At 47.6% G+C, this 576,716-nt stretch overlaps 6 protein-coding genes and 3 long non-coding RNA genes across 30 annotated transcripts in view; 4 read left to right on the forward strand and 5 right to left on the reverse strand.

Annotated features, from left to right (window-relative positions):
* Positions 1-4,724: 4,724 nt before the first annotated feature.
* LOC116951953 (adhesion G protein-coupled receptor L2-like) lies at positions 4,725-355,219 on the reverse strand. Of its 14 annotated transcripts, XM_032970868.2 has the most exons (27): positions 354,211-355,099; positions 266,201-266,953; positions 165,808-166,021; positions 150,448-150,557; positions 149,120-149,134; positions 128,786-129,586; positions 100,821-100,933; positions 92,394-92,595; positions 87,688-87,791; positions 85,738-85,923; positions 78,912-78,950; positions 73,302-73,485; positions 72,841-72,963; positions 69,866-70,074; positions 66,449-66,622; positions 59,632-59,841; positions 58,613-58,833; positions 55,290-55,356; positions 51,668-51,759; positions 42,492-42,533; positions 40,776-40,802; positions 30,789-30,957; positions 23,769-23,897; positions 22,734-22,830; positions 14,168-14,299; positions 9,552-9,603; positions 8,202-8,406 (listed from the first exon to the last, which is right to left on the reverse strand). In XM_032970868.2, the coding sequence occupies exons 2-27, from the start codon at positions 266,373-266,375 to the stop codon at positions 8,346-8,348; spliced, it is 3,948 nt and encodes a 1,315-aa protein (XP_032826759.1). In that variant the 5' UTR covers positions 266,376-266,953; positions 354,211-355,099; the 3' UTR covers positions 8,202-8,345. The 14 variants fall into 14 exon arrangements, with proteins under 14 accessions (XP_032826751.1, XP_032826752.1, XP_032826753.1 ...); XM_032970860.2 differs by lacking the exon at positions 9,552-9,603 and having other exon boundaries at positions 4,725-8,406; positions 354,211-355,219; XM_032970861.2 differs by lacking the exons at positions 9,552-9,603; positions 354,211-355,099 and adding an exon at positions 279,376-279,398 and having other exon boundaries at positions 4,725-8,406.
* A 25,963-nt stretch (positions 355,220-381,182) lies between these two features.
* On the forward strand, positions 381,183-383,857 carry LOC142930869 (uncharacterized). The gene is made up of 2 exons (XR_012946839.1): positions 381,183-381,767; positions 383,343-383,857. It is a non-coding gene; the product is annotated as an uncharacterized LOC142930869 (long non-coding RNA).
* Positions 383,858-398,483: 14,626 nt separating this feature from the next.
* DTWD1 (DTW motif tRNA-uridine aminocarboxypropyltransferase 1) lies at positions 398,484-410,061 on the reverse strand. 3 transcript variants are annotated; one of them, XM_032970657.2, is made up of 5 exons: positions 409,926-410,061; positions 406,619-406,952; positions 405,146-405,286; positions 400,819-401,002; positions 398,484-399,559 (listed from the first exon to the last, which is right to left on the reverse strand). In XM_032970657.2, exons 2-5 carry the CDS (start codon positions 406,898-406,900, stop codon positions 399,321-399,323), a joined length of 846 nt encoding a protein of 281 aa, XP_032826548.1. In that variant the 5' UTR covers positions 406,901-406,952; positions 409,926-410,061; the 3' UTR covers positions 398,484-399,320. The 3 variants fall into 3 exon arrangements, with proteins under 3 accessions (XP_032826548.1, XP_032826546.1, XP_032826547.1); XM_032970655.2 differs by having other exon boundaries at positions 400,819-401,152; positions 409,926-410,058; XM_032970656.2 differs by lacking the exon at positions 409,926-410,061 and adding an exon at positions 409,322-409,543 and having other exon boundaries at positions 400,819-401,152.
* Positions 410,062-412,763: 2,702 nt separating this feature from the next.
* LOC116951822 (sushi, von Willebrand factor type A, EGF and pentraxin domain-containing protein 1-like) lies at positions 412,764-462,818 on the reverse strand. The gene is made up of 16 exons (XM_032970582.2): positions 461,222-462,818; positions 459,417-459,675; positions 449,135-449,228; positions 445,677-445,868; positions 443,504-443,671; positions 442,402-443,074; positions 438,967-442,082; positions 436,969-437,197; positions 431,112-431,267; positions 428,714-428,951; positions 427,028-427,243; positions 424,853-425,023; positions 424,109-424,204; positions 419,431-419,526; positions 417,080-417,173; positions 412,764-415,839 (listed from the first exon to the last, which is right to left on the reverse strand). Exons 1-16 carry the CDS (start codon positions 461,732-461,734, stop codon positions 415,809-415,811), a joined length of 6,342 nt encoding a protein of 2,113 aa, XP_032826473.2. The 5' UTR covers positions 461,735-462,818; the 3' UTR covers positions 412,764-415,808.
* On the forward strand, positions 437,100-447,313 carry LOC142930870 (uncharacterized). The gene is made up of 2 exons (XR_012946840.1): positions 437,100-437,226; positions 447,125-447,313. It is a non-coding gene; the product is annotated as an uncharacterized LOC142930870 (long non-coding RNA).
* A 5,092-nt stretch (positions 462,819-467,910) lies between the features above and the next one.
* On the reverse strand, positions 467,911-478,241 carry LOC116951889 (lysophosphatidic acid receptor 1-A-like). Of its 7 annotated transcripts, none has more exons than XM_076073904.1 (4): positions 478,174-478,241; positions 477,498-477,636; positions 471,218-471,992; positions 467,911-470,217 (listed from the first exon to the last, which is right to left on the reverse strand). In XM_076073904.1, the coding sequence occupies exons 3-4, from the start codon at positions 471,951-471,953 to the stop codon at positions 469,886-469,888; spliced, it is 1,068 nt and encodes a 355-aa protein (XP_075930019.1). In that variant the 5' UTR covers positions 471,954-471,992; positions 477,498-477,636; positions 478,174-478,241; the 3' UTR covers positions 467,911-469,885. The 7 variants fall into 7 exon arrangements, with proteins under 7 accessions (XP_075930019.1, XP_075930018.1, XP_032826604.1 ...); XM_076073903.1 differs by having other exon boundaries at positions 478,160-478,218; XM_032970713.2 differs by lacking the exon at positions 478,174-478,241 and adding an exon at positions 477,996-478,122.
* Positions 478,242-491,412: 13,171 nt separating this feature from the next.
* On the reverse strand, positions 491,413-552,280 carry LOC116951912 (atrial natriuretic peptide receptor 1-like). Its single transcript, XM_032970756.2, has 23 exons — positions 551,978-552,280; positions 545,299-545,404; positions 540,963-541,095; positions 536,285-536,408; positions 535,447-535,551; positions 534,745-534,847; positions 530,560-530,705; positions 525,788-525,860; positions 520,283-520,430; positions 516,993-517,079; positions 515,448-515,591; positions 514,315-514,436; positions 512,870-513,008; positions 510,675-510,723; positions 509,642-509,749; positions 507,771-507,890; positions 505,884-505,977; positions 504,897-504,984; positions 501,618-501,757; positions 500,621-500,773; positions 498,098-498,196; positions 494,691-494,782; positions 491,413-493,045 (listed from the first exon to the last, which is right to left on the reverse strand). Exons 2-23 carry the CDS (start codon positions 545,396-545,398, stop codon positions 492,986-492,988), a joined length of 2,427 nt encoding a protein of 808 aa, XP_032826647.2. The 5' UTR covers positions 545,399-545,404; positions 551,978-552,280; the 3' UTR covers positions 491,413-492,985.
* Positions 552,281-560,383: 8,103 nt separating this feature from the next.
* The window catches only part of MMAB (metabolism of cobalamin associated B), a 24,440-nt gene continuing 8,107 nt past the window's right edge, over positions 560,384-576,716 (forward strand). Inside the window, exons 1-8 of the mRNA XM_076073910.1 lie at positions 560,384-560,625; positions 564,597-564,673; positions 565,503-565,573; positions 567,033-567,126; positions 571,293-571,350; positions 572,233-572,305; positions 573,331-573,428; positions 575,508-575,572. Coding sequence (XP_075930025.1) covers positions 560,599-560,625; positions 564,597-564,673; positions 565,503-565,573; positions 567,033-567,126; positions 571,293-571,350; positions 572,233-572,305; positions 573,331-573,428; positions 575,508-575,572 — 563 coding nt within the window. The 5' untranslated portion in view covers positions 560,384-560,598. The remainder of the gene's footprint in view (positions 560,626-564,596; positions 564,674-565,502; positions 565,574-567,032; positions 567,127-571,292; positions 571,351-572,232; positions 572,306-573,330; positions 573,429-575,507; positions 575,573-576,716) is intronic.
* LOC142930873 (uncharacterized) overlaps positions 575,580-576,716 on the forward strand; it is a 1,830-nt gene continuing 693 nt past the window's right edge. Inside the window, exons 1-2 of the long non-coding RNA XR_012946843.1 lie at positions 575,580-576,297; positions 576,402-576,716. The exon at positions 576,402-576,716 is cut by the window's right edge and continues 693 nt beyond it. This is a non-coding gene — a long non-coding RNA (uncharacterized LOC142930873). The remainder of the gene's footprint in view (positions 576,298-576,401) is intronic.

Below are 576,716 nucleotides of genomic sequence, written 5' to 3' on the forward strand. Positions count from 1 at the left end.
ACGCCTTTGAGCAACTTCGTCGCGTCTGCAACTAAGTGCCCATGCTACACAATGGCTTTTATAACAGTTTGGGAGAAGAACAGCACTGGATGCCCTCTCATCTCATCTTCGCTGAAAGTCTCTGCAGGAGAGGACGAGGAAAACAAACAGATCGCTTATAAACTAAACTTTTTTTCTGCATTTTACCAGGTGAGGCCCATTGAGCTATATAGCTCTCTTTCAGCAGCGACTTGGCCACAAATGATAGCTCAACGGAGTGGCTTGTCACGCCGAAATTTAAAGCAGCCAAATACTCGAAACGCACGTTTCTAAATGTGGAGGGGAAAAACCGGAGGACCCGGAGAAAAATCCACACGACCACGGTGAGAACATGCAGACTCCAAATATACAGCAGGCATCAGTCAGGATCGAACCCACGACCACCTGTATACCAGGTGAGGGAGTTCACATCATGCCACCGTGGTGCCCCACTTATCCGTGCCGATGGAGGGGAACGTGCTCTTCCTGGTTTGTCATGGAAGGGGCTGCTATGCTCTCGAGATGGGGACGATTAGTCGATTATGTCGAATAATCAAATAAAAAGTTGGAATCGGCAACTTTTGGTGGTCGATTACCCAGGCACCCTAAAAAATGGCAGCCACCCCTTGATATTCTGCCTCTTGAAGGCAGGAAACCCCCTACAAGCCACGCCTAATGCCGATTAGGTCCCTAAAGCCCCGCCCGTAACCTTCCATCCAGAGGCACAAACGGAAACAGCAAACAGAGGCGAGATATTTTTTTTCCCACAACTATTTTCATGATGTCCGACTATGAGTAATCGACCCAATATAATCGGTTCAGCATTCGATTATTTAAATTTTCCGATAACACATCGGCTTTACTTTGCTCCATTATCATTGCCTCACAATGTGAAACGAATTGCAATGAAATAACATCTACGTGCTTTATTTCCTCAAGGTCGCCTCACAGAGTCTCCAAGACTCCCTTGCAGGTGGAGGGCCCTGAGTTGGGATGTTTGGCCACCGAGTAAACATGGAACGCTGGGCCAATGTTTAGTCAACGTTGGTCCAACTATTCCAAACTACACGCCCAACAAAGTTGGCCCAACGTTTGCGCGCATTTACTGAGCAGTTCCTTTCAAATGAAGTGGTTTTGCATCTGCGAGGAAGCATAAGCATTCGCTTACACGTGGACACACGAATCCCTTTGGTTTTCATGCTGCCAGCACGCGAAGCAAAACGTCGGACATCGTGCCGAACATCGCACAGGCACATCCCGGCAACACTTGAGAGAGCCGTATAGCGGCACAACCGCGAAAACCGTACGGGAGCCGTTTCCCCTTCCGATTATAATCCAAAGCAACTTCTCTCATCCAGCAAATGACTTTACCCGTGACCCTATACAGCCAATCCACCATGGGCAAGGAAAGTGATCACTGTAATTAAATTTCACGTTTTCCCAGAGAAAACAAAGCACATACATCATATTGGCCTTCTCAGTTTTCTGGATCTATATGTGTGTACACAGTACTCCAGTATTTCATCGTGATAATAATGATGTGAAATGCTTTGCGGTGAAAACCTCACCGGGTCGTTTTTGGAGGAGGATCGACCATTAAAATGTTTCGCCAATTCCCTTTGAAGGCGCGTTTTGCGTCGTGCCTGGAGAAAACCCCACGCCACACAAGCGGTACAACAACTCTCGAGTTTCACGCCAGACAGATTCACAAACTCACACGCATCTGGCACTACCATCGCCTAATCACCAGGCAGTCCGGTCGGTTTGGGAGTTTCACACTGGTCGTGGTGCACAAGCACAAATAACAACAACTCGACACATTCGCTGATAACATTGCCCTAAAAAGTAATAAAATTGTATAATCGGCAACATTTTGGGCAATGTCCCCTTTTAATAGCGCAGGGAGATCCTTTCTGCCAAAGCAGAGAGGTCTGCTATGAAGAACGGGCCATTGCCCCACGTCACCTATTATATATATTCCTCTTGCGGGCAGTACTCATGATGAATGTGTTGAGTGTTTCGCACATCGATATGCGATCCACCGAACCGTCACCTTCCAAGGCGCTGGACCTTGCGCAGGCCCGCCCACCCCACACGCCTGGCTCGTTCCCGTGCGCTCGGGGGCCCTTACGGGGGAGCCCAGGCGCTTTCAGTCAAAGGCAGTGGCGCATGGCCGCTGTCGTCTTCACCCAACACCGCAAAGGGAACTCCATTTACAAGGCGGGGGAGGCAGGGTTATCAAGTGAATGGCGGGGGCCTAATTAATGGGCTGTTGAGGTGAGCTAAATTGAGAAAACGTAGACATTATTTTCTCCGTAAGCTTCGTTTCAATTAACACCTAAACGGATGTTTGGGAGTCGGGGTGTACCAGTGGCAGCTCACTCTTGGGCACAGAACAGCTGCAATGGCTGACCCAGGAGACCGACATTAGCTAAGCGGAACTAAACAAACATATACAATGCTCTAAGCAAGGGCTCTTACTGAGCTGAGCAATCGGCGAAATGTCACGATCATTAAGTCACAATTCCTCCTTTGTTCAACTATATTTAGACGTCTAAATTAGGGGTCATGTGGCCGTTTGTTTACGTAACCCAAACGAGAGCCCTTGTTGATGGATCAGAGCGGCGTTTCTTTGGCAAGGGTTCTAAGTTTAGTTTGGTCCCCGCAATGGCTTTTTAGAGAGTCTCCTAACAGCATCAAAATCATCTCGTCCATGACGCACCGCATTGTGAACGCATCACGCTCTGCGGAAGAAGACGCGCTCCGTCTCTCATCGATTCAAAACGATGAGAGAGACGAAGCAGACGTCGAGGAGGAGTTTCGCACTTTGTGTGAAGTCGTGCTGAGAGATTCCAATTGCAGCCGCACGTCCGGAGCTTTTCAAATGCAGGCGGTCGGTCTCCTTAACGTGAAATCGATGTGTTCTTAAAACTGGCGTATAACTCCAGCCAGCCGTGATCCAGTTATCAGTAAACTAGATTATCCCCGTGGGTAAAATCTAATTTGCAATTCTTCCCGTTAACCTCGACCTGAAGCATTGCGCGTTCAGTCCGTCGCAGAATCACGTGAGCCGCGCGCGTGAGAGACGCGAGCAGGAGGCTCGGGGCATTGGAAGTGGCGCAGCTGAAGATTCTCTCCTCCTCGTGGCCAGCACCGCCGTCCCCCTCCACCTCCTCCTCCCCCGCTTCCTCGGTGGTCCCCACACACCAAAAGGCAACAGCGGCCATGCCCCCTTCATGGTCTTTGAGATCTGTCGAAGGTGCCCCTGGTATGCACACACATCGTCACACACCTCGTCCACATCACACATCGTCACACACCTCGTCCACATCACACATCGTCACACACCTCGTCCACATCACACATCGTCACACACTTCGTCCACATTACACATCGTCACACACCTCGTCCACATCACACATCGTCACACACCTCGTCCACATCACACATCGTCACACACCTCGTCCACATCACACATCGTCACACACCTCGTCCACATCACACATCGTCACACACCTCGTCCACATCACACATCGCCACACACCTCGCACACGTCTGCGGTGTTTGGTGTTCTTGGAGTGACCGGACACTGACTGTGGTGCCCCCCACCCCTGGTTGTGGAGCTCCCTACTGCCCCCCCCCCCCATCCGCCCGATTTCCCTGCCGCATTGCATCTCGACTCCGGTCCCCTCCGGCCCTCGGGCGCCGGCGCAGTTGCACCGCCTGCGCACCGACAGCTTTGCCCCTGCGGCTGTGATGTTTGTACAACTCGGCCGTGCTGCGTCCATCAACGGCGCCACGATGTTCCATGTTGCAGTGCAGCCCCTAATGCGGGCAGGGAAGCTGCCTTGGAGATGAGAATCGGAGAAGTTGAAACCGGTCCCACGTGACCGCGACAAAGCAGCAGCTTGAGCAGCAGTGCGTTCCAGCAGCAGCAGCAGCTGCTGGAACGCACTGCGAAAACTTCACAGCCGTTTCTTCTCCTAGGCTGAAAAAACAGCTCCTCGACATCACCGTTCTCCGTCTGTGCTTCCGCGACATATAACGGCTGACTCTTACCCAAGTCACACAGCCACTGTAACTCGCGTCTCACTCAACTGCATTCTCCCATCTCACCCTCGGTCTCTACCGATGAGCACTGCCCATTGCATTCCCCCCGTCTCTTCGCGACACGTGCCCAAACCATCTCGAGTCTACGCCGCTCCCTCGCTTCTTGGGCATTAGATTTGTTTTACATTCGTGCTGGAGGCATCCGATTAACTAAAAAGCTCCTTTTTATAGAGTTCCAGTAGAATATTAATATTAGTAACCTGCCAAGGCTCCAAACATCTTCATTCAGCGTCGTCTTCGTGGGATAATTTCCAACATCCATCTCGGCATTCTCATCTCTGCCCTTTCAAACCTCTCTCTTCCCTCTTCTCCGGTGCCCTCTTCTCCGGTGCCCACGTCTCCACGCGTAGAAGTTCAACTCCTCGATGGACTTTGATGTTATTCTGTCTATCGCAGCACCGACAATTAGTAAACAGTATTTTTTTTATCCAGAAGGAAAACTCCAAGACGCGTCACTGGCACATGTTACGAGTTGTTTGCAGTGTCGAGTGATTTTTACTTCTCGAAGTCTGGGTGGGTGGGGAACCGACTCCTTCAAATGCAGAGGGCTGCGCTGTTTACGCTTTCCGTCAATAACAAAAACAACGCGACTCGCATTTACAGTTTATAAAGCTGTAACATTTATTAGCCACAGACTACTGTTAAACATGTACAACAAATATTAGCCACAGATTAATCGTAGTACTCATAAAAGTACCTTTCAAATCAATGAGTAATAATTTAAAGAAATGCGACTCTTAAACGAGACTCGCGAGAACTACTCTATGCTTACGGAAGCAGCACGCGGCGCGGTGTAGGGCATGATCCACTCGCTCACTCGTCCCGTTCGACTCCGGTAACCATCCCTTTGTCTGCGGAACTCATCCTGCTCGACTCCGGTAACCATCCCTTTGTCTGCGGAACTCATCCTGCTCGACTCCGGTATCCATCCCTTTGTCTGCGGAACTCATCCTGCTCGACTCCGGTAACCATCCCTTTGTCTACGGAACTGATCCTGCTCGACTCCGGTAGCCATCCCATTGTCTACGGAACTCATCCTGGTTCATCTCCAGGGCCCATCCCATTGTCTCTGGAACTCGTCCCGGTTCGACTCCGGGACTCGTGGTATCGGACTCCCCCCCCCCTCCCCCCCCCCCCCCCCCCATTTAGCGCTCACACCTCGCAAGGCCGGCCGGCAAAACCCATCGGCGACATTTCAACCAAATAATCTACGGTAAGAAGTGTATATCTACGGAATTCGTTTTTTTGTATTTATAATTCTACACTACAGAATGATTCCTCGCACTTCCGTTTGCTTACGGGTAGATGTCTGCAGTAGTCACATAATAAAAAAAAATAGTGAAATAAGATCGAAGCCACATCAGCCAGGCTCAAAAACTTAAGGATTAATTTGCATGATTTGCAATGGATATGTCTATAGACCTTCACTGGCCGTCAATACAAGTGACAAGAACGGCGGCACACATATCGCGTGTTTTGGTGACGGCTTACTCGGGTCGAATGAATCCTGAGGTGGGGGGGGGGGGACGGACGGACGGATGGCGAAGGGGGGATGGGCTCTGTCATGGACACGAGACAGAGATACACCGACACACAGGGACACACGAGGAGACTGGCGAGGAGAGAGGGCTGGGAAGAGCATGCTTGCAAAGGAATGTGTGTACATGGGATGGCGTGCATTGATGCGTCACGAACACACCGGGGCTGCGTTGCCTTCCGTCGCGAGGCTGCGTAAAAATGTCACTCCGGGTAAGCCGAGTGCCATGGCGCTTCCACGTGAAGCCCACTGTACCTATCTACAAGAACAGAAGAAAGTGATCACAGCACTTGTTCACGTTATACTTCTTTCTCTATGATTACCCCCTTGAAATGAAAGCATAATTCAGCTAGTGGGCGAGTGTACCTTCCCTTTTTTTGTGTTTAGGCAGCGTTATATAGTACACACGTCTTTATTTTGTGTTTTTTTTTTACAGATCTACTGGATCAAACGTCGTGGGGTTTAGCTGCACGCGGGCTGTGCTAACCACAGAATATTGCAGATAATACTGTCAAGGAACTCCCTGCATCACACAGTGGCCTCTTCTACTGCAGGGCCCCGATACGTCCTCATACCGCTTCAAGTGGCCGTTGGAAGTCTCTCGCACGATACAAAATTCCAGTTCCGTGGTGTCGTTCTCTCACAGTTCAGGACGCGTCCTCGGTCCGCTTTGCGCACTTGTCGCCTGACAAACCACGTACGGATTCATCCAATGCCACGACCAATGAACGTTGTTCTCCCGTGGATGCTCTCCAGCACGCGTCTGTACGCGTTACCCCCCCCCCCCCCCGGGCGCCGTTTGTTCCGGATTTGTTGGGAGGAGGATTGTGGAAGTTCTTTTGTGGTGTGGTCCGAGATGGCTCTTGCTGAAATTTCAAGGTGCCACGAACAGGGGAAGTTGTTGTTGTTGTAATATGTTGTTGTTGTTGTTGTTGTATGTACGTTTGTTTTTGGTTTCTATCAGTAGAGGCTGTGTTGCTCCGCCCCCCACACACTTTTGCTTTAAATTGACCGGCGTCACAAACTTCGTGTGAATGAGAATCAGCAGAAATGTGCAGCCTGGGTCCCTGGGAGCAAACACGTGGCAGAAAAGCGTCAGAAAAAGTGCAGATGCAAGCGGCATGGTTGGTCACACGATATTGATTTCCACCACCGTGGTACAGAGGGGCTTCTCAAAAACTGTTTTGACATCATGCAAAGTGAGAATATTATGCCAATAGCACAATGTAGGGTAGGCCTCCAGATCCATCTGGTTTAAATTAAAGCAATAATTTTCAGGGCAGCTACTGCATGTACCCTGTATTTGTGAATACTTAGGCCATAGGATGATAGTTATATACATAGAATACAACTTGAATTGCTTCTGAGGTCTTTAAAACACGACGATATAATGTATGAACTAGTATGAGTCTTAATTTTAACCGATGAAAGCAGTTAACTTAAAAGCAAGGCTTATTTAACGTTCCGTCCACGACACCACATTTACAGCGAGATGGGGGGATTTGTACAGATGGCGTGAGCAGGTGGCTTCCCGGTCGGAGTCGTTCCGAGCGCACGGTGCAGCGGCGCCCAGCGGGGCTGCGGCCGTTATAGGCTGGTGACCAGCTGGGTGCTGCTGCCTTCTCGGATGTCTCCCTCGGTCGCCTCGCTCTTTTTGCTCTCGTCCGGCGGAGCAAAGCCCTCGCAGCAGTCCACCTCGTCCCGGCTCTCCCGATTCCCGCGCCCCGCGCGGCCGTCCCCGCCGTCCCGGCTCAGCTCGGGCGGCGGCGGCGGCGGGGGGCCGGCGTCGCCGCGGGGTAGGTCCCGCCCCTCGCTCCCGCCGCGACTCGGCTGGTAGTAGGCGTGCAGCTGGGGCTTGGAGGAGGCGCGCGGCACCGACTGGCAGAAGAGCTCCTGCTCCGCGCCGCCGGCCCCGCTCGAGTCCGGGCGACCGGGCTCCCGCAGGTCGGGCATGCTGGTGTACAGCGAGTCCCGGGTGGGCGACTGCAGCTCGGCCACTTGCTTCGGAGACAGCAGCGGGAAGAAGGTGACGGGCGCGTCGGGGCCGCCGGGCGGCCGCGCGGCCCGGCGGTGGGGCGGCTGCAGCGAGTGGGTGCGCGTGGGCAGCAGCGGAGCGCCCGAGCCTTCCTGGACGAGCCCCGGCACCGCCGCACCCTGGGCCGGCGCGAGCGTCGGCACGTCGGCGACGATGGCGTCGTCCTCGCTGCTGCTGCCGCTGCCGCCGCTGCCGCCGCCGCCGACCCGGCTGCGGTCGAGCTGCGGCATCGCGTCGTCGGTTAAGCCATCCTGCCGTCCCACGTACACCAGTTGGGCTTTGAGGTCGCCCTGCAGGCTGTCCCTCTTGCCCACGTAAACCAGCTGGTGCCGGGGATTGCGGTTCTCCCACTGGTTGTCCTGCCGCCCCACGTACACCAGCTGGTGTTTGGCGGTGGCGTCGCGCTCGCCGCCGGCTAGGTACGCGGGTCCGTTGCGCGAGTCGCTGTCGGGGTCGAGAGGCCTAAATCCCTGCGCCGATCGGCTCTCGAGTACGCCCTCGGAGTCTGAGAGGAAGACGGGCCCGTTTGTCGGGTGGAGTTCGGAGAGACGGGTTTTGTTGTCGTAAGGGGGCTCTGACAGCCCGGGGCCCCCCCGCTGGTCTCCCAGGAAGTCCCTGCTGCTCAGGTGGTAGCTCTTGCCGTGGTTACCATTTAGCGGTAGAGTATCCATTGTGCTTGTGTCTCTTGCATTGGTCATTGAGTGCTCTGCAAGCAACGGTGGTGGGCAGGGTGGGGACACAGGACGGGGCAATCAAAAGTTAACCCTCGCAGGTCGGGCTCTCAAAAATTGATAACTGCAAGTTGCTATTTCAAAGTATAATCTAAAAAGCGAAATAATAAAAATGACAATGATAAACGATAACCAACGATGTGGATATACAAACAGCAACTCATAAAATGTATGACACATAAATGCATTAATCCCCTAAAGTCAAATATTGGATTCAAAGAGGTCTGGGAGAATCAACAGCATGGGCTGTGATGACCTCTCGACCTTGTTAAAACTCTCATGAAGTCACACGTCTTATAAAATACTTCCAAATACCGCAATGAGGAGTTATTTTCTTCAGATAATCTAAATGAATAACACTCGTATAGAGTTTAGTACAATTTGAAAAAGGTGACTTTATCAGATGCCAAATTAACCTGTGGATGGGGCATCAGTGGCAGGGGCTCAATGCATTTGAGACGCAACGTGTTTCCAGCGCTTGTGGATTGGCGAGCGAAGCAAACACAGAGGGCAAACTCAAGCAACACACTGTACTCGGGAGGGGAACAGCACTGTACTGTGTACAGCCTTCCTTGTGTTCATAATCATGCCTATGTGTTTTACATCATGATCAATTTCAGGATTGCATTTGTGTTAAATTTATAACGGTAGTCCGCTACATTTACCATAAGTTGACTTTATGAGAACATTCGTCTATCAATGGCATAACTGAAGTCTCAAGTTTAGAAAATGGGCTTTTTCAAGTTCCCGTGTGTGGCTGACAAACACGGATGACGGTAGTGGAACATTATAACATTTAGTATGGAGGCATAGGCCTCGATTACAGAGCTCCCACGAATGGAAGGAAGCCCTTCCACCAGCAGCGGTGTGAGGAAGCCACTGCAGGGCTGCAACTTTACCCTTTGAGAACATCATTTTAATACCTTGCTTGGCCGGATCTGGACCGTGGAACTTGGAAAGACCCAGAGTGTGTGATTTTACTTGGACTAGTTATGCCACTGCGCATCATAGTAAAAAAAACCAAGTTTTTTTAAAAATCAAGAAACGTCAACTCCCCACCCGGTAATTTAAGACACGTCACATTCAGTTTCCCGAATGTTGAATCTAAAAAAGGATTTACTTTTGATGGGAAAAGTTATCGTCTAGAGCCATGCTTGACTGTCGGCTGGCCACTAGCGAGTGCGTGAGGGGGTTGGGGTGGGGGGAAGAGGGGGGGCAAAGGAAGAAAAAAGCCAAAAGTTACGGCAGCACAATCTGACAAGAATGGAATACAGCGAACAAGCCTACACGGGGTGCATCGAGTCCATCCTGCTGACCAGCTGCTCTGCCCGTATCACGAAATGTGCGACTTTTGCACAAACCCTGAGATTTTAAACTCGGCATTGAGAACCCCCCATCGCCGCTGCCCACCTTCAAGCGGAGAGACGTTAATCAGACTCCGCTCCACATCAACAGCTACGGCCGCCGCGGTGAACGCGGGCGAGTCCGAAAATGAACGGACTGCGCTGGCCGTGTCGGGACCGGCATTATCGTGAAACGGAATCGAGCACCGCACGCCCGCATTAGGAACGCCGCCTTACAACGGGAAAACCACCGGGCCTGGGTAGGATGATGTTTCGGGCAGTGGCCTGCTTCCTCAGAGCAGAAGCTGTGGCAGAGAGATCGGCCGAATTATTGACAGCGATGGTGCCTTGTGAAAACTATGGGGGGGGGGGGGGGTGGGTTTAGTTGACGTATCAACAGTTTTGAATGGACAGAATGGGATTTAGGAAAAATGCCTGCTCTGAAGAAGCAGACGTAAGCAGAACTCTGGTTCCGTATCTCCATATATGAATGAGAATATGTTTTTAGTCCACTGGCCTCTGTCTTTCCAGAAGCAATATTCAGAATCAGAATATTTATTTATATTATCCAGCAGCATTTGTTAAGCAAGCAAACTCTGGACTGGTTTTGATCTTCGGGTTCTCATCAGCAAAGTCAGCTTCGTTAATTAAATGCTGCTAGGTTATCAGATATTATTGGCAAGGGCACTCCATCCAAATCCCTATATATGCTCTGAAGAAGGATCATTACTCAAAACGTTAGCCTGTTAAATATATATATTCCATTGCAAGGCAGCATTAATAATGAGGGGTGGGCAAGATATTTTTATTTGAATGGGCGAAGCGGTCAATTATACTGCATGTAAGCACACAATCTGGATATTTACAGAGAGCAGCATAGGATTATTAGCATACTTGTAATGTATTTTGTAAATATTTAATGGTAATTATTCAAGAGTCTCACGCACAAGAAAATAGCAGCATTAATCCCTCGGCTACATATAAAGCACTCGGACAAAATATTACACAATTCATACATTCATTATCCATGCAGTGCTCGACAACCGTTGAATCGTTCCGCTGAAAATACAAACAGCATCTCCATTTTCCTGTGACTGCGACGTTTAATCCGTTTATCAGGAGCACTTACTTGGGCGTAACTTTAGCATGCTCTACAAAAAAAAAGCGGGCTTAATTTTATTCTAAAGGTCTTTCGTTTAAATAAAAGTATATAAAAAAAATAAAAGCACATTCCCTTTAAAATGTAGACCGTAAACCTTTCACAGAGCACTGCGGTCTAATTACAGCTGTTTTAGGCGCATGAAGCGGACACTTAAATGAATCACAAATACCCAACACATTCAACAGCGCGATTTAGAACTACCCTCTACTTTAGTAACGCAATAATATTGTCACGCGTCATGTACGGCACGTCCAGGAGGACATGTTCATGAAACACTTTCTCTCTCCGACTTATATATACATATTTTTTTTAAACAACTACATTTTTGATGTCGGTGAAGAGTCTAATGCGTTTTTGAATGCATCGCTGTTCCATGCTGCTGGTTTGCGCGGTGAAACGTTCTTGTTATATAATCTTGATGGTGAAATCCAGCTCTGCATGACCTCTCTCTAAAACCTACAGTGGCAGGGCTGCAAATTGCACTTTTAGAGCAGCGCCGGAGGAATTCGCTTTTGCAATTTTCGTTCTGGATACAAGGCGCGGGGTGTGACTCTCTAAGGCACTTCCCGATCTCCTCCAGGTGACCACGACTGGTGAGGCCAGAAGAACCGAATTCCTTCAACGGAACTTTGACATTCGTCAATGACACCGCCCTGGACAGGAACACATGCGTCACATGCGTCACGTGACGTTTCAGGAATTGCCGCTACTTCCTCGCCTTTTATGCATGTACTTTTTTCCTGTGCTAACTGACACGCGTGTTGGGATTTTGTTATTTGTGCTTGTGCAACGTTGCCAATGAATGCGCGATCACGAGAAAAAAGAAACGTGTTTAATTTTGACAACACTTTGATCGTCTGTTGGATTGCAACATCGCTGTTATTAGAACAAATTAAAATCATTATTTTGGCCACTCAACTTATGTCTTCCCTATAAAACCTTACACAACACGTGATATACAACAGGGTGTCCATGAAGGCATCATCCATTATTTAAGAACCACAATTAGGCAGCGGTGTGAGCTATGTGACTAAAGCGACAAAGACAAAGATCCCCCATATAGCTTTTAATAGACTGTCGGGGAAAGTGCCGTGAGCGGCCAACACTATGTCCAGTCGCCTTTGTATCCCGAGTGCTGATGTCTAGACACCACAGCCGGGTACTCGTGTTAGTCGACCTATGGGAGGGCCCAGGTCCGGTCAAAATCATTTGCCACGGTTATTGGTCGAGAGCAGGAATCAAACTCGCCGGATTTATAGTGCAGCCGGACCACCACTGCGCCACCACTCCCCTAAAAAAGTAAAACAACTACAAAGACAAATATCCCCCGTGTAGCCTTAATAGACTGTAGGAGCAAGCGCTGTAAGCGAGTAGCACCTATGAAGGCCGGCACGGCACACGAGGGGGTGGGTGGCCAGCACCACGCCCGACCGCTTTTATCTCCCTAGTAGCGATGTTTACACACCGCACCAGGTACTCATTTGAAGCTGAATCGACCTAGGGGAGGCCCAGTGCCGGTTCAGACAATCGTCACTGGTGTTGGCCGTGAGTGGGAATCGAACTTGGGTCTCCGGGTCCGTAGCGCAGTGCGCTAAGCGCTGCACCACCGTACCCCATAACAAAACTACACACACACACGCACGCGTGGTGGTTCGAAGACTTTATCTTGCGAGTCTCGTCTCTTTGAACTTCCGCACGACCCCCTTGGCATTGGCGTTGCACGTCGGATCGTGATTCGAACTCCCATTGTCCACCGCCCAACCCAGCTATGGATCGTTCGAATGCCTGCGCTGCGTGGCGCTGGAATATCGCCGGAGCTTTTATCTAAAAGAAAACCTCACAACAAAAATGCTGCCAACATTTCAACCACGCAGTTCAAACCGATGCCTAATTATACATTCTTTAATGATGAATGATACCTTTATTGACACCCAATTACCGAAAGAATCATTGTGAAAATGACACGGTAATTACAATTACAAATTACGCCGCGTTGCGAGTACGCATTGACGTAAAAAGTCATTGCCAAGGAGAAGCGGCAACACCTCCCCCTCTCCGCTGCAAGGGGGCCCTGTCAGGGATGCGTGGTCACCGCATTAGCACGTTCCTTCGCCTGGGAAATTGAGGCTAACCTAAGAATAACTGGGTTTCTCATCTATAGGGCAACCTACTTCATCTGTGATTCACCCATCTGATAAACGTAATTGAATCGTTTGAAAAGTGCCACGGCGCGTTACGTCCGCGGCTCGGTGTGATGCGACGCGTGGTTTGGGTTTGATCAGGCGACAGGCTAACCACGGGCGAGAGGAAGCGGGGGGTCCTTGCGTGGATCTTCCCCGTGGCTGCGGATGTTCAGACCCCTCACGAGCAGTGGCGGAACCGTGGCTCCAGCTTTAGGAGGCTACACAAGCTCCACTCCCGGGTTTGGCAGTCTCGGGTGGTAAAGCGTGCACCGTGGGGCTCCAGTGAGAATGTGGGCTGCTCTGGTGGTTGGCTTCATCATAGAATCGCATAAAGATCCATATACTCACACAGAGACCCATGGACTCACGAAGAGGCGCATAGACTCGCATAGAGACCCAGGAGACTCACAACTGAATGGAATGCACTGGCAGAAGCTTAGTAAGCGCTTTCTCCAGACAGGCACATGCAGCCTATGCAGCGTCTCAGGAGATCTGTTCTCTTGGAGACACTGGGTCATCACCATCAGCAGCAGCAGCATTATCACATGTAGCCTTCACATTCATATCAATTCATCCACCTGCACGCGTTATCACACGAGGCTATAAATCCCAGATTGACCTTGCAGGCTCCTCTCTTTGGCGCCGTGGAGCCACCAATCTGAACAAAGACCCTTTGTTCAGCTCTCCGGCGCGCTCTCGGCTTGTACGATGCGTCATCCGGCAAGACGTCCGCCATTTCGCCCCACGTGCTGGGAGCTTTGTCGGCAACCGAACCGACGCCGTGCCGAGCAGCACGCGGTGCAACGCGGAAGCACATCGGGCAGCCTCCGATTAGCGCGGTTCGCTACGTACGATGCGAAAGAAGTTAAACGTACATACGCAAGGCGCAACTGCGAAAAACTCGCGCGGCGGTTAGAGCCGCGTTCACCTCGTGTTATCACTCGTGTACCTTCACCCTGTCAAACCCACGATGCCCCCTCCCGTGGGAGAAGGGTATAAGGAACAGTGCGCGGTGGGTGGGTGGAGGGCAGTCCGCTGGGCCTCCCACCTGGTGACTTGCGGTAGAGGCCGGTGGCCGGCGCGTTACACACCACCGTGTCGGCCAGCAGCGTGTTATACAGGTTGTTAGAGCCATGCGGGCGCAGCAGGGAGTTGCTGAGAAGCTGGTTACCCACCAGGCCTGTACGGCAGGCCGGCGGCAGAAGAGAGCACCGTGGAGAAAGCCCCGGGGACAGCAGAACAGAGGACACAGAGGACACAGAGGAGAGAAGCGTGCACTCACAGCAAGGCAAGGACAGCAGTGCAGAGAGCGAGGTGGGCAGATGGCCTCCGAGGCCGATGGCTTTCACCTCGTGACATATTTGGTCATTATTTTTTCACAGCTTTATTCCAATTCGTGCTATCGGCGTCGCGCCTCGAGACCAAGTCTCGATTTGGATCCCTCGCAGAGCAGTGCCACCGGTGGTGTTAAGAGAGCGGCCCACCGGGAAGTAGATATCGCAGAGCTACCTCTGAGAACCGTTCCAGTGACCTCTAAGTCCACACAGAAGGTATAACTTTTCCACTCGCTCTGCATACGAGAGTTATGTTTTTCACATAAAAGTCAACGCGATGTTTTAATTCACAGGGCTGGAATTTAACCAAATTTAAGTGGAAAACCGAAGGTGATACGTTTATCTACGCAGTCAAGTGCCCGAGGCTGAGATCAACAACTCACTTGAGGGCCCAGTTTGATCACAGGCAACTTTTAGGATTCGAAACCAGAAATCTGAGCACTGTCTTTCACTTTTAAAAGTCTAATTTAAATGATTCCTGGTGGCACCTGTCCAACTTCAGACCACTGCGGTGGTCCAATTATACGAAGAGTGTAAGCGTGACCTCTAACCAGTTCACGCTACGCTGCTCATCTCTGATGCAGTTTACAATACAGATTTTTAAAAAGTAATTTTGTAGGCGGTTGGCAGGATCGGGGGGGAGGGGGGGGTGGCCTCATGTGCACGTCGGATATACTCGGCGGTGGTTCGAATCCCAGGTGTCCAGCCGCTATTACAGCAAAGCTCTCAAGGTTTGCTGGGTTGGTGGTTTCTGTCTGGTCGCTCGGCCGGCGATGATTTCCCCTCCCCGTGACACAATGAATTGTCGCGACTTGTGGCGGGTAACAAATTGCCTGGAGAGTCAGTGGCTGCAAGGGTTAGGTAAACCAATTACATTCAAATTACACAAATGTATAAATTCTCATTCAACACACATCTTTATCCGTGACATCTTAAATAAGTCCTCCAATTGCGTTGCTGCTATATTCTTGTTTCTTTCGGTAAAGTCACGTAGAAGGGAAACAATAAAATAATAAAAATATAAAACAATAAAATTATCACGACGTTTCGACTGCAACACAAGCAATGATCATCAGGTGTGAAAACCACAGCAAGAAAATTTGAAAAAGTAGCGTTTTTTTAACGTTAGTACCACGGAGAGCGATTTGGCAGTTATTCAAAGATGTGCGTTGCTGCTATTTACGTTGTCGTTTCACGATGACGTCGCCAACGGATAAGGGAACGTAATTCGGTTTAAAATGCGCTGATTCGCCATAACGTTTGGAAAAAGATGAAGACCGCCGTAGTATGGGCGACGTACAAAACGTGACAACGCACTGTGACAACATCGCCGTACTATACACTCTACGACCCTCTCGAAACGCAATCTCTGCCACCATATCTGCCGAGTACTCTGTATTAACTTACATCATATTATGTACATTTGGGTATTTTTTATCTTTTTCGGTAATTATAAAATATTTTTTCTACAAATTTTGACCAAAATATTTACCCCCAGGAATAGTATCCACATTTTTTTTTAATCATCAAGCCAAAGGTAAAATAGATTTTGATGGACGCGTTTTGATGGATGCGTTGGTTGTAACCCTACGGGCCACCAATGACCGCGTGAGAACACGATTGCACACGTTTGCTGGGTTAGCACTCGATTAGCACGAGCGTCGTTTGGAGGGACAAGTGTGCACGTGCCGTGACTCACCGATGACAGATCTGACCACAGGCTTGCGCCATCAGATACAGTACATCCAAACAATGCCAAAATGGAACATATTTCCCAGGATGGAGGCATACAAAACTTTACTACAGTTTAAGAGGATTCCCACTCATTTGGGAAGAACGTTGCCCTGTTTTGCAAGCCTTTATTCAGTCCTGATTTCTCCTCTTTTTGGAGTTAACATATTGTGTAGAGAGGGCCATAATTTAGCAGTGCTGTTATGCTGATTATTCCTAATAAGACTAACCTGGTATAGAATAACCATGTTTGTTTTCATCATCATCATGAAGGTGAACTCCCAAAGCCAATGACTTTCACGACTGAAACCTTATATTAAAGAATACATTCATCAGGTTGTCTTATTGTCGTCATACAATGCCATTTCTGTAAACCAGGAATCACATTATTCCGAAACACCAAGTTGTTTTCCTGTGACAATATACGCTAAGTCTGCAACCTTCCAGCCCCTTGAAGTTATACAGGATGACCTTTATGACCAGGCCCCTTTGAGACTAAACGTCTCTTTTTTTGTCTCCAACAGAAACCCGGCTGGGTTTAAACGAGGACAGAACAAAGGAGACAATAAATAGAAGAAAACAGGGGGGGGTGGGGGAAAGAGGGGCCGAAAATTATTGGCCATCGTGAATTAAGCCACACACCAAAGGCCGAGCGGAAAGGAAGCAAACAAAGGGAAAACGTTTCGTCGCAGACGTCCGATCATCATATCGACGAGCGATCGTGCGGCCCGCATCCCGGCGGCAAAAACCACACAGGCTACGCAAAGTGTGCCATTGGAGGATGCGCCAAATGTGTCGCGCTCATTAGAGAAAGCGATTGGTGTTAGTTGCGTCGACAAAGCAAATGTCCGTGCGAACACGCCGCACGTGAGATTCGTGGGCCGCACGTGAGATTCACACGCCGCACGTGAGATTCACACGCCGCACGTGAGATTCACACGCTGCTCGTGAGATTCGCGTGCACTCGTGAGATTTACACGCCGCACGTGAGATTCACACGCCGCACGTGAGATTCACACGCTGCTCGTGAGATTCGCGTGCACTCGTGAGATTTACACGCCGCACGTGAGATTCACACGCCGCTCGTGAGATTCACGCGCCGCTCGTGAGATTCGCGTGCACTCGTGAGATTCACGCGCCACTCGTGAGATTCACGCGTCGCTCGTGAGATTCACACACCACACGTGAGATTCACGCGCCGCACGTGAGACTCACATGCCGCACGTGAGATTGACGCGCCACTCGTGAGATTCGCACGCCACTCGTGAGATTCGCGTGCCGCTCGTGAGATTCACGCGCCGCACGTGAGATTCACGCGCCACTCGTGAGATTCACGTGCCGCTCGTGAGATTCACACGCCGCACGTGAGATTCACACGCCGCACGTGAGATTCACACGCCGCACGTGAGATTCGCACGCCACTCATGAGATTCGCGTGCACTTGTGAGATTCACACGCCGCACGTGAGATTCACACACCGCACGTGAGATTCACACGCCGCACGTGAGATTCACGCGCCGCACGTGAGATTCACACACTGCGATTCGCATGCTGCATGTGAGCTTCACGCACCGCACGTCCAGAGAACATGGGGGCGCGGTGAGTATTTATTTGACCGAGAAGCGGCAATGGCTGGCAATGTCAAGAGGAGCTGGGCAAGGCGATGATGATTCTATCACATCTCGGCTTGCATTTGTATGTCACAGTCCTATCAGAGAGGAGGTGGACACTTCTTCTGGTCACCTTATAGACCACACCTACAACACCTGACAAGCCCTGGCAGTCACCAATTCAAGTACGAATCTTCAGACTCAACCCTGCTAAGCTTCCGAGATTTGATGAGTGTATCCAAGGTGACTTGGTTGTAGTATTTAACTCTCGTTTTTATCGTATTGTAAGGCAGAGCTCGTGTAATGCTTGTATGAATTAGATATCGTTTGAAAGAGGACATAGCTGCGTAGCACAGGGAACTAGCACCATGTAAGAGCACCTCCGATTAGCACGGTTGGCTACGTATAGTGTGAAAGAAGTTCACCATACATACGTGAGATCTTGAGGTCGAGCCTGGGTTTGAACCATCCCGTGATTAAACTGAGCTGTCAAGCGTAGGGATCTCATTTCTCAATCTGAAATATAAGATCTTTTTGAAATGCAGGTTGTGCCTTCCTTTTATCTGAGAGATGTGAGACAGCACAAATCCGTTGATAAATCTCATCGAAGCATTGTGACCGGAGGTGGCTGGGTGGCTCAGGGGTCATAGGGCACTTGAGCCGGCACCGATGAGAGACTGGGGTTCGAATGCTGGGGCTTCGACCGCCCACCATCGACTCTGGCAAATTCTCAGCTCGGTCGCCAATGACTTGCAAAGAGAAGAAGTCGCATTTTGAGAATGAACACAATTTTCAGGATATAATGTGTACTAATCGTGACGTTTGGTTCTATACAGCATCGTTTATGCAAATTGCATCTTACAATCGCTGAGGAACCACAGACAAGCTGGAGGCAGCCAGGCAGTGAGCCGGTGCAAACGTGTGGTGTTTATATGGGAAATTATTTACGGGCTGTGCGCAGCGCCCCTGTGACCTGCTCATCAGGAGCGCGGGAAAACAGCAGAGGGGCTTCACGAGCGTGGCGGCAGCCGACATGAAAGACAGACGGACAAGGAGCGCGAATCAAGGGAGATGGCGACAGCGGTTATGTAAGGCCATCAAAAAACGTCCAATTACATTTCTGAGCACAGCTTCGCCACTCTCTCATGAAAGTTTACATCTTTCACGTGGCAGCAGAGCCGAACAGTAGTTTTGTGGCACTTCCCTTTGCTTTGTCGTCATAAAATCGGTGGCGATTGATTTTGCATTCGAGCGGCGTTTTACGTAAACGCGAAGAAGTTCTCCAGCAAGTGGGCCTCGTGCCAAACGCACGGTGACTTTGTAAAGCAATCCGTGGAAATATTCACCTACCCACTGCTCATGCGCGTTGTTTTTCACGGTATGTGGATTCACGGCATGGGCGGAGTGACACCGCAATTTCGTCGTGCCCAGTTGAATTTATCCACTGAGCGACCGATGTATTTCTGAGACAATTGACAAAGGATGCAGCTGGAAATACCTGTAAACGTATGGTTGTGGGAATCTTGCAGACTATCATGGCAGCAATTTGAGAACTTTCAATGATTTTTTAGGGTGACATTCATAAACTATCATCTCTGCATCAGATGCACTGTATAGGCATGTCATTGAAACTATATCAGTTGTGACCATGTGATACAAATCACCTGGAATGCACCTGCACTCATAAGCTCTCATCAGCTAAGCAGGCTTGATCCTGGATAGTGCCTGGATCGGTGACCACCATTGCACAAACAGGTTGCCACGGGCTCACAGGGCCTACGCGGTCGCCAGTAGAGGCCAGAGCAGCAAATTGAATTCCCTATCCGTGCTCCTCGCCTTCTTCAACCCGCACTGACCAGCGTGGTGAAGTACGGTCCAATCCCCCCCACAAACCTCACGTGGGGAGGGCGGGCCTTATCGACAAAAATGGGCGTTACATGTACTTAAATATAGATGAACACACGAAGGAATACACTCTTTTTTTGGTGTGCAGAACCTGCCCAGTAAAGATGTGCATGTGGTAGGAACCGTTAGACCAATGTTGGCCGAAGCTTGGTCAAAAGTTGGCCCAATATTGGCCGAACGTTCCATGTTTATTCAGTGCCTTGGTGATGCTGTGGTCCGAGCACTAGACCCACAGTGTTATAAAGCTGCAATCTTCGTGGCAATTCCAATTAGAGCTTGTTCTATGTAAAGGACTTGGCCCCCCATCATAGGAATGTAGAATTACCATCGCTGGCTCATGGCCCCCCAATGAAGATAAGCATCGCTCCGTCACTCACTCGGGTTGGGGACGGCTTTGACGTTCGAGTTACCCGCAACGGCGCTTGTACGGGAAAAAGTGAAACATTAACACGTAAAAAAGAAATCACTCTTGCCTCGTCCGTGTGAAAATATAGTTCATGAAGTGAATCCATTAAATTGACCACTTCCAGTGTTTGGTGCGGAGATGTGCATCGTCGGCTTGGGAAAAATGTCCGCGTGTGCAACCGCGCGGACATTACGCTCCCACGCTACTCCTCTACGCCCATCACCATCATTAATCATTTCCGATTCGCTGTTGGATGAATGCCTTTCCGCGTTGACACAACGGACCACGATCCCTTGCAGTTGCGATCCATCCTCCCTCCCTCCCCGCACGCCCTAATTACTCTCATCCTTCCCCCCATCCCATTTCCACGTTTGTGTTGCCCGTACAGTACATCCGAGCTTCGGCGCAGTACACCGCGCGCCCGTTTCCCTTTCCCTGCAGCTGACGGCCGTGTTATGTTTGTACGGGCGAATCCTCGTAGCCGAAGGCCAACATTAAGCCAAAAGCGGTTTAAGCCGAATAAATCTCGCGATCGCACGTCATCGTGCGTAGGGAGCCACCGCGGTGTGACGGTTAGCGCAGTGGGGACTTGCAGGCCAGAGGGTCGTCAGTTCAGCCACCTGGCGTGGCAGGTGACGACAAGGGGGACAACAAGAGTGCCACGATTTTTGTAATTCCCCCACCTATGTCCACCCAGAAGCATAAACGGGTTCACCACATTATTACAATAAAAAATCAGTTGCTCTTGAGTTCAAGCGTGTAGGTATAACGCGTTTTATAAAACCCAAACCCTCCACCACCCGACACAGCCAATCAAAGTAAATTGTCAAGTGAGAAAACATTCTAATTGATTTGGGTTTTCAGCAATGCGGAATGCTGAATCGCAAAAGCCAATGTTTCTCGACTTTTCTACATTAATTGGTTTCTGCTCAATTTTGTACAAAAATGTATTGCTTCCTTGACATTTCAATTTGTTGAAGAAATTGGCATATTTGCCCACGTGACGACTTACTTTGATTGGCTCTGTCTGACCCATAACAAAGCAATTGTGGGTTTCACCACAGTTAGTCGAGTGGCAGGCTGCGTGCGGCGGGGTGCAGTGTGGGTACGCCCACCTCTTCCAAGACGTCAGGCCAGCGTAGGCCAAAAGACTCTTTAGTGGGGCTCTCCAGAGCTCCGGAGAGTGGAGGCCCCTTCTAGCAGCAGTGGCATTGGCGAGAAGTTTCAGGGGGGCTGCTCCTTCACCACTTCGTGTATTCACGTGTCTGCTTGTGTTGCCTGTGTGCACCTGTGCTAAACTAAACTACACTCTTTTTATTTTACCAGATAAGGCCCACTGAGCTATTTAGCTCTTTTTCAGTAGCGACCTGGCTATCACAAATGATAGCCCAGTGAAGTGGCTCATCATGTGTACATTTATAGAGCCAAAAACTCTAAACGCATGTTTTTTTTCAATGTGGAGGGAAAAATCAGAGGGCCCGGAGAAAAATCCAGGCGACCACGGGGAGAGACATGAAAACTACAAATATACAGGCGTTTATTTGTGTAAGTGTGTGCATGTGTGCTTGCATGCTTCACTTCAGTAATCCCAGATGAGAGTGAAGCTACCGTTGATGAAATAAATGCATGCATGTGTGCCTTCTTGCCTGGCTGCATGATTTACTCACCTCAGTAGGATATAAGCGTGGATAAACTGCCCATACAAATGCATGTATGTCGAAGGGTCTAAATGTGTGTGTACGCGCATGCGTGTGTGTGTGGGAGTGGTAGTGCCACAGTTAGCGCGCTGTGCTATTAAGGCTATATGGGGGATCTTTGTATTTGTCTTTTGTGTGTGTATGGGGAGCGGTAGTGCAGTGTAAAGTGCAATGCTCTACAAACCTGGTGACCCGAATTTTATTTCTGCTCACAACCAACAATGGTGATATCTGACCGAGTTGTGGGCTTCCCCTAGGTGGACTCAGGCTTAATTGAGGAACTGGTGTGCTGTATAAGCATCAGCATTGGGAGATAAAGGCACCCGGGTGTGATGCTGGCCACCCAGCCCCTCGTGTGCTGTGCCGGTTTTAATAAATGTTCGCAAACAGCACTTGCCCAAACAGTCTGTTGAAGGCTATATGGGCCGTCTTTGTCACTTATCTTTGTATGCAAGGTCGTACAGTGGGTGACATGCTGCACTAGGTATAGCTGAGTGTGCGTATGGTCGAATGTGCTTGTGTGTGGATGTTGAACTTCTCTCGCACCGTACGTAGCCAACCGCGCTAATCGGAGGTACAGGGGAAGGACCACAAACTAAACACAAAAAGCAATTCTGAGAAAACGAGTTTTTAATCTACATTTCAAGGTGCATAGCTCTAGTGGCTTCCTAATATCGGAAGGAAGAGCATTCCAGACGGCCGCAGAAGAGCATCTGAAAGCCCACAATGCGGTGGCCGTCTTTGTTCAGTGGCTCGCGAAAAGCCGCTGCGAGGATGCCCGAGAGTTAGCGTGATGAAATTAGCAAGGTATAGTGGTTCAACTGTGTGCAATAACTTTGCGTGTGATGGGTGCGACCTTGTCACGTATTCGTCGAGCACTGGACAGACACGGTCGAGTGTGTGCGTACGTGTGCGTGCGTGCCGCCCTCACCCCGGTTCAGAGTGGAGCTGCTGTTGATGTCCCCGGAGATGAAGGAGGACTCGGTCTGCTTGCGTACCGTGTCATTCCACATCCTCCGAATGCGGCTCTACACCGCACGCAACCATCACCGCGCGTCAGCAGTCGCCCTCGGCCCGCGACTCCGCGCTCCGCTCAATGACACACGCGCTCTGTTTTGTCTCGCCAGAAGGACACTTCTATACATGTGAACCATTAAACCAATCCCATAATACTATTTACAAAATACACATTTGGACTCGGGCAGTCGCGTCTACGTGCGACTACGTCTCAAGGTGATGTGTCCAAAGCCGTGGACATTTTATTTGTATACAGTTGAGGTTAGATAAATATGTGTTGAGCCTGATGAGCAGATGGTAATGATTTGACATCGCTGATGTCGAATCTATGGAGCGTTAGACATCCTTTCATCATGACTCAAATCGCAACATGCAATTTTCAGGGTTGCGTAAGACACAGCGTGCCTCCGTGCCTTAGCAGTGTTTCTAGGTCCACATTTGCCGGTGTGGTCTTCGGTTAAGGCCACGTGTTGAGCAGTTGGCTGCCTAAGCTGCAAGACCTTGGATCTTGAGTATATCCAAAAATGTACGTGCTAAATTCCACATTTCTAGTGCCGGAACAAGTCTCTCCGGATAGAGCACCCAATGGCGCCCTCCGCACAAAGCGGAAGTGCAGGGACGCTTGGCCAATTCGACCCTCGACCAGAATTTAATCTCAAGTCACTTCCGATCGAGGGTCACGTGCTCATCCACAGCACCACCCGGATGGATTGGGCGCACCACGGGCACGGGGTATAACCACGCGTGTGACCTCGTGGGTGGCCTTGCGAGGAAGCGTTCGCACACGTGTGTACACACGCGTACAAAGACAAAGATCCCCCTTGCATAGCCTAAACAGATTCTTGGGGCAAGTGCTGTTAGCGAGTAGCGCCTATCAAGGCGCCAGCACCACCCCCGACCGCCTTTGTCCCCCTCGTGGCGTTGTTTACACACCGCACCGGGGACGGACCTGCGAGTTTGGCGAGTAGCGTGTGCTGTTCCTGGAGTTGGTGTTCTTGCTCGAGTTGTAGGAAGAGTCTCCACCCCATCCCCCGCAGCAGTCCGAGTGGCGGAGGCACTTGCTGTACTCCTTGCGCACCTGTGGGCACAGCACGGCCAGCTGTTGTTTAGAGCCCACGGCACGGACCGGTGGGGCTCCACACGTGAAGACATCGTCCCCCCACAGCTCTCCGATGCGTTTGCCGGTTGTGCCCGCGCGTGTTGTTCGTCGGTTGTGCAGGCGCGTTGTTCGCCACGGGAGCTCTCAGTTCTCCGGGAGACGCTCCCGGCGCATGCAGCGAAACATTGTCGAAAAAAAACGCGCATGCACGGCACAATCCGAAAAAAACAAAAGCGAAGAGCGCAGGTGCGGAAACGTACGCAGTAGGAGGTCCCATTAGTCAGCCCTGCCATTCGCAAGGCAGTAGGTGCGCAAGAGCCTAGGGCAGTGAGCAAGGTGCGGTTATGGATCGCAGGGACAGGTTTACGAGTTAACACGTCGGGCCAACACAATTGTTTTAATTTCACGCGATGTTTATGATCCGTAATTCTTTTAAGCGAAGCACGCGCTTTCGCGCGTTTCACACTCAACTGGTTACTTGGGTCGCTTTAAACCTAGGCCAAATCAGATCGCGATACAGACGAGTGCTAAACTCCGTATACGCGAGGTCATATCTACCCGAAAAGAACACCGAAGCAGATTAAACGGGAGCGCGTCCAAACATCAACCATCGGGAAGAGCGGCTTCGATAATTACGGTGGCATTTGAAAGGCTCTGGCTTTGGCCTTTTGGGCAGCGACGTGCTCAAAAGAACGAACTGCTCAGTTCGTGGGCACGGCCCCCGCAAGAGTTAAGGCTGGATGCCCCATGCGAACAGCGTGAGCTTGCGCCCGGTGCTGCGATATTAAACAAGCAGATCACAGCTGAGTGCCAGCCGCCCCCAGGGCTCGTGCTAGTGTCAGAATCTCGGTCACGGTCACGCATCCGGCTTCCCAAGAGGCCTCCCGATCCAGCTGTGCCCCGGGCCGTACTCTTAATTAATCTGGCTCTCTCTATACACAGCACAGCATTGGGGAAACAACGGCTGTGTACTCCTGGGGGATTGGTTTTCGTTTTTCTCTCTTCTCCTTGCGCAGGGTAAACACTCACTTCCGTGTGATGCATGGACATCCTTTTTAAACTTTGCTCATCAGTTAAAAAAAATAAGCTTTGACATTGGAGTACAAATGGTGCGACGCGAAAAACAAAAATCTCACCGTTTACATTCGATGGAAAACGACGGTACGGCCACCGGCTACAATGCAACGTGGGGGATATGAAAACCTTTTTAGAAAACGTCTCAATAATCGTACATTTGTCCAAAACCAGCGGCCAGTTTTCTGAGGTCACGCGGTATTTTTTTTTCTTCTCTCTGTTGGCGGCTATCACAGGCATAACAGCGCAGTCATTCAGAGAGGCACAACTGGGTGCAGTTACTATTCTGTGATGGCTCTAATTATCTTCAAGTCGTGACTTTTATGAGAACCGTTGCTCCAAAAATGGCCATTGCCGCAAGCCTGAAGGTTACTCCATCTCGGAGGAAATTACAATGGTTCCGTTAATAACATATTCCCAACACTTAAGACAGAGATGGAACATCACATCCACAGATGGGGAGTAAGTGATGGACTTCCTTTGTGTTGGGGAGCTGTGCATCCTCATTTGGCAGGGCAATGGCAGCCCTGGCACAGAATGACACGTTATATAATTACGGGAAACAGGGATCTTGTCCTTCAAACCTTCAGCACGGCAGCAGGCAAAACACATGTCTGCGTTTATGACGGCCGCCCTTGTGGTTACGATCAAGTGAGGCCTCTGTAAATTTTAATTGTTGGTGAGAGCCCATGCAGAAAAAAAATAAGAGAGACAAGCCAAATATACCCAAGTGAAATTTTTGTCACCTACGAGAATTTTAAAAGGCATCCTGATCAAATCTAAATTACAATCTCCTTTTCATTCTCATAATACGTAATTAATGGGAGAATTTTGTACTCCCATGATTCTGACAGCCTCCGTAGACTGTTGGCACATGAAGCCGTCAAGCAAGAGCCTATGAAACGTCGGCAGAGTGAAACTACCTCCAGGCTTGGCGGAACCAAAGTCCAATGGGCCAAGACCAATCCTTGTCTTCACCTTCTAGTGCTGTTGCCCTACGCCAGGTGCGCTGAAAGTCTCAGCGGAGTCAATCTATAAAGACGCCGGCCTAGATTCATGCTCCACTGGCGTGGATGCGATCTCCGCGTGTGCGTATTCACGTGCTTGTACAGAGTGGTTACCGTGCTTTGGCAAGACTCGAGAATCACCCTGCGCATATGTGACAGCCGTGCTGATAACTGACAAAACCAGTAAAATACATCATAATGTGAAAAGCGAAGGAAGATGTTCATCTCGAATTTACAGCTCTGAGTCTGTGGTGGATATTCCACATTCCTTTGGCAGGACGAGTACAGGAAGAGGACAACTCCCGTCGACTTTTCACAGAGCGGTGATCATTAAATCAGCTCCGGAGTGACGAGGGGACGTTGCCATGACACGTCCACCGTGGAGAGGGAGTGCTGAAATCAGCTCGTGTGCATGCAGGAGACGGGTTGATGCTGCTGCCTACGTCTTTGTAGTCGCGGTGCGCGTTGTTCAGCAGGGTGTCCGACGTTTCGGTCCGCACGCTCCCGGCGGTACAACCCGAGAAAAACATGGAGGAGCTACCCTGGCCGGACTGTTACATCGCAGCGGAGTGGAGAGGCGTTCATCCAGCAGTGTGATTTGATCACGGCTAATGATGATGACGTAACCCACAACCTTCGAACCGCGAGCCACGAAATATACCGCTGAGCCAGCCGGCCATGCAGGGTGTAGACTGCACCGCGAAAAATAATAATATGCCCACCCCCGCTATCCCTAGCCCTATGTTAGAAGGCCACATGGGCTTGGTGAAATGTACTTACAACTCATAGGGCCAACCCACAGCAAACCGAGCTTGTTGCAATGCCAGCCAGATTACCAGCTCTGGGGGGCCAGCAGTTGGTGACCCTCGGTGTGCACCATCCGTGAGAACAGGGCCCCACCGGTGTAATGAGCCAAGGCAGCACGGCTAGGGTTGCCACCTTTGAGATGCGTTAAAAAAAACCGGAACCCATGATGGAGAGAAGAATCTCTGTTCGCAATGCTGGAGCTGGGGAGAGTGACATGCGAGCGCACTGTCTTGAGTGCTGCGTCGTTATTATAATTACCATCGCGCAACTGACCAACGACAGAAGTTGCGATGTCTCAGGAAGCCTAGCGCATAATTCCAGGACGACTGCCTCCTCAACGGGAGCACGGTCCTGGGAAACCCAGGACAGGTGGCAACCCCAGGTATGGCAGACTCCGTTTCGAGTACCCCCCCTAGCCCACGGCTTGCCAACTCTGAGGCTGGTGCCATGGAATTATTGAACACGTTGCAATTTGTTAATGAGAGCTTTGCACCTCCTTACGTTCAGGTGCTACAGTCAGAGTGACCCTGTGATTAAATGAAGCGTGGGGGAGGGACGGGTGCTAGTCGTTGTTGGTGGCTCTGAGAGGGCGGTGGAAATTGCACATTCCTATGGCAGTTGCCCGTTGATCCACACGACAGACCACCATCATGCAGTGGCTCGAGAAAATAATCGTAGGGCTGCAACTCTGCCCTTGCCACCTCACTGTATGTACAGTAAAGCAGCGAGGGTGATGTTCATTGCTGAAGCATAAAAGGGCGCTTGTAAGAGGCAGACAGACAAAACCAAAGACAAAGATTCCCCGTATAGCCTGACCAGACTGTTGGGGCAAGTGCTGTTAGCGAGCAGCACCTATGAAAGCCGACACTGTGGCACACTATGGGGGTGGGTGGTCAGCACCACGCAAGGCCGCCTTTGTCTCGCTCGTGGTGATGTTTACACACAGGCAGAAAATACTCATTTGAGGCTGAGTCGACCTAAGGCAGGCCCAGGACCGTTTCAGAGAATCGTCACTGGTGTTGACCGTGAATGGGAATCAAACCCGGGTCGCCGGGTTCGTAAGGCAGTGCACTAACCACTACAGTACCGCTCCCCGTGGCTGTTTCACAAGAGGGCGCTTGTAAGAGGCAGACAGACACACAAACACAAACCCACACATTGAGCAAGTTCTTTGCATTCCGAATAATTTTCTCTTTTCTGCTGCCAATTTTGATCAAAGGATAATTAGGTTTACATCATAATATGCTTACTCCACTCCTGCCAAACACGTTGAACACAAATGAACGTACCGTATTGATGTAACCGAGAAAAAATATAACGCGTTTCATCATCTCATCGGCCATGATCTACCCACTGCTGCACAAAGGCCTCCTCATGTGCCGCCATCTGTCGTATTATATTGGGTGCCGTGGTGGCAGGATGTTATCTCCCTCGCCTGGTATGCAGGTCGTGGGTTCGATCCTGACCTTGACGCCTGCTGTATATTTGGAGTGTGCGCGTCTCTCTCCCCATCATCGCATGGATTTTTCTCTGGGTCTGCTTTTTTTACCTTCCTCTACATTTATAATCAACATCACGGCCTTTAGAGTATTCGGCTGCTATACATTTCCACATGATAAGGCACTTCCGTTGAGCTTTGGTTTGTGGCCAGGCCATTTCTGAAAAAGAGCTGTATAGCTCAGTGGGCCTTACCTGCTCAAATATTTATATGTATATTATATATGTCAGAATCTGAATTTTTATCTAAACTGGAGGAATCGGATGAGCCATAAAGCTCTTTTTGTGGTATATTGTAATCACACGTTCAAAATATATCTTTCCATTGCTTCGTGTCTGTCCTGTCTAATTTATGACACTGCATTTACTCCATTTGCTAAAATGTAACAACTGCATCCCATTTTCTAATAACATTGCAGTAATAATAGTAATCGGCTCTTTTGTCAAATCACTTCCGAAGTGGGAGACTCCAGGACCAGCTCCCCCTCTCGCTCGCCACTGACGTTAGCCGTGGCCGTCATTCGTTCCGAGCTTTCCAGGTTCACAGAAAGGTGCAATAAACCGCTGTGCCACCGCTCCCCGCACATTTACATATACGACAGCATAGAATTGGAACAAACAATTCTCACACGCACAATTCGATCGGTCGATCGTGAACGTAACAATGGATTTAAAATCAACAAATTATTGTGTGTGCAATAGAGCAAATACGCACGGTGTATATTCTTCATGCAGAATTGTAGCGGGTTACAATCTAATACTCGTGCTCTTTATATGGCCAGTATGTTTGTGGTCTGTGTGTAAATGAGAAATGAAAGCACAATCTTTTACAGATAATGTCAGCCTCCTTCCGTGACAAATGTGGCTTGTGAAATCTGTGTTTAATGAGGCACAGCCCTCCCCAGCTTTCACACAGTGGCACAGAGCGGAGAGTCTGGGAAAACCATAGGTCACGTCGTCAAATAAAGTCACTTCTGCCCACATTCTCTTGAGCGCCGAGCAATATTTCACTTTCATTGTGGGAACGGCGGTCTTAACCCAGTCATGCAAAGTTATCATTGTTCAGGGAAACAGCAGTGTTTCTGTACGCTCCGCACGAATCAAATAAACTGGCTGCATTCACCGCAGTTCTGCACTCCGGGGCTCTCTCTGCTCTGAAGGGGCACATTACCCAAAAATGTGAGCCTACGAGATACGTTCTCGTCTGATGAGTTTCTCACCATTTTCGTAAAGCGTTAGAATTATTTGATATATACTGTTCTGTCCTAAGCCAGTGTTCATGGCCGATGTGGCGTGCGGTTTCTTTTTTAATTATCCGTCTTTGCCGCAACGCTGCCAAAAAACAATCCATGCGAAGTTTGTTTGTGATCTGAAAGTACGCGAAGAAATACACGTACATAATGTACCAACGTAATTAGACCGCTATGAACAGCCACTTCACTCTCGTCATGTGTATGCGTGCGTGCACATGTGCACGGACACATCGTACCACGCCAGTGATCATTTAGAAATGTTAAGTTTTCCCTTTTATAGCATCTCAGTGCTTCTTGCACATGTGGGGACTAAAACTAAACTATGTTTTTATTTTAGAAGATAAGGCCCACTAAGCTATATAGCTCTTTTTCAGAAGCTAGGTGGCCACAAATGATAGGTTAACGAAGTAGCTTTTCACGTGGAAATGTATAAACGCGTGACGTTGATGGGGGAAAAACCGGAGGACCTGGAGAAACACCCACGTGACCACGGGGAGAACAGGGTCGGGTTTGAAACCACAACCCCCTGCATACCAGGCGAGGTTGTCGACACCTCGCCACCGCAGCACCCTACACTAAAGGCATTCAAGGCAGGGGACATCGAAGTGAAGGAGGGTAACTGACCCCCGGATTTTTAAATGCCAAATGGTGCACTCCTTCAGTAATCATCCTTTATGGGTCCCATGGTCAATTATCCTTTCATGTAAAACTCTCATCCCATGCACCTAATCTTACCTTTAAACTCAATACTGTCCTGCGACGTTTCAGGCAAAGCACCTGCTTCACGTGCGATTAAGAAGGGCCATTGCCCAAAACGTCGGCCGATTATATATTTGTTCCTGATGAGGCCACGGCATTGTTTATTTTCGACGAGCCAGTTGAATTGATCGTTGTTATTGTTGTGCTTTTGCACCGCTGCCAAAGCAGCAGAAGCACCAAATTATAAGTTTGATCTTACATTCATTTTCTCACCCATCAGTAAGAAAAAAAAATACTGCGGAGTTCCTCTTATATGCAGCCCCAAATCCATCTACAAAAATTGCTGTTATGCAGGTCTTTTTTTTTCACGGATAACAGGAATTACGCGAAAAAAGTCAAATCCCATTCTCCGCATTCACGCGTTGGGCGAGGCACAGCCATAATCAGCCGTCCGTGGGCACTCGACGAACGCCCTCTACGATAGTTTAGTTTTAGTTTATAACCATTGTTGTTGTTGTTGTTGTTATCGTTACCTTCTTCTGCAGGATGCAGTGGAAGATGAAGATGAACATGCCCTGGAAGGAGTTGAAGATGGTGAAGAGGTAGGCCATGACGAGCGTGGCCTTGTCGATGAAGAGCAAACCGAACACCCAGGTGAGACCCAGCAGGCAGAGGAGGGCGATGGCCCCAAGCACCCACGACCTGCCGGACAACAAACGACACCGCGAGCTCAGTGTGACAAGATGCTCGGCACGGCCGCAAGGGTTGCCACCTCTGAGTTAACAAATGCCAAGAATAATATCTCGCGATACTCAAAGTGGGGGGGACCACACGTAAATGCATCGTCTTGAGTGGCGTATTATTATTATTATTTGAGCAATTCACGTTCAAAAATGATTTTTGTTTGTTTGTTTCATGTCCCAGGACAGCTGTCTCAAAAAGAGGACGATACTGGGAAAACCATGACAGATGGCAACCCTAACTGCTATGGTCGGGTAACACACACTAATGTCCAACATCTCCGGCACCACACACACACACACAGATCGCGTTACATTTAACTTAAAAATAAAATGAGGAAGACATATCATGCATACGCATGGATTCCATGTGGCCTCCGCAGTATTTCGTCAGCGATAACAGCGATCACTCTCAAGTGGGATGGAGGATATCCGTAGGCTGCGATGGCTCGGAGAGCGGCACTGCTGGGGAGTGTGCACGGTCAACCCTTTGATCAGTGCGGCCGGTTTTCTCTACGGGAAGCCCCGAATAGCAACACAACTTTTTGTATAAAGTTTCGAATCACATTGCATCTTCCTTGCAAGAGTTATCGTGCCACCAAGTTTCGGACAGACAGGCAGGCGGACAAACAGGCGGGCGGATGGAGCTAACGCATTGAATGCTTTCGACCTCAGTTGGAAAGCGTTATAAAACAATAAAGAAGACACCATACGTCAAACGCAAACACTGCAACTACCTTACGCGAGTACACGGCTTTGCAACAATGCCCTTAGAAATGTCTTCCGAGGCACCGCACGCAAGCACTAACCGGCTACAGTTTTGCCATGAGCAAACAAGGAGTATGTGCAGATATAAACGTACGACGAGTGTATTTAACATTGTCGAACTACGAGCAAGCCACGGACACGAAAACAATTTCAGACGCACATCAAAGAGCAGCTGGCCAACGTTAAGATATTCCTCGCGAAGTCTTGGGAGGCCTGCATCACATCTACACACGGAGATCGATTCACGGTGTCCGTGAACGGTCCATCCCGTCTCATTTCTTTGTTGGTGAAATCGTGTCAATGTCTCCATCACCACCGACAGTGGAGATGTGACAGCTGCCTCGACTCTGCCCACGGTTGACTGTTTCCCCTCTGTGAAGTGTCGTAATTTGGACTTCTACTCTGCCTTTGACTGTCTCTTCTCTCTTTGTGAACGGTCTTCATTTGCACGTCCACAAAAAGTGTCATCTCAATAACCCTCTCCAGTCTTGTAGAATAGTTATCCATCATCATCGCCCTTTGCTGACTGAAAAAGAAAATCTTAAAATTGTCAAATGGTCCACGTGCACTCTATATGTGAGGTGTGGTTGCATTAACGGTGCGTCATGAATATAAATTGTATCGTGTATACTGTAAACGACAAAAGGTCAAGGTGCAGCCTTGCAAATACTGCTCTCACCTCTGCTGGCGGACTGGGCCTCCGCTAGATGGAGCTCCTCTCTAGAGAGCCCCTCCAGAGAGCCCCTCTAGAGAGCCCCTCCAGAGAGCCCCTCCAGAGAGCCCCTCTCTAGAGCCCCTCCAGAGAGCCCCTCTAGAGAGCCCCTCTAGAACCCCTCCAGAGAGCCCCTCTCTAGAGCCCCTCCAGAGAGCCCCTCTAGAGAGCCCCTCCAGAGAGCCCCTCTAGAGAACCCCTCCAGAGAGCCCCTCCAGAGAGCCCCTCTCTAGAGCCCCTCCAGAGAGCCCCTCTAGAGAGCCCCTCCAGAGAGCCCCTCTAGAGAACCCCTCCAGAGAGCCCCTCCAGAGAGCCCCTCTATAGAGCCCCTCTCTAGAGCCCCTCCAGAGAGCCCCTCTAGACTCCGCAAGGGGGCTCTAGAGACAGCCTCTCTCAGAGGGTCATGTCGCTCTACTCGTCCACGTGCACCTCTTAAGAGGTGAGTACCCACATTCTACCTCACCACACGTGACCTGCCGACGTATGAACTGTGGCATCACTGGTCCCTACTGCTGGGTGGACAGGCGGGTGTGGGGGGTCAGAACATTGCCCGTTGTCTCCACTGCCGCGCCGGGAGATTCAATCGGCGCCCCGCGGGCCGCAAGTGGCGTGCGCCGACCGTTAGAGCCGTGGCAGCACGCCGTGCTTACTCTACAGTGGAGCAAATTGTCAACACGTGCTTCTGGGTCTGTGGGGAACTTTCCACAAGCACGACAACATGCTCACATCAGTGCTGCTAATCGCGGACGACGCGAGCATCACTGCGTGTGTAGACAGGGCGCGCTGCATGCACTGACTGCGGATCTCGTTTAAATGCATCCATTGCTGCTGAACAGCGGCGGCTTCGCTGGTGAACACAACCACAGTGGGTTCTTTTGTTTCAGTTGGGCAACACGAACGTCGTCTAATTGCTGCCACGGCCTCTACGATTCTAATGTTCTATCCATGCTCTACGTTCATACAATACCAAAAGGCAAAACCATCTTCAAAACTCAATACAAACTCATTTATATGTGGAGACAGAAATAAGTTCCGCTTACACCGTAATCTCTAGATTATAAGACGCATTTCCCCCCTGTGTTTTACGTGTGTCGTGTAATAGCATCGGCTGGTGGACAGCAGCGGCAGCTGTGGTGGACAGACAGCACCCACGCCGGTGAGGGCGTGAGCACGGCGTGTGGGCAGAGCGGAGGAACTGGGGCAAGGGTCACGGAGGACCCCGTCTGGAGGCCCCTGGAACCTGCTGCTAGGGGGTTCGAGAAGGGAGGCGCGGTCAGGGCGGGGCCAGGCCGCGCCGGGAGCATAAAAGGAGCCGAGAGCGGGGGGCTCGCGGCTGCCGGTTCTGGGAGTGGACTCGTCTCGTCGTCGCTCAACGTCTCCGCTAGACGTTGCGCTACGAAGGAGAGCAGTTGGCTATCTCAGTCAGCGCCGTCAGTGTTAGACGGCCGGTGTCGTGTACAGGCTGGGCTGAGCTACTGGGGAGAGTGAGTGGACGAGACCGTGAAAGTTATTCATGAAGAAAGTGCCTCCTAGAAACTATGTCTCTGAATGCTAGATTTGAAGCTTTCGTGACTGCAAGGATCCATACTCTTTGGTTCTATTCGGTAAAGTCACGTAGGTAAAAATAAAATAACAAAAAATCAGGACGTTTCGGCCACATGTACTGGACCGTGCCGGTCCAGTACATATTTTTATGCTAATTCCTTTGTCAAGGCGTTTTTTTGTTTCCTCCCACACAGCTTAAAGGACGCGACCTGGGCTTGCTGTCTTCACTCCAACGCTGTCCTCTGGACAGTCCAGTCCCTTCACCTGATGAAGGCCGCTTGTGTTGTGGCCGAAACGTCGTGATTTTTTGTTATTTTATTTTTACCTACGTGACTTTACCGAATAGAACCAAAGAGTATGTCTCTGAATCGTTGACACTACACATCTAAAGTTGGGGCTGCGTCTTATAATCCAATTGGTATGTGTCTGTGTGACCAAATTTGTTTAGCTTTATTGACACCGGGGACAAGTTTGCAGTGCGTCTTACTTTGAAAAGTGTCTTATCCAAATAATACGGTATGCGCTTGAAATTATAGATGGGCACACGTCTGCCCTATTTGGACAACTGGGCACTGAACCCTGCAATCTGCAAAGCGAATGTGAAATGCTACATTATCCATCTGCGCCAACGCATATGCACGCATGCTGTCCCATCCTTACCATCCTTACTCTGCCATTTGACGTGAACAAAGCACGGCCGCGTATTGGCATTAGCATTAAGCAGTCTGCTGCTTGCTTTGAGGCCCTCTTTATGGTGATGGCATTAAGTGCACAACGTGTGGCTGCTTACTCGGCATGTAAATGTTTGTAAGGGGCCCGGTGAGACTCATGAATATCCAAACGAGTGCGCGGGACAATAGACTCAACAAGTCGCCTTCAGGCAACGAGACAAGATATATCGGAGCCAAACGAATATAATAAAAAATGCGATTGCAACCTTGGTTTTACAAAGCGCAGAGAGCTGTACACATGGACATGCCTGCATGGAGCGTTTGAAGAGGCGTATGATATTTTGTATTGGTTTAATTAAACTATGGGTAGAAGGGTGGAAATTGTAGGGCCTTGAGAGGAAACAAGCGATGGCGTTGTGGTGGAATGTGGATGAAGGCACTTGATAGAAGGCAGTGGATTATGTATTTTGTTGACGCGGAGAGTCAGATATATGAAGGTTAAATATTTAGTTGCTTATCTATTTTGTTCCTTATAAGCTCCACAACGCCACTAATGTTTACGATGTATGCTTTAGTGAGGCAGACATGGGCACATAACATGGAGGAGGCCTTGGGCTTTGACTTAACAGGAAGGAAAGCCTCCTTAGCCGTGGGAGCAGCGACTGAGAACGTTTTGACTGAAAAGGCTCACGAAGGACTTAATATAAATGTTTTTTTTTTACATTTTACTTTCACTCGTATTTAAAGAAATTTACAGTGCATTAAAAAAAACAATTGGATGACACCAGCAAAAATGTCACATCAACGCAGATTCAATGGAACAGATAAATGCATATCCTCATCGATAATGATGAATCATAGACAGCGATAAAAGTCCTATCTCACACTGTGCTATTTAATGAACACATTTTTATTTTTTTCATTTTGTTTCTCTTCCGGTAGTTTTTTTACGTGCAACTGAACCTGTGAAAATCCAGAGCAGAGAGCGATGCGCTATGAAGAAGAGGCATTGTGCTAAAAAGCGTCACCGATGAGATGGGACATGGTGTTACTTGACGGAGGTGTCGTGGCGTTGTCAGTAAAGCAAATTAGGCGGACGAGCACGGGAATGTGTGCCTCGATAATTGTGGAGTTTATAAACTCTGGAGTATTATTAATTAATTAACCCAAAGTGTTCACCAACGATTTAATTTTGGCCCAACGACTATTTTCATCGTTTATAAACTTATAGACAAAGGTGTACGATTATGTGAGTGAAATTATCCTGTTTCATAAGCAGCAACAACAAAGACCGCCTTCGACCTTAATGTACGTATGTACGTTGAACTTCTTTCGCACTGTACGTGGTCAACCGTGCTAAACGAAGTAGACAGTGAATCGATTCCATCTCAGCAGTAGGTATTTTGTAGGCAAGGCGATGTCCACAGGAAGATGAAATTGTCTTCACTTGGAAAAGTGATGTTTCGGTGTGGAGAAAGTAACGTTTACGGCTTTAAATGTTCACCATTATTGATTCCTGCGCAACCGGAAATATAGTTACGGCTTCACGGACACTCCCAAGCAGTTTTCTATTCTTGTTTCTTTCTGTAAAGTCACGTAGAAGGGAAACTAAATAATAAAATAATAAAAATATTAAACTAAATTCTCATGACGTTTTGACTGCAACACAAGCAATCATCATCAGGTGTGAAAACCACAACAAGAAAATTTCAAATTTGAAAATTTGAAATTTGAAAATTTCTTGTTGTGGTTTTCACACCTGATGATGATTGCTTGTGTTGCAGTCGAAACGTCATGATAATTGTATTGTTTTATATTTTTATTATTTTATTGTTTCCCTTCTACGTGACCTTACCGAAAGAAACAAGAATATGAATCCCTGCAGTCACGAAAGCTTTAAATAAAAATTTAACCCCCAAGCATTGTGAGGTGTTATATTTGCCTAAAACATGATTTTGTTGGACCAGCAATGCAGAGTTTGCCAGTTCGATTCAACCTACTGGAGCAGCAGTAAACATATCGGGCAAGTTTCTTAAATCACATTGGCACTGAATTGTGGGTACATCCCACCTCAGAGATGTCAGACCAGCGTGGAAAAGTAAGGAAAGTAACCTGTTGTTGTTGGGAGGACATTCTTGTTGTTGTTGGGAGGACATTCTTGTTGTTGTTTTTGGGAGGACATTCTGTTGTTGGGAGGACATTCTGTTGTTGTTGTTGGGAGGACATTCTTGTTGTTGGGAGGACACTCTTGTTGTTGTTGGGAGGACATTCTTGTTGTTGTTGGGAGGACATTCTTGTTGTTGTTGTTGGGAGGACATTCTTGTTGTTGTTGGGAGGACACTCTTGTTGTTGTTGGGAGGACACTCTTGTTGTTGTTGGGAGGACATTCTTGTTGTTGTTGGGAGGACATTCTTGTTGTTGTTTTTGGGAGGACATTATTGTTGTTGTTTTTGGGAGGACACTCTTGTTGTTGGGAGGACACTCTTGTTGTTGTTGGGAGGACACTCTTGTTGTTGTTGGGAGGACATTCTTGTTGTTGTTGTTGGGAGGACACTCTTGTTGTTGGGAGGACACTCTTGTTGTTGGGAGGACATTCTTGTTGTTGGGAGGACATTCTTGTTATTGTTGTTGGGAGGACATTCTTGTTGTTGTTTTTGGGAGGACATTCTTGTTGTTGTTGTTGTTTTTGGGAGGACATTCTTGTTGTTGTTGTTGGGAGGACATTCTTGTTGTTGTTTTTGGGAGGACACTCTTGTTGTTGTTGTTTTTGGGAGGACATTCTTGTTGTTGTTGTTGGGAGGACATTCTTGTTGTTGGGAGGACATTCTTGTTGTTGGGAGGACATTCTTCTTGTTGCTGGGGGGGACATTCTTGATCTCCCTCACCTGGAGGCCCTTTGGCCACCATTGGCGTGAGCAGGGGCTTTTACCTTCAAACAACTGGAACTCGTGGTTCACAAAGTCGACCTAGGGTGGCATGCAGCTTTGAACACAGACTGGCACTGTGAGCGACTCTGCTGCACAGCCGGGGGGGGTGGGGAATTTAATTTCACAAAGGGAAAAAAGACCTCAACAGAATACACATTTCACGGTGGGCGCTGTTGTTAATTATTGAAGCGCTGTGGTCACAGTCGCTGAGATTTGTGACAACTGCCCGCGAGCTGACGGGGACTGCAAGGCTCGAGTCTCTTCGCGGGGACGAGTAATGCGACTGCTGCGGTGGAATTCCCCGCAGTGCTCTGCCTGCACCGCGGGTCTCATTAGGAGGCAATTTGCATGCCGAACCAAAATTGATGGCAGTAAATTCCGCCGGCGCTAACTGTAACGTGAACTGCAAGCTGGCGCGCTCGCACGCCTCGCTCCGCGTGTACGAGAGGAGCGGGGCACGAGAAGCCTTTCTACTCCCCCCATTTCTCTTTTGCGCGGGGAAAAAAAAAGCCATTCAATAGAAATAAACTCTTAAAATCCTTTCCAATATGTCGGCGTGGAGGATACGTCCTCATGAAGCGAAACACATCGCCGCTCCACCGAAGCGAGATGCGTTCGACCGTCGGCCGCGCAAATCGCCAAAAATGGAGGAGCGAGAATCTTCGCGGCAGCGATGAACCTCCGCTTGTCCGCCAGTGTTGGCGAACCAGGCGTTGACTGTCCCCGTGTAGCGCTATACTTTCTTTGTTTAATAATCAATTGCATAAATGTTTCCTTCTCCAGTTTTATTTTTCCCCCGATGCGTTAATTCCATCAGCTGTGTTCACATCCAGCCGCCAGCTGTGCCTGGTAATGGCTGTTGTTGAATGCACACTGTGCACTTCACATCTCTCTCTCTCGCACGCACGCACATTATTAATCGATTCTCTTCGTGGAAAAAAAGTGCCCTTCTGGATGCTCGTTAGGGGAGGGTGGCTGCATTTAGTGGCTGCAAATTGGTGCCGAGTTGCGCGCATCACGTCACGAGGTTCAACAACAGAACTCGGAACGTCCGGCTTGTGGCACAGCGCACGCAGCGCGTTGGTGTGGAAGCGTCTTTCTAAGAAAAGCGTGGAAGCCAAAATGTACAGTTTTCTCCCTTTGCACTGAAAACAAAATAATCGCACCGCATGCCAAGATACACACACTGTAGGTCTATACAATAAAGCAAACCCGCACGATTCACATAATCTATACGGTCGGTCGACGGCGTTTGGAAAGGATACACAACGTAGCCATGTTAACCATGCAATCGGTCAATCAAATTGTGACGATCCAAAGCTGGAGGGGAACGTTCATTTTAACATCAATTACAATCGGTAAAGATAAAGGCACAGTCCTGCGATTGCTTGCACACGCCACTGCCGGCAGAAGGAGCTTCAGATAGCACCTCTAGAGGGTACTGTGTCTGGGCTACTCTTCCACACTGGTTTGACTTGGAATAGGGGGGAGTAGCCACACTTTACCCTACCGATCGCCAAGTGAGGTGGGACTCATTGGTACTGCTGGGTGGACCGGTGCGGCGAGGGGGAGTGGTATGCTGCCACGGCAGCAGCATCGCGAACTCGTTTATCAAAATGTAGCGTGACCAGTCACATTGACCAGGGTGAGATCACCCTCCTCCACCGTCTGCCATTTAGTAGCAACTCTGTGCACATGTCCAGACCTTTTGGCAATCCACTGCTGGATGAAGGCCTCCCCGCGCCCCTTGTAAGTCGTGGTGGTTATCTGAACATACTTCACGACGCCGGTCAGTTGTGGGATTAGTGATGGCAGAGAGTGCAGTCGAAGATGTACAGAAATGTAACACAACAATCGGTTCTGCTGCGATGCCCTCTGCTCCTGAGCTTTTTGCACAGAAGGCCTGCGACCCCTGCTTCATGCGATAACAGTTACCCATCCAAGCACTTTCCAGGCTCAAGCCTGCTTAGCTTCTCAGATTGGCCACATTCTTGGTGCTTTAGTCACAGGCAGCAACAGCGTGCAGTGAGTGTTAAAAAAAAGTAAGACTCTCACAAAGTCAAGAATGAAGATTCAAACATCTGTGTTTTGTGTGTACAGACAAATGTGGTGGTGAGGATGACTAAATAATTGAAAGCACGTTTTTGTTTGATGAGCCCATCAACATTAAAATGAAACAACAACAACAGCTTCAAATAATGATCCGACCGCGTTTGATACACAACGCGTGCATAAGTGAGATGCAATGTTGTACAACACACCTGTGTCAAAGCTACCCCCAAGGCACGACCGGGGCAAAGTTGACGAAGTTCCGTCAACATGACGCCTCCGAGGCCGCTCACCGACAAATTAATGTATTGGGCATTACTGGTGGCATATCACGACGCTGGCATACTTACCCGAGGCGAGACGACACGACGGCAATGAGAGGACACACGCACGGCGGACGCCGGTTGAACAACACACGGAGCGTGTGCGTGTGGCTCTCCCGCAACCGTTGCTCATGCGGCTTTTTTTCCCCAAGGCTACGATGTCAGTCGATCAGATGCAGTAATAATTTGGGCGTCGGATGCTACATTCATTTTTCACACCGGTTGATAAGTGAATGTCACTCGTGGCTCAGAACCCGAGCTCAGGGGTCCCTCCATCCTATCAGAGAGGGATCGCCAGCGGCTATGGACAAATGGGGACGTGAGCGCAAAAGCTGTGCGTAGGGATGGGGCTTCCGTTTTTGACATTTCCCCCTTCCCTCCCCATGTCCTGCGCCACCCGTAGAGGCGGGCAACCCGGGACAACGCAGACACGCACCGTTTTTAGCCAGAACACATTCGTCATGTCACCTCATGGCAAGAAGAAGAAAAGAGAGAAGGGGGCTTGAGGATTTCCATCCGTCAATTGAATAAAAAGATTGTCGCTTTTGGTCACAGCAGATTCGGTAATGGCCTCTGCAGACATTGAGGACGGCCCATTCGCACTTCAAAGTGAATGCGTAACGTATATCTGGCTAAAAACCGCTCTTGGGGAATAACGTCACACCGAGGAGAGCGGAGTGGCAGCAAGTCACAGTGGACACGAAGCATGGGGAGGGGACTGGGCACTGCATGCAACAAGCACACTGACCACCCACAACAACCACGACGACAATGGACTCCCTTACTTGACAAACTCTTTGCTTTCCTGATAGCTGCTCGAACAAGCGGAACAAAAACGGATGGGAAGAGAATACACATTATAGACATGCACACAGCCCAACATCAGTTTCAGTCGTTACACTAAATTCGTTTTCTTTATGTTACACACTCAAGAGCGGTGGTACGACCACGCAGTCTAGCTTCATACAGTCTTCACTCTGACATAATTTATTACGTGTTTTTTTCCCCGTCGGCTGAGCACTACAAAATACGCGAGCCGTTAAATGTAATGTTCCACGGGAATTTGCGCGATGAAGTAAAAAAAAGGTCTTTATCATAAACGTTAATTTCAAACAAAAAAAATAAAAGCCCGTCAATTTTAAGTCCTTCACGAACCGTGGGCGAGCATTTTAAATTGAAGGTTGTACGGAATTAAACAATTTGTCTATGTAGCGATTGATCTTGGATTGGCATCCAAGGACAAATCACCGAGCAAAGGCGAAGTATCACGCAAGTGAGAAACAAGCACAAGTCAGACCAAAGGGCCGTCGTGCTTGTAAACTTGTAAACACGTGCCCGTTGTAATTAATGTCCTTGCGTCTTCGCGCCTCAAGTTTCCTAAACGTGCACTCCTGCGAATGCGCAGGGAAAACAAATCAACAATCACGAGGTAGCAATCGGATGCACTCACTGCTAGAAACTGCTGAGACGAACATTTGTGTAATGCACGTCTGCCCATTGCCTAAAATCGCAGTGGTTTTTTACCTGGTTGACATTATCATTATATAGACATGCCATCCTCCAAAGGGCATCCTGACATGACAGCCGTGGGAAAGCGAACTGAGTTTCTCTCGAGTTGAATACGTCCGTTTATTGTGGATCGCAGGATTGGCAAGTTTCCTTTGACAAGCCACGGTGAAGAGTCTCCGTACGAGTACTTTGAAAGGCGTGCATTGCTACAAGAGCAAACATGCTGCAACCTGAAATCACGAATGAATAATTGGCACACACCTTGACATCAAGGCTTTGAAAAAATATTACGCAAATAGAGGACTCTACTGGTAGTGGGAACCTTATAACAAATGTAATACGTGTGGCAGCCTCATATGTCTGGTGACAGCAAAAGGATCATGGCACAAAATGTTTGCGTAGGATATTAATGATTTGAATAACGTTGTTCATGAGTTCTGTGGCGAAGGTTTTGTTGTTGTTGATTACAATAATGGATCGAATTTAATTAAATTACAAAGGAATTTATACATCTCTTGTCTTTTAAGATGGCAGGATGTTAAGGTAAATAAATACACAACTATTCAGTTTCAAGGTTTAATTTTCAAAAAGTATGTTTTTTTTAAGTTATCTATGTGCTAATACTCGTGGGAGACATTGAACGAGAGTGTCTATTAAATCCTTCAATCAAATATTCGGTGAAATAGGACCTACCGGGGCTGTATGTCAAATAAAACAGCAGCTGTGAAATTAAATAAAACAAATATTTTAAGCAAGGGCGAAGGTCGTGGAGTATAAATCAGTGATTAGCGCCTAAAGTGGGCCCCAGAGCACACCTAATAATCATATCCAATAAACAAAAAAATAAAAAAATGTCCCATTAACAACATTTCTGCGCGCAACCAAACTGTTCCGTGCATTCGAGCAGACGCCCCCCGCCTCTCAACGGGAATGAGAGGTAAGCTGGGGGCTGACAGGCAGGGCACCACGGTAACACGGGGGAAGAAGCTTACCCTGGCAAATCCGTGTTATAGAATCCATCACAGACAGGGTGACTGGAGGCACAGCGAGTAACACAGACACAGCTTCAGGTTAGCCGGGCCAGAAGGTCACATGCCAGACATCCGAATGACCGGGAGCGTTATGTATGCGTGACGGCGGCAAACACAGAAGACGCGGCGCCATGGAAATCGCACGTTCCGCAAAAACCGTTTTCCGCAATCCTATTCCATTTTCCCCTCCTTTTTGCGGGGCGCCCCGCGTGCCACGTGTCACACCGGTCCGAGGTACCGCGCACCGGTGAGACGCGTGCCATGCACCACACCGGTGCGTGGCACGCGTCACACTGTTGAGACGTGTGCCACGTGTCACACTAGTAAGACGCGTGCCACGTGTCACACCGGTCCGAGGTACCGCGTGCCAGTGAGACGTTTGCCATGCGTCTCACCGGTGCGTGGTACCGCAGCGTACGTAGCCAACCGTGCTAATCGGAGGTGCGGGGAAGGACAACAAACTAAACACAAAAAGCAGTTATAAAGAAATTAGTTTTCAATTAGATTTAAAAGTGTATAGCTCTAGTGGCTTCCTAATATCGGAGAGGAGAGCGTCCCAGATGGCCGGAGAAGCGCATCGATGGCCAGCCAAAATCCACTTCGAGGATGACCGGAGTTAGTGCGATGGTTTATGCTCCTTGACGAGATCAGCAAGGCATTGTAGTTCATTTGTGGCAAGCACTTTGCGTGTAATGAGTGCGATCTCATAATGTATTCGTTTGGCAACCGGAGGGCCAGTGCAGCTCGGCGAGCACTGGACGGCACGGTCGGATCTTCGGAAAGATGTTTAATGGATTACCCAAATTAGTCTGCGACAGCACGGCGTGAGTGTTTTTTTTTTACTCTCGCCGTTTTTTACACAAATAGACTCCACTTACGTGTGGGTCCTACTCAGCTCTGAAATTACTCTGGTGGGGAGCGTGAGACCCTCGGAGTTAACATCGATCCCGAGCTCTCGTTCCCTTCCCACAGATCTCAGAATCTTCATTCAGAATCTTTATTTATCCGGGTGAAATCCGAAAAGCTCTGAAGCAATTTTTCACAGATATGCAGCAGTAGCTTCACTCTGCAGGACCTCACACCTCCATCTGCGCAACACCTACCACAAACATCATCGTATCCTTACCCCAGCTGCCAACGAGACCATTGTTCATTATTCTGTGGCATCATTCTATTCTGTCAACGTTTTTTGTTGTTGTTACAATGTTAAGCACCTTGACTGAAGGCGCTCTAGAAATATGAAATTAGATGAGATCACAACTCGACTACCGAACCTCTATCCTCTATGGCCTTCCCACGATCCCTGATCTTCAGAGCCCAAATTATCCAAAATATCGATGCCGGACTGCTCACCCACAACCATAAATGTGGCCACGTCACCCCAATACTCCAGTACGTTCACCGATACATTTCAATGTTGAAATCACAACCATCAAGATCCTTCATGGACTCGCCCCTGCTAAGCTGTTGACTCTCATCTCACTCTACTCCTCTTCACATGCTCTCTGTTCCTGCAACCAAGATCTCTGTCAGAGCCCCCAGTCGATCTCTGCTTTCCAGAGGATGCTCATTCTTCTCCGCTACACTGTGGGTCTGGAACTCCCTTCCCCAAGCCATCCTTGCTGTCAACTTCCTGCTCCTGTTCAAGTCCAGACTTAAGACTTTCCCCCCCTCCTCTGCCTGTGACTGACTCTTCCGCTTTCTAAAACAAACACATATGGCTCCTTCATCGAGGTATGATCCTTTATATTATTAATATTCTTGAATAAAGGATGAAACCTGTTTAGATATTGGACATAAACACACAGAGGCGTTAGGCACCCATTGGTTGCCTCTGTTCGGGCCAACCAGGGTGGCACCCACATTGCTGATACTTCACTAACACTGCACGGTAGTAATTCACCACGTATCAGTCTCATGTTTGGAAAGGTAAGGCCCATCCACTGTGCTTTCAATTAAGTAAGCACAGTTTATTCAGGTAAAATAAAGATTGGAAAAACAAATCGACAGAGATAAATATATATAAAAATACATCCTTAAATATAATTTATTCCACTTAGGACCAGGGCAAATAATGACACCACCTTTTTACATAAATAAATAAAGGGAGTGGTTAACGAGAAAAGATAAAATTTTCTTTTTTTGCTTGCACAAATAGAATCATTTATCACACTCCGAGCTGGAAACAAGAGTACAGTACGCGGCTTAAAACGAATGATGTATTCCAATGGTTAGTGCCACATCGCCACCATTAGAATGCATACAGAAAACATAACGCGTTTAACGCTCCCCCTTTGCAGCAGTGATTCCCCAAAGGAATTCCCAAGCAAATGTGGGAATTGAACTGTGAGCCCTGCACAAATGGGCCACGCTGTGAACAGCTAACCACGAGGATAACCAAATTAGCCATTTACTGGGCTGCACACTCACGTCGCAAGAGCTCGCGAATCTCAGGGTAGCATTTCTCATTGTTGACACCACGTTACGGGACGCAACTTTGTTTGCGTTCCGCAAATTAGGGTTGTATAGAGATGACAATTGAGCGCGGGCATGGAGTTAGCTCCGTGCCTCGCCGATGGTGAAAACTGCGTTCAATGTACCTGGAGGGAAAAGGTTTTCAATCGGTGCAAGTAACCCGTCGCGATGTGGATAAGAAACATGGGAAGTGACGAAGTGACGAAGGAAATGCAACAACAGCTGAAAGGTGCGTGAAGAAGCACGAGGGGGGGGGAGGGGAGGTGCACTCTTGGAAGGACACCGAGAGCCAGGAGTAGGAGGAGCACAAGGCTCGGTGGAACAAACACAAATGAAAGACGTCACATTTACCGTACGTGGGTTTGGGCGGAACACGATGCGAAGCCGAGAGGGTGGCCAATGGACGAGGCTGGTGACGAAATGGCACCCAGAGCAAGGAGGCGACCGCCACGTGGGATGGGGTGAAGGCCTCATTCATCAGTGGATAGACCATGGACGACGATGGAAGTGGGTGTCGCGCGTAGCGTGCGCTGTAGCGCCCCCCTCCCGCCCTCCCGCCACCCCCCACCCTGCTATGCGCGTGGCCGTGGGCTCAATGTTCTCTCGTAAATTCGTGATCAATTTTACTGACGGTGGCCACGGCAAAGGTTTTTCACCGGATTGCTTCAAATGAGCCCGCAAGGTGGGCGGTTGAGATGGAACATCGGAGCTGGCAGTCCCATTTTCTGGCTCGCTGCGACGGAGCCCTTGCGCGTGATCACCTTCACACATGTTCGTGTTTTCCAGGCACACCACAGGTGCCCTCCACCGCAAGCCAAACGCTCGCCAATGGAATTGGCCAAACATGCCGTTGCAGAACCATCCTCAGATTAAAATTTGGTGAGATTTCCTTTGTTAATTCTCAGAGCTTGAATTTGCCAAATTAAGTGACAAAGATCATTTTAAGTGGTGGGGAGTCATTGGCCCAAGTGGGTAATGCAGAATGCGGCAGGAGGAGGGCACCGGCTGCTTACTCAGGTGGCTGTGCTGTCAAGGCAGGCGCAAGAACGGTTTCTAATGGTCACGGAATAAGAGACACGAGGCACCCCCATAAGATATGTACAGTAACTGATAATAATAATCATCATAAGATACACATCATCGGAATGGGAAGGCCTTCTTCCGTACTGAAGGTGGATCAGGATCACAACGAGTAAATAAAGGAGGTGAGAGCGACAGTGGGTAGAAGAGGTTTTGGAAAGCTGAACTTGACAATCCATAAAACAACATACCACGGTGTCTAAATGAGGCGGCTTTTAATCGGTGAATATCACCTGCCATGAAGTACGGACAGAGAGATAATCTAATGAAAAATACACGAAGAAGCGTTGAGGGATGCATGCCGGGAATTAACAGCGAGGGGCAGAAAGACAAAGATGTGGACTGAAGAACAAATTATACGCGTTGCAGGGCCTGTTAAGAAAAGGAAGTGGGGCTTGGGCAGAACGCATCGCCAGAAGGGACGCGGCGGGGGGGGGGGGTAACGGACGAGACTGGTGACAGATTGGCAGCCAAAGGAACGGAACATGCCCGAGGGGACCAGCGCCACCGAGACGGAGCGGATGAGATCATCTAATGCGCACGAAGCGAGACGGACCGCGCGGCGTCGCGCGGGCCCGCAAGGGATGGTGGAAAGACATTGAAGGCGTTCATCCAGCAGTAGATAGATTTTTTGCCGATGATAAGATGCTTGACACAGAACACTGTGAAATCAGATGAAATGCAACACACGCGCACGCTGCCAGGCAACACGACGCGAGCCCGACAGCCTCTGTAAATACACACGCGGTCGGTTTGCACCGTTTGATAACCAGCTTGAGAAATGTCGCCCCGACTACCTGATGGAGTATTATAGCCGTGTGTCGTGACCCTGCTCACAAATCACTTACACACACACACATATAGGACTTGGTTATGGGGAATCTTATAAACAGAGCGGTTGTACGCTCGACATTCATAAACAAACAACATTAATGTTTGTGTTGGGCACTCATTGACGTATTTTAAAGTGATTTGTGTGGCCTGGTGGATATGTCACGTACATAAGATGGTGCTTCGCCGACGAGGTTCTTTTGATCGACGTGACAAAGGGTAGGCTACATTAAGGGCCATTGGCAGTCCTTACAGCCAGGCTATTGGCATACATGTTAATATTAACACGAATATCTAGTTGAAACAGGAATGGTTCCCCATAAAATGCAGTGTTGTCTTCTGCATAAACTGGACACGGCATTGCAATAATCTCCCGATTCATCCGCTGGAGGATTTACAGTTTACAGCCGTATCGTTTGGCACGAGCCATCGTAGCCAATATTCTCTCTGGTGGAACTGATTTTACGGGCCTCTAGGCAGGTTTGCGAGTTGCGTTTGGCTCGGAGCACTCAACGACATAAGTCAGGCACATGGAGAAGACACGCAACACATACAAAACCTGTATAGATATATTTTCTAATCATCATCAGCCACGGTCGGTCTCCCGCTGAATGAAGGGCCCCTCAATCCGTCGCGCCCTCCTCCCGTCCTGCGATGTGTTCATCCACATAGCAGCTGCACGCAAACCGATTTCATTGCTCCATCTCCCCGGCGGACAATCCTCCACGATGCCTTCCATTCCTTGGCTACGTTTTTATAGTGTGTATTCTTGCAATTGATTCTGGAATAAGTTATAGTTTTCCAGAATGTCAAGAAGCAGAAAATGAGACTGGTCTTCTAACGCAGGAAATAAAACATGAGCAGGCGTGAGCGAGTTTGTCTTTTTTGAAAGCGTAGAAAATATATTTCATACCATTGCCATATTTGGCCTAATGCTAGCAAGCGTTTGGTAATGTAGTAGGGTGATACAAACCAAACTTTAACAAAAAGCCCTTTTTAACTTTGCAGCACGTGTGATTAAAACGCACTACATCTTCGACAGCAGAGGATAAATACATCTTGAATCAAAGCTTTCGTAACTGCAGGAATTCATATTCTTTGGGTCTTTCGGTAAAGTCACATAGATAGGTAAAAAATAAAATAAAAAAAAATTACGGCGTTTCGATCGCAACACAAGCGGTCGTCATCAAGTGGAGAAGAAAGAGGGGTTAGCCTCTAAAGGCAAACTGTTTATAAAGGTTTAAAATGGGCGTAGCCCAAGTGTCAGAATGGAGTGGGCGGGGCACAAGGGCCCTGGGGCAGCATGGGTGGAGGAGTTTATGTTAATGTCAGGGATTAAAAAGAACAAGAAGGTACAACCCTTTCGTCCTATCGTCTCCACCACTGACTCACCCACCTACAAACTGGCCCGATTTCTGTCTGAGACCTTACACCCATTCACTGGTGAGACCGCCTCTGCTGTACTTATCTCAGCTCACTTGGTATTGCTAATTAAGGACATCTCACTATCTCCAGGTGATTTGCTCGTTAGTTTCGATGTAGCCTCTTTGTTTACCAAAGTTCCTGTGCCTGACACCATTGCAATCGTTGAAGATTTGGTCCAACAAGGACTGAATGCTGATGTACCGACCCTGATAAGACACTGCCTCACCAACACTTACTTCACCTGGAATGCAACATTCAACAAACAAGTTGAAGGTACCCCAATGGGGTCTCCCTTATCTCCGGTTGTAGTCAATGTTTTCATGGAAAATTTTGAGACAGACGCCATCCAGGCATCCACTCTACATCCATCCTTGTGGAAGAGGTACGTAGATGACACGTTCGTCATCTGGCCACATGGCCGACCAGCTCTGAACCAATTCCTCAACCACATTAATTCCATACACCCAGCCATCAAATTCACCATGGAGGTGGAAAAGGATGGCAAGCTACCATTCTTGGATTTTTAATCGAAAAGAGACCAGATGGCTCAATGGGCCACTGTCTACAGGAAAACCACCCATATGGATGCATATCTAATACCTGACTCCCACCACCATCCATCCCAGAAGAATTCCCTCATCAAAACTCTACACCATAGAGCTCGATGTATTTCCGACGATCATCACCTAGCCAGTGAACTGGAACACGTACACCAAGCTCTCAAGATGAATGGATATTCATACTACACAATCCGTAAAGCTATCACCCCAACCATTGGGAAATAACCATCTGAGGATCCAAAAGACCTTGCCATACATAGCAGGAGTTACCAAAAAGATTTCCAAAATCGTGAGCAAACACAAGATCTAGGTTCGATTTAACACAATACATAAAATTCGTGATCTGATCCCATCTCTGAAGGATGTGATCCCTGACATGAAATACCCCGGCGTCTACAAACTAAGCTGTGTTCGCGGCAGTAGTTACATTGGGGAAACTAAGCGACATGTCTCGGACCGTGTTCGTGAACACAAGGCAGATCTGAAACACGGTAGGACCAATACCTCGGCTGTGGCTGATCATTGTTTTTATGCGGTTGGCTCACACCAAATTGATTTCTCTAAGACGAAGGTACTTTGCAAACCCACTGGCTATCAACAAAGATTCGTTCATGAAGCCATCCATATATACAGACATAGGCACAATTTCAACCAAGAAGATGGGTACAAACTGAGCAATCACTGGAAGGACGTTATCAACCAGTTTAAGTCATAACTGGCTGTAATGTTGCCATTTCAGCACTGTCCATTGCTCACCAGTTTTTTTACCTTAACATAACCTTCTCCGCCCTACATGTGGCAGCCCAGCGTTTTTAATCCCTGACATTAACATAAGCTCCTCCGCCTATGCTGCCCCAGGGCACTTGTGCCCCGTCCACTCTGTTCTAACACTTGGGCTACGTCCATTTTAAACCTTTATAAACAGTTTGCCTTTAGAGGCTAACCCACTTTTCCTGATGATGACCGCTTGTGTTGCGATCGAAATGTCGTAGTTTTTTGTTATTTAATTTGAACCTATCTACGTGACTTTACCGAAAGACCCAAAGAATAGGATAAAGTGCGGCTTCAGCGATGCGGATTTGCTCATCAATATTAAGAACCGCCATTAACAAATGCGCAAAAAAATTTTCACACGTGGAAACTCGTGTAACAAAAAATTAACCGTCGCTAATCACGGAACACGCATTGGCCCAACTTCAAATGCTCATAAACAAATTTCCCTGTGTTCCATCTTCTCATCAAAAACCTATTTTTAAACACGCTCGTCGTGTCTGATGCCGACGTGTTAGGTTTGTACGAATGTGTAGTAAACAGCCCTCAGGAATACGCACTCCCCATGTGTTTCGCTGCTGATGTTACACATAATGAGTGCCAAGATTCATACCGCTCCCCCCTTACCCCCCTTCGAGAGATTCAATAAACCATCACAATTTGGGCTCCTCGTTTTAGTCAGGAATTGAGCCTTTGTTTTTAATCTCGTTTCAAACATCTCGTTCAAATTGCTTCTCAGTTTATTTGTGTTTGTCATCTGTACAGGTTTTTTCATTCCGTTCGCTAAAACATAACTTTTCGTGTATCATTTGCATAAATTGTACCCACTTCCAAATCTTACATGCACAATGCTTACATGCATCCCGTAAACGTGCCCTTATTTATCATAACAGTATGATGTCTTTGTTTTTGTTGCATAACTTCGAATTCACCGTGCAAGAGAATTTCTATGCTTACCCGTCCCAGCTCAGCACTTCACGTCAGCAATTGCAGAGCGTCCCTCTTACTCGTTAGCCCGTCTCACCCTGGCGAAGGAAACTACGGCCTCAACGCATTCTCAACTCGTGAAATAAAGTCCACAATTACCGGTGCTATTATGTGAAAAAGGCACAATTTGATTGATATTCCACATATATACTCTGTATGATAAACTCAGCCAGGGGGTGGGCCACCATGGCTTGTGGGCAGGATATGGCCCCTGACTTAAATCCATATGATGCACGGCCACACGATGCCTACCACACGTTGAATCGTCCCGCAAGTGACATTTATCCATCACTCCAGGCATCTTAGCCACAACTCATCGAGTACCAGAGAGGGAAATATTGTCGATCTGGCAACAATGCTGTGCTTCTAACATTCGCACAGTCAGTCACTTATGTAGCGCTTGAAAGGGCCTCTTACTGTGACACAAGTGGCCGAGGTCTGTGTGTGTGGTGTGTGGCATGTTTACGTGTGACCTGACAAAACAAGAAAGTCCCATTCGGCCCTCGGGACGGAAACGGTCCCCCAAGGCCCTTGCACAAGCAGTGGCTTGGCGAGGGCACGTGGGGGGGGGGGGGGCGCTGCTGGTCGAGGGGGGTTGTCGCTGTCATGCCGCGTCTTTCCGCATCGAGGTTTTTTTTGTTCTGCACGATGTCCGAACGCTTTCCGCTCTGCGAGCTACAAGCGAGGCGCCGTGCCCAACAACGCGCGGCACAACACGGAGGCACGTCGGCGGGAGCAGAGCACGCGTTGTCGCGCCTTTGCAATAAGTTTCAAGTTGATTCTGTTTAACACAGGGTGAGAACTCGACAGACCCAGGATGAGTCTGATTTACAAGGGTGACCTGGGGTATGAGTCTGCCAGTGGGTGGCGGGGGGGGGGGAGGGTGACGATCGCTGCTACACATGATCCCATTTGAGTGATTTGTTGCGTACATTTTCGAATGCGTCAGCCACAGAGTTGGAGGAGCGGAGGGTGCTCGTGTCTGGGCTAGGGTGCACGGACACTCACTTGATGTTCTCCAGGCGGTTGGTGTCGGGTTTCAGTGGAGCCGAGTGGCGGAGCATCTTGTACAGCGTTATAAGGAGGAAGATAAGGTTTACCTAGAGTGAGCAGAGACAAAAGAAAAGACAAAGATCCCTCGGTTTAGCCTCACAGAATTCAGGGGCAAGTGCTGTTAGCAAGCTCCTAGCAAGGGGGGCATGCGGCACGAGGAGGTGGCATGGCCAGAACCATGCCCGCTTGCCCAGCGCTGATGTTTGCATACAGCACGACGCACTCATTTGAGGCTGAGGCTACTAAAGTGAAGCCCAGGAAAGCACCACATAGCACTTTCCACTGATGTTGTGTATTCCCAGCCATACAGTTATCAAGCAACAAAGATCCCCCGTGTAGCCTTAACAGACTTTTTGGAGCAAATGCTGTTAACGAGCACCTATGAAGGACGGCACGGTACATGAGGGGGTGGGTGGCCAACACCACGTCCGGCCGCCTCTGTCTCCCCCGTGGAATTGTTTACACAGCACCAGGTACTCATTTGAGGCTGAGTCGACCAAGGGGAGGCCCAGGAGCGGTTCAGATAATCATCACTGCTGTTGGTGGCCGTGAGCGGGAATCGAACTCAACTCACCGGGTTCGTCGTGCAGCGTATTTGGCGGCAATACATTTCCAAGTGATAAACCGTTTCGTTGAGCTACCATTTGTGATAGCCAGGTCACTTGTGAAAAAAGAGCTGTATAGCTCAGTGGGCCTTACCTGGTAAAGTAAATAAATAAATATCTGCAACTGCCACCAGGGTAGATTGATTGGCACGTCGCTCATGATGAGAGGCCTGGCTAGTGTGAAAGAGTAGGCCAAGATACCCTTTATAAAGAGGGGCTCCCCCCAGAGCTCTCTTAACTGAGCGGAGGCCCTTCTGCCGGTAGTGGCGTGAGCTACAAAATACAGGGCCAGCACCTTTGGCGTTCTTTTTTATCTATCTCCACAGCGGCCACCGTTTGTTGTTATCCGAAGCACATTCGCGACACCGTGGAGGGGAGGGGGGGGGGGCACCCGCCAAGGGGGCCGTTCCACGTAAAATACATTCTTAAACCCGCTTATTATTCCGCAAACGTCCCGTCCCGTGGGACCTGAGGGCATGCTACTATGGGAACAGGGCGGAGGGGCATCGGCCAGGGCGCCTCACCTCCACAAGCATCGCTCCCGCACACGAGCCATCGCCGTGACGCGGAGTAATGTCACCCAGTCCTCTAGCATCCATTTTACTGTCATTCATTCGCTTCGGATCCCTAGGACTTGGGCCGCCTCGTACGACAATCCCGGAGATGCCAAGCGACGCTATGGACGCAGATTCATGCGGAATGAAAAATGAACATGATATATATAGACAAAGATAAAGACAAAGATCCCCCCGTATAGCCTTAACAGTCAGTTTTTGGGACAAGTGCGTGATGCTGGATGGCCAGCACCACCAGAGTGCCGAACAGTGCTCATCCTGCAGACAGACGAGTCCCTGCTGCAGGAGTGTGGAATTTCACCGCCGGTTTCTGGATCGACAACAGAAATGGGCACCCCTCACGTCGAGCACAGAGACTTGCCACTGCTGTTAGCCGTGGGCGAGCGCAGCGCCGCTAACCACTCCGCAAACTGTCCCCCCCCCCCCCCCTTTAATTACTTCACTCACAATCCGCCAAGACAGCGCGTAATATTTTTTATGTTGCACGAAATTTGCACAAAGTATTTATTAATCCACGTTGCAATGCTGACCATGTTTAATTAGGCAACGTCTGGTATGCACCGGGGAGGCAGCGAAACACGCTTGCATCATCGCCGTGCGAACGCCGAGGTCACCACCTATCGGATGCAGATTCCAAGTTTCCCCGTTACCGAGGGACGGCGGGGGGGGGGGGGGGCGAGGGGGGGGGGGTTGAGACGTCTCGACGGGGCGTTCGCCTTCTTGGCGGTGTTAATAACGCAACTCGGGCGGTGACCTCGTGAACATCGGCCATCCCCAGGACGCTGTTCTTCCATTAGCCCCGGGACTCCTCGTCGACAGCGCCCGCAGAGCTTTGCGGGCGACGGCGGTTTTGGCGGTGCGGTTCGTGTTCACGCGGCGTTGCGGAACACCGTGTCGACGTTGTGGCTTGGCACGCACCCGAAGTGTTTACCACGAACGCGCCGCACCGTCGTTTGGCTTGGCAGATGGCACGCTCGGCACCTTACTAACCATTTAACGAGGGAGCAACAACGGAGGGCATTCGGGATTTGCGTCACTTGAACAGCGCAAGGCTACCGCGACACAAAGGCGTTTCGCAGTTGGGTATTTACTGCCGGTGGAGGGTGACATTTCTCTTTCGGGTTGTACCCAATTTGAGTAATTTTGTGGGTAATTCAAATCTGGCAAATGTGGGGCGTGACACGAGCGCACGTGGCCTACTGTTGTTATTATTACTTTTTTTAAAAATAACAACACGGGATCTCTAATGTCCGCTGTGAAATGGACGGCAAGCATTTAGAGTTAATACACTGGCAATATTAACCAGGTCGGCCACTGGGTTCAAACTGCGAATGCACTTTACAGTTCGACCATACCCACCTAAAAGTGGGTGTGAGCAGTTTTATTCCCTTTTACAACCACCACGTAATTTTTTTTAATCAAATTATTATCTGGTAGACGTGCACTAGTATATGTGCACTTGTTGGTTGGCAAAGGTGGGGAAAGTATAGTTGCGGAACCGCATAAATACAGTACAACAATGGATTTTGCTGCACTGTCCTGTGCTGTCCTGCCCTCTATGAGGAAACACGCAGCTGCGTCGCCGGTAATAACCTGCCATGCACGGTGATCACCGATGCAAAGGGCGCCAAGTGAACATTGAGATGTCAACTCCCTCGCTCGGTATGCAGGAGATCGTGGGTTCGATCCCGACCCTGACGACGCCTGTATAATTGGAGTTTGCGTTTTTTCCTCGTGATTGTGTGGATTATTCCAGTTTTTCCCTCCACATTTAGAAACATGTGTTTAGAGTATTTGTCTGCTATAAATGTCCACATGATAAGCCACTTCTTTGAGCTATCATTTGTATGTATGTTGAAATTATTTTTCACCGGCTGTAGCCAACCGTGCTAAGCGGAGGTACGGATTTGTGGTGAGCATTTGTGGTCAGGTCGGTTCTAAACAAGAGCTATTTAGCTGAGTGGGCCTTACCTGGTAAAATAAAAGTAGCTAGATAGAATAGTAAAACACTATCCAGGCTCAAAGATTCTGAGATCTGATGATCGGTCACATGGTAGGCGATTGAGTCAGGCATCCGGTGGACACGGGAGAGGATGCAAAAGACTCTGGGAGAGCATCGTTGGCAGGAATGAGTCATTAGGCACAGGCATCAGTCCCCCATGTAAATAGAGAGGCTGTAAACAAAACTGTAGCGATGCGTGTACCGTTTCTTGCGCTAAGTTTCCCTCAGAAGAAAAAACGATCTCGGAGGGGGCTGGCTGGGGGAGAGGGAGGAGGGGGGGGGGAAATTATCTGGCTAGATAAACGATAGCGATAATCTGTAATGAGAAGTAAAAGCAGGGGAACAATGATTATGTAAAAGCGACAAATTCTTCCCGCATAATCGCCGTTACTCACCAGGATGATCAGAGCGACAGGCCCGAGGAAGCTCCAGATGAAATGGTTGTCTGTCCTGAGCCAGCACCTGAAGAGCACAGCCACAGAGGAGTCAATGTAACCCTGCCCATCAGCAGTTTTTTGTCCCCTCAACATTTAAAGACATGCGTTTAGATGATTTCGATTACTTTGCTGCTATCAATTTCCACATGATAAGCCACTTTGTTGAGCTATAATTTGTGGCCAGGTCACTTGTGAAAAATAGCTAGTCAGGATAATCAAATGTTGCCGATTTTCCCGATGTTATTAGCAACAGCACTCCCTATGAACTATTGGACCACTGTTGTAAGCACTTAAAATTAGAGAATACCCAGAGCTCTCCAATACGTTTTCAGGTTTACCGCGTGCTGTTTGGCATTTCACTCCACGTTCTGCGTGCGTATTCAGGAACTGAACTGCAGTCACCAAACAAGCTTACCAGCATTGAAGTTCGGCCATTGAAAATGATCCCAGCACATTGGGCCGAAACGTCGGGCATCGTGCCGTACAATACACGAAGCACAACCGAAACATACTCCAGAGAGCTACACGGCAGCACAACCGACAAGTCCAAGGTGGTCGTACCAGTGTAAACACTATATGCCTGTAAAATAATCTACACAAATATAAGAAGACTGAACATAAATGTTCAAATTAAGCGACTGCATTGGCAGTATTGCATACGCTTGAATCAAAAGAACCAACCGTCTGCCATTATTCATGCTACCTTTATAAACAACAAATATAATACAGTTTAACACGTAGGCTCTCGCGACCAATATCATCCATAATACAGGTTTTTTTTGGGTTAGAGCATGTAAATATTTAAATGTGTCGTTAAACCCGCCACCACGTGACACAGCCAACTAGCAAGGGTTGTCACGTAAACAGAACATGCCAATTCGTCACGAGTACAGCACACCGGTGTGTCGGAGAGCCAAGCCACAACATTTACAATCTGAGTACAAAGTTTCGCCAGTAATTACAAAAAATATAACACAGTCTAATGTTTAAGGGCAATGACTATTTTTGAGAGTAGAAAACATTTAGGTAAAATTAAATTTTCCTTTGGAAATTAAAATTTTGACGTTAATGACAAAGGTGACGAGACTCTCTTTTTAAATGCGTGCAAAAAAATTATAATTTAAATTTTGCCGGCAGATGCCCTCCCATAAACCCCACGCTGATGTCTCTTCGCTTATTTGTTTTGCGTTTTTTGTCGACACGATTCTTTACGAGGGCGACTCTGAACTTGGCAAGCAGCTGCCGCGATGAGCGTTTTTTTTCTTGGGCTGTTGCCGCCACCACCGCCGCCACGTAAACCTCTTCCCAAAAAGGTCGCGCGCTCTCTCTCATAAAACCGTCAAATAAACGCGCTGTGATTTAGTTTCAGGCTGGCGAATTATGTGGCACGCCTGCTCAAATATTGACAAGGAGGAATAAAGGGTGAACATTTCAGAGTCCCGTTGAGATGAACCCCAATGAATGAGGAGTTAACTGCCGGGTAATGTTATGGGTGCTTAACAAGCGCGTCGTGTTATTTGAAACGATGTTGCCACATCAAAGACAACATTTTTAAATTTCATATGGGCGTGAACATTGACGCAAAGTTTTATTTATTTCTTGTACCACTGCGGAGTTTCCACTAAAACGAAGGGAGATAAGTAAGCTCATATTCAAGTAAACATTTTATTACGACAACTTAAAAGCGTTGCCCTGCTATAAGTTGCTCTTGGCACTGCCGCAGGAAGGGCCTCCAATGCAGGGAGCTACCAAAAGTTTCTCGAGAACAGGGTATTTGGCCTACTCTTCCGCAGTAGTTAGATGGGTGGACTGGAGTCCGTAGATTGGCAGGTCGTGTTTGGTGGTGTATGGTAGGGAGCGTGTGCATTGTAAAGCGACCTGGAAAGGGCACTTTATGAATCCGAAATAAAATAGAGCACCTGCTGAGTCCGTTCCGAGACGACCTGCCTGCGGGCCGTCGACACTTCACGTGGCCTCAAAGTGCACCTAGCCTGGCACAAGTGCCGTGGTGACCGCCACTTAGGAGGAAATGGCAGCTGTTGTTGTTGGTGTACAGTGTGGGTACTCCCACCTCTTTCAAGATATCTGGCCAGTGTGGATGAGTAGGCCAAACACCCTCTAGAGTGGTAATCTAGAGCTCCCTTTAGTGAATGGCTTTATGCCAGAGATGGCATTGGTAATTGCTGGACTGCACCTTTACTTCTGCATAATATAGGTATATAAAATATTAATTTAAAATTCTGTTCTTGTGCTATTCGGGAAACAAATTGGATTGATGATAATAAAAAAATGTTAATGCAGTCGCGTGTCAATGAATAATCCATGAGTGTGCTCTGTGCATTCACTTCAGCGTTCAAGTCGAGTGTGCGGCACGGGGTGGTGCCGTCGCAGGTGACACCGGCTACTGGACGGTGCCTGAGTCTTGGCTGCGTAACATCATATATATTAATGAGATCACCACATATCTAGTTTGCATTAATATTAATAATGTCGTGCACACAAGACTCAGAGCGCCAGGCTAGGACATCAATTATCCCTGGGATATCAGTGGGAGCATCCAAAACGACTCGACGGGCCAATACAAACCAACTGACTGAATTGTCAAGAGAACCATCCAGCGTCGGTGTACGCCAACTTTGTTTTTCAGACAGAAATCAAACAACAAACTGGATAGGCATATCAGTGGCTATTGCAAGAACACAGCAACACTGTGACAGGGTGGGTACTGGCTGCAGAATTGTTGAAATTTGTATGACTGTGCGCAGGCATTTGCGGTTGTATCTGTACAGTTCTCTGACGCGTAGTCTTTGAGTCGTGCCGCATATTCAGGAACTGAGTGCAAGGAGCTCCCAGCACGCGGAGAGAATCGTCGGGCACGACTCTACCAGGAAGCGAGATGTTAACTACCTCGCCTGCTATACAGGAGGTCGTGGGTTCGATCCCGTCCCTGAGGCCTGCTCCCTATTTGGAGTTTGCATGTTCTCCCTGTGGTCGCGTGGATTTTTCTCCGGGTCCTCCGGTTTTTCCCTCCACATTTATATTCAACGTCACCTGTTTAGAGTATTTGGCTGTGATAAATATCCACATGATGAGCCAATTTGTTGGGCTATCATTTGTGGCCAGGTCCCCGCTGAAAAATAACTATATAGCTCAGTGGGCCTAACCTGGTAAAATGAAAATAGTTTATAGTTAGTTTTATAGTGTGTCGCTTGGCACGATGTCCGACGTTTCGCTCCACATCGGAGAGCCACTTCAGAGTATGGGAGGGTCACGACACTCACACTTTGGCGGTGCCGTAGCTTGTGTAGTCGATGGCGGTGGATATGCCCACCACGGCGGCGGGCAGGCCGTAGCCGAAGAGGTAGAAGTATTTGCGGCGAGAGTACTCGCTCTCAAACACCTCGACGAGCATGAGGTAGAGCTGCACTCCCTCCAGGCACATCCACGCGAATGCCGCCAGGAAGAAGAAGTGCAGCAGCCCAGCGAACACCGAGCACACGATCTGCCGGAGGAACGACCCGCAAAGCCCCGCGGTGAACTACTACCGAGTCACGTGCCCGCCGGGACTATGTGCCGCGTACTGGGTAAAAGTTAATGCGACCACATTTTCTGGGAGGCTCAAGCAAGAACACGTGGCGAGCCGTGAGATTTCCTACGCAGCCACACGGAGCGACGTTGGCCCTGAGCACTGCTCAAAAACCCCACCTACTCCCTTGCCAACCCCAAAGACAAAGATCCCCCGCATAGCCTTAACGCACTGTAGGGACAAGTGCTGTTAGCGAGTAGCACTTATGAAGGCGGAAACGGCACACAACAGGGTGGGTGGCTAGCAACATGGCAGACCGCCTTTGTCTCCCCAGCGGCAATGTTTGCACATCGCACCAGGTAATAATTTGAGGCTGAGTCGACCTATATGAGGCCCAGAACCGATTCAGATAATCGTCACCGGTGTTGGCCGTGAGCGGGAATCGAACTCGCGTCGCCGGGTTCGTAGCGCAGCGTGTGCCGACCGCGAAGCCACCGCTCCCCGCTAACCCAGCCCGCTTCCCCAGGAGCCTTGCCCTCTGCTTCGAAAGCCCTGCGAACTGTTGAAAGAGCTCCGCCCACTTCCCCGGTAGCCGTACCCTTCGCCCCGCGTCATGAAACCAGAACGTTTTAAATTGGTGAGGGTGGGGGGGTGAGGGGGGACGCATTCCCAAAACTTCACAAATGCTTAGAGTGGACAGATTTTGTGAAACCACCAGGACTGTCCCTACAAAAATCGGGAGGTTCCGGTTGGATCGGCCGAGTGCGTTCGTACCGTGTACTGCGTTTTGTCAATGCCAAGCAGGAAGAGCATCTCGGCCAGGAAGAGGTTAATGCACAGGTTCTTGTGGATGGTGTTGCGGTCACTCTGCAGGCCGCGGAAGAAGCAGAACGTGAAGATGGCCATGGCGAGGCAGAGCAGCGACACGAGGATCCCCACCCACGTGATCACCAGGAGCAGCAGCTCGTGGGCCTTGTCTCCGTACTGCGCGGGGAAAGAGCAGCACGCGGGCAAACAGACGTCGTCATTTGGCGAAATGCAGCCCACGGGCCATCGGTCACGACGCTGGTGGTGGAGGCAGAAGCAGAAACACAACTCGATGCAGGTGAGAAGCCGGTTTAATCACCGGTGGTGATCTGGATTTGAAAACAGGAACTCGGTGGCCCTGGGTCCGCAATCTGGCCTCTGAGTCACCCGGCCAGCTCGTGAAGGGCACCATCAAATTTTGATTTAAAGCTTTCGTGACTGCAGTAATTCATATTCTTAGTTTTTTCGGTAAAGTCACGTTGAAGAGAAACAACAAAATAACAAAATATATATAAAACAATAAAAAATAAATTTATGCAAACCGACACACCTGATGATGACCGTTTGAGTTATGGTCGAAACGTCGTGAGAATTTTTTATTGTTTTATATATATTTTGTTATTTTGTTGTTTCTCTTCAACGTGACTTTACCGAAAAAACTAAGAATATGAATATAAGGGCACCATCGTTATAAATAAGTCTGTTCGGGCAGCACAAACCAACGACACGGTTTCATCGGTACCAGACCAGAGGGATGAGAAACATTCCGTAAGGAAAAACAATTCCCGAGCTGCTAGAAGTTGTGGAGGTACAGTTTCAGAAAAGGTGGTGGATATGAAGATTCTATACAAAAATAATTTTACTTTTAGCTATTATTCTATTAATTCTTAAACATGCATCGGTGAAAATCCGAGTACTGAATACTGCTGACAAAATAAAAATAATTGGGTATCTAAACTTTAGAAAATGTTATAATTTATTCAAGTGCTTTTGAATATATATAAAAACTTACTTTTATTTGATATTTCACTTTCAATTATAGTTGAGGACTTGAATGTACAAATGAAATAAAAAAATGAAAATGATTTTTTAAAATAATCTTTTGGTCTGATGAAGCAAAAAAAGTCAAATTAAAAAATATATATATATTTTAGGATCATTTGGAGCACTAGAGGCAGTGCCCTATGCAAACCGGCTACATCACAGCAGTTGTGTACCCACGACCACTTTGTAAAGCGTAACTGCACAACGAAGCTGAACTTAAGAACAAAAGTAACTAAGCGATGCGCCCGCTAATACCTGCCATCACACATGGTTCAAAAACCAACACGCTCATTAACGAAGAAAAGATAAAAAAAAAGTGTGCAACGAAGCACGGAGAGATGCATGCTGGGAATTATTAGGTCGAGAGGCCAGACAGAGGACCGCGTGGCTTGGAGAACATAAGCAGGTTGAAGACACAATGCAAACGATGGAGGTGGGTAGGCTGGCTTTAGCAGGACACATCTTGGCTGGAAGAGATGACAGCCAATGGTGAAGAAGAGTGATCGAGTGCCAGCCAAGGAATTGAATGTGTCCGAGAGGATTCATACTGAGGAGATGGAGTGATGTAATCAGTGCGAGTGCGGGTGCTCGGTGCACTGATCCATCACAGAATATTGAGAGATGGCGATGGCTTGGAGAGGTCTTTGTCCAGCAGTAGATAGATAATGGCTGATAATGATGAATTGTAGCTGACGCATAACAAAAAACATATCAAAGGGTATTTCTGATTAAATGAGCTTTGGGCTGTGCCAATATTCTCGGGCAGTAATAAGCTGATGGTGAAATTGTCCACATTTCTATGGCAAAGACCAATTTGGAAAAATTGAAATGCATAACCAATGCCAAGATGGCAGATTTTTCTGGCCAACAAAATGGTTCTTCTACATAGCCTACCAAACATTTTGATTCATGTTCCATCAAAATTGGTTAAGGATTACAGCCGTTAGAGTGATGACAGACAGACGGGAATCGTGATTTCAATGCCTTCATTAATTTTAATAAAAAGGCTAAAGTGCTGTGGATTTCAACTCAAAATTAAAATATTTTGCTGCTCAAGCGAGCAATTAAGCAGTGCTAATCTCTGTCGGTGGTGCTGTGGCGATGTTGGAAACTCCACATTTGTATGGTGGGGGCCAATCTATCTTTAAGGTCACCATTGTTGACTGATGGCCTGAATTTGAACCCGGAGGGGAATTTGAACCTGCAAAACTCTCGCGACGGCATAGTAACCACCCAGCGAAATGCCATCTTTGCTCTGTGTTTCAAAATGTCAAAAATCGCAAGCGTGCAGCTGAAGAAACACAGGGAGACTACGTGCGACAGCGTGTACGTGACGTTACGAAAGGCAGACGTTTCAACACGAGGGAAAGGTCAGGACACGCAGTGCGCGCGGATACTCGAGTGCGATTTTTATTTTTACAAAACATTTTTATTTCACCGGGTATGGCCCACTGAGAGCTACGTATCGCTTTTTCAGAAGCAACCTGTCTATCACAAATGATAACTCAGCGAAGTGGATTATCGTGTCGAAATGTATGGCAGTAGCCAAATAGCCTAAATACATGATGATTCTAAATATGGACGGAAAAACCGGAGCACCCGCACAAAAATCCACGCGACCATGGGGAGAACATGCAAACTCCAAACATACGGGTGTCAGGGTCGGGATCGAACCCACGACCTCCTGGATACCAGGTGAGGTAATTAACATCTCCCCACTGTGAGCACAACGCCAGGATACAGAGCCAAGACGAATGTACTAATTAGGGAAAACCGAAATGACACAAATAAATTAGGCGAGGCCAATCCGTAAGAGATGAAGTGGCGATGTCCAAGCACAATGATGGGGGAGTCGGGCGGAGAGGGAAAGCGGTATCGCCAGTAACAGGTGTCGGTTTTCAATGAGCGCAATAGAAATGCCATCACATCCCACCCCATCAGTCACCTTGAGGGCCCTGCCCAGAATTATTACATTAGGCTGTGCAGAATGTCAGCTTATTGATGTATTGATGCAACAGTTCCTGGCACAATCTCAGGGCTCATAAAGACAGATGTGTCTTAACCATCCATTTATCATGTTTACGCTGTGAATCACCTATCAGGCATCCTCCCTCCTGGGTGAGTATCGCGAGGGCTTGCAGTTGGATGCGCAAGAGAGCCGTGACGGCACGTGTGTACACTGTGCAAGATGGAAGGTGTAATAATCAAGCAACACATTTATATACTCGTTTGCGGTAGTTATCGCACTGTTCATTCATCAAGCGGAAAGAGAGAAGAGTAATATTCATGAAGCATTATGCTTAACTTTATATTAAATACACTGTCACGTAAATCTTCTTCCCTTGCTCACAAATGCTACGGTGAAATTGAATGAGACGGGAGAAACATACGTTTTACGGCATGGTATACATCCTTGTAAAAGTGCATAATATATCGGGAGAGACTATAATAGATTGATGGGCTGTAATGGAATGACGGGGGACAGAAGAGAAACTGGGCAGAGGTTTCGTGGAGACAATACTCGACTCCTCTGCTATTCCAGGTGGAACAATATCAGACTCCATTTCGACTCCACGTGGGTGCCTCTTTGCTTTATTATCCCCAAGACGACCTCCTCTGTGTCCCCCACCCACTTGTAGAGTCCATTGGTAGCTGTGTGTTCAATTAAATAGCCCATTTGCTCAGCCTTAGCTTACACGTGCTCTGATTTAAAAAAAAGATCCCTCTATCTAGTCTGCACTGGCTATGTAATGTGTGCTCTGCAATTGTGCAGTCCACAATTGAGAGTTCAGGCTTGAGTAGCAAGCCTTTGCGGGAGTGTGCACACAAAGACAAAGATTCCCCCGTTATAGCCTTGACAGACTTGGAGCGAGTGCTGTCAGCGAGCGCCTATGAAGGCTGGCACGGCACACGAAGGGGTGGGTGGCCAGCACCACGCCGGGCTGCCTTTGTCTCCCATTGTTGATGTTTAAACAACGCACCATGTACTCATTTGAGGCTGAGTCGACCTAGGGGAGGTCCGAGACCGGTTCAGATAATCGTCACTGGCGGTGTCCTTGAACGGGATTCGAACTCCGGTTACGGGGTCGTAGCACAGCATGCTAACCACTACACTACCGCTCCCCACATTGATGCAATGTGTGTGTATACACACACACACGCATAAATTTGGTGCTCACGGTCCCTGGTATTCGTAGGCTCTTTGTGTGAAGACAGACAGAGGGAGGGGAGGGAGGGAGATTATGTTTTCAGCTGTTTTTTTTTACTTTGTATATATGTAGAACTTCTTTCTCACCATACATAGCCAACCGTGCTCATCGGAGGTGCGGGGGAAGGACAACAAACTAAACAAAAAAAGCTGTTCTAAACAAATGAGTTTTAAAATCCAGATTGAAAAGTGCATAACTCCAGTGGCTTCCCAATATCGGAAGGAAGAGCGTTCCAGACGGCCGCACAAGCGCATCTGAAAGCGTGCGATGCACCGCCATTGGTTTGGCGTTACCTATGGTCGGGAGACCAGCTTCTCCGTCGCACGACCAGTGTTCGCTTTTCACAAAGTATTCGCCCTTCGTATCATCTCCGGAGTGAGCGACGGTGGGCTGAGGTGAACGCACAATTGTGCCTCTGGACGCGCGATCTTCAGAGGAAGTTTTGTGCTCTCCTCACTAAGCTGTAGCACGCTGAACCAGTCCTTTTTTTTCCTTCTTATTTATTATAAAATCACACTTAATAAATCCTCCGTAGGGGTTTTCAACTTTTTAAGCCAACTTAATGGGCTCATTTGGCACGCAGAGTCCAGAGAGCAACAGAGCAGTTAATGAAGTGTAGGGAGCACACAACCAGACATCCTCTGTCTCACCCACCCGGAATACTGATGACTCACTCGCCTCTCAGCCTCCGCTTGGGAGGAAAACATGCAATGGATAAGGGCCACGCCCCGAAACATCGCCAATTAAATATTTGTCAGTTTAACACGTAGGCTTTCGCGACCAGAATTATTCATAATAAAGGTTTTTGGGTTAGACCACATTCATAATAATCCAAAAACATTTATTATGGATAAATATTTGTCCTTTTATTAAGGCCACAGTGTTATTAATGAATGTGATGAGTTTGTTTTGTTACCTGTGCCTCTGCACTGCTGACATCGCAGCAGCAGCAGCAGCATCATCATCATCAAATGATTAGTTTAATTTTGGTGGCAAAGGAAGGTGGGCCACACAATATTTATGAATCTCACAAACCCACAGGTTGCGCTGTCAGACGGCCGGGTGAAGCGAGTACAGCAAGTGGGTCGCTTCTTGCTGTGCGGGGCTTTGACTGCTATCCCCCTGGCATGTACACCTCTGATTAGCACGGTTGGCTATGTACACTGCATGTTTGTGTGTATGTTGAACTTCTTTCACACCGTACGTAGCCAACCGTGCTAATCGGAGGTGCGAACTAAATTCAACATACAAATGTGCGTGGTTTAGTTTGTCAGGGCATTCGATTTGCCCCCTCCCACGCTGAGCAAATCACCCGTTGACACTCATTGACATCGAACAGGCTACACGTCCCAATGATGGACCCTCCCACAGAACAATATTCACACTCACTGGGTCTTACCTGGGTAACAAAACAAATATACTCACTGGAAATTAACTAATATCTACATAGACATGGAATAATCAATTCAAAGTGTAATAATACAACAATCATTTATTTATCCAGAAAAAGGTCTCACCGAGTCTCAATTATAATTTTTCATGAAGGTCCTGCATTGGGATGTTTGGCCATTTCGTTTTTTAAATAGAATATGTAACTTCACCCACCACGCTTACACGGGGATAGGTACCCGCAGCTCCGCAACAGACTTCTATCACCTGGCCACCTTATATCAGCCGAGCGGCTTCAGAAGTTTCACAAACTAGCGTACGTGATCAAGCTACCTATCTCTCCAAAATGCTGGGGTACTCCTGGTTTTGAGACTAACGCATAGACACAAAGAGTCTCGTGGGACGGCACACACATGGTGGTGGAGGAGCCAATGGCATCTTCCTGGCATGGGTTAATCTCTCCAAACGATGACAATTCCTGTCACGTATGGCATTTTATACCAACTCATACGTTCATGTGTACAGGTCTCATAGTCAGAGCGAACAGCTTTGCGGGGGGAAGCCTCCACTGAATTCCTGAGGTTCTCATCGTGCTCCGCCTGTTCGACTTCCACTCGAACAGGCAATGACCACCACGTCTGCCAAGGGTGCTCTGGTTATTTGGTTCAGTGTGCACCATTGTTTTCAGGGCAGGTCTAATCCAGGGTGGCTCAGTGGTTAGGATGGCGATAAAAACATTTATTGGGAACGTCGCCGTTTGCCCACAGCGCTCGCTTTGGACCAACGATGCTGGCGCTCAATTTCAATTAAACTAAAATCTTTTTTTCATTTTAACAGGTAAGGCCGACTGAGTAATATAGCTCTTTTTCAGAAGCGACCTGGATATCACAAATGATAGGTCAACGAAGTGGCTTATCATGTGGAAATTTATGGCAGCAGCCAAATAGTCTAAATACATGTTGATTCTAAACGTGGAGGGAAAAACCAGGGGACCCGGAGAAAAATCCACGCGATCACTGGGAGAACACGCAGACTCCAAATATACAGCAGGTGTCAGAGTCGAGATCGGACCCACGACGTCCTGTATAGTTAACATCTGGCCACCGTGGCTTTACCAGGTGGGGGATGATGGGTGGACGTACCTCGATGTCACGGCGCGCCATGAGCACCGCGAAGTTGGTCAAGTGGTTGCAAGCGCAGGTGGTGTGGGAGGCGTTGGTGGACAGCAGTTTGCAGCCGTGGCTCGACCAGTGGCCCAGCATTGTGTGCGACGAGTAGTTCCAGAAGGAACAGTTGGGGTTGAAGTTTCCATCGGACTGAAAATCACGACAGCATTCCCGCATTCGTTACCTTCACGCTTGATCAATCAACTGCTGGACGGAGGCCTCCTCCCTAGTTTCTCGTGGTCCTCCAATGCGAAAGAAATAAATGAAAAATACGTTTAAGGAAAATAAACTCTCAAATGTTAAACACTGCTGTTCAGCTAAATGATTACGGCTCGGTGATGAATTTCATAAACGAGTGTTCATTGTGTTACAAAAATGGCCAGTAGGCTTTCCACAGTGTTTCCTTAACTCGCAGAGTGTGTTTTACAAATGTGGATGCAACGCAATTGTCACTGTTTTTACAATCCATCTCTATGACTGCAAATCCTCAAGAGAATTTGTAATTCCGAGAGGTTCTAATTGAAACTAACCATGGGTGTTGCGTATCGTGTGGACGTTTTGCGAGAAAAATTTGAAGACTCTCAACAGTCCTGGGTAGAACTCCATAAACAAAAATGTGCTAAGAAAGCCCGTTCATTATAGACGCGGACTTCAACGCTCAAATTTAACGTGCAAAGGAAAATGTGTCGGCGTGTAATGTGTTGCCGTAAGCGGCGCACATTCCTAAATCACCCACAGGTCACAGGTACGATAGTCGCCGCAAGCGCAATTTATTACGAGCAAAACTTTCAGTCCCATAAAAAAAAAATGAGATATGCCGAAATTTAATCAGTTAGTCTACATGTCCGTATTCATAACGCTGTCAAATTACGCTATGCCAGCTTAAATTACACTGTTGCCGTAGAACGCTTCACTTGATTACCGCGACAATAGCCACCATCCGCGCATGCAAACACGGGGGGGGGGGGGTGGGGGGCTACGTTAACGAGTTAGCACATTTTACAGCCAGATACAACGCGACAAACACCGCTGGTGCAGTAATGCAGCACAATATAAATAAATATATGCAGTGTCTACATGCAAGCCGCATCTCAAGACGTTGTACAAATAAGGAAGGCAAATCGTGCACACGCATAGCTTCCGTAACGCGTTCCAACGTTGTGTTCTGCCCCAACGAGGAGGAAATAAAGGTCTCCGCGCAGTGGCTGCCATCGCTGCACTGCCGTCTGTTGGGGGTGGCCACGCTGTCTCAACCCTTGAGGCTCGATGATCCCCAGCGACGACCACGTGTCCACACATGCAGTTCTACTGAGCTGGTGGCTTTGGCTGAGACCGAGGGCATTCGTAGACGCACCGCACATATCCTTGCGTTGTTAACCCTGTGCGACCGTCCTCATCGGTGTTTAATTAGGGACAATAACCTCGCACGATGTGGGACGTGGTAAGATGACGTCACGTGAAATGACGTCATAATCTTGGCAGGCAAAGCAAACATACTTCTGCATTGGGTATTTGTTGTTATGGGTAAACCCTTGATCATTGTCACCCAATCTTACATACAGTCAGATGGATAGAACCGATGCATTCATGCTTTCAACCTAATTATTATTATACTTGTTTATTGGTTACAAATACACTTTTTTAGGAAGGTCCTGCCAAGTGTTTCACAGCAGGGGGCAGTTACTGCTGTGTAATCATAATTGTGTTATTTGAGGGTACATTTTCAGCATTGGGATGTTTTTGGCAATACCAGTGAGATTCTATGGGGGTTTATTGTTAGTTATGTATCAGAGGAATCCGCAGAGCCCAGAGTAGACCCATGCAGAACACGTGGCCAATATACAAATCCCATTTCTGAAGGCGGCCAAGTCGGGTATCGAACCCAGGTACTTCTTGCTGTGAGGCGCAAGTTCTACCGAGTTGGGAAGCATTGTAAATAGTTGATTCTTGAACTGAATCGTCGTGACCCTGAATTACAACAACAACTCTGCGAGGTTGTGCATATGGTTAGAGTTGTACACAAAGCGCAGATTGTCTATGTCTTGATGTTCATGATCATTTGCAAACTTATTTTTTAAACCAGACTTTTTCATATGCCCCTGTCTATCCATGAAACGTATCCTGTATTCCCACACCGTATCTGTATGTCACTGACAAACCAAAGGCACAGGTCCATTACATAAACGCTTCCTATTCACCAACCTGACCCAACAATCACATTGCTCGCTCCTTCTGAAAGGGTTACGTTATTCTTTCACCATTCTCTTCACCAACACACAGCTGAGGAAATCAGTGGACGCATTTTGGTTTTGGTTACATTACCGTACATGAAAATGGACGTTGATAATTGAACTCACTAATTATATATCCACTTGATGCCATGCATATAAAACACACTTCAAAGCAAATTAAAGGCGGTGTTATCTTTCAGCATGCTCCTGGTTGGGCCTGTTCTAATATAAAAGTAGAGCACCCTTTTTGCTATTTTTAGAGCGGCAATCGGCTCTGCCAGGATCCTGGGTTTTATCACGATGACGTTCCTGCTGGTTCAACGATAAATGCTGTGGAACTTGAAATGTGTGAAGATCTTCGTTGTGATTAAGAAAATCAGCAGTGAGAATCTTCTCATTAAAAATCCATCTGTCACCAATTGGTGGTGCCAACGCAAGCGAGCGGTGGGTGGGTGAGTGGGGGGGGAGCACATCTTTTAAAATTATTTCGCACGATTCCTCATCGCATTGAAAGTTTTGTGCAACGGCAGGCGGTACATAATAACCCATAATGTTTTATAATTTGAATTGCAATTAAATAAAACATTTTGACAGCTTTACATCTTTATAATCACGAGTAGGATAAATCGCATTCAGGGATGGGTTGTCATGTGATAAGAGCCCTCGTCTCACATTGAAAAGGTTGACTCTGCTCGCAATTTCTCGTTGTCCGATGGAGAGTCTGGGTCTCCATCATCGAATGTGGAATTTCCACTGTTGGCTGGCTCACGGCCACCAATAGTGATTCTCTCCTGCGCACGTGCGCACCGGAGTCGATGGGCAGACGTAAAAGTGAATGTGGATGCGCGTTCGCCACCTGTCGCAGGATTTCACCATTCCAGCCCCACAACTCATTGCGTGAAGCGCAAGTACACGCCCCCCGCTTCGCAGCGGACGTTAAAGACCTCGCTACGTGAGCTGTATTTAAAAACGCACAAATCGCTCGATTGGGAAAACACGTGGCAACATCACCCCCCACCCTCCAACCGCGAAAACAGCGCACGCCGCGTTTGCGAAACGTCGCGCCTTCGCGAAGAGCCTTCCGCGAAAAGAACGGCGCCAAACACCGACCACGCCGCCGCTCTGCGGGGGAGGCGCCCCCCCCGCCCCCACCCCTCCTCACCTGGTTGTGGCGCAGCGTGAAGACCACGGGCTCGCTGAGGAACACGCGGTTCAGCTCCTTGTTGATGGAGGCCGAGATGATGCGCGAGCTCACCGCCAGCGAGTGGTTCTGGCCCGTCGCGTTGTTCAGTGCGTTCCCCACGGTGGCGTTCTCCGTGCTCAGGAAGGGAGCCAGCTTGTCGTACAGAGTGAACACCAGCTTCGTCACGCCTGCAGAGACCCAGCACACGCAAACCTCGTGTCGCCCGGCATTTCCTTTTCCCGCAACATGACATTCGCGGGGCGGATCGTTAAAGATGCAGGAGCCGTCCAAAATTTGCGTCGGCACAAATGCACCTGTTGCCCCACCACCAATGTCACCGCCGCCACCATCGAGAATGCGTGGGCAGGACAAGGCCCGTCGTGCCAACCGGAGTGGTCCACGTTTCACTGCGTTTTAGTGCAGGCCTCATGAGCAAGGTCAGGTGGGTCACCCGGCAGCTCTGACGATGTATCGTGACACCGCCAGCAAAAATAACGATCCTCAAGCTACCAGTATAGGGGAAAACCCCTGTTGCTGCTCCTGCTTCTGACAGCGATGAGTTTCAGTCGAAACAAAATATTAATGACAGTGTCATCTGTAATTGGCAGTTTGGGAAAATATATTGTGATACGGGATGAGAAAGTAAGGCGCAATAAACAGAGCAGAGATGTCATGCAATCACAAGCGCACACAACACGGCTGCATTGTTCCTTTCGTCGACGTGTTTATCCCAGGAAGATGCGAACCAAAAATAAATATCTTTTACTTTGTACGAACACATCTAGGATTTATATCTGCCAGATGCGAGTTTGGTGCTTTGTTAATCAGAAAAAAAAGAAATTCAAGTCACGGCCGTGCGCATTTCATTTGTACTCCTACAATGCCCTCTTAGTTCCGTAGCCCTCAGACTTGAAGCCCACAGCTCCCTCTGATGTGCTATCGCGTTGTACCACGCGTTTCTCGTCATGATGCCCCGACGTTTTGCTCCAGCATGGCGTGACGTCTGCAGTTTTTCTCGATGCTCTGGGGCAAAACTTTGGTTATTGCGTCGACGAATTTTGCGGTGCCAAACACGAAAACCACAACGGGCGAGCGAATCGGCACAACCGCAAAATCCTACGCAGGAGAAGTCTCCTATCGCCTCGATTCACGAGGTGGGACCTCTGCGGCCCTGGCAAGGTTACGACGTGCGGTGCAACGTGCCAGCTGCTCCATGGTCGTCCACTTAGCTCAGCGCGAGGAGGGGAATGTGAAAACCGACTTCTGGTCGGTTTTGGGCATTTGTGACGTGAATTTGTGGTTGTTTAAAAAACAAACGAGGACAAGGTGCGGCCATGCAATTACCCGCTGATGACACTCCGGGCAGAAGGAGTCTCCCCACTAGTGGCGGCTCGAGAAAGCCCCTACGGAGGGTGTTTCCGCCTACACTGCCACACTGGCCAGGCATCTGCTAGGAGGTAGCAGTTAGCCCCATGTTACCCCACCATGCAAGACCTGCTAATCGACTCACTGTGGTGTAATGGCCAGAGCGGTGCGTCGCCAACTGAGCAGATTCAAATTCCTGCATTGTCACAAATCAATGTTCGTTTTGATGTAATACAACGGCACCTAATTGTTTTCTGGGTTGCGTGCCTCTTTTAATCTAAGACGCACAATGTGAACGAAACAACATATTTACGGAGCTGTCCACATAGCACACAAACGCCCTTTGTTCCAATGATTGACCGTCACGAGCTGCCTACATCGGTACATTTTTTCTCAACGTGTGCAGACCTGGGGGCACAGTGTTGGTCCCGCGACCTGCCGGCCATATGCTGTGTAAATCAGGGGGGGGGGGGGACATGACCATAATGGTTTAATAAAATATTAATTTCCTTTTATGCCACGAACAAATTGTGTTTGGAGTCCGTGATTGCCGAGTGGATAACAGCAGGAATGACTTGCAAAGGGCAGCCGAGAGAGCATTACCTATGCATCACCCACATTCCCCAAAAATATGTTGTGCAGGCAATGTTGACAGACGATATTCATGAAAATATAATGGTCCGACGTTTACGTGTCGGAATAAAAAACACGTTCTACATTGCAGCCGTTTCACTCTTTAACAAATGTTAAAACCAAGCTCCCGTCATTCAACATAAATCTTTGTTTTAACCGCGAATCAACGCCGAACAGGTGTTGCATGATGCTCAGATAAAAATAATACTATTTTTTTCAGAAGTCAAATTTAGTTTACATGCAATGAAAAACGCCGTGTAAAACAAGACGATGATGACGACGACGATTCTAGAAGTTTACATTGCAACGGCTCCGACAATGAGGTTGATCATATTAATCATGTTTACTTTAATATAGCGTCCTCATTCATGCAAATTGCATTTCTCACAACTGTTGAGGAACCCAAGCTCTGCAAGTACGCTATATACTAAGATGTGTTCAGCCAATTAATGGAGTGCTTATACATAATGTTTATATACTGCAAGTGTGTTTACAATGGAAACCCTATGATGTTGATGATTACAGAAGAATGTTTGTCATATTTTTAATGCAGTCGATGAGTGTGGTGATTTTGAGAGACCGCAATATTGCATGCAAGAGACAACCCACAGTTTTTCATTCTCGAAGCAATTAAGCAATTATGCGCTAGATTTCCGATTACGAACACCCTCATGGACATTTAACTCGAATACAAAGGGAAGCAAAGCGACCGCTAAGGAGGTAAACAAAAAAAATCCTACCGAGTCTAAATGTCTCCACACTCAAATGAGCAAATATAATTCTACGTCATTTAGCTTCGCCAAATGTCAGAGAGATTAGTGAGCGATGTTATGCAGGTGAGTTTGTAACCCCCCCCACCCCCCTTTTATTCATCCACCCCCCACCTGGGCGGCTGCCGTGGGGGGTGGGGGGGGGCGGGGGTGGGGGGAGGAGGCGGTGGGGGGGTCCGGACGCACCGTTGCGGCTGTTCTGCTTGATGGTGTTGGCGGAGAGAACGATGGAGTCACCATCCTGGCCTCCCGCCGGGAAGGAGTAGTCCCGCAGAGAGCCCTCCGTGTTGAGCACCAAGATGGAGAGCACTGCAGAGTCGTGCGGGGAAGGGGACCGGCACACCGTGACAGTGAGCAGCGGCGGTAGATGAATGTTGGGGTGAGGTGAGTGCGGTGAGTGAGGTGAGTGCGGTGAGTGAGATGCGTAAACAGCCACACAGGGTATGGTCAGCAGCAGTGGACACACGGTGAGCGGTCGCACAGCGATATGCACACTGGGAATTTACGGATATCAGGGTGGTCCGTCGACGCTGCCCCAACCATGAGCAACTCCCATCTCTCCTCCAACTTCAACAACAACATCAACGACAGCAACCTGAACTCCCCGGCACCTCGCGGCGCGAGCCGGCGCGCAAGCAACGTCTCACCGATGTTGTCGGTCGCAATGGAGACGTTGTCCTGCTCCATGAGGTTCTCGGCCAGCACGAAGGCGCCCTCCTCGATGGTGTCCACCATCATGGTGGCGGCGTGCGTCTGCTCCGTGTCATTCATGTCGCGCCAGGACTGCAGGGCGTCCGGCTTCAGCAGATTGTTCACGGCCTCCACGATGGCCTGGGCCGAGACGGGGGCGTTGTCGACAGAGCGCGGGGACACGCGGTTACTGACGCACGGCCATCGAGCGATTATTCGATCGTGGTCAATGGCAAAACCCCCATGGCTCTGGATCTCTCTTTTGCATTATTGTACTCGATCCGTTGCCTCCTAGTTATGTCTACATGCAAGGTTTAATTTCAGCCAGGTCTGTTGGGGTCAGTGACCATGAGAATGTTTCTGCGCCCGAAACAGCACATCCAGAACGACCTGTCGCTGTGGCCGTGGCTACAGCTTGGTCGGGTGGCGCCTGCTCAAGTCTACCGGCGACACGGAAAATATTCCGTGAGAAATGAATCGCCTGGATACACGATACATGTGCTTGATGGAGTTAGCGGCCATTGCTTGTGTGGCCATAATTCAGATCATGGCTTTGATTAAAATGCAGCCTCGGCAAGGAATAATATTGTTTAACGGTGCTGAAGCATCAAGGGATAATCAGCTTCAGGAAGTGTAGCTACCCGTTTGAATCGTGATGATTGGTAAATATAATTTAGCTGAAGTTTTCATGAAAGGCTGAGCTAAAATGTAAAGCTTTCACGTTTAAATGGTGCTCATTAATTAAAGATTAATAGTTTAATACAAAACAAGTCCCATTATTCAAGGAAATCTGCTGTGGTATAAATGTGAATTATTGTATACGAGTTTGGGCAGCCCACTGTAGACCAGCTGGAAGAAACATCTTAATTGGAACTCACTGCCCAGTACAAAGCAGAAGGAACAAGATTCAAATTTGCCAAAGGTAACAGAGCAGCATGACAAGTGAGGCATGAAGAAGCCTGGCTTCAATGAATGTGTTTACAGCTGCAATGTCTGGTTCAAACTTTTGTCCAGGTCCATGACAATAAACCAAACCAACGATTTCCCACGTACAATAGCAGATTCGCAAGCAATATTGTTTTGCAGAATCTCAGAAAATAGTGCTTTGTAATTTCTGGAGAAGTGAGCAAAGACTATCCACCGGCCAATACCAAATCACCTTGAGATGTCCTGCCTCCCCCACTGATGGTGCTGGGGGGCATGGGCATATTTTCACGACAGAAACAGTGGCCAGCATTCGAATCAGAGCCTATAACTTAGTAATTAACGACACCCTGGTTACTTATCTGACTTAATTTGAGGCAATTGATGTCAAATTTTAATTTAATGTCGCCAAGGTTGAAAACATTAATTTACAACAAATTCTTGTGAGGGTGTCCTCTATCAATATATAACTCGGGGAAACATGCAGATTACATTGTTGAAGGCGCCGTGGGAATGAGTCACAATTATACTGTTAATATCTGTTCTTGATCAATAAAATCTTGGAAAAACGTTTAACTACAAAATAATTTTGATTTCAAGCTTTCGTGACTGCAGAAATTCATATTCTTAGCTCTTTCAGTAAAGTCACGTTGAAGGGAAACAATAAAATAATAAAAAAATATATATATAACAATAAAAATTATCACGACGTTTCGACCATAACACAAACGGTTGTCATCAGGCGTGTCGGTTCGCATACATTTATTTATTTATAAACGACGTATTTATTTATTTATTTATAAAAAAAACGTCAGCGCCACACGCAGTGATTTGGCAGTTTATTTAGAAGGACTAGTCCATCTATGTTCTGAAAAGAGGAGGGGGGTGACGAAAAATTAATGTATGCTGTCTGAAAGCCACTGTAAGGAAAGATTTGATTAACCATTTCAGGTCTTAATTGATTGTTTACGCTTACAGTGGCTTTCAGACAGCATACATTAATTTTTCGTCTCCCCCCTCCTCTTTTCAGAACATAGATGGACTAGTCCTTCTAAATAAACTGCCAAATCGCTGCGCGTGGCGCTGACGTTTTTTATAAATAAATACACCGTTTAAAAATAAATAAATTAATGCAAACCGACACACCTGATGACGACCGTTTGTGTTATGGTCGAAACGTCGTGATAATTTTTATATATTTTTTATTATTTTATTGTTTCCCTTCAACGTGACTTTACCGAAAGAGCTAAGAATACGAAATAATTCCCCTCTGCGAAACTATAATTTGAAAACTTTAAAAATATATATTTACAAGTTTTCCTTTGTCACTTGCAACAGCCACAGCACCTGTGACCCAATTTGTGTCAGTGAAACATTTAACTGACAGCTGGATAAGACTTAAGGCTTCACATTATATGGCTGGAGGAGAAAAACGGGAATTGGTCAAACTACAAAATGACAAATACACCACGGGTCCAAGGGAAGGTTGGCCCAAGTCCACATGGTACAGTTGAACCAGACAAACTAAGTACTGAGGCAGATATTGTTATTTATTAAGAAGTAAAAAAAAGTCTAGATTTGTGCTCAATTGTTACACAAAGTGTGCTACGTACTACACTGGCAGCATATATATAAAATTACGCGTGATAATTCATAGCCATTAACAATGCATGGCTAGATGAAGACCTTACCACGTGGGGGATTGTGAAGTAACGAAGGGGCCTACGACCAGTTCTAATATCGCTCAAAACGATATCAGCGCATGGCCGGGAATCGAATTCAGATCGCCGGCTTCATCGTGCAGTCCGCTGATCACTAGGTAAATACTTTAACCCTGTTATTTATTTAAAGAGGAAATAGTGGCTGAAACGAACAGATGACCTTTGTGCAGTGGTGCTGAGTAGTGTATTGCAAATCGTCCCACACAATGAGACTCACTCGTTAGACACCTGCCAGTCACAGCAGAAATATGGGCCCAACTACTTTTTTAATTATGGTTACTAGCTAAAGTGACTTGTGTACAGACCCCAAGATGCAATCAACACGTTGACTGCTGTTGATAGCGATAAATTATTAGGGACGATCAAAGTAGACACAAATACAAATGTGTCTTTTATGCTATTATGATTCTTGGTGGGAAAGCCTCACCGAATCTCATGATTCTGTTTTAGAAAGGTCCTGCAACGTTTTCGCAGCAGGGGGGGGACGATGATTGCGATGTACAGTACATCCAATCTGAGTAATTGATCAAATTTGGACCATGACACCAACACGCAATGCCCTATTCTTGTTCAGGACACTCCAGGATCTCTCACGCCCACCGTGAACGAGGCAGTCTGGAGTATTTTAAGGTTAATATGCCCGCAGAAACAACCAGGATGGGCTGCTGGATTTGAACCCTGAACTCCTGCACTCAGCTTCACTGTTCATGGCCCACTTTACCGCCGCTTTAAGACTCAGCTGAATACCGTGCCGTTAAAGAGCACCGGTTGAGGCTGGCAGGACACATGAAGGAGCGGTGTGGCTGGCCCCATGCTCAGCAACCTTTGTCTCCCCAGGGATGCACATGTTTGCACTCGGCACTGTACACTCAATTAAGGCTGTGTTGACCTAAGGGAAACCCCAAGAAGACATTATATATGACCGGGAATTGAACCTACATGGATAAGGATGGTAGTGCAGTGTGTGAAACAATGCATTCATTGCTTCTCGTAACACAAGGATCCCCCGTATAGCCTTTAAAATACCGGTGGGGCAGCTGCTACGAAGGCTGGCACGGCGCACGAGGGGGTGAGTGGTCAACACCATGCTCAGCCGCCTTTGTCTCCCCAGTGGTGATGTTTTTACACACCGCACCACTTCCTCATTTAAAAATAATTTTGACGAAGTGAAGGCCCAGGACTGGTTTAGATATCTGCCACTGTTACGGGTCATGAGATGGAATAGAACTCGTGTCACTAGGTTCGTAGCGAGGTGCGCTAACTGCTACACTACCGCTCCCCCAGGACACACAATCACATGCATACACAAACACAGACACAGATGCACACAAAGACACACACAAAAGAGGCATATCCACTTGCACATATAATGACATGCACAAGCATGCAGGCTGCACAAACATGCATGTACATAACCTGTTTGTTTGGCAACGCATTTATGCCCACACGTACATGCATATGAACGTACATGCACACACACAAAGACATCTGGAAGAGTTGCCAAGGAGAAGAGGTTATGGCCTCAGTCTTGCAGGTAATTTGAAGTCTGTTGCACTAATTAAACGGTACATTTTAAAGTATAATTAATATAAAGTGTTTTTTTTATGTGTTGCAGGAAAAGCAGTTGACTTACAAAAGGTCAAGAGTTAAACGCCTGCTTGGCTTCAACTCTGCCTGCCATGCCCCTAGGGGGTTGGTAAAATAGGTACAGCTTTGTGGGAAGTCAACAGCGGGTGTCCTTGGACGTAACCAGCTCCCACCATCGGGAGCAATCTTAATTTGTATAACTATAGAAAACACTGCGACTCGATAGAGCATTAATATTTTAAACAAGTAAAGAATTGATTAATTATTCCGTCCATTCAAATGCCACTTGTGCGAATACTAAGACGTTAAACGATATCTTTTCAGTTGCAATGCATGCTAGCGATGTATACATAAATAATCATATTTGACAGGCCAATTGTCAATCCACTGCTGGATAAAGGCCTCTCCCATGCTGTGCCCATCACCACAGTTGTTTCACCATACTTCACCACGCCAGTCAGCGCCACGGATCGGTGGACGCTACATCCTGTTAAAACATGTATTTACATTTTTTCTCTATCAAGTTAGCGCCGATAAATATTTCAACAGACCTGCTGTGAACAGATATTTCATTTGCCAAATTGGGGGGGGGGGGGCGGTAGGAAGGGGGGGGGTAGGGCAAGATTGCCTATGGCGGAGTGAGGTGGCAGACACCAGCGTGGTGGAGCATTTTGGGTCAACGTTATAACTTCTCGGCCGTACAAATGCCCGCCTGCGCTTTGGGCCAAGCGGCTGACACGACATTGGGGAGGGGACAAAAACTACTGACGGCCGCCCCGCTACACGCGCACAGCTATGGGCACGCCGAAACTCCCCGGCTCGCTTTGTGCGCAAAAGCTCGTGCATAGAGACTCAATTTGGATGCGCACGGCACTCAAGGCGAAGGAGAGCGCCAAGTGGCAGCCGTCTCTTCGATTTGCGGAAAAGTCGTTCGCGCGCAACGACACGAACGAAGGCCGCGGGGAGACAGTCGGTAAGCGCGCAAGCTCCGCACTGCATGCATCGGAAATCCCGTACACCTTCCAAGACGCGAACGCGGAAGCTTCCAGCGACTCCTTTTTTTCTGAGCGAGGAGCATAAGAAGAATGCGGGAAGTGCTCGGGACAGTGGAGCATGCAGGCATATAGGTGCTATAGAACATCCAAGAGACACTGGCGGTTTATGATGTGCAAATCCATTATTTTCCCACACGATGCAAGCATTCAACACAGGGAGATTATGAAGCGGCCAAATGCCATTCGTAAAAAAGTCATTCGCTGCATCATGCTTATTGTCACGACGCCACGGAGAGATAAAAGACAAGACACAAACACGGCGAGAGTCGAGGGAAGGTACCTTGATGTACGCTCTGCACAGCGAACCTCGCTTCTGCAACTGGCAGCAACAAGGGAGCAAAATACAGGCACAGAATACTCTTAATTAATCACAGCAAGAGGCACTGGGAATCGCTTCCTACTCGAGTCTTTAACAAACCCAATACACAAATCACCGGGCTAATTACAGGCTAAGACAACAGGAATCAATCTTAATGCCTGCGTAATTTAATGCGCAAGCTTAACTCTTCTCTCTTAGTGCCCGGGACATAATGACGGACGACCGTGAGCAGAAACACAGCAAAAAACAGCGGCAACAGGCAGCAGCCAAGTGCCGGGGACAGCAGCTGGAGCTGGCCGATGCGTTGGAGCAAAAGTCGGGCATGGCTTGACTCTCCACGTGGGGACACTCGGCCACATCACCAGAGGAGTGTCCTCAGAGGGGACGTGAGAGTCAATGCATTGTGCACCTACCTAACCAGGTGAGATGTCAATGCATTGTGCACCTTCCAGCCAGGTGAGATGCCAATGCATTGCACACCTACTCAGCCAGGTGAGATGTCAATGCATTGTGCACCTACTTAGCCAGGTGAGATGTCAATGCATTGTGCACCTACTTAGCCAGGTGAGATGTCAATGCATTGTGCACCTTCCAGCCAGGTGAGATGTCAATACATTGTTCTGGGTAATCGACAAAGTGTAAACAGATTTAGCGGGTTTTGTATTGAATAACGTTAACTGATTCCACAAAGTAATGTAAATTACATTAAAAATGATAATGATCGGCAAAACAACGACGCGGGTGGAACATTAACAATCATAACGCGCGTACCATTATTAAGAAATGAGAAACTCATTAAACAATTCCAGGCTGCACGCCAAGTTATATGTATTCGAGACATTGTACTTTTGACACCTCGGTGGGTTTGTGGAACAAAGCTGCTGTTCGTGGTTTCGGCGCACCGCGCAGACAGACCTGGCCATCCCTTGGCACCGCATGATGGTGGAACGGCTCTCCTCTATTGTAATTGTGATGATGGTGATAAGTGACGCTTTGCTACGGTGACGACTACAGCCGGTGGTAAACAACGCGACAACATTGATGAGCGATAATTCTCGATAAGAGACGATTGGTAACGATTGTCATACTAGCGATAATATTGTTGGTCGTGATTCATGGCAATGGTATTGATAATGGTGATGACTTCACGATTATGATGAAACAAGACAACATTGTCCATGTTTAAAGAATACGTTTGCTTGCGGTGCACTGTAATCATTCATTGTGGGTCCCATGACTAGAGTCACAGTGACGAGAGGTACGACGACAAATCGCGTCATGGACCACGGCACCACGACGGCCCTGGTGAGACGTGCATGCTCATGGACTTCACCTCGTGACCGTTTTTACCCTTGGACACCACAATGAGCATCCAGGTGTGCAATGAAATATGAAGTCTGACCTCGTGCCTTATTGCAAGTGAACGGGTAAGGCATTTTGGTGTCAATTACTGTGTTCAAGTGCACTCCTGGGAATATTTTCAATGAGGTGTGTCTGTTACCCCTCCGTGCTGGCACGTCCATTGTTCACTTCAACAAACAGAGCTCTCCACAATCTAGGCGGCTCACTAAAAATCCACGTGAAGACCACAATCACCGTTTAAAGGTGCTCCTCCTTGCAGCTGAAAATCATTACCTCCGCGAGTCAAAGTATACCCGGTGGCTCCCGTGCAAGCATTTTCTTGTTATCCAAAAACACCGCCAAAACAAAAAAAATCCGCGTTGCATTTCCCCCTCCCCCCCCCTCCCTCCTTGTTTTTTGTCCACGGAGGAACAACGGCGGGGTGAGGGCGGGCGGAGAAGCGAGGCGAGGTGGATTACGCATCATTTGGATGCACTCCACGTGGCGCGGGCAAGCGACAGCGGGGAAGCCCACGACGCTGTGAAGCAAGAACGGCCCCTGGAGAAGTAAACCCTCGCACTTCGACAACAGCTCCTGCGACTGGCGCCGGGCGGGGGCGCCGCAAACAAACAAACAAACAACTCCCGCTGCCGTTCATTTCGCTTCAACCGCCGCCTCGCTTTTGAGCCGAACCGAGCCACTCGCCGTCGCACAAAACACAGGGCCGTGGATATCGAGGAGCGACGCCGAGTTGCCCGGCCACATTGTCGACACTAAAACGATGGATGGTGCCGGAGGGTTCACCCGGCCAGTGGTACGGTGCTTCTGGGAGCGTGTGGGCTAGCAGACAGAAGGGGGCGAGTTCAAACCACAGTCGGGGGGGGGGGCGTCACCTCAAGTCCGTCGTTCCTCTGGGATTAATAAAATAACTACCAATTGGTGGGGGGATTCATTATTTATATATTTTAGGTGACATCGCAGAAATAAAATGTGCCTTGTAAAACCTCCTCCGTACGACACAGCCAATGAATAAAGTTGTCACGTGGACAAACGTGACAATTTGCCACAGCTTCAGCAGCACTAACCGTGTGCTGGATAGCGATCCACGCTTATTTAATTAGGTACGGACCTTTCACTGATCGTTACAACCAGCATCTTCGGCAGTTGCGAGATTTGTAAAAATCTCGTCAAGTCTCGGGCCTTATGACACCCATTTTACTTACGCGATCTGACCAAAAATGTTTTTTTCCCTACAGTTAATTACGAGCCATAATATTGGTAGTGAAAACCTACGTGTTGAATTCATGGGGAGGTAAACTGTGGTTGTCTCACGAAAAAACTCACCTCTGCCACGGGAATGTGGAATTTCCGCCACTGGCTCAGGGCTGTGAAGAGGAGATGGGCACTACTCCACGCTCTACTGGGCTAGAAATCCAGATCGACTTCTGTTGACTTCTACTGCAGTGTTGGATAAAAAATAAAAATTCTTCACCCGTTTCCAAAACTCTTTTTACCGAACCTGAATATTTTAGAAACAGATGAAGAAGCCAAGTACTGAACGTCAGATCATCCTACAATGCGACGCTCCGCGGGATGGAGATGAAATATAATGAAAGACATTTGAGAGGAACGGTGGAGCAGCCTGGACATCGCGGCCAATTTTTTTCGTGAATTTTTATATCATTAAAGAAACCAGAATTTAGTAGAGAGATTTCAGAAGAAAGCCGGGCGTAATGCACCCTAAAAAAATGAGGGAATGAACGAGGGTGTCCGGGCTCACTGCCCTACCATGGTGGGGGTAACGATTGGTGGGGGAAACGATCGGTGGGGGGGTAACGATTGGTGGGGGGGGTAACGATTGGTGGGGGTAACGATCGGTGGGGGGGTAACGATTGGGAGCAGTGAATATAAGAGGTGGGGAAGAAGATGGCAGAAAGGGGAAGGGAGGGGCAGCTACGTCACCAAAAAAGAACGAGAGATACAACAACATGAATGCGATGTCCAAGTTTGTCAATATTGTTATCTCCCAGGGGCAACGGTCACCATTTGTTACGGAGGGTGGTGTAGTATTCAGAGTCCATCCCATCTCCCTTCACCCCCGGCCTCCATTATACCGGCTATTCATGCTGGGTAGCGGAATGTGTTTTGAATGGACGCACGATTTGCCAGTCGTGAAAGCTGCTTACCCCTGTGATTTTCTACAAAATGGAATTGTTTGTCGAAAGTGACTATTTTCCTGTATATTTTATTGTGATTGAAAGATAAAAAAAAAGTTCCAGTCATTCTTAATCCACCGATGGATGAAGGCCCTTGTCAGTGATAGAGGAGGAGTTTTTGTTCGTACCAAACTTTGCCACCCCGATCAGTGTGGTCGGGTGCGTAGAAGGGAAACACTTTCTCATGCTACTTGCCACCGATGTTTAGCCATGGCTTGGAATTGAACCGGGGTCGTTGGGTTCATAGCGCGGTGTGCTAACAACTGTACCCCCGCTCAAATTCCGTGCAAAAGATACTGTTCGATAAGCATTGTTTGTGACACATGCACCATGTAATTTCACCGTTGAAACTTAGCTGTCCGACATCATGGTTTACTGTGCAATTTATAATGTGTGTTGTGTGTATGAATTGAATGTATGAAATTTAACAATTTAATATTCTGGCAGGATTAAACATTGATGCTCAGCAAAAATTCAAATTAACCAAGTTAATATTCACGTAATTTTCAAATGTATTTTAATCCATCCATCCAGCCAAGCCTCAAATTATCCTACCTTGACCACGGTGCTAAAACGCAATATCAGCCTGGTCTGGTAAGACACTTTTGGGGATGTTTAATAATTATAATATTCTAGTGTAAATCTACTCTTACTTTATTTCAATGCTTTTTAAATTAAATATGAACTTTAATAACAAGTCGGTGGCCGGAGGGCAAGGGGATGGTTCTTAAAGGGAGGAAGAGGTGCAGCGATTGGAGCAGCGTGTGGCACGAATGAGATCCCGTGATGTGGGCATCTCAAAATTTTGCCCACGCAATCGACACCAGGCACAGCTCTATGGGAAATACAAAAATGAAAACGGATTTATTTTTTCATGAAAGATGAGCAGGACTAAAACTTTCATTGTTTTATCAAAATTAATTTTCAAGGAATTATTTAAAGATACATTTTAAATATTAAAGTTTTAAGACGAGACTGCAATGCCTGGATGCAGCCCCCTGTTTGAAATAGGGCACTGAGTTTTGGGGCGTCCAGGTGCGGTATTAGTTTCTGGCCTGACAAGGGATTTATATTTAGGGAGAAGGGATGCTCTTTGGAGACAGACGTGGGAATATAAAAAAAATGCCTTGAAATCTATGATCACATACATTTTCCCCTGATTTACGTGAATATGCTGATGGTGATGATACCGATGAGGACAGGGGTTGCACTGTGCAAAGTTTTTTTATGGTGGCTTCTGGGAGCCGATTGAACAAAATGACAAAGATGTGTGCTGCGTGTAAAAAAAAGTCTCATGCTCCCTATTTCTAGTTGGTGGTCTAAAATTAAAAAAATGGCCACATGAACAGTTTTTTGAGCTCGTGGTGTGCATAAGGCTGAGCACCTTTGTACACACAATGCACACCTCTGTGTGTGATGTTAAATCTGTTTGTTTTCCAGCCAGCACTCACGTTTCATTGTGATGGGTTTCATCGTAATTTTTTTTGGATTAGAATTTTGAAGTACGTAAATAAAGGAATTTGTTTTTATTGCGTGGATAAATGAAAGCATAGTTGAGATTTATTTATAGCCCTTTGTTAATCTAAGGCTGGATGAAAGCCTTCCCATTCCATGTCGTTCATGGGAGTTATTTGCTGGCCACCTACCCCCTGGTGTGCCGTGCTGGCATTCATAGGTACAAGTGAACAGCACTTTCCCCAACAGTCTGTTAAGATAATAGGGGGATCTTTGTCTTATATATACATCTATGGGATGGAAATGCAATGAAGATTGAAATTTTTTACACGTTCTTTATAATGCATTTAATATTGCTGAGGCAATGCCTATCAACATACATAATTTCTATACCTCTGTTGTGACAAATTATTTATTTATACCTTTCGCTTTTATACAATTTATTGATTTGTTTATTCATTTTAATTTTCTGAGAGTTTCATTTACTTAATAACGGCTATGAAAAGGGTGGAGACCTTGATGTGATTATGCATATCATTATTGTACAGCATTGATAGATGTAAGTAGCATGATTTTTGTTATATACAACTGAAATTATTTATGATTACTTTGAACAGAATCCTAACACTTTAGACACAATTGTTTGAATACCCATGGAATTAAAAAAAAACAGTTGTTGTTGTTGTTTGCGAGAGCCAGCTCTGCATCATTACTTACACTTCACTACTATCTGATCGTGGAGTGCATATTCCAGGCATTACGCCAAATGTTACCTTCAATGTGCACTTATGCACACTTTTAAGTGAACAATTCCTAAGTAATATTTCTCTCGAGGTTCATTGTAAAATCAACATTTATTTAGGACGAATATTGTCTTGACAAAACGCTTCTATTTTTATGTAACTAAACACTTTCAGTGTCCCCGAGATGCTGTTGCACCTGGATGTTTTTTTTTTTATGGAACTGCATTGTAAAGCTGACCCTTTTCACATCGCAGGATAATAAAAAATAATCACGTAATAAATAAAGGGGTTAATTCTTCCCCCCTACTCAATGAAAATCCTCCTCATACCCAAAGCGCCCATGAGCTTGCATCTTTGGTCTCGATTGTCGCTCGACTAAGACAAAATACCTGTGGACAAAATTATCATGTTACGACCACGTGACTGTGAGCAAGGCATCTCTCTCGATGGCACAGGAATAACATAGGATCAACACCACGGCTTTGATCAATGTGCACACTTCTGAAGGGAAGCTGCACATTCCATAATACGTCTAACTAGTGCCATGACAGCCCAGGAACACCCCTTTTCCACTGGCACATTAGAGCCACACCAGCGCAGGGCACTCGCAAGTATAGATGGTTTTCCACTGGCTATTTGCCGAACCAATCCAGAACCAAAAGGTGAAAATCTCTGGCCTCACGAGATATTGACATCTGATTCTGGGACAGATCAGGGCCAGGATTAATATGGTTTGTCCTGAGCACACTTAATAAAATGTACTTGTTCATTACAAGTGACATCAGCAACACAGCTCGGGTTCCGCAATGGAAAAAGCACCTGAGCTGTGCCGTGCCGCTCCGGCACGGCTTGGTTGTATGGTGGAAAAGAGGTACAAGGCTGTCACGGGAGACTGGGCCAAACCCACTAAGTTCGGTTCACACAGCCTGCTCACGTCTGCGTGGACGTGGAAACGCAACAGGAAAAAAACAATTATTTGGCGACCAAGTTGGTGCTCCACATTTCCATGATGCCGCAGCCGTTCGTCATTACCTTGACGAAGCTACGGGGCGAGGGCTCCTTCTCCGTGGGTGTCAACTCCTGGAGTTGTGCATCCAGGATGTCCACCAGCTGCTCCATGAGCTTCATAGATGAGGTGATGTCTCCGGCGTAGATGGTGCCGCGGGTCTCCTTGGCCAGCTCGCCTGCCACACTGGCGGCATTCTCGCCGCTCTTTATCTGAGGCAGAAACACACGTTGCGGTTCCCTTCTTGTGTCCGGGCTTAAAGCACACAGACAACCAATAACCGTGCTACGGTAGAGCTCCCATTAATAGCAAGAACACTATACGTAAATTTTTATTTAAATTTTGATTTAAAGCTTTCGTGACTGCAGTAATTCATATTCTTAGTTCTTTCGGTAAAGTCACGTTGAAGGGAAACAATAAAATAATAATATATATATAAAACAATAAAAATTCTCACGACGTTTCGACCATAACACAAACGGTCGTCATCACCTGATATATATTTTATTATTTTATTGTTTCCCTTCAACGTGACTTTACCGAAAGAGCTAAGAATATGAACACTATACATACATGTTTGTAACTGTAGATGTGTAATTATTTCTGTTAGCTGTGCTTTGAATCTGATATGGTCATCAGTCGAAAAACCATATCGCAAAGAACTAGTCTGCACTCCTTCAATAGAGGAATAGCAACACTATATAATCTCTCTCCTGAAGCCTTCTCGTGGCTAGCAGACTTTGACAATGGCTTTTAGCTTCTGAACATATTGCCGTACACAAGAATAGAGTAGACAGATGTTCTGAGGTGACCTGTAGGTGACAGTACAGAAAAAAGGCGACACAGTTGTATCATTTTGTTTTGCTATCTGCTGTGTGGGCATTGGGTATTCCAATATCCTCCCAACATCTCAATATAATACCCAACATTCCAATGTTGTGTAATCCTCCTGAGAAATAGAATCTTAAACCTCGCTGAGTCCTTTCTATATGAATACATATTATAATTATTGCTCAACAGAGCTGCTGCTGAGACTCACCCAGTACAAATCAGTCCAAAGACTGCTGAAGATGTTTTTTTTTAATCTGGAAGGTCAATAGACTGATGTAGTATTATATTTAATGTGGCAAGACAAGACTTGTGTGTTTTTTGGTGTTATCAATACACCTTCATGATTATTCTTGTAAATGGTTATTCTCGTAACGGCCCTTTTACATTTACCCTCAAATCTTTACATTGAAACATAAATATAATTTATATAAATGGGAAACAATTTCATATCTACAACTCCAGCTTTGCATAGCCACTAATGTATCGAACGTTTCGGTCACACGATTTAAATAACTCACATTAAGCACCGTGACCTTGGCTTGTAACTTTAATTGGTTCATGCCTCATAGGCTGTACGGTATCGAGTCTTAAGCCGACATTAAGTGCAACCATCATACATGCGACTTTATTGCATCCTTCAAAAATGTTGTGCAAAATTCCATGTTGAAAACCAATCAACGTAGTTGCTTCTGATTGGCAACACATTTGCACACGACTCAGCGATGGCCCGTGCCTATACATGATAGAGTCGAGGCCCGACGCCTGCCCTCCCCTCTCGCCTGGCCGGCCAGGCCCAGGAAGTGTGGTAAGAGATCTCGACACGTATAGGTGCCTGTGTGGTCTTATGATTAAAAAAAAACATCCTTGAATTTTAGATTAATCCAGTTGCAGTATTAAACATATCTACGCAGTTATTCAGCCATGTTGATATTCATCTCCCACGACATGTCCCCTGGTCTTTTGTAACTCCGATGTGGCAAGCATGTAATCCAGGCCTGGCGCTGCCTGTGCAACACCGCAATTCAACCCGGGGTTTGGTCGAGGTTGCTCTGTGTTGCAGAGCCAAGCACAACTTCGAATGGCGCCAACATGCATGCCATTATTCTTACCGTGTGAAAGATTGCGCCGCTCAACTGCAGATTTACCTTTTGCGCAATCTGGTAGACCCATGGAGATGTGCAGTTGCTGAAGTCGGGTCCTTTAGCCAGCCAGTGCCCCTTAATAGCTTGGCAGTGGTAGAGTGCTGTGCCTGTATAAATCGGCACACAGATCGAGACACCAGCGAAGGCTTTGCAAAAGTGCCCGAGAGCAACTTATCACAACAGCAGAAACACCGGTAACCCGGGATAACGAAGCCTTTGTTGTAGTGCATTGCTGATCTTGCACTTTTTCTTTCTGCGAATCCCTTCAAGTATCTCCTCTGGAATTTCCCTTTGACTAATTGTGCTACCTGTGCAATAAAGTTGTCTTCGTCACAGTGTGGCGACCAGAGTTTTGTTTTATTTAAACCCCCACATGCTTTGCGCTTGCCCCTTGTGCCGACTCGTCTCCATTCAGACAGATAATAACACACTTTTCGCTCAATCTTAAAACAACTCCCAATTGGGTTCAGCTAGCCCAGGAACAGCTCAGGAATGGGCCAGGAGCAGTAGCCCACAGGTCCCACGCCTGATATACAAACGAGGCTCTATGGGCTAAGCCTAATTCCACTTCATCTGGTTTCCTTACTCTCTGCATTTAGAAGGTTCTGGTTAAGAGACCATGTTATCCAAAAATACTTCACTTTAAATAAAGTTGCATGTGAGTGTGAGTTATATTCAGCAATTTCTCTTTTGTGCTTATTTTCACCCACTCCTGAATGTGTTATAACTGCGCTATCGGCACCGTGTCATGAGAGTGATAATCGATTTGGAGACCTGGCAGAGCAGTGCATCCCACGTGTTAGAGGAGATTATTTACTGGACTTCTGCAGATATTCCCTCCAGTGGCCCTTTTACCGTGACACAGTTAGGGGACGTACTTTCCCACATGCTGCTGTGAACGATTTGCCACGTGACAATGAACCAATATTAAAAATTCTAAGTAATGAAATAAGAACAAATAGCCAAATATAGTAAAAATAAAGTCGAATTAGATGCTGTTTGAGCGACGTCAGTGACGTGGGGGACACACACGTGTGTATATTTGGCAAGATGACCCCGAGACATCACGACCGTTCCTGGGCTCATCCCGGCTGTAATGGGGCATGATTCTGACTCTGGTCGTGCTTCCGAAGCAGGGCTCCGAGCAAATCGATCACTAACATTTCTGCCCAAACCGGTTTTCCTGGCGAGATTACAAACCCAGCGCAGTTTCGGTGAACTTCAGTAATCACGCAAAAAGAAACAGCAGGCCGGGACCTGTTGGAGGATTGAACGCTTCACACTCTTCCCAGTTTTACTTCGAGCTCAGCTTACAATTTTCATTGCAGGGCAAGACAATTATTAAGATAATTGGTTGGATGCTGATCAGTTTTAAAAAAATGGTAATCAGTACCTCATACAGACAATCATCAGGGCTGCAAATTGACATACAGCTGCATAAGAGAAGAAGCGGTTTCTTTCTGTGGTGTAATTTACTCACAGGTGTGAGGTAAATGTTACTTAATACAGAGACTAGATACCTATTTGCAGGGACTCAATTTGCATTATTTAAAGTAAAGTGCACGCAAAGACTGAAACGCTAATGCACTAGTGATTGAGATAACTGAAAAAAGATAACAAGCGAAAACTTCACGGAAGCTTAAGAAAGGGCTGTTGTACGGAAAAAGTGCAGCCCTGCAATGTCTTACGCAATGTCACTGCTGGGGGAAGGACCTCCACTGGAGCGAGCTCGAGAGAGTAATTTGCATACTTTCGCCACACTGGTCAGACATCTAAAAGCCAGATTGCCTCACTTAAAGTTGGAGATGGTAGTTTACACAAATCGGCGCTTTGTGTGCATGTGTTCGACACTTCACGTGGCCTCTAAGTGCACATGGCCTGGCACAAGCGTCGTGGTGACGTCACCGCAACTTAGTGGCGAACTGCGGTTGTTGTTGTTGTGTGTTGACCTTCTTTCACACTGTATGCAGCGTTTGTGGCCACGATGAAGGATATTGACAAATGGGTAATATTGAAATGTCACGTGAACAGTTTTGCTCGAGTGGACACTGACTACCAAACATATTACAGTTCGAGAGAATGGTACAATTTATACCAGAAAAGTATAATTTAAGCCAAGAGAACAAATACACGTGCAAAACTATACCGTAATAAAAACACACAAGAAGGGATTGTTTCAGCTACGTGGCGAATGAGCATCATATCAGTCCGTGTTTTCTTTATGGGGATATACTGTTAGAATGTGTTGGGTATTACACTGTGTTTTGGGTGCAACGGTGTGCTTGGGCAGGACAATCGCCAGTTGCGGTGATGGCACAAAGGTCGGGGATAATGACCGAGTGGCAGCCAAGGAATGGAACGCATCTGAGACACCGTTCACCGGGGAGACGGAGCGATGAAACGAGCACGTGTGAAGGGTGCTATATGGATTATTACAAACTCATTAGAGATGGAGGCAGCTTGGGAAGGCATTCATTTAGCAGTAGATTAATGGTGGCTGCTGCTGATTATGATAACGGTAGAATACAGAACATGTCCCAGATTGTAAATGGATGTCGTAATGCATGTGGCGTCTACTCAAATAGAAAACTTCTATGCCAAGCATCCATTAAAGACAGCTTTTACTAATGTCCCTTCAATAATGGAGGCAAATATATGCTTCATTATCTCCAAGTGCAATTTCATATACGTAAATGATCAGCTTATGTCAAAGAGTGCATCATCATTATTATTATGCAGTGTTACAAGCAAAGTAGCTTTCGGTAAGGATTTCCAAATCCACACGAACAACAATATAACAAGGTTAGAGAATACTTTTCAGTGCCAAGGGGTATTTTATCACCACTCTTGCCAGGGACCCAACTTGCCAACAAACAATCGAGCCAATTTTTATTCCATTTCCTTCAATGGCGATTCTTGTGTGGAGTAACCCTCTCCAACCATGGCAATGTGGAATTTTCCCGAACTGGCTCAGTTGAGATGAGCATCACAACTCTCTAGTGTGATCAGGAAACCACCCTGAGTCTAAATTCACAATGCAAAGTCTTTATATACATGTATGTATAGAGGCATGTTGAGTGTTGGAGCAATGTTTTGCATTATTATAACTCTTCTTTAATAGAGGTTTTTTGGGTTAGATCGCGTAAATATATAAATGTGTCGTTCAACCCGCCACCACCCGACACGGCCAACTAGTAAGGGTTGTCACGTAAACAGAACGTGCCAATTCATCACTAGTACAGCACTAGTGTATAGTGTAGTATACTAGTACAGCACACCGGTGTGTTGGAGAGCCAAGCCATAACATTTACAATCTGAGTACGACGTTTCGCCAGTAATTACAACTAGCTTCATCAGGCGACAGCCAGATTTGTGGAGAAGTTTTACTGTTTCGTTCCTTAAATAGAGGCGTAGATGTGGTGGATCTCATCAGATCTCAGATGTTAAACAGTGCTGTGCCTGGTTTGTACTTTGAAAAATGACTTATTGGGTGTTACAGGTTTGAGCTGCAAAGGTGGCCAGGAGATGACGGAACAACAATAATTTTTGTTAAACTATCTGTACGGACCTTGGTGTGTTACCTCATCGTAAGCATGGCTTTTTTCTTCTCCAGGTGCTCTGGTTTCCGCTCATATTGCTAACGTTCATTAATAGAATTGGCCCAAATTTGTGAAAGCAGAACCCTATTGGGAAAAATCCTTAAGAATTAATGAGGCTGTTCAGGGTAAATTAAGAGCATTATAATCATGCTGACACTGAATATTATAAATGTACATAACTGTACCAACAGAACAAGGGGGAAATGCATACTTGGAATGAATTACGCTGAGAGACACAAGAGGAACGCATGAATTGGAGAACAGATTGGAGGCATGATGTTTACTTTGAGGAAGAGTAAGTGGTTTGGGATAGGAGCAATCACTGTAGGGGATGATGACCAACGGTTGAGACTGATAAGGGAATGGCAGTCAAAGGAGGAAAACATGCTCAAGAAGAAGACACCGACGAAGATTGAGCGATGAGACCAGCTCATGCGCAGATGCTGGACGGAGTGGTAGATTGTGCGACTGCAGAAAATAGAAAGTGTACTTGGGGGCAGAATACGTCTCTAGAAAAGGAACAGCAGCCAGACAAATAACTTAAAATTCTGCACAGTTACTGGCACTGTCCCTGGAAGCATGGGGCTGGCGCTGGGACTTCAGGACGCCATGGTGGTTCGGAGATGTTAACTACCTCACCTGGTATACAAGAGGTCGTGGGTTCGATCCCGACTGTGACACCTGTATATTTGGAGTTTGCAGGTTTCTCTCACCATGGTTGTGTGGTTTCTCTCTCTACATTTAGACTGTGCATTCAGAGTATTTAGCTCCTATACATTTCCAGGTGATAAGCTACTTGGTTGAGCTATCATTTGTGGCCAGGTCGCATCTAGTTTAAAATCTGTCACGGTCTCGTGATTGGTAAACTATCCACATAGCACCTGCACACGAGCCGATTTCATTGCTCCATCTCTGCGGCGGATGGACTCCTTTCGGATCCTTCGCTCCTTCTCGGCAATGTTTATTGACACTTTCTTTTTTGTCTCTCTGATTTCGTGACTGCCGTTGCACTCACGCACCCACGGATCTAACCTTTCTGTAAAACAGCTGGGAAACTAGATAAAAAGGGATCGTAAAACAACATAAAACGAACTCCGATCGATGAAATACCGGTGGTGCCCGTGGGACAGGGCCGCTCGGCGGTCTTCCCCTCGGCGGTGCGGGGCCAGGTGATGCCTCGGCTCTGCTCGCCCTCGCAGAACACCGGCACCAGGTTGGGCCTCTGCGTCTGCTTGGGGAGGCTGGGAGGCCTTGCCGTGCTCTGGGGGTCGGCCGGGCCCTGCTTGCTGTCTCGCTCCCATGGGCGCGCTCCCTGCACGCCGCAAGCAAGCGTAAATAAATAAGGTGCACCATTCCCTTCGAATCGGACAGAACGTACAGACAAACACCGCGCACAAAAGTGCTGTGGCTCAACAGTTAAAGTTGTACACGCGGGCAAATGTGCGATTTGGACAATGGCGTCAAATCTACCAAAGTCGAATAGAGATGAATAGTGCTGAGGGGACCCATCTGAAATATGTGCAGCCGATATCAATTATGTATGCGTGCTATCCCTCTTGAACTCTCAGCAATATTTTACACATGTACAGCACACACACCCATGATGGCTGGCACGGCATACGAGAGGGCGGATGGCCAGAATCGCACCATGTACTCATTTGAGGCTGAGTCGACCTAGGGGAGACCCGGGAACGGTTCGGATAATCGTCACGAGCATTGGTCGCGAGCGGGAATCGAACTCGGGTCGACGGTTTCGTAGCGCAGCGTGCTAACCACTGCCCACACCCCTCACCCCGGTAGGCACACACGCACAGACACAAACTACATTCATTTATAACCGGACAAGAGCACAAAAGAGACAACCTCATCACGAGGAGAGAATCCGATCTCGTCAGATCTCGGAAGCATAGCAGGCTAGAGCCTGCATAGCGCTGGGATGGGCCACTACCATGCATAACAGGTGGTATAGGTGGCGGTGCTATATTTGTACTGTACTTTTAAGCCCCATGGCTATGCTCCCTAGCCATCATCCACCCGCGCTGACCAGCGTGGTGAGGTATGGTCAAATAGCTCTCATCCAGCAGTGGATTCACAGAGAGGGCTACACGCATACTACTACATACACACTGTACACGAGTGCACATTGAGTTGAGATTCTCTGTTGCAGGAGACCTGAGATGCAATTATAGAAATGAATACAATTCGGAGAACGTGTGCACTACATAAAATAAAAATCTGCACAATTAAAAAGAAAACGTTGGGATATTTTTAAAAATAAAGTACCAAGTTATAAATTAAATGTTCAAATCAATGACCGAAAAGAAAAAAGAAAACTTCCAGCCACAAAATATCGTACAAATATCACAATGAATAAAATGGGGCGAATTTACAAGTATTCAACGCCTTGCTATAAACAAACGTAACACGTAAAACACACGCCCCTCTGAGACACAAGTTGGGTAGTTATTCTAGTTAGAACCCAACCCCGCAACTATAGTGAGCAAATACATTGGTGCAACCACACCATAAATTCTCATTCAATGATTATCTCCTAAACGTATTTGTACGTGCTGTAATACAAAAATAACAGGGAACGGCCTGTTTCATTACTGGCGGTGAGATGTTATTCCCCTTGCCTGCTATGCAAGAGGTCGTGGGTTCGATCCCGACCCTGACGATGCGTGTATATTTGGAGTTTACGTATTCTCTCTCTCCCTGTGGTTGCGTGTATTTTTCACCAGGTCCTCCAGTTTTGCCCTTCACATTTAGAAACGTGCATTTAGATTATTTGGCTGTTACTATAAATTCCCACAAGTGATAATGTTAATAGCCACTTCGATGAGCTATCATGTGTGGTCAGGTCACCTCTGAAAAGAGGCGAATAGCTCAGTGGGCTTTACCTGGTAAAATAATAAAAATCATCATCTGTAGGTCCTTTGGTAATACAAGGGAAGGTTCAGAACTGAAAATCTCTTACTCTTGCCACTGCTGGTGAAAGGGTCTCTGCTCGAGGGAGCTCGAGAGAGGCCATTCTGGAGGGCAAAGATGCCTTTGAAGAGGTGCGAGTACCCAACACACGTGACCTGCCGATTGACTAACTGCGGCGTAACACAATTATAATGCTAGTGGATGGAGGCGGAGTGGTTTAAGAAGCTTGCACCGTTGCTTCAACTGCCGCGGCAGGAGATAGAATCGGTTACCTCTGGAGTGCAAGTCCGGTGTGCTAACCAGATGGGAACCCATTGTAAGTAACGCTATCTGTTGAGGGTGACCCGTATCAACAACTGACAGGGGTGGAGACAAATAGAGAAACAACAGGTTGAACACAGGAACTACGATGGATCAACGGCCACAAACTATTGGGGATCATGAATCAGTGTTTCCCAGCAGAATTTGTTTAAGCAAGGCAAGCTGAGGTGCGATTTTGACTTTCTCCGAATACCATCTGCAATGTGTGGCCGAGTTAAACAAATGTTTCTGGGTGGCCTGGTGCCATAGGAAAGAAACATCTGAAATTATGTATCATGGGGCCTGTTTAGCCCAGTATTTAAAATTTCATGACCCATAATACTCTGAGAACGCGCATAACGGTTTAGTAAAGTTTCACGGTCAGTCATTAAAAAAACACCGAGTTTTATTTTGTAAGAAAAGAATTAGTTTGTGCTGATTATGCTAATAATAAACTTACAAATTCAGGTCAGGAGTTCACAACTGTTGCTGGCTGTTTCTGTAACGCACAAAATGAGTGCAATGCAAAATCACCGCATAGTTAAGCTACTGCTTTATGCCACCGTAGAAATAATGTAAAAAATATAAACCCTAAGTTGCTGGCACTGATCATGTACTTTCACAACGATTTGCTGCAATGATAAAACTTACAGAAAAGTTTATTTTCAATATGAGGAGATTATTTGCCCTAGATGCAGTTGACAGGCAAGGCATTTCGAATCACATGGTGACATTTTTTTAGATAAATGTGATAAAGGAGTGCCTGTGTAAATGCATAAACACACACGCACATATATAGAGAGAGGGACGGAGATACCTTGTATAGCCTTAACAGACTGTTGGAACAATTGCTGTGAGCATGTACCTATGAAGGCCGGCACGGCACATGAGTGGGTGGGTGGCCAGCACCACCCTCGACCGCCTTTGTATCCATAGTCGCGATGTTTACACACCGCACCAGGTACTCATTTGAAGCTGAGTCTACCTAGGGGAGGCCTAGGATCACTTCAGATAATCGTGACTGGTGTTGGCTTTGAGTGGGAATTGAACTCATGTCGCTGGGTTCATAGCTCAGCATGCTGCACTACCACTGCCCCTGCACTACCGCTGCCCACATATACCGTACATAACAAAGACATATACAAATACAAACCTTCTTCATGTTGATATGTTTCCTGAATTGAATTAAATGTTTCCGCTCTATAATGCGAATATATTATCTCAATGCCAAATATCTTTTATTTTCAGTAGCGTGCATATTTTTTCAAATTCATATGTTTTTAAAGTTTCGATTTTTATTTGTAACCCCCCATACATCTGTGTTATCAATCGTATTTTTGTAAGCAGATGTCTTTTTCAAATGTGAAATCACATTTTTTTACAAGAACGAGACCAAGTTGTGTTAACATTACACTGAAATGCAAAAGTTCACGGCCGTTTTACCATTGGCCAATTTACATCGTGTACCGTCTATATAATCACAAGCGGTCTCCCTATTGGCCGAAAGGAATCCACATAGAGATAAGTGGTTCTGTGATTAGTTGGAAAGAGGTCACCTGGGTTAGACGGCTGTGATTGGAATGGGGTTATGTGGATTTTGATGGTGTTGTCAAGGGCAACATTACAGCTATGAAGAAAAAAATGGCCGCCGGTTTCTAATTGGAAAAAATGTGTGGCAGAATTTGAGCACATCCTAAAAAAGCATGCACTGTACTATAGTTGTTTTACATTTGAAATACATTCGTTTTTTTGTAAACAGCCACAAGAGAGTGAAGTTGCTGCTCCGTGTTTGGAATTCCCTCCCATCGACTCTGTTCCCACGTTATTACGATCTCGCCGAAAGAAGTGTTTATACTCTTATCTACCACAACGTGTTACTGGCCGCTTGGTGTTTTTGGCCATTGGGAATGTACTCAACAACCGTGATGGAAAAAATTTTAAAAAAAATACAAAAACTCGATGGAAATTTATGGATGCTCATCCTGGTTTGTGTATATGTACGTTGAACTTTTTTTCGCACCGTACGTAACCAACCGTGGATAATCGGAAGTGCGGTTTAAGTGACGTCTGTGGGTTAGGGCGACGAGGAGCGACAGAGAGGGCACAGATTACTCTCACGGTTAGAACTGAGGGATACTCCAACAATCGGTAGGCGGGGGGGGGGGGTGAAGTGGCGGGGGGGGCGGCTGGCGAAAATGTGTTGGGGGGCTTTAGGCTACAGGAAAGGTCGTACGAGGTGGTGAGGCTAATGGGAGGCAAGGGAAGGGCGGTATTGGGAGGGCATAGGGCAAGGTGGAGTCCTGGAGAAGAGATTTCAATGTGCAATGTCCTGGCAGGGTATTTACGGTGCGCAGGACGGGCAGTTGGTTGTGAGTGGAGACGTGGGGTTGCCATATGTGAGCTCATAACAATATTACAGGTAGGGTTTAACATCAATAAAACGAAATATTAAAACATTAACTTAATTTAAGAATCAGTTCATATGAAACACCATCCATCAACAAAAAAATTACAAAAAATACCAATAGCGACAAAAATAATACACATTAACCTTCACAAAAGTCTCCCAATGCTTTCAGAACATTCGACAACGTTCAAACAAGTCGGAGCGTTGACTTTCATCAACTCTGCCAATGTCGAGCATTCTCGTTAAATAAAGTGTCATTTGGATTTAATACAACTCCATTTACAAATGCGTCGGTGCTGCTGCGTTGGCATTTGTGCACAGCACAATTAACAGTCATAAAAACCCACCACATTCATCAATAACGCTGCGGCCTTTAAATAAAAATACACAGAATAGGAGATGCTTTGGGCACTGGCTGCTTTTTCGCATGCTATGAAGATGGGCCACTGCCCACAAAGTAAAAATACATAAGAGAAAAACATGTTTGTATAATAGCATGTGAAGAAGTGCCATTGGCCAAAACGTTGCCTATTTTATCTATAAACATTAATATTTGCTTTCAAGGCTCAGTGTGTAATTGACAAATGTGTTGAGTTTTTTTTTCTTTCCCCCCAACAATGTACAGGCCATCTTGAAGGCTACGACGCTACAGTCGAGGCACAGATCTCCCTTGCAAAAGGAACCTTCGATCTCACTGGGCTCTGACCTGGTTGTAAACAAAAAAGGCCATTCACCTAATGCGGCATTTCACATCCGGTGGGGTGGACGTGGGCACCCCCTCCAAGCCTTTCGGCAAGGATGGGAGAGGTAAGAGGACAGGCTGCGGTGTGGATACCAAGCAGGAGAAATTCTGAATGGGCATGGGGAACACACTGCTGCACATCAAGGCCGTAATTATTGGGGGAGGGGGGGACATCCCCCCCAATATTCAAAATGTCCCCCCCCAATATATTGCTATAAAATAGATTTCTGTTTATATGATTGTGGTTATGGTTGTACTTTATTAATCCCTAATCTCTGCCATTATATACAATGAAACAAGAAAAGGTAAAAAAGAAAAAAACAGAGCAATGTAATACAATACACTGTAAGACATTATTGTAAAAAATAAATAAAAAGTTCATCCTATGTGTTCGTGAATTTTTGTATATTTTAGGCAGGAAATTGCAGGAAATTAGTTTTCAAATTAAGATGTTTTTTTTCTGGGGGGCGACCCCCAGACCCCCTGGAAGATTTGGTCCCCCCCAATGTTGACTTCATGGCTACGGCCTTGCTGCACACTTATCCACAACATCTAACAAATGTTTTACGAACACGAATAGAGGACTGGACGTGCGATCTCTCTGCGTGCTGTGGCCTTAGTAACCTGTGGGCGGTGGGGGGAGGGGCACAAAGTCTGGGGGAGGGTGGGGCGGTCACGTAGACCAGTGGTCTTGATAGAGGGGGGCACCGGGCCGGCGATATGTTAACTACCTCGCCAGGTATACAGGAGGTCGTGGGTTCAATCCCAACCCTGACGCCTGCTGTATATTTTGAGTTTGCGTGTCTCTCTCCCCGTGGTCGCGTTAATTTTTCTCCGGGTTCTCTGGTTTTTCCCTCCACATTTAGAAACATGCGTTAGAGCATTCAGCTGCTACAAATGTCCACATGATAAGCTACTTTGTTGAGCTGTCATTTGTGGCCAGGTCGCTTCTGAAAAATAGCGAAATAGCTCTGTGGGCCTTACCTGGTAAAATAAAAATAGTTTATTTTAAATAATTTAAGAAGGTTGTGACTCGCTTATCGTATACCAGCAGTGGGTGGGCATAGACTTTAGCACCGTGTAACAGGGGCATGTGGCACCAAGGTTGCAATTAAACGATTTACGTAATCTTCACCCATGTGCTGAACTATCCACATTAATCAGAGGATATTATACATTTCAATTGCTCTGCAGAAATGGCCATGACAAATGATTAAACGGGGTTAAAGTTAGAATGTTGGCATGGGTAATAATTAGGCACCGGGCAGAGAAGAGGAGAGACCCCCACGGGGCTCTGGGGGGCTACGTGGCCACCACTAGACTTAGAATTTTGTTACAAAGGGCTCAACGAGCCAAGTATTCCCAGCACTGTAAATGATTAAAATACAGTACACACATTCCATAATTAGACCAGTCGTGACTAAACACCTACTCCTTATTTGCTCTATCAGCATGCGTTAATGAGAGAGAAAGTGGAAAAAAGGGAAAATTGAAATGGACCTCTATTGTGACACTAACACCAGGCGCTGCTGAGGTGAGAGTGATTTTCCTGCTAAAGTGGAAAGGGCATGACTAGAAATCCCGGTCAGGTGTCAGCATCCATCTATTATCACATCAAAGTTAATCAAATGAATACCGTTTTTTGTGAGGTCACCAGTGACTATATAGAGTCTCATATGATGCAAATGTGGAATTTCTGACATTGGCTCAGTGCCACCAAGAGAGGTGAGTGCTGCACACTGTGACTTTAATATTGTTGTGAGACCGGATGTCAAGGTAAGTGCGAAGTTACTGCTAGAAGGCGTGTTATTATTCCTGCGTGCAACTCACAATGCATATCTCTGAGCACAGACTGTCATCTACTCACCCGCCCACCCATCCACTCACCCCCCCATCCACTCACCCACCCTCTCACTCACTCATTCACTTACCAGCTCAGCGTTGCTTCGTCACATGGTTGCTCACTCTCTCATCCACTCACCCACCCATGCACCCACTAACTCACCCACCCACCCACTCACTCACTCTCTCACTCATTCCCTTACCCGCTCACCATTGCTTCGTCACATGGTCACTCACTCATTTATCCACGCACCCAATCACGGTTACCCATTCACTCGCTCACCCTTGCGTTCTCACACACTCGCTCGCTCACACATTAATTAAATTCACCTACTTGCCAATTCACCCATGCATTCACTAACCCTTACTCACACACTCATTAGTTTACCCACAAAATCCTTGCTCGCTCGTTATATTCCCCACTCGCCCACTTGTTTAATCGTCCACTAAATTTATCACCCACTCACTCACTCACTCACCCACTCACCCACTCACTCACTCACCCACTCACTCACTCACCCACTCACCCACTCACTCACTCACCCACTCACTCACCCACTCACTCACTCACCCACTCACCCACTCACTCACTCACTCACCCACTCACCCACTCACTCACTCACCCACTCACTCACTCACCCACTCACTCACTCACTCACCCACTCACTCACTCACTCACCCACTCACTCACCCACTTACCCACTCACTCACTCACCCACTCACCCACTCACTCACCCACTCACTCACCCACTCACACATTTAGCCACTCACCCTTGTTCCTTCATGTGCTCACTCATCAGCCACCCACCCACTCACTCACCAACACATTCATTGAACTCGCCTACCCAATCATCAATTCACCCACCCATTCGCAAGCCCTTGCTCACTTACTCACTCACTCTCTCTTCCATTAATCCACCCACACAATTGTTTACCCACTCACTCACTCAAGACTCTCGCGGTGCCGTAATGCCTGAAATTAGGGACGGTGTTAAGTTACAGTCAGAACGAGGGTTCAGAAAATTATTCCACGTGGCCGATGCACAATGCGGTTCAGCTCGCAACTTTTATACCATCGAAAAAAGATGGTCAAGTGCATCGCGCGCTTTCAGATGCCCCTCTGCGGCCGTCTGGGACGCTCTTTCTTCCAAGATTTGGAAGCCACTGGAACTATACACTTTTAAATTTAGATTGAAAAAGAATTTCTTCGGAACTACTTTTCGTGTTTCGTTTGCTGTCCTTCCCCCGCACCTCCGTTTAGCACAGTTGGCTACGTACGGCGCGAAAGAAGTTCAACATGCGCGTGTAGTATACATACCTCTGGGGGCAGATGGTCAGTCAGTGACGGGATGGTAGGCGTCCCCCGAGGCCACCCGGCAGTCACGACGGGGACCGTGGTGCTGCCGTGACCCAGCGTGGTGACGCCTTGCACTGCGGAGAGGAACGCAGCTGCCGTCAGCACGCCGTCCCGACACGTTGACACGTTACCACGCAGGGAACAGCGCGAACTGCTACGAGCAGCGAAACGTGCTCGGCCTGGGCGGCGCAGGCACTGGCGCCATTCACGCCGCTCCCTCTCGCCAGTTGCAAAGCGCACGTGCAAAACCGGGCACCGTGATGCCAGATATTCGTGAATTTGTTGTGTACACATTGCTCTAAAAGCATACAAAAATATATGATCTAAGTTGCTTGTTAAAATGACGAGGAAGACAAAAGTGATTCATCCCTTCACGTTTTACATTGCCATGATTTCGGATATCGATTCACCTTTGTTGTTGTTGCGTCACGTTAAGACACAAGCAACCACGTGGAACCAAAACGTGGAGTCAACTCAGACTGTACACGCGAGAAACGAACCACGTTAGTACCGTTGGACGGCGATAAGCGGCGAGCATTGTCACAGCATTATTTTGCAACACAGAGCACATAATGCACTTGTCAGAATGCACACAGTGACACCATCCTGAGGACTTAGGAGGGCAATTTTCTATGCAGCTATCCGGCATTTAAAGCACACCGTTCCAAGAATCGCGTGTGGAAGGAACGGATTAAATTCCGCGCGTTCCTTTGTCAGCCCTTGCTGCAGAATCACATTCATTGGCTATTACACAAACGTATCAAAGAAAGCATTTTTCAACAATGTGAAATAAATGCTTAGAGCCTCTTTATGATATTACTGGAACACATTTCCATTTGAACCACGGAACTTTCTCTTTAACAACCCATTCCAACACATTTGATCATTTTCCTAGCGACAAGAGCAGATTATTTGTTTTATGAGCTGCTTCATGAGCTCTAGTTATTTTATATCACAGAAATTACATTCGGATCAATGAATCTTCGCTTGGTACAAGGAGGAGGCAAATGTATTATTATATTTATGATTATTACCAATGTCACGAACCACTTGAAATGAACGACCGTGCTTTCGCGCCTCCATTCTGCCCAAACCAACCCAGTCGAGAGGCGCCGGTTGTGAGTCCCCATACCGGTGTGGTGAAGTATGGCAAAGGGTAGATTGGCGGCAGAGCGGTTGGCACACTGCATGATGAAACCAGACAGATTTTGATTCCAATCCATGGATAACATCTGCAGAATATTCCATTAGAACCTGCTAATATCGTTTGAATCTCCTGATATTTGGCTGCTATACATTCCCACATGATTGGCCACTTTGTTGAGCTATCATTTACCTGGTAAAATAAAAATAGTTGTTTTATTTGTATTTTGTTGTTGTTAATTGTTTACCTTTCCTATACTTTGCACAACTATTGTGTTTAAGCACTGTTTTGTGATTGAAACGTTCTGATCCACCCCTACTGGGCATCTGTGAAAAGAGCTTAATAGATCATCGGATTCCTCCAGTATAAACAAATATTCTGATTCAGTAATTCAACACCTGATAGCAGTTGAATCATATATACAACGTAGGCTTTCACGGTTGTGCTGCTTTACAGCTCCCAGATGTACCGTGTGTTGACCTGCACAGCGTCCATGTGCTGGGATGTTTGAGATGTGACGACTTCCTGAAGAAGCTCCCAGCACGTGACACAGCCCGAAGACATGCACAGTTCAACTGTAACTTCAACATTAAGGAGTAACAGGGATTGGTTGAAAACTGTGAACTTTAAGTATAGAAAGCCTCAACAAGTCCCAAGACACTCTTTCATGAAGGTCCTACCGCTTGAGACGTCTGGTCAATTCCATCAACGTGGCACTCATTAGAGTTATGATCAAAGCAACATCGCTCCGTGCCAAAGTGACAGGTTTTATTTTTTCTATAGAGGGCTTCCAATTGAACGCCGAGACCCCATGACTTGTATACAGCGGCGCCTCACCACATCCCACCAGCCAGCGGCGCATGTCGCGATGAAGACGCATTGAGTGTATGGCAGCGGACTGGGGTGATGTCGCCGGGACTTGTCACAGAGGCACCATTGACAGGAATATACAGCATTACGACTAAAATACCCATCTGCATGTGGGTGTGTTCAACTTCCTTCACGCTGTATGTAGCCAATCGTGCTAATCAGAGGTGCGGGGGAGGGACAGCTAAACACAGACAGTCGTTCTAAAGACACGAGTTTTTAATCTAGATTTAAAAATTGCATAGCTCCAGTAACTTCCAAATATCGAAAGGAAGAGCATTCCGGATGGCCGCAGGTTGCACAACTTAAAGCGCCGCGATGCGGTGACCGCCGTCTTTGTTCGATGACTAGCCAAAAGAAGCCGCTGCGAGGATGACCACCGGAGTTGGCGTGATGATGGTTCATGCTCCCTGATGGGATCAGCGAGGTACCGTGGTGGTTCATTTGTGGCTAAGCACCTTGCGGGTAATGAGCGCGACCTCGTAATGTCTTTGCTCGGCAACCGGAAGCCAACGCAGCTCGGCGAGCACATCTGTGAGTGCGACGCTCGCACGCAGGCGAGTGAGCGCACGCGCGTGGCGATTCGCGCACGTCTGTCGCGGAGGACACCGGACAAGCATTTCCAGATCGTCGCCTGTTTCCCATTCGATATTCTGGCGCGGCACTTGAAACGACGGGCCCCGTTACGTGAAATGCTCCCGTCCCTGTCCGCCCGGCGGTGAGAATGGGCAACGCCGCGCAGTCGGTGGATCGGCAGATCGCATTTGTCGAGTCTTCTGTGGCGTGTGGCCAACCGTGGAAGGGTGTGCCAGAATGGCCATCCTTTGGGGTTCAGAGAAAACTCTCCAGGGATTCCTCCAATTGAGGCTCTTCCACCAGCAGTGGCGTGAGCAGGCAAGGGCTGCGCCTTTGCCTTTGCAATTCACATCTGTGTGTGCAAGTGGGAGAGTGTGGTGAGCGGTGGCGCAACGGTTAGCACGCTCGCTCACGCTCAACACCAGTGACAGATTATCTGACCCGGTCCTGGACCTACCCTAGGTCGACTCAGCCTCAAATGAGTGCTTGGTGCAATGTGTAAAAATCGCCACTGGGGAGACAAAGGCGGCTGGGTATGGTGCTGGCCACCCACGCTTTCGTGTACCGTGTCGGCCTTCATAGGTGCTGCTCGTTAACAGCACTTGCTTCTACAGTCTGTTAAGAATCTACGGGGAACCGTTATCTTTTTGAGTGTGAGAGTGCGTGGTGTGTGTGCCTTTGTGCATGTGCGCATCCCTGTGCGTCTGCGAGTCTCGCAACCTTCCTGGAAAAACCTCCTCCTGAGTGAGAGATTGTCATTTGGTGTGGGGTTTAAAAGAATATGCAAAATCCTTGCTGTAGGAAACACAGCCCTCCCTCACCTCATTTGCAAGCTCCCCTCTACACCCCCCCAGGGCATTCCAGCATGGTGGTTTGAAACACAGCGGGAAGCAGAGCTTAACATATAAATCAAACACAGTGTTCTTGGTAATACACGTTAAAACCACAATTGCCGTGATTGTAACTTAATCCCACTTAGACTGTCTCGTACAATGATCAGCTTTCCATTTTTTTAAAGTTACATGTTTTTTACGAGCGAGATTGGTAGAAATCTATATAAGCCCAAGGATTCCCTTTGTAAATGTTAATGCGTTTCGGATTTTGGGTTAAAAAAGAAAACTGTTACTTTAAAGAGTGAAATTAGAGTTAGCATTTGTCACTTATTGATGGATTTCTGCAGGTGCAATAAAAAAACTGCGTTAAAATAAACTTGGAATTGGGCCACTGGCAAATTGACACCATATGCAAAAGGAATAAGAATATCCAAATACATGCAGCATACATACCATCATGATTTTAGCTAAAAAAGCTTTCAATGCCAATGTATTATTTGCAGAGTTCTACATTGCAATGGTGGTCATTGAGTCCTTTGGTACAATGGAGCGATTAACATTTACATTTTGTCCTACAGTCCGACTCCTCTCGTATGCCACAGTGGCTAGGGGATGTTAACTACTTCGCATGGTATGCAGGAGGTTGTGGGTTAGATCCCGACCCTGACGCCTGCTGCTGTATATGTGGAGTTTGTGTGTCTCTCTCCCCGTGGTCGTGTGGGTTTTTGTCCGGGTCCTCCGGTTATTCCCTCCACATTTAGAAACACGCGTTTAGAGTATTTGGCTGCTATATATTTCCACGTGATAAGCCACTTCATTGAACTATCATTTGTGGCCAGGTCACTTCAGAAAAGGAGCTATATAGCTCAGTAGGCCTTACCTGGTAAAATAAAAATAGTTCAGTTTTTTTAAGTGCTGTTGTCTGTGGATAAGAACAATTCACCGATGAGAGGAGTTGTCATGCAAATACATGCGGACATCACACCTTTTGCCCGGGAGATTAATTCCAGATAAGGCTCAACAATCGTTGGGTGCGTGCTCGTGAAACGAGTGAACTTGTATCTGGACTAAGCTCTCTGAGTCTCTTAAGTGAAACACACCATGCACACTCATTAATGCCTTAAGTAAAAATCAGGTTAAGCACAGTGGTGATATATGGACCTCGCAGCAACAATTTCCTAGGTTCGATGCCCGACTATGCGGAGTTTGTGTGTCTCTCCCGTGTGCTACACTTGTCCACTCTGGGTTCTCCGGTTTCCTCCCATCGCAATTCCCAAACCTTCACCTGACAATAACTCAATAGGGATCACACGTAACACCATCACCGCCCCTCCCATCTTCCCCGACTGCGAATACTTGGCAGGATCATCCTGCAAAAGAATCTACGTGCTCATTATTATTCTACGTTGTTATTATTATTATGACGCGTGTAAAAGTATCACGGTGCGCTTTGGATGCACCCTGGCTGAGCTCTCGCTTGGACTAAGTGAATTTACGTGAACCAATGAGCCTGACTCTCGGCACTGCAAAATAGTTGGCGGCCTTCCATTGTTTTTTTCTCTCTCGGTCCATCTCTGCACTTACCCAAAGACAATTACATCAACTTGGCACGACATTACTCGCGCTATCTATTTGGGGAATGTATGCCGAGCAGTCGTCAAAACACAGCCTGCCCAAACGACGGTTCCCCCCCGTCCGAGGCCATCCTTGTGGAACACCCCCCCCCTTCCCACCCCCCCTTCTCCCCCTTCCCACCCCCCTCCCACCCCTCCTTCCTACCCCCCCCTTCCCACCCCCCGTCCCCACCCCCCCTTCCCACCCCCACCCCCCCTTCCCCCTGCGCGTTGCGAACGACGAACGTGCAAACCGGAGAAGGCACCTGCCGTGGACAAGGCCGTGAACAAGGCGTGAACAAGGCCGTGGACAAGGCCTAGAACAAGGCGTGAACAAGGCCGTGAACAAGGCGTGAACAAGGCCGTGGACAAGGTCGTGAACAAGGCGTGAACAAGGCCGTGAACAAGGTCGTGAACAAGGCCGTGAACAAGGCCGTGAACAAAGCGTCACGCAGCGCGTCGAGTTCGGCGGGGCCCCTCGCTCTTCTCTCACCGGGAGGGCATCGCGGAAGCGCTAACGGCGGAAGGGGCCGCGGGACAGAGAGAGCCGCCACCACCGGGCACAGACTCTAGCCCAGGCAGCAGATGCACCCCCACCTCCTGGCACGCCGGGGTTCCGGGACAATGCTTCATCTGGTCACCCATGAGCAACCCCCCCCCCCCAGCACCAACTAAACACTGCGCTACACAAGTATTTACACTGTTCGCATTCACGGCCTATTTATGAACTGGTTGAAGGCACGTAAACTACGATTATGAGGTCTACTCGAAGGCAAACGTCCTGCTGAAACGGATGCACTGTGGTGTCAATGGTCAGCAGGCTGGACTCTAAATCCAGAGGTCACAGGTTAAATTCGCTCTCCCAGTGTGGCAGTGTCTTGAAGCCAACCTGCCTCTGCCCACCCAGGAGTATCAACTGGGTACACAAACAGCCAGGCAATCAGGAGATCGCATATGGTGGAATAAAGTGTGGGTAACCCCACCTTATCCAAGCAGTATGAAAGAGTAGGCCAATTACCCGCTGGAGAAACACTCTAGAATTACTTCTAGTGGAGGTCAGTAGGTGTTCGTCAAGGTGGGGATGAGCCGGGAGAATATAAAACACCAGTGGTGTTTCTGCACACCTCTTTTTATACATTGTTGGTCACCCATCCAAGCTGAAAATCCTACTTAGCTTCCAATCTCTGATGGGACCTAGTGCATTCTGCGTGATTTCGTATGCTGGGTATGAAGACACTTATAGCTTTTGTAATAAAGTCACGCAAAAACCCACACATTTTAAGAGAAACTACTCTATATGAAAACGTTTTTGTTCATTTTTTTTCTCGGAAGAGCATTAGAAAAACTTCACGAGGAATAAGGTATCTCTCTCTCGCCATGTTGCGCCTTTCTTCGCCTGTCTGCACTCTCGCTTCAAAATAAATGCCTACGAAGCAGAGCGAGGAGGGCTTCCATCGACGTCCGTCAGCCGCGCCAGCCAGGTCCACCCCCTCCAGGGAGCGACTGCGCTCGCCATTTATCCCGGCAGCCGATGCAACAGTGCCCTCTCGCAAAGCACACTTTCAGGAGGAATCGTTTGCGAGATCATTGTGGTTTTTTTTTGTCTCGGAGCCCGCAGCCGATGATGTTCGTCAGCTCTTGGCGAGTAAACACTGGGGTGGACCAACATCTTTTGAGCAGCAAGCCGGAAAAAATGGAGGCTGTTGAGGAAGCCTCCATTGTTGCCGCGTTTTGAGGGGATCTCGATTGAATGCACACGCGGACACACACACGCAAGCATTTTGTGATACTTTCTGAAAGTTTCCATTTGCTTGGTAATTGTTACGAAAAGAATTTGGCCCTCGTATATAATTTGTGTACAGCGTTGTGGGATCAAATTTGCGTGAATGACGCGATATAAAATGAAATTATTGCTCAGCGGCCGCATACCAGGCTCACAACGGGTGTGCGGGGGTGTAATCGCATGCCGATAGCGTTCGTTCACTCGAATGCGTGTTTTATAAATGTGTTTAGTGGGCCAATCGGTACCAAGATAAACTGTACACATTGGCCCAGTGGGATTTGGAAAACTGTGCGGTAGGTATCCCGGTGAATGGCGCAGGGCAATGTGAAAGTTTTAATGAAGAAAACTAAAATAGTGCAAGGTCTGCACAGATGGATTCACGGCTGCTGTCACCTTGCAAACTCGTAGCCATGTGAGCTTAGGATTGTGCCACTAATCACACAAACCCTCACTATTGTTTTAAATTTACCTCATTCTAAGGGCGGATGCTGCCGCGGTGTTAATGGTCTGCACACGACTGTCCCCGCAAGCCAGAGGTTACCGGTTCGATACCATCCCATGTTGCGGCAGTTGAAACCAGGGTATACGGTTCTTAAATCCTCCCCCAAACCCCTCTGCCACACGCAGCAGTTTAAACAAATGGCGACATAGCACAGTCGATCTGCGGATTGCGTGATCTGGGGTAAAGTGTGCGGACTTGCCACCTCTTCATAGCCGTATGGCCAGTGTGGAGGAGAAAAGCCGAATGACCCTCTGGAGGGACTCTCAGGAACTACGTTTGGGGAGAACATTTTCTGCGAAAAGTGCAAGCCTCATCGCAGTCTGGTGGCCACATAACCTACGCTATCATGCTGGTCACATGATTCGGGAGAGAAGGGGGAAACCAAATGTTACCTAACCACCTGTGCATTCACATCATCGACTCGCGGCAGTGCACCTGTGCGTGACTGCGACTTCGGACACCAAACCGTGGACCAGAGAACTTTGCACTGTCCCAAATATCATTTTTAAAGTGGTGGGTGTTCATTGGGTGAGCGAGTTGGTGCGTGAGTGACTCGGCGGGTGAGTGGGTACATGAGTTGCTGAGTGCGTGAGTGGGCGAGTGAATGAGTCAGTGCGTGATTGGGTCAGTGCGTGATTGGGTGGGTGAGTGAATCAGCTGCGGAATGCTCTGTTGAACCTACTTGGCATATTGCTCCATACAACGCTCTAAGTCTACTTGGCCACAGTTATGCCCTCCCTCCTCTCTGCCTGCTAAACGTGGAGCCCTCTAAAGTAACATCTGTGCCGGTTTGAAACCCTCAGACTGGCTTGCTTACAATCCATATTAGATTTAACCAAAATTGATTGTGTGAGGAGCTCACAGATGTGGACACAGTCCCATCAGTGAGCTCCTTTGGAGGGCGAGGCTGCGTTGGCTGAGTCATGCAGCCCACATGTCCAGCCATCACATGCCCAAACAGCTTCTGTTTGGCTGGATAGAGCGGGCTAAACTGGCATGGCACGGGCTAGAGAAGAGATGAAGTGATGTGGCACAGAAGGCAATGGAGCTGATGGATTTGCCAATTACTGGTACCAGCGGTGTCAAAATCAACATCTAAGAAGGAGGCTCGTGAAGGATGCTACTCGGCAGTTGGAAGCAGTCGCCCTTCAACAACTGCGAGATGCAGAGGAGCAATACTTACAACAATGAGCGGTGCGCCAGGTGAATCAAATATAGAAAGTTAGCAGAGGTGGTGCATCTGCCAATCATCTCAGTCAGTCAACCCATGGTAACTGACTCTGTCCTAAGATCTCCTGCTGGAGAGCCTTCGACACTTCACGTGGCCTCGAGCTGCACATACAGTGAGGGAAAAAACGTATTTGATCCCCTGCTGATTTTGTACGTTTGCCCACTGACAAAGAAATGATCAGTCTATAATTTTAATGGTAGGTTTATTTGAACAGTGAGAGACAGAATAACAACAAAAAAATCCAGAAAAACGCATGTCAAAAATGTTATAAATTGATTTGCATTTTAATGAGGGAAATACGTATTTGACCCCCTCTCAATCAGAAAGATTTCTGGCTCCCAGGTGTCTTTTATACAGGTAATGAGCTGGGATTAGGAGCACACTCTTAAAGGGAGTGCTCCTAATCTCAGCTTGTTACTTGTATAAAAGACACCTGTCCACAGAAGCAATCAATCAATCAGATTCCAAACTCTCCACCATGGCCAAGACCAAAGAGCTCTCCAAGGATGTCAGGGACAAGATTGTATACCTACACAAGGCTGGAATGGGCTACAAGACCATTGCCAAGCAGCTTGGTGAGAAGGTGAAAACAGTTGGTGCGATTATTCGCAAATGGAAGAAACACAAAAGAACTGCCAATCTCCCTCGGCCTGGGGCTCCATGCAAGATCTTACCTCGTGGAGTTGCAATGATCATGAAAACGGTGAGGAATCAACCCATAACTACACGGGAGGATCTTATCAATGATCTCAAGGCAGCTGGGACCATAGTCACCAAGAAAACAATTGGTAACACACTACGCCGTAAAGGACTGAAATCCTGCAGCGCCCGCAAGGTCCCCCTGCTCAAGAAAGCACATATAAATGCCCGTCTGAAGTTTGCCAATGAACATCTGAATGATTCAAAGGACAACTGGGTGAAAGTGTTGTGGTCAGATGAGACCAAAATTGAGCTCTTTGGCATCAACTCAACTCGCCGTGTTTGGAGGAGGAATGCTGCCTATGACCCCAAGAACACCATCCCCACCGTCAAACATGGAGGTGGAAACATTATGCTTTGGGGGTGTTTTTCTGCTAAGGGGACAGGACAACTTCACCGCATCAAAGGGACGATGGACGGGGCCATGTACCGTAAAATCTTGGGTGAGAACCTCCTTCCATCAGCCAGGGCATTGAAAATGGGTCGTGGATGGGTATTCCAGCATGACAATGACCCAAAACACACGGCCAAGGCAACAAAGGAGTGGCTCAAGAAGAAGCACATTAAGGTCCTGGAGTGGCCTAGCCAGTCTCCAGACCTTAATCCCATAGACAATCTGTGGAGGGAGCTGAAGGTTCGAGTTGCCAAACGTCAGCCTCGAAACCTTAATGACTTGGAGAAGATCTGCAAAGAGGAGTGGGACAAAATCCCTCCTGAGATGTGTGCAAACCTAGTGGCCAACTACAAGAAACGTCTGACCTCTGTGATTGCCAACAAGGGTTTTGCCACCAAGTACTAAGTCATGTTTTGCAGAGGGGTCAAATACTTATTTCCCTCATTAAAATGCAAATCAATTTATAATATTTTTGACGTGTTTTTCTGGACTTTATTATTGATATTCTGTCTCTCAATGTTCAAATAAATCTACCATTAAAATTATAGACTGATCATTTATTTGTCAGTGGGCAAGCGTACAAAATCAGCAGGGGATCAAATATTTTTTTTATCTCACTGTAGCTGGAACATGCCGCGTGGTGACGTCACCTCCACTTAGTGGTGAACGGCAGTTGTTCATATTCTTGGTTCCTTCAGTAAAGTCACGTTGAAGGGAAACAATAAAGTAATAAAATATATAAAACAATAAAATTCTCACGACGTTTCGACTGCAACACAAGCAGTCATCATCAGGTGTGAAAACCAACGGCAAGAACATTTGAAAGAAGTGGCGGTTTGTATTTATTTATTTATTATTAAACGTTAGCGCCACGGATTTGCAAGCCATCTGGCTACCATGAGAGATTCGTTCATGAGGCTATCCACATATACAAACACAGAGACAATTTCAACCGAGAAGATGGATTCTGGCTTAGCAATCATTGGAAAGATTTGATTAACCATTTCAGGTCTTAATTGATTGTTCACGCTTACAGTGGCTTTCAGACAGCATACATTAATTTTTCGTCTCCCCCCTCCTCTTTTCTGAACATAGATGGACTCGTCCATCTAAACAAACTGGCAGTTGTTGTTGAGTAAGTGGGCGAGTGGATATATCTGCAATTCGCCAACTCTCAGACAAAGCAATTGACTGGCTAATTCACTCAGAAACAAATGTCTATGTGTTGCTCTTAATTGGATGTAAGAAATCATCACCGAATGTATTGGTGGAGCAGAGATGAAGAGGCTTGTCAATGTTTCAACTGCCTATTAGATAAACTGAATGAGATTCCCTTGAATTGAGAGCCCTGCATGATTGCCAATCAGCAATGACGACCCCAATCAGTATTTGCAATATAATATATTTTCAAGTAAAGATACATCGTTCAAGTCAACATTTTACTATTTATTCATCTTATTAATGTGAACTGATGTTATTGTTTCAATTTTTATGCCGTTTTCAAGAATGAAGGAAATATCTCAACATATAACTTCATCACATAGATTATTAACCACACGCATCATATATAATCACTTCCAGACAGAACAAACATTTTCTTAACATTAAGAAAATGGTGATTTCATTACGTGACATCTTTCTATATATAAATATTTAAGTTCACAGAAATATATATAAAACGTGGTTCCAAAAAATAATAATTGGATATGTTAAAGTCTATATTTAAATGCACATTGGATTTAAAATTAACCAAAATGACTTTATAAGAAAATAATTTGAACACTAAATGGTCAAATAGATCTTTTGACATTTTTACGTGTTTTTTTTATTCGTGCTGCTCAGTGCTAATTTCCATATCGTTATATTAGCAATCACCTAAATCAGCCACAATGTTTATTTTCACCTCATTAAGATTCGCGAAAATGCATTCATTTTGTCACAACACGTCAAGATGGCGTCGTCAAATAAGATACATAGAACGCCCGGCCATTATTTACATTATCTCTTATGAGATGCTTACGACAGTTTACAATTATAAGATGTCATGAAATAAAAATAGATTTTATTTACAATACACAGCTGCCGAAATGTATTCCTCACGTGCCTCGTGATTGCGTTCTCGATAAAGACTGTGTAATTGCCGTCAATATATATTTTTAATCTGCAGAATTGAACGCGCTAAATACGGATTTAAACTGAGATTCACATTCACAAATACAGTGCAAAGACAAAGATCCCCCGTATAGCCTTCAACAGACCGTTGGGGCAGGGTGCTGTGAGCGAGCAGCACCTATGAAAGCTTGCACGCCGAGCAAACCTCTGCCTCCCCAGTGCTGATGTTGACCCACCCGCTGCACAGGATACTCATATTGACGCTGGTTCAGGTAAAATCCTCACTGTTATTGCCTGTGAGCGAGAAGCGAACTGGGGTTTGCCGTGTTCGTAGTGCAGTGCGCTGACGACTATGCCACCGCTCTCCACGTATACAAAGTGAAACAAAGACAAAGATCCCCCGTGGAGCCTTGGCAGATTGTAGGGGCAAGTGCTGTCAGTGAGCATCTATGGAGGCCGGCACGGCACACGAGGGGGTGAGTGGCCAGCACCACGCCCGGCCGCCTTTGTCTATGTTTACACACCGCACCGGGTACTCATTTGAGGCTGAGTCGACCTAGGGGAGGCCCAGGACCGGTTCAGATAATCGCCACCGGTGTTGGCCGTGAGCGGGAATGGAACCCGGGTCACCGGGCTCGTAGCGCAGCGTAGCGCTAACCGCTACACCACCGCTCCCCATTAAAACAACACGCACGCACGCCCGCCCGCCTGTTAAATTAGCATTTGCCGGTCATAATGAACATGAATATTGGATGAAAATATAAATAATGGGTTATGTGCTTTATCTGTAGGATCAGAGTTCCAGGTCATGCATTGTTGTTTTCCGAGATAACCTTTAATTGCCATTTAGTAGGCTTAATTAGTAAATGCAAATGTGCTACGCAAAGGTAAATTAAGTCTGTTTCAGAGGTGGTACCAGAGACGTGAGGTCCAATTAACGGGACCGTGATGTCACCATTTCTACCTTTCTCACACGTGAATAAGCTCACACGGTCAAGTATAAAATATGTACCTTTCACAAACGTCAAATCAATCATACGATGAAAATGTGTTCCTCGGGGCTTGAGCGAACTCCTCATTCAAGCTTTCCTAACCTCCAATCTTGACTACTCCTCTCCCCCGTTTCAGCCTTCAAAAGCTCCCACAGCCTCCGAGCTCCAAATGATCCAAAATGCCACTATTGGGCTTCTGAGTCGAAGCCGTGACAAGGAAGGCCCACGTCAACTCCTTCTACAGAACCTCCCCCACCCCCTCCGGCTTCCTGTTCCACCTGCAGATTTTACTGCAACATTACCCTCGAGTGGTTTTCATTAATTCAAATGCTTCAGCCATTTCTTTCCTCTCTGAACTCATTCTTTCAACTCGTCCTCTCGCATTCTTTGATCCAGCAGCCAGGTTTCTTCTCTAAGATCTCCGCCGTCGATTGGGCCGGTGGTCGCATTCCCCACCTGCTCCCCCTTCTACTGCTCCCACTGCTTTGAAATCCTCGTCCCCCGGACTGTCTACACCATTGCGTCTCTAAACTCGGGTCACCTTCCAAAGTCAAGACGCATCTCCTCTCCATGACCTTTATTCGTTGCCGTGTTTCACTCTACATTACCCGATCGTATTTAGGTGCCTGCTGCATAAAGTCGAAAAGTCAAGGTAGCCGGGTGGCTCAGAGGTGAGCGCATTGAGCAGCAGCAGCAAATGATTACACCGAGCTCTTAAGTGCGGTGAGTTAATGGTCTCAGCCCAATCACCTCTTGCAAAAAGATTCCCGCCTTAGAAAAAACACATTTGAAATTCGGTATTGCAATTTTAAATCAAATTCTGAGAATTAACAATATCATTTAAGCTGCCACGCACGCGATGAACATCACTCCGTAGGAGGGTGAGAGGGGAAAAGTGGTGCCTCAGTGTGGATAAGAGGTCCTTGAAGAAGCGATTTCATAGGTAGTGCACTCAAGTTCTAGGATATCTGCTTCTGCAGACTGTTCTCTGCCACGGGACGCTGCGCTGCTCTGCGGAAGCCCCTGAGCACAATCAGAAGCCCACGAGGTGGGGTCGTTTGACCGTACTTCACCACGTTGGTCAGTGTGAGTTGGCGAAAGGGTACCCCGGTTCAGTTCGGATATCACTCGCTGCTGATGTTGGCGAAGGCCAGCAATCAAACTCACGCCACTCTCCCGCCACTCCACCCCCACTAAGACGCGGCCATAAGCTCACATCGTGTCGTCCTTGTATTTCGGCACCATAGAATTCAAACTTATTCTTTGCCTTGTAAGTGCTTTATCTGAATACTGTGGTTTTAATTCGCAGATGTGGCAATTGAGCACACCGCACGCTCAGAAGTGAACATTGTGACATCGCATTAATTGCTCCCGTTTAATGAAATCCCATTCTTAATTATTTATCTATGTCGACCGCCAGGCCATGAGTGGCGGGGCTGCGATGCGTGGGTGGCTCTACTCCCCCACGTCCGGCCAGCGTGGAAGGGTCATGTCGAGGCCCTCTGCCTCTTGAAGACGAGGCCCTTCCGCCAACGGGTGGCACGAACAAGAAGTCGCAGGGCTGCACCTTTACCTCTGTTTAAAATTAATTCCCAAATGATTGCTTCATTTATTTCATTTACAACGTTAACACGACCACACGGCCGTTTTGTGCCGTCGTGCCGCGCGTGCCGTTACGCGCAAACCGTTGGCGGTGTTTTTTTTTTGCATCAAATCGAATAACGGATTTAATTGTCACAATTATAACACGGCACAGAGCGCTGCTCTCTCCAAGTGCTCAGTGGTCATTGTGCAATCAAATGCCACTCGTAAGTGCTCGCAGCCATCATGATTATCCACACACAAAGTCCTTTTGTTGAAAAGCGCCGTTATTAAATTATATATATGTGTGTGCCTTAAACAACAACAAAAATTCTCTCAATTTATGATGTCCTGCTAATAATGAATACTGACAAACGAAGATGCATAAAAATGTCCAGAACATCGTCCGAAAATGTTCGACTCCACGCGCGTCTGTGCGTGCATCTGTGTTTACGTTTGGCCCCCGTAATTCTGCTTTGCCGAAACGCTCGTGGCTTGCCATTTCTGGCCGTCCGGCGTGACTCGAACCACCCCACCTGAGCCCGGCTTGTCAACTCCGCGACAGAACGGTGGCGTGAGTCTCCGACGCGTACGACGGCCGCGCCCGCGAGCAATCGGCTTGAGCCGCACCGCGACTCGCATTTGGGATATGTGCGGGAGCGCCACGTCAGTCGCCAGGAGTCAGCTCGACCCATCGTCTCTCCAAAATGAGCGCCGTTCTGCCTACAGCAGACTTCTGCTGTCTCATGGAGAGACTTGATCACAGGAATGTGGAATTTCAATCACGGAGATGATCAGCATGAAGCAGTCATCGAGTTATTAGAATTATATGACTAGCTCAAGGGCATCTGTTTAATCGCATCCAAAATATTCTACTTATTCCACTCATCAGCCCTTTAAAGAGTTTGCTGGGGTCCATGAATATCTTGCAGAAGCATCAGCAGTCCACCACTGATTGCAATCATGATGATCATGATCATAGTTATTTCCCATTAGCTGCTAATGTTTCCCTGTCACCCCTCTCCCTTCTAGTGCCTCCTCCGATGCTCCATCACATCAATATTTTTCCCCAGTTTTCCTCTGCCTCTGTTGCCTTCCACTACCATTGCGATAGCTTTTTGCCAGATTGCTGTTTGGTGGAATTCTTCCGAATGGGTCACATGATAGTAACGCGTGTTTCTCAATTATTTCTATTTTCGTTAGTTCAATGTTCAAGTTCTTTAATTTATCATTCTGTTTAATCTCATTACCACCAGTTTTTTTTTTATCAAAAGCACGTAATATCCAAAACTAACATTTTCTTCTCAATTCCTCAGCATCTATCCATTCGGCAAACGCCGTGAATTTATACATTGCTAATAGACATGTCGACGTATATGTGTTTACGTCTTTTAAAGTAATATAAACGCAATAAGAAATGAAGTTCCCCCCCCCCCACCCCCCTGAACTTTCAGATGATGTTGGAGTGCGTTAATTGCATTCACTGGGAATGTTTTAATGACACGCTAACAGAACTTGAGCTTGGCTTGGAGGAACTGAGCCACGGGACAATATCAGGCTGACCGTGATTGCGCATCCGCCGAGTTCAACGGGCCACCCAAGAGTACACGGATTGAGCGAGTCGTACCGCAGGCCTTGTCACCCTAACAAACCGAGGAACCATCGGTTCTTGCAGATATGACAAACTGAAACTCGTTCCGTGTCAAACGCCGCTACGCTCATCCACTTAATATAATCTGTGCCCTCTCATATTGCAGAGGGATATGAGCATCATTGTATTCCCTCAATGCCATTTTCGAAGGTCATGGGGACTAATCAGCGGCGTTTCTGTGTGTATGTGTGGCTCTGTACACAATGCGCGTAAAATTAGCATGCAGGGAAGCCTCTGTGTGCCGGCCAATGATGAGCAGCTTGTCTGGCCGTGGCTGGCAAAATGGATGGCTTTTTGATGGGCTTTGTTTTTGGTGTGCCCTCTGCTCAGTAGTTCTGTACGCAATGCTAAAACTACACGGCAAGGTTAAATGAAAGATGGTTAGGCTTGCGCTAGGGACCGGAAGGATCCCCCCTCGAAGACTGGTGAACTTACCAAGACTGGCGAACTTACCTATTGTCTCGTGCAGCCGAAAGCAAGTTATTTACAGCGGACACAAATGACAAGCGCGCAAAAATAATAATATGAACTACGGAGCAGAGACCAGGAGAAGGGATAACAGCCAGAGGGAGAGAGCTGAAGAGCCGGCAGCAGCCATGACTCCTACCACGGAGAGGGAGGAATGAATGGGAGATACATGGGGGAAGTCTCTTCCCAGAAGTGGGAAGTCACAGCATTAGCGATGGCGAGAGTATGCACTGCACAATAATTATCGTAAACTGACAACCATTGAGTCCTGAGCTGTGGAATTGAACGTACAAAGAGCACACCTACTCCACGATCACGACTTTGAGAAGTTACTCTAATTCACATTCTTGACACACAGCGGTTTTCAATAACAAAAGTAATGAGACCTTTATATATTTTTTCAAAGGGCCGCCGGTACATAAAAAGGGGGGAAATGTATTTCATCATTGAAAATATGTTTATGCAATGATCTCTTTTGAATGGCATTTTGACTTTTAAGGTTTCTTTAAAAAAAAAATTCCCCCAAGTAAAATTTTTCAAGGTTACTACAAAAAAATGCACCACCTTTGTCGTTGACACTTCCTCATAATGAAAAAAATATATATACACGTCTGTTGAAAACGAAGGGTCTAATCCATACGTCGGTGAATGTGTCTTTTGTCCAGATATATAGTTTTACATAAAAAAACGATATTTCCACGGGTCAAACTGACGATGTGAATCTGGGCCTACATCTCAAGTGCATTATTTTGCACTGTTACAACGGAGCCTCTCCTCTTGTACACATAGCGGGTTGAGAGCTAGAGCAGAATCATGAATGCACCACAGACAAAATCCAATCACATCGTTACTCTTCCCGATTACCATTTTACATTTGTTTAACGTTGACGAAGTTGCTCACCAACACAAACCCCTCCCCTCCATATGCTTTTTGCATGCCCCCCTCCCCGTTTTCAACAATGTCACCCAACAGAGTTGCGGGGAACCACAAACTCTGTTGCACGACGCAACTGCTCTTTTTGTTCAGTTCTCCTTCCCCCCGCACCTCCGATTAGCACGGTTGGCTACGTACGGCGCAAAAGAAGTTCGACCATACATACGTACAAAAGAGGTAGCATATTAATATTAACATTATTATTGCGAGCTTCAGGACGCTTCACTGGTGAGCATCTTTTCAAAACGCCACCCACCACCACCCCCCCCGGCCACTACTCTTAGGCACCCCCCCGGCCACTACTCTTAGGAATGGCAGCTCTGAACTCGCGCAAAACCGCCGTCGCGGCAGCGCTACGCCTTTGGACGGCACTTGATGTTGACAAGGGTGGTGGCATTTATGGGACTTGTTGACACTCGCGCAGAGCTGCGGGCCGCACATTACGGTGGTGCTTCAGGGAGAAAAACAACAAACAAAGAAACTGCGCGAATCTAAACAAGCCCAATTTAATATTGCCCTCGCACGCCAGGGATTGCAGGCCAAACGCTTAATGCGGTCGCGGGGATATATATATAAAATAAACATTTCACAATAAAGAGTAGGGTTCTAGGGTTTCCACCTGCTGAGGTAAATAAAAAAACACCATCCCAGAACATCGTGGGAAGGAGAGGATGTCACGATGCTGAAAGAGGGGAGAAAGACGCATCAACGCATTGTTTCGAGCAGAGTAAAAAAAGAGGTGAAGGTGCAGCCGCACCATTGTTAACCCAAGCCTACCGCTGGCAGACGAACCTCTACTCACTACCACCACAGCAAGCTGTAGAGAGCTCCTTCATGGGGTATGCTGACCTACTCTTACACGCTGTCCAGACATCCTTTGAAGAGGAGCGAGCACCCATCGCCCGAGCGGTTGCATTTACAGTATCACACAAATCAAAACAACAAAGAACAAGCGGGACTTGCAATGTCTCTGGGAAGGTGTAGCACTTTCCCAGGACAGATGGTCCTGGGAAAGCCAGGACAGGTGGCAACCATAGGAGGCGTCGGGCAAACGCTTGGCGAGCCCAGGAGGTCTCGTCGCACGAGAAAACGTGACGGGGGCATGGCGGTGCACGCTGGCAGAGCGAGGTCATTTTCAACGCCCCCCCCGCCACACCGCACCCCGGGGCCAGAGAACAAACGAGAGTGGCGGCAGAAACAGGACGGGCGCGGAGTCTTAGCGGAGAGACTCTGCACTGGCTGCGGCTGTGGCGGCGGCATCTGCGGACGGGTACGTTTAGCGCGATGATTAGCACGGCCAACTGCGGAGGGCCGCGCGGGATCGCCTAGGAAATCAGGACAAAGTCTGGAGGGTGGCGCGGCTGGGTACACGGGAGAGGCATTGTCAAGATATTTTACCAACATATGCAGGCGGCGTTTGTTTTCGTGCAGGTACTCATAAATGAATCACGTTTATTGTAGTGCCACAGCAAAATACACCGCCCGCCCCACCCCCAGTCTCCTTCTTCCTGGTCGGTTGTTGCACTTTAAAAGTGGCTGCGTCCTTTAAAGGGCTGGGTTGACCAACGCTCACTGGCAGCGGTGCGTGTTTAGGGGCCATCGGTGAACATACAGGCACCAAGGGCAGACAAGTGCTCTAGACATGGGCCTCTTTGGCATGATTGTGCAGCCACACGTAAGAGTGTTCTGCTCATGGAAGGTTTTACAAAACCTATCCGTCAGGCTACCAAGGTAGCTGGGTGGCCCAGGAGTACACGACTAAGGCCCTGCTCGCACTGCTAGGATCCTGTTTCGAATTCAGGCAGCGTCTTTGATTAAACAACTAAATAAAAATTTATTTCTGTAACTCCACGAGAAAATAAAATGTTTCACCCTATCAGTCCAGTGGCCTTCACGACTTGAAAACCAGTGCCATTTGTTTAGCAAACAAACTTTGGACTGGTTTTGACCTTCAAGGTCTTATCAAGCAGTCAGACCTTGCTAAGCAAATACTGCTGGTTTACCAGACGTTATTGGTAAGAGCACTTCCTCTTACTGAGAAAGCCTGTCAGTGAACAAAAATTATATTGTCGAAAATGTCATCATGCTGTTGTGCAGCAATATGGGTGATACAATTAATAAAATGTTCTGCATCCTCCGTTCACTAAAAATGTTTTCATCCACCTGCTTATTGGCCAATGAAGATGTACGGAATAGAGGGAAATCAACTCATTAAATCCAATTTATTTATTGCCCAGACTTCTACGCAACGGCACATAATGAACGATTATGCAGGGTGACACATTTCTAGATAGTCCATTGATTTTGAATGATCTCAAATGTGCGCATCACTGATTGGTGTTAGCGAATCAGATCAGGTATGTAATAGATAAAGTGTAGCAGGGCAGTGTTCATCGTTTTAACAAGTGTGCGGGGGTGGTGGCAGACGTGTAGAAGCTTTGACTAAAGTGTTGTTTTCTCTAATGGAGAAACAGGAGCAGGGGAAGACAGAAACCCAGGTGGATACACGGTATGGGTAAAAGATCTAGAGAAGAATAGGTTAACATCGAACGGACAGTGGCTAGAAAAAGTGAACGACAGAAATTCACGCGGCCTCCGTCGTCGCTAACAAGCTAAAGGATGGAACAAGATGACGACGACGACAATGACGGTGATGAAAATTCAAATATAAACAGGCTGACCGATATAATGCATCCTTTACGCCGTGTTCGCTTTGGACGATGACCAAAATATGAAAATGGACGCGGTCGGCGCCGCCCGTCCCCTTGAAGCGATTACGTCGCTCCGTCGCTCGCCGACGGTGAAACGCCACGGGGGAGGGAGGAGGGGGTAACATAAACTACCTGTTTGAGAAAAATGCGTCAAGAAAGCAAATCTAATGCTGCGGCAATTAGAGCAATGAGGAAAACGGGGCTGCGCTAACATTCTCGCGCGCACGGAAGGGGAGTAAACCCATGTGGACACGCGTAATACATTATAATTACGACATGTGAATTGCAATTATCCCGAGCAAATTTTTATTTACAGTCTGGGCCGCAACTCCCACGACACTGTGGGAGTTGGGCCGTCGCGGGGGGCCCCGGTGCTACGCCACCAGCCCCCGAAAACGTGAAAATGCAAGGTCACAAACAAGAGCAGCAAAAGCAAGCGAGCGAAGAACACGTTTCGTTTGATGTACGCCACTTTCGCACGCAAGCTAACAAAAGCGCGGCTCTCATTGCAAAGGCTTTGGACGGCGCTCGCCGTGTGACTTGGCTGAAATATCGTGCCCTTGAAAGACGAAATGTAGAATGTGCATTCTGCCGTAATAGAGCAATACGTCCAATTACACACCGAAACAACCAGCAGGGCTAGGCTCCGGGCCATGCATATTACTTTCCGGTTACAGTTTCTGTGCCATTTAAATGTGCCGTCCTCTTTCCTGCAGCGAGAACGCTTCCAATAAACCAGCCAGGCAATTGGAAACTCCAGATGCTCGCCTCGCCACCAAAGCGGCGGCACACAGCTGCCGCGGCTGCCAGGAAGACAAAAAAAATGTGCCAATTTGCCGCTCGGCTTTTCGGTGATGTTAACCACTACAGCCTCTGCCTCCTGGGCAGTAACTGAGAGCGCTGCGTGCATCTGTTTCCTGCAAGGAGCTTACGCAGGACCCAGCCCTCATCACCGAACGCCGGAGTCTTGCGCGAGCCGCGTACCCTGTACTTACCGACGCAGAACCACTCCCTGGTGGCTGCAGTACATTTTGCATCCCCCTCCGCCGACTTTTTGAATCTAAACTCTAAAAGGATTTCTTTGTTATAGCTTCTCTTTCCCGAGGATTTTTTTTTTCATTAAGCTAATGTTTTGGCACAATCGTAAATTGCATGTTTTGTATGTGCTATATATACACACACACGCACACAGAATATTTTATCCTCCTACCTTGCCTAGCTACGATGCATAAAGAAAATTGCCAGGAACAAGGCCGCTTTCCAGACATCTGCCTTGTTCATCTTTTGCTGATTATAACATCGGCCCCTGCTTAACAAGGCAATTACCACTCCCGTTAATCTGTCCATCACGAGGGCCTTATCACGAGTTTTTTATCAAATTACAATGTGTGTCTGCTGACAAAAACAAAGATATGAAAACCTGCATCGCTACAATAAAAGAAAAACAATCATATCTGGACAGATATGTATCACACGTGCGATGCGTGAATGATGTACGTATGTATGTAGCATGCGACAGGAATGTTGTTGGCCTTAATGACTGCATGGTTCGTATTGTAAAGTTAAGACAAGTTACGAGCAAATAAATAGATACATACATAGGCGTATTTGTGCTTTGCCTATTTTAATACGAGCCACAGCGTGAAACCATTTGCTGGTATTTGCACTGTCTAATTAAAACATATACCGAAGCTTTGCACACATCATTTTGAATAAATGCTTGATGAGTAATCCTCAAACAAAAAAAAACGATCATAACACGTAAAGAATGTGCGTATTTTCAAAGAAACGATACAAATATGGCCTATATCGGAGAAAACTAGGGTGCCACATACTCTCATAAATCTTGAGCATTCTTGATTCGTATTCATTTTTTTGTTTAAATACGATGAAGATTAGTGTGCTCCCTAATTCCAGAAGCGCAGCTGCTCAGGGAAGCAAAGGTCAAAAATTCAATACACAGCCGGTGCAATTTAAACGTTATAGCCAAATATCATTGTCGTCATCATAATCAAACTAACAATGTTGAATAAGATTACAAAAAAACTAAATAAATAACTTTTGTATAAAATATATTTGTTAGCAATTTTCTGATGCCAAATTATCTCATCCGGCCTGCCGCTTGAGATCCGTTGATCTCAATGGGATCCAATTCCAATTTAATTGCATCCAGTCAGAAAAGTATGACCGGTCAAGATGACCCACACTCCACTCTCCGGTGGGATTTTCGGGTCGTACAGCACTTTGTTTGGAGCGATGTCCGACGTTTCGTGCCACGTGACAAGGAAGCTTCCAGCATGTCGAACAATACGCCGGACTTCATGTCATACACGCGGATACCATGACCCGACTAGCGCAGGCACGACCGCAAACACCTTCACAGGAGCGCATTCAGATGCGCTTCTGTGGCCGTCTGGAACACTCTTCCTTCCGATATTAGGAAGCCACTGGGGCTATGTGCTATAGAACAGCTTTTTGTGTTTAGTTTGTTGTCCTTCCCCCGATTAGCGCGGTTGGCTACGTGCTGCATGAAAGAAGTTTAACACACATACGTACAGGAGCACCTCACCCACTGACCTGAAATCAACGACAACCGAATTGAATCCTATTGCACTCCAAAGCAGCTGCATCCTTACATCTGGTTTCCTGACCGGAGGTTTGATGTTCAACATGAAATTTCATTTGTGGATGGGGTGGGGGGGGCAAAGGTGAAAGATATGCAGAAAAAATTTATTACCAACAAGTTGAGGCATCGTGCAGAAAAAGATTTACGATGAAAAATTGTAATAACCTTTGGGATAATACAAGAGAGGTTTTGTGTCAAGCCTCGGAATATCGAGGTTTTACCGTTCTCCGCGTAAAACTCCATCGACTGCGACGGTCAGAGATTGAGAATGCATTGTGAACAAAATTGTCCAATGCAATTTCCTACGCAATGATAAAGGCAGAAATCTAGAAAGGTCCTATAAATAACAGTGATGAACAGAGCAGCGTTGGTCCAACGTAAAATAATAAAGGCGAATAGAAAATTGAATAGAAACCATCGCAAGATTGAATGGTGAGATAGGAACCAATTAAAAAAAGAGTTCTCCAGAATCAAGAATCAGCATTAACACTGAGCAGACTTTTGCGTTTAATCAAGGCAGGAGAAAAAAGGCATGCTTTATTGCCGTGACAAAAAAATCTAATTTAAGTTTCAGCTTGTTTCGCGTGTTTGGCAGTTATGCATTAACGTTGAGATGTGTAGTCAACCAAATTACAAGACATTTATTAAACGTTATTTATTTAATTGCCCACAGAAGTTTCACCGAATCTTAAAAACAAATTTTCAGCAGCGGTTCAGCATTGTGATACGTTTGGCTCCACTCGGTTAGAACGAGTGTTGGAACGAGTGTTGGAACGGGTGTTGTAACGGGTGTTGGAATGAGTGTTGGAACGAGTGTTAGAACGGGTGTTGGAACGGGTGTTGGAACGGGTGTTGGAACGAGTGTTGGAACGGGTGTTGGAACGGGTGTTGGAACGAGTGTTGGAACGGGTGTTGGAACGGGTGTTGGAACGGGTGTTGGAATGAGTGTTGGAACGGGTGTTAGAACGGATGTTGGAACGGGTGTTGGAACGAGTGTTGGAACGGGTGTTAGAACGGGTGTTGGAACGGGTGTTGGAATGAGTGTTGGAACGGGTGTTAGAACGGGTGTTGGAACGGGTGTTGGAACGAGTGTTGGAACGGGTGTTAGAACGAGTGTTGGAACGGGTGTTGGAACGGGTGTTGGAACGAGTGTTGGAACGGGTGTTGGAACGGGTGTTAGAACGAGTGTTGGAACGGGTGTTGGAACGGGTGTTGGAACGAGTGTTGGAACGGGTGTTGGAACGGGTGTTGGAACGAGTGTTGGAACGGGTGTTGGAACGAGTGTTGGAACGAGTGTTGGAACGGGTGTTGGAACAAGTGTTGGAACGAGTGTTGGAACGGGTGTTGGAACGGGTGTTAGAACGAGTGTTGGAACGGGTGTTGGAACGGGTGTTGGAACGAGTGTTGGAACGGGTGTTGGAACGAGTGTTGGAACGGGTGTTGGAACGGGTGTTAGAACGAGTATTGGAACGGGTGTTGGAATGAGTGTTGGAACGAGTGTTAGAACGGGTGTTGGAACGAGTGTTGGAACGGGTGTTGTAACGGGTGTTGGAATGAGTGTTGGAACGAGTGTTAGAACGGGTGTTGGAACGGGTGTTGGAACGGATGTTGGAACAAGTGTTGGAACGGGTGTTGGAACGGGTGTTGGAACGGGTGTTGGAACGAGTGTTGGAACGGGTGTTGGAACAAGTGTTGGAACGGGTGTTGGAATGAGTGTTGGAATGGGTGTTAGAACGAGTGTTGGAACGGGTGTTGGAATGAGTGTTGGAACGAGTGTTAGAACGGGTGTTGGAACGAGTGTTGGAACGGGTGTTGGAACGGGTGTTGGAACGAGTGTTGGAACGAGTGTTGGAACGGGTGTTGTAACGGGTGTTGGAATGAGTGTTGGAACGAGTGTTAGAACGGGTGTTGGAACGGGTGTTGGAACGGGTGTTGGAACAAGTGTTGGAACGGGTGTTGGAACGGGTGTTGGAACGGGTGTTGGAACGAGTGTTGGAACGGGTGTTGGAACGGGTGCTTCACATTTCGAAGGGAACCGGTGCAAAGCACACGGCCATGAGTGAACAAGAATCAGTGGACTACAGAGATGGTTTCACGAACCTACTTGACATACCCCAATCCCACTTGATTCACGGTCCGTACTGCAAGATCCGACCGTGTCCGTCCAATGCTCGCTGAGCTGCGTTGGCTTCCGGTTGCCGAACGAAAACGTTATGAGGTCGCGCTCATTACACGCAAAGCGCTTGCCACAAATGAACCACAACACCTAGCTGATCTCGGAAAGGAGCATGAACCATCATCACGCGAACTCCGCCGGTCATCCTCGCAGCTGCTTTTGGCTAACTGTCGAAAACTGCATCACGCGCTTTCAGATGCACTTCTGCGGCCATCTGGAACAATCTTCCTACCCATATCAGGAAGCCACTGGAGCTATGCACTTTTACATTGACATTGAAAATGCATTTCTTTAGAACTGCTTTTTGTGTTCAGTTTGTTGTCCTTCCCCCGCACCTCCGATTAGCACGGGTGGCTACGTCCGGTGCAAAGAAGTTCAACATACTTATACACATACTGCCCTCTCCGAGCTAAATGACCAACAATAAATATCAACGGGGTCTTACCCTCGTTGTGTCAAAAACACCATGAATCCGTGCATTGGTGTCTTCGTGAGCCCACAATGGCAATGCTTTGAACTCATAATAATGATTATTTACACTCCTCACCTGGAGATCACAAGGCTCTGTACAAAACAAAACAAAGATTCGCCGTATAGCCTGAATAGACTTTTGAGGCAAGTACTGTTAGCGAGCACCTATGAAGGCCGGCACGGCACACGAGGGGGTGGGTGGCCAGCACCACGTCCGGCCGTCTTTGTCTCCCCAGTGGCGATGTTTACACACCGCAACCAGGTACTCATTTGAGGCTGAGTCGACCTAGGGGAGGCCCAGGACCGGTTCAAATAATCGTTACTGATGGTGGCTGTGAGCGGCATTCGAATCCAGGTTGCTAGGTTCGTGGTGGAGTGCGCTAACCACTACGCTACCGCTTCCCATACAAAACACACACACACAAGGCTCACGCCAATAAAATTATACCCCAAAACACCGTATTTGAATGAAAAATATCCAAAGCTTTCCACATTGGGATTTTCCTTCGAAAGACTCCACACAAAATGTATGATAATATGAATTAGCAGAGACACGAATTATCGACAGCAATGGGACTTACGCGAGTCTGAGCGACTCAACATATGTCGGCATTACACAGCACTGTCAATCGCCGCCCATACACGGACGTCAAGTGCACGTTAAGCAGGTGCATTTCTAATTAGTACTCAGCCACGAGATAGTGTTGAGTGCAAGTCTTATCGCCATACTCATGTCCGCTCATGGTTCGTGGAAGGTGCTCTCAGTGTGTAATGATGATAAACACAGGCAGCATAAGTATTACTCGACTGTACGTGGTAAAACTTTGTATGGTGCAGTACTGATATCCCCGCATTAGAATCAGAATCTCCATTGGTGCATCGTACCATTCGTTGCTTAGCTTCGAGGCGTGAGGGTTGCTCTTCAACTCACGGTTCATAGGGAGTGTATGTAGGCTGCATGGGGGATCTTTGGCTTCGCATGTATATATGTTTGTTGTATGTATATATGTATGTTGTATGTATATATGTATGTTGTATGTATATATGTATGTTGCATGTATATATGTATGTATGTTGTATGTATATATGTATGTTGTATGCATATATGTATGTTGTATGTATATATGTATGTTGTATGTATATATGTATGTTGCATGTATATGTATGTTGTATGTATATATGTATGTTGTATGTATATATGTATGTTGTATGTATATATGGATGTTGCATGTATATATGTATGTTGCATGTATATATGTATGTTGTATGTATATATGTATGTTGCATGTATATATGTATGTTGCATGTATATATGTATGTTGTATGTATATATGCATGTTGCATGTATATATGTATGTTGCATGTATATATGTATGTTGCATGTATATATGTATGTATGTTGTATGTATATAGTGGGGAGTGGTGGTGTAGCGGTTGGCACGCTGCGCTGTGAACCTGGCGACCCGGGTTCGATTCCCGCTCACGGCTAACACCAGTGACGGTTATCTGAACCGGTTCTGGACCTTCCCTAGATCGACTCAGCCTCAAATGGGTAGCTGGTGCGGTGTGTAAACATTCCCACTGGGAAGACAAAGGCGGTCGGGCGTGGTGCTGAACACCCACCCCCTCGTGTACCGATCTGCAGTTGCAAGAATCCGAGTTAAAATCCTGGTGAGGGGTTGACTCAGCCCTGCCTCACCATCATCCACCCCTTTTGGATCAACAAAACGGCACCGCTTTTAAGGCTGTCCACGGCGGCGGCTGTCCCGTGGATAAACTGGCCCTAACCATAGGAATGTGGAATTTCGACCACTAGCTCAGGTCTGCCACGGCTAAATGGGATATATTTTGTGTGCGTGTGTGAAAACTCACCTCTTGAAAACCTTGTCCGACACTCGGTATTGTATTAAGCATACAACGTCGCCACTGTACACGAGTTGGTCTACGTGTTTGTTCACCATACAGCCCGGTGTATATACAATGTTACTACTTGCGATTCAAAGTACGTGTGCGCTACCGCCCAGTTCAGTTGTGTCTCGTACACAGTGGTGGCGGTGTGCATGCGTGCGTGTGTGTGTTTATTTTTAGCAGTCAACAAAAATGTTGCTACAATATTTATGCATGCGGCGAGAGCCAGTTCAGAACGCACGACGGACAAACTCCGGTCGCACCGTTACCCATGCGGCTCCGCATTTGTCGCACGTTCGAAGTTTGTTTGACACCGACCGCATCGTGGCTCCCCCCCACCCCCTCATTCACGGTTGCAGAGGAGGTAGGAGGTAGGGGCGCGGGGGTCGTGGGGGTCGTAGGGGTCGCGGGGGTCGTGGGAGTCACGGGGGTCGTGGGGGCCGTGGGGGTCGTAGGGGTCGCGGGGGTCGTGGGAGTCGTGGGGGTCGCGGGGGCCGTGGGGGTCGTAGGGGTCGCGGGGGTCGTGGGAGTCGTGGGGGTCGCGGGGGCCGTGGGGGTCGCGGGGGTCGCGGGGGTCGCGGGGGTCGTGGGGGTCGTGGGGGTCGCGGGGGCCGCCGGCCGCTCGAACCGACAGGGAAAGGGGGCAGTCCTTACCCGCGGTGGGGTCTGGCGGGCCGAAGTCGAGGGCGTAGCGGAGCACGTGGTAGTTGTTCCACACGTAGAGGAGGTTGTCGCGGGGGTTGTACTGCGCGGAGGCGATGAACTGGTAGGGGTTGGGGAACGGCACGGCGAGGTGAGCGTCGCGGTGCAGGTTGGTGTTGTACATGTAGTCGATGCGGTTGCCGGCCGCCTCGTTCTCGTCGTCCTCGTAGACGGAGCGCAGCACGTAGAGGACGCCGCACGCCATGAACGCGTTGGAGGCCGAGCGCTTGTCGTAGGCCGTCTCCCAGGAGCCCTCGATGCGCAGCGTGTACGGGTTGAGCTGGCTCACCACCACGCGCCCGTTGTTCTGCTCCGTCGCGTAGATGACCCACAGGCCGTTCTCGTCCACCGCCAGGTCCATGTCGGACTTACCGCCCCAGCGGTAGGGTGATGTGTCGTGGTAGTTGGCGTTGGGGATGATGGCCTCGCCGCTCTTGATGCGCGTGCGCAGGTCGAACTTGACGACGTTGCGCGTGCGCTCCTTGTTGAAGAACACCGCACCGTCGTACACCACAAAGCCCGTGCCGTCCACACGGTGGGGCAGCTTGTAGGTGGTGGACGGGCGCCCGGCGATGAAGTCCTCGAGCGAGGCGAACTCGGTGAGGCCGTCGGTGCGGTAGGGCAACCAGGGCATGTAGTAGACCCGGTCGGTGGCCTGCAACGGGTCTTTGCACCAGGCCCCCGCTTGCTGCTCGGCCTCAAAGAGGTGCAGAGCCTGCGAGACGGCTCTCAGCGAGCCGGGGCACAGGAAGACTGCGGGGGAGAGGAGAGGGGGAAGGGGGGAGAATGGAGGGGAGGAGAAGGAAGGAGCAGGCAAAAATCCACAAGCAAAATGTGACGCATTGAACAGTGACGATAGATTCCCTGCTCGACATTGAAGACGAGCTTCATGGAAATTCATGAACAGAATTTAGCCAGGGCTTAATTTGGAATATTTTTCAGGGATACAAAAAACCCCTGGATTCCCTCCCCCTTCCTGTCCCCCCCATCCCCCCCATCTCCTATCTAACTTCCTCTCTCCCCTAACCCTGGCACCCTGTCCCTCCCCCCCTCCCTAACCCTCGAATCCACCCCTTGACATCAATCTTAACCATGCAGGTCAGGGTGAGAAACATATCTTCTGGAGCACAGCCCCTGGACAGCTCCAGGTGAAATGAAGCCCCGGCTCCGAACAAGAATTGGCGATTGTTAAAATGAACGAAGCGACGAGTGGGCGGCACCATGGACTCAGAGATGGTTTGGTAAGGTTCGCCGCGAGCCGAGTAGACGGATGCTTTGCTTGTTCTACTACAACGCATGTGACCGGGCGAGCACACACTTTATGGATGATCGTGCGGTTCGAGTGGGGGGCGGGGGGAAATTTAAAAGTAAATAACACAAGCCTTGTTTTAAATTCAAGTACATGAACACCTTACTATTGAGTGCACCTGATTGATTACCGTACACAAGCAACATACAAACACTGGACTGGACAATATTTGCGAACAATTTCCAACTTTATGATTGCGTTACTTCAATAACTAACTCAAGAAGAGAATAAAAATGTGGAGCGCCTTGTTGATCCACTGCTGGAAGAATGTCTTCCCACACCACATTGGTCATCGCGATTATGGAATCATACTTTACCACACTGGTCAGTACGGGTTGGTGAAATGGGTGCCCATAAACCGATTCATACATCGCTCAACACCGACGTGATCCATGGCTGGGAATGGAACTCAGATCACCAGGTTTATAGTGCATTGCACTAATCACTATGCTACTGTAAATAATCATTATTATATTATTATTATTATTTATCTTGGTTCCTCAGGAAAGCCTCACTGAATCACAGAGTGCCATGGTGGATAGGAGATGTTAACTACCTCGCCTGGCATACAGGAGGCTGTGGGTTCGATCCCGATCCTGACGCCTGCTGTATATTTGGAGCTTGCGTGTTTTCTCCGTGGTCGCGTGGATTTTTCTCCTGGTCCTCAGGTTTTTCCCTCCACATTTAGAAACGTGTTGAGAGTATTTGGCTGCTATACATTTCCACATGGTAAGGCACTTCGTTCAGCTATGATATGTGGCAAGGTCGCTTCTGAAAAAGAGCTACGTAACTCAGTGGGCCTTACCTGGTAAATGAAAAACTGAGTCTCAGCTGTTTTTCAGGAGGATCCTGCCGAGATTCTGCAATAGTGGGCGGTGTGGCCTTGTGTAATCCCAATTGAGTCCATTGTTAGGTACATTGTTGGGATGCTAAGTCAATACCAGGTACACAACTGTGTGTGTATTTTGCCATGGAAGCAAACCACAGAACCCAAAGGGAACCATGCAGAGGAGTGAGGGCACCTGCAGACTCCACACAGAAAGCTGGCGGAGATGGAAATCTAACTCAGGCCCTTCTTGTTGTGAGGCACAAGTGCTCTCACTTCGCTCATCCTGCCGACTAAAGCGTTTAAATGTCACGATATTGGCACGAGGTATATGTGCGGTGTTGTATTTGTACGGGAAATTTGTAATTAGTACGGGACTCGTTATTAGCTTGCGGTGATCTTTTAAGTGCCACTTTTTCAAGCATTACGACTGCCTCTCCTCTCTAATGCTCAACCTTATGTCCACAAAGTCACCGGTACAAACCGTGATGAGACGTAACTTAACACATGATCATCGATCACTACCCACTCACTGCCCTGGCCCATGCTGTAATTTATTCAAGCGTGCCTGGTTCCTCAATATTGAGCGGCAATGCTAATGCACTCTAGCACACTTTAGAAAAATACCAAAAATAAATAACGCACATGATAATGAGACAAGCTGATAAAAAAAATAAACCGTATCACGGAGCAGATTATATTTTTGGTTGGGTTAATAACGGATTCGATAGCTTGTTTTATATTTAAATAAGTACATCTCCGTCCGGTGTGAGCATTGCATGAATATTGCAACCTATGAAATAATGTAAAATAATAATATTTATTTACAGTCCTTTGTCAAGCCACCGATGATTAAATGTCTCCCCATGCCATTATGGTCACGGGGAGTTGTTTGCCCATACTTAACGATGGCAATTATAATATCGACTTGTAACGAGTCGCACCGTATTCGCTCGCTCTCCAAGAGAGAGGGGGCGACTCGAAAGCACGAGGAACCACAGAAGAGCGGCAAGGCAGCCACGCAGTGACTGAGCCGGTGCGAAGTTCCCCCCAAGCGCTGCGATCCTCCACAGATTAAGGCGTTGTCAGCCAATTAATGAGTGTTTAAAAATGGGACGAAACCCCAGCACCTGGCGAAAACACACGGCACGCGAGAGGGCAACACTCCATCCAATACGGGGGGGGGGGGGGGAACAGATGGAGTCCACACGTGCTCTACCGCCTTCTCCAGGCAAGCCAGGGTATGGCTCCACGTCGACGCCCACGGGAAGGGATTTTCACAACATTTGTGTGATCCACTAACCCTCGCCTCCACAGTGCCGGACTACAGGCCAACGGGCATAGCCACCAGCGCTCATTCCTCCACTCTGCTGGGCCACTGCGTGTTGGCGAAGGAGGAGGAGGGGGGTCACCCAGAACTGGTTTCAGATATCACTTTTAGATAAATATTAGCTGTGACCGTGAAGGGAACTCAGGTAGCTGAGTTCATAACACAGGAGGCTAACTACTGTGCCACGGCTCTATCGCCTAAGGATTAAAAAAATACTTCACCACTTGCGTTAACACCGTGAAGAAAAATGCGCAGGATAACGCGATTATAATGAGCGGTGAGAGGCAAAATATTGTGGCTTACAGTTAAATAAAGCAAACATCGCTCTTTAAATGGAATTTAAGAAACCGCAGTGGCAGTCCCATATAAGAAATGCTCACCACCGCCATCCTTAACACAGACGAAAAACATGCATGAGCATGAACATTCTGTAATGCTTTAAAACATGTGCTTGTCCTCGTTGGTATTTATTTGCGGCACAGAATCTGATGGGTAGCTTGTCAGGGCAAAAGGAGTTTGCGTATGTATGCTCATTGTACTTTCAGCACTGGTTTGTGTCTGCAACTTTATTGAGGAAACCATTTGATCGATTTGGCCAGTTGCAATTAGGATGCGACCCTAATAGAGAAATAAACTTTACGGCAAAGTTTAATTCATATTGCATCTCAACAATAATTACTGTGACCTCACTCACCCACCCTTACAGACGTATGGAAAAAGCTAATGGATAAATGCTTACAACCTAAATTTTGAACAGCGTTAAAAAGTGCCACTTTCATCGTTCACACTGGCTTTTGATCGAGCAGTGTGTGTGAATAGTGGAATCGGCTGATGTTCTGAACAATGACCCCGTCTTGACACGCTTTGCTTTGGACACGATGGCTTGCTCACACGCTGATACGACAACTTGTTCACTCGCTGCAGCGTGGCAAACCTTCCTGTCAGAAGGCCGTGTTAACAACAAAGGATGGAAGCGTTTTTTTATCCGATCGTCAAAGGCATCTTCAGCTTGCGTTAGCACGCCGCTGCCAACACCAGTTCGTAGCGTTCCGTGTGTGGAAACTACCTCGAGATGGTTTATTCTTTCCATTACTTTGCTTGCTCCGTGCACGCACGTAAGCACTTTGTCTCGTGTTTTCCGCACAATTTCTAAAATTGTACCAATGGCAAAAGCCAAGTGCTTAACTCTGGGCATGACACACGTATTATCGTTATTGTTACTCCGTCAATAACGCTGCTGTGCCGAATTTTGTTACGTATATGTCCACAGCCATTGCATGTTTTATATTGTGCTGATTGTTTGAACACGTCTCAAATTGACCAAATTGAAATGTTAAATTCTTCTTAACAAACGATGTGCTTCATCATCATCGTTATCATCGTCAGCCAAGAGCGTTTAACTTTGCCGGATAAAGGCATCCTCAAGCCTAAAAAGTAAAAGCATAGTTAGCAGCTCGCTCTGAGATGTTGAGAAAACAGTGAGGCTCATGGGTAGTTGGTGGGGGAAGTCAGGTGGCATCAATTCCGTGACCCTCAGGGGAACTTCTACTTTGTTAACATTGACTAAGTGACCAGTGTGACTTTCTACTTTGTTAACATTGACTAAACGACCAGTGGGAATTGCTAATTTGTTAACATTGAGCGGAGGAATGGACACAGAGAAACGTCATGATGCTGTGGACGGACGCTCAGAGGTCAGGGTGCTGAGCTGGCACCACTGAGATCCGTGGTTCAAATCCGAGGCAGCTGCCCGTCGTTTAACCGACTTCTCTAGCGCGGCGAGTTGATGGTCTCCGCCCAGTGACCAACGACCACAGGAAAATAATACAATTTAGTTCTGCGCTGCGTTTGACTTTCAAAAATTGACCTGGCAGCACGGCCGGCGTACTTGAGTTGGCGGTCGACCCTCGGAGTGGACCGCGATCCTCAAAGGAACGGCGGTGCCCCCGTGGCCGCCCCCTCCGTGATACGTGGATCAAACAAATCGCACTTCCGATTACCAGGGTAGGCCATGTACGGTGCGAAATAAGTTCAACGTACATACACAGATATAAATCGCTCGAGACACGGGCACGGCAGCGAGAACAGTTTGTGCGAATGCTGTCGCAAGAGGTCACACGTTTGGCGTATCGGTCCTGGCTGGCTATGCGTGATGAATTGAATTGGCAGCACGGCCAGGTACGTGTACTCCCGGAGCGCTCTTGAAGATTTATGAATGGCAAACTCTGCAGCCAATCAGCACGAGTGAACCCGGCCGCGTTATCACCCCGTGTGACCAACCCACGCGATCAGCTTGGCATACCTGCACCCTCAGCCCTGTAGGGGCGTATTTCAAAATGTTCAGCGGTAAACGCACTGCACTGTGAATCCGGTAACAATGGGCTCAATTCTGGGCCACAGCTAATATCGGTGGCGAGTGAAATCTGAAATGGTTCTCAGTAGCCATCACCATCAACCCAAAATATGGTGGCGTAATGAAGAAGGGCCATTGCTTGAAACGTCGGATATGTTTTTCTTTTTTAAACCAATGCGTTATTGATGATTGTGTTGAGTTTTTTTTTATAATGACAAAAAAGCCCTTGTTATTGACATGGCATGGTGAAGGACTTCATCCAGCAGTGGATTTACAAAGGGCTATAAAAAATTTGTTAACAGTGTACTGTGGATGCTGTAACAGTTGTGGTTTCCTCTCATTGCAATGAAGGCTTTGATTTAGGTTGGTAGCCAGGGGCGGAGCCAGGGGGGGTGACAGGGGTCACATTCTGCGTGTAAGTGTACGACACTCGGTCTGGCAGACTCCGTGCAACTGCATTGTCAGAGTGTGTCGCCAACCGATGGCGTCTAGTTCAACAGCCTGACTCTCTAATCATTCTTGAAATTAAAATTTGTTGAATGTCACCCCGGTCTGAAATCCTGGCTCCGCCCCTGTTGGTAGCCCACTAGCCATTAACATCCACTTATCCGGTGATCCAAGCCAAGTGAGAAAAGGGGTTGCGGTCATTTCCATTGAAACACACGGCCTAGACGTTCCATATTCCCTTGCCAGGAGACGGTCTCTCCCCATCTGATGACATCTTTTGAACTTCGCTCTCGCGGGAAAATGACAACGTTAAACACTGCCCCGTGCATTGTCACAATTGTTCCGCTGTGGTTCAGTTGCTTCCCCCAAAGTGAAATGATTTAAGTGAGCCCCGTCTGTGGGGCTTCCGTGCCCTTCGTACAGCTGTCCCCTGGCTCCGGTGGCTGCGCGTCGCCTCGTGAGTGGCATTGCAAAACCCTGGAAGTCGCGCACAAGAAGACGATTAGTAACTCGGGAAGTGCACTCTTGAAAGTCGTTTGTCACGCAGTTCATTTATCATGCAGCGCATTTGAGTTCTAGATTTCCCCGCTAATAAATAATGAAAACGCAGCGCGCACTACGACGCGACTGTAATGATAAATTAGAGCAATTTTGCATTTTGACTTATTTAAATTTCATGTTTGTAATATTTTCAAACCCGCCCGCGCTATCTATGACTGTTGCAGAGGATGGGACAGTGACAAGGTAATTGTAACTGATAATTGGTTAATATAATTGTCATAGCTATTAGGGTATTAGGATTACATTATTTTTCAAACCCCATCTTTATGTATTAATCATGGAACTGAATAATTGCATCGATGTCAGAGGTTAATGTATTGAAAAATATTTTATTAAGCATGCATTTAAATTTACCATTACCACTGCTTTGTAGAAACATTTTTGCAACCCTTATAGTGTATTGGTTGGTGATGGGTAGAGGGGGGAGAGAGGGTGGGGGGACCTGGCCATTTCAGAGATCACTCACCAATGCTGTTAACCATGGGCAGGAATCGAACCTAGGATGCCTGCTTCACAATGCAGTGCACTCGGAATCAAGGCAATGATAGCACCCCACAATGATCAGCGTGGTGAAGTATGGTTAAACAACCCCCATGGCTGACATGATGATATCGGTAGGGAAGCCAGTGGGTTAACTAAAGGGCTTAAAAGTGTTGTTAATTATGATTGGTAATGTGATGCATACATGCCGACATGTGTTTTGCGACTGCAAAGATATCCGTTAACATCATGGATTATAACGGGTCTCTCAAACACACCGCTATGCAGTGGAATTCACTTTTATAAAAGCAGCAGGACCCTTGCCTAAAACATCAGCCAATTATATACTTTCTGTCATGAGGCAGCGTTGATGATGAATGCTATCCTTTTTTTTATTGTACACATCCTGTAAATGGAAACTGTTCGCAAAACCACTCTTGATAAATTGGGTAAAAATCCCCTAAGTGCTGCTCAAGCATTTAATATGCTTAATTTTCTGCACCAAGGACGATGAATATGCAACATCGATGTAGAAAACCACTCCACGGTGATTTTTTTAGTTTTCTGATGGGAACAAAAATACCTCGCAATTATAAATGCCAAATATACAAACCCCAAGTATTCTCAGCATGCATGGAATTGCTTGCTCTGCATCTGAACCTCCAACACCACGCGGGGCGGTTTGTTTTTGTAGCTCTGTCCATCTGTCCGTCTGTTCATCCCACTCTCTGTCACATGGCGTCATGATAACGCTCAGAACAACGATCCAATATAAACTACAATGCTAGTACAGTATTGTGTTGCTGCTACTTGAGTGCCTTACCCTACAGAAAGCCGGGCAAATTGATTAAAGCATTGCCCAAAACTTGAAAACACAATGCATGTTTAAATATATATTTGCAAACATCCCAAAGTGTTTTACCCTGGCAGCTACATCGGTAGCTTCCACACTCTTAATTAAAATGCTTCCGAAGACAAACGCATCTTGGAGGGCTTGACGTAATTCCATGCGTATGCATGATGCTTCGAACCTGTTCTCGAATGGAAGCACATGATAGGCTGCACGTTACCATTGAACAGCTACCGGCAGCATTAGGCCAAGCCAAAAGCGCACATTTACTTTTTTTAAACATAATGTGTACACTAATAGCAATTACAATTTATGCCTGAAATGTAGTGCTCTATTTACGAGTCGCTGTTATAATTTTAGATACCCCACGAGCAGAAGTGATCCTATTGTGGAGATAACCAGCAAAACGATCTGATCAGATATGACATTTTATTATAAGCATGTCATCAAAAGTATTCCAATCTCATTAACAATTTACCAATTACAGATAAGACTCTAAAAATATATATTTTTTACAAATTCGCACAACCATTACTTTTAATATCACAAGTCGAAACATCGAGAATGTCATTATAAGTGGTAGAATAACTCGCATGGCGATTGTCAAGTGGAGCCTCGGTCAAGCGAAGCAATCGAAGGGCCCTATTCAGCAGAGAGCCAAGACATTTGAGAAAGGAGACGCGATGATGACGCTTGCGTTTATAATACGAGCCCACAAGGCCACAAACTTAAATCGGGCAGAGAATTTCCGTGCACACACAAAAAGAAAGTCGACATGGTTATGCTCAAGATTTGCATCAGTAATTTACGTAACAATTTGCGGCCCTCTGTCAATCCACTATAGGGCCTCACCGCGCCGTATCAGCCGTTGGCGTTGTCTGACCATATTTCACCATGCTGCTCAGTGAGGATTGGTGAAGGTGAGGGTGGGGGTAATGTGGGGTTGGGGGGTGTCCCTTACCCAATGACGCTGGCTGTGATCGGGAATCAAGCGCAGGTCGATAGCTTCAGGGCCAATTGTGCCAACCATTGTGCCACTAATCCTCAGAGTAAAACAATTATATTCGTAAATTGTATTCTTAATTGTTGTAGATAACCACGGTCGTCTTACGAACAATGGTCATCCAAACCCTTGCCAGGAGCATGTGGAATGTATTCCACCGGCTTAGAGCCAGTAATTTTAGATGACACTGACATAACTTTCGAATAAAAGTTTACAATCTCATAAATTACGATGTAAGCTGTGTGCACCCTTGAGGCTTCACAGTTATCCTTCATCAATGTCTACGAACCTTCCTGGCACTCAAAACACAAGGGAGGGGAATCTAGATATTACTTTTTCCATCTGAATACAGTATTGCATTCTCTGAATTAGATTACACTACTCCATTTAAATTGCATGAGACTAAATTTGTACAAAACCATTCTCGAAATGACAAATTTTACAATGTGTAGCCCTCCGATTTTTTTCGGGTTTGCACCGTGTGTTATTCGGCACGATGTCCGACGTTTCGCTCCGCGTGCTGGGGGCTTCAGGAAGAAGCTGCGCTACGGACGTGGCAACTAGAGTTCGAATCCTGGCTGCGAGAGACAGCAGTGCTGTCATCCGTGGCCAGAAATCGGCATCTTCGTAGCACAGGGCACTAATGACTGCACTGCCACTTTCATACGTACAAATATTTTTCACGTTACTATTATGTTTTGCTAACTCAGGAAAGCCCCATCGAGTCTCGTGACTCTTTTTTGGGGAAGATCCTTGGCAAGCTTTTGCAGTTGGCGGCTATGATTGCTACGTGCAATGCCAAATCGAGTCATTTGCAGGGTCATTTTTTTACATTCCAAAAATTTGGACCGTGACACGGGCAGATAGACGGCGCGCAGCATCGTCACGTTTGACGCCCCACCGCGGTATTAACCAGGGCGGCCGCCGGAGTCGGACCATAAACCTCTGCGACAAGCGGCAAAAACGCACTGCCGCTTGACCATGTCAATGCCCAACATATTCCATCGCACGAAATACCGCTTCCCACCTCTCTCCTGTATTGGTGTGCACAAGCACACGCACTTCCATTATGTGCATTCACTATGCCCGCACACATCACGCATGTCTGCGAAACGCGCAGAAATCATGCGAGTCCTGCGCGTGAAAATATCGTTAATTTACATTCCCGCTGATATGCACATCTCTCACACGCTCACACCTCTACACTTACCCACAAGACAAGTAACCCCCAGGTAGCCTGTAACAGACTGCTGCTGGGGCAAGAGCTGTTAGCGAGCAGCACCTATGAAGGCCGGCACGGCACACGAGGGGGTGGGTGGCCAACACCACGCCCGGCCGCCTTTGTCTCCCTAGTCGCAATCTTTACACACCACACCAGGTACACATTTGAGGCTCAGTCTACCTAGGGCAGACCCAGGACCGGTTCAGATAATCGGCACTGGTGTTGTCCGTGAGCGGGAATCGAACCCGGGTCGCCAGGTTCATAGTGCAGAGTTGCGCCGACCGCTATGCTACCGCTCCCACACACACTCACACACATTGACTCACACCCCTATATGTACCCCACCTTACACACACTGCTGCTGATGTAGTAATGTTAAACAAGGCAATGCATTAATGGCTCTTTTGTGAAGCTCCATTACATTGAGCTAGTAACCTTCTCCAGTGGCAATTGTCTCTTGTAATTCCACGAGAAGGCACCAACAAAACAGAGATGGCTGATCGCTTGTGCATAATGCAAGAAAGATTAGGGCAGTTGTGCTATTATGATTGTGACGTAGCGAACGGCTAGATCAGTGGCGCAGTAGTGGCTAGCGCACCGCATTACGAGCAGAGTTCAATTCGTGAATCACAGCTAACATCGGTTACGAGAGATACCTGAACCGGTCGTGGCCTTTCCCTCCGACCCCCAACCCCCCTCCGTTGAACAAATCCATGCCCGTATTTATATTTATGTACGTTTAACTTCTTTCACACCATACGCAGCCAGCCGCGCTAATCGGAGGTGCCTGACGTCTGGTCACCGAAGCTCGCCCTGCCGGAGCAGATCTCCCCCGATCTGGGACGGTCCACGGAGGTGCCCGAGAACCGTTGCCGTCTGGCCCAGTGAGGGGCTATGACCAGCAAGGATCGCCCTATACTCTTTGGTTCTATTCGGTAAAGTCACGTAGGTAAAAAAAATAAAACAACAAAAATCACGACGTTTCGGCCACAACACAAGCGGCCTTCATCAGGTGAAGGGACCAGACTGTCTCGAGGACAGCGCTGGAGTGAACACAGCTTACCTACGTGACTTTACCGAATAGAACCAAAGAGTATGGATCCTTGCAGTCACGAAAGCTTCAAATCTAGAAAAGGATCGCCCTGTCCGCCTCCTTGTTTTGACCACGGTCCCAGCAATGAGGGACCACGGAGGAAAGGAAAGGTGCAGAGACGTCCACCCGTCCAGCGTATCGTGAATGCGCTAGTCGCAACCGCCGCAGGGAACCGAAATTTGGTGCAGAAGTGGAGCAGCTGACGTTTGGTCTCCTGCGCAGAGAGGGCCTATGACTAATTGTTAAGATCAACGAAGTGACCAGTGGGCACGGAGAAGCTAATCCACGTTGACCGGCGTGGTGAAGTATTACGGTCAAACAACCGCCATGACCTCGCTATGTGGAGAAGCCCATATCCAGTGGCGTATTGACAAAGGGCTGGAAATGTAATTTTAATGATCATGTACCGGCTCATTTTAACAACAGCGGAGAAACACAATGCACAGAAGAGTAGTTTGAGTTTGACAAATCCCCATAAAATGGTTTATTGTACGAACGCAATTAGAGGCGGAGCCCTTCATCACACCGTGACAGTTTAAGGTTTCAATTGCTGCTTTTTGTCCCCATTTTCAATAATGTTTGGTCTGGATTAGCTCAACAGCTTAGGAGTGGTGTCTGGCCGACTGCGTCTCGCTCCGTTTGTTTATTATTGGAAGGCTGCACTGCGGTAAATAATGAAGGGGGCATCTCCCCCTTAAAGCTCTGGCCACATCTGTCTTAAGGTAAATAATGAAGGGGGCATCTCCCCCTTGAAGCTCTGGCCACATCTGTGCAGGCCAGCAGGGGAGGGAAGAGTTGCCGCACTGCCACCACCCGAAGTCGTCTGGTAACAATTTGAAGTTTAAAAAATAATAATAATATCCACTCTGGGCCACCGCAACATTTAAACAGAAGGCTTCATCCAGTTCAGTGAGCATACAGTTAACTTCTCAACATAAGATATTAATCAGGCGATAGAGCCCCACAAGCGGGAGTGTGTGCCAATGCAAACAACGCTGCAGTGACATCACCCGCACTCTGAGACGCTTGAGATACGGTCGCACGCAGGCTAACGGGGCATTCTGATACTCGACAAGCAGCACGGCGCAGCAATTCATTGGCGAATCTTAGAGTTGTATAGGTGGATGTCACGGGGCTTTAGATAGATAGTGCAAATGCGTTCAAGGTGAACAAAAAAAAAATTCCCGAACGATGTAATAGAAGTTTTAAACGTTAGAATCACATCTGCACCTGCCATGTTGTGTTGTCTCTGTACATTTAAAATGGGGTGATAATGTCAGACGAGACAAGCGGAATTTAAAAAGTGACAGCTAATCTCAACCGCTTGATAGCGGCGTTTTGCACGGATTTGATAAATGCATTTCGTGATGCAAATGACAAAAAAGATGTATTAGCTCGGCTGTTGATTTTTGGGCAATTCTGCTCGCGATATTGAACGGCGTAAGTTCTGATATGAATTTTTTTTTTTTTTTACAAATCGTTGCTATTAGAAATTGATTTCTCAGATAACAGATGCCATGTAAAATGTTAACTGCGTTCGTCACTCGAACATATTTTCGTGCAGCCAGCCCCATCATCAGCGACCCTCCGTCCCTCCCTGCGGCTGTGCACTCTCGCTCCTTTGTTGCCAGATTTGCACGTTTTGTTTAAGCATTCGCCCCGAGGAAAAGAATAACTGAGAGGCGCACGCTTCGGAGATTGACAGCCCTTCATGCGGCCGATCAACATCAACACACCGTCACGATGTGTCGGAGAGGAGGCCTCTGAAGCCAGGTTCACGTTCCGTATCACGGTGGGTTTTCCACATAGGGCATACGACTACTAATCACTACTACTGGTTTGTTTACGTACCTCGTGGCAAGGGGACTCGAAACCCATCAAGGGTCAACTCGGCCCATCATCATCATCCTCCCCTGGGTTGATAAAGTGAGTAACCACTTTGTACAAAGCCAGGAGTGGTTGCTATTGGGAAAGAGACTGGGCCCTGCCATCGAAATGTGTAACTTTCACAACGATCTCAGGGCTGCCTATGCAGATGGGCAAGTGGACACTTTCATTATTATTTTAATAATAATATTCTTGCGAATTACGTCAGGGGAACTTTAAGGACCGCTTGCGAAACATACGGTGCGCATTATTATTATTATAATTATTCCGACGGTGCGTGCACACCGCAGTGTGAATCGGGGTGGCGGCCGCCTTGGAGTGGGACTGTGAACCTGTGGCACAAGCGAGGGACGCTGCTCCTCCTGTTGGGCCGCATCACCACCCACCACCCACCGCCACGCAGTGTGGGCACCGAGGATTTGAATTGAAGCCGTGGGGTCCAGATAACGGCGGAGGGGGGGGGGCACGTGCGAGAGTCAAGAGATACGTTTTAGTAGCCCAATGGGTTGTTTTTTTCTGCATGGCCACATAGAACGTTTTAGAAGAGTAGAGAGGCCAGCTTGAGTTTTTTTTTTTAAACATGGGTGTTTGAGACGTGAGTAACATGTGTGTCGCCGTACCTGTCAGAGAGATGAACTAATAAAAAAAACGTCTGGCTTTTGAATACTGGTGTATGTACAGAATGCTAGGAATTGTATGGCAAGACATGATAAGCAACCTGGAAGTTTGGAACATAACGTGGCAGGAACGTGTCGTAAATATATATGCAGGAGGAAGGTGATGGTAACTATTGCGTTATGCACAATATAATTTCGTGCCGAATATGGACCCATATATTATATAGAGGTCCCTTGCCTATGACACCTGGCAGTTTACCCAGCATTGATTCAAGAAAGCCTGCCACTGCTCATGAGAACACTGAATGTTGAAACCAGGCTCAGAATTTGCTTGTGCTGAATCAATGCTGCTGAAATTGCGCACTTCCAGAAAGGCGATTGGTTGTGTGAGAAATAGTTTTATTTATTTTACGTACAAAGAAAGAGACTTTGTACATGAAGCAGACGCGTTGTCTGTTCATCTCCGCTGTTCGGTTCGGCAGGAAAAGAAGGCTAGGATGGGCAGGGCCACGTGTGCAGTGCACGAGAGGGCGGCTTGTTGATGCAGCCATCGGAGTGACACCCACCCAGAAGGTTGCAACCACGGGGAAGAGGAGACCTAAGGCCGGAGATGGTGCAATAATAAGACTGTAAAAGAACAACCCCTGGGAGGTTTGGTGTTGATTTTGCAAAAGCTTCAGGATATATATTTGACAAAAGCGATTGCAAGTTGTGGTGACACCAACGATGCCGCTGGCCATGAATCTGATCTCTTGTGATATAATCTTGGCATTACCGGTGACGCTTCACATTGCAGGCCTTGATATTGTACTCAGTAAATTACATGCGAAAAGTGAACTTCACAGAACCTTAGAGAAGACAATGAAACAAGTTCGTTTTTTAATTGGAATTATTTTAAAATATACGGGTTTTCAACGTACATCCTGTAACATATTCTCAGTTATTTTTAGCATCAGTTGTTTACCCATACTCTCACTTTTATGCGAGGGATTTAATGTTATACTTCACGTACAAATCTGCAGGAGTAATATATTTCAAATTCAAATCTTCAAATTTTTTACGGTGAGACTAAAGATCTCGAAATCAATTATTAAATGTTGTAATATGAAGCATTTGTAATCTTCATAAATCCTTCAAACATTGTATTTATTTCCACATGAAGTCTTAATTATGGCTCTCTTAGTGGCTGCTAACTCTATCCAGATAGCATGTCATTTAATAATACTCACAACTGAGGTTTAAAACAATGTCCACTTACATAAAGTTCAAACAGCTGAAGCGTCCACTAACTTTACCCCGCAAGTACAAATGTCTCTCTAATTGCAGACAAACGTCTCCTTGTTTCCTTCTGTCGTCAGTCTTCATGACAGAGATTAATTATACAGTTCACCCATCCACATTCGACTCTTCATTCGGCTGAAGATTAAATTAAGATACCAGTTTTAGATTTTAGACCTGTGTGTATGTTGAACTTCTTTCACACTGTACGTAGCCAACCGTGCAAATCGGAGGCGCGGGGGAAGGACAACAGCAGAAGAAATTAGTTTTCAATCTCGATGACTTAAAAGTGCACAGCTCCAGTGGCTTCCTAATATCAGAAGGAAAAGGAAGGGCACTCCAGACCTTATTCACTCAACAATCTCAAACCCTCACCGCTAAACCCTTACAAGGATTGCCGCTCGGCATGTGAATACCCTGCAAGCGGAGCTGTGAGTCACAACTTTATCCGGTTCTTCCCCGTTCAGAATTATTTTCAGGATCTAATGGGACGAAAGCGATGACAGCTTGTGGTAACACCGGTGATGGCATTGTCCGTCATTTAGAGCTCTCGAATGGAATTCCTGGCTTTATCATGATGCTCCACGGAGCTGTGAACCACAAATCTTCTTTGTCTTCTCTGAGGCCGTCTGTAATTTGACCTTCGTGCAGTTAAGCGACGACGTACAATATCAAGTCCTACAGGGTTTAAGTATCCTGGTAATGCCAATATTATATTAGAAGAACTCAAATCATGGCCAATGCCATCACCGGTGTTACCACAACTTGGCATCACTTTCATCTGATTAGAGCCGTTGCTTTGTACGTACGTTGAACTTCTTTTGCATCGTACGTAACCAACCGTGCCCCCCCCCCCACAAGCTCCCACACTGCCCCCCACCGCGCTAAAGTCACACAGTGGGCGCTCTACACGTGCCTGGCACGCGCCGTGCACGCTACACGCGCCGTGCACGCCCTGGCAATTACTGTGAACGGCGCGGTGCTCGCCGCACGCTCAGCGCGAGGGGGTGGGGGCATCATCGCGCATTCAAGGCACCGATTCTGCAAAGTGTCGCATTCTCACTAAATCACTACGAGCGCGCACTACCGCGACCCCCCCCGCCCCCCCCGCTCTCTGCACCCTGATTGCTGCACTTACGAGCAATTTTGCCTCGTTGAACGAGCGTCTGATCGGGAGCGCCGGTGACGGCGGCGCTGATTTGCCGCTATAGCCTTGCTCGGGCCAGAGCCTGATTTTGCCGGTATTGTCTACAGGACCTGGCCCTCCCGTCACGTCCTCTGGTATCACGCACCGCACGGGGGCCGACGCCTTCGAGGGAAGTTGCACGAGATGGGATCGGTGAGCTTAACGAGTCGAGCGAGTGGTGGCAGTGCCGCCAAGTTTCTCCTGGACAAAATGAAAAATACCCGATTTTTTCCACCGCTTATTCGAAGCGACGTTTGTCAGCTTCCCGAGGGAGGATTGATGAGAAATTCGCTACTGCTGCTGAAAGTTTGCAAGCTATTGGTTTGTCGGGAACGAGTTGAATGTGATTGAAAACAGAATCGAGCTACCGAGACTTGCGTTGCCACCTAAACAGCAATTGTAACATTTTGCTGTTTGCAGTAAATCATTCGTAAACAGAAGGAATTCAGAGGGAGTAAAACCTGATCCCGCAGGGGCCAGTAGCTGATAGCCATGTGGTCAGAAGTGACCCCATCGACATGAGCTATTGAATGTCCTCAAAGGGAGCTTCCAACTCAAGCCCGAATAGACGAGTTGAGGCCACAGTGGGGAGGTTTGAGAAGATGAATCACGCAGTGCAGTGTTAAGTCACGGGGCCCTAGAATGACACAAAAAGATTTGTCGGTTAGATGTCACACGGGGGGTATGTAAGCCACCTGTACCGGGTGTGGCCTTCGCCAAGGAGGATATCGCTCGAGAGGGAAGGCTTCTCAAGTTGAGACTGCAGATTCAGTCACGCTGAACATGAGGCATGCATGTGTTTGTTTGTAATGTGCGGGTCTGTCCTGTATGCGTTTTGCACGGAGTGTGCGTGCGTGTGTGAGGAGCGGTAGTGGTGAGCGCGCTGCGCTACGAACCTGACGATCCGGGTTCAGTTCCCGCTTATGGCCAATACCAATGACGGTCATTTGAAACGGTTGTGGGCCTCCCCTAGGTCGATTCGGCCTAAAATGTGCACCTCGTGCAGTGTGTAAACATCGCCACGAGGGAGATGAAGGCAGCCGGACGTGGCGCTGATCACCCATCCCCTTGTAGGTCGTGCCATACTTCATAGGTGGTATTCACTAACAGCACTTGCCCCAACAGTCTGTTCAGGCTATACGGGGGATCTTTGTCTTTGTACCATACTGTCACGATTCGGGGCTCACAGAGTCAAATCGGGAATTGATTCTTGTTCGTCTTGTTCACCGTATTGTTTGTATTGTTTCTACATCTAAACAAAAATAAATTCCCATATGAAGAGTTATGATTGTTCCACGAACCTCAACGCAACGTTGGAATGCCATCCGCGTGTCGCCTTCGGCGGTCACTTGTAATCTATGCACAAATTGCTAGGATTGACTTTAATCCATTAATCGATGCATCATCGTTACATTTCTACCAGACATATTGGGGTGGTGAAGGTGCAGAGGCGTTTGGCAGTCCGCAGGGTTGGACTTGCCGCTCTCAGAACAACACTCCTTTCCAAGGGATGTATTGTGAATTTGACGCAGCAGAAACAGATTTCAGTCAGGAATTTCCGTTATTTCATTGCGGTGGCGGCGCAGGAGGAGGAGCCGCCTCTGGTGGTTGATTTGTCCTCTTCTGAAGCTTGGAATGGGTGCAAGCTCAATATGAAATTATTAAAATGGGAATGTGTGAACCACAGTAGCTGTTGGATCTTGCATATCGGAGAAATCTTCTGTGTGATATTACCAACAACCATAACCCTCATCTTGAAAATAATGTACTCATTAACATGTTATTCATGCTCTACTCTTTGGTTCTTTCGGTAAAGTCACGTAGGTATAAAATAAAATATTCACGACAAGTAGAAGCCATATGGTGGAGTTGTGGTGCAATAGTTAGCGCACTGTGTGCGATGAAGCCGGTGACCCGAGTTGCAATCCCTGCCACGGCTAACATCAGTGGCGAGTGGTATCTGCATTGATCTTGCACCCCCACCCATCCTCCAATGGCTCTCCGTCCCCTTCACAAGCTCCCAATGACCAGCATGGTGAAGTTTGGTAGAAGCAACCCTCCATCGCTGCACAGAGCAAGGAGGCTTTCACCAGGCAGTGGATTAACCAAGGTGTGCAAATTATTCAACATTATTATTGTACAACAATTATGTGAGATGAATGATAACCCTAACCCTTATCTAAAAGTGAATTTATTAAACATTAACAAGGATATGTTTAACATATACCTCGAAGAAATAAAACTTTATCTTATCTATAAATGACTTTTCATTAACATTAATAAGGCTGTTTTAATACATCTGAAAATATTTGTTTAATCTTGTGTACATATTAAAGGAGATGCAGAACTCAATGCTTCAATGTTCTACAGCGGTGGTTGTGTGCATGGTTTCAAAGCCCCACAAGTTTTACTCATGGGAAAGCGCAGGGGGGTGATCCCCCTAAATGTCCTGTGTCCCCCCCCAACAATCCCACATGTGTCATCGCAGCACAAGCCCGAGTATATCCCGTAGCATTGTGCCCATCTACGTCCCTTCATCATTTTTAGTTCCGCTCCGTCTGATTGGCTCCCTCACGCTGGCTTCCATTTTTGACTCTCTAGAGGAGCACATCCGCTGATTTTAATATTTGACGACGTTTCCCTTTGCGGCATTGTCGACATACTTGTACTTTGGTTTCATGTTGTTATTATTTCATTGGGGGAACTTTGACAGACATTTTATCGGACAAACAACATTTCACACTCAAAAAAGAAAACATTCGCCGTCTTTATAACAAGAATGCATGGGGCAAAGTGTGACATGAGCGCTTCTGATACAAATTCAAGGTTGAGGTGTCTGCAGCAGAAACCGCTGCAGACACCGACTAAAGAGCCACGTTTGTTTCCTTTTGTATCCTATCAATCTCTGCATCAACACTCCTCAAATGATCTTAGATTATTTGGACCCATTATATAATCACGAGGGGAGAGCTGTCGACGCAGCGGTTAGCAGCGCCACGCATAATGCACATTGTGACCCGAGTTTAATTCCCGGCCACGATTAATACGGGCGGTGAGCAATGCTTGATCCGGTCCTTGGATCCCCCTCCTCCCCGCACTCTCGTCCCCTTCACTGATCCACACAGAGCAGCGTGCGTGAATTAGGGTCAAGCACAACCCGTACGGGCCACACAGCGTGTGGGGCGGCCCTCCATCCAACAGCGGATTGACAAATGTCCGTATTGCATTTTTAAGAACACGCGCTGTGCCATCGTTGTGTCGGGCACAGCGCGACGCGGCTTTCGCCCGGCGGCGTTGTCCCCGGCCGCGGTTCCTCCTGGTCCCCGCGCACAACAACGCTACCCCCCCCCCCCCATCAACTGCATGGAGAGCGGCATGTCTGTGCGCTTACATTGACAGCGAGCGAGGCGCAGGATGGGCCCCCGTGCTCGTACGGGGGAAGCTCATGCAGGGATCAAAAGACGACATCTGGGGTGGGTTCGTGGCACGAGCGCATGCACAGGCACAGACGCACCGAAGCAGGCACGCGCACGCGCACAGGCGGGCGGGCGCTACGACCATGCAATGGCGCTGTCAAAGTACGGCACGGTGTACCAGGACGGAGCCCACAAAATGAGTTGCGACTGCACTACGCACATCGGGCCTGTCTGCATGGCGCAGGGGGGGCGGTGGGGCACACCATCATCGACCCACAGAGAGGAAATGGGCTGGTGGAGTGGGGTGTCGGGAATGGGATGAGAATGGGACAGGTATAGGGATGGGTATAGGGACGGGTATGGGATGGGTATGTGACGGGGAGGATGCTTTGTTTTTATTTATATGGCATTTTGTAAACGTCCTTTACCTTTCTGTTCCAGCCCTACATTTTAGCGGCAGGTTTCAGGGGGAGAAGATGTTAAGGAGGAAGGAGAAAAGAGGAGAGATTAGCCGTGCGAATCACAGGAGCGAATTTGGTAATTGCTGGACACATTGATGGTGATGACACATCATGGCATCTTACCATTCTCTTTGCTCTGCACACGTGGACACAAAATAATATCTACGTGGCACCGAGAGAGAGAGACAGAGCCAGCACCTGGATTGTCCATGGCGTTTGTGTCATGAAAGGAATATATCGTGAAGTTAATCCAGTGTGATCTAGAATATTTGTTTTACTATTAACAAAGATATTACCATTTTATATTATCCACTATTCATAATTTCCCTATCTATAAATTTGAGAAATGAAGCGACCCAAACATTGTAATTGCAATCACCGGCATTCTTTGCATGAAATTAGCTAATTGTTTTCTCTCCCGTTTAATTGCACACAATCACGCCTCCAAGCAAGTTTAATTTCCGTCCTAACCAACTGTTGACTCTCAGAATGTTTTCCCCGCCCCGTCGCAAGCAGCTGGGGGGAACGCGCCGCCGCCACAGCGTGCACAGCACGTTAAGGATGGCAGCGGCGCCCGGCGCGGGGGAGATCACCTGCGGTGGACTCGAATCGCTCCTGCGAGAGAGCGGCCCACACGGCTCACGTGAGAGGCCACAAATCACGAGGCATTCCTAGCGGCCTGGGGCCTCGCAGACCCCTTGTGGGGCGTAACTGTCGAGCGTTGCGGAACTAACGGTGAACCCCACCGGCAGCCCCATCCAGCACAGCCCGGCGGCGGCGCGGGAGCCATAACTTTTGATAGTGTGACAAAATGCAGACGTTTAAATAGAAATGCAGCCAGCAGCACCGCCACTCAGATAATGCAGCTCTCGAGGCACGGCGAGCCCACGCGTGCACACGCACGTACGCACGCATGCGCGCGCACACACACACGCTCACACACACACACACGCTCACACACGCTCACACACACACGCACGCACACAGGTGCGTGCACCCACACACACACGCGCACACACGCACGCGCGCACACACGCACGCGCGCGTGCACACGCTTGCTTGCCTGCTCGTACGTGCGCGCACACACACGGGAGGCAGTCACATGCTAAACTCTCCATGCTAGGTAACATATACCGTTAATAAAAAAAAATCATCACACGTGGCATTTTCGTTGTAACAACAACAATAATAATAATATAACCGCATGGATGGTTAGTGCAGAGTAGCATTTCCATGGGAGCTGTCTGGAGTGGATTATGAATGAAGGGAGCGGGAGTGGACGTGGCACCACTTACTGTAGGGGACGCATTCGTAATGGACCTCGAGGAACTTGTAGATGCCAGGGCAGGGATCCTGGAACACGTCGCTGCCCGCCACCACGATGCACTGCGTCCGATTGTTGCACCTGCACGCGGACACACACACACAAAGACAAAGATCCCCCATGTAGCTTTTACAAACGGTTGGGGGCATGCGTTGTTGGCGAGCACCTATGAAAGCCGGCACGGCACACGAGGGGGTGGGTGGCCAGCACCACGCCCGGCCGCCTTTGTCTCCTCAGCGGCGATGTTTACACACCGCACCAGATACTCGTTTGAGACTGAGTCGACCTAGGGGAGGCCCAGGACCGGTTCAGATAATCGTCACCGGTGTTGGCCGTGAGCGGGAATCGAACTCTGGTCGCCGGGTTCATAGCGCGGCGTAGCGCTAACCACTACACTACCGCTCCACACACGCACGCACGCACGAACGCCCAGACAGACAAACACCCCATCTCACATTGCCTGGTGTGCACAATGGCCTCACAATTGTCTACCTGACTGTCGGAGGCAATCGGGTAAATAGATGCAGCAACTCGGCAGGTGCATGTCACTGTGTAACACCTGCTGGGGGAAATGAGGCAGAGAGAATCATGTGGTTTCGATGTCTATATATATTGAGCCTTATTGAATTTCCCTCTCTTTTTTGACTAAAAACACAAAATAAATAAATAAGACTATAAAATTGTAGGTTCAAAAACCAAAAGCTTTTTTCTTGCTCCTACAAGCAAGCAATTGAGCACGTGTGTCCGACTGTAGCTCTCAGTCAATGGTGGAAATTCCACATTCCTTTGACAAGGGTGAGATAGTGCTCAGGACGAACACCGCTGACTGCCCACACCAAGGAACATTTTGTTTGTTTGGGAGCCGCGGCAGGAGATGGCACCTTTGCCGCTTCTTGCAGAGGTTCGCAGTTCGCGAGCAGCTGCCGCCCTGCCAAATACCGCGGGCGTCTTCACCGAACTATCGCAGGCCGCCTGCTTCGTTCATTCATTTTGTTTACTTTTTTTGAGCAAAAACTCGACCCCCACTAAAGAGGGCATCGCGATACTTTACACCGCAGACATGACATCTCCCGTGACGTTTTTAACAAGAAACAGGCCACGTGTGCCGGCGTCACGTCCAGATTAGTCCAATTTGAAAAGTATTGTACTCGCGAATCACCTAATTTGGTAAAACCACATTTCAACATCGACCCTTACCGGCAGACTATACGTACCTGTGAAGCGCGACACCTTCGGTATCGCTTAGCGTTAGGAGAATGCCGCAAATGTGAAAGGTACGAATTGTTCTGAAGGAAGGAGGGAAGGACCAACCAAGATGTGAACTCACCACTGAATTATCACGATCTTGTACACTAGGCACTGCATCCACACGGCTGGTTATCGTTAAGCCACTTCCTGCCGATTCATTTTGCTGCCACCTTTCGTCAAAAGGCCTAAATGAACGTTAATATTGACAACACACAGCAGCAGCATAATAATAATGATTTCTTTTTGATACGGTGCCCTTTTACACCGGGGTGTCCTGGAGCGCTGCGAGGCACGGGCGCGTGGAGGAACGATCCTGAAGCGAGGAGGGAAAACTATCCGTGTGGTGGGGGGGGGCATGCGTCGGCATGCTTCGAGTAGCCAAGGGGGCCCTAAGGGGGCTCACAGCATTAGGCTGCCCACCCCCATTACCACCAAATATTACGGTGACAACCGCCTTCTTTTGCCACGACTGCGCTCCCTGTTGTTTCCACACTCGATGGCGCACGACACTCGTCGAAACATCCACGGAAGGGTCATCTGGGGTACACGCTTAAAGGAAAGGAGGCAGATTTTCAAAGGACACGCGAATCCATTCTTTAGACAACGATTTTAAACACCACCCCCCCCCCCCCACTAACGTCCACGACTTCCAGGCCCTGCGCCCCCCTGGGCCCCCCCCTTGTCCGAGCGTGAGGTCGCTCTCGACCGAAGACACGCACGCAGCTCTTCACGTGCCCACCTTCCCCTCCGTTGCAGTGGATTAACAGAAATGGCTGCGACGCCTAAAGCCCCCTTTGCCCTCCTAAACATCGCCGGCCACGCGCCGGAATCCTTTAAAAAATGGATGTATAAACCCGAGCGCAAAAAACGAGGGGACCGTTCCAGGAGCACGGAACGCAGGGACACGCGCCACAACCAAGATCAGAATCTTTATTTATACTGCAGGAGGAATCCGATGAGCTTTAAAGCTCTTTTTCACAGATGTCCAGTAGGGGCACGGGGTCAGAACGTTACACAGAACAAGTAGTACAAAAACACGTTAGGCGTGCAAAGTATAGGAAAGGTAAGCAAATCGATTTTTTCAAAATATATAAAAAATGTATTTTACCAGGTAAAGCCCACTGACGTTAGCAGTGGTCATGAAATCCGACTAGCTATCTGTGAGAGAAAGCTTCATATCCCATCGAATTCCTCCAGTCTCAATGAAAATTCTGATTCTGATAAATAATTCGGGCCACCCGGCTCATAGCACGGCGCAAATAGACGTGCACACGTACACATACGAGAATACCGGCAATGATACAGAAACACAACGCAGGAGCGCAAAGTGGCCAAGCGCGAATTGGCGACTCGCGCAGCGCCGCTCAGCGCCCCCACATCGATCATGCTTGTGCGGCAATGCAGCACGACGCGACACCACGCCGCAGGGCAGAAAGTGTGGTGATGGCGTGAATACGCTGGTGCGTGCATTGTAATTGCAAGCCACGTAATTCGGCATTCTCAGAAGCGTGCGTGCGTGCGGGAGCACGCCTTTGTATTTTTTTCTTTACATCTTCGCAATTAAACGCATGCCTCATGTAAAGCTGCTGCAATTGTTAGGCGCGCCATCCGCAGACCAACTAATGAAATGGCCGTGCATGGCTATTCGTAGGACGTAAGCCGGGCAGAGCACACCGCCAGCGCATCACGTGACGTCACGCGCGAGGTGGCGTTGCTCTCCGCTGGGTGTTCGAGTCGTCCCACGTGACGTTCGGCACGCCGTCCGACGTTTCGCTCCACGTTCTGACAGCTTTTTCAGGAAACTGAAATGCCATGTTCGGCACGATGTCCGACGTTTCTCTGCACGCACCGGGAGCTTCCTCCATTCAGCTCCCGAGGTTCAGTTCCCAGCAGAAAGCTCCGAGCAGCAGGCGGAGAGGAACGTCCGGACATCGCGATGGACGACAGATGCGGAAAAAACCCAGAAAACGCATCGGGGGGGGGGGGGGTACAGCACAACTGCTGGACAACCGCGGAAAGCTACGCGGTTGCATAACCGTGCCGTGACGCGCGTGGCAATGACGACAAAAGCGTCACGGGATTCCACGCGGTGTGCCGAGGCAGACCGCCAGAGCGGGCTGTCGGAGTCATTAGAGTTCGTCTCTTCGGTGGAGATGCACTGGAGAGACGAGGCAAACGAGCCTCAGGGCTCGGATCACTTTGCCCAGCCGTGGGTGAGAAGGCCACGTGCTATATTTGCGGCAGAGAAGGATGCAAATTAACCGCTGCCCTCCTACGATCCGAATGTTTTGACACTCCCTCTCTGGGATGATGTTTTGGGTCAGAAAATACAGACCATGTATAGCCCTTGGTCAGTCAACTATGAGACGACGACCTCTATCTCTGTGTCGTGTCGGTTATGGGAGTTGTGTGACCATACTTCACCATGCTGGTCAGTGCAAGTTAGTGGAGGCGGGGACGGGGGTGGTTTGGGAGGAAAATAAAAAGTCCAGATGATCAATGATAGCTGTGGCCAGGAATCGAACTCACCGGGTTCATTGCATTAACCACTGCACGTATAAAATAGAGACACCTGGTCCACCAATATTCTAAAGGGCAGAACTTTTTCATTTGCCTTTTGCCCAATTGCATTATATCTGTATTACGTCTGTCATGTCATGAGCCAAAGTGGCCATTTCCTGGCACATGGGGTGATGCGCTGCTTTCTGCACACCACCCCGTGGGTCACGAAATGACCACGGTGGAAGCAGATATCACAGAACTATTTCTCAGATCCATTGCAGGTGGCCTCGTTTATCTACATAATAGGGGACCATCTTTCCCATGTGCCCCGTTGACAGAGGAATGTTCGTCATGATCCAATAAGTTGTCCTTCCCCCTGCACCTCCGATTAGCACGGTCGGCTATGTAAGGCGTGAAATAAGTTCAACGTACATGTGTATATACCAATAAGTATCTCGCCATATTCAGTGAATCCGATTGTTCTTTTGTGCAGTCGTTTGTCACCGCGCTGAAACTCCCTTCACTTGAAAGCTCGCGTTAAATCGCAGGTGGCTAAAACTCCAATTTAAATCCAGGATCTCAGTGATGACAGGCTCAGATTTCTAACCCCTGAGCCATCAGACCAATGTTAGGCCTTAGGGATACATTCTTGGCAAGGGAAAAGTTGAAAAGTGTATGTATGCTACACGTAATTTGTGAACTATCATCATCATCGTCATCGTGGTGTATAATTTACATCGTGCCTCCCATGTGGTATGCTTTAAGTCACCAGAACAAAGGGACATTTGAGATCATTACTCAGCAGGGAAGTCATTGCACGCGGAATACCATGTTCGCTCGGGAACGAGGCGGTGTATAAGTACTGTGCACAAACAAATAAACCAAACTGAAAGGCTAAACTCCGTGCTTGCAACGACTCTACTTTTCGTTCACTTCACTTGAGCTCTTTGTACTCTGTCTCAAAATAATGTCTTTCATTTACGTCGTTAAAAAGGAGGAGTTGTGGGCGCATTAATCATCCGTCCTGGGAAGCTTATCCACACAACTTTGGTGACAAAGTGAAGGAACTTGCGACCATCACGGCCCTGCCTGGGTGGCCGCACTGTTGCTCATTATTCACGCCGGCAACATTGTGGCCCCTTAAACGATTAAATCAACGAGTACATTGGCAAGTCAGCTGATTGATTTGCTGGTCAAATAATTAGTGAGTTCGACTTGGTAAGTAGTTGGATTCATTGCCCATTACTAGTGGCGGGCATTTTAAGTGTGTAGAATCACGGAAGCCAGCGCAGCAGCAAAACACTCGAGGGGCATTACAGAGATGTGGGTGGGCTGCAGTGTGAATTTTTGCACGGTGGCGTAGCCGCTGTTTGCGTGTTGTACGTATAATCTTTGCGCGCGTATATCACCGCAAGAACACTCCTCAGCCTTTAGTGTGAAGTCAGGGATTTGTATTTAATGGCGTGCTCGGCACGTGATTATTTCCGCCATAAACAAACAACCACCCTGCCACTCCAACCCCCCCGAGGCTTTGAACGTGAATTGAAAAACATTTATAGGTTGTAATTGTAAAGGTGCAGTCCTGCAAAGTTTTGCTCACGCCCCGGTGCTGATGGAGAGGCCTCACCTAGTGAGTGCCACGGCGGCGAGATGTTAACTCCCTCGCCTTGGTAGACAGGAGGTGGTGGGTTTGATCATCCTGACCCTGACGCCTGCTGCTGTATATTTGGAGTTTGCGGTGTCTCTCTCCCCATCCGGTTTCTCCCTCCACATTTAGGAGAATCAACGTCACGCGTTTTAGAGTATCTGGCTGCCGTAAATTTCCACATGATAAGCCACTTCTTCGAGTGATCATTTGTGGCCAAGCCGTTTCTGAAAGAAAAAAAACATCTGTGTAGCTTACCTGGTAAAATAAAAGAAATAGTTTAGAGGTGGGAGTACTCACACGTGGCAACCTGCCGGTGGACCAACCGTGGTGAAGACGTCAGAGCGCTGCTCGGTTGCTAGGTGCACAGTGCGTGGGGAGCCAGCGGTGACGGGGGGGTGGGGGAATGTCAGAAACTTGCGCCACCGTTCCCTCCACCGCTGCAGCGGAGTTCAAATCGATGGGGCGACCTCCGCATGGCGAGTCCCGCGAGCTGACCCCACGGCACCACCCCCCACCCCCCCCCCACTCGAGCAATTTCTCACTCACGTGGTCGAGGCAATTAGTTGCCTTGGCGACGGGTTCAGCCAACGTAGCCGACCGTTTAAGCGTATCGATTTGTTCCCTCTCAATCGCCGTGGCCAGCTGCGTTGCTCGAGTCAGATAGCAGGGGCGCTTTCGCTGCAACAAACACAGAGGAGCGCGCTTTGCGTGGCCGTCCCGAGACAACGCGGCCGTGCCATGGCTCCATCATTCTAGGCATTGTGTGCCTGCCACGAGAGCGTATCGTTCATCGCCAGCATCATCAACATCATCGGTCATGTTCTACCCACTGCTGGATAAAGACCCTCAGGCTGTCGTCCATATCTCGTTGTCCGCCAATGCCGTGAGCCCATCTCTCTTTCCCGCACGCGAGAGACGGATATCGTCACTCCGTCTCTGCGGTGGTCGCCCTCTCGGACTCGTGGTCTCCATTCGCCTGTCATTCCGTCAGCGGTGTTACCCACGGGCCCTGAATCCCTTCTGAGGATGCGTCCTGCCCACGGCTCACCTACCGAGTCCACCCGACGCGCCTCATGCGCGTCTGCTCTCCGCTCCCCACGTTCCACTCTCCGTCTCTCGGCGTCACTCCGGGCGTGCCCCCTCCCGACGCTTCTCTGCGCACTTCCCAGCGTTCATTCCCCTTCTTAGTTATCAGTGACCGTGTTTCTGAGCCGCATGCATTTCGACGGGAAATATGCACCGATGGAGAATGCTTTTCTTCAAGAACATCGGTGCGTCGCTTTGCTTTTTACGATAAAATTCAGTTTGTTTTCTAAAAGCACTTGAGTTCACCTCTTTTTTCATCATTCCGAGTTCGATCCGACGCCCTCCAACAATGGCTCCCGGCGTACGCATCCTGCAGTGTTTTCTCCAGCGAGAGGCAACACGAGGGGCCCTCTGCTCATCTGCTTCCTCACACACATCCCGCTCTTCAACAGTATTTAGATTCTGTTATTTGGTCAGCCCACAGAGGTCGCCGGTTCAGCCTCTCAAATAGCCGCCCCACCAACGCCTCTGTCCATCCAGCAGTATAAACGGGTGAACCACGGTTGACCTCCAGGTCGCGGCGTGTGGTGGGACAAAGTGTGGGTACTCCCGCCGATTCCGAGACGTCTGACCAGCGTGGAAGAGTAGGCCAAAAGTAGCCTGCAGAGGGGGGCTCTCTTGAGCTCCGTCTAGTGTCGAGCGAGCAATTGCAGGGGCCGCACCTTTACCTCCTGACACGGCGTCGATTGTACTTCCCAAGCGAGAGCCCGCGCTCTCGACCGTCCGCGGCTGGGCGTTCGTCGCGCACCCTGGCCGGAGCGGGGCCAGGGTGCGCGACGCGGGGGAGCAGTCGAACGTGGGAGTGACGACGATGGCGACGAGAACCTCAACTGCAGCTCCACAGTGGCGCCGGCGCCGTGTCCCCGCCGGCGCGGGGGCATCGACGTCGCGCCGTTCGAACCGCGGACGGCTCGTGTCATAAAGCACGCCGAGATGTGAAGCAGCCCGGATCGTTATATCGGTTTCGTATGCAACTTCTTAGGCACGGGGACTGTCCGCCGCTTGTTTATCGTTCTTATTTGCTTACGTAAAGGATTACTTTGCACAAAGGGTCTAATTAGGGTTTTCCTGGAAAAGAGGTCCCTTCAGCTGGCTGGCAAAAAAACAATATACGCCACTGCCTGCAACACTGCAAAAAGCATCAGGCATTATGGGATAAAATCCAGCCGGGGTTGACTGTGCAATGCCATAATACGTCGACAGTTAAATCGCCAAAGCACTTTGATTATAGAATAAATATGAATGAGAGAAGTTGTTTTTGTTGGTGGTGCAGTGGATAGAACACGTTACTCGTAATTATAAGGATTCAAGAGCTTCACCCTCTGCCACAGTTTGAAAATAAGTACCGTGCCATCATAAGGTAAGTCGGAAGTGATGGACCTGTGGGTGGACTTACTCCTGTCACAGGAATGTGGAAGTTTGTACACAGGAGGAAGAGCAGTACTTCACTTGAGTGAGAAAATAGATATTGTTTTTTTAATTCTCCAGAAAATAACACACCTGGAAAAACTTCAGCTCAAAAAAAATTATAATTACTCTTACATAATTATTATTATTTACAGCTCTTTCTCAATCCACTGCTGGGCTCATTCCTCCCGATGCCAATGTCAGTCACAGAGATCGGGGGCTCGCCATTGGTTAGTGCAGATTGGCAAAGGGACCACCCGGGACCGGGTCAGATAGCGCACTTGGCCGTGGACAGGTGTAGAACCCATCTCGCCGGATTCGCAGCACGGTGCTGCTTGCTCGCCAGTGGCACTAACACTCCCCGAGCAAGCTCACAATTCACGACTGCGCGTGCAACGGCACTCGACGCGCAGAGCAGGGCCAAACGCCGTTCGGCTGCAGCAAATAACACGATTCTCTTGTCCACCAGCAGCAGCACCCCGGTGCGGTGTGCATCCACGCAAGTGACACGCGGTCGGCACGGTGTCCCCCGAGCTCTGTGGCCGGCAGCGTTGGCGCGCGAGTGAATCTGCGCCGACAACGGGGCACGAGCGAGCGAGCGCAACGCGGAGGGCGGTGCGGCGTGACCCGCAAAAGCGTAAATAAGAGGCCGACGGCACACGACCAAAGGTAGCTCATCTATAGATCGCACGTTAGGCGCGCTTACATTGATCAGGCGCAATTTTGAAAGCCGACCGCAGATGGAGAACAGATGCTCCACCGTATCTCATTTTATGGAGTGTATGCCCACGTGTCCGAGCCGCGCATGTTTGCGTGCCGCAATAAGATTGTACAGATGCCCTCAACACGGTTACGTGCAAACAAAAAAAACGCACGCTTCACGAGCGCGTGGACGTGCCGCGAATGTTAAGCGCGGGACCCCCGATACACTGCACGAGGGCCAATTCATTTACAGAATTAGATATCGTTTTTGTGTGTGTATAGCGCACAAGAGCACGCACGCATGTCAAGGTGCAGTTTTTCTAATTTGTTTCCCTCTAGCCTCCTCTTCCCTCTCCACCCCCGACCCATCACTACTTCTCCTCCGCCCACCACGCTCGAGGTCTAGATCTCTCTTTCATCCCGTACGTCCGTATTTCGGACCTCATCCCCCTGGTTAGAGTCCTTGCTCAATTGCTCGAGAGCACCGACTTCTCGCTCTGCGCTTATTGGCCCGACCGCCGTGGCGTGCGAACGTTCCCCCATTGTACGTCGTCGTTCTCCCATTGTATGTCGTCACATTCTCCCATTGTACGTCGTCACATTCCCCCATTGTACGTCGTCGTTCTCCCATTGTACGTCGTCGTTCTCCCATTGTACGTCGTCACATTCCCCCATTGTACGTCGTCACATTCTCCCATTGTACGTCGTCACATTCCCCCATTGTACGTCGTCGTTCTCCCATTGTACGTCGTCGTTCTCCCATTGTACGTCGTCGTTCTCCCATTGTACGTCGTCGTTCTCCCATTGTACGTCGTCGTTCTCCCATTGTACGTCGTCGTTCTCCCATTGTACGTCGTCATTCCCCCATTGTACGTCGTCGTTCTCCCATTGTACGTCGTCGTTCTCCCATTGTACGTCGTCACATTCCCCCATTGTACGTCGTCACATTCCCCCATTGTACGTCGTCGTTCTCCCATTGTACGTCGTCACATTCCCCCATTGTACGTCGTCATTCCCCCATTGTACGTCGTCGTTCTCCCATTGTACGTCGTCACATTCCCCCATTGTACGTCGTCACATTCCCCCATTGTACGTCGTCGTTCTCCCATTGTACGTCGTCACATTCTCCCATTGTACGTCGTCACATTCCCCCATTGTACGTCGTCATTCTCCCATTGTACGTCGTCACATTCCCCCATTGTACGTCGTCACATTCCCCCATTGTACGTCGTCGCATTCCCCCATTGTACGTCGTCATTCTCCCATTGTACGTCGTCGTTCTCCCATTGTACGTCGTCGTTCCCCCATTGTACGTCGTCACATTCCCCCATTGTACGTCGTCACATTCCCCCATTGTACGTCGTCACATTCCCCCATTGTACGTCGTCGCATTCCCCCATTGTACGTCGTCATTCTCCCATTGTACGTCGTCATTCTCCCATTGTACGTCGTCACATTCCCCCATTGTACGTCGTCACATTCCCCCATTGTACGTCGTCATTCCCCCATTGTACGTCGTCACATTCTCCCATTGTACGTCGTCGCATTCTCGCTACCCTCGGCACCTCTTCATCCACTACACAAGAAGCGTCCCCCTCTCCGTTAGCCGCCCTTTCACTCGCCGCTCCTCTCTCGAAACGTGCCCCCACCCCCACATCCCCCCCCCCGGATTTTGTGCGCGGCATCTAGAGATGTCGCTGCATTTTTAGTCACTGCACGCAATTATAATTAAATCGTGTCATTACATTTTGAGGTTTTTTTTCATGCCGCTTTTTTATTCTTAGCTGCACACGTTAATGCGATTTGTAAAAACGTAGGCTTTAAGGCATACCTTACGCGCTCAGCGTATTTGGCCGTTATACATTTACACGTGATAAGCCACTTGCGTTTCTGAAAAAAAATATTTTTCTCAGTGGACCTTGCCTGGTCAATAAAAAAAAATAGTTTAATAGTTTTAGTATACAACGTATATTCTTGGTTCTTTCGGTAAAGTCACGTAGAAGGGAAACAATACAATAAAATAAATATAAAACAATATTGTAAAATAAATATAAAACAATGTTGTTTTGATAAAATAATAAAAATATAAAACAATAAAATTATTGTAAAACAATACAATTATTATTCTTGGTTCTTTCGGTAAATATAAAACAATAAAACGATAATAATATATTTTATTATTTTATTGTTTCCCTTCTACGTGACTTTTCCGAAAGAACCAAAAATATGAATCCCTGCAGTCACGAAAGCTTTAAATCAAAATGTATACAAAGTAATTATAATAATTTAGTTTTTCCACTGGCGGGATACAGGCTTCCTCCACGAACGTTTGACCACGCTTTACCATGCTGGCAGGATGGGTCGGAGGGCGCTGGATCAGATATCACTCACCATGGATGGTAGCCATGGCTGGGAATAGAACTCAGGTCACTGGGTCCAGAGCACAATGCACAACTCTTCTACAGCTGCATTGTGTTATTCTACAGCCGCATTGTGTTACTTTGGTGCCGTTCTTCTCAGCTTGGTGCGCTCCCATTATCATATTTCCAAAAAGATATGTTTTCTAGGCACTCAATACAATTGTATATGTACTTGCTTTTGCATTTTCAGTGATTGCACGCCAATTGTGCGACCGGCATCTCGGCGCCGAGCGCACCACTTTCCCACTGCTGAACATCACTCACGTCGCACGAGTGACATGATAGTGCTTTGCCTGCACCGTTACGGCGCTCTATCTCACGCACGAGGTGCTCGGAGCTCTCCCGATTCAGTTGCGTTCGCCAGTGGCTTATTCGGTGCTTATCTGCCAAATAAGCCCTCATAGCTATGCTTGATCGAATTAGGTACAAAATCAACTTCTTACAAAGATGGGGTATTTTTTTGTAACACTGATCGTTGACCAGGTTGGGATGTCGGTCACGCTGCGCACATAAAAGCCTGCCTCTGTCTCGGATGGGAACACTCGGTTAAATCTGGGAGAGCATGGATTCTGCTGCACAGGTTCCCGCGGTTGTGATGCACAGCCCTCCGATGTGTCTGCGTGTTGTGCCGCACGTTGTTCAGGATGATGTTTCGACGTTTTCGCTCTGCGGTTGTGTTGGGAACAATTCGAGAATAATGACATCCCCGAAGTAGTTCCCGGAACCCAGCCGTCAATTGGCTTCCCTTTGTATCTCTACCAGATGGTGTTCCACTTATGCAGTCTTCAAAGGCTTCTTGAATAAAGTGGTCAAACAAAGATGTGAAATATGAGAGGAGCCCAAAGGCCTTCGCTCTTACACCTCAAAATGAAGACAAAGAATGGGTCTCACTCTTGGCCACGTAGCTTTAGCTGGGACAGCCCACCATCATAATGGTCCTTAATGAACATGATCAGGGATCCCAAAAGCATGAAGGACAACTCCAAGCCTGGCCTCTTGATGGTATCGTTGGCCTTAATGAGGTAAAAAAATGAAAGGAGCTGGCATCATGGAAATTCCAGGCGAACTTGGGCGAGAAGGACACAGATCTGGGCCTTATCCAGATCAATGGGCTCATCCAGCAGGCGAGGATGCCTTAATGCACATGCATAATGTACGTTGACTCATTAATACCCCCCCCCCCCCCCACTTTGCGCAAGAGCACAGAAGAATGGTCACCACATCTACGCCTCTATATAAGGAACGAAACAGGGGAACTTCTCCACAAATCTGGCTGTCGCCTGATGAAGCTGGTTGTAATTATTGGCGAAACGTCGTACTCAGATTGTAAATGCTGTGGCTTGGCTCTCCAACACACCGTGTGCTGTACTAGTGAAGAATTGGCCACGTTCTGTTTACGTGACAACCCTTACTAGTTGGCTGTGTCAGGTGGTGGCGGGTTTTAACGACACATTTATATATTTACGCGATCTAACCCAAAGCACCTCTATTATGGAGGATGCCTTGTCTGGGTCATGTAGCTCACATACCCAGTCAACACGTGCCAAAGCAGCAGCTTCTGTTTGACTGGACAAATGAAGTGCAAGAGACATTGGTTCGAAGTGGATTTGCTAAAGTTGCTACCGGGCAGTTGGCGTTAGCCACCCATCATCCCGCAACAATAGGAGGCAACAGGAATGATGCTCACAACAACCGGCAGAGTAGCAGGTGGCTAAAACGCAGCAACGTGGCACAGCGGTGAGGCACAGGTGGTGCATCTGCCAGTCGTCTCAGTCAATTCGCCAATAACACTTTGTGCTTGTCCTGTGATTTCCTGCCTGACAGCCTTTGACACTACAAGTAGCCTCGAAGTGCTCTCGTGCCATCGTGACAGCACTGCTAGTTAGTGGCACATAGCGGTTGTTGTTGATCTTGTTTCTGTACGTGTGTATGTCCGTTAGCGCTACGCTATGAACCAGGTGATTTAGACTGGGGGAATCCAATGAGCTATGAAGCTCTTTGTTACAGATATCCGGTGTGATTCCTGATCGCCGCCAACATCCGTGGCGCTTATCCGGAACGGTTCTAGGCCTCCGCACCAGGCCGACCCAGCCACCGGTACCTGGTGCGGTACACAAGCATCGGTGCTGAGGAGCCAAAGGTGGTCGAGCGTGGTTCTGGCCAACACCAAGCCCTTGTGCGCTGTGCCGGCCGACGTAGGTATTCGCTCACAGCCGTCTGTAAAAGGCCACACTGGGGATCTTTGTATTTGTACAATCAGCAGTGTCCATCTTTGGGAATGCTTGACTCTCATTACGGGAACATGAACTATCTGCCACTGATTACGTACAGCCAACGGAGTTGAGCACTGCCTGAACACTCACTAAACACTTGGGACTCTTTATGCACAGCGCTGGACGGTAGATGCATGGGTGCACAGGCTGATGTGAGCATGTTTACCACTTGTGTGGTGGCTGACAAAAATGTCCAGAATTCCACCGAGCATACGACAATGCCACAGACCTACACACACCGTGCTTACAGTTGATCGACTGCTTATGTGCTGTTTATTCGAGTAAAAAAATAGATTTTGAAAATGTATTGACGGACAGAAGAAGTATGCAGTATGACCATGAAAGGCATGGATCAGGGCAATGGCGAGCACTCTGCGTTATGAACCCGGTGACCACCAGTTCTGATTTCTGGCTGTGACAAATGCCAATGGTGAATAACAGCTAATGCAGTTCTGTCCCCCCCCGCCACTCCCCTAATGTCCCCCCCCCTCCAATACCTTCCCACCTCCTACCCCCCACCTCAATATCCCCCACCCCACCTAACCCCCCCACCTCAATGTCCCCCACCCCACCTAACACCCCCCCCCCTCCAATATCCCCCACCTAACCCCTCCCCCCACCTCAATATCCCCCCCACGCACTTCAGCAACCTCCTCTCACCAGTGTGGTGATGTTTGGTCAACAAACTCGAGGAGGCCTTCATCCAGGAGTGAATTGACACATGAGTCCATACACATATGGCTGATAAGCATTATTATTATTTATCTTGAATTAAGAATGCAGTCAATTAGGAGAAATTATGTTTTATCTGTGAGGTAATTTCTGTCTCTTGCTTCCGATCGGAAAACCAATTAATTATAGAGGCCTATCTTTGAAGCCAGCAGTGGATTGATTGTGAACAGTGGAACATATGTACCAATGGGGTGGACGTCACCATGACGCTTGCGCCAGGCTAGGTGCATTTTGAAGCCACGGTTGTGACATGTTAACTACCTCGCCTGGTATACAGGAAGTCGTGAGTTCGACTGCGACCTTGACACCTACACCGCTGTATATTTGGTGTTTGCGTGTCTCTCTCCCCGTGGTTGCATGGCATTTTTTCCAAGCCCTCCGCTTTTTACCTCCAAATTTATAAATATGCTTTTAGAATATTTGGCCCTATACATTTCCACTTGGTAAGCCACTTGGTAGAACTATGATTTGTGATAGCCAGGTCACTTCAGGAAAAGAGCTATATAGCTCAGTGGCCTGTAAAATAAATATAGTTTAGAAATAGAAAGTATCCAAGAACTGACTGGCAGGACGGACCCAGGTGTTGTTTTAATTGACAAAGGCAACTCATGGAGAGATGCACCACCTGCACTCCTCACTGTGGCACACATAAAGATCCCCTGTACATCTTGTAACAATCTGTATAGAGAAAGTGCTGTTAGCAAGTCCCTATTAAGGCCAGCATAGCACACACGGGTGTGACGTAGCCAGCACCACACACCCCGACGATGACGATGACGACAATGACGTTTTCCATGTTCCCTTTGTGCTAAGCGTTCGGTTTTGTACCTCGGCATAAACTTGTTAACGAGTCGATGGCACCATCCACGGGACTCTTCTGTACGTCCTTGGTTGTAGCAAGGGATTGCGGGTAGAGCAGAGACTAAGGTAGGTGGCAGGAGGCAGACCCTCAGGGCCCACCTCAAAGGCCTCCTCTGCACACTTTCGTGACCCGTGCGGGGATTGCTAAAACGTGTCTTGCGAATGGCGGCACTGATAAAGAGACGATGCGCAACAGGAGCGTTTAGCTTGGGATTTGACCCAGACAGTCTGGGAAATGGCATCTGCGTCCGTGTGGCGGGAATTGATTTGTGTCGAGATCTGGTACTGGTATTGTCTTGACCTTAATTTCGGTACATTGCACGGTTCTGATCGACCTAGGCCAATTTGGGAAAATACGTCTCTGGCTCTCCTCCCTGGCGGAAACAAGGTGGCGGGAGTCCCCTGGTTTTAGCTCGCGCTCGGTTACAGGCGGGCCGCGCGCGTTCACTCACCGCTGCGTCATGATCTTGAACGTGTCCGGCAGGTAGCAGTGCACGTTCTCCATCTTGGCGGGATCGGCGTCGCAGATGTGGTCGTCGGTGCGGCCGTAGTTGGCGCTCTCAATCATGATGACGTCGCTGCCCGGGCAGCGTAGGTCGATGGGGTAGCCCTCGCACGACAGCTCCCGTCGTACCAGGCCCGGCGGCATGGCCACGCGGCCAAATGCTGCAACGGCAACGCGCGGGCGATGTGAGTGAGCGTGCGGGCGACGTGAGCTGCGTCGATGACAACGATAACAACAGCCGCCATTATAACTTGAAAACGCATTTCTTCAGAACAGCGTTTTGTGTTCCATTTGTAGTTCTTCGCACCTCTGATGAGCACGGTCGGCTACGTACGGTGGTGCAAAAGAAGTTCAACGTACTTACATTCACCACGGAGGGGTAGCGGCGTCACATGACGTTTGTGCCAGGCAAGATGCACTTTACACGCATATGCACATACTTACAGATAATAAGGATTCTTTATACGATGATAAATATTGGCTCTGTAGCCTGTTTGATCCACACACACACACATTGCTGGGCAGTGGTGGCTCTGCTGCACGTGGCCTGTAATCCAGCACAGCAGAGGCAGCAAGGGTTGGTGGATCGCACACAAATGTTGTGAAACTCCCTTCGCGTAGGCATTGCGGTGCCACACCCTGGCTCGCCATGAGAAGGCGGTACAGCACGTGGCTATTCTCCAGGTGCTCGAGTCCCCTCCATCACGTACACGCTTATTAATTAGATGAAAACATCTTATTATAAAGCGGACTGCAGAGCTTGCACAATCATTGGTGCCAGCTCACCGCCTGGCTAACACTTCCTGCTCGCCTGTGCTACTTCACGCCGCTCAGTTGCTCCTTCTCGCTTCAAGAGCGAGGAAATACCGCGCTGTACACTACCGGTTAAAATTGTTCATGATGGCTGTATTGCCTTTCTGAGACTACTGGAGGCCACTGCTGTTTGCGAACACCTAGCGAGGCTTCCAGTGTGCGCACAGGCGAGGCTAGCATGGCCACAAATCCAAACACGTACATTGCTGTGACATTACCATCGGTTATAAGGAAAGACGCTGAGAATTAATGGTCCATATTTACAGCCAGACAGCACACCAATTTCGTCACTGCGGAAGTCCATATAACAACGAGTCAATGATTCTCGATTAAATTGTCCTGGTAACAGAGGTTACGTGGGTGGCGGTGGCAGGCAGGAGCAAAGGAGTGCAGAGTAATTTATCTGCCCGCTCAGAACCAAGGGACGTATTAAGCACTAGTCTTTATTAGCGGATTGAGATATTCGACGCTTTACTCAATGTCCACGCCAGGTGTGGCCAATATAGTTAATTGAACGATGATGCGAGTCTCAACATTAACTCTATCTCTCCTCCGCACCTGATGGGAGATTCGACCGAAAAGGCAGGCAAACTCATTTTGCTAATCAAAATGTGAGTTGAATTTATTCCCCTTCATAACGTTCATTATAAAGATCGTTAAAGTATAATTCCATAAATGGTCCAGTTGAAAGGACCGCTTCAGATCACAAGAGCTCTGTCTCTCTACGGCAATTACGCTTCATTGCGTGTGCATGTAAGGTAAGTGATGGAGACAGACTTTGCTCAAATCCATTGTGACGACAAATGTGCACTCATAGCTACAACTGGTTCGAGTGAGAGCAGGAACAGGAGGTGGCTCAGGCTCACGAGAAGGGTGCGTTACCTAGCGGAGAATATCATAGTTTTCCCAAGTAGTTCTATGATGTAATCTTCTGGAGACTGTTCTCCGATGCAAGGCTCGTCGCTGCGCGAGTTCCAAACTGAGATTTCTCCGACTGGGGTGATTAATCGATTAAATTAATAGAAATGTGCAATCAACTGCTTTTCTGATATCAATTACTTGGGCCTTTTTCAAATTGGTGGCCAACCCAAAATCCTGCCTAGCAAAGGTGGGAAACCCCCTACAAGCCACGCCCACTGCGACAGGCCTGATGATGCCTCTGACGTCAAAATGCTTCACCTGTCACCTCCAGTACCAAACCCCGCCCATCACCTCCCACGTGGAAGCAAACAGATCAGATACTTATTTTGGTCCAACTGTTCGAATGTTTAAAATATATCATTAGTCGTTTATTTCATTGCAGGATGGCGCAAAGTGGATCATTGTTTCGATTGAATGAATAAAAAATATCCTTCCTACATAGTAAAGGGAAGTATCTCATGAGATGCAAGGGCAGTGAAGGAGACCACAAGCCTGCAGATGAGCGTGGAATGGCGGAGCATGAACTTGAGGTGCGATGGGAGGCTGTTCTACCGTGACAGTGCTGTAACAGGGTGAGCCAGTTGTAGACACCCCAGTGAGATATTAACAACTGCAGCTGCCACGCATCATTGAATGTTGCGCGGGCAGAACCACACTGGCTGTGCTGGACAAAGCGTATCAAGCAGAGTGACGAACAATTGCTCGAGTGCATTGAGCTTCGGTGGGAGACACACGTAAAAGGCTTTTGGAATGCGACTTTCTCGTCTCTGTAAATTCTCGCTCATATGTTCGTGTGGCCTCTCTAAATGGATCGCCCCGGTAATTGTTGTTGTTCTAAATGCACATCGCCGTGCGGTGGCAGGGGTGCGGCGACTGCGCGGGGATTGCGGAGGACGGGCGACGACGCCGTGGCCCTGATGAAACTTTGCCAATGAAGAGGGAGCGACTTTGATGCACACCTTTGGTGCGTCCCACATGAGGATGATGACATACGAGGGACACAGCAGGCTTGGTTGTCGCGCTGCGCCCCCGCTCTCCCGCCGAGACGTAGCGACGGCGCACATCTCAGCCACCGGCCCCATTTCCTCATTTTTTTGGAGCCATTTTTTTCGTCTAAAAGAAAAGGCAAAGGTGCAGCACTGCATTCCCTTGTTGAGGCCACCGCTGGCAGGAGGGCCTCGATTATATGGAGCCTTAGAGAGCCCCTCTATGAGGGTATGTCAGGCCCCTTCTTCCATGCTGGCAAGACATCTCGGAAGAGGTGGTGGCTATGGCACGTGGCTGCTGTAATCCAGTGCTATGGAGAAAAAATGGTTGGTGGATCACCACGCAAATTACAAAATGTTGCGAGGCCTTCGAGGGTCCGTAACCCGTCTTGACAATAAAAGGGAGTACAGCAGAGTGTGAACTGAGATCACCTGTCCCTCCTACATCGGACAGAGGGTTGCCCCCATCACATGCATGGACTTTCTCTGGGTACTCTGGTTTCCTCCCACGTGTTTAAACACTCATCCGTCAGCTGAAAACATCTTAATACACAGAGAATCGCAGAACAATTGTTGGTAGCTCCGGTTCACCGCCTGGCAGCTGCCAGCTTGGTCTATGGTGCCTCAGCAATTGCGAGATGCAATTTGCATGAACGAAGCTATACAGTATAAAACTGATCATTAGATGTGTATTATTATTAGGTGGGAGTACACCACACTTTACCCCATCACCCGCAGATCGACTAACCGTGGTGTAGCCATTCACTGTTTACCACTGGGTGCTGCGAGGTGGGGAGGGGGGGCGTTAAGAAATTTGCTCCATTGTTTAACTTCCACGCCAAGAGATCAAACCGACGACCTCTGAAACACATGTCCAGAATGCGCACCGTTACACCACGGCACCATGCCGGAGGTTACCATCGTGCGCACAGACTTTTAAAGAAAACGAGATGGAGTGGTGGTGCGGTGGTTAGCGCACCGCACCAATGAACCCCGTGAGCCGAGTTTGATTCCCGGCCATGGCCAACGAAGAAGGGGGCGGATATCAGAACTGCATCGAGCCAATGCGGTGCAGCGTGGCCAAAGAACCGCTCTGAATCGCACAGCGTGGGGAGGCCTTCATCCAGCAGCGGATTGACAAATGGTTGTAAGTTACAGGACCATTATTGTTATTATGTATACATCAATTCAGCGATGAAATATAATGTGACTGCAATGGCAGTGGTGCGGGAACATAAATAATGAACACTCACCACCTTCATCAATAACACGGCCTAAATACGGACAAATATACAGCAGATTCCATCTCAGGCGAGGACCAGGCTACTGTATATTCTTTTTGTGTAATGAGGCAATGGTAGAGATGAAGGTGGCGAGTTATTTGCGTTTGTAATTTAGCATGTAGTCAGGTGTACTCTGACATCTGTAAATAAACTTCAACATCCGTTCCGAGGCTGAAACTGAGCCAGTGGAATGACATTAAAATTACTGCTTCGTCTCTGCCCAGAATCCAGCACACACGGCAAGCGTGCTTTGGTGGAGCGCAGCGTAAGGCAGGAAGGTTGTTGTTGCCCCAACGGATGAGACCAGGAGAGGGTAACCGTGCCCGAGAGGACGAGCGAGATGGATCGCGGGACCATGGGGAGTGACGTCCACGAGGAGAGCGCTTCAGCCAGCAGAGGATAAAACATGACAACTGATGATGGTGTCAGCTGCTTCAAAGTGCGTTCAGCAATACGCAGATGAACGTAGCAGTAATCTCTGGCCGGCACTATCAGTTGGATCGTAGATATGACAGCCTACACCTCCAAACATGTAAAAGCTCAGTTAAATCACATACCCCAATAAAATGCATCCATTTAAAGTTATGCCATACGTTTAATAGACTCAGTACCACAAGGCTAACAAAAGTAACTATTTATAATTCATGCAAAGGTCAATGAGTGAACGCTAAACGAGCGACTGCATGCGATAAAGCCAGGCATGGCGACAGGCACAGGATGTCTCGTGCTTTAGAGGCACAGGTTGCAGGAGTACTCTCGGTAGTGGAGTGGTCGCGAGATGCCAGAACAGCAAATGGAATTGTGAATCTGTCCGCGTGGCTCTTCCGCTGCTATCCTCTCATGCGCAGATTTTCTCCGGATACTCCACTTTCCTCCCGAAGACTAAACACTCCGTAAAACTGATATGGCCAAACCTACCAAAGTGGGACCCTCCTGTGCAAGTCTTGAGGTTCAGTGACGGCTCTCCAGGGTAAACACAGTACTGTCGTAATATACAGCCCCTCGTCAATCCACTGCTGGGTGAATGCGTCCCCCATTGCACGCAATGTGTGACCACGGCGGTTCACGCGCATCAGGTAAATGATTGGGAGTAATAGTATTGTCATGAAATGTCGCCTCTTGTTAGAATATGGAATAGCGTTGTTTTAGGCTTTCCTCGCGCAACAATGGCACGGACAGCAAACGGCGAGCGGGGGGGGGATTGTCTATGGCGTTCGTTCCGTTCCTTTGATTCGACACCGAATTTGAATGTCAACCGAAGGAACTTTGCAGAGAGCGCGGCCGCGACACGCAACGGCACGCGCCTGTCCCTTTGTGGGAGGTGAATACAAAAACATAAATTCAATCGCATTATGCAGCGCACACGCATTAAAGTGTTAAGTGCAGTATTTATGAAGTGGATGCGCTGATGAGTCACGGCGCTATGAATTGTGCGCTGTGATGTGACATGCATCCCTAACCTTCCGCAATGTGCCCCAAGCCATGCACACACCACTGGCCCCATCATACATTATTTAGCAGCACCACTGTGGCCACCGTCACAATTCCCCACTCCATCTCCAGCCCGTGACACCCTTTCTAGATGACCTTTACTGGCGCAAAAAAAAATAAACTCCACACTGTATTTCATTACATGCGTCTCACATTCATTTTTACTGGCGGGGGGTGGGGGGGGGTTCATTCATACGAAGCTGTTTTGATGCAGGAAAAGCAATTCAAATGGAAATGTATTTAAACAAAATCAGTTTCATTTAAGGCGGCGCACATAATAGCACGGGAAGTGCAGCGTTTGCGCAGTGGTTAGTAGTGCACTGCGCTATCAGCCGGGGTCGCCTGAGTTTCATTCCAAGCTCACAGCTCGCTTCAGCGGCGAGTGACATCCGAGCCAGTTCCGGGCTACCCCCGTCGCTGGCACGCACACCAACCAGAGTGGTGAAGTATGGTCAAACAAATCCCGGTGACCGACCGAAACGCTAAGGCGGAAGGCGTTCACTCAACCGTGGATTGGCAAGGGGCTTGGGATCATTATTGTTATTATCATCACCATGCACAACGATGCGTACATTAAAAACCCAGCAGATTACAGAGCAGCAACAATCCATGGCAAGTGTGGCAACACCACCAGGAGCATCGTATGCCAGGAATAACTTAATTACCCAGCATGCCCCTGATTGGATTTTGGAAGTACTGCACTGCATTAGAAAGTCAGGCCAAGGGTGGGAATTGTGAAACGGGCTGACCACTTGCTTTAGGGGTGCGTGTCACATCGTTGCAAATTGGTGGAATTACAGGCTGATGTATGGAAAGCAGGCGATGTCACACACATAATTAACAGTGTAGAATTAATAGACACAGCAAGAGGATTAAACTTAGTGGCTTCTGCCACCAATAAACCTTTCCCATTTCTCACTGCTAATTATCCCAGCTGACCGTGGAATGCTGGCAGTGAGGTTAATACGGTGCCCGGGTTGGTGGCGCAGCATAACGCGGGCTTTAGTGCTGTCCGTACGACCATGCATATTTCATGAGACAAATTAAATGACCCCACATGGCTCTTGCATTTATTGCTCTTGCATTTTTCTGACGATGGGCTTTCTCACTGTGCTGTCAGGGGTCTTCGGCAGGAGAGGCCCACGGGTGCGCACACGGTCATGAGATGCGCACGATGGGCGAGCGCCTATCGCTGGTCTCGGCTCTGCAGTGTAACGGACAGCGCGCTGGACGAGCAATCCAGAGGTCATCCGTTCCATTCGACCTCTGGCGAAAGTTCCTCGAATCCCCTCCCGCCGACCTCTGTCCAGCCCAGTAGTATAAATGGGTTCACCGCAGCCGGTCGATCGGCAGGTCGCGCGTGGTGGCATTACAGAGCCGGCACTCCCGCCGCTTCCCATATACGTCTGACATCGTGTGGAAGAGTAGGCCCAATATCCTCTCAAGGGGCTCGCCAGAGCTCGCTCGCCAGCAGGGGCGCGAGCAAGGCATTGCAGGGCCGCACCTTTACCCGTTTTACCTTTTGTTGACCACGACCGCTCAGAAATGCTTGCGTGCGAAGGCCACCGCGCCAATTCGGCGTTCTGCGGCGAGGACATCCGGTCCCAGGGTACTCGGTGGCGTGCACGCGGGCACAGGTGAAGCCCGTCGGGCAACTCGGCAACGGATAGAGGGCCGAGAGGCAAAGGCAGCGCGTGCTGGGGAAGCGCCCAGAGTCCGTCATGGCTTGAACGGTGATGCACGCGCGGGCGGTGCAGGCAACGTTGGATGCGATGCAGCGTTCTTGCGGGCGCATCGTCGCCGTCATCGCACGCTTGGGGCCGAGCAGCAATTGAGCAGCGATTTAAAATGTTGCGTTCCCTCCTCCCCGGTATGAATATTCACGCAGGCCATGCCATTCACCCTTGGCTGCATGGCGATAATGGCAGGCCACCGTGTGAATGGATAATGACTAAAAAACAAGCGCCCAGACGACAGGACCACAATTTCGCACGTAACAAACACTGTTAGTGTAATTGGCCTAAGTATATTGCCCTTGAAATTAAATGTCTATATTTAAATAAGTCTATGCATAACAGTATATATACACACCTTTGATTTTACTGATTAACTGAACTACTATTTCTGAGATGATATAAAAGGCGACATTTCGAGCAATTGTCCTTTTTCATGAGCACATAAATTAATGTCCACTGCTTAAACGTCACCTATCATATATTTTTTTTCCCCTTTTAAGGCCGCAGTGATAATGACGAATGCGCTGGGAGCATATTTTAGATTGTGCACTTCCGCCAACGCAGCACCACCAACAAAGGTGTACTCAGTACTCAGGCTGTTCTTCAGTCGCTGAAGAAGCTCCCGGCAGGCGGTGCGAAACGTCGGATCCCGCTTCGGGCAGCACGCGGCACAATCCGAGAACCACGCTGGAGAGTTACACAGCAGCACAACTGTGAAGGCCTACACGCTTGCAATTACTCCGGCATTTTTTGTTTGTGCCTTCAACTTCTAACAACCTTCTTGTTTCGTACGACTGCTGACGTAGATGCCGAGCGACAACTACACATTCAGGTGGTCAAGGCAGACAACGGCGTCAGAGGTCAGCGTTGTGACGTCTCCTTCGTATTTGTTGATCGGGCATTGCTTCATTATGTTGTTGAATGGTCTGTGCTGGACCACCACGAAATAATAATTCATATTTCATAATTCATAATTGTTAATATTAATTATATTACTTACTAATTTTATTTTACCAGGTAAGGCCCACTGAGCTGTATAGCTCTTTTTCAGAAGTGAACTGGCCACAAATGATAGCTCAATGAAGTGGCTTATCACGTGGAAATGTATAGCAGCCAAATTCTTTAAACGCACGTTTCTAAATGTGGAGGGAAAAGCCGGAGGACGCGGAGAAAAATCCACGCGACCACGGGGAGAGAGACGCACAGCAAACTCCAAATATACAGCAAGCGTCAGGGTCGGGATCGAACCCACGACCTCCTGCATACCAGGCGAGGGAATTAACATCTTGCCACCACGGCACCCCAATTACCAATTGGCAATGCCGACAGCAGCGGACAGTCTGGTCACAAGCCCCGGACGCAAACCCCGTTGTCCTCATTTCCAACGCGGCTCTTTAACGTCCGGCAACGACGGCTCTTGACTAGCGGTCAGCTTCCGGCGGACGACGAGACAGCGGCGGCGGCGGCTGAGGAGGAGGCCACGGAGGCCGGGCCGACGCATTACGGCGATTACACGGCACTCCGAATCCCGTCGCTTGCGTCGACGTCACATTCGTTTATGGGGGGGGGGGGGGTCCATTTCGTCTTTGTCACCGGAGAGGGTCTCACGGTAAACAGACGCCATTACCGCCGCGCACACACGGGTCACGCGGCTTAATAGCGACTCAATGAACAATGAGCGCTCGGCCAGGCTCTCCAGATTATGATTTAACGGCGCGGTGACGGAATGCCGATTGTGTTAAATGCAATTTAATCCCTGCTTTCGTCACATTACTCCTCCGCAAATAAGTGTCGTTACGTCTTTGTTTATTTTTACCCCATCGCGTGTAATAGTAGAAATAATAATAATCTCGTGGAAATATTATTACATCGGAGAAATTAGTTCAAAAGTGTTAAATCCCAAAACGCTTATAAGGGAACCAATTTACAGGTGGGCAAATTTGCCACACCATTATGACAAATGAATAAAGGTCCTTTCATTGCATCCAGCTTATGCATTGAGATGGCCCTCAATCAACAATCTCAACTACCCACCCGGCTCTCCCCCAGGTAGGAAGCGTCATGCAAGAGAGAGGTTGCCAATTTATTTAAACCCTGGCTCAAACTCTGAAATACCATTCCCTCTCGTCACAAGAGCGTAATTAATAATGCATTTTGTTCAGCCCATGCAAAATGGCCCCTCCACTGGAGGTCTCACGACTTGGACCACGATTAAGCCAGCAACCACGCAATTCCTTGAATTGCCAAGCTTTTTAATTGAGTTTTAACCTCCAGGCTACAATAAATAAATTACATACATTCCCAGAGCCCGACCTGATAGAGTACACTGCGTAATGCACTCTACGCAGTAATTGATTGTCTATCATGCATTCAGTCCATAATCTGGAGTGCTGCCACCAAAAATAATCATATTCTCTCGGTTTACTGATAACCTGCAGTGGGGCAAGGGAACTTGAGCAGGCGGTCTGGCACAGCGGGGTCATCCGAGCTTTGTGCTCGGCAAAGCCGGACACTCAAATCACCGTATCTCACCGATATTTATAGCACATTATAAAATTGAATTCATTCAAAACGGAAAATCCCCAAGAAAGAGACCCAACTACGAGAATGTCCCACTCACATTTCACTTGCGCAGGGGAGAGGGCTTCGAATGTTCATACGGCCCATGGAAGGGCCCACCCCCCGCAGTTTGATCCCTCGTCTCGGCACAAAGAGCAAATGCCCCAGATTAACTCCGTCGCAGGAAGGGCTTCAATCCCGTCGCTCCACTGCTCGTTCCCCCACTTGCGTGGAAAATCATTGGCACCAACTGCCACCATATTTATAGCTACTTTGCCTCATAGCGAGGGAAGTCCGGGGGAGGCCCCAAGCGACCTGTCCAGCTGCTCACAGTGAGAGGGGTTTTCACTTTGAAAAGAAGCAGCCCAAAACAAAAATAAAAACAATCGAGTGCTGTTTTATTTTGTTGCCAAAACAATATCGATTCCTTAGCAATGCAGCAATTTCAATCCGAGCCCTGCGAGTTAAGAAAAAAAAACCACCCAACACCGACGACAACGGCAATTCACTTCGGGAATCGGGGCTTGCCTGAAGCGCCTCAAACGTGCCGCGCCATCACAGGGCCCGGCACCGCACGGCGGCAGCAGCAGCAGCAGTGGCGGTGGTGGCGGCGGCGGCGGCGCGTCGAATTCCTTCGGCTCAACACATCTCAGCGTGCGCTGCCTGTCCTCGCGTACACGGGAGGGGCTGCCTCCCAGCATTGCCGCTCATCAGAACTGCTTTTTGTGATTAGTTTGTTGCCCTTACCCCCGCGCCTCCAATTAGCACGGTCGGCTACGTACGGTGCAAAGGAAGTTCAACATGCTTAGGTGCATCATGATGCAAGGTATGTGTGTATGTTGAATTTCGTGCGTGCAGGGCAGTGGCGTAGCTGTTGAGAATTCCGGTGGCACAGGCCGGAGGGGATCCGGTGGCCGGACATGAAGAGGGGGCCCCGTGCAAGGCACGCTACGCCGCTCGTGAAGAGGTGCCTTGGTGGGACTGCAGCGGCCTCATGAACAGGGTTCTTTCGCCACACCCGTGTGGGCCATGCGACCATTACGTTCAGTCATTTTTTTTCCTGGTATTAACGAAGCTTAAAAATCGCGTCAGATGTCCCAGAACACACAACGCCTGAGGCGGGCATTCACAGATTCACGGTCTATTTGGTTTCCTGGCTGGCATCTTTTTCTTTTTGCACCTGCACACACAAGACCACGTTGACACCGTGGTTGTAACGGGATGTTTCCATCTCCGAGCACAATGACTGAAGGTCGGATTGGATTGGATAACAGATAGTTACCAGAGTAACGTTTCATTCAGTAAATGAGACGTGGAGGGGGGGGGGGGTGGTGGAATTTCGAGCGCGACGCTCGACAGACGCGGCCCCAGGAGCCCTCGAACAGCGCGATGCGTCGGCCTCCAACGACGGCACCCCGAGGTGCCTGGGTAACGTGGGGGACGCCGTTCCGTCCGAGTCCCGGTCAGACGGGTTGAGGAGCTTCCACCGTGTGTCGCTCATTTATGCGTCAACGCAGCTGAGAGGCGGCGGTGACAGCAGGGCCGTCGTGTAAGTGGCTCGCCCCACGGGAGCAGAGGCAGCGTCGCCAGCGGAGGGTGTAAACAGATAAACAGTGGAGGGTGTAAACAGATAAACAGTGGAGGGTGTAAACAGATAAACAGTGGAGGGTGTAAACAGATAAACAGTGGAGGGTGTAAACAGATAAACAGTGGAGGGTGTAAACAGATAAACAGTGGAGGGTGTAAACAGATAAACAGTGGAGGGTGTAAGCAGATAAACAGTGGAGGGTGTAAACAGATAAACAGTGGAGGGTGTAAGCAGATAAACAGTGGAGGGTGTAAGCAGATAAACAGTGGAGGGTGTAAGCAGATAAACAGTGGAGGGTGTAAACAGATAAACAGTGGAGGGTGTAAGCAGATAAGCAGTGGAGGGTGTAAACAGATAAACAGTGGAGGGTGTAAGCAGATAAGCAGTGGAAGATGTAAACAGATAAACAGTGGAGGGTGTAAACAGATAAACAGTGGAGGGTGTAAACAGATAAACAGTGGAGGGTGTAAACAGATAAACAGTGGAGGGTGTAAGCAGATAAGCAGTGGAAGATGTAAACAGATAAACAGTGGAGGGTGTAAGCAGATAAGCAGTGGAAGATGTAAACAGATAAACAGTGGAAGATGTAAACAGATAAACAGTGGAGGGTGTAAACAGATAAACAGTGGAGGGTGTAAGCAGATAAACAGTGGAAGATGTAAACAGATAAACAGTGGAGGGTGTAAGCAGATAAACAGTGGAGGGTGTAAACAGATAAACAGTGGAAGATGTAAACAGATAAACAGTGGAAGATGTAAACAGATAAACAGTGGAGGGTGTAAACAGATAAACAGTGGAGGGTGTAAACAGATAAGCAGTGGAGGGTGTAAACAGATAAGCAGTGGAAGATGTAAACAGATAAACAGTGGAAGATGTAAACAGATAAACAGTGGAGGGTGTAAACAGATAAGCAGTGGAGGGTGTAAACAGATAAGCAGTGGAAGATGTAAACAGATAAACAGTGGAGGGTGTAAACAGATAAGCAGTGGAAGATGTAAACAGATAAACAGTGGAGGGTGTAAGCAGATAAGCAGTGGAAGATGTAAACAGATAAACAGTGGAAGATGTAAACAGATAAACAGTGGAGGGTGTAAACAGATAAGCAGTGGAGGGTGTAAACAGATAAGCAGTGGAAGATGTAAACAGATAAACAGTGGAAGATGTAAACAGATAAACAGTGGAGGGTGTAAACAGATAAGCAGTGGAGGGTGTAAACAGATAAGCAGTGGAAGATGTAAACAGATAAACAGTGGAGGGTGTAAACAGATAAACAGTGGAAGATGTAAACAGATAAACAGTGGAAGATGTAAACAGATAAACAGTGGAGGGTGTAAACAGATAAGCAGTGGAAGATGTAAACAGATAAACAGTGGAGGGTGTAAACAGATAAACAGTGGAGGGTGTAAACAGATAAGCAGTGGAAGATGTAAACAGATAAACAGTGGAAGATGTAAACAGATAAACAGTGGAAGATGTAAACAGATAAACAGTGGAAGATGTAAACAGATAAACAGTGGAGGGTGTAAACAGATAAGCAGTGGAAGATGTAAACAGATAAACAGTGGAGGGTGTAAACAGATAAACAGTGGAGGGTGTAAACAGATAAGCAGTGGAAGATGTAAACAGATAAACAGTGGAGGGTGTAAACAGATAAACAGTGGAGGGTGTAAACAGATAAGCAGTGGAAGATGTAAACAGATAAACAGTGGAGGGTGTAAACAGATAAACAGTGGAGGGTGTAAACAGATAAACAGTGGAGGGTGTAAACAGATAAACAGTGGAGGGTGTAAACAGATAAACAGTGGAGGGTGTAAGCAGATAAACAGTGGAGGGTGTAAACAGATAAACAGTGGAGGGTGTAAACAGATAAACAGTGGAGTGTGTAAACAGATAAACAGTGGAGTGTGTAAACAGATAAACAGTGGAGGGTGTAAACAGATAAACAGTGGAAGATGTAAACAGATAAACAGTGGAGGGTGTAAACAGATAAACAGTGGAGGGTGTAAACAGATAAACAGTGGAGGGTGTAAACAGATAAACAGTGGAGGGTGTAAACAGATAAACAGTGGAGGGTGTAAACAGATAAACAGTGGAGGGTGTAAACAGATAAACAGTGGAAGATGTAAACAGATAAACAGTGGAGGGTGTAAACAGATAAACAGTGGAGGGTGTAAACAGATAAACAGTGGAGGGTGTAAGCAGATAAACAGTGGAGGGTGTAAACAGATAAACAGTGGAGGGTGTAAACAGATAAACAGTGGAGTGTGTAAACAGATAAACAGTGGAGGGTGTAAACAGATAAACAGTGGAAGATGTAAACAGATAAACAGTGGAGGGTGTAAACAGATAAACAGTGGAGGGTGTAAACAGATAAACAGTGGAGGGTGTAAACAGATAAACAGTGGAGGGTGTAAACAGATAAACAGTGGAGGGTGTAAACAGATAAACAGTGGAGGGTGTAAACAGATAAACAGTGGAGGGTGTAAACAGATAAACAGTGGAGGGTGTAAACAGATAAACAGTGGAGGGTGTAAACAGATAAACAGTGGAGGGTGTAAACAGATAAACAGTGGAGGGTGTAAACAGATAAACAGTGGAGGGTGTACACAGATAAACAGTGGAGGGTGTAAACAGATAAACAGTGGAGGGGGTAAACAGATAAACAGTGGAGGGTGTAAACAGATACACAGTGGAGGGTGTAAACAGATAAACAGTGGAGGTTGTAAACAGATAAACAGTGGAGGGTGTAAACAGATAAACAGTGGAAGATGTAAACAGATAAACAGTGGAGGGTGTAAACAGATAAACAGTGGAGGGTGTAAACAGATAAACAGTGGAGGGTGTAAACAGATAAACAGTGGAGGGTGTAAACAGATAAACAGTGGAGTGTGTAAACAGATAAACAGTGGAGTGTGTAAACAGATAAACAGTGGAGTGTGTAAACAGATAAACAGTGGAGGGTGTAAACAGATAAACAGTGGAAGATGTAAACAGATAAACAGTGGAGGGTGTAAACAGATAAACAGTGGAGGGTGTAAACAGATAAACAGTGGAGGGTGTAAACAGATAAACAGTGGAGGGTGTAAACAGATAAACAGTGGAGGGTGTAAACAGATAAACAGTGGAAGATGTAAACAGATAAACAGTGGAGGGTGTAAACAGATAAACAGTGGAGGGTGTAAACAGATAAACAGTGGAGGGTGTAAACAGATAAACAGTGGAGGGTGTAAACAGATAAACAGTGGAGGGTGTAAACAGATAAACAGTGGAGTGTGTAAACAGATAAACAGTGGAGGGTGTAAACAGATAAACAGTGGAAGATGTAAACAGATAAACAGTGGAGGGTGTAAACAGATAAACAGTGGAGGGTGTAAACAGATAAACAGTGGAGGGTGTAAACAGATAAACAGTGGAGGGTGTAAACAGATAAACAGTGGAGGGTGTAAACAGATAAACAGTGGAGGGTGTAAACAGATAAACAGTGGAAGATGTAAACAGATAAACAGTGGAGGGTGTAAACAGATAAACAGTGGAGGGTGTAAACAGATAAACAGTGGAGGGTGTAAGCAGATAAACAGTGGAGGGTGTAAACAGATAAACAGTGGAGGGTGTAAACAGATAAACAGTGGAGTGTGTAAACAGATAAACAGTGGAGGGTGTAAACAGATAAACAGTGGAAGATGTAAACAGATAAACAGTGGAGGGTGTAAACAGATAAACAGTGGAGGGTGTAAACAGATAAACAGTGGAGGGTGTAAACAGATAAACAGTGGAGGGTGTAAACAGATAAACAGTGGAGGGTGTAAACAGATAAACAGTGGAAGATGTAAACAGATAAACAGTGGAGGGTGTAAACAGATAAACAGTGGAGGGTGTAAACAGATAAACAGTGGAGGGTGTAAACAGATAAACAGTGGAGAGTGTAAACAGATAAACAGTGGAGGGTGTAAACAGATAAACAGTGGAGGGTGTAAACAGATAAACAGTGGAGGGTGTAAACAGATAAACAGTGGAGGGTGTACACAGATAAACAGTGGAGGGTGTAAACAGATAAACAGTGGAGGGGGTAAACAGATAAACAGTGGAGGGTGTAAACAGATACACAGTGGAGGGTGTAAACAGATAAACAGTGGAGGTTGTAAACAGATAAACAGTGGAGGGTGTAAACAGATAAACAGTGGAAGATGTAAACAGATAAACAGTGGAGGGTGTAAACAGATAAACAGTGGAGGGTGTAAACAGATAAACAGTGGAGGGTGTAAACAGATAAACAGTGGAGGGTGTAAACAGATAAACAGTGGAGTGTGTAAACAGATAAACAGTGGAGTGTGTAAACAGATAAACAGTGGAGTGTGTAAACAGATAAACAGTGGAGGGTGTAAACAGATAAACAGTGGAAGATGTAAACAGATAAACAGTGGAGGGTGTAAACAGATAAACAGTGGAGGGTGTAAACAGATAAACAGTGGAGGGTGTAAACAGATAAACAGTGGAGGGTGTAAACAGATAAACAGTGGAGGGTGTAAACAGATAAACAGTGGAGGGTGTAAACAGATAAACAGTGGAAGATGTAAACAGATAAACAGTGGAGGGTGTAAACAGATAAACAGTGGAGGGTGTAAACAGATAAACAGTGGAGGGTGTAAACAGATAAACAGTGGAGGGTGTAAACAGATAAACAGTGGAGGGTGTAAACAGATAAACAGTGGAGGGTGTAAACAGATAAACAGTGGAGGGGGTAAACAGATAAACAGTGGAAGATGTAAACAGATAAACAGTGGAGGGGGTAAACAGATAAACAGTGGAGGGTGTAAACAGATAAACAGTGGAGGGTGTAAACAGATAAACAGTGGATTTGCAGGGGGGGGAGTCGCTGGCATCACACACGCGCATGAAGCTCTCGGGTTGCTGGGCAGGGGTGGCGGGTTCGTGTGTCTCCACGCAGGGACAGTCCCCAGCAGGTAATGAGGCTGTTCACTTAAACCCCGAGCAGGTAATGAGGGAGTACGCTTACACGCCGCACAATGGTGCACCTAAGATACACAACTCCCCCCCCCCCCATTAAACTTTAAAGCAACAAACGTTACTGATCTCTAACAGATTGGATCTTTTTTTTGTATCTCAGTCAAGGTAACGACACCCCCCCCCCCAACCCCCCCATGTTGTATCGCTGCATTATCTGTCGGCATGGATAACTGCGCTGAAACGGATTTCCAAGAGAGGGTTTAAAGCACAACCACCAAACTGCCCGGTAATCAAACCGCCTATCGTAGGTATGTAAGCCAATGGTTTATTACCGACAATGTAAAGAGGTGTAAACTGTCTCTCACCATTTGCAGGTAAGCATTTGAGCAAAATGTCCCAAAACATAGCACAGCAAAGTCTCAATGCATAACCACGTACTTATACAGGACTCCTAAAGTACAATATATATCTAGCCTTACATTCAAATGAACCCCCAATGACATTGTCACTTTGAAGTAATAGTGATGTAACGTTATTTGCTCCGTGCAGGCATCCCCCACGCAGTATGAGTCACGGGAATTGTTGTTTCACTATACTTCACGTGACATCTAAAACTAATGATTGGGCAATGCTGCTACTGCGTTGTTAGTTGTGCACAAGCACAACTGACAATAACCAAACTCAACACATTCATCATGACACTGTGGCCTTAAAAGGACAATATATGAGAGGCAACATTGTTGGTAATGTTTATTTCTCACGATGGGTCGATGGAGGAGGCAAGCCACGGACCGGTTCAGATCTCACTCCTTGCCACCGATGTTATTCGTGGCCAGGAATTGAACTCGGGTGGCATGTTTGGCACAGTGCATGGATCACAGCGCCAGCCGCTCCATTCCGTTATTACAGTAAAAATTGTCATCGTAATAATGAAGTCAAAACTTTAATGGGACACAAAAAAATAACTTTTTTTAAAGCAATTAATCACTTGAATACTTAACAAGTGTGCAACCAGTACAAGTACATTAACTAAACGATTAAACTATTTTATTTATTTTACCAGGTAAGGCCCACTGAGCTCTCTAGCTCTTTTTCAGAAGCGACCTGGCTATCACAAATGATAGCTCAACGAAGTGGCTTGCCAAGTGGACATTTCGAGCAGCCAAATACTCTAAACGCGTCTTTCTAAATGTTGAGGGGAAAACCAGAGGACCCAGAGAAAAATTAATGCGACCACAGAAAGAACACGCAAACTCAAAATATACAGCATGCGTCAGGGTCGGGATTGAACCCACGATCTCCTGTATACCAGGCAAGGTAGTTAACATTTCACCACCGTGGCAGATTAAAAAGGTAAAGGCGGTAATTCATCAGGCATGTCAGCTGTCATCACACATCAATTGCGGCAATGTCATGAATTTCTCAACGAGACTGATCCGTGTCCAAAAGAGAGGCCTCTGTAACGTTTAACCGCAGACACAACCTGCGCATCAAAGAAAGTGCAATGACGTCAGCGTTACGTTTCTATCCGCAACTTCATACTCACACACTCAGAATGTGACTTTCAACTGTGCTGGCGTAGGGGCGAGTGCCTCCTTGGGGGGTGGGAGCTTAGGTGGGGGAAAGGGGGGGCAGGGAAGGGGGAATGACACGGGGGGGGGGGGCTTTCGGACAGCCAAATTGCTAGAAACGAAGCAAGCTCCCCGGTTACTGGTGCAGTCTTCAGCTGTTGACAATACGATTCTCAGCGGTAGTAAAATGACACTCAGTTGACATTCTTGTAAATTCAATCATTTAGGTGGTGGGCAAGGGTGGGGGGGGGGGGGGCTAAGGACGGCACCTTTCCCTGCGCACCGCATTGTTTGAGTTTTAGAAGTACTACAGAGGTCTGGTCAACGTGGAAGAGCAGGCCAAGTACCCTATAAATGGACTCCCTATTGGAGGTCCCTTCTGCCAGCAGTGGCAGAAGCAAGCAATTGCAGAGCAGCGCATTTACGACATCGTCATTGAACGTAGTGGGGGTGGGGGGGGGGCATTTTCACCCGTTGAAATTTGAATTTAATTCTTCAAAGCAAAGTAAATCGAGCCATTCATCTCTTGCGCAGCCACTTGGCGGACGATGAGCTCGCTTCGGAGGAATTCTTCAAAAGGAATTCTGCCGCGTACAGCAAAAGTACTCGCCACTGTTCACCCAAACGCCGCAAATGTCATTGAAAAATAGAAAGCTTCACACAAACAAGTGAGATGGATATGGCGAGCCACTGGTAGGTGAAGGGCATCTCCTGTGTGTTACAGTTACCTCCATCTCACCATTGCGAATGGTAAATTCGTTCGCAAGAAATTGTGCCGTGCCGATTTAAGATTGTGTGGGAGGAATATATATCTAATTACTCTTGCATGGGTTTCTTGTGGATTCTGCTGTTGACCGCATTGCACACAGCTTTGCTGCATTAGATTAAGGAGCTTTTTGTTAAAAGTACACTAAGCAGAGTGGACTGTTCAAAAGGACACATTGCATAGAGACAACTCACTTAAATTTTTTTTAATCTAAACTGATGATTTTGCCAGTTCAATCTCCCAGCGTGGCATTTTTTTGTTGTTTAACCCCGAGCCCCGGCTCTGCCCAGCCAGGAGTGTAAGTGAGTACACCACGGCTAGTTGACTGGCAGGGCTGCGCGTGTGGTGGTGTAAAGGGTGGGCCACTTCCACTTCTTCCAAAATGTTTTTTTCTTGCCAGCTTCAAAGAGAAGGCCCAAGTACCCTCCAGTGGGGCCAGGCTCCGTCAGGTGGAGGCCCTTTAACCGACAGTGCCACGAGCAAACAATCGCAGGGCTGCTCCTTTGTCCGTTGCTTGCATTTGGATGTTTGGCGAATTGCATCGACGAATGCTCGGCATGTGGAAGGGAGACCAAAGTGCCCGGAGAAAACCAACCGCCACCTTTAGAGGAGTTAACGAAGCTCTTCACAGATGGATTTAAGAATACATTTGCCATACTGGCCATCCCCCCCCCCCAAACCCTTTTCTAAAAAAGCACGTGTGTTAACAACACAATGTGCCTGTTTGCGATTAGGCAAGGGGTATGTTTAACAGGCTGGAAAGGCAATCTATGAAGGCAGCCTCCGTTTCGTTAGGGGATTTCAGACAGCAATTGCCGCTTCCTTTTTAACCAAATTATAGCTGCTTGCAGGAGGAGGAGGAAGACAACTAATGTAAAAGTTGTCCCCAAACTCGTCAAAAAACAAATGTATTTACAAATGAAATTAAATGTTTCAAAACAGAGTTCCTCATTAGGGAATCTTATTGGCTCACAATATCACTACGTGGCAAAAATCAACCCAAGAATGTACTGAAATTTATAACAATTATTATTAATAGATGAAAGTGTTCCAGTTAACGTACAATGCTGGGCCAATGTTGGCATGCGTTTAGTCGTGTGGCCACAATGTTGGCCTTACGTGGTCTAAACATTCTATGTTTACTGGCTTCTCACATTCATTGCGCGAGTCGTGGCACTTGCCTTCATCATACTTCACCATGCTGGTCAGCGCAGGGTTTGCACGGGCACCCAGGACTGGTTGGTATCTTACTCTGCGCTGATGCGAGTCATGACGAGGAATACAACTCGGCGTGCCTGGCACAAAGAGCAGTGTAGAGGCGCGCAGTGCCCTCGTCTCCCCTTAAGGTGGTGATACTGATACTTGTTTGTGTATACAATGCTGTGTGAGAGTGTGTTTGTATACATCCAGAGATAGATGTACGCTCACACAAAGTGGCGATTGTACGCACAAAGAACACACACACACATACACTGCAACCCTGATTATTCACGCAGAGTTACGGGCAGCAGCACAATAAACAAACATCGGAGGGCAATTTAATAAATCACGAAGAATCCATCACTCTGCGAAGAGAAAACAAACAACGGCACTTGAATCCCGAGGCTGGATTCCTCAGCGCTATTTTCAGCCCTTCAGGGGGCTGTGGTAACCCTGCAGAGTGACACTGCGATGGTCACTCAGCCTCAACTGTGAGAGAGACGAGTTATGTCTGCCTGTCTGTTGTCTGGGGGCGTCACGGTGGCTATGAGATGTTGACGACCTCGCCTGGTATACAGGAGGTCGTGGGCTCGATCTCGACCCTGACTCCTGTTGTATATTTGGAGTTTGCGTGTCTCTCTCCCCGTGGTCGTGTGGATTTTTTGCCGGGTTCTCTGGGTTTCCCTCCATATTTAGAAACATGCGCTTAGAGTATTTGGCTTTGATACATTTCCATGTCATAATCCACTTAGTTCAGCTATCATGTGTGGCCAGGTTGCTTTTGAAAAAGAGCTACTTGGCTCAGACAGCCTTACCCGGTAAAATAAAAAATGGTTTATAGTTTTTGTTTGGTAGTTTGGGCTGAATTACAGTCCTGTTCTATGCAATAATAAAGACGCAACACACTCGTCAATGCCATGGTGGCCTTCAAAGCAAAGTAATAAATATGAAAGGCGACGTTTCAGGCGAAGTGAACTCTGATGAAGGGCCATTGCCCAAAACGTCACCTGCAAAATAAAAACATCAAGGCAGTTTTATCGAGGAGTGTGCGAAAGTTTTTTTATTGTTGATAATTGTCCTCCTGCACATCTGCCAACGCAGCAGCAGCGTCACCAAACAATGTGTTTTGCCACAAACAGGACTTCTAACCGAGGTGCTGAAAAAAGAATGGTTGCAAGCAGTGCCTACCACCTCTGCTGTGACATACGGTTCAGAAACCAACATGGTCGTCAACAACAACGACAACAACATGGAATTTGAATAAAACCCTGGAAGGTGGTGCAAAGAAGCAGGGTTGATGCGCATGCTTGGACGAAGGGATACAAAGAGGAACACCACCTGGGTGAGAGAACACACTGCCAGGTTAAAGACGAAATCAAAACTGTTGAGAGAAAAGCGACCGCATGGGCTTGGGTAAGATGACGTCGGTCACAAGGACGCTGGCCGATGGTCAACAAACAGCGGTGGAGTGGCGAGCAAAGTTAACGTAGCGTGTCCCAGAGTACGCCAGCAAGGAGATGGGACGACAATAGCGGCTCATGCGCAGGTGCGATGTGCATTACTGAACATCTGTGAACATTACTGGACATCTGTGAACATTACTGGACATCTGTGAACCTTACTGAACATCTGTGAACATTACTGAACATCTGTGAACATTACTGAACATCTGTGAATATTACTGAACATCTGTGAACATTACTGGACATATGTTAACATTACTGAACATCTGTGAACATTACTGGATATCTGTGAACATTACTGGACATCTGGGAACATTACTGGTCATCTATGAAAATTACTGGACATCTGTGAAAATTACTGGACATCTGTGAACATTACTGAACATCTGTGAACATTACTGGACATCTGTGAACATTACTGGGCATCTGTGAACATTACTGGACATCTGTGAACATTACTGAACACCTGCGAACATTACAGGACATCTGTGAACATTACTGAACATCTCAAAAATAGCTCCATAGCTCATTGGATTCCTCCAGTATAAATAAATATTCAGATTCTGATTTTCCAGGATCGCAATGAAATGGTGGTAGTATTTGAGAGGCCTTCATCCAGCAGTGGATTCACCATGGCCGATAATGACTAAGAAAGCTTCAAATACAGTGTGATCCATATATATATCCCCTTAATATATTTTATTTGCAGCTCTTACTTTACTCCCAACTTGAGTGAATACTGTGAAAGCGATGGTCTCCCGTTTCTCACATAGGAGGGTGTTAAATTATTTAACAAGTCCATGGAGTTGAGTGGGGGGTTGGGACATGCAGAGTAAATTTTTTCAGCATTTTTTCTCTCGAATGCATCCCCGTTCATTTAGGTGGGGTATCTATAAATGGAGCACACCGCGCACAGCAGCTACTATGCGTCACGGCCAACACGTAACTGTCGGAGTGAGCGCCACACGTTCACGATTGGTTTGAGTCACAATATTTGGTGGAAGGGGGGTGCTGGCAGCTGTCACCCAAACTTTTGGACAGGAGCAGTGGTGGGGGGGGGGGCTCAGGTCACGTGCAGAACCCTCTCCCTCGGCAACTCACCTCAGGCCCCAGCCCTGGTTACTCCACTTCCTCCCAGACAACTTCAAAAGCGTTCCCCGCGTGCCCGTTATTAATGGGCGGTCTAACGTGGAAGCCCGGCTGGGGCCGGTGACTCCTTGATGCACCATATTCAAACTATTTTCAATTTTACGAGGCAAGGCCCACTGAGCTATGTAGCTCTTTTTCAGAAGTTACCTGGCCACAAGTGATAGCTCAACGAAGTGGCTTATCGTGTGGACATTTACAGCAGCCGAATACTCTAAACGCGTGACGTCGATTCTAAATGCGGAGGGAAAAACCGGAGGGCTCGGAGAAAAAAAAATCCATGTGACCAAGGGGAGAACATGCAAACTCTAAATATACAGCAGGCGTCGGGGTCGGGATCGAACCCACGACCACATATATACCAGACGAGGTTGTTAACATCGCAGGCTTTGTGGCACCCACACGTCCAGAGCCGACGTGCCCGCAAGCCGGTGCTGCTCTTCGCGTGGCTGGGGTAGAGGCGGCAGAGCGAGCGTGGTGCGGTCAAGTAAAGCAAAAAACACAGCAGAGGTGGATCAACCGGGCTGCAGTGGGACAAGGGACAGGGTGATTGACCGCTGCTGGGCAGCTGTCAGTAGCCGGCCTACAGCCACAACAAGAGGCGATGAAGCAGCGACGGTCGCGTGGAGCGTTGAGATGGAGGACGCAGGGGGGTGACGTGTGGGGTGGGCTGTAAGTACAATTATCATTCCTCCAAGCCTGTTAACCCAAAACGTCTGGGCCAGTCCCCTGACACCCTGTCAGCAAAATCTTCCCCACTTCCAAACAGCCTCAGGGGTCTACCACCGAAGGAATTGAGGGGGGTGGGTGGGGGGGAGTGTGATAAGTGCATAACTCAGCAGCAGCTTCGGATAAATTAAAATATTTTTCCACATTTACGCCAGTTAAATATCGGATGTTAAGTGGGACCTACGCCCACCAGTTTTTAAAAGAGTTTTAAAAATACATTTCGTAACGCCGCGTGTCCTTGAGGGACACACACACCTCACCTCGAAGGGTCTGTCGTTCAAATACTTAATACAATGTCTTGAGCTAGCTCATACAGGATAGTGGCCTTTCTGTTCGTTTACGACCATTAAACACCTCAATTGTTCGTGATGCAATATTCTTTAAAGGACACTGAAGTCATTCTCTGCGATACAAACCAAATTTAAAACTGAACAATAAACGTAAACTCACGAACTAAACGGGAGCATGTGAACCACCGCGTCCCCCCCCCCCCCCCCGTGTTAATAAAATAAAAGAATAGCTAAACCGTGTGAAATTCCAAAGAAGGACTCTCTAATTAACTCTGGACTCGTTCGGGCAGGAATGTGTATTGTGGGAATGTACCGTGCGTCGGGAAATATGAATAAAGAAAATAATACTTTATCGAAAAGACGACGAAAAGAGATACAACACAATTCTGCTTTGCTCAACTAATATTTTTCGTTACCCAGTCACAGGCCAGGGGTTTTGACGATGAACCGGTTTCCCCGCATGAGCCAATTGACTCGAAAGAGAATTGTCTAAACATTCCGGAGGGGTTGTGTTAGCAAAGCCAAGAGAGGTAGCGAACACTTGTCACTGCTGTGAAATCCATCTCACAGATGCACTCACTACTCGTGAGGCAATTGTAAAGCAGCCTTGGGTTCAAATCACCGTCGCTGCAAATTGCCGGATTTTCAGCTGTTTGCCTCGCCGCCCGAGCAAATACACAGCTCCCGAGTAGGGAAAGTACGTGGCTTGCGTGCGGAGAGATCGTTACGAGGGAGTCCGGCGCACTCTCGGCGCTCGGTAGCGTACAGCCGTCTCAACCACCGCCGCCAGCACGTGGCACGAGGCACGTCTGCTGCACGAGTTGCGCGTAGCGACATCATCTCGGCGTTCATTTCCAATGAAACAGAAGCAACGCTGATGAATGAACAAACAATACCTCGCTGATCTTGTCAAGGAGCACAAAACATCATCACGTAAACTCCGGTCATCCTCACAGCGGCTTTTCGCTGACCATCGAACTAAGACGGTCACCGCATCGCGCTTTCAGATGCGCGTCTGCGGCCATCTGGAACGTTCCTCCGATATCAGGAAGCCACTGGAGCTATCCACTTTTAAATCTAGATTGAAAACTCATTTATTTTTGTGTTTAATTTGTTGTCCTTCCCCTGCACCTTCGATTAGCACGGTTGGCTACGTACGGTGCGATAAAAGTTCCACATACATAAGTAGTGGTCCTAGTTTGTGGGTTCGTCATCTCCAACGGACGACTCCAAAGTGTGCCTTTGCCATGTGGCTAGAGCAGCGGTCATTTGCAGCCAGTGGTGCATGGTTGGCTATGTACGGTGCGAAAGAAGTTCAACATACGTACATACGCACGCACGTACGTACATATGCACGTGTACCCTTCGGGATACGAGTGGCGGCACCTCTATGGGGAGGTACACGCCAGACAATGTGCGTAATGGAGGTGGTCACGTGGGGTTTGTTTGTTTTTTATCACAGTTGTTGCAGTAATGTCAGAGTTTACACGCTTTTTTTGGTTTCAATTGAGCACGGTTATTATTGTAAGGGCTTGGTGAAAAGAGTCAATGGGAGGGCATTTTAAAGTGGAGCAGTATGAGGGGGAGAAGCCGAAAGAGAAGAGTTGTGAGCTGCAGTGTGGTGAGTGGGTCAGTGAGAGGAGTGAGAAAGCAAGCGATTGAATGAATGAGTGGGTGAGTGAGTAGGTGGGTGAGTGAATGAGTGGGTGAGTGAGTGAGTAGGTGGGTGAGTGAGTGGGTGAGTGAGTGAGTGAATGAGTGAGTGAACGAGTGGGTTATTGGGTGATTGGGTGAGTGTGTTGTCGTGACCTGCAGTGTAGTGGTTGAACACAGTGTGGAGAAGACAAAACCACCGCGGGCTGGGTCGACCGAGGTCTCACGACGTGGCTGGAAAAGTCCCCGAGTGAAATTCAAGAGAACGGCCGCCGACGTCAGCAGCGATCAAAGGTTGACGAGGGCTGACTGACCGCCGATGAGCGAGCGGCTGGAGTCAGATTGGTGAGTGCTGGATCATCAATCAACGTGACTGTTTTACGTTGAACCCGATCCAGTGCAGCCGAGGTAAGGAGGAACTGGTTACCCAAGCGTCGCTGCTCTGTGCGCATTCACGAGCAGTTATAAAGCTCACATACTTCTCTGTTGTGTGGAATTATAGAGCTCGCGTTCTTCTCTGTTGTTTGGAATTTGGCAAGCCCACGCGCTTGGCTCGCTCAGATGATTCACACCGCTCTGTGTCTTCTTTGTCACGTTCGTTTTTACTTTTATCTAATAATTCAAGCTCATTGAAAAATACTTTCAGCCTTCCGCATAAACGGTGATGGTGCTTGACTCGGATTAAACCCTGGAGTCGCGCTTTTGTTTAAAAATGTAAGTTGTATTAAAATGTAAACGTAAACTCAAAAATATTTAGTTGCTATTCAGCGAGTACTGGCAAGTGTGAACTAAACGTTGTACGTGTAAGTGTAATAAACGTGTCAATTATTATTCCACTATGTTCAGGTAAGAGCGTACGGACAGGTAATGGGTCCGATAGGAGGGCCCTCAACAAGAGACAAGGGGTCGGGAGCGCCGCGGCTGGATTGCCAACACGCGTCACGTGTCGTCGCTCTGCCACGTGCTGAGAACGCAAGAGACCAGGGGAGCAGTCTCATTTGCAACGGCGAACCCCGGGTCACCAAAATGACGTGAAGCAATGCAAATCAAATAACGCACAGCGATGAATCCGGAGCAGAGTGATATCGTGTCCGACTGGCACACCGCAACAGCAATGATCTGCAGTGCCGTCTCGTGTTCTGTGTATTGAGGCAGCTGTGTAAGTCGTGCCTGCTGTGTCCGCCGGCCGCTATGTGCAGCTATAGACTTGGCGTGTGTCGTCTATCTCTTATCGCGTTTGCAGACTCGCTCTCACGCTCGCTCACTCGCTCCAATACGTGGTGCGAATTCACGCTGGCGGGCCACGTTCGCTCACTGACAAATACGACTGCGCATGGATGAGTCTCGACAAGCATCGTGATATCCCAAGGTAAACTAAAAACCAAAAACTCAACTATTGTTATGTTGCCAGGTAAGGCCTGCTGAGCTGCATAGATATTTTTCAGAAGCAACCTGGCTTACAATCACGTGGACATTTTTAGCAGCCAAATGAAATTCTAAACGCGTAACGTTGATTCCAAATGTCGAGGGAAAACCGGAAGACCCGGAGACACGCAAACTCCAAATATACAGCAGGCATTAGGGTCGGGAAAAAACCCATGACCTGTATTCTAGGTGATAAAGGATTTGATTACAGGAATGGATTAAATTTTTATTCGGTCTTTGCTGTGGATCTCATATGTTTAAATTAATATAATTCTACCCATGATAGATAATTTAAACATGTCAGTGTTGACGTTACGCAAATTTGGTACGCACGGATGTTATTGACACTACAGAACCGGCCATGGTGGAGGTTATCTCCGCTGTTCTTGGCACAGCATTATGAATTGGAATGAAAGTCTACCCAGGATCGCATAGACAAATAAAATATACATAGATTCCCCATGTAGCCCTAACAGCCTGTTGGGGAAAGTGCTGTAAGCGAATAGCACCTATGAAGGCCGGCACGGCAGACGAGGAGGTGGTTGGCCAGCACCATACCCAAACACCTTTGTCTCTCCATCAGCGATGATTTTACACATCAGAACAAGTACTCATCTGAGGCCAAATCGACCTAGGGGAGGTCCCAGGACCGATTCAAATAATCGTCACGAGTGTTGGCCGTGAGTGGCAATCGAACCCGGGTCACCGGGGTTCGTAGCGCAGCGTAGCGCTAACCGCTACTATACCACCGCTTCCCACTTTGTCTTTAGAACACATAGAGTTGTTTACACAGGAAGACCTCACGGAGTCTCAAGACTTCGTTACTGAGGAGGATATCGCTTTAAGACATTTGGACAATTCGTTTGGGAGCATCAAATATTAAATTGCATGAGATGTTTGGGTATCCAGAACTTCCTGAAGAGCCTTTACTTTGGTGATGTAGTTCAAGTACCCGTTGTGATTCCCGTTCGATAAAAGTGCCGAGAGGGGGAGCGGTGGTACAGCGGTTAGCGCACTACGCTCTGACCCCAGAGTTGGTAAGTGACATCTGACCTGACCTTGGCGATCTCTTCACACTAACCTGCATTGGCTAGCATGGTAAAATATGGACACACAACCCTCTTGACTGACAACGGTGAAGGGAGGCCTTCATCCAACAGTGGATTGACAAAGGCCTGTATGACATTATTGATTAAAACTATTGTAATGCGCAGTATTATTCACTCGCTTTCGTAGAGAGATAACGACTCAGAGGCGCGAGGAATCACAGGCAAGCAGGAAGGCAGCCTTCCCGATGAACCATTGCCAACAATTGCCAAAGCTCTGCCGTCCTCTATACATGGAGGTATTATCGGCAAATCAATGAATGTGTACACATGGTAAGAAGCTGGAGCACCAGGAGAAAACCCATTGTTGCGATGAGGATACGCTCCATCCCACACAGACGAAGCAGGTGGAGTCTATATTGTTTGCTGTACTGCCTTCTCCTGGCAAGCCAGGGTTATGGCACCTCGCCACCCGTGAAAAGGGAGTTAAGCGAAACGTGTGTGCGATTCACCAACCCTCTCCTCAAACAGTGCTAGATTGCAGGCATGCGCCACCACCATAACATGTGTTACGTATCCAATACCCAAGCGTTGTTTTAAGGCGTTTCGCGATCCTGCAAGCGACATTTTGAGCAAGACCGTATTTGGAAACTACAAAAAAATTCACGGATTGAAAGAGCGACGTCAGAATATTGATGGCGACAGTGAGCACGCGTTCAAAACGGGTTGCCAACTATATGAACACATAGCTAGAGTAATTAGGATAATAAGGCTGATTAACGAGACTGATGAAATCAATAAAACAATCAATAAATATTGCGATCAATTAATTACTTAAGTTACCTTTTTCTCCCACGCCGCATAGACACAACAATAAACAACATCTGTGCTGGGTATCCGAGGCACCATAAACATACCCATAACTCGTTCGCCTCACGTTTTATTCAATTGATACGTTGGCCACAGACATACGACGCTACTAACGCACCAATTATTACAAAGATTAATTAACTCTGCACCATTTCACAATAATAATGATAATAATGATAGTAATAATCATAACGGACAACCCTCTTGTCAAGGCACTGGTGGGTGAAGGCCTGTCTCCACCATGCCGTTCATGGGGGCTGTTTGACCGTGGAATGGTAAATGGGGATTGGAGGGGTAGCCTAGGACCGGTTCTGATATCACTAACCACTGATGTCCACCATGGCCAGGAATCAAACTCGGGTCACCGAATTCACAGCGCAGTGGTTCTTACAACCGTGACCACCGTTCTGCCCTTTAAGAATATTCAAACTTGCCTCCTCTTAAATAGTGTTTTGGATGCAACAATGCTTCTGAAATGTCATGGAGTGGGGCCATTACGTTCTTTAATTTAGATCCTGGAAACATTTTGTGTTTAATATATAAAATGTAGACTATAAAATAATTGTACTGTTGACTTAATAGCCCTCATGGCAATTTATGCACACATACATCTGCCTCTACACGGACATTCCTGGAAAGGTTTATCACCATGAAATTTTAGGCGAGACCACATCACCCAACAACAACATGAACAAAAAAAATCCCAACCAACAGCGGCGTCCGTGCAAGGCTGCTGTCGGTGTCGCGAGCGACGCGGCAAAGACGGACGCCGCCTGTTCGCTTTGATCCGCGTGGTAAAAGGTGACGGCGACGTTTGGGCGGGAGGTTCAACGTCGCTCGCGTCATTGTCCTTTTCCACCGAATAAATGTTTTAATGATTAGATCCCGCGCGCCTGCAGATAAACAGCAAACGAAACGGTAAATTATCACCTCGCGACGTGACATTTTGCGTCCGTTTGTCAGAATCGAGTAAGCAGCACTTTACGATAGCAGTGCGATAGCTACATTCCCGATAGACGCGCTGCATTCACGCAGCTGCTTCCCGTAAGTGGTCGACACAATCGTAGAGAATAGAACAAAAGTCTTATTCTTGCCAACAAATGGCCGGGCCATAATGGGGACACGGAAGGGTTTCTCCGCTCCGACTGGCGTTGCCCAAGCTGATAATTGTGACCGCGAGATGGAAGGGCCAGATTGATTCATACAGACAATGAGCAGCCGGTTTGAGATGGCAATGATTCTTGCCATTACACGCCATAAACCCCCAGAGTGCAGTACAGCCACCACTGCCGCCCCCTTGCTCTCGAAGCCTCCTCCCATCCCCTTCAACGCAGAGCAGCAATCGTTGACGAGAAAGGAGACGGAAGAGAGCGCCGTCAGGATGCATCAGCTTCTCTGCCGTCGCGCGCAGGCGATGCTCGACTTGGCTTTGCCGCGATGTGGAAAGGGCTCCAGAATGAGATGACACGCAGCCAGATTCACGGACAGCAGAGTGTGAAAAGGGCGGGGGGCGGTGGCCCCTGTGGTTAGCGCGATCGCTCGTTGAGGCGGGAGAGGTGAGTTTGATTCTGAGCTGCGGCGATACGCGAGCGCCGAGCATCATCTGAACTGGCCCTATGCCCCGGCCACCCAAGTCACTCTTGCAAATGAAACTCATCCCGTCCCCTGGAGTTCTCACCTAGTTAAACAAAAGATCAACGTGCACTTGAAACTGACACGCACTGACCAGCGTGGTGAAGTATGGTCAAACAACTGCCATGATAGACACGGTCTGCAGAGCCCTTCATCCAGCAGTGGATTTAACATGGTCTGTAAATTATTATTATACAGTATTCACAAACATTGACGCATATTGATGGTTGATATTAGGCATTGTTGATTCATAATTGATTTGATTTATAACAAAAAAAATCGCCGTATTGGTTGCGCAAAACCCATCATGTTGAGTTAACGCGTTGTTGATTGTCGTGAGCCAATGAGATTCCCTAATGACGAGCGCTATTACAAACATTTAAATCCATTTAAAAATAAACGTTATTGATGAATTCGGGCAAAACGTTACATTCGTCGTCCCTGATCGTCTTCAAGAGGCCAACGGTCTCATCCCTTCCCACGGGCGCGTCCCCCTGAAGGCACCAATGCCAACGGTGCGCCTGCACGTGTCAAACGAAGCCATCGGTCGTCGGCTCACCACGACGCGGCGCGAGTGCATTTGTTTGGACACCCCACCCCTCGTTGCCTTGAACCCATTTGTGACAAGACAGGGGATTGGTGCCCATCTGCTAGGTGCCCTCCTGTTCGTGCCGCTAATTACGCGATAAATCTTTTTATTCCACGCAAACTGCGGTGTGTGCATTTCCTGCGGCCAGGGCTCCAGTGTAATTATGAGTCCCGGCCCAGTGGGGAAACTGCCCACATGTTAATGGCTACCGATAAATTTCCAACTCCCCAAAAAGGCTTCCCCCCCCCCCACGCTCCCCTCTCCGTCACCCAGCCACCTTCAAGCGGCCACCTGATCTCGGCCACTCGGTGGGATCCCCCCGCCCGCCCCCCCTCGACTTGACATTTCTCAGCCGAACGGGGGTCGCCCAGCCGTGTCACGCACCCGTGCTCGGGGAAACAGAACCCAGCTTTCATGTTCTGTTGCTGCCCGGCAGTCACAATGCATCAGCCCACGCAGGCATGAAGTAGGCCTGGCAGCACTTAAGGAATATAATACCCGGTATCATCAGAACTGTCACGGAATTCTAAGCAGAATTAGAATCAAATTCTCTTTTTTTTCCTATTCTGTTTGTATATGTGGCATATATATACACACTCACAAAGTACAACTTTATATATACGCAGCACTTGTAAGAAATTGGAGTGTCCTTTTACAAAAATAAAGCAAGGATAGGTGCCCAGGGGAGAGAGGCCGCTAACCAAATTGAGCCAGACAACAAACACGAGTAATGTGCCCATGAAAAAAAAATAAAAAAACAGTCCCCTTTATATTTTCCTGTTTCCCCACACCTCTGATTCTGCTCACGTTTTTTTATATGCTCACTGCGATACAGAACTGCAGCTCATTGTGAGCACCTAATCGATACGTGTGTTTTGAAATTAACGAACAACTATTACCCACGGCAGGAGCAGGCAATCTTCACGTCAGTGCAGATTTGTTTTTTTGACGTTCGAACCAGAATAGTGCTCTTTATTTATCCTGGAGAAATCCGTGATCTCATTGCCCTTCTGTGCCGGGGTGCTACAGAGGCAAGATGGTCACTTCCTCCCCTGGTATGCAGGAGGTTGACGCCTGCTGCTGCTGTATATTTGGAGTGTGCGTGTATCTCTCTCCCCGTGGTCGTGTGGATTTTTCTCCGGGTCCTCAGATTTTTTTTCCCCCTCTCCATTGAGAATAAACATGACGCGTTTAGAGTATTTGGCTGCTATAAATTTCCACTCGATGAGCCACTTCGTTGAGCAATCCGTTTGTGGCCAGGTCGCTTCTGAAAAAGATCAATATAGCTCAGTGGGCGTTACCTGGTGAAATAAAAAATAGTTTAGTTTTAGTTTAGTAGATGATATGCATACGCAGAGGTACCACAGATGTGCCCGGGAAATGTCATGGTCCAGCCACTCTCTCTCCTCAGCCCTGCGGCATCACCTTCCCACCCTCCCCTTATCGACACAAAGAACTCCTCTCATTCTTCACCACAGGTAAACTCTGCCGAGGAAATTTCATGGTTCACTACCCACCTAAAGTTACAGCTGCCCCTCCTGGAGCAACAAACAGCTTACCCCAATCCCATTAGCCTCGCTCCCTTCCGACAACACAATGCTATCTAATTAACATCACGATCATCATCACTATATTATCTCTATCTTGGACTAGCTCCAAAATGCAGGAAGTTACACGTTACTTGGTGATCCTCCATTGGCAGTGGTGCACAAATAACAAAAATGACGTTTCGGGCAATGGCCCTTCTGCGTAGCCCAAGACATCGCCTGATATATTTTACTTTTTTAGGCAGCGTTATTGACGATTGTATCGAGCTTCTAGGACAATAAACAGCTACATTACTGAAAAAATAGATTAAACGATTGCATCACTCTGACAGCGTATGTCTTCGCGGCTGTACTCTCGAGGTTTCTGGTTGTGTTGTTCGGGTCGTAGCGCGTCTTGTTGGCACGATGTCTGGCGCATTACGCGCCTCGTGCTGGGAGCCTCAGTTCCTGAAAAAGCGATTTTTTTTTTTACAAAAAAAGCTCCCAGCACGTTGAGCGAACCATCTGACATCTTAGCGAACAACGCGCGGCCCAACGCGAAAAAAACGCGTCGGAGAGCCTTACGGAGTAACTGTGAGACGCTATACGGTACATTGTTATCTCATTAGCGACCTCATCATTATCATCATCCATGTCTTGGAATAATTCCAAGATGGAATAAAATAAACAGCTTGATTAGCGAACAAAGGCAAAACTATTACATCACTGTCATCTAGTGCATTGCTTTTTATTTACTTTTCAATGCATGGGTTTGCACGGGGCTCACTAGGAGGGAGGATAATGAGCAAATTCTCGTGATGGAATAGCAGCCAAGAGCAGGAACGTGCGTGAAGGACCAACGAGATCGAGCGATGAAATCGGAGCACATGTGGAAATGAGACAGACTGCTCAGACAAGTAACCGCATCATCAATTGCAGCAGAAATAAAATGTATAATGTGCTGTATAAACAGATAAAGAGTGATGAGGAACGTCGCTTTTCTCCAATTTTTTGGAAAAAGCCTGCCAATGTCTCGATAATAACAATAGTAAATTTCGTACATTTTGGTATTGGCGCCATTCTTGCAGTGCAAGGCTTTCACAGAGGCGCTATGTTTCATAGACGAGTATAGTCTGCCACAAGAGGTCGATTTTACCATGTGGCTTTACCCATTTTAATAATTTGCAACCAATTTTAAACAGTTGCCAAATATGGAGCACGACATTGACACACGTGGCCACCAGTGCAATGTTGGGGAGCGATGACAAGATGTTAACTCCCTCACCTGGTATACAGGAGGTCGTGGGTTCAATCCCAACCCTGACGTCTGTACATTTGGAGTTTGCATATTCTCCCCGTTGTTGCGTGGATTTTTCTCTGGGTCCTCCAGTTTTCCCCTCCAGATTTAGAAACATGTATTTAGAGTATTTGCCTGCTCGAAATATCCACATAAGCCACTTCATTTGGCTATAATTTGTGGCTTGGTCACTTCTGAAAAGAGCTGTACAGCTAAGTGGGCCTTACTCGGTCATATTAAAAACTGTTCATAGTTTAGTTTAGTATTTTACAAATTGGTACGATGTTTTGCTGGTAATTAGAACCAGCACCATCAGGCAGTTGACAGACATGTTGCTGTGGATTTCTCTCCGACGGACTGGTGGTGCTGCAGAAGCAGTCATAAATCGGCACGTTTGTCCCATCATCACATGACAACTTTATTAATTGGCTGTGTCGGGTGGAGGAGGGTACACGACACACATTTGTTTACTCACGCGGCAATCTGAAACCAAAACTCAAATAAGCATCATAATATCAGAATATTAATTTGTACTGGAGGATTCCGATGAGCTATGGAGCTCTTTTTCACAAATGTCCAGTAGGGGCGGGTCAGAACTTTCAAACAACAAACAAAACAAAAACACGATGGGAGTGTAAAGTATAGGAAAGGTACGCAAATCACGAAATATACATATATAAATAAACGTTAAATATTGGTCACGAAAGCCTACGTGTTGAACTGGCCCTCTTCGTTTGCTTAAGAACCTGCACATATACCGACTCTAAGATAAGGCAACGTGATTAATAAAAAACGGAGGTGTGCATTACTACTGGTTTGCCCGTGTTGGATATTGCTGAGATATCCAATTGTTTTACGCATGTTTCATGAAAAACTGCAAGCGGGAAAAGAGACGTGAAAGCACTTGAGTCAGACGTCATTCTAATAGTCGGCGGTAAAAACTGTGAGAGAACATACATGTAAAGTCAGTGTCACGTGGCATTGCGGTGGCATGGCGTTTAGGTTGGGGTAGAGTATCGGGACCATGCAGCTCATACAAAAACAATGTAAACATCAAAACAGGCGTCGGTTTATTGTAAGGCACACACGTGGCATCGTTAAGGTTTCCCTTTTAATGTTAAAACATTGCCAAGGGTGCAGAAATGTGTCTCCCCAATGCTCTCTACTTTAAAAATTCCTTGGTTTTCAGTTCTGGCCTGTAACGTTGATGGACTTTTTTTTGCAGCAAGTTACATTTTAACATAAAAAAAAATGTTGTGCAAATACCAGTGATCGTGGGCACATACTCTAGACGCGTGTTTGTATATGTGGAGGGAAAAACTGGAGGAGACAGAGAACAATCCTCGCGATCATGGGGAGAGACATGCAAACTCCAAATACACAGGCATCAAGGTTGGGATTGAACCCACGCCCTCCAGGCGAGGTAGTTAACATCTCGACTAGTACAAGGCACACCTATCCAAAACAATATAACATTACTGTACAGTACTGTCTTGTGCCCTATATTCTTATAATAAGAAGCATCATAGGGACAAAATAAGGAACGAGAACGATGGATGTGGCTGGGTGCCAAAGTAATTTCCTGGCACAGCATTCCAGACTGCTCTGGTTGATATTAAGCAGTGGGTAACAACCACAGCGAGTACAATTGGGAAGTCGCGTGTAGTGGGGGTGAAGTGTGGGTTAACTCCCACCACTTCCAAGGCGTCAGGCGAGCTTGGAAGAGTAGGCCAAAATACAGGGCGTCCTCTCTAGAGCACCATCTCGTGGAGGCCTTCCGCCAGCAACGCACCGGAGCACAGATGCACGCGGCGGTAAAGTGAACAAATGGCCGGCATTCAAATTTAAGTGAAGAACAGTGAGTGTATATTCATTCTGGCGAAGTGCACACAGGCTGGCAGTATTTATTGTCACTGTGGAAACTGGCGAGGGCCCGTGGGCTGATTCAAATCCGTCTTCTCCTCCTCCGCGCGCGCTCCCATGACGGTAACGGAGGACATCTGCACGACCCGCGGCACGTGGCCTCGTTTAAGGTCGTACTCGTTACACACAACAAAGCGCTCGCCACAAATGAACCACGATACCTCGCCGATCTCGTCAAGGAGCATAAACCATCATCAACTCTTCTGGTGGTCATCCTCGCAGCAGCACCGGCTTTAGGTTCGCCATCAGAATGCGCTTCTGCGGCCGTCTGGAACGCTCTTCCTTCCTATATTAGGAAGCCGCTGGAGCTACGCAATTTTAAATCGAGATTGAAAACTCATTTCTTAATAACTGCTTTTTATGCTTCGTTCCTCGTCCTTCCCCCGCACCTCCGATTAGCACGGTTGGCGACGTACGGTGAGAAAGAAGTTCAACGTGTACACACACACAAACACATACAGCAAGCGTACACACAGACACACGTGATGCCTCCGGCACGTCTTCCCTGTCGTCCTGGCTCTACGTGTGTACAACTCCTTAAGAGGAGTATAAGAGGAGTTGTACACCCCTAGCTGCCACTGCTATTCATTGGCATAAAATAAAATAAAATGTTTCGCTCCGGATGACGCTGCAAAGTATTATCTTGTGTTTTGATTTAGCGTGCTGATCTTAAAGGTGCATTGAAAAATGTGATACTCCAACTGATGCTTCGGTTGTTGTGGAGTAACTCATGCAGCCAGCTATGGCTCTAGGATTTGGTGTTACATGTTATTTATGTAGTTTATTGTAAAAATTCGGTCACAGTCCTTGTGATCACTGTTACGTTGCAATTATGGCTTTATTTTTGGTGATTTGGAAAACGTTTTTTGGTTTGGACATGTTTTTTTGTTGTATTACAGAGTTAGACTGATGGCCTTAATCTAAGTTTTTGTGGTTGTTGTTGTTGTTTGACTTGCATCCCACTGGGATTTTTTGCACACAGCGTTGGTGTACGGTGCTTTTTTCAGGAATATTTTTCCTGTTTTTTTTCCATGGATTTTCTGTTTGCACACTCACATAGTCACTTTAAGATATTTTTCTTGTTCATGTTTTTGTTTTTTTGTTTGTTGTGGTTGCACCCGATTCAAGAGCCGGATGGCTCACAGGGCTATACCAAAACAACCTGAACTGAACGTGACGACGTCTCAGCACGTGCGCGGTTGGCCGTGTTGCCCTGATGGAGGTGTCAGTAGAAGGCGCACCGTGAGCTATTGTGTCTCTGTGTGCCTTGTACGTCACTTATCTCTGCGGCAGTGTTAGCAAAGCTGCAGCTCTGCCAGTAATAAAATGTGTTTCACCTCCCCATCCCCTCGCCAAATATTTCAAAGGACGCTAGCTGACCGAGTACACTGTTAACTTGCTATCCAGAGCGATACATTCAAAACATCGCATGCGCGTGTCTGTGTGTGTCTTGTGGGGAGCAGTAGTGCAGCGGTTAGCGCATTGCGCCCAGAGCCTGGTAACCCGGGCTCGGCCAACACCGGTGACGATTATCTGAACAGGTCCTGGGCCTCCCCTAGATCCACTCAGCCTCAAATGAGTACCAGGTGCGATGTGTAAACATCGCCACTGAGGAAACAAAGGCAGCCGGGTGTGGTGCTGGCCACCCACGCCCTCGTGTGCCGTGCTCGATAACAGCACCTGCCCCAATAGTCTGTTACAGGCCACACGGGGGATCTTTGTATTTGCCTTGTGTACATGTGCACGTGTGCATGCTGGAGAGTGGCGGTGCAGCGGTTAGCGCGCTGCGTGACGAACTCGGCGACCAATGTTTGATTTCTGCTCAAGACCAATTCCAGCAGAGAATATTTGAACCCGTCGTCTGCCTGAAATAAGTACCTGGTGTAGTGTGGAAACATCGGTACTGAAGACAAAGACGGCTGGATTTAGTGTTGGCCACCCACCCCCTCCATGTGCTGTGTAGGCATTCATAGGTGTTCGCTAACAGCACGTGCTGCAGCAGTCTTAAGGCTATAAATGGAATCTTTGTCTTTGTTTTGTATTTCCATGTACGTGTAGCTCTACCCAGCCTTAAGTGAGTATACGTCGTTGGTGCGCAAACATCAGCTCTAGGGAAACAAAGGCGGCCGGGCTCGGTACTGCTAAACCATTCGCTCTCGTGTGCTGTACCGGCATAAAATCTGCGCTTGCGAAACACGACTTTGCCCAACGGTATGTTAATGGCTGTATGGGGGATCTTTGTCTTTATGCGTGCGTGTGTGTGCGCATGTATTCGCATGTGCGTGCCACGCTTAGAAAGAGGGCCCTATCGGGCAGTCGCTGGAAGCTGATCCGTGGCGTCGTCCCTCTGGGACCGTGCCCTGGTGAAATGTCACTGTGATCTCCATAGGGAATGACCTTCCTTAGCATGATCAATCCTAGAAGTTGGAGGGTGTATGCAAGCTACAAAAGCCACCATTGAATGCTGATAAGTTAAACACGGTCACTCTCCCATATGCTGAAATAGCTTTGGCTGGATTCTCACATTTGTTGTTCTCTGTGGTGGGAGTTCAACATTACTATAGGCAGGGTCAAGTATGTACACAAGACAAACCACGGGTCAACTTTTCCATTCGATTGTCAAGTAATGATGAAGGTCTGAATATTTCTGAGGCTTATGAAATCCTTAAAAATATAAAGGAAAACCAATAATAAAGATGAATACATCTACAAACGGATATGTCCGTGTAGATTAATGCATAAGCGTTGATTAATGCATCTAAAAAACTAAATCTGCGCACACGAACGTCATTATGTTATTAAGTCATTTGTTGAGGACAATAATTGGGCTCTTTGGCGGAAGAAATATTTTAGCTTCTACTTCCAGCACCGAGGCATAGAGTCGACACAAATGAACGACTGTGCAGGAGATTGGATTTGCTGCATGCTGAACGTACTGTAATGCAATTATCTTCGAATGAGATGTGTAAAAAACAACTTTTTTGTTCAATGCTTTGACTCAAAGGGAATGTGAGATCTGCGTGCCAAGGCATCCACACAAATGCGACACAGTATCGAATGCCACTGAAAGGACAACTGATTTTTTTGTCATGTCCATCGCAAGGCTGTATGTAGCTCATGTCAAAATTATACCGCGGCTAACATGGATTCCTTTGTGCACTTTTGCCCTCGTTCGGTGAATTGCATAACTTTTTGTACGCGCAATTTTCAACAGATAGCCCGTATCGTCATTCATGACAACACGCGGCTAACGATCACACTCGGAGGCAACATGGGCTCAAGAGAACACGCGTTCAAAAATATATATATACAGCATGTTGTGTTATGTAGGTCTCAGAAACCCATAGACTTCCCATAGAGACCCATAGACTTCCCATAGAGATCCATAGACTTCCCATAGAGACCTATAGACTTCCCATAGAGACCCGTAGACTTCTCATAGAGACCCATAGACTTCTCATAGAGACCCATAGACTTTACATATAGGCCCATAGACTGCCCATAGACTTCCCAGAGACCCGTAGACTTCCCATAAAGACCCGCAGACTTACAGAGAAACCCACTGACGTATAAAGAGACCCGCAGATGCACACGGAGATGCACGGACTTCAAAATGGACCCACAGATCTAAAGAGTGAGGCTACCAAATTCCTGGCAGTTCCGTTCCACCATTATTGTATAAAGAATTAAGATGGCCAAATATAATGTGGTAACTTGGACATAACAGCTTCTGGCTCTTTGGCATCTTCTTTTTCTTCTAATTCTTCACCAGCATTATTCGCGTTGTGCAATCAGTGTCAGGTGTCAATTTGGATCCCATCTTGTTAAGAGAATGACCCACAAAAGCGGATACCACAGGGCAACCTCTGAGGTCCCTTGAAGTGACATTTCGCAGACACAGGATAAACTTTCCCTCCTGCTCTGAATGAGAGTTAACATTCGCATGCCAGTTAATGTTACAACTAATATTATGATAATTGTTATTTCTCTCAGACCTGAAATTTGGCCAAATTAAGTGCAGGACCATATTTAATGCAACGGGGGAGTTTTTTGAGAGCATCAACTCGCTCGACCTGAGTACCCACTTTTGTCTCAGGTGGCTGCCTGGATGCGAACCCAGGTCCTCAGCGATGCCAGCTCAGCGCCTTGCCCTCTGAGCCACCCAGGTGGCTACCTGGATGTGAACCCAGGCTCCTCAGCGACGCCAGCTCAGCGCCCTGCCCTCTGAGCCACTCAGCCACCTCCTGCACTCTATTACGACCTTAAATGCTCTGAATGGCAACAATCAGCCACGGAACAATTGCATTGATGAAAATCGATTTCAAAATCACAATACGTGCATCTCATCTTGCGTTTAAGAATCAATTATGACTCATGCAAATTATGCATACATGCTATGCTAATGGACTGTGCCATTACACTTATAGAACAAATGGGACAGAATGAGACAAATTGAGACACACCATACTGACGGGAAAATATCATCGAGGCCAATGAAAATAAATGATTATTGAATCGATCCATGATCTGGAATGCAGGACAATTCACCGAATCGCTGGAATGGTAATTTGTTAGCTGCCTGTAAGCAAGCGATGTTTTGTGTGCTTGAGAGTAATGTTAACTGTACGGTTGCGGTGCACGTGTGTTTATATGTACCCCCCCCCCCCCTGTTCGGTAATGGCAACCCCAAAGAACACGGAAATCCAATTTGCAATTGGAAAAAATACAGTATAGCAAATAGGTGCAATTTTACTGATGGGCTTTTATCCGGCGCTGAATGAGACGGAGAGAAAAGGCTACGCGGGCACAGACCAGGGCCAGAGATCGATACAGGAAGTGGGGGGGGGGTGTGAGGCCGAGTGAGTAAGGATGTGGTCAGTCTGAACAGGAGCCTTGTAACTTGGTGTTATTTTAATATCGGTGTATGCTATAAAACAATAACAGTCATAGTCTCTTACCCATTCGTATTTTAATGATCGTCTACATTAAATGATGATAGTGCAAATGATCTACCCTCACCTTCACTGACCGAGCGTGGTGAAGGATGGGGAAAAATAAAAAAAATCGAATCAAATATCCAGCAGCGGATTGACAAATGGCAGTACGTTTAATTAAGTTATTATCATTATTATTTTACCCAGGAAAGTCTCACCGAGTGTCAAGACCCCTTTGCGAGGAGCGTCCTGCATTTGGGCGTTTGGCCATTTCCATCAATTGTAAAACTGTGTCCGATATTGGGCATAATAATAACAACACGGGAGAGTTATATAAAACAACTATAGGCGTTATAACAATTCTCATGTACATCACATATCATACAGTAGTAGTGTATTATTTAAAACACACGAACACAGCAATAACCATACGATTGTGAAAAATAAGGATGTTTATTTTATAGAGTGGCGTTTAATATTGAAGCTGATGAACCCCAGGGCATTCCAATACATAATTGATAATTAATTCAATATTTTGCACAGGAATTAAACTGTGTGGATTTAAAATATAATAATTAGGGGTAAAAATACCCTCCCCCCCTCCCCACCTCAATTGAAAGCAACGATTCTTGTTTCGCTTTTACACCTCATTTGTCTTGTTTATTCACTCCCATTAGCCCCTGTGTAACAGCATAACAATAATGAACAACGTACCATGTTCAAACTGAAAAGCATAGATCCGCACAGAGATACAACTGCATCTCAGGATAGCGTACAGAGGAGTGCGCCTTATGGGAAACATCAAGAAAGACGTGTTTGTTATTTTTTTTATAAAAGCTATTCAAAGACGGAGGAGAAAAGGAAAGTCTGAGGCCAGGACTGGAACCGAGGCATGGAGTGACAGCACAGATGGCCAGTGGGACGCAGTTCCAGATGATGGGGCGAGACAGAGGAGAAGCAGGAACCTCCCACAACTGAGGGCTTCAACAGCAGGCAGCTGCTAGAGCAGAGCTCACATGAAAGACAGTAGAGTGAGATGAGAGGGAAAATGTAGGAAGCAGCAAGTCCATGGAGGATCTTGCAGATAGTGAGTGCGATCTTGGAGTTGATCAGGGTCAGGGATTGCGAGCGGGTGGTGGAGGGATCAGAGGGTTAGGATGACATAGCCAGGTTTACAGGCGTGGGTGAGTGTGGAGTGTTTTTGGATCAGGTGGGGTTTTGGAGATGTATGAGAGATGTCTGAAGTTGTTGAACCAATCAAAGGGAGCAGTGAGGCAGGCAAGGACCCGGGGTGTCAGCGGCAGCTCGGGACAGGAAGTGACGAATGCCGAAGCTTTTGGGGAGTAGTAGGTCCTACGCGGTTCATGGATGTGTTTCTGTGCTTGGTTCCATTGTAAACATAAGAACCAACATTAACAGGAGGGGTCCAAAGTTGTCAAATAACACTTTTGTAAGCGCGTAAAACGATAGCATTTGGGTTTCTGACCAACCAGCAAGTGGCTTAAAATGCGTGGACATTCTCCGTTCATTGCGGTGTCCTTCCACGAGGAAAAAAACACAACTCGAAACAGGAATTGTGCCACATCAGAGAGCTCGTGAGAGTAACTTGAGATTGAATGCATGTTTCCTGCGTGAAGAATTACAGCGTAGTATATTGACATCATCAAAATAAAAATATATTACACGTGTAAACACAATTCATAGGGCATAAAATAAAAGTATACTGGCATCATAGAATATTGATGTGTTTTAAAGAACAATTTACTGAAAAATAATTATTTAAAAAGCATTTCAAGCACATTGGTAAGGCCATAAAAGTACAGTGGTGTATTTATATGTGTGCTGCAGATTGATATACCGTATACAGCACTGCAACATTTCAATCAAATCTACTCACAGTTAAGCATTACAGTTCCTGTCATTCCTACATAAATGATTTTCACCGTGCATCCTTCTTTTTAATAAAGTTGTGTTCAACGGAGCGGCGGTCCGAGTGGTACAAAATGAAAAGTACATATTATTATTATTGAGGCGGGCGGCGTTCTCCGTGGGTACTACGTGATGTCAGATTGCTCGGTGGCAGCGTGAGACCAGGAGAGAGGACGGGGCGAGGATGTGGCTCGCACGGAATCCCGCTGCGGACGACGGCTGTAGCTACGTACTATGTTCACTCCGTGCCGGAGAGCCTCCGTGCGACCGGATCGTTGCGCACGAAACATTGTCTGGGGGGGGGGGGCACTAAAAGCGGGGGGCAGCTAATTCTAGATGGGATTTGGGCGGCGGTCGAGGTGTAAGGAGGGTGGACGGTGCCTTGGCTCAGAAACATTCAGGGTGCACACAGAATGCGTGTGTGGGGCCCCAAGCACACAAGCGGTGCCGTCGTCGCTGCGTGGCGCAACGTTATCCGATTTCTACTCAAACGCGCGGTGATGCTGCGGTGCCAGTGATGCATCAAGGCAAATAAAAAAACGCAATACGTTCGTCAATGTAGAGCATGGTCGCTTGAATGGGAAAACGTGCATGATAAGCGACGTTCTGAGGACTGGCCTTTCTTCCCGGAAGCATATTTAATTGTAATAATAGAATACATAACGGGCAACGTTTCGAGGGACAGTCCTTATTCATATCAGAAGGGCCATTGTCTGAAACGTCACCTATGAATATATCTTCGTCATTAGGCCACCGGTACTGGACACCACGGGACACGTCCCTCGTGTACCACCACAGGACACCACGTCTCTCGTGTACCACCACAGGACACCACGGGACACGTCCCTCATGTACCACCACAGGACATCACGTCCCTCGTGTACCACCACAGGACACCACGTCCCTCGTGTACCACCACAGGACACCACGACACACGTCCCTCGTGTACCACCACAGGACACCACGACACACGTCCCTCGTGTACCACCACAGGATACCACGGGACACGTCCCTCATGTACCACCACAGGACACCACGGGACACGTCTCTCGTGTACCACCACAGGACACCATGGGACACGTCTCTCGTGTACCACCACAGGACACCACGGGACACGTCCCTCGTGTACCACCACAGGACACCACGTCCCTCGTGTACCACCACAGGACACCACGACACACGTCCCTCGTGTACCACCACAGGACACCACGACACACGTCCCCCGTGTACCACCACAGGACACCACGACACACGTCCCTCGTGTACCACCACAGGACACCACGGGACACGTCCCTCGTGTACCACCACAGGACACCACGTCCCTCGTGTACCACCACAGGACACCACGACACACGTCCCTCGTGTACCACCACAGGACACCACGGGACACGTCTCTCGTGTACCACCACAGGACACCACGACACACGTCTCTCGTGTACCACCACAGGACACCACGACACACGTCCCTCGTGTACCACCACAGGACACACGTCCCTCGTGTACCACCACAGGACACCACGACACACGTCCCTCGTGTACCACCACAGGATACCACGGGACACGTCACTCGTGTACCACCACAGGACACCACGTCTCTCATGTACCGCCACAGGACACCACGTCCCTCGTGTACCACCACAGGACACCACGGGACACGTCCCTCGTGTACCACCACAGGACACCACGTCCCTCGTGTACCACCACAGGACACCACGGGACACGTCCCTCGTGTACCACCACAGGACACCACGTCCCTCGTGTACCACCACAGGACACCACGACACACGTCCCTCGTGTACCACCACAGGACACCACGACACACGTCCCTCGTGTACCACCACAGGACACCACGGGACACGTCTCTCGTGTACCACCACAGGACACCACGACACACGTCCCTCGTGTACCACCACAGGACACACGTCCCTCGTGTACCACCACAGGACACCACGGGACACGTCTCTCGTGTACCACCACAGGACACCACGGGACACGTCCCTCGTGTACCACCACTGGACACCACGGGACACGTCCCTCGTGTACCACCACAGGACACCACAACACACGTCCCTCGTGTACCGCCACTGGACACCACGTCTCTCGTGTACCACCACAGGACACCACGTCTCTCGTGTACCACCACAGGACATCACGTCCCTCGTGTACCACCACAGGACACCACGACACACGTCCCTCGTGTACCACCACAGGACACCACGTCTCTCGTGTACCACCACAGGACATCACGTCCCTCGTGTACCACCACAGGACACCACGACACACGTCCCTCGTGTACCACCACAGGACACCACGACACACGTCTCTCGTGTACCACCACAGGACACCACGGGACACGTCTCTCGTGTACCACCACAGGACACCACAGGACACGTCCCTCGTGTACCGCCACTGGACACCACGGGACACGTCTCTCGTGTACCACCACAGGACACCACGGGACACGTCCCTCGTGTACCACCACAGGACACCACGGGACACGTCCCTCGTGTACCACCACAGGACACCACGTCTCTCATGTACCACCACAGGACACCACGGGACATCTCCCTCGTGTACCACCACAGGACACCACGACACACGTCCCTCGTGTACCACCACTGGACACCACGTCCCTCGTGTACCACCACGGGACACGTCTCTCGTGTACCACCACTGGACACCACAGGACACCACGACACACGTCCCTCGTGTACCACCACAGGACACCACGTCCCTCGTGTACCACCACAGGACACCACGACACACGTCCCTCGTGTACCGCCACTGGACACCACGGCCGGGCCGGCGTGATGGACGACACGGACCCCCGCCGTAGATCCACTCCACAGTCCCACACCATCCATTCATAACCGGGAGGCAGCTATAGGACTCCTCGAGGGACCCACTCGCTTCTCTTCAGGGTTATAGGTTGGGGTAGTGTGAATGTGCTGGCCAGGTGTGTTGTGTCTGTGGCCATGAGCTGTGGCCGTGAGTCCAAATAAGCAATAGGTCTTGGTAGTGTGATGGGCAGTGCCGTGTGAGTGAATGTGTGCGTGAACTGAGGAGGTGGCGGTGGTGGCGCAGTGGTTGACGAAGCACTGCGCTATTAATCTGGCGCCCCGCGTTTAATTTGCGACCGTAGCTAACATCATCATCATCGGTGATTACAACGAAGCAGCAGCCCTGGGCATTCCCCAAGGTCCACTCAGCCTTAAATTAGTTCACGGTACAGTGTGGAAACATCAGCAGTGGGGAGACAAAGGTGGCGTGGCAATGGCCATACCCCCCCCCCCTCCCCCGTGTGCCGTGCCGGCTTTCACAGGTGCTCGCAAACTGCACCTGCCCCGACAGCCTGTGGAGGCTACACGGGAGAGCTTTGTCTTTGCAGGCTGTGTGCTGACCTGGTTTGAGTGAACATGTCACACGGCACAAGCAGAATCACCAAAGTATGCCTCTGCGATAGCTATACCAGCAAAATATCACAAGTATTATGCACAGTCGTAAGGATATTCAGTTTACCGCATAGAGCACTAAAAATGCATTATTAAGTACGTTATTATTGTTGTTAAACATTAATAACAACAAATTGATTTTTAAATAATAATGAGGAAAGTTATGAAAATCCAATTAAAATGAATGCCCCTGTTGAGTAGAACTGATGTGAAGAATAAAGCCATGATTTTGCTCATTCTTGTCCACCCATATATACACACCAATGTGTAAGTACATTTGGTATTCGTGTCATCATTATGGCACTAAGGATTTCGCGAAATTGCAACGTTTATGCCTCGTAAGCTTTCTCGAACATCTCCCAACTTGCACGTTGACTCCGGAGAGTGGAAGATGACATTTGAATCATTTTTCGCACAAGGATCCCAAACAACATGCCAATCAAATGTCAGGGGTAAAGAGAGAACAGAAAACAACCCCCACTGTACTGCGCCGCTGTGCATCAACGCAGCCACCATCCCACCGCAGTGGTGAGGTGGGATGGTAGGACAGGTGAGTGGGATGGTTGGTTGGGATGGGACGGTGAATGGGTGATTAGGATGGTGATTAGGTGGGTGAGCGGGATGGGTGGATTGGATGGGTGGATGGGATGGGTGGGATGGTGGATTGGTGGATGGGCTGGTAGGATGGTGGATGGGTGGATTGGATGGGTGGGATGGTGGATGGGTGCCAGGGTGGCTGGTGCATCGAAGGTTATTTCGCCCCCCACCGCCGCCCCCTTTATATGTCTCAAGGTCCCCACAGCAAAATGGGTATCCGTGTGTGATAAAGCCTCCGAACATGACGTCAGCTCCAGCAAAAAAAAATAATCCCTTCGCTGGACCGCATCACAGAAAGAAAAAAACGATGTCGGCAGCAGGCACGGCGATTTCGGTGCACGCTCTGCCATGAGGCGGCATCGGCTCCGGCACTGGCCGATGCCGGAGCCCTCAGCGACGAGCGGCTGCCGCAGTCGCTTATTGCTGAGGGCTCCGGCATTGGCCGATGCCGGAGCCCTCAGCCGATGCCGGAGCCCTCAGCCGATGCCGGAGCCCTCAGCGACGAGCGGCTGCCGCAGTCGCTGGAGGAGCGGGAGGCTGGGGGGGAGGCTGGGAGGGGGGGGGGCGCCTCCATTTTGTGACGACGCCGCCGCCGCGCGAGACGAGCGGCACGCCGCGCGAATGCTGAGGAGGAGGCTGAGGAGGAGGGGGAGGAGGAGGGGGAGGGAGAGGAGGAGGAGGCTGAGGAGGAGGGGGAGGAGGAGGGGGAGGCTGAGGGGGAGGGAGAGGAGGAGGAGGCTGAGGAGGAGGGGGAGGAGGAGGCTGAGGAGGAGGGGGAGGAGGAGGGGGAGGCTGAGGGGGAGGGAGAGGAGGAGGAGGCTGAGGAGGAGGCTGAGGAGGAGGGGGAGGAGGAGTGGGAGGCTGAGGGGGAGGGAGAGGAGGAAGAGGCTGAGGAGGAGGCTGAGGAGGAGGGGGAGAAGGAGGGGGAGGCTGAGGGGGAGGGAGAGGAGGAGGAGGCTGAGGAGGAGGGGGAGGATGAGGGGGAGGCTGAGGGGGAGGAGGAGGAGGCTGAGGAGGAGGGGGAGGGGGAGGCTGAGGGGGAGGGAGAGGAGGAGGAGGCTGAGGAGGAGGGGGAGGAGGAGGGGGAGGCTGAGGGGGAGGAGGCTGAGGAGGAGGCTGAGGAGGAGGGGGAGGAGGAGGGGGAGGAGGAGACTGAGGGGGAGGCTGAGAGGGAGGCTGAGGAGGAGGCGGAGGAGGAGGCTGAGGAGGAGGCTGAGGGGGAGGTGGAGGCTGAGGGGGAGGTGGAGGAGGAGGCTGAGGGGGAGGTGGAGGCTGAGGAGGAGGCTGAGGGGGAGGCTGAGGGGGAGGCTGAGGGGGAGGCGGAGGAGGAGGCTGAGGAGGAGGCTGAAGAGGAGGCTGAGGAGGAGGCTGAGGGGGAGGCTGAGGAGGAGGCTGAGGAGGAGGCTGAGGAGGAGGCTGAGGGGGAGGCGGAGGAGGAGGCGGAGGAGGAGGCTGAAGAGGAGGCTGAGGAGGAGGCTGAGGGGGAGGGGGAGGAGGAGGCTGAGGAGGAGGCTGAGGGGGAGGCTGAGGAGGAGGCTGAGAAGGAGGTTGAGGGGGAGGCGGAGGAGGAGGCGGAGGAGGAGGCTGAGGAGGAGGCTGAAGAGGAGGCTGAGGAGGAGGCTGAGGAGGAGGCTGAGGGGGAGGCTGAGGAGGAGGCTGAGGGGGAGGCTGAGGAGGAGGAGGCTGAGGAGGAGGCTGAGGAGGAGGCTGAGGGGGAGGCTGAGGAGGAGGCTGAGGAGGAGGCTGAGGAGGAGGCTGAGGGGGAGGCGGAGGAGGAGGCTGAGGAGGAGGCTGAGGAGGAGGCTGAGGGGGAGGCTGAGGGGGAGGCTGAGGGGGCCGCTTCCCGCGTGTGGGCGCAGATCAATGAGCCGCTGCTGCTTCTCCGCCACTCTCAAGCCGACCGCTTCGCCCTGCCTGCCTGCCCGCCAACGAGCCGCCTCTCGCACGGCACACAACAACAACAACAACCACCACCACCATCATCAACCACAACAAACAGACCGAAGCAGTCATTCGACGTTGCCACGGATGTGCTTGTGCCAGGCTAGGTGCACGTTTGAGGCCGCGTGGAAGCGTGCCAAGTGCTCACTTGTCACGGGGTTACGTGAGTCGATAAGGAGCCAGGCGTGTATAGAGTATTACAATGTGCATAGCAACAACAGCCGTTATTCTAAGTAGCTATGGTGACACCACAGAGATTGTGCCAGGCTAAGTGCACCATGAACATACCTGTCAACCCTTCATCAGTGCCGTGCCTTATGACAGACCAATTCAAACCGTATTGGTCACCCCGTGCCCTTATACATCTCAACGTTCATCCTACAAAGTTCCATGACAAGGGAGAAACACAAATAGACCAAAAAATGTTTTACTCAATTTCCCTGCACGAGAATACGGGTAAACCGTATGGGTTGACAGGTATGCAGGAGGCTATGACATGTAGTGTGGAAGGATCGCTCCGGGCAGGAGGTCACGGGACAGAAGCCAGATGTTGTGGCTTGAATGAATGACACAGCCCTTGCTCCCAGCTGCGCTAACACTCATTCTCTGTGGTCACGATATCAGATTGCCTGGGATATCGTTTTCACGATACGATATTCATTTTCCTGATATCACAGTTATCCAAATATCAGTTTCCCATAAATCTGTACCGTAATGGTATTTCGAAAATGTGGTTCTTGTCGTTTGCTTTACTTTTACCAGCACCATTTCAGCGATTGGCCCGATGTGAAATAAATCTAATAATTGCATTGTTTTATTATAATAGTATTGTACTTACAATGCAATGCTGTCAGTCACATGAATTATGACAATTACACAAACTACGAAAATGGTGATAGCATACGGCCACCATACCCGTAAACGTGGCACACATTGATCCAACGATTCAACCACATGCCAACATTGATGGAACGTTTACTGAGATGCCGTCAATGTTTTGCAATGCACAACTCTAGTGATTGTGTTTGTTTCTACATATACAGATGCATTGTTGATCAGGAAGTTGAAACGTAAAATAACAAAAAAACTATAACCACAATATAACATCGTTTAGCAAAACGATGTCAGCAGACAACCGTATATCGTCATACTGCCGTATCACGGCAACTAGTTCACACTCCACTCGTGAGTACTGTAGAACGTCGCATCTGAGGTTTAGGTCGACATATGAAAAGGTCAAAAACGTGCACATCTACGGAGAAAGGCAGTTTACACGAACAATGCCCTGCGTGTGGGAGCTCATGGGTCAGAGTGGATATATGTGACGGTTGGATTTACACCATTTTACTTTTGTGTAAATTCAAAAATTACGAGGCGAAGATGAAAGGCAGGTTGGAGTGCTTGTGGTAATCTGACGGCGATAATGAAAATTTACTTCGTAGTGTGACTAAAATAAAATTAAAGCAGTGTGCAGTACCGGCTGAGACACACTCTTCAGAAACACGTGTGGTCGTTCGTGATAACTCGAGAACACAAACCGCAAAGTGCGCGCAGAAGCACGGAGAGAGACAGACGCACGATTGTCACCACACCGAAATACAGCGAGGGAAACGCGTGGATCACAGGACACAGGCAAATCAAAGACATCTGCTTTTGGTGCTCAGTTCTCTTCCGCACTTCCGATTAGCCCGGTTGGCGACGTACAGTGCGAAAGAATTTCAACTTACATCATTAAAACTTAATGGGAAGGTAAAAGTGGGGCTTGGGCAGGACGTAGCATGGCTAGGAAAGACGATGCGACAATAGTCGGGAAAACTAACGCAGTGGCGGGCACGGGAATAAAAAGCACTTGCGAGGAACGCCAATTGAGGAGATGGAGCAATGATATCAGTCTGTGTGCAGGTGCGAGGTGGATTATGACATCGCATGCCGTGTGATGAACAGAAGCATTCCTCTGCAGTGCAGCATTCTCACAGAGCAGGGTTACTGCTGCAGGATGAACGTGGTGTGTTCCTCGTTCTTGCCTTGACCTCCCCCTGAGTGCAATTACTTCAGCCTCCTCTGAGTTACACTCCGCTGCAGACAGTTCTAATTTCAACAGACATCATTTCCACAAAAAAACAAAAACTCAATGCCTTCGCCGGAGCTAAGCCTTTGCACACCGCCTCCACCCGTGGATATTTTAGTGGGGGTTCACATGTACATGTATATACAAAGACAAAGATCCCCCATATAGCCTTAACAGACTGTAGGGGCAAGTGCTGTTAGCGAGCACCTATGAAGGCCGAAACGGTACACGAGGGGGTGGGTGGCCAGCACCACGCCCGACCGCCTTTGTCTCCCTAGTGGCGATGTTTACACACCGCACCAGGTACTCATTTGAGGCTGAGTCGACCTAGGGGAGGCCCGGGACCGGTTTTAGATAATAGTCACTGGTGTTGGCCGTGAGCGGGAACTGAACCCGGGTCGCCAGGTTCATAGTGCAGCGCGCTAACCGCTACACTATCGCTCCCCACAACACATGTATGTACACACATGCATGTACACGCATGTACACGTATGTACGCACATGCATGTGGTTAGCGCATTGCGCTACGAACCCAGCGACCAGAGTTCGATTCCCGCTCGCGTCCACCAACAGCAGTGACGATTATCTGAACCGTTCATGGGCCTTCCCTAGGTTGACTCAGCCTCAAATGAGTACCTGGTGTGGTGTGTAAGCATCACCACTTGGGAGACAAAGACGGCCAGGTGTGGTGTTGGCCACCCACCCCCTCGTGTGCCGTGCCGACCTTCATAGTTGCTCGCGAATAGCACTTGTCCCAACAGTCTGATAAGGCTATATGAGGGATATTTGTCTTTGTATGCATTGTAGTGAAAACAAAAGCTCCGTGTTTGTTAAATTATATTATCTGGAAGAAGTCTGGAGTGGGTAAATTGAATTCAGATTTTGAATTCAATTACACTCCAGTAACTTTATAAGTTCCAAAGTCTTGGTCACACTAATTAGTTGCAGTGTAACTTATTTTTTTTTAAATCTAACAATTGAATTTAAAGGAATCATGAATAATTTTAACAATGCAGTACACTATATGTATGTGTATTTCTTTGTGGGGAGCGGGAGTGTAGCGGTTAGCGCGATGCGCGACCAACCCGGCGACCCGAGTTAAATTCCCACTCACGGCCAACACCAGTGACAATTATCTGAACCGGTCATGGGCCTCCCCTAGGTCGACTCAGCCTCCAGTGAGTAACGGGTGCGGTGCTGGCCACCCACTCCGTCGTGTGCCATGCCGGTCTTCATAGGTGCTCGCTAACAGCACTTGACCCAACAGTCGTTTAGGCTATACGGGGGATCTTTGTAATTTATACTACAGTATATATACAGACTGTTTATAACTATTGACAATTTATCCGACATTTTCTACATTTTAAACATGGGACTGCTGCGATGGTGTCGTGGCGAGCTCACTGGACTTGCAAGCCAGAGGTCACCGGCTCACTCTCCGTGTGCACCAGTTGAATCAGTGGTGTGGGAAATCCCACCTCTTTCAAGGCGTCTTGCAAGCATGGAAGAGTAGGCCAAAAACCCTCTTAGTGGGTGTCTCTCTTGCTCTCACTCTCGCGAAGGTTCTTCCTACAGCAGTGGCGTAAGCAGGCAATTGCAGGGCTGCATCTTTATTTACCTTTTTGAAATGCACATATATTCATAAAATATACAAATTGTCAAATGTTTTTCTCCCTTTTCAGCAATACCTATTTGCTGAAAAACCAAACCAACTGGCATATTTCCCCACGTGACAACATGACTTGATTGGCTCTGTTGGGTGGTTGAATGCTTTAGTTAAATAATTGCATTGATACACTATGCGATGATCTAAACTAAAAATGAACTTCTTACGGGTTATTATGAAAGCCTCCGTAGAATATTAATAACACGGTCTTAGTGAAGTCAAATATTATAAAGCCTGCCTTGTACATTTCTACATTACTACAATAGTCAATACATAGCCAAGGACACAGCAGTACAATGTTCAAGGTGGTTGTGGGACTGATGCAAAGATTCATTTCAGAGCCAATTTCTAGCACCCGTGCTGACAAAATCCAAAGTGTATATTAGTATATACTAAAAAAAAGCCGCATATCTAAATGAGTCTGTTACATCTATACTCAGTGCGTTTTGTCCATGCAAGCACTTTAGCTAAAGAGGAAAATGAATAAAAATCAATGCGCAGTGGCACTAGGCTTTTCCTGTCATTTTCCGACATGAGACATTACATGATATCGTGTGTGTGTGTACATACACCACCACGCGTCGTGGTGACGTCACCGCCACGCGTCGTGGTGACGTCACCACCACGCGTCGTGGTGACGTCACCGCCACTTAGTGGCGAATGGCGGTTGTTGTTGTTGTACATATACGATTCGCCTGCTTGCCCGTCCTAGGACGGAAGCTGTAATATTTACAAAAAAAGATTTAAGAGAGGAAAATCATATCTGGTGTAAGTTTAATGGCAGCGAATCTTGCACGAAGTATGTCATGAAACACTTCACTGCAGTTCACTGTAGCACTGCATTAATGTCAGTGATTCTTTCACAAAACTACATCGTAAAACACCTCACTGCATGTCACTGTAGCACTGTATATCGCTGACCTTCAATTTGTTCAAATGCACTGCTCTGATACTTTATATTCTCTTCTGCTTTCGGTCGCTGGGGTTGAAGTAAATTTGAATTCGATACAATATCTGGAAAATCACCGAGAAATGTCTATTTTACCATAATGTAGAAGCATAAATTAGACTTACCCTTTGTCTCAAATGCTGAAAAAATATATAAAGACACTAAATCCACTTTGTTGCTGCGTATAATTATTTATTAGATTCACTTTAAATAAAGAAACGTCAAACTTAAAGCAAATTTGCGAGAAAAAAATGTATTTACACTCGACCTTTTGCGTGAGTGTAAAAATCCACCCGCTTATGAATATTAATGACGGGGGATGCGGCATGTGGAGTGACGTCACGCGCGTTACACACAAACAAGTTATTGGCTCATTACCGTAGTAATATGGACAAGAGGCTCTGGTTTCAGTCTATAACCTGAAATTGCTTCATCACGGCACTGCTGGCAGAAAGGCGCCTTCCGCTAGAGGAAATTTGCGAGAGCCACTCAGGAGGGTACGGTGTTTTTGCCTACTCTTCCACGCAGGCGTGCCCCCACTTCACCACCGCACGCGACCTCCCGATCGACTAACCGGTGGACCCATTGATACTGCTGCTGGGTGGACAGAGGCCAATTGGATAGCTGTGAAAACTACTGGACATCTGTGAAAAAAGAGCTTCATAGCTCATCGGATTCCTCCAGTATAAAATAAATATTCTGATTCTTTTGTGGTAGGCGGTGGTGGGGGGGGGATTTAAGAAACTCTTTCCCCTTGTTTCAACTGCTACACTGGGAGAACGAACCGGCGACCTCTGGATTGCAAGTCCAGTGTGTGAACCACTGCACTTGGACAGACATTAATCCGATGGTGCAGAAGGCCCACAGGATGATGGGGGACGGGACGCATGTGGTCGCACTCATTTTAATAAGGTTGCACTCGTTACACACAAAGCGCTTGCCACAAATGAGCCACAATACCTCGCTGATCTCGTCAAGAAGCATAAACCATCACCACGCCAACTCCTCCGGTGATCACCCTCGCTGCAGCGGATTTGGGTTAACCATCGAACAAAGATGGTCACCGCATGCACGCCCTTTCAGATGCGCTTCTGCGGCCGTCTGAAACGTTCCTTACGATATTAGAAATCCACTGGAACTATGCATATTTTAAATCTAGATTGAAAACTAATTTCTTGACAAATGCTTTTTGTGTTTAGTTTGTTGTCCTTCCCCCTCGTCTCCAATTAGCACGGTTGGCTATGTAGGGTGCGAAATAAGTTTTACATACATGTGTTTTTTTTGTCGAATTTAGATTAAATGGCGCGATGGATCCTCACCCAATCCATTTCTTTATGTATTTTATCACGCACCCAAATTAAATGTGTGCTGCGAAAACGTTTAAAGGCAACACAATCAGAATAGTTGAATAAATGAGTGTAAAAGTCAGACTATTACATAGGTCTGTACTGTCAACATGGTTAGCACTCATATTTGAATGCAAGTGCCTCCTCCCCTTCAATGTTTATATTTATGATTCACAACGTAGTTAAAACACATTCGCATGTTGTACCTTTGTAGCCAGGGTTTTGGTTCCGAGTTGTCAAACCCCTCTTGAAAACCGATTGAAGTGTGTCCATTTAAACCTTCGGTCATAGCAAGCTTACTTTCCAAGTGGTGTATACAGTAGAACTCCTATTATCCGTGACTCCTATTAGACGTGGAACCTATGGGAGGGCCTGCAATTATCCGGACATTTTGCTGCCCCACAAAGTGGAGGCTCCCGATCATATCCCGAAAGAAGTGAGAGTTTATTTTGTCGAATCTTGTCCTGTTATTCAAAATCATCCACGATGTATGCAAATAAATGGAATGAATCCTGAGATAACTTCACAGCCAATGGCATCGGCAATGTTCGTCTCTCACGTCACTGCAGGACAAGAGAAATTCAACCGTCGTGAATTCTGCCATGCAACTTAAAAAGATGCGAACATAAGGCAAGCACAAGGTTATAATTGCCTTTAAATGCGTGTTAGTATGGTATGACAGCATCGCAAATAATAACTAACAAACATACTAATAAGCATTATTAGCACTAATTGCGTTAACAGCACGAACCTGCATGACTATTAAATTTTGAAGCTGCAACGCTGCTAAACAGTACGTGGCATTAACAAAAAAATCACGCGCTAGTGGCCAAGCAATCAATACCAAAACAACGAAAATAAAACCCCATTTGCATTTTTACGAAGGGAAGCGCGAAAATCTGCTCGTTATTTATCTACAAAGTGCTCCCGGCACACGCACGCACACACGTGTGCGCGCGTGCGTGCACACACACACACACGTGTGCGCGTGCGTGCGCGCGTGCTCAGCCACACTCTTGCCGCGCGCGTCAAAGCGCTCCACGCACCGGTCCGTCTACAAGGGCGCACAACAGAATGACTCCGGCCACGTCCGCGTTCCGCGTCGGACTGGAACGCGAACGCAGACAACGGTCTCCTTGTCAGGGCAAGCGTTCCTCCTGCTGCGTGGACGTGAACATTCCACGATGGGCGACCCACAATATCCGACTCGTCACATGATCTCCGTCTTGGGCTATACCACAGTAAAGTCGATTGGCCGGGTTGTGCGTGGTACGCGTAACGCTTCAATGATTCCATCTTTTTCAGGACATCTGTCCAGCGTGGAAGAGTAGGCCAAATACACTCTAGAATGATGACTCTCCAGAGCTCCCTCGAGTGGAGGTCCTTCTGCTAGCAGTGGCGTGGGCAAACAATTGCTTTATAGTCATAATAACGAACGACACAAATTACAGCCTTCATCAATCCACTGCTGGATGAAGTACGCCTGCCGGTGCCGAGTTAGTCATAGAGGGGTTGTTTGAGCATACTTCACCACACTGGTCGGTGCAGGTTGGAGAAATGGCATCCCGTTGTGTCGTAACGCAATGGTCAGAAGTGGTATAAGGAGTCCATTAAAGCGATTCACCGTTCAATTTACTCCCTTGTTCACAAGCCCCGGCAATCTGACGGGGCGATCCGGTTTTGCCACCAATGGCCTTTGACTACCTGTCATCCACATCACCAATAAGAGAAGCTGATTAGGCAAGGGAGGCGACTTACCGCGTTGCACGTGACAATCATTCGCCCGTGACGTGGTGAGCATGCACAGCTCACGTCGAATGTGCATCACGCATGCAAGCTGCGTGCTGTTGCAGCGTCCGAACGGCCACCATCTATTTAAACTATTGATAAGTACTGACAACTGAACGTTTCCACTTTATTACGTAAATTACCCGATGGTATTTTCTTTAAACTCAACTGTCAAAAAGATGTGCCACATAAATTCAAGTAATTCCTATGAATAACAGTCGTAACAATTCCAGGCGTTTGGTCAATCCAATGCAAAAAAAAAAGATTTTGTATTCTACCAGGCAAGACCTACTGAGCTGTATAGCTCTTTTTCAGAAGCGACCTGGCCACAAATTGTATCTTAACGAAGTGGCTCATGATGTGGAAATGTACAGCAGCCAAATACAATAAACCCACGTTTCTAATAGAGAGGGAAAACCGGAGGACCCGGAGAAAACTCCATGTGGCCACGGGGAGAAAGAGATAAGCAAACTCCTCCTACACAAGTGTAGAGACATCTTGACTTAAAGCTTTCCGTGACTGCAGGAATTCATATTCTTTGGGTCTTTCCGTAAAGTGACGTTGATAGAAACAATAACAATAAAGTAATAAAAAATAAAGCGAATGCAATTTAGATCTTTCATTCACTTTATTTTCATTTTTATGATTTTTTTCTCTATCAACGTAACTTTACCGAAAGACCCAAATACCCAAAGAATAGGTGTAGAGACACACAACGTGGTATCGACGCTGTTGCACCAGCCACAGGGCTGGACGGGCGCTGAGCACCGGGTGCCTCCGCTGGAGGATCAGAGGACACGTGACCGGGAGCGGGGAGCTCGGGTCGGGACACAGAGAGAGGAGCGGAGCGCCCAGGGGACTCGGGGCTCGTGTCGGGGATGCCCTGAAGAGGACTCCGCTCTTCGCTGCCGCTCGTTGTCGTCGTGTAGGTTTAGTCGGGGAAACGTGGCTCCGTGGCAAGTGTGCTACCGACCCGGTGACAGTCTAGGACAGTCTAGCCACACTTAACAATAGAACCCAGTGATAAGTGAGTTGTTTTATTAACCGCGTTGCCTCCACAAATATAGCGTGTGCGCCTCAGTGCTTACACACGCTACACAAGCGGCACAGGGTCGGGATCGAACCCACGACCTCCTGCATACTAGGCGAGGGAGTTACAATGATCGGTTTCAAACATCAGTCGCCACTGACAAATAGCTGTGGCTAGGAATCAAATGGCGAGTCCGTAGGGTTGATTTCCGCAGTGCGCTAACCGCTGTACCACCGCTCCCCTCTGTATGTCGATTACTATAACGTCAGCTTAACACGTAGGCTTTCGCGACCAACATTATTCATAATAAAGCTTTTTGGCTTAGGTGAGGTTTACCCCTTTTATGTAGAACGTCGTCACTTCTTTGCAATGTGCACGTTTGAGCCAAAAGACACAAGACTCCCTCCCCCTATAGTCTCAACAGACTGCCGGGGCAAGTGCTGTTAGTGAGCACCTGTAAAGGACGGCACGGCACACGAGGGGGTGGGTAGCCAGCACCGTACTCTGCTGCCTTTGTCTCCCCAGTGGCGATGTTTACACACCTATATATTCGCCACTTGCTGCTGGTCGTGAACTCGCCTTGCCTGCTCCGCAGCTCAGCGCGCTCACCGCTGCGCCACGGCTCCCCACGGCTATACAGAGGACGTTGCAGCTTGCAACGTCAGCATTTGCACGTGCACACTTTTACAAAATGTTCTCAAGAAATATGGTTAGTTACGATTAGTGTTGGGGCGTTGTGACAATGCAATGTGTTGAACTGCGTGAGACGTCTGTAAGGGTGTGTACACCACTAGCGGCATCTGTCCCGTGCACGCATGGCTGCATTTTGATGCATAGGGTACGTGTACAGTTTTTCAGCTCATAATATATATAAATAACATACATGGATGACAGAATGATCTTCTTTGCCACGCGTTTTTCTTTTCTCCACTGAATGACAGGAGTCAGACACTAGATCATCACCATTACCCCGACTCTGCTGGGGATGAGAGCAGTTGTTGAAAATGCGGAGAGGGAAATTTGTCAGCTTAAGTATTCTGAAGAATGCGGCCTACCTGTGACATCACTGTACAGATAATAAGGAGGATGAATGTCTCTCACTGTGAGTTTCCTTGTCTGTAATTGCCGTGAAGCATAGTATCATGTGTCCAAGGAATTTTACAACAGTATAGTTTCTATATACATAGTGGGAACGGTGCCACAGTGCTCAACGCACGGCACGATGAACCCAGTGACTTGAGTTGTATTCCCAGCCACGGCTAACATCAGTGGCGAGTGATAGCTCAACTGGTCCTGCCATCCACCTCCCCTTCACCAACCCACGCTGACAAACATGTTGGGCAGGCCTTAATCCAGGAGTGGATTGATAAAGGCTGTGTATTACTGCACTTATGCCACTGCTGGTGCAAGGGCCTCCACTAGAAGAAGCTCTGGAGAGCCCCCTCTAGAGGGTATTTGGCCTACTCTTCCACGCTAACCAGACATCTTTTTAAAAAAAGCATTTACACTACTGCTGGGTGGATAGAGGGGCGGGCAGGAGGGATATTACAAACCTCGCACCGTTGTTTCAACTACAGCGCCGGGAGAACGAACAGTGGGACCCCCCCCCCACCCCCTCTGGATCGTAAGATTTATGACTATTTCATAATTATTTCTATTATCATGGACTCGCACACACGTGTAGTGTATATTTATGTTACAATGACAAATACGTGCAGCGCAAAGCAACAATCGAGGAAGTTTAGGGCCCATCGGAGCGAGAAAGGAAATTTAACCAATTAATGAGATGGATAGTCAAAGCAGGTAAAGAACAGGCAAAGTAGAGAAAGAGAGGAAGGGACATATAGTTGTGTGGCTCTCCTTCTTCCCCCGTTGAATTGTAAACCAACGTTGTTTTAGGTGGCTATAGCCCCGCGCTGCACCCGTCCGCCGTGCAGAGATGAAAGTGCGGGATCATGAGTAGAGGGCAGGGTAAGTCAGGTAGCAGGGTGGGTCCCTTGGGGACCGTCTCGCAGCCTTCTCTGTGCACGTTCGTGGTCCCCGTGCCGGGAATCGCCAATGTCAAGAGTTGTGAAGAAGAGTCCCGTGGATGGCGGCGTTGACGTAAGAACCAACGAGGGACGACCGAACGCAAACCACACAAACGTTGGGTCTTTTTCTCTCTGTTACGCTCGCGTGAAACGCACACATGGCCAGAGAAAGGGGGGACATCTTTATCGGTATTTGTATTCCGGGCAGGCCTCTCCACACGGTGCGTGCACACTCTCCATCACAGGGCCTGTGTTATTCAGACACTGCCCCCCCCCACTCTCCAGATTCCGAGCCCCTGACCCCAGCACCATCTTTCACATTCCGCCATTCTTCATCACTGAATAATCGTCCTTCTCTGTACCTTCTCAACAACATTTTTTTGTATTTCACGACTCATTAACACAAACTTCTGTGCGTCTACCCGTGTTGCAGCTAATTGGAAATGTGTATTTAAATTAAACAATATGCGTGCGGGATTTTTTTTTTTTACCCTCACCACAACACAATTATATTTTTTTGTGGCGCCTTGTTTATCATCGTAATTAAGTGACGTTGTTCTTATTTACGGTAAGCGTAATGCATAAGTTATGCAACGTATTGGTTATGCACAGAACACCGCGTTCTAATAAGTAATAACCCACGGCTCTTTTGTCAAGCCGCTGCTGGATGAAGGCCTCCCCACACCAACGTCGGCAATTATCGGAGATTTCAACGATACTTCACCACACTCGTCAGTGCAGCGGTGTGAGGCAACGACCCGGTGCAGATATCATTCACCACTGCCGTTAGCCGTGGCCGGTCATCAAACCCCGCTTGCCGGATTCATCGTTCAATGTGCAAACCACGACGCCACCACTCCACCCCAATCAACAGTTCTCAAATGTGCCATTCAAAACGTTATGGGGGTTTTTTTTTGTATTTCCGGTATGTCTCTGTGTTTGGAAAACCAAAACCAAATCTTGAAATTAAGACTCAACTTGTATCGGCCGAAGCAGCACAGGTGAGTCGCGTCTCTATCTACCTTGAACAATTGAGAAAGCGCGACCGCATCGCCGTGGGAAGTGAGGCCCTATTGAGGAAACACCGGACATTGTTTTCTTGTGTCCTTCTTGGGGTTACTTCTGCAAGGCAACAGGAAGCTGTGCTATCTGTGAGCGCTTGCGTGATGCATTTCTGCATCGCTATAATCCTTTGTCAAAGCAATCCCTAAGCATATATATTTGTTAATGAACATCGGCACGTGTCCTAGGTTTGTAATGTCAGCAAAAAAGGATTTACACTAATTTTTTTTTTAATCTCTGGAATGTATTTTCCCATTAGACAGTAGAATTATTAAAAGGTCACCACTTTCAAAAAGCTTAGGTTTCCATAAACTAAGTAAAGCACAGGGTCACAGTTTGCGGGGAATATATTTAAAGATATACTTTGGCATGTAAATGGTTTCGTTGTTAAAAAAAAGTAATGTATAAAACTAGCTGTTAATTATGGTCAGTGCTGACATTTGGTGTTATGTTCAAAGGGTGACGCTGAATATTAATTGGTATATTAGGAGCTATACCAAAAAAAACATCTCCGACCAATGTAAAAAAAAATCTCATTTCGGCCACCACGGTATTTATTACTGCTGAGGTAATAATTTTGCTCCCAAAATATCCTGCATGAGAGTGCTGAGAATGACGTGAAATAACTGTTTATATTGTATTGCACATTTTCTCAAACGAAATATATATGGACAAAAACGTAGATTTTTGTTTTACATTACTGATTTTTCTTCTTTACAAGAGTTGTGAAATCTGGCTGCATTTAACTGCTATTTTTCATCATTTTATCCATCATGTATTGGATGAAGGCCACCCCATACGTTTCAGTCCTGGGTTTTTTAAATTGTATTTCACCTCGCTGGTCAGTGCCGGTTTACTTCACTTGTTTTTGTTAAACGTATTTATTCACTGTGCATCGTAGGACTTTTTTTCATGAGGGTCCTACATCTTTTCATTTTAAGATGTTTTTCGACAATGAATGAGTGTTTTACACGTGTGGGAGGAAACCAGCGCACCCGCAGAAAACCCTCGCATGCGAGGGGCAATGCTCGATCCCCGCACAGCTTTAAACAAATGCCGATAAGTCGACTTGCCGTATTGCCTTATCCTGGTGAGCCAAGGGTGTGGCTCCTCGACTCCCACGGGAACCGAGTTTCACAACATCTGTGTGTGATTCACCAACTCTCGCTGCTGCCTCCACAGTGATGGATTACAGGCCACGTGCATGGCCAACACTACCCAGCTTGGCGAAGTAAATTTGGAATGGGGGTGCTGAGCACCGAGTCACAGATCACTTGCCACTGACGTTAGCCACGGCCGAGAATGAAACTCATGTCTCCAGGTTCACAGTACAGTGTGAGAACCACTGTGCCAACACTCCCTGCCTCCAACGCAATATATATCCAAAACTGTGTTCTAAAATAAAATGACCAAGTTAGTGTTTTGCAAGACAGTGATACCCCAGCAGATTTAATATACGGCAGTCATGGCGAGTGTGTAATAAAGCCCTTGATAAGATGCAAGTGCTTTCATCTATGAGGGTACTTAGGCTGATAAGTGTAATAAACAAGCAGAGCAACATCAGCAAAATACAAAAAACAAGATTTACAACAAAATAATTTAATTTTACAGTCATTTTTCTAACCTCCATAACAAATAAACGACATCACAAAGCAGCACAATAGTTTCCCATTAACATATTTCTTTAAACAATCTCGTTAATATTCATTTTCATTTATCGCCGCCATAAAAAAACGAGGCCAGCATTTTTAGAATTTAGAAATGGGAATTTAAGATACGATGAATGTTAGCGTGCGGCTCGGTCTATATTTATTTATCTATCCCGCATGTGCGTGCCAACAGGCCTGTAGAGACGTGTGCAGTCTGGCTGAAGAAACACTCTGAGAGTCGGCAGCTCATGGATTAAAGATGGAGGAGAGGAAGAAGGGGAGTGAGGCGAGATGAATAGAAGGAGGCAGTCAAGCGGAGAACATCCCCGGGCTCTAACGTAGAGCCATCCTGACAACTCAGTCAAAACACATTTGTTGAGAGGAAATGAATCAACCAAAACAAACAATCTTTATAAAATCAACCATATCCGTAATTTTCGACACACCCCCACCCACGTTGAACAATAAAAATAAGTTGACGGTGGCGATGATGACGAAGCATGAAGATCTAGCGGCTAGTCGCTTATTTGTATGGAAGCAGGGCGGTGAAACCGCACGTCTGTGTTGTGGAGGACAATTACGCACAGCGGCGTGGTTCACTCCTGCCCGAGATGCGCCCATTACCCCATTAGTCTTTTCGTAACGTGGGACAGTGGGTGGGAGGGGGGGGGGCTCCAATGGCATCGAGAAGAAGTTGCCACGCGGGGTGAGCGAGGCAGACAACGCCAACCACCACCGACGTCACGAAGACCCCCAGCGGCGGTGCAGAGCGGTGGCGGTGCATTCGGACAAGTTCGGCTGCACGGGCACGAAAGGGGAATGTCGACCAATCGCATGACAGATCCCGCCATAGGTGCACAACAACATTACATTTTTGTCATCACGTAAATGTTTCGTGCTCATTTGTGCAAGCTCGCTAAATAATGTCCACACGTACGTGGTGGGTACGTGCGGTGAACTTCTTTCGTACCGTACGTAGCTAACCGCGCTAGTCACATGAAAGGTATGTTACATGAACAGGTACAAAGAAAATAAGACACGGACCTAATAAATGTCAGCAAAATTGCTCAGTCACAGATTCAAAATAAATGTCACTGCCATCCAGCTTGAGAGTGTTGGGTGTTTCAGGCCTTATTGGTACTTACATTGACATGTTTCTAAATCACCGACATATGAATGTCACTTCTTAAAGTGTAATTAATGTATAATGCATTATTTAAGGATTTATTATGCATTGTAAAAAACGGCATTGCTTGTTTCGAATATTAAGAGCAAGCGAAGAATTGCAAAGTCACCGGTGCATTTAATTTCCAGTAAAACATTCCAATAGATGCGCTTTCATTTTCCTCTCTCAATCTTTGAGCCGTTGTGTTTTTAAGCAAAACAAGTAAAGGAAGAAATAGCAGCAAATGCATCGGGTTTAATCAACAACAACAACAACAAAAACCTTCATGCGTAAAGATAGTGCAAGGGTAAATCAAGGTTAACCCGCATTCTTTACACTCAACAGCGGAATACGGGGATTCTTTTTTTATTTTCTTGAAAGATGTTTCACACATTGCAGGAATGATCTGACAACAACGGTGTGCATTCATTGGATTTCCAAGCGGAGCGTCCTGCTCGTGTTCAATTTCGCGTCGCAACTGCGTCCGCTTCCTTTGGACAACTACGTGCCAATTAATGTTTCATTGAGGCGTGGGCGATGAGGGGAGGGTGGGGAAAAATACACGGTGCCAGCAAAAATTTATAAAACGTTCCATGCACAGGTTGTTTTAAACTGCTAGGTGCGCACATTTTTGATGCGAGGGGAATAACGACATCAAAGAAAGCCTCCAGTCGGCTAAATCTTACGTGCGTGGCCGGCCACCAAACCAACTCTGTGCATTTTCCAGTACGTGCATAATGTAGGTCCCCACGAAGAAGCGAGCCCAAAAATGCCATTTGGGTACCATCCATGGTGGTGTGTGCTAACAATAATATTCTTGGAGAATTTTATCTCAGGTTCACAGATATGTATGATAGCAAGGTCACCGTGGTAGCCTTTGTTGTTTAAGAGAAAGAAGTCATTTACAGAGCTACAGCAGTACGTTTGACAGAGAATGTCGTGGCGGACGAAAAAACACGATTCAGAAGCGACGTGACAAATAAATATTAAGCGTCTCTATGAGAGAGACCGTGTTAAAAATATACTCGGCTTTCTCCTGCTGATACCGCATACTGCCCAGGGTGGACACTGCCCAGGGTGGACACTGCCCAGGGTGGACAATGCCCATGGTGGACACTGCTCGTGGTGGACACTGCTCATGGTGGACATTGCCCAGGGTGGACACTGCCCGTGGTGGACACTGCCCGTGGTAGACACTGCCCGTGGTGGACACTGCCCATGGTGGACATTGCCCAGGGTGGACATTGCCCAGGGTGGACAATGCCCAGGGTGGACACTGCCCGTGGTGGACATTGCCCAGGGTGGGCACTGCCCGTGGTGGACATTGCCCGTGGTGGACACTGCCCAGGGTAGACATTGCCCAGGGTGGACACTGCCCGTGGTGGACACTGCCCGTGGTGGACACTGCCCGTGGTAGACACTGCTCGTGGTGGACACTGCTCGTGGTGGACACCGTCCGTGGTGGACACTGCTCATGGTGGACACTGCCCATGGTGGGCACTGCCCAGGGTGGATACTGCCCGTGGTGGACACTGCCCGTGGTGAACACTGCCCGTGGTGGACACTGCTCGTGGTAGACACTGCTCGTGGTGGACACTGCCCAGGGTGGACACTGCCCGTGGTGGACACTGTAAGCAGTCCACCGCCCCTTGTTGCCTGGCCAACCCCCTCGGCCCATGGGCTATTAAACATGCAGAGCCGCCCTTTTGAACAAACATATCAATGCGTGCAATATTGCAACTGGGGAGGGGAGAGGGGGTGTCAAAGAAATAATTTACACACCCATCTCCACTTCAACTAAGTCGCATCGGATGGGTGCCTGAGCACTCGCATTCGATCAGAAAGCAGCACAAGTGGCAATTGCTTCTGACCTTTTGAAACGGTGCGATGGCAAGTTCCGGGGGGGGGGGGGGGGGGAGAATGATTCCAGACAAGCGTCGTCGCCGGCAACGAGGAGCGCCCTTCACCGTCCCCGCCTTGTGTGAAGCCCGCGCGGACGCAACGCGACTGTAATTGTGGTTATCGACTGTCGAATGGTTGGGCTCCATCAAGCACCAGCTTTGATGGCACGAAGTTAAAGCGGCATGGTGCCGACGATGCCGCTGACACGGCTATTGTGACGGCTGGCGCGCTGAACTTGCCGTTTGTGCGGTCGCCGGTTCGATTCCATCTCCCGGCGCTGGAAGTTGAAGCGAAGGTTCCAAGTATCTTATATCCCCCGCCGCCACCCCCATCGACTCTGTCCACCCAGCAATCTAAATGGGTTTCATTGCAGCGAGTCGATCGGCAAGTAGGCAGTGTGTGGCGAGTGCAAAGTGAGACATTAATTATGTATTGCGCTTGTCGACTGAGAAAAGCCTCACCAAGTCTCAAGATCACTTTTCACGAGGGTCCCGCAAAGTGACGATTGCTGTGCGTCTCTCAATTAGGTAACATCTGGGCGGGGTAGAAGAATGCCCTCCAGAGGATATTTGTAAGACTCGTGTAGCTCCGACAGCTCCCTATAGTGGAGGCCCCTCGCCACAAGTGGGGGCAAGAGCAAGCAACTGCAAGGGCTGCACCTCTACCAGAAGTTCAAGCACGTAGACGCCACCGAGTCAGATGCGACGCGATGGCTGTGCGCCTCTCCTGAAACACATTTGCGTGGCTGCCATATGGACAATGCCACACAGATGAGAGATGCATCTCTTTACGGGGCAGCTAAACACAGCTGCTCCGCTATCTCTCACACGATGGGGTGGGATTTATCGCGCGTCTAAGTGCAACGGCATCTCAAGACGCCGCGCACAAAGCAAGACGTGCCCCTCACGGGGGACTAGGGGGTGGTATTTATATTTTTTAATTAAAGTGCGATTGGCATCGCACCGCGTGTACGGCTGCATCGGGCCACGAAGTAGAAGAGGTTTTTTTTTAAATCGCGTCTTTTAAAATAGAAGGCAAAAAGTTAGCAAGCTCCGACATGGTTTTGGCGTTGTTTACATTTAAATGATTACCTCGTGAGCTAAATACAAAACTGCAGGACTGCCTTGTGTCAGCTTCACGAATGGTTTATACATTGTGCAAAACTCCCCCGACATTCTCCAAGGAAGCAGTGGACACTGTCAGTCAACCCAAACGCAATCAGGACTGTGAGTACAACACAACGATGCAGATTATTATTTGTGTTTTTTTTAAATGGAGCCCTCTATGCCGAGAGAGTCTCAGAGCCCTTGACAAGCAATAATCCAACTACCATCGCATCTCATCTCAACACATGTGCAAGGGCACCCCCAGTGGCATGTGTCCATGTGAGCACAAGGTGACTCAGCACCTGGCCTGCAATTTGGGCACCAGTCTTCCAGTAATCACACATGTTGTACAATTCCAATTGAGTGATTTTGCAGCACACGCGGACACACTAGCTTCGAATGACGTCGTTTGCTGTAGAGGTTCACGGCTCGATTCCAGCGACCGTCCTGGTTAACAACGCGGTGTGTCAGAACGTTGAAAATACTGCATGCAATCTGCTTCGGCCACTTTCAACCGGCGCAGTCGACTAGGCACGGTGCGGAAGTAGTTCAACGTACATCTGTTCGCAGTGGACGTTCACGACCCCCTAGACGTCATTGGCAAGAGCAGGCCACGATGCGCCGGCGTCAGGGTCCAAATGTACTCACCGAGGTTGTGCGTAGCAACCACGGCCCCCCTACTGGCAGACAGTGCCCCAGGTGCATTTCTTGCAAACGAGACTCGTCATCCTGGTCTCCTGAGCTCTCACTGGGTTAAAAAACAAACATTGACTTGGAAGATGGACACCCAAAATCCAAACAAGCATTTGGACTCCAGCCTTCCCTGAAGTAGCGACCAAACTCTGCATGACCTGACAGTGCAGACGATGTGTCCCGCGGATGACATTATCAGTGTGACACGTCCCCCGGCACTATCAGAGAGGGGCCCAATCACCCATATTACGCACGAGTAGAAGGGTCAACACAAAATCACTACATCTGACACCTGATAACTCAAACACGGCCACGGAATAAATATACAAGCAATGTTCACCATTTCTCCACCATATGAGGTTTAGAAACATGCCAAACGTCAAATAAATCCTTCCACTTGATTTTACAACTCGTTCCCACTGAAATCACAATGTCCTCTAGCTCGTTCCTGTTGCTCGGGTGGAATGATGAATATTTGAATCCTCTACTTCGGTCTGAACTAAAACGCCGCATGCTTTCATGTAAACATTATTAGAACATTTCCCTGTCTAAATGTGTCATCCTGAGGAATGGCACGAAAGTCAATGTTGTTGATAAACGGTGTGCGTGAAACGTCGCGCTATTTGATACGTTGAAGGTCCACGTGTCTCTTTGTGACAAGCAAGGGCAGAATATTATTTGCGTTTACCATTATTGGTCATGCAATGCTGCAGTAAGTAATGTTGATGGATGCAATGATGTAGATTTATCACACAGTCATCAAAATTGCAAATAATGGGCCCCTGTGACTCCTGTCATCACTAGAGGCCACTACCATCACAATATGACCAAACAAAAGAATGGATTCTCAAATAAAATTTCTCCCCCGAATTGTGACAATAAAATGACAACTGGGATTAATCGCTATAGATCGAGTCACCAACCACTCTAGGTCGAATATCATGGTGGTTAGATGTTAATTACCTTGCCCGGTATACAGGAGGTCGTGGGTTCAATCTCAACTGCGACGCCTGTATATTTGGAGTCTGCATGTCCTCTCTCTCTCCCCGTGGTCGAGTGGATTTTTATCTGGATCCTCCGGTTTTCCCCTCCACATTTAGAAGCATGCGTTGAGAGTATTTGGCTGCTATACATTTCCAAGTGATGATAAGCCACTTCGTTGAGCTATAATTTGTGGCCAGGTCACTTCTGACAAAGAGCTACATAGCTCAGTGGGCCTTAACTGGTAAAAAATCAAATGTTAATCGTTATTAACACAACAATCCATTGAAAAAAATATTTCATCAATTGCTACGTATAAGTATATTGTATTCAAGTGTTACATTAAGTTTCTCGCTATAATGCAGGGCATATACACTGTGGTCTTACAATAGAGCAGACTGTCGTCCACCATGGTAATGTCGAATTTCCACCAATGGGCTCAAGGAACGCCGGTGGAACCAGGATTCGCGCAATCGCTCAATTTGAGCGAGGCAGGCGATCGGACTTTGTGACGAACGCGCGGAACGGCAGATCCGCGGATACGCGCACGCGCAGACAAATCCCGCACCGCGCACAATGCGCTCGTATCAGTTTTATCCGTGTTGCTCATTCTTCAGGAAATCTGAACATGACCCAGCAAGCGCACTGACGCATTGTCCCACTCGTCACGTAACCTGCACATTTGTCTTGCCAGCTGCTCCCTGCGGAGCGGAGAGCAATCTGCGAGCAAGGGGGAAGCTGGGAACTGTACCTGGGCTGATCCGGGGAGGGCGCCTTCTTCTTTATCTGCGCACCAATCACTGCCCAAATTACTGTTTGCATTGTGTTGCCTTTTTACCACCGCAGAATGCTAATTCCCACTCCTCCTCAATGGGGCAACTGTGCACTCTTAATAGACTTTTTTTTGCCGGGATGCAGCCTCCCTAATAAAGAGCGGCTTTTTTTTTAGTGCGTGCTCGTCTGTATGTATGTCCTTAACGGCCGCTCTGCAAGTAGAGTTCTCAGTACTCTGGTCAGTGCATAGCCTGCCCTAATAGGGACATCAAACATCATTTGGATGGCAATTAAGGGCTACTGGAGCTTGCCATCACAGACTCCTGCAGCTGCCCGGCCTGTCCCAGCCATCCGTTCTGCTCCAACTGGCCTCCCCACACCACGGCTCTGCATTCACATTCCTGATCTGTCCGGCCGTATGCACAAACCCTTCATTGCCGCAATGTGGGGGAACCCTCGACTGAATCTATAAAGGCGATGAAGTATATCTGAGTGGGGTAATCTGGCGCGTTTACAGGCGTCGTCCCCCGCCACCCCCTCCCCCCGAATCTCCATTTCAGTTGTTTTTCTTTGGATTAAAATGTAAATGAGGGACAGGGGAAAGCGGCGGGGTTATTGTTCCCAGAAGCGCCGTTGCAGAGCTGGAAAGGTGAAGGGCCACCAACCCCGACCCTCCGACCTGCCGCCCGGCCCATGAAATGCCCAGGCGGAGATTAAACGCACCAATGAGGCTTTGACGGGAAAGCAGGAAGGCATTAGCATAACAGGGCCACAAACCCGCCCGACGCTTTGTCCCTCCGCGAATTACCATTTTTATGTCTGAATAGATTTCTCGCGTGTCATATGCTGCTCTAATAAAATAGCTCGCCGCGCTGGGATGTTTTCAGCCTGACATAGCACACATGCTGCACGCATTATCATGCAGAGGTGCACGCAGCAAAAAAACACAATGCCACTGTAGAATACCTGATCCCAAACATGTCCCATTATGCCTCCGTTTGCAAAATGTACCGTGCGTCTCGTCGCTGTGCCAACGCGACTTCAGAAGAACAAAAAAAAAAGGGAGCACTTGAGAAAGGTCTTTACACTTAAAATAAATAAAAACCTGTGCACAGATCCCGAAACAAAAATAAAAGTCTGGTGTCGAGCGAGGCAAATCAATCCTTTCATTGCTTAAAACGCCACGCTGCAGTTTCAGTTTCCGGACCTGTTCGCGGCAACTTTCTTTAGGTTGGCTGAAAAGAAAATCTGGAAATTCTTAAAGAAAATCTTAAAGATTGTGCGATCGACTGTGTAACAATGTCCTTTACTTAAACCAGCTGACATACGAGATTAAAACAGAAAACATTTATCAATAGAATTATGAGATGAAAAGATACCGTGTGCAACATTTGTACAAAGCATATAGAATATGTACATAGCATATAACAAGAATAGTATACAGACATTTGTCAATTCGCCACTGTCTAAGGCATGGGTTGTTTGTCCATACTTCACCACTGCTGGCAATCACACTGGTGGGTTCGGGTTGAAGAAGTGTGACCCAGGACCGCTTTAGGTATCGCCACTGATGTCAACCATTGGCAGGGAATCCAACTGTGGTCACCTGGATTTGTAGTGAAGAGGACGAACCACTGCGCCACTCCTCCACCAAATGTGTATATAGAGCGGACGATTTAACATCTGGAATTCATTCTGAATTTCTTAATATTTCTGGTCACAGACTTCTGAACGCAAGCAACTTTTCAAATGAAAGCACCATCGTCTTTTCACTAAAATAAATAATACGGTTGAGACACTGTACAGGTCTTAGCAGCTTCAGCCATGTGTAATTTAAGAATGTGGGGCATGATGATCAAATTCAGCATTAGAAGTGAAACTGCTCTCAGCATTAACCATTCACTCTGTTATCCATGTTCCTGAATAGATCTATCAAACAAATGCTATCATCCATGCATCAATCTTTTAGATTATCAATACTTATCTGTGGAGGAGTTACCCAGAAGTGGTCTTTTACAAGTGCAAAATTCATGTGGTTATGCACTGTGTAAAAAAAACTCGTTCCTGGGTAGTAAGTGTTATTTCCTAATTGCTTATGCCTCAAAAGTACAGACAATGGCTATTATTCCCCACAAACTTTGCTTTTGTGACCAGGACAGTGATATTTTGAAATTTACCTATTTTCAATGATACAACGTGTGCATTTGTGTGTTTCGTTCACATAAAGTCCTGGTCACAAAAGCAAAGTTTGTATGGAACAATATCCATTTTCTATACTTTTTAGGCATAAGCAATAACAAATAACACTTACTACCCAGGAACAAAAGTCGTGTTACATAATGAATTATCCTCGCGGCTTTCCACGGGTAACAGTGTATTTGAAGTAGGGACACAATTCATCCTGTTATCCACATTTGTGTACGAATATCCGCACTTATAACAGGAATAGATTACATGTATAGATGCGGATAACAGATTGGCCGAGAGTATCCCGAAAGTGACTATGGATTAGAGACTGTACGTTATATGGTAATTATATGATGAATTATACGCACTTTTATTTCCCTTTTTATCCACTGCTGGATGAAGGCCTCCCCATGCCGTGTCGGTCATGGGCTCGGGTCAGAAATCTAAATAACAACAAGAGACATTTTTTTCGAATTCGGGGGGGGGGGAGGGGGGACCCTCAATATTTTAAGAGCCGCAACGCACTGCGTGGTGAATACGAGACGGTGGCGGTCGTGAATAGATAAGAAGCGGTCCTTAAAGAAGCCGCGCGTGGCTCCACAGCAGCCGCCGCAGGTTGCCGACCCCTGATCGTGGCGCTTGTTCGACCATGCTTCACCAGGCTGGTCAGTGCAGAGTGGTGGGGGGAGTAGCACGGGGAGCAAGAACCAGTTCAGACATCACTCGCCACTTTTTAACGCAGAAATGCCTCGTACATAATAGTACTAAAACTAAAAAAAGTTTTATTTTACCAGGTAAGGCACATTGAGCTATTTTGCTTTTCTTCAGCGGCGACCTGGCTATCAGCAGTGATAGCTAAACGAAGTGACTTCTCGCGTGTAAATTTATAATAGCCAAATACTCAAACGCGTGATGTTGATTCTAAATGCGGAGGGAAAAACCGGAGGACCCGGAGACAAATCCACGCGACCACAGGGAGAGAGACAAGCAAACTCCAAATATCCAGCAGACGTCGGGGTCGGGATCGAACCCACGCACCCCTACAGGCCAGGCTCGCTACTGCGACGCCCAAATCAACATGCAAATTAAACTTTAAATTCGTTTTCTCTTCACTCTGATGGTTATGTGAAGTTCACATTCCATTATTTGACATGTGAGAAAACTATGCCAGATAGGAAATTGATAAACATGCTAAGAAGGACCTTGCTGAGCAGGTGAGACATATCCTGGTAAATAGAGGACAATCATAACAGGCTTACTATGTTAATTGACTGCCATCGAATACTGCTAAGGCTCCTGGCACAGTCCCATTGCTCTTATTTGATTATCATTGACTAAGTCATGACGGCATCGTCGCTATTGGCAGTGGGAAATGACCACTGCAACGTCGGCCACTTACTCGAAGAATGCAAGTTGTCAAAGTGAGTTAGCAAAAAATAAGTCGGAGCCAAAGAAGTGGTTAAGACTTTGATTACAGACCACCACGGACAGACGCATCCTATCCGCACGTACGTGTCTCACTTCGGTAGACATTAAGAACTCCTTCGCCAAAGTGATAGACTCTGATGGTTATACAACTGCTTTTTCTCTCGATATTTGCGAACCCCGACTGCGTTTGCCGTCGTAGAGCTGGGAGAGACGGCCACTACGCCGTGCAATCTGCAGCCAAGAGACTCGCCGCGCGCCGCTGCGCTGCTCCGTCGCGTTTTGTTTTGAGCCCCGTCGGGTGTCTGAAAATGTCAATTAAGATGTACAGCAAGGCTCATATTTCTACTTTAGGCGCATTTAGGATCTAAGTTTAGCAAAAAACATAAATTCAACCGCTCTAATGATGTGGGTTTCGTGCGGGCTCTGACACTGGCGCAGGCTAACAAAGCAAATTGCTCGCTCTAAAGCTCATTGCTTTGCATTCCAGTGGAGCAGCAGGCTCCAGAGGGACATGGCGTAAACAGCGGTTCCCGCGTCGAGCCGGTAACTCGCGGACATTTTGCAGAACAATTTTAATAAGTGCCCAAAAAGGCCAAAGGGTCCTGTTGGATGTGGTGGAAGGGGGGGGGGGGGAAGATGTTCATTCACCCCCCCCGCCCCTTACTTTGCGGGGAGATTTGTGACAAATATTAGCGTGTCGTAGACGAATATTAGCGTGTCGTAGCAGCCCATGGACCGGTGGCGCGTCGCCCACCGCCCCCGTAGTAAGCGGGGCACAACAAGGCTGCCGTCAGGATTCAGATGGGATTAATCGGGATCAGACCTTCTGTCATCGTCCCAGGGCCAAGACGTGCCAGCAACAGAATGTGTCGAAGCAGCTTTAACGGGACACTTCACGCGCGCTCTTTAATGGAGTTTAACAGAATCGCTGCCAGCCATGATGAATGCCCAGAAGAAACTGCACACTGCAAAAAATTTTTTTTATGAAAAGCTGCACGACACTCAATGGTGTCGGCCGGCCTGTATTCTGGGAATCGTCATCGTGCGGCGAGGCCTTCCGCGATTGTCAGAGCTGTTGTTTTTTTTAACGTTAACACCGATTCCTGAATTGGATCCGATGATACACGTGACGTTCGAAAAGCAAAGATTGCATCACAAAGATGATGATGGTTACATGGAAGGAAGCTACATAAGAATGGCTAAAGCGATGGCGTACAGACCATTTCTCCCCCCGCTACAGTCCAAATTTAATTTGAGAACTTGAATACTTTCCTGTCTGCTCTAGTGAACATGTGTATGGCTAAACTAAGAGAATATTCCTGGAAAAAAATGTACGTCAATCTTAACTTACATACTTGAGAAACCGGTAAAATCGCACGCAGCTGCCTGGATTTAAACCCAGGCCCTCAGCGGTGCCAGGGGCTTGGCTCTGTCCTCTCCGAGCTACTAGCAGCCACCTCGAGAATACTAATGTGCACTCTAAAGGTTATCACGTTCACATGAACATTGGATTCAGAGGCTGGATGAAGTAAGCCGGAGTAATTAAATCATTATCTGTCCAAGGACGAGCAGGATCGTCGTGTAAAGCAGGAAGGCTTCTGACAATTTGCTTGTGTTGCTACAGTATTGTACAGGTAATGGCGCAGTCCTGCAAACTGCTCGCTTCACGCCACTGCTAGCAGAAGGGCCCCTCTATTGGGGGGCACTTGGTCTACTTTTCCAATGCTGGCCAGATGTCTTGGAAGAGGTGGCAGGACTCGCATTCTTACGCCCACTCGACGCAACCTGCTAATGTGGCGTAGCCCGAACCGCTGTGTGCCCGTTTGTCACGCTGGGTGGATGGAGGCTCTCAACTATTTAAGAAGCTTTGCACCACTCTCATTCCGCTGCCCGCCCTGGAAGAATGAATGGAACCGATGACCTCTATGTCCACATCCCCTTGCTTAGCTAAGATAAGAGACAACTCAAACGTAAGGCATCTCTTGTCTCGTACACACACACACACCTAGACTGCCCCACACTGCCTGGGATTCACTGGAATCTTCATTAAAGACAAAAGAAGAACTTTAAATTCTACGATGTCACCAGAGAGCCACAGCAGCCGACTGATATCAAAGCGGTGAAACTTCCACGCTTTGGACTGCAACGTCACTGCAGTGCTGTCATTAGACCACACTCATGAAAGTAACTCTGAAGAATTTTTGTTTTGACACTAACAAAGCTTCAAACTCATGTAAGACAGCCCAGGACGCACAGCCTAAGGACTGTGTGAAATAAGACTCAATGCGTGTGTGCATGCATGTGTGTGCACCGTGTGTTTTAGGTGTCCAGGGATGATCAGACCCCCCCCCCCGTCCTCCTGGGAGTGGTATGATGAGAATTACCGGATATGTACTTGTAGGTAGAACGTCTACAATGGTTGACCAAAGGAAAAAACAATTGCAGCCGTGGAGAGAAATGGCATCACTTATATTCACGAAACGCACTGCCGCATACTCAATAGAGCACTGGGACACTTTCAATGAAAGCATCGTGATTTGAGGAAGAACAAGACTAAGTTCTCGTATCGCTCGCCACTGATGTTAGCCATCGCTGCGAATCGAACGTAGGTGACCGGGATCACAGCGGAGTGTGGTAATCGCCGTGCCACCGGCGCTTCCCGCCAACCGGCACCGACCAGCGTCATGAAGTATGGTTAAGCAACCTCCAATGACTGGCGTGATGTGGGGAGGCATTCATCCACAAGTATACCGACAAAGCAACCTCAATAAAGGGTTTTTTAGGGTGAGATTGCATAAATATAAATTAAACCCGCCACCACCCAACAAATAGCCAGCTAATCGCCGGACGAAGTTGGTTGTAATGACCAGTGAAACGACGTACTCGAATTGTAAATGTTGTGGTTTACTCTCTCACACATTGGGTGTGCTGAAGTAGTAACTAATTGGCACTTTTTATTTTTCGTGGCAAACCTTACTAATTGGCTGATGGTGGCAGGTTTAACGACACATTCATATTTACATGATCTAACCCAAAGAAAACCTTTATTATGGATAATATTGGTCGCGAAACTTACGGACAAGGAGCTGTACATGTTGTTGTTATTATTATTATTACCAGCAGTCGAGAACCCGTTGCTCAGCAATGGAAAACAAGAGGCAGCTGTCATTGTCACCCTTCTCATAATCCTCTTGCACGCAGAGCACTGCAAGTAATCTGCGTTTGTATGTAATAATAAAATGCCAAGATAAAGGCATTGTGAGCGGTTTATTTTAATATTCTCTGGGAATTCAAAAATGTTCTGGCGAAAGAATTGCATTAATAGGAGCACAATTTTTCAAGTAAGAGCAATTTTAAATGAACCGTGGCCAGTCTAGCCTATTCATTCATCCCACCTCTTCAGTGTCGCTATTATCGTGATATCTTCCAAACTTCTTCCACCGTTTGCAATCAATTAATTTCTTATTTGTAACAAAAAATCCCGTCTAGCCAGCTACCCAGCTAGTTTCCGTGGCAAGGGCCCGCAGCCAATCACAGCAGACTTGGGGTGGAGAGGAGCCCAGCCAGCAGCCAGCCAACAAACTGGAGGTAGAGATTCTTTTCAATCGTAACTTGTTATGGGGCACTGACATTGCATAAATGGGAAGTATCAATGGCTCTCTCTGTTACTGCTCTCAGAACATATATATTTGTCTGAAACTATATTAACCCTTTCCCATTCCGATGACATACGTGCACGTTCGTCATCGGAACAGAATCGGAAGTAGAAGGTCACGCGGGAGGGCATGTGGCACAGTTTGCGCGAGCTGTCGTAGAGTGTGGTCGTGTCGCTAAAGTTCTCTGCGGTGAGTACAATGTCTTTAAAAACAACAACCACTATGCCTCTATAAATAAAATTGTCGCTGAGCCGTCTGCGCGTTCCGAAATTCAGCAGGTGAACGGAAGCCACGCTGCAACTTGCTGACGTCTCGGAATGGGAAAGGGTTCATGTGTACGTGCATTCATGTGAATTAATAAATAAACTTGGTGGCAGGCTGGCACAGTGGTAAAACTCGTGTATCACAGTCAGAAGAACCTGGGTTCAATTCCCGACTCTGTGTGAAGTTTGTATGTTCCCCTCCCCATCACATCCTACCCCTCAATTCTCCATGGATTTTTTCCAGATTTCCAGGTTAATTCCCATAGCTGAAACACACACAAGCAATGTAACCGACATTGGCCAAATATCCCACTGCTGAAAATGTACCTGAAAATCACTCAATTTGGATGACACAACAGCAGCAGTGTCGCCCCTTACCACGAAAAAACTTTGCAGAACCCTCCTAAGTCTTGAGACTCAGTGAGGCTTTCCTGGGTAAACAAGCGTAAATACAAATTAATTACAAATTAAATGTTTGCTTGAACAGCAAGATCTTACCACGTACACGAAGCGTGCAGGTCACCGATGCCTCTCTGCGATGGAGGTGACTCAACAATGTCATGGCCAGTTCACTTTTGGCAAAACAAGTGGGGGAAATTACGACCACAAAATTAAACTGGGGTTCAAGAGCGAGGTCCGAAATGGCCCTCGAGCGACGGGAGTCGGTCACGATGTGTCTCCCGGAAGTCAACGCCGATGAAGCGGCAGAGCACTGGGCACCTGTGCCCACCCCTTGTGTCCGTGGACAACGAGACTTCCGTTCGCGCGCCTTAGCACGAACGGACGGGGCAATGTTGGCTCCGCTGTGGCTTGGGGAAGCCTTCATCCAACAAAAATGGTCGCTTTGCCGTTTGATTGTGGCATTGAATACTGCATCGAACAACTTCATGGTCGGTTTCCTTTACGAGTAACCACAGGCTTTTGTAGAGCAGTATAATAATAATAGTTATCTATCACATGTCCCAGCGGTAGATCTTTCCCCGCTTGTTGCAGAGAGTCGTGGTGCGGATCTAGCTGCCTCCCCCTGGTTATTACTGCGGTGTGTATTCACCGAAAATGTATCAATTTTCGCCATCCACTTCGGTGTGGATATTAAACATCTCGTGGCATTCGCAAGAGGAGGCCATTGTGTGTCGGCGTCATTATCTAACTTTGCCAGATTTGAAACATTCGACCTGAAAATTACTCAATAAGAATATTGCGAGGGAATAATTGCCCTCGACTGGAAAAAACTTAGCAGTACCCTGCCGACAGAATAGTCACGAGACTCAGCGAAGCTTCCTGAGTAAACAGGCGGAGTAAAAAAAATCATCCCATTTGGAAGCTACAATTTGCAAAAAAACGCCGTCCGTGTTTCTATAAGATAGTTGACTAAATATTTCGCATTGCACTGCATTCTTGGCACACCGATCGACACAAGCAGTAGGCCACCAATTTTAAAACTTTTTTTCCCCGCTTGCTGATTTTAATCATTGTAAATAAGAACAGTGCTTTGTAAATAATGTTTGTTTGTTATTTCACGCAATTTTGCACTTTAAATAAAAAATATCTGTCCAGTAAAATGTTTTAAATATCGCGCCGTACGCCATTGCTGGAAGGTCTCCCCATTCAATGCCAGTCATGGGGGTTGTTTGGACAAGCGTCACCATATTGGTTGTTTGGACATTGGTGAATGTGTCTTGCCAAAGTTGTGGGGAGGGGGGGATTGGAAGCAAGACATCATTATATTATTCACCACTGACATTAGTAGCCGTGGCTGGGAATCGAACTCGTAGCCTGCTTCATGGTGCAGTGTACTGACCACTGCGCCACTGCATCAACCCCACTAACACATTTAAGCCATTGTAAAATAGCTAGCTAACTCGTCGTAACAAGTTTGACCTAATTACTCGAATATTGTCATCTATTAGGTCGAGGGTCATTTAGTACCAATTATTTTGGGGACTCGGGTGACAACTGGCCAGGGAAATCAGACACCTAACCCAAAGCACACAAAGCAAAAAAGGAGCTACAACCTAGGAGCACATGGCCCTGCCTAACATTAGCTTAATAAACTATTGTCCATTAATCATGTTCACATTGTGTGAATTAGAGACCGCTTGCATGGCTTCACGCGCAGCAGAGCCTCTTTGCCTGGACCCCAGCGTGTTTTAATGCGTTCCCCGCACAGACAGGCGCCGCGTTGATACCGGGCCGGCTCGGGCTATTAACTCCGGGGATCCTGACGCTCGCACGCACGTTGCTCCTACAGGCGGCGGGTGCAAGGCACTCGAAAGCTGCGCACTTTGACGCAGGCGATAATTAAGGCGTGTTTATGATGCCAGTTCCTGCTGCGGTTATCCGCTTTGATTTTCCGACGATGTTTGTCTCCTTTGATTTCTCATCCCAGGCTCACATAAAAACCACATCCAAACAGTGAGTGAAATGATCATTTGCGTGCGTAACTGCTGTCGTAGCAATATAACCTGCTCCTCCCTTATCGCGCAAATAAGGTAATGGGGTCCATCTGTTCGGAGCTAGGCTCTGCAACCAGGTAACTCTAGAACTGCGCAGCTGAAATATAACGTGGGATCGATAGTGCGGACCACAGTATCAGCTCCTGGCAACAATAACGGAGCATTTGTCCGACCGGCGATTCGCAAATGAAGCAGATCTTGCCGTCAATAACTGTTCTGTTTGGAGAAGCACACTCTCTACCGCTGCAATGCAACATCCAACAATGGAAGACCACCTCGGGATGGGGAAAAAATATGATTACAGGTAATGCCATGCCACGTAGCGAGATGTGTTCATGAAGAAAATAACCTGTTTCCGGAGAGAGGCATTCCGCCCTCAAACTTACCTTACCCTCCCAGTATCAGTCGCTATTTTTTCTCAGCCACATCACTCTCATGATGATTATTATCACGCTTATTTTATCTGGGAACGCCTCACTGAGTCAAGAGTCTTTTTCCGGAGGACCCTGCCAAAGTTTCCGCAGTAGGTGGCAACGTTTGCATGTCGATTCCAATTGGATAATGCACAGGTAATGTTTCAGTATTGGAACTTTTGGTCAATAGCAGTTACATTGTATGCTTTTTTTTCTTTAGCTGTGGGACAAAAAAAGCCGGGAGAACCCGGAGGAAACCCATGTGGAACAGGGTGAGAGAACGTACAAACTCCACGCAGAAAACAGCCCGGGTGGGGAATCGAACGCAGGCTCTTCTTGCTTCGAGGCACACGAGTGCAACCACTGTGCCACCAACCTGCCACTGTCGCCCCTTTTAAAAAAATGAACAATAAACACACGGTGTACATATACAGAGTGTCTGAGTGGACGTACTCCGCAGAGGTGGAGGGATAACATCAGCTCATGTGCAGGTGCCATGTGGACTATTACATTGCAAGACCACGAGAGATGGTGGTGGCTTGGGGAAGCCATCATCCAACAGCGGAATAAGCACGGCCGAAGATAATGATGCGTGTCTTTTGTCGACTAAAGCTTAACGGTAGTCAGTATTGAGTTTTTTTTTTACTTTTGTAATGTTGTAAATATATAGCAAACAATGTCTAACACCATAGGATCCCACGTTTATATGAAAAAAACGGTTGTATTTGGGCCAAACAATGGCGTAGCTGTCCAGTGTGCAGGCGGTGCGACTGCATCAGGGCCCACCACGGACCAGGTGAGCCCAGGCGGCAGGCTACTGAAGAGAGGAGAAATTCTAGGGGGGGGGGGGACACCTACTTCATCCCTTGCAGCAGGGGCCATGGCAACCGCACCTACGACAGCGGGACCAGAGCTGAACCAGAACTTGGATGGACCGAGTAATATGTCCACAGTTCCCATTGCCTCGCTCGCGTACCAGTCAATCGGACTCCTCCTCATGCTTCCAGACTTCACTCGCCCAACCCACACGACCTTTTCCTGCCCCTCCACCACCACCACATGGTCCAGTGGCAGACCCTAGGAGGGCTAACTTTCACTGAGAAAGACTTGATCTCTAAGCGAGGTCAGTGTTATTGTGGTCAGACATTTTTCCTTTAAAGAAACTGTTTTTAGACGAAGTTTGTCATTCCATTTAGATTCTAGCTAATTAAAAATCTACATTGGTCCAAGCGAATGCTGAGAGCTGATGCCAGTGCTCAGCACTCTGACCTGAGCTACCCGACCAACCTAGAGTTTTGTTTATTTTCTAAAGATCTCTCTTGGACTGCAATGGGAATAGGGAGAGAGGAGGTGAGAGAATGGACATCGAGGGGTCGTGGGAAGGAATGTGAACGGAACGAGGCCACGAGGTTTGTGGGGCCTGGACTCAAGCCCTGGTTCCCCTAGGTTTCGTGCTGGCCCCAACTTGACACTCCGGCCCGAAAACAATGATTCATGGAATTGTGGTTAAAGGCGGGGAGGAGGGGGGGTAATGAGCCCATCATCCCTCCGTATCACTTTGCAGATAAATCAACAGCGGTTCTATGTTAGACTTGTCCCTACCATAGGAATGTACAATTTCCACCATTGCCTCAGGGCTGTAAGCGAGAGATGAGCATCGCCTCAATAACTCATTCAAGCGGGGAAATCACTTTGACATTTGACCATTGAGGCCAGCCCGATTGCTGGTATAGTTTTGGGGTGGTCGTGGAAGCTAGGCATTAGACACCCAACGCAGGATTTCAACATCGGAGAGCGGACAACACTGGTAGCATGGAGAGAGGGGGGCATCGCTGTGAACAAAGTTGGTATTTCGAACGTAAATTTGTATTTGCTAAGATCTATTTCCCCGACAGTATTCTATAGACACAAAGAGCTGCGCACATCTTGCTGTTAAAAATCAAATATACCGATGACAAATTAATTTGCGTTTTTTTTCTTTAACCTGTGACATATATGCATTCATGCAGCCTGTTGGAGTTTTTTTATAAGAAGGTATTGCACACGGTATATGAAGCTATGGATGCAATTGTGATGCGCAGTTACAGTAGGGTAAGGTAAGAGGCCGATGTGGGATGAAGATCCTCTCTGTCTTGGCGCTCACCTCTGGTTTGTTGAACTGAAGACACCAGCACCAGGGACCTCTTGAGGAAGCCTTCAATCTACACCTCAACCTGTCTATGGCTGACGACATCACTTCTGTTAGCACCAAGACACAAAAGGCCTTTTACCCCATGGTCGGCATCTTATTCCCAGGGGCAGGGTTGGGAAAACGCTAAAACACTGAGTTAGCACCACTTTGATCAACACATTTGTAAAAAACACTGTGGCCTTAAAGGGAAAATCACGTCATTGTGACGTTTTAGGAAATGGCCCTACTTCAAAGCACGAAAAATCACGAAGAAGGGCCATTGTCTGAAACGTTACCTATTATATATTTTCCTTTTAAGGCCACAGTGTTCTTGACGAATGCATCCAAGGTGTGTTTTTCTGCACGTGTGCACCGCTTCCAGAGCATCACCAAATAGTAGTTTGTCTTACTGCACCCGCAATTAAAAAGGGTTCTCATAGCTGGTGCTCCTCAGGTTGGTTGCGAATGAGTGCGTGAAAGACCGTTGTTTGTATGTGCCCTTGGCAATTCTATGCTCGTGGCATAGCCGCGGCATGCTGTGAACGTGTTGCGTCGCTTACGTTGGACTCGCGTAGCTCCGACGAGATAATACATGAAAATTATAGTACTTTTATCCGCGCTGCTGCGATGGGTTTTCTTGAGGTAGAAACTGTTATCTGCTAATCTCCACGCAAATTATTGGACTGCGCTCATTTTTTTATCCACGCCAACAACGCAGGCCGTGGGATAAATGTGGTGCCGCTTCACGGTTATTCCTCTGTTAGATTTTTTGGGAGTAATTCTTGAGACCGCTCCCCTGCGTGACCTCATGTGCAGATCATCGTGGAGAATGGAAACCATTTTATGCCACTTCTGGGCGACTCCTCTCATCTGCTTTTTTCTCACGGACAAGAGGAAGAACTGACGTGCAGATATAACCGCTAAAATCAACGCATCGATTGAGGGGCATGGAAACACAGGTAGTTTGCGAGATGTGAGGGTGGAGAATTAGAGGCATATCGCTACGTATGTAGGTACACCGGCAGACATCGGCATTCAGGTCCGGAATGTTGCCATACGAGAGAACAGAAGAATCGTGAACCCATTGTGTTTTTACAGCACGAAAGAGCACCCTCTTGTGTTGTGCAAAACCGCTCAATTGATATGAAATCTGAGAGAGCTTTCTGTGCAATTGGAGTGTGAAACTTCATTAGTCTCTCTCCGCCTCATACCTCACTTCTGTGAACGCAATGAGAACATGGTATGCCCCCCCCCTCCTCCCCCCTAAATATGCCATATCAACTCAGGTACGTATATATTGTTAAAGCATATACAGCAACCACTCATCACCAACACGGGCCTTTCGGCCCACGTAAAGGGTGGTCAAAAGACTGCCATGAACCATACGGCGTGAGGACGAGGCGGCCGTCGTCCAGCAGTGAATTGGCAAACCAGCTGCAATAATACAGCCGATACAGCTTACGAAAGACGGAGGCGCAACACCCACTGCATTTGACGCCGCCTTCGCCTTACAATCCCTTGGCACCGACTGACCGCGGGCCTATCGATGCCTCACTTCTACCCAAGTTCCCCGTTTCTTTCCAACATCGCCCTTAAAACGCACACTGCGCTTGCAATGCTCACATTTAAATCGGGGGTCCACTGAGACCAGGAAACCTACCGTTGGCGATTGTCATGGGCCCTCGTTTTGCTTATTTTTAGGAGCCTGAATGGAAAACATAAAAACCTTGGGGATCCGTGGCTCGAAGGAGGAGGGAGAACCGGTGATCACGGAATATGAGGGGAGTCTTTTCTTGGCTTTGTTTCCTGGTCAAGAGGACGCCCCCCGAGACGTTGAGCCGCTATATTTGGTGCGTTGTTATATTTGGTTGGTTGGTAACAACACACCTTCGTGGAATACTGTAAGTCCATTATTCAAATGTGAGCTGTGCGTATTATCTAAAGGAGGGTTTAATGTGTCCGAGCCCATCAAACCTCAGCAGCTAAGCAGAGTTGAGCCTGCCTAGAACATTGACCAAAAAAACTTCATAAAAGCTCAGAGTGCGCAAAAAATAATGGAGAGAGGTGCTTGCAACTATATTGAGATAGCCGGGAGCGTGGGGGGCCCATTGGGTCCTACCGTGAAGGAATTAAGACATTTCCGCAGGCTCAACGCGACACTTCTTTACTTGACAATGGTCATTTACAGTCGTGTTTACTTTCTCGATATGGCCGTACATTGCTTTTAGTGCATCCATAAAAGATTCTCCAGAAGTGCCTGTCGGCACACTGTTGGGAGTCCATCGGCTTTGCCCGATCCACCGTGGTCCCCTCTCAGCTGAAGCCATGTGTCATCTCAGTTGAAGCCGCGTGTCGTTTCGCAGCACGTGGGCGAAGGGCCGCGCTTTCGGCGTGCGACTTTTGGATCTGCGGGGCCATGCAGCACATACCCCGTTGCCAAAACATGTCGAGCCTTAAGCGTCGTTTTCATCGTACCAGTCTAAGCGGCGTCAAATCGTCGTTGCTTTTTTCCCTCCCTTCCCCGGCAGATTGTGCCGCGCAAGCGAGCATAAGGAAACGTTTCTGCGTAGGCATTTCACCGACCTAGAAGGTTGAGCGGTTTTTATAACTTTACTCGCTGTTTTTTTACCTTCACATTTCAAAATGTGACGGTTAATATGCATTTATTGAGACATTATGGCTCCCCCCCCCAAACCCTCATTTCATTTTCTGCTTCCCTCCTCCCAGCCCTGAGGCCACTGCATGTGACTCTTTTATTGCCTCTGTCAGGATCGCTCAACGCCAATACTAAATATCCTTTTAGTCCACAGTCAGATCAATTCATACATTACATGCCCTAATGCGGACAATATAAGGTAATCAAGCCCAAAACTGCATACAAATAAACTGCCAGTTTAATCAATAAACCCTGAAATTTCATAATGAGGTTTTAAAATTTCAAATTAAACCAATTTTACTCTGCAGGTAAGGTTGCCAATATTATTAACGATATCAAGCTGCCAGCTGCAGACAACAAGTAAATGTGTACAACTCCATTTGTCATGCATGGCGACAGCCCCTCAGCAGGCACGCTGCCCAGCGCCCCAGAACCGATGCACCAAAACAAAGGCTCGCAACGTCCATCATCCCGCGTGAACGTCACGGCGAAAACTGCAACCTGGCGATGCGAACTGCACACGGGAAGATTCAAGGAATTGGACGGATTTGTCACCAGCGCCGTACGAACCGCCGCCTGCCGTCCTCGATATCATCGTGGACCGGGGTACTTTGCAGGCAAGCCGTGTAGCTGGGCAGGCCAGCGATCCGGCACAACAGACGTAAGGGTTGGGGAATCGTGCAGAGAGCAGATTTTGAAACGCTCAAACCTTGCTGGGGCTGTAAGGTGGCCAGGAGACGGCAGTACAGACAGCGGTTTGAGCACTCGTGCGGACCGCTGAGTGACATCTGCTCTTATGTCTGCTGGGGTTTGTCTCCGGGTACCCCGGTTTCTTCTTACGCACAGCGCATGGGGGGTGGTGGGGACGCGACCTCGCGCCTCCTCCGCTCGTTGCCGAGGTTCACAGTTCAAGCCCAGCGGTCGCCCCGATGTGATGACTACGGTGCGGTGTTAGACGTATTTATTTCAGCAAGGAGGGCTCAATGCGCTGTAAGGCCCTATCTCATGGACGTCCTGTTATGGTGCAGATGTTATAGGGCACAGATCTTAGTGCCAGATGTGAGTATTAACTATATATACTGTGTGGTCTGCTTCACAGTGCATGACATTTGCACGAGTGGCAAATTTGAAAATCACCCGCAAATTATTCAATTGGGATGATACACAGGGACAGCAATTATCACCCACCTCTGGCAGACTAATGCCCCAGGTCACCCTTGCGAATGAGACGTATCTTGGTTAAGCAAAATACATTTGAAGCCTAAACTGCTTAATAAAAAGGAATTGACCAAGAGATACCAATGCAGGATCCTCCTCAAACAAATAAGTATTGAGCTAACTTCTCCTGGACACACAGGCAGCATAAATGTGTTATTCTTAACCAAACTTGCATGTTTCGTGCTTGACAATATTTTCTACCAGCCATTCAGTGTGACCGCCTCTCCAACCCATACTTGCCTAGGTAATGACAACCCCCGAGGTATCTGAGAGGTATCTGAGAGGGAATTCCACAGCGTTAGAAATAAATTCGAGCTCTGATAATTAATTAGAGGTTTTACTATCGTACAACAAACATGCCTCTCTGTGACAGGGCCGCTGGGAAAATTCTAGCCCCTACTGTGGAGGGAGAGGTCGCTTGACAGTATCTCAGAGGTAGTTGTAGTGTCTGCTTCCGTGGGCCCTTGTCTGCACTGGTTTGTGAGAAATCCAAATGGACTTCACTTCTCGTAATGCCACGCTGACCGCGCAATAAGGGATGAAGCTGGGAGGGAAAAAAATGAAGCTAATTTAAAGAGTTCTGCACGTAGCAAGGCTGACGCGGACACAGAAGACAGCAGCGAGGAGGTGCAGGAGCAAACTCCCAACACGCTCGAGTGCACAGCTTAACGTTGCTCCATGCGTACGAGATACCCTGCGAATGTTTTGTGGAGCAGGAGGCAATGATGATGTCTCTAGGGACAGCCGTCCCTAAAAAATAAGAGGCGATCGAACGCACGCAGTCTGCGTGGGAGGACAGGCCAGACTCTGGCGGAGGAGTCCACGGCTCCCGCGCTCATCGATGAAGCCTCCGGATGGCCTGCCACTGGCAGCGACACCCACAGTAGCATGTGGGCCCTGCTAGTGCCAACCCCCCCCCCCACCTCACCCTCGATTTTGAGTACCCTGGCTGAGACCACTCCAATTTAGCATCGGCTTGCCATGTCCTGAAAAGGTAAATGTGTCGCCCTACAAATTGGCTTGTTCGTGCCACTGCCAAAATACTCACCGGAGGGTGCTTGAGAGAGCTCCTCTCGAGGGAGCGTTGGCCTCCTCTCATCCACGCTGGACAGAGATCACGGAAAGAGGTGGGAGGACCCACACCGAACCCAGCCATAAACGAGCAGCCGATCGACTAACTGCGGCGTAGCCATTTACACAGCCGGTGGGACAGGAGGGGGAGGTGGGGGGGATTCATGAAATGGTCTCAACTGACGCGCCGCGGGGACTGTACCGGCAACCTCCAGGGACTGCGAGTCGCTCGCCATTACCCCATGGCAGCATCCACCAAGTCCAACCGTGGAGAGGTAAAGGGAGTTCATTATCATTGTGATTATATTATTAACGTTGCTTCGAGTTGGCACATAACGGCATAAATCGGTTGTGCAGAATCAGGAGGGCTCCACAGGCACCGTTCCAATGAGGGGGCAGGGATGGGGGGTGGTGAACAGAATCAAAATCTTTATTTGTCCTAGAGGAATCTGATGAGCTATGAAGCTCTTTTTCACAGATGTCCAGTTGGTACGGCTCGGCAAGTTACAACGAAACATTAAATAAAGGATGGAAGAGTGAGAGAGAGACAAGTTAAGCAAGCCACTCATAAATAAATATAAATAAAGCAAGGAAAGTACGGATTGCACTCCGACGTAAATTCCTGCAGATTTGTCAAGACCAGATACAGTCGTGGCATGGGGGCTGGGGGAGGCTTGTATACAAACAAACTAATATATCGCTTTTTTGTGTGAATGTCAGCGTTGTTGTCTTATGCATAAGCCACTTTGGTTTTGCTGTTTGACGTGGTTTAATTAAATGTATTTAATGTAGAGTTGATCAATTTGATACCGTGTAAAACCTCGCCGGGCGCTACAGTCGTGCATTTTTTAAAAAAGATGAAATTCGAGAGTAAATCACCTTCTGGTCCGCTTCCCCAACGTAAACATTTTATGTGTTTGAGTCCAACTACGAACGGGGGACGATGACCGACGGATGAGATGGGCGATGGAAGCCTACACCAGAAAGAATGTGTGGGCAAGAGATCAGCTCACGTGCCGGGCCATGGGTGAGGCTGTCATCCAGCAGTGGATAGATGCTGGCGGATCTTACTGTACTGGAAATATATATGTGTGTGTATATATAGAGAAAGAGATGCCCCTGTTTTAGGCCTTAAGTAAAATGAGAGCCCTCCGTGCTGCAAGCTCCAAATTTAGCCGTCGTTTGCTGGCCGTGTGAGACCTATCCTGGGAAGAAGGTTAAGTAAAAACAACACTCCTCCCTCGGAGAGGAAAAAAAATAAACGCAGCCAAAAAGGGGCCAGCTGCCTTCAACACACCTTTGTACAAACACGAGCACACGCGCGTGCACAATCGGTGCACGGCACTGACACCCCCCTATCAAACCGGCGCAATAGCACCTTGCGCTTGTGCCGTATAGGCAAGCGAGCGTTCAAGCGATTCAACACCCTCGGTGAATTCAACGAATTACGACTGCCTAGGTGTTCGTGATTGCGAGCGCCGCTCACGCCCACACAGACACCGCTGCACACCACGTGTGTGTGTGTGCACGCGCGCATGGGGCAGGGTTAATCCGGGTGCTGTGGGTTGTCCAGACACCCCAAGGCATTTAGATATGTCTAAGAGACACCAACAACATTTTGTACAACATCCTGGTGTTTTTTTTTAGTTAGTGTATTTTTTTTCTCTCAGTTCCTCATGGTGACAAACGATGAACGTTCTCCTGACGGAACCGTTAAATGGTGAGCGGAGCACAAACAGCGGGCTCAGAAATGAGTCGGTAGCCATCCATTGCTTAGATTTAACATAATTATAGTGTGGTAGAGCTCCACTTATCCGTGACAAGTTAGGGTTGGGCGGGGGGGATCTATCGTATCTGTAATGTAATCAATAACCAGCGGGAAGAAACACCCACCAACGTCCCCAGAGTGACACAACAACAACAACAACAGCCACTAAGTGGCGGTGACATCATCACGACGCTTGTGCCAGGCTATGTGCACGTTGAGGCCACATGAAGTGTCGAACGCCCACTGGCAGGATTTCACGGGGCAGACCCAGGTGCCACGGGTCGACTGACTGAGATGACTGGCTGATGCACCACCTGTGCCCCCTACTGTGCCAACTTGTTGTGCTTTAGCCACCCGGCGCTCCACTCATTGTTGTGAGCGTCGCTCCTCCGTCCTCCGTTGTTGTTGGAGGGCGACTACCTCCAACTGCCCAATAGCGTCCTTCACGAGCCTCCTCCACAGAGGCCGATCTTGACACCGTTGGTACCAGTCATCGGCAAGTCCACTCAGCTCCACGTCCTCCTGTACCACATCACTCCATCTCTTCTCTAGCCCGTGCCGCGTCCATTTAGCCCCCTCGATCCGGCCGTACAAAAGCTGTTTCGGCATGCGGTGGCTGGGCATGCGGGCTACATGACCCAGCCAACGCAGCCTTGCCTGCCGGAGGAGCTCACCGATGGGACTTTGTCCAGATCTTTCAAGGATTGTGAGCTCCTCACACAATCCAGCCTGGTTAAACCCAGAATGGATCGTAGGCAGGCCAGCCTAAATATTTCTAACCGGTGAAGATGTACCATGAGGGGGGTCCACGTTTCGCAGGCGCAGAGAAGAGAGGGAATGACCGTGGCCGAGAAGACCTGAAGCTTCGTGCGGAGCGACAGACCAGGTCGCTTCCACACAGCGTTACGCAACCGATGAAAAGATATTGCCGCTCGACTGATTCGGAGTGAGACCTCTGCTGTCAAACTGGAGCCGGTCATGAGCACACTGCCCAGGTATGGGAAACTCTCCACTCTCTCCACAACCGACACACATAACAACAACAACCGCCATTCGCCACTAAGTGGCGGTGACGTCACCACGACGCTTGTGCCAGGCCATGTGCACCTTGAGGCCACGTGAAGTGTCGAACGCCCGCGAGCAGGAGGTCACGGGGAAGACCCAGGTGCCACGGGTCAACTGACTGAGATGACTGGCTGGTGCACCACCTGTGCCCCCTACTGTGCCAACCTGCTGTGCTTTAGCCACCCGGCGCTCCGTTCGTTGTTGTGAGCGTCGCTCCTCTGCCCTCCGTTGTTGTTGGAGGGCGACTGCCTCCAACTGCCCAATAGCGTCCTTCACGAGCCTCCTCCACAGAGGCCGATCTTGACACTGCTGGTACCAGTCATCGGCAAGTCCACTCAGCTACACGTCCTCCTGTACTACATCACTCCATCTCTTCTCTCGCCCGTGCCGCGCCCGTTTAGCCCCCTCAATCCGGCCGAACAAAAGCTGTTTCGGCATGCGGTGGCTGGGCATGCGGGCTACATGACCCAGCCAACGCAGCCTTGCCTACAGGAGGAGCTCACCGATGGGACTCTGCCCAGATCTTTCAAGGATTTGTGAGCTCCTCACACAATCCAGCCTGGTTAAACCCAGGATGGATCGTAGGCAGGCCAGCCTAAATGTTTCCAACCGGCGAAGTTGCTCCATTAAGGGGGTCCACGTTTCGCAAGCGTAGACAAGGGAGGGAATGACCGTGGCCGAGAAGACCTGAAGCTTAGTGCGGAGTGACAGACCAGGTAGCTTCCACACAGCGTTACGCAACCGATGAAAAGATATTGCCGCTCGACTGATTCGGAGTGAGACCTCTGCTGTTAAACTGGAGCCACACATACACACACATACACACACATACACACACATACACACACATACACACACGGCGGCCAAGCTTGTGGCTACGACGACGCGACGCTGGCGCTTGCAGACCGCGCGGCACCGGGGACGCCCCTGCAGCGCCGGCAGCCCGCCGCCCGCCTGCATCTCTCTCCGTGTCGTGCGACTTGCAACGCACACCGCTGCGTGCGCGGGTTGTACGTGCCAGCGAGCGACCGAGCGAGGGAGCGAGCGCGCTCGTGCGTGTGCATCTGCATACAAATCTCTCCTGCGGTATTAACAGCAGCAGCAGCTGCCACGTCTGGCACGGTTGCTTTCTGCACCTTTTGATGACGATGGCAGCATCCTCATCAGCCCACTGCTGGATGGAGCCTTCCCGACGCCGTTGGCGGTGGTGGGGAGGGCTGTTTGACCACGCTTCACCACGCTCGTCGATGCGAGCTGGTCGACAGCGTGGTGCGACGCACGACTGGATCGGACGTCACGCTTGCCACCGATGTTGGCCACGGTCGGGGAAACAAACTCGGGCCGCCGGGTTCAGAGTGCAGCGCGTGGACCACTGGCAGCACCGCTCCGCCCCGATGATGAATAAAGGCATCTTGCTGACTTAAGAAAGGAAAGTGGCCTTGGGCAGGACACAACTCTGTAAGGCACGGCGGTGGAGACTAACAATGGAGTGGCAGCTAAAGGTGGGAACCATGCCTGAGAGGATGTGAAATCATGGAGATGGAGTGCAGAAATCGGTTTGTGTGCAGGAGCCAAAAGGACTCTTGCATCACATTGCACACTTGATCACACACAAAGTGCTTGCCACAAATGAGCCACAATACGTCACTGATGTCGTCAAGGAGCACAGCACGAACTCCGGTTATCCTCACAGTGGCTTTGGGCTGGCCATCGGATTGAAGGTTCCGGATAGTAAGGTATTGCAGTAGCTCATCAAGCAGTAGATTGAGAATGTACCGACTCTACATTGTCATCATGGAAAGTGAAAATTTAGATTCAACCATTTGTACCATGGCCAGTTCTAAGATCTGCATTGGTTCGAGTAGGTGGCTCACAATCGAAAATTAAAATCCCGGTGAGGGTTGCAGCGGACCAGGATTTGAACTGCTTTGTGGGAAGTCTACAGGAGTTGACTTTACTCGTGGCTGACTGACCCCTGCCATAACAAAGTGGAATTTCCACTGCCTGTGGTGGACAAAAAAAATCAGCTTTAAAGAGTAGAATAATTGACAAGCTTGAGATCGTGTGAGTGCGAGAGACCACGACGAGTCCTGTAATCCTATTGACAGTCAAAGCTCGGCGTGATAATTTAAAATTCACTTCGAGGTTGCAGTTCACGTTAGGCGGAGGAGTAATTTAATGCTTAAAATTCATACTGGAAAAAAACCTAATATAGCCGTGTAAAGAAAACCAACAGCCATGAAGTGGCAAAGCCATTAACACAACATGTGGTGTTCACAACACTTTTCCGAATTAAAAAATAAGTATTCTTGGTTCTTTCCGTAAAGTCACGTAGAAGGGAAACAATAAAATAATAAAAATATAGAACAGTGAGAATTTTATTGTTTTATATTTTTATTATTTTATTGTTTCCCTTCTACGTGACTTTACCGAAAGAACCAAGAATATGAATCCCTGCAGTCACGAAAGCTTTAAATCAAAATTTTAAAAAAATAAGCGGTTATTTTGTTATAGAGTCAATACTCAAATAAAGTCGCCGTGTACTGTGCGAGATTTTTTTTCTCCAAAAGTACCGCAGGTGATATATATAGAGAGAGAGCAGGAACTCCACTTTAATAACACAACAATAAAACATCCGTCCATTATTAAAACAACAAAAAAATAACCAATCGTGAGAAAATGATTGTCCACATTGGCGCTGGGAGGAATACACGCGGCCTTTCAAGCGGCTGGCTGCATCACGGCCACGTGTTGACCACAGCCACTGCCACCAGCCGTAGCAAATGAATTGCGTCCGACCCTAAACAAATAGCAGACAAAACATATTTACAAACAATAAGGGCAGATGAAACATGCCTCTGCGTGCTCACACAAAATGAAACACTCACCTACAGCGGCTGTGGATGAAAAGCGGCCTCTCGGTCTCGCAAGCAGCAGATAAAAAAAACAATTTTCCCGAAATAAAAGAGGACAAAACACGCATCCCTGCTGCTGTGCTGGACAAACAAAATGCACTGGGTCCATGCTAGTGGCAGCCGAAATGTATTTGTCTATGGCAGTGGCAGATTGAATGCTGTTGCTACGAGGTCAGCTCTGCTGTCTAGATTTAGCGTGACTATAAAAAAAACGATACCGGTCTATCTCTTTAATTGACACAAGACGACCGTTTACATTTGATTGTCATGTGCTATGAAGAAGGGCCATGGCTCGATATGTCGCCTATTGTATATCTTGTTTTCCATTTAAGGCCACGAGGTTTTGTTATTGACGACTGTGCTGGCGTTGTTTTCGTTCTATGTGCTTGTGCACCACTGCTGAGGTAGAGGCAGCATTGCCAGATGTAATATGCTTGTTTGTTTTTAAATTGATCTCTGATATGCTTCCGGGTTGCACAGTGTGATGTTCGGAAAGATATCCGTTGTTCTTTTTTGTTCACGCGCTGTGATCTCCTTCAGGAGCTGGTTTTGACCCGAGGAGGGCACAGGAAGAATTCAGTTCCTGGAGAAGCTCTCCCGGCAACGTGGAGCGAAACGTCGGACATCGTGCCGAACAACACGCGGGAAACACAAACCACTACATTACAGTAAAATTAACGTCACAGCTCTCTCCTGCTTGAATGAGCATTGAGGCATTCGTTGGTACTCATCTCCTGCTTATAGCCCTGAGCATGTGGTGGAAACTCCACATTCCTATGACGAGGGAGGGGTGGGGGAGTGAATCTCACCATCGGAAAACCGCCCGCTATTTGACTCACCCACAAAGTGGGTACGCGTTTTATCAACAGTGGAGGGATGATGGGTCGAGTCTAACGCCAACCAGGAATTTGAATTCGCAAACGGTTTGCGGACGAGTCGCTCGCTCCACCACTGAGCTGCCTGGCACAGAGCTCCCGCGTGGCTGTTTGGAGCCCCAGCGTGAGAAACGGGGGGGCTGCATGCGAATCGACGCTCCCACGGATCCTTTCTGTCTCTGCCACCCGCGTCCCTCCGTCTCCCTCCACATTGCCCCAATGAGATCTCCCTCAAGACGCGTCTTCAGGGCGTACCGCGTGCTTCAGTTTCACGCACGTCATCCGGCAACGCGGCGCGAAACGTCGGACATCGTGCTGAACAACGAGCGGTGCAACCCCCCGGAAACCAATCACAGAACTTGGGAGCAGCACAACGGCGAGAACCGACGCAGATGACTTGGATCCCCCCTTTCCTTCCTTGCTCCTGCAGTTCACTCCGTGTCCTCCTCCTGCCAACCTCTACGTCACCCATGCTCCTCCTCCATGCCTCGCACTGTTGTCACCACCTCTCATTCTTCGATCCTGCAAGTCACCGAGACTCCCAATCGACCCCTCCTTCCTAAACAGTGTGAATTGCAAAAAGGCAAAGGTGCAGCCCTGCAATGGCTTGCTCAAGCAACCTTGGGCGGAAGGGGCTGCAACTCCAAGGTATTGTTTGCCTACTCCTCCACACCGGACGGGCTTTTTGGACGAGCTTGGTGCGGTGTCCACACTTCACCCCACCGCACGCAACCTGCCCAACTACTTCACTGTGCCGTTACCCATCTCCACTGCTGCCGCTGGCTGGACAGAGGGGCGGTAGCAGCGGCGGTTGGGGACTTTAAAAACCTGCCTCCGCCCGTCGTTTCAACTGCCGCGCGCGGGGGGAATCGAATCGAACCGGCGACCTCCGGATCGCATGTCCTGCGTCGCGAAGAATCGCGCCACCACCACCACCACCACCGCGGCGGTGATGGTGGTGGTGGCGCTGCCTTCAGTTGCCAGATGCACAACAAATAAATCCGTGCCTTGCTGAAACACCATCTTTGCATACGCATCCCGGTGCGTATATATATGTCAATGCGTCAATGCAGTTTTAGTTCATTCAGCTTGAGATTAAATTCGACCGCTGTTAACCGCTCTTTCATTCATGCCGGGTGAACAGAGGTGGTGGGGATTAAAGATTTGTAGTCATATGCACTGCAAACGACTGCGGATCACTCGCAAAAGAGCATTTTCGTAAGACAAAAAGCCCATGAGCTCACACGCGTAAAGTCTCTCGCAGATTACTCCACGTCGCCATGGTAACTTGATCGGTTTGAGTTGGCAACCTCACTAAATCTTACAACCTCTATACCTTCTTGTTTACAGAAATCATTATTTAGTTCAACATGACCGTTCGCCACTCGGAAGGGCAGCACTGCTCCAGTTTCAGCATTTTGACAAGCGCTGCTGGTCCAATGTAAGTGGGGAAGGCCCATAAGGGCTGATGTTCAAGTAGTTTTGATTTAAAGCTTTCGTGACTGCAGGGATTCATATTCTTGGTTCTTTCGGTAAAGTCACCACCACGTAGAAGGGAAACAATAAAATAATAAAAATATAAAACAATACAATTCTCACGACGTTTCGACTGCAACACAAGCAATCATCGTCAGGTGTGAAAACCACAGCAAGAACATTTGAATAAAAGCCGCCACTTTTTTTCAAATGTTCTTGCTGTGGTTTTCACACCTGACGATGATTGCTTGTGTTGCAGTCGAAACGTCGTGAGAATTTTATTGTTTTATATGTTTTATTATTTTATTGTTTCCTTTCTACGTGACTTTACCGAAAGAACCAAGAATATAAGTTGAAGTAGTATTTTATGGTGGTAAGGAACGGCACATGTCGAAACGGGTACTGCAATATCTGACCCTGTCCATCCAGAGCTCGCTGAGCTGCATTGGCTACCGGTTGCCGAAAGAATCGATTAGAAGGCGGCACTCATTACGCACAAAGCGCTTGCCACAATTGAGCCACAATACTTCGCTGATCTCGTCAAGGAGCATGAGCTATCATCACGCTTACTCTGGTCATCCTCGCAGCGGCGGATTTTGACGAGCCATCGCACAAAGACGGTCACCGCATCGCGCGCCTTCAGGTGCACTTCTGTGGCCGTCTGGAACGCTCTTCCTTCCGATAGTAGGAAGCCACTGCCGCTATGCACTTTTAAATCGAGACTGGAAACTCATCTCTTTATAGTTGCTTTATCTGTCAAGTTCGTTGTCCTTCCCTTGCACCTCCGATTATCACGGTTGGCTACGTACCGTGCGTAAGAAGTGCAACATACAACATATGCAATATTATTACATTCATTTGAATCATTCCAATGACTATTTTGTTTCACCAGACTTCACCACCTTCGTGGCCAGGGTGCTCGACGCCAGCTGAGTTGTTAGTCGCCAATGACGTTAGCCACAGATGGGGATTCAACTCAGGCATCACATCACGTGACACGAACCACCACAGCACCCGCTCCTCCCTGTGTATCAACTGCACGCAATTAATAAGAGATTTTAACATTTTTATTCTTGTCAACGGATTTAAATATTACAACTATGTTTGCAGTATAAGTCATTCATTATTGCTGTTCACTATTACAAAAGCAGTTAAGTGCCAATTTTGTAAGGTTTCTCAAAATTTGTATTTAAATGTCACTTATATGCTGTATCGACATTACTGCCCTTAATAAAATACAGATTCATTTAAACTTATGCAGATTAAAATTAAATTCACCGGGCTACACTGCCCGTTACAGGTAGAATAATCATTACCACCTATTACCAACACTGTGCTGTAATTGCTTGGCTGAGAGCAAAGTTACCGCAGAATTTGATTTTTTTTGCATTATGCTCATTACGCTTTATAAATCAAACCATTACACACACAAGTGGGAAACGGGAAAAGCTCGATATATTACGATTTCAACTCCGCAGCGCCCGTGACAGAAACCACAGATGACCTCTGAGCGTGCGGGACAGATTGATCGGCTCTGTCATCGCTTGCTCTGAGAGCGACCTCCTGGTCCCCCCTGTGAAGGCTCAGTCAGGGAAACTCAATGCGAATTCGCCAATGCAGCCTGAGAAATTAAAAACAGTACAAGAGGACAAGAGCAGAGTGGAGAGTTTCGTGGGGGGTCAAACAGCTTCCGGAGCCAAGTTGAGTAAAGCAAAAACTAAAGTCGAGCCGTGTAACGCCGGCAGCCCTGCTCTGCCACAGGGAGCTTCTGAGAACCGCCCGAGTGTGTTTGGCCTACTCTTCCAATGCTGACCAGGCATTGGAAGAGAGGTGGGAGGACGCACACCCTGACAGGACCTGCACGACCTGCCGCTCGACTATAAAACTCCGGCCCACCCATTTAGACTGCTGGGTGGACATGGGTTGCTGGTGGGGGGAGGGGGGGATGTAAGAAACTTGGCCAAGATGTTAACTGCTGTGCCCTGTGTCGAGTAGCCAAAGGAAATGTATCTTGTCCACCCTTCTGCTGTCCACAACTCATATTAAACTCAGCCGGAATGTCGTTTGTTGAAGCGCCTATTATCCGCAGACAAATTCCTCCTATTATCCAACGATAATTCCCAGATATGCGTGGAGCAGTGTGGCTGACAACCTCTTGCGATGCACACTCGGGGTGGAGCAGTGGTAAGCATGCTGCGCTACAAGTCGGATTCCCGGCTACGGCTAACATCAGTGGCAAGCGAAATTTCAACCGATCCTGCCTCCCCCGCCCCATTCCACACTGACCAGCGTGGTGAAGTATGGTCAAACAACCCCCGTGAACAAAATGACACAGGGAAACCTTCATCCAGCAGTGGATTGACAAACAACTGTACATTATATTATTATTACTCCATAGGATACGCACACTTATCCATGGCTAATGCGAGGTGCCACCACCATCTCCTGTTATCCCCCGAGTGTTTGTGGATAAGAGGAGGGTTGCGAGGCAATTTCACCCCATTATTCACGGCTATCAGTCGGCTGAAAGGGATAGACATTTCTCACTCTCCGTGGCCCATTTCGCAGATAAGGGGAGTTTACCCGGAAGTTATTTTCTTATTTTAACAGACAAACACGGATACTGGGATCTACAAATAGTGCCCCAATATCTATGAGGATAAGATGAGCCCCCCACTGAACCATATGGCTCGCCTACCCCCCCCCCGCTCCCCCGTGCGGGAGTTGCCAGGGGGTGAAGTGATACCTCTTTGCCTCGGTCCTCACCCACATGCTTGATAAATATCGGAGCTGCAGCTTCAGTCAAGTAAAACATCGCACTGCAATACGGCCGCTATTAAACTCAGGAGTCAACGATCCGTGGACTCTGTCCCTCCGCGTGTGGCACTCACCATGTGCACGCACAAGTGTTCACTCCGGGCTAGACACGGCACTCACCGTGTACACGCACGAGCGTTCACACCGGGCTAGACATGGCCAGACTCTCGCCAGTCGCTATTCCAGTTGCCACATGTTCTGCTTTTTTCCCAGGATTCTCCTCCCCTTGTTTAGGAGAGAGTGCTGTCTTGGGAACTCTTGTCAGTTATTCCGGGACAAGCAAATATCCCAGTCTTTTGTCACTTGTGTAATAATAATAATAACCCATAATGCAGCACTCAAGACAATGCATCTATATGTATTTATTGCCCTTCTACAGTACTGTGAAATATCCGCACCTCCAATGAGCACAGTTGACTACGTACGCTGAGAAAGAAAATTAAACAGACGTACTAAAGTATTCTTCATTTCAGCTGTGAAACACTCAATCTTGTTTTGTAATAGATTTATAAAGCGCTGTATTCAAGGGAGCATTACAACAATCATGAAATAATGCGTGGGGTTATTATTCAAAGTGGTGGTGTAGTTATGGTGACGGGAGAATAGGTGGGAGTGGGTTTGGATAGTGATAGGGATAGTGATAGGGGTAGTGATTGGGGTAGCGATAGGGGTAGTGATTGGGGTAAGCCTGGCAGGGAATAGCAGTAGGATGCCTCACTAACACCACATGGACAAGAGGTGTGGACACGTGATCTCGCCCTGCACTGTGGCCACAGGAACCAGTGGCTTTGATTGGGGGGCTTCCAAACCACGAGGGATTGAAGGACATGATTCACTACTTGAGAATGCATTCTTTAGCAGCTGAAGGACTGATTAGTGTTTTTATATTCATTCATTTTGCGGGTAAACTGCACTTTCCGACAACATACAATTCTTTTCCTGGGCTGAGAAGTGAAGCGATGCGTTGTGCGTTCGCACCGTCCGCAAAAATGATGGCCCGACATAACATTCCGGCGAACAGACCTGGCAGTTTTGGGCCACAATCCTCGGTTGCTGTCAGAGCAAGAAGACCCAACCAGTGGCATTCGCCGAAGATTTACAATGCGCATAGTGACATCATTAGCGGGATACTTTTTACGTGTTCGAGGAAGAGAGAGTCCAAAAATAGTTAAAGATCGAGGGGGGAAAAAATATTTTCCAATGGCACTGTGTTGCATGTCTCACGAGACTCATCAAACGCAGAGTGGACAGGAGCCAACACACGCACCTCGCGCTTCCGTACACACCATGCGCAACGGTAGTCAGGGTAAAGTTGCGGCTCTGCATTTGCCAGCTCACACCACTGCTCGTGGAAGGGCCTCCACTCCAGAAAGCTCAAGGGATCCCCCTCTCGAGGGTATTTGGCTCTTCCACGCCGGACGCAGATTTGTAACCCCACCACGCGTGGACCTGACTGATCGATTGACTGCGGTGTGCCCAATTACACCGCTGGGTTGACAGAGCCGTGCGCGGGGCAGTGGAGGGTAAGGCAAGAAACTTGCCCCCATTGTGTCAATTTTCCGTTGCCCGGAGATCTAGCCGGCGACCTCCGCTTTGCAAGTGCAGCGTGCGAGCACGGCGCTGTAGCAGCGCCCACAGAACGCAGTGGCTGGGTGAATACGTTTCCAACTGACAACAAAAATGGCACACACCCGCGCGTGCGCGCACACACATACATTGAAGCAGCCCACATTTGCACACAATGGCTACACAATTCCACGCGTCAAATTCTCACGCGGCCATAAATGCTGCTCTCCAGGACGACGCGGGCTCGCAATTGTTGTGACTTAAATGCTCATCTGGGCTGGCCCGTACAGCCACTGGCCCCTAAGATTCAGCATCACATGACAATACTTGGGGCTACTCTTCTCCACAATAGTCACGGCCACACTGTTCTCACTTTCAGACACACACCCACTGTTCTCATGTTCAGACACACAAATACAACAGTTGGATGTTCGTTCGGTTGTGCCGCTCTACGGCTCTTCGGCGTTTTTTTTTTCGGGTTGTACCGTTGCGCGTCGAACAAAGCGATGTCCGACGTTTCGCTTCTGAATTGAGGCAGCTCGCATCCTCCCTCGATTATATAGCCCACTGTTCTTCATTGCAAGGCCCGCGGGCCACTGGCACCCCCCCCCACCCCGACAATACACAGAGAGTGAAAATACCCCTTACCATCATCGTCGTGCTGCTGTCAAACGCAACAATGGTTTCAAATGTGTGGCGGCCCTCACACTGCGATGACTTATTGGCGAAAGTGGCCCCCCTGTAAATATTAGTGAAGAGCACCGGGCTAGCCTCATCGCCATCGCGCCCAACAACAACACAGAAACAACCCGGTTTAAACCTTTTAGACATTGTGGTAACTTGCGTGTGTGTGTGTGTGCTTGAACAGATCCTATTAATAGGAATATTTTTATGGTCCATTTGATAGCTAGTTAATCTTCTACAGCATGGCCAGGTTTAAAATGATTGGAAACGTTATCTGAGTTAGGCGCGCAATATATATTTTTGCATATCATGTCATATTGGTATGGTAAAGTTGATTGAAGTAATTTTTGGGGAAAAACTTTTTTAAAACAATATTATGGTGGAATTATTTGATGATCAAACCGTAAATTTTTGATTTGAAGCTTTCGTGACTGCAGGGATTCATATTCTTGGTTCTTTCGGTAAAGTCACGTCGAAGGGAAAACAATAAAATAATAAAATAATAAAAACATATTTTTTTATATTTTTATTGTTGTATTGTTTTTCCTTCTACGTGACTTTACCAAAAGAACCAAGAATATAAAGATCAAACCGTAGTTTGTAAGAAGATCCAAATCAGATATCTCCAATCCTCACCAAAGAAGAGTACCATTTTAATGACCATTTGTGTAAGCTTAATTCCCCATAATTAAGCAAATACAAGAATTTGTTGTGTTTTATAATGAGTATTGCAAATATGAGACAACTATTTTTAATTGTCTTAATGAGTTTTTTTTTTATTTAACACTTGGCAATTACAGGCCCTTACACGGGCATCCCCAAAGGACCGGTAGACATTGGGGGACAAAAACAAGACGGCAGGTTTTGATATTATGACTTTTGTTATTATGGATTGCACTTTAATAGTCTGTGTGATTTATACCAAACTAATGGGAGCCTATACATAGGCCCGAACCTTTGAAAGTGTGACAACTTAATTTTCATTTAAATTAATTTCACGTTCATTAAAGGTGCTCTTTAATCAAACACCTTTTCAAATATCCAATTAGTGAGCCTCATTAGCAGTTGTGCAAGACAGGGTCCTTCCAAGACTCCCGCGAAAATGGTATCCGTTAGGTGGCTTTACCTGCTGCTGGCATGATGCTGCTGCAGGTAGACAGGAGGAGGAAGCAGGTCCACAGCATGGCGGTCGAGGGCTTCTCAACCGTCCAGAGGCATCCGGCACGCGACCTCCTGGCCATGTGGACCTCCACGCTCTTCGCCCCAACGTCGGGGCCTCCAAATGTTGAGCGAAGCCGCATCAATCGCCGGACGGGCTTCCGGCACGATCCCCCCCAAACGTCAAACGGAAATCAGTCTATAGCGTCGTCTCGCGCTACTTGGTGGATTTTGACGGAGACATTTGGGCGTCTCTGCCGAGTTTTGTTGTTGTCGTCGATTGTGTTTTGGTTATTGCCTGCGATGGGAAGATACGAAACGTGAGCGATCACAAGCGGCGGTGCGTTTCCCTAGACGTCATTTCGCAATGTCGCCCGTCTTCGCTGGGAAGCAAATGAGCCGCCGGGCACTCACTCAAGCCGAGGCCTAACCCGGCCGGATGAGCAGCTATCGAGTGAGTGAGCGAGCGAGCTCACCACAGCTGGGCAGGACCCTTCTCTACTGTGTGGTCACCACCAAGCAAACGTCAGTGAGATGTCATCCAGGTATTCCAAGTGTATTATGACTGTGATGTCACACACCGCTCGGGCATGGTTATGCCATGTGAAGCCTCCACGTGGCTCAATTCAAGTCGTATGCTCAAATCTTCTGGAATCCTTTCAAGGCCTTTCTCGCTACAACGAAGGTGACGCTCCATTTGATGCGATCGTCATATCTGAGCCTGGAACAACAACAGCAGCAGCAGCAAGAGAGGCTGTCAATGAACATGTCGGATTATCGGAATTAAATACAATATTGTGCTGATGTAAATAGCACCTTAATTACATTGGAAATATGCTATGTACGTGCTGTGTACCACACACTACACGCATTGATTTAATACGTATATTAAATTTAGCAAATTAACATTTCCCATTTTATTGCAGTTGTATGGTACATTTTCACATTTCTTAACTATAAAAAACCTTCAAAGGTATTTGCAAAATACACGTATTATTATGGAAGGTCACCTTAACATAATGTATTTATTTCTGTTTAAACATCGGATAGGGGAAGACAAATGTTCAGCAAACAAATATGCTGTAAATGTTTTAACCTTAGAGACGGAAAGTGCTGTTTGTCTAATGTAAGGGCCCTTTGTCACTCCAACGGTGGAGGAGGGCCTCCCTTACACCATGTCCATAACAAAGGAGGGGGGGTGCCTATACTTTCACAAGTTTGTGAGCACCTATTAAGGCAGCCAGCATGCCACACAGTGGAGTGGTGTTGCGTTGTCAGCCGTACAAAACTGGCAACCTTTCGGTACTGATATAGGCACACTGCACTTGCTACTAATTTTAGGCCGAGTTGACCTAGGGGAGGCCCAAGCCAGGTTTAGATACCAGCCGGCAATGGTATGTATGACCAGGATTCAAATGTGGGTGGCTGGGATTGTATTACCACGAGCATCCTTACAAACAAGTCACAGGCATGACCACACCGATACCGGCAAGTGGCCAGAATATTATTTACTACAAAGTACTTGTACGTGTGTGTATATTATACGAGTAGATTTAATGGCAGCTAAAGGGTTAATTAAACAAGAGTATTTTTATGGTCTCTTAGCGATTTAGCAGTGTATGGTAACCTGGAAACCATCTAAATATAACACAATGGGGGGATTTGCACCGTGTAGGTCCCTGCATTTTTTGTAGGACACGTGTGTGTGTGTATATTTAACACTACGAAACATACTGAGCTAAAATAAACAGGATCTTGAGGATGCACTGCCGAACCACTCTCGCTTGCATTCATACAAAAACTTCCCTTTCCAATCTGCAGGCTTCCACATCTCATTAGCAGATCACAATATTGGGCCAAGCTTTAGCAGATTCAATTATGCATAATGCTCTTGCACTGCCATTTTAAAAAGAAAAGAAAAAAATAGCGCGTTGAAATAATTCAAATGTAAGTTGGCGTACAGACAGCCCTGCGTACAGTAATAGCAAGCGCCATCCTACATATGCATCGGGCCCGTGTCTTAGGGATTAGCACGCGTTCGACAAAGATATACACACACACACAAAACTGAATTTTAAATACTGGTGTAATAATATTCTGCTCACCTTAAATTTACGTTATTTGACAATAAGTCACACATTTGAATACTTAATACATCACGTCCGCGATGATAAAAATGATACAGTTGGGGTAATTTACAACCTTTCAACGTGCAAGATGGGTGGCTGAATAATGCAAAACCCTAAAGTATCCCATATATTATTGGAAGAAATTAATGTGACACGGTTTCCAAGTCCAATCCCTTTATTTATGGGAAACTGTAAAGCCTGGCCCATCCTCCACTCGTTGCTTCAACAACAACAACCACCACCACCAACACTCAGCCGTGGCGATGCAAAACATTTTTAAGGAAAGCAAACCCTGAATGTGTCACCTCCGAGGGAGCAAAGGAATTGCTGTGCGGTGAGGGCAAACAGCCGCACGCAATGATAGGGGGTGGTAAATTGCAATTTCCCCCCCCCCATCCGTTTAATTGCTGTAAAATAACATATCGCGCGCAATTAAAGGCAAGAAAGCCCGCGGATCTCTTAAGAGTGAGAGCCAAACGTCGTAGCGCGCGCCCGCACACACACGCGTGTTGCTGGCCATGCCGCACACACGTGTGTTGCTGGCCAAGCCGCACACACGCGTGCTCCTACCCCTGAATACAGAGCGGGGTCTCGGGGAAGCACACACGCGTGTTGCTGGCCAAGCCGCACACACGCGTGTTCCAACCCCTGAATACAGAGCGGGGTCTCGGGGAAGCACACACGCACACACGCGGCGCTGCCGTCGTCCCTGGCGAGCGGCCAGTGTTGACTCAAAGAGAGGACGGCATTGGAAGGAATCGACATATTGATCTGTGTGCTCAGGCCCTGAAAAGCAACAAGGAGACTCTTTTGAGTGCACACGTGTTCAACATTTCTGGACCCTAGCAGGAAACAGCTTAGGGAGCAGCAATGAGGCAATTACAGCATCCCTCCCCCAACCACTTCCATAATGGCTTCCACTCTCCTCAACAAAATGGCTTTCAAAGTTGCGGGACTCCTGAGACTTGGGCCCTATGTAAAAGCATCGCGCTTGTCGTGCGCGATTCTCTTTCTGAACTTCTCTCACCCCTCCAAGCCATGCCATGCGCAGGACGGCCGAGAGGGCAGCCCGCTGTGTTTGCTGCTGTGGGCGAGGAATTCAGTTTGCAGGCGGTGCGACTGCACCCCGGGCTAACGGCCAGAGAGGGGGAGAATGCGAGATTAGCCAGCGGGGGAAGACCCCAATTAATTTAAGTTGTGTTTGTTTGTCCAGATAATCATAATAACTCGGGGGGAGAACCCAGGTGACTCTCGTTTGCAAGTGACCTGGGTCACCAAAAACGACAAAATAAAAACGAGTGAAGTCACAGTGACGATGCAAACAGAAATTGGCGCAAAATAAACTGCGTCGCACAGGCAAATCATTCCTGAGACCAGGGCCCGTGCCAACCGAGCCGCAACGTGAATGTTTAATCAATGCCGCCACGGGGACGCGCCAGTAATGTCACGTTCACACACGTCATTCGTAGCTTTGATCATTACCTGTGTCGTAGCGATAGTCAAATGTTACCGTGCTGTTTAATTGAGGGGCTTCTGCTGTGCGTTGTCTTGGCGTGGTCTGAGACCGTTTTTGCCGTTTCTTACGCCTTGATACGTTTTACGTATTACTCATTTATATGTAGTGACTTGCTTACCATGTTCACTATTTTCCACTCCTATCGTGTTTGTATTGTTTGTTGTTGTAACTTGCTGACCCGCCCAAACTGGACATCTGTGAAAAAGAGCTTCATAGCTCATCGGATTCCTCCTCCTGCAGTCTGAATGACGATGCTGATTCTGACGAGCATCAGTCACCAAAAGCCCTCTCGCTGTCCACGTAAACATGGAGAGGGCTAAATAAAAACGGCAAGGTCTCACAAATGCAAAAAAGAAAGCAGGTCAAGCCAGGTTAGGGCAAGCCATGGCATGTCGTCAAGGCAAAGTGGACAGAAAAAAAGTGTCAGATTTTAAGAGGTGGAAAAAAAACAGTCCTGTGAAAGCCACTCGGTTAAATTTCAAATATCTCACGTCATCTTATTTGGCACTTACTGATCAACTCGTGTGCTACTTAACGCAATTGGCATGCACGCTGCATACCAATAGCTGCACTCGATTGCAAGAGAGCTCTAGCCGAACGGAGTTCTCTTCTTATTCAGAGTACGGCCAATAATCTACCCACCGTACTCAGAACCAGGACTGTCCTGACTGAGCCGCATTTCTCCGTAGCTGCACTTTCAGCAGCAGCAGCAGTCTGAAACTCTCCACCACCGCTGTACACTGGCAGTAGCATCCATGCATCACCATCCACCTTGAACCAGCAGCTCAAGGTCCTCACCAGCTCATGCCCCCACGAGTTCATGCCCTCGCCCGTCCAGGCCCTCGCCCGTTCAAATCGGAATTCAAGGGACTGAGCTCTGGCTCTGCGCTTCCAAGTTCTCGTTCGAGAAAATGCGTTCGATCTGTGAAATATGCGCAGGTTATAAATTGTGATTATGATTTTCACTATCGCATTAAGAAAACAACCTCACGGCCACGTGCTTGTTTGCGTTGCACAAAGAGAGGAACAAAAGCATGAGAAGGATTTGTCTAATCGACATTATTCCAGCAGATGGTGGGGGGTTATGGAGGCGGATTGCATAGTACCGATGATGCAAGCATTAATGAGGTGTTTTGACTATCGCAAGATGATACGTGATGCAATATGAATGAGTGATAATGTTGCCAAGAGTGTTGCTGATGAAGGTTCAATTAGCGGCACTATTTTTTATTAAAGTCATTTTTTATTACGACCTTAAACAGGTTACCGTACTATATTGCAATGGATTTAATATTTTTTTCCAAACCAATGCCATCGTAGTCACAGCAGAGACTCTTCTTTTGATAAACAAGCCTTGCCACAGACTCGCTTGAAGTAGCTCGAGTCTTTGGAGAGAAACTCGCAACAAAAACAAAAAGCCACATTCAGCATGTTATATAATTCCACGATGTTATTTTAAATAATTTGAGTGTTGTTTCGTCATCATTTACTGACATATATTAACCTTCTCTTGTGCTATATACGGTCATGCTGCGACGACATGAAGCATACACCATGGCTATGAATAATGTAATCGCTGATATAAATCATATTATAGCTTACGTAACACTCAGCAACATACTGTACTGTGCTTTAGGATCGAGTGGTGGCACATTGGTGACCCCAGTTTGATTCCAGGCCACCGCTAACATGAGAGGTGAGTGATAGCTAAACCAGTTCTAGATCCATTTTCACCAATCTCGCATCAGCAGTGGATTGAAAGGTTATTTTTTATTATGAGCGCAGGATTTTAATATACGGTATATGTGGTGTGGGCAAAAAGTTAGTACACTGCCATTTTAAAGACTGTTGTATTGAATAAACAATAATTGCATCTGTTCTATTGATTGACAATAATACTTTACAACTCATAACACTGTGTAACAAAAAAAATGTGTTCCTGGGTAGTAAGTGTTATTTCACAATTGGTTATGCCTCAAAGTACAGACAATGGCTATTATTCCCCACAAACTTTGCTTTTGTGCCCAGGACAGTGATATTTTGAAATTTACCTATTTTTAATGAGAAAACGTGGTTTGCATTTGTGTCTTTCCTTCACGTATAGTCCTGGTCACAAAAGCAAAGTTTGTGGGGAATAATAGCCATTTTCTATACTTTTTAGACATAAGCAATTAAAAAATAACACTCAGCATGCAGGAAGAAAAATTGCGTTACATAGTGTAATCAAATTTTGATTTAAAGCTTTCGTGACTGCAGTGATTCATATTCTTGGTTCATTCGGTAAAGTCACGTTGAAGGGAAACAATAAAATAATAAAATATAGATAAAACAATACAATTCTCACGACGTTTCGACTGCAACACAAGCAGTCATCATCAGGTGTGTTGCAGTCGAAACGTCGTGATAATTTTATTGTTTTATATATATTTTATTGTTTCCCTTCAACGTGACTTTACCAAAAGAACCAAGAATACAGTGTAATCAATCCACTGTTACAGGAAGATCTACCTCCCCCTTGCCATGTCGGTGAACACTCGCCACTGATAGTTAGCCGTGGAGGGGAATCTAACTCGGATGGTTGGGCACAGAGGACAATGTGCTAATCACTGCACCGCTGCCTCACCGCACGCTGTGTCAGTCATGGGGGTTCGTTTGACCGTACTTCCCCAAACTGGTCGGTGAGAGTTGAAGTTAAGAGGGGCCCCAGGACCGGTTTCGATTTAACTTTCCATCAATGTTCGTCATGGCCGGAAATCTAACTCAGGTTTCTGCCTGCACAGGGAGAGTGCACTAACCACCGCACCACCCGTGAATAACACAAGAGCGGTCTAATATAAGAGTGGATATAAATATGTTTTATTGCTTACATAAAATGTAACTGTGTACTGAAATTTTTAATGTAGATTTGTGGCGTGGTCAAAAAGTTTTGTCGCTGCGATGTTAAGGCTGTTATTGGTTTATTGTCTAGCACAGAAGTTCTCAGACTGCGGTCCCCGGCACCACCGGTAGTGGTCCTTGACGGTCCTCCACGTGGTCCGCAGAGCTGTGATGCAAACGCAGATTGATCCCGGAATAATGACGTTTATAGAGATTTTGTTTAGAACATTAATTCAAATTTAACTTATAACATTTCATAAAAAAATGAAGTTAGGTAAACGACCCTGATTAAAATACCCTAACACTGAGGTCTAAATGACTCCCACCTAAATAAATTATAGCTGCATTTAAGAAAATATGTTCCGGTTATATGAATCATTTAGTATGAGTGGTATTTCGAGAGAGAGGTTGAATGCATTTTCACGTGGGGTGAGGGCCTAAACAGTTTTAGAAACACCCCCCTAACACAACAGCTGCTTCTGTTGCATCGCAGTGCATGGTGGCTAAAGACAAGCAAGCAAAAGAGGCTTATTGTGAAAAGGGCAAGCAAGTGGCAAGGCCATCAGATTGGCGGATTAGGGAGGCCGAGAATGGGCACGTACCAGAGAAAATCCGACTGGCTAATGAACATGACTGCTGGAGGTTAATGAACTTGTTCTCTCCAGATTTATACTAAATGGCATGAGTACAATGGTAGCGAATATCAGATTGTCTTCGTATGACCCATGCACACACGGGTAGACAATGGAAACAATGACCTGGGTGCCTCAAAAGTGTGGACATCTCTTAAATGACCAAAACTCCCACGTGTTTATTTGGGTCTTCGAATGAGTGTATGGCCACATTACTTCTGTATATGTACTTTGCGGTTGTGCTGCGTACAATAGCTCCCAGCACGTGCAGCAGAACGTCGCACATCGTGATGAACAACCCACGGGTACAACCCCGAAAATACATCTGAGAATCATTTGACCACATAAAATAACTGGCTGCATTATTACTCCGTCATATTTTAAAAATAAGGTTTTTCAAATAATTTGGACGCATTTCATTTCACGCCACAAACACCACTCTGATATCCATGATATCCATCTCATATCAAGAGTGTGAAGGCAAGTGCCCCCCCCCCCCCCGCCGTGTGTAAAGACGAGAAGGACACTTGAAAGATCACGAGTTCTATTGCAGACATTCTCGGACACATGTGGTCGTGGGGTCCTTCAAGATTTCCGAATGGATTCCGTGTCTCACGATGCCACGAAGTCCACCAACTTCTGCAATGTGATGGGCGGATTTTCCCCCTCGAAATGTTTTATTTGATATATTTCTAGTACAGTACGTAGAAATAATCGATACAAAAAACATTATATTTTAAAACTAACGTGAAATCTGGTTGACATTAGAGTGGTCACCGACACAACTTCGAACAGAGACGTTAGAACTCCATTCCAGTGCCCGGGGGAGCCGAGCTAATGCATGAAATGTTTGCATGTGCATTAATTTGATATACTATACTTTTAGTTGTAGGGGCTCAAACCCCACCCCCTTGCCCCTCCCTCTTGGAGGGTGGGGGGTGGGGCAGCTGTGGATCGAGCCCCCTAAACAGATTTGCAGGAGTTGCAAAAGTGGCAATCATAAATTGCTTCACTCGCAACACGGTTGCAAAACACAACAGAAACTCAGCAGAGTGCCAGCACTTAGCAAACGCATTACTACTCCTATTATTATTATTAAATGTATAAAGCTACAAATTAAAGAAAGAGCAATTACGGAGCCACTTTGTTTTTCTTATCCGAGAAATGGATTTGAATGATCAAACCAAATACCTCGCAATCACCGCGACTTAGCGGTCACAGTGATTTAATAGGCGACCTATTTTTTTTTCTTCATCTACATTCTACAGCATTCACAAAATCCACTTTATTAGTCCGCACAAAGGTGTGACATAAAAAAAAGAAACGTGGCATAGACGCGCGCTTTTTGTGCGCGCGCCCGCCACAACAACAAGCAGATTAACAATATTTGAAAACAAATCCCAAAGCGGGCTGAGAGGGGAGAAAGAGAGAGGTGCATGGGGGCGGGAGGGGGGCTGAAGAAGCGAGAGCACAGAGAGATGCACACATCCATGCAAGCGGCGTGCGGTGTGTGTTTTTTTGCGCGCCATGACACGAACCGACAAAGGAGACCCCCCCCCAACCCCCCCCCCCGCACACACACACACACAAAGTGTCTTTACTTGGTGTGGGGATCTGCGGCCGTATCGGCGCGTGTCCCGGAACATCGACCGCCTCGCACTGAGAAGAGCGCTGCAGGGATTTGAACGCGGGACGTGGGAGCCGAGGGCTCCGTGCCGGCGCCTCGAACACAACGAGCACAAGGACTGTTCACACGGACCGCCCGCGAGGAACTTCATGCGGTTTCTTTTTCCTCGCCGGGATTACGAGGGAAGAGACGTTCAGACATGTCACACGAACGAAAGATCCATTTCAATGTATGTAGCGTAGGACTGTGGTATCGCTTGGGGGGGGGGGGTTGGTGGGATCGAGAGCGATCGTGGGGGGAGATGCGGCACGGTGCTCCGCGCGCCGTGGTGATGGATCCACAGGCGGTCTGAGTTTGATGCCCTGGCAATGGCGAACATGAGTGGCGAGCAATATCTGAATCAGTGCTGGGTCCCCCCCCCCCTCTTCACAAGCCCGCACGGGCCGTGGTGAAGTGCGCGCAGTGTCAAAGAACACACAAAAGCGACGCGCTCCGAGAACGCCTTTATCCAGCGGCGGATTGACAACAGCCTCCAAGTTACCGCATTTTTTGTAACACGCGACGATATATCCGAAGCAGCCCTTCCGTCCCCTCTACCCGGTCACCAACCCGCACATCCCGCACCAGAGAGGGCGGCAGCACGTGTGGTGGTGGTGGTGCAGAGGAACCTTCGTCACCGGACGGTGGACCGCCGAGAGAGGAAGGTGAACATTGCGAGTGCATTCGTCACGACGGCTTCGTCGTGATGAAGATCGTGCGCGGCCACTCCGGCTTCCGCTCGCAAAGAAGCGGTGGCCGCAGAGTCAAGAGGCTCTAAATACACGGCCGCGTGTTCACGTGAGCCAGAGAGGTCTCCATCGTAGATCACCGCGCCGCTCTCTGTCAAGCTGTAATAAAACTGCTGTGATAACTGCACAGTGGTGCATAAAGGCTTCGCGAGGGAGACACCCCCACCAAACCAGTGGCATGCTATCTGCCGTAAGTACTGGCCAGAATGTTAAACAAACGCTCATGTCCTATATAGATGTGTACTGGCAGTCTGAAAATACAGTTTTGCACAGGTCGTGACATTTACCACTAAACGCTCTCATTGCCTCTACCTTTCTCGGGTTTACGCGAGAGTGACAGCACATATGGATGCATCTTTCCCGAGACTTATCTGCCTGCCACTCAAAAACAGATGACATCTGCGGAAAAGCCGTTCGTTAAACATTACATTAACTGGGATTACGCTCGCACTTGCGAATCGTTCCGTGCAGGAACGATTTTTTTTTTTTATCGGGGTGGAGAACAGAAAATGCAATTACCAAAAGCATATTTGAATAACCCCCCTCGTCTCCCTGTTCATTATAGTTCATCCATTTGGTCACTGTCACTTGAAGAAATCGACGAGGGGTGCCGAGCTATTTCAGGCTCATCCCTGACAGGTTGGCTCTGGGTATTGGCGGCGAGCATGAACACCTCGTGTCAGACGTGCGCGCAAGCTCAACTGGACTTCCTCTCGTGATTGCTCTGTGGACTGCATTGTCCAAAGTGATCGGCGGCTGGAGTGATGGCGAGTGGTTAGCACTCTGCACTTTGAATCCAGCAACAGGCACGGCTAACAGTCATGTTTTTTGTTATATATTAGCGTTTTTTATTGTCATGAAACAACCGAAAATACAGTGGGAATTTCAAAAGGAGGGAAAAAAACATCGGTCAAACTTAAAGCAACGTCCTGCTCACGCGCACATTGAGGTGTGCTCATATAGTTTACAGCCCTGAACCAGTGGTGGAAATTCCACATTTCTGTGGCAGGGGCTAGTCTATCCACATGACAACCACCCGGTGGTATGGTGGGGTCCAGTCAACACCTGACCAGGATTAGAACTGGCATCCTTCCGAATGCGAGTCGCTCTACCACTGAGCAGTCACCTTGCATGGGTGGCAAGTGATATCTTCACCAATCCTGGCCCACCCATGACTTTCACAAAGCCACACAAACCAACATGATGAAGTATGGTCAAATAACGACCTCCCACCCCCTCCCAAAAACCAACACGGCGTGGAGCGAGGCCTTCATCCAGTAAAAAGTGACGACGGCTCATCAATTATTTTTGTTCTTTTAAATAAATATAAATCACCGATGAATTGTTCCGGGACTGTAATGGCAGTGCTGCATAAGGATATATACAAGAAACTCACCACGTTCATCATTAACGCTGCCTAAACACGTACAAATATACGGCAGGATTCCGTCTCGGGCAATGGTGGGCTACTTGTATATTTTTTCTGTAACGAGGCAGTGTTAGAGATGAAGGTGGCGAATTATTTTTGTTTGTAATTCAGGAATTAGTCAGGTGTACGATGCCATCTGTAAATAAACTTGAACATCCGTTCCGTCATCTGTCACAATCAAAATGTGTTTTTAATCACATTCCATTGAGGTCTCTGCCAACATTTTTTTATATTAAATAAATATATACAAATGTATATATATAAGACACTGCAAACCAACATAATGAGAGTGACGTGGGGACGGAATCGTTGGCCAGATTTAATTGACTTTAGCCAAACCCATAAGTTTAAAAAAGGGAAGAAAAATCATGCATACGCATGGATTCTGAAACACATTCATTAATTTAAAACGTTTTAACACGTAGGCTTTCGCGACTAATATTATTCATAATAAAGGCTTTTGGGTTAGATCGCGTAAATATAAATGTGTCGAAACCCTCCACCACCCAACATGGCAAATCAGTAAGGGATTTGTCGCGTAAACAAAACGCCAATTAGTGACTTCTTCAGCCCACCGGCGTGTTTGAAGAGTGAATCCACAACATTTAAAATTTGAGTACTGTGACGTTCCGCTGGAAATTACATCCAGCATCATCGGGCGATTTTCCAGAATTGTGAAGCCATCCACCTGCTTCCGGTCTTAAATAGAGCAGCAGGATGACGTCATCGTTGAACCCAATCAGGTGTAGAGATCAGTTCATTAGTACGTGATTCTTCTATAAGGAATTGTAATATGTATTATGTATTGCTTAATAAATGCTTCCAGGCTGCACTAAGCCTGTAGCTGTCAGAGGGGTTAAAATTATTTGTATTGCTCTCAATTTCAATGGATTCGCTAATTAGTCTTGGCCAGTAATAATTAGTTTTACGTTATCAAAATCAATTGAGTGTCCTTGTTGGCAAGCATGTTCTGTCACTGCCGACAGTTGTGTTTGAGATAGTGTAATGTTTCTTTGGTGTTCTTTTAGTCTTACGCTGATGTTACGTCCCATCTGTCCAGTAGTGCTTGTCCTGAAATGCCTGGCATCTTTTTCCAGCGGAACGTCAAATCTATTGGCTCATTTTGTCGTGACAATTGTTCTTCACTTCACAGGTGAATAAGCCCAAACTATCATTGGCGGGTCGTTGCACGCTTGCACGCGTGACAACTTCAGTTTTTGACTGTGTCGAGTGGTGGAGGACTCCTAACAACACAGATTTGACCAGATCATTATGTGGCTTAAAATTGACAGAGAAAATGCATTTTAACTTAGGTGTTACGTTAAAATGCATTTGTCCTCGACAATATATATTTGATGCGCAGAAGCCGGCAAGTGTCTGTCAGGGCAAGATATGTTGACATATTCACGAACGCAATTCTCGAGTCATATCAGCACTGGATGTGCTCAAAATAACACGCAGACAACCAAGACAACGATCCCCCGTAGAGGCTTTTCCAGATTGTTGGGGGCGAGCGCTGTTAATCGAGCGCCAATGGAAGTCGCCACGGCGCACGAGAGGGCGGTGTGGCCGGTATCACGGCCAGCCAGGCTGATTCGACCTCGGGGAGCCCCGGGACGAGTTCAGATATTCATCACTGACATTAGCCACGAACGGGAATCGAATAGGACTCGGGTTGTCGGGTTGTTCGATGTGCAGCGTGCCAACCACTGCGCCACCGCTCGCCCGTGACGTGCACACAAACGCAGACAAGCTGATAAAAAAAAAACATGTGTACATTGATAAGCTACAATATAACAATACACAAAAACTAAGTTGAACATAAATAATGCATGGGGGGGCGGGGGAGGAGAAGTGACAAACACATAAACAGCTGCCTGTACAATTTTTTTTTAAATGCGCCCACGAATCCCAAAAGACGTCGACGAACATACCAAGACAGACCCAGACAAATGAGCAGCCGCGGAATGAAAAGACAGAGGAGGCGAGACTCGCAAAACTTCTAGGTGGGAAACTTGACAAACTGGCACAAAGTCGAGCGTGCAAACAGACAGACAGGAAGGAAGAGTGATAGGCAAGAGCGGGATGGGAGACGGACTGGTGGGAAGCGAGCGAGCGAGCCAGCGAGAGAGAGAGAGAGATTACCGCAAGGCCTGTGGGCGAGGGTACCAGTCAGCCCACCGCCGCTTGCCCTTCCATAACGAGCAGTGGCTGTAAGAAAGGTCAGCTCATAACCCAGCTGTCAGGCCCGGAAAGGGCATGCCACCACCCGCGGCAATTTCCCCGGCAGCATTTAACTACGTTTCATCAAGTGCATGATGCTAGGATGTCAACAAATACACACGCGCTTACACACAGCATTCTCGCGAGGAGGGGGTGGAGGTTGGGGGGGGCGATATGAGCGATGTAACGCGATCCACTTGGAGGGAATTTCTCAATAGAATTATTTGTTTGCACTGTTCACGCGTTCTCATGGGTGGGGGGGAGGGGATGCGGGACTCGAATGATGACTGCCCAGGTTTTATTTTTTGTCAATACCGAAGATGAGCACGAACAAATAAAATTACACGAGGCTTGTAGCTATAACAAAATGTATAAGATGAATGCGCTTATAGCGGAGGGGGGGGGAGTTTGTTGGGGACACGAGCAAATATTAGTACGGTTGGCTACGTATGGCGCAAAAGAGGTTCAACATACATACACAATTGCGAGTTTTTTCGCTAAATTTCAGGGATTTACGTGGCACATTAACATTCCACGCACGTAAACCATTGTATACAGAGATTGCGATATATTTAAGGTGCGTGCAACATGCTCGGTTCGCTGGAGGGTTCGAGCTCTCTCACGTGTTTGTGGGTTTAACTCCACACGCATCGCGCGGCGCTTTCAGATGCGCTTCTGCGGCCGTCTGGAACGCTCTTCCTTACGATATTAGGAAGCCTACGGGGGTGTGCACTTTTAAATCTAAATTTTTAAACATTTCTTGAGAACTGTTTTTTGTGTCCAGTTTGTTGTCCTTTCCCCGCACCTCCGAGTACACTGTGTAACAAGTGTTTTATGTTCCTGTGTAGTAAGTGTTATTTCATAATTGCTTATGCCTCAAAAGTAAAGAAAATGGCTGTCATTACCCACAAACTTTGCTTTTGTGACCAGGACAGTGATCATTTGAAATTTACCTATTTTCAATGAGAAAACGGGCGAATTTGTGTCTTTTCGTTCACATAAAGTCAGAAAAAAAACATATGAATCAAAATTAACATGTATTTATACGAATGTAATACAATAATGACAACAAAAGATTTAGACACCAAGGCGCACTACCACAGGAGGGACTGGCCACAGCGGACCGAGTTCTCTGTGGGGAGGAACAACGTCAAGTGGGAGCCACTGGTGGACCCCCGGAAGGTGCTGATGGCACCACTGCACATCAAATTGGGCCTTATGAAGCAATTCATCAGAGCTGTAGATAAGGAGTCGGCAGCCTTCAAGTAACTTCAAGACTTCTTCCCGAAGCTATCTGAGGCAAAGGTCAAAGCCGGTGTCTTCGTCGGACCACAGATAAAGAAGATCCTGGAGTGCAATGAATTATCAAAGAAACTCACTAGTAAGGAGAAAGCGGCTTGGGACAGCTTTGTCGCAGTGGCTCGTGGCTTCCTGGGCAATCACAAGGTCGACAACTATGTGGAGCTGGTTGAGACTCTGGTGAAGAACTACGGCACAATGTGCTGTAGGATGTCCCTCAAAGTCGATATCCTTGATGCTCATCTTGATAAATTCAAGGAGAACATGGGAGCGTACTCTGAGGAGCAAGGCGAGCGCTTCCACCAGGATATACTGCACTTTGAACGCCGCTACCAAGGACAGTATAACGAGAACATGATGGGAGACTACCTTTGGGGGCTGATTCGTGAAAGTGAATTACAGTATAATCGTAAATCTCGAAAAACTACTCACTTCTAAATCTTTTGTAGTCATTTTGTATTACTTTAGTATAAATACATGTTAATTTTGATTCATATGTTGTTACTCTTTGGTTCTATTCGGTAAAGTCACGTAGGTAAAAAATAAAACAACAAAAATCACGACGTTTCGGCCACAACACAAGCGGCCTTCATCAGGTGAAGGGGTCAGGCTGTCTCGAGGACAGCGCTGGAGTGAAACACAGCCACGCTCAGACCGCGACCTTTAAGCTGTGTGCGAGGAAACAAGGTGCCTTGACAAATGAATTAGCATAAAAATTAGCATTTGATTGGCCGACTTAGCATAGAGGTGGTGTATGTGCGGGTGAACATGCCGGTTGGCGCGGGGGGGGGGGGGAGTTTACCTATTGATGGTGTGAAAAGGGAATTTTTAAGAGCTGCGAAAGTTTGGGGTACCACTACTTGAAAAATATACTGTACCATTGAAAATAAGTTTAATGTTTGGTTCGATTTAGAACATCTTTCCAATGGTTGCTTAATTTGAAACCATCTTCTCGGTTTAAATTGTGTCTGTGTTTGTAGATCTGAATTGCCTCGTGAACAAATCTCTGATAAAAAAAGACACAAATTCGCCCGTTTTCTCATTGAAAATCGGTAAATTTCAAAATATCACTGTCCTTGTCACAAAAGCAAATGTAATTTCAATATGGAATCTACGGCAGGATTTGTATTGTACAGTTTCACAAAGCATCTAAATAGAATAGCATTTCAAGATACTGTCCAGTTGACAGCAAGGGCAGGGAATGAACAACAAGCCAGTAATCCAATCCACTAATGGAGTCTTTTCCATATTGTTACGAGATTCCTGGCCGATACGTTTTGAGATCTATTTTTTTGTAGAAGCATACATCCCACGTAACGATTGTAGCGCAAGGCGGTGACATGGCCTAGCGGTAGAGCGATCTCCACTCGTTGGAGAGGTTTATGGTTCAAATGCGGCAGCCGTGGTTAAAACGACGGCGTGAATACCAAATCTCCTCGCGATGATGATCGAGTCACTTCCAAGAACATCGTTACAAGTTGGTAACATTTAAATATTCTTAGTTTTTTCGGTAAAGTCACGTTGAAGAGAAACAACAAAATAATAAAATATATATAAAACAATAAAAAAAATTCTCACGACGTTTCGACCAAACGGTCGTTTGAGTTATGGTCGAAACGTCGTGAGAATTTTTATTGTTTTATATATATTTTATTATTTTGTTGTTTCTCTTCAACGTGACTTTACCGAAAAAACTAAGAATATGAATTACTGCAGTCACGAAAGCTTTAAATCAAAACATTTAAATAGTTTAGTTTTAACTCCCAACTCCTCCAAGACGTCTGGCAATCGTGGAAGAGTAGAGCAATACGACCCTCCAGAGAGGCTCACTAGAGCTCCCTCTACTGGAGACCCTTCCAACAGCAGTGGCATGAGCAAGCAATTGCAGGGATGCACCTTTACCTTACACTGAAGAACAGAGGCAAAATGCGGCTCACCCATGATTGACATCAACGCCTTTCTCATTCACGGAGATTGCAGTGGCAAATACATTTTGAAAATGTATAAATAACTGATTTTATATTATTGTTATGGACACGTGTTTTTTGTAATTTACAATTGTTTTACGGACAAACGTAAATTTATACGGGCAGTTGGCAACCTGGGGGAGGAAACTAAACACCCCATAAAGGTCATGACCCTTGCCAGTCACAATCATCTCACGCAAATAGCACATCTGCTGGGGCCAACACCCAAGTGTCACTCAGGGTATCTAACAAAAGAACCAGACACGTGATCACTTTAATGCTTTCAGGTGCACCGACCTGAATATAACGAAACAAGCCTTAAAGACATTAAATAACAATAATCTACAGCCCAATGAATCCACAGTTGGTCGATCGGCTTGGCCGAGTGTGTGGGCGGGGGGTAAAGTGTAGGTACTGCTACCACAGCGTGGAAGAGGAGGCCAAAGTATCCTCAAGAGGGACTCTCTAAGACCTCTCTCTCTCTCTTGTTGGGGGCCCTTTGCCAGCGTTAGCGTGAGGTAGTAACAGCAAGGCTGGGCCTTTGCCCTTACTAATCCACTTACTGGGTGAGGGCCTCCAGATTGCCGGGGAGTTGTTTGACTTTACGACACCACATTGCTCAGAGCAGGTTTGGTGAAGGAAATGCGCCCAGAAAACAGTTTGATATCACTCTAAAACTAAACTATTTTTTTTATTTACCAGGTAAGCCCCGACTGAGCTATATGTAGCTCTTTCTCAGAAGCGACCTGGCTTTCGCAAATGATAGTTCAACGAAGTGGCTTATCATCACGCAGCCAAATACTCCAAACGCATGATGATATGTGACGGGAAAAACCGGAGGACCCAGAGGGAAATCCATGCAACCACGGGGAGAGAGACACACAAACTCCAAATATACAGCAGCAGGCGTCAGGCTCGGGGTCGAACCCACGACCTCCTGCGTACCAGGCCAAGGAGTTAATATCTCGCCACGGTGGCGCCCCTCTCCCGCTGCTGACGATAAAGCCGTGACCAGCGAGTCACACTCAGCTCACCAGATTCATAGCGGCAGCGCGCTAACCATTGCGCCATCGCTCTCCCTTAAAATACATTACAGTACCATAAATATATAAAATATAATATGCTCGTAAAAATGACTGCTTTTACTTTTCAAATGTGCTCGTAAAACAGGTGTTTTTTTACTGTTTAGAGAAAGTCTGCAGTTACGAATTCGATTTAGTGTTGCCATTACAGTATTGTGCATTCGATCAATACAGTACATTATTATAACATACAAATGTAACTTTACGTAATCTTGGCGATATGGTGGGGAGGGGGGGGGTCTAAGAGATTTGCACCCCCTCCCCTCCTCACAATTCAGGATTCTGATTCGAGAGTCGAGGATAATTTACCATTAAACTAAACAAAAATTCTTATCGTTTTCTTCACCCCATTAAGCCAAAACATAATTTTATTGGCATAAAATGTTGCATGTGCTGATTTTTTTCATCATCCAGTTTCACGTTTTCATTTTGTTTTAACCGATCACATCTGGACTGAAATTCACGCAGTCCATTTCGCCTCCGTGGCGGTATTGGTTGCGTGTCCGGTGACGCGAAAACACCTTACAGGTGGGCCCACTGCGAGAAAGCTTCCGTATTTTATTGTTTAACAACATTGGCATTGAGCGCCTGAACATATTGCCAACTTTTTTTTGTAATGTTCAGTGTTGCACCTCCCCCCTCTCACCTTCGATTAGCACGGTTGGGTACGTACGACTGTGCGAAAGCAGTTCAACATGCAGTAGCGTATAACGTACGCACGAATATAATATTGTTTAACCGTGTGAGAACTCAAAGAGGCCAGGATGAGTCTGACCTGATCCTACACATGCAAATTCACGTATGTATCATGGAGCATTAAGAAGCAATATTAATCAATTAATGTATGCATTGACATACCCTAGTTCTACTACGCCTTGCACTAAGTTGTAGCCAAGCCTTCAATTTACAGAACCACTCTTATCCGTGACCCTGTTACGCGCAACTCCCAGTTTACTATTATCCGCGTTAGCTCTAGGGTCTGCAAAAGCTATTTGCAGAATCCTCATTATCTGCAATTACCTGCAAACTTTCCCCCGCAAATAAGCGGAGTAATTTCGAGGACAATAAGAAACGCGATACATCCATCTCCCACGTCGCAGCGATGAAGAGAAATTCTCTCGTACCGCCACCAGCACCACCTCGGCATTGAAACAGCCCGCATCCATCCAAAAGCCTTCAAACTCTAGGAAGTGGCATTTGTAAGCCGCATAAAGCTAAAAAGAGATTCCAAAATGCGGAATCCGCATGTGGAGTTGGAGTGCTGAGGAGTGCTGTTGAATCAAGAGGCGTTAGAAAATTACAAATCCGCCCCCCCTCCCTCTGCCACTTCAGTGAGCTGGTGGGGATAGGCAGCTTGGCGGAGCAGAGGTCACACAAAACCCAAGCAAACTCCCAGTCGCAGCCTCCACTTCACTCTCCCCCCCCCCCCCATGTCCTCCACGCTCAATGCACAAAGGCTCAGTTCTTAGCAGATGGAATTCCAAAATGGTTACATCTCACAATAGGACCCCTGCTCGTGCACTTCCTATATGCCAGGCGGGGGTGTTTTTTTGTTGCCGTCGATTTGATGCGAATTCATTAATACGAAATGTGTTTCGGCCGACGCAGCATTGTTATTTTACGAATGATATATCGGAGGGAGGGGGAAAAGTGAGTTTCGTTTTTATTACTTCGCAGAAATGTTCTCGGACGCATTCGTTTCGGTTTGAAGTTTTAACTTTTTTCATTTTTGGATTCGGCTTCAACAATAAAAAAAAATATTAGCCGCAACCACGCTGGCTGCGTTCGAGTGCTGCGCAGAGCCAACAATGCCGCACCTTCAACGGCAGGAATCCACGTGACCTTGTCCGGCCCCTGACGCAGCTATGCAAGGTCAATCTCGATATTTGTTCTGATTTGTACCAAAAAAAAAACCCATTTCCCTTATCGGACGGAGGAGCAGAGCGCACAGTAAGTAAATCAAGCGGCAAACGACTGCGCACATTTGCACTGCGCGGAGAGACCATTTTATCCGCATTCGCGTGGCTTTATTCGGCGATTCACGGTGGGTGTATAATACTCGGCCACCAAACAGCTGCTTCCTATAAATCATTCTCTCAGCTTCCCCTCCTCGTGCGGTTTTTTTTTCTTCAGAAATTCTCAGCCAGTGACAATATACAATGTCCTCGCATAATGCAGTCAGATATAAGTCTGACCCTGCGTGGAGTCTCTTCTTATTTTTGCGCCGTGATTTTTCCATTCCCCGTCCAGTTCCCCACGTAGTCAATACAATTATTATTTATTACAAGCGCCGTACTTTTTTTTTCATTCAAAGGCGCGAGTGGGCGCCGAGCACAAAGAACCTTTCAGTGGGGACGGTCCAGCACGCTTCATATAACACGTGCTATGAGAAAGTCTGTCTGGGTATGTGTTAGGATATCGTAAAGCCTACTGTGCAGCTGTTTGCTGTATTTCAACGGGCCGCAAGACTTTTGACATTGTTACCCCACATGTAGCCCTAATCCGTCTTTTCCAGTGCTTGCCGTTTCGCGCTCCTGCATGGTAGATGTGTGACATACCGTACGTGTAACAAAAAAGAATAGCCCCAACGTATTAGTCAATAACACCGTGGCCTTAAAAAAATATATACGAATATATAGTGGGCGACGTTTTGGGCAAAAGGCTCTTTTTCACGGCACAAATCGATAAGTAAAGGAGGGCCGTTGCCCGAAACGTCGCCGATTATAATTCATTTATTTCATTTTGAGGACACGCGCGGTGTTATTGACACATCTGTCGAGTTGCTTGTTCTTGTTTGTGCTCGTGTGCCAATGCAGGGGCAGCATCGCCAGCTAATGCCATTCGTAAGGTTGGTCTCCTGACAAACGGACGGGCACTCAGTAAACATGCCAACGTTGGGCCAACATTGGCAAGTGGTTGGAGCCGTTGGATCAACATTGGCCCAACGTTACATGTTTACTGGGCAGATGCGCGAACCTTGAGAATAGTTTGAGCATATAAGTGCCCATACCTCCAGTTAACAAATGCGATGAAACGTATCAACACCCAGTAGCCATGGGTTAACCTGTTCACATTTGGATATTGCAATTCATAATTCCGTATGACTAATAACTTGCTGACCTTTGTCAATCCGCTGCTGGATGTTGCCTTCTACACGTGTCAGTCATGGCATGGGGGTTGGTGAAAAGGAGGCCCCCATGTTCATATATCTCTCTTGTCACTACTGTCAGCCGTGGCCTGGGAATTGAACTCATGTGACAGGGTTCAAAGGGGTAACCACTGAACCGCCGTGGGTAAAATATTGCAATAATGAAAATAAACTAAACAGCACCGTCTATAACACGGTGGCCTTAGAGAAAGTTTTATAATAGCCGACATTTCGAGCGATGGCCCAATAAAACTATCTTCTAAAAAAAGTTTTTCCCTAATGAGGTTTGTTCCTCCTTGGCCCTCATTTTGCCAAGCGGATCTTTATATTCTTGGTTCTTTCGGTAAAGTCACGTAGAAGGGAAACAATAAAACAATTTATATTTTTTTATTGTTTTATTGTTTCCCTTCTACGTGACTTTACCGAAAGAACCAAGAATATGAATCCCTGCAGTCACGAAAGCTTTAAATCAAAACCGGATCTTTCTTCAACATCTTTCTCACTTAAATTTTGATTTAAAGCTTTCGTGACTGCAGTAATTCATATTCTTAGCTCTTTCGGTAAAGTCACGTTGAAGGGAAACAAAATAATAAAATATATATAAAACAATAAAAATTCTCACGACGTTTCGACCATAACACAAACGGTCGTCATCAGGTGTGTCGGTTTGCATTAATTTTTATTGTTTTATATATATTTTATTACTTTATTGTTTCCCTTCAACGTGACTTTACCGAAAGAGCTAAGAATATCTTTCTCACTTCCTTTTGTGAAAGTTGCCTTATGAGTACAACGTTATAATAATTATTTTCAGTGATTTTTTTTGTGTTCAAAACAGCACATACCGGCGCGAGTGACAGAGACAAATAAAACTTCCCCAGAGCGAGAGGTCAGGTAATAGAACAGCACAGCCCTTGGGGTGGATAAGAAAGTCATTTGCAGCAATTTCAGACGTAGTGTCATCATATCTGCTCCCATGCACCATCTTCTAACACGGGGGTGGTGATGCACTGCTCTTTCCTTTCTTGAATTCCGAACGGATTCTTCTTCTTTTTGATTTAAAGCTTTCGTGACTGCAGGGATTCATATTCTTGGTTCTTTCGGTAAAGTCACGTAGAAGGGAATTTTATTGTTTTATATGTTTTATTATTTTATTGTTTCCCTTCTACGTGACTTTACCGAAAGAACCAAGAATATGGATTCTTCTTCGTCAAATGTTTTGGCCTACTCTTCCACGCAGTCATCTGTCTTCACGGTGAAATCTTGGTAATTGAAGATCTCGTTACATTATAGTTATAAGTGTGTTTCTCGATCTCCCCGGTACATACGCAACGGTGGGCCCAATGTTGGCATGTGGTTGGAACCGTTGAGCCAATGTTGGCCCAACGTTCCATGTTTGCTGGGTCACTGGGCCTTTAACATTCACTTTAACTCTAAAGTAGCTTTGATCATGCACCGTGGCAATTCCCTACAGATATTCCCAGGCAGCTGCACACAGATGTAGGTCCCTCCTTGCGCTACATCTTGAGACATCATTATCATCGTCATCGTATTTACATTCCACATAAATCCACATACCGTAGTTATAAGTTAAACAACTGGATGACGAAAACAGACTATCGCTTTGAATAGAAGCCTGTAAAGTTGTTCCAAGTTGCACGAACATTACGGTTTTTAACCAAATTCCGCGAGCGTTCGTACTTACAAAGTCACACGGCAAAAAAATTGTGTGTGTGTCTGTGTGTGTGGGGAACAGTAGTGTAGCGGTTAGCGCTACGCTGCGCTATGAAACCGGCTACCCGAGTTCGATTCCCGCTCACGGCGAACACCAGTGACGATTATCTTAACTGGCCCTGGGCCTCCCCTAGGTCGACTCAGCCTCAAATGAGTACCCGGTGCGATGTGTAAACATGGCCGCTGGGGAGACAAAGGCGGCCGGGCGTGGTGCTGGCCACCCACCCCCTCGTGTGCCGTGCCGGCCTTTCTGGTGCTCGCTAACAGCACTTGCCCCGAGAGTCTGTTAAGGCTATATGGGGGATCTTTGTTTTTTTTGTTTTGTGTGTGGAGTACGATTGCTCCTCACAATCTCTCGGCGGGTCCTGCCAAGCTTCTACCACCAAACACCAGGGGTGCTGCTTTCGCTTTGGGAGTTGGGGGTGTCCTTCAGAAGACTTCCCCCCACCACCACCCAACACCACTTTTGAGTTCTGCTGTACTATATTGCCATTAAATCGACGCAACTACTGTGCTGGGCTACCGACTCAGCGCTGAGGATACTGTTGCCATGCTGCTGGGTATTTTAAGATTCCACCGTCAGCATAATCGGCGGTTACATCGCCTTATTGGAAGCAGAAAAAAACGGGAACTCATAGGTGCGGTGACTTTGCTTCAAAATGCCGTGGGTGTCTTTTAACCACGTTGGGTGACCAGATCCCCATGACATCCCGTGCACCTGACCCAAACGCCCATATGGAGGCATCATCATCGTGCGTGGGATATTATTTTTTTCATCTCAACCACGGGGGGCCTCAGTACGACGTGTCTAAGCCACGGATTCATTGGGAGGGTAAATGGAAGGAATACATCGACTATATATACGGATTTCGAGAGATGGTAAAGCCATTTCATGACTCCAGCAAAGATCCCAATGGTGCTAAAGAGGCAAAGAAAGAACTGCACATTAAAAAAGAAACCGGCATAGCCTCGACAAGCCTGACCTTCTTTAACCGGAACTATACCTTGGTGCTAAATTTTAAATTAGCTTGCCCCTGCCCTGGTACAAGACTTGACAAGAAAATCTCTACTTTTCCTGCATGTGAACATTTCTAAAATCTTCTACCTCAATAACAATGGAGGTGAAAGGTCGCTTGTGCACAGACGTTCATACAACTTTAACAAGGTCCCTCAACTAAGTGACCCACAACTGTAATGAAACGATGCACAAAATACCGCTGTGCATACATAAATACCGTTGCCGTGGGACTGTGCTCATGTGCGCCAACTTGCATTGTGCCGCGCTGTGGAATTGGAACATGATGGGACTGTTTTAGCAGAGGCATGATCCAATTTGACACTAATTTTTCAACATGCATGCAAAACATCAATACCTTTCAGTAAGAGGCCTACTGAGTATGCTACATTTGCTTGTGGCCTTCATGCATAATGTCAGAATTCATTAAGTCTTTCAGCGCGATCACAGTCATATTCAAACCCAGAATACTTGCTCCTCTGGGTCCCTATCATTTAAGTCTTTGTTCTGAACGGGGGGGGGGAGGAGGGGGGACCCCAGGCCATTTGCATTTATTCAATGGGGTGCACAAAAACAATGGCGCCACGATGTTTGGAACGTGCGCAGCACCTCGCTGTCATACCTTGAGGCCATTAAAAATTATGCATCTTAGTCTTGATCATAAATATAAAGCGCACTGTGATTTCCCACGCTCTAGTTGAAGCCCGTACCTTAATCACTCAACGTGTTGAGACTTCAAACGGTGCGCGTCAATAAGGCAGATTGTTAATGCGTCAAAAAAACTAAAACCGAAAACAAAATGGAGGGGCAATTCTGTATAGGCTGCCCTTGAATGGTGACTTTGAGAGGATTTTTGTTATAATTTTTATCCACATACGGAACAGATTTTATTTTGTCTGTGTGTGCGTTCGAAAGAGCGAGAGATAATTTGGCCGTGTAAACATTCAGCGCAGACAGTGGATGTGAGTTACACAGTATCTCACAGGTGCTCACAAAAGCTGCGCGTTAATCTGATCTCCCCTCCACCTCCGCTCTCATGTTCACCTCAACTGTAATACAGTGTCGGTGTTGCCGGATTAACATTGCTGATTGCCACCGCTAATTATAGCCCGTGAAGGTAGGGAGTCATTTTAATGGACATTTTCCAAGCAACGGAGAAATGCAAATAACCTAACGTGAATGAAACCGATACAACAGGGGCACCACTCGCAGTGCCATGACAACCACCCAACGCTGCCAGACCGTGCTCGCAGTAGGCCTGTTTGCCAGGTCGCGGGGGTCCTGGGCAGACGGTGGCAAGGCCTGGATTGTTTTGGTCGGGCTACCAAAGCAGGGGGCATCGTGTCTCGGGCACGCTGCAGAGGAGAGCCAGGGAGAGGTCAGGAAGTGGCGCTCCGAGGTCACGAGCTATTAACAAATGGCAGCGGGGCCCTGTCACGGCACGGGAGCCCCGAGGGGACGGCTCCTGTCAAGGCCCTGTCAGAGCCCTGCGCGTAAGGGCAACCAAACGGCCCAGGGAGGCCGAGGCACAACTGGTTCGGACAAGACACGGCGACGATGCCCTGCTGTGGATGCGTTGTAGGTTGCCGGTAGGGTCGGCTAATGACGTTGGGAGGCTTGTGGAGGAGGTTAGAAGCTGCAGACACGAGGTCAGGCATTCAATAGCGCGTGCCAGATACGCAAAATTCTGACGAAACCTTTAATGTTGCCACCGAAGCAGTTGGGAATATTCACTGCCCATAAAGCACTTGGCCTGCCCCAAGATATATGGATGGAAAATTGATGCACTCCCTACTAAATGAAGGCTAGGTACTGTTATTTTTAAAAGAGATATTTGGCATTCAAGCAATGTTTGTGTGTTTTTCGTGAGGCTTTATGGAAGACGCCTGCGATGTTTTTCCACATAAACCGTCGGGTCTTCTCGGCAGTTATACCATTGGGACCCCCACACAAAAGAATCTGCACCTATTCTCATTGCTGGGTCTTTTAAGTTGGATTACACGGGGAGCTCATGGATTTATTTATTTTTTTACATCTGGGTTGTCACCCAGAATATATCTTTGTGGTTGGAATTTAAATTCAGGATTTTTATCATCAATAAAATGTGCACTGGCTTAGCGCTTACACTTGCCTTGTCGTCTAATGACAGTACAGCACGACTGGGCTGACCCAACACTGATACCTATTTTCCACTATACTGCACAACCGAGCCAGCCCCACCTGGCTTAGGAGGTAGCAGGCCGTTTTCACACTGCAAAACCAAAGCTGTGCTGCTGACGTCTTGTTAATCACTTTCGTGATATCAATATAACGAATTAATTACCAATCGGAAAATTATTCACTCCACCGCTGGCTCTGCTTGTCCCCCGAGCTAAATTCAGATCCATTGTGTGACCACAGCTTCACGCTTTGGTTCCCGGCAAATATCCAGTTACAAAAGCACCCATGACTGTATGTGCCCCGCGCTGGTGTGGCTCGGATGTTCGACTGGAGAAGTGCCATTAGTGGGTTGCAGCAGTGCTCTTATAACGGATGCATACACTTTCATCCTGCACCGATCAGATAGCGAGTTGTAACATCGTGGGGCTCATCGTGGAAACGGGCTTGTGGAGTCAGTGCCATCCCTCACTAAGTTAAATATCAGGGCCGTTTTTTTTTTTAAACAATAACCGGGAGGAAAATTACCAAAATTACGGATTTTCGTTCAGGATAGCCTGACTTAAACCAGGCCTGCAGTAATTCTTATTTAAAAACAAACTTTTTTTTCCCAGTGATCACTACTTCCCGACCATTACTCCTTAGGTTGTGGTGGGTAAGGAGGAGAAATTGCAGGGGCCAATCCCACTGAGCCAACTGGCTCATGAAGAGTGGGGACATAGAGCCAAGCCTCGCTACTGATCCTGGAATGCACAGTGGATCGTTCCTTGGCCGTCTAGCTCGGTTGCCAAGTGGCGGTGGAAATGTGGTAACAATAGAATGAGGGAAACCTCACGATTCAGGATGTGTTTTTCTCAGACACTTTAATGATGTGGGTAATCATAAGTGTTACCACGTTGATTCATTCCAGAAGCTAGAAAGTCACCCTGACAGTGACATTCCATACGTATTATTAGGATTGCTTTTCAAATGTTGACTCTGAGGGTGTCTAATATGTGGTACTCCCCGTTCGATGTGCCTCTACATCTGCTGTTTGGCTGGGCAGAAGGAGCCACATGGGCACGGCACGGCCTACCGTCATGGCACACCGACATTGGTGGGTGCCAGGTTGGGACCAGTTTGTGGTCATTTTTATTTCCCCCCCCCCCCCCAACAACTGAAGGAATCCACCACAAAAACGAGTGAAGGGCACAGCTGAATTATGCATAGGTTTTAGAAGCTAAACAAGATCATATCATGAAAAACATCAACCTACGATCATGTATTACAGTCTGATCTCTTATAACGAATTCATAACGCGAATTGGATATCACGCAATTGAGTGAACAGAACTGCATCGCACGAGTTGGAATAAGCGGTTGTACGGCTGCCTTGGCGTAGCATCGCACAAGCCGGGATGCTGCTGGATGATTCTAGATGCTACCCCACACGCCTCAGTCTATGTTCGGCCTGCGTACACACGTCACGTGTTATCGTGGACTGTGCTTTACCATATATTATTTATTATAACGCGATTTTTCCATAACGCGGCGTTCTTCAGGAGCACATCTACCGCCACATTACAGGAGGACGGACTGCATTCTCAATAGCCAGTAAATGTGTCTCTGAAGTGTTTCACGTTTCGCTCAACATTCTGGAAGGTTACTCGAGAACTCATACGATAGACTCGCTTCCTCCTCTGATGACAGTGCAGCCCGCTGCCTCCGCTGCCGCCGGTTCGTGATGCTAATTAGCTCGGCTATTTTGACGTAGGCCAACCGACGTCAGACATCACAGCGAACACACGTTACAAACCAAAAAACAAATCGCCAAGCCACACCGCAGAACCATGAACGCCTACGCAGCAAAAAGTGAAATCCTCACAAAAATGTGTGACTGGAAATGTTCACATTATTCTTATGCGTAAATTAAAACTCTTAAGCACAGATGCCAAGCAACTGGCATGTGCAGTCTGTTACTAAAACGAAGTAATTGATGTCTCTTGCAGCCACCCATGGTATTGATAATTGTTTTTGCATGCAGGACTTTGCAAATACATCTTCATGGGGCGGAACGGTGGAGCAGTTGCTAATGAAGCGTATTATGAACCCCACAACTTAAGAGTTCGATTGCTGGCCATGACTAAACTCGGTCGTCAGCAGGACTGAATTTATCATGGAAAATAAAAACTTATGGAGGCCACTCGACCACGAAACCTAAGACCCCCTTAGCCAACCGAAAGCGGTGAAGTATGGTAACACCAATCCCAACAACTCTACCGATAAGCGGAGGCCTTCATGAAGGCAGTGACGTTGCCACAAAGGGCTGTAAAACGTTGTATATGCTATAACTTCTCTTCTTCTGAAGTGAGTGAAACGAAAATAAAATATACTTATTTTTTTTGCAAAATGCAGTCCGCTTATTATCACGAGACGGTGGTCCAAACCGGCAAAAAAAAGAAGAGATTTTCTTGTTAGGTAACGTTGCTTGGTCATTTCTCAGTTATGCGGGTGCACCGAGGGGTGTGTGCATCGAGTGTCACAACGTAGCGCGAAGATTTGGCACAACGATGTCTGGCACATTTAATTGTGCTGTGATTGTGTTTGCAGTCACCAGTGCCCAGAGAAAGCACGCGTGCAATTGACGCGTTTGCTCTTTCTTCACAAGTAACGGGTGGGGGGTGAAACCTCAACAGTGTCCACTCGACGGGTTATTATGAGCAGAGTCTGGGCTTTCAATTAAAAAACTTCGTTAAAAGTTTTTTTTTAAAGACGGCTTTCCAAAATTGTGTTGCTCTCTTTCGACATTTGCCAAAGCAAGCCACATACTGGAATGTAGAGAGAAAACTAAATGGTTTGGCCCAAGAGAATGGTAATGAATTTTCTTATAATGCAATGAATTCTAAGACAACAAAAAATGGACTTTGATGACATGCAGAATTCGAGTCTACACACGCCCACACAAATGTAGCGACAGCGTAATTTATATATGGTACGTACGTGTAGTCCATTACACACATGAGTGCAAACTGTATGGAAACAATTACCTCCAAATCGGGTTTCTGTTTCTTGCCTCTAATTATGAAATCCGTACCATAGAATAACATTACAGCGGGGGCTGCCACGCATTCATTACACCCGGGCCATGGGGCGGTATCGATTGGTTGATGTGGGGCAGTGTGCAGATCATTAAATCGTTTAGCTTCCAGATGAGTTGGGACACACAAAGACCTTGTAGAGATGGATGCTCAGGGTCATCCCTGTAATGCGTACTTATCCCCATCATCCTGCAGTGATAGGCCCGCATCAATGTCAATCCCCGCCATGTTGGTTTCTGGTTCCTAACCGGCGTTCGCATTTCTCTCCGCATCGCCGTGTCCCCACGCGCTACGCCGACTGCGCGGGTTTTCGCGGTTTTGCTCTTCGGCTCCCCGATGTGTCTTCTGGTTGTACCGCGCGTGTTGTTCGGCACGATGTACGACGTTTCACGCTCCACGTGCTGGGAGCTTCTTTCGGGCACGTCCTAATGTGACCTTGTCATAATCAAATTTTGCTGAAAGAATATCTTCTCAAACAAGTACTGGAAGTTGTGGAACAAAATAAATAAACCAGACTAATACATCTCATTCACATATCCACCTCTACGTAAATACTACAAGTTTATCTTGCATGACCCATCAGCAGCACGGCCTTCTGGGAGCACATACATTTCAGCGGCATTACGTCAAGACAAACAAACTCTGGACGGAATTCACACACACAGTCTTATTAGCGGAGTGATGTTTATTCTGAGTTTGTTTTGTAGTTCATCTTACAGTGCCACCTCATAAGGTGGCACTGCATGTCCTCGGTTCTAGACAAGTAAACCCCTAATTATCCGTGGGTGGATTATTCGGGTTGCAGCTTAACCAGAGGGTCATTGACTCAGCATCCACATGACCGCAAACACGCCTGCGAGATGTCATCTCCCTTGCCTGGTGCACAGGAGGCCGTGGGTTCGATCCCAACCCGAGAGAACACGTGGAGTCACGTGTTCTCTCTCCCCGTGGTGGTCACACGGATTTTTCTCTGGGTTCCTCCAGTTTTACCCTCTACATTTAAAAAAAACATGAGTTTAGATTATTTGGTTGCTACTATCAATTCCCACGTGTGATGATGATGATGATACCCCATTCCATTTCCCTGGATAATAGCGTTGACGGTCTTTCAGTTACTTCACATATCTGTGTAAATAATTCAATTCATAATCCCAGTTTTGTTTTTTTTTAACGTACGTACGTAGCAAAGCCTCATGCATTCCATGAAACAGCTAGGGCTGCACCAAACATTGGCTGCTCATGCCTCTGGTGTGTATCCACACAAAAAATGTGATGGGAGTGCTACAAGGTAATTGATGGGAAATGATAATTGTATCACCTTCTTTGGGTCTTTTGGTAAAGCCACGTAGATAGAAAAAATAATAATGATATTTGTATTAATTTTTCTATCTACGTGACTTTACCGAAAGACCCAAAGAATATGAATTCCTGCAGTCACGAAAGCTTCAAGTCAAGATTTAATCTTATCACCGTTTTAGAGACGCATTCCATTAATCGTTTCCCATAAGAACGTTGGTGTTATAGCCTGTTTTACCAACTAGGGAGATTTATTTTTGTATAATTCTGCTAGTTTACCCAGAAAAGTGTCGCTGAGTCTCCTGACTCTCGTTCAGGAGGGTCCTACGAAGTTGTTTCATAGTAGGGGGAGGGGGCAACGTTGTTATGTGTAATCCCAAACGATCAATTTGTCGGTTATATTTGAACAATGGGATGTTTGGCAAATGCCGGTTACCTTGGTTTTTATTTTTTTTATCTGCGAGCGGTGGAAACCTGGGCAAGTGTGTGGACCCTCTTCCCATCGGTGACGATGAATTTTCACGATTCGGGGGTGGCAATTGGATTCAACAAGACTTGAGATGATCCGTCAATGAAGTAGATTAATCAATACATTGTAATCGACCACTTGTTTGTGGCCAATTGCTCAGGCCCCTTTAAACATGGCTGCCAGCCCCACTTCCTGCCTCCCGAAGGCAGGAAACCCCTACAAGCCAACCCCAGTGTGACCTGCCTGATGTGCTGATAATGCAGGAAGATGTTGATGATGCTGGATGATGCTGGATGGCAGAATGATGGATTACTTTTATAATAGAATAGCCCATCTTTAGGCTCAACAGTATTTTTTTTCGTTTCATTTTTTATGGATACATTTGTATTGTTTCCCGTGGGTTTTTTATTTTTATACAAATTTCATTCTCTCTAATGTCCTTTTATTAATGCTTGAATGAGCTTTGATGTCAACATTGGGATAATGCCATCGGTATATTTTCTCACCGTTTTGTTTGTAGACTTTGTTTAGGCGGCAGGCAATGATGATTCAGCGTATTCTACACACACTGTGTTGTTGTCTGTGCGTGGTGACCAGGACTGTGGATGGGTGTGGGAAGGTGGACATCGGTCGGGGGGAGAGGAGCTCTGAAACACTGCCTGAGAGTCAGCAGAGGAGAGTTTGGTTATGGAGAGAATTTGGGGGAGTTGCTACCATAGGTAAGCGTACACCCCCAGACATGGAGGTGTGCCATTGGCAACGACGGAGGTAGTTGAAAGGAGTCCTGCAAAATCCGATTATTTTTTTTATTGACTGCATATTCAGAGATTAATTCCAGCCGGAACTGTCCGGTGCTGAGCTCCGATTACTTTACCATACGTCGCCACGTTGGTCGGTGTTGGTGTGGGTTGCTGAATAGGATGTGGTGGGAGGAGGGGGGTGGCGGTAGCCTCCGGAAAATATTTCATGAGAAATTAAGCCCCATTTAAATGCAATTATTTTTTCCCCCCAATCACCATATTTCGCTTTTTTTTGTACAAGCTAATTCCTGCACAGATCGTTCGTGTGAGTAGCCCCAAATGTTACCCTAATCAAGGCGCGATGGAAAACAGAGACGACACTTGGCAAGGCTATGAAATACATTGCTCAGAAGTCAATGAAATTATTACAATAGCTAATCTGGATACCATGCATTCGCCTTAATGGCAGTATAATTTTATGTTTAAATCCCAATCATATACAATATTCATGAAGACCAGTGGGTGACAATTCCGGGGAAGTGGTTTAAAAATATCGGGATTAAAAAAGAAGAGTTTAATTTCCAATTCCTTGTTTGTTCTCGTTTGCAGTGCTCTCTCGTAAACCAACAACCTTCCATGTTGTCACGGAGTACATTGGTACACTATTCGTTCAACAATGTCCAATTAGTTTTTAAAACAATTGTCAATCCACTGCTGGATTAAAGCCTTATATAGCACGGTGTCGGTGCGTCCGGAATGCATGAGAATACTTCACCAGCGTGTGTTGGTACGGAGGGGAAAGCCCTGGGCCAGTTGAGACGTAACTTGCCACTGATGTCTACCCCCTCATCGTGAAACCTTCAACACGAATGCTGCACTAAAAAGTGTGACCTTTTCGCCAAGTTGTCTCTATGAATGCGCTGAATATGAATTTGGAGTGTGACCAGCTGCAGTTAATGTTACAGCTTATCTTGAACATATGCATACCAATTACTTTTTAAAAAAAAGGTCTTTTAAGCGATGGCATGTAACATTATCGACAAACTTTTGCCGCACGTCGTGATACTACAAACAATATAAGTGTCCATGTGACGGGCGGAATTATACGTAACGGAATGAAATTCACCGATGCCAATAATACATGCACGCATCCTTCAGGAGGATATCTTGAAATGAAGCATGGTCAAAACGTATTAGCGATATTTGTAAACAATCGCAAATGTGGACGATTCTAATGTATATTCCGCTGCTGTGCGCTTACACTGTGCACACAAAGTGTTTGATGTGCTCGGTTGCGACTCATTGAATACCAAACAGACATTAATCTGCAGAGAGCGGCACATCTGTCAGCTCCGATTTACCAACAGCCTCCCACGCCTCTTCATTTGCATGCTGTGCCACCATGGGAGTTTGGCTCGTCCCATAATGAATGTCTAATTTGAATCGGCTTCGTCGAATGAAGGTCAAGTCTGCAAAGCGTCGTGCCACACAACAGGAGCTGCCAGTTCATGCGGAGAGACACGGAGGCCATTGGCCGTCAGTCTGAGAGTGGGATGCGAGAGAAAGGCACGCGGGGGGATCGGCTGCCGGTTGTGACCTCATCCGCACGGCCGCTCATTATTTATTCAAAAAATGTCAGAGCCACGCGTGCCTTGCAAGGGGGGCTAGAGCATTTTTTTTCCTTCCTTTTACGGGGAAGGCGTCAACAGATGCAGAGCGTGACACTCCAAGCAGCCGGAGCTGCACAACAACAGCAGGGATTGTGGATTTCAAACCAAGTGAGGCCCGGCGCGACAGTGCGCCATTACTCGGGAGGAACATTTGGCACTGTCACGCACCTTGAGGATACAGCGACATCCTCTCACGATGAACAATATTCCATTACAACCGAAGCCGCTCGGAAATTTGCTGTAGCCTTCAGAAGAAATATTCCGACTGCTATGGATTCGTGGGTCAGAGATTGTTTTGGTTGTTGCTGCGCTTTGCTCAGACAAGCTCAATATAAATAAATGCCAATGTACAGTTCTGCTCCGTCAACATTTTGACAGGACATGCGCAGCATGACAAGAGTAAACTCCGCAAGTTATATCCAGCTAATGGGCCTTTAAACATCTAAGCTCTTTAAAGATGTGGCTAATTACTAGCATGATCATAAAATGTGTGTTTTTTTTTTCGGGGGCATCGTATGTTAACCAATTAGTACCGTTTGTCACATGTCCACCTTTCTTTAAAAAGAATAAATACTCATACAATATCACCGTGTCAGACGAATTTACGTTTTTATACAGTACATGATGCATTTAGTTTTGTGTATGTGTCAGACTACTGACTTATCCCGTTAAAAAAGCCGTACTTTCTTAAACTAGGGTGCACATAATTGTTACCACATTGACACGCCATAAGTGTTATTAGGATGATTTTAACATATTGTCTGAGGTTGCACAGTTTGTGGAAGAGCACTTCTGAATTCCTGCTTTCAAAACATATTTTTTTGTCTACAAAAATAAGTTTAAATTTACTCTTTGGAGCTACAGTATTAAACCATCCTAATGTCATTACAAGTCATACATTTCTAATAAATCAATAGCTTCAAATACTTTATCACTGCATGCTGATCACCCATAAATCCAATTATTGTGTTATCTGGAAATCTTGTTCCATTTAACAAAGCATAACGTCAGTTTTAACATATCTCACATTTCGGAGATTAAAGAAGCACATTACCGTGCCATTTATCAAAATCATCGATCGCAAAGTCTACATACAGTATTTCGATATTTTTGGTGTCGTCATATCTCTTTATCTGCGCCTTGTGACCTCTCAATGTATTGCCTTCTGTCAAAGATTCTCTGAGATGTTCTGAGTCAAGGAGTAGTACTTCTCCCCGCAACAACTGTGAACACTTTAGAAAGTACAAGTGTGTTCTGAGATGGAATAATAGTGCTGCCCAATCTGGGCTGGTGCCACAAACTCTACCCGTTCTTGGCTGGATTCAGTCCAAGCTAAGCGACGATTTACTATTGGTCCTCTCCACACGTGGTCAATAACTTGGCCGTAGAAACCATAAGTTATGCCTGTGTTTATCTTGGTCATGTTCCCTTTCTCCACCTCGGTGAAATGCGGCCCCTATATTTAATAAAATCCTCCCAAATCCAACTGTGCCTGATGTCATTTCACACCGCACGCTGGAAAAGGTACCTACACCTCCCTGGGCGTTAGGAATAATTGTTGGGTCTTAAGTAAGTAAAATAATTTACTGATTTCATGTCTCACGAAGCATTTTAAATACCAGCTTACATATTCTGCTGCTCAAATCATGTACAGTGCATATGTATTGAAATGCAGACCAAACTAAGTGTAGGAGTAGTGTATTTTAATTCTCTGGACATAGAGACAGTAAGGGAAGTTACATACAGGGAGGGATGTTGTTACATGACCTCATTTCATCCAATCATAGAGCTTCTTGCATGTGTAGTTGCTTGCTAGTAAGGCTCTGCTTTGCATGCACGGGCCTATAATCAAATCCCACCGCTGAATGAGGGCCTCCGCATGCTGTGCGGGTCGTGAGATTTACTTGACCATACTTCACCACGCCGTCAGCGTGGGTTGGTGCAGGCAGAAAGCCATCGATGTCGGAGCACCGAAGTACGACAATAAATTGTGCTGCAAAGTGCCCTGGATTAGCAGCCATTTGATATTAATTTAATATTAAAATGGTGTTCATATGAGTTGATATATGCATTTTTACAAATTGCTTCGTATTTGGATCGGTACAGCATGCAGGTTAATTAATGTTTTTTTTTTAATCACATTTTTTCACCACTGTAATTGTGTTGGCTGGGTTTACTCGCTTGCTTCCTTATCCCCCATCAGCTAGGCCCGGAACTCCTTGCTAACCTAAATTTCCCTGCTCCGTTTGAGAGAGCTCCCTGGGCCCATGGCATCTCGGGAAGGAAGGAGGCGGCTTTGAACGGTCAGACGCCAGAATAATCGTGCCCCCGTGGCACGGGTTCACTTGAAGTAGCCGAAGTCTTTGAGTCGGAGAGTGAGGAGACGTGACATTTTAAGTGAACCGATGAAGGTTATAGCGGCGAAAAACGAGACACATTCGGCAATAACGGTGCCATAAAGAGGGGAAAAGATATCATTTGTGGCATTTCCTGAAAGAGCTTATGATTTCAAAAATAAAATCCTGTTTAGACCAGTGATATTAATGACAAAGGTGTTGAGTTTGTGTCCCATGTGCTTGTACACCAATTCCATATCTCAACATTTTGTTTGTTAAATTTTCAGGATGATAATAACATCGTTACAGATATAGAGTAATCTTCGTTAGTTTTATGAGGAAAATTTAATTGTGATATTTCCGATAACTGCCAGTTTTAGATGTGTCTGGGTCGAAAAATCTATTGAAAAAAATCCCAGAATTCAAATTGTTATGAAATAAAGAACCAGGCTACAGTCTACATTAGTGTTTTTTTTGTTTTTTTATGCACTTCATTCTTATTATTTTTCTATCTACGTGACTTTACCGAAAGAACCAAATAATTATGAAATGCAGCATATTAATTCTGCCCAATGTGGTGAAATATGGTCAAACAACCCTCACGACTGACACAGCATAAGAGAAGCCTTCATCTGGCAGTGGACTAGCAAATATCTAACCATTACTTCTCCATTACAGTACATTTTGTGCTGGTAAATATTACATTTGGATGGGTATATGGCTCATTAATTTGTCTCGCATATGAAGGAAATTGCAGTATATTACATTTATTTGAAAGTACTTCTTGAAATACAATGTACACATTTTTTAATTTGCAATCATTTTTAAGGCGCTTATTGCGATACTTTTGGGGGGAAAAATTAATACGACAACTTGTTTGCATGTTTTGTCCATTATATTTAGTTAAATGGTACGAATTTTACATTTGATTTCAATTTCATTTAGAAATGTCTCAATGGTTAACCGTTACGTAAGCAAGCCTCCATTTGCTCTTTCATTGTTTTTGCAATCAACATACATCAGTCCATGTGGGCGGTGAGAAGACATAAAAAAGCCACACAGCACCATGGATCACTGGCTCTGAATAATGCACCCGGCCTCCAAAGTAGAAGTTCTGTGGGCTCTTTCTCTTGTTTGGTTCACAACGCCAGTAAGGCTGCTGCTGCTGCGACACATGTATAGGGCCACCCACAAGAAAGTACCACACACACATCTATATATATAAACCACACACATATATAAACTGACGTTTTCAACGACACACTCAGACGTGGAAACCAGCGCACAGCCTTTGCGCATTGTGCAAAAAAAAACATCGGCATTTCCTGAAGAAGTGCACTGTGGTTCCCGTCTTGGGTCACCATAACAATTCACCCGAGCAAAATGTGAACAGCTAAATCGTGAAATATAAGCTATCCAAAAATTTTAACTAAAACTGTTTATTTTTTTATTTTACCAGGTAAGGCGCACTGAGCTCTTTTACAGAAGCGACCTGGCCACAAATGATAGCTCAACAAAGTGGCTTATCATGTGGAAATTTAAAGTAGCAAAATACTCTAAATGCACGTTTCTAAATGTGGAGGGAAAAACTGGAGGACCTAGAGAAAAATACACATGACCACGGGGAGAGAGAGAACATGCAGACTCCAAATATACAGCAGGTGTCAGGGTCGGAATCAAACCCACGACCTCCTGTATACCAGGCGAGGTAATTAACATCTCGCCACCGTGGCACCTAATGATGACAAAACCAGTTCACAATCTGTTTACCGCTGCATCACATTTGGAGAAAAAAAAATTGATGGGGACTTTAGACAGGAGGACCACAATGCACTCCTTCAGGAAATGCTAATGTTTTTTGCACATACACGCAGGCTGGGTGCTTTTTCAACGTTTCTGTGTGTTGTTTGAAAATCATGGGTTTCCAGCATGCGCTATTAATCTGTTACGATGGGGTTTTCTGGTAACTTATAGATTTGAGCAACGTTCCCACAACCACTGGGAAACCGTGCTCAGCTGGCCCCAGTACTGCCCCAGTGCTGTTCCAACACTGGACCCAAAAGCAACGAGTTGTAGGAACCTGTCGATAACGGGGGCAGGAGCATGCAACTGCAGAGCTGTAACGTTACCTTTTATTCCCTGCGCGTTTATATTTTAAAATTAGCAGTCGCGTCGCGCTGCGTCTTAAACCTTCACCCCGGCTATTTTGTGCTCTGCACTTTGATCGCGCTCAAAGGATTTAGGCGGCCGGCAAAATTATTGGCACAGTTTTTTCGTTGCCATTTCTAAACCCGCATTGACGTTTTAAGACACCGCCGGTGTAAGATGCTCACATTTCTCATTAACAGGCACTCCTGCACAAACTTGCAAGTAGATTTTTTTTTTAAATCGGCTACAAAATGAAGCAACCAATGTTTCATACATTACAATTAAGTTCACCCTGTTCGGGCCCCTCCCTTCATATGTACTTTACTGCTGCATGGGCTTTTCGCGGCTCTGCCGTATAAGCGTGTCGCTCTCCAATCTGCTTTCAGGCTTGTACTGCGTGTTGTTGGGAATGATGTCCGACGTTTCATCCCTCGCGCTGAGAGTTTCTTCGGGAACCAAATGCTGCTGCGATGTTTTTTTTTTTGCGGTTGTACTGTAACAGCTGTCCGGCGTGTTTTCTGGTTGTTGCGCTTGTAGTTTTGACGCCGCGTCGTTTGACAAAAAATCTGAACGATCCCTAAATCTCAAGCAACTATCAGCACATGGGGAGGAACGTCAGGAATCGTGCTGAACAAAGCGCGTTGCAGCAGCACGTGGTTACAACCTGGAATCACACCAGGGCAGTGATGTGGCAGCTTTCTACGGTGACCTTGCTGCTGATTTACATTTCGGAGAAATCTGCCACAAATGGCAGATTATATTATACAGGGTGGCCCAAAAGTCAGGGCACGTGGGGTTATTTCATTGATTTAAACAATGGCATTAAAACATTTTAATTGTACATTTAAGCTATTATCATTATTAATAATAACTATTTTTATTCTTCCTGTAGGGTCACCTCCAATCATCATTTTACAAAACTCAACCAAGATTCCCTGAATGAATTAAGATAACGAAACATAATGGATGAATGTTCAAAGGTGACACAATCTGTAATCTTAAAACAAGTCCTACATTAATTTAAAAAGATAATTCATGCATGCATTAATGTTGATGGAAGTCAGTTTGAATCTTTGTTAAAATAAATAAAATAACCTTATGCAAAAAAATTATATCTATATACACTATTAAGTCAAGATGTATGTATGTACCCATATGTTGTTGTTGTTGTTGTTTTTCCCACTGTACACAACCAACCGTGCTCACCAGAGGTGTGGTAAAAAAACTCTAATTAAGATAAATACTATAAAAACCCCGAATGTGTCCTGACTTTTTGGGGCAGCCTGTATATACAAGAGTTAATCACTTGAATGCCTTTGGAGAAAGAACATGAATAACCTTCAATAATGACAAACTCAAATTATTCAAATGGCCCACGCTATTGTACGATGATGCATCATGTGACACATTTCACAGCTGTTGATGCGTGTGCCGAGAGCAGCTATCAAACTTGAAAGCCCAGCTGGGATTTCAGCACCGTGCGGTTATTTTCACTTAAATGAAAAACCCAAACACGTCTGTCACCAACTCTTCGGCCTTGAAATGGAAGCATACGCAACGGGCAACGTCTCGGGCAATGGCCCTTTTCCAGATCACATAAACAAAAGAGACGAGAACGGATTGAGTGGATCGGAGTTGGAGACTGAATGGTGTTCACTGCACTTTGTTTGTGTGCCATGGCTCGTGTTATCTCTTGGTGTGCTATCAAGGAGGGCCATTGCCTGAAACGTCACCTATTATATACTCATCCTTTTAACGCCACAGCGTGACGGACGAATGCGTACAGATTTTGTTATCTTTGTACCACCACCAACGCAGCAGCGGTGGCGACATCACCCGACAATTAGTTTAAGTATTTTTTTACTTCGACGGTGGTTTAATAAAATAACTTTCAAGGTAATTCCATTATAGCTACGCTAATTCAGAGAACGCACTCTACTTCGTGTCAGAGATAATGCCACTTCAACAAAAGTTAAATTTTAATTCTTACCCAAATCACAAAAAGAGGCAAATGTATTTTTATCGTAGCAACGATGCACTTTGTGTTTCAATATACTCTGCATATCTACTCAAAGGGCTGGCTTTTATTCAACCACGATCAATCTTTCACACTTGATTGTTTGTATCATTGCCAACCTCACTGTTGCAATAGTGATACAAAGATAACTCGCTGCCCATCGTCAATCCACTGCTGAACGAAAGCCTTCCCATGCCACGTGTATGGGAGGGATGTCCGAGCACACTTCATGAAGCCGCTCAATGCGGCCTAGAGGAGGTGGTGCACACAGCACCACGGTTGGCACTCGAACTCAGGCGGTCGTGTTCTGAGCACGGTGCGCTAACCACCGCGAGGCGTACTGAACGCATTCTTCATGGGTCTGACAAAAGGCAACGTATGTACGTACGTTGAACTTCTTTCACGCCGTACGTAGTCAAGCGCGCTAATCGGAGGTGTGGGGGAAGGTCAGAAAACCTTAAACAAGCACAGTTCAAAAGAAACGAGATTTCAGTCTAGATTATTCAATAAGGCATAGGCTCGAGTGGCTTCCTAATATCGTAAGGAAGAGTGTTCCAGACGGCCGCAGAAGAGCACCTGAAAGCGCGCGATGCGGTGACCACCGTCTTTGTTCGGTTGCCAGCCAAAAGCCGCTGCGATTGCTTCGTTGCGCCAATGCTGGCGGAAGGGCCTACGCGAGAGGTTATTTTGGCCTCCTCTTCCACATTTGCCATATGTCTTGAAAGAGGCGGCGATCGACTGATTATGATCAACCCATTTGTACTGCTGGGTGGCCAGGGGGGCGGGGGATTTTAGAGACTTGCCCATTATACCACTGCCATGCCAGGAGGTTGAGCTGGTGACCTCTGTATTGCAAGTCCAGTGTGCTCGTCGTCACACCACGGTGGCAAGAGTCTGACCAAAAAAAACCCAAAGGGGGAATGTTTTATTACAAATTAGCATGGAATGCAGCATGTTCCACATTCCAAAATGTGTCCGGTATCTACTGTTCACGAACATCAACATGATTATTGACAAATATTTACCGAGAGGCCAAAGTGCTGTCAATAATCTGTACTTCACCGCTCACCGACTGGAGCAAAAGGATAATTGTAAAAGAAATGTCTCTCTCGCCTGAGAGGCCGAAGGGTTGTTACATAGAAGCTCCAACGCAGTTCTCCTCGGCGCTGATTAGATGTCGGCATTATCAGAAACTGTGCCAACCTTGTGCGGGAACAGTACACAAGCAGTACGTTCTGTGCTTCCAAATGTAAAGGGTTTGCATAACGATCTCTGCTACGCTGCCACATGCTGAGCTTCATGCATTTAACGGCAAATTTAAATGCTCTGCAACAAATGTTATAACCCTGTGCTGACGTGAAAGATGAGTATTAATGCTGCCGAATTACATTACTTAAGTGATATTCGTTTTGAGTGTCTCTGTACCGTCGTGTACACGGACGAACACAAAAAAAATGTATTCGCGATACTTTTACAATTAAGGAGACCCTTCTGTACATTTCCAGAATCGTCATCGGTCATGGCCAATCCGCTGCTAGATGAAGGCCTCCTAAGCCGCCACCACCCCTCGTGAGCCTGCGATATAACAATACGCCTCTCACCACCTGCGCACGTGATGATTTCATCGCTGAATCTCCTCGGTGGATGTCCTCTCTCTCAGACGCGTTCCATTCCTTGACTTGATATCATTGATCAGCGTCCATCATCTCTCTTTGCCAAGATGCATCCAGCCCAAGCCACACGTATTACTTTCCTGAACAGTCAACACAGGTGCCTTTAGCATGTGCATGTTCACAGAAATAATACAAGATGGAAGTCAGGCGTATGCGTGATTTTTCTTCCTGATCTTTTTTTAAATAGACGCGTCACATAACCTGAACAAGACAGCACTGCAGTTTAAATGATGGGCATTCATTGAACTTAGGACTTCACGTTCATCAGTTTCTATCAGTCGTGCTTCTGTACCTCGTTGGCAGTGTCATGAAGAGGTATTCCTTCTAAGCAATAGCCATCCTCTGGGGAGCCTTCGAGAAGCTGTGGGAGGTGCTGGCCACATAAACACACTTGGAGCAAATGTGTTAAATCATCACATAGGGTCCACGGTAATAAATCCAACAAAATAATCATTACTAACAGTGTAGGAAGAACCTTTTATATACGTTATAGACAGCACCCGTAACGCTCCCACGGTGTGATGTTTAGCACACTGGACTTGCAATCCAGACCTCCCCGGTTTGATTCCATCTGAAAATGCGTTCAACTACTTCCAAATAAAAAAGACTGGTAGAGTGGAATTTCACAGATCAAGGGGATACGGTAGATTGAGAGTTAGCACGCGAGATAGACTTGCAATCCAGAGGTTACCAGTTTGGTCCCCACCTTCCAGCAGCCGCGGTGGCAAAAGGGGCGCCGTGGTGGCGAGATGTTTACTACCTCGCCTGATATACAGGAGGTCGTGGATTCGATCTCGACCCTGACACCTGCTGTATATTTAAAGTTTGCGTGTTCTCCCCGTGATCGCGTGGATTTATCTCCAGGTCCTCTGATTTTTCCCTCCACGTTTATAATCAACATCATGCATTTAGGATATTTTGGTGCCATACATTTCCACATGACGAGCAAATTCGTTGAACTCTCATTTGTGATGGCCAGGTCGCTTCTGAAAAAGACCCACATAGTGGGCCTTACCTGATAAAATAAAAAATAGTTTAGTGTCTTAGTTTCTTAACCCCCCCCCACCCCCTCCTCCACTGCCTCTGTGTACCCAGCAGCAGCGGTAGAAGCGGCTACCACGCAGTGAGTCGAGCGGCAGGCGTGTGGTGGGGTTCAGGTAGAGGGTTACTCCCACCTCTTTCAAGACGCCTGGCTATCGTGTAAGGGTAGGCCAACACGACCAGAGAGAGAAAGGGCCTCTAAGATCGAGCTCTGGGTGGAGGTCCGAATCAGGCCGGCAGAGGCATGGGGCAAGCAAGTGCAGGGCTGGCACCATTACCTTGAGTGGTAGTCGCAAGAAAATTACTCAAGTGAAAATGTAACATTGAATTTCAAAATTCTTGTAAAACTTTGCACGGTTGTAATGTATGAATAAAAATACATATATACATTCATTACATTTATATTCTTTAAATTGCAGTTTAAAAGGTTAATTAAAAAAACACACAACAGTGAGAACTATCGCAGGTTTTACCTTGCAATAATTTCTGACATTTTACAGCAGGCAACGTTATAATCGGTTTTTTTTTCTCTCTTTCACATATAAACTGTAACTTTAATCGATTTCTTAAATATCACACGTTTGCATTCGTGATCAGCGTTTCTCGCCGCTGAGTCAGTATTAGCGGCGTAACAAATGTGAGGATTTAAATTAGGTGCTTCACGGCAAGTCAGCAATTCCACCGAAGAGTTTTCAAAGTCTGTTGTGATGAAAACCGCAGCAATGATTAATGATCGCATTCCACTATTTATCGCGTCGGATTTTATTTGTTCTTCGTCCCCCCGGTAATTCACCAACAGCAAATCTTGGAGAAGGGAAGTGAGACGCAGGCAGATAAAAAAAAACACATCGACAACCATTTCACGGCACGCACTTGGGCTCGTGTGAACATTAAGTAAGGGGTGGCTACGACCCAATTTGGAAATGGCATTTTACCTTATCTCACATTCGTTTGGTCCACCAAAATTTGCAAAGAAAATTGTAAAAATGCTCAATTAACTTGTTGGAGGGGGGGGGGAGAGATGTCTTGCATAGCGAGCGTGGAAGAGTAGACCAACTACCCTCTACAGGGGCCTCTAACGGCCTTTGGCTGCTTCACGAGGGTAGCTTACTGACTCTATCGGATGCCGACGTTGTGCGATGGCCAGAGGGCAACGAACTTCCGATCAAGAGGTTTCCGGATTGATTTTATCTCCCGGCGCGGCAGCTGAAACCACGAGGCAAGTTCCTCAAATCCTCCCCAGCCAGCGTGAAAGAGTAGGACGAGATACCCTCTGCAGGGGCCCTCTAAAGCTCCATCTAGTGTGAACCTTTCTGCCAGCAGTGCCGTGAGCAAAGTGATTGTCGGGCTGCACCTTTACCTTTCACCAGGTAAAAATGTGGCCAGAGTACGAACTTGACTCATAATTATAAAGTTACGCTTCAAATCCCGGTAGGAGCTTCATGCGGCATCCCTCCTGAGCGGATATAATGAACATCGCTCTGTGTGCAAAGTCAAGAGCGGAGTCGTCCTGGTGGGAGACTGGCACACTGGCAAAATAAGAATGTCCACCAGCGGTCAGTCACCCCCTTATCACTCTTCTTTTGCTACTGCCACGGTTACCATTCCCACGAAGCTCACTCCTTGATCCCTCCCCTCCCGTGTTGAAGACTCGGTTCTACCAGACTGCCTGTTTTGTCTCATCCACAACTGGGTTCAACCACCACACTGCAGACAGATCACAACAACAACCTCCTCACCCACTCACTCACTGGCCACACTGCAGGTCACAACAACACACTCACCCACTCACTCACTCCCCCACCCACTCACCACATTGAAGGTCACAACAACACACTCACCCACTCACCACATTGAAGGTCACAACAACACACTCACTCACTCACCACATTCCAAGTCTAAGCACTTCACTTTTTTCTCCGTTCCGCACACCGCTGAATTTAGAATTTTGCTCCCCAAAGTCTCTCAAACCCCCCCCCCCCCCAAAGTTCTTGTAGCCTTCCTCATTCCAAGACACGTATGCATTTATAAACGCGGAATTCTTTTGACCGCGGTGAGCACGGGTGCGCAATGACCGCTCGTTGCAAGTGCCATCAAACAACTCCGTCTTGGATTTCAAACAGAACTGCTTCAATGTCTGTGAATAATCTTGAAACGTGCAGCGATTGTAGCGTTGCTTTGTTACCGGCACAGGGCAGCCAATGGGAGATGGGCGCAGTCCCCAACGCTTGTTTGAGAAATTCCATTGTTTACCGTTTTTCCTTGAAAGCCACTTTTGCTCGCCAATCTGTTAAGAGATGTTTTGTGCCACTCGGCATTCACAGGCACCACGGTGATTCTAAAGGGCAATCCTGCGCGGCCGCTCCTCAGTCTCACATTCCACTCGAGCGGTTCCTCCTCTCTCCGCCTGACGTTGCATTCCAAGAATTGTTATGCAAATCGGATACATTATGCACGTCAGTTCATCTTCTGTGAAAGGCGAAGATCTGTAGGGTGTGGCTTGTGTGATGTATGCTTTCACGAGTTGGAGATTAATTCTTGCATTCCAAACTTTGACAGTATGGCAAATGCAACAATGCAACTCAGAGGATCCCCCATACAGCAAAACAGCCCCCCTCAAGACAGCTTTTCGGCCTCCACCTCTATGCTGGCCAGACACTTTCGAAGAGGTGCCATCACCCACGTGTTCACCCACTTGTTCAACCCACGTGTTCAACCCACGTGTTACCCCACGTGTTATCCCAGCGCACGTGACCTGCTGGTCGACTCACCGAGGTTTGCCCATTTGTCCCACTGGGTCGACAGAGGACAAGGGGACTTTTGAGACTTGCTCATCGCTTCAGATGCCAATACAGCAGATCGAAGCGGCGACCACCTCCACTGTTGCTAACCCTTAAGCCATGGCAGCAGAATCCCTGTCCCCTAACACGAGACCTTGTGGGATGATTTGCGAACATTTCAAATAACGTACACTTGACCATCACGTGCGCCCATCGGAGCAATGTTGCTAAGATGCCATTGAGATGAAACGGGTCGTTGTGTCCCTCGGTAGTGGCAGAGTGAGCACCGATGGAATGATCGTATCCTCTAACAACACAAGGAGCAAAGGTTTCTCTGAAACTGAAAGAAAAAAACACCAACCAAACGGGTGGCTATATACGGATCTTGTTTTTGAGCCTGGGTTTTTTGTTGTTGTTTGAGACCCTTCAATTATTTCTTTGGATCATTAGAGTTTCTCTCGTTGAACCTTGACTCGCCGCTGACCTCTGCTCTCGCTCTACTCCCCCCCACTTTTAGAGGCCCACTTAAGGAGGTTGCCCATGCACAGGACCCAGCAGCCGCATTGCTAAACATTTTGTTTACGAACGAGCGCGCCGGTCGCGAGGTTTATACGTCCCACGGGAGCCGTGTGTTCACAATGGGCAGGATTCTGCACACAGAACCCCTTCTGTCAGCAACTAAAAAAAACCAAGGAACACATTTTTTTCCCACCCCGCCGCCCCCCAGAGAGCACATCATTTTTCAATGCTGCGCCAATGAAGAGTAACGCCCACTGTCGCTCCACTTCGTCCCCACTGCTAAGCCCTGTCCCAAATATTTCGAGCGGCAGAATTCAATTAAAAGTGTACGACACTTTTCAATTTGTCAATGTGCCATCATCGGAGGCAGTTACAATATGTTGGTACTGTGAAGAGGACATTACAGATGTGTGACGGTATATACTCCTTCGTAGGGTGGTCGCATAGTGGTTAGCGTGCTGCGCTATTAATTTGGCGACCCAAGTTCGATTCCCGGCCACATCTAGCATCAGTGGCGACTGGTATCTTAATCGGTCCTGGGCAGCCCCTTCACGAGCCCGCACTGACCAACGCGGTGAAGTATGGTCAATCAAACCGCCCAATGGATCAGCAAAGGGCTCTGAGTTATTATTTCTATTGAATATTCTACAGTGTTTCTAAATATATGAGTGACAGATCATTGTTTAGAGTTGCGCGCGTGTGTTTTGATTGACGAAGAATAGTGCGTAGCGTTTTATTTTTTACACGTCGCGATGATGATGATGATATTAATTATGATACTGTTTACTTTTTAATGCAAATCGCATCTCAGAAACGCTGTAGAATTTGTAACGCAAGCAGTTTTTTTTGCACGGGGGGCACGGCAAACCACAGTCCAGCGGGAAGGGCAGCCACAACCGACACCAACAATTGGCCAAACTCTCTGTAGTCCTACATTGGGATGTTTAGCCAACTTTGTGAATGAGTGTTTATGCAAGTGGGAGGAAACAAGACTACCCAGAGACATCACTTGCGTGATGAGAATGATGATCTGTATGAGACTGTCTTTATTTTCTAGGGTATCATTTTTCAAATATAGGTATTTATAGCCGATACAGTAATCCACATTTGTTTTTGGGTTAGAGCACGTGATATATTTATGCCAAAAATGTGTACCATTAACACTCCATCACCCGACAACATTCTCATCTTTACAAAGATAATGTTTATTATATTCCAATATATTGATTCAATTGTGACCAATAATCATAGGCTGATGGTGAGGAGCTTTATTGGTCAGAATTATATATATCGAAACATTACATACTATATCTGTAAACATGACAATCTTGTCGGGCGGTGGAGGGTTAATGACCATATATTTAGTATAAAACTACCACATGGCCTAACCCGAAACAAATAGGGATCAGGGTATAACACTATTCCAGCTAGAGCAGAACATTCAAGATAACCAATCAGGAATGGCTCTTCCATCAGACCTTTTGCCTAAAGGGCCCAGCAATAATATCTGGGTGGCAACAGGACACATTTGTGTGACCCACCGAGACGCGTGGGTGAGATCAAGTGCACAAGATACCCCAGCCAGGGCAGCATGGCTCAGAATTTACGCTCGTTTCAACCGCAGTATTTTAAACACGAATCGAAACGAAACGTGGATTCGAACGCAGAATCTCAGCTTGTGCTGGGGCACGGCTCTCGGACCTCTGAACCACCCGCCCCGCCTCCGATATTATTTTTAAATTTTACAGTGGAGATGCCTCCTCCATTCGCTTTTACATTTGTGCGGCGTGCCCAAAGAAATCGCTAGAGAGAGAGAGAGAGAGCGAATCGTGAAGGCGTCGAAGCTCCCCACCACCGTGCGAAAATGTCACCACGGGCATAATATCGTGTTCGCAATGAAGTTCATTATCCATCATCAAACTTATCCGCACAATTCTCGCGTGTCTGGATAACGTAAATAATCGCTTCCCCTGGCCACTGCTGACAACATGATTTGTGGGGAGGAGGAGTTCCACTCTGTACACTCACAAAAATTAAAAAGTAAAATCCGACAGTCGTCGCTGGTGAGCGGGTCTCCAGTTCACCCGACACCCAACGCTAATCTTTCAGGGGATTTCGCCCGAGGCAATCCTTAAATTCGCTGCTGTTGCTACGTTTTTCCGTTAGCATAAACAACTAAAGATGCATTAAGCAAATTGCCTTCACCGCCGTCGTCATCACCGCCGCCGTCGCTGCCCTCATTACCGCCGTGGCAATCACGCTGCCTTCAAACCCCTGTCGGCCATATTAACCATCGTGGGGGGTCAGCGACCCCCGGCCCTTGTTTCACCCTGACAGGCGATGGCGAGCCCGGGGATCCGGCGCCCCGTGATCACGCTCACCGCGGGGCAGAACGGCGCACCGTCGCGGCCCGGAGACGCGGCACCCTCTGGGCACGTCTCGTGGAGGGCGCGGGTACGAGGTCGATGCCCTCATCGGTAGGCGTGCGGGTGTGAAATATAGAGAGAGAGAGAGAGGAGGGGGGGCTGACAGAATGTGTAATCTTGCAAAGATGGCCGTGCGGTCAATTACTCCGTTGTGGCTATGGCTGCGTTGGTTTTGCCGATTCAGTGGATTAGGCCGAAAATGATCATCGACGACATTTTTGTGAGTGGTTGATTACTCGGGCCTCTTTGGGAATGGCGGGGCCTCCCAACATCCTGCCTCCCGAAGACGGGAAACCTCCACAAGCCAGGCCCGGACTGATCATTGGTAGAGTGACCGATTACAATTCTATGATCCCAGCTGTAATTCTAATATTTAGATTTAGATGGAGCCATGAAAGGAGCTCATAGGCCGATGCTGCGTGGATTATTTACATCGCAGGTCTGCGAGACATGGAGACGGCTTGGGAGAAACCTTCATCCAGCAGTGGACCGACCGTGACTGATGATAAATATTTTGGAGCGTGAAATGAAAGCAGACCGAGGCATTGCATCAAAGCACATTTATTTCTGCTTGTTTCATACTTTCTCAAGTGCAATGGTAATGTCTTACAGCCATCCCGAGCAATTAAATTAAATGGATTGCTCACAAGCTGGACAAATGAATTGTAAACAGTGGTACTGAAGAACCGTACATGTAATTCTCGGGTATAGAAACTAAAACGTGGATATGTTTTGGCAGTGTTGATAAACAGACTCTTGTTTAATTCAAACACCCTTCAGTTTAGTATTTTGAAAACTGTGTTATTTAAAAATGTGGAACGTATCCCAATAATACTTCGTTACACATTTAAACTGAAGTTCGGACACATTATTAGTAAAGGTTCATTCATTATTTTATTTAGTTTAAAATATATCCGAGGGCGAAAATGTATTTGTATATCACAAGAATGATCTGCTGCCCTTTTGTCAATCCAACGCTGGATGAAGGCCTCCCCCATGCCGTGTCTGTCACGGTGGCCCTGTGACCACACTTCACCACGCCAGACGGCGCGCGATGGTGAAAGGGCAGCACACAACCTGGTTCAGATCTCACTTCTCACTGAAGCTGGCAGCCCCGACTGGCAAAGTTCATAGTGCAGTGCGCTAACCACTGAACCCCCCCCCGCCACTCCACCCATCTATAAAAAGTAAATGACCACATTCGTCAATAACACTGACTCAAGATTTAAAAAAACAAAAACTAAACTATTTTTTTATTTTACCAGGTAAGGCCCACTGAGCTATGTAGCTCTTTTTCAGAAGAAACCTGGCCACAAATGATAGCTCAACGAAGCGGCTTATCACGTGGACATTTATAGCAGTCAAACACTCTAAACGCTTGTTGGTTTTACATGTGGAGGGGAAAACCGGAAGACCTGGAGAAAAATCGACGCGACCACGGGGAGAGAGGCATGCAAACTCCAAATATACAGCAAGCGTCTGGGACAGGATCGAACCCACGACTTCCTGTATACCAGGCAAGGGAGTTAATATCTCGTCACTGTGGCATCACTTGTTTTAAACATATAAGTGACGTTTCGGGCAGTGACTCTTCCTCATGGCACGTAAAAAATATTTACGAGTCGTTGTTGTTGTTGTTGTTTGTGGCACCACTGCCAACGCAGCAGCATCCACAGCAGCAATCACCAAATAATGTCTCCCTCCCATATGTTCGTAAATTGTAGCTACAAAATGTGACGTTAAGGCTCGGTGCATAAACCAAATAAAAGATTACTGTATTATCAGCATTAGCCTTGCCAGATGTCTGTACTTTTCCACAACGACCAGGGTAGAGGGAGGCTTGTAGGATGCCTCGGACGTTTATCATCGCGAGATGCCACCGCAAACCGCCGTGCATTCTTCACTCTCTTCGCACCCCCGTAAATGTCGCGTGTTTGGTCTCTCTCCAGTCCTCGTGAAATTATTCCAAGTTCGAAGGCAGTTTTTTTTTTGTTTCCACCGTAGCCTCTTGAACTCCCGCAAGAACGCTGCCGCGCCGTCTCGCCGTGCAGCTTCGGCGAGGGGGCACGAAGTGTGGAAGCCAAAGAGGACGCGCGCCCGCCCGCCCGCCCACACAGCCTGCTTTTATTAGCGCACGCAGACATCCCGTTTCTGCTATTCGCCCCTAACTTAGCGGTGATCGACGTATCTTTTCCATACACCCTTCCGTGATTAAATATTATCTTTATGAGATTATTTGTTTTGGTATATAGTGCCCTGTGCACGTCTGAGAGCGCTTTAAAATCACACCTCTTCTTAAACACATTTGAAAGGCCATCTCCCCCCAGTGGCAGCTGTCCCTGTGAGCACAAGGTGACTCAGCGCGTGGCCTGCAAGCTGGGCATTGGCCTCTGCGATTATGCGGGCGATGACCGCTGCGCGTAATCCCGGTCCGAGTAATTTGCGCTGTACATTTTTTTTTTAATTCGGCAAATCTGGACCGTGGTGACGGCGGGGCACGCGATGGCCCTGCTCGTGCGCATTTCGTCAGGAGGTCTTAGACGTCCACCGTGAAGCAGACGACGCGCAGTTGTCGTCGTTAATTCACGCCGCTGTCATAAACCGTGGCAGGTTCGCACCGTGAACCTCTGCAGCAAGCGGCGAAGGCTCGCCCGCCGGGCTATATCTCGACAATAAAAATTAAACAATTTTTATTGCCACTTCTCAGAAGCGACCTGGCCACGAATGATAGCTCGACGACGATTAAATATCGGCCGTTCTATAGAGGATTGGGGGGGGGGGGGGTGCGTCAGGCGTACGTACGCAGGTGGGGGGTAAACAGTCCGCGTGCGTACAGGGACAGGGCCAGGGGTCAAGTCTTGACAGATTTTTGCGGACCTACTCAACGGATGGCCCCATACCACGGTTCCCAATTGTTACCCCTACGTGAGTCGGGGGGCGGAAGTGAACCCAATCGCTCTTCCCTCCCCTTGCCCCGTGATCACCTGGCCTCTGGGCTCACGGAACACCTCCACCCCTTTCCCCTATGGCTCGTGCTCTGTAATGGGCTTTTGTTCAATATTAAAAACACGTTTACAGAGTCAGGAGGGCCGAGGGCCTTGCGCTGTTGCGTTCCAGGTTCCTGGAACCCTGTCCCAAGTCACATTAGGAATGCAGTGGCTACAGTAAAATCGTTCAAATCAAATGTAAAAAAAACGTATTTGCTTACATTAAGATTATCCTTGAGCTGGGTTGAACGGCCGATGGGGGTTTTTTTTATTGCTGCCGCTGTTTTGATTGTAAAGCGCTCTGGGATGGCTCTGCATGGAAGGGCCACTGCGTACAGTCGAAATGCCTCGTACTGCTGCTCTTTTCAGAAGTAAGCTACAAAATGCATGATCGGAGCAGTGTGCTGACGCTTTTGAAAAATCTCTCTCTCTTAGACAGACCCATTGACAACACTGTCTCTCCCTCCCCACATTTGTGTTTGCTCTTAAAACAGTGACGCAGCATTCTGGAGGTGAAGATCGATGGGTGCTTAAGTTACTGCACACAGAGGAATGCAATACTGTGTGCATTGTAACTAAAAATCACTCTGTTCACGCTGATCGTAAGTAGGGGGGGGGGTCCATAATCCTCAATGTGACTCCTCTACATGCAAATGACCGAATTCTCCCGACCAACCGCTTCGATCACTCACAGACAATGAGGGAGGAGGAGGGGGTTGATGCACATCCCCAGGGTGTGACTGCAAGCATCGAGGGGGCCATCGCAAGGTCCCTAATACCCTGCGGAAATCCCGAGCTCGTCGCATGCGGGACTGGCCTGATCGTCCAAAACTTTCAACAAAAATGAACGCATACGTCAACCTGTTCAGCCCGGCCTTTTACCGATGAACGTTAAACCAGTGTTACGAAGTGTAAGGTTGTAGATTAACCTAATGATTATTTTAAATTGCACGCTTTAAAAGTTTTAGCGGAGAATATTCATGATGTTGCAGGCGCATTGGTTCGTGAACGGCACCTTTAAGTAAATAAAGTTTGATTGATCGATCGCATAGGAAGGTGCACTGGAAAGTAAGACACGCCCCAAACTTGTAACCAAAATCTGGTTACGCACACATACACACACGCACATACCCGATTACAAGATGATGCATCCTCAACACTATAATTGAAATACTGGGGGAAAGAATCTGTCCTTATAATGTGGAGAAAGCGATGCGTATTCGATAGTTGCTTTGCATTTGTTCGAATTGTTCAAGTGATATTTTTTACACCGATCCTACTGTGCATCAACAAGCATTTGTAAAAATAGCGAGGCATATGGCACACGTATCGTGAGGTTGCCTCGTGGTGGCGGGAGACTGGCGTACAAGGAGCATTGTAATGTTATATTTAGTAATCATTTACAGCCCTTTGACAATCTACCGGCTTGAAGAAGGCCTGCCTCCCCACGTCAACTGGGGTTGTTTGACCATACTTCACCATGCCGGTCGGTGCATATTGGTGAATCTGGGGCCCAGACCCGTTTCAGAGACCGCTCGCTACTCACGTCAGCCATGGGTGAGGTTCACGGTTCCAATCCGGCAGATCGCCCTGGTTAATACGACGGCGTGAATGCCAAGCGTACTCACGATGGTGATGGAGTCATTTCCAAGAACACCGCTGCCAGACAGGTCACCCAGACGTGCAACGAGACGCACGCGCAGCAACGGATCTGACGCGCGTGCGTATCCGACGGCACCAGAACGGCGCACACAAAAGACACGGACAAAGATCCCCCGTATAGCCTTCACGGACTGTAGAGGCATGTGCTGTTAGCGAGCACCTGCTGGTATTGGCTCAGCACAACATCAGTCACGCCCGGCTGATAAACTCTCCCTCTCTCCCATTATCGCACCGCACTCTACACTTACACGCACGGGATTGTACTTAGTGCTTGAGGACTTCTTACCGCGTGACTGAACAACACATTGTCTGAGAACCCTTCTCAAGTGGGCAGTCTTTTTGAGGGGGTGCGGGGGTGGGGGGGGCATTGCCAAGCTGAAAAATGTAGAGAGGCACCTGTCCAAGCTGAAGTATATAATTCAATTATTAATGCCTTTTATTTATAACCAGCCGGGAACACAAGTTTATTTATGTTTGTCCTTTCTCAAGGGAAACTGCGTTTACGCGAGTGCAGCAAACCATCAAATTCCAAATGTGTAAAGAGGAAGGAGGCATCGTCTATGTTTGTGTACGTACGGTAGAGGTGTCTGTGTACGTACGGTAGAGGTGTCTGTGTACGTACGGTAGAGGTGTCTGTGTATGTTGTAGGAAGCGGTGGCGGTAGTGGGGTCAGCAGAGTTCAATCCCCGCTCACGGTCAACATCGGTGACAATATCTGACCCGGTCCTGGGACTCCGACTTGGTCGGCCGTAACAAAACGAATCGCTGGTGTGGTGTGTAAATGTCAGCATTCATAGGTGCTACTACTCGCTGACAGCACGTGCCCCAACAGTCTGTTAAGGCTACACGGGAGATCTTTACGTGTGTACTGTATGTGTACTGTGTGTGTACTGAGTGTGTACTGTGTGCGTTTTGTTATTTATTTATTGCCAATTGATTCTAATTGTGCTCTTGGCGCCATTTTCACCGGATAAAGAATCCATTTGGATGAAAAACAAAGACAGATTAGTGCGCAGCCCCCCGTATCAGAGAAGAGCAGCAGAGGAGGATCTCTCACGGAACTAAAATATGAACAAAACCTCCAAGCAGACGATGTTTTATCCTTTGACACAGTAGAGGGGGGCACACTTCCACACACACTCCGCTATGAGACGGATGTTCGTCGCATGACAGTCAATATTCTACTTTGTATCTTAGAGATTGCATTTAGCTCAATTAAGTGCTGAATAAAATGTAAAGTGATGGTGGGGGTTGTACAGTACAGGCATTGGTGCCCAGAAACTGGTTTCTCAAGTGCAGCCGCGAGACCATCAAGTCGCCGCTGCACTGGGGATGGAGAATCCGGTTTAAATCGCACCACTGCTGCCCGGATTCAAACCCAGACGCTCAAACCGCGGGGGGCCGTCTCGGGCGCTGGGATCTCGGAGCGACTGGGTCACATCACGGCGTCTCCATTGCGGCCCGCATTTCTCTTATTCCACTCTCAACCCTCCTTTCGTCACCTCTCGGGCATCACCGTTCCTTCTCGAACCTGCAACGTTACACTCCCCACCCACCGCAGCCACTGCAGACCCCCACACCCACCCAGCAAATCGCTCCCCTCCCCCCCCTCCTCGTCTTTAACTCGTTCGTTTAACGCGCAACAATCCGCGTCGCTCGCGTTGGGCACGCACACAAACACGGGCACCGCATTAACGGAGAGAAACGCAGCGACGCTCTACACTTACACTTCAATTAGTGTAATGCCGCTGTAGGAACGGCTGGAATTTAATCAGAGAACCAGGTTCGCGCGGACCTGGGATTTAATTACACAGATGCTCGCTTGGTGCGAATCTGCGCGCAGTTAAGGAAAAAGTGCCATTCCTTAAGTCGGCGCGTGCGACTGCAAGCGGGGAGCTTGCGTGGTCGGCTCAACACTTTCAAAGCGCAATGAGATTGAAGCCTCGGCAGCGTCTCTACCCCCCCCACCAATCCTTCGGCTCTTAGCTCGCTTGCCACGAAGAGCGCCGCGCTGACCACAAGGGGCAGGGGGCAAAGTCGTGCGGAGGTGGCAGCCGCGAGCCGAGCTCGAAGTCTCGCGGAACCAAGCGGAGACTGAGACGGAGTGGTCCGGGTTTCACTTTTGACGGATTTGGGTTCTTGGATTTTTAGGGCCGATTTCGCGATTGAATTTCGTGCTTTCGGATGTTTTTATTTGAATGCATTCAATGTTGATACTTTGAAATTGAAATTGTTTACGGACTCGGTTTAAGAAATTTGCTAAGTTGAAATGTTCATCGCTGATGATTGTTTTCTTTACTTTTAACAAGAAGCTGCATTTAGAGTCAAACCGTAATTTGTACACGACCAATTTTTGACCTTTTATCATTTAAACTAAAGCAGCCTCGCACGTAGTCAGAGTTATCTAACCCGATGGCACGAAGTGACAGAGACAAAACAGAAGTGACGCAATCAAAGTGACATCGCTGAGAAACTTTTTTGGCATCATCCGAAGTTTCCCGATTCTTGGAGCAATTTTCGATTTTTTGTTTGCGTGTGGATTAATCTGAAAAACGTGGAACACGTCCCGAGAACCAAGCAGGGCTCAATTCACCATCGTAGGCCGCTCACGTTCAATGTGAACAAAAGGAATAACGCAACGTCAATGCACGCCGATTCAAAATCCACTGACATGCTGCAGTCCGTGTGTGTACCCGGCGACCCGGGTTCGATTCCCGCTCACGGCTAACACCAGACACGATTATCTTAACCGGTCCTGGGCCTCCCCTAGGTCGACTCAGCTTCAAATGAGAACCTGGTGCGGTGTGTAAGCATCGCCACTGGGGAGGCAAAGGCGACCGGGCGTGGTGCTGCCCACCCACCCCCTCGTGTGCCGTGCCGGTAGCCTTCATTGGTGCTCGCTCACAGCGCTTGCTCCAAGTCTGTTAGGGGATCGTCGTTCTTTGTTTTTTGTGTACACATACGAATTGGCAAAACGTGGACACTGACAGAGAAGTTGGAGCGAACGTCGATCGCCGTTCCGAACAACGCGCGGCTCGAGACCCCAAACGCACGCGTGAGAGCGAAGAAGCAGAAGAGCACCACGAGAGAGAGAGACGCACGGGAGACGGCACGCTGAGATTCCCACCGAGACGCAGAGGAAGCACAACGCTGGATGGATCGGAGAACGAACGCAATTTAGAGACATCACAGACACTGGCCAGGACTCATCGCTGGGGGGGGCGAGGGGGAGGGCGGCGGCGATGACGGACGATGGACGAGTCCGGTGATGAGCGGCAGCCAGGGGTGGAATTGCACCCGAGAGAATGACTACCGCGGAGATGGAGCAATGAGATTCGATCATGGGCACAAGTGAGACGGATTGTGGCATCGCGGGGCCACAGGGAGTCGCGACGACGTTGGGGAGGCCTTCACTCAGCGACGGATAGAACATGGCAGCAGGGTGTGTATTTTTTTTATAGAATGGACACATCGCCGGGCTTAAATAACACAGCTATCTCGCCCAGAATAGTGGCTTGCACATCGGCAGCCAGTCTCTATCTACTGCTGGAGATCGTCTTCCAAAAGCGATGTGACAATTCGTAAATGTTCTTCTTGCAATTGATTCTTACTCTCCTGACACATGCATTGAATGTTGCGTGTGATAATTGATTCTTTTTCATTAACATGTTCATTGAAGCTTCATTCCACCAGCGATTCGCAAATTATGCTCCGCACACGGCAATTCATAATTGAGCTTTGGGTCAGATAACCGCGTGGAGTAAAAATGCCAACGTTGTGTTGTGCACCCTCGTCCACCCGACACAGCCATACAAAGAGAGTTGTCACGCGAAAATATAACGTGCCTATTTATTCCGGCTTTAGCACACCGGTATGATGGAGAGTAATCTACAACATTTAATAAATTAGGTACGACGTTTCGCTGGTCACCACAGCCAACACCATCAGGCAGTTGCCAGAATTGTGAACATGCCCTCCAGTTTTGGTCCTTGAATACACGGTGTGATGTCGTCAATGAAGCTCACCGGATTCCTCCAGTGTCAATAAATATTCAGATTCTGCACCCACAAGGGAGTAGGAAGTGGCAGTAAGTGACGTCGGGAGGTTAATGTATTCCCCCCCCCCCCCTTCACTAACCCAGACTGAACAGTGCGCTAAAGAATGGCAACACAACCCCTATGGCATGGCATCGGGAGGTATTCATCCAGCAGTGGATTGACAATGGGCTATGCATTATTATTTTGTTTAAGTTATGATAGATTATGTATGGACGATGGCAAAAACGCTGTAACATGTGGAGTGAGTGAATTGGTACACCTCTACCCTCCATTATTATCCACTTTACAGTCGGGCTCCTCCGTATCCGCAGTGATGTGGCGGACCAATATGTCAGATTCTATTATCTGCCAAGTTACAGTACTTATGCCAAGCGGGTGGGGGGGAGGGGGGGAATAGATCATTGGAAGGATAGGGCTGTGAATAATCAGGAGTTGTGGTTAAGAGGAGTCAAGGAGAAGCAAAGTTGGCAGTGTTCTCGTTAATGATATGCATTAATTTCACTGACATCTCGGGGGCCAGACTAGGGGCCCACAAAGTCATCCCGGGGGCCGCAGTCGCGACCCTGGGAGACGCTTTCGACAGACAATCCGACCAACAGCGCTCACCAAGGAACACAAATCATAAAACCACGAGGAGGACTTTGACCTTGGTGGCTGGGCACGGAAAGAAGAAATCGCATCTTTAATTTCTCTCTCTCTACCGCAATTTGCCGGCAGCCTTCTGGACAATCTTCTTCTTCTTCTTCCAAGCCGGAGGCCCCATCAGTGCGCGGGGGGGTCGGCTGTCACCGGGAGCCTTGAGAAGCTCTCTCACACGTGCCCCGTTTCACTTCCACCACACCGGCTCTCATCTGCGTGTGTGTTTTTCTGGCTCCAGACTCCCCTTCTTGGCCTGCGTAACAGACTTCCTGTCCCCTTTTCCAGCCAAAATTTTAGTTAGAATCACAATTTATAGCCCAAGAGGTCCTCACAAAAGGCAAACTTAAAACAGCAGCCAGGCAAAGTTGTATTGCGAGAGTCACATCGGCAGAGACAAATTAAAATTACTTAACAACTGACGTCACGCACCCTGTATATGTATGTACCCAGTACTGGTTCCAACACTGTTAAAATGTTAAACAGAAATTTTCCTATGTATATTATTCAGAACAGCGGCACATTGTCAGAGAGTAACATTTGAGGTCTTTAACCACAAACCTAACATATGTATTGAAGCTTTGTAAATGTCATTAACGATTATTTAAAATCGTTATTAGAATGCAGTATTTATTTTGGTGTCTTCTTTGCCTCCATGTTACGTTACCATTCCTTCTCTGTTTGCTAAAATCAACGTGGCTCAAATTTGGATTTAAAGCTTTCGTGACTGCAGGGATTCATATTCTTAGTTCTTTCGGTAAAGTCACGTAGAAGGGAAACAATAAAATAATACAAGTATAAAACAATAAAATTCTCACGACGTTTCGACTGCAACACAAGCAATCATCATCAGGTGTGAAAACCACAACAAGAAAATTTGAAAAACCGCCACTTTTCTCAAATTTTCTTGCTGTGCTTTTCACACCTGATGATGATTGCTTGTGTTGCAGTCGAAACGTCGTGAGAATGTTACTGTTTTATATTTTTATTATTTTATTGTTTCCCTTCTACGTGACTTTACCGAAATAACTAAGAATATCAACGTGGCTCAGTTTGTCTAAAAATATATAAGTGGTGACCTCCTTCTCACATACATCCTCAATCTCCTAATCCCACAAAGACAAAGATCCCCTGTGTAGCCTACAGAAGCTGTTGGGTCAAGTGTTGTCAACAAGCATCTGTGAAGACCGGCACGGCACACGAGAAAGCATGGCGTGACCTACACAACGCCCGGCCGCCTTTGTCTCCCCACTGTTGATGTTTGCACACCGAACCAGGTACCCATGTAAGACCACATCGATCTAGTGGAGAGGCCCAGGACCGGTTGCTTCGGATAATTGCCACAGTTGCTAACCGTGGCTGGGAATCGAACTCAGGGCATCGAGTTTGTAGTGCAATGGGCCAACCGCTACATCACCAGCTCCACACGCCTCCAAAGGACAAGGATTAAAAATCCCCCGTATAGCCTTTAACAGACTGTAGGGGCAAGTGCTGTTAGCGAGCAGCACCTATGAAGGCCGGCACGGCACACGAGGGGGTGGGTGGCCAGCACCACGCCCGGCCGACTTTGTCTCTCTAGTGTCGATGTTTACACACCGCACCAGGTACTAATTTGAGGCCGAGTTGACCTAGGGGAGGCCCAGGACCGATTAAAAGAATCGTCACCGGTGTTGGCCGTGAGCGGGAATTGCACTCGGGTCGCCGGGCTCGTAACCCAGCGTAGCGCTAACCGCTACACCACCGCTCCCCACGCCCCCATCACCACACACACGCACGTCTGTAGTCAGGCCATTCATTTACCTACAGCCTGGATCCCACAAGCCATCGCGGGGCTACTCCCCATGATCAGGAGCTAAAATTTGTGTGACAGTCGCTGACCCTTTGCCTGGACGGCGACTGGAGCCATAGGCGGCGCACTAATGCATCTGCTCTTGCGTGGAAACCTCCCGTGTCCGAATGGAGCTCGGACCAACAGAGACCAACGTCCTCCTCCTCCTTGCCTCACAATCACGCCTACTGCTCCAAAACATTCCCCACGACAAAGGGGATGTAACCCGAATCCCAGGCGAGATGAATTAAATCAGCCGCAGATCCTTCACTCCCATTCACACCTTGAATGGGCCACAAAGACGCGCAATTCTCGTTGGCGTAATTGCGTTAATGGTGTCGATTTTAGTCTGGGACTGCACAGCAACCCAAAACGTAGCGAGCGCTCGCGCCCGGCCTCACGACCAAGGGAGTTACACGACGATGGAAGATTGTGGGTTTTGTCCCGATTGACCTTTCCCGGGCAAGGACGTCATGAGCACCTTTCAGTCAGAGTTTCAAGTTGACTTAGAAACGCTCCGCTGCGAATGGGGACAAGGCAGAGAGAGTGGAGAGTCACGCAGCTACAATTCCACATGGACTTGATCAGATGGATTAGAACATTCATTAATGGCTAATTAATTCATACTCTGGCAGCTCCGCCCAGCATAATTTGCATGCATATGGAGCGCCAGGGAAAAAATCAGGACAGTCGAGAGTACACCGCACGCCAGAGAATCGGACCGAGAGACGACGGCAAGGGTACGGCGGAAAATCCCGTGGCATTCCGCTGGAAAAATGTCCTTTGAAATGATCAGGAAAAATGTAACTCAAAGTAATGAATTAGTGTGGACGATGTGGAGAAGAACAAAGTAAGTTAATAATGTCTCCCTGATATATCAGTCTCTTCACATACAAAACCCATAGCTGCACAGCCTTCTGGGAGCGCTCCATTTCAAAAGCAACGATTCAACACAAGCAAAACTGGACCATTTTCGACCTGCAGTGTCTCATCAGCAGTCAGACTTGCTTGAATGAAGGCTGGTGAACTGGCGATATCACTGAATAGGCACAAGACCTTGCCTTTACAACATGGGTCCTAGTTATATAATACATAACACAATATGTGTGCTGCCTTGGTGGATTATGGGAAACCAGTGAGGCTCAGGTGAAATATCTATTTATTCATTACGCAATATAAATCACCGGCCGGCGTCATGGCGAAACTTAACCCTGTTATTTTGAAGGCGTTGAAGTTGGGATGCTACGGTGGGGTAACGGCGCATTGGATTTGCAATCTGAAAGTTCGCCGGTTCCATCTCCCGACGGCGGTTCCAGGTTTCCTAAAAATTGCCTCCCCCTGCCTCCGTCCACCCAGTGGTGTCGATGGGTACCACCGTCGCTTAGTCGTACGCGGTGGGGCAAAGCGTGGGTACTGCCGCCCGGTCCAAGATTTCTGCCCTTCGCGGTTAAAAGAGGCCAAGTACCCTCACCAGGTCGGCTGTCGAAGGGCTCCGTTCAAAGGAGGTCCTTCTGCCAACAGTGGAGCGAGCGAGCAGTTGCGGGGTGAGCTGCGACTTTCACCTCAAGGAAATAAGCTGCAGTTACGTAATTGCCACTTGCCTCGAGTCGATATTTCAGACGAGGTATAATTTTGGTCGAGAAACGGCGGCGAGCGTAATAATTCTACGCGCTTCGCAGTGCTTCCATTTGGATGCAATATTTCAGGAAATGGGTTCATCGAGGGTTTGGTGGGTGGTGAGGGGGCGCGATGGTTTGAGCAAAAATGTTTTGGCCACGCATTATTCTGCAAGAGCGCTGCTCCCGAAGAATATATATCAGATATATATCAGATATAAAGTGCCTGTTACCACCAAACCCCTTCCAATTCTCTGCCCAAATGCCCAGGGAATTCTCCGTGCGTGTGCCACACAAGAAGGTTAAGCGTCAGCCTGGAGGACACTTTGCCCGGCCCTCCTTGTCAATATCGCAGTTTGCAGATAAGGCCGCGATGGAAGGCTTCAAAAGGAACGATGTGTGCAGGGCATGTCGCGCTGTTAACACACGCAAACAACATCGCAATCGTTTCAAATGCTAATTACATTTTGTGCTCATCTGACACTTAAAATGCCAGTTATAAAAAATGTACAGGGTGTGCGAAAACAAGTGACCTTGCGCTTCCAGCGAGGAAAAGTGCCAAAACGATGAATGCATTTTCCCTCCTTGTTCATAACTCGAAAGCCGCTCGTATTGAAATACGGCGGATGTTAAGAAGACCGGGCAAACAGTTAAATTATCTTCAACAGAAGTGTAATCGGAAATCACGAACAGAATACTCGGTACTGAAATTCGGTGCAATTTCTCTCGCACAATCTCGACGGAGTGCGATTGTCTTCCTCGTTCTCCGCGTTAGATTCACAAAGAGATGGGGATAGGGGCTCCTGCAAAAACATCCGTGGCCAAAAAAATCCACAATCGCCTGCCCTGACAAATATAGGACGCAAAGTCTTTTCATCACAGGAATGACAAAGAATGCAAATGATGCGCTCAGTATGTTATGTCAGTGACAATTCCTTGCATCATTTACAGTGAGGGAAAAAAGTATTTGATCCCCTGCTGATTTTGTACGTTTGCCCACTGACAAAGAAATGATCAGTCTATAATTTTAATGGTAGCTTTATTTGAACAGTGAGAGACAGAATAACAACAAAATCGAGAAAAACGCATGTCAAAAATGTTATAAATTGATTTGCATTTTAATGAGGGAAATAAGTATTTGACCCCCTCTCAATCAGAAAGATTTCTGGCTCCCAGATGTCCTTTATACAGGTAACGAGCTGAGATTAGGAGCACACTCTTAAAGGGAGTGCTCCTAATCTCAGCTTGTTACCTGTATAAAAGGCACCTGTCCACAGAAGCAATCAATCAATCCGATTCCAAACTCTCCACCATGGCCAAGACCAAAGAGCTCTCCAAGGATGTCAGGGACAAGATTGTAGACCTACACAAGGCTGGAATGGGCTACAAGACCATTGCCAAGCAGCTTGGTGAGAAGGTGACAACAGTTGGTGCCATTACTCGCAAATGGAAGAAACACAAAAGAACTGTCAATCTCCCTCGGTCTGGGGCTCCATGCAAGATCTCACCTCGTGGAGTTGCAATGATCATGAAAACGGTGAGGAATCAACCCAGAACTACACGAGATGATCTTGCCAATGATCTCAAGGCAGCTGGGACCATAGTCACCAAGAAAACAATTGGTAACACACTGGTAACACACTACGCCGTGAAGGACTGCAATCCTGCATCACCCGCAAGGTCCCCCTGCTCAAGAAAGCACATATACATGCCCATCTGAAGTTTGCCAATGAACATCTGAATGATTCAGAGGACAACTGGGTGAAAGTGTTGTGGTCAGATGAGACCAAAATTGAGCTCTTTGGCATCAACTCTACTCGCCGTGTTTGGAGGAGGAGGAATGCTGCCTATGACTGCAAGAACACCATCCCTACCGTCAAACATGGAGGTGGAAACATTATGTTTTGGGGGTGTTTTTCTGCTAAGGGGACAGGACAACTTCACCGCATCAAAGGGACGATGGACGGGGCCATGTACCGTCAAATCTTGGGTGAGAACCTCCTTCCCTCAGCCAGGGCATTGAAAATGGGTCGTGGATGGGTATTCTAGCATGACAATGACCCAAAACACACGGCCAAGGCAACAAAGGAGTGGCTCAAGAAGAAGCACATTAAGGTCCTGGAGTAGCCTAGCCAGTCTCCAGACCTTAATCCCATAGAAAATCTGTGGAGGGAGCTGAAGGTTCGAGTTGCCAAACGTCAGCCTCGAAACCTTAATGACTTGGAGAAAATCTGCAAAGAGGAGTGGGACAAAATCCCTCCTGAGATGTGTGCAAACCTCGTGGCCAACTACAAGAAACGTCTGACCTCGGTGATTGCCAACAAGGTTTTTGCCACCAAGTACTAAGTCATGTTTTGCAGAGGGGTCAAATACTTATTTCCCTCATTATAATGCAAATCAATTTATAACATTTTTGACATGCGTTTTTCTGGATTTTGTTGTTGTTATTCTGTCTCTCACTGTTCAAATAAACCTACCATTAAAATTATAGACTGATCATTTCTTTGTCAATGGGCAAACGTACAAAATCAGCAGGGGATCAAAGACTTTTTTTTCCCTCACTGTATACTGCACGTCAGTTACTTTATTAATGCACTCAAGATATCGTTTATATAGTAGTAGTATTAAAGTGCATGTAAAGACACATTCATTCACACGAATGTGCAAATATATGGAACATGCAAAATGCAAGAAAGTAAGAATGAATAACGCCGAAATAGGCCAAGCACAGTGCTGGATTGGACTTGTACAATGCAACCATTAATAATAGCAGTAGCCATATGACGTGTTTTGGAAAGTGATACGTGCATTGCCACTCGGTCGCAAAAGCGACTGTTGACGAATGCGAAGCATTTAAAGGGGGAAAGGCGGTCGAAGGTTCCGTGCAAGAAGGTTGTTCTTAAAGTTCAAACAATCCAGGTGACGGTCTGGCAACACGCAGTGCACAACATTCAAATGAACGATACGGGGACGGCAGCGACGGGCCCTCCTTCTTCCGCCGCCGTCTGACAATGCTCCGACGCTTCTCTCCGCAACGCTGGCGGGGAGCTTGCGCTTAAAGCTGCTCCCGCCGGGCAGGTGGTACGAAACGTCGGACGACACGCGGCGCGACCCGAAAGAAAAAAAAACACCCGGCATCGGAGAGCGACGCAGCGGCGGAGGCAACGGCCGCCGCTGGACCGCGCGCGGGCAGCGTCCCAGAGCCACGGTCGACGGCGTGGGGCCCGGTTGATGGGCCGGCGAGTGCTCGAACTCCGCCGCTAATGCAGCCGCTTAAGTTTATATTAATTTGCCCTGCACTGAACGACCCGCACGGCCGTTGCGTTACGGTCCGTCTTTGCCTCTAAAAGGGTAATCATTTGCGACATGCAATGATCACAGCGCTCTTCTCTTTTATTCGTTGTTTCCGTTTCCTTTTATGACTCTGTCAATATTTGTGGAGTTGCTGTCTGTGAATTTATGTGTTCATCCATGTTCCGCTGCTCCTCCGTGCATCCCGAATGCCGCCACGACGGTTCACTTATTTGACATCACGGCCCTTTGTCAATCCACTGCTGGATGAAGGCCTGCCACACACCGAGGGGTTTTTTGACCATACTTCGCCTCACTGGTCGGCATGAGTTGATGAAGGGGAAGCCCAGGACCGGTTCAAATATCACCGCCAATCAATGCCATCCGTGGCTGGAATTTGAATTTAAGTCGCCGGGTTCATAGCAGGGTGGGCTACGACCACTTAATCCCATTAATTTATTCATCGTTACTATTGCACATGTTAGTTTTATCTTTGCATTCTGCTGCAGTATTAGTCACCTTTGTCTCTTTGTAAAAGCAAACTAAGCCTTTAGCTCTCGAGAGCATTGCCCCGCTTAATGATTTCAAATCATCATCTTGCGTCACCTGGCGCTTATACTTTCCGCTGCCTTCGACACATTTATCGACAAATGCCTCACATAGTCGTTGGGTTGATCTGCGATAAGCTGAAGATGCATTGCCTGCAGTTGCTTTCTCATGCCACTGCCGACGGATTAAGCCCTCACGAGCTGGAACTCTCGAGAACCCTCTTAAAGTAGTGACTTTGGCCAATTAATCGGCGCTGGCAGGACCTCTTGGGAGGAGGCGAGAGTACCCATACGTGGCCTGCCGGTTGACGTCGAGAAACTCATCGACACCGCTCCGTGGACAGAGGCCGTGCGGGCGACTTAAGAAACGTGCGCCGTTGTTTTATCCGCCGCGCCGGGAGATGGAATATCTAGTGTTCTAACCGTTATGCCACGGTATCCCCTTGATCTGTGATATTCCAGTCCACCTGCATTTTGATTTGGAAGAAGTTTAAACGCACCTTCATTATGTGCATTGCCTGACAAACTCCAAAGTAAGCGACCCTATGGAAAAATAATCCTGAAACAGTAGTTATTGATTTATCACGTATCTTCCCCTATTGTTTCACATTATCATGTCGCTTTTTAATTATTCTCTCGCAATGTCAAACGCCGATGGTCTAATAAGCATGTTTTTTTACCGACCATGAATTAAAAACTACATGCATCCTGATGATTTCTACCTCACGCCGTAAAAAAAAAGATATTTGATGTGGTTTTTATTCATGCACAGGAACGGTAGGCGATTAATATAATTTCCTGGTAATGTTTGAGAATTCACGACCAAAGGTTGGAATTCTGAGTTTCACAAACACCCTTTGATGATTAAATCTGCAAATTCAGACTCTCTTGAAATCTATAGAGCTCCCTTTCCTATTGATACTGTCTAGAAGAAAAGTAAAACTCAACGGGGGTTTGGTGAAAATGTTTAGATAAGGGCTAATCTGTATATCGAGGCCTCTCCTGTAACCGAGTCCTTCCGTCAACACCGCCAGGGGTGGACTTCCGCCCAGCGGGTACCAACTCCTTCTCCTCCTCTGCCCCCACAGTCTGGAATTTCCTCCCCACTGGTTTCTGTATTTTGCCGACTGGCCCGTTCAGGTCCTTGTGGAAGAATGAAAAACACAATCCCCTGCTTCTCAATGCGTCCCCCCTCCCACCCCGCCGAACACCCTTCCACACCAGAGCGGTTGTCGTCTCCATTACTCACAACACTCCGCGACATCTGCCTTCTCTTAACTCGACAATAGTTTCGACTCGTATCCAAATGAAGCCCGCTGCACACACTACGTGCACCTGATAGTTGGTAATCACAGAAAGCTGTACCGTGGTGGGGGGAGGGCATGGACTGGAGTTGAGAAGCGACGGTCTACACATTATCTGCACAGGAGGCCTCTCGCTGACTTTGTAGCACATCCGCACCCAATCCTCTCCCCATCTCTCCATTTAAATCCTTTACAAAATGGTCACTCCCCCCCCCCACCCCCCGCACTTCTGCGGAGCATCTTGAGAGGTTGTATGGACAATCAAATCTCCGACATTATTCGTCCCGTGCATACACTTGTGAATTCTTCTTTTGCTGCAAAACAAAATCTACTGGTACATTTTTTTCCAGGTGGCAGCTTGATGTGTTGTTGTTGTCTGTGCTGGGTGTTGGGCCAGGGGTGCGTAGCTCTCATTGACGTTATGCCCACACAATGTAGCTCTGAGAAAGAAACTAACTGTGAATCATCAACTCGGTCGTGAAAACATTCACGTGGATTGTATTCACGATGAGCAACGTCGGGGAGGGTGGGGGGGGGTCGGGGAGGGTGGGGGGTCAGGGAGGGTGGGGGGGGTTGGGGAGGGTGGGGGGGGGTCGGGGAGGGTGGGGGGGGGTCAGGGAGGGTGGGGGGTCGGACATCCAGGATCTGTTCAGATGACACTCACCACTATCGCTGTGGGAATCAAACTCAGGGCGTTGGGTTAAAAGTGCAGTGTGCTAAACACTCTGGCATTGCTCTACTTATCGCGCTGTAGATAATGACAATTTGTTTTTTTTTAATACCATCAAAAAATAAACTTTCATTCACAAAATGTAATAATAGAATAAACATTATTGATGGGAATCCAACTATGTACTCGTCACGCTAAGCATTAATAAACAGTTTTGAATGGAATACATCCAAATTTTCCTGGCATGGTCTCACCATCTCCAACATCCAATCATAGAATATTCATTCCACAAAAACCGAGTACGTGAACTTAAGTTCCCAATGTGTCTTCGGCTTGTACCGGGTGCTGTTCGGCATGAAGTCCGACGTTTCACAGGAGCCCCCAGCAGGTGCAGCGAAACGTCGGACACCATGGAGAAACAAACTCGCAAGGGAGTGCAGCTCGGAGAAAACATTGAGAAGTGTGCAGCGCGAGGGGACGGTAATCACCCGAAGAACTTGGCCACAACTAAACGGACAAGATCTTTGAGCCGTTCTTCATTCTGCTCCCAAGAATAATTCCTAGAGCACGTTACACAGGAGGCACAATGGCCGTAGAAACCGCAGGGAAACCGCCACTTAGCAGCCATCGCATAATGGGCCCCGCGCTGCACTTGGGCTTGCAGGATGGGGACAGGTGGCAATCTTTACAGCTGGCCAGGAACCAGTGCCTGTGTGTGTGCGTGTGTCAGGCCTCCTTCCAAAATACATCAGCAGCCAGCAAAACAACGAAGTGACAGACGCCCAGAGACACGTACAAGTTTACTTCCCTGAGCAACAAAAAAACCAGATGACATTTCCACCCACCCTCCCCACCACCCACCGATTCCCCCAAACCAAGGCAGGACCTCCCCACCTCACCCAGCTCGAGACTCGCGGCAAGGCCGCGGCAGTAACCGTTGTAGCCCTCTGGCAAAGTAACAACGGAGGGCCCGGAGGGGCGACAGAACCCCTCGGCGATACCGCACGCCCAGAATGAAACCGGCGCGAACGACGGGCTGCTGGAGGTTGACCGAGCGGCACATTTGTCTGCCGCCCCATCGTGCAGCGTTCGCGCTTCGGGGCGAACGAGGCCGGCCGCCCCGGTCGATGCCGCGAGTTTGTCGACCGAACCGAGCGCGTGCCGTTCGCTTCAAAAGTTGGGCGTCGAAGATCACGAGGCGCTGTCCGAAAGGGAGGAGGGCAGCTCGTGCTGGTGTCTATGTAAAAAAAAAATTGCAATTGGTAAAAATTGCTCGTAAATTACTTTCTTTGACAAGAACCACGGAGAAAAATCGCTTCCTACATTGCACAGCAGACTCATCTGTGAAGCGTAGCTCCTTCGTGACCGACAGCCCGCAGTATATATGAGTGGCGCGAATACCAAGTCACCGACTCCTCCTCATCATCATTATTATAACGGCACGTGGACACCAACGTTTCGATCAACGCAAATAGTCCACGAACCCAGAGCAGAAACTTCATTCGGGAGGCAACATCCGTAGTGGCACCGCCACTCTAGCGGTTCCAATTATCTTTGACACAATGGCCGTTTGAAAAGTGTGGCGTCTGTCAACTTAGTCGCCATCGTAATCCACGCAAATAGATCAATAAGACTACAAGTTTCTCGCCACCTCCGGAGGCATACCAGTTAAACTAAACTATTTATTAAAAATATATATTTTGCCAGGTAAGGCCCACTGATCTTTATAGCTCTATTTCAGAAACGACCTGGCTCTATTTCAGAAACGACCTGGCTATCACAAATGATAGCTCAACGAAGTGGCTTATCATAATCACGTGGGAATTTATTGCAGCCAAATACTCTGAAATGCACTTTGATTATAATGTGGAGGGGAAAACTGGAGGATGCGGATAAAATCCACACGACCACTGGTAGAGGGAGAGAGACACGCAAACTCCAAATATACCGCAGGCGCAGGGTCGGGATCGAACCCCCACGACCCCCTGTATACCAGGCGAGGCAGTCAACATCTCCTAGCCACACGGAACGAGAGCCGGGCAAAGCGACAATTCAGAGAGCGTCACGGGGCGTCCACGCTTCCCGGAGTGGCCGCACGCTGCCAAGGCAACTGCCGCGGCCCCGCCCCCCACTCCCCGGCCCCCTCGGCCCCTCCCTCCCGTGAGGTCAAAGGACTAACGGCTGTTCGAAAACGTGCCAGCAAATACTTGAAAGTGCGTGCTTTGGGGTGCAGCTCCCTCGTAATGTTGTGGGGCCCAGTCGTGGTAACAGGAAGAGGCCGCGTTCGCTGCTCGGCGTAGGGGTCACGGCTGCCGCGGGATTGACAGACAGCGACTGCAGGGAATACGCACGACTGATTATTCACTCCCGAGATTTGCTCGTTCCCCCTGTTTATCATCGGAATTCCACTTTCTTGAGTAGTCACGTGGGGACAAGAAGCATTGCGTTTTTTTACACGCTGCACGCATTCCCGGGAGAGCACGTACCGTTCGCTTATCCTCCAGAATGTTTCGAAGGCAATCCATCTATTTCGTGAGGATGCTCACGGAGATATGCGGCGGTAAAATCAGCCCGTGCCTAGGTGCCAGGTGGAGTCGGCACACCGCAGGACGGCGAGGGGTGGCGACGGCTTGGGGAGTCCTTCATCCAGCAGTAGATCGATCGTGGCTAACGATGGTGACATCGATGATGACGATACTACATTAATACAGGTGAGAGCCGAGCGGCGTTCAACATCTCTTTTGAGCAGGATCGCATTCGCCAGCAGAGCAACACAATCGTGAATAAGAATACAGGAGTCTGTGACGCCAAATAAAAAATAACAATATGATGACCTTGCTGGACCATTCTGTTCCAGCGGCATTTGCTTCAAGCCAGCAAACTCCAGACCCCCGTTTGAATTGCCCGAGTCTCATCAGCAGCCAGGCTTTTTCAAAAGGGGGAACAATGAGTTTCATTTGTTTAGGGTTTTTTTTTGTTGTTGCAATTTACAACTGCAGTAGCGTTCCGGAACAATTTTTCCACATTCGTCACTTTGGCCACATTATGACAGCGTTGTGCATCGTTGTGCTCTTGAAAGCGACGTCACGGGGGTAAACTTTCATCGACTCGCCGCCCGCAGCGCCCCGCGCCGTACGCGCGCGAGCCCTCTGGGCAATTTTCTCTCGCAAAAAAAAATTAGCGGAGCGCCGCCCGCGGGAATCTGCCGCGGTCGGCCCCTCGGTGAAAGCTGTCACCGCGGCAAGCACGCTCATCACTCGCCCCGCCGAAACGCCCAGAGCACGGTGATTTGAAAGAGAGCACTTTCACCGCAGGAGGTACCTGCGGTGGCAAAGGTGTGTGCAGGCTGAACGGCGCGATGCCGTGGCTGAATACCGGAGTCTACCGCATTGCACGGCACGCTTCCCCCCCCCCCTCCCCCGCGCTCCCCCGTGCCCCCCCCCCCTCCGCTATTTACAGCAAAGGTTTGGTGGGGGGGTTATTACAAACGGGTTTAATATGTGCGTGAAGATTTGCATCATTTTATTGACAATGGGAACAATTTTGGGGGTTGAGGCGGGGGCAAGGGGGGGGGCGTTTTACTCTTTTTTTTTATTCCGTACATTTTGTCACACATCCCAACATGTATCCAGATCGTGCCGTTGGCGTCGTGCCCCCTGGAAGCGCTCTCAGAACCCTGCAGTCCAACCCTTGGTGCATCAGAGAACAGAGCCAGTGGAAGTGGATGTGGCAGAGCTACAGCTAAAGTCGTTTCACATCACCTCTGTTTCGCCCAGTGGTTAAGCGGCCTGGATTCGCAATCCCGAGGTCGCCAGCTCCATTTGACCTCTGGGCACAGCGGTCGCACTGCAGCTGTACAAACGGGTAAGCCGCTGTTGTAGTCGATGGGTGGGGTAAAGTGTGGGTACTCCCACACATCTTCCATGACGTCGGGCCGGGGTGGGAAGGTATCGTCCTAATAGCCCCTCGCTGAGGCTCTTTCTCCAGCAGTGGCTTGAGCGAGAAATGCCAGGGCAGTACCTTCACCTTAGTTACCTTATTAACAAATAATTATATGCGGTCGTCACAATTACAGCTGCATTAAGAGACACTGATGATTTCAGTCGAATCTTAATAGTTTAAGTTTAACCACCCATTTCGCGAAACAAAGTCTATCGATTTTAAACAGATTTCATCGAGGCGTTTTGGCTGACACCAGGTGTGACGAACAATAAACGCCAATTTTACATTTTCTCCAGCATTGACTATTTCAGGAGGAATTGATGTCTTTTTCCTGGATTTTCTGTTTGCACGGTCACATTATCACTTTAAGATGTTTTTCTTGTTCGTGTTTTTGTTTTTTGTTTGTTGCGGTTGCACCCGATTCAAGAGCCGAATGGCTCACAGGGCTCTACCAAATAGATGAAACTGAAACTTACTCGAGTTTGATCGCACAGGGCGATCGCGCCTTGCCTTGTCCACAACACGAGCAGCAGCAGTATCGCTTGTGCAATCGGGGAAGGCAAAATATTAAATGGCTTTCACGTTATTTTCCGCCCCCCTACATTTTTGTTATCCTTCCCAAAAGATCACCCTGTTTGCGCTTCCGGGGTCATATCCATCAGGAAACTTCGAAGGGCAGTGCAACTCTCTTCACGCGAGAGAAATGTGTCATGTGCCTCGTACAATAGCATGGGCCGTTTGAATAATTTGAGTTTGTCATTACGGAAGATTGTTCTCCAAAGGCATTCAAATGATTAACTCCTGTATGGACAGGGTGCCCCAAAAGTCAGGACACATAGGGGTTTTTTTTTAGTTTTTTCCCACAGTTCTGATTAGCACAGTTGACTACGTACAGTGCAAAATAATTTCAAGATACATATACACATAAAACAGCCCACGGAAACGGGTATCACAGAGCTAGCTCTGAAATCGCTTCAAGGGCCTTGTGGTTCACAGAGTAGAGGTTGGCACATTTGCAACCTACTCTGCATATAAAAGCAATTCTCCGAGCTGGCAAAAGCCAAATTACGCGCCGAACCAAATTTAATGCGATGGGTTTTTTTTGTGCAATTCATTGGTGACTGGGATGAGGCCATCAACTCACTGCACTTGAGAACAGGGTACACATGGAGGCCATCTGCCTGGAATATATCCCAAGGTCTTCGCGGTTCCAGCTCAAAGTTCGGACCGCTGAGGTTGGCCACCTCGATCGCGACTTGAACACGTTTGACATGACACGTCTAACGGAGTAGATACACGCTACGTAGGAACGTCTTTAAGTATGTTTATTTTAAGGAATACAATAGTTAAATGCGACAACGTAATGGCTATTAAAAACAAAAAACTCTTGAACAATGTAAAAAAAAAGACCCCAGCAAATCTTCATGCATCAGTGTGTCTATGTAGTCCATGTGTATAGTTACTACGCTTGGACATTTATTGTAATTTACTGGAAGGGCAACTGTGGCGGCATGTGGTCCGTCAACGCCGTGCACTATGAACAGCGTCAGTTCAATCCCTGGCTACGGCTAACATCAGTGGCAAATCGAATGTGAACTTGGCCGAGGGGAACTCTCGCTTTGCCGGATCAGCAATAACCATCTTTGGGAAGTACTCTCCTGTGGAGTCAAACAATTCCCACGGCCGACATCGGCAAGTGGAGGCCTTCATCCACGTATTTACTTTCATTCAGCATTGTGTGTTTTGTTTATGTATACAGTAGCTGAAAATTGAACCGCAGTATTATTCTAAATATTTAGACTTTATTCAGGAGTACTCCAACGATGTAACATCGTGGTGGCTACAACTATAATTATTATTGTCATTATTACAACTAATGATCATTATCAGAAACAGTCTGCCACCACATGACTCAGGGCACCCGGATTAAGAATTTTGGATTTATGGCTCACAATATTAATTTGTCATTGCCACATATCGAAAACGTGCATTAAGCGGCCACACGAGTCGACTGACTGCACTGCTAGATTCCGTACCCAGAGAGAGAGATATAACCGTGTCACCACAGCATACTGTAGTAGTACAAGGTTCCAAAGCTCCCCCCAATGTCTGTGGTGACGTCCACATTCATTGCCATCTGCTCCAGGAGCGCCTTCAAATGTGACCCTCTGTTACTTCCTCCGCTTTATAACAAAAAAAAACGGTTTCACTCGCAGGACGTGGAGATTGTTGGATCTGCGTAAAATTCCTCGCGACAATCCTGCCGCCCTCTTGTCTCGTATTGCGCGCTGTAGATGCCTCTTTCTCTCCAACAGCTCTCATTTGTAAATTGCCAATGTATCTCCTTTCTCTGCTTTCATGCTCCCATTCCCTGCGATGACACCGTCAATCATATTTGACTCGTGAAATTATTTTCATTTACGTATCATTCTTTTTCCTCACGACTTGAGGGAGTTCTGTGCACTCTTCCTTGTCCTGCATCCTTCACCTATTAGATACTCCCTCCATTCCTCATCATGTACTTTGTGCTTTCACAGAACTTGTTTGTTGTTTCGTTTCTTATCATCCACTTCTAGGGCGCTGTCCGCTGCCGTGCAAGTCGTTTTGTCATATCGAGCGGTGGCAAGCATTCCGTCATCAAATTTCTCTTCGATGCATTTAAGTCTGAAGAAATGTATCAGGCCTATTTACTACGTATCTACATCGAAATTAAATACTTTCATCGTGGATTGATGTGCAGCTCATTCTTCCAGTAAAAAAAACCGTGACGTAGCTCACTTGAGACGTGAGAGCCATCAGCTTCCTATGGCACCAATGCATCATGTCCACAAAGCTCACCGGAATAATTGGAGAAATTCACATTTAGAATGCAATTATAAAAAAATTAGAATATTTGTTTGAGGGACGCAACAGGAAAAACAACTCATCGGAGAACATATACCTATAAGAGAGTTATTTAAGGCATAACAGGATGAAAATGAAACTGTTCAATAGGTGTATATTACCTGCTGCTATTGACGTGTGAATCGGGGGGAAAAACAGCACAGATACTCACAGAGAAAATGGAACAAAAAGCTGAAATGGGGCGCACAAAAGCGCAGAGACGTGCACGCATGGGGCTGAGAATGAGCGACAGGGAGAAGAACGCCATGGTCAGAGTACAGGGGGCATCACTGCGACTTGGGGCTTGGGCACAACGCGTCGCGAGAAGGGCAATATGAGCGTGGAGCGGCAACTGAAGACAGAATAATGCCTGGGAGGGCCGTCCATTGAGGAGATGGAGGAATGGGATCGGATCGCGGTGCAGGAGACAGGCGAAACGCTGTTGCCATACGCGACCGCGGGAGCTTGCGGCGATTTGAGGAGGCGTTTATCCGGCAGTGGATAGAGCACGGATGAATAATCGGAAGTACGTATGCTGGACTTCTTTCGCACGGTACGTAGCCAACCATGCTAATCGGAGGACTCAAATAGGAGACACTGCTACCGCCAGCAGAATAAAAACCAAAGTTGTACAGAGAGCCACGACGCCACCGCAAACACACGGTGAGAAAACGGACTAAGGCATCACAAAACTCACCGTTTAAACAAAAGTTTCACAATGCTGATGCAGTGTTCGTTTTGTTGTGCAGTTCGGCTGGAATTCAGTTTATAAAACACACATTGAGACACAGATTTCAGTAAGTCACGCAGATGTTTACTTTGGGACAGAGTAGAATGGGTTCATTGGGCCTTGAAAATAAGATGACCAAACATTACAAAATTACAGTTTCTAGAAAGAAAAAAAATCTTGTTTTTTTTTTAATTTACCTTCTAATAAAATAATTGCAACAATACGTTTAGATGCAATTCTTTAAAAAAATCGCTGTCAAATGGGGGGGGGGGGGGGACAAATGGGCAACTTAGGGATATAAGCACACTACTCTTCGTCGGATATAAGCGCAGCTGGTCTTGTTCTCCGAAGGGATGTGCTCATATCCAGATTCTGCCATGCAATACGCAAATTATTGTATTACAGTGCCAGCGACTTCCACGTGCATTTGGCAGACACAAAAAAAACCCCCTCCATCAATAAATCTCATTCATACTTTCCCATTAATTGAAATTTAAACAACAGCAATCATTAATGAGTATGGATTTAGCCTTTTTGCAGATTAACACAGCTCGCTGTAGCAATAGGTCAGCGAGGACGGGGGCACGGCCAACACAAATCGCTCCGCCGTGTGGCTGCCGGCAAGACCTCGTTGAACGACGGCCTCAATCAAGCGCCGAGTTAACGGGGTGAGGAATCTAGACGCTACGGGACGGACACTTGCGATCCTCCACCTCCTCCGCAGGAAATCATAAAAAGCAATTCCCAGACATGCGCTCAGCCCCCAGTTGGCTCTCTCTCTCTTCGCACACCCGGCACATACTTGAGAGATTGTTTTTTTTACACAACCAGAGTAAACCTATGTGCAGGGAGTGTTCTTTTGTTGTTGTTGTGGTTAACGATCTGCGAGAACGCACTGAGCGGGATTTAAACTTTCTAAACGAATTTTACTGCTCGATGGAAGTCCATGGGACTTCCCCTGGAGCATTATGGAAACGGTGCCAGTTTTGCATCTTCGCAGCGCGTCCAATAAATTTCCCCGCACGGAGGCTTTCCCGTGGCAGGGCCCTCTGCGACCATGAAATCGCCCCAGGACTCTCTCTGTCGGGCGTCCCCCAGCAACCAGTTAAAGCTCGCCGCTTGACGAAATATTACCCCGTGGGCCAAGGAAACTTGGGCCAGTTATTTACAGAATCAATTCAGTCCGTTACAATGAGCTTGGCAATTCACAGTCCTTATTTTCTCTCTCTTTCATTCATAACAGTGTTATTTGTACGAGAATAAGCGGCATGCCTTTTCACAGATATTCAACAAAAGCGTTCTCTCCTCAGAACATTACGCGCTCTTCAATCGGTTGAGCATTAAAGGTTCCGTCTTAAAAAAAACATCTGCTTCCACTTGCACAGCAGTCTTTGTATATTCCGTGCCGTTTATACAATTTTTTTTTTATCCGTTATGGTTTTGCGGGCTGGGCTATTGTGTACGTAACGGGCTGTGCGAGGCCTTGTGTGAATAGCACGCTGCTGCGTAAGATCGAGTTTTAGGAATAGCGCGCAACGCATCGTTGTAGCCCCGAGCGCAGTAGCACGGTGAGATGCAGTTAACTCTGGGACTCACGTGTCGTCTTCTTTCACGGCATGCAATTTAAAATAATAATAATATTATTGTTGTTGTTGTTGTCCATCCCTACATTACTTTGGTGTTACGCGGAGACAATTTTTGAGCCCTTCTCTTTTCTCGCGTCTATGGAAAGGGAGAGCGATCGTGTTCACAAGGCGCCTCCTACGGAACGCGTGTTCACCCAACACTTTGTGGCTCGGAGTAATTTCCCAGCACAATCGCCGATTTTGTTACCCCTGGGGGAGAGACCGCAACTTGTCAATCATTTCCTGAAAAGTGCCACGCAACATTTTCTGGCGTCTCTTGCCACCAGTGCGACGATTGCCAAAACTTAAACTAAACAAATCTATCTCGTCGAGGAGGAGAAGGGGGAGGTGGGCGAAAAACGGGTTCACTGCCTGTAAAAGCGAAGTTGCAACATAGTTAAGATTGTCTAAAGCTTGTATTTCACAAATATAAAATTATATTGTTGTTTCCAAATGAAGGCAGCTAAAACAACGGAGCACATTTGTTAACCCCCCCCCACGCCTATGTCCACAGCAGTTATCAAAAATTAGAACAGCAAGTGGAGGAGCGGCAGGCCGTGTGTGGTGGGTTAGAGTGTTGGAATGTCCACCTCTTTTTAAACAAACAAGTCGTTACTCTATTATTATTATTAACACCGCTACTAGCTCATGATTTGCGTCGCCTCAACCCCACAATCACGTCGCTGACGGCATCGTCTTCTGTCCGTCCTCGTTATCCGTAGCCTCTCAGCCTACGCCTCCACCACCACCGCCACCGCCTACTCCACCTGTAAATCGCTTCCATTCACGTCGTTTCGATATTCGTCGTCGCCCCATTCAGGAACGCATCCCCGAGGCGAACCCGGGGTATTGCTCATCGAGCAGTTTCGGGAAAGGATTTTACTCAACTCCCCATCGTCAGGGCGCGCCCACGTAGCTGGATGGTACCACTTCCACTTTTAATGCAAGATGGGCTTGTGAATTAAATTGATGTTTAATTTTGTGGTGACAGTTTTAGACAGATGCTGAGAAATCGGAGACTAACAGCTCAACTTCCATGTAATAGGGGCCCAATGATTGACAATTGGAATGCAGAGACTTAAAAACGCAGGGTTTGTTTATATTTCTCACAAACTCTGCTACAAAAAAATGGGGGGGGGGGGGGGTATCGCGCACAGCCACTGACTTCTGATTAATCGTATTCAGAAGATAACCGGTTTGAATCATTCAACAGCGCTGCTACGCAGAGGCAGCAGGCGCGGTTCGTCGTGCGACATTCCACGCACCGCGAATGCGTTGCTGTTTCACACGCGACGCTTTGGCACGGGAGCAAAGCCATCGTCCAAAACAAACAAACTCGTCACCTGTTATGTTTCTATTTTTGTAATCCCACTTCCGGGCTGTGCTATTGACCGACAGACGGCTTTGTTGTTTGTTACCCGCACGAAACAACGCGTTACCGACAACAACAACAACAAAAACCCAACACAAATCGTTCGACAAATGGCCACAACAATGAATAAGCACCAATGCTTGATTTTAATTTAAGCAGTGAGGTGAAATAACAGCGATGTGTTTTTTTTGCGTTTGTATAAAGGGGCCGTCCATAAATTACGTCACGCACCTGGGGGGGGGGGGGGGTCAGACATTTGTGACGATTTGTGACGAGGGAGGGGGTGAGAAATGTGACGTCACATCGAAATTCACAACTTTAAATAAATATAGACAACACGTTCTACTTCATTAAATAGACTTTTTAATAAATGTTTTCTCCAACAACATCAGAGTGCAGCGCCACATTAAACACGCACTACAATGGCAATAGTTTCAAGCGATTTGAAGCTTTTTTATTTGGGGGGGGGGGGGGAGGCAGAGCTTTGTGACGTCATATTTGAGGGGGGGTCTGACTTTTTGTGACGCCGTGTGACGAAGGGGGGGGGGGGGGTAAAAAAAATCGTCCAAAATCGCGTGACGTCATTTATGGACGGCCCCAAAGTGGCAAAGTTTGCGAGTAAACGCCTCGTGGAGCACGGTGAGTGTGGCAAGACGGAGCCGCTCAGTGGCGTCGTGCCGCCCAGGGTCTAAGCCTCCCCCGAGGGATTTAGTGGCGAGTTTTAGAGGGCAGACGGCCGCGTGCTGCCAAGGGCAATGACGACTGGGTTCGAGCCACGACCACGTTGATGTTTTCATTCCGAGCGACCGAAGCGCAATGCCGAGTGATAGAAGGAAGGGGGGTTACTAATTTATCACACAATTACAATACCCCCACCACTCCCCCACGACCCACGCTGCTGACCTCTACACCTGATGGGGTTCAACAACGACGATGACGTCGTCCTGCACTATTTAAGACCGGAAGCAGGCGGATGGCTTCACTCTTCTGGCAGATTGCCCGAAGAGGCTGGTTGATTTAATTACCAGCGGTACTCAAAATCTAAATGTCGCGGATTCACTCTTCCAACACATCGGTGGGCTGAAGTAGTAACTAATTGGCGTTTTGTTTACGTGACAAATCCCGTACTGGAGGCTTGCGACGCATTTAAACTTAAGCGATCTAACCCAAAAGCCTTTATTATGAAAATTACGAAGGGGTTAAGACTGTACGTCCAAAAAAAAAAGAACCACACGCCACTGCAATATCACAACAGTCGCACTTGTAAAGCAATTTCCTCCCCCACCACCCCCCACCACACACCCAAGTCATACTTGCAGCAACTATGGATCCATCTTACTGGGCATTTTATTAAAACGGAAACGACTCTAAACGCGGTATACAAATGAATATTGCAAGCGGCCGTTCGCCAGCGCGCACGATGCTCAGCGCGTCGCAAGTGCCTCAGCGAATTGCAAACGGGGACGCGGAGGATTTTCGGTCTCGTCAAAGGAGACGAGTGGAGGGGGGATCGCGCGTTTCGGTCTCTCCTCGAGGTGGCTGGGCATTCGCGAGCGAAGCCCCCTCCCCCCCCTCTTTCCCCGCATCAGCATCTCGCACTTATTAAACACCGCCCCGCTTTCATCTCCAGCCACCCCACCGCGAGGCGCTCGGAGCGCGTTGCCGCATTGAACAGCGAGGCGCGGTCCCTCCTCTCAGAAGGGGGCTTCCCACACGGGCCAGCAGTCCACTCGCTTGCTCACTCGAGTTTTGTATCTATTTTTATTTCACCAGATAAGGCCACACCAACCCCGAGCTTTCATGGCCCTTGTACAGAAGCGAACCTGGCTATCACAAATGACTGCTCAACGGAAAGTGGCTTATCGCGTGGAAATGTATAAACGCGTGATGTCGATTCTACATGTGGAGGGGGAAAACTGGAGGAGCCGGAGAAGAATCCACACGGCCACGAGGAGAACGTGCAGACTCCAAATATACAGCAGCAGGTGTCAGGGTGGAGATCGAACCCACGACCTCCCGTATACCAGGCGAGGTAGTTAACATCCCAACCACCGTGGCGACCTCGCTCACTCACGAAAAAAGCCACTCAAGAATCCGCACGGTTCCGCAGAGACGAACTGTCCCACACCTTCTCGAGAGAAAACTCCCACCACCACTACCACCACCACTGCCACCGCCACCACCGCCACCACCACCACCACCACCGCCACCACCGCCACCACCACCACCACCGCCGCCGCTGCTGCTTTAAAAGCAGGAAATGACCGTCCAAAGGGAAGCAGCACCGCGAGTTCACGGCAGTCGCCGTCTCTGCCACGCGTGGTCAGCGCCCGGCCCAACGGTCCCCGTAAGAAGCGGCGAGGGGAGGAGGGCGGCGTGCGAGGACTTCCTTCTCGCCGCCGTGCGGCCCGCTCCAGTTGCTCTCCATCATCAAGGAGGTGTTTTTGAGAGGCACGTCGTTGTGGCTGAGTAAATGCCACACACCGCCTTCTGTGGCATTTGATGTTTGCGGCGGGGGGTGGGTGGGGACATTTAACCACGGGAGCCCTCCCTCCCCCGTCGAGTAGCCGAGACAGCCCCATTGAGACGTTGGGGGAGGGGGGGGGGTGATGGTTTGCTCCCCCTGTCCAAGAGTTGGGAGGGGCAGTTGACCCCCAGCCCAGCTCCATGTGTGTTTGTACGACTGTACGTTGAACTTCCTACGCACCGTACGTAGCCAATCGTGCTAATCCGAAGTGCGGTAAATAACTACTGGTATAATAAAATAAAAAACACTATAATAACCCAATTTGTCCTAACTTTCATCGCAACTTTATCAAATTAAATATTATTTCATAAAACTGTCACGTTTTTTTTTATTTTAACATTTAGAAAATCGTACAATGTATTTTGCGTGTATATTAAGAACAGCACATTTTCATTTGGCAAGTTCTATATTTAATATACTTCAATTATAACGTGCAGTGATTTACAAAGCGATGGATGATCACAGTGTATATACGTCATTGGTGAATATTTCAAATGTAAATTCAAAATAAAAAAATTTTATAAATTATTTGCAACCTCTTTCTCAATTTTACATAAATTTAATGACACAAATTTAATGTCGATTTTTTTACAAGATGTTCATTCAGCGAGTTAATTAATTTAAAACTAAAAAAGCATCACGGACATATATATAATATATACAGCACGATTAACTCAAATTTCATTTAATCCCAACAAATAACCTAAACAGCGGCAATACAAAAAAACCATCACGCAGGCGCAAGATTACCCCCAATGCGATTTTAATGAAACGGTTGCTGTGTGGACGGTAGGCATCTAGACCAAGTGCTCTAGGCGGTATCCGCTGGTATAACCGCACGAGGATTTATTTTCCTCTTCAAACCAAACTCACACCAGTTGTGTTTGGAACAATAGGTGGAAAAGTTGCAAACTGCAATTTAAGTTTATAAGTGCGCGGCGACAGATGAGACGCCCCGAGTGCCGCCTGCCATCACCGTTTCATTTGCGGAAGCGCGGCTCCCGTCTGCAATTTTTGTCACGTAAAAGCTGCGAAATCCAGCAAGAGAGCCGTGCGCGAACGGATCGTCATCAGGCCCACTGCGAGATGCGTGTGGCGGATGAATGCTCCTGGGCCAAGTGGCACACACGTTCCGGCCGATGGTCATATCACCTCGAGTGTCACAACAGTCCGGTGCCAAAACAGTCTCAGTTCATGGTTTTCACTGTCGACTGAATTCGCATGCGGATGCAGTATCTTTGTGCAATACATTTTTTTGTTACATTAAAAAATATTAATGTGGCACGTCCCGTTGTCAGAACACTGATGGATGAAAGCCTCCACACATCGTGTCAGTCACGGGCGGGTTGCTTGACCATACTTCACCACGCTGGTCGGTACGGGTCGGTGAGGCAGGGTGAGACCCAGGGCCGGACTCCGCTCGCCGATGACCTTGGCCATGACACCAGGAATCAAACTCGGGACGACAAGATCGTATCGCAGTGCGCTGACCGCTGCGCCACCGCTCCCTCACCCCCCAACACACGTACGATCATAATGGCAAAAAGCCAGCGTCACCAAAAACGCAAAGATGTAGTAGGTTTTGTTTAAATATTCCACACGAAGCGTGTCTATTGCGCAATTGTTTATTAAATCGGACGCAATCGCACCAAAATTTCCTCGGGGCAGCCGGTTGCATGCTAATGCCGTGGAATCGGCGGATATTATTTGCACACAAAGATCTAAAGCACTGCCGTGCCTTACCACTGCGATGCTGCTGCTAAGTGCCAATTAAGACGCGCGTGGTTCAGAGCGATTGTTCCCTGCGCAGAGACAATAACAGTTTTGCCCGAGCCGGGGGAGCGATTCACACGTGCATGCCATGCCGCCGCTCCCTCCTGCCTGCCCCGACGCACTGCTCTCCTCGTTTTGGGCTCGAGCACACCGAAGCCTGCCGGAGGACATCAATTCTTCTCAATTCGTACGGCGCGCCGTGGCAGAGATAAGCGACTGATTTTGTTGTTTTTGTTCTTTGGAATCCAAAAAGCTACGAGGAGCGTTACGAATCGACGTCCGGTTTCTCGGGAGCCGTTCGACGGCGCTTGTCGATTGCAAGTCGACGAAGGGCTCTGGTTCAGTCCGTTCACGATGGTCTCGGACGATGAGCAGCGATCGCAGTCACGGAAGGGGAGTTCGCGTGTCTGTTTTTATTTTAGATATACACGCGGACAACGGTGATTGCGTCTGATGCGCGCGCTCGAAGTTTGCTTTGGTTTTGGGGCCCTCTGCAGAGTTGATCAATTCCTTCGCTTTACTGTTGCCACCACCCATGCCTGATGATGCCAAACACTCCAGTGTTATTCACCTTGGTTTTTTTTTAAGGTGACGTATGAATTGTAAAGTTACATCGAAGTTAAAACGAACAGAACTATTTTAATATCTTGCACACACACACACGTGTAGCGATGCGATGACTTTAACCACCGATAGGATTTAGCACAGTGCTGCACTACGGCATTTCAACCATTAACTGTAAAGATCAGGATATAATTTTGGTAATCGCGTCTATAATCAGAAGTCCGTTTTGTATATCCACGTATTTATTTTAAAAAGCGAATGGTTCTGCCTTTCTGGGGCTCGACATAAGTCGGGCTTCTTAAACAATTGCGGCTGCTGCGGCTGCTGCGGCTGCCGGACATGATCGTGAGAAGCACTCCAGCTCGACAATAGGGGCCCTGTTGAACGCAAAAAAAAATGATATACCAATCGCGATGCGTAACGACTGCGTGTGTGTATACGGGGGGTGGGAGCGGTAGTGTAGGGGTTAGCGCACTGCACTACGAACCTGGCGACCCGAACCGCTCCTGGGCCTCCCCTACTCGCGAACCGCACTTGCCCCAACAGTCTGTTATGTCTACCCGGGGGTTCTTTGTCTTTGGCGGGTGCCCGTAAAAAATTCGAGGCCACCAAGCTGCGGTCCTTAAAGCCCCCGCGCTGTGCACACGAGCACACGTGCGCGTAGTACAGCACAAGGCAAAGATCCCCCGTGCAGCCTTCCCAGACTGTAGGGGCAAGTGCTGTTAGCGAGTTGCAACCTATGAAGGCCAGAAAGGCACACGAGGTGGGTGGCCAGCACCACGCCCGGCTGCCTTTGTCTCCCCAGTGGTGATGTTTACTACACACCGCACCAGGTACTCTTGTGAGGCTGAGTCGACCTAGGGGAGGCCCAGGACCGGTTCAGATAATCGTCAGCGGTGTTGGCCGTGAGCGGGAATCGCCAGGTTCGTAGCGCAGCGCCCTACTACACTACCGCTCACACACGCACGCACACACACATTCACACACACGCACACACTCACACACGCGCTCACACACACGCTCACACACACACACGCTCACACACACACACGCACACACGCTCACACACACGCACACACACACGAACGCACACACACACTCTCACACACGCGCACATGTTAGCAAACGCAAGCCTCGGGCATGCATGCCTGTGCCACACACACTGCAGCGAACAGTGTGGCGAGCCTTAATCACAGAAGGGAAGTCATTTTTTAATGGGCTTATGAGACTCCCTGAGTCCCTTATAAAAACCAATCATTAAAAACGTATTGGAAATCGCTATTGTGTACTCTGAATGTTTCAAGGCTATATTTTAAGCTGCAAGTGGGGGGGTTCATTATTTCCCATAATTGAAATGTGCAGTGTTTTGGCATTTTACAAAACATCACCTCAAGGCTCTGGCAGAGTTTGAAAAAAAAACCATCGCCCGGATAAATCACGAAACGATTGGAGGTGCTTTGGTTTTTTTTTCCTTTCCGAACCAGATATAAATTTCCGATATATTTTTAAACATGTGACTGCCGAAATGGAAGTAAGGCCACAACATCCATCTTGTATTGGGGAGGGGAGGAGGGGGGTCAGATGCCTCATTCTTCCAGTGGGCAAGATGCCAGGCGCTTAAAATAATTGGCTACCAACTGAACTGCACAGCCACCGCCACCCCCCTTCAACACACCCGCACTTGGCATGAGTACCGAGACGAGCTCTCCTCGACTGCACATCCCCTCCTCTCTCTCTCTCTGGGTGTGGCATCGGCCACGGCGGCGGGGGGGAAGAGCTCAGGTGCAAGTAAAAAAAAGTCGCGAGGATTCTCTTCTTCTGCCAGAGATTTTTTTTTTCGTACCGTGGCCCGCGACGTTTTTCAGGAAGCCCTTTCCCACAAAATGTCTGCCACTGCGAGACGGGGTTCGTTTTTTTTTGTTTGTTAATCCGCCGCGAACGATCGTTCGCGGGGTGTTGGCGCGAAACGACGGCGTGGAGCGGGGCCCCTCGCATTCAAATTCGGACGCGGCTCGCGCGTGTGTGCGTGTGTGTTCGCGTGTGTGTGTGTGTTCGCGCGTGTGTGTGTGCGCGTGTGTGTGTTCGCGTGTGTGTGTGCGCGTGCGTGTGTGTGCGTGCGTGTGTGTGCGCATGTGTGTGTGCGTGTGTGCGCGTGTGTGTGCGTGTGTGCGCGTGTGCGTGTGTGCGCGCGTGTGTGTGCGCGTGTGTGTGTTCGCGTGTGTGTGTGCGCGTGTGTGTGTGCGCGTGTGTGTGCGCGCGTGTGTGTGTGCGCGCGTGTGTGCGTGTGTGTGTTCGTGTGTGTGTGTGTGCGCGTGTGTGCGTGCCGAAACAGCTTTTGTTCGGCCGGATCGAGGGGGCTAAACGGGCGCGGCACGGGCTAGAGAAGAGATGGAGTAATGTGGTACAGGAGGACGTGGAGCTGAGTGGACTTGCCGATGACTGGTACCAGCGGTGTCAAGATCGGCCTCTGTGGAGGAGGCTCGTGAAGGACGCTACTGGGCAGTTGGAGGCAGTCGCCCTCCAACAACAACGGAGGGCGGAGGAGCGACGCTCACAACAACGAGCGGAGAGCCGGGTGGCTAAACCATAGCAGATTGGCACAGTAGGGGGCACAGGTGGTGCATCAGCCAGTAATCTCAGTCATCTCAGTCAGTCGACCCGTGGCACTTGGGTCTGCCCCGTGACCTCCTGCCAGCGGGCGTTCGACACTTCACGTGGCCTCAAGGTGCACATGGCCTGGCACAAGCGTCGTGGTAACGTCACCGCCACTTAGTGGCGAATGGCGGTTGTTGTGTGTGTGTGCGTGTGTGTGCTCTGCTTGCGAATTAAATCATTGTAACCCACCGTAATGCGTCGCTCGCACGATGACTATGTATAGCTCGCTTGCGCATAATGAATACTAAACTATTACTTAGCGTTGTTAAATGCGTAAGGAAAACAACATTGAATTACCCAAACGGTGATGAACGGGTGAATGTGGCTGAATAATGGAGCACACGCCGTGTTGTTCTGCGCTCGCCATGCCTACAACCCTTGTTCTCATTCGCAGTTTTGCTTGTTCTATATTTCATCTTTCCTTCTTTCCGTCTCGGATATCCACTAAAAAGTTGTTTTGACCCCAACAATTTCGTGATCAACGGCCAGAATGAATCCACTGCTGGATGATGAAGGCCCGTCCACGCTAGCTCTCACAATGTCGCGACGTGATAATCCCACCCCGTGGCCACGGCAGCGACAGCCCCGTCAACCTGTCCATACGATGAAGGATCGAATGGACGCACATTCAACGAACGGGTTGTGTGAATTACTGGGAATATACTAAGTATGTCCAAGTGTGAGCAAAACAGCCGGACTGCGTATTCTCTTGAAATTACCTCCATCGCCACCTCGCCCCCCCCCAACACCGAGGAAGGATCCCGCATCATTCCAACCATACATCTGGCTTTCTCTTTAAGAGCTTCAGGCCGTGTGCTGGACATGTGCCTCTTTAACGCTTTAATTGAGGTTCACACCAAGGCTGTTGCGAGGTGCGACACTCGCTCTGCGGCTCTCCCTCCGAGAGAGAGAGCCACTTGTGCGCATCGCACCGCGGGTTCTGCTGACAAACAGCTGCCACGGCGTGAAAGTGACACAGAGCTGTTGTCCATTGTCCCAAACACGTAGTGCTGATAGCAATCGCCTGGTCGCCACCGTTACAGTGGATGGCAGTTCGTTACAGTCACTGGCTCTTCGTTATAGTGGCTGACTGATTGTTAGAGTGGCTAACCGTTCGTTATGGTGGCTAACGGCTGACAGCGGGCAGAGGAGTTCAAATCTAGAAAGGCTAACTGATTGTTAGAGTGGCTGGCTGATTGTTAGAGTGGCTGACTGATTGTTAGAGTGGCTAATCGTTCGTTATGGTAGCTAACCGTTCGTTAGAGTGGCTGACTGATTGTTAGAGTGGTTAACCGTTCGCTATAGTGGCTTGCCGATTTGCTAAACCCATCGCTTGATTCGCATCCCCCTTTGTATACCACCGCTACGTGGGGTGACATTTATCCAATAATGGTTACGCAAAACAGTTTTTTTGTCAAACCTCCCACTCAAGGAGGCAAACACCTGCAGTTTTGGGTCACGGCCTCCGGTTTAATGATTTCTCCAAGCCAACCGTGCCGGTTTTTTTTACGCCTGCCATTCAGTGGCCGCAATCTCATAAGTAGTCTGTCTCCAGCGCCGTCAGATTCAGTCGGCCGCTCATATTCCTTCGGCTTTATTCACTTCAACAACCAGAGTGACGGCTGGCACGCACACTCTCTCTCTCTCTGTGTGGCTGTTTTTCTTCTTCCTTTTTACAAGGAAAGCCAAAGGCAGGGAGGGCAAATAAAGGGGTTTTCTCCCCGCACAGAAAAAAAGTAAGGATTATTCCGGTAAAAATTGTATGACTGCGCTGATAAACAAAAGCCAATCGGCTCGCTCACGCAGAACAAAACGAGCAACATCCAGCATCGCCCCCCCCCTCTCCATCATCGCCCCCCCCTCCATCATCGCCCCCCCCTCTCCATCATCGCCCCCCCCCCTCTCCATCATCGCCCCCCCCCCCTCCAGCATCGCCCCCCCCCCCTCCAGCAGCTGCCCCCCCCATCCCTCGGCACAGTCGGCGGAAAAGGTTCCGTGGATGTGACTGGCGTGGCAGACAGAGGCTGGCTTTGTCCGAAACATTCCTTTGATATGTAAATGTCGGGGACGGCGCTAACTCACTTGTAATAACCAGAGCGGCTGGCAGCGGGCAGAGGAGTGCGCAGAGACGTGACTACAACATCCCCAGAGCCCCACGCGCCATGTCAGGACCGCGCTCGGCGGATACGTACACACGGCATCCCCCGAACACAACGGGGTTTGCTTTCTCCGTCTTCGCGTGAGAATTGTAGTTTGTAGTCGGGATATTTCACACACGCACAGACGCACAGACACCCGCCCACACTTGCGTGCAGGCCATGTGTGTACACAATTGTGTGCGGTTGGCGTTACAGATATTTGCCTAACAAAAATGTTCTCCCGAGGAAATAAAATAAAAATTCTAATTTTGCGGTGTAAGAATTCCTGAAAACAGGTTGCGTCGATCCACTAGAATGTTAAATATGTATATGTAACTATATATGTATGTACGTGCAATTCTCAATATACTACAAATATCATTGAGATATTGAAATGCCTCGAATAGGATTTTAAGTAGCGATTAGGAGGGCGTCAAATGTCAACGATTATGAATGGGGTTTAAAAAGCCGATCATGCGAACCAGCGGACTGGGACGTGTGGTTCGTCTTTTCAGTAAACGGGGTTTTTGAGATACCCAAACATGTTTGGAGTCAAGATGAATATTTTTTTTTTAAACACGATTAAAATATTCGTTAGAAATAATGAGTTGTGGTCACTCCACTGCTAGATGGTGGCTTCCCCCTCAAAATGCCGTCGCCATCCGACGTCTAAAATGCCGAATTCATTAAAATGCCAAATTCGTCTCACGCTGTTATCTTCGTATATTCGCGAAAGTAACAAAATAGGAATTAAACACAAAAAATATTTGTCATTTAAAAAAATGACAATTATCGTAAACGAACGTGCCAACAGCTTGATACGCCTCCCGATTTCACCGAAAATTGTGAAAGAAAACGCTACGCGTGCACGAGAGAGGGGACGAATTTTACCGCAACACAGTTGTGTAATTATTAACTTGTAAATACACTTACATTACAAACATTCACGTTAAACAAACACCCCCTCCCCCCCCGCCTACATCGAGCAATCTCCACGTAACCGCGCTGGGGCGCCGCATAGAATGATCATTTCTCTCTCCGCAAAAAAAAAAGAAGCGATTGAGGATTTTAAAATGTATATTACATCAGAAAACGCATTTACGGCTCAAACTTGGTGCCGTGTCCTGCTCGCTGGAACCAGGCACGCGAGAATGGGAATTCTGTAGCACACTGGGGGTATACATACGGCTTCGAGTCCCAGGATTATCGTCGATTCTTCCCCGGGACACACACACACACAAACGACGTGGAACCCCGCGGGCATCCAAGTCAGGAGTAGCAGCAGGATGATGAGCAGCAGGAGGAGGTCACAGACAAAAGGGGCGATGTTTGCTGGAGATGTGAATGGCGCTTACCTGGCAGGCGCTGCTGTCGAGAATGTGGGACGCTCCTGCGCAGATGGAACGTCTTTCTTCCACGAGCGGCACTCTCACGGCGAGAGGATGATGGGCTGGTGCACGCAAGGATATAATGACGCCGGGGGGGTAGACGGGTAGGTAGGTTTGGTGGGTACACAGCTTATTTCTAGACTGGCCGATCTTTAGAGAAAGAAGCAGGGGGAGGGGGTGTGATGATGATGGGGGGGGGGGGGACCCCCGTGGCTCCTCTCGTGTTTGTGTCCCCTCCTCCTCCTCCTCGGCTGTTCGGCCGCGGCGTGGCACGGGTCAGCTCGGCGGTCCGCAATCCCAGCGGCTGCGGGCAGCAGGCAGCGCCGCGGCGCTTCACGATGGGGCCGCTGCTGTGGCGGTCGCCGTTCTCTCAGCGGCTGTCCGCGGCCCCCGCTCGGCTGCGAGAAGCCGCGACAGCGGCGGCCTGCCCTGGGAACGTGCCGACCGGGAGCCCCGATGGTGGTTCGGCGAACGCGCGCAAGCACCGCTCTTCGCGAATGACAGCCAAATTGCTCGCATTTCTTGAGAATGATTGCAAGCGGGGGCGGCGCAAAAGCCCGCGGCGGATGACCGCGGCGCGGATTCGCTCCGCGAAACTCCCCCGTCCCGAGCGGCGGGAATCGCGTTCCACGAAGCCCTCTTCGACGGCGCGGCTTCTGAACCGCGATATTCAAAGGCCGTTTACACGGGGCGAGTCTGTCGCCGGAGTGACTGACGGTGATCGCGCCGATCCTATTGTTTGGACCGTCCGCTCCAGCCGCGGCGGCTCCGGCTCCGCGTTTTTGGCGCAGCCCGGGCTATTGATCTTGTTGAGTCTGCGCTGCGGCAGCGCCGCTGCTGGGATGAGAAGGGGAGAGAGGGGCGCATGGAGTAGGAGGAGGATGCGGAGAGAGAGAGAGAGCGGGGGGTGGGTGGTGGTAATGGATGGAGGGAGCACTACGCGGGACGCTATCGGGGCTGCAGCCTTCAGCTGCTGGCTCTCCCCCCGGCAGTCGGAATGTTTACTCACAAAATGGAAGGCGACGCATCCGCCAGAGCTTTGAGAAGGAGGGCAAAGCGACTCCCCACACTGTGTGCGTTCATTAACCCCTGGCCGAGCGGCGGCGCGAGACACCGGCAGCGGTGAGGAGTGAACCCGGGAGCTGTGATCGCAGCGTGCGGGCGATGTCTGGGGTCCTCGCTGGCGGCTGTTGGGCCGGTTTGTTAACATTACGGAGTCGGGATTGTATCCGCGTGGCTCGAGTGGGTGAGGAGGTTCTGCAGGGATATCGTTCTCCTCGGCTTAGTTTGTTAGGGGTTCGTGCTCGTGCTTTTCGTGAGAAAGTGCTTTTTGCGTGTCTTAGTTCCTTGTCCCATAGCTGTCAACCCCCTATCAGTTGTCCTCACTTATTACAGACCAATTCACACCTTATAGGTCACCCCGTGCCCTTATAAATCTCAGCGTTCATCCTACAAAGTCCCATCACAAGGGAGAAACACAACACACACGGGGTGAGCCCGGTGCGAAGGAAGTCCGACACGCGTTCACGCACCGTGCCTCGTTGGAGTTCGGGTCGTAGTGTTAATGGGGCTATGGTTGTGTGGTTGAGTGTTACAGTGCAATTGGCTATAGTTTGAAAGCATTTCGATGAAGTTTGTTGAACACGCGAGACAATTGTTTGTCGGGAGAAAATGTAATTTTGAGAAAAAACGAGAAACATACATTTGAGACGTGACCCCTCTAAGATTCGCTGACCACACCGTCGTTAATTGTAACGTGCGATGATAAAATAGTGGGTGAGAAAGAGAGCCACGGTGCTGCAGAAGATACGCGAGCAAAACACAAACGGCAGGTAACAGCAAGTTCGCTAAACAACCGAATGTGTCAATTGAACGGACACAATCGGAAAAGAGCAGCAGAATATGAACATCAAATGTGAGGACATGATCAAAGCGATGAAATGAAGAGGCAAGCGACAACAGAGTGGAGTGCTTTTGGAAATGTGATCATGAAAAGCAAAATGCCAACAGTGCCTGGAGAAGAACTGCGCGTCTCATCGGTGCTCATTACCTGCCACGATGTACGGACGGATACAAACAGACTCTGATCAAGAATTTGAAATAAGAAATGAAACATCTCCAAAGCACGCGAAGAAAGAATGGGAGAGACAGCAAAGGGAGCAACGTGGAAGCGAGCACAGACACAATTGGTGTTGACTGTCGACAGCAGTGAGGAGGCACCGGGGTGAGTCAATTCCTGACTCGCTCGGAGCAGTCAGTACAGCAAATGTGGACTCCGCCTCTTTCGTCTCGATGGGATGGAGTGTTGCTCCCACCTGTATGGGATGGAGTGTTGCTCCACCTGTATGGGATGGAGTGTTGCTCCCACCTGTATGGGATGGAGTGTTGCTCCCACCTGTATGGGATGGAGTGTTGCTTCCACCTGTATGGGATGGAGTGTTGCTCCCACCTGTATGGGATGGAGTGTTGCTCCATCTGTATGGGATGGAGTGTTGCTCCCACCTGTATGGGATGGAGTGTTGCTCCATCTGTATAGGATGGAGTGTTGGTTCCACCTGTATGGGATGGAGTGTTGCTCCCACCTGTATGGGATGGAGTGTTGCTCCCACCTGTATTGGATGGAGTGTTGCTCCCACCTGTATGGGATGGAGTGTTGCTTCCACCTGTATGGGTAGGAGTGTTGCTCCACCTGTATGGGATGGAGTGTTGCTCCAGCTCTATGGGATGGAGTGTTGCTCCCACCTGTATGGGATGGAGTGTTGCTCCCACCTGTATTGGATGGAGTGTTGCTCCCACCTGTATGGGATGGAGTGTTGCTCCACCTGTATGGGATGGAGTGTTGCTCCCACCTGTATTGGATGGAGTGTTGCTCCCACCTGTATGGGATGGAGTGTTGCTCCACCTGTATGGGATGGAGTGTTGTTCTATCTGGCACATGTTAACGCGCATTTATTTGGTCGAAACCATCTGAACATATTCATATTTGACCATACTTCACGTTTGCCATTGCGAGTTGGTGGAGGTGTGAGTGAGTGCTGAACAACACTCTGGATTGCTGCTGCTCTACCCTCGACTGCCGACTACACCGACTACACCTACAACACTGACTACACCTACAACACCTACAACACCGACTACACCTATAACACCAACTACACCTACAACACCTACTACACCTACAACACCGACTACACCTACAACACCGACTACACCTACAACACCTACAACACCGACTACACCTACAACACCTACAACACTGACTGCACCTACAACACCGACTACACCTCCAACACCGACTACACCTACAACACCGACTACACCTACAACACCAACTACACCTACAACACCTACAACACCGACTACACATACAACACCGACTACACCTACAACACCGACTACACCTACAACACCTACAACACCGACTACACATACAACACCGACTACACCTCCAACACCTACAACACCTACAACACCGACTACACCTACAACACCTACAACACCTACAACACCGACTACACCGACAACACCTACAACACCGACTACACCTACAACACCTAGAACACCGACTACACCGACTACACCTACAACACCGACTACACCGACTACACCTACAACACCGACTACACCTACAACACCTACAACACCGACTACACCTACAACACCTACAACACCGACTACACCTACAACACCGACTACACCTACAACACCGACTACACCTGCAACACCGACTACACCTACAACACCGACTACACCTACAACACCTACAACACGTGCAACACCTACAACACCTACAACACCTACAATACCGACTACACCTACAACACCGACTACACCTACAACACCTACAACACCTGCAACACCTACAACACCTACAACACCGACTACACCGACTACACCTACAACACCTACAACACCTACAACACCTGCAACACCTACAACACCTACAACACCGACTACACCTAGAACACCTACAACACCTACAACACCGACTACACCGACTACACCGACTACACCTACAACACCGACTACACCTACAACACCTACAACACAGACTACACTTGCAACACCTACAACACCGACTACACCTAAACACCTACAACACCGACTACACCTACAACACCGACTACACCTACAACACCGACTACACCGACTACATCTACAACACCTACTACACCTACTACACCTACAACACCGACTACACCGACTACACCTACAACACCGACTACACCTACAACACCGACTACACCTACAACACCTACAACACCGACTACACCTACAACACCTACAACACAGACTACACCTGCAACACCTACAACACCGACTACACCTAAAGACCTACAACACCGACTACACCGACTACACCTACAACACCTACAACACCTACAACACGAACTACACCTACAACACCTACAACACCGACTACACCTACAACACCGACTAGACCTACAACACCGACTACACCTACAACACCGACTACACTGACGACACCGACTACACCTACAACACCGACTACACCGACTACACCTACAACACCGACTACACCTACAACACCTACAACACCGACTACACCTACAACACTGACTACACCTACAACACCGACTACACCTACAACACCGACTACACCTACAACACCTACAACACCGACTACACCGACTACACCTACAACACTGACTACACCTACAACACCGACTACACTGACGACACCGACTACACCTACAACACCGACTACACCTACAACACCTACAACACCGACTACACCGACAACACCGACTACACCTACAACACCGACTACACTGACGACACCGACTACACCTACAACACCGACTACACCGACTACACCTACAACACCGACTACACCTACAACACCTACAACACCGACTACACCTACAACACCGACTACACCTACTACACCTACAACACCGACTACACCTACAACACCGACTACACCTACAACACCTACAACACCGACTACACCTACTACACCTACAACACCGACTACACCTACAACACCGACTACACCTACAACACCGACTACACCTACAACACCTACTACACCTACAACACCTACAACACGTGCAACACCTACAACACCTACAATACCGACTACACCTACAACACCGACTACACCTACAACACCTACAACACCTGCAACACCTACAACACCTACAACACCGACTACACCTAGAACACCTACAACACCTACAACACCGACTACACCTACAACACCGACTACACCGACTACACCGACTACACCTACAACACCGACTACACCTAAACACCTACAACACCGACTACACCTACAACACCGACTACACCTACAACACCGACTACACCGACTACACCTACAACACCTACTACACCTACAACACCTACTACACCTACAACACCGACTACACCGACTACACCTACAACACCAACTACACCTACAACACCGACTACACCTACAACACTGACTACACCTACAACACCTACAACACCGACTACACCTACAACACCTACAACACCTACAACACAGACTACACCTGCAACACCTACAACACCGACTACACCTAAAGACCTACAACACCGACTACACCGACTACACCTACAACACCTACAACACCGACTACACCTAAACACCTACAACACCGACTACACCGACTACACCTACAACACCTACAACACCAACTACACCTACAACACCTACAACACCTACAACACCGACTACACCTACAACACCGACTAGACCTACAACACCGACTACACCTACAACACCGACTACACTGACGACACCGACTACACCTACAACACCGACTACACCGACTACACCTACAACACCGACTACACCTACAACACCTACAACACCGACTACACCTACAACACTGACTACACCTACAACACCGACTTCACCTACAACACCGACTACACCTACAACACCTACAACACCGACTACACCTACAACACCTACTACACCGACTACACCTACAACACTGACTACACCTACAACACCGACTACACCTACAACACCGACTACACCTACAACACCTACAACACCGACTACACTGACTACACCGACTATACCTACAACACCGACTACACCTACAACACCGACTACACCTACAACACCTACTACACCGACTACACCTACAACACTGACTACACCTACAACACCGACTACACCTACAACACCTACAACACCGACTACACTGACTACACCGACTATACCTACAACACCGACTACACCTACAACACCGACTACACCTACAACACTGACTACACCTACAACACCAACTACACTGACTACACCGACTACACCTACAACACCGACTACACCTACAACACCTACAACACCTACTACACCTACAACACCTAAAACACCGACTACACCTACTACACCGACTACACCGACTACACCTACAACACCTACAACACCAACTACACTGACTACACTGACTACACCGACTACACCTACAACACCTACAACACCGACTACACCTACAACACCGACTACACTGACGACACCGACTACACCTACAACACCGACTACACCGACTACACCTACAACACCGACTACACCTACAACACCTACAACACCGACTACACCTACAACACTGACTACACCTACAACACCGACTTCACCTACAACACCGACTACACCTACAACACCTACAACACCGACTACACCTACAACACCTACTACACCGACTACACCTACAACACTGACTACACCTACAACACCGACTACACCTACAACACCGACTACACCTACAACACCTACAACACCGACTACACTGACTACACCGACTATACCTACAACACCGACTACACCTACAACACCGACTACACCTACAACACCTACTACACCGACTACACCTACAACACTGACTACACCTACAACACCGACTACACCTACAACACCTACAACACCGACTACACTGACTACACCGACTATACCTACAACACCGACTACACCTACAACACCGACTACACCTACAACACTGACTACACCTACAACACCAACTACACTGACTACACCGACTACACCTACAACACCGACTACACCTACAACACCTACAACACCTACTACACCTACAACACCTAAAACACCGACTACACCTACTACACCGACTACACCGACTACACCTACAACACCTACAACACCAACTACACTGACTACACTGACTACACCTACAACACCTACAACACCTACAACACCGACTACACCTACAACACCTACAACACCAACTACACTGACTACACTGACTACACCTACAACACCTACAACACCTACAACACCGACTACACCTACAACACCTACAACACCAACTACACTGACAACACTGACTACACCTACTACACCTACAACACCTACAACACCGACTACACTGACTACACCGACTATACCTACAACACCTACAACACCTACAACACTGACTACACCTACAACACTGACTACACCTACAACACCGACTACACCTACAACACTGACTACACCTACAACACCGACTACACCTACTACACCGACTACACCTACAACACCTACAACACCGACTACACTGACTACACCGACTATACCTACAACACCGACTACACCTACTACACCTACAACACCGACTACACTGACTACACCGACTACACCTACAACACCGACTACACCTACAACACTGACTACACCTACAACACCGACTACACCTACTACACCTACAACACCGACTACACTGACTACACCGACTACACCTACAACACCGACTACACCTACAACACCTACAACACTGACTACACCTACAACACCTACAACACTGACTACACCTACTACACCGACTACACCTACAACACCTACAACACTGACTACACCTACAACACCTACAACACCGACTACACCTACAACACCGACTACACCTACAACACCGACTACACCGACTACACCTACAACACCTACAACACCTACAACACCGACTACACCTACAACACCTACAACACCTACAACACCGACTACACCTACAACACCAACTACACCTACAACACCTACAACACCTACAACACCAACTACACTGACTACACCGACTACACCTACAACACCTACAACACCTACAACACCGACTACACCTACAACACTGACTACACCTACAACACCGACTACACCTACAACACCTACAACACCGACTACACTGACTACACCGACTATACCTACAACACCGACTACACCTACAACACCGACTACACCTACAACACCTACAACACCTACAACACCGACTACACCTACAACACCGACTACACCTACAACACCTACAACACCGACTACACCTACAACACCTACAACACTGACTACACCTACAACACCGACTACACCTACAACACCTACAACACCGACTACACCTACAACACCGACTACACCGACTACACCTACAACACCTACAACACCTACAACACCGACTACACCTACAACACCTACAACACCTACAACACCGACTACACCTACAACACCAACTACACCTACAACACCTACAACACCTACAACACCAACTACACTGACTACACCGACTACACCTACAACACCTACAACACCTACAACACCGACTACACCTACAACACTGACTACACCTACAACACCGACTACACCTACAACACCTACAACACCGACTACACTGACTACACCGACTATACCTACAACACCGACTACACCTACAACACCGACTACACCTACAACACCTACAACACCTACAACACCGACTACACCTACAACACCGACTACACCTACAACACCTACAACACCGACTACACCTACAACACCTACAACACTGACTACACCTACAACACCGACTACACCTACAACACCTACAACACTGACTACACCTACAACACCGACTACACCTACTACACCGACTACACCTACAACACCTACCACACCGACTACACTGACTACACCGACTATACCTACAACACCGACTACACCTACAACACCGACTACACCTACAACACCTACAACACCTACAACACTGACTACACCTACAACACTGACTACACCTACAACACCGACTACACCTACTACACCGACTACACCTACAACACCTACAACACCGACTACACTGACTACACCGACTATACCTACAACACCGACTACACCTACTACACCTACAACACCGACTACACTGACTACACCGACTACACCTACAACACCGACTACACCTACAACACTGACTACACCTACAACACCGACTACACCTACAACACCGACTACACCTACAACACCTACAACACTGACTACACCTACAACACCGACTACACCTACAACACCTACAACACTGACTACACCTACAACACCGACTACACCTACAACACCTACAACACTGACTACACCTACAACACCGACTACACCTACTACACCTACAACACCGACTACACTGACTACACCGACTACACCTACAACACCGACTACACCTACAACACTGACTACACCTACAACACCGACTACACCTACAACACCGACTACACCTACAACACCTACAACACTGACTACACCTACAACACCGACTACACCTACAACACCTACAACACTGACTACACCTACAACACCGACTACACCTACAACACCTACAACACTGACTACACCTACAACACCGACTACACCTACAACACCTACAACACCGACTACACTGACTACACCGACTACACTGATGACACCGACTACACCTACAACACAGACTACACCTACAACACCGACTACACCTACAACACCTACAACACCGACTACACCTACAACACCTACAACACCGACTACACCTACTACACCGACTACACCGACTACACCTACAACACCTACAACACCAACTACACTGACTACACCGACTACACCTACAACACCTACAACACTGACTACACCTACAACACCGACTACACCTACAACACCTACAACACCTACAACACCTACAACACCGACTACACCTGCCGTCACCATGGCGGTCACCCATCCGAGCACTATCCAGGCTCAACGCCGCTTCATTTCTGTGATCTGACGAGATCAGGTGCAGTGGGGCGATTAAGTAAATATCACAGCTCGTCTTAAATGTCAGGATTTTTATATATATACATAGACCAAGCAGGTGCCTTTTCTTGTCTCAATCCCCTGCCAGGCTCCAAGGGCCAGTTGTCCAGGCGAGAGGGGAGGGTTGGGGTTCGGGCCTTCAAAGCCAACACTTTATGAATAATTAAATACACGGGTCCGTGATGGAATACAGCGGCTCAGTGATGTGCAACTTTGTTGACAAACAGAAGCAACTAAGTTGGTAATGTCAAACACGGTGTGTTACGCAACACTTTGTTTGTGACGTCAACATGCACGTGTCACGTTGTCCCTCGTCATTCGCGAGGGATACGTTCCGGAGATGCTCGTGAAGTGCCAATGATATTGGCCCACGAAAACGAATCTTTTAAACTAATTACCTTCAATAGATACGTAAAGAAACTATTGAATACGTGAAAATAAAAATTGGTGATAATAAACATCAAGTAAATACATATTTAATCTTGACTTAAAGCTTTCGTGACTGCAGGAATAAATGCTCTTTGGGTCTTTCCGTGAAGTCACGTAGATAGAAAAATAAAATTTAAAATAAAAAAATCACGATGTTTCGATCGCAGCACAAGAACGATTGCTCATTCGAAACTTGCGAACGTAATGAGCCAGTCCGAATCAACTTTATTTCCAATATTGCTCAGTTGTCCCTGCCCCGCACATACGATTAGCACGATTGGCTACGCACGGTGGGAAAGAAGTTCAACATACATACGAACACCGCGATGCCGTGGTGCTGACATTCCCCGAGCACATTCAACATTTCTCCTGCACGGTATCCATGCCGAAGCCTATAGACCCCCCGCCCTAAAGTCTATCGTGTCCCCCTGTTCCCATGGGTTGAGAACCGGTGGGCGAATGATTCAAGAAAGTGTCCCCCTGGAGCAGGGCACGCATATCCATTCATGGCCACAGCCTGTTGTGGAAAATCCACATTTTTCAAGGCGAGAATCGGTCTACCCACAGAGCCACCATTGCTGAATTCCCGCTAAGTGCTACTCAATTTGTCAAACCCTGGAGAGATGAAAGGCTGAGTCGATCCTCCGACTGGAATGTGAACCCCGCGATCTCTTGATTGTTGAGTCAAGCATCCTAACCACAGCGCCATCCAGCTGTAATGCTAATGTTCAATTTGAATGTTCAGCCGTATTCAGAGCCTCAGGCAACCAAAGGATTATTATGGTTTAGTGCTAAAGTCGGCACTGTTTTGTTCCTTCCCATTTCCCTACAAATACCTGCTGGTCCTTTTTTTCTTGCTTCGTGTATTATTTTTTGTCACGAACCGGAGCGCGATTTGCGGCACGCTCCACTTTCGGATTTTCAACGTGGCCCGCCACGATTGAGCATACAACGGACAAGCGACGAAATTGACCCCCCACCACCACCGCCCCCCCCCCCCCCCCGTATTTTTGTGAGGTTAAAATAACTCGTAACCACATAAGCCCAATTAAACCTGTTTCAGCGTTTCAAAAGAGTGAGCAGTAAATGCTTGGCTATGAATTAATAACTGGACGCGCTTGTTAAAAATTACGATTTCGATTCAATATTAATGCTACTTGGGACGAGTAATTACTCCGAAGCTGTGGCCGCTGCACCGCCGTCTCGTATTTGTCATCCCCGACGCTTTCCGTCTACAAGCAGTACCTGTGGACATTCCAGATTAAACAACCGGTTTAATTTTCACCACACTGCACGATTGTAATGCCAGGAAACAGATGACAAAAAAGGCTTGCAGTTAATAATTGGGCTTTGGGCCTCTAAGGCTGCATTGAAGACCTATCAAGTTGTCTCTAACAACGGGCGATCAATTACTCCTTGCATCCCCCAAAATAATATTTTAAACCTTTGGTTAAGTAAATCTATTCTAGATTGCATGGGTGCCAGTTGTCTTATCCGTTGCCAATTGCTTCATGCGGATCAGACAAACAGCTGCCTGCTGGAATCTGGGCAAAGCCAGCTTCGTCCATTCCATCTCAATCTGCCTCAGGAAATGAAACTAGATTATTTTTCTACTTTCATTAATTGCTTAATAAAATTATTATTTTTTTCATTCCAACGCTTGTGAAGCTAATTAAAGAACCATTTTTACCTCCAGCCAATTTTCACACTAAACTGGATAACTTTCCCTTTCATGACCACTGTGTCCGTAAGGTGGAAACAAATCCCTTGCACATTTCTCATTGAGCTAGACCAAGGAGAAATTGTGTCAGCTTTCCCTCCCCAGTGATGGCTGTGTCTGGCTCGGCAGACTGCTTATCTGAGGTCAGGACATACATAAATTCCTGAACATTTACTTCCTGTCACACGTTGGAAAGATGCATTGGCATTTCATCTTTCAAAACTCATCACATACTTGGCTTCTAACTGTAAAGTAATTAGCACGCTGCACGTTCTCTCTGTCATCATCATCATAATCATCGGCCACGATCAATCCACCGTTGGATGAAGGCAGCGGCAATCCATCTCAGCGTCGACACGCCAGCTGATTTCAGCGCTCCGTCTCTGCGGTGGACAGCCTCCTTTGACTGCCACTTCGCCGTTCGTCTCGACTGCAGTCCGCCATCAATTTGTCTTGCCCAGGCGCGGAGTCAATCTGGTGTCTCTGATTTGCATTTTTCCCCCTGATCCACGTGCTCCTCTGTCCGTCACTCAACGTTCAAACACGGAATTACTCCGTGTTTATTTGCACACTTTCATTAAAGGTAATTTACTTCAACCATATGTCACAGAAGGGCAATGCACGCAAATTAAAATGTTTCTTCCTTGGATAATTTTTTTGTAGGTTTTTTTTTGGCATTCCTTCAAGAGCGCAGAAAAGGGACATCACGGAGGGGAGATGCAAGTTACGAACGTGCGACCAACCCGGAACGATAACGCGCTCAAACTTGGGCACCGTCCCGAGGCACCTTGAGCTCGCTGCCCTGCCCACAGTATGGGGACAATATCACCAAACAAAACAGGCAACAAAGTAACGTTAGCACCATGCCTGGGTTCATCCGTTCTTGTTTTCGACTCGGAGCAACGGTCACCAGGTAATCGCGACAATGTTTCAGTGTCGGGAGTCTTCCTGTGGTATTTTGACGAAGTGAGTTCGGTTCTTACCAAACCTCGCCTGCCTGCCTGCCGGTGCCATACGGCACGTGGTACAGCACAACCGTGAAATAGCCTACGACCTCGTCGAAGATATTCCACTATTAAATATTTTTTTTGTAAGGATATAACTTCCTTATAACTGACAATATGTGGGATTAAAAGTACAGAAAGGCATGGTTATGTTATTATGATACATATTAGACAAATTATATAGCGCATGATATTATGAAACAAGAATAGAGCACAGATACTTTGCAATCATTATGGGGTGGAAAACTACATTTCCCCGAGGTAAACTCAAATGCCCTGCCAAGCACGTGACGTTCTTGCGATATTGCACACGTTGAGGGAACACGGCAACACTCGCATTATCTTATTGAAAAACATACATTGGTTTTTACTCAAATATACCGGACACCTTTCCCTCGCTTGGTACGGAAGATGCGTCCCAAGGAAATGGCGCCAAGCTGCGGCTGCCTGCCCAAGTCGCGAGGGGTGAACCCAACAAACACAGCGTTGTCCCACACGCCCGGCGGCATAGCTGCACATGCCTCAATTCAAGTCGCACAGGGCACATTTTGGGTAGACATAGGTGAGCTGCAGATGTGTAGTGTAATAGCATCGGCTGGTGGACAGCAGCGGCAGCTGTGGTGGACAGACAGCACCCACGCCGGTGAGGGCGTGAGCACGGCGTGTGGGCAGAGCGGAGGAACTGGGGCAAGGGTCACGGAGGACCCCGTCTGGAGGCCCCTGGAACCTGCTGCTAGGGGGTTCGAGAAGGGAGGTGCGGTCAGGGCGGGGCCAGGCCGCGCCGGGAGCATAAAAGGAGCCGAGAGCGCGGGGCTCGCGGCTGCCGGTTCTGGGAGTGGACTCGTCTCGTCGTCGCTCAACGTCTACGCTAGACGTTGCGCTACGATGGAGAGCAGTTGGCTATCTCAGTCAGCGCCGTCAGTGTTAGACGGCCGGTGTCGTGTACAGGCTGAGCTACTGGGGAGAGTGAGTGGACGAGACCGTGAAAGTTATTCATGAAGAAAGTGCCTCCTAGAAACTCATTGACACTACAGATGCACACAATCACACAGACTGAACCCTCCAAGAGCACGGCAAAGCCTGTATATATTTTAGTTGCCCTATCTTGCAGCACGTGACTGATCCACATGTCGTCATTGCACATATGCAACGGTTGAAAATGTTCATTTTCAGGATCAGAAACGGGAATATTGAGAGAGACATTGAACAAAGATTGAATGTCTTGCAAAGACGCGTGGAGAGATGCACGATAGCCAATGCACAAGACTGGCGATGGCAAACTTAAAACTATAAAACTAAACGATTGTTTATTTTACCAGGTAAGGCCCCACAGAGCTATGTAGCTATTTTTTAGAAGCGACCCGGCCACAAATGATAACTCAACGAAGTGGCTTCTCACGTGGATATTTATAGCAGCTGAATACTCCAAACGCGCGGTGATGTTGATTCTCAATGTGGAGGGAAACACCTGAGGACCCGGAGAAAAATCCACACGACCACAGGGAGAACACGCAAACTCCCAATATATAGCAGGCGTCAGGGTCGGGATCGAACCCACAACCTTTTGTATACCAGGCGAGGTAGTGAATATCTCGCTCCTGTGGTGTCCATGTAATCGCAGCCCGAGAGGATGATCACTGGAGAGGTGGATTGAAGAAATCAGCTCACGTGCAGGAGTCTCATCGTGGCATCGCAGGGCAACGAGGGATCACGTTGGCATGGGGAGGCCTTCGTCCAGAAGTTGGTGGACCATGGCTCATGATGATTATATGAGAACGGACATGGAGAGTAATGCGGTACAAACGTAAGGCGTGAATGACGATGACTTGAGGGCAACTCTGTCCGTACATTTTTGTTCGACACGCCACATTCATTAAACTTAAGAGAGATTTCGATTGCATAAGACAATAAAATAAAAGTTAGCTGTAATTATAGTTAGCTCTGACCGTATTCTCCGGATGACAAGATGCTCTGGAAAGGAATACATAACAAAATGTTGTCCGAATGTCAATAAAGTTAGACAGAGCTGGTCACAAACACACACACCTCCCAGATTATAAGACGCACCCACAACTGTTCTTTGAAATGTGTGAAAAAAATGTGCCTTGTCATCCGAAATAAATGTTAATTTTAAATTGCATTGCCTAGGGCAAATGGCTTTGTTACTTTAAACGAAATGTCTTGTATTTCATATCCTGTAAAGTGTTGGGCGTTCATGGCAATCGTATTGTGTGGAGAGCGCTCAGAGAGACAACTTTATCGATGGGTAGTGCGCTATATAAATAAATAAGTATTGATTTGTTGATTGAAGGATAAGGGTTTGCATTATTAATCCGAACCAAGAAATATAACGTGCAATAAAAATGCAAACACGTTTCCCTCCCACATATCTTTCCCGGGGCTTCAATTGGGCCTAAACAAATTGGCCCTTGCCAGCCATACTCCTTGCTAAGTCACTGGATCATTCACCCTGTATCCGCACTGGTGTTCTCGACCTCCGTTTAACGTCATCTAATCTACACGCACGCACGGGATACCCAGCGCCGCATCAAGCTCGTGCGGCGCATGTAGCATAGGTTATAAAGGGGCCCTAAATAACAAACAAAAACACACACAAATACTACAACACACATTTTTTTACTTGCACAGTAAAATAATTGCATTTTTTTATTTGCTATACAGCCAGATACCACGACAAATCGCTAACCTTAAACACCCAGTCGTTCATAAAAGTTGAAGGCGGTATAGTACTATAGTAAGAGAGCAAGTGCAGAATCACTGAACCGGAATTGACAGCTTGAAAGCATTTAACGGGGGGCCCTTGAAAGTGCGGGGCCCGCAGCTGCTACATATGTAGTTGCTACATATGTAGTAGCCGTGTAGTAGCTACATATGCAGTAGCTACTTCTACATATGCAGCTACCTTTGCTACTAGGAGAATCCGGCACTGGGGATAGCGATGCTCACGGTGGCTCAACGCATGACGCCATTGGCACGCGCGGGTGACAATTATGCCCCTGCAATTGTCTGGAAGGAGACGTCATCGCGGTTTGCGAAGCTGTCACTTTACGCAGGGGATGGGGAACGACAGTGCCGAATGCTCACACGCTCGATCGGGAATTAATAATAAGCAAGAGAAATACGTACGTACGTACGTAGGCTGGACTTCTTTCGCACCGTACGTAGCCAACCGTGCTAATCGACAGCGCAGTGATGCCAAGTTCTCATGAGATGCTAGTAAGATTCACCCCAAACTTATGCCCGGTGTTAACAAGGTTATCCAAATCTAATCACCCACACACACACCACATCATAAGTGGCGCTCCTAATTATTGCTGAAACATCCAGGGGAGGGGGGAGGGAAAGTGCCTCTGATTACTCTGAGACTACGGTAGTCACAAGGCTCACAGTCCCAGTTATGAGTGCAACATTGTCCGGCAGTAATACTCTTTGTTCTATGAACCACATCGTTGTTGTTGTTCAAAACTGAACGTTATCATAACACAGAATGTGCCGTGTATCCCAAGCTAACAACTTATAAATACTTTAGTTAAAAAAACTAATTATTGTTCATAATACGGGACTTCCAAAATGACTGACGCCACTTGCATGGGTATAAAGTAGCGTAAACACTCGATAATAAAGTGGAAAAATAATGTACTCTAGTCAGAAAATCATGAGGACAAACAATTTAAAGCCACAATTCTACAGATTCAGTGCATCCCTTGCAAGTAAAATGTTCCGTAACGTTTTCCAGCAGAGTGATGAAAAAGAGAAATGCTAAACAGTCACAAACTTCGCAATGAAATAAAGAATCCCCAAAAGCCAGGCGAGAGTGCTTCCAGAGAACCACCGTGGCAGATTGACTGCTTCCATCTTGCAGAGCATTCTACTGTGCAGAAATGTTTATTCCACCAACATTGTGCCAGGAAGACGTTGATTAAGCCACCAACATTTGAACGAGTCCAGCAGGGCTTCGTGTTGGGTTGTGCGTGTCCGGGACGGGGGGCCGATTCCGGAGACACCACAGGTCCAAGGGATAGACCGAACAGCATATGGTGGGATACTGCTGGGGCAAATGTTGGCGGTCGCATATCTAATCAGGTGCTCCGGTATCCTCCCACATGCAGACACTCATTAATTGGCCGATAACACCTCGATATACAGAGGACTACAGAGCTTGGGCAATTGTTGGCGCCGGCTCACCGCGTGACTGAGTCGTCCTCTCTTTTCGAGAGTGAGTGAATACTGTGCGGCACATTACAAATTGGAATTATTACTGAGCTGCAGCTGCGGTAATTTGACAGAGCATCAGCCACATTAGCCATTGTTGACATATTGATCTTAACATTCTGAGAATGCCTCTTTTTAGTCGCCCCAATTACAAAACTGTATATAACACATTTGTTTTCAGTGTATCCGCTCATCTGTGTGAGGTTTTCCCCTGGATGTTTTGGGTTTCCTCCTGCATGCAACACACTCAACAAGCAATTGATCAAACCTACCAATTCCATAAAAAAAGCGTTGAGACTTACGTGAGGTTTTCTGAGATAACTAACGGTTATTTATGATTAGTCATTACATTGTTGACCTTAGGCAACCACGTGGGAGTGCAAAACTTTGCAAGAATTCACGTTCGTTCAGGTAGCCACTTGGGATGTGGAGAGGGCCTTATAACCAAATTTACCTCGCGGCTTATGCCATGTGGAACATTACTGTTGGCTGCAAGCGCCGCTTTTATCAGCAAAGAAGCACAAATGCACACGAGAAAATGTCACTTATTCATCCGTGCAAAATGTACTTAACAACCAAATGGCACATTGCAAAGCAACGCTGCGTATTCTCCTCCTAATCCTTGTGTTCTCCTGGTACATTTTCTTCAGACGATTCACAAAAAGCCAAACACACATTGCGACGCGTCGGAGACATTGCGTCTCAGACCGCAGCCCCCCATTGCCAATCCACTGCTGCGTCGAGGCCTTCCCACGCCTCGTCGGTCACGGGGTTGGTGTCCGACCAAACTTAGCGCGGTGCTCGACGCACGTTGGCGAGGGGATCGCGGGGTGCGGCGGGGGAGATCAGGGCCAGTCACTCGTAACAGGGCTTTCCATCCGAGAGGCACGAGCACTTGGAACATATAATGGTCAGGAATATCTCACACTACCAGAACAGCGGAATTGCGCGTACATTTATTGTCTTGAGTGGTGTAATATTACGCGAATTGTAAATAAACAATGACTTTCATTGTCATCGGAAAACAATGGATTTCGCAGGACAGCAAACCTCAAAAAAGTGGACGGTTCTGGGAAAACCAGGACAGGTGGCAACTGTACTCGCCACTGATGTTTAGCCGTGACCCGGGAATCAAACTCGGGCGAGAGGTTCAATAGTGCAAGGTGCTAACCGCTGCACCATTGCTCCACCCTTGGGCAAAATGCATGCATGAACATCAATGCCGATTGATGTATTATTTTACAACAACAAAAAAGTAAGTTGGACCTGCTTGTATTGGCAGGGGTCCATGCTCCCTCGTGCTCAGGTATTCTGCTGAATATTAAAGCCCATGCCCTCAGGTCATTATTTGTATTCACTGTCTGCCTTTTGTGTGTTTTGATTCCGTTTTGGATATTTCCAAAACAGTGTACACAACGCTATTTGTTTTCTCTCCATAAAATGCATTGCAATGCGACGCGAAACGGCAACCACATTGCCAAGAAAAAATGTTATGGCCGATGCTTAACCAATTTAAAAATGGCGAGTAAAACTAAAAATGAAACATCACAAAACACTCCGGCGCCAGTGGAATTTAGTTGATGAGGATATCGTGCTCGGTATCTAGAATATTCGCAATTGAGATTAGAATCTCCAACTTTTAATTTATAAGTGGCCCTTTTCTGGGATTTCAGCGCTTTAGAACACGATAAATGTCAGCGGAGAACTGGCATCGTGGTAAGCGCTCTGTACTATACACCTGGCAGCATGGGTTGCATTCTCGGCCACGGCTAACATCAGTAGCGATGGAACAGGAGTTGTTCAGATGTTAAAACACCAAACAGCAACCTTTTGCAAGCAATCATGTCTGCATTAACCACACTTACTTGTGGTGAAACCAATGCCAGAAAGGCTAAAACCAATTCTTATATGTTGATCCTGGCAAGAAAGGTGCCATGATGGAGCTGCTCACCCCGAGCTATTAGTGTCCTGATAGTGGCATTGTCTTTGTGCTGGTCGCCTTTTTGCGTCCTCTGGTCTAACACTGTGTGAGACTAGGCTCTAAAGAGAGGCTGGCTCTGGTGTGGAATCAGTTTTGAAGACAATGCATCATATATTACCGGAGCATGTACATGTTTTTGTTTGCATATTCACCACTGGCGTCTGTGGTTAATGCAGTACATTATTCCTTGCAAGAGGTTTCTGTTTGGTGTTTTAACATCTTAACACAACTCCTCTTTTATTGCCAGAAAGGGTTAAATCCAATTCTTATATCAGCGGCGAGTTGATATCTTAACCGACCCCCAGTCAACAACCGACATTGAAAATCTTAGTTAAATATTGTTAAACGACTCCCACGATAGAAACGGTGTGGGGAAGGCTTTCATCCAACAGTCGATCAACGAAGTGTTGAGAAAAGTGATAATAATTACTACGCTTCAAATGATCTTAACGTGTGTGACCAGACTGGAAATAATTTCATCCATACACTGGATTTTAAGTTGTTGTTTTTAAAAATAATTTTATAAGGTCAGAATATACACTGTGGCTGAAATTCAATGGCTAAACGCGAGATTGTAGCTGCCTCGTAATGAGCACACTCTTTACAGCAACAAGACAATGACATGTACGTGGTCATTCAAGTTAGAAACTCAGGCGCAGCCTCTCTTTGTATGGCACAAGCTGCTAAGTGGGGGGGAAAATGACTTGTCTGTTTTAGGGCTGAGCAGAACGCCTTCAGGATATAAATTATGTTTCTTATTTCGTGTGGCGCTTTGCAAAGATAAGCAACTGATTTTTGGAACAGGAAGGAACACGACACATTGATGTTTAGATTCCTTCGCCATTTGTTGAACTGGCATCCACAAACTCATCGACTCACACACAAATGCAATGATCCTCTATATAGCGTTCACAGACTGTTGGGGCAAGTGTTGTTAGCGAGCACCTGTGAAGGTCGAAATGGCACACGAGGGGGTGGGTGACCAGAACCACGCCCGGCAGCGTTAGTCTCCGGCGTTGAATCACACAGAGACCCATAGACTCACACATCGACTAACACACACAGACCCATAGACTCACACATCGACTAACACACACAGACCCATAGACTCACACATCGACTAACACACAGAGAGACATAGACTCATACATCGACTAACACACAGACCCATAGACTCACACATCGACTAACACACAGAGACCCATAGACTCACTCATCTACTAACACACAGAGACCCATAGACTCACACATCGACTAACACACAGAGACCCACAGACTCACACATCGACTAACACACACAGACACACAGAGTCACACATCGACTAACACACACAGACCCATAGACTCACACATCGACTAACACACAGAGACCCATAGACTCACACATCGACTAACACACAGAGACCCACAGACTCACACATCGACTAACACACACAGACCCATAGACTCACACATCGACTAACACACACAGACCCATAGACTCACACATCGACTAACACACAGAGACCCATAAACTCACACATCGACTAACACACAGAGACCCACAGACTCACACATCGACTAACACACAGATACCCATAGACTCACACATCGACTAACACAGAGACCCATAGACTCACACATCGACTAACACACAGAGACCCATAGACTCACACATCGACTAACACACAGAGACATAGACTCACACATCGACTAACACACACAGACACATAGACGCACACATCGACTAACACACAGAGACCCATAGACTCGCACATCGACTAACACACAGAGACCCATAGACTCACACATCGACTAACACACAGAGACCCATAGACTCACACATCGACTAACACACAGAGACCCATAGACTCACACATCGACTAACATACACAGACCCACACATCGACTAACACACAGAGACCCATAGACTCACACATCGACTAACCCACACAGACCCATAGACTCACACATCGAATAACACACAGAGACCCATAGACCCACACATCGACTAACACACAGAGACCCATAGACTCACACATCGACTAACACACACAGACACATAGACTCACACATCGACTAACACACACAGACACACAGACTCACACATCGACTAACACACACAGACACACAGACTCACACATCGACTAACACACAGAGACCCACAGACTCACACATCGACTAACACACACAGACAAATAGACTCACACATCGACTAACACACACAGACCCATAGACTCACACATCGACTAACACACAGAGACCCACAGACTCACACATCGACTAACACACACAGACCCATAGACTCACACATCGACTAACACACACAGAGACCCATAGACTCACACATCGACTAACACACAGAGACCCACAGACGCGCACATCGACTAACACACAGAGACATATAGACTCACACATCGACTAACACAGAGACCTATAGACTCACTCATCTACTAACACACAGAGACCCATAGACTCACACATCGACTAACACACAGAGACCCATAGACTCGCTCATCTACTAACACACAGAGACCCATAGACTCACACATCGACTAACACACAGAGACCCATAGACTCACACATCGACTAACACACAGAGACCAATAGACTCACACATCGACTAACACACACAGACTCACACATCGACTAACACACAGAGACCCATAGACTCACACATCGACTAACACACACAGTGACCCATAGACTCACACATCGACTAACACACACAGACCCATAGACTCAGACATCGACTAACACACAGAGACCCATAGACTCACACATCGACTAACACACAGAGACCCACAGACTCACACATCGACTAACACACACAGACCCATAGACTCACACATCGACTAACACACAGAGACCCACAGACTCACACATCGACTAACACACAGAGACCCACAGACTCACACATCGACTAACACACAGAGACCCACAGACTCACACATCGACTAACACACACAGACCCATAGACTCACACATCGACTAACACACAGACCCACAGACTCACACATCGACTACCACACAGACCCATATTCACATTCTGTATAAACCCACAACCTCACACACAGACCCGCAGACTCACATAGCAACCCATACTTCATCCGTACGGCGCGTTGCAGAGATAAGTCACCGATGCTTTGGAGCAGCAACAGAGATTTTAATTGAACGTCTGGGCTCTTTCGCCTTTCAGCAGACAGCGGTGGGTGCGAGCTGCCGCCTCAATGTTCGCGGTATGCGGCCAGCAGGTGACCGTGCGCTCCGGCGCGCCTTCCCTTCCAACCTTTCGCAGGTGGGCCCCTCTTTCATCTTCCCGTCGTGCGGGAGACGAGCGCGTCGGCAGTGCCCGTGGCCTCGTTCGCCGTGGCCCGCGGCTAACGTGGGCGGCGAGGGGTCAGGAAATGGGGCTCGGTTGGGGATATCGTCGCGTGTCTGGCTACGATTGCGATCAAGTCAGGAGACTCGCACAAATCATTCAGAATCACGTGATAGATAACAATAATTGATATTTGTAAGGCGCATTTCATCCGTAGATTCCCAATTTGCCGTGTATAGAAAACAGGGTTTTAAACAGAACGTGCAGGGCAAGCGGCTACAACTCTGGGGTGAAGGCCAATTCAAAAAGAGGTTAACTTTAAAGAGGCACTTCAGCATCTCTAACGACTCTGGTTGTCGCATCACCAAAGGCAAAGCGTGGTGCCGTAGTCTGGGAACTGCACAGTGACAACATTCCAATCAGTCCAGGAACAGAGAAGTTGGCCACGGAGTCCTGAGAAGTAGACGATCCGAAGATCTCAGGGACCTCGTTGGAGATTTTTTTTTAAACCCCCATTGTGATGGAGATTATGTAGCAATCGTAAAAAAAAACACATGCAAGATTTATAATAATTACAAAGCCCTTTATTTACCCAGGAGAGCCTCGCTGAGTCTGATTTCTGGAGGGGTCTGTATTGAGATGTTTGGTTAATTGCCGTGAATTCCGTGGTTTGTTTCGGTGGGAAGATCACAAAAATACTCGGAGAGAGAATCTCCGTGCGTGCGAGGAGCGTAACGGGGCAGAGCTTCACACAGAAACATCCCTTCACATCCACTGCTGTGCTGCCATCTCCGAGCACCTCACGGCCCCCAAGCCTATAACACCTGGCGTTCCCCGCTCGCGTCTCTCATCCAAGTGCCATCCCAACTTGTCTCGCTCCGAGGTGGATCGAGAAACTTCCCAAGGGAAAAGGGGGGGGGGGGTTCCCAAAATACCAGGCTTGAAAAATACGGGCCCTACATTAATAAGAAACCAACATTCAGCGTCATTTATGTGGTAAATATCAATGAAATATCAATGTTTGGGATCTCAAAGTGGTGGGGGGGGGGGGGGGGATTTCCTCTGCTTAGCACTCATGTCGTCTTGTTTGTTGTTGTAACGTTCTGACTGGACGTACGTGGCAAAGAGCTTTATAGCTCGTCCGATTTCTCGAGTATAAAGTAATATTCTGATTCTGAATTTGGGAGGTGGGGGAGGATTAGGAGACACCCCCCCCCCCTTACCCCCTCTGGGCTCGACCACGCGAAGCTTCACGCATCTCGCACGTTCATGGGATTTGGTCTTGGGCATGAGACTGTGAACATCCAATATTGTGACTGGTAAACACCTGCGGCAACAGTGATTTCAATATTGTAATAGAATAATTCTTACCTAACAACGGCGATGATTTACTATGCATGCTGTCATAATTCCAGGCAGAGCATACTTAATGCGTATTTTTTTAAAAGCACATAACTGCTGCAAAGCAGATACTGTGCAGTTACAAATGTGTTTTGCATCGATACGAGCGTTGCAAATTGTGCACTCTAAAATATGTTGATGGTGAACAGCATCGCTTATTATCCCACATTTTCATCACCGCCTCATTAGCAAGCAACACTTTAAAATACGTTTGAATCTATCACCAATCGTACGCGAATTGTGCCGTCGGCAAGCCGTGGAACGCCCCGTTATAATCGCAACGAAATATCCGACAATGGCAGGAAAGCAAAACTACAAACCAGCATCTAGGCACGCGCCATAACTCATCGCTGTTTTCTCCAACTACGTGTAGTGCCTACAATTTGCGTCAGGCCGGTGGGGGGGGGGGGGGGGGGCATGCTGACACATTGGTTTTAATGGTTATCAAGCTGGACTTACAATCCAGAGGTCGCCCCCGGTTAGAGTCGATCTCCGGGCGCGGCAGTTGAGACGGAGGGACGAGTTTCCTTTGTCCACCCGGCTGCAGTGCAAAGGGGCACCACCGCAGTTTGTTTAGCCCATCATCGTTCGGTCGCGCGTCGTGGGGTAAAGTGTGGGTACTCAAGACTATTCCGAGACGTTTAGCCAGCGTGGGAACAGTGGCTAATCACCCTCTAGAACAGTGGCTAATCACCCTCTAGAACAGTGGCTAATCACCCTCTAGAGCAGTGACTAATCACCCGCTAGAGCAATGGCTTGCAGTGGCTAATAATCCTCTAGAACAGTGGCTAATCACCGTCCAGAACAGTGGCTAATCACCCTCTAGAACAGTGGCTAATCACCCTCTAGAACAGTGGCTAATCACCCTCTAGAGCAGTGGCTAATAACCATCTAGAACAGTGGCTAATCACCATCTAGAAAAGTGGCTAATCACCCTCTAGAGCAGTGGCTAATCACCCTCTAGAACAGTGGCTAATCACCATCTAGAACAGTGGCTAATCATCCTCTAGAACAGTGGCTAATCATCCTCTAGAACAGTGGCTAATCACCCTCTAGAACAGTGGCTAATCATCCGCTAGAACAGTGGCTAATCATCTTCTAGAGCAGTGGCTAATCACCCTCTAGAACAGTGGCTAATCACCATCTAGAACAGTGGCTAATCATCCTCTAGAACAGTGGCTAATCATCCTCTAGAACAGTGGCTAATCATCTTTTAGAGCAGTGGCTAATCACCCTCTAGAACAGTGGCTAATCACCATCTAGAACAGTGGCTAATTATCCTCTAGAACAGTGGCTAATCACCCTCTAGAGCAGTGGCTAATCATCCTCTAGAACAGTGGCTAATCACCCTCTAGAACAGTGGCTAATCACCATCTAGAACAGTGGCTAATCATCCTCTAGAACAGTGGCTAATCATCCTCTAGAACAGTGGCTAATCACCCTCTAGAACAGTGGCTAATCATCCTCTAGAACAGTGGATAATCATCCTCTAGAACAGTGGCTAATCATCTTCTAGAGCAGTGGCTAATCACCCTATAGAACAGTGGCTAATCACCATCTAGAACAGTGGCTAATCATCATCTAGAACAGTGGCTAATCACCCTCTAGAGCAGTGGCTAATCACCCTCTAGAACAGTGGCTCATCATCCTCTAGAACAGTCGCTAATCACCCTATAGAGCAGTGGCTAGTCACCCTCTAGAGCAGTGACTAATCATCCTCTAGAGCAGTGGTTAATCACCGTCTAGAGCAGTGGCTAATCACCGTCTAGAACAGTGGCTAATCACCCTCTAGAACAGTGGCTAATCACCGTCTAGAGCAGTGGCTAATCACCATCTAGAACAGTGGCTAATCACCCTCTAGAACAGTAGCTAATCATCCTCTAGAACAGTGGCTAATCATCCTCTAGAACAGTGGCTAATCATCTTCTAGAGCAGTGGCTAATCACCCTCTAGAACAGTGGCTAATCACCGTCTAGAACAGTGGCTAATCATCCTCTAGAACAGTGGCTAATCATCCTCTAGAACAGTGGCTAATCACCCTCTAGAGCAGTGGCTAATCACCCTCTAGAACAGTGGCTAATCATCCTCTAGAACAGTGGCTAATCACCATCTAGAACAGTGGCTAATCACCCTCTAGAACAGTGGCTAATCACCCTCTAGAGCAGTGGCTAATCACATCTAGAACAGTGGCTAATCATCATCTAGAACAGTGGCTAATCATCCTCTAGAACAGTGGCTAATCACCCTCTAGAGCAGTGGCTAATCATCCTCTAGAACAGTGGCTAATCACCCTCTAGAACAGTGGCTAATCACCGTCTAGAGCAGTGGCTAATCATCCTCTAGAACAGTGGCTAATCATCCTCTAGAACAGTGGCTAATCATCCTCTAGAACAGTGGCTAATCATCCCCTAGAACAGTGGCTAATCACCCTCTAGAGCAGTGGCTAATCATCCTCTAGAACAGTGGCTAATCACCCTCTAGAACAGTGGCTAATCACCGTCTAGAGCAGTGGCTAATCATCCTCTAGAACAGTGGCTAATCATCCTCTAGAACAGTGGCTAATCATCCTCTAGAACAATGGCTAATCATCCCCTAGAACAGTGGCTAATCACCCTCTAGAGCAGTGGCTAATCATCCTTTAGAACAGTGGCTAATCACCCCCTAGAACAGTGGCTAATCACCCTCTAGAGCAGTGGCTAATCATCCTCTAGAACAGTGGCTAATCACCCTCTAGAGCAGTGGCTAATCATCCTCTAGAACAGTGGCTAATCACCCTCTAGAGCAGTGGCTAATCACCCTCTAGAACAGTGGCTAATCACCCCCTAGAACAGTGGCTAATCACCCTCTAGAGCAGTGGCTAATCATCCTCTAGAACAGTGGCTAATCATCCTCTTGAACAGTGGTTAATCATCCTCTAGAACAGTGGCTAATCACCCCCTAGAACAGTGGCTAATCACCCTCTAGAGCAGTGGCTAATCACCCTCTAGAACAGTGGCTAATCATCCCATAGAACAGTGGCTAATCACCCTCTAGAGCAGTGGCTAATCATCCTCTAGAACAGTGGCTAATCACCCTCTAGAGCAGTGGCTAATCACCCTCTAGAACAGTGGCTAATCACCCTCTAGAACAGTGGCTAATCATCCTCTAGAGCAGTGCTTCTTCTTAACCCGGGGTGCACGCAGCCCTTGGAGCTGCGAGATGCCCTTTCTGGCGGTGCGAGAGATGCCAGAATCTTTTTCGAAGGCAAGTCGCCGAAAACACAAATTAAGCACAGGCACGTCAGTAATCGAACCCTTCGTATTATTAACATGATAACCTTTTGTTTACGATTCAGAACCAAGGGGGTGCAAAGCTCCAGTAACGGTGAAGACCCTCTGATCTCGAGGGAGTCCTGTAGAACTCCCTATCGCGAAGTCCTTCAGCCAGCAGTGGCGGTGAGCGAGCAGTTGCAGGGCTGCGCCTTCACCTACGCAGGCAGCTACCAGGGCGTTCGTGCGCTTTGTTTTGATTTGTCAATCAAAGCCGAAAACACGTTTTCAGTAAGGAAAGCTGAGGCTACGCTCCTGTAACCCTGTTCAGATCGGTGCAGAATACTGTATGTATATATTGTTTTTTTTTTAAAATAACATGTATGAACAATAAGTTGCAGTCAAACAAAATCAAGGCATTGTTCGTTTCCTTTTGACATAAACATGCGCGAAATGTCATGGGCTCGCATGTCATCACCGAGACTCGCACCTTTTAGCGCCGAAAGCGACCTCTTCATGCCAACGCCGCAACCACAATTACGGCAATTTTAAAGGAAGCAAAGCGGGTCGCGGGCCCATTGTTCAAGGCGCACGATTAAAATATTCCCGTCCATTGCTACACGGACGATGGCAGCTCGCGACGTGAACGCGCTTTGACGGCCAAGTCGCTCGCAGATTTCGCCGTTGCCCAACGCAGTCGAATTCGTGCAACGCACACACACACACAGAGAGAGCTCCACGGCCCCATCCATCTCCCTGCTCCACGGGCAAAGCTTCCCTTCATTTCGCGGGGTGCCTTTCTTCGCCAAGTCAACACGGTAAACCGATCCGTCTGCTCGCTCCACCCCCGGGCACATTGCTTCGGGAGGCCGGCAGTGGAACCTGACCTGCCAGCCCCCCCCCCCTTCCAACCCCCACGTCCACCATCCCCCACGAAGAACCCGAAGCTCACCCATTTAGCAGAATCATTCCCCAAGTAGCGCCGACTAAGGGGTCATCCATCTAGTTCGTACGCACAAATCTGTCAAAACGTGACCCCTCCCGCCCTCCCTGTACGCACGCGGACTTTTTACCCCCACCTGCGTACATTCGCTTGACCCCCCCCAACCCCAAGGATTAATAATATTAACGTGTTAAAGCAAACAGATAGTCCACCGCTGAACTATCTAACTAATTTGAAGGCAAATGTAGACAAATTATTATCGAGGCTTCACCCCCCCCCCCGTTTCCTATGCGTGCATAGTCAGTAGACCCCCCCCCCCATACGCACGCGAACGCGTTTGTGTTAACCCCCCCCTTCCCCCTCCATGCGTACGCGCAAAGTGGATGTCCCCTTTGTCGTCGTGTTGGAAGCTGTGGCCGCGGTCGAAGCGAGGGTCGTACCGCTCTGTGCATGCTTAGCAAGTCCGCATTATCTTCATCATCATCATCTTCGTCATCATCTTCGTCGTTGCAGTATTGGCGGCAGAGGAAGAAAACGATTTTATGGGGGGGGGATGCATTCTTAATGCAGCACCGAATCTCGTATTCAATTCTACGTACATGGGGGCATTGTTTATTTTTGTAATACGCACAAAAAGCCCGATCGCTTTTTTGTTGTTGCCACAGAGTGTTAAATACAATTAAAATGTAACAGTAACCTTCTCCAATGAGCGGTTAATGAAAATGTTTTTTTGTTATGGTTCGGTTTTTATTCCATGTTCAAAACTCAACACTAATAGCGGTTGTGGGTGCTTTATTTATTCATTTTGTAAGTTTCAGGTCACCACTTAAATGACTGGCAGCTCGCAGTTTCGGGGTCTCCGGCCCCAAGACCTGGAACACGCCACCGGCTCACGTTCGGGATCCATCCCTGCGTCTGAGCCAGCTTCGCAACAGACTCCAAACAGCGTTGTTGTTGTTGTTTCAGAGAGCCCACTTCAACGTGTGATCAATGCGCATTCGTGATGGACTGGACTCATAAGAGTGCGAAAGAACAATTGTTCTAACTTACTTGTTGCATTAAATGCAAGCGACTTAGCAGGGCTTTCAAAGCGTGCTGCCTTGGCGGCTCCCTGCACGCATTCTTTACGTAAAGTGCCCACAGATGCACACCCCTCCCCCACTGCACATCCACCTCCAACCACAGCCACAACCACAGCCACAAACACCGTATTAACCCACTGAATCTAAAGACGATTCGAGTCTTTTTTGTACATGCTATGTCGTGTGCGATGTCTGTATAAAACTTGGATGACTTTTTTTTAAAGTGACGTAAATAAAATAAAGATGCCCAATTGTGTCTCCAGATAGAATGTTTATTTTGTGTCAAATTGTGTCGGCTTTCCAAACCAATAATTTATATCCCGCAGCATTTGAGAAAGCCAACTTTTTTACCGTTGCCCTGCTCCGGTGTTCATTCCCCATATCTCAGGCTTGTGTACATTGTTCAGCAGCATTTGAGCGGTGTGGATATTTGTTCCTGTAGCAGTATCACCGCATACTTTGGTGTTTCCATGATCGTCTCGTGCCATCACCTGTGATCCGCGTCAACACAGGCCTGTATCTCATGCCTTATTCTAATTTTGGATATTTGAACTTTTTTTTATTTATAGCATCGATATATAGAAGAGAGCATTTACCCATAATCCGTTTTCGTTTTACCTTCATTCAAAGCATGATCCTTTGGCGCATTGGAGTGTTCATTTTCGTTATCAAGTTCATCCTCCCACAAAGCACAGCAACCTGCTCTTGCTCGCCTCTATTTCATCACTTTGATCCCAGGTCTGCCTTAAATACCTTCCCCTGGGTACAAAGACAGACACACACAAACATACAAACATATATATCCTTCTGAGCTTTTCAGTTGTGTCCTTCCGACAGACGTCTCCAATCGGAGCGAACGTTTTGTACACTACCTTTGTTTGGCTCATTGTTTATCTCGAACATAAACTTTGCAGCCCTCTTGATGGCATTCTTGGAGCATTCCCTGTCATGCAATCCCATTGGGCGTCATTGCGAGGTACACGCGCTTAATATTTTCGCCATTTATATGCACGCATTTGTTTCCGCAAAATCCAATTTTCTCGAAAATACATTCAGGCTCTCCGTGAACATCGGCGAAGAGCGAAATTTGTTTTTCGTTTTTAAACAGGGCACATTGGCTGCGAGGGAAAGTAAAGTGGGCTTGGTCGGAATTCATAACTTGAAGAGATGATGGGCTGGTGGCTGAGACTAATGGCAGCCAAGACGAGGCAGGGAACGTGGCCGAGAGCACGTTTACCGTGGAGATGGAGGCATGAGATCGTGTCGTGTGCGCAGGTGAAATCCACCTAGAATCGTCACATCACGTATTAAATAAAATCAAAATCTAAAATTGAAAACGCGTTTCGTTAAAACTGTTTGTTGTTGCGTTCAATGTGTTGTCTTTCCCCCGCACCTCCGATTAGCACGGTCGGCTACGTACGGTGCGAAAGAAGTTCAACACGTACGAGAGATGGCAACGTATTTGGGTGACCTTCATCCAGTAGTGGATTTGTTCAACATGCATGTTGTCATTTCAGATAATGTTTCGTATTTCTAATCACACCCCCCCTGCTGTCAATGGGCTGTCCGTGACAATGTTCGTCACCTCTTTCACGGCGATGACATCCACGTAATAAGTTTATTGCTGGAGGGGGTTTGAATCTGTTGTTAAGAACCGGTCTGAATTCCCGGGACCTCCTGAACCAGGCTTTGTGATGTTAAAGACACTCTTTGCTTTGGCTTCTCTAGCATCGCGCCAGCCACGACCGCCTCCACTGTCGAACTTGCCGAGGACACAGACATCTCTGACAACCTGGGGGGCTTTCTGTGAAAATAAAGTCAATTTTATTTCTAATTTGGGCTCCTTCACATGATTATTTGTTAAGCTGTTTATTACCGCCGTGTCCCTGCTGGAAGCGAATTCTAAAAAGGCATTATTTCATCTCTCGCGCCACCCTCCTGCGACAAATATAACAATCATCTTCTCACCTCTTCACGTCTCACCTCTGCCGCTGACGTCCACCGTTGCGATGCTGCAATGTGTTTCACACACCACTTTCTCGGTTCATTTTGCCATACATTGGTGTTACTCCATGGCTTGTTGCTGTAGCATATATTTGAATTGGCCCTAATCGGTGGACGATGCCTTAAAATGTGCTAGTAAACTCTATCCGATGCTTTATCGAGTCCTTAAATGGTTTGTATGTCGGGGAGAGATCGAGAATCCCCTCCATAGTGAAACTAAACTGTTTTTATTTCACCAGGTGAGATCCACTGAGCTATGTAGCTCTTTTTCAGAGGCAACCTGGCCACAAATGATAACTCAACGAAGTGGCTTATCATGTGGACGTGTATGAACGCGTGATGTTCATTCTAAATGCGAAGGGGAAAACCCGGAGGACATGGAGAAAAAATCCACGCGACCACGGGGAGATCGTCCAAACCCCAAAAATACATGCGTCAGGGTCGGGATCGAACCCACGACCTCCAGCAAACCAGGCGAGGTAGTTAACATCTCACCACTGTGGCCATACCACCCTCAAACGATTTCACGTCGCGTCGCCAAGCCTAAATACCTCTCAATCCTATAGGAATAGGTTTTACCCTTTTTACTGACACAAAACTGACACCTTTATTCAAGGCATCATGTTTGCAATAACCACAGCACAAGCAGTCAAAATGCAAACAAAAGAGACAACTCTGATAATAATAATATGCACTGTCCTGGCTCTAAGAAAAGCCGTCTCGGGTGTGGACCAATCAAATTCAAGGACAGTGCATATTATTATCAGAGTTGTCTCTTTTGTTTGCAATTTGACTGCTTGTGTTGTGGTTATTGCAAACATGATGCCTTGAATAAAGGTGTCAGTTTTTGTGCCAGTTAAAAGGGTAAAACCTATTCCTATATCTTGTTACTGGCAAAGGTGGTCTCATAACCTCTCAATCCTGTCGAAAGTTCTACAAAACGAATGCTGCAGATAGGGCGGGCCCCACGTGGTGTATGTTAGCAATGGTTACATCGAGGCGCCCCGCTTGTACGCAGCAATTATGAACACACCCCCACAATCCGCTGTTTGGTGGAACCAGAATTTCAGGTGACCGAGGGCCCACCGTTCGGACTGCACTGTCATTGGGAGAAAATGTAACCCGTAATTCAAAGTGCTGGTCTGTGCGAGTTGGTGATGATACACGACTGGCATGAGAACAACAACAACAACCACCACCATTCGAAACAAAGTGGCGGTGGCGTCACCACGGAGCTTTGTGTGCCAGGCTAGGTGCACTTTAAGGCCACGTGAAGTGTCGAATGCCCGCTGGCAGGTGATCCAGGTACCATGGGTTGACTGAGATGACTGGCTGATGCACCACCTGTGCCCCCTACTGTGCCAACTTGCTGCGCTTTATCCACCCGGCGCTCCGCTCGTTGTTGTGAGCGTCGCTCCTCTGCCCTCCGCTGTTGCTGGAGGGCGATTGCCTCCAACTGCCCAGCAGCACCAGCAGCGTCCTTCACGAGCCTCCTCCACAGAGGCCGATCTTGACACTGCTGCTACCAGCTATCAGCAAGTCCACTCGGCTCCGTCTCCTCTCGTACCACATCACTCCATCTCCTCTCTAGCCCGTACCGCGCCCGTTTAGCCCCCTCGATCCGGTGGAACAAAAGCTGTTTGGGCATGCGGGCTACATGATGACTTAGCCAACACAACAATTGAACAACAAAGACAAATATCCCCCGTATACTCTGAACAGACTGTTGGGGCAAGTGCTGTTAGCGAGCACCTATGAAGGCCGGCAAGGCACACGAGGGAGTGGGTGGCCAGCACCACGCCCGGCCGCCTTTGTCTCCCCGGTGGCGATTATTTTTAGCCACTGCACCAGGTACTCATTTGAGGCTGAATCGACGCCGGCAAACTCCCGCCCACAACCACTTCCTAAAATATGAATTATTGTTGTTAAATTAAAAAATAAAATTACGTTCGAGAGTTAGCCAAGCTCAGTTCATGTAGATATACTGTAGTGATATTCGACGAGGCACTGTGTACCCAACTCAGCCTAAACAATATTATACATCTTATATGATTTCTGTTATGTTGCCTATGTTACCCGTACTATTACTGTCATTGTGTTAATATTACGGTATGGCGCCGTCCATAAATGACGTCACGCGATTTTTAACGATTTTGACCCCCCCCCCCTCCGTCACACGACGTCACAAAAAGTCAGACCTCCCCTCAAATATGACGTCACAAAGCTCTGCCCCCCCGAAAAAATATGTAAAACATGTTTCAAATCGCTTTAAACTATTGTCATTGTAGTGCGGATTTAATGTGGCGCTGCACTCTGATGTTGTAGGAGAAAACATTTATTAAAAAGTCTATTTAATTAAGTAGAACATATTGCCTATATTTATTTAAAGTTGCGCATTTTGATGTGACGTCACATTTCTCACCACCCCCCCCCTCGTCACACATCGTCACAAATGTCTGACCCCCCCCCCCCCTAGGTGCGTGACGTCATTTATGGACGGCCGCTATATCGTAGTAACATCTATTATTCAATATAAGTTCTAACAATGTTAAGTCCACTGAAAATGATCTTCCATTCGCTTCACTGAAATCTTCAAATGCCTCCGGTCATTCGATGGCAAACACGAGGACAGCCATTGGATGAATTCGTCCAGTTGTCGCCCACAGTGTTAACTGCCCATCAGCAATTAAAATTAATATTTCCCTAGATGGCTTAATTAAAAGTACTGAACATTACCAATACAGCATAAATACTCTAATGGTAAATGTCACAAATTGAGAATTTCTGGTGCATTATAGTGCTCTGTTTTCCGAAATAGGGACATTAATATTGCAACTCCATGCCGCTCGTGAGCACTCCAGATTTTATTATTTGTAAAATAATGTGGGGAGATTACATCAACCTCTGACTCGCAGATGTGTACATATCTCATTACGAAGACATGGGAAAGGTAATTACCGTGGGGTACTAATTAGTATTATTATTCAATCGGCCAAACAACTCAACGCATTCGTCAATAACACTGCGTGGCCTTAAATGTGTGTGGCGACGTTTCGGGAAATGGCCCTTCTTCATAGCACGTGGAGAGAGGCCAGCGAGACAGAGTGGAACATTGAGATTTACATTTTTAAAATGTTTTCTGATGACCATGTTTCTAAATAGACATATGAATGGTCACGTAGCCGGTAGCTTTTGAGTGCCTATACATATCCAATGCATACGCTCACGCACACAACACACACGCGTGCAATCTATGTGAACACATTAAACGCAATTCGTTTTTTGGTGTTGAACATTATCGTGTCGATGCGATCAGAGCGTACAGTACATGACAGACAGTAGTGTAAACAGGATATTTTTTGTGTATATATTAATGTATCGTGCTCCAGTGATGTAGCGCCACCTATTGACGCATGAAAACCAAGCGGCAATTGCCTCGGCGGCCATGGTTCTCACCCAGCATGGTTTTTGTTAGAATCAAAATCAGAATCTTCATGTAATACCGAGGGAATCCGATGAGTTATAAAGCTCTTTTTTCCACAAATGTCCAGTGGCGTCGTGTACCCCGCTACTACCAACAATTATCAGCTCCTTTCCACCTGCATTGTGTAGGTTTTATGTTTATATAGCGTTTCATGTAGGTATTATATTTATATAAGTGTTGTGTTTGTATAGGTGTTATGTTCAAACAAAGACAGCGATTTTGTTTTTCATGTGCATATGGCGAAGGAGGTTGTTGTTGTTGCGAGTACCTTATTTTATCCAACTTTTAACGCTTTATATGTCCTGCACAGCGTCTGGAGATGTGGTTGCACCTGCTGCATAGACACTTTAAACTTTTTATTTGTATATTATTGTAGCGTTTTGCTGCATTAAGGTGCATCCTATTGCAAATATTTGAATACATTCACAGAAGAGGTGACCCATTGTCTCAGGGAGCTCGGGGCATCTCATCCGTAACTTCGCCTTGTCACATCCGAGTGCTTAGTGTCGTTTTTCAGTGCTCATTTTGAGCAATTTTATATTTTAAAAAATGTAAATGATCCTTATGGCAATACCCCGGGGTACCAAATAATACAAACTGGCCGAGGCAATTAAATATTTTATTTCTGGGACACAATTTTTCCCAGGGGTGTACTTCACTCCGCTACTGGGGAAACCCATCAGTCCGACATCGGTGCAACACTCGGCGAAGTCGAAACGCAGCGAGGACGATGATTGCGCCGAAACCCTGAATGCTCGCGGTACGCACCGCAGTGGTGGTGCATCGCAGTGTCCAGCTCGTCGTGATGAGTCGATGGCCGCATCGCCGACCATCAACAGGCTAAACATGACTGCATCACGGACATTGTGTGAGAGCCGAGGTGCTATGGCACCCTGGGGTATCACGATAAGGTGCATATGTCACTTAGTACCACCATAAGGTTCATATGTCACTTAGTACCACCATGAGGTTCATGTCACTTAGTACCACCATGAGGTTCATATGTCACTTAGTACCACCATGAGGTTCATGTCACTTAGTACCACCATGAGGTTCATGTCACTTAGTACCACCATAAGGTTCATGTCACTTAGTACCACCATAAGGTTCATATGTCACTTAGTACCACCATGAGGTTCATGTCACTTAGTACCACCATGAGGTTCATATGTCACTTAGTACCACCATGAGGTTCATATGTCACTTAGTACCACCATCAGGTTCATATGTTACTTAGTACCACCATGAGGTTCATGTCACTTAGTACCACCATGAGGTTCATGTCACTTAGTACCACCATGAGGTTCATGTCACTTAGTACCACCATGAGGTTCATGTCACTTAGTACCACCATAAGGTTCATATGTCACTTAGTACCACCATGAGGTTCATGTCACTTAGTACCACCATGAGGTTCATATGTCACTTAGTACCACCATGAGGTTCATATGTCACTCAGTACCACCATAAGGTTCATATGTCACTTAGTACCTCCATAAGGTTCATATGTCACTTAGTACCACCATAAGGTGCATATGTCACTTAGTACCACCATAAGGTTCATATGTCACTTAGTACCACCATGAGGTTCATGTCACTTAGTACCACCATGAGGTTCATATGTCACTTAGTACCACCATAAGGTTCATATGTCACTTAGTACCACCATGAGGTTCATGTCACTTAGTACCACCATGAGGTTCATGTCACTTAGTACCACCATAAGGTTCATATGTCACTTAGTACCACCATGAGGTTCATATGTCACTTAGTACCACCATGAGGTTCATATGTCACTTAGTACCACCATCAGGTTCATATGTTACTTAGTACTACCATGAGGTTCATATGTCACTTAGTACCACCATCAGGTTCATATGTCACTTAGTACCACCATAAGGTTCATATGTCACTTAGTACCACCATGAGGTTCATATGTCACTTAGTACCACCATAAGGTTCATATGTCACTTAGTACCACCATGAGGTTCATATGTCACTTAGTACCACCATCAGGTTCATATGTTACTTAGTACCACCATGAGGTTCATATGTCACTTAGTACCACCATCAGGTTCATATGTCACTTAGTACCACCATCAGGTTCATATGTCACTTAGTACCACCATAAGGTTCATATGTCACTTAGTACCACCATCAGGTTCATATGTCACTTAGTACCACCATCAGGTTAATATGTCACTTAGTACCACCATCAGGTTCTTATGTCACTTAGTACCACCATAAGGTTCATATGTCACTTAGTACCACCATGAGGTTCATATGTCACTTAGTACCACCATGAGGTTCATATGTCACTTAGTACCACCATAAGGTTCATGTCACTTAGTACCACCATAAGGTTCATATGTCACTCAGTACCACCATGAGGTTCATATGTCACTTAGTGCCACCATAAGGTTCATATGTCACTTAGTACCACCATCACCATCAGGTTCATATGTCACTTAGTACCACCATCAGGTTCATATGTCACTTAGTACCACCATAAGGTTCATATGTCACTTAGTACCACCATCAGGTTCATATGTCACTTAGTACCACCATCAGGTTAATATGTCACTTAGTACCACCATGAGGTTCATATGTCACTTAGTACCACCATGAGGTTCATATGTCACTTAGTACCACCATAAGGTTCATGTCACTTAGTACCACCATAAGGTTCATATGTCACTTAGTACCACCATCAGGTTCATATGTCACTTAGTACCACCATGAGGTTCATATGTCACTTAGTACCACCATGAGGTTCATATGTCACTTAGTACCACCATGAGGTTCATATGTCACTTAGTGCCACCATAAGGTTCATATGTCACTTAGTACCACCATCACCATCAGGTTCATATGTCACTTAGTACCACCATAAGGTTCATATGTCACTTAGTACCACCATGAGGTTCATATGTCACTTAGTACCGCCATAAGGTTCATATGTCACTTAGTACCACCATGAGGTTCATATGTCACTTAGTACCGCCATAAGGTTCATATGTCACTTAGTACCACCATGAGGTTCATATGTCACTTAGTACCACCATAAGGTTCATATGTCACTTAGTACCACCATAAGGTTCATATGCATACCTGTAAACCCCTTATCATTGTCCATCTCATTGCAGACCAAGTCAGACCTTATTGGTCACCCCGTACCATTATAAATCTCAACGTTCATCCTACATCACAAGGAGAAACACAAACAAATATAACACGAAATGTTGCCCCTATTGAAATGGCTGTACCCCATATGGACTTGAAAACTCAATTTCCCTGCACAAGAACACTGGTAAACCGTATGGGTTGACAGCTTTGTATATGTCTGATAATCTGGGATATTTGTTGCTTTTGCAGTGATGTGAACTTCACAAATCCCATTTTCTGCAAATTGACTCCAATTATCCACCACAAAACGTGCGGAATACCCTCGGATAATATGATTATTTGTCATGCGACTCCACTTACCTGCAAACAAATGTGGGTAGTAGGAAGCCGTCCTACAATGCACGACAGGAACACATTGTGGACAATAATAACAACAACAACAACAGGGGCATGGAGAACACGGGGGTTTGTGGAACATTCAGGTTACGTGGATTAAGAAAGATTCAAGGGAATTAGCTATGTGGATAAGGCGCTCCACTATATTTCAAGCAAGATTAAAAATAAACCCGGCTGATATTGAACAATGGAAAGTGTACGCATGAACGTGCAGTTTTCGTTCGTGGGGATCTTGCATGTGGCGATGTTTGTAATCGTGTCCACAATCCGTGGTTCTCTTCAGCACAGTAAAACCTCTCGAAGCCAAAACCATGGGAAGTATTTTCCTGAGCTGGGAGTGTTATCGCATAATGCAAAAACACATTTTATTTTTAATTGTAGCTATTGGAGGAACCTGGAGGAGCTGGAGTAACCCTGTGCATCACAGGTGTAGAACCTACAAACTCCACAAAGACACCCGTGTTGGGAATTGAACTCAGGCTTCTTGGTGCGAGGTGACAAAAGTGTTACCACTGCGTCACCCGTCGCCGAAACATATCTGCTGATGATGGTGATAAATAAACATTCACTTTCCGCTACGGTCAACATGAATACAAGAACCAATTCCAATGTTTATTGGATAAACACCGTTTTGCAATGTTTTTGTATCTGGGGTGTCTTATCGGGGTAATTGGTTAAAACTAAAAATCAGAAGCTCTCACTATAACCCAGCGCCTCAGCATGGGACTGGGTTTTCATAGCCATTATCTAGGGATGCCCCAGGGAGACCCTTTGATTTTTGTCTGATAATTACCCAATAAAGAATCAGGAATGTCATCTCATACATAGATCACAGCCGTGCAGAAGATTGCATTTCCTCCATGACCAGCTTACATAATCAGGTAACAGTCTGACGGTGACATCATAATGTGTATATCCTCACTTAGACAAGTGAAGTACACTTGATTTAAAAAAATCTAACATTCAAAAACTCCATCGCCTTGCTTGCCACGCATTAATGACCGCTGCACGCGCCTCCACGTGCGGCATTTCAACTCTCCGCCGTAATTGAATTGTATCATCTAACGCGAACAATTTCGCCGTGGTTTTGGAGAACAAAATAAACTATCCTGTGTCGATTGTCACGGAAAACGTTGCATGTAATATTGATCAATCGTGTGGAAAAGGACACGCGTTACCTCTTTGAAGTCGCGTTGCATATCTTTTTTTTCCGCTCGGGGTGTGGTGAAGTTGTTACCCCAAACTTCCTGTCCAGCCTGAAAGCCCAACCTCAATACCGCATGAAACATGGCTCGCCGCTACGTGCACGGGATAAAAGATAAGGCCATGAATATTTCAACCGGACCGATAAATAAAATATTACTGCGAGAGCTTATTCAAATCGGAGAAAGTAAACGTCTCAATTTACTTTCCATCCAACAAACGGTTGCGTGCAAACCAGGTTCGCTGTAGGACCTGGTCCCTTTAACTCTGGTTCTGCCAATCCTGATCAAACGCACACATTTCTGTCATCAATTTTTTTTTACTTCTTTCCCCCGCATCCCCCTGGGTGTTATATCACACACGTCTGTGCTTCTCTTGCTGTCATTTCACATTTTCATCTTCATTAGGTGCTACGCTGGCACAAACACCCAAAACGGAACGCACTGCTCATCGATGACTGTCAAACAGCTCTCTGAACTAACACCGTGAGGTGTGTGTGAGTGCGTGTGTGTGTGCGTGCGTCATGATGTGGTCGTCATTACACCCTGGATTAGCAGCAATACATCATCTTTCAAGAGATTAATTCAAAATAATAGAGCCCGTTGCTGGAACTATTTGGCCCTTACCACGATTAGTACACTATTCTTTAATACCACCATTCCGTGTGCTTATTCATGAATACGTGTATGCAATTCATGTGCTCGGAAAAGTGAGTGTGGCTTGGGCCAGGATGCGTCAGCTAGCAAGAGATCATTGCCTATGGAGTCTTGACGGAGTGGCAGCCAAGGAATGGAACGCGTCTGAGAGAACTACGAAGAGCAGCTCTCGTACCTCCGGTGTCTGGGTGGATTGCTACATCATGTGACACAGGGAGATGGAGACAGCTCGAGTATGCTTTCATCAAGCGGTGGATGATGCATGCCTGATGATGATTATGATACATGTGTAGAAATACAATGAACTTATATTATCCACAATTCCAATTTGCTGCAAATTGTATCTTCCTATTGTCCACAAGAGATGCGAGAGCCAAGCACTGTGTAAATATATAATAACTAATACAGATGAGGGGTTTTTATTTTCCCATAAATATGGTTACCTGTCGTTAAAACACAAATTGACAGTAGCTGGAAAACACAATTTAAATCTGTGGTTACCCACTGAAATTAAATTGTAATGAAGATTTAGAAAGTTTAACACGTAGGCTTTCGCGACCAATATCATCCATAATAGAGGGGTTTTTTTTGTTAGATCGCGTACATATATAAATGTGTCGTTAAACCCGCCACCACCCGACACAGCTAACGAGTAAGGGTTGGTGGCGGGTCTAATGACACATTTATATATTTCCGCGATCTAACCCCCCAAAAAAACCCTCTATTATGGAAGATTTAGAAAACCAACTAAAAATGACGTGCGACTGCTGGAGCCGTGGCACGGTGGCTGTCGTCGCGAGCGCACTGGCTCTGAGTCCCCTCGCAGCTGCCCGGTGCCTCGCGATATCTTCAAAGCTTCTGAACCAACCCCCTTGACCAACCTCCAGCGACCAGCGTGGTGAAGTATGGTCAAACCCCCACGACCAACGTGGCATGGAGAGGCCTTCAACCCGATTGACAAAGGGCTGTATATGTGTATGTATATTTATGGGTTTCGTTATTTCATTATTATGTTCAATCAAACCATATGATTTAACTTTCCAAAAATGCACTATAACAAGAAAATAATACAATTTTGGAATGAGGTTTCACGTACGATAAAAATAATGTTACTTTTGATGGTCCGTCCGCATATTTGCCTCTCCATAAGCGCTACGAATATAAATGTGTTAACAGATCACCGTACGCCGCTACATATTAATCTGAAAGAATTATAACAGTTTCCTTCCAAGCCTGTCATTGCAAATGGCATGGGATAAACGTGTTAGAAGGTGACGTCAGTTACCCTCCATAGTCTAGCACTCCGGCATCATTTAAGATGTGCTGAGTTGACTGCTGGGAATACGACCATTCATTCACGTGTATAATAACAGGTGTTTGCCTCTGAAAATTTCCCCAGAGAACTCGAGGATTTCCCCACGGAAGACTTGCTTCAACCGTAGTGAGTTGTGGCCGATTTCAGGCTTCTGGTTAATGCTCTTGCACCACGCGGCACAACTTGCCACGGCTTGCTTGATTTACTCTGCAAGACATTGCAAGATGCACTCAACCACCAAACATTTCATTCTTAATTTTCCAAGGTTTAATTTACAGAAAGCTCTCCTGAATACATCGTCGTCATCATCGGGCATGATAAATCCACTGCTGGATGAAGGCCTCCACAAGCCATCGCCATCTCTCACGGACCCACGATGCAATAATCCACACAGCAGCTGCAAGCTGATTTCATTTGCTCAGTCTCCACGGTGGACATCCTCTTGTGGGAGGGAGGACGTCGGGTCGGCTCAATAGACAACAATTACAATACTAAAGTTCGGAGGCGATGGTTAGAGATTCTGCGTTGTGTTCTGTCCTCCGGAAAAGTGGTGGGCGACTCGACAAAGACTGAACACCAGCGGGGGATGGTTTGTGAAACGACAAAACTTTAATTTCAAAGATGTTCCCTTCAGAAGGGCAAATTGCTGTACCTGCAATAGCGATCAGAGACTCACCCTCCACGTCGCAACGACGCAGCTGAATTCCTCGGCACGAAATCCGACCAAATCTCTGATCACCATTGCCTGATCTTAAAGAAACGCACCTGTCTCTCCGCACCTTTGGAAAATGATTTCTCGAGTTCCCATATGCTGCAGAGTCCACAATTATACGTCATTAATCACAGGTGAGCTCACACCGGCTATGCAAGCGAAGACGGTACATGAGTGCACATTTTCCACGCTATTACAGATGGCGTGAAACAGACATTTTTTTGCGACTGGAAATCGCTCTCCGCTACCGGGCGTTGAATCTTTAAGCCCACATTTTCTTCCGAATGTGATTGAAGGTGGAGATAAGCTCACGACATGCTAGCTTTCAACACGATCAGCATGCGAGGAGTCCTGTGTAAAAAAAAGAGATTGACAGCTCCGGGGGCTGCCTGTGGGAGCCGGAACGAGCGAGCAACACCCATTGCGACGCGCTCCCCCCTCGGAGCCAGGGACGGACAGTGGAGACACGAGAGGATCTTTGGGAAAAAGGTGCGAAGCACAGTACAATTATAGACGTCTGGAATAAGTGGCCGAATTGGAGCATATCACATTCTAAAGGACTAGAATTGCATTGTGGTGTACCAGTGCGAGCCGGTACAAAAAACATTCGTTAAAATCGGGTAATTATTATGGATCCAATGGTTCAAGAATCCTACACGTGTTGAAGTGTATCACTTTCTCATACTGTCACGTAGCTTGTGATTGGAACACAGAAGCCTTGCACTAAGCACTCCAGTTGCGCCACAATGGCACAATGATCAGTTCGTAAATTTCATAAATGTTTAAGCCGGGCAGTGGTGGCTATGCAAGTGGACTGCAATCCAGCACTGTGGAGGTGAGGGTTGGCAGATCACACACGGATGTTGTGAAACTCCCTTCTTGTGGGCGTCTGAAGGCAGTACAGCAAACACGTGGAGTTCAGAAGGGGATCGAGTGTTGCCCCCTTGCACGTGTGGATTCTCTCCAGGTGCTCCGGTTTCCTCCCAGCTGTAAACACTTATTGATTGCTCGATAATAACACCTTAATATAGAGGATCACAGAGCTTGGGCAATAGTTGGCGCTGCCTCACCACCTAGTTGCTTCCTTTCCCGCTTGTCTGCAGTTCCAACACAAGCCTGCGTTGTCCTCTTCACTTGAATTAACACTGTGTGATACACTCCAAGCTGAAATTATTATTATTCATGGCCAAGATCCATGACCTTTCCTCCCACTTTCAATGCACAATCAATTACGATGCTAGTTACTGCATTATTTAAAGTGGTGATATCCATTTCATCATCTGGCTCCTCCAGGCATTTGAATGTTGATGAGTTACTCAGAGCGAGCAATGGTAAAGGTTAAAAAGCAAACTGAACAAATCTGAAACCACAAAGGACATGTTGATAAAGAGATATGTAAAGAGACAGAGATGCAAAAAAAACGCAGTGGAATAAACATAAAGTCTGTAAAACAATTAGGAAAATGAGACAAGAATGAGAAGAGAAATGGGAGACCATCAAATGATTGAGGATTTCATAGCAATGATTGAAGACAAAATGGGATCATAAAAGCAGGAGGAGCTTGGTAGACGATTGGAAATTTACAAATGGTAGCCCTTAGCAAGAAAGATGGGGAAAATGACACACCGTACAGAATCTTCAAATTAGCATAGAAATGTTATAAATATCTTTAGAGAAGAAAAAAACTCGGTACATTCCAGAAAATCAACAGTTTTTCAGATGAAGACGAGGACATTCCAGATGTCAAGGCTGAAGAAGTAAACACTGCCCTCAAGAGCATGAAGGGAAAGCTCATGGGCCAGATGGTACGACTGGATATTATCAAAGCAGCAGGGGAACAGTCGTTGGAACTAAATTAGCAGGACTATTCACAAAATGTTTACACAGAAATCACCATCTCAAATTTGCGTGATGACATATGCAAGACGTCTAGCCAGTGTGGACAAGTAAAACAAAACGTTAGTCAAGGAAAGCACAAAGCTATTAACAGAACATTTATTTATTTTCTGCATAAAGAGGTCACAATTTGACAAAAAATGCTCTATAACACAACCAACATTGTAATGTCGAGGAAAGGAACTGGGAGGTTGGGGAGAAACGCAGGAGGCTTTGTCGCAGATTGTCCCAAACAGAATTTCTTAAACGTGGGTCGCGAACCCAGGCGTGTCACCATCGAGACTGGGACCGATGACAAAGAGAATGCGGCTTTTGTATTGATACATTTAGAAAAAGTAAACATTCGGGTAGGTGCCAGTTTAATATCTGAAATTTTAAAAAACAACACATTTAAGTCTTTCGATTGTAAAAAAATTATTTACACACTGACCTAGCAACGCTGAGGTCCGTAGCAGATCCCAGTTATGGCAGTCGACACCTGAACCACAATTCTGTTCTTACAAATTGACATTGGGGAGAATTATTTATTTTTGAGAGAGCGCCCTATATATGCCAGGCCTTCTCCGAGTGCTTACAATCACATTTCCAACTTTTTGAAAGGGCATCCCAAGTGGCGGCTGCCTCTGCAGGCACAGGGTCACTCCTCACCCGGCATGTGCGTGGGCATTAGTCCGCTATGTGTAATCACACCTGTGTACTTTGCAGTGTAATTTAAAAAAAAGTTGTAAATTTGTACCCCGTCGCTGTCACGCAGTGGCCTCCTCTTCCGAATGACGTCAGGGGATCTTTGTGCTTTTATTGACACAAGGCAGAGGAAAGTTGAAACAAGTGACGACGCGTGCAGTGGACAATCTTCCCCGTGGATCGTGATGATGATACAGCCCAAACTCTACTGCAAACCGCTATTGCAGCGGTCGAGTACCTAGGCCTGCAGCAAGGCATGCTTGTGCGCCTTGGCGTTGTTCACGAGGCCGTGCATGAATGTGAAGAAGAAGAGCAGGTTGTCGTACTGCCCGGAGTAGGGCCCCTCCTGCAGCAGGCCATGGTATTCGACAAAAAAGTAGTAAATGGCCTCGACGGTGGAGAGGAAGGTGCGCGGGGTTCCCTTCTGGTGCCGCCAGAACTGCGATTCCCACGCCTGGAGTTTTACACACTGCAGGGCTGTGCGAAGAGAGACAACGATAGCAATAAGTCTTCATCGTCATGGTCATCACCCAGCCATGGTCAATCCACTGCTGGATGAAGGCTTTCTGTCGCCACCTCTCACCGTCCTGTGATGTAATATTTAATCTAGCATCTGCACAAAAACTGATTTCACCGCTCCAGCTCATCGGTCACCCGTCCTCGGTATCAGCATAACAAAAGGCGGCTTAACTTAGCCCCCCCCCACGGCCCTTCCTGGCTCCCCTCCCCCTTCACCTGTATATAATCTCGGGTATCTTAGAGCTCTCTTCACTTGATACAGCTATTTTGCTGTGACGGTTTCCACCTGAAGACGGAAGCGTGTGTTGCCTCCGAAACGTCGTGATTTAATTTAGCTGTTTTCATTTATTTTATTTTACCTACGTGACTTTACCGAAAAAACCAAAGAGTATGAATCCTTGCAGTCACGAAAGCTTCAAATCTAGAATTAATTTACTGCTTGAGAAAAGGAGAATAATAATTTCATATTCTTAACCAGAAGATCTTCACCGAGTCTCAAAATTATTTAGAAAATTGGTCACGCATTGCAATATTTCGCCGGTTCCATTAACGAGTGTTTATTTACGTGGGAAGAAACGGAAGGACCTGGAGAAAACCTATGAATGTAAGGGGATAACACCCTCAGGATTGCAAAGAGGAGTTCACAGCTGATTTAATGTTCTGCCATTATCTCGAATGCAACCGATCTTGTCAGATCTCAGAAGCTAACCAGGATTCAGCCTGGAAAGTTTGTAGATGGGTAATCACTGTGAATAAACAGACTGCTGAACAGCCACTTTGTCTGCATTAGACCGTGCAGCCAAATCCATTGTTGGACTGCAAACATGCTCCCATGTCTACACTTCCCGCCTTCACTGACCGCACGGTGAAATCATGGTCACCTCCAATTGCCCCCACAGCCCATGTGGTGTGGGGAGGCACTCATCCAACAGTGGATTTATAACAAGGCCATACATATGCTCGTGTACATTACCTGGCCACGTCAAGTTTTGGGAGTTTCACAAATCTATGTGAACCACTCACCCTTGCTTCCCAAGTGCGGCATCACAGGCACGAGTCATCACGCACAGGTGTCGTAGATAGACCGACCCTTGCGATTGTACCTGTGGAATCGCTGTCAAGCGTCTCGGGGCTACGAACAGGTATCAGCACCAGTACAATCTCGTTTCTGAGCGAGCAGAACTTCTGATGAGTGAGCACACGCATGTACAACTCACCTTTCAATCTCTCGTCCATGCTCATTTTGTTCGTCTGGTTCCAAGTGCTGTCAATGAACACCACCCGGTGGAAGGGACCTTCTGGGTACCTCTTCTCAGAACCCGCCGGCGCCTTCGGAGGTAAGCTGGGCACCGGGGTGCAGTGCTCTCCTTTATCGCCAGCGAGCTTCATTTTCTTTACCGCCTGCGGTGAAGGATCACTAGATTGTGAATCGACGCGAGGAGTGACGTAATTTCTGGGCTTCTCCCCTCGATCTTTTTTGTCATCCTCTGTCATCTCTTTTTCCAAATCGTCGAGTGTGACGGAATCGGGTCCGGGAAACACAAGCAAAACCTGCGACCGCAATAAAAGACACAAGCCGCCCCCCCGCCCGAATAAATTGGCGCTTGTAACAAAAAAACCTCAGTACAATACAAATTAGGCAACAATTAAAATATAGACTACAAAAATAGAACAATTTTAATTGGCGACATTTACACACAGTGCCAATAGGGTGATGTCATTTGCCGAGGCCACTAGAGCTCAACCTTTTTGGTAGGGTGCCCCCCCTGCCCCCCCAAATCAAGATCACTGATCTCAGTAACCCTCACCCCCTCACCCCCTTCCTCACACTTATTCCTTGTGGTGAATACCGTATTCTCTGGAAAATTAATTAAATTGTCACCCCCCCGCCTACCCTGTATTTTAATGCAACAAAAAGTTGTGGGTTCACCTTGCAATCCGGTAAGTGTGCATGTGTGTGAAACAGATCTGTTAAAGCTATACTGACACCGGGCGTAGCACTTGGGGTGCATCTTACTTTCCGGACTGTTGTAAATGCGGAGGATATTTTTCGAGACTCTTGTAATATGGTTTCCACACAATGCATCGTCCTCCATAGATAGAGTACTCTATTTTGAATACTCCCTTTTTGCCACGGAAGATTGAGGCATTAATCCACGATTGAAGTGTTTTCATTTTAGTGCAAACAGTTGTTAAATAGGGCCGCTAATTGTGTTACAACACCTGGTCGCGCTTCTTTAATATGTCCAGTTATTCCATCTGGGAGCTTTCCCTGTTTTCATATGCTGAAGAGCAGCAACTGCTATTAGCGTGACATCTGGAATTTCCTCCTCTTTCTCCAAAAAGAGTATTCGTTTCCTGAGTTAGATGTTTTTTTCTGCGAGACATGCATATACATTTCCTCCGCTTGTTTCAAGATTCTGTCCCAACCATGCGGTATGATTCCATCTTGCTCTCCAAAGAGATACTATTTGTGATTTCCCAATTGTCAACATTTCGTCCGCTGCCTTCGTGCTCCCATTGTTATTAAGATCTCTTCAATCAATTGGGCGTTTTCCACATTTTTTTATAGGAATGTAATCGTGGTTTTCCAATGCCATGGAATCTGCGTTGTTATGCACTGCATATCTGCCATGCAAAAGCACTTAGTACGCCCTAGAAAGTATGTCCTCGGAGCTGAGATTTACCTTGAAAAAAAAAGGATGGCTTTGTGTACATTAATTATTGACTGAACTGAGGCCATCAACGTGTTACGCTTAAGAACCTGCAGTAATCCATGAGTGGCTGCCCGGATTGGAACAGAATAACACAACGGTGCTGGCTTAGTGCACAAACGTGTTATTAGTCCCCTCCGCAACATGGCCACCTCAGTCTTCGTATTTCTTTAGCGATACTCGATGTCGTGCTGATAAGCATGTATGTATCTTTAACTTCTTTCGCACTGTACGTAGCCAACCGTGCTAATTGGAGGTGCAGGGGAATGAAAACAAACGGGGCACAAAATAACAATTTTAAAAAATGAATTTTCAATCAAGATGATTTAAACGCGAATAGCTCCAATAGCTTCTTAATATCGGAAGGAAGAGCGTTTCAGACGGCCACGGAGCCATGGCACATCGCGGTATTGTGACAAGCACTACAATCTAGCGTGGAGGCTCGCCTTTCATCACCGAGATACCAAAAAAACAAAACGCAACATACAAAACCACAAATAGTTCTTGTAACAAAATAGATCAGCGATAATAAATGTCTCCTACGTAAAATGTATCTATCCACGTAAAAATAAAACGACGTTTTACACAACGCTCCCACGGCCTTCTGAGAATGCAAAGCTTCAGCAGCATTGGTTCAAATACAAGCCACACTCTGGCCTAGTTTTGACACACAGTGTCTCATCAACAGTCCGGCTTTCTTAAAAGAATGCTGATGAACAGCCCAATGTCATAGGCCAAAGTCCCTCTCTTTAAGATATGGGCCCTATCTTGATGCAAAATTACCTTATGACAATGTAAGCAATATGTCCTCAGCTGTTTGAAATAAATGGGAAGCTTAAATTTTGATTTAAAGCTTCCGTGACTGCAGGGATTCACATTCTTGGTTCTTTCAGTGAAGTCACGTAGAAGGGAAACAATAAAATAATAAAAAATCATATAATAAAAAAAACTGTCACTTTTTTCAAATTTTCTTGCTTTGGTTTTCACACCTGATGATGATTGCTTGTGTTGCAGTCGAAACGTTGTGATAATTGTATTGTTTTATATTTTTATTATTTTATTGTTTCCCTTCTACGTGGCTTTACCGAAAGAACCAAGAATATGAATGAGAAGCTTATCGAGTGAGAGTAAGGCATTTTAAATCTCTATCAAATGTGCTGGAGTGATGTCAATCGGGTTGTTTTCTATGTTAGTGTAGTTGACAACAACCTTTGTCATTTTAGTCATGTCTTTGTCTGGGGACTTCACTTAGCCATTTTTTCAGTTTAATTGACTTATAATCATCATAAAAAATATATGTATTTGTACTGGAAGAATACAATGAGCTATAATGATCTTCTTCACAAATGTCCAGTGGGGGCAGGTCAGAACGTTACAAGAAAAAATACAAAAACATGATAGGAGTGCAAAGTATAGCAAAGGAAAGCAAAATACTAAAACAATATGCAAATAAAAACATATTTTTACTTTACCAGGTAAAGCCCACTGAGCTATTAGCTTCATTTTCAGAATCGAGCTGGCCACAAAGATAGCTCAACAAAGTCGCTTATGTGGAAATTTATAGCAGCCAAATAATCTAAATATAATCTACGTAATGGTGTGCGAGGGGTAAAAAATTCCACCCCCCAACCCTGCCCTAATATTATCACGTCGGCCAGTTGGCCAATCAGTGAACACCGTTGACCTTTTAATGCGTGCATACATAGCCAATAAGAGTGCTTTTATTTGGTACACTGCAGTCTCGAATAACGCGACTAACATTATTTCCGCCGGCGTCTTCAGCACCCGTTAGTCGCGCTTTGGTCTGTGGTGGGTAGTCGTCACGCGTCACGAATACTTTGTTCATCATTAACTTTTGTTAACAAAATCAACACAGGATGTCAGTGTGTTGTCACGCCTGTTATTTTTAATAGAGCACCATTGGGATCACTGGAACACTCCTGTGAATCGTGTTTTTAAATGAAACCTTCAACCTCATGGTGTACATCTCGGAACACAGATTAGGCAAGCACTGACAAAAGCTGGGCGGGGGGTTTGGGTTGCATTTTCCTTTTAATTTGCACCTACACCGGAGCTGACAGCAGCGAGTGCCTCCTGCTGGTGATGATTATTAACCATTCTCGGCTTGGGAAGAATGCTACATTCACAACTGATGCGAGCTGTGATGGGCGATGGCGAGATGTCACAATCGACGAAACATCAAGTCAAATATAAACGCAGATTTAGAGTGCAATTCGATCCGTTTGTCATTTCCCTGCCCCCCCCCCCCCACCCAATATTATCCCCATTTATTTTGATATCGGTGTCAGGGTCACGAGGCAAAATATTAATTCTGATCTCTCGTAGGGCAGCAGTACAACCCTTTGTGTTAGATAACAGCCCACGGAGGAAACAGTCACAGCTACCTCCGGTCCACACAGCAGTAGGCGACACTTTTCTACCCGCTCTGCGTAAGCGAGTAAATATTAATTCTGATCTCTCGTAATGTCTGTTGCATGACAATGAGAGAGCCGAGATTTTTTTTAGCAAATTGCAGAACCAAATTTAATGCGATTACTTGTGAGTTCGGTCCAAAGTCATAAGTTGATTTCCCAAGTAGAGCCCACCGAGCTATTCGGCTCTTTTTCAAAGGCGACTTGGGCAGCAGACAACAGTGGCAGTCACTGGTGAACGGACTGAGACCAACGACTTCGAGGACCTGGCTTTAATCACAGGCGAGTGCCTGGATTGGAACCCAGGGCCTAATCGGTGCCAGCTCAGTACTCTTGATCTCTGAGCCAAACAGCCACCTCCCACCACAAACATACATTCACATTTACTGAGCGCTCACCTTTTCATTTTTATCATACTCCGGGAAGCAGGGGTAGGTGTACATGGTGACATCGTCTGGAGCCAAGATGCAGGCATGCACGGCTGTACTTTTTCCGTCCGTCTCGCAGGAATGCTTAATGATGTCAACCTTTAAGGGCAACTGTCGGAGTGCAGGGAAACAATGGGTTATTAACAATGGGTTATTACAACAATACGCCGTGCATTTGCACTCAACGTTGGTAGCAGGGACGTGCGGTCAGGGGAGGCAGAGCCTCACCTGTCATACTCCAATGAAAATAGCCATTACGAAAAGTAAAAAAGAATCAAATCAAATATTAAGATTTTTCCACTGATCTGTGTTATGTCATTTCTGTACGATTCCAATAATTTTTAGTCAAAATCGCCAAATTTGCGGAGCTCCGCTGCAAATAGAGGAAGAGACGAGAGGTGAGGCAGCGACGAGCTCAGCCTTCCCTCCGATTGCGCAACCCCTCAGTAACTGGATGGAGTGCGGGCAATAAGCGCGTGCCTGTTACTATCTCTCAGTATGTCACCAATGTAATGTTTGTAGACCCCTTCATTTCATGTCCTCGCCTTCCATACTCCAGGTAACTTATTTCACGTATGTGTATAAAGATATTTAGGCTCGCTGGTCTCGTCATGAAACTGCAATGAAAAAGCACCAGGGGAGGCAGCTATCACATCTGCCTCACTGAGGGGGACGTGTCTAACACGCCCCCCTCAGTGAGGCCACAGCCCCTCCGTGAGGCTACGCCCCCCTCAGTGTGTAAATCTGGTTTTGACACTTGCCAGTGCCTCCCCAGCCATTGACCTCACCGCACGTCACTGGTTGGTAGTGTGTACATCAATTATTACACCTTGTTAAACATGCACAATGGAGCAACTTTTTTTTTTAAGCATGGCATCTGCAGGCTTAACCGACTTGTCTTTGTGGAATTGCAACTGACAAGATTGTCTGTTGTTCAGTTGGCCAGCACAGATCCATTGCCCCAATATGCCAATGAGCCGGTAACAAAACAGCACACTATTGAGAGTATAGCAGGTAAAAGGCAATGTCCATTTCTTGAGTTGAGCAAGGGTATAGGAACCTGTCGATGAGAGACGACGAGGGGATTCCAAAGTCGAGCTATGCGAGGAAGAAGATGATGACCAGCAGAACTTGTGTTGATTGAACGCAGGATGGATGAGATGATACAGTTTGGTAGACCGAGTCCCCAACATGGGTGGAGAAATCAATGAGTGATGTTCACACAAACAATAATGATGGCGATAGCAGTAGGAGAGAAGGAGGATTGTGACAACCAGCAACTGGAGTGAAGCAGTGAGCGCTGGATCACCAATTCACCTGACTGAATTTAATTGAATTATAAGTAACAGGATACAGCTTATGTGGAATCAACATTTTACTCTAATAAGATATCGCAGAATGTAATATTATCATACAATGCAATACACTTTAAAGTAAACAAACCTTCACTCTTGGCACGCGTTCTTCTGAAATCCCCTCCAAAAGTGAGAAACAAGTGTAGCAGTAAAACATTCGTGATGCTTGGCACTTTGGGCACTTGGACCGTCCGCGCTTCATTAATTCTTCCAAGACCGTCTGGGATGCCATGCGGAGGTGTTTGAAGGACCCCTCGGCGAGTTGGGTTAGGCCTTGTTCTCCTGACACGCTCCTAGGCTGCTTGGGACAGCAGCTGCTGTCCCCCTGCAAATCCTCCACGTTGTCTCCCTTCTCCATCTTTTCCATCATCGATGCCACCGATCGAACATGAAGCGCTTTGAGGGTTCACAGTTTGCGCGTTCTGAAAGAGACAAACGTGTTTTGCTTTCAGCATGTAGTCAAGTTTACTATTGTTAAACCAGGTGACAACTCAATAGACTGATTTGCACGAGTGACCTGGGGCATTAGTCTGCCAGTGGGAGGTAATGATTGCTTTGTATAATTACAATTGAGTGATTCGTGGGTAATTTTTGCATTTTTAACATTTGGGATCTTTAACGCCCACTGTGAAACTGACGGCACAAATGATTACGGTTGTTACACCCACAGTAATAATCAGGGTTGCCGCTTAATTCAAACCGCCAACCGTTGCAACCAGCGGCAAATTCTCTGCCGCTAAGCCACGTCAATGCCCAGACACAAAGAGCATGAACAGGATGTTTTGCAATTCTGCTGGAGGAAAGTAACAAAAAGTCGAAACCAAGGCCAAGAAGCTATCACAGCCAATGTAACCGACGCTACACCTCACCATCGCTACCGACCGATTCCTCAGCTGTTGCAACTCAACTATGGCTACTACCGTCAGGTTTTAGGTCTTTCATATGGTCCCCAACCTCAATGCAACGCCTGTTTCAATAACCTGCCCTCGCCAACCTCACACACATTCTATCCACTGCAACTTCAACAATACTTCTAATACATATTGTTTGAATCAGGTCCTCAATTGGTCGACTCGGTCTCATCACCACCACCGTCTGGATTTTCGGACTTTCCCTTAGTTGCTTATCTCTGGGTGTTAATCCAATGCCCGTCTCGAGGTGAATGCATAACCTAACAGTTGATTCAAATATTAACAGCATAAAGTGGAATAACAATTAACCCCCTGATTGATTCTATGAATTGTAGATTCCGTGCCACGGTTCGATTCCAGAATCAATTAATTTCATACTGATGTTAACGTTGAAGTAATTGTGGTTGGAGAGATCGCATGAACCCATTGGAACATATATGAATAAAAAACTACAGTACACTTCCACATCAATGCATGCACGTTTTCATAGTACACCCAGAGAAAATATGCAGTTAAGTTTATAAGTATTTGCATATATAGGGCACTTACTTAAATGCAATACGTTCCTTACGTTTCATACCATCGCAAACATTGCATTGGCCTGCTGCAGACTAGCAAAGTGTACCCCCAGTGGCCGACAGGCAAGATGTACGTCCAGCAGGTGTGCACAGCACCAGCCTACAAATGTCTCTGCCACGAGGGGACAGTGATGCCGAGGGTTTTCCAAATTGAGAGCAATGAATCAAATTGGGCAATTTTGGACCATGACGCAGGCACATATGGCCTCCTCTTTTTGGCATGTCACACGACCTTTAATGCCCACTGTAAGGGAGACAACACATGTTTATTGTTAACAGGCCTGCGGTGCAAGAGGTTTTGACTTTATAGTGTTTTTAAGAGAGAGTGCACTTGTTTTATTTACGTCTCAAACAAGCCACGGAGATTTCTCATTGGAAACCTGGCAGCAACAATCTTAAATTTTGATTTGAAGCTTTCGTGACTGCAGGAATTCATATTCTTTGGGTCTTTCGGTAAAGTCACGTAGATAGGGTCAAAGACTTTTTACCGAAAGACCCAAAGAATGATCAATGTTGTATTATCAGGAGTTATGGATGAGGTAATAACATCTTTGGGAGGTTTTTTGTTGTGATCAGGTTATTCCTGGCAAGCAAAACTAAGATGCATCGGCCCTTTGGCGATCCACTGTTGGACTGTTCACATACTTCATCCCCGAAAACTGAGAACTACACAAGCACACCACTTGAAAATAAAGTACTGCAGTGGATTTACAAAGGTCTGTAGCAATACACTGATGATATATGCTGATATATGGGTCCCCCTGTTTATCTAACCCATATAACTTTGTGGGATTCCCTTGGCAGTCTGGGCATGACTTACGAATAATGGGCCATCATAGTCACGAAGACCCATGTACAGCCACCTGTGTCCATCTGTTACATTAGGGCTTCCCCATGCCGTCCGGGTCGTAGGGGTCATGTTTATCTTACTTCACCACGCCGGTCAGTACCCGGGGTTGGGGGGGTATAGATGTCGGACCATAGTGCAGTACAACAATTGCATTTGCTGCACTGCCCACAACTTGGCCCACACGATGATGACCCACGTACCGACCGATGTACATCGGATATTCTTAGCGGCCCCAGAGATAACGACGCCTCATGATTGATCGAGCCATCTAACACAACACTGCCGCCCACGTGGCCCTCACCCATGGCTGGCTCGGTCATCGGATCACTGAAGAACCCGAACAAGAACGAAGACCGACCTCGACATTTACCGCCTGTATCGCGGACTTGGAGGGCCATACGCAGTCCGTCTGCCAACGAGCAGCCAACAGCTACAATGCATTTACAACCAACCTTCGTTCACGAACACGAGCGTCTGGCCTCTTTAAAATACACATTCTCCGTCATTCAGCTGCCGCGCCTGGAGATCGAAAAGGCCGCTGACTCGTGTAGGCTACGGGACGATATTAAAGTGGTTTCGTACTGAATTATTTCAAACGAAACCTTCGAGCGCGCTAGCAGGAGCCCTTTTAGCGGCTAGAAAAACACAAAACGCCTCCTCCTCCTCCTGCTGCTACTCCTACTCCTGCTACCCCTGCTGCTGCTACTCCTACTACTCCTACTCCTGTTACTCCTCCTGCTGCTGCTGCTACTCCTACTACTCCTGCTGCTGCTACTCCTGCTGCTACTCCTACTACTCCTGCTGCTGCTACTCCTGCTGCTACTCCTACTACTGCTGCTGTTACTCCTCCTGCTGCTACTCCTGCTGCTGGCGCGGCAATGTGCGGGTTCGCTGTCGGCAAGCATCGCTCTGAGGCGAAGTTTTTATTAATTTTGTTTTGCGTCCTAACCATTTAAAACGTCGCAAGAGTTAGCGCGCCACAACGATAACAACAATAATAACAACAATAACAACAAGAAGAAGACAATCTCCCTGGCCCCCCAGCTTGTTCACGACCTCCATGAGCTGTGGCGGCGGCGGCCGCGGCGCGCTGGAGATGTCGGAGGCGGCCCCCCCCACCCCGCGGGGGGCCCCGGAACGAGGCCTCGAGCCCCGCGCGTGTTGCCACAGCAGAGGTTTTCCCCTCTCATCACCACCACCGTGTTGCCACAGCAGAGGTTTTCCCCTCTCACCACCATCACCCACCACCACACCTTGTTGCCACAGCAGAGGCATTCCCCTCTCACCACCACACCGTGTTGCCACAGCAGAGGCTTTCCCCCTCTCACCAACACCACACCGTGTTGCCACAGCAGAGGCTTTCCCCTCTCACCACCACCATCCACTACCACACCGTGTTGCCACAGCAGAGGCTTTCCCCTCTCACCACCACCACCCACCACCACCGTGTTGCCACAGCAGAGGCTTTCCCCCCCACCACCACCACCCACCACACTCTCTCAACTTACTCCCTAACTAATCCACGGTTGTAACCAGGCGATTCGTTGAACGCAGCGGCTTGCCAGCATGTCGTGGATTGACAATGCACGGCAGTCAATCAGCTCAGCAAGGCGCGATGTTGACTCTGAACGTGATGATGATGAGAGAGAGAAGCACACACACTCCAAATATACAGCAGCAGGCATCAGGGTCGGGATCTAACCCACGACCTCCTGTGTACCTGGCGAGGTAGTCAACATCTCCTAGCCACCGTGATGATGATGAGAGAGAGAGAGACACACACTCCAAATATACAGCAGCAGCAGGCATCAGGGTCTGGATCGCACCCACGAGCTCCTGTGTACCAGGCGAGGTAGTCAACATCTCCTAGCCACCGTGATGATGATGAGAGAGAGAGACATACACACTCCAGATATACAGCAGCAGCAGCATGCATCAAGCACCGTCAGGGTCGGGATCTAACCCACGACCTCCTGTGTACCAGGCGAGGTAGTTAACATCTCCTACCGTGATGTTGATGAGAGACACACACTCCAGATATACAGCAGCAGCAGCAGGCATCAGGGTCGGGATCTAACCCACGACCTCCTGTGTACCAGGCGAGGTAGTCAACATCTTGCCCATATACAGTATATATAAATTATAAGCTGAGACAGGAATGGCCATCAGAAAATTAAGTGAATAAGGGGCCGCCCATAAATGACGTCACGCGATTTTGGACGTCACAAAAAGTCAGACCCCCTTCAAATATGACGTCACAAAGCTCTGCCACCCCCCCCCCAAACCATATTTTCATTTTGATAATAAAACAACTTGCTTCAAATCGCTTTAAACCGTTGTCATTGTAGTGCGTATTTAATGTGGCGCTGCACTCTGATGTTGTAGGAGTGTTGTTATAACAATTAGTGTTGTTAGAACAATTCTATATTTATTTAAAGTTGCACATTTTGATGTGACGTCACATTTCTCACCCCCCCCCCTCGTCACACATCGTCACAAATGTCTGACCCCCCCCCCCCCCAGGTGCGTGACGTCATTTATGGACGGCCCCTAATAGAGACGTGGTTAATATAATAAGTAAAGCCGTCTGCTAGTATTCCAACGTGTATGTATTGAAATTCTAAACTTCTTTCGCACCGTACGTAGTAGCCAACCGTGAGAATCGGAGTCGACAGGATGAAAGATGGACTTACAAATCGACTTACGAACAGATCTCTGTATCCTAACTCGTTCGTAAGTCGAGGAGTCCCTGTACTTGTATGTCAACGCATATGACACTTTGAGGCGTTATATACGGTATGTCCTATAACTGTCACTATTATTAATGATGACTAACAGAACATTGTCACTACATTTGAGCACATTTATTTTGTCGGTTAACCTACAAGGGTCGCAATGATGGTGATGCACAAAGGCTGAATGTTTATTGTTACACGTTTCTGTGTTGTTTGAGACCCATGGTTATCCAGTTTGCATACTTTATTTCTAATTCATAGAATTGATGAAGCACCTTTACACATCACACCTTTTAGCTACCTTTGAACGTCTATGATACAAACTAAAAGGCCAAGCATGGCAATTTCCCTTTACCCTAACCTGACTTTACGGGGAACTTCAGAAACCACCAGCTATCGTAACTAAAGCGGTTGACTTCCCGGGTCAAACACTTGCATTGGGGTGGAGCAGTGGTGCAGTGAGCGACTCATGCTGCAAGCAATGAGCCCCGTGGCCTGAGTTCGACCCCCAGACACGACTGGCATCAGTCGTGAGTGACATTTGAACCAGTCCTGGCCCACTCGCCTTTCCCAGTCCACACTGACCAGCATGGTGAGCCATGATAAAACAACCATGGCTAGGATGATGTAGAGAGGGCTTCATTCAGGAGTAGATTCATATATATGGGTATAAAATAATAATAATGAAAGGTTTCAGTGGATGCAATGTCTCGATATCGGCTTTTTTTTTAGTTAGATCCCGTAAATATAAATGTGTCGTTAAACCCGCCACTATCCGACGCAACCAATTAGTGAGGTTTTTCACGTAAACAAAACATGCCAAAATTAGGTACTAGTTCAGCACACCGGTGTTTTACAGAGTAAACCCACAACATTTACAATTTGAGTACGACGTTTCGCCGGTAATTACAACCAAGCTCGTCAGACCGACAGCCAAAATTCGTGACAAACCTTACGAATTGGCTATATCGGATGGTGGCGGGTTGAACGACACAATTATATTTAGACGATCTAACCCCAAAAAACCTGTGTCGATATTGCTCGCAAAAGTGTACGTGGTAATATGTGATTGGCAAATACAACCTCGCTCATTAGACATTCCACAATTCAAGTTATCTCATCAATAGAATCCACACTTAAATAGAACCCCGAAAAATACTGATTTTAAACGTTATTTAATCGTACAACGTGCAGTAATAATCTGCCGTGGAAGAAAGTATACAGTACTTGTTGATTGTATGAACAAAAAACCGATGTCAACATATGTAAGTTTAAACACCGTTCAAGCTAAGTTAATATAATACAGTACACATTTAAACGCTGCTTGATGCAATACAGTATGAATATTATTGTGCAGCCTTTGATATTACACAACCAATGGGCTCAAATATACCACAACGACACTGCACATCGCAGGCCTATGTATAATGAACAACCACAAACAACAATAATTATTGTTATATGAATGCTGTGGCTCTCACTGGGTAGGTTTTTGTGGTTGTGCTGTATACATTTGCAATGTTGTCCGGTTGTCCGACGTTTCGATTCGTGAGCTGGGAGCATCTTCAGGAACTGATTTGTTTCGTGAACAGCCCTTGGAGCAAAACGTCGGATATCGTGCCCAACAACACGCGTTGCGATCCAAAAAACAAACAAAAAGCTCCGATTCCGGCATAGGCATAAGCGTGTCTGACAATGTGTGAAAAGGGGCCTGCATTACAGCCAATTAATATACATGAATTGGCTGTAATGACAAACGATTATTTTAGATGCAGTGGCCAGAGAAGCTATTCATATGTATTATAACGTTATTGGCCCTGAAGACTGAGAGGTTTTCAGCAAATATACGCTATCAAAATTAATACGCTATCAAGTAGATGAAATGGCAATTGTAATCAGGGGTTCGGTAATACGATCCATGTAATGTTAAATGCTTTCAAAAAAAGAGACCAATATGGAGTGGACAAGAATTCGGAAAAGCTGCTACAATGGTGTAATGGTTAGCACAATGGACTTGCAATCCAGAGGTCACCGGTTCAGTCTCCTGGCACGGCAGTTGAAACGGGAACGTTTTTTGATTGGATGCAAATAGTTGTATGTTTAGTTTCGTTAATAATGGTTGCTAAGCACAGGTCCAAAGGCCTGAAACGCCAACCAACCAGCACAAAATTACAACTGGTTACGGATATTCTGTCACTGCAATGAAGGATAATTCACATTTAACCATGAGCATAATTGTATACATAAATGCAAAACAAGTTTTAATATAATGTTGCTACTATTGGACGCGTCTTTTTTTTCTCATTAACACAAGTTTATTTCCATTGTGCCATCGGGCATCATCACAAGCCGAAGCGTCTATTCCCGACTGACACACGGCAGGGACGCGGTGTTTGAGACATTGGGCAGGTGGAATTTAGATTCCCTTCAATTGACCTTTGTAGTGCACACACGAGGTGGCACTTTCCCAGACGCCTTGCCGCTGATGTTGAGTTTCATTTTTCTTCTCACAGCAGGAATTGTAACCAAATTAGGTGAAAATTATAACGCTGTGGTTTTTCTATGCAGCCTTGGGTGTCTGGGCCCAGACCATCATTCCTCATGAAAACCTACGTATTTTGAACCTCTTTCACACTATACGTAGCCAACCGTGCTAATCGGAGGTGCGGGGGAAGGACAACAAACTAAACACAGAAAGGCGTTTTAAAGAGATTAGTGTCCAATCAAGATTTAAAAGTGCGCAGCTCCCAGTGGCTCTCTAGTATTGGACGGAAGAGCGTTCCAGGCGACCGCAGAAGCGCGTCTAAAAGCGCGCGATGCAGTGACCGTCTTTGTTCAATGGTTAGCCAAAAGTTCACGTGATGGTCTAGACTTCTCGAGGAGATCAGCAAGGTGTTGTTGTTCATTAGCGGCAAGCACTTTGTGTGCTAATGAGTGCGACCTTACAATGTTATTCGTTCGGCAACCGCCAGCCAGTGCAGCTCGGCAAACAATGGTTTCATCATGGGCGCCGGCCCAGATTCAAAACGTTTTCTGGAGCAATTGACGGCATGGTTGTGATATCAAGTCATTATTTTTGTAGTTCAAGAATTTTTTTACTTACTTATTTATTACGTAACTGCCGGCATGTGCATTGTCAGCTTTATTTCCTGTAAGCATTCTGTTGAGTGAACTGTGGTTGAAAAAATGTTCACTATGTATTCTCACTGGATGTGCAGCACAGCACATAATGTAATAGATTGCTAATTGCAAGATTATTTGAATCTGAAATCACAATTGTCATCATATCGCAAAAATAAAAATTCTGTCGTACCGTGAGCATTTATATCAGTTTAACATGTAAGCTTTAGCAACCAATATAATCCATAAGAGGTTTTTGGGTTAGATCACGATCACGATCTAACCCAAAAACCACTGTTGTGGATAACACTTATACCACATCATGTGAGTCCTGCTCTTGAGTGTGGCAGATTTTACTAAAAAATGTTATTGGATTTTTATCATCACTATTATTCATCTCATATAATTTCAAAATCCTTCTCGACACAGAGTAAACTAACGCTTAGTCTACTTTAGATTAAAAAAAATAAAGTGAATGGAATACCCGGTGATTGTGTTACGCTTGACGTCGCAATGTCATCCTTTGGGGGGCAAAGAAAGACGTGCAAATGATCACCTCCATCACACCGCCTTGGTGTGATCGAGGTGTTTCCGCGTGGGTATCGTCCTATCAGCAGAGCCTCGAGCTACCGCAATCTATTAATTGTTGGCAAAATCCGACAACACACGCAGACAACTTTGTCATTACGGCAAAGCGCCACTCCTAACGCGGAGTTGTAAATATGAAGGGAGAAAAAAACGCTCCCTCCTGCAGTGGCGCATTTCAATTAGGATCTGAGCAGTCACAACGACCTTTTGACTAAAAATAATTCGCCGTGCAAATTGAGTCAAACAGCCGCTTTTGGATAGAATCGTAATATGTGTTGTATGAAAAAAGTTACAGCATAAGAAGGGCAATGTCACCTTAACTCCCTATCCTTTTTTGCAAGAATCATATGGCTGCATTCACTACTATGACCGAAAACATTGATGTTCAATAGTAGTACTGTTATATTATAGTATTAAGCAACAATCTATGGAAAGCCATAGTATACATTCAGATCTCTTGTGAAAACTGCGGATTCTTCCGTAGACAAATTTCTTCTTAAAATTTGTAATAGCCCGCCTTCTTCCGTCTGAAAAACAATAAAATCACGCAGCACCCAATCGCATTTAACAAATATCAAATCACGAAAGCTTTAAATAAAAAATATATAACATAGTAAAACTATAACAGCAAATATCACAAATCATTTATGGAGTACGATTATACAAAATACGACCCCCCATATAGCCTTTCACAGACTCGGGGCAAATGCTGTTGAAGCAGGACACGATGCACCAGATACTAAAATAATATATTACATTAATCTCATGATTATAATATCTCATGATTAAAAAATAATATATTAATCTCATGATTATTTGGTATAAGTCAATGGATTCATGCTCTGATTGATCAATTACTTTAATACCTCGGTGAATTTCCTGCCCGTTGAAGGACGAGTTTCTGGCGCATCACCACTTTAACATTTCTGCGGTTTAATCAAATAAAAAATAAAAGAGATGGCCTAATGATAAATCCTCTATTTACGTTGCTCCTATCTACGTTGATTCCCTCTAACGTCACCAACGAATTATAGGCAACGCAGTTCGATTTAATGCACTGAATCACGACAACGTTGTTTTGAAAACATGAAAAGAACCGCAGGACACACAGTGGCACAGCGCCTCCTAGCGGGCGCTCAACTCTCGTCAGTGTTTACAACATTCGCCATCCTCTACTCCCCAAACTAATTTTATTTGACCAGGTAAGGCCCACTGAGCTACTTTGTATAGCTATTTTTTAGAAGCGACCTGGCCATCACAAATGACAGCTCAATCACTATGTGGAAATGTATAGCAACCAAATACTGGAAACACTTGATTCTAAACGGGCGTCAGGGCCGGGATTTAACCCACGACCCCTCTGTATACCTGGCGAGGTAGTTAACATCTCCCTAACGCGGCACTCCCTCAGCTCCCCTTCACCCCATACCAGATCACTCAATGCAATATTCGCCACCAACTCTGGCGAGGACTATGTTTCAACTTATATTAACTATTTAGACTTTTCATATAACTTCTTCTTCTTTTTGGGTATCTTTTGTTATCTTTTTTGGTACTTATTTCATATTTTTATGCAAATTTTGACCAATGAATTATCCCCAGGAACGCATGCTAAATTGATATCGTTAAGTCAGTGGTAAAATCGGTAAAGAGAGGACTTACCATGATGGCTTCGGTTCTCACATTTACAATATTGGACACCTTAGTCATTGACTGGACAGGCTGCGGAGCGTTAGTGTGGATTTTTTTTGAACAAAAAATACTGACCGAGAACAATCTTGCCCACTCCAGGTTGGCAGACACTGGCACCGATTGGGGCCGACACACTTGCCACCGTGCAGACACGGCTTTCGACACACAGCTGTTGAAAAAATTGGAGCGAGTCAGTGCACATGCGGTACAGTACGTATGGAATGCGTTGGAACATTGCCACGATGTCCAAAACGTAAAGGAAAGGGATTTTAACAATTCATTGCAACTTGCCATAGGAACAATTAGCTAAACACTACACCGATGTTTTTCCAGCAGTTATTTATTTGTTTAAGAAGGAAAACAAAAAAATTTGGATCACTTTCAACTTTCTCAAAATTGGGCCACAGTTTTCCAGCTTAAGCAAATGACGCTGGAAAACATTGGTCCAGAAAGTCCGTAGGCTGATTGAACGATGTAATATTTTACGCTATTTCTAGTGGTGTAAGGGACGCGTGTGTGTGTGTGTTTATTTCTTCTTGTAATAAAGCACAATCCACCGCTACAGCACATACTAGATTTAGGGGTTTTTTAATGCACCGTGAATAATATACATTTGAAAAAAATACTAACTCCGACCGATAATGCTCTTATGCACATGACATTGAAGCGAGCAGGGATAATTCATCCCCGACACTTCTTTTAGCCCTGAATAAAAACAGAGATAACGGATTGAAGCGTGTCGCTTATCATAACATTTAAAGATGGGCAAATTCCTGGAATCCGTGAGTCCATTCTTACAATCAAATACTAATGGGATCGTATACGCAGAGCGGCTATGCGTGTGTGTAGCTTACAAATAGGGCAGATTCGTGTACATATAGCCTTGGGTATAGTCTAGCATTTACACTCGGCAGTTAAGTATATGTATCCATGGCTATAGCCTAGCGTATTTACAGGGCAACTGTTGGTATACTTAACACTGGCTATAGCCTAGCGTTTAGACGTGGCAGCTGTGTGCGTACGTACGCCTTGGCTATACACTTAGCTTCTCTGTGCATGGATGGAATAAGGGCAATTCCATGCACCAGGCATTGGCAATTTCGAAGGAAGTTCAACATACATACATATATTTAAATGGCAATTATGGCCACTCAGAATCATCCAGAATGACCAAAATTGATAGAAATGGCGATGTTAAGCTAAGCTACTACACATAGCCAAAGCTTATCTGAACTGGATTCACAATATAATTGCAATGGAAACTCCTATTCTTCTTTGGCAGAATCTCGGTTAAAATCCCATTTCATTTATGTTTAAGGCTTTGACAGCGGTACTGATTTTAACCGAATCGTCTATTCGGGTTGGTTGTGTAGGAGTAGAGCCCAAACTAATAACCCAATTTGCAATAACCCAAATGTACTAAAGGTATAATCCCAATCAAATGGACATCATTTGTTTTACCATTGCAATCATCCATAGGAGAAGAAAAGTATGATGCCTGCAGAAGTCAACCAAGGTAAGTAGAATCATAGAGATTGAATATGATTCCTGCATCATCGGCCATGATGACACGCGGACCGTAACTTTGAGCATCATGCACAATATGATCTATAAATGGTTTATTTTGGGGTTAGATCATGTAGTGTATGGTGATTTTTTTTTACGTTAACCCTCCACCATTCGACAGAGCTAATCGTAACACGTTGTCACGTCACGGGCAAATATGCCGTAAAGCTTCCCTGGATACATTTTATTTGACGGTTCGCTGGAGATTACATCCAGCATCAATCTTCATCAAAACTTAGTACAGTGTTCCCTTGTTATTCACGAACTTGCTGCCCGCGATTTTGGCTATCCGCGAATTGCATCTGGAACTCTGCACGACTACCGCATCGACAGAGAGACAAAGGGAAAGAAAGCGATGAGATCAAGTTACGAGAGAGAACGTAATGACGTTTCCATTGTCTGGTGTGGGTGGCCGCAGTCACGCCTTGGGTTGTCTTTAATTCTCCACTTGTGGAGGAGGAGGAGGAGGTGTCGGCGCCAGCGACGATTTTCCGTTCTGAAGCTGTTGATGTGGCTTGTTTTGGAAATCGTGCATATTACCATCAGTGGGACAACATAATAATTTCAGTCCATCAGCCTGTGGGTCTTCCACGTTTCCCAGCAGAATTTGGTTAAGCATCCAAACGCTGGACGGGCTTCAACTTGCGTGAATCTCATCAAACGAGTCAGGCCCGCTAAAACAATTGCCTCCGGGTTGCGCAATGCAATTGGCAGTCGCGCTCCGCGAAACACCGTGGGGTGCCCGCGCAGTGCGAAGCGGTGCAAGCGTGCCGATACGTTACGACGCGATGATACAACCGCGCGAGCAAACGGGCAACAACAACAACAACGCTGCCGCCGCCGCTGCTGCTGGCACTCACCGAGGTGGCAGCGCGAGCCCTGCCAGCCGTCCGGACACTCGCACTGGTAGGGTGCCTTGCACCGACCACCGTTCAGGCACGGTAGGATGCAGATAGCTAGCATCACGAGGGGAGAGACAGGACACATTACGGAGCATGGGATGGCGCCCGTAGGTTCCAACACGGCCCGCATGTCACAGGATGTAAAGCTATCATGAAGTGGGAGACAGGCAAGAGATAGTCAGTAAAACAGAGAAGCAATTGAGACGAGAGAGAGAGAGAGAAATGAAAACAACTTCAAGGGAGCGAATGCTTTTATTAAGTGCTGCATGGAGGAACCATTATCATTGCATTCTTAAATACAATTTCAGTACTAAACGTTTAAACTATGCTACGGTCATACCCCGGTCTTACGTCGGGGATGCGTTCCTGAAAGGTGCGACGACGGATATCGAAACGACGTTCATCGAAGCGATTTGCAGGTGGGGTAGGCGGTGGTGGAGGCGTAGGCTGAGAGCCGACGGATAACGAGAACAGACGGACGACGATGCCGACAGCGACGTGATTGTGGGGTTGAGGCGACGCAAATCATGAGCTAGTAACGGTGTTAACAGTAATAATAATAACAGCGTAAGGACGTGTTTGTGAAAAGACGTAAAAGGGGAAGACATAAACAGGGGTATTGCTGCACAAGCGCCACTCAATTACAACTCAACAGACCCATCACAACTAATACTTGTGTGTAACCTGACATGCAGCACAATAGGCATCAATGTCAATTAATTCCTTTGAATTTGAGAAACACCTTTAAAAAAAGATGTGTGGCTGTGGAATAATTAGCGCTGTAATGCGTGTTTCACACAAGATTTCACACGTGCCCACATTTGTCCTGGTTTGGACATGGGCAGTGAAGCCTGCTGCTGCCTTTCAAGATGCACTGTCAATGGAGCGGTTGATTAGCTCGGTCTAATTTAAAGATTTACAGTGCTTATAATGTGAGCAGTAGCAGCATAGCGGTTAGCGCACTGCCCTGTGAACATGGAGACTCGAGTTTTAATCCCAGCCATAGCTAACGTCAGCGGTGAGTGATATCACCGTGTCTGAAGTAGTTCTGGCTCACCCCCATCTGTGATTTTAGTACCCCCCCATGACTAACACAACATGGGGAGGGCTTCATGCAGCAGTGGATTAACAAATGGTTGCGAATTATTATTTTGCTGTATGAGTCATTCTCACATTAAATGGAGTGTTTGTGTTACTTTCTCGTACATATGATTAATAACTAATTTATTTTGGGTTAAATCACGTCGTATAATATAGTTTGTTTTACTATAACTAGGCCGATATAGCCAATCAAATATGCCATTTGATGTGGTTTTCAAAAAAACAGAATGCAGGAAAGCAAGCATATTTATTTTTCGATTTAAAGCTTTCGTGACTGCAGGGATTGATCTTCTTGGTTCTTTCGGTAAAGTCACGTAGAATGGGAATAAAAGAATAAAAATAATAACAGAATAAAATTCTCACGACATTTCGGCCACAACACAAGTAGCCTTCCTCAGGTGAAGAAACAGCACTGTCCGGAAGACAGCGCTTAAGTGAACCCTGCCAAGCATGGACAGCGTCTTTTAAGCTGTGTGGGAGGAACAGAGCGCCTTGACAAAGGAGTTTACATTTAAATTAGCATGTAACTGGGGGATTAGCATGATGTTGGTGTGAGGGATTAGCAGCAGTCTACATATCAACAGTAAATTAGCATGTAACTGGGGGACTAGCATAATGTTGGTGTGAGGGATTAGCAGCAGTCTACATATCAACAGTAAATTAGCATGTAACTGGGGGACTAGCATAATGTTGGTGTGAGGGATTAGCAGCAGTCTACATATCAACAGTAAATTAGCATGTAACTGGGGGGGTTAGCATGATGTTGGTGTGAGGGATTAGCAGAAGGTTACATATCAACAGTAAATTAGCATGTAACTGGGGGGTTAGCATGATGTTGGTGTGAGGGATTAGCAGAAGGTTACATATCAACAGTAAATTAGCATGTAACTGGGGGGTTAGCATGATGTTAGTATGAGGGACGAGCTTGTATTCAGACGGACGAGTCCATCTATGTTCAAACGGAGGAGGGGGGGGGGGGAAGAGGAGGAAACAGCCACGGTGTGCTGCTCTGTACTGTGTTATAAACTGGACTACTATACATTACAATATTATACCTTCCAATCTAAACTACATTGTATAATATCGTATACATAGACAAACCCCACCCTTGAATTATACAATACACTACCCTATACTTTAGACTATAAAATATTAGACTTGTAGTATTACACTATGTATTATTCTATTAACCCTACTGTATACCACACTGCTATATATTCACTATACAATTACGGTACTGTATATTGCCTTATGAATTATGTTAAACATTACACTGTTATACTATTAGTTATTATACAAATGCTATAAACTATACTATTGACCGTCGTGTGATGGGTACTAATAGGCAGTGCCAGCGAATGGACTGCGGTCTGAAAGTCACCGTAAAATACAAACAATCAAGAACCGAAATGGTTTATAACGTCTTTCCAATGGTTACTAAGTCATAATCCATCTTCTCGGTTGAAATTGTCTCTGTGTTTGTATATGTGGATAGCCTCATGAACGAATCTCTCATGGTAGCCAGATGGCTTACAAAGAACCTCCGTCTTGGAGAAGTCAATGTAATGTGAGCCCACTGAATTATAACAGTGATCTGCCATGGCTGAGGTGTTCGTCCTACCGTGTTTCAAGTCTGCTTTATGTTCACGGATGCAGTCCGAGATTTGTCGTTTGGTTTCTCCAATGTAGCTGCTACCACAGAGGCAACTTAGTTTGTCTATGTATACGATATTATACAATGTAGTTTAGATTGGAAGGTATAATATTGTATAGTAGTCCAGTTTATAGCATAGTTATAACGCAACACAGGACAGAGCAGCGCACCGTGGCTGTTTCCTCCTCTTCCCCCCCCCCTCCTCCGTTCGAACATAGATGGACTCGTCCGTCTGAATACAAGCTCGTCCCTCATACTAACATCATGCTAATCCCCCAGTTACATGCTAATTTACTGTTGATATGTAGACTGCTGCTAATCCCTCACACCAACATCATGCTAATCCCCCAGTTACATGCTAATTTACTGTTGATATGTAGACTGCTGCTAATCCCTCACACCAACATCATGCTAACCCCCCCAGTTACATGCTAATTTACTGTTGATATGTAGACTGCTGGTAATCCCTCACACCAACATCATGCTAGTCCCCCAGTTACATGCTAATTTACTGTTGATATGTAGACTGCTGCTAATCCCTCACACCTACATCATGCTAACCCCCCAGTTACATGCTAATTTACTGTTGATATGTAGACTGCTGCTAATCCCTCACACCTACATCATGCTAACCCCCCAGTTACATGCTAATTTACTGTTGATATGTAGACTGCTGCTAATCCCTCACACCTACATCATGCTAACCCCCCAGTTACATGCTAATTTACTGTTGATATGTAGACTGCTGCTAATCCCTCACACCTACATCATGCTAATCCCCCAGTGACATGCTAATTTATATTAACTCCTTTGTCAAGGCGCTCTGTTTCTCCCACACAGCTTAAAAGACGCTGTCCATGCTTGGCAGTGTTCAATCAAGCGCTGTCTTCCGCACAGTCCTGTTTCTTCACCTGAGGAAGGCTACTTGTGTTGTGGCCGAAACGTCGTGAGAATTTTATTCTGTTATTATTTTTATTATTTTATTCCCATTCTACGTGACTTTACCGAAAGAACCCAGAAGATATTCATATTCCTAGTTTTTTCGGTAAAGTCACGTTGAAGAGAAACAACAAAATAATAAAATATATATAAAACAATAAAAAAAATTCTCACTACGTTTCGACCATAACTCAAACGGTCATCTTCAGGTGTGTTGGTTTGCATAAATTTATTTTTAAACGGCGCATAAATTTATGCAAACCAACACACCTGAAGATGACCGTTTGAGTTATGGTCGAAACGTAGTGAGAATTTTTTTATTGTTTTATATATATTTTGTTATTTTGTTGTTTCTCTTCAACGTGACTTTACCGAAAAAACTAAGAATATGAATTACTGCAGTCACGAAAGCTTTAAATCAAAATTTAAAACCCAGAAGATATTTATTTTTGTTTGATTTGATGAGCCCTGGTTGAGGGTTGTTGCTTCGTCCTTGTCCGTTCCGATGACGTACGTACACATACACCATCGGAACAAACATCGGTTTTTTATTTCTAACCAGAAGAAAAAATAAAATAAAATAACTTTACCGGTACCGAGGCTCCCACAAGGCCATGCGGGAGGGTGTGTGGCACAGTTTGGCGCCAGCTATCTTAGAGTGCGGTCGTGTCGCTCGAGTTCTCTGCGGTGAGTACAATGTCTTTATACCCAACGGCACTATGGCTCTTTAAATAATAAAAAAAAACATTTGTCTGAACCGCCTGCGCGTTCCGAGATTCGGCGGTGAACGGGACCCCACCCTGCAACTTGCAGATGTCTCAGAACGGGAGAGGGTTAAAAAAAATACGTACCGAATTGAAACTACTTATGCGACATTGGTCGCTCGAGCCCACATACAAAAACGGTCCCTCGTATGTGGTGCATTATCGCATCGGTACTTACGCTCCTCACACAGTAGCCCCATCCAGCCCTCAGCACAGAAACACGAATTGGGCCTCAGGCACAATCCTCCATTCTGGCAGGGGAACCTGCAAACAGCTGCACATCGAACACCGCCATCAAATGAACGGGATGGAATGTACGTGTGTGTTGAACTTCTTTCGCACCGTACGTAGCCAACCGCGTTAATTGGAGGTGCGGGGGAAGGACAACAAACTAAACACAAAAAGCAGTTCTAAAGAAATGAGGTTTCAATCTAGATTATTTAAAAGTGCATAGCTCCAGTAGCTTCCTAATATCGGAAGGAAGAACGTTCCAGACGGCAGCAGAAGCGCATCTGAAAGCGCCACGCGATGCGGTTGCCGCATCGCGTGGCTATTCATTTGAATCATTTAGTTCAAACGCTCGCACGCGGTCTTCACGTCGTCTTCGTAGACTCGAAGCTGCCACGACTGCGCTAAGCCATTCAGAACGTGACTCTGTATGGGAGAGAGTGTTGCCGCCCAACAAAAAAACACAAAGTCAATGATTTAGAGGTACGGGAAACCACAAACAATCGGGAAGCCAGCCAGGACTGGCACTACCAACAATTGACCATGCTCTGCGGCTGCTTAGACAACTCTTCATGGAATGTTTATACGTGTGGAAGGAAGGCAAAGTACCCACACCAGTTGTATCATATGGCCCACCAGAAACTATAGCTGGAGAGGAATCCTCATGGGTTTGATAAAACGGCTGGAGACATACCTTTGCAAGAAGGCTGCAGGCTCCAGGTTGAATTTTGCAGGCAGAAGCTGCGGCTTGGCCCGTCCAGCATGTAGCCGCTGTAGCACGAGTAGGTAATCATGTCTCCGTATTGATAGTACATGCCACGCATTATGGCATTCATCACTGGCACCGGGGTTCCACAGTAGACTCCTACAATAACATATGCAGCAATACGAAGACATGGTGTCACAATACGGGGAGTGGTGGCACAGTGGGTAGCTAACTGCGCTATGAACTCACACACCTGTGTTTGATTCCCAGCCACGGTTAGCAGCAGTGGTGATAATTGAAGCAGGCTTAATAAATAAAGCAGGTTTGGGAGCCGTGGTGGCAAGATGTTAACTACCTCGCCTGGTGTACAGGATGTTGTGGGCTTGATCCAGATCCTGACGATGCCTGTATATTTGGAGTTTGCGTCTCTCTCTCTATCTCTCTCTCCCCGTGGCGGCGTGGATTTTTCTCCGGGTCCTCCGGTTTTTCCCTCCACATATAGAAACTTGCATTTAGAGCACTTTGGCTGCGATAAACGTCCAAGCGATGAGCCGCTTTGTTGAGCTATCATTTGCGATAGCCAGGTCGCTTCTGAAAAAGAGCTATGTAGTAGCTCAGTGGGGCCTTGCCTGGTAAAATAAAAACAATTATAGTTCAGTGCTGAAGTATGGGGGCAAACATGTATGGGGGCAAACATTTAGAGCACTTTGGCTGCGATAAACGTCCAAGCGATGAGCCGCTTTGTTGAGCTATCATTTGCGATAGCCAGGTCGCTTCTGAAAAAGAGCTACGTAGTAGCTCAGTGGGGCCTTGCCTGGTAAAATAAAAACAATTATAGTTCAGTGCTGAAGTATGGGGGCAAACAACGCCCATGACACCGACACTGAGGAGGGCGACATTCAATCCAGCAGTGGATTAACAAAGCGCTGCACTTCAACAATTGCTACTAATTGAGCATGGAGCATCACCAATCTCCATTCGCAGCTTTAGTCCGGTGTTGACGATCCACGTTCCTATGGCAAGGGGCGGGATAACCACCATTTTCACACAGTGGTGCCTATTTTAAAGGAAAATATTTATGATGGACTGAGCTGACCCCTGAATGGGGATCTGAACTTGCAATCTTCCGATTGCACGATTGCAAACTCATTCTGGGTTTATGATTGTACGTATTTCTTGAATTAAATGTTTACGGTTGCTTCACGCATAAACAAAATGTGCTTCATACGTTACTCGGCTCTTCTGCCTTTCCCTTGCATCAGCTTCCGCGATGATGGGGCCGCATGAAGGCCTCCCACCGCTCTCCGTTCCGCACTAATTATCTCGCGCTGTTCACGTTTAACCCTTCCTGCTCCATATCCACGTCTTCAGTGAGTCTACCTACCCAGCTCACTCTTGCCCAAACCTCTACCCCTCGTCTTTTCTAATCTGGAATGCTTTCTGAAACCGATTTCCTCAATTTTCTCCGGCGTTATTTTTTTGCACCAGTAGCTTTCAAAGCACCCCGCCCCCCCCCCCCGCCCCCCCGCTTTGGTGTTCTCTTGCCAGCAGTAGCGAACGAAACTCAAAACACATTCACACGTGGACGCAAAAGAAACGACCTCATTCAATGGTCCCTCGGGTAACAATATTAATTTGTTCCACGAAAACCATCGTTGATTTAAGTTATCGTTAATTGAATACGGGAAATGCATTTTACATGCTAAATTTGCTCCAAGATGATCGAAAGTTGACCTTTTTCACTCTAAAAACATAGTTTACAATATTTAAACACGCAATTTTTATAAATAAACTTCATAAGAACATATTAAAGCGTTCATTTAAAGATGGATAGATAAATATACAGAATATAATACAAATTCTTACCTTAGGCTAAGAACATGGTTGGCTTAAAGGGCGTCGCTGATTGGCTGAGGTCTGCCAAGTCCACTTGGGAGCGCTTCGATTGGCCGAAATTGGCGGCCGCGTGATATCGTAACGATATCGTTAACCGAAAATGTATCGTTAAGAGAAACAATAGGGGGACCCCTATGGGAGGCGGATCGTTAATCGAATTATCGTTAATCGAATTATCGTTAATCGACAGCACCGTAAACCGAGGGACCACCGCAATGTGGATGCGTGCACGCGCGTGCGGGCTAAACTAACATGTGGGACACTTACTGACGCACGCCGGTTGAGCGACGCTCCATTCACCGGTCCCGGTGCAAGAGCTCCGCTTGGACCCCTCCAGCCGATATCCCTCGTCACACGCAAACTCAACCGCGCTGCCGGCCGCGAAGCTGGATCGAGCATCTGCCGCGGGCGCGCCAGCATCGCCGCGCCCGGCCCGGACCAATCTGCCGTTGGTTATCGGCCGAGGGGGTTCACAGGACTGTTCTGCACAACGCAATGGCACGAAAGAGGCACAAACATGTTCACCGGGATACCTACGCTGTCTTTTAAATTGCAACCGCTGCACTCGGCCGTGTATATATGTTGAACTTATTTCGCGATGCAACGTATCCAACCGTGATCATTCGGAGTCGGAGGTGCAGGGCAAGGACAACAAACTGAACACAAAAAGCAGTTACTAAAAAATGTGTTTCCAATTACGACTTAACTGAGCGCAGCTCCAGTGGCTTCCTAATATCGGAAGGAAGAGCGTTCCCGACGACCGCAGAAGCGCATCAGATGGTCTGAGCATGTTTTTCAGACCATCTGAGATACATGCACGCTTAAAGGATAGGAGTCAGGCTTATAAAGAGTATGGGACCCATTCCTGCATGACCCATTTAAACCACCCTCAACATCTGAGTTCCTTGGGCCCAGTGTCACCAGGATGCAGGCCTTGTTGACTGTGTGACATCGGCCTCCCAGTTCAACACGTGGCATGGCGCGGCTCCTATACCTCCCACATGTCCACCACTCCTCCTGCCCCCCTCTACCTTTGCGTTCATTTTAGGAAAATATCAGCGAACCCAGTAAACTCACAAATATGAGCTCTGTAAATAAGGAGGCGTTATGACCTGTGTAACCGGACTGTATGTTTATAGTTGGAATGTAAATTAAGAAAATATAAAAATATGTATAAATACAATTGCTAATTTTGTTTACATAGGTTTCACCATAATCTGTCCCTTCCGTTCAGCTGTTGAGCGACGATGGGGCTGAATTAAATTCCATCACGGTTCTCGTTCCTTCGCCAGCATCACTGCTACCCTCAGTCTCAATCCTTGATCTTCAAGATCTTCCACCCCTGAGTCTATAACTCCCCCACCACCCGTTCTCTGTCTTCCCTTGCTTTGGCTCAGCATTGCCAAGTCCGGCCTCATTCTCGTAACGTGTCCACGCCACTTGCAGTCTTCACAATCTGACTCAGATTGTCTTTCTGCTGGTAATGCTCATTGAGTCAAATAGTTATTATACAAGAATGACCCCCGTGTGGCCTTAACACTGTTGGGGCAAGTGCTGTTAGCGAGCACCTATGAAGGCCGGTACGGCACACGATGGCGTGGGTGGCCAGCGCCACACCCGGCTGCCTTTGTCTCCCCAGTGATGATGTTTACACACCGCACCAGGTACTCATTTGAGACTGGGTCGACCTAGGGGAGGCCCAAGACTCGTTCAGATTTTAGTCACCGGTGTTGGTGGCCGTGAGCGGGAATCCAACTCGGGTCGCCGGCTCCGTAGCGCAGCGCTCACGGCCGCACGACCGCTCGCCACGACCAATTAACGCGGTCCGACGCGCCTAACACGCAACGCAAACCAACCTCAGGAGACGAAAGTGAGAACAACATCCTCGAGAAATAAAACAACGAGCGCAAAACAAGCGCCCGCCTGTCCCGCGACGAGCCAACGGCGACTCACCAACGCAGGCGGGCGGTGAGCCACTCCACTCCCTGCTGGGCAAGCAACTTCGATTGCGGGCGCCGTGCAGGACGTAGCCGGCGTCGCACTCGTAGCGGACGACGCCTCCCAGAGAATAGGAGACCACCGCGACGAAGCCGTGGGGAGGCGCGGAGGGCGGTGGACAGGACGCGGCCACGCACGCGGGGCTCGCCGCGCTCCAGGAGCCGTTGCTCAGGCAGGATAGCTGAGATGGGCCCTGCCGCAAGTCGGATTCGTACAAGAATGGATGTTAAAACCCTGTCTGGCGATAAAACAGGAGGTATTGAGATGTTAAAGCACCAAACAGAAACCTTTTACGAGGAATGATGGAGTGCATTAACCACACATACTTGTGGTGAACATGCAAACAAAAACATGCTTCGGTGATATATGATGTATTCTCTTTTGTTCTTTCGGTAAAGTCACCAAGTAGGTAGAAAAATAAAATAAATCACGACGTTTCGATCGCAACACAAGCGGTCGTCCTCAGGCGGAAAAATAATCCAGCAGTTCAACTGCTGAACCAGCAGTGGGACCGAAAGAACCAAAGAGAATGGATTCCTGCAGTCACGAAAGCTTGAAATCAAGATATGATGAATTGTCTTGAAACTGATTGGTCCACAGAGACCCAGCAACTTAAGTAGAGACAGAGGTTCAGACAGAGACCCAGAGACCGCGTCTCCCTGCTTGATTGGGCAGTGGGGTGACATCTCCAACGGAGGCCCTGATCCGGTGATGGAAATTCCACATTTCTATGCCGGGGGTCAATCTTCCCATCCGAACTACGGTGGACTTCCCATACAGTGGTACTCATCGTCAAAAACCTGAAGTCGACCCCAGACTGGGTGTGAACCCACGTGTTCCTGAATTTTGATCAATCTCCTTAACCAAAGCGCCAACTCCCACTAACCCAATGCAGCGTAACGGTAGAGGCACAGCCCTGCAATTGCTTGCTGACGACTCTGCAGGCGGAAGCGTCTCCACTAGGGACAGCTCCCCACAGCGCACTTTGACCAACTCCTTCCACGCTGGGCAGATATCTTGGAAGAGGTGTGAGTACCCACACTTTAGCCCACCGCACGCAATTCACCGATCAACTGTGGCATACTGCCGTGTGAAAGGAGATTGAGAGAGGGGCTTAAGGAACACGCACCATCGCTTCAACTGCTGCAACTCAGACGGCAAAATGTCGCGTTAATATGCAAAGGAAAATTAAAAACTGTTCATCGGGAGACATTTTTTTTAATGTAAATCTCCTCAGGCTCCCGTGGTATAGAGTGGAGTCTCAAGCCTGGCCATCCACGCCACCTCCTTGCCATCTCTTTCGGTGTGCTAGGAAGAACGGACATTGCCCTGAAATGTCACCTATTTAAAAACAAAAAAATATATTATCGACCTTTTTCAATGCTAAATTCTACTGCTTGGGTGCCTGACTTTCGCTCAACCAGCTTAAAAGGGCGCTACGAATCTTAACAGCGTTTACTGAAGCTCTGTCGTCCCAACAGGTTTATCCCTTTCACCTTAAGAAGGTCAGTTGTGTTGTGGCCGAAACGTCGTGATTTTTGTTGCTTTATTTTTTACCTACGTGACTTTACCGAATAGAACCAAAGAGTATGGATCCTTGCAGTCACGAAAGCTTCAAATCTAGAATTCTTATCGAAGGTCACAGTTATTGACGAATGCGTGGAGTTTTTGTTGTTGTCGTTGATTGTGTTTGCGCTTAGCGGTGCAGTAGCATCGTAGCATAATTTCTCCTGTTGTGTTGATCATTTTTTTTTCTTAAATAGATTTTTATTTTACCAGGTAAGGCCCACAGAGCCGTATAAGCTCAGTGGCAGTTGAAGCGATGGCGTCAGCTGCTTCTGAACATGCGTCGCAACACTGCCACAGCGGTTTTGGTGAATTTAACGACGAATGTCGTGAGAATTAAGGAGCCACACGGCGGCGACTACTGATTAGGGGCCGTCCATAAATGACGTCACGCGATTTTGGACGATTTTTGACCCCGCCCCCCTCGTCACACGGCGTCACAAAAAGTCAGACCCCCCCTCAAATATGACGTCACAAAGCTCTGCCCCCCCCCCTCCCCAAAACCAAGTTGCCATTTTGAAAATAAAACGTGCTTCAAATCGCTTTAAACGATTGTCATCGTAGTGCGTATTTAATGTGGCGCTGCACTCTGATGTTGTAGGAGTGTTGTTATAACAATTCTATATTTATTTAAAGTTGCGTATTTTGATGTGACGTCACATGTCTCCCACTCCCTCACCTCGCGTCACACATCGTCACAAATGTCTGACCCTCCCCCTCCCCCCCCTCTAGGTGCGTGACGTCATATATGGCCGGCCCCTTATCACAATTCTCGTTTCGCTTTCACCTCTAACGCGTATCCTTGGCGGCACGAGAAGGTAACCACACTGCCAAACGTCAGCCCGGGCCCGTCCACCGAGCCGTGAGCGGGGACGTTTGGTCTGCCGCAGCTCGCAGGTTCGCAGGAAATTCCTGACAGAGGCGGAGACCAAACTCCATCATCCTGCGACAAAAGCAACAGACGTCAAGAAATTAAACGCTCGTCAACACACGCCCTAGAGGTGGGGGGGGGTGGGGGTGGTGTTGTTTTGCCCCAGCGGTGTGTAATGGTTAGCACGTGGCACTCGCCATTCCGTCTCCAGGCGCGGGATATGAAACAACGGTGTAAGTTGTGTGTGTGTGTATGTTGAACTTCTTTCGCACCGTGCGTAGCCCACCGTGATCATCGGAGGTGATGGGAAAGGACAAGAAACGAAACACAAAAATCAGTTCTTGAAAAAAAGAGTTTTCGATCTAGATTTAAATGTGCGTAGCTCCAGTGGCTTCCTAACATGGGAAGGAAGAGCGTTCCAGACGGCCGCGGGTAAGCGCATCTGAAAGCACGCGAATTAAAGTGACATAACCCCCCCCCCTCTCCACAATACCTCTGCCCAGGCAGCAGTACAAATGGGGAAGCACCGCAGTCAGACAATCGGCAAATCATCGTGTGGTGGGGTAAAGTGTGGGTAACCCCATCTCTTCCGAGACGTCTAGCCGGCGTGGAAGGGTAGGCAAAGTACGACTCCAAGTGGAGCTGCCTTAATACACTACAATACAGTACTTAATACACTACAATTTAATACACTACAATACAGTACTTAATACACTACAATACAGTACTTAATACACTACAATACAGTACTTAATACACTACAATACAGTACTTAATACACTACAATACAGTACTTAATACACTACCATACGGTACTTAATACACTACCATACAGTACTTAATACACTACAATACAGTACTTAATACACTACAATACAGTACTTAATACACTACCATACAGTACTTAATACACTACCATACAGTACTTAATACACTACAATACAGTACTTAATACACTACCATACGGTACTTAATGCACTACAATACAGTACTTAATACACTACCATACGGTACTTAATACACTACCATACAGTACTTAATACACCACAATACAGTACTTAATACACTACAATACAGTACTTAATACACTACAATACAGTACTTAATACACTACCATACAGTACTTAATACACTACCATACAGTACTTAATACACTACAATACAGTACTTAATACACTACCATACAGTACTTAATACACTACAATACAGTACTTAATACACTACCATACAGTACTTAATACACTACAATACAGTACTTAATACACTACCATAGAGTACTTAATACACTACCATACAGTACTTAATACACTACAATACAGTACTTAATACACTACAATACAGTACTTAATACACTACAATACAGTACTTAATACACTACCATACAGTACTTAATACAATACAGTACTTAATACACTACCATAGAGTACTTAATACACTACCATACAGTACTTAATACACTACAATACAGTACTTAATACACTACCATACGGTACTTAATACACTACCATACAGTACTTAATACACTATAATACAGTACTTAATACACTACCATACAGTAGTTAATACACTACCATACAGTACTTAATACACTACCACACAGTACTTATTACACTACCATACAGTACTTAATACACTACCATACAGTAGTTAATACACTACCATACAGTACTTAATACACTACCACACAGTACTTATTACACTACCATACAGTACTTAATACACAACCAACGTTGAGTTTTATAAGGGCACCACGGGGTGACCACCCCCTCCCCACCCAGCCCCTCCCTCCCCACCAAGCCCTCCCTCCCCACCCTCTCCACCCAGCCCCACCTCTCCCATTTTTGGATGCACGACGGACGGACGGACACAATAATCCCCTGTGGGCTGGTGTAATAACCAGGAGGTTCCTACCAGCAATACATTACCATATAGTCCTTAAAATGGATGCACTACAGCAAACTAGAACATGAGGGGCTAGGTTGAAGTGTGTTCCATTTGCGTGTGTTTTTTTTTTGCGTGATAAACTCTCAATCACCAACAGTGTTGTAAATTACCAATGATATATATTTTGGCTGCAGATATAAATACTTTGAAGTAACAGAATTGAGTTTCAAGCAGTGCACAGTAAGGCTCTATTCTCAAGTCATAAACTGTTATTAAATCGTCATGTCAGACTTTTTTTTTACATCTAACGCCACACAGACAATGCATTGCAACATTATAATCACCACGCCATGAGTCCAATGTGCCAATGTGTTGACACTGGATGTTTAACTCTTTACATTTTGTAGGCCAATGACAGAGGACAATCTTGGCTGGCTCTTGAAGGCACTCCGATGTGATCGTATCGACGATGGGCGATGCCGGTGCACGCCTGTAAACCCAGCACTGATTATCGCGGTTAGCTACGTACTGTGCAGAAGAAGTTCAACATAGGTGCATACACTGTGGAGGCAGGAGCGAGGGTTGATGGATCACCGCATGAACGTTGCAAAACTCCCTTCCCGTGGGCGTCAGGGAGGGAGGTGTAGTACTCTGTCTCGCCAGGAGAAGGCAGTACAGAAAGCGTGGACTAATCTCCATCCCTCTCTTCCGCGTCCGTGCATGTTGAACGTCTTTCGCACCGTACGTAGCCGACCGTGCTAATCGAAGGTGTATGGGATAGAGCGTTGCTTCCTCGCACGCGTTGATTTTCTCCGGGCGCTTTAGGTTTCCTCCCACATGTAAAATCACTCATCAACTGGTTGATAACACCTTAGCGTATAGAGAACCGCAGAGCTTAGGGGGAGATTTGTCGCCGGCTGGCCGCCTGGCTACTGCTGTCTGTGGCTCCTCCTCGGGTCTCTCTCTCTTCGCGAGCGAGCGAGCATCGAATGCGGTGCTTTACAGATTGAAATTGACACTGAATATTATCATGTATTTTTGGGTTCTGTTTGGTTACATTATTCCCCCCCTCCCCTTTCTTCCATCTTCTCTCCCCCCCCCCCCCTCTTATATTCACTGCTCCCAATCGTTACCCTACCCACCGATCGTTACCCCCCCACCAATCGTTACCCCCCCCCCCCCACCAATTCTTACCCCCACCGTGGTAACGCAGCGAGCCTTTGTTCGTTCCCTCATTGTTGGAGGGTGCAATACGCCCGCCCGGCTTCCTTATAAACGTTTTGTGTTTTTTATGACGGTAAAAAAAAATTACTTACGAAAAATTATTATCACGTGAAATAAGTGACAGGGAGATAATGGTTTAAGTGATGGCAATGGAGGTGATGGCATCCTCTGTTCTTCTGTAATTACTCATCACTCACACCAATGCACCCCGAAGACTTATCTTATTCTCAGAAGCATCAACATATTACCCCAGTACATCTTCTTCTGCGGGTAGATGGGCGCCCGCTGTTGGATCTTCACCTACGAAGTTCTTTCATCAAAAATTAGCTCAGTATTTTAAGTGGAGATTCCACCACCCGTGACGGATTTTTCAAGAAAGCCGAGACGGCCCTCCCAAGTGCCTGGTGACCGTTCCTCCATCGAGAACTCGTGGCTGGTCCCACGGCCTCCTCGTGCGTGGCAGACTCAGTTTAGAATGTCATCGAGTGTAACAAATTAACTAAAATAAATCTCTTAATATTCCACTATTATCCATAAGATAGTTTTTTTGTTGTTGTTAGATCACGTAAATATAAATGTGTCGTTAAACCCGCCACCACCCGACACAGCCAATCAGTAAGGTTTGTCTCCATATATATAAAAGGCAAATTTGTGAATGTGTCTGTTCAAAATGTTTAGCGTACTTCCCGACATGCAACAAACTGGAAATTTGCCATGTGGATACTTTCCAAACTGTACACCATGCACAAATTATCAAAATACACTTTAGTTTTGGGGGGGGAGCTCAATAATGCATTTATTTTTTGCACGGCAAGTGAGCTGTGACGTCAAATCTGTCACGTGACCCGCGCATGTGGAAGCGTAACGCATTGTAGTGTAGTGGTTAGCGCCCTGTCTGTGTGTGTGTCTGTGTGTGTGGGGAGCGGTAGTGTAGCAGTTAGCGCGCCGCGGTATGAACCCGGCAACCCGAGTTCGATTCCCGCTCACAGCCACCACCGGTGAAGATTATTTGAACCGGTCCTGGGCCTCCCCTAGGTCGACTCAGCCTCAAACAATTAACTGGTGTGGTGTGTATACATCGCCACTGGGGAGACAAAGGCGGCCGGGCGAAGCCGGGTAGTAAAGCTAGTAAAGCTAGTCACGTATAAAAAACGTGCAAATTCGTTACTAGTTCAGCACTCCGTGATGTCTGAGGATGTACGGACGGTTTATTTGCACGAACGTCTGTGACAGGATTTTTGATGGCCGTTTTATTTGTCGCTAAACACTATATTTGTTGTCTGTCCTGTTTGCTTGTAAGTTCTAGCGTGGGTTTCGCGTCACACGTTTGTTGTTACTTTTGCTCTGGTTAATTTGGATGGGGATGGTTTCGTGTTGTATCTGTTTGTGTTTGGGTGATTTTTTATGTTTTTGTACTTTGCACTACTATCGTGTTATTGTATTGGTTGTTGTTGTAACGTTCTTACCTACATCTACTGGACATCTCTGAAAAAGAGCTTTATAGCTCATCGGATTCCTCCAGGATAAATAAATATTATTCTGAACTGCTGACACTGCCAATGGCCTTGGGCTGTGGTCTCTGAGTCTCTATGTAACTCTGTGCATCTCTATGTAACTCTATGCGTTTCTGTGTAACTCTATGGCTCTCTATGTAACTCTATGCGTTTCTGTGTAACTCTATGGCTCTCTATGTAACTCTATGCGTTTCTGTGTAACTCTATGGCTCTCTATGTAACTCTATGTGACTGCAATGTCCTGTAGCTGCCGTCCCTGCCGATGATATTGGGCTGTGGTCGTCCGTGTAACAAAGCCGCTTCGCTCAATGGGGCCTCCCCAGCTGAAATAATAAAGCCCGAGTCTGAATGAGGAATTTGTCCCACTTGGTTGAGGGTTTGTCAAATTTAAATCAGCACTGCCCTACATTATTTTGAGTTTGGATACTGCATTTGAGCGCTTGTGTATGAACTTTGTACGGCCTTCCGCCCTGAAAGATGATCATGTACGAACTAAACTGAAACATCTGATTCTGTTGCTATTGGGGGACTTATTCTATTGAAAAAAATGTGAAATTGATCAAAATATTTCCCTAAACTTGGGCACAGAATCCAGACCAACAGAGACAACGTTCATATCTGCCAACTCACTAAAGGCGCAGCCCTGCAGTTGCTCGCTCTCGCCCCTGCTGGCGGAAGGGTCTCCGTTAGAGGGAGCTCAAGAGAGACAGCCCCTGAGTGTACGCACACATTACCCCACAAACACGTGACCTGCTGACCGACTAACTGTGGTGCAGCTATAATAGGGTTTTTCCCCTTTTCTTTTCTGGCAACAAAACTGAAACCTTTTCACGAGGATTCATGTCTGCATTAACCACAATACCTGCAGTCAAAATGCAAACAAAAAACATACTATGATAATATAACGCAGACATGAATCCTCGTAAAAAGTGTTCAGTTTTGTTGCCTGAAAAAGAAAAAAAAGGGGGGGAAAACCCTATTATTACATTTTGGTACTGGCAAAGGAGGTCTAATTATGTGGTGCAGCTCTTTCTACTGCTGAGCACACAAAGCGGGCGGCTGGCACAGTGCGCGTCGGAGCGCAATCCCGTGGCGTGTCGGCGTAAATCGCCGCCGGCACGCCTTGCAAACCCGGCCCTGCGACGTCTCACCCGGCACGTGGAGACCCCGTCTCCGGCGGCGAGGCGGTAGCCCTCGCGGCAGCCGACGCGCACCGAGCTGTTCACGGTGAACGCTTCGCCTCGGACGAGCGCGTGGGGGGGTCGGGGGGGCGGTCCGCACGAGCGCGGGGCGCAGGTGATGGGGTTGGCGCTCCACGAGCCGTTGCTCAGGCACGTCCGCCAGTCCACGTCCTCCGCCAGACGAAAGCCTTTGGCACATCTGACACGGCGTTCGTCACCAAGTTGCGGGTGAGCGTGCGCTACGTGCGGTCCGTTCTCTTATACCGCGGCGGTAGCTAACGTTGCCGAAGAGCGCCGCGTTATCAAAGTAATAAAGGGGACGGCACAGTCCGCGATAACGCGTGAGACGCGTGCGCAGTCCGAACGAAGACTGAGGCGTGTGGGTAGCATCTAGAAGCATCTAGAAGCATCCAGCAGCATCCCGTCCCGTGCGACCATGTTACGCCGAGGCAGTCATACAACCGCTTATTCCAACTCGCGCGACGTAGTTCCGTTCACTCGATCGTGTTGTATCCAATTCGCATCCGCGTTATAAAAAATGCGTTCCCTAATACATTCACCGCGTTATATCCAATTCGCGTTCCAAAAAACACACGACGTTCTCGGAGAACAGACTGCATGCTGAACTTCTTTCGCGCCGTACGTGGCCAACCGCGGTAATCGGAGGTGGCCGTCACGTTTTAGGGCAAATCCATTCCGTAACTCGATGTCTAAGAGCGTGTCGTGGCACAGCGTCGCTGATGCGACTCGCTGAGATATTGAGGGGGTAGGCGGACGAGTGAAAATGTCGGATATGTGAACGTCTTCAGACAATGTGCAGTTACGCCGAGCAAAAAGTATGTTACTGGACCAAAATAAAGCGCAGACGGTTTCTCCCTCCACATTTAGGAACACGCGTTTAGAGTATTTGGCTGCTGTAAATTTCCACACGATCAGCCACTTCATTGAGCTATCATTTTGTGATAGCCAGGTCGCTTATGAACAAGAGCTGTACAGCACAGCGGGCATTACCTGGTAACCGCGGAGTCGTTCCCGTAAAGCGGCCTTGGGCTGAATCAATCAATCAATGAGATTGTGAACGCATGACTGCGTGTGAGACGTGAACGTCCACAGAGAGTAAATGTTACACCGTGCAGAAAAATTGCAACTGGGACGGGGCGGGTAATTGGTCGTCGAGGATACCTGATGGTCGGCTATGTGACGATGTTCCATGTAACAAGGCAAGGGAAGCTAGTTGTAATTACTGGAGAAACGTCGTACTCAGATTGTAAATGTTGTGGCTTGGCTCTCCAACACACCGGTGTGCTGTACTAGTGACGAATTGGCACGTTCTGTTTACGTATGAAACCTTACTAGTTGGCTGTGTCGGGTGGTGGCGGGTTTAACGACACATTTATATATTTACGCGATCTAAAAAAAACCCTGTATTATGGATGATATTGTTCGCGAAAGCCTCCTACGTGTTAAACCCAAGTGATACAATTCGAGAACACAATTATGCAACAAAAAATAAAATGCGTTTATGAATTGAAATTACGACTTACATTTCGGGGATACTGGATAATATAAATTAATTAACCACCTAAATTATTAACACTGCCTTATAATAGTAAACATTTACTGTATAACAAGCTACAATCTTGAGCAATGGCCCTCCTTAAGATGAGGGCCATCGCCCAAACCATCGGACTACTGGTTGGTGGTTGAGAAAGGCCTCGGTTCAGATGTCACTCGCCGCTGAGGGTTAGCCATGGACGGGAATTGAACTCAGGTCATGGGGTTGACAATGCAGCGCAATTATAACTTACAATGCTTTATCAATCCACTGCGGGATTAAGGATACCCCATGCCACGTTATCTCTGGCATTTCTTTATTTGACCATACTTCACCATGCCGGTCAGCGCAGGCTGACGCAGATGGGGGCCTGGGAACCGAGGTACCGGAGGCAGGCAAGCGCGCGCCCTCACCTGTAGTACGCCTTCCCGTCGTACTCGTCAGAGGCCGCGACGATCTCAGCTCTGGGCGACGAGGGCGGCGGGCCGCAGGTCAGGGGGACGCAGCGAGCGCGCAACTCGCCCCAGCGGCCCGCGTCGTTGCACGCCAGCGTCGCGTCTCCGACGAGCGCAAAGCCCGGCCGGCACTCGTACGCGACGCTCTCCCCGGTGCGGCGCTGCCCGCCGCCGCCGCCTCCTCGGAGCGCGGCTCGCGCGAGCTCCGGCGGGCTCCCGCAGGACCTCCGGCGGCACGTGGTCGGCGCCTCGGAGCTCCAGCTGCCGTCCGCCTCGCACACGGCGCGCCCCGGCCCCGTCATCTCGAAGCCGCCGCGGCAGCGGAACGCGACGACGCTGCCGTACGTGCGGTCGGAGGCCTCCGCCTCGCCGTTCTCCGGCTCGGGCGGTGGGCCGCAGAGGAGGGGCTCGCACCGCGGGCTGTCGGCGCTCCACGAGCCGTTGGAGAGGCACCGCCGGCGTCGGTCGCCCCGCAGCTCGTAGCCCGAGAAGCAGACGTACTCGACGGCGTCGCCGTAGTCGAAGTTGGAGCCGACGAGGTAGCCCTGGGCGACGTCCGGCGGCGGCCCGCACGTCACCCCCTCGCACGACGGGCTGCTGTTGCTCCACGAGCCGCTCGACTCGCACAGCCTGCTCGAGACGCCTCGCAGGGAAAAACCATCCAGGCAGCGGTAGTGCACGGCTTTCCCGAACGTATATTCGGAGCCTTCGATTCTCCCGTTTGCAATCGGTCGGGGCGCTTCGCATGACACGGGTTTGCACACGGGAGGTTTGTTACTCCACCTGCCGTCGAACAGACACGTGCGCACGGTCTTCCCAATCAACGTGTACCCCGCGTTGCACACGTAGCGGACCTCGCTCTGGAACGTGTGATCCCTGCCGACGATCCGGCCGTTCGACGGCGCCGCGGGAGGCCTGCATTCCTGCGGCAAACACTTCGGCTTCTCGGCCGACCATGTCCCGTTGGCTTGGCAGGCGAGCTCCTGTCGGCCGACGAGCGAGTAGCCGGGAGCGCACGCGTACCGGATTGTGCCGCCGTACCGGACCGCGCCGCCGTGCGTGGCGACGTCGCCAGGCACGGCACCGCCGTGAGCGATGACTTCCGGGGCCCCGCAGGTGACAGGCACGCAGACGGGCGGCGCGGCGTCCCACGTGCGGCTCGTCGTGCACGACCTCGAGGGCCGCCCCACCATCGTGTATCCCACGTCGCAACGGTAGCTCGCCACGCTCTCGAACCCGCGGCTGTGGAATTCCACGGCGCCGTTTTCCGGCGGCCGCGGCGCCTCGCATTGGATCGCGTGGCACTTGGGAGCGGTGCCATTCCACGTGCCGTCTTCTTGGCATATCAGCACGGACGGCCCCTCCATATCGAACCCGGTCAAACAGTGGTACCGAATAAGCGTTCCGTACAGATATTCTGACATCGGGCCGAGGTGGGATCGCCGTTGTCTTTTTTTCGCCGCGATGGACTTCAGGAAATCCAAAAGCATCCGTATTTCCCTTTTGTCTCCGCGGTTTAAGGGTGACCGTGGATCGCGGCGTTCAAACGAGGCCATGCCATCGCTTTGGTAGCCGTGGTTCTTGCCGGTCTTGTGCTCCGCAGGGGGTGCGGTCGGTGTCGGCTTTCCCCCCTTCTCGTTTGCCGGGGGCAAATCGAAATAAAGGGAAATCAGCGCCCCTGCGTGTTCCTCGTCTCTAGGGGCCACCGCGTCCCCAACATCGCCGCCGTGGATCTGTTTCTCATCCGCGTGAATCTTCACGTATTCCCCGAAGTCGATGTGCGGCGGCGGACCGCAATCCATCTGGACGCACGCGGGGGCCCTGTCACCCCAGCCGGCCTCCTCGCACGTTTGGAGCCCGTTGCCCAGCAGCTGGAAGCCGGGAAAGCAACTGTAAATGATGAGGCTACCGAACGTGTATTCGTTCCCTTCCACGAATCCGTTCTCCAGGGGCTGCGGGGGGCCGCACGTGATGTGGACGCAGGAGGGGAATGGCGCGCTCCACCGGCCCGTGTGGACGCAGCCGACGCTGCTCTCCCCCTCCAGCCTGTAGCCGCGTTCGCAGGCGAACGTCACCCTGTCGCCCACGCTCGTGCCCGTCGCGGTCAGTCTGCCGTTGGGGATGGCCTTCGGAGGGAGGCACGTGACGGGTTCGCACGTTGGCACCGTGCCTATCCAGCGGCCCTCTTCCCCGCACTGCATGGTGGGTGCGCCGGACAACCTGTAGCCCGGCTTGCACGTGTAGAAGGCTCGGCTGAGGTACGTCAGCCCCTGGTTGTCCACGATTCCGTTGGCGATCGTCTCCGGGTGGGGGCACTCCACCGACACGCACTCGGGAACGTCGGAGCTCCATCGTCCGCTCGGGAGGCAATCGAGCGAGGATTTCCCTTTCAAGTGAAATCCCTGCAAGCAGGAAAAGTTGATGCTCTTCCCCAGCGAGTAGTCGAGGCCGGACACCGACCCGAACGGGAGCTCCGGCGGGGCGGTGCAGTTGATGGGAATGCATTTGGGGAAAGCGTTGCTCCACGTTCTCGAGGCCGTGCACTGCAGGATTGCGGACCCGACCAGCTTGTACCCTTCGACGCAGCTCATGAACAGGAGGCTGTTGAAGCTGAACGAGTTTCCGGTTGAAATCAAGTTTCTCTGCGGAGGAGGCGCCGGGCAGCGCACCGGACTGCACGCGGGCACCACGCCGGTGTTCCACAGTCCGTCGGCGCCGCAGGTCCACACAGAGTCCCCAGAGAGCTGGTAGCCCTCCTTGCACTTGAATTCCAACCGGAAACCCGGACTCATCACGTGACCCTTGGCCGCAGCGGCGGCGGCGGCGTCGTCTTTGGCGGCGCGACCCCTGTGGGTGGCATGCCGCTTGACCTTGGCGTCAGCGATCTTGCTCGAGCTGACGACGCCGTTCTCCAGCACGGGCGGCGACTTGCACTGCATTTCGACGCACGAGGGGGGCGACTCGGCGGACCACTGGCGGTTGGCCTGGCAGCTCCGCGTGCTGCTGCCATGCAGGCGGTAGCCCTTGTCGCAGAGGTAGCGCACCACGCTCTCGAACACCGTCCCGTTGGGGGCCTGAGGGGACGAGGGAGGAAAGTTAACAAGCGAAAGGGGTTGAATGCCCACAGACAAACAAATACAAATTAGCGGTCAATTGTTACCAATGTTAATGCCGTGTGACGTCATAACGTCTGCACGCCCTGACACTGTGTTGTCGTCACGTATGACGTCACGTGGCCCCACCAGCAGACACTCGCTTTGTTACACGGCCGCCTGGAAAACAAAGCTGAAGCACGCTGCCATAGGCCAACAGACGTTGACCTCCTCCTGCGAACACACGGAGCATCAACCGACGGCCGCAGACTTCTCGCGACGTGCAAGAGGAAAGACTCGCCTCCGCTCGCCCATTGTCAATCTGAGGGATCTCTCCGCAGGACACGGGCTGGCAGCTGGGTAGCTTGCCGCTCCACTCTCCGGTCGACTGGCACGTCCGCTTTTTCTCCCCCTTGATGTAATAGCCCCGCTCACAGCTGTAAGCAATCACCGCCCCGAAGCTGTAGTTGTTGCCGCTGACGTAGCCTCTGTCAATCGTGGCCGGCTCTCCGCAGTCCACGGGAACGCATCGGATTGAATGTATCGGAGAGAGCCAACGACCCCCGCTTTGGCAGGTGACCTTACCGTCCCCGTTCAGCTGGTAACCGTCCTGGCACTTGTAGCTGACCGTAAATCCCACGGTGAAGTTGTCCGCGTCCGGGCTGTCCATGGTGCTGAACAGGACCGCGGGTGGCCTGCCGCAGTACTGAGAGACGCACTGCGGAAAGTCCTCTCCGACGGTCGGAGCCCACTTCCCGTGCACGTTGCAGACGATCTCCTTGTGCCCCTCCAATTTGTAGCCATCGGCGCACACGTAAAGCAGAGTGCTCGCAAACAGGTAGCTGTCCCCCTTGACTACGGCTTTCTCGATGCGGGGTGGCGCGCCGCACGACAGCGGGGTGCAGCGCGCATTGCTGAGCGTCCACATGCCAGAGCCCAGGCACGCCATCTTGGCAGTTCCCACGAGGTTGTATCTGCAAACGAATGTTCACGTGGTTTGAGCGCAGCGACGTCAACGGCGCTGCGCGACGCGTCGAGGCTTTAAACTGCGGTCCCAATTTGAGAGGCTCCGATGTCTCATTCCTTCCGCGGCCGCAACATTTACAATTCGAGTACCGTGGGGTTTCGCTGGTGATTACCACAACCAGCTTCATCAGGCGATTAGCCAGAAATGTGTTGTGGGTTTACTCTCTAACAGACCGGTGCGCTGAAGTAGCACCTAATTGGCACGTTGCGTTTGTGTGACAAACCTTACTAATAGGCTGTGTCGGGTGGCGGTGGTGGTGGCAGGATTAATGACACATTCCTGTTTTACGTGATCCAACCCAAAACAAAAAAAATCCTTCATCACGAATAATATCGCCCGCGAAAGCCGACCCCTAACGTGTCAAGCAGCCGCTCACCCGTCGCTGCAGACGTAGGTCGCGTCGTTGCCGAACGTGAAGCTCTCCCCCTTGACGATGGCGTGGCTGAGTCGGGGCGGCTCCCCGCACGAGATCACCTCGCACTCGGGGGACTCGCCACTCCACTGGCCCGACGCCTGACACGTCCGCACGTGGGGCCCGCGCAGTCTGCACACGCGGATGGCCCCACACCACCCCCGCCCCCCACGGTCGGCTCACGTTTGTCGGGCAACGGCCCTTCCTCGGGCGACAAACACGGCACGGAGACGTTGCCCTCGGTTAGGGGCTCGCGGCGCCCTTCCGGTCGGTGCGCTGCCGGATGAGGGCCTACCCTGAAGGTTGCGTGTTGTGCGGGTTATTTGACCATACTTCACCTCGCTGGTCGGCGCCGGGTTGGTGAAGGCGAGGAGCATATATACGTGGGAGCATCGGAGGGAACAACGACTTATTTTTGTTCTACTTTGCTTCCCACCACGTAGCCTCGCAGCCTACAACAACCTGCTACGCATGGTGGTCAACAATCCAGGCTCTATCCAAGCTCAAACCTGCTTAGCTGCCAGGATCTGATGAGATCGGTTGAATTCCGGGTGATTTGGTCACAGGTAGGGTTGCCATGTGTCCTGGTTTTCTCAATATCATCGTCTTTTTTTTAAATGAGTGTGGCTGTCCTGGGAAATCTGTAAATCTTCCAAAGACATAAAAAATTCCGGGTTTTGTCAATTGCGTAATAATGATAATGACACCAACACCACTCAAGACGATGCATCTGTAGTGGTTTGCGGCTCCCATGCGCTGCACATGGCGGAGAGGGGCATTAGTAGAGTTTGATCGTGCTGAGCGTGTAACCAGGTTAGAGGTCAGAGGTCAGGGCAGTCTGTGAGACTATCTCAAACAACCCGGAGATAGGGGAGTGGTCTTTGAGAAAGTTCCAGAAATCTTAACTCATTTCTTGTGGGCTAGTATCATGTACATTTGTGTAACTATAACCTTCCACCACCCGACAGAGGCAATCAAAATAAAGTTGTCAACGTGGGCAAATAGGCCTTTTAGAAACCAGAAAGTCAAAAAGCGATCAACACTTTGACAGTTGTGTACGCCGCTTTGTTGGATATCACATCCAGAATCATCAGGTGTCAACGGCTCTCTCTGACGAGGTGGACTCTGGCATCACGGGATCGATGAGAAATTGGAGCAACAATCGATTTTCCAAACATTACAATTCAAGACGCTCCGAAAAAAAAAGTCTGCATTATCCGTAAACCTTATCTGGGCAAAGTTTTCACGATGCTTCGCTGGAGATTACACCCAGAGCAACATTTATAGAAAAAAAAGTGTTTTTACATTATACGCGACACGTTCTAACCCAAAAGGAACTAATTAATAATCATGATAATGGTCGTGAAAGCCTACATGTTCCATTTACGTGTCGTTCTCTCCTCTTCTGGTATCGTGAGATAGTCTTCTTCTCCTTCCTAGGGATATGTCCTCGTTTGTATACCTCAACGGTGGCAACCCTAGGTCATAGGTCAAGTGAGTGAAGCAGCTCGCAGCCAGTAGGTTAGGAGTTCAAATCCTGTGGGTTAATTCAGCCCGTCGTACCTCCGGGATTGATCAAATAAGTAAGAAAAAATGTCAACACTGGTTGTCTTATGGAGAGATTCAACCCCCACCGTAGGAAAGGTGAATTTCCATCACTGGCATTAGCGCTGTAAATAATAACACAGCGTCGTTCATGTAAATTGCATCTCACATTCGCTGAAGAACCACAAACAAGCTGGAAGGCAGCCAGCGGGTTAGCTGGTACCAACAATTGCCCAAGCTCTGCATTCCTCCACATATATAATGAGTGTTTATACACGCGGGAGAAAACCTGAGCACACCAAGAAAAGCGATCCGTGAGAAGGGGCAACACTCTATCCCATGCAGAAGCTATTAGCCCGCACTCTTCTGTACCGCCTTCTCCTGGAAAGCCAGGGCATGGCACCTCATCGACACCTACGGGAACGGAGTTTCACGACGACACCTGTGCTGAAGAACCACGAACCCTCGCCGCTGCCAGGGTGCATGCAGCAGGGTAGCCCCCGCCGCCCGGCTGTAAAACGGGAGATAAGCACCGCCTCCACGATCATTTGGCGCAGCGGGAAATCACTTTGAGGTCGCGTCACACGCTTGCCTGTAGCCCGTCGTGCACACGTATGTTGCCGTGGACAGATACGTTATCCCATTTTCCGTGATGACCCCGTTGGTGATTTCATCCGGGGCGCCGCAGGAGATGGGCTCGCATGACGGAAGCTTCTGGCTCCACTCGCCGTGGGAGAGGCACGTCACAGTCGGGCCACCGATGAGCGTGTAGCCCTCGTGACACCTACACGTGGGAAGGGAAAAGAAAATACACAACTTAAAAAGCGATGGGTAAGGTGCAGGACTGCAATTACTTGTCGCTCACGCCGCTGCAGGGGAAGGGCTTCCACTATAGGAGGCTCTAAGGCCCCCCCCCTCCACTGGAGGGTATTTTGGCCTACTCTTCTCTGCTGGCCATAGACACTTTACCCACACTTTCAGTTCAGTTCATGTATTAGGTATAGCCCTGTGAGCCATTCGGCTCTTGAATCGGGTGCAACCGCAACAAACAAAAACATGAACAAGAAACATCTTAAAGTGACGACGCGCAACAGAAAAATCCAGGAAGAAACAGCAAAGTCTTCCAGAAAAAGCACCGCGTATCAACGCCGTGTGCAAAAATCCCAGTGGGATGCAAGTCAAACAATAATAACCATAAGACAATTTAGATAAAAGTTATCAGTCTAACTCTGTGTACTACAACAAACAAATATGGATAAACCAAAACGTTTTCGCAATCACCAAAATAAAGCTATGAAAGCAATGTAACAGTGATCATAGGAACTGATTGAAATTTAACAATAAACGACATCTACATAACACCGCACAAAGACCTGCCAATAGCCAGAGTGAAGCCACGAACGCCGCTGGGCGGGAACGGCGTGTGGTGAGGTGCGGTGGCAATTTTGGGAACTTGCGCTGTTTATTTTAGCTGCCACGCCGGGAGATTGACTGCAACTGGCGATCCTCTGGATCCTCTGGATCGCCAGTTCGGTGCAATCACCGTTACGCCTCAGCCAGCCCTTTTATGAATCGCGAACGTGGAATAAACATTTGCGTGAATAAAAAAAAGACAGCATACCAACAATCGATCGCACAAAAAAAAACAAGTTGTCTTTTTTAAATGTAGTCTTGAAAATTGCAAAGAATATTCACCTCCATCACGCCACAACAAAAATCCAGCATTGAATGAACAGCTTTAAAATATCCATAACTCGATGCAGCAATTCCTAGCCGACCGCGCGCTTCAGTATCCGGATCCCGATTGAACCAAATGTGGCCTGGGAATGTTGAGTATCCACGGGTAGGCACGGGTCCGCATTTACAAATTTCGCGGGGGCAGCGGTTCTCGTCCGCGCACCCCGTGGCGCTGCGTCCGCTAAGTCGTCTGTCCGTCGCAGAGGGAGCGAGAAAAGTGAGGGGCTTGCAGAGTAAAGGGGACGTGCGGGATCGGCCCGTGCGTGCTGAGAGTGCTGCTGCGTGCTGTGATGTCGTAATCAGGGCTCGTGGTGCCTCCTCGTCTGCCTCCTCACCTGCCCACTCATCTGTCGTTGATGACGCGGGAGGAAGAGGGGGAGGGAGGGCTGAGCGCCTTCCTCCTTCTAGCCACCCCTTCACCCATCTTCTCATCGTCGTCATCGTCGCCATAATCATGGACTTCTACCCTCAATAAAAAGTTAATTGAATGTTGATTTATGTTTTATCGCGTTATTGTGTAATGTACTCTTTCCTTTGGTTCTTTCGGTAAAGTCACGTAGTTTGAAATAAAATCAAACAAATCACGACGTTTCGATTGCAACACAAGCAATCATCATCAGGTGGGAAACCCACAGCAAGAGAAAATTGCTTAAGTGGGAGAGAGAGCTTCAAATTAAGATTGTACTCTATTTTATTCGTGTTTAGTGAAGAAACATGAAACTTAGTTGAGCTATGCCGAATCTTATCTGTATTTTCCCAGAGGCCTCCTGTACTTTAACAACCGCGGATTTTCCTACCACGGCCTTCCTAGGAACCTAACCCCCACGATTGGCGAGGGATTTCTGTGTTTCAAGAGCCGCAGGTCGCCAACACCTGGCCACGTGGCCTTGCAGTCGACCAGAGGCCACTGGGTTCATAGCGCAGTGCGCTAACCGCAGCGCCACCGCTCCATCCGCCTAACGCGATGCTTCGAGCGACCATTGTCAAGTCGCGATCGCGTGGATTTCACGCCAATGACCCCTCGCCCTGATACCATACGCAGCGAGCGAGTGTCCCAACGTCGCAAATACGACTCTCCCCCGAAGGAGGAGAGCGTCACGGCTGAGCGAGGCTTTTCTCTCCGTACGCAAGACTTCATTACTGCGATCTCAAATGTGTGAGATGTGTTAGTTCCGACGGCAAGCATGAGAGGACATGAGCCATTTGGTGGCCACTCGGCACAATTACAGCGTTCGGTTATTCAGTAGAATGCTGAGACTTCGAAGCAATTACTTGCACAAAGCACCGTTCTGATTACCGTGATGATAATAAGTCGGATAGAGTGGTTATATTTTAAATTGATTTTCACCTTCGTCTACCCCAACTCATTTGTTACCCTAACCCCCACCTTCTTATCATTTACACATCGAAACATTACATTCTGAAATAACTGTAGATTGCTGCTTAGAGGGTCACCCGTCGTTATCGGCGTTTTACCGCAAGCGTACAAACTGTACGCTCGTGGCGGGAAGGGAGGTGAAGTCCCTGATGCACGCTCCCCGTCTAATCACTGAAATAACGGTGGTGGCCGAGTGGCTCAGAGGTCAGGACACTCAGCCAGCGCCACTGAGATGCCTGGGATAGAGTCTGGATTTGAGCCCGCCGTGTGATCAAAACCGGGTGTCAAAAGTTGCAGCGAGTTGGTGGCCTCGGTCCTGCTGGTCGCCAGATGACTGCGCCAAAAACGCACCGCGTAGACGTCTGGTTCTGCCACTTGCCTTGAAAGAAGCTGCTTGACCCACTGGAGGTCGCCGGTTCGAATCCAACCGGCGACCTCCAGGGCTGCCCTCAACCGTTACACCGTGGCAGTAGCCCCCCGTGGTCATTCTGTAGCAAATAAAAACATATATTCATCCGGGGCACCGCAGGAGATGGGCTCGCATGACGGAAGCGGTTGCTTCATATTTAAAGTGATTAATTGGTTTGTTTTTTTAATCAGGAAAGGCCCACTGAGCTATGCAGCACTTTTTGCAAGAAGCGACCTGGCTATCACTACTAATACCTCAATGAAGTGGCTTATTACGTGCAAATGTAAAGCGGCCAAATACTCAAAACGCGCGCTGATTATAAATGTGGAGGGGGAAACCGGAGGAGGACCCGGAGAGAAATCCACGTGACCATGGAGAGAGAGAGAGACACGCAAACTCCAAATATACACAGCAGGTGTCGCGGTCAGGATTGAACTCACGACCTCCTGCGTACCAGGCGAGGGAGTTAACATCTCGGCACCAGCACTCCTTGTAAGCAGGACGATCTTCAAGAGGACATTGTTACCTAAAGGAGATGGAGCTGCCATTTCTGAAGTCGGTTGCCTCCACTGCTCCGTTCGAGATTGGTCCTGGTAGTGGGCACTCCACATCTGCAAAGGCTGTGGAATAAATTCCGTCATCAAGTAAGTAAATAAATGCATCCTGGTTGTCGATCACAGCGTCCAAGCCGTCTTAATCACTGAACCGGAGCTTTACGACCGATCATATTTCAGGTTCTGGAAGAAAGAAATCTTTTACCAGACCATTTATTTTCTTTTGTGATGAAAATACGTTACTGGGGAAATCCCACCCAATCCCCCAAGATGGAAAATCTCATTTGCGAGGGTGTTCAGGGTGTCACGTGACACACACAAGTGACACGTACAGAGCAAAGGCGTAATGACACGCAAAGAAGATTGTAAACCCTACGTCTTATACAGTTTACATTTATACAGTGTCAAGAACAGAAACACGATGACTTTAAAAATGAAAGTAATGGGAGGTTATATATTTTGACACTTTTATTACAGAAGTGAAACACAACATGTAAGGTATATCAAGATTTATAAATGTTAAGGGAGGAAAGAAAAACAATGCTAAGCGTTTTTTTTAATCGCATTGATGTTATTTCCATCAATGGGTCTCTCCGCAGCACAAACAAACTCTGTTTTCCATATATATTTTTTTTTAAAAACGGGACTTTGTGCAACAGCATAATGTTCTTTGGGTTTGTTTGCATAGGTGTGCACATTTCTCGCACGAAATCACCGGAATGTTTAATGTAAGGCCAGCTCAAGCTACGTCGGGATTGTTTTCACGGAGCGACCCTTGCCAGAAGGGACGCCCCCCTTCATCGCCGCCGGCCCGCGCCCATCACGGCTGCCAGCCGTGTCCCGGCGAGCGGAGACGGGGAGATTTTGACACTGGCAGCATCCTTTCGATTTAAAGCTTTCGTGACTGCAAGGATTCATCTTCTTGGTTCTTTCGGTAAAGTCACGTAGAATGGGAATAAAATAATAAAATAAGACAATAAAAATTCTCACGACGTTTCGGCCACAACACAAGTGGCCTTCTTCAGGTGAAGAGACAGGTCTGTCCGGAAGACAGCGCTTGAATGAACGCTGTCATGCAAGGGCCGCGTCTATTAAGCTGTGTGGGCGAAACGTCGTGAGAATTTTATTGTCTTATTTTATTATTTTATTCGCATTCTACGTGACTTCACCGAAAGAACCAAGAAGATGGCAGCATCCTCTCTGTGACATCGTTTCCAGATGGTTGGCGCGAGTGCTGGGGACAGTGAGTCTGGTCAGACACATCCATCCTCCTTCGTTGGTACGTTGCATCTCTTTTGCACCGGACGTAGCCGACCATGCTAACCGTAGGCGCGTGGGAAGGAGAACAAACTAAACACAAAAAGCAGTGCTAAAGAAATTCGTTTTAAAACTAGATGATGATTCAAAAGTGGCGTAGCTCTAGTGGTTTCCTAATATTAGAAGGAAGAGCGTTCCAGACGGCCGCAGAAGCGCATCTGAAAGCGCCGCGCGATGCAGTGACCAACGTCTTTGTGAGTAGTAAGAGACGTTGCCTACTTTCGCGGAATTTAAAATACGGGGCGTTATTCCGGGTAGCTTCAAGAACAGTGGAACCCCACTCATCCGCGATGGCGTAGGGGAAGCACGTCGCTAATTGTATTGTCCGGGTTTGTTATCCGCTAATTTAGTTCACCTATCTGCAGAAAAAAAAACACATTGATAATCGTGGCTAAAAATATGCATTTTCTTATCCGTTAAAACAGATGGTGTGGATAATAGGAAGCAGTTCCACTAAGGAGGATGGGAACATTTGTGAATAATTGCGGAAAATGGGAAGGGGCGCTGATAATAATTGAAGCTTTCGCGGACCTTGCAGTCTCCACGGATAACACGAGTAACGGATCATAGGGTCGCAGAGAACGGAATTCTCCTCCAATAAAGGGGGGTATGGTTAGACGGCCGATTTGAGCTAGAGCTATAAAACTACACGCACCCACGTACCCAGTATTGGGATTGTTATCGCGATGGCGTTGCCGACGCACTTTGTATGGAGAGTGCCGCTTTCACCTTTGGCTCATATTCCATCACCGGCCCTGTCCCTCAGCCATAGAAATCCCTCGTAGCGTATTGCCCTTCCCAAGCCCACTTACTTTTCTCAACAGTCAAATCTTCTTCTTCTCCTACTTTGCACGTCTGAGGTTGGCGTCGAGCAACAACGACAGTGGCATTTAACATCTCAGCCCACGTGGTGTCTCCAATAAGCGGAAATTATTCTAACAGTAGCCCACATTGGGAATGCAGTAACAGTCGTCTGTGGATGGCGCACGAGCAAGGCCCGTGCCTCGCGTGTTTTATTACCCAGTTTGCACTTCACCCAGCAGCACGGTTTCGCTCTGTACAATGGAAAAAGGAGTTCTGCATGCATACATTGATGCATGTTTTCATGACGGTACAGAAAATAACAAATTAAATACGCGGAGACATTCCTGGCAAAACGTGTACCTCTGCTGTCACCCTGTGTGAATCTCCTGCACGAGCTGATGGAAGTTACCGGGAAAATGACACCGATTATTTGGTGGTGCTGCTGCTACGTTGACAGTGGCACGCTAGCGCAAAGCACAAAAACAGCAAGCAAAATCAACGCGTTCGTCATTAACACCGTGCGGCCTTAAAAGGAAACGTATATGATGATGATGATGACAATAACAGGTGACGTTTCGGGCAGTGGCCCTTCGCAGTGCATACATTGCGAGGACGGAGAGATAAACGTGTAAAATCAGAGTTGGAGACCGCACTGTACACCGTGGGGCCTGAGAAAAATTAAATTGTAAATATTTAACGATGAACAGTTTTTAAGGTGGCATATGAATAACGGCACCAGTAGCCAGCTCCATTAGCCGAGTACAAAGTCCCATCACAACCTATCTACGTGACTTTACCGAAATACTCAAATATTATATTTTCCTGCAGTCACGAAAGCTTTAAGTCAAGATTCTACCTAATGGGCTTCTCAGAATGAAATGCTGCTATTGCACCGTCATGAATGTCTTGCAGCATTTGTGTTTGTCAGTTATAACCCTGCTGCTGACTGCAGTATAATAACATTGGGGGTTTCTGCCTCATGTACAAGGTACCTCCACCTCAATGGACTGTTCTGGAAAATGCCAAGCTCAGTCTGACAATAAACATCTTGTTGGTGACTAGCTGGATCAGGGAGGGTATGCTTTGGTCTGTTTGCTAGGAGGGAAGTACTCGACACAAACAATACGCATACTCACCCAGTGTTGTACTACCACCTGCTATGGCAAAGGATCGAAAACTAGGCCATTCATGGAGGGGAAAATGGTACAAAAACTGCAAAGGGGCATTAGCAATCACGGACAGACGCACGCTGGGAATGCAAACCTATCAACCCCTTATCAGTGCCTACCCTATTACACACAAAGTCAGACCTTATTGGTCATTGCGTGCTCCTTATAAATCTCAACGTTCATCCTACTAAGTCACATCATCACAAGGGGAAAAAAAACACAAACAGACAAAATAATGTTTGGCCGTATTGAGACGGCTGTACGCCATTAGGGCCTGGCACCTCAATTTCCATGCACAAGAATACGGGGTAACCCGTGTGTGTTGACAGCTGTGGGGATGACACTGAGAGATGTGGAGAGGAACGTGTGGCTACTACTGTGACCCCCCTCCCCCTCCTTGTTGAATTTTGTTTCATCCGAGATACCCCCCCCCCACTTGCCTGACCCCCAACGTGGTTCTAAGAAATAAATGTAAATGCTTCCAGGACCAGTCAAATTATTACAACATCCACACACTGGATTTAATTGCTGTGAAATGTGACATAGGCTGTCCACCAAGTAACTTTTTTTAGATATATTCATGGAGACACACGAGTCTGGACAAAACAGAACGACGCTTGTTCTACCCAATGCACTCCTCTCCGTGAAAAGCCTTTCACGTCGTGGCCTTTCGCACAACCACCGCTCCACAATGTGTGCGTCCCAACGACAAAGACAGAGATCCCCCGTGTAGCCTTAACAGACTGTAGGGGCAAGTGCTGTTAGCGAGTAGCGCCTGTGAAACCCGGCACGGCACACGAGGGGGTGGGTGGCCAGCACCACGCCCGGCTGCCTTTGTCTCCCTAGTGGCGATGTTTTTACACATCGCACCAGGTACTCATTTGAGGCTGAGTCGACCTAGGGGAGGCCCAGGACCCGGTTCAGATAATCGTCACCGGTGTTGGCCGTGAGCGGGAATCGAACTCGGGTCATAGCCGCTGGCAGGAGGTCACGGGACAGACCCAGGTGGTGCCATGGGTTCACTGACTGAGATGATTTATGACACACACGACACACACACACAATTTAGGACACATACGACACACAACACACACACGGCACACACAACACACACATGACACACACACACGACATACACACACAACACACACATGACACACACACACGACACACTCACGACACACACACGATACACACACACAACACACACACACGACATACACACAACACACATACACACGACACACACACACGACACACACAACACACACACAACACACACACGACACACACACGATACACACACACAACACACACATGACACACACACGATACACACACAGACAACACACACACATGACACACACACACAACACACACACGACACACACACAACACACACACGACATAGACGACACACACGATACACACACACGACACACACACATGACACACACACAACACACACACATGACACACACACACAACACACACGACACACACACACGACACACACACAACACACACACACACACGACACACACACACGATACACACACAACACACACATGACACACACACGATACACACACAGACAACACACACACATGACACACACAACACACACACGACACACACACAACACACACACGACATACACGACACACACGATACACACACATGACACACACACAACACACACACATGACACACACAACACACACACGATACACACACACGATACACACACACACGACACACACACATGACACACACACACAACACACACACACAACACACACGACACACACAACACACACACACGACACACACACATGACACACACACAACACACACACACACGACACACACACACAACACACACACACGACACACACACACAACACACACACGTGGCCTTCGGGTGACGGCAGCTTCCCTCCTGCCTCACACGTGCACGTGCGGACAGCAGCGCTCCGTGTGCTCTCCAATGTGGGAGCCGCGCGTGCAAGGCACAGCAGTCACCCGACACACTGGATGAAGGCCTCCCCAAGTCGTGAACGTCTCTCACGGTTCTACAATGAAACCATCCACTCGGCACCTGGACATGAGCCGAATTCATCCCGCCAATCCTTCTTTGACCATTGGCCATCATCCCCTTTGGAGCAGTGTCCTACCGAAGCCCACTTACTCCTCTTAACGGTATTATTAACATTAGATCATCGATTACCAGAAGATTATCGATTATCAGAAGATCATCGATTATCAGAAGATCATCGACTAATTATCCAGTGGCTTTGGGGAGGACACCGGATATTCAAAAACGCCGGATATATATAATCACTCTTAAATCATAATTTAAAATATTTTATTTTTGCACATTCTTGTATGACATGTTGTTAGGTGTTGGATTTTTTAAAAGTGTTTTTAATAATTTTACTTCCTGAAATTGGCATAAATAAACATACAAATAGACACAAAGAAACAAGCTACTGGAAAAAAGTCACTGTATTTACCGAACCACTCCAATCTCCAAGACTCTGCGTCACGGGGTGATGTAAACACGTGCAGTATTTTCATTGTCGAAGTAGTATGTAGTGTATAATGCACCGTATTTAATATTTGACACTGAAATCAAGCATGGCTACTTTGTTTTTGTCACGCACGCGCTGCCGGTGGCCGCAGCGGTGTTGCCGGGTTCGCCGGATCGGCCCGGGACCACAGCCGGATAATGTCGGAAGCAGCCGGATAATTGATGATCAGCTGTAATGATGTCTTTAACCTGCACGTGTTCCCCAATCCAATTGTTTACCTCTCTCTCTCTCAAAGGAGGCTATTACAACCGACATAATGATTCATAAGTCGTTTCTGTTGGGTTAGATCGTGTACGCGTGATGTAAATTGCATTCAAGTATAACCGTCCACCACCCGGCAGAGCCGATCGAATCAATTTGTCACGTGGGCAAATGTGGCAATGGATTTGGGTTTTCAGCAACACCGGAGGAATGTTAAAATGCAAGCGAAATTTTTTGGCAATTTTGCGCACGGCTTCTCGCTGGAGATTGGCGCAGGGCGTAATCTCCAGCGAAGCGTTGTGCGAACTTGACCCGGGGAAGCATCGCGGATACTCCATCAGGAGGATCCTGAATTGGAATGTTCGGCAACACCAGGTGCTTGGATTGTCATCGCAATCCCTCGCGGCCCCGTGACAGCAGAGTCAGTCTCGCTGGAGAACGCTATTGGACATCTGGCGATTCTGTATATAATCTCCAACAATCAAAATGCAACAAAATGTGCCCGCACGCAACCTCGTCTCTTCGCTCCATCCCTGCGGTGGACATCCCCTCATTTGGATGCCACCCCGTGGTTCATCTCGGCCACCGCCAGCGACGGCGTATCGTGACGAAAGGCCGCTTTCTTTTTTTTTGCGTCGATACGACGTCCCTACCCTGCGTTTGTCGTCTCTCCGATGTTACGAGTTCCCCTTTCTGTCCTTCGACGGCGATCCCAAGCAGGGCGCTTCGTTTCCCCGGCGTGCGCTACCGATCCGTGCGCGAGGTCCGCGTCATTGAAAAAAAATTCATCTTTTTTGGTTCTTTCGGTAAAGTCACGTAGAATGAGAATAAAATAATAAATTGATAAAATAAAATAACACAATAATATTCTCACGACGTTTCGGCCACAACACAAGCGGCCTTCATCAGGTGAAGGGACGAGACTGTCTGGTAGGACAGAGCTGGAGTGAAAGAGCCACGTTCAGATGACGACACACAGCTTAAAGGTCGTGATCTGAACGTGGCTCTTTCACTCCAGCTCTGTCCTACCAGACAGTCTCGTCCCTTCACCTGATGAAGGCCGCTTGTGTTGTGGCCGAAACGTCGTGAGAATATTATTGTGTTATTTTATTTTATCAATTTATTATTTTATTCTCATTCTACGTGACTTTACCAAAAGAACCAAAGAAGATGAATCATTGCAGTCACGAAAGCTTTAAATCGAAATGGAAAAAAATATTAACAGGCAGGGAGATCTCTGCAGTCCCTTTTTCTTACTCCTCAAACCTCAATGACCTCAACTGCCCGCCAAAACGAGAAGAAGGAGGGAAAAAAATATGTTTAGTTTTCTTGAGTCCATGGGGGAACGTGCTTTAGTATGAGCATCAGTCACTCACGCAGGGGCCGCCAGCCACTCACAGCCAATGTTTGTATAAAGATTCTGCAAAAGAATGTATGCAACAGGCCGGTGGAAGATGTTCTTGTTAATATCATGAGTAATGAACGCGATTGCATTCGACCAGTGAAGACGCGTCAAATTCGGTTTGGTTACCGTTTAAAATTCTTGTTCGTCTCTGTATCCCTTGCTGCTAATGTCACTTTTACCGACCACGGCAGACTTATTTTTGTAAACATAGAATTATAGTTTTTCACGCTGCTATAACGGCAAAGTATTGAGCTCTCCCTCCAAAGTCAATATCCCAGATAAACACTCCTGAAAAAGCGTGGGTAAAGAAGCAGCGGAACCTATCCCCAAAAAGTAAAATATTTGCCACGTTAACTGAAAACACAGCAACGCTCCAAATATAAACGCAACCTGGGAGAGGAAAAATAAAAATCTGCCTTGAAAACAAATAAACAAGAAAGCTCCAACAAAATCTTGTTCTCAACAACAACGCTTCATGAACAACCGCCGCTGACATCCCACAAAGTTGTCCTCATTGCATTGACCCACGGAAAGATGCACTGTGATACCCCTCCTCCTCCTCGCTCCACCTCCCCAATTTGGAATTTGAATTTCCAACTTTCCCATTGCAAGGCCGGAACTCTGCCACGGGGCCCACCCAGTCTAATCAATGGCGGCTGTGCGACGGACAGACTGGCCCCTGCCATTGGGATGCGGAATTTCCACCGTTGGATCAGAGGCGTCAACAGAGATCCGATACCACCACTATTTGCTCGTTTAACCAATCCGCACCGATCATCGATGTATTGATAATGCACACTGATCATAATAATAATTTACTGTTGTAAGGTGGATGGAAAGCCGGCAAGTGAACAGAACCTGCAGGCGACACTGCCAGAACTCGGTGGTAGATTCCAGCTTACAGAGGTGAGTTCTCAAGACAGCACTGAAATAGCTCTAACGACTCTGTCTTATTAGCGAGGACAAAGCGTCCCAAATCCTGGGAGCTGCACTGGCATAAAGCGCCGGTCATCCCAGAAAGCCCTCCCCGAGCACGGTTGGACATGTATGTTGTATGGATGTATGTCGAACCTCAAATGAGTACTTGGTGCGATGTGTGAACGTCGTCACTGGGGATACAAAGGCGGCCACGTGTGGTGCTGGCCACCCACCCCCTCGTGTGCCTTGCCGGCCTTCATTGGTGCTCGTTAACGGCACTTGCCCCAACAGTCTGTTAAGGCTACACGGGGGATCTTTGCATGCATGTATGCTGTATGTATGTTGAGCTTCTTTCGCACTTTACGTAGTCAAACCGCACTAACCGGAAGTGCAGGGGGAAGAACAACAAACGACACGCAAAAAGCAGTTGTAAAGAAATGAGTTTTCAATCTTGCTTTAAAAGTGCACAGCTCCAGTGGCTTCCTAATATCGGAAGGAAGAGCGTTCCAGACGGCCGCAGAAGTGCATCTGAAAGCGCCGCGCCATGCGGTGACCGTAGTTGCATGTTGGCGTGGGGGCTTGTTTGACCATACTTCACCACGCTGGTCGGTGTGGGTTTGATGAAGCAGTGGCGGATGCCCAGCACCGGCTTCAGACGTCACTCGCCCACAGATGTTCGCCGTGGGACGAAAGCAAACACGGCTTGCCCGGCTCATGGCACAAGTGCCCGACCCACTGGGCCGCTGCTTCCCCCGTAGCTGTGGAGCGTGTTGCAACTGTTGCCACACTTTCACAAGACGTAATAATAATAATGTATTTACTGCCTTTTGTCTCATCCAGTGATGGATAAAGTCCTCATCGCATGGGGGTTTTTGACCATGCCTCACAATGGTCGGTGCAGGTTGGTACAGGAGGTGGTCTGACGGAGGCCTCTGACCTGTTCAGATATCGCTCGCCACTGATGTTAGCCGTGGCTGGGAATCGAACTCAGGTCGCCGTATTTATCGGACAGTGCCCTAAACCGCAGTTCCACCACTCCATTATCCGCTCATCCACTCGTACAGCAATGCGATTAGGCAGCCGTTTGACCGTGTAAAGTTGAAAGGAAGCCAATATTACAGATACACTGTACCTGTGTTTGTTATTTCTCCAAAATCTTTGAGTGATCTTCACGTGGCAACAGAGCAGAAACAGTTTAAAGAATCACGGCTGAGCAGATGGGGAACACCTCTCAGTGTCATTTGCCAACACCGTGGCAGACCCGCGAGGATTCAGAGAGATGAGACTCGTACGGTTGAATCTTCTTCGTACCCTGTGCGAGTGAGTTTCACTGACGCACCGTACCTAGCCAACTGGGCTAATCGGAGGTGCGGGGGAACGAAAGAGAAAAAGCAGTTCTAAACAAATTAGTTTTCAGTCCGGATTTAAAAGTGCAAAGCTCCAGTGACGTCCTAATATCGGAAGGAAGAGCGTTCCAGACGGCCGCAGAAGCGCACCTGAAAGCGCGCCATGCAGTGATCGTCTTTTTTAATGCACACCGTAGATTCATGAAGACCATACATTCCATCATCATAATCAGGCACAGTCCATCCACTGCTGGATGACGGGCCTCCAAAAGCCCGGCACCACCCTCTCACGATCCTGCGACGCGGCGATCCATCGAGCACCCTGCAGACGAAGTGGCTTCACCGCTCCATCTCCTCCGACCACGGTCGTCGACCTCTCGGAGGCGTTCCGTTCGTCGCACAACTCTATCGTGCGCACGTTCTCTTCGTTTAAGATTAATAATTTTAAGCAACAACAAATAGCAAGCTAAATCCGTTCCATTGTCCACGCGGCGTCTCACCGTTGTGCAGGGCTCTGTAAGCCAGCGCCTCGAACTCCTCGAAGTCGTCCAAGAGGTAGCAGTGTTCGCTCGCAGGTGCCGAGGCCATCTCGCCGAGCCCGCGGACGTTCCCGCTCGTGACGCCGACGGTGAAGACCTCGGCCCCGCTTGCTCGCAGCGCCGCCGCCGCGCCCCGCGGGTCTCCGCCGCCCCCCCAGTGCCCGTCGCTCACCAAGAAGACGGCCGCCTTCGAGTCCTCGCCCGAGTGCCGCAGGATTTCCTGCGGGGCGAAAAACCGCGGCGGAGATCCGCGGCGCGGCCGGCAGACAGCGCGGGCTACGCACGCGGTGCCAAAGACGTTCAACGTCGCGTGCAGCCACGTGCACCGTCAGAGGGGCGATGCTTCGACTCACACCACTGCCTCGGCTGCCGTGGTACCGAGAAACGTCGCTCCTCCCTCGCATTCGTAGCGAGGAGGCAGTGGCCACGACGGTGGAGGAGATCGTGCGGATACGGCGGGTCTCCCGCTCCACCTGGCCCTGTTCGAGGCCCGCTTGTCAACGAGTCATCATCGCGCGTGGACTGAAAGTGCCGGCCACGCTGGGACCCGTCGGTGTGACGCCAATGTTGGCGCGATGAAGGGTCTCACCTAACGGGTTCAGAACCACTTCCTGATCGCCGACCCACACCGTTCAGCTCTCCTAGCTTTTGATCTGTCAAGCCTCTGTCATGGGTTCTGCTCACGATGGCTATGAGATGTTAACTACCTTGCCTGGTATACAGGAGGTAGTGGGTTCGATCCCGACCCTGATGCCTGTATATTTTGAGTTTGCACGTCTTTCTCCCCCCGTGGTCCCGTGAATTTTTTCCCGGGTCCACCGGTTTTTCTCTCCACATTTAGAAACACGAGCTTAGAGTATTTGGCTGCTATACATTTCAACATGATAAGTCAATTCGTTGAGCTATCATTTGTGGCCAGGTCTCTTATGAAAAAGCGCCAGACAGCTCAGTGGGCCTTACCGGGTAAAATAAAAGGAAAATCCTCATGTTTCCTTGTTTCAACCGGTCCCTTACTGGCCAGAGTCTATCTGCAGGCAACCTTCCTCTACACCTGGGGAAGACGTGGACCACGGCCTGCCCTGTGGATGCGGTCAGCGACAGACCGTGCGGCGCACTGCCAACTGGTGCAACCTGGCCCGGATTCCGAGACGGTGGTCTTAAGGCCCTCTCTTCACCCTGCTGAAGAGGCAACTGTTGCCTGGCTCAGCAAGATGAGCAGAGATAATAATAAAGCATAGTTAATCAAAGGCCTTACAACTTATCTGGACGGAGGGCTTTCATTTAGAGCTATCGATATGGTGTTGAGAGTCATCAATATGTTTCAATTTACAGTTTGGAACCAGAGGTCAAAATTCCATACTCTTATGGCAGAGCCAGTCACCCCACAGCACACAATTGCATCTTCCATTTGCACAGATTAAGAATGCCAAGTAGCGATCAAAAGTCAAATCGACTCCCAAATGAGTAAAAGGGGCCAGTCACACCACAGCACAGCCACCAAGCGGCACTCGTCAATAAGTGGTTATGAAATGGGTCGAATACAAAACATAACATTAGTGGGGGTGGGGGGGGGTGGGTCGCAATCCAAATGTTGTTTTACTTTTGTGTTTGCTGTTAATCCGAAAAAAAAAGAGCCCATCCATGCCAACACCACGCCAGTCCTCCAAGAGACCGCAACAAAGCGGGGAAGCACGTCCGGCGTACCGCGAAGCGACGCACGTGTTTCGCGTTAGGTCTGCGCTTGACGCGCTTGACGCCTGCCTTACCGCCGCCTGCAAGAGGGCACCCTCGGTGCGCGTGCCGCCACCGCCGCCGCTGAGGCCGACGCCAGGGCCCTCGGCGTGCGCCCGGGGGCACTCGTGCCGCTGGCACCGCGGGGGCGAGACGCGATCCACGAGCGGCGTGGCGTCGGTCCTGGACGAGAACGTCACCACGGCCACTCGGGCGGCGGAGGCCGCCGCGGGGACATCCGACAGCAGCTTCTGGACGCGCCGAAGCTCGCCGGCGAAGTCCGCGGCGCTCACGCCGGACGACTCGTCCAGCAGGAAGACGAGCTCCAGGCTGCGCCCGCTGTCCCGCAGCCGCCGGACGTTCGCGGCGAACCTCTCGGCGAGTCGATCCGCGCGTTCGTCCCCGGAGCGCGCATCGCCGGGCGAGGCGGCGGTCGCGGGCTCCGCCGCCTGCCGCCGCAGCTTGGCTTGCCGCAGGAGGCTGTCCCAGCCGGTCAGCTCGGCGGTGGTCAGCGTGAGCGCGAGCATCAACGGTAGGACGCTCCACATCTTCAGCCACTGCGCGCGCACGGTCGCGTCCGCATTATATCGCCTTGAGGTCCGCGGCAGAGCCCACAGAGCCGTGCCGCTCTGTCCCAGACTCGGCGTGTAACTGGTGAAGAGGCATTGCGCTGGAGGAGGGATATTTCTCCCTCGGGAGGACTTTTGTTTACTCTACCTGACTGAATGAACCCAGGGAGAGAGAGAGAGAGCCTTCCAGAAACACTGGTTCCTTTCACAGTGCAATGCTTCTTGCAAAGCATCTCATGGTGAGAAGTCTTTGATATTTTTTTAAGATATACACACACACATGGAAATACCAAAAAATACTCCAGCTTGCGGCTTTTGGTACCGCGCCTTCATGGAAAACACAATTCGATTGCTTTTCTCGAATTCCTCACACTGAGCCAACTCCTATAATCCATTCCATATGCTTAGGCAAGCAGTGGACAACGATGTGTAAACATTAGCTAATTCCAACACGCACCGCCCGTCCAAAGTTCCGAATTAAAAGACGTCAAACGGCATCTCGTTAAAGAACGGCCTCCGAAGAATCGAGCAATATTTTCACGGCGATGCGGGGGCGGAAAAGAAGTGGCACACGTGTTGAGCGTCATACGTTAATACGAACCATGTTACGGCACGCAGAATTCCACCGCGCTGCTCTGGGAAAAAAAAAGTTTTCAATGTCGGTTAAGAGCCTGGTTGCGGCAAAACAAATTTTTCATTAAAATAAACCGAAGTACTAAATGGCACACGCAGGCAGCTTCATATTTTCACCACAGCGCCAGTGGCACGCGCACGCGCGACTTGTGACATGCGCGTGCACCCCACGTGCGTTCCTATGCTCGCCTCGACCTTCAACCAGACCCCTCTGGCCAGCGTGGTGAAGTATGGTCGCGATGACCACGTGGGGAGGGCCTCATCCAGCGGCGCACTGACGAGGGCAGAGTTCACGTGCGCCGTGCAATGTGACCCCAACGGTGTGGCTTGCTTCTTTGTGACGGCACCTGCGATCACACCGGACTGATGTGGGAATGACAATGTCCTTTCTTTATCAAGCGGAGAGGTTGTGTCACAGAAAAGTATGGCAGTACGTTTTGCTGTGACGAATGTGGGAAGGTTGCGTCATTCATGTTGTTAGCATTCTCCACAGGCACAACCGAATAATTAGGTTGTGTAATGTGCAGTATTAAATAGTTTTGCGTTAACATTCGAATCCCCTTTGTCTTACAGAAAAAGGCCATAAAACACCGTGCGGATCAGCAGCATTGATTGAAGCAAGCCTGACTGCTGATGAGCCACTACATATCGAAACCGGTCCACAGTTTTCTTGCTCCGAGACCCAATGCTGCTTGCTAATCACAATGATTATACGCGCTTCCGAGCAGGGCCTTGTAATTGCGTCAAGAAAATAGTCTTAAGTGGTATTTTGTTTATCATCAGATGACGGCGAAGGGTCGAAGTGTCGTCATTCGTTTCGTTCCGAGATGTCCTCTCCACGCCGCTTACCGAGCGGTGGTTCTCTCGTGCCGAAGCGATCCCCACCGTTTGCGTGTCGCGATGCACACGAGCCCGGACACAACAAAAGGGCCCTCAGTGTTGAGTCTCGGATGAGACGCGTTCCGTGGGGCCACCACATTGAAACAATTAGGAGCCGTACTGGGTTGTTTTTTTTTCTCGCGGGCGGAATGCAAGCCACGTGCCGAGGGCGGTGAGGGGGAACAAAAAAAATCACAAATTTCACTCACTGCCTCGGGTTTTTTTTTCGTTCGTACGTCAAAACATGACGCTGGAATTTAAATGTCACATTTCAGACAACTTTTATGAACGACTGGGTGTTTAAGGTTAGCGATTTGTCGTATTATCTGGCTGTATAGCAAATGAAAAAAATAAAAAAGATTACTGTGCAAGCTACATGTGTGTGTTGTAATATTTGCGTGTTTTTAAATGTAGGGCCCCTTTATAACATTATGCTACAGGCCCCGCACGAGCTGAATCCAGCACTGGTTGCAGCGCTGCGGTCTGGCCACTCGGATCCATTTCAAGACTTCCGGCCAGCACAGCAGAACGAGCCAGATGCCCTGTCGGAAGCCCTTCAGCCAGCAGTAGCATTAACGAGAAATTGCAGGGCTGCGCCTTTATCTTTCACTGCTTAGTGTTGTCCCCCCGCCCCCCATTAGCACGGTTGACTACTGCGTACGGTGCGAAAGAAGCTTTTGTTTAATATAACCGTCGCTCAAACTGCTGAGTAAATGATAACGACCCCTGGATGACATCGCCTGTGGGCTGCTCTGTCGCGACGCGGCACGTTGCTGTGCTTCTTGCAGAGAGAGCCGAGGGTCGGACAGCGCCGCAGGAGCGGAAGGAGCATTCACAAACTATTTTTATTTTACCAGCTGGCTATGTGGCTCTTTCTCTCACAGGCCACCTGGCTACCACAAATGATAGCTCACCGAAGTGGCTTTTTATCATCACGACGTGGACATGCACAGCAGCCTAATACTCTCAACGCGTGATGTTGATTCGACTTGATGTGGGGCCGAAAAACCGGAGGACCCGGAGAAAAATCCACGCGAAACACTTGGGGGAGAGAGAGAGACACACACACACGCACACTCCAAATATACACCAGGCATCGGAGTCGGGATCGAACCCACGGGCCTCCTGTATACCAGGAAAATCAGTCAACATCCTGTAGCCACCGTGGATTTGAGGGGTAGGCGAGGGGGCGTCGGGCGTTCAGCGGGAGTTGGAGCATTCAAGCGAAGGGGTGAATCTCCGTCATCCCAGTGCCCAGGGAGGTCCTGGCACAGGAGGGGAAGTAATTCAGTAACTGCCTTGGCACGCGCAGTGAGGAGAAACGCGCGGAACGCCCCGTTGCGCGGATTCGCGCTTTGGAACTTGCTGTAAGTCTGTCTGCTATAAACTAAACTATAAACTACAGTGTTTTACTTTTTTATCTTACCAGGTAAGGCGCACTGAGCTACGTAGCTCTTTTTCAGAAGCGACCTGGCCATCACGCATGATAGGTCGACGGAGTGGGGTCGGCGTGCTGTGGATAATTATAGCGGGCAGATACTCTGGACGCGTGGATGTTCGTTCTAAATGCGTAGTTTTAAAAAACGGAAGACCCGGAGAAAAATGCCACACAATCACGGGGAGTGAGAGAGACGTGCAAACAGTGCCGGATTAAGTGAGTGTGGACCCTAAATATAAAAACACAAATATTACAACACAAATTTGTAACTTGCATAGTCAAGTGATTGTATTTTTTCATTTGCTATACAGACAGATAATACGACAAATCACTAACCTTAAACACCCAGTCGTTCATAAAAGTTGAAGGCAGTATAGTACTATAGTAATAGAGCAAGTGCAGAATCACTGAACCAGAATTGATAGCTTGAAAGCATTTAGCGCAAGGCCCCTGAAAGTGCGGGGCCCGTAGCATATGTAGCTACTTGTGCTACTAGGATAATCCGGCACTGCATGCAAGCTCCAAATATATGGTCGTGGTCAGGATCGAAGCAATGACCTCCTGTATACCAGGCGAGGCAGATAACATCTCGCCACTAGGGCACCCTACAGCGAATGGCAGGACATTCAACAGGCCACTCACTTCCGCTTCCCCGATCTGATCATGGTCAATGACAGTGTCGGTCTGTTCTCCTTTAATGCCGCGTTGTTGTGACACGCGAATCGGATATAACGCGACACATGTAGTAGGGGACACATTCTTTTTATAACGCGGATGCGAATTGGATGTCACGCGATTAAGTGAACAGAACTTCGTCGTGCGAGTTGGAATAAGCGGTTGTACGGCTTCTTTGGCGTAGCATCATCACACGAGACGGGATGCTGCTGGATACTTCGATATGCTGCCCACGTACCTCAGTGTTTGTTCGGCCTGCGTACGCGTCTCACGTGTCATCGTGAACTGTGCTGTGCCCTGTATTACATTTTATCTATAATAACGCGAATTTTCCATAACGTGGTGTTCTTCAGGAACGTAACCACCGCTTTATAGAACAGACTGCGTCAAGAGAACATGCCTTTGGGTCATGCTTCTTGTTTTCAGGGTCACAGGTCATCCGTTTACAATCGTTAAGGACCCCCCTTTGAGATGCTGGACAGGCCTCCGCAAAGCTGTGTGGTCTGGAGTCAAAACCATCCCCTTCTTCACACAATAATGCAGCAGCAGAATCTCCCCAAAACTCCGAACACTATTTTGTACTTCTGTGTACTGATAATTCGAGGAGATTCCAACCGAAAAGAATGTCGGTAGCATGTGGCAGTGAGCCTAAGAGATGCGTGAACGATCTGGACAGAGTCCCATCGCAGGGCTCTGCCGGCAGGTGAGGCATCATTGGCTGGGTCACATCGCCTCTGTATTCCCCACGTGCAGATCTGTCGGTGAGATGTTGGCACAGGAGGAGCTCCAGGTGAGTGCGTGGACTGGCATTGTTGACCGGCCTCTTTGAACGCACGTCAACGATGCTTCTGTGCCCTCAAACAACAGCAACAACAATAGCAACAACAGCAGCAACAACAGCAACAACAGGTCCCCGAAACGTGACGCTCACGGCGATGGGAACACAACAAATCGTCCGAGCTCGAGTCTCAGGGCAGGATGGACGAATTCCATGACGATCAAAGCGACCTTCGTCGCTGCTCCCTTTCTCCCCTGGAATGGCTCCCGTGCGCAAGCTCTCGAGCTTCAAGGGAGATTGCACAGGAATGCAAACACGCAAACGCCTGTTGGGTCCCTCGCCTGCAGGGGCACAACAGGAGGCGCACACACCGGTGCAGTGTTCATAACGAAGGGCGTTGTCGGTCCGGTGTTTCTTTTTTTACCTTCATTTTATTTTGGTCACAAGTCTTCGTCCGGTCAATAACAACCGGTGGAATGTTATACAACATGTGACATATCAGGCAATGGACCGCGGTGGCGAGATGTTAACTACCTCGCCTGGTTACACAGGAGGTCGTGGGTTTGATCCCTATCACGACCCTAATGCCCGCTGTATATTTGGAGTTTGCATGTTCTCCCTGTGGTCGTGTGGATTTTTTCTCCGGGTCCTCCGGTTTTTCCCTCCACATTTAGAATCAACATCACGCGTTTAGAGTATTTGGCTGCTATACATTTCCACGTGATAAGCCGCTTCGTTGAGCTATCATTTGTGGCCAGGTCGCTTCTGAATAAAGAGTTACACAGCTCAGTGGGGCCTTACCTGGTAAATACCAAAAAAATATACAAAAATTAAAAATAATTTCACGGCACATAAATCAAGAATACCATTGCCAGAAACGTAGCCTGTTATGTTATTTAACTTTTAAAAGCCACGGTGGTGTTGACGGACACGTTGGGTTCCGTGTTGTGCTTTTGCACCACTGTCAGTGTAGTGGTGCAAGATAATGAGTGGAGTATTAGTCCACTATAAGTCTTACTCGGTAAGTCTTACTCGGTAAGACTTATGAGTGGACTCTTACAGAGTAAGACTTTTTTACTCTAATAGACTATTAGAGTAGTCCACAAGTCTTACTCTGTAAGAGACTTGTGGACTAATAGACTAACTAATAGAGTAAGTCTTGCTCTGTAAGAGTCCACTCAAAAGTCTTACCGAGTAAGACTTACTCTGTAAGACTTACTCTATTAGTCCGCAACTCTGTAATTACTTACTCTGTAAGACTTACTCTATTGCTCTGTAAGATTTACTCTATTAGTCCACAAGTCTTACACTCTGTGGATTCTCTCTGTAGTCATTCTCTCGGTTACTTAAATGTTTGTGGAATAGGCGATGTAACTCCCCAGCACCCCCCCCCCCCCCCTCAATATGATCAGGGCAGCAAAGCAGAATCAATCTATTTTAAATAGCTCCACTATATTACCAATTATGTTTGGTATTTCTCTGCACTTCACTCTCTGTTACTCAATGATCTTATTATCTTTAATCAGACTTAATCTCATCGAAGTCAGCATCATTTGATCATTGGTGGGTTTCGTCATGGTCAATCGTCATATTGTATTACTTTCATCCACTCTTAGTTATGGTTCACCAATATATATTAGTAACACTTCATCGGTCAATATTTTGGTAATTATCTGCACATCTGTACACTGACAAAGGTGCATGACCAGGCGTGCAATTCACGGGAAACTGTCAGAATCCACAAACTCGGTATTCATATCCGTTGTTTATGTTTTAATGTTCGGTTTTGCACGACTGAAACAGACGTAAAAAAAATTAACATAAAAATATACGAAATGTATAAACACTTGAACACGTGGTAGTAGTAGGAGGCTTTCGCGACCAATTTTATCCATAATAGAGGAGGTTTCTTTGGGGTTAGATCGCGTAAGTATATAAATGTGTTTTTGAACCCGCAGCCACCCGACACAGCCAATTAGGAAGGTTCGTCAGGTGAACGAAAGGTGCCAATTCGTGACGAGTTCATCGCGACACCGGTGTGTTGGCGAGCCAAATCTGGCTGTCGCCTGATGATGCTGGCTGCAATTACTGGTGGAACGTCGTACTCAAATTGTAAATGTTGTGGATTTACCCTCAAAGACACCGGTTAGTGCTGTACTCGTAAGGATTGGCACGTTCTGTGTACGTGACAAACCTTACTAGTTGGTTGTGTCGGGTGGTGGCGGGTTTAACGACACATTTATATTTAAGTGATCTAACCCCCAAAAAAACACGTATTGATATATAAACGCTGTTTGGTACGAAGCGTACCAAATGCAACTAGGTTTTTATTCGAGTATGCATTATCTACACAAGGGTGCACACACACAAACATTGTACCCAGGTTTCATGATATCTTATCGCAAAGAGAAACGTCGCTCTGCAAAATAACTCATTCTTGAAGACTTTTCTTGCAGTTTCAGTCGTTTAGAGTGGGAAGTTTCAACACCGCACAGAAACACTTTAACTTAATGAACTGGGACACAGACTGATGATAATAATATTAAAATATATTTGCTGAGACTTCAACCACAGCGAGAACTGCCCTCAATGTAACGGTGGGAGCGTCATTCCCTCCCTTCGCTATTTCCCAACCGCAAAGTTTCGATCACGGGTTCTCGTAATCAGTGCACTTTTCACATTGCTGCGATACCAAAGCGTGCAGCGGCCCAGCTCTCAACAGCACAAACAATTCACAGTGCGGCCTACGACTTGCTGTAGATAACATTGTAACGTCGCTGTGGCCTTCCTTCCTTCGCAGCCAGTAGAATCTGTCCTCTTTGGATACATCGATATGACTGGTGCGACTGCGCCCACATTTCGGTACAATCACTGCACTCTGGAAATGTGGCCGTCATTAAATAATAAAGGTGAACGTTAATTAATCAACGGGAAAATAACGGTGCTGCAACTCTCTTCTCGACGAAACCCGCATCTCCAACATTTGTACAGTGCGAAAAAGTTAAATATTGCCGTTTCGTCACAAGATACCTTGCGAAGGTTACACAATGCTCACGCTTAGCAAAATACACCGGGCCTTTGTGAATACTGCCAATGTGAAGTGAGGGAAAAACAAAAAAAACGAGCAGTCGCTTCCAATCAACCCTGCCTGTTGGTCCAGCATCTTGTTTATACATTACAAATATAATATATAGTAAACCACCAGCTTTCTAAAAGCAACTGTCACAATAATTACATTTACAGCGGCGGCACCGACTTTTCTCTCAAAACGAAGGCAGCATTTTCACGCGAGTAAAACAATGTGTGGATGGTGTACAAGCACGCACAGACTATGCCCTTGCTCAAAAGAAAAAAACGCAAAATGTGCTCGATACAAAATTCTGAACGAGTGTTTAGTGGCCCCCAAAATAAGGTGAAATAAATATAGGAATATTGAGCGAAGCTTTCAAAATACGAGAATTTTTTTTTACAATGTTCCTGAAGGACACACACACACAGCCACTTTAACACGAACGCTTACGAGGGTGGCCAAGTCAACACTGTAGTTCGTGTGTGCGGGGGGGGGGTGGAGCCGTCATTTTAACAGAAAGAGAACCAACTAGATACAATGCATCCTCCAGTAAAGCACTGCATTCAAGAAACACTTACGAAGTTAAACATGACTTGTGTAAAAAATATATATTTGAAACAACAGACTTCCAAGAAAAAACTTGCTTCGTGAGCCCAATTAGATATTAGACAACTGATTGATCTTCATCTCACTCGTGGTGGTCACTTGACTGATCGGCGTGACCAGGTTGTGATTCGGCGTGGACGTTGATTTGTCGAAGTTGTCGGAGCCATTGGCGACAACGGCGTTTGCCTTTCGGCAGCACAGGATGCGCTTGAAAGTGGCGACCATCTCTTTGTCCCGAAACGAGTAGATGATGGGGTTCATGGCGGAGTTGAGCTCCGCTATGAGCAAGAAGTACTTCTCAAAGGCCAGGACATTGCAGTCCGAGCAGAACGAATCCAGCAGCAGAATCACGAGGCCCGGCGTCCAGCACACGATGAAGGCTCCTGAGAGACGGTGGCACGAGACACGAGTCAGCAACTTTGGCAGCAACGCACGGAACACAAGACCACCGTTGTTCCCTGAAACCCGCTGTAGGTAAAGGCGCAACCTTGCAATGGCTTGCTCCCCGACTGCTGCAAGGAGGGCCTCCCACTAGAGGGGTGACTGTGGAGAGGCCCTTGAGAGGCTTCTTCTCGCCTGTTGACCAGACGAGTACCCACACTTTACCTCGCCACACCCAGACCTGCCGATCGACAAACCGTGGCTAGACCCCTACGTACTGCCGGGTGGACAGAGGCGGAGGTTTTGTGGGGAGATACAAAAACAAACTTGCCCCGTTGTTTCAACCGCTGTGCTAGAATAGTCGTCGTACAAATGATAATTCACAGGCCTTTGTTAATCGTCTTGTGGGATGAATGCCGGCCCCATGCTGTTGGCCACAGTAGCTGTCCAAGCTTACTTCACCAACAGAGTCAGTGCAGTTTGGTGAAACGACTGGGGAGGTGCAGCACCGATGCTGATAACGACTCGCCACCAACGTTAGCCGTGGTTCGAAATCGAACAGCAGTCGCCAGGGTTCATAGCGCCAGTACGCTAACCACTGAGCCACCGTTTCCCCTGTAGCTGTTCAGCATGTGACATCAGCCATTAATGTTGCCCACAACCAAAATCACCCAGAGAATATTCACCCAATCCCATCAGAAGCTGAGCAGAGTGTTGAGCCGAGAGATGGTGCTTGGTTAGTCGACTTGCCGTGCACGTCAGATTGATGTAGCTTGCCGCGGAGGCTACATGGCGGCCAGTGCAACGATCCCCATTGTTGTACTACACTTTCTATGCTCCCACGTCTACGTTCCCCACCTAGACCAACACACACTGACAAATAACTCCCTACACATGCAGCGGATCAACACAAGGGGCTGTACACACACACACACACGTTCGAAGGCGAATCGTGTTGTCGAATGTGAGCACCCGCCGCCCAGACAGACCCACAGCGCTCACCCAGCATGATGGTGACCGTTATGAGCAAGCTCATGGTGGCCTCCCGCCTCTGGGTGGACTTGGAGGAATTCCGCGACACGGGTATCGTGTTCCTCCACACGTGCACGAAGATGTGGCCGTAGAGTCCCACCATGATCAGAAACGTGGAGAGATTGGAGCCGGCCCAGAAGATGACGTAGCTGGAGCTGTACAGGGGCGCCATGGTGGAGCACGTGCCGATGCTGCAGATGCAGTTCCAGCCCATGCTGGGAATGGCGCCGGTGATGATGGACACGAGCCAGATGATCGCGATGACGACCACGACGCGCCGCTCGCTCATCCGCGTGTGCAGCTGCATCCGGAACACCGTGATGTGCCGCTCGATGGCGATGGCCAGGAGGTTGGCGACGGAGGCCGTGAGGCTCGTGTCTATGAGCCCCTGGCGCAGCATCCAGGTCGGCAGCGACAGCTTGCGAGTGTTGGGCCCCGTGTTGAACATCAGGTAGACGTACGCCGCTCCCGCAAAGAAATCCGCCGCCGCCAGGTTGGCCATGAGGTAGTAGATGGGGTGGTGGAATTTCTTGTTGATGTACACGGCGGACATGACGAGGACGTTGGCCAGCATGATGAAGAGGCACAAGGCGAAGCCGAGCACCATGACCACCGTGCTGCTCACGGTCCACTCGTCGTACAGCGGCTTTCCGCTGTTGTTGTAGAAGAAGGTGATCGTCTCGTTGTGGTGGCACCTGCCGTCCATCTCGTTCTCGCGTTTTGTTTTCTCACAGCCCACACACACCTGCAAAGCGAAGATTATTTAAAGTTAAGAGAAACGTTCCACTTTCGTCCCGAACCAAACGTTTTGAAATGGTCCGATTTAAAAAGAAAAGGCGAATTGAGGATTGTTTTTGCCGTGTAGTCAAGTGACAACGTGACTTATGAGGTGACTATATCGTGCTATGGAGTAGGACTGTTGCCTGAAACATCGCCTGTTACATGTTAAGTCCATGGTGTTTTTATGACGAACTTGTGGAGTTATTATTTTTTTTATTTGTGCTCGAGCACCACTGCCAACGCAGCAGCAGCAGCATCACCATACACAGATTTACACAGCAACAATAACATTGTACGTGATATAATTTGCTGACTATATAATAATTTACAGCTCTCGTGTCGATCCAATGATGGACGAAGGCGTCCTCCACCCCCCCCCCCCCCCCCCATGCTGTGTCGCTCGAAGGGCCATCTAATAATTGGAATAATTCATCATGCTGGTCAGTGTGGGTCAGCGGCAGCAAGGGGCTCACGACCGGTCCGCATGTCACTCGCCACGGATGTCAAGATGCGTCTGGGGATCGAACCCAGGTTGACCCGGTTCGGAGCGCTGCACGCCACCCACTACCCCACGCTGTATTATAGTACCGGGTCACTGTCGACAATGCATTAACAGAGCTGTGGTTATACAATCACATCTCGATAGCGTTCCTTCTGTGAGCATCACCATCATATACAATGGCACAATGTTATTATATGCACTGGTGTTCGTGACTTATTGTCCTTTGTAATGACCCCCACGGGAATGTGGAATTTCCACCACTGGCTCAGGGTCGCGAATAGAGGTGATTACATCTTGGCACACTGCCTATACATGTACGTACCCATATGTACATGCATAGGCACTCTCGCATCGTACATGTATGCACACGTACAGTCCGCTTCAATCATTCCACCGCTGGACGAGGGCCTCCGCACATCTTGCAGGTCAGATCGAGAGCGATATTTGCCCATACTTCACCACGCTGGTCAGTGGGGGTTGTGGTGAAGGTGTTGGGAGTGCAGTGCACCAGTGGGGTTTTCTGCACTGCCAGCTGCTGCACACAACGCCCACGGCACCTTTCTAGTGCACGTGGCGGTGAGGGGCCCCCATCCAAAGCACTTCCGAGGCTCGTACCTGCTTGGCTTTACAAAATCTCAAAAGACTGGGTGCACTGTGGGTGATTTTAGTCGTAGGCTACTTGGACATTACCACACTTACATTGCACACGTAATTATTCATGCGGCTTGCAATTTAGGAACGAGTGCCACGTTACGTCTTACAATGTCATGATTTATCTTTCAGCTGTCTTCACGTTAGAGTTGGGGACAGACTAAAAGGGGCTTGAACCACAATCGGCTGAGTGGCGAAGTTGAGGGGAGAGAGGAAAGCAGACAGAGAAGTCCATGAGTGTGGTAAAGGTGAGCCCTGGTTACTTTTGGCATTATCATTGGGTAGCAATAACGTGTTTAGTTAATGTCTGGCCCAGCAAAGATATTTGAAAGTCTATGTGTGGCTCGGTGAGGAAAATATCCCCCACCCCTGGTCCTAAATTACGACTTTAGTAACTTTAGGCGCCCCATAACTCTTTCAGCTCTGTTAAAACTGAGAGCCAGACAAAATAATGCATGGCACACCACAAGGAGGAGGGAGATCGTGACAAGGATTGCCAACACAGTGTCACGATGACCTTGCCATTAGACCGGCCATGGGCGATGGATGAACGGATGGAGCAGGATGCGACACACATTGCTGCCCCAACAGATTCGGATGTAAACCAATTGTTGGCCGCCCTGTTGCTTTGTGGGTGAGCGGTATCGGTGAGCAGCGATGACCGGGAGGAGCTTACACGCCGGTGCTGCCAGATCTGGAAAATCAATTTCACAGAACCTATATAAAAAAATATCTCAGCCCGTGACACATCGCTCGATTTTGAAAAAGAGAACAGGGAAATTTGATAACTTTGAATTCCAGCTGTGCAGAAATTTTGCAATAAAAATCTTCTTACCGTTCACCCATAAAAACTCCGATAACATCTTAACGTTTCCGCAAAACGTTCATGTGAAAGGAATTGGCCATATGCCCAAGAGTGCAGTGACCCTTATTCATTGCTTGCTGTTATTCTTATGCACATTTGTTAGCGTGGCACCTAAGTCATGGAACGCCTTGCCACTTGAAATCTGGCAATCAGAGTCGGTAGATAGATGAAAGTCTGCTTGAGAACCCCATCCCTTTAAAGTGGCCTTCCCTCCTTAGTTTGGTCGGTTGCCCCTGGTTCTCTTTTTGTTTCCTGCTTTTCACGCATTGCGCATTGAGATCCTCGGATGGAATGCGCATGATACATTTAAATTATCGTTATTATTTGCCCCATGTGAAACATGTCATTTTAGAGTTCCTCTCTGATATTTGCGTCGGCGCTGCTGTACAAAAACACATTTGCACGCAAAGCGTAACGTCTGTAATAAGTTGCTCTTGCTGGACTGGTCAGCTGGTTCACGTGAATGTAAAAGTCACAGTAGCAATGAGCAGACAGGTTAATGCAGGTTTAACCTGCCTGCAGCAAGCAATGCTATGAGGGTGACCGCGAGGCAGCACCTCCTTCCGAGCACGAAATTATTCTCATATTGAAAATCCACCCCATTTTTTTGTATGCGGCATGGGGCGACGGTGGCCTAAATCTAGCGGTGAAGGAACCCACCCTACTGCTTCTTTCGGCTGTCGACACGGCCAAAAAGCTTCGTTTTCGCGTATGGGCCCGTAGCGGTCCCACACAAGCGATAACCGTGTCCATCCACCGCCAAGTGTCTAATCCTCGCGTCGTCTACTTTGGGAGCGCGAGCCCCACATCGCCAGCGTGTGATACTGAGTGGAAAGTAGACGACATGCATCGCATCAGAGCAGTGAAAGGTGAGCGCTCGTTATTATTATTATTTTGCGTTTATTCAAAAACACTTCAGGTCGTTCGTTAATGTGTGGCCAGAAAAATCGCCCTCCGGTAGGGAACATTTTTCCCAGCCCTGGCCTACGTTATTATGTTGAATGCAAGAAGCCTAACTTTTAATAACTTTGCACGCTCCTTATCTCTCTCTCTCTCTTTTACGACCGAGGGCTGGACAATAAAAGACACTGTACGTAGTAAGCACGTATGGAATCGTTTTTTTTTTACCACTTAAGACAATATTGTGGTAAATAATATCGTTATAGCAACATGAACCACCACAACACTTGCGGTGACATGGGAAGGCAAAAGCCTCCGGGCTAGTGAAAGATTTACAATCTGTGGCACAAAGTGGACGAATTTATGACTCCACACAAAGCTGGCAATACACAACAAGACACAATCCCACTAAGATTGGTGTAACATTATACAGCGCCAGCACACATCGATCAAAGCCGTCGCAATGCGGACTCAATCGCAACCTTGGTCATACACAAAAACAGCGCAAATTTTCGTACGAAACAAATAAGGTCGAGAAAATCTGATGCAGCCCGACAAAATCACAGCTACTGTGCAGAGCAGCAGCAAAGCACAGGCCCGGCTTGAGACAAATGCCAAGCCGGATAGAGACAAACGCATGGCACAAACCCAATGCTACGCGAGACGTACATACGTGGCACAAATGTTACACAAAGCCAACACACAGCTCGACCATAAAGTTAACACAAACTCAAGATGCACCCATCCCAAGAATCTATACAAATCTTGATTTAAAGCTTTCCTGACTGCAGGGATTCATATTCTTGGTTCTTTCGGTAAAGTCACGTAGAAGGGAAACTAAAAGTGTTTTTATTGTTTTATATATTTTTTATTTTATTGTTTCCCACCCTATACAAACCCTACACAATACTACACTCAACACTAACCCATCACAACACTCTATACAAACCCTACAGAATACTAAACTCAAGATGAACCCATCACAACACTCTATACAAACCCTACACAATACCAAACTCAAGATGAACCCATCACAACACTCTATACAAACCCTACACAATACTAAACTCAAGATGAACCCATCACAACACTCTATAGTACAACCCCTACACAATACCAAACTCAACATGAACCCATCACAACACTCTATGCAAACCCTACACAATACCAAACTCAAGATGAACCCATCACAACACTCTATAGTACAACCCCTACACAATACCAAACTCAAGATGAACCCATCACAACACTCTATACAAACCCTACACAATACTACACTCAACACTAACCCATCACAACACTCTATAGTACAACCCCTACACAATACTAAACTCAACACTAACCCATCACAACACTCTATAGTACAACCGCTACACAATACTACACTCAACATGCACCCATCACAACACTCTATAGTACAACCCCTACACAATACTAAACTCAACACTAACCCATCACAACACTCTATAGTACAACCCCTACACAATACTACACTCAACACTAACCCATCACAACACTCTATACAAACCCTACACAATACTACACTCAACACTAACCCATCACAACACTCTATACAAACCCTACAGAATACTAAACTCAACACTAACCCATCACAACACTCTATACAAACCCTACACAATACTACACTCAAGATGAACCCATCACAACACTCTATAGTACAACCCCTACACAATACTACACTCAACACTAACCCATCACAACACTCTATAGTACAACCCCTACACAGTACCAAACGCAATGTAAACCTAACAGAATACTGTAATCTAAACAAACCCAGCACAGCAACTCCACCAATACATGCCAACACAAAACCCCCCTGTACAAACACAACTATTTCTACAAACAATGAAAAACTCTCAACACAAACACAACGCTATACAAATCAACACAGTTCACAATTACGGTATAAAACAGCACAAAATATCCCCCCCAACTCAAACAAAGCACAAAACTCGATACAATACCGATACAATACTCAACTCAAGCTAAACACAACATTCCATATTAACTCAACACAAGCTCTATACACACACCCCAAACACAATCACACCTCGATACAAACACAGCTATTAAATAACACAACACGCGCACAAGGCCGTGTGCTAAGACAAATCATTCGATGCAGACAATGCAACTTTCCGGCACAGGCACGCTTACGAACCCAGCAAAAAGCGAAATAAACCCAGCACAAGCGGACATAATGCAAGACTTGGCCATCACAGTGAAACCCAGCACACGCAAAGACACAAACACAACCATGTACACACACGATCATTCACACTCTCACAGAGACAACCACACACACGTACACATCTAAGCACACACACACACACAACCATGTACACAAACACGTACAACCAGGCAGACGTACACAATCGTGCATGCACAGGAAGGTTCACCCACCCACACGCACACAGGTCGAGAAGGCAGCCCACCACCACCAGCAGCACCACCACCAGCACCACCACCACCAGAAGCAGCACCACCACCACCAGCACCACCACCAGCACCACGACGCCTGCGCTGCTTACGCTGTGGCTGGAGATGCAGGGGCAGGGAGTGGAGCCACTCGCACGCGTCCACCGCTCAACAGCAAAAGCAGCAGCAGCAGAAGTTGTTACTCCTCCAGCTTGTCCACCTCGTCCTCCTGCTGCAGCTGTCCACCATCACCTGCAATCCACCCGCGCCCCGACCAGAGCAGCAGCAGCAGCAGAGTTTTTTTTGTTTGACGCCACGGGCCCAGCGGCTGTGGCAGGAACACGGCAGACGAAAGAAACTACGGCTCAGAAACCGCGACGAGGAATGTGTAGCAGTGGGGGAGGGTGGGGGGATGGCGATGAAAGTGGGTGAGTGAAGTGAGTGAGTGGGCGGTTCAACTCAGAGAGAGAGAGAGACGGAGGATCTCGATGCGGGGTTTGTTGTTGTTGTTGTACGACTTGAATCACTAAGTCCTCACGTCCATTCTCTTTCTCTGCGGTGTGGGGGTGGTGCTGCGTGAAAGGTGTGCGCTGGGGGGCGATGGGAATTACCCTCCTCCTCCTCCCCCCGCTATCAGCACCAGCGTCCACGCCTTGACGGCCTTGCGACCACGGCGCTCTGAACAACGAGTCACCCTTGTAAGCGAGCAGGTTCAACATCTGTGGCGGGGGGTAGGGGGCAGGGCAGGCAATGGGAGAGGAAATGAAATAATCACTTTTTTTTTCATACTTCTCCCGCTTTGAAACTTTTGCTGCTGCTGCCTCTGTGTGAGTGAGTGAGTGCGGAGCCAATCGCCACGTCCCCGGACCCAGCACCACCCTCGCCTGCTCCGTGCTGGCCGGAATAGACGCGCGAGTGGTGGGCCACGCTCATGCCGTCAATCATCGCGGGACACGCGGAGGAGCCACCCTCTCCGCAAGACGATGGGGAGTGGTTGCGCGCACATCCTCCACCGGCTAATCTGGAATGCACACACGTCCCTGGTGTCGTTTCTTGCTGCTGTTTGCGGCCCAGTTACAAAGAAAACAAAATTTAGGCAGTGTGCTGTTGTCGCTGCCTGTTTTCGAATACACACGACTACGCAGTCACTTCGGGGGGAAAAGGTAAACGTTAATTATTGTTGTTGTTGTGTATTGTCGCGACGCTTGTGTACCCAGGAAAGGCTCGCGAATCAGTCTTAATACTCTGGGGTTTTTTTTTTCAAGAGAGTCCCTGCTCTAAGCTGTCGCAATGGGTGTGCAATGTCGCTTCCTCCGGAGTACTGTAGGGCCATCCCAATTGAGTGATGTTGCAGGTGCGTGCTTTTCGAACTTTGGGGGATGTTTTGGCCAATAAAAGTTACATTGCGAGTCAGTGTTAAGCACGGTCAGCGCTACGAACCCGGCGACCCGAGTTCCATTCCCGCTCACGGCCACCAACACCATGCAGTGACGATCGTCTGCATCGATTCTGGGCCTCCTCTAGGTCGACTCGGCGTCAAACGAGTACCTGGTGCGATGTGTAAACGTCGCCACTGGCGAGACGTGTGTCGTGCCGGCTTTCATAGGTGCTGCTCACTAACGGCACTTTCCCCAACAATTTATTACGGCTATACGGGAGAGCTTTATCTTTGTATGTATGTATATTGTATATGCGTGTGCTTATTATTTGTATATATGTTGCACTTAATTTTGCACCGTACGTAGCCAACCGCGCCAATAGGAGGTGCAGGGGAAGAACAACAAACTACAGACAAACACGAAGTTCTAAAGAAAAGAGTTTATCAAGCTAGATGATGAGTTGACGAATGAGGCTTTCAATGTAGATCATTTAAAAGTGCATGGCTCCAGTGGCCTCCTAATATCGGAAGGAAGAGCGTTCCAGACGGCCGCAGAAGCGCTTCTGAAAGCGCCGCGCGATGATGATGCAGTGACCGCCGTGATGATGAGCGGAGTTGGCGTGGTGGTGGTTGATGTTGAGCATGGAGAACCCCCGTGCAGAACAGGGGGAGGACACGACAAACTGTACCACAGTTACTGAAGAAGAAAACAAATCCTGGTGAAAGACAATCCCATCCTGGCCGATGTCACGACACGATAACTTTGTCTAAGAGCGCAAGAATGTCGAAACCGATCCAGAGTTTACAAAAATATATATCTTGACAAGATACTTCTTCATCATACAGTGCAATGCCGTATAGGAGTATAAAGTCAAGATGCCGATGGGACAAAAGGCGGCGTCCTTTTGTATGTGGAGAACAGAATGGAGTTCCGTTTATTAATCTGATCATCAGAATATGTCTTTATACTGGAGGAATCCGATTAGCTGTACCTGGCCACCCATCCCCTCGTGTGCCGTGGCGGTCTTCATAGATGCTACTCGCCAACAGCACTCGCCCCAACAGTCTGTTACAGGCTACACGGGGGATCTTTATCTTTGTTTAACATCGTCAAACTAGTGAGAGTTGGCGACGGCTGAAGGAGGCCTTCATCCAGCTGTGGACTGATCAAGCTTGACGATGACGACAGTAACAATGTACACGTACAGCCCGTAATTCTGATAACCCATTGCAAAGGTACGCTGTGCGTATCCCCTGCCACGTGCAGCAGTTGCTTCAGCTACACAATATCGAGGTTGACAAACCTTGTTCACGCCTGTACCAACGCCATATAAGAATAGTAGAAATTCCCACCGTGCACACATTTTCCCCCGCAAGGCCGATGACCGACCCTTCCGTCTTGGTTTGGACACGTTTGTTTGGTTGTAGTACGGAGTTAGACTGATGGCCTTAATCTAAGTTGTCTTGTGGTTGTTGTTGTTGTTGAACAGGGGGATTTAAAGCTTTCGTGACTGCAGGGATTCATATTCTTAGTTCTTTCTGTAAAGTCACGTAGAAGGGGAACAATATTGTTTTCTAATTTTTATTATTTTATTGATTCCCTTCTACGTGACTTTACCGAAAGAACCAAGAATATGTTGTTGTTGTTTGACTTGCAACCCACTGGGATTTTTTTTGCACACAGCGTTGGTGTAGCGTGCTTTTTTCAGGAATATTTTGCCGTGTTTTTTTCATGGATTTTCTGTTTGCACAGTCACACAAAGTCACTTTAAGATTCGTTTTCTTGTTCGTGTTTTTGTTTTTTTGTTTGTTGTGGTTGCACCCGATTCAAGAGCCGAATGGCTCACAGGGCTATACCAAAATGAATAAACTGATAACTGAAATCTGAACCAGTGCAGAAAACGTTGAACACGATCGTCGAATTTCCCACAGCCACATCCGCGACATTTCTGTGCGGGCACCCAGAGAAAGTCCTCCACTCCGTCGGCGCGTTAGACGTCAACGGTCCACACGGATCGTGGAAAGTGGCACCGCAAGGGGAACTCCACGTGGGTGTGTGTCACTCTGTGTGTGTGTGTCACTGTGTGGGTGTGTCACTGTGTGTGGGTGTCACTGTGTGTGGCCTGGCACAAGCGTCGTGGTGACGTCACCGCCACTTAGTGGCGAATGGCGGTTGTTGTGTGTCACTGTGTGTGTGTTAGTGGGTGTGTGTTAGTGGGTGTGTGTGTTAGTGGGTGTGTGTGTTAGTGGGTGTGTGTGTTAGTGGGTGTGTGTGTTAGTGGGTGTGTGTGTGTTAGTGGGTGTGTGTGTTAGTGGGTGTGTGTGTTAGTGGGTGTGTGTGTTAGTGGGTGTGTGTGTTAGTGGGTGTGTGTGTTAGTGGGTGTGTGTGTTAGTGGATGTGTGTGTTAGTGGGTGTGTGTGTTAGTGGGTGTGTGTGTTAGTGGGTGTGTGTGTTAGTGGGTGTGTGTGTTAGTGGGTGTGTGTGTTAGTGGGTGTGTGTGTTAGTGGGTGTGTGTGTTAGTGGGTGTGTGTGTTAGTGGGTGTGTGTGTTAGTGGGTGTGTGTGTTAGTGGGTGTGTGTGTTAGTGGGTGTGTGTGTTAGTGGGTGTGTGTGTTAGTGGGTGTGTGTGTTAGTGGGTGTGTGTGTGTGTTCTGAGTCATGCAGCTGGCGGTGGGTTGGGCACGGTGGGGTGTGATAGCGAATCCCCAAAATGGCACACAAGCTGTGTGTGTGCTGCTGCTGATACTTTACCCGACAGGTTAAAAAAATATTGAAAAAAAGTTTCCTTCACGTGAGGTTGTGGGCACATTTTTCCGTAAAAATACAACCGGCTCCCACACACACGCGTACTGTAGCCACAGTCATCTATTGCAATAACATTGACAGTCTGAGTGTAATGTAAAGTTCTAAACACAAAAGGCTGGTAGTGATGGTAGCGGGGGTGGTGGTGGTAATGATGATAATATGATTTACAAGTTCGTAAATCGGAGGATTGCGTGGTGTGGGGCAAAGTGTGGGTAACTCCCACCCCTTGCAAGATGTTTGGCCCGGTGTGGAAGAGTAGGCCGAATATCATCTCGAGGGCCTTTAGACGAGAACAGCTCCCTCGAGCGGATGATCCTTGGTCAGCAGTGGCGTGAGAAATTTCAGGATCGTAACTTGACCACCACCTTACACAGATATATTATTATCGTGACGTTTATTATGATAATGATGAATGTCATAGGATCTACCCTATAATAGTAATATAGTGAAGTTGGTTATGATGGTTGTAGGATTGGTAACAGTAATATAATTCGCGACGTATGAGAAATACGGAGTTTGAATCAGCATTGACTTAATATTATACCTTTAATTAGCAGTGTTTTAAGTGGTGCAGTAGTTGGCGTAACCTGGCTGCTTGAATTTGATTCCTGACCAGGACTAATCATATCGACGGGGTGATATCCGCCGCCGTGGTAAGATGTTAACTACCTCGCCTGGTACACAGGAGGTCGTGGGTCCCGACCTGACGCCTGCTCTATTTGTTCTGCCCGTGGTCGCGTGGATTTTTCCCCCCGAGTCCTCCGGGTTTTCCGTCCACTTCATTGAGCTGTCGTTTGTGGTCAGGTCGCTTTGTAAAAAAAAAAGCTATATATGTAGCGCAGTGGGCCTTAACCTGGTAAACTAAAAATAGTTTCCATGGTTTTTAGTTTTGAATCGGAGGAGGTCCTCTCCTTCCTAACCCTACTTTCGCTAAGCCTAAATGTCCAGCGAGGTGAAGTATGGGCGAGCAAACCCGAATAAGCGACACGGCACGGGGAGGCTTTCAGCAGTGAACTGGCATAGAGATATAAATTATTGTTATTATTAGAGGGTGACAGTGTCCCTGGAAAATTATCTAATCTTCTTGGGCTGCGAGAAAAGAGTGCACTCAGCGCACGTACATCATTTTTTTTTAAATAGCCATGCAAAGTTGTTATGAATGACAGACAAGGAGATGGCAACCAGCGAGGTGCAGCAGGACTGTGAGTCGCCTCTCGTTGAGATGCGCACCTCGACTGGCCCGCAAGAGCAGTCGCGGGCCACGCAGCCTTCGCCGAAGGCCCCTTCCAGCGCCTTCGTTGAGGAGTGCGCGGCAGGTCAACGGCGAAGGGCTCCGCCATCGCTTCGCTGGGACCACCGCTGGCGGGAAGGGCCTCTGACAGAGCCACCTGCCGATTGTATTTGTGGCCTACTCTTTCACGCTGGCTCAGACGACTTCGAAGCGGTGGGAAGAAACCCACGGTTTTATCCCACCACTCGCGACCTGCCAGCCGACTAACCGACCTGCGGTGATTGTGAGTGGACAAAGGGGTGGTGAAGATTTAAGACTTGAGAAACTTCCCTCCCCCCCCCCCCATTCTTTCAACTACTGCGCCGGGAGATGGAATCGAACCCGGCGCGAACCTCTGGATAGGAAGTTCATTGCGCTCCGGCCATCGCACGACCTCAGAATATGATGGAGTGGGCAAGCTACCCCCTATGAAGCAGCCAGAGGAGTTAGAACGTTACTGCGAGTACACCCACACAGCTCTTGTGAGCATGGCGCTTTAAGTTTAACAGCGTTCGAACAGTACATTAACGTACAAACATTTACATTGGATGTAGATGTTTGTACTCAGACTTAAACCCGTACGCTTGCACTCCCGGCAGGCGCATCTAAATGCAAGAGGCTAATCCAACGACTGATCTCTCAAGTTTTGAATTCCAAACAATTCTAAAGCCACCACCGTCACCACCACACAATAAATTCCTAATTAACAAAGCGGGACGTCGCAAACACCGGCTGAAGTCTCCCTGAGTAGTCGGGTCAACAATGGGGGCCGCTAAGACGATGCAGAGTGTGTACAAGGAGGAGGAGGATGAGTGCCGAGCGATGTGCACGCAGGCGAGGGACGCGGTGGTGCTTGGGGTGACAGTCCAGGTGGGCCTCACGAAATGAAAGGGTAACAAAGGCGCTGAGTGCTGGAGGAAGAGACGTGTGGGGCAGGACTTTGCATTTCAGAATGCCTACGTGAGAGCCTAACCATTGCTTTCACTTATCCTGGCCCTATGGTTGAATATACGGCATGTGTAGTCCAATCGTTGTTGCTGCTCTTCTTGTTGTTGTTGCGTAAGAAGAAGAGCAGCAGCATTTAGTGCAGCCTGCGACTACAATTCACTCAGTCTCTCTGGCCTCTCTCTGCTAAAAAGAAGGACCATTGCTCTAAACGTCACCTATTATTATTACTACTACGGTATATATTGTTGTTGTTGTTATTATTACGGTATATATGGTTATTACTCCACGGCGCCTCCGATTGGCACGGTTGGCTACGTACGGTGCGTAAGAAGTTCAACACACGTACGGACGAGGCGCCCCGTGTTTGGCAAACCGAGTCCTCAGCGTGCGTGAGTGGAGTTCTCGGGAACAGAATCCATAGCGCAAGTCGTAGCGATAGAAGATGACAAGGAGCTTACTGACTGCTAGTGGCTACATATTAGTTCATACAGTACATATACATCGTACACTATTTGGTTCCTCTTGGAGCAGTGTTATTGAGAATCGTGGTGAGTGTTTTTATTTTTATCGGGAGAGGGAGGTGTGGGATGATGGCCTTTGTTGTTGCATGAGCAATGTGCCAGACAGAGGCAGCCTGGGCTCCAGTGTGTGGGGGGAGACTGCCACTGTGAAAGTGTGGAACACGGTTTGGTTTGTAACCTCGTGTCTACATTGTAGTTGCATGCATTGTATGTATGTTGTATGTATGTTGTACGTATGAACGTTCAACTTCTTTCGTACCACCGTACGTAGCCGACCGTGCTAATCGGAGGTGCGCGGGGAGGACAACAAACTAAACACAGAAAAGCAGCTCTACATGAATGAGTTTTCAATCTAGACGATGTAAAAGTGCACAGCTCCAGTGGCTTCATAACATCGGAAGGAAGAGCGTTCCAGACGGCCGCAGAAGCGCGTCTGGAAGCGCCGCGCGAGGCGGCGGCCGCCTCCTTTGTTCGATGGCCAGCAGCCAAAACCCTCCGCTGCTGGAAGTTGGCGTGATGGTGGTTTATAATTTCCTTGACGAGATCAGCAAGAAGGTGTTGTGGTTCATGTGCGGCCAGCATTTTGTGTGTGTGATGAGTGCTACCTTGGCACGGCTTCCGGAAGCCAATGCAGCTCGGCTGGCACCCGACGGGCCACGCTCGGATCTTGCAGGAAGTGTCGAGAGAGATTTAGACGGTGATGGACATCGTGGCGACAGCTTCATGCATAACATCCGTTAAACGGTAGCTAAACAAATATTTGGCTTTTTTTTGCACGGGTCATTGTTTTGTTCGTGGAATTTGCTGACGCACCCAGAACGCCGATTCCGACAGAGAACTCCGCAATGGCAGCAACTATGCCCCATAACCGACACGTCCCAATTATCCGCCCCGACCCAATTATCCGCCCACACCCGGTGCAGTATTTGTTGCATGTGCGGTGTAACTCTCATTCTCGATAAGGCATTTACAAATTCAACCTTTGCACACGCGGTGGTGTATTGTAGGGTCGTCACGGTGGTGAGATGTTGACTTCCTCGCCTGGTATGCAGAAGGTCGTGGATTCGATCCCGACCCTGACGCCTGCTGTATATTTGGAGTTTGTGGTGTCTCTCTCCCCCTGGTCACGTGGATTTTTCTCCGGGTCCTCCGGTTTTTTCCCTCTATATTTATAAACGTGCGTTTAGAGTATTTGGCTGCTGTAAATGTCCACGTGATAAGCCACTTCTTTGAGTTGGCATTTGTGGCCAGCTCGCTTCTGAAAAAGAGCTGAATAGCTCAATGGGGCCTTACCTGGTAAAATTACAGCAAAGTTTAGTATTTTAAATCTCATGTATATTCTTTCACTTCTAAACTACAGTCAATCATTTACCCATGCTTAAAGAAGTTTGCAATTTGTTTTTGTCCAGTAACCTATCTGTACGTATGTTGAACTTCTTTTACACCGTACGTAGCCAACCACGCTAATCGGATGTGCAGGTGGAAGAACACCAAATACTAAAAACAGCCGTTCTAAGGGAATGAGTTTTCTATCTAGATTTAAAGTACATAGCCCCCAGTGGCTTCCGAATACCATAAGGAAGAGCGTTCCAGACATCTGTCTGTCTCTACCTCAGTCCCGAGCGAGTTACATTTGCGACGTTGTACTGTGCTGTATTTATAACACAGAAATCGTAATTATCTCTGGCACAACTCTAGTAAATCATATAAACCCTACAATTGAATGACAATCATTTATTGCGGTTTTACGTTGACGTAAGTGGAAAAACCACAACGCTTATTTTTAACCAAACACACGGTAAATATCTCGATTGACTCTGGGTGTCAGGGTGGTTCAGTGGCAAGCAGCGTCTGGGTTAGATTCCCACCAAAGGCGCATTTCTGTCCTGGGTCTGTAAAAGTTCTTCCCCTGCTGGGCGGCATGGAGTTTCCTCCGGTTTCTCCGGTTTCCTCACCAGTGGAGGAATAAAACTTTAAAAAGAGAGACGATGTAACCGGAATATCTCAGCACTCTGGAATGCTAGAGACGTTCCAATAAAATTGCACAAGGGACCGCAGATGGATGGGGTGACGGTGAAATATAAAGGTGCAGCCCCTGCAATGTCTTGTTGATGCCACCGCTGCCAGAAGGGCCTCCGTTATAGGGAGCTCTAAAAAATAGCCCCTCTAATAAAAAAAACAAATAATTAGACCTACGCTGCAACGCTGGCCAAACGATTTTGTAGGAGAACCCGCGCATACAATGTAACTCGTGTTACATTATAACGTAACATCGTGTACGGCGGAGACGTGGCCTCGTGGGAGCGCTGTTTGCAGCGTTGTTGTTGCAAAGGTTCACGGTTCGAATCCAGTGGCCGGCCTGGTTATGACTGCGGGTAATGACTGCGGGTTGCCAGATGGATTGTTACAGAGGACGTTCAAGTTTACCGTGAAGTCATTCGCAAGAGTAAGCCGTTGTGTGTCGGCGGCGTGGTCTAAAGATGAAATGTCAAATCGAATAATTAACTAATTCAGGGTATATAGGAGACAGTCATAGCACTCTACTGGAGAACAACACCTGGCAGGACACTCCTGAAAAACGTCACGAGACTCGGTGAGGTTTCCCTGGAGACACAAAGTGGAATAAAACAAACAATTTATTTTTTAAAGTCGCGGAGCTTTAACAAAAGACAAATTAATAGAGAGAAAAAACCCCGTCGTATTTATTTGGCTAAACAAATTGCAAAGACCATCAACTCAATATACTAGAGACCACAGTCAATTCATTAAAAAAATTTGTGATGCTGAGTTGGCAGTGGTACCCAAGCACAAATAACAATGTCTGCCTTTCATGTCCAATGAAAGAAGGCCCTTTTATACGAAATGTCATCTATTTTTTCCTTTTAGGGCAGTGTAGTTAATACAGTACTATAATCATGGGTGACCGAAACCCAGACTCAAACTCAGGCTCGGTGCTCTGACGCCTGAGTCACGTGACAATCATCACGATCCGTGGGGGAGGGAGTCCGTAAGCGTCTGCCGCTCGTTTCGTCATTCGCTGTTTCCACTTTCCTCTGTCTTGTGCCAAGATGCTCAAATAGTGTAGCACCAATCTCTCATCTCGTTGTCAAGTCATTCTCTGCGAGGTCTTCCTCTCTTTCCGGTTCCTTCCATTTTTCAGAGCAACAACAACAACACTTTCATTGTTCCTGTTGTTGTCCATCCTACACGTGTATCTCCAAATAGTGTCACAGCGTGCACCATATTCAACATCTGCCTTTCATTGACTCATTTTTCCCAGTCCCTCGAACAGAAGGTTGCCATCATAGGGTGCTGCCAATTTACACTTAGCATGATTTCCGAGGGCAGGCTTAGTTTGAATTACGCTTTTTTTCATCACCGATATTCACAACTCTCAATGACGAAGTGAACTCTACGGAGTACTCTGGATGCCAGAAACGTTCCAAGCAACTTTCACAATGGACTGTCGGTGGGGGGAATGATGAGGTGTAAAGGTGCAGCCCTACAACTGCTTGTTAATGCCGCTGCTGGCAGGACTTCCACTTTAGAGGGCTCCAAAGTGCTCCTCTAATAAATAAATAAATAAGGCTTTGGTCTACACTTCACCGCTGTCCAGATGATTTTGGAAGAGATTGGAGTACTCGGACCTTATCAGACCTCAAGTGACTTGCAGATGGACTAACTGTGGTGTGTCCATTTTTACTGCTGGGTAAACATAGACAGGCGATTTGAGAAACCTGCCAATTGTTTTGTTGATACGATGTTGGCGGTGGTATAGAAGCACAAATAACAAACAAAAAAACTCAACACATTCGTCAAAAACACCATGGTGGCGAGGAGATGTTAACTCCCTCGCCTGGTATGCAGGAGGTCGTGGGTTCGATCCCAACCCTGACACTTGTATATGTACTTGGAGTTGGTTTGCGTGTCTCTCTCCCCGTGGTCGCGTGGATTTTTCTCCGGGTCCTCTGGGTTTTCCCTCCACATTTAGAATCAACGTCACGCGTTTAGAGTATTTGGCTGCTATAACTGTCCACGTAATGACGACCCACTTCATTGAGCTATCATTTGTGGCCAGGTCGCATCTGAAAAAGAGCTATACAGCTCAGTTGGGCTTTACTTGGTGAAACAAGTATATAACAGGTGACGTTTCGGGCAATGACCCGTATTCACAACACATACGTCACTTTTGTTCTATGTTTGCTTTTGATCACCTCGTTCCGTCTCGTTTGACCTATCTTGTGCTAGCATATCATCACCAGCCATGGTCACTCCACTGCTGGATTAAAGCCTCAGCAAGCCACCACCACCTGTCCCAGGACCGCAATGTAGAGTCATAATCCACCTTGCACCAGAGCTGAATCCATCGGTGCATCTCCTCGCAGACGCATTCCGATCCTTGGTTTCCCACCATGTGCGTGAATCGTAAATACTGCGATCAGTCGTTGAACGCAAGATTCGACGCGGGTGTCGTGAGCGCAAGGATCAATTTTAATGGTTCGAATCGATGAACGATTGCCCGCTGGGTGCAGCATACGGCAATGGATAATACCATATTTGCCAATATCGACCATTAGCCAGCAAAACACTTTCCAAAGAAAGTCGAACAAAAGCTGTAAAGTGGAATAACACGTATTCTTCTTGTTTCGTACAACTACAACTCCACGTTCAGGTGGTCAAGCCAGACAACCGCGTCAGGAGCAGTAGCGGAGTGTGTCGTCGCTGTGATGATGTCTCCTTCGTATTTGTGGATCGGGGCATTGCGTCGCTATAAACGTTGTACTGTCTTGGTCTGGATGACCACAGTCGCACACACTGCTACTGCAGAGTTTTTAATGACGCTGACGGACGAAAAGAAGAGGGACACTTGCGTCAACTTGGAGAGATATCTTGTCGACCGTCTAAAAAAGTAAGGGAAGGGGCCTTGGGCCGGTCACGTGATGGCTGGAAGGGTCGATAAGTGGCAACCAAAGACTGCCGCACATATGGAGCGACGGGACGAGTTGTGGATCGCTGCATCGTGTGACCGTGAGGGAGATGGCAACAGCTCGCGGAGGCCTTCATTAGATCATGGCTCATGTTGATGATAATGACGACGACGACGATGGGAACTGGCGAGAACCCGTGCAGGCAAGTCGTCTCATTATTTATCTTCTACATCGTCCATGAAGAGCTCTGCTGTCGTCGTCGTCGTTTGCGAGGGGTGGGGGGGGGCGGAAGCGGAAGGGGGAGCTGTCTGTGACGTCAGCATTCATGTTGCTTCTTACGCTCACGTCACACGCGTCGAATGTTGCGTGCAAGATTCGCGTCCGAGCGACGCGATTCGCTCGCGTAGACCGCGGCAGCCGCAGCAGATTCCGAGCACTTGACGACGGCGATAGGTAATAATCGACGAGTTGGCCGCATCTGCAATGCATTTCATTCTGTGCGTTCATTAAACTCAGCAGGGAGGAGGGTGGTCGATCTATGCATGCTCAGCCCCTCACTCGTTAAGCCCCCACCCGTCGTGATTAGCCCCCCCTCCCCGCACCTTTCCTTTTTAGGCCCCGCCCCCTCGCTGCTTAGGCCCCGCCCCTTCATTCCTTAGGTCCACACCCCTTCTTCTTTAGGCCCCACCTCTTTCTGTTTAAACCCCAACCTTCCGCCCCTGGCACATGAGGTTGGGCTGGATTGGTTGTGGTGGGGGTTGTGGAAGATGGGGGTGGGGTTGGCGACAACAAAATCCCTCCAAGGGCAGCGATGCTCTTCAGTTTGCCGTATTGAATCACGTTCCAAAGTCGTGACGATTCATCGAATGGTGTGGGGGGAGGCGGGGGAGGGGGAATTGTTGCGTGCCTAGTAATAAAGATATTTCCACATTGGCAAGTTGTGCGGTTGTCGTGAAAAATGAAGATGCAAGTTGTGTGAGCAGCAATTGTGTAAAAATTGCAGCTGTGAAAACGATAGTCAGACAGCACACTGTGCCCTGTGTTGTTGTTGCCAGGGGGACATCGTACGGAAAACAGAACACGTCAACATGCACCCGAATGAAATGGACTTCTCTTTTCCCAACGAATCGTGCTCGTCAACACAACGTTACACTCCCGACTCCCTGGGGACTGAGGGTGGAACAGGCGGATATGCGAAGAGGGCAGATACGTGAACGTTTGTACGAAGTGACAGTGACATTGCACACGGATAGCTGACGAACAAAAACAGTGGGCAGCCCTGAATCTGTGTAGATCAGGGCACGGGAGATCTTGTGGTCACAGACCATGGAGCACGTGATCCCAGTGCCCTCTCCACCGCCGATTTGTCTACAAGAACACCACCACCCACCGCTATGTTGTCATAAATTGATGATCATCAGGTGTGAAAACCACACCTGATGATGATTGCTTGTGTTGCAGTCGAAACGTCGTGAGAATTTTGTTTTAGATTTTTATTATTTTATTGTTTCCCTTCTACGTGGTGACTTTACCGAAAGAACCAAGAATATGAATCCCTGCAGTCACGAAAGCTTTAAATCAAAACTTTGTTATTGTTTGCGCTTTTTATTTCGGTGCCACTTCTTAATTTGCTTATTCTGATGTTTTTTTTATTTTCCTTGGTAGTAGTCGGGGTTCTCATTTGCTCGGTGTGTCTGTGTGTTCGCGCCGCACGTTGCTAACAGCGTATGCGGGAGTTCTGCCTCATATATACAGGGCGCTTCAAAAAAATGTTAACACTTAAACGGAACTGCCGTTTTTAATGGAAAGGGATAATACTACGCTGTAACATAACAAATGTAATGTTCATAGCTTCTAAAAGTAAAAGTGCCCCACTCGTTCGCCATCGTTGTCAACACGTGGCATGGAATCTTCTCCTGGTGGTTGTTGCAAATTCTCGGAAGTGTGAACATTTTTTTGAAGCATCCTGTATAATTCATGTACAGCGTTGTGGGATGTTTTTGGTACGAACGACGCTATATAAAATGAAAGTATTATTAAAAATAAAAGTGTCATTCACCCTTCACACAGCCTATGGAATGGCTTAATAACCTCGATAGTCACGCAGAGTAATGTCGCTCGTTTCACCTCGACATTCGAAAGAAGACCGGACGAAAAGAAGAATGGGGACCCGCTCCAGACGTGGGAAATGCTTTACTGCACTTTTGAGTGGATCTAGGTGAGATTAAGAATACATCAGTGCGTGCGCAAAAGGTCATCTTACACAGCTTGTGGACATCTATAGAAGGTGAGAGTTCACACCGTGCACAAATACTGCAAAGGGATTGGGCGCTTAAATCGCCAGGGCGGGGATACGCGACGTTCCGTACTCGACCTGCAGACAACACCGGAGGCACCGCTAGCAACGTCTGGCAGTCGAGCAGCGGTGATATCAAGTGAGGCCGCCTGCTGCTGATGAGATGGACGTACGTCAAGACGGGTCCAGAGCTTGCTAGCGCCGAATCAATGCCGTTGAAATGATGCACTCACAGAAGGCAATGGGGCCGATGGGTTAAAATAAAATAAAAACTTTTATATATGAAGGTGACACCGTCCGCTTACCTGTTTTGTTATGGTATGTACATTCTCCACAACAATTCAAATTATTATTTTAAGTTATGCACTCTTATAGAGGGAGGGGGGTGGGGATAAATGGCATGAGGATTAATGGGGGAGGCGGCAGGGGGGGGGGGACAGATGGGGGCCTGGGAAACTTTCTGGCACGCCGCGGCTGGACATGTGCTTTCTGTGTGTAGTTTGACACGTAGCCTGTCGTGACCAAATTGAAAGAAATAAAAAAATAATTGTAACCGTTCGGATAGCTACCGACTTAGTGCTGCGTGGAAGCGAATCATCAAATAAAACATTGTTTAAATGCACGCCTATACAGGCCACCATACTACCGTTGGTACGGCTATGTTAATACGATGGACAAGAAGGACAAGATCAAAGGGCTCGCATAATGCACATGCATCATGTACGTTGCCTCAGTAATCCCCCCCCCCACACTATGCAAGAGCGCAGAAGAGTGGTGACCACATCTACGCTTCTATTTAAAGAACGAAACAGGGGAACTTCTCCACAAATCTGGCTGTCGCCTGATGAAGCTAGTTGTAATTACTGGCGAAACGTCGTACCCAGATTGTAAATGTTGTGGCTTGACTCTCCAACACACCGGTGTAGTGCTGTACTAGTGCCGAATTGGCGCGTTCTGTTTATGTGACAACCCTTACTAGTTGGCTGTGTTGGGTGGTGGTGGGGTTTAACGACACATAGTTACGCGATCGAACCCAAAAAAAAACCTCGATTATAGATTTCTGTGTTCAGTTCGTTGTCCTTCCCCCGCACCTCCGATTAGCACGGTTGGCTACGTACGGTGCAAAATACGTTCAACATACATACGTACATCTGTGAAAAAGAGCTTCACAGCTCATCGGATTCCTCCAGTGTATAAATAAGGATTCTGTGGGCAGGACCGAGGCGCTTGGCGTGTGAAGCAGCTGTAGCCGGGGAGTGAGGCACGAGGAATCACAATTTATCGTGCAAAAGGCACACGATGTTTATTTTTTTACTTAGAAGTATATTTTACTTCGAATGAAAAACAGACGTTAGGTGCATGTTAATAACACTCATTAAAGTCCTTTGTTTGTCTACTATGATCGCACAATCAGGTAGACCTTGGAAATCGTGGTCAGTGTCTCCAATGTATTATTTATTTTTTCGTACTTGTATCTCTCCCCTCCAGCCACCAGGTGATCATTTCTCCTTTCCCCTGCAATGTAAAAATACAAATTTGGCACAAACTCAAATTAACAATCAAGTTGAACAAAAAAAACACACCATTAAAATTAACATGAATTTCGATTTAAAGCTTTCGTGACTGCAAGGATTCATCTTCTTTGGTTCTTTCGGTAAAGTAACGTAAAATGAGAATAAAATAATAAATTAATAAAATAAAATAACACAATAAAATTCTTATTGAGCTCTGTCGTCCCGACAGGTCTGTTCCTTTCACCTGAAGAAGGCCACTTGTGTTGTGGCCGAAACGTCGTGAGAATTTTATTGTGTTATTTTATTTTCATTATGAGACCTCCTTTGCCAGAAACAAGATATAGGAATAGGTTTTACCCTTTTAACTGGCACAAAAACTGACACCTTTATTCAAGGCATCATGTTTGCAATAACCACAACACAAGCAGTCAAAATGCAAACAGAGTTGTCTTTTTTGTTTGCATTTTGACTGCTTGTGTTGTGGTTATTGCAAACATGATGCCTTGAATAAAGTTGTCAGTTTTTGTGCCAGTTAAAAGGGTAAAACCTATTCCTATTTATTTTATTTTATTAATTTATTCTCATTCTACGTGACTTTACCGAAAGAACCAAAGAAGATCAGTCCATGAATATTATTTTCACTTCTTTGGTTCTTTCGGTAAGGTCACGTAGGTAGAAAAATTAAACAAAAAATAATATATCATTATTTTTCTGCCTACGTGACTCTACCGAAAGCACCAAAGAGTATGGATTCCTGCAGTCACGAAAGCTTCAAATCAAGATTATTTTCACCGTCAGCCATGAACAATCTACTGCTGGATGATGCTGTCCCAGTCCGTATCAGTCACGAGGGTTGTTTGAACATATTTGCACCACGATGGCAAGTGAAGGTTGGGGAAGAGGTATTCGCCCTGGACCGGATCACACCGTCACTCGCCGCTGATGTTAGCCGTGGCCCAGGAATCAAACTCGTGACTAACCAGGTTCATAGTGCAAGGCGGTGACCACTGCCGCCGCCGCCGCTGCTCCCACCCATGGGGATCTCGCCCATTTGTGAATGGCTCCTTCACAAAAGAGCTTGCTAATTCTTTACGAACTCACGTGGAAATACTTTTTGTGTTCCATCATTCCCACCTACCTTCCCACCTAAACTAAACCATTTTATTTACCAGGTAAAGTCCGCTGAGCTATCAGCTCTTTTTCACAGGCGACCTGGGCACACATGATAGCTCATCCAAGTGGCTTATATCACACGTGGGAATGTAAAGGAGCCAAATAATCTGAACACGTTTCGAAATGTGGAGGGCAAAACTGGAGGGCCCAGAGGAAAATACATGCAACCACGGGGAGAGAGAGAACACGCAAACTCAAAATATAATAATAAAACAGGCTTCATCTGGCTGTCGCCTGATGAAGCTAGTTGTGATTACTGGCAAAACGTCGTACTCAGATTGTAAATGTTGTGGCTTGGCTCTCCAGCACACTACTTGTAACGAATTGGCATGTTCTGTTTACGTGACAACCCATTACTAGTTGGCTGTGTCGGGTGGTGGCGGGTTTCACGACACATTTATATATTTACGCGATCTAACCCAAAAATACCTCTATTATGGATCATTTAACCGATCCCTAATGCCAAATCTTACCTTGACGGTGACGGTTCCACGACAGCTCAGCAAATAGCTTCCGATTTGCTGCAAAATACTGCTTGTGCTTGGGCTGCATTGGATCTTCAGAGCTTCACACAAGAAACAAAGATCCCCCATGTAGCCTTAACAGACTGTTGGGGCAAGTACTGTTAGCGAGCACCTATGAAGACCAGCACGGCACACGAGGGGGTGGGTGGCCAACACCACGCCCGGCCGCCTTTGTCTCCCCAGTGGTTATGTTTATGTGCCGCACCAGATACTCATTTCAGGCTGAGTCGACTTAGAGGAGACCTAGGCCCGGTTCAGATAATCGTCGTGTTGGCCGTGAGTGGGAATCGAACTCGGGCTGCTGGGTTCGTAGCGCAGCGTGGTAACCACCAAACTATCGCTTCACACAAACAGACACGTTGGAACCATATCAGGGAACCCGTTGAAATCTTGCAAAACACAAATGCATTTCGCCCATCAAGAACGAGGCAAGATTTGAAGAGTTTGGAAGATTGAAAAATATATACACGAATGTAGTTTCAGGCCTTGCCACCATCTATATTTTACTGAGAAATGGAATGTGCTTCGCGAAGGAACATTGTGCAAAGTGGTCTTTGCGTTTCTCACTTCACTGAAACACGGTAATTTAACTTTTAAAACAAATTAGTTTATGGGATGTTAAATACTCATTTTGCTGTGGGTTCTTCTTTAAAAAGTTTGGCCATTTAATTTGTATATAACACGAGCAGCCCGCACATCTTGAGGACATAATTGTCCATCTGTCCCTTCAGCCAGCCAGCCAGCTGGATAAAACCTTTTCCTAGAATAGCATCCCCGCACATCTTGAGGACATAATTGTCCATCTGTCCATCTGTCCCTCCCTCCCTACACAAATGCGCAGGATACCCTAACCAACACAGAAGGGGCAGAGGATATGGGTCCGCATTTCGCTGTATTGCCTTCTACTGGAAAGCCAGCATATGGCATCTCGACGTCCACGGGAAGGGAGTTTCACAACAATTGTGTGGTCCACCAACCCTCACTGCCTCCACAGCGCTGGATTACAGGCGTGCGTAGCCACCACCGCACGTGAGAGGAACCTTCAGTTTCTGTGAATCCCACACATGTGAGGACAGAAGACCTAAAGGTCTGCACAGCAGACTGAGGTAAGTGCACGGAGCTGGAACTGCTCAGATTCTGCGTTCATATCCATGCTGCCACTGCCTGTGATTAAACTAGGTTATCAAGTGTCAACTATGAACTAAAAATGTGTTTATATGTAACGGGCAAGGCCCACCGAGCTATGTAGCTCTTTTTCAGAAGCGACCTGGCCACAAATGATAACCCACGACCTCCTGCATGCCAGGCGAGGGTCACCAGTGACTGCAAAAAAATACACGGTCATGTTAAATTTGGTTCTGCACGTAATTCTGAAAATATAAATATCGGTTTGATTGCTACGCGATGGACATTACTCTCGTATGCAGAGCGGGTGCGGAAAGTTCTGGCCTCTACTTGGCGGACCTGAAGGCGTTTGAAGGTATATCAGGGGTAGCTCCGTGATATCTGCTTTTGTGGGCCATTCTCTAACACGATGGGTTGTATTGCCCTGAGAGAGATCTGAATGGGCACTTTGTCTCGTAACTTTGTGTTGATAGAACTCTCGGAATAACTGGGAGGAAATCAATAAATATAATCACGTTGGTACAGATGGGTCAAGAATGGATTTGCAACCATTCTGCTGGCTAGATCATAAGTCAGCAGGTTAGCGAGTCTCACAGTGCACATTGAAATCGGTGTGTGAGCCACATCACCTTGATTCCAAAGTGCTAGATTGCAGGCATATTGTAGATGCTTCAAAATGTTCGTACAAGCCCCACAAGAACCACCATTAGAATGCAAAACGATGTGTATTTTGAAAATAATCTAAAGTGCGGCTGCATCTCAAGAAGCCACAAAGATTGGGGACATATGCCCGAGTGTAGAATTTGAAGAGGTTATTTTATTACTTGTGGGAAATGACGGATACAATTCTGCAGGCCTGAGAGGGAGTTGGGATGACAGTATGATAGAAGTGTCGATGTGGGCAGGTTGCAAAGAGAGAGCGAGACGGTCATAGGTAGAATGGGGAGGTCTTGAGCTTGGACTTTAACAGGGAGTGGGAGTCTCAAAAGTGCAGATAATCACAGGCAGTAGGATCAGCTGCAGAGAAAAATCAGCCTCTCACTGAGCGACGGTTCACTGATGTATATGGGCACCGCTGTAGCGAGATGTTAACTCCCTCGCCTGGTATACAGGAGGTTGTGGGTTCAATCCCGACCCTGACACCTGTTGTATATATGGAGTTTGCATGTTCTCCCCGTGGTCATGTGGATTTTTCTCCAGGTCGTCCAGTTTTTCCCTCTATATTTAGAAATGTGCGTTTAGAGTCTGTGGCTGCTATAAAATTTCCACACAATAAGCCACTTTTGGTGAGGCCAGGTCGCTTCTCAAAACGCTTCTCAAAAACAGATTGATAGCACAGTGGACCTTACCTGGTACAATAAAAATTGTTGCCTATATTTTTAAAAAATATGCACACCCTATAACGTTCCCATGGAAACTGGACACAAAACTGACAGCTCCATGCCCCCTTCAGCCTCCCCCCTCCCCTCTCGCGAACCTCCCCCACCCATACCCCAGCCTCAGGCTGCCACCCAGAACGCTCCACCGCCACTCACCACTTGATGTCCTCTCTAAAACATTTCCACGAGCACTTGAGAATACTCCTCCACACTCAAGAGCACATCTCTGTGATTGTACTACGCTCTGGTGGGTTCCTGCATTAACATCTGCATATTAAGCTATGACCTGCCTGGATGTTTATTTAAACAGTCGAATAGCACCTCGAGTCAGAATGACTCCACGCCTAGAATTATACGACCTATGACCTACGGCCTTTTAAAAAAATCTCAGCAGCTAAGGGGAGTCGAGCCTGCTTCGTGCCTCGATTGGGTTCCCACCAATTCAAGCCAGGTGTTGTAGGCGGGTGACCGTGAGGGCTGCAAAATACCTGGAGATGGCGCGTACAGATTCGGTCCACTCACGAGATTGAGCCCGAGTCTGTCTGTGGATTGAATTTATTTGTGCTGAGCTTTGAATGTTACCCACCACATATGCGTCGGTTTTCTCCAGGTACTCCGGTGTGTCTCTCTACACCCTGGCTCTCTCCCGAACACTCATTCACGGTATTGGCCAAACACCCCAATGCAGGGCCCTCCTGAAAAAGTCGTAAGAGCTCCACAAGGTTCATCTGGATGAATGCCCAGTAAACGTGTAACGTTGGGCCAAAATTGGTCCAACGTTAATCAGAATTGCATGCTTACCGCGTAACAGTTATTATTTTTTAGCGCATCCAAGGTTGTGCAATTACACACCTTCGCTTGTAGACTCCATGCGCGAAGCGGTGTTTACCGTGTCTCCAAATAAGCAGTAGCGCGGCATCTTCGTGCCCACCACGCCAGCGACGACTGGGCCTGCAGGGACGCGAGTGCACGCGGTGAGGACGTGAAGTGGGGGGCGCCAAAGGAGTCACACACACAGAGAGAGAGACTCTGTACCAAGGCCGTTTGTCTCAACTAGGATAGAGAATATTCTTAGCTTTTTCGGTAAAGTCACGTTGAAGGGAAACAATAAAATAATAAAATATATATAAAACTATAAAAATTATCACGACGTTTCGACCATAACACAAACGGTCGTCATCAGGTGTGTCGGTTTGCATTAACCGTTTTAAAATAAATAAATTAATGCAAACCGACACACCTGATGACGACCGTTTGTGTTATGGTCGAAACGTCGTGAGAATTTGTATTGTTTTATATATATTTTATTATTTTAATGTTTCCCTTCAACCAACGTGACTTTACCGAAAGAGCTAAGAATATGAATTACTGCAGTCACGAAAGCTTTAAATCAAAATTTAGGATAGAGAAATTAAGGCAAACAATATTCATCGTAATACTTTAATTTTACGTGGCGTCAGTGATGCTAATAGCATCCCGTAAATGAAGGCAGTATTCATCATTTCAAACTTGCTGACAATGAAGTAAAAACAGCAAGCAATGGACATGAACTACGAGAAATTGTTGAAGAACTTAAAAAAAGGGATGCAAATTCTGGGCTAAATATAGCTACGAGGGAAACACATCGCGCGTAACAAGTCCACTGAACAAAACCGTTGGAGGGGCACAAATGGAAAACTTTACTGCGTGGGTACTCTATATCTTGGCCAATCATAATTACTGAAGGCACACCAGGATCAAAATGCTCAACATAGGCGCAAGAGCAGGCGCAAGTGGTTGTACTCGCTGACATTGAGCGTGCAAAGTGCCCAGAGGATAACGCTTTCAGTGAGTTCGTGTTGCCTGCTATGACCGATGGCTAGGAAACATGGCAGAGGCTGGCGTGTGGAGCAGGGACAAACACACATTGGAGACATCATTCTATAAAAGAGTGGACGCGGGCAGGACACACGTCACGGCTAGGCGGGATGACGGCCGATGTTAGAGACCGGTGACGGAATGGCAGCCAAAGGAGGGAACGCACCCAAGGGGATGACCGCAACGGAGGTGGATCGACGACATCGGTTCATGAGCAGGAGGAGAGGCCGTGACGTAGATTCGCAAGCTTCGAGGCACAACACAAGTGGACTTCCCAGCCTCGGATACACGAGTATTCTCAATGTGTCTGCGTCTGTATCTTTATACATCTGCTTGTGAGCGTTTGCTTTTGTATGAGTCAATGTGTGTGCCCTAGGTTTGTTCACGTGTATGTGGGGAGTGGTGGCGCAGTGGTTAGCGCACTGTAATAAGACACCAGTGACCCGACTTACTTTCCCGCTCGTGACCAATAATTACAGGGGTGAATATTTTAACCGATCCCGGGCCTTCCCTAGGTCGATTCAGCCTCAAATGAGTACCTGGTGCTGTGTGTAAACATCGCCACTAGAGAGACAAAGGCGGCCGGGCGTGGTGCTGGCCACCCACCACCCCATGTGCCGTGCCGGCCTCCATAGGCGCTCGCTGACAGCGCTTGCCCCAACAGCCTGTGAAAGGTTACGTGGGGAAACTTTGTCTCTGTTTCTGCTATGCCGAGTTGTCTGTGTTTGTCAGGAAGGAGTAGGTGGTGGGTTTGGGGTCGGCGGTTTTTTCAAGAGAAACAAATCCTGCAAGGTCTCTCCATCTCCTTCAAGAGACTCACTCTGCTCCCACCACAGACGGGGAGGGCCAGAATGGGTAATTGCGGGGTAGAGCGAGTCGTATTGGGGACAAACACCATGACATTTCACAGGATAGGGATTTATATTTGTTGGGTGACTGCGTAGGTTGATTTCTGGCCGCGTAACTCTCCGATGCGTTTGCGCGTCGCACCATTTTTCTCTCTCTCTCTCGAGGAATTGAAGCTCCCGGCACGCAGTGCGAAACGTCGGACACCACGCGGAAACACACGCAGAACCATGAAAACTCGTCTTGAAGCGCCTTCCACCGCATCTCTCCCCAGCGGCAATTACCCCTACCTGGCGCAAGGTCTACGCAGCACCGGCCGGCAATTGGGCATCGTTTGCCAACTCTATTGTTGCGTGCGATGGCAATGTGCTCAGGGGCTAAATGCCAATGTCGAGGTCTGCTCACCACGAGATTGGGGCAACAGACTGCAGTGGTCCACAGTTCCGGCACAAACGCTTTGTGGCGCGTGTCTTGAGCGTTCCGTTACGTGCAGGAGATGTGCGCATCAGCCTGCTGTCGATGATGATCTGAGGCGATTGATGGTTCCACCACCAGTGTCTTCGATGAGGAATGTCAAAGCCAGGAGGTGCGATGTTTGCCAACACGGAGCAATGTTGCTCCCTGTTCCCCCTCCCCCCCCACACAAGTGAGGAATGTGTGTGTGTGTGTCACCTGTGTGAATTCCTGCCCTGATCTTCAACTGCATCTCGGGTTTGTGTGGAATGACAAACGCCTGGCACACGTTCACCAGATCGAGAGCCATATTTGCAGTTTCAACGGCGTGCTGATTGTGGTTTTCTGTGGGCACTCCAGAAACGACCATATCTGGAATAAAAAAAAAACACGTGCACACAAAACACACGCACGTACATAACCACCTAACCAAACATAGAGACAATATGAGGACGACATTATTTCAATGTTTGAGCTGATAGATACCAGACCCTGTCGTACAAAGCACAGTGGCACAATCGTTCGCACGGCACGGGGCGATGGGCGCGAAGGGTCGGCGCTGCCGTGCCTCGCAGGCAGAGTCTGCGCTTGTTGCACGGCTGGGCGGCGACTTTGCTCGGTGTTATCCAATTTGAGTAATTTGCGGTGACATCTTTCATGGGCCATGATGCCGGGCACACAGTGACCTACTGTTTCGAAATGTACACATGTACGTACTTTGAACTTCCTTCGCACCGTACGTAGCCAGCCGTGCTAATCGAATGGAGTGAGGGGATCTTTAACGTCCACCCTGAAACAGACGGCGTTTGTTTTACAGAAAATGTTGCACACGACTGCAGTATTTACCGTCTGTACGTACCTTGAACGACAAAACGCTCTCTAAAACTAAACCATACAGCTCTTTTTCAGAAGCGACCTGGCCACAAATGATAGCTCAACGAAGTGGCTCATCACGTGGCATTTTAAATCAGCCAAATCCTCTAAACGCGTTACGTTGATTCTAAATGTGGAGGGGAAAACCGGAGGACCCGGAGAAAAATCCACGCGGCCACGGGGAGAGAGACACCGCAAACTCTAAATATACAGCAGCAGGCGTTAGGGTCAGGATTGAACCCACGACCTCCCGTACACCAGGCGAGGTAGTCAACATCTCCTAGCCACCGCAGCCATGTCACCGACCGACTGGTGGTGGTGGTGAAGAGAAGCGATGACTCACAGGCATCTCCTATGGTCTCCACTTTGTACACATCGTAGTTGTCGATGATCCCGTCGAAGGACGTGTACAGCTTGTTCAGGAAGTCCACCACTTCGTAGGGGGTGCTCGAACTGGACAGCTGCGTGAAGCCAACGATGTCGCTGTACGGAGGACCAGACGTTCGTGTCGAGCGTCGGTGTAAAATAAGGAACGTTTTTAACCGAAGCCTTCTCGACATGAATACGCAACTCATGCAAATGTACACACATAGTCATTCAACTTTAAATATCATCATCATCATTTTCAGCCAGCTGCGGTGGCACCATGGGCAGAACGCTTAGACACGCGCCCACAAAGGTTCCGAGGTCCAACCACAATCTGGGGTCAAGTCAGCCGATGACACTTTCATGGCCAAATAGGGAAACGACTCTGTGAGAAGACTAAGACAGTGGTAGTTGCTATGAGATACTGGCCACCCAACAAATCAATGTAGAATCAAAGGAGGCAAACACCATTCCCATTGGTCACTTGGGTGGCAATTTGACTTTGCCTTTTGGTAATTCTTGGGACATCCTCTTGTAAAAGGCAAGGCGTGCATCTTGTGTTGCAGGCGTTTGTGTGCACTTACACAAGCAAGCCATGCACGCATTATTCACCTCCGATGAGCACGGTTGGCTACGTGCAGCGCGAAAGACGTTCAACATCCATACATAGTCTTTTTCTAGCGTATGGCAAGTCTGTGCAAATCACGCGTCCAAGTTTAAGTCTACGAGCCACGCGATAGCTTCGGGAGTAGCCGCGACCAATACTGCTCAGTCCGCCGGAGAGAGAGCGGGCGAAGGATGCAGTCGTCTGCGATACGGGTTCCGCTGTCTGGTGCGGGTGGCTGCAGTCACACCGTCGGTTGTCTTTAATTCTCGACTTGTGGAGGTGGAGGTCTGGCGCAGCAGCGACCAGTTGCTGCTCTGAAGCGGTTGATGGAGCACCGCGAGTTTTCTTGGCAGATCAAGCGGATGTAGAGTGTTGCAGGCAATGCAACCACACCGAGGCCCACGGGCCAAGCGGGGCCCAGCGGGAATTTGGACAGGGGGCCTCTCCGTCTCGCTCCTTCGCACCGGGGACCATGCCAACCACCCCGTGCCACTCTTTACAAAGCCAGGATTATTTGATTCTTGGAAATTGACCCGATTCTCCAGATTATAAGACACTCCGGAAAGCAAGACGCACCCCCAACACTGATGTTATACAAATATGGTTACACACAAAGACAAAGACCTCCCGTGTAGCCTTGACAAACTATTGGGGCAAGTGCTGTCAGCGAGTAGCACCTATGAAGGCCAGTTGGGCACACGAGGGGGGTGGGTGGACAGCACCACGTCCGGCCGTCTTTGTCTCCCCAGTGGCGATGTTTACACACAGCACCAGGTACTCGTTTGAGGCTGACTTAGGAGAGGCCCAGGACAGGTTCAGATAATCACCACTGGTGCTGGCCGCGATTGGGAATCAAACCTGGGTCGCCGGGTTCGCAGCGCAGTGCGTTAACCGCTGCGCCACCGCTCTCCACAATTGTACACTCACATCTGGGGAATACGGCACAAGCCGTGTCCTTTCGTAGCCGCAGTTTCCTACAGAATGCTGATGCCTTTAAAATATCGCTATTCAAATTAGAGTTGGATGCTGATGAATTGCTGCGTTTCTGTCATTTACGCTCCCCTCCAGAAATAACCCAAGCATGCATGTCATTATAGGGCAGCATTATTAATTGGGTGGTCCCTGGAGGGGCCCACGGAGTGTGATTAATCGGCGGTTTTAAGAAACTTTCGCGGATGTCGGTGACAAAAGCTCAGTCAGAATGCCCCTCCTCGGCACTTGGTTTGATATTAACACGATATGTTTAATATTTGTATTATTTAATTGTTTCCCTTCTACTAATGTTCCATATTCCTGGTTCTTTCGGTAAAGTCACCACGTAGAAGGGAAACAATAAAATAATAAAAATATAAAACAATAAAATTATCACAACGTTTCGGCTGCAACACAAGCAATCATCATCAGGTGTGAAAACCACAGCAAGAAAATTTGAATTTTATTGTTTCATATTTTTTTTATTTTATTGTTTCCCTTCCACTACTGTTCCAGTTAAGCTGATCGCGTGATAAATTATTGCCAACGTGATTAACATATTTTTTTCGTATTTTTACAGAATTCTTTTCAACTACAATATCAGTCGTCATTTTGCCGTTAATTATATTTGTATACCGATAAGCGCGAGGACATTACTAATGTGAATTCTAATTTGTCAAGCTGGGTGTCCGTTCAATGGTTCCCACTGTAATCCAGCACCACAGAGAAAAGAGCTTGTGGAAAGTGCACGGTTGTAGAATGTCCAACCACGCTGGGCTGCAAGGTGTCTCGGAGATGGCAGCACAGCAAGTGGGTTCCCTCACATATCCGCGCAGAGCTTTGAGCATTATCCTCCTCATATGCGTAGCAGTTCTTCGGATACATGAGTTTCCTAACACACGTCGCGCGTCCATATTTTCGACGTCTATCTTTTTAAATATATTTGATTTGATAGGTTTTTTTTCCCCCATTTTTTCATCTTGACTGCGCTATCGCCATCACGTCCTCACAGGACGGAGATTCCATTCGGATCTCACGCGAAGCAGTGCCGAGCCTTAATTGTTAGAGAGGCGGTCCGCGGAAGCGGATATCAGAGAGCTACTTCTGAGAAACGTTCACGTGACCTCTGCCACACACACAGGAGGGGGCAGCACTTGCTCACCCACTCGTACGACAGTCAGACCGATGTTGTTATTCTTTGGGCTGGAGCACAGCCACATTTAGTGCGGAACCAAAATTTCGCGTGATGTGTTTCTTTTTTAATGCAGTTTTTGGTGACCGGGCTGAAACCGTCAACAGTACAGCTGAGAACTCAAGGGATCTCGGCGGTGCCAGGTCAGCGCTCCGACCCATGAGCCACTTAGGCACCTCTGCAAAATGTGAACAGGAATTGGTCGAACATCCCAAAGCAGGAGGAGCCATCTGAGAAGACTCCTGAATCTCATCGAGGCTTTCCCGCAATTCTGAACAGTGCATTGTACGGGCACTTCTTCATGTGCAACGAAGAAAGGCCATTTCCCGAAAAACATAGCATATCATTACAAATTTCTCCTGTTAAAACCACAGTGTTACTGACGAATGTGTTGAGTTCTGTTGTTGTTGTGCTTGTGCACTGCCGCCAACACGACAGCAGCAGCAGCAGCAGCACCAACTAATTTGTGTGTTGTAGTTTGGTACCTGAAAAACACAGTGGCACTTGCATAGCTCTGAGCCTTCGTGACCCGCCCTTGCCTCAGATCATCCGCAATCTGCTTCGGTAACATACCTGGGACAAGAAAATATGAGCGGTGGGGGGGGAGGTGGTGAGAAGGGGGCGGCGGGGGGGTCGATGCCCAGTGTCATATCACCCGAAGGCAAAGGGTCAGGAACCAAATTAACACCAAGAGCCATTTCTTCTCGAATTCGGTCAAAAACCTCACTATTTCAAGAGCCGCAACGCACAGCGTGGTGAAAACGAGACGGCGGTCCTTGATAAGTGGCGTCGCGAAGACGCAGTCCTTAAAGAGCCGCGCAGGACTCTGGAGCCGCGGGTTGCCGACCCCGGCAAAGATAAAAAAATATCATTAAAAGCAAGCACCGGATATGTCACTAGGACGGTGACGCGCTGCTTTGTTGCTGCGGTTTCAAGGTCGGAATCCGGCAGGCCGCCCCGGTTATCACTGCAGTGTGTAATGTCTTAACCGTAAACAAACAATAACATCCCGTGCCGTGTGCTTCAGAGTTGGTTGTTAAAAATGCCGCGACGTCAATCGAGAAAGGGTAGGCCCATTGCGTCATTAGGCCAAATTTGAAGAATGGCCCGCAAATGGCTCAATCGGGATTACACATCGCGACATCGCCCCCTGGTGTGAAACTACAGTAGGTTACGTCCGCGAGACAGTGCCTTCGTGATGAGTCTAGCGCGATAAAAATGGCGAAAATACTAAATGTTCTCAATTATTATTAAATTATTTTGTTTTATCATTATCTCCTTTTTACCAATCTCCCATTCTACTTGTGCACTGGTCCGCACCCTGCATTGAGCCCCTTTGCCAACCCGCATTGACCAAGGTGGTGAAGTATAACCAAATAACCCCCATGACCCGCACAGCGTGGGGGAGGTCCTCATCCAGCAGTGGATTGACACAGGGGCTGTGCGCGATCGCGTCCGTACGGGTGGCCTACTGTATAGCAGCCGATCCGTCTTCTGTTTTTCCAACACGAGGTCTTGCGTTCGTTCAGTGACGACCGACTCCAAGTGCTTGCTGTACTTTTCCATCTGGAATGAAGCAAAGGGGGGTGGAGGGGGGTGAGCGATTAAAGCGTGAATGCATTCACTGCCGCCGCGGTGTTCGGTACCCCAGACCTTGCTGCGCGTTCGAACAAGGGCCGGAACAAGGCACAGCGGTGGTCCTAGACATCAGATGCTCTGTGCTGCTTCAAGGCTTGGCCGAGATAATTACGTTATTAACTATGGGCTGATTTATTTTCGTAAGTAAGGCCCACTGAGCTATATAGCTCTTTTTCCAGACGCGACCTGGCCACAACTGATGGCTCAACGAAGTGGTTTGCCGTTATGTGGAAATGTATAGCAGCCAAATACTTTAAACGCGTGATGTTTTTTTTTTAAATGTGGAGGGATAAACCGGAGGACCCAGGGAAAAATCCACGCGCAAACTCCAAACATACAGCAGGCTTCAGGGTCGGGATCGAACCCACGACCTCCTGTATGCCAGGCGAGGTAGTGAACATCTCGCCACCGTGGCACCCAAGATGCACAGGAATGCTGGCTCCCACAAATCGCGTGGGCGCTTGACCTCTACAAAGATTCTGGGCTTCGTGAGCGAAGAGAATTCTTTAAAGTCCGCTTGTTGCTGTACCGTATTTCTTCGGGGTTTGCGCACCAGTGAGGCATGCGAGGCGGATTCAAAGGCCACAGCGAAACAAAATTGTCAACGTTTTTATCGCATTTCAACATTGTGGCAGCTGGCTGAACAAAAACAGATCAACTGGCATATTTGCCTACGTGACAACTTGATTTGATTGGCTCTGTCAGGTGTTGGAGGATTATAGTTTTTGTTTTCTGTCCTTCCCCCGCATCTCCGATTAGCACGGTTGGCTACGTATGCGCGAAAGAAGTTCAACATACGTACATCGTTAAATGATTCACATTATTCACTCTTGCGATGATCTAACCCACGATAAACTAATTATGAATCCTACTGCCCATGTCTGATACAGAGGGGTTTGCCACCAACACGGACACTGCCCAAAAGGCGAGAACTCAGTGCCTGGCTGAGCAACGCAGTCCCTCAGGTCCCTGACCCCTCTACCATGCGATGTTGCCCCAGGTCAAGAGGCTGCGGCAAAATTCCAGCAGATGCCATCAAAGAGCGACACGGTGTGATGCACACTGGGTACACAACGGTGTTGATTTAGTCGGCAATTATTTGTTAAATTAGTCACGATCTTAGTCTATCCCACCACAGCTTGTGAAATTTTTGTCAAGTCTTAGTCTGTGGATTGCATTCGAATTCATTCCAAGAGTGGAATCGACAAAGCACAGTCGTAAGGATTAGCTTTACCCTTGGTCACTGAATGTTGGAGTAAGGGCCGTGATGCATTTGTCTCTCTGCTGCATTGTTAGCGAGGTGCCCGGTTTGCTCAGGAGTCAAGAGGCACCGATCAGCGCCACTGAAATCCTGGGTTTGAATCCGAGTGTCAGCCGCTCGTGGTGAATGAATCCGGCTTCTCAAGGGGGATGGACCGCTGGCAATCTCAGCACAGTCACCAATGACTGCTCACAACAACTCCACGACCGAAACATTGTTTTTTTATTGATTAGTACTGAATTTCAAACTTAATGCGGACATTAATGTTAATGAAAGCCAGTTTTAACATTTGTTAAAATCAATGATATAACTATGTGTTAATTATTCAAATAAATATAATGGCTCAATGTGTTCTGACTTTTGGGCTCCCCTGTGTTCTGAACAATTTATGAATGTGGCTAACCTGGTATAATGAGGGCGTAAAGTGCAGTCGAGCGGTGGAAAGAGAATGATTGCTTACCAGGCTCATCATCATGTCAACTGGGCTGAATTTGTTTGGATTCATTTTATGCAGGAACTTTTTGATTTGTTCAAAAGTTGGTCGGAGCAAAGGGTTGTGATTCCAGCACTTTTGTATCAGCTTGTTTGGAGAGAAAAAGACACAAAACAAAACATTCAAGGTAAATATGACCCATTCATTAATCTGCAAACTACAGAGGAACATTTAAAAAGAAAGTCTTCATCAATTACACCCGCGTCAGCATCACCCCTTTTCCACTGACACATTTGGCCCGTGCCAACACACACAACGGCCCATTCACCGTGGCTTTGAAAAGCTGGCGTCAAAAGATTCCTGAATCTGGCTCGGGCCAAGCAGGGCCAGGGGCGGGTCAATAATCATTGTGATTTGTGTGCGACGTCAGTCCGGGCACCGCGAGTGCACAGCGTCACCACCGTCGCCGACGTTCGTCTCCACTTGTTCGCTGCGTGTGACGTCAGAAGCGCCGCTTCGGGTCCTGCAATGGAAAAGCAACGTGGCGCCTGTGCTGGAGCTGGCTCCAGCACAGCCCTGGTGCGGCCTCAGTTGGGGCACATATCGGATTGAAGTGCATTCCGCAAAATTACTTTTGTCAGAACTCTACTGTAATAATAAGCAGACCCAATCGTACAACGCACGGATTTATAAATAAATGGACGTATTGGCGGTACACCGGTGCCGCAGAACACACCGGTCCTCATTACGCAAGCCTAAAATCTAACTCTGACCCGCGAATTGCCCTACAATGCCTGGCCTCATGGCACCCACTGGCTGAAGGGCCTTCACAAGAGGGAAGCTCTACGCAGTCCCTATCGGCTGGTATGTTGGCGTAACCTTCCACGCTACTCAAGACGTCTTGGAGGACGAGGGAGTACCCACACTTTACCCCCACCACGCACGACCCAGCAATCAGCTGTCTGGTACCCACTTACACTGCTGGGTGGACAAAGGCAGTGGCGGGGGGGGGGGAAGGGGGGGGGCATTTGAGAAACCGTTTCTTCACTGCCGTGTCGGGAAATCGATAATCGGCGGACCTCTGGATTTGCGGGAAAATAATTAATAATTGCGAAAAATTTGCTTCGTTTTTTCAATACCGCGCACCAGCGGTGAACCTCCAGTGCGTTCAAATGCAATCGCGCGGCAAAGAGATTGTTTTCAAAGGCCAGAGGGGAAGCTGCACAGAGAGGGAAGGGAGGCAATGGAATGGTCAGGTGTAAGTCAGTCTTAGGCATAGGCTAAGAGGCACGTCTTGACTTACAGCCACTACAATTTCAAGCCACTTCTTAATTATCACGAAAAATAATCATTAACCTCATTGTGGAGAATATAAGTAACAAAATAGATAAGCAGACCGTACATCTCCTTCAAATATCTGTCTCTCCACGTACACAACCCATTGGCCCAGTGGCTCAATGGGAGTGCATAATGTCAGCAGCAACGATTCAAATACAAGCAAAACTCATGACCCGCTTTCAGCATTCAGTGTCGCATCGACAAAGTGAATCAATGGTGGTGAATTGCCAGATGCTATGAGCAAGGACCCTCTGTTTCAGCGTCGTCGTGGGGCGAATATAAGTGGAAGAATATAGAGAGAAATGGAGATATATAAAGGAGACGTCTGCCTATCTATTTTGTTACTTATCACGCAGCACGGTTGACATGGGGCCTCGGAGAGGCATTTAACGGCACCCCCCCCACCCACCGCGTCGCCCAATGGCTGGGTCCCTCCCCCAGCCCGTGGACCCTGGTGCAGTTGCACCGCCTGCACGCTCGCCTGATATGCCACTGCGCGTCAACAAAAGCCAACATAGCCAAACATGTTAAACGAGAGAGAGAGAGAGCAAGAGAGATACCTCAATGTACTGGGCTGGGCTCGGACAATCGTTCTCCGATTTGGTTGTGGTCAGTTCAGGGATGGATGGCTGCCACGACAGGGCATCTGTCGCAATGTCAATTTCAGTCTGCAACAAACAAAAATGTGGATAATTCAAATGGCATTGTCGCTTTATTTCCCTTGGCACTCTCCGAATGCCGTGGGTGTAACGGTTTTTAGCGCGCTGGATTTTGCAATCCAGAGGACCGTCGGTTATCGATTTCCCGACAAGGCAGTCGAAACAACGGCGCGGGTTTCTCAAATCCCCCCTCCCACCGCCGCCACTGCCTCTGTCCACCCCGCTGTATAAGTGGGTACCCCACGGGTGATTGCTAGGTCGTGCGTGGTGGGGAAAAGTGTGGGCACTCCCACGTCACGTGAGAGTAGGGTGGAAGTTCAAGCCAAAATACCAGCCTCAAAGGACTGCATAGAGCTCCCTCTTGTGAAGGTCCTTCAGCGAGGGAGTGTTATCAGGGCAAGGCGTTTAGGGCTGTCCCCTGTAGCCTTATTAACTCTGATGTGTGAGTGCGGCCAACTGTCAGTGGGCTTCCAATACGAAAAGAAGGATAAATAACGGAGTTTGTTCGAATAGCATTGTATTAATCGAGAGTATCTTAATGTCTTCCCGTGTGGAATAGTTTCTCTTGAAACGGCTGCGTTTGCACATCGTTGTATGACGGTACGTGTGTGATTGGACAGAATCCATCAGACGTGGCTTCATTTCAAATTGATATTCACTGCGTCCAAAATGCATATACGTAGTTGATACACTTTCATCCCGTTTGCGAATAGAATTCTGTAATTGCGAGGGCCAGCACAATTGTATCTGCCCTAACAATATTACAAGTAACTTTTAATCAAATAAACGGCACTCGTGTGAATGAAAAACGTGAATTGGAAATCCAATAACTGGGCGCCATCGTCCCCAGCTGACTCGTTCAGTTTTAACAAATTCAGTGAGATTCGCGTTTATATTCGGACCTAAAACGTCTGTGCATTAATGAAGAACTCACCGGCGTGGGAGTTTGCCTTGTCGCGATTTCAACTAGAATGACGCCGTAGCTGCAAACAGAACAACCAAAGCACAAAACGTATCACACAGTCCAGTGAAATATGGATATAATAATCGCACGTTGTATAAGCACAGTTCTGATATAAGCAACACGTGCTTACATGGCACTGTTGGGGAAAATGCAACAAGCAACTTTCTGATACATCTGCACTGCAGTGCTTTGAATCGAAGCACAGACGGCTTTGCTTAACAAGGGGTGTGCTTCTATCCAGATTTTATTGTATAGGTGAATGTGTACAACCTATGTCTTAATTATTGACACTATAACTCTTATCCTTCAAAGTTGTGTCTACAAATGTAGTCCGTGGGTTCATCGTGTGTTCCAATAAAAATCGACTCGTGATAAGTGCATCGGGTCCTGCAAGAGACAATTCATTAGTTTCTCTTTCACAAACCTGGTACGAGGAACTGTCGCACCGGTGGCTACGCCACGGCGAGGGGAGTGGAGTCAAGGTCGCGGTGCACGGGAGAAGAAAAAAAGCAGCGGGAAAGGGAAGCGAGAAGATCACGAATGGGGAAAGAGGACGAAGAGGAATGGAAAAGGAATGGGGAAACGGGAGCAAGAGGGTCAGGAGAGATGAGGATGAAGAGGCTACGGTGTGGGCCGCGACGCTGCTGCGCGGAGGAGCGGCGTCCGTTTCCACATGGGGCGGTGGGGAGAGGGGAGGGAGTCTTTTGGGGGTGGCCAAACAGAAGTCACGTGACTTACGGGAGGCTTGAGTCCATTTATATAAGTATAGGTTTTCCCCTTTTTTCTGGCAACAAAACAGGTGTTGAGATGTTAAAACACCAAACTGAAACCTTTTAACAAGGAATCATGTCTGCATTAACCACACAACTTGTCGTCAGAATGCAAACAAAAAAAATACTCTGACAGTATATGCATTGTCTTTGAAACTGATTGGTCCACACCAGAGACAGCTTTCTTTTGAGCCTCGTCTCAAATGGTGTTAGACCAGAGGATGCCAAAAGGCGAACAGCTCAATTTTGGTTCACATGACATCTGCAGCCACTGGAGGCGCTACAATGATCCTCAATAATTCCTCAATCGAAATGCCTCCCAGAATCAAGACAGTTTATCGAACTGATCCTAGGTCTAGTTGGACCTGTTCAGATATTACTCGCCACCGATGTTAGCCATTACTAGGAATGAAACTCGGGTCACCAGGTTCGTACCAGAGTGCGCTAATCACTGCGAAGCTGCTCTACCCCAGCCTAATGCATAAACATTTGACAAATGTGCACTTATCAGTTTGCATTATAATTCTAAAAATAAAATATGCATGTTTTATGACATGGGGTTTTTATTCATGGCTTTGTCTTTTTTGCGTGGAAAAAATTCAAAATCTGCTTTTTCTCTGGCTGAGACAACCTTTGTCAACGAGATGCCAAAATACGCGAATGTCGCCCGAAGAGCAAAAGGTGAGAATCACAGCCTGTGTGTCATGGGCTGAGCGATCCAGGAAAGGGCTAAATGTGTAAACTGGGCACATTCTCAGTGGTGAGAGCTGGACAAAGAAAGATCCCGGCAGGAGGGAAAATGGGGAAAGAGTCCAAGAGGCAGAAGAGGAAAGATGTCGCTTGACGCATCGTAAGGAATGGCAGGAGAGTACGGGAGAGTGCCGGACAGCAAAATGAAGGAGGCTCAGGCCCTGACAGGATGGATGGAGTTTAGGCCAAAGTCTTGCCATGGACAGAGGACTAAATCGAATAAGTGATGGTTGAGATCGCTTTCTAAACAAAGGTCTCCAATAATTCTGAACAACGGATGGCAGCGTGGCACAGTGGTAACACTTGCGTCTCACAGCAAGAAGTTCATGGGTTCGACTCTCGACTGGGACGTCTCTCCGTGTGGAGTTTGTATGCCCTGCACCTGGTCTGCATGGGTTTCCTTCAAGTTCTCTGAATTCCTCTCATCGATTTAAAAAACCCCGTACAATGTAACATCCCAATACTGAGATATTACAATGCAAATTGCTTGATTGGAATTACACGCCGCTGCAGCAGCAGCATCGCCCCCTACTGCGAAAAAACACTTGGCAAGACACTCCTGAACAGGAGCGCAGACTCAGTGGGGGCATCCCTGGGCAAACACGTGCACTAATAAACAAAAACTATTATTCTCGACAAACTTACCTGTACACATCTGTCGTCGGAGCTGGCTCTGTGTTTTTGCTGACGATACGTTCAGGCGGCAAGTAAACCCAGGACTTTGGCTTGTGCGTGGTGGCGTATTCCGCCAAGTCGTCCTTCCTGTATTCCTCGAGCCCGTAGTCTGTGCGCACAATGCCCACGTTGCAAATGAGAATACAAAACACGGCATGCCGGGAAACAATCACGAAGGTGAGCAGCACCTCGCCGACACGGGAGTCCGGTCCTCGCTAGGGTTGTCACCTCTCCAGGTTTTCACAAAATGTTCCTCTTGTTGAGGACGCCTGCCCATCCCGGGACATCAGCGAGTCTTGTTGGGACGTTAACGTTCGTGGTTTTCGTCAGTTGTCAAACAATAATGATATTTGCATGTCATTCTTCTTCTGCAGAGCGCATGTCCTGGCTTTATTTGTAGCTCAGAGGTGACAACCTTCAAGGTCTCGCACATCCACCATTATCCACCTTTACAATTTTATCGGTCGTCCCTCCAAATGCAAATAAAGTCGGAACACATTGGCTGAGGGCCTCCCCATGCTATCCATGTGGCCGGTGGGGATTATTTGACCATGTTTCACCAAGCTGGTCAGTATGTATGTATGTTGAACTTCTTTCACACCGTACGTAGCCAACCATGCCAATGGGAGGTGTGGTTTGAGTTCACTCTACAGGCGGATATTCGGTCGGACGTGGGAACAACATTGCATGTGTACTGCGTGTGCGCTGTGTGTGCGGTGTGTGTACTGTGTGTGTGTACTGTGTGCGTACTGTGTGTGTGTGTGCGGTGTGTGTACTGTGTGTATACTGTGTGTGTACTGTGTGCGCTGTGTGTGTGCGGTGCGTGTACTGTGTGTGTGTACTGTGTGTGTACTGTGTGCGTACTGTGTGTGCGGTGCGTGTGTGTGCTGTGTGTGTGTACTGTATGTACTGTGTGTGTACTGTGTGTGTACTGTGTGCGCTGTGCGTGTACTGTGTGTGTACTGTGTGTGTGTGTGTACTGTGTGCGTACTGTGTGTGCGGTGCGTGTGTGTGCTGTGTGTGTGTATACTGTATGTACTGTGTGTGTACTGTGTGCGCTGTGTGTGTGCGGTGCGTGTACTGTGTGCGTACTGTGTGTGTGTGTGTGTACTGTGTGCTGTGTGTGTACTGTGTGTACTGTGTGCGTGTACTGTGTGCGTACTGTGTGTGCTACGAGGCAGGTAGCTGTCTCATGCGATTTCGCTTTGTGCGCATGCATTAGCTCCCATGCCTCTTGGACAGCAATGCGTGCAATCGCTTTTGTATTTTGGCGACGGACAGCGCTTGAGCACCTTGTACAACAGCGCTTCATACGTGTACTTTATTATCTTTCATTACTATTGACGGTGCTACGTAGGAAGTGTTGAGTGGTGCACTGCGTGACGTGCATGTGCGTCGGTGGCATTTTTTCTCACCTGCTATTTTGCACACCCATCTGTCATCGATAACGCAGTTAGTTGACTTAAGCCTCCCATGGAAGAGCCGGTGGCTATGAAGGAAGGCCATACCACGCGCGATGTCTGTTGCAAATGAAAACCTATTCGAAGACGGGGCGCGCACGTCAACACAAATGGACGGTGCCGTTAATCGGATGCTGCTGTGATGTTTTACGTGCGTACGTTGAAGTTATTTCGCACGGTACGGTCAACCGCACTCATCGGAGGCGCCGGGGAAGGACAACGCACATTATAAACATTTTGCCTGTACAGCCATGATGAGAAAGAAGTTCCGTTACGTTCTGACCAAACCTCACTAAAGCAAGCACGTCTCTGGGAGGCTCAACGGGGGGACACGTGGCGCGCAGGCGGTGTCTCCGTCACACCCACTCTTCAGGTAGCACGAGTGAAGACATTTAAAGCATGCACCGCAATGATTTTAAAAATAGTAACGGATTCGTGAATCGTATCGCGCGACACTGCGCCACGGGTGAACGTGCCAACGTCGGGGCAACGTTGGCACGTGGTTGGAACCGTCGGACCAGCGTTGGCCCAACGTTCAATATTCACTGGGCCATCGCACCGTCTCGTCTATACACTGTGGAAGGCGGTGACGGCGCGCGCCTGTAAGCCACCATTGTGGAGGCAGCGAAGTTTGGCGGATTGGGCAAATGTTGCAAAACTCCCTTTCCGTGGGCGTCGAGGTGCCACATCCCGGCTCGCGAGAAGGCGGCACAGCGGGAACGTGGACTCCATCTCTCACGTTTGTATGGGATAGTGTGTTTCCCCCTCGCACGGATGGGGTTTCTCCGGGTACTCCGGTTTCCTCCCACATGAATAAACACACATTCATTTGCTGATAACACCTTAATATGTAGAGGACCACAGAGCTTGGGAAAGTATCGGTGCCGGCTTAACGCGTGGCTGCCTTCCCACTTGTCGGTGAATAATTTCACACCTCCGATTAGCACGGTTGGCGAAGCACGGTGCGAAGGAAGTTCAACATACGTACTGTACACACTGAATCTACGAGAGCGAGCGAGCAGCGTGCCCCGACGGCACGCTGCGAGTAAAACGTATCGTTGTTGGAGCTGAACAACGCAAACCCGCACCTGAATCCCCAGTTGAGCGGGATGTCGTCGTTGAGGAGCACGTCCTGAAGGCTTCCCTTGGGACAGTACTCGGTGAGAATGGCCACGTTGGGCACCTCCACAGTCCCACCGATGAACTTGCACAGGTTCGCGTACTCGAGCTCCCTGTGGGAGCACGCGGCCGGCAATAGCGACAGCACGCCCGCGTTTTGCAGGTTGGTCGTCCCTCCGCATCAGGTACGCATTAGGGAACCCCCCCCCCCGCCCCGCATGAACAATTATATTTAGTACGTTCCGAGAATCCATCTCATGTAGCTTTTGCTCGTTAAGTTTGCCAAAAAAGCACCCCAACCTGCTCTCATTTGCCTCTCCAATCCGTTTGATCAGTGAAGCAGATGACATGAATAATCTTTAAAATGGGGGATACGAGCACAAAACTTGGCACGTGTTACCTGCTCGGGTCACTTACCCATAAATAAATATACGTTAGCCACCTAAAAAACAAATATGGCCTCCAAAATCAAAGATCTCCACCACCAAAAATGGTGGCCATCAGTAGGTTTCATGCTCCTATCATATTTGAGACGAATCCTCTGAAACAAATTATCTTATTTGGTCCACTAGTCTCCAGTCTGCCTACAGTAACTGTTCTCAGCACGTATATCTGGATGTGTTTAACACACTTGTGTAAGGCTATAGTTTTGCTCATTCGTTTTCATCTTGAGCCCTGTATTTATCTTTGCAGGCTTTCTATATTCCGCTGTTCAAACATTATCTGCTGTTAATATCCCTATTTTAATTGTCATTTCTCTATTTCTTGCAAAGTTATGTTCTCTATTACTCTCATTTAAAGTCGCATGCACTCACACACACACTAGAATCATATCACCAGGAATTAAACCACTTTCAGATACAGCTGAGCAAGTTCCAGCTGCCACACTTGAACAAATACACACTGCCTCTCACCAGTTCTTATGAACAAATATATTGGACCGTTTTACTAAATATTTACACAGAGACGAAATACCCCGGCCGTGGAATGATGCCCGAGTAATTCTGCTCTTTAAAACAAAAGTGACCTGAAAAATTACAAAACGCACTCAACACGTTCGTCAATAACACTCTGGCCTCAAAAGTCAAAATATATAAGAAGCAACGCCTTGAACACATCATTGAATGGCAGACCCATTCGCCGTATACGATACATACACATGCACGAACATTACTGGGAACGGAGTAATACAAAAAATACAGGCCAACCAAACTACATGAGAAAGCCAGGTTTAGGAAAGGTTTCTCTACCATCAACCACACACAGAGTATCAATCCAATTCTGGGATAAGCCGGTCCCTTGCTGCAGAGCAAGCAAGATATGTACTCTGTTTAATGACACGTGTATGTGAGTGTGTGTGGGTCGATTCAGCCTCAAATTAGTTACCTGGTGTGTGAATATCGCCACCTTCTCGTGTGCCCGTGCCATCCTTCATAGGTGCTCGCTCACAGCACTTGCCCCTAAAGTCTGTTCAGGCTACACGGCGGGGATTTCTGTCCTTTTATTTGCCTTACCTCACTTGTTTCACTTCTCTTCTGATCACCTTGGTCAAGTTAAAAGCTTTCTTTTCAATTTTCTTTAAAGCCACCGTCCGTCCATTTCTGCAATCGGAAAAAAAAAGCAAACACCGCAAGGAAGAGAGAAAAAGAGACAAGCACCATGCCAGTTCGCGAACCTAAATTGGCTTCGCGACATTAAACGAACGCTACGCACATTCGACTAATTAATCCGTTTGGCAGAACAAACGAGTTCCCAGTCCTCCTGTGATTTGAATTTGCTGCCCTCTCTGTGTGCAGTGTCATTGTCAATGGTTTCCATGTTTTTTTTATGTAATATATCTTTTTTTTATTAATAATGGGAGAGCGTGGATGGCCGCATCACTTCCCACTGAATAAAATTCCTCTTCATCATTATTCATGAAAGCCACATTCTACAAGGTATCCGATAGCCAAGTTCAGCCCACAGTTCCTTTACTATGGTCAACAAAACTCGCCATAGGAATTTGGAACTTCCACCACTGGCTCAACGTTGCAATAAACAAGAGATGAGCATCATCTCCAATGCTTATTTGAGCAAAAATAAATAACTTTGACTCTTGACTGCAGAGGCGTGTCTGAGCTTAGCCAGGACGCAGCACTGGAAGAGACAGTAGACACGACACGACTTTACAGAATGGACAATACTATTATCGTGGACTAAACTTCGTAATACAATCATGTAATACTTACATTTTATTTAGTGTCATTCATGCCAACAGCATGCCACAACGCTGCACATTATTTATATATATGAGGACCAATTCCTGTATACGCGGTTGGCTATGTACGGTGCGAAAGAAGTCACACACACCGATCAAATGAAAACCCCCAACTACTACCAAGCAAAATCTAAAATCAACAAACAAATTAAGAAATGGCACCAAAACAAAAAGCACAAACAACAACAAAAAGTGATCACAACAAAGAAATTAGTCCCTGAGGTCTACACATCCTAGACCACAATCCCGACTTCCAAACCAAGCCAGGAAAAACAAAGGTCCACGATCATCTGTATCGCAGTATCGCCACCCGACGAGTTTAACCACCTGATTGTCCCAACTGCAATTACAAAAAGCTCTGAGGTGGAGTGCACTGCTTAGCGTCACTGGCTCCACCGCATAGCCCCGATGGACACTCGCGCGCAAACATGCATCTTGCTGACACGCGGACCGACATGAAACCTTCTACCCAGCACCCTCTGCTGACATTACAATTTGCAGGTGACTTTAACACGTGGTAGGCTTTCGCGACCAATGTTATCCGTAATAAAGGGGGGTTTTTTGGGGGGTTAGATGGCGTAAATATAAATGGGTCATTAAATCCGCCACCGCCCGACAAAGCCAATTAGTAAGGTTTGTAATGTAAACTAAATGTGCCAATTAGTTACCACTTCAGCAGACCGTTACATTGGAGAGGAAACCCACAACATTTACAATTCGAGTACTGTGACGTTTCGCTGGTGATCACAACCAGCGAAACGGGTGAGATTTCCCATCGGCCCCCTTCACATAGCTCAGGAAACCTCAAGCATTTGGCTATTCCCAAACCTAACTGCCCTGCTTAACATTCAAGGACTCCATCCCCCCCCCACCTCCACATCCTATTGGTCCAGTCAGCGGGTGAAATGTGCCTGTGAAACCGTGAGAAAGGCCTCAAGTGACCACGACTTATGCCGAAAGTGTGAGATTTGAGAGCTCTGCATTTGGCCCGTGCTCTTTCTCTCTTGCCGTCAATCCCCTTTATGGAGGCCGCTGGGTGCATAAACTTCTGGTGGCGGCAGCAGCAGTCCTCCACTGGTGGCGGTCATCATCACCATCATCATATCGCATGTGTTGCTGATGTTATCCCTGTCATACCTATCCATTCTGGTGCCACATCCGCTCTATCAAGTCCAATGTATGTTTGTTATCAGTCGTGCTCTGCTCTGCCTCTGTTGCGTCTCCACTAGCGTCTCCACTAGCGTCTCCACTAGCGTCGCCAATGCTTTTGCCGGACCCCTGTTTAGTGTGCCACGTCGAACACTTCCAAAGGGCCCACGATATTCGACCGAAGCAAATCACATCACACGCGCTGCATGCGACACGGCGTGCGGGTTACGGGAAGCTACGGGGAAAATATTTATTCCACGCAGCGCGTAAAGTGGAGAGACGAGCTTTCGCGGAGGCGCCTGTGTTTGATGTTTCCGTCAGCCACACTCGGGATTTGTTGAACGTTGGGCTATTATTGACCGGGCGCCATGCAATCGCTGGGCGGTCACGAATACATTCCCCTCCTGCCTCCACGTGCGCGCTCACGGCTCTCGGTCCTCAAAGGGTCCTTTGTGACGCCGTCATCTTGAGCAGAGCCGGAGAGCCCCCGTACGGCTATTTGTCACACTCTGGAGGGAAATCCGCGATTAAGAAGGGCTATCGCCTGAAACGTCACCTATTCTAGAATTTGTCCTTTCAAGGCCATGGCGTTGATGACGCATGCGGTCAGCTTTTGTTGTTATATGCGCTTGTGCACCACTGCCAACACAGCAGCAGCATCACCATGTAATTGGATACTTGGGGGATCAGCTGGTGTCAGATTCATAGCCGTGGATTGTTTATTATTTAAGCGGTGGTAGGCAAAAAAATGCACGCAATGCTGTTATGTGCGGTGAACTGATGGTGCAGTGGTTAGGGCACTGCACTACGAACCAGAGTTCAACCCGAGTTCAACCTCGGTTTGATTCCCATGATATCGGGCATGGGTGATATCTGAACCAGCCCCTCCCCTCCACCCCCTCTCCCGGCCAATCTCTTCACCAACACGCACTGACCAGTGTGGTGAAGTATGATCAAGTAAGGGGTCAAGTAATGCCAATGATCGAAAAGCACGGGAATGCCTTCGTACGGCAGGGTGATGACGATTATCGTGATTGGCTAGGTACGGTGCTAAAGAAGGCCAACATGCATACACATTACTACTCCTTGACTACTGTCGTGAACTTGCTTGGGTACTGAGCTATGCACCTTCAATGTCGGTCTTACATCGGAGTACTCACCAAGGGTTACAATGTAAATCCACAGGCTTTCGGCTACTCGATAAAGTGATTACTCTCCTTGAGCATTAAGAAGGATTCTCTCCAAACAACAAGGGTTCTGAAGAAACCTGCCTTGAGATTATTTGGCTACCACCAGAAATCCCCCCCCCACATGTAACGATGCTGACGATAAGCCACGTGGAGGAGCTTTCACGTGTGGGTGAACCCGGCAATTGCGAACAGCCGCCGCGTTACGTGCATGATGACAGTGCTGGTGAAGTGCTGCTTGCAGGGTGCGTGGTTGGCTGTCGCCGAGGAATCGCTCAGGCCACTCATGCGACTGGAATTAATCTCGCACGGAGATTCCTGCAAGCTGACCAAGCTATTTCCGAATCCTTGAAGCTGACCTGTAAAACATTAAAACAAAACACACACACACCGAAATTAACGTAATGCTGCACCGCGCGGTATATACCTCCACCCCCCGCGTATGTTGAACTTATTTCGCGCAGAACTTAACCAAACTGTGCTCATCGGAGGTGCGGGGGAAGGAAAACAAACTAAACACAAAAAGCCGTTCTAGAGAAATGGGTTTTAAATCTACATTTGAAAGTGCATAGCCCCAGTGGCTTGCTAAAATTGGAGGGAAGAGCATTCCAGGCGGCCGCAGAAGCGCATTTGTTCGATGTTTTTTTGTTGTTTAGTTTGTTGTCCTTCCCCCACGCCTCCGATTAGCACGGTTGTCTACGTACGGTGCGAAAGAAGTTCAACACACACGTACATACAAAGCGCGCGATGCAGTGGCCGGCTTTCTTCCATGGTTATCCGCCCCTTTAGCCACTACGCCCACACCCTCCCGATGGATCTCTCTCCCTAGACAACTCCACCTGGCCCCTCTCTCTCTCTCTGCTTTCAAGTCTCTCCTTTAAACTTCCCTCTTCAACCCACGCACCTTCAGAGACCCCCCCCCCCTTTAGTTGCTTCCTTGTCTCTCCTTCCCTCGCTCGGTCGCTCTTGAGGGACCCCCCCCATACCCCACGTGCTGTCTGCCTGCAATGCGATGCGTTTGTTACGTTACGGGGGCATTCAAAATGTAAGCCGCTGCTGTTGTTTTGGTTGGCGTGCGTGGAGAAAGCCTGCCAACATTTCTGAAACAATAAAGTTAGCCTCGTTGCTGGGCCCTTGTAAACAACGGCATTGTCTTCTTTGGTTCTTTCGGTAAAGTCACGTAGAATGAGAATAAAATTATAAAATAATAAAATAAAATAACAATAAAATTCTCACAACGGCATTGTGTGTGTTTTTTAAGCCAAATGTACAAAAAGATAGAGGGATAATCAAGCAAAAATGTAATACTAGAAAGTGTACTAATCTTCTCCTATGTAACCCCAGCCCAATTAATTCTTCATAACGACAACCAACAACGCAATAAGAAGTTTATTTACGATTAATGCAGGGGGCTTCAAAATGTCTACTTGTATTACGACGGAGCTACTCGTGGGGGTCAACACACAACACACCACGCACGCGTCAGAACAACGCTTCCACAACAAAAAGCGGTGTCCACAAACGCCTCCCGCTCAACAACCGCACAACGCAGCATCATCAGCCTTGAATACCATTGCACGGTCAGAGGCTTTACACGTCAGCAGCCTGCCACTTGCACCGGCGGGGCTGGCAAGTCCGCTTGGCACGGCACGGTTAGGAATGAACCTGTGACCCATGTCTGCTTATCCCCTCGCCTCCTTGTTACCGCCTAGTGCCCCAGCAACTCCGGCCCGCAGTTGTACCGCCTGCACACCCAACTCGTACAACCCAACGACTCACCTTAGCCATGGACAATCCAGAAATCTGTGCCGGAAATTATTTTGGCACGCCACATCCATCTTGCCCGATTTTGTCCTCATGATGCATCCGGTGGTGTGTGCCAAACATCGGGAGACACAGTCCCATCGGTGAGCTCATCTGGCAGGAGAGGCTGCGTTGGCTGGGTCATGTAGATCGCATGCCCCAGCCACCGCATTGCCGAATAGAGGGGGCTAAATAATGGGCGCATCACGGGCAGGAGAAGAGATGGACCGATATGGCACTGGAGAATGTGGAGCTGATTGGACTTGCCAATGATTGGTGCCAGCACTGTCATGATTGGCCTCTGTGGAGGAGGCTCGTGAACGATGCTACCGGGCAGTTGAAGGCAGTCGCCCTCCAGAAAAGACGAGCGGTGCGCTGGGCGGATAAGATGCAGCGAGTTGTCACTGTAAGGAGTGGAGGTGGTGCATCTGCATGTCATGTCAGCCGGTTCACCTATAGCACCCGGGTCTGTTCCGTGACCTCCTGCCAGCGAGCCCTCGACACTTCCCGTGGCCTCAAAGTTCACCTAGCCTGGCACAAGCGTCCTGGTGACGTCAGCACCACTTAGTGGTGAACGACAGTTGTTATTGTTGTGCAAAAAAAAACACACGTGTGAAGTGTTTAGGGTTTACCACATGTACTGAAGGACAGTACTTAGGAACATATGGTACAATAATAAAGCAACAGTAAAATATTGTTAAGGCGTACCTTGTACACTCGTGGGATTGCCCTAGGCCAAGCCCAATGCAGCAGCGGTCCAAAACAAATGGAACGAGAAACTTGTAAGACTGGGCCACGCTACTGAATGGTGTTTAACACATGTTTTCCCATTTTTTTTAAAAAAACCCCGACGCAAACATGCGTAAAATGTCTCGACTCGAAGCCTGCTGCAAACAATTTATAGTGCCAGTGTGGCACAATGTGTCCCGTGTTACTACAAAGAGGACCACGGTCGATTGCAACACCGAGGCAGGAGAGGTTCAGCCACGGCCCGTAGCGCAGTCTCAATAATTGTGCGCAGATTTCTTCTTCAGCGATCTCGCCACTTCGCCACCACAATCAAAGTTGTCTCCATTTTGGCAAAGGATCAATCCTCTCCAAACACTCTGAGCTTCCAGTATTTCCTTGAGGCGAACATCAGATGTTGTAACGGGACTCAGAACTTTGTGGAATTATAATCCCCGAGCTAAGTTTCTGATCGTTTCTGTTCTCGCAGCCTTGCGTTTCAACCCACGTTTCCCAGCGGTTAGTTCAGTGGCAGCAACGGCAGTGAGCGGTTAGCACGCCGCACGATGAACCCCGTGTCCCTGGCTCGATCGATTCCCAGCCATTTGCCCATATCAGTAGCGAATGATGTCTGAACTGGTCCTAAATGCCCCTCGGCCGGCCCTCCTCCACCATCCCAATTCACCAGCATGGTGAAATATGGTTAAACAACCCTCTTGGCTGACACAGCATCGGTGTATTGACAAAAGTCGCAAGGGAAATCTTAATGCTGCGGCCACCGCACGCCAAGTTCTCAGTATTATCTGCTCCGCTTGCAGGTGGCACGCGTCAAAATACTAAATTTGAATGTTATGGTTATATAAGATAGATACAAATACATTAAAAGGTTCCAAGAATGATACCAAAAAAATATTGGAGCAATAAACATCAATAAGTAATGGTTGAAAAGTCATATAACACATGTTATATATCACACGTTATGCAAATATTTGAAAGAAGAGGCTCATCACTGAGAGAGAGAGAGGTGGTTCAGTGGCTCAGTGGTTAGCACACTGCACGATGCACCCAGTGGTTAGCACACTGCACGATGAACCCAGTGGTTAGCACACTGCACGATGAACCCAGTGGTTAGCACACTGCACGATGAACCCAGTGGTTAGCACACTGCACGATGAACCCAGTGGTTAGCACACTGCACGATGAACCCAGTGGTTAGCACACTGCACGATGAACCCAGTGGTTAGCACACTGCACGATGAACCCAGTGGTTAGCACACTGCACGATGCACCCAGTGGTTAGCACACTGCACGATGAACCCAGTGGTTAGCACACTGCACGATGAACCCAGTGGTTAGCACACTGCACGATGCACCCAGTGGTTAGCACACTGCACGATGAACCCAGTGGTTAGCACACTGCACGATGCACCCAGTGGTTAGCACACTGCACGATGAACCCAGTGGTTAGCACGCTGCACGATGAACCCAGTGGTTAGCACACTGCACGATGAACCCAGTGGTTAGCACACTGCACGATGAACCCAGTGGTTAGCACACTGCACGATGAACCCAGTGGTTAGCACACTGCACGATGCACCCAGTGGTTAGCACACTGCACGATGAACCCAGTGGTTAGCACACTGCACGATGCACCCAGTGGTTAGCACACTGCACGATGAACCCAGTGGTTAGCACGCTGCACGATGAACCCAGTGGTTAGCACACTGCACGATGAACCCAGTGGTTAGCACACTGCACGATGAACCCAGTCATCCGAGAATGACTCCTGGCCATGTCTGACAAAGGAAGTGAGTGATATGTGGACTGATCAGAGGAGCTTTAGGGTCCAGCTGGACAGTTTACTGCAGCACTAGAATATTCCTGCGTAGTGATGGTGCTGTATAGCGGAGCAGTTGCGCAGAGGTTAACATACTGAACTAAGCACCCAGAGAAGGGAGTTAGATTCCTGCTCACCAAGGCCGTAACTATAATATATATTGGGGGGGACACATCTCGCATATTTAAATATGCTCAAAATGTCCCCCCCCCCCCAATATATTGCTATAAACAATATTTTTTAAAAAAATTGCTATGCTATGTAAATAAAAACAACAATTTGCTAAAACTTGGCCACAATATCTGGACTTATCTTCATATTAATCAATGCATAGATTTCTGTTTATATGATTGTGGTCATGGTTGTACTTTATTAATCCCTAATCTCTGCCATTACATACATTGTAACAAGAAATGGTAAAAAAGAAAAATCAGAGCAATGTAATACAATACACGATTAGACATTATTGTAAAAAATAAATAAAAGTCCATCCCATGTTTTAGTGAATTTTGTAATATTTTAGGCAGGAAATTAGTTTTCAAATTTAGATTTATTTTCTAGGGGGGGGGGGGTGGCCCAGGCCCCCTGGAAGATTTGGTCCCCCCCAATGTTGACTCCATGGCTACAGCCTTGGTGCTCACAGCCAACATTGGTGACGAATATCTGAATTGGTGCTGGTTGACTCAGCCTTACGTTACTTCCTGGTGCGCTGTGTAAACATCAACACTGGGCGTGTTGATGTTTACACACTGTGTGCCGTGTTGTCATTCCTGGGTGCGCTGTGTAAACATCAACACTGGGCGAGACAAAGGTGGTCGGGCGTGGTGCTCACCCACCCCCTCGTGTGCCGTGTTGTCATTCCTGGGTGCTCGCGAACAGCACTTTCCCCAATAGTCTGTTTAGGCTTTAGGGGGGGGGGTTGTCTTTGCTGTATATCACTCCAAAGTGTTTTCTGGTCGTACCGCGTGTTGTTTGGCACGATGTCCGACGTTCCACTCCACGTGCCGGTATGTTTGTTCAGCTAATAAATAGTGATACAATTCCCCCGAAGAAGCGAGCCACCAATTCAGTGCCTTCAGCTCCAGGGCATGTGGATCGAAACGTCAGATATCGTGCTGAACCAGTCGACGAGGTACAACCTGAACACGTGACATCGGAGAGCAGGAACGGTGCTGCATCCTTCTCGTGTTTAGTTTGTTGTCCCTCCCCCCGCACCTCCGATTAGCACAGCTGGCGATGTACAGCGCGAAAGAAGTCCAACGTACCATACACACGACACATCCGATGCACGTTTGGTTATGAAATAACCTGCACAGAAAACGTGTTGCTCACACAGCTGAGAGCACTCACCCATTTTGAGGTCTTTCAGGCAGACCACCCAGCTCTCATCCCAAAACATTTTCTGCTTCTGGTACTGAAACCACTGCAAATGTCAAAAAACAAAGATAAAACCACGTGATCTGGTGATGCTGCTGCTGCCGCTGCCTCGGCAGTGGTGCACAAGCACAATTCACAAATCACCTCCCCCCCCTCCACACATCGCCGACACATTAATCGATAACACTGTGACCTTAAAAGGAAAAAAAATCTATAATACGTAACGTTTTGGGCAATATCCCTTCTTCAGAGCACTTTAAACCATTTTAGAAAACCAATGTACGTGCTACTTTCACTATTTAACTCCTTGAAACGTCGCCTGCTGTATATGTATCCTTTTAAGGCCACGGTGTTACTGATTAATGTGTCGGGCTCTTTTTTGCATAACTTTACTTAACTTCACAGTACCCAGCAACATATGTGCGAATTTGTTTGTATTTCAAATGAATTAGATTATCGTGCATATTTATGTGTGGGATGTCTCGTGCTTTTGGCGTGCACCGACGTGTATATTGAACCATGTCAAATTATAACCCGATTAAACTCTCAAGCTGCCACACGTGTTAAGCTTCATCACAGGCACGCTCCTTGACACACCACACATTGTCGTGCGTTATTTAGATTATTTGGCTGCTATAAGTTTCCACGTGACAATCCACTTTGTTGACCCATCACTTGTGGCCAGGTCGATTTTCTCAGTGGGATTTACCTGCTAAGATAAAAAAACGTAGTTTGGTTTTTATTTGTATTTTTTTTCCAGTAATGTGTTTACCTTTCCTATACTTTGCACTCCTATGTTGTTTCTTGAACCGTTTGTTGTAACGTTCTGACCCCATGCCCCTACTGGACATCTGTGAAAAAGCGCTTTATAGCTCATCGGATTCCCCCTGCAGCATAGATACACATTCTGATTCTGATGAGGCGTAGCGATGTCATGACATCATACAGGGTTCTTCACATATACAATTCACATTATCTATACCACGTGTACAGATGTAATGTCACATGGTGCCGTAATGTCGCATGTCTGTATATGCGATCACTAACAGTGCACCTCTAAATGTGCAGGGCCCTAATCTCAGTGTCACCTGTATCACCCATCGACAGTTCTCTCACGATCACCTCGTATTTATCCAGATGTTATCTCATGCATCGTGTTCACGTATCGTGTTAACGTATTGTCTACAATTCTCTCAGATAGCTGTCTGTTTAACACGTAAGCTTTCAGTTTAACACGTAGGCTTTCGCGACTAATATTATTCATAATAAAGGTTTTTGGGTTAGATCGCGTTTATTTATAAATGTGTCGTAACCCTCCACCACCCGACACGGCCAATCAGCAAAAAAAAGTGTCACGTTGACAAAAGACAAATAATGCACTACTTCAGCCCACCGGTGTGTTGAAGAGTTAATCCACATTTACAGTTTGAGTACGACGTTTCGCTGGTAAATACATCCAGCATCATCAAGCAATTCGCCAGAATGGTAAAGCCCTCGCTTGCTCCCGGTTTTTATATAGAGCAGCAGGGTGACGTCATCACTTAACTCATATCAGGTGCATACTAATCATAACCAATGACTGATTACTAATCGATTATATAATTACAATACCCCCCCTCCGCCTCTAATCAATGCACCTGATATGAGTTAAGTGATGACGTCACCCTGCTGCTCTATATAAAAACCGGGAGCAAGCGAGGGCTTTACCATTCTGGCGAATTGCTTGATGATGCTGGATGTATTTACCAGCGAAACGTCGTACTCAAACTGTAAATGTGGATTAACTCTTCAACACACCGGTGGGCTGAAGTAGTGAATTATTTGTCTTTTGTCAACGTGACACTTTTTTTTGCTGATTGGCCGTGTCGGGTGGTGGAGGGTTACGACACATTTGTAAATAAACGCGATCTAACCCAAAAACCTTTATTATGGACGTAAGCTTTCGCTCAGATTGTAAATGTTGTGGATTTGTTCTCCAACACATCGGTGTGCTGTACGAGTAATGAATTGGGATGTTCTGTTTACGTGACAAACCTTACTAATTAGCTGTGTCGAGTGGTGGCGAGTTTAACAACGCATTTATATTTACATGATCTAACCCAAAAAGCCTAAATTATGGAAAATATGTCTCTCTGTCTGTCTCTTGATTTTCTCACTTTCATATCACTAATATTGTTTTATTCTCTTAAAAATGAGCAAGGAATAAAAAGTGCATGCAAATTACTCAGTTTGTTAAAACCATGCAGTGAAATCCCCACCTTTACTGGTCGGCTATACTGGTGTTGTGAAATGTGGAGCACCTTTGCAATAGAATGGCATCGATATCAAATGAACTAAATTATTCAAATACCTTTTACCATCTTTCGAATAATTTGCTTAACGATGGAACAAAACTTCACGCTTAAGTGTGCAATCTGACAGCTAACAGATGCTGAAATGATAAATTAATGAGCTGTTGTTTTTCAAACATAAAACTAATTTACAAAAAATATTTAGTCCGGGCGGATTAGTTCGTAGATGCGGAAGAGTTCGTGGGATAAATGTCTGGAAATGTTTAACTCTGAACTGCCAAACGTAGGGAACAATATATAATATATACTATATAATATATTATGTATTATATATTATATATAAAAAATACTAATCCAACAGATAACTCAAAAAGCTGGCGAACGTTAAATCTGGTCAGTGGAGCAGAATCAAAAACAAATCTTTCACACTCCACAAAACAACAACAGAATACTCATTAAACTTGACTCAAAACATGTCAACTTGCGAAAATGTAATTAATGACTACAATGATGATATCTTACTGCAAAAAAAAATCTCAACACACTCGTCAACAACAATATCTTAAATAGAAGACGAAATAAATAAGGCAGGTTTTTTTTAATTAAGGTCACTGTTTTTTGACGAATATGTTTGCGTGCCGCTGTGAATGCAGCAGCATCAATTATCATCTTGCTCAGCACATGTTGACAATGTAAATCTTCAACTTTGTTTTCTTCATTCCATACTCATGATCAGGAGCATTTTGCACTTAAATCACCGCTCGTGTTGCCCATTCCCTGGTTTGTGTTTATATTCGAAAGTGATCTTTATTTAACATTTCCTCTTTTCAAACAGTACTCTCTCACGCGCGCACACACACACACCAGGCACAATCACTCCGTCCCACGGCCTAACAAAAACACACACTTAACACATCCGTCAACAGCACCGCTGCCTTAATAAGAAAGACGTTGATAACGGGCGACGTTTCGGACAATGGCTCTTCTTCAGTTGCATTGACAGCGCGTAGAGAGAGGCCAGAGAAGAAGCATGGGCGAGTTGGAGACCTACACTTCATGTACCACGGGGGGCTTATAATAATTATAACTGGTTCACTCGTATCAATCCCTTGGCTCACGCAACTCCGTTATCAACCTGTCTCTCTGACTTCCACATTGTTTAATTCTACCGACGAGGTATCGGGTATACAACACGTTATTTGTTCTGTGGTGAATGATTCACAATGCAGTGCGTGTGTAGTGTGGTGTTAATTCACGCGGACAACTTCGTCTTTTTCTCCTGCGTCACTTTATTCGCAGCATCCCACACGGATGCTCCTCTTGTTCAACACCTCCTGTCGCCAACTCATCCTCTGCCCCTGCTCGCCTGCTACCTCGAGCGTGCTCTCTCTCTCGCTCCGCGATCCCCTTACTGCCCGCTCTCCTAGCCTGTCACGGACACTCTCTCGCTCTCTGTATACTCCGCTAGCTTCTCACCCCGCGAGCCTATCGCACTCAGACTCAATATTCCGCTGGCCTCTCCACTGCTAGCCTGTCTACACACGCACCTCCAACCTCGCCCCAGCAGGGGGGTTCAGCCAGCACCGCTGGGGAGGACGAAGGCGTGGAGGGCGACGTCCCGGACTTCTCTTGAATCTCTCCACTGCTTCATCTCCAACCAACCCAAACCCACTGCCTCACGCGTTCCCCTTATATCCCCCGCCGCATTAAGTGCCCTCAGATGGCCCTCATTAAGCCAGCGTCCTTCCGGCGTCTCTTGCACGTGTTCTCTCCCCCTTATCACCTCCATCTCTCGCCTCCCTGGCGCCTACCCCGCGTTTGTATTTGCAGCCAGCCAATCACTGCCTCTGTCTGCTGTCACCCAGGCCACCCGCCTGCACCTGCTCGTCCTGAGCTCGCCTCACTGTTTGCAACCCCGTACATGAATGCAACTGCTGTTTGCAAACCCTGCTGCGCGTTACACCACTCCACATATACACGTGCAATTAAGAGGGTAAAGTCATGCGCACGCACACATGGTTTGCATAACGCGTCCCACGATATGCGTTTGTCCATAATATAGCTTTTTTTGGTTTAGATCGCGTAAATGTAAATGTGTCGTTAACTCCGCCACCACCCGACAAAGCCGATTAGTAAGGTTTGTCACGTAAACAGAACGTGCCAATTACAAGTACGGCACACCGGTGTTGAGATGTATACGGGCACGGGGTGACCAACAAGGTCTGAATTGGTCTGTAATAAGGTAGGGGGCACTGATAAGCGGTTGTTGACAGGTGTGCAGATGTGAAGTACCAAGGGCCACCCGTGCCCGCAGGTTCGTTTTATGCAGCTCTGCTGGACAACAGCCAAGAGACTAGAAGGCCGTGGAACCAGAGTTCATAAGAAGAAGAAGAAATATGTTGGTAACTTGTGTTGACGCGCAATCTTGCAGCGTGTTCCCCCAACCCCCCTTACCGTGATCGTCACGATAAAGGTGAACACCACGAGGGAGATCGGCAGCCCGATGGCGACCTTAATGGAGGTGGCCATTGGACAGTCCCCACAGTCGGCGGGGCAGGTGGAGCAGCTTTCGACGGCATCGCAGGTTGCGTCTCCACAAACTAATGCGCAGTGGGGAACACGGACCGAAGCGATCGTCAGGCTCAAGGTCAAGAAGTCATCGCGGCCAAAGCCTCCGTCACTACACCTCCATCGCCGCACCTCCTCCACTGGCAACGCCCTCCAGCCTCCACTGGAGCCCATAGCTGCTGCAATGTAGACAGTGCCGGATTCAGCTAGTGCGGGGCCTGTAGTAGCATATGTTGTTATAAAGGGGCCCTAGATATAAACAAATGAAAACACGTAAATTTTTTACTTGCATAGTAAAGTAATTGTATTTTTAAATTTGCTATACAGCCAAATAATACGACAAATCGCTAACCTTAAACACCCAGTCGTTCATAAAAGTTGAAGGCGGTATAATATTAGAACAAGTGCAGAATCACTAAACCGGAATTGATAGCTTGAAAGCGTATAACACGGTGCCCTTGAAAGTGCGAGGCTCGTAGGATATGCAGCTACTTTTGCTACTAGGAAAATCCAGCACTGAATGTAGACACGCGCTGACCAGAATCCCACCGTCTTGGACTGCAGCCTTCCCCTTCAGGGGCACCGCGGGTGGCAAGGAGATGTTATATCCCTCGCCTAGTTCGCAGGAGGTTATGGGTTTGATCCAGACCCTGATGCCAGTTGTATATTTCGAGTTTGCGTGTTCACTTTCTCCCCGTTGGTGGGATTCTTCTTCTGCACCTCTGGTTTTGCCCTCCGCATTTAGAGACAGAGTTTAGATTTTTTTTTGGCTGCAACTATACATTCCCACGTGTGATGATGATATAAGCCACTTCGATGAGTTATCGTGTGTGGCCAGGTGGCCTCTGATAAAAAACTAAGAGCTCAGGGGCTTTACCTGGTAAATAAAATAATACACTACACGACACGTTTTTATTTTACCAGGTAAGGCCCACTTAGCTCTCCGACTCTTTTTCAGAAGCAGCCAAATACTCGAAACGCACGTTGATTCTAAATGATGACCACGGGGGAGACAGATGCAAACTCGAGGGTCGAGATCGAACCCACGGCCTCCTGTATACCAGGCGAGGTAGTTAACATCTCCTAGCCACCGCGGCTTCCCAAAATAGTAGTTGGTCGCTGGACTTGAAGAGACCACTCCAATATCTGTCTCTCGGTAACTGTCCCTACCCCCAGTTTCACACGAGTCCTACCCAGTGCAACCTTTGTTGCCCGATTGCAGTGGTTCGTTCAACCAGGGGTACGCGGATCCCCGGGGGGTACGCGGACCCCCGGGGGGTACGCGTACCCCCGGGGGTACGCGGATCCCCGGGGGTACGTGGCAGCGTCCCAGAGGGTAGGTGAGCTGATTTATGAATGTGTGAAATTATATCATACGTGAGAGTCCTTGGTAAATAATCGCGTGTGAATCTGCCACTACAAAATAACTACGATAAAATGTGAATCCCTATGACAACCTAGAACAATATGAGAGACCTGTCTAAACTCATGGATCGTCAACAATGCGGTTGCCAAGAGGAACCAGCGAACGCGAACACATGACGTCACGCATGCAGGCAGTCCGTTGATTTTGTTTTTGTATTCGCTTGCAAGTTACTATCTGGTTAGGATACACCTCACAAAATTGACAATTTGTTCAAATATTGATGTTCATTGTTCATACATTTCTCAGAACCATGTTGGGTCAGTCGAGGGGCTACTCGGTTGAAACTAAATTCAACAAGGGGGGTTACAGTCGCCAAGAAAGGTCCATAACCACTGCCCTATTGAACAGGATATACAACACTTACTTGCTATGTTCACGTCTGGACTCCTGAATTACTTTATCTTTCCACAAATTTTACAAGCATTCAAATGGCAACAACGTATTTTCAAAACGCTTAAGAATATATTCCAGTTGAATAGAGGCAAAGTACAACGAAATTTAACATCCAATCGTTAAGTATGCTTACCATATTTATTTTAGTTTGAAGTGGAAATGTTGTTTGTGAAAATTAAATGAACCATGTGGTTATTATCATCCAAAAACACTGCTACGTTAAAAATGCACCGCATGCTCTCTGCATGATTCACTTCAATAATCTGGCAATGGCGCAAGTCGATTTCCCACAAACACAAAAATAAACACGTGCACTCTTAATAAAAACAGACGACAAAAAATGCACTGTGGATGATTTCGCGATCGTGCTGCTGTACACTTCTCTAGCCCACTTTCTGGTCGTACGTATGTTGAACTTCTTTCGCACCGTACGCAGTCAAACGTGCGTGTTGTTCGGCACGATGTCCGACGTTTCACCACACATGCCGGGGGCAGCACGTGCTCGATGTGAGCCGTATCCTTTCTCAAAGACGTCAGAAGCTGTGTATTTCCTTCCACTGAACTCTGCCCATCGTATTACTCAAGAACTTTGCATCAGGTACTCCTCCCAGTTACATCCAATTGTTCACGTTGCTTAAGTAACTTAATTCGCTGCCTTCCCTGGCTTCTTGTACCTATCATTTTCTCAGCCAAACCCTTACATTATCAACATGCGGTGCGACCCAAATAAAACATTGTACAATTAAAAAAAACTCTTTGTTGTACTTAATGATTTCCAAAACCCATGAAAATAAAATCTTGTCATTCTGGACTGTCTCTTGACCATGGCTACATTTTTCACAGTGGGAAATGTTGATCTAATTATAATTCTCTAGATCGTAAAAGTGAAGTAAAATATCAATGTGCTGCTCATTGTGATCACAATCACCTAGTTCTATGATTCTATCCTATGAGGTATGTGGCTGCAATTATCATCTGTCAGTTGCTCAATCTATCAGACACTCCAGTTTGTAAACCTTCAACAAAATCCTTCAATCTCACAGGAACCACGAATGGACCAAAACAAGAATCTATTGACGGTGTGATTTTTTGGTTGTTTTGATATTCATAGCACTGGAGTGTTCGGTTTGGGAGACACAAACATGTTAAGAGGGCGCAGTGGCCCAGCGGTTATTGCTTTGAGAAACGAACCTTGTAACCCAAGCAAGTTCAATTCCTGGCCACGGATAATGTCAGCGGTGAGTGATATACAGACCGCGGCTGAGCACCACAGCCTCTCCCATTATATCAACCGACACTGAGCAGTGTGGTGAAGAATGGTCAAACAACACCTATGACCAACAGGGTATGAAAAGTCCTTAATCCAGTAGTGGGTTGACAGCGGGGTATAAATTAACTTGTAATGTTTTTTTTTACTTACAAGATATAAATCATGTTTGATTTCTAACCTTTCAAACCTAATTTTGAATACATTGTCTGAAACCACAAAAATACATTTTGCGGAAGAGTTGGAGATGCTAAACCAGAGATCGAATGCACAGAACTCCGTGAACGGATTAAAAGGGAACAAGAAAATACATTGGAGAACACCGTGACACAAAAGCGATTGAAGACGCCATGGCAACCGATGGGATCGTAAAGGCAGAAAGAAGGTTGATGATTGTGCAATTCGAGAGGTCATGTATCGTGGGGATTTAGCGATGAAATCATAGTCTCGTGTGCATGTGCAAAGTGGAATTGTTACGTCAGGCTGTAAATCATTACTATTATCATTATTAATAATGTTACTGTGGTAGACTGTAATTTATGCTTTGAATTTTGGTGCGCATCGATGTTTCCGGCACGTGGAGCGAAACGTTGGACATCACGCCAGACAATGCGCGGCACAACGCGAAAGCACAGTGGAAACCCGTAATATTCTATTAGCCACATTGAAAACCACGTAATATTCCATCAATCATGATGCAAACCGTGCAATATTCCATCAGCCACATTGCAGACCGTGTATTATTCCATCAGCCACATTGAAAACCATGTGATATTCCGTCAATCATGATGTAAACCGTGTATTATTCCATTAGCCACATTGCAAACCGTGTAATATTCCATCAATCATGATGCAAACCGTGCAATATTCCATCAGCCACATTGCAAACCATGTAATATTCCATCAGCCACATTGCAAACCGCAAAATATTCCATTCCCCGGTTTCTCATCCGTGCGAACAAGGCTCGTGCAGCTCCGCACTCACCTGTGGCCGGGAGCACGGTGGTCGTTGCCACAAGCGCCGCTTGCATGTGACCCACGCGGACGTGTGCAATCAGGTCCGTCACTCCCTCGTGCACCAACGTGACCTGTCGGCAGTGCCACGAGAACCAGTGATAAATAAGTCAAGTTGCTTGCTGCTGCTGTTGTTGTTTCTGCAGCCGCTGTTGGCAGTGAGTACAAGTACAATTTAACAACAAAAATGAACTCTAACTACTCGTTCATCGATGACACCGTGTGGCCTTATAAGGCAACATGTAATAGGTGACGTTTCGGCCAATGGGACATAGGCCACGAGAGAAACAGAGTGGATCGTAAGAGTTGGAGACGGCACTTGTTTACGCCTAATGAGAATTGCATTCTTTTCAATATTTTTTTTTCTGATGACCAGTTTTTCAAATAGAATCATCGATAAGATTTTTAGCCTTGAAAATTTTTATTTCAATTCGTCTTCTTAATTGTTTTCTAAATTATTGAATTGTTCGTTCTAAAATATATGTAAATATTTGTTGTTGCGGTGATGAGTCAATAATTAAATAAGTATGCGCTGTCTGGTTACCGGGGTTAAAAGTGGGCTATATCCTTTCCCAATCCTGGCCAACCTGGTTCAAAGCTCAACATATGAAAGACAAGAATGCTGACCTAATGTAAGCTATTGGGTAAGAGACAAATACATCATTAATCGTACCATAGCAGACCAGTTGTGCCTCTTCATTGTGCCCGCTTCTGAGAGTGTGTGGGTAAATATTTGTCCGTCATCTGGGATCCATGGCCCACAGATTCCACCATGCACCTGGAAAATTATAGTCTCAGTTGAACAAACGTGAAGGATTTTATTGCATACAGAAATATACAGGGTATCTGAAAATGAATATACCAAAAATAACGTCGAATGGTTATGTTGTTATTCGAGACACTAAAGTAAATTTTACAAGAAAACATGTAATAGATTTTAAAGTTTTAGTTTATTTAATTTGTTATGGCATTAATTCGATATTGTCGAATTATTAATAGACTTCTGCATGCCGTGCATCGTTCACTATAATCAATCTGATTCGGCGATCAAACTCGGAGAAAACATTTTCCAACACAGTTGTAGGAATGGATGACACAGCAGCATCAACAATACCATGTTTAAGTTTCTTCAAGCTCCCTTGGTTTGCTAGTGTAGACTTAACTTTTTTTAAAAACCCAGAGATTTAAAAAAAATCTAATGGTGTTCAGTCGGGTAAACGGGCGGACTTGTCATTATATCGGAAAATGGGGTCTCTTCTGAATCAGAAATAAAGTACTCATCAATATTCCTAATAAACTAAAACGTATATGTCGAATGCATATATATTCATATCAAAATTATGTCAGTATCTCGAACAGCAATCAAACTAATCAGCTTTATTTATTGGCATATTCGTTTTCGGACACCCTGTACATTGAACAAATGCATTTCGCACGACTCTTCAGTTTGTCCGAGAGATAACGGACAACGTGGATGACTCAAAGAGTAAATTCGCTTGAGGCGTCCGTACCATGAACGAGAGGGGGCAAGAGTGGATGTTGGCATGGTGGATGCAGCAGTTGATTTCCGTTGCATCCTTCCATGGTGCAGGGCATTCCTGCTCCTCGCAAAAATGTTTCGCTTGACTGACCGTCCTTGAGAACATACAGCAAAATAATGATTAGCCTGTGGTGGAGAGAATTTAAATAATAATAACAATAGTAAATAAGCAGGCAATGCAGCGCATTCACACAGTCATCTCTCACACGTAACATTTTTAAGTATTTCTTCCACAACCCGTCAGCCGCATTTGTCTTCTGGGAGTGTATCATTTCAGCAGCAGAGATATGTGGACTTAGCGTCTGATTTTTGGGACCTATTTGCCAGTGGCCTGAAATGAAATTATCGCTCCGGATGACCGCTGCAAAGTATGATCTTGGGTTTTGATTATAGTGTGCTGATCTTTAAAGGTGCATTAAAAATGTTTGATACTCCTACTGATACTCCTGCTGTTATGGAGTGACTCATGCAGTCAGCTATGGCTGCAAAGTTTGGTAGTACATGTTATGTATATCGTTTATTGTTAAATTTAAATCACAGTTCCTATGATCACCGTTACATTGTTTTTATAGCTTTATTTTGGTTCAGCCATATTTGTTTGTTGTAGTACAGAGTTAGACTGATAACTTTAATCTAAATTGTCTTATGGTTCTTGATTCTTTCGGTAAAGTCACGTAGAAGGGAAACAATAAAATAATAAAAATGTAAAACAATTATTTTATTGTTTCCCTTCTACGTGACTTTACCGAAAGAACCAAGAATATGAATCCCTGCAGTCACGAAAGCTTTAAATCAAAATGGCTTATGGTTGTTATTGTTTGACTTGCATCCCACTGGGATTTTTGCACACAGCATTCATATACGGTGTTTTTTCTGGAAGACTTTGATGTTTTTTCCTGGATTTTTCTGTTGCACGTAGTCACTTTAAGATGTTCTTTGTTCATGTTTTTGTTTGTTGCGGTTGCACCCGAGTCAAGAGCCGCATGGCTCACAGGGCTATACCTAATCAATGAAACTGAAAACTGAAGTATCAAGGTATGAAAAAATAAGAATAGGCTTCACCTTTCCTGGCAATAAAACAGGTGTAAAAGTTTTTATTTGGTGTTTGAACATCTTAACAGAAAGGGTAAAACCTATTCTTACTTTTTATCGTCTGCTTTTTTTTTTGAGAACATATAAATCAGTTCGACGGAATTACATTCGTGGAAATGTTGAGTTAGTTATTGTTGAATAGGATCGATGGTAACCGCGAATAATTGTATGCCGATGACAACCAGCCGAGCTTATGAGAACACTTGATTATGCTGGATGTAGTCTCTGGCAATAACGTCTGGTATAAAATTGTAAACATTTCGCTTGCCTTTCAACATTCCCTCGGTTTTACTGATAAAACCAAATCAATTGGCGTACACGCCCACGTGACAACATCATTGGCTCTGTCGGGTGGTACAGTAGCTAAAAAAAACATGACATACCGCGGAAAAGATTTCACCAAGTCGAGATTGTAGACTGTAAACTGTATTCTATTTAACACGTGGGCTTCCGCGACCAATATCCACCATCGTAGAGGGGTTTTTTTGGGTTAGATCGCGTAAATATGTAAATGTGTTGGGTGGTGGCGGGTTTTAACGACACATTTATACATTCACTCGATCTAACCAAAAACACTTTTATTATGGATGATATTGGTCGTGGAAGCCTACTGCTTGTTAAACTGACTCATTTAATGGGTTTTGTTTTTACTTTCATTGTTATTTCATAGTCAAGAAATGAATCATTTCAGAGAACTTGAACGAGCAACGGGAATGACGACATGATGATGTTTTGAATGAGGGGCCATGCTATCATCGTGGTTATTACATCGAAATATCACAGTGTCAAGGCCACTAGAGCGTCGACACCCCTATACCCTGCCTAGGTGCGGTTTCATCTTGCATTGGCTTCAAACTTTCTGTGGCAAAATGTAATTATCCACACAAAAGTATCTCTTACACTCAAGCGCCCAGCTTGTCACGATTCCTAACTTGCCACATCACATCTCTGCCCTGAGCAGTCCAATTCTCACGCCTTGGTGGAGGATGGAGTGACTCTCGCACGCACGCCATCACACGCGCGTGTCTTGGGGGAGCGGTAGCGTAGTGGTTTAGCGCACAAGCCAAAGCGACCCCCAGTTCAACACGAGCGGATATCGCAACTGATGACTTTGGTCTCCCTGCCCGATGTCGATTCAGCCTTGAAATTAGGACCCGGTGCGGTGTGTGCAAACGTCAGTCCTAGGAAGACAAAGGCGGCCGGGCGTAGCGTTGGTGCTACTCGCGAACAGCACTTGCCCACAACACGTGTGTTAAGGCTACACGGGGGATCTTTGTCTTTGAGCCTGATAGGTCGGCTCACTCTGCCAGTGGGGCGAGTGGCGTGCCACCATGGACACGCATCAGAGCGATTCCCCTCTCACCACTCCCCTCTCACCACTCCCCTCTCACCACTCACCACTCCCCTCTCACCACTCCCCTCTCACCACTCCCCTCTCACCACTCCCCTCTCACCACTCCCCTCTCGCCACTCTCACCACTCTCACCCCTCCCCTCTCACCACTCCCCTCTCTCCACTCTCACCACTCTCACCACTCCCCTTTCACCACTCCCCTCTCACCACTCTCCTCTCACCACTCTCACCACTCCCCTCTCACCACTCTCCTCTCACCACTCCCCTCTCTCCTCTCCCCTCTCACCACTCCCCTCTCACCACTCCCCTCTCACCACTCCCCTCTCACCACTCCCCTCTCACCACTCCCCTCTCACCACTCACCACTCTCCTCTCACCACTCACCACTCCCCTCTCACCACTCACCACTCCCCTCTCACCACTCACCACTCCCCTCTCACCACTCTCCTCTCACCACTCTCCACTCCCCTCTCACCACTCACCACTCCCCTCTCACCACTCTCCTCTCACCACTCCCCTCTCACCACTCACCACTCTCCTCTCACCACTCTCCACTCCCCTCTCACCACTCCCCTCTCACCACTCTCCACTCCCCTCTCCCCTCTCACCACTCCCCTCTCACCTCTCCCCTCTCACCACTCCCCTCTCACCACTCCCCTCTCACCACTCACCACTCTCCTCTCACCACTCCCCTCTCACCACTCCCCTCTCACCACTCTCCTCTCACCACTCCCCTCTCACCACTCCCCTCTCACCACTCCCCTCTCACCACTCCCCTCTCACCACTCTCCTCTCCCCTCTCACAACTCACCACTCCCCTCTCACCACTCTCCTCTCACCACTCCCCTCTCCCCTCTCACCACTCCCCTCTCACCACTCCCCTCTCACCACTCCCCTCTCACCTCTCCCCTCTCACCACTCCCCTCTCACCACTCCCCTCTCACCACTCTCACCACTCACCACTCCCCTCTCACCACTCACCACTCCCCTCTCACCACTCCCCTCTCACCTCTCCCCTCTCACCACTCCCCTCTCACCACTCCCCTCTCCCCTCTCACCACTCCCCTCTCACCACTCCCCTCTCACCACTCTCCTCCCCCCTCTCAAAACTCTCCTCTCACCACTCCCCTCTCACCACTCCCCTCTCACCACTCCCCTCTCACCACTCACCACTCCCCTCTCACCACTCACCACTCCCCTCTCACCACTCCGATTCCCCTCTCACCACTCCGCGCAGCTCCACGCATTCCACAGAGGATAAACCGTCACAACAACAACAACAAACGCGCTCATAAATTTGCCCAAATTATCTTTTGTGGTATTCCGAGCAATTCCCCTCATTCTGTAAAAGCGCAGGTTTGGAGGAGGATGAGCGGGGGGGGGTGAATAAGGCGATATCGATCGGCCCCTTTGACTAAACATTTTTAGAAAAAAAAAGTATGAAGTTGGCCAATGCACGGTGCACTGCGATCCGCTTTGGTGGACCTTGCCGGCCTCTGCGACTCACCGCAAGGCTGCGGAGCGACAATCTGGCACCGGACAGGCGCCAATCCCTAACCAGCGCCAGAACCTTGGTAGAAGTCGTACTAAAAGCTTTCGTGACTGCAAGGATTCATCATCTTCTTTGGTTCTTTCGGTAAAGTCGCGTAGAATGAGAATTAAAATAATAAATTGATAAAATAAAATAACACGATAAAATTCTCACGACGTTTCGGCCACAACACAAAGCGGCATTCATCAGGCGAAGACAGTCTCGTCCCTTCACCTGATGAAGGCCGCTTGTGTTGTGGCCGAAACGTCGTGAGAATTTTATTGTGTTATTTTATTTTATCAATTTATAATTTTATTCTCATTCTACGTGGTGACTTTACCGACAGAACCAAAGAAGAGAAGTTCTACCGTTTGTATGAATTCTTCGTCGCTGATATTTTTTTTGTATTTGCCGGCCCGCCAGCCGTAATGACAGCTGTTGTCTTGCCGGTGGTGTTCGCGTTTGTTACGAATTTGTCCCGAGATCCACACTTGAATCTCTCGGGATCCATCCGTGGGTTGCCATCCTCGTATCGCCCGATACAACGCTTGCGTAAAATAAACGATGCGCGTACGTACGACGAGAGCGACTCCGCGCCTCCGATTAGCACGGTTGGCTACATGCGGCACGAAAGAAGTTCCACACACAGCACGTGCCTGCAGACTACAATTACCTGTTGGGGAATATTTTGTTGCTTACACCCCATTCGTAAAAGCTGTCCGGGGCATCCACCTCGTAGACGACTTCGAAGACGTTTCCACTCACGACCGTGCCCGGTGGCCTTTTAAACCAAGCCATTTCCAAGCCTGAAATGCAAGTGGTTATAGGAAAACAAAAGTGAAGTAATCGTCGGAGAGAAAAAACTAAAGAGGCAATGTCGAGGGGACAATAGAGAGAGAGACAGACAGACAGGGGCCAGTCTTCAGCCGGGACTTGAACGTGTTTCACGCAGTGCACAATGATCCTGCCGATCTCAGGGAGCATGAACCATCAGGCGAACTCCGGTCATCCTCACAACGGCGGCTTTTGGCGAACCGTCGAACAAAGACGGGCGCTGTCAGACGCGCTTTTCCGGCCGTCTGGAACGCTCTTCCTTCCGATATTATGAAGCCACTGGAGCTGCGCACTTTCATATCGTCTGGATTTAAATGTTTGTTTTTTGTGTTTAGTTTGCTGTCCTTCCCCCGCACCTCCGACTCGCGCGGTTCGGCTACGTACAGTGGGAAAGAAGTTCAACATACATGCAATGTATGCATTGTATTATTATGCTCGTTTACCAAGAGAAGCCTGAGTCTCAAGACTCGTTTTCGGGAGGGCACTGCCAAGTAGTCGGGGGAGGTGATGATGTTGCTATGTAACCCACAATTGAGTAATTTGTGGGTAATTTGTCAGCATTGCGATGTTTTGGCCAATACGACACCAGTTGCATTGTGTGTGTGTTTAGCTACAGTATGGGAGGCAACTGCAGTACCCAGAGGAAACCCATTCAGAACAGTGAGAGAACGTACAAACTACACACAGAAATGAACCCAAGTTGGGAATCGAACCGAGGCCTCCCGCCCTTACACACTGAGCAAAAACACAGCGAGCAAAGCCTTTCTTTCTGATTCCGCTCCTGGTAACCCTCTACAGCAGCGCACTGAGCGTGTTTTATTGAGCCAAATATAAAATGAGTTTCTCTAATAACCAATGGTGTAACGAAGTCCATAATACAGGTTTTTTGTTGGGTTAGATCACAGAAATATATAATTGTGTCGTTAAACCCGCCACCACCCGACAGAGCCAATTAGTAAGGTTTGTCACGTAAACAGAAAAAGCCAAATCATTCTGGCTGTCGCCTGATGAAGCTAGTTATAATTATTGGCGAAACGTCGTACTCAGATTGTAAACGTTGTGGCTTGGCTCTCCAACACACCGGTGTGCTGTACTAGTGAAGAATTGGCCACGTTCTGTTTACATGACAACCCTTACTAGTTGGCTGTGTCGGGTGGTGGTGGGTTTAGCAACACATTTATATAGTTACACAATCTAACTCAAAAAAACCTCTATTATGGATATTGGTCGCGGAAGCCTAGGTGTTAAACTGGTGTAACGAAGCTCTAATTGACTGATCAATGTATACATTCTGAAGTTCACAATACACGTGTAGTGGCATAGTGTTGGCTGCTGGCGAAAAAGGGAACTGTGGTGTACGTCAGTACTGAAGTCAGCAGGCCATGATAGACACTAGAGGGGGACATCTAGGGGAAGGGTCACAGAGGGGGGGGGGGGCATCTAGAAGCCTCGGGAACCCCCTAGTGGGTTCCAGAGAGGGGGCGTGGCCGGGGCGGAGCGAGGCCACGCTAGGGGTCTTAGAGGGGCCCCAGTGAGGGACCTCGAGGCTGTTGCTGGAGTGGGATCCCCGTCGTGATGCTCAAGATCGTCGCCATCGTCTTCACTCGACATTGCGCTGCTAGACGGTAGTTGGCTGTCTCGGTTCAGCGCCGTCAGTGTTAGACGGTTAGAGTTTTGTATAGGCGAGCAACAGTGACAGTGTGTACCCACGTAGTGTTGTGTATAGGCTAGCAACAGTAATAGTGTGTACCCACGTGGTGTTATAGGCTAGCAACAGTGACAGTGTGTACCCACGTGGTGTTATAGGCTAGCAAGAGTAATAGTGTGTACCCACGTGGTGTTGTGTATAGGCTAGCAACAGTGACAGTGTGTACCCACGTGGTGTTGTGTATTATACTGATGGTGCTCGTTAAATAAAGAAGTGCCTCCAAGTCTTACTGCCTCCGAGTTTAGTCACTACACGTGCATTCAAATTGCGTGTGCAATAATCGATGACGTTTGAGTTGTAATGGAAGTGGCTGCTACGTTCCCCCAGAGTGGTTAAACAAGACAAAGATTCGTAAATCCAGAATCGTGACAATGTTTGTCGAATTTCCAGAGCTGGCGAATTGCAACAAAAAAATGTTTTATAACATAAACGGAAAACATAACACGTTCAGATAATTATGACGCGAGAGGAAAAAATACAGTACAGTACAGGGACTCCTCTACTTACGAACGAGTTAGGTTCCAGAAATCTGTTCGTAAGTCGATTTGTTCGTAAGTCCAACTTCACTTCTGTCCATTCCAAACACGTGCGCCATGTACACTAAATACGGAGAATGGCTTTCAAGATTGCATAATCTCCCATAGGTGTAGATGCCACTGTTCTTCACGTTCTGCAGATGTAGATGCCACCACCGCCATCTATTGTGTGGCGGTTGAATTACGACTCTCGATCCGAACAAGCAACTGGACATACGAACACGTTTGTTCGTATCTCTGAAAGTTCGTAAGTAGAGTGTTCATAAGTCGAGGAGTCTGTGGACTGATTAATTTACAGCGCCTCTGTTGAAGGCTATTTGCTGTGTTCCTGATTTTTGTTTCAGCTGATCCGGCCGAGCTAGATACACCATTTATGATGAGCCAAAGATTACGTTAATTTTGATGTGATCTTAAAATATAACATCGCAGCCAATATCATCCATAATAGAGTTTTTTTTGGGGGGGTTAGATCGTGTAAATAAATAAATGTGTCGTCAAACCCCACCACCACCCGACACAGCCAACTAGTAAGGTTTGTTACGTAAACAGAACGTGCCAATTCGTCACTAGTACAGCAACACCTGTGTGTTGGAGAGCCAAGCCACAAGATTTACAATCGAGTACGACGTTTCGCCAGTAATTACAACTAGCTTCATCAGGCGACAGCCAGATTTGTGGAGAAGTCCTCCTGTGTTCGGGTGGTGGCGGGTTTTAACGACACATATTTCCACGATCTAATCCCAAAAAAAACCTCGATTATGGATCGCGGGAAGTGATGTGCCACCTGCACGGCACCACTGCCCTTGCCACGAGACACTGCATCCATTCAGAACATCGCACCCCGTTTGCCCGGGAACATCTGGGCGAGATTTTTTTTTTCCGCAGAACCTTTGAGACGAAGAGGAAAGAAACTCAAGCGGCCTTTGCATCCTCACCAAATAGGGGTTGCACTTCCTCACCCGCTCAACGTCCATTCTCAAATTCGTTGGCGATTGTGGCAATCGACTTAGCCCTGCCCGTGACGTTACTCTGTTCCTCTCAGTTGAATGCAATTGTTCAAATTGCTTCACGCACTTTATTCGCTGTCTTCCCATGATTCTTGTTGTACCGATAATTTTCAGAGCCAAAAACTGTTGAAATGCAGTCTCTTGTTTTCTCATTATATTTTCCAAGAAAATCTAACTTGCCTTAATCGAATTTTCCTTCTTATTTTTTACTTTTTGTACCTACTGTCCGTAATATCAGTTTTCCCCACACACTGTGCGATCGAACTGGTCACAAATTAAAGTGACAAAAGTATTTTTTAATATTAGGGGGGGTGAAAGTGTGTGCATTCACTGATGACTGGACAGAGACCATTAATTCAATCCGTTTGAGAACTCACTTTAATCGCGGGTGGATGGAACGTGGATTCCAACCCAGCTTCTCAGCAATGCCGGTTCAGCGCGTTACACAACCGTGAGCCACAATGACCACCTCAACCACCACCTATCTCTGCTACCGAAAATAATCTCCTAGCCTTTGAATAAAGATCCGTGCGTGGCATGTTGGGACATTTTACGGCAGAATTGGATGAGCAAGTTCGAAGCATTTTAATGGAAACGTCATGGGAAAGTGTTGTCGATTTCGAGTACATTCTTAATGTCATTTGTGGAGCATTCGTGCCGGATGCAAGAGAGGGAGAAGCGACTGAGAGTGGCACCCATGCAAGTCGGTGGCCAAGGGGAAGGCGCTGGAAGCCAGGTGGAGTGTAGGTGCAGACCGCGCGGAGGTCTGGTGTCAGATTTGCACGGCTGCAAGGATGCAGCGGTAAGGAAGCGACGTCGAGAGGCAACTGCGGCATCAACGGCGTCAGCAGCGACGAGAAACTTCGCCTTGGCCGTTCGCTGATTCCCCCCCCGCCCCCACCGCCCCCCACGTTACGCGCTCACCTCCGCAGTCGATCATGTTGAACTCGTTCGGCTGTGACAGCGGCCAGCAGTCGTACTCGAGGTTGTTCAAAACGTGCCACGGCCCCGTCTTGGGAAACATTGACAACTGGAGACGAAGGCACACGTGTGCGTACGTTTGTTGAGAAGAACGAGGCGCGGGACATTTGTTTGTGTGCGTTACACTTTTGAATGAGGCGGGGGGGGGGGTGTGTGGAGATGTAGCACAGTGGTTTGTGAACTGCGATGAGCGATGTATCTGGCGAGCCGAGTTCGATTCCCCACCGATGGCTAAACATCAGCGGCGAGCGATATCTACCACCGGTTCTGGATTCCACCACTTCACCAACCTGCGCTGACCGGCGTGGTGAAGTATGGTCACCAACCCCCTGCCCCCCGCCCGACAACCGAAAAGACACGGTGTGGGGAGGCCCAGCGGTTGATCGACGAAGGGCTATAAATGTTGAAGGGCTAAACATTTGTGGCGCTCTTATTTAAACGGCATACTGCAAAGTACGCTGTTTAGCCTGCGCACACCCAGAACAGTAAGATTCCGTACGAACGCTAACATCCATGTTAAATCGGGGGGCATAAGAGCAATGTTCCAGAAGTTCACATTTGGCACTGTTCTAACGTTGGAGCAAAACAAAAAAATCTGAGCAATTCATTCATTTGCACGCAAAATTTGTCACGCACAAGTAGTAACAGCGCCCTCATGTCCACCACGGCACACAAAGGGTCCATTGTCACGGCATGAATGGCAATTATGTCCAAAACTGTGGTGGAAACTCTGACTTTCTGAGCAGAAACAGAGGAATACATGCTCATAATTCACACGCAGCATGTTCCCTGTGTTCCCATGTGCCCTTTTTAAAAACGTAATTATTTATTTTTTGTCCTCTTTCCGCAGACATTAAGTCCATGTGTCCATGTGTCTCACATTTAAGTCACTCGCAAGTGGAGTAAGCATCCTTTGTCATGACACTTTTTCTGGGTAAAGTGACCATTTCCCTGTATTCCCATGCGGGATGTTTTTTCTTGCCTAGAGGCAAACTTGCTTCGTGGAAATGTATCAGTCGATTCGAAAAGCAACAATAACATATTCACCTGTACTTATCCATTTGCAAGGGACCCTTAAAAAATACACCTCAGAGCGCCATGCAAGTGGTTTAGGAAAATAAGTGTAAAGTAAACGGTGGCGAGAAAGACTAAAGAGACAAGATTAAGGGGATTATAGAGAGAGAGACAGAGGCCAGTCTTCAGCCGGGACTTGAACGTGTTTCACGCAGTGCACAATGACCCTGTCGATCTCAGGGAGCATGAACCATCAGGCGAACTCCGGTCATCCTCACAGCGGCGGCTTTTGGCGAACCGTCGAACAAAGATGGTCACCGCGTTCGCGCGCTGTCAGATGCGCTTCTGCGGCCGTCTGGAACGCTCTGCCTTACAAAGCCACTGGGAGCTATGCACTTTTACATCTTCGAGATTGAAATCTCATTTCTTTATAAATGCTTTTTTTGGTGAATTTGTTGTCCTTCCCCCGCACCTCCGCTTAGCAGGGTTGGCTACGCACGGTGTGAAAGAAGCTCAACGTACGTACGTACATACGAATACGGGTCGGTAGACATATTGAAGGTGGTGGTGGTGGCAGCAGCAGCAGAGTTTTATGAAGCTGAAAGAGTGAGACGTGTGACACACGAGGTGTGTTCTGGACATGTTGTTCGCATTACCGCCGTACCATCCTCCACTCATTTCCTCTCGTCCCTGGGCAGTTGCGAAAATTAGGCAACTTCACAGTTTAGAATTTTAAAAAAATCATCTGAATGATGCGGAATATATATGGGGGGGTGGGACTCATGCTGACGGTTTTACAAATGGTGGCTTATTTACGGAATAAGTCAATGGTTTCACTCGCACACACACAAAAACAGATGCATCTCATATACCATTCAAGTGGCCCCGTTGTCCTGTACACAATACGAGACACACTTTCCCACACACTCTCTGTCCTGTACACAATACGGGACACACTTTCCCACCCACACTCTGTCCTGTACACAATACGGGACACACTTTCCCACACACTCTCTGTCCTGTACACTATACGAGACACACTTTCCCACACACACTCTGTCCTGTACACAACACGAGACACACTTTCCCACACACTCTCTGTCCTGAGGTTAGTGTTTGTGGCACGAGAGTTAAACCAATATATCAATTCTCTGAGTTGGAATTTCACCAAACCGTGAGAAACCAAAATTTAACATGATTCCTTGTTGTGCATCTGTGACCAGGCTCACACCACGGATTCACCACAATTGAGAGCCAGCTTCTCAGTAACCATGTGCGATTGAAACCGGGAATTAGAACTCAGTATCTCAGTCGTATCACCTCCAAATAATGCTGCTTCGTGATGTGAGGATTCAGATCTTTACCGCAATTGAAAAAATATATATTTGTTAAGTACGATCTCTTGGTCTGTCCATGCACTCACCGTTCTCTATGTATAATGTTTAAAAACGAGCTACTAAAATTGCCAGGCTGTTCATTCGCTAAAAGGATAAAATGCTCAATGTCCCAACGTAACGACGCTGTCAGATTCAGTCTACATTTCCATCCCCTTTGTGCTGATAATCACGCCACTTTCACCATTACAATACCAAAGTAAAATGTATAAAGGCCACTGGAGGAATATTTTACGAAGGCCCTATTATGTGTAATCACACCAATTACAATTCAGATTTCAATAGCGTCTAAATGTGCCTGCATCTCAAGATGCCATGCGTGCGCGTGGCAGTGGGAGGAAGCATTGACATTCAGGGGACTTTGCCATCGCTACCGACTCTGGAATTGTGTCGCCACAGTGTGTAAAGAGTTTAAACCGCGGTAGCAATGCTGTTGTTCATTTGCGAAAATTGATCCTAAGGATGCGGTGATTTTACGGTAAAATAAACTCACGTAAGCGATGCCTACAGTCCTCGCACAAGCAATCCGCGACGTGTAACCCAAGGTGATGTTAGCCTGCAATCAATCACATTGTTGTCGACAGTGTTCCAGTGAATGTTCTTTAGTAAAAATAAACAGCTCAACCTCGCTCTCCGGAAATAAAAGTTGCTTATTTTGCTGAGATGTTTACGACGGTAATTAAAAATGTCACGTCAGGCCATGCGGCACAAAATATATTTAAGAATTGTTACGTAACATTTAAACGCTACCCTTAGTGAAAATCACATTAGGACGTTGACGGGGTTTCTTTAATAATGAGATTAGACCCCAGTCACACAAAAATATGAAAAATAATGCGGTGTCTCCCGTATTTATCACGAATATTTCCTTATTCCGGTTCTAACAAAAGCAATCAATGCAATTGACGATCAAATGTTCATCACTTTCAAGGTACAGTAGTGTATAATATAATTTACTCGAACCCTTTAAATACAGGAGTATCGCTGAACAGTGCATGACTCATGTCAGTGGTGTCCTGCTCAGCTGAGCATTGCTCGTCTGCCGTTTACAGCCCTGAGCCAGTGGTGGAAATTCCACATTCCTGTTGCAGGCTCGGGTCTATCCATAGGCCAACCAATAGGTTGACTTCTCTACAAAGCGGTACTCATTTTACGTATGAAATGAATCGAGCCCTCAACCAGGATGTGGACCACGCAAGCGTCCCACTTCCCCACGCTGCAACGTGCCCAGACCACACCGCTGTCATCCCGCGTACCACACTCGTGCGGGGTGGACGCCTTTCCGATGTTCGTTTACGAGCGAAGATGTCAAGCTTCTCTGGGGACGCTGCCTACACGTGCAGCGAACATTGGCATCGCGCAAGGCCCGCGAGGATATAATTTGCCTTTTTACTTGCATGCGTGTACGTTGAATTTCTTTTGCGCCGTACGTGGCCGACCGCGATAATAACCGGAGGTGCGGGCGAAGGACAACGAACAAAAACACAAAAAGCAGTTCGAATGAAATGAGACTTTCAAACTAGATTTAAAAGTGCATAGCTCCAATGGCTTCATAATATCGGAAGGAAGAACGTTCCAGACGGCCACAGAAGCGCATCCAAAAGCGCGCGGTGCGGTGACCGTCTGTGTTCGACGGCCAGCCAAAAGCCGCCGCGACCGCGAGGATGAGCGGAGTTTGCGATGAAGGTGGAGTTGCAGCCCTGACGCGTCTTGCTCACGCCACTGCTGGCAAAAAGGGCCTCCCACTAGGCGGGAGGTCTAGAGGGCCCGTCGAGAGGGTGCCTCTCCCGAAACGTCTTGCCCAGACGTTTCGGGAGAGGTGGGAGTGCCCATACTTGACCCCACCACACGTGACCTGCCCGTCCGGCCCGCTGTGGTGTTCCCATGTTTACTGCTGCTGGGTGGATAGGAAAGAGACTTTAGTCAATGTCCCATCTGCCATTCCGGGAGATCGATTCGAACGGTTGACCGCTGGATTGTAAGTACGGTGTGCCAACCATTAAACAACAACAGCATCTGGGTTCTTATTGGCAAATTATATCGTTCGTAAATAACACATTCTCCGTTATTTTCATAATAAAAATTTTCCCACAAATTCCGATTGTGGTGAATTGTTGCTGCCTAGGGCATGTAAGTGGGACACGAGCGGCGACCCAGGAGGCGTGACGTTGAACGAGAGGGAATGCACCGGAGACGATTGCGTTGCAGTAGACTGGAGAGAACGTGCGGGTGGAACACAGCGACAAAGCGAAAGCTACGAAGAGAGAAAGGACCCCGGCAGGGATTATTCAGGGGTCTATAATGATGAGCATATGCGGATACATCGTTAGATTTAATGCGTATGCTTTCGCAACCAACATTATTCGTATTCTTGGTTCTTTCGGTAAAGTCACGTAGAAGGGAAACAATAAAATAAAAAATATATATAACAATAAAATTCTCACGACGTTTCGATCACAGCAAGAACATTTTTCTTGCTGTTGTTTTCACACCTGATGATGATTGCTTGTGTTGCAGTCGAAACGTCGTGAGAATGTTATTGTTTTATATTTTTATTATTTTATTGTTTCCCTTCTACGTGACTTGACCGAAAGAACTAAGAATATGAATCACTGCAGTCACGAAAGCTTTAAATCAAAATTTAACATTATTCGTGAGAAGTTTTTTTTGTTGTTGTTGGGTTTGGTCGCGTAAATTTAAAAGTCAAACCCACCACCACCCGACACAGCCATTCGTGTCAAAATTGGCACGTTCAGTTCACGTGACAAGCCGTACTAATTGGCGTTGTCGAATGGAAATGGGTGCACGACACGATTACATTCACGCAACCTAACCCACATTTTGTTCTGTTTGTTTGTTATCGTGAACATTGTCAGATGCTCCGCCGGAGAACGCACGAAGGGTTTCCTGCGAGGAAACGTGGAAGGGGCAGGAGCGGAAGAGATAGGGAAGGGAATCAGTTTAACACGGAGGCTTTCGCGATTGTAAATGTTGTGGCTTGGCTCTCTAACACACAACCGGTGTAATGCTGTACTAGTGACGAATTGGCCACGTTCTGTTTACGTGACAACCCTTGCTAGTTGGCTGTGTCGGGTGGTGGCGGGTTTAACGACACATATATTTACGTGGCGATCTAACCCAAAAACAACCTCTCTAAGGGAATGAGTTGACGGTGGGAAAGTGTGAGCGGCTGGAATGGACGAGGAATGAGATCCGCTGAAGATGATGAGTGGTGGAAAACATCGGTTGTGCACATCGGCCCTTGGTTATGATGATGATGATGATTTTCACGGTTGTGCCGTACAGCTCTCCGATGGAGTTTTGTCCGACGTTTGTCTCCACGTGCTGAATTCAGCTCCCGAAGAAACTCCCAGCGGCACGTGGAGCGAAACGTCGGGCACCGTGCGGAACATCGCCATCTCCCGCGTCTGTGATAGCGGGCATCATCGTTGCGCGCACAACCCAGACGGCTCATCGTACGAGCGGCGGTGAATCACGTCCAACGCATTGCCACCCGTACGGACATGTTCATGTCAAGATTGAACGTCACGGACATGTTTAGCCGGTTCACGTTTCTCAAAGCGCGGCGGAGTCGAGCGGGAAAGCAACGAAGAGAGAGATTTGCGACCACGTCGTGCAGATGAGCTGTCACCGTTAACGGCACGGGGGAATTCGGCCGTGTAAACGAATTCAATTGCAAGCAGCACAACATGATTACATATAGCTCGCTCTGCGTCGGCCGTCATCACATTAGACAATGCATTGATTACATTTTGACAACATTTAGTACGTACCATGAGGATGTAAATGTGAATCGCGTTCAGACTTGGGGCTTTTGTCTGCATTATTTTCCGTATTAGTATTATTTATACCTACAAGTGAAAAGTAAAAAAAAAAGAACTTCAAACTGATATTGGATCTGTATGTTGTTATTAATTTGTTTTAGCTCAGCGGCAGGGATATCGAACAGCGCGCTGAAACAGCGGGTCGATGCATTCACTGCACTGGGGCGAGTGAATGCGGTGTGTATGTATATATATACCAGCAGCAAACAATATATACATGTCACCGTGATGAAACAGCCTTCACTCTGAAACATCCACCTCTTGTGTTTGCGAAAAGTAGAAACCTTTTTGTAACAAAATCACAGCATTTTTCTCAGTTTACAAAGCACTATTCGCCCGCTAAAATCAACAAAGACGCGTGCGATTTACCTGTGGCAGGAGAAATGCGATCTCTGCGCCACCTGCTGCCCTCGTCGACGGAACGTCTATTCACCGGCCCTGCCGTCTGTCCGCGACGGGGACATTGGCGTATTCGGCGCGTGGCAAACAACGTTGTCAGAGTTCCGCCCTCTTCGTGTGAACAACGTGACCGTTCGACCGCTTTGCTCCCGTTAAAAGCCACCCAATTTCGTAGTGATTTTACATTTTCCACCTTTTTGTTGATTTCAAAATTTAGGTTAAGATATATATCTGGTTTCATTTTTTGTGGTTTTACATTTTCCACCTTTTTGTTGATTTCAAAATTTAGGTCAGGATATATATATTTGGGTTCATTTTTTTTCATCTTAATTGGATTTGCTTTCCTGAAGATTTGTGAGGGTTTTTTTTGTGAAATGAAGTAATTACAAGCATCACAAAGGCTTAAATGTGCGATATGGAATGTAAACATTACATTTCCATAAATGTATGGTTTTTTCTAAATACATTTTTTGTGCCGCTTGTGTTGTGGCCGAAACGTCGTGAGAATATTATTGTGTTATTTTATTTTATCAATTTATTATTTTATTGTCATTCTACGTGACTTTACCGAAAGAACCAAAGAAGATGAATCATTGCAGTCACGACAGCTTTAAATCGAAATTTACATTTGATTATTTTATATGAAATGTTGAGTGCACCCTCGGTCTGCAACGCTTCACATTTCCATGCAACGAATGTCCCTGGTTAATTTCATCACACTTTTAAAAAAAACCACCCCACGGGATTTCACGACCCGTTGGATTTCACTCCGCTGAAAGAATCACCATCGCGAGGTAGAACGAGGTATCTAAAACGTCGCTGTCACACGGCGATCTTCCTCCCTCGTCTAATCTCCATCGCCGTCAAACTCTGGGTGGGCCGCGAGGAGGGAGTTTGTGTTTTGGTAATTTTCTATAGCACGGTAAATCATCACCCTCGCGGGGGGGGGGGGGGGATTCGTGCGTGCTCGTGAGCGCACGTGCGAGAGAGTAAAGTGAGAAAGAGAATAAAGTGAGAGTGCGTGAGAGAGAGGCAGGGTGAGCGTGAGAGAGAGGCAGGGTGAGAGAGAGAGAGGCAGGGTGCGAGAGAGAGGCAGGGTGAGAGGGAGAGAGGCAGGGTGAGGAGTGAGAGAGGCAGGGTGAGAGAGAGAGAGGCAGGGTGAGGAGTGAGAGAGGCAGGGTGAGCGTGAGAGAGAGGCAGGGTGAGAGAGAGAGAGGCAGGGTGAGAGAGAGAGGCAGGGTGAGAGGGAGAGAGGCAGGGTGAGGAGTGAGAGAGGCAGGGTGAGCGTGAGAGAGAGGCAGGGTGCGAGGGAGAGGCAGGGTGAGAGAGAGAGAGGCAGGGTGCGAGAGAGAGGCAGGGTGAGTGCGAGAGAGAGAGGCAGGGTGAGTGAGAGTGAGAGAGAGGCAGGGTGCGAGAGAGAGACAGGGTGAGCGTGAGAGAGAGAGGCAGGGTGAGTGAGAGAGAGAGAGGCAGGGTGAGGAGTGAGAGAGGCAGGGTGAGAGAGAGAGAGGCAGGGTGAGAGAGAGGCAGGGTGAGAGAGAGAGAGGCAGGGTGAGACAGAGAGAGAGGCAGGGTGAGAGAGAGAGGCAGGGTGAGACAGAGAGAGAGGCAGGGTGAGAGAGAGAGGCAGGGTGAGAGAGAGAGAGAGGCAGGGTGAGGAGTGAGAGAGAGGCAGGGTGAGAGAGAGAGGCAGGGTGAGAGAGAGAGAGGCAGGGTGAGAGAGAGAGAGGCAGGGTGAGAGAGAGAGGCAGGGTGAGAGAGAGAGGCAGGGTGAGAGAGAGAGAGACAGGGTGAGTGAGAGAGAGAGGCAGGGTGAGCGTGAGAGAGAGAGGCAGGGTGAGAGAGAGAGGCAGGGTGAGAGAGAGAGGCAGGGTGAGAGAGAGAGAGGCAGGGTGAGAGAGAGAGGCAGGGTGAGAGAGAGAGGCAGGGTGAGAGAGAGAGAGGCAGGGTGAGTGCGAGAGAGAGAGAGACAGGGTGAGTGCGAGAGAGAGAGGCAGGGTGAGGAGAGAGAGGCAGGGTGAGCGTGAGAGAGAGAGAGAGAGACAGGGTGAGGAGTGAGAGAGAGAGACGGTGAGGAGTGAGAGAGAGAGAGGCAGGGTGAGAGAGAGAGAGGTAGGGTGAGCATGAGAGAGAGGGTGAGCGTGAGAGAGAGGCAGGGTGAGCGAGAGAGAGACAGGGTGAGCGTGAGAGAGAGGGTGAGGAGAGAGACAGGGTGAGCGTGAGAGAGAGGGTGAGTGCGAGAGAGAGACAGGGTGAGGAGTGAGACAGGGGGTGAGGAGTGAGAGAGAGAGACAGGGTGAGCTGTGTGGAGAGGGTGAGTGTGAGAGAGAGAGACAGGGTGAGGAGTGAGAGAGAGAGAGGCAGGGTGAGCTCTGTGGAGAGGGTGAGTGCGAGAGAGCGGGAGAGAGTGAGGCCGTGGGTAGGACTATGGCACGATATTCGTTGCTATGTTTGATTTTATATTGTTCGACTATGAAGGGTATATGGGTTTTTTTATTATTTTACCCCAGATATAATGGTTCAAAATCAAACACATATACAGTATTTGAAAATTCAAACATAAAAAATGTATAATCGTGCACTGCATACGAAGCTAAACATCGACCAAAATAAATTTCACAAATCAACCAAACAAGGTAATTAAATCAAGTACGTACATCTACACAATCGACTGGCACACCCTATAGCTCTCGTGGAAGGAGTGAATTTATATTTGGATGGGGAGTGATTTGATGAGCGTGAATTCTGGCGTTTTGGAAACTCTGCTGCAGCCTTTCGTCAGTTGACGAGCAATCCTGAGTAGCGCCGACCACTGCCATAAACCACGTAACTAACATATAGATAGGAGGCATGCATTCAGAGTAGACATGACATAGGGAATGTGTTCAGCAGATATATGAGACGGGAGATGTATGCAGAAGACAAGAGAAAGAGATCGACTTTGTACGCAGACGATAGATGAGAGAAAGATTAAGGTTACGTGTTTAATCGAGCGACACGAGAGCTCTTGCAGAATAAATATTTGGCATAGATGTATTAAAACAGAGATGCGTGAGATCGGAGATGTATTCTGGAAACAGCTACGATTATTCAAAAGAAATGTATTCAGAGCAAAGTTCTAAGTTAGATATAGGGGGAAGATGGAAGAGCAAGCAGAGGAGATGAACGGGTAAAATGTTTACATTACATACGCCACAGAATTTCACGACGAGACTCTGGCATGCTAACCAAGAAGGCAAACTTAATTATTTCAAACAGACATGTGAAGTATAATTAACGTAATTAACTTCATTTCAAATGCGCTGCGGGCCAATGTTAATGGTAGGCTTGCGTGACACCGCTGGTTGGATTAAATTAGTTGGCGGGTCGAATTTCGCCCGCGGGCTGTAGATTGCACAGTCCCAGAATTATGTTGGGTGTTTTTTTCTCTAAATGTTATATCTCAACATTGCTTAGATCTGATCGTCAAAAGCCCACAGGGCGCGTTTAAAGCGAAGAATAACGCCCGCGTGTGTGTCTCCAGATTTGGGAGCGGTAGTGCAGTGGTTAGCGCGCTGCGATGTGAACCCGGCGACCCGGGTTCGATTCCTTGCTCACAGCCAACATTGATGACCGATAATTGACTGGTCCATGGCCTCCTCCTCTAGGTCGATTCAGCCTCAAATTAGTATTTGGTGCAGTGTGTAAACATCAACATTGTGGAGACAAAGGCGGCCGTGCGTGGTGTTGGCCACCCAGCGCCTCGTGTGCCGTGCCGGCCTTCTTATGTGCTCGTTAACAGCACTTGCCCCAACAGTTTGTTAAGACTGTACAGGGTATCTTTGTCTTTACTCATATTTGTATACAAGAACATGACTGCCACCGAGTACGAGTTTGGGGTGCCCTCTATCCAGCAAAAGATGAAAAATTATTTATGATTGTTTCTTGACATCCGCTGTATGTTTATTTTATTTAAAAATAGTCAATGAGCTCCTGACCAGATATTCCACATGTCGGTACCACCTGGGGTGGTGTAAATTGACAATGTGCCTATAATGTTACAAAATGTGTGATGTTAGCATATTTTCAGGTTGGGGTCAGGATAAATGTTCGTCTGTGGAGCAGGACTTCTCTCGTGGGTGAGAAGTGTTGCCCATCACCAACCGCTAGGTGGCGATTGCACGCGGCGTGAGATTTTTCAGAAATGTACGCGAAATATGCTGAACTTCTTCAGCCGACCGTGCTAAGCGGAAGGAAAACTAAACACAAAAAGCAGTTCTAAATAAATCAGTTTTCAATCTAGACTTAAAGGTGCATAACTCCAGTGGGTTCCTTATGTCGGAAGGAAGAGCGTTCCAGACGGCCACCGAAGCGCACCTGAAGGCGCACGATGCGGTGACCGCCGCTGCTGTGAGGATGACCGGGAGAGTTCGCGTGATGGTGATTTATATTCCTTGACGAGATCAGCAAGGAATTGTGGGCAGTGCCCTGGCTCAAGATGCATAACAAGAAGGGCCATTTTTTTCGAATTCGGTATAAAAAAACTCAAGATTTGAAAAGCCACAATGCATGTCCCATAGTTCCATAGTTCATTTATTTGGTATAGCCCTGTGAGCCATTCGGCTCTTGAATCGGGTGCAACCGCAACAAACAAAAATATGAACAAGAAAACATCTTAAAGTGACTATGTGACTGTGCAAACAGAAAATCCAGGAAAAAAACCATCAAAATATTCCTAAAATAGCACCGTACACCAACGCTGTGTGCAAAAATCCCAGTGGGATGCAAGTCAAACAACAACAACAACCACAAGACAACTAAGATGGTGAATACGAAACGGTGGTCCTTAATACATAACGTCACGAGGCACTTCTTAAATATCCGCAGGTTGACAACCCCTACATTCAGGGGATGGGTGGTGCATCTGCAGACATGTAATAACCCAGCGATGGGTGTAATGCGTGATAATGACTGACTGGTGGTGGCGTGACAGCACGGCGGTGATGGTTGCAATGGGAACTGCTGCTTCTGTGTAAGCAGGACATTCAAATGTCACGCTCTCATGCCGCCACTGACCAGTCTCATGCCACGTTGCTTTCAACCCTTAACGCATTAGCCCTCTCAAATCTCACTATTTGATAGGTCTCAAAATAATGTTCCATCTCTCACAATTTGACAGCTCTCATCAAATGTTAGATTCGAACCACCCGGGCTTTTTTTTTTATTTAAACCGTTTCGGCGATACGGAAAACAATTCCGCATCCGGCACACCACGTCGAGTATACATCTGTGAACAAGAGCTTCATAGCTCATCGGATTCCTCCGGTCTAAATCACGATTCTGATCATTTAAAACAAATCGGATTCAGTATTTATTGGCCACATACCATCTACTCCAGTCTACCAGGGGATCTTGACAATGCACTCCGGGTGGATGTGTAGCTGCTCACCCAGAGCTATTAATGCCCTGATAGTGGCATTGTCCTTGTCCTGTTCGCCTTGTGGCGTTGTTCTCTGGTTTGACACTGGTGAGACTGGGCCATAAAGAAAGATGTCTCTGCTATAGACCAATTAATTTACAAAGACAATGCATGTATCGTCAGAGCACGTTTTATTTGCATGTTCACCACAAGCACTGTGTGTGGTTAATGTAGTAACGTGATGCCTTGCAAAAGATTTGTTTTTGGTGTTTGAACATCTTAACACAAATGCCAGAAAAGGTAAAAGCTATTCTTATTTTTGTTCAATACGGGCACACGTGCCCATCTCCGTCGTCCGTTGTGTAATCCACTGGACGGTTGAGGCTGTACCAGAGGCCATGCTTCACCACGCTGGGCAGGGGGGGGGCGTTATTTTGAGTTGTTTCGAAGGAAGCCTTTGCGGTGCTGAGTTTTACATCGAAGGGGAGAACGTTCCCGCGCGGCGCTCCTGCGCGCTTATTATTATAATCATTATTATTATCATTATGCGGAATTGGTTTACGCATAATTATGATACTTATTATAATAATTATTGTTCTTATAATTATGATTGTAATTATTAATTAACAATTATTATTTTAACTATTGTTAATTAATATAATAATTGTTATAATTAATATTATAATAATTATTATAATTAATATTATTAATATATAATTAATATTGTAATAATTATTATAGAACGCGAAGTCCCCAACCAACCTCCTGTTGATAATGGAACCTTATGGCGGTACCCCGTGGTACCATAGCACCGCGTGGTACCATAGCACCGCGTGGTACCATAGCACCGCGTGGTACCATAGCACCGCGTGGTACCATAGCACCGCGTGGTACCATAGCACCGCGTGGTACCATAGCACCGCGTGGTACCATAGCACCGCGTGGTACCATAGCACCGCGTGGTACCATAGCACCGCGTGGTACCATAGCACCGCGTGGTACCATAGCACCGCGTGGTACCATAGCACCGCGTGGTACCATAGCACCGCGTGGTACCATAGCACCGCGTGGTACCATAGCACCGCGTGGTACCATAGCACCCCGTGGTACCATAGCACCCCGTGGTACCATAGCACCGCGTGGTACTACCATAGCACCGCGTGGTACTACCATAGCACCGCGTGGTACTACCATAGCACCGCGTGGTACTACCATAGCACCGCGTGGTACTACCATAGCACCGCGTGGTACTACCATAGCACCGCGTGGTACTACCATAGCACCGCGTGGTACTACCATAGCACCGCGTGGTACTACCATAGCACCGCGTGGTACTACCATAGCACCGCGTGGTACTACCATAGCACCGCGTGGTACTACCATAGCACCGCGTGGTACTACCATAGCACCGCGTGGTACTACCATAGCACCGCGTGGTACTACCATAGCACCGCGTGGTACTACCATAGCACCCCGTGGTACCATAGCACCGCGTGGTACCATAGCACCGCGTGGTACTACCATAGCACCCCGTGGTACTACCATAGCACCGCGTGGTACTACCATAGCACCGCGTGGTACTACCATAGCACCCCGTGGTACTACCATAGCACCGCGTGGTACTACCATAGCACCGCGTGGTACTACCATAGCACCCCGTGGTACCATAGCACCCCGTGGTACCATAGCACCGCGTGGTACCATAGCACCGCGTGGTACTACCATAGCACCGCGTGGTACTACCATAGCACCCCGTGGTACTACCATAGCACCGCGTGGTACTACCATAGCACCCCGTGGTACCATAGCACCGCGTGGTACCATAGCACCGCGTGGTACTACCATAGCACCCCGTGGTACTACCATAGCACCGCGTGGTACTACCATAGCACCCCGTGGTACTACCATAGCACCGCGTGGTACTACCATAGCACCGCGTGGTACTACCATAGCACCGCGTGGTACTACCATAGCACCCCGTGGTACCATAGCAGCGCGTGGTACTACCATAGCACCGCGGCTCTTGCACTATGTCCGTGATGCAGTCACTGTTAGTCTGTTGATGGTGGCCAATGGGGCCGCCGACTCATCTCGACACGAGCTGTACACGATGCACGATTCAAAGTTGAATTTCTCGACAACGGATTTGTTTGATTCTGTTTGGCGTGTCGACATCGCGGAGTGTGGCACCGATGTCGGATTGATGGATTCCGCAGTGAAGTAAACCCCTCGATAGAAATAGTTGTCCCAGGAATAACAGATTGCATTGCCCATTCTGTATTATTTAGAATCCCGGGGTACCGCCATGAGTATCAATAATCAGTGTGTCACAAATACATTGTTCCTTTGCAGTAAGTGTTATTTCCGTACTGCTTATGCCTTTAAAGTACAGGCAATGTTTATTATTCCCCACTAACTTGGCTTTTGGTGCGAGGACAGCGATATTTTTAAATGTACCTATTTTCAATGAGAAAACGTGGTGTGCATTGTATCTTTCGTTCGCTTAAAGACCTGGTCACAAAAGCAAAGTTTGTGGGGAATAATATCCATTTTCTATACTTTTTAGGCATAAGCAATTAAGAAATAACACTTCGTACCCAGGAACAAGAATTGTGTTACATCGCTAATTAATTATCAACGTGGGGGGGGAGTCGCGTCTCGGTAGAAGGGGAATCGCGACATCTCGTGGTCGTTTGGAGGAATGGCACCGCCACCACCACAACCAACACCACCACAACCAACACCACCCTCCTCTATCGCCACCACCACAACCACCACCACCAACACCACCCTCCTCTATCGCCACCACCACAACCACCACCACCAACACCACCCTCCTCTATCGCCACCACCACAACCACCACCACCAACACCACCCTCCTCTATCGCCACCACCACCACAACCACCAACACCACCGGCACCACCACCACCGACCTCCTCCATCGCCGTCGTCACTTCCGCCCCCTTCGCCGTCGTCACTTCCGCCCCCTTCGCCGTCGTCACTTCCGCCCCCTTCGCCGTCGTCAGCTCGCGACTCGCGCGGCGAGAGAGCGGCGCGCAGGGGGTTGAGTCGACACCACCACCAACAACAACAACCACCAACAACAACAACCACCACCAACAACCACAGCCAACCACCACCAACCAACAACCACCACCCACATCGGCCTCCTCCCGCCCGCCGCCACCGCGATGAGGCCTCACGCCTTCGTGCGAATGGTAAACTGGGGAGAGTCTATATACACTACAGTTTATAATACATACAGTCTATATACACTACAGTCTATATACACTACAGTTTATAATACATACAGTCTATATACACTACAGTCTATATACACTACAGTTTATAATACATACAGTCTATATACACTACAGTCTATATACACTACAGTTTATAATACATACAGTCTATATACACTACAGTCTATATACACTACAGTTTATATACACTACAGTTTATAATACCTACAGTCTATATACACTGACTAGAGCAGTGGTTCTTAACCTTGTTGGAGGTACCGAACCCCACCAGTTTCATATGCGCATTCACCGAACCCCTCTTTAGTGAAAAATAAAATGTGATTTTTTTCAAATTCAAGACATAGATATGTTTTTTACTGGTACACAAAATGAGCCGTGCATGAACATTACCTTGTTCAAAGAATAAAACCAACACAATGCATAAACTCACAACAAATTACATACCTGGAAATCAATGTGACTTCTGCTGTTGCCTTTGAGAGATCAGTTCAGATATGCGTGGCTTCACCTTGGCAAGTGCCACTCTCATGTCATTTTCACAGCAAAGTCTGTTCCTTTTCTTCGTTTTTATGTCCAGCACCCTCGAAAAGGATTGCTCACAAAGATATGTTGTAACAAATGGTATAAAAAAATCCAGGGCTTTCTTTGCAATAACTGGATACTTGTTCATTTGTCGACACCAAAACGTTGAGAGCGTTGTTCTGAAGAGTTGCTGTTGAACCTGGCTCTGCTGAATTTCAATGATTTCGTCGAGGAATTCATCATTGACATCTGCTGTTTCAACAGCAAACGTGAACGGCTGTCTCACCCATGCTGGATATGACTCTCTTGTAGGGAAATATCCGTCGAGAGACTTTGCAAGCTCATCTAAGTGCGTGGCAATTGTTTGCTTCAGTTCCGTGGATACAGAAATATCTCCGATTCCAGACACATCTTCGATCTTACTTGCACAGTCGTCCAGAAGCGGGAAGTTTGCGAAGTTATTGTTCTCTGTTCGTCGTTTCCATAACGGTAGCTTTTTTTGAAAAGCCTTCAGGTGTTCTTCCGCTTCCATGATATTGACTCCACCACCCTGCATCTGCTCATTGAGATGATTGAGAGCTGCGAATATATCAGCCATGTACGCTAAAATGAGAATGAACTCAGGATTTTTGAAGCAATCTGCATGGCAGTGTTGGTGCTCTTGCAAAAAAAGGGCTAATTCCACACGCATGGCAAAAACACGATTCAGCACCTGTCCCCGGGATAACCACCGAATATTAGAATGGAGCAGAAATACCTCAAATTCAGAGCCCATTTCTTTACACAGCTCACTGAAGATGCGGTGCCTCAGAGCACTTTTTCGCACATAGTTCACACATTCCACCACAGTTTTTAATACTTCTGCCATTTTTGGAGGTAAGGTTTTTGTTGCCAACGCATGCCTGTGCAGAATACAATGCGTCACAATGATGTGTGGTGCATCGGCCTTTACTAGCGCACCAAAACCAGACTTTCTTCCCAGCATGACTGGAGCTCCGTCCGTACAAACTGCAGAAACCATATCCCATGAAAGATTGTTGTCTCTGAAGAAGTCATCCACAAGCTTCTTCACATCGGCTGCCTTCGTTGTTGTTGTAAGAGGCTTACAAAATAAAAACTCTTCTTTTATCATGTCGTCTTTCACATAGCGTACAAAAACAGCAAGCTGGCTTAGATCAGAAACGTCTGTGGTTTCGTCGAGTTGAAGGCTGAATTTTGCCGGGCTTGAAATCAGATCCGCGACTACTTGAGCCAAGATGTCTTTAAATTTCGATTTAAAGCTTTCGTGACTGCAATGATTAATCTTATTTGGTTCTTTCGGTAAAGTCACGTAGAATATAGCATTGTGATATATAACGACTTATTGTTGGTAGCTTAGCTGATTGGAGAATATAGAGTTTATTGATAACATGAAGGTAATTTATATTTTAGTTTTTATTGGTTCACTATATAGTACTGTGAATAGCTCAGATGTGTAGTCATTTCTGTGACCAGTCACTAGCAAATCACTCAGTTATTTCAATGCTAAATTCGCCTAGTTATTTCAATGCTAAATTCTCCTGTTTGATTTGTACTAAGTGCCTCGGTGAATGTGTATGCTCTGACTTCAACGTAGCTATTTCTGTAGCAGTTACAAGCGAATCACTCAGCTATTTCAATGCTAAATTCTATGCTAATTCCATTGTCAAGGGGTGCCTCTGCGGATGTGTATGCCTTAACTTAACTATTTCAATGCTAAATTCTATGCTAATTCCTTTTAACAATGGGTGCCTCTGCGGATGTGTATGCTTTAACTTTTAACATAGCTATTTCTGTGACCAGTCACAAGCTAATCATTCAGCCATTTCAATGCTAAATTTTATGCTAATTCCTTTGTCAAGGCTCTTTGTTCCTCTCACACAGCTTAAAAGCCGTGATCTGAACGTGGCTCTCTCACTCCAGCGCTGTCCTACCAGACAGTCTCGCCCCCTTCACCTGATGAAGGCCGCTTGTGTTGTGGCCGAAACGTCGTGAGAATATTATTGTGTTATTTTATTTTATCAATTTATTATTTTATTCTCATTCTACGTGACTTTACCGAAAGAACCAAAGAAGAAGATGTCTTTACTCATGTCTTCTATTCTGTCACTGACGGTGTCATTTGAAAGGGGAATTTGGGATAATTTACCTTCGGCCGCTGTTCCGAGTATCAGATTCGCCATCTTTAATGCAGCTGGTTTCACAAGTGTTTCACCAATGGTGTGTGGCTTGCCCTGCTTTGCGATCAGGTAAGCAACTTCGTACGATGCTGTCAGGATCGGTTTGTTAACAGGTACAAACCCAAGAGCAGGCAGAGTGGCCCTTTCATCGAATCTGGCTCTCTTCACCCTGAATTCAGCAAGTGTTGTGTTCTTGTATTCCCCGTCTCCATGCAGCTTCAAGAAGTGTTCCTTTAGTTTTGCCGGTGCAAGACTAGAGTTGCTCAACTTGGCGTTGCAAATCATGCAGATAGGACGCTCACTCCCTTCACGTTCCGTGATACATGAGAATCCATGTTGTACATATTCGTCCGACCACTTTCTTCTTTTGCCCGACATAGTTAGTATGGATAAAATATTAAAGAAATCACACGACGTACGACAACAACAGTCACACGTTGACTACTGAGTACGCACTAAATTCCCCGCAGCGCTGATTGGCCAAGCAGTGTAGCATGATCATCTGCAGCCAGTGATGGCCAAGCGGGCCGTGTGTGTCATCACAAATTTACACAATAATTCAAGTGTGTCCGGACCTCCGTGGCGGGGGCTCTGCCGAACCCCTGAGATCGACTCACCGAACCCCTGGGGTTCGATCGAACCCAGGTTAAGAACCACTGGACTAGAGTCTATAATACATACAGTCTATATACACTACAGTCTATATACACTACAGTCTATATAAACTACAGTCTATAATACTGTAGTATAGACCTGGTGTATATACACTACAGTCTATAATACTTGCAGTATATGTACTAAATACAGATAATAGTTTGGTAACGGTAGTCACCCCTTATTCCCATATGTGCCGCTGGACCGGAGGTGATGGGTGTGGCCTAGTGACGTCACGTTTCGCTGGGCGTGTTATTGGGGGGGGGGGTCCCACCTTCAGGAGGCAAGTCATGGCGCATAGCGTTGGCTGATATTTTTTAAAGGGGCCCCACTAATCATCAACCACAACAAAAGTAGCTGATTATTGTTGTTGGTGGATTCGTCGACACGGCCGACTTGTCATTCCATATTCTACACGTGCAGAGCCATTTTGTTAAATCCACCGCAGGATGATGGCCACACAACGCCTTGCGGGTCGTTCTACGTTCTTTGACAACGGCCCCGTGTTTCCTGACCCTGTCGTGTGGCCGTCGTGCGTGAATTTGCTCACAGGCGGCGAGCCGCTGGTTGCGAGCCCGTACCCTGCTTGTGAAGGGCTCAACATCGCCTGCCCTTCGCTGCCTCTGCAGGTGACTCCTGCTGCCCTCCTCCTGCCACATGACACTGGCCCCCCATCATTTGCTCCGAACGAATTATCTGATGATGCTGATGCTTCCGTCGCTGCGTTGCCAGCGGTGCACAAGCACAAATAACGCACACAAACACCTTTACGTGTTCGTCAATAACACCGTGGCCTTAAAAAGAGAATAATGGGTGATGTTTTGCTCAAATTGGCCCCTAGAACAGCCTCGCGGCCTGTTACGACTGCGATAGACGTAGGACAATTTTACTGTCGGTTGTCGACTTGTTTGCCATGAGCAACTCTTCACACACTTGAGATGACCGGTTGAAAGACTGACGAAGGTGTGTGTCGAGCAAATGAAAGCGGAGCTTCTTGAAATTATGATGATTTGTCAACAGAGCACACAACCTTGGGTAGTGAACGTGACCTCACTCTCTTAAGTGTGAACGAGCAATAATGTTGAGGTTTGGCCAATATTCGGACAGCAAAAATGTTTACGGTCTAAATAAGTTGCTGGTGGCCGTTGCCGGCATCTAGTGCCTCGAAGGTTATCCAAGCGTATCCGCGACCTTTATTCTTGCTGGGTGGCCCTGCAAACTCCAGACGTGAAAAGTGGCCAAAAACATTCTAAAAGTCCACAAGTTGCAATGATCCGGGATGGTGGGTGAGCAGGTCTGGGGTGGAGCACATTGCCCAGCCAAATGCAAGCCTCACAACCTCAGCCAACTATTATAAATTAGTATCTTAATAGTGTCAAAAGTAGTGGGGTTTTTTGGATCATGCACTTGACCGATGGCTTATGAAAGCTTGTGATGTGTGCTCTTCCTGGTTTGCAGTAAAGCAGCTGGAACGAACGCGCCGGACAGAAGTAATCTTCCGAGGATCTATACGAAAACTGGGGATGCAGGTGAGGTTTGCGTTAATATAGACGAGAAAATTACTCGAATAATTAACCTGATTTACCTTCCACCTTTACGTATCTGTAAAAGATGTATCAATATGTAATGGGTTCACTGAGAGACACACTAACTCAGGAGGCAACACATTTCATTCTACAATAACCACAACGGGATAACTATATAAACGGGTCAGGTCAGTCGGCACACTGCCTGACCCCCACTATGCCGAGCACGAAGACCCAGGAGAAGACGTAGCGCGGCAGGTTCCATTCAAGAAGACAGCCCCAATACTGCCTCGGGACCCTCCTTTTATCCTCCAGCGCGGCCTAGCTCCGCCGCCGGCCACGCCCCCTTCTGGAATCCTCCAGAAGGTTCCGTGCCCCATGTGTCCCCTCTGTCACCCCTATGCCTCACATACCCTACTCTGGCACATCAAATATCTCGCCAGCCTACGGCTGCTACGTCTCCCGATACCTCTTATTTAATTATCCGGCGCTGCACGCCATAGTGGCTCAATATATGACACTACAAGAGTATAAACCGGTCATTGATTTGTTTGCCCATCCATCTGTGCCTGCGATTGGTTGATATGAAATTCCGTGTGTTTTCGACCACACCTGACTGCACGTTACTACACTTTCAACACATTGTACCGCATTGTAAGTGGCTAAGACGACGGCAGGAAGATTATTATATGCGACGTAAAACTGTTTAGATGTTTGTGCAAAGTGTTATATAGATGAGTCATAATGAGCATCATCAACTTTGGTCAGTTGCTTAAGCATTTAATGAACCATTCACCCCTCCACGAATATAACGAATTGTCACAATGTGCACGCATCTTTGATAAAAAAAATGATACATTTTCTTTGGCTACTTTTGCCTGTCTTATACAGTTGGCTGCATTAGTCTAAATACCATTTGCATATTTTTGCATGAATTGTAAATATTTGAGTCTTACGCGCGTGATACGTTGGTTGTATCGTGGGCATAAGAATCGTATTGATGAATTGTTATGTGCCTGCTATGGCCTCTCCACACCATCGCCATCTCACATTGCCGTGATGATCCATAATTTCTCTACACTTGAGCTGACCTCATCACTCAATCCCTACGGCGATTGTCCTCTTGGGCGCTTTCGCCCCCTTTGGCTGCCATTCTATAGCCAGTCTCGTCTGTTGGCCGCCCTCCCTTCCACCGACGTGTCCTGCCCAAACCCACTTTTTTTGTTTTGTTTAAACACTCCACGTCGTGTCTCCAACAATCATAGTTTCCCTGCTCCAAGTGCGCCCGTCTTTCTGTCGCTCGGTGTAATTCCAGGCGTGCGTTTCTCTTCCGCGCCTCTGTGCACTCTTCTGCGTTTGTCTCGTCATTACAAAGGAGAGCACCTTATAAAAATTGTATTCACGTCTGTTTTGAATTGCTTGTTGCCTTAATCGACGCTGTTTCTCTCGCACACACATCTAGGCATGTCCAGCACATTCACGGGGGAGCGACGGACTAAAGACGATGCTGTGTTTGAGGCACTGGGAACCGTTGATGAACTTTCATCTGCTCTCGGGTAAGTGATCGTTTAAAGTTAAGTGTCTCCTCGCTTAAGGGATGATTGGGCAGCGCCCGTCTCTGTTGGTGGCCCAAAGTCAACGATAGTTAGACTTGGGCAGTAGACGTTCCACCTTCTAGTGAGTAGTAGACGTTCCACCTTCTAGTGAGTAGTAGACGTTCCACCTTCTAGTGAGTAGTAGACGTTCCACCTTCTAGTGAGTAGTAGACGTTCCACCTTCTAGTGAGTAGTAGACGTTCCACCTTCTGGTGAGTAGTAGACGTTCCACCTTCTAGTGGGTAGTAGACGTTCCACCTTCTAGTGAGTAGTAGACGTTCCACCTTCTGGTAGGTAGTAGACGTTCCACCTTCTAGTAGGTAGTAGACGTTCCACCTTCTAGTGAGTAGTAGACGTTCCACCTTCTGGTAGGTAGTAGACGTTCCACCTTCTAGTGAGTAGTAGACGTTCCACCTTCTAGTGGGTAGTAGACGTTCCACCTTCTAGTGGGTAGTAGACGTTCCACCTTCTAGTGAGTAGTAGACGTTCCACCTTCTAGTGGGTAGTAGACGTTCCACCTTCTAGTTAGTAGTAGACGTTCCACCTTCTAGTGAGTAGTAGACGTTCCACCTTCTAGTGATGAGTAGACGTTCCACCTTTAGTGAGTAGTAGACGTTCCACCTTCTAGTAGGTAGTAGACGTTCCACCTTCTAGTAGGTAGTAGACGTTCCACCTTCTAGTAGGTAGTAGACGTTCCACCTTCTAGTGAGTAGTAGACGTTCCACCTTCCTAGTGAGTAGTAGACGTTCCACCTTCTAGTAGGTAGTAGACGTTGCACCTTCTAGTGAGTAGTAGACGTTCCACCTTCTAGTAGGTAGTAGACGTTCCACCTTCTAGTAGGTAGTAGACATTCCACCTTCTAGTGGGTAGTAGACGTTCCACCTTCTAGTGAGTAGTAGACATTCCACCTTCTAGTGAGTAGTAGACGTTCCACCTTCTAGTAGGTAGTAGACGTTCCACCTTCTAGTGAGTAGTAGACGTTCCACCTTCTAGTGAGTAATAGACGTTCCACCTTCTAGTAGGTAGTAGACGTTCCACCTTCTAGTGAGTAGTAGACGTTCCACCTTCTAGTAGGTAGTAGACGTTCCACCTTCTAGTGAGTAGTAGACGTTCCACCTTCTAGTAGGTAGTAGACGTTCCACCTTCTAGGGGGTAGTAGACGTTCCACCTTCTAGTGAGTAGTAGACATTCCACCTTCTAGTGAGTAGTAGACGTTCCACCTTCTAGTGAGTAGTAGACGTTCCACCTTCTGGTGAGTAGTAGACGTTCCACCTTCTAGTAGGTAGTAGACGTTCCACCTTCTAGTAGGTAGTAGACGTTCCACCTTCTAGTGAGTAGTATACGTTCCACCTTCTAGTGAGTAGTAGACGTTCCACCTTCTAGTGAGTAGTAGACGTTCCACCTTCTAGTGATGAGTAGACGTTCCACCTTTAGTGAGTAGTAGACGTTCCACCTTCTAGTAGGTAGTAGACGTTCCACCTTCTAGTGAGTAGTAGACGTTCCACCTTCTAGTGAGTAGTAGACGTTCCACCTTCTGGTGAGTAGTAGACGTTCCACCTTCTAGTGGGTAGTAGACGTTCCACCTTCTAGTGAGTAGTAGACATTCCACCTTCTAGTGATGAGTAGACGTTCCACCTTTAGTGAGTAGTAGACGTTCCACCTTCTAGTAGGTAGTAGACGTTCCACCTTCTAGTGAGTAGTAGACGTTCCACCTTCTAGTAGGTAGTAGACGTTCCACCTTCTAGTGAGTAGTAGACGTTCCACCTTCTAGTAGGTAGTAGACGTTCCACCTTCTAGTAGGTAGTAGACGTTCCACCTTCTAGTAGGTAGTAGACGTTCCACCTTTTAGTAGGTAGTAGACGTTCCACCTTCTAGTAGGTAGTAGACGTTCCACCTTCTAGTAGGTAGTAGACGTTCCACCTTCTAGTGAGTAGTAGACGTTCCACCTTCTAGTGAGTAGTAGACGTTCCACCTTCTAGTGAGTAGTAGATGTTCCACCTTCTAGTAGGTAGTAGACATTCCACCTTCTAGTGAGTAGTAGACGTTCCACCTTCTAGTGAGTAGTAGACGTTCCACCTTCTAGTAGGTAGTAGACGTTCCACCTTCTAGTGAGTAGTAGACGTTCCACCTTCTAGTGAGTAGTAGACGTTCCACCTTCTAGTGAGTAGTAGACGTTCCACCTTCTAGTGAGTAGTAGACGTTCCACCTTCTAGTGAGTAGTAGACGTTCCACCTTCTAGTGAGTAGTAGACGTTCCACCTTCTAGTGAGTAGTAGACGTTCCACCTTCTAGTGAGTAGTAGACGTTCCACCTTCTAGTAGGTAGTAGATGTTCCACCTTCTAGTGAGTAGTAGACGTTCCACCTTCTAGTGAGTAGTAGACGTTCCACCTTCTAGTGAGTAGTAGACGTTCCACCTTCTAGTGAGTAGTAGACGTTCCACCTTCTAGTAGGTAGTATACGTTCCACCTTCTAGTAGGTAGTAGACGTTCCACCTTCTAGTGAGTAGTAGACGTTCCACCTTCTAGTGGGTAGTAGACGTTCCACCTTCTAGTGAGTAGTAGACGTTCCACCTTCTAGTGAGTAGTAGACGTTCCACCTTCTAGTGAGTAGTAGACGTTCCACCTTCTAGTGAGTAGTAGACGTTCCACCTTCTAGTGAGTAGTAGACGTTCCACCTTCTAGTAGGTAGTAGACGTTCCACGTTCTAGTGAGTAGTAGACGTTCCACCTTCTAGTGAGTAGTAGACGTTCCACTGTCTAGTAGGTAGTAGACGTTCCACCTTTTAGTGGGACACCTGCTTGTATGCTTTCACTGTCTCTCATTGTATGATGAAACAGATGTGTGAGGTTTGTAATGTCAAAATACTCGCGTTTCACTGAGCTTTTATGCACTCAGTGGCAGGGGTCAGTCTTTTAATAGTACAAACATTTGTTCAAAAGAGGACCCCACATAGTGGCTTTTGAAAGCTTATACCGCCGCACACCTGAATATCTTCTTGAGTGCACAAGCGACATCAATGTCATGCTCTCACTGGTTCACCGTACAACTGATATCACAGCGCTTACTTGTTCTTACAATTTTGCGCTGAAAGTGCGTGGCTATGTAACTCTCTCATTGTACGCACAAGCAAATGTGAGAGGTTTGTGGAGTGATAACAAAATACCCTTGTTTCACGGAGCCATTACGCATTCACACAGGCAACTTTTTAAAGAGGAGTTAAACGGTATTTTTTTTCACGGATGATTCCTATAACAAAAATAAGTCTATAACAGAGGTTTTTGGGTTAGATTGTGTACATATTAACGTAAACAAAACACGCCATGTTTCATTTACCTTCATAGTTGGCTGTCGGGTGGTGGCGGGTTTTTACGACACATTTATATATTTACGCCAACTAACCCAAAAACCTTTTACGGATAATATTGATCCTGAAAGCCTACTACGTGTTAAACTATACGTCTTTCTCACTACTCAAACGAGCGTTGGGTGACCACTCATTTACTTCTGCCGCCCAAAGCCAGGGGTGCAAGTTGAACTTTACCGAGGTGGCCGGGTGGCTCAGGAGTCAGAGCGCTAGGACCGTGATTACAATTGGGTCCTTAAAAAAACATCACGTTTAATTTGATTTTGCACGCTTGGCTAAATTATAACTCTTAAGAATTAAAATATCAGTTTGATGGCCATAAACATCACTCTCACAGGGAACATTACTCCCATACTGCAGAGCAGGTGGGGAAGTGCTGCCATTCCAACTTGAAGTGATCTCAAGGGGTAGCTCTGTGATATTCTCTTCCGTGGGCCGCTCTAACACGAAGGGCTGCACTGCTGCGGTGCAAGAGATCCGGATGGGATATTCCTCTCGTGATATCACGCCGAAAACACAATTGGGATATACAATTTGGGAAAAAAAATACACGCAGTGCTCATGACGAGCGTGAGGCTTTGTGTACAATAACCACCGTTGACCTTGCACAAAAGCGCGACTCGTTTTTACCACCATTGGAGGAATGACGCGGTAAGTAGGCCTCCCCCTACTGGTGCTCTAACCACAGTGTCACCTGACCAGAATACCCAAAGCACCGATGGGATCTGCTGCCGCTAATGCTTACTATGAATGTGTCCTTTCAGCTTCGCCTGTGAGCTTTGTCAGGAAGGACAGCACAGCTTTTGCGAGCAGCTGTTGCAGGTGGGCACACATTTGTTTTGTGTGCATTTTGTGTGTCCGTGAATATACCCGTCAATTTCAAATGAGCACCATGGAAAAAGAATCACCGCCAGTATTGCCGATGCGGAGACCTTCTTAGTCGTGCTGCTTAGCTCTCTCTGATGTCCTTTTCGGTTGCAATTCGTGTTGTTGGGCACGATGTCCGACGTTTTCGCTCCACGTGCTGGGAGCTTTTTTAGGAACTGAATTGGAGTGAAACGTCAGACGTTGTGCCGGACAAACAAGCGGCACAAGGCGGAAACACATCGGAGAGCTACGCCATGCCTGGGAATTAATCTCAGGTGGCCAGATTCATATCGCTAACCATCCAAAGTGTGTAGCGATGGCTCTGGATAGCGCATTGTGATCCCGATGACCCGAGTTTGATTCCTGACAGTGGTTAAAGATCGTGGCAAGTGGTGGCTCAATCTGTCCTGGTTATTCCACCCCTCCCCCTCGCTTTCCTCCCTCACTGCTTCGACAACACCGTCACTGACTGGCATGGTAAAATATAGTCAAAATATAGTAAAATATAGTCAATATATAGTCAAAATATAGTCAATATATAGTCAAAATATAGTCAATATATAGTCAAATTATAGTCAATATATAGTAAAAATTTAGTCAATATATAGTCAAAATATAGTCAATATATATAGTCAAACGACCCCCTTGACTAGCATGAATATGTGTGACAAGGCTTTTATCCAGCATTGGAATAACAAACATTAAAAAATTATTTAATAAACAATCTCCAGAGAAAAACAAATCTTGGCGTCTATACTGCAAAGCAGCGTTTTGTTGTGTCCGATATCGAAAAGTTGAACCGATCGTTGTGGCCTTCGCTTGTTGTGTTCGTGTCAGATCCAGTGCGTGCTGCAGGACGTTGGCTCCAACGTCGCCACTCCGCGCTCCTCGGCTCGCGACGCACACCTCCGTGCGTGAGGCGTCCACGCGGACCCCCGAGTGGCTCGCACAGCGATACAACACGTCGTCGCTCGATCATTCACACCGCCGCTAGCCGATGATTCGCGTCGCCTCAACCCCCACGGTTCAAAACGCTTTCGAACGAAGACGGTGGCCGTCGCATCGCGCGACGCTTTCAGATGCGCTTATCCGCGGCCGCCTGGAACGCTCTTCCTTCCCATGTTAGGAAGCCCACTGGGAGCAAGGCACTTTTAAATAGTCTAGATTGAAAACGAATTTCTTTAGAACTGCTTTTTGTGTTTAGTTTGTTGTCCTTCGGGGTCCCCCCCGCACCTCCGATTAGCGTGGGTGGCTACGTATGGTGCGAAAGAAGTTCAACACACACACACAGCATGTGTGGAGGAATCAATGAGTGAAGTTCTCTGGAACAGATACCATAGTAAGGAAGTGATTGACTGCCGGTGAGCTAGTGGCTGTAGTGAGTCAGTGCTGGATCATCAGCCACCCCGACTGCTGCTTCACTCTGAACGCTGTCCGTCGATGCAGTGGGCTATAATCTGGGTGCTCCACCACAGATGTGACAGCAGTCCATCTGTGGTGGAGCACTGGGCTGAATCTATGCTCCGTTTAGCAGCAGCAATAACTGTTCGGAGCTAAACACGACGGCCTTGCCACAGCGGAATAGAAATCCAAGATTCCTCGATGTCCCCTTTTGCCAGATGACTTAAAAACTGTACCAAGCATTGCGGTGCAGCGACTGACAGACTTTTGCCTCTTAATGTAACATTCGAGTGAAATTGGAGCGCTTTCCTGCTCAAATGGGTAGTGGTGCTAAAAAAAAAGGTATCAGTTTTGTTGCCAGATAAAAAGGTAAAAACAAAACCCTATTATGAGTGGTGATAATCTCCGTGGCCACCGTTACGAAGCCCAACAACATTTTGACCAAGCAAGAAGGCGCCCACACGTGAGGAGCAACGGTGGCATGTCCGCGAGAGTGAACGCAGTTCCGGGTGTTTCCCACGCGGTGTGTCGCAGAGCGCACTAAGTTCGACGAATCCGTTGTGGCCGAACTGGAGGGGTGGATCGACGGCTACACGTCCCAGCTACCTCCGCTGACCAACTTCATATTACCGGCAAGAGCAGCTACACCCTGCTGCACATACACTCACTGGACACCGACCATCCGCTAGACACTCATCACTCACCTGATGCTCATCACTCAGTGACACACTCACCTCATCGCTCACCTGGCAATCGGCAGACACTCACTTGAGCCTCGCCAGACACTCGCCTAACATATTCTTGGTTCTTTCGGTAAAGTCACGTAGAAGGGAAACAATAAAATAATAATCAAATGTTCTTGCTGTGGTTTTCACACCTGATGATGATTGCTTGTGTTGCAGTCGAAACGTCGTGAGAATTTTATTGTTTTATATTTTTATTATTTTATTGTTTCCCTTCTACGTGACTTTACCGAAAGAACCAAGAATATTAATCCCTGCAGTCACGAAAGCTTTAAATCAAAATCTAACTCGCCTAACAATTAGACGTTGACCATTCATGTTCACCACTCACTTGATACGCTCACGACTTATCTGACCCTCACTAGACATCCGTCATCACTCGGCACCCGCCCTGACACATTCTCCAGATGCTCACCGCTCACCTGATGCTCACCAGACATTCACCCACCACCAGACACACACCATTCACCAGACTCAAGATTCTCACCTGATGCTCAACACTCACCAGTCACCACTCACCTGACACTCACCAAAGAGTCACTGGATACTGTTTGTAGCTACACCTGAACTTAGGTCACACAAGCCAAGCCACCCTATCTCTTCCCTTTAATCTTATCGGCACAGCAAACGCCCGGTTAGCCTCTCTCGTGCCCAACGCAGTAGTTTATTGGATTGTTAAATATGAGTTCACGAGCGAGCGTTTTTTCCTGGTGCATTTTAGTGCTCAGCCAATTGCGCGTTGACTATCACAATTAAAATCTAAAACTGTCTCACCAGTTGAAATTTAAAAGATCAGTTCGCGTTTATTCTTAATATCGCATGGGCCATTCAACATTCCGTTTTGCTACGGTAAAGTGGTCATTAATGCCCCATTAAGATCATAGTCTGCATACCATTGTACCACAGGATACTGCGAAGTTGGAGATGGGGACCTTCAATTAGAGATGGAGCAACGTGAAAAAAACGCATGCCTGCAAATGCAAGGACCTAAAATGTAAAAAAATTATATGAAAACATGTAGTTTCTAAATGCATATCTACCTAAATATAGCTCAAGCTTCCAGTAAGTCACGTGACTTCTGTGTGGCCACCCCCACTCTGAACCCCTCCCCTCTCCCCACCCACTGTGAAAACAGACTCCGCTTCATGCAGCGTCGAGCCTAATATCCAGCCTCTTATCCAGCCTCTTCCTCCCTAGCCTCATCTTTCCTGACCCTTGGCTTCATATTTTAATTCCTTTTCCATCATTTCCCATTCATTTATCTTTTCGCTTATAATATATCATCGACTCTACTCCCCTCCCTGTGGTGTGTAGCCATGGGCAATGAAGTTGCTCGTTTTATATACAAACCACGAGCCTGCAAATTAAGTCGACAACGTGTACTTGAGAATTACAATAACATGCATCGGATCCTGCACGTGAGAATAATCCAGCTGGTCATTTTTGCAAATTCTGTAAAGTTAAATTTTGTACAAACGAGACAAGAAAAAAATATTACGACAATCGAGACCTTAATATAAACAAAAATATTAATAATAATCTGTTCCAGAATCCTATCGCGACCCTGGATTGTGTCAGCTCCTGAGGTATACAAAAATAAACCAGGACTTATCATTGGAAACATAGGAAGAATATCGCGCAATGCCCGAAGAGGAGATAACTTAATGTGCGTGCATTCTCTTGAGCATTGCGTTGTTCATATTGCTACTACGCAACTTACAAAATACTGGGATTTTTGAAAGGTCTCTGGAATAACAGTGGTCTTCCCAGGACAGCAGCTACCTGCTCAACAAGAGGAGGACGATCCTGGGAAAACCAGGAGCGGCTGGCAATCCGAACTGATTGGTGGGGGTGCGAGTAGTCCGGCGTTCGTACCACCGAAATACTCGGCGCGTGAAATGGGTGCGTGCGGCCTCGCTCTGCCCGCGTAACGACGGGAAACGCCGCTCGGTCTTATTTGTGTTGCAGTCCGGGGGTCGCTGCGCCGCGGCTCTGCACGTGGCGCGGAGCACGTGTCGCCGGGCGGAGCGCCGGTAAGGACACGCGGACACCGGGGCGGCGCCAGCGGTGGCCGGAGTGGGGGCGTCGGCGGCTGATAGGGCCGCAGCAAGGGATCGCCGACATTGCATCGGGCCACATTGAACCGCCCCTGCTGAGCAATACTCCGGCGTTTATACTTTAAAACATTTACAGACATGATAGGTTTTATTTTGGGTTAGATCGTGAATTATAAATGTGTCGTTAAGCCCACCACCGCCCGACACAGCCGATTAGTCAGGGCTGTCACGTCAACAGAACATCCCAATTCGTCTCTAGTACAGCACACCGGTGTGTTGGAGAGCCAAGCCACAACATTTACAATCGGAGTAAGACGTTTTGCCAGCAAATACAACTAGCTTTATCAGGCGACAGCCAGATTTGTGGAGAAATGCTCCTGTTTCATTCCTTATATAGAGGGATAGATGTGACGACGTCACTTGTGAGCCCATTTACAGCAAGTCGTATGTCACGTTGATTTTTAAGTTCACACAACGTGTGTTTTTGTCTTGTAACGTTTTATTTTCTATGCTCCCACACGTTCATGTTTTGCTGGTTTCACCAAAGACCCTCCGTGTAGCCTTAGACGATAGGGGCAAGTGTTGTTAGCGAGTAGCACTTAAGAAGGCCGGCACGGCACACAAGGGGGTGGATGGCCTACACCACGCCCGGCCGCCTTTGTCTCCCGAGTGGCGATGTTTATGCACCACCACACCGCCAGGTATTGATTTGTCTCCCGAGTGGCGATGTTTATGCACCACACCGCCAGGTATTGATTTGTCTCCCGAGTGGCGATGTTTATGGACCACACCGCCACACCGCAAGGTATTGATTTTGTCTCCCGAGTGGCGATGTTTATGCACCACACCGCCAGGTATTGATTTGTCTCCTGAGTGGCGATGTTTATGCACCACACCGCCACACCGCCAGGTATTGATTTGTCTCCCGAGTGGCGATGTTTATGCACCACACCGCCAGGTATTGATTTGTCTCCCGAGTGGCGATGTTTATGCACCACACCACCAGGTATTGATTTGTCTCCCGAGTGGCGATGTTTATGCACCACACCGCCAGGTATTGATTTGTCTCCCGAGTGGCGATGTTTATGCACCACACCGCCAGGTATTGATTTTGTCTCCC

The sequence above is a fragment of the Petromyzon marinus genome, chromosome 44 (assembly GCF_048934315.1).
Source record: "Petromyzon marinus isolate PM22_M1 ecotype Great Lakes invasive population chromosome 44, UKy_Petmar_22M1.pri1.0, whole genome shotgun sequence".
In the NCBI taxonomy this organism is placed as follows: Eukaryota; Metazoa; Chordata; class Hyperoartia; order Petromyzontiformes; family Petromyzontidae; genus Petromyzon; species Petromyzon marinus.

What these genes read in the sequence shown, in the direction of transcription:
- LOC116951953 (XM_032970860.2), bottom strand. Translation starts at nt 266,375, where the DNA reads ATGCGGCTTCGCTCAACATTTGGAGGCCCCGACGTTGGGGCGAAGAGC. An exon ending in TTCAAGATCATGACGCAGCG is followed by an intron (nt 150,558 to 165,807) that starts GTGAGTGAACGC and finishes GTCCGCGTGCAG; the next exon opens with GTGCAACAATCGGACGCAGT. An exon ending in CAGCTCCACTCTGAACCGGG is followed by an intron (nt 14,300 to 22,733) that starts GTGAGGGCGGCA and finishes CCTGCCGTACAG; the next exon opens with GCCTGGTGGGTAACCAGCTT.
- LOC116951912 (XM_032970756.2), bottom strand. Translation starts at nt 545,398, where the DNA reads ATGTTTCCCAAGACGGGGCCGTGGCACGTTTTGAACAACCTCGAGTAC. An exon ending in CACCGTGCTCCCGGCCACAG is followed by an intron (nt 530,706 to 534,744) that starts GTGAGTGCGGAG and finishes ACTGCGCATTAG; the next exon opens with TTTGTGGAGACGCAACCTGC. An exon ending in GCCCAGCCCAGTACATTGAG is followed by an intron (nt 507,891 to 509,641) that starts GTATCTCTCTTG and finishes TCTCCAAACAAG; the next exon opens with CTGATACAAAAGTGCTGGAA.
- LOC116951889 (XM_032970710.2), bottom strand. Translation starts at nt 474,798, where the DNA reads ATGGACACGGTTATCGCTTGTGTGGGACCGCTACGGGCCCATACGCGA. An exon ending in CAGCCGAAAGAAGCAGTAGG is followed by an intron (nt 471,993 to 474,705) that starts GTGGGTTCCTTC and finishes TTCGCTTTGCAG; the next exon opens with GTGTGTGTGGGCTGTGAGAA. An exon ending in AACGGTCACCATCATGCTGG is followed by an intron (nt 470,218 to 471,217) that starts GTGAGCGCTGTG and finishes ACCGTCTCTCAG; the next exon opens with GAGCCTTCATCGTGTGCTGG.
- LOC116951822 (XM_032970582.2), bottom strand. Translation starts at nt 461,734, where the DNA reads ATGTGGAGCGTCCTACCGTTGATGCTCGCGCTCACGCTGACCACCGCC. An exon ending in TTGACAATGGGCGAGCGGAG is followed by an intron (nt 442,083 to 442,401) that starts GCGAGTCTTTCC and finishes TCGTCCCCTCAG; the next exon opens with GCCCCCAACGGGACGGTGTT. An exon ending in GGGCTCGCGCTGCCACCTCG is followed by an intron (nt 417,174 to 419,430) that starts GTGAGTGCCAGC and finishes TTTTTTCAACAG; the next exon opens with CTGTGTGTCGAAAGCCGTGT.
- DTWD1 (XM_032970655.2), bottom strand. Translation starts at nt 406,900, where the DNA reads ATGATGGAAAAGATGGAGAAGGGAGACAACGTGGAGGATTTGCAGGGG. An exon ending in AACGCGTGCCAAGAGTGAAG is followed by an intron (nt 405,287 to 406,618) that starts GTTTGTTTACTT and finishes GCACTCCGACAG; the next exon opens with TTGCCCTTAAAGGTTGACAT. An exon ending in CATGGACGAGAGATTGAAAG is followed by an intron (nt 399,560 to 400,818) that starts GTGAGTTGTACA and finishes CTCTTCGCACAG; the next exon opens with CCCTGCAGTGTGTAAAACTC.